Source organism: Myotis nattereri, assembly GCF_964212035.1.
Source record: "Myotis nattereri genome assembly, chromosome: 2".
NCBI classification, from domain to species: Eukaryota; Metazoa; Chordata; class Mammalia; order Chiroptera; family Vespertilionidae; genus Myotis; species Myotis nattereri.
In genome coordinates this window covers 23,602,310-24,041,622 of record NC_138076.1, presented here as the reverse complement: position 1 = coordinate 24,041,622, position 439,313 = coordinate 23,602,310, and the positions used below count along the sequence as shown (strand labels likewise).

General features: G+C 41.7%; 7 protein-coding genes, 1 long non-coding RNA gene and 1 pseudogene across 13 annotated transcripts; 4 read left to right on the top strand and 5 right to left on the bottom strand.

Annotated features, from left to right (window-relative positions):
* Positions 1–11,689: 11,689 nt before the first annotated feature.
* LOC308512643 (disintegrin and metalloproteinase domain-containing protein 32-like) lies at positions 11,690–111,469 on the bottom strand. Its single transcript, XM_081082244.1, has 23 exons — positions 111,239–111,469; positions 108,244–108,317; positions 105,334–105,395; positions 102,406–102,481; positions 98,782–98,858; positions 96,978–97,155; positions 93,812–93,880; positions 89,865–89,936; positions 89,504–89,670; positions 84,141–84,222; positions 66,888–67,024; positions 65,733–65,910; positions 58,975–59,067; positions 48,079–48,274; positions 42,768–42,873; positions 40,921–41,104; positions 38,672–38,755; positions 28,256–28,349; positions 24,218–24,377; positions 19,375–19,407; positions 16,391–16,429; positions 12,566–12,604; positions 11,690–11,810 (listed from the first exon to the last, which is right to left on the bottom strand). Exons 1-22 carry the CDS (start codon positions 111,294–111,296, stop codon positions 12,574–12,576), a joined length of 2,250 nt encoding a protein of 749 aa, XP_080938370.1. The 5' UTR covers positions 111,297–111,469; the 3' UTR covers positions 11,690–11,810; positions 12,566–12,573.
* LOC308511521 (DNA-directed RNA polymerase II subunit GRINL1A-like) lies at positions 30,677–33,115 on the top strand (annotated as a pseudogene). Its single transcript has 2 exons — positions 30,677–30,701; positions 31,896–33,115. The product of its transcript is annotated as a DNA-directed RNA polymerase II subunit GRINL1A-like (transcript).
* Positions 111,470–116,545: 5,076 nt separating the features above from the next.
* ADAM9 (ADAM metallopeptidase domain 9) lies at positions 116,546–215,452 on the bottom strand (the record flags this gene model as incomplete). The annotated part of the gene is made up of 22 exons (XM_081083136.1): positions 116,546–117,955; positions 119,089–119,156; positions 124,874–124,961; positions 126,475–126,616; positions 134,006–134,111; positions 134,672–134,752; positions 155,314–155,497; positions 156,674–156,779; positions 159,751–159,946; positions 161,179–161,271; positions 165,990–166,161; positions 174,267–174,400; positions 174,898–174,979; positions 178,715–178,884; positions 183,505–183,576; positions 185,598–185,663; positions 187,612–187,807; positions 188,822–188,898; positions 196,611–196,689; positions 200,368–200,426; positions 202,403–202,500; positions 215,356–215,452. The coding sequence occupies 22 exons, from the start codon at positions 215,450–215,452 to the stop codon at positions 117,862–117,864; spliced, it is 2,460 nt and encodes an 819-aa protein (XP_080939262.1). The 3' UTR covers positions 116,546–117,861.
* Positions 179,038–179,590, top strand: LOC308513227 (ubiquitin-conjugating enzyme E2 N-like; the record flags this gene model as incomplete). Its single annotated transcript, XM_081083135.1, has 1 exon — positions 179,038–179,590. One exon carries the CDS (start codon positions 179,038–179,040, stop codon positions 179,494–179,496), a length of 459 nt encoding a protein of 152 aa, XP_080939261.1. The 3' UTR covers positions 179,497–179,590.
* Positions 215,453–215,945: 493 nt separating the features above from the next.
* TM2D2 (TM2 domain containing 2) lies at positions 215,946–223,127 on the top strand. The gene is made up of 4 exons (XM_081084534.1): positions 215,946–216,277; positions 217,129–217,216; positions 218,866–218,981; positions 220,462–223,127. The coding sequence occupies exons 1-4, from the start codon at positions 216,051–216,053 to the stop codon at positions 220,673–220,675; spliced, it is 645 nt and encodes a 214-aa protein (XP_080940660.1). The 5' UTR covers positions 215,946–216,050; the 3' UTR covers positions 220,676–223,127.
* A 998-nt stretch (positions 223,128–224,125) lies between these two features.
* Positions 224,126–234,477, bottom strand: HTRA4 (HtrA serine peptidase 4). Its single transcript, XM_081085214.1, has 9 exons — positions 233,985–234,477; positions 233,217–233,316; positions 231,868–232,072; positions 230,675–230,869; positions 230,216–230,248; positions 227,990–228,104; positions 227,558–227,615; positions 227,068–227,163; positions 224,126–224,318 (listed from the first exon to the last, which is right to left on the bottom strand). The coding sequence occupies exons 1-9, from the start codon at positions 234,466–234,468 to the stop codon at positions 224,153–224,155; spliced, it is 1,452 nt and encodes a 483-aa protein (XP_080941340.1). The 5' UTR covers positions 234,469–234,477; the 3' UTR covers positions 224,126–224,152.
* A 2,527-nt stretch (positions 234,478–237,004) lies between these two features.
* PLEKHA2 (pleckstrin homology domain containing A2) lies at positions 237,005–294,428 on the bottom strand. Its single transcript, XM_081082918.1, has 12 exons — positions 294,265–294,428; positions 282,340–282,503; positions 269,558–269,614; positions 262,750–262,798; positions 260,994–261,091; positions 255,117–255,257; positions 254,482–254,628; positions 254,158–254,226; positions 253,675–253,745; positions 249,420–249,483; positions 239,071–239,148; positions 237,005–238,685 (listed from the first exon to the last, which is right to left on the bottom strand). The coding sequence occupies exons 2-12, from the start codon at positions 282,478–282,480 to the stop codon at positions 238,323–238,325; spliced, it is 1,278 nt and encodes a 425-aa protein (XP_080939044.1). The 5' UTR covers positions 282,481–282,503; positions 294,265–294,428; the 3' UTR covers positions 237,005–238,322.
* Positions 294,429–295,141: 713 nt separating this feature from the next.
* LOC308513119 lies at positions 295,142–303,570 on the top strand. The gene is made up of 4 exons (XR_013995512.1): positions 295,142–295,291; positions 298,716–298,804; positions 301,273–301,359; positions 303,197–303,570. It is a non-coding gene; the product is annotated as an uncharacterized lncRNA (long non-coding RNA).
* Positions 303,571–336,239: 32,669 nt separating this feature from the next.
* On the bottom strand, positions 336,240–433,230 carry TACC1 (transforming acidic coiled-coil containing protein 1). Of its 5 annotated transcripts, none has more exons than XM_081084772.1 (14): positions 382,556–383,131; positions 381,434–381,549; positions 362,081–363,149; positions 359,793–359,828; positions 358,476–358,536; positions 357,415–357,535; positions 353,604–353,656; positions 350,838–350,963; positions 348,913–348,989; positions 345,663–345,706; positions 344,189–344,349; positions 343,280–343,386; positions 340,672–340,792; positions 336,240–339,558 (listed from the first exon to the last, which is right to left on the bottom strand). In XM_081084772.1, the coding sequence occupies exons 1-14, from the start codon at positions 382,717–382,719 to the stop codon at positions 339,490–339,492; spliced, it is 2,325 nt and encodes a 774-aa protein (XP_080940898.1). In that variant the 5' UTR covers positions 382,720–383,131; the 3' UTR covers positions 336,240–339,489. The 5 variants fall into 5 exon arrangements, with proteins under 5 accessions (XP_080940898.1, XP_080940897.1, XP_080940900.1 ...); XM_081084771.1 differs by having other exon boundaries at positions 357,328–357,535; positions 382,556–383,060; XM_081084774.1 differs by lacking the exons at positions 359,793–359,828; positions 362,081–363,149; positions 381,434–381,549 and adding an exon at positions 433,153–433,230 and having other exon boundaries at positions 357,328–357,535; positions 382,556–382,745.
* Between the last annotated feature and the right edge of the window lie 6,083 nt (positions 433,231–439,313).

Here is a 439,313-nt window from a genome sequence, read left to right as displayed (position 1 = left end):
TATATATGTATATATATGTATATATATATATATATATATATATTTCAAATTTAATTGGGTGCCCCATGTTTTATTTGTAATATCTAGGAGCTCTCTAATTGTCCCCTAAGCCTTACTACTTTTGAAGGCCCTACCTCATATTATACTAAATATATTAAAATATAATCACACCCCACATTAATAATAATTTTCTGTTGCAAAAATATTAAAAGAGAGCATTTAAAGTTGTTATAGTTAAAAGAAACACTGAATTTCCATAATATTAAATGTCCCTTTTTAAATGTTAGAGATTAGACAAATGGAGAATTCAAAGATTGGTCAGTCATAATAAGGGAAGAGGATTGGTATGAATTTCAGAAAAAAAGAAAATTAAACAAAAAATCAAATGGAGATTTGATTGTAATCCTACATCACAGCATGACTGAGAATTCACTCGGTGGGTGGGGGGGAGGGGGAGGGTTGTAAATAAAAACTAGCTACAAAAAGAAAAAAAGGTAGAGAACCAGTATATAGGGACATAAGACTACCTTCGGAGAATTGGGAGTGATGGGGAAAGGAAATCCTGGTACAAACAGTGTATCCTTATGTGAAACAGAGTGAGAAGGTTTTTTAAAACCCCTAAAAGGAAAACACAAAATCCAAGACTACAATTGTGACTAACATTAGATTATCCTATAATAGAAGGGACCATGTGAGAAGTAGATTTTCCTGGGGAATTAGAGAAGGAATGTGCACTGATATCTAGGTTCCAACTGTGAAGTCTATGTGCTGATCACCTTTAAGCTCCTCACTGACTCATTGAAAGGTGAGGCAAGTACAGTAGTCCTCCCTTATCCATGGGGGATGGGTCCTATGACAACCTCCCAGTGAATGCCTGAAAGCATGAATAATAATGAACCCTATATATACTATTACACTATGTTTTTTCATATATGTACATACCTATGACAAAGTTTAAATTATAAATTAGGCACAGTAAGAGATTAACAAAAAACTAATAATATAATAGAACAATTATAACAATATCTTATAATAAAAGTTATGTGACAAGGTCCCTCTCTCTCAAAATCAATCTCTCTCTCTCTCTCTCTCTCTCTCTCTCTCTCTCTCTCTCTCTCTCTTTATGTATATATATATACATACATATATATATATATATGGCTAAGTGACCAACCATCTATCTGTCTGACCATCCGACCAACCAGCCAGTACATATGATGCGCACTGGCAATTTAAAAATAAACATTGACAAGCGCATGCACGATGCATATAAAGCTCTTGCTGGTGTCAATCACATGCGTGTGTTTCGATCTGTCATTGTTGATTGTGAATTTAATTGTTTTTGTTGACATTTAGAAACTGAAAGAAAGCAGCGTCATCGACAGAATATGTCTGAAGACCAACTATTGGCACAACATACCTCTGACACTTCATCTCTGACACTTCTATTATAGATAGAAAAAATAGCAATATTAAAATATTTCTTCTAATTAATTTCCTTTCAAGGTGCACGAATCCATGCACCAGGCCACTAGTTTTATTATAACTATAGCCACCCTTCTTCTTATGATGATGTGAGATGATATAGTGCCTACATGATTAGATGAAGTGAGGTGGAGACACTGGACAAAGGGATGATTCACGATCTTGGTGGGATGGAGCTGGACAGAGCAAGATTTCACCATGTTATTCAGAACAGCACACAATTTAAAACTTATGATTATTTCTGGGATTTTCTATTTAATATTGTTGGACAACAGTTGACTGGGAATAGCTGAAACTACAGAAAGCAAAACCATAGATGGGGTGGGGGGCAGGGGGGGAGGAGGACTATTGCGGCTAGAGGAACCATCAGGTCCAGGACTAGGGGTCCAGAAAACTCAGTAATCAATATAAATACTATTTGAATGCAATATTTTAAATTATCAAAATTAATGCAAAAAATACATGGTAAACAAAATATCAGCATTTTAAAGAAAGACATCTGATCCTGACTCACCTCATTCACTTCAGCTTAACCTCTGCTTTAATATCCCTAGCTTTTTGCCAACCCCTTAAATGTTGTGCCTGAGTCAAGCACTTTGCTCGCCTCTCCCTAGTCTGGCCCTGGTGGCTCTTATCCTTAAAATCCTTCATCCTCAACAGAAACACACGAACATGGAGTCACACACATTCATACACATTAAAAAAAATGCTCTTTGTTCCGCAGTGCTGGTCTTCACATTAGAAACAACACAATTTAAGATATAAAAATATCATTTCCCATTACATTATTTTCTGGATCTCTTTCTGTGTCAGTGGATGAAATCTTTTCAGGGACCGTGCTCTGCAGAAATGTTTTATGATGATCTAAAATAAAAATAAGCAAAGTTACTTTGGTACCTGATTTTACATGATCAATTTCTAAAATCCAGTTCTCCATTTGTCTCTCTACATTACCAAAAAATTATTGTATAATCTATGCATCTACTTTTCCTTTCCACTGTCTTTCTGGTCACTCTTACCTACAAATTTCTTAACCCTTGCCAAGATCTCAAGTTTTTATTTTATCTTTGTCTGTCCGCACACACACCCCTCGTTAGGCAGTTTAAGAATTTGACTAAGCAGCACTGAGTAACAAACACAGTGTTACTATGTTGCAAAAGTGTGGAAATGGGAGGACAGGTATATCGAAAAAGAGGGATCTTGCAGGGAGAAGACTGAATATTGAATGCAAGGGTGACCCACAATCTTCAGGGGAGCAGGCTGAGGACAGCGGTCAGTCAATCAGAAAAAAAATCCTAGATTAAATACCTTCTTTATGGTGATGCAATCATTTCTACAACAGCAGAACTCTGAATGTGGAAAAGACCACATATTTCACAGAAAAGGAAACCATTCCAGAGAAGTGAAAGGTTTTCTGCCCAGAGGCTGGCTCTTTGCCTTTTTGGCTCAAGACCCTGAAGCAAAGGGCAAGGAGAAAATGGGTGGGGCAGGAGAGGGGCCTGGGTAAGGTCCAGCCTAGAAGCTGGACCCAAAATGTACAGGCCCCGCTAAGCGAACCAAGTCCCCTCCAAAGCCTGGGGTGGGGGATGAACACGGTCTGGACTTACTGAGGCCTGCCTGCAGACCAGCAAGTCCCATGAGAAGGACCAGAAGAGAGAACATGACTCCGTTCTCTAGGAGTCCCGCTGGCCGAATAACAGCAGTTGAGGCGTTGCGTCCAGTAAAGGGGCAGCTCGCGCAGAAGCAGGAGATGCGCGAAACTGGAGGGGGAGGGCAGCAGTGGCTCCGTGGGAGAAGGAAAAAGCGGGCGGGGGTTGTGGGGTTGTGGGGGTGGGGCCGAGGGGAGGTTGGTGAGCGGAAGGTGGGAAAGAGGGAGGGAGGGAATAGGAAATGGGAGATACCTGTAATGCTATCAGCAATAATATATATATATATATATATATATATATATATATATATATATATATATATATTTTTTTTTTTTTTTTAAAGAAAACCTGGGCGAGCTGCTTGGGAGGTGAGCTGGCATAAAGCCGGTGGGCAGGCGAGGGCTCAGGGAAGACTGACAGCATTCGCTCACATTCAGTGTATTGTTAAGGAAGGAAAGGCGGGGTGATTCATAATTCTCAGATTCGGGTGGTGCTTAGTGAGGCTTGTGTTTGTATTGTTTACTTAGGTCCATGATTTTTGAAGTAATTTCTAGTTACAGCGAGGAGGAGGAATAAAGATAAAAATGCTCAAATTACTCATAGCAGACAATTTTCCACCTATTATATTTTCAGGCCGGCCAAACAGGCAAAATGCACATATTTGCAAAAACCGCTGCAAACATTGTGACTTTTCTAAATCGAATTGTTGGATATGCCATGATTGGACAGCTATTGCATGCAGGAAACCCCATACAATCCCTGCTCAAATAGAGACACTTCAAAAAAACCTCATTTAATATATCCCATTATTATTGCCACACTGTAATCATGCAGGCCCTCGTTTTTACTTCTTTATGTCACAAAATGGCCATGAGCTCGAGTTTCCCTTTGCCTCATATATCCCAGGCTGGGTGCTAAAGGAGCCAGTGACTTGGAAAAATCAACAGGAGCAGACAAAACATCATAATCTCCAAGAAAAGCCTCCTTTCCCTAGCCAAAGGACCACAGCAGGAGCAATCTAACAAGACAGTAGACTTCGACAATTTCCCTCTGAGCCACAGGGAAAAACACAACCCCACCAGCAGAGGCAGGGTAGAGAGCCTAGATCCACCCTGCTGGCTAGAACAAGAAACCACTCCCCCCAAAGTATCAGGGTGGTCTCAGAGAAGACCAAGTGGGAAGATGGACGTTTCTCACCTACCCACAATGCCATTGGAAGTGCTGGAGGAAACTTAAGAGTCTCAAAAAGTAAAATCCAAGTGTCAAACCAAATACAAGAAAATCTTGAACTGAATGAGAAAACACAATAAACTGCCGCAAGATGACATGGAGAGATGTGGGAATTAATCTGAGGAAGAGTTTAAGAAAGCTATTATAAAAAGCTTCAATGGGAAATTAAGAACCACTTGAAACCAACTGAAGAAATAGAAAGTCTCAGCAAAGAACTAAAAGCTGCAAAGCAGAACTACACGGAAATTTTTGAATTGGAAAAATATATTAGCAAAATAAATTTAAAAAAACTCACTGGATGAGTTCGACAGTAGAATCGAGAATACAGAGGAAAGAATTAATGAACATAAAAACAAAATATACCATTTTGGGATCAAAACTTATGAGAGGCAGGAGTATCAGTCTTAGACCTAGATCTACTAGGATGGGGTGAATTGACACCTACCTTATTGGTGTGTACTAGATCATGCTAAAATGGGAAATTTTATTCTGAATACTGTATAGAGAGTTAACACAGGTGGAGAAGTCATAGAGTTGGAAATTAAATAAAGCTAGCAACAAAGCAAATATATTAAACAGCAACCAGTTTAAATGTGATAAATGGTGATCTCTATATTATAAATGCCCCTTTGCCTGTCAGCCTAGGGTTCTTATCATTTCACCTGTTCTGGATTTATATGCCAAATACCAGCTTGTGTTTATTTTGCCTTGGATAATGGCAGATTTAAGACTCTATTCTGCCTTAGAGAATATCCTATACATTTGTTTCTAATAGATAAAGAATAATTGAGTAGAACATGCTCAGGAACCTTGTGAAACTTCTCATTAGCAGGCAAATCTCTTAGTTTCTCTGTCTCTGTCTCTCTCTCTCTCTCTCTCTCTCTCTCTCTCTCTCTCTCTCTCTCTCATCTCTCATATAAAACTGCTTACTTTAGCCCTAACGGTTTGGCGCAGTGGAAAGAGCATCAGCCTTCGGAGTCAAGGGTCCCAGGTTCTATTCTGGTCAAGGGCATGTACCTTGGTTGCGGGCACATCCCCAGTGGGGAGTGTGCAGGAGGCAGTTGATCAATGTTTCTCTCTCACCAATGCTTCTAACTCTCTATCCCTCTCTCTTCCTCTCTGTAAAAACTCAATAAAATGTATTTTTTTTAAAAAAAATGCTTACTTTAGGGAAGATACACTTGACACATTGTCTCTAGAAGAGCACAGGACCCAAACCTTGGGCATTCCTACGAGATTGTATTTTAAGACTCAAGAGACAAGGCAGTGATATTGTCTTTACACATACCCTTCATCATTAGAATTTTTATAATCTATTTACTTTGTAATATTTCTCTGAATAGCTAGAGGAGCCTCACTTTTTTGTGCCCTGAGGATGAAGTTGTAATCGGAATTAATAATAGATGATATTGTCAGTCATCTAGGGTATAAATTAATCCTGTCAAATAGGCACATAATAGAAGCCACAGATTCAGTGTTAAGTTTTCTAACAGCTACATTAAAGAATAAAAAGAAATGAAATGAAAAAATAAAATATTTCATCATGTAATCAATGCAAAACATTATTGACATCTTACCTTCCTTTTTGTACTACGTTTTCAAAATGTGATGTGTATTTGATACTAGTCTCAATCAGACCAGCCACTTTTCAAGTGCTTAATGGCCATATTTGGTAATGGCTACCATTTTGGACAATATAGGCCTAAAATAAGAGGACACTCATTGATAAAGCAACCCTTATTCAATGCTGGTAGGAAAGTAAGTTGGTACTGCTCATAAGGAAAACAGTATGGAGGTTCCTCAAAAAATTAAGAATAGAGCTACCAATGACCCAGAAATCCCTCTTTTGGGTATCTACCTAAAAAAAAATTAAAAACATTTATTTGCAAAGATATATGCTCCTATGTTCATTTCAGCATTATTCATGGTGGCCAAGACATGGAAACAACCAAAGTGTCCTTCATCAGCTGATTGCCTAAAGAACATGTGCTACATATATACAGTGGAATACTACTCAGCCATAACAAAGATGAGATAACACCATTTACAACAATGTGAATGGATCTTGAGAATACCATGCTAAGTGAAATAAGTCAGAAAGAGCTAAGAACCATATGATTTCACTCATATGTGGGATATAAAACTGAAACCCATAGACACAGACAACAGTGTGGTGGTTACCAGAGGGAAGAGATGGTGCGGGGAAGTAAAGGGTAAAGGAGGCCAAATATATGGTGATATATAATGACTGGACTTTGGGTGATAGGCACACAATGCAGTATACAGATCATGTATCGTAGAAATGTACACTTGAAACTTATATGATCTTATTAATCAACTAGAGGCCCAGTGCACAAAATTCATGCATAGGTAGGGTCCCTAGTGGCTGCTGGCTGCTGGCTGCTGGCTGCCAGCTGGAGCTTCCCTTCCCTGGATGCCGGCTGCCAGCCAAGGCCTTCCTTTACTCCGTTCCACCCCCTGGTGCTCAGCGCACATCATAGCGAGCGAGCAAACTCCCGGTCGGTTGAACACCTAAGGGGACACTTTGCATATTAGGCTTTTATATATATAGATGTTACTCCCAATAAATTAAAAATAAAGAGGGCATTCACCACTGGGTCAGTAGAAAAGCACATATTAGGTTGTGAACAGGAAATTTAAGTATAAATAAATTGTGTTCCTTCCCAAGACGGTTGGGAAAGAAGAACAATAAGGAGGAGGGGAGGACAGAGAAAGGTCTCGAGTTCTGCTGGGACTTTTGAAACAGACAAAGAGGAAAACTACTGTATAAGCAAAAAGTTGAGAAATTAATTTGGGTAACAGCTGATGATTATTCAATGATACCTTGAGTAACAAATAAAAATTGTTGGAAAGCCCGCTGCTTGATGGTTCTCTCTCATGTTCTGAATCTGAACTTTTCCTCATTGCCTCATAAGAAGAACCTATTTATATTGGATGAGGGGAGAGAATTTTTATAAAGAGAAGGGAATTTTTCCTGGTCTTTGGCCAAAATTCCTTTCTGTACCTTCATGAGGCATGCGTGGATGTGTAAGTTTAATTCAGGGGCAAATTTTGAGAAGCTCCATTTCTCAGCTTCATATTCCATTTCAGCTTAGCCAGTAATATTCTCAGCCTTATTCTCATCTCAGCTAAACCAGCAATAAAAAATGATTATTTGATCTACATTTGTCTGCCTCTTTTATCTATCTTGCTATCGAATTTAGAATTTAGAGAGGGAATGGCATCCCCATTTGACATTGACAATATATTCCTTTAGTTAGATATGACAGATGAAAACACTAATGAAAAGTTATTTCCCAATATCTTAAGTGAGAAAATTTGTACGGTGAGCATCAACTCAAAGCTTCTAGCCTCTGATCAATCGGCTAAAAGACAACTAACTACAGCAGGCCTGCTCAAAGGGTGGTCAGCATCGCCAAAGAGCTTGTAGAAATGCAGAACCTCAGGCCCTTCCCCAAACCCACAGAATGAGAATCTCTGGGAATGAGGCGCCGCAAGTGATGATTTTGATGCATCTAAAGGTTGAAAAGCCCCCAGATACATAGATGATAGATAGGTTACAACATATACATATTTAACATGCTTAAAATGTCACAATATAGTTAAGTGGTTCTTTTGTAGGCAGTGACGTCCTTTCCACTGTAATCACTTTATTCAGTCTTTTGCTTCTCTATCCAGTTTTCTTCAACAGTACCAACTTCTGGAAAAGTCATTTTACAGTACTAGCTGAAGCTTACCTTCCCATATGAATCCTTGAAACTTCAGGCCTTTGTACTGCGGATGGGGAGTGGCTGCCTGTGTGCCTGCTATTCATCATTACATATGTTTTCAGAGTAAAGTTGCCTGATAACTGTTCATTTATTGCTCATACCTACCCATCAGCTCATCATGAACCTCATTTGAAAGCATGTTGCTTGCTCATCCCTGACCTTCCTGGAAACATAATTTCCCTATTCATTGGAAGAACCAAAATATAATTTCCAAAATGTTAAAAACAAGAATCTCACATAAATGTATAATGGGTATATATCAAATATTAAACTCATTATTCTTTTTTTAATGTATTTTATTGATTTTTTTTTTTTTACAGAGAGGGAGGGAGAGGGATAGAGAGTTAGAAACATTGAGAAGAGAGAAACATCGATCAGCTGCCTCCTGTACACCCCCTACTGGGGATGTGCCCGCAACCAAGATACATGGCCCTTGACCGGAATCGAACCTGGGACCCTTCAGCCCACAGGCCGACACTCTATCCACTGAACCATACCGGTTAGGACAAACTCATTATTCTTCAGAGAATCAGTATGATGATAAAGCTGGTTCAATGACTATTTGAAGAACAGTGAGCTATAAGGGGATAAATAGATAAATTATTATATAAAACTTATGTTCTTCAAAGCAATAGAATTGAACCTTTGAAATATTTTTATACAGAGCAGAGATTATTACATCTTTGCTGTACATAAATCATTTGCAACGTATCAGTATTCTTATGTTTAACATCTATCTTTGCTGAGACTGTGGCAGTATTCTAATCAATAGTAAATAGAAGTCACATAAGGGTGTATTCTCCTGGAAAACGGGGTAAATTTGGGCAGGCCTATTGTGCTCAAATATATCACTGGAAGTATGTGCAGTCATCCTTTTGCATTTTCCCAAGTATTGCATATTTTTTTCCTGACAGAAAAAAAATCCCAAAAATCAGGAAAGGAATTGCCATATTTCTAATACCATAATCCATTAAATGTTCCTTGCACGTCCTTCTTACTAAATAAGCAATCAGACTTTTTGGGGATAGAGTAATGCAGGATCAGAGGATGAGCTTAAAAGTTCGGAAACACCCCACAGAAGTCAAGAGACATAATCAAAGTCAGCACTTATATTAGGATGCTGAATAAGGCAATAAAAAACAATGGAAGGGGGTGGGTAATTAATAGGCTAGATTTAAAACTATCTAGCCACTTTGAAGTAGATATTTGTTATGGCAAGAATCACCTGAGTATAATTAGGCTCACAAAACCCACTGGTATTAACACATTTTATTGAAAATTAAAAGTGTCAGTCAAAAAATTTCAAATGCACATATCGTCTCACTCACCAATTCCATGCCCAAGTATCATTTTTGCAGAAATACTTGCACTTACAAATGCACATAGGTATATGTATCAAGATATTCATTCCAATAATGTTTTATAATAATAAAAAATGAAATTAAGGTCCATCAATATTGTATTGTATTGTATTGTGTTGTATTGTATTGTATTGTGTTGTATTGAAGAAAACTGGATAGAGAAGCAAAAGACTGAATAAAGTGATTACAGTGGAAAAGACGTCTCTGTACCCAGCAATGGTTTCTATGTAACATGAAAATATGCAGATCTGCTTTGCCCACTACCCAGTTTCACTTCTCTGGGGGTAACCACTCTGCACAATTAATTTCAAGGTACAAATTAGAAAACATTTTGACCTGAAAAATAATGAAAATACAACATAGTAAAGTTCATGAAAACTCTCCAGTTCCATCCATGCTGTTACAAATGGTAAGAGTTCTTTCCTTTTTATTGCCTTGTAGTATTCCATGGTGTAGATGTACCACAGCTTTTTTTATCCACTCATCTGCTGATGGGCACTTAGGCTGTTTTAAAAACTTAGCTATTGTAAATTGTGCTGCTATGAGCATAGAGGTGCATACATTCTTTCTGATGAGTGTTTTGGGGTTTCTTAAGATATATTCCTAGAAGTGGGATCACTGGGTCAAATGGGAGTTCCCTATTTAATTTTTTGAGGAAACTCCATACTGTTTTCCACAGTGGCTGCACCAGTCCGCATTCCCACCAGCAGTGCACTAGGGTTCCCTTTTCCTACAATCTCTACACTTGTTTGTTGATGATAGCCATTCTGACAGGTGTGAGGTGATATTGTCATTTTGATTTGCATGTCTCAGATGATTAGTCACTGTGAGCATTTTTTAAATGTCTCTTGACTTTCTGTATGTCCACTTTGGAGAAGTGTCTATTTAGGTCTTTTGCCCATTTTTAAATTGGATTGTCTTCCTTTTGCTAAGTTGTATGAGTTCCCTATATATTTTGGAGATTAACCCCTTATTAGATGTATCATTGGCAAATATGTTCTCCCATGTAGTGGGCTGAGTGAAATAAACCAGTCAGAGAAAGATAAGTACCACATGATCTCACTCATATGTGGAATCTAGTGAACCAGATAAACTGATGATCAAAAATAGACCCAGAGATATAGAAGTATGAACAAACTGTTGAACCTCAGAGGCAAGGCAGTAGAGGGTAGGTGGGAAGAGATCAACCAATGAACTTGTTGTGCATATATGCATAACCCATGGACATAGACGATGGGGTGGCGAGGCCCTGAGGGAGGAGTGGGGGAACAGGAGCCAGCTGGAAAAGGTTAATGGGGGGGGGGGGGGACCTATATAATACTTTCAACAATAAAGATTTATTTATTTGTTTTTTAAAATAAATAAATTTTTTATTGTTTTCATTGATTTCAGAGAGGAAGGAAGAGGGAGAGAGAGAGAGAAACATCAATGATGAGAGAGAATTATTGATCGGCTGCCTCCTGCACGCCCCCACTGGGGATCGAGCCTGCAACCTGGGCATGTGCCCTTGACCGGAATAGAACTAGCACAAGTACAAACCAGCTGCATATCTCTTTGTAGCTGAGGCTGGGTGGCCCTGTGCAGAACACAGGCAGTGGCTGACTTTGGCCTGCATCTCTCCTAGAATGTCAGGTTCTGATCAATTCAAACTTAAGAATAAAGCCCCAATTCAGTTTTGTTTTAGTCCCAGGCCCATGAAAGCTGAATGGCCCTACTGTGAGCCCTTGTTTGTGTTTCACTGGGCTTTACGGCACACAGGCAAATGACCCATTTACCCTGTGGGTGACCAAGCGGAGAGAAAGGTGGTGGGTACAGCAAGAGGCCCGGGGGTTCAAGTACAGCCTCCGAAGTGAACACATCGACTCTCTCAGAAGCCTGGTTTGGGTTGTGAGATGGGTGAGATGGGCAAATATCTGGATTTACTGAGACCTGCATGCTGCCAGCCAAATCCAATGAGAAGGACCAGGAGGCCCACCACCCAGAGCCCTTCCTGGATAAGAGCAGTTGGTGCCAATCCCCAGCATCTGGGGCCTCAGGCAGTAAACCCAAGTGGGTGGTGGGGGAGCTGTGGAGAAGAGCTCGGGTAGCGTGGAGTAGATGGGAATGCCTGGTTGAGATGACTTTCAGTTAAGGGCCTGAAATGACGGAAGAGAGAAAAACAGACAGGCAGGAAAATTGGTCCACACTTGGTTTATTGTTTCCTTCAGCTGTGACTAGGAGAGGGAAGGTAGAATTCCTATTTCTCAGTGAGACATTCAGTATCATCCATGGGCTTCTGAAGAAATCACTAGTTACTGTGGAAGAGAACAAAGACACACATGCTTAAAGTACTGAGAGCAAATAAATTCCCTTGCACTGCAAAACGTACAAAGAGTTGGGGTATGGGCAAGTAAAAAATTCATATGGCAGAAAAAAAGAATTTTAGAAAGAATTTTTGTAATTTTGCTTGTGATATTACTTGGCTATAACTTACCCTACAGTTTTCTGAGATTTTTTTAAGGAAAAGTCATATTTAATGAGAAGTATTTGCGAATGAGAAAATCCAACATTTTTTCCTACATACAATGAAATGTTCATGAATTAACATTCTGTTAATCTTGGCATTTTTTAGAAATTTAGATACATGTTACCTTTACTTTTCCATATCGTGCAGCAATCATTTTTGTTTTTCATGTTATAGACAATTTTTTTTGGAACTTGGGAACTCACGGGCCTTATGCATTGTGACTATAGTGCCTAATGGATAAAGTGGCCCTGATTCATTTTACAGGCTAATTTACGTATCTTATATCTTATTACATTCAATAGTTTAATTCCATCCTCTCCTCAAGAACAACTTCCCAAATAACTTAAAAGAACTTTAAGAAACTAAAGAAAAAAGACTAAGTGACTTAAATGCCCATTCAAGGTTAGTAAAGATTAATAGACTATTTTTATATATTACTTTTCCAATTCATCTACCCAATAAATAACTTAGGAATTAGTTGTGGATTATGAATTTCATTGTAATTTCAAACATTTATTTTGAGACATCTCTTAATGTACTCACCTAGTGTTTTAGGTCTGGGTGTTTTGCTGTGATTCAGAGCTAAATAAATAAGGAAATAACACAATCTGACAAACTTACAATGTTTATGAAAGTTTCTTCTTTCCTTTCAAAATTTTGATGAAAGAGAAATATCAGCCAAATTTATATTTTATACAAATTATTATCGAGTGTTGAAATCAAACTATTGGGCCTCTTTTCTATTTTTATATTCACAGACTTCTTATGTCAGAACCCCCAAGAAAGAGAATAAAAAAGTAAAAGAATAAATTGAAGACAGACTGAGTTTAATTGACAGAGAAAATACAGATTAGTTATAAACTTCAGTGATAGTATAGTTTTATCCTTCGCATCCTTCCATCACCATTTATCTCCCCTTTACCCTCTTTGACCTCCCCAACCCCCATTTACTCTGATAATCAACATACTGTTGTCTGTGTCTATATGGTTGTGTTTTGGGGTTTTTTTTGTTTGTTTGTTTGCTTTGCTTAATTCCTTTACCTTTTTTGCTCAGCTCCCTATCCTCTTCCCCTCTGATGGCTATCAGTCTGTTCTCTGTACTTATGAATATGATTCTATTTTGTTTGTTAGTTGTTGTTTTTTCATTAGATTCCACATATAAGTTAAATCATATGGTATTTGCCTTTCTCTGACTGGCTGATTTCACTTAGCATAATAATCCCCAGGTCCATCCATGCTGTCAAAAGAGTAAGATTTCCTTCTGTATTACAGCTGAAGAGTATTCCATTGTGTAAATGTACCACAGTTTTTATACCCACTCACCTACTGATGGATACTTGGTCTGCTTCCAAATCTTGGTTACTGTAAATAATGCTTCAATAAACATAGGGGTGTATATATTCTTTTCAATTAGTGTTTGGGGTGTCTTCAGATATATTCCCAGAAGTGGAATTGCTGGGTCATAGGCAGTTCCATTTTTAATTTTTTGAGGTAACTCCATACTGCTTTCTGCAGTAGCTGTACCAGTCTGCACTCCCACCAACAGTGCCTGAGGGTTCCCTTTTCTCCACATCTTTGCCAACACTTGTTATTTGTTGATATACTGATGATAAGCTGTATAACTTTATTAACCAATGTCACCTCAATAAATTTAATAAAATAAAAACCTAGATTCTACTTCTGATTCTTTCATTAACTATCTTGGTGACCTTGGTCAAGATAGCAACTATTTGAGAACTATGTTGATCATCTATAAATGAGAAGGTTCTAATACTGTATGATGAAAAAATTAAAATTTGGCAATAAATAACAATGTGTGAACTATAAATGAGTAAGTAGTTGGAAGATATGTTAGGAGTTTTTGTGGAGAAATTTTCAGAAATAGTTTAAGTGGGAAGAAAAGCATGCTTTGTGTTTGGTAAGGGAGCAGAAGGCAAAAAGTGAAAGGAAAAAAAGCTTAGTTTGCATGTTGAAATTTCCTATTTATCTTTTATACTTATTTATACATTGGGTTTTTTTATATGTTTTATGAATTTATAGGCTTATGTTTCTAATGATAACCAGGGTATTGATTTCACTTGGGGAAAATTTTATATATATATATATATATATTGTTGTGTTTTACATTTTGTCCCCCAAAAAAGCTAGGTTGAAGTCCTAACACCAGGTATTTGTGAATGTGACTTTATTTGGAGATAGGGAATTTACAGCTGTAACAACTTCAAGGTAAGGTTATACTACATTAGGGTGGGCCCTAACTGCTAATGATTGGGGTCATTATACCAGGAAAGGGAGGTGTAGAGTTGTAGAGACACACAGATCCATAGGAAAGACAGCCATGTGAAGACAAAAGCAAAACCTGGAGTGATGCAGCAGCAAGCCAGGAAAACCAATGACTGCTGGCAACCACGGGAAGCTGAGAGAAAGGCATGGAGTACATTTTTCCTCAGAGCCTCCAGAAGGACCCAATCCTGCTGACAACTTGGTTTTGGACTTTTAGCCTTCTGAACTGTGAAATAATAAATTTCTGTTGTCTTAAGCCAAAATAAATAAATAACCTTAAACTATAGTGGATGCTATGGCAGTAAAACACAGCAACAGTGTCAAGTGACATTATTAAAATTTAAATAAAAAGAATTATCCCAAAACTGTTTCCCTGTGCACACTAAGCCAGAAAGACCAGTAAATTAACGTTCCAAATTGTACTCCAATTGAAATGAACATTTTCCTATGGGTAATGCTATCATCTCTCACTCTGTGTAGGTGAATAAGGCTCCTAGGAGAGATGATATAATGAGAGAAGAAATGGAGGCAGTTATAACATTATAGACATACAGGTGTGTGTGTGTGTGTGTGTGTGTGTTTGTCATTGTGGGTGGTTTTTTTTGTTTGTTTGTTTTGGCTGCCTATGCGTGTGAAGACCTCATATAAAAAAATAAAGTGCTATAACTGAGTGATACAAAAGTAATCATTCATTCATTCAACAAGTACAACTAACCCTTGAACAACATGGGTTTTGACTGACCCTGTGCAGTCAAAAATCTGGGTATAACTTTAATCCCCAACAACTTACTACTAATAGCCTACTGTTAACCAGAAACCTCATTACATTAATAGTTAATTAACAAGTATTTTGTATCTTATATGTGTTATATACTGTATTCTAATAATAAGCCAGAGGAAAGAAAATATTATTAAGAAAACATTGTAAGGAAGAGAAAATAAATTTATAATATTCTATGTGTTTACTGAAAAAAATCCATATACATTGGACCCACACAGTACAAATCTGTGTTTTTAAGGGTCAACTATATTTATTAAGCACTTACTATTAACCAAGAACTCAGTTACATGCTGGCTACACAATGCTGACCAAACTAAACATGGCCTTTATCCTCTAAAATGGCAGTGTATGATAAGACATAAGCCCAAGGAAAGGAAAAGGCTAACTGAGACCTTATTGCTGAGTTTGAGCACCATAATAGCTCCATAGCACCGAGAGGACATAACAATGGAAATTATTTTTTAGTTTGGTAATAGTAACTCGTGACTGCAAAGTGTCACCATGAGAATAAGATCATAGTAATAAATGAGAAGTAAAGGACAGGAATAGCAGGCATTCCTATGAAGGGAAACCTCTTCTGGAATAAGAGGAATTATACAACCAATGTGCAGCCTAAAAAGTTTAGTCTGTGGATTTGGATGTGTCCTGGAATAGCAGTGGGCTTTGGAGGAATCTAGAAGGTATAAAACAGCCGCTAACCAAGAAAATAAAGAATTTTTAAATCAGAGGGGGAGGAGTGAAAACTCTCAACTATCTTATATCTGCTGAAGGACCCCAAACCCAAAATTGTTAGATGTAAGAAATTAAACACTTATTGTATTATTACATAGAGATATCCACCTTTTGGGTAGTGGAGGGGGATCTAATTATAACTACTTTGTAATACTGAGAGGCAATGGGAGAAATGGAATTATTGTTCCTTTATGATGTTTTTCTTCAGCAAATTTTTTAAGTGACCATGGTAAGCAAGCATTCACTCAGCTATGCATGAGTGTACACATTGAGTTTCTAGTTGAAGAATCTCCAAAAAAGAAGTAAACTTCCCCAATTATGAGTTAGCTCCATAAACATTACCAACCATCCAAGAGTAAACTCTCTATATACATTAACAAACTGGAGAAATGAAGACATTTATTTAGGTAAATACTCACTAGCTACTAGATTGAAAAATATAAATAGGTTATTTTTTGGTATAGTACTGTACCAATTTTTGCTGCTCAATTAATACTGAGGAATTAATTATCAATTGGTTCATCTTATTTTTCAACATACTTGTTTTAAGAAATAATCCCTAATTTACTTACTTGGCAATATCTGTTTGCCTGCTGCTTTCTGATCTGGATCTAAATGAGAGTAAAAATAATGGTTCTAAGTTAATTCTTTTAAAAATCAGCCTTTGTTAAAAAATGAAAGTCAGTCCATTCTATAACCTGAATTAACTCTTTTAGAGCACTATTCACCACTAATGAATAAACTCAAATTCTTACTAAATTAGGGTATGCAAATAACATTCTCAATTAATAAAATGTATAAATTCATAATACAATATAAAAAAGATAATAATGAATATCAAATTCAAATCCCAAACTAGAAAAAGGAAGAAATAAACACATTTGTTTTCCTCCTTATCACTACCCAGCACAGAACATATGCTTGATCTTGAATGCCTCATTCTAGCCTTCAGGATCTAACCTAATGTTTTACCTACTGATGAACAAATTATTACAAGTCATGATTTAAAACCCTCACTGACTTCTAGACAATCAGGGAGCCTGGGCTGAAGGGTATGTACCCCTCCAACCCCACACATAGAGATATGTTGAAAAAAATATCACAAAATACCAACCAACATTTTAAAAAGAAAGGGACATTTCTAATATAGTTTGAAAGAACAAAGGTAAGTAAGAATGAAAGCAGGATGACTCCAGAGTTCCATCAATCCGTTGTACACATTAGCTTATGAATGGAGACCTCCTGGAAAGCTGCAACTAACCTTCTCCAAATTTGGAAGCCATGAAAGGCCATTCCATCCATGAAACAAGGATGGTAAAAGCTTCCACCATGAGTCTTTAGGATGTGGCAAGGAAGTTTCTTTAGAAGTATAGATGGAAAAGGATCACCTAGAGACACAAGTGCCCTAATTGCTTTTAAAAAAAAAGTGGTTTAAGAATATGAACAAAAATATCACATAGAGAATCAGGAACCTTAAGTCTTTAACAAGTATAGGTTCTGGATATCAATTCAGGCTTCCACTGAATTCTCTATCTGCAGGTCTAACAAATGCTGTAAAAATGTATGGCTTAAGAAGATAAAACATGAGATAATCGCCACAGGGAAGATTCTACAAAAAGGATATGAAGAATTATCATGAAAAAATCCTGGCTGCTTAAGATGGCGTTACAACCAATGAAAAAAAAACCCACTAAAAGGTAATGTTCACAAGCCAGAGCAAACTAAAGAATTCATACCCCAAGAATTACAGGTAACAGAAAAACTTCAACAAAAGAATGCTTAGGATTTCCATACAGATCAATAAAGGAACACAATCCTTTAAACAAGAAGTTTGAAGCTAAGAGAGGTAGGTTTGTGAGGTTTAAGGAATGAAGCAATCTCTATAGCATAAAAGTGCAAGTTGAAGCAGCAAGTGCTGACGTAGATACTGTAGCAAGTCATCCAGAAGATCTAGCTAAGATAATTGATGAAGGTGGCTACCGTACACTAAACAATATAATTCAGGATAAATAAAACAGCCTTATATTAAAAGATGTCATCTAAGACTTTCATAGTTAGGGAGGGAAAGTCATTGCCTAGTTTCAAAGCTTCAAAAATAGGCTTACTCTCTTGTTAGGGACTAAGGCAGCTGGTGACTTAAGTTGAAGCTCATGCTCACTTACCACTGCAAAAAAACCTAGGGCTTTTAAGAATCATGTTAAATCTACTTAGCCTTCACTGCATAAATGTAACAATAAGGTTTAGATGACACCACATCTGTTTATAACATGGTTTAATAAATATTTCAAGCCCAGTGTTGAAACTTACTGCTCAAGAAAAGAAAAAAAAAAAGATGTTCTTCAAAATATTACTGCTTTTGATAATGTATCTGGTTACCTACGAATGCTGATAAAGAACCCTGACAACAAGATTAGTGTTGGTTTTATGCCTGCTAACCCTACATCCTTTCTGCAGCTCACAGATCAAGGAGCAATTTCAACATTCAAGTCTTATTATTTAAGAAATCGATTTTTGTAAGGCTATAGCTGCCATAGACAGTGATTCCTCTGATAGATCTGTGCAAAGGAAATTGTAAACTTTTTGCAAAGGATGACTTCAGCGGAGGAAGCACCTGCAGGTGTGGTGGAAATGGCAGGAGAACTAGAATGAGAAGTGGGGGCTGAAGATATGACTGAACTGCTACCATCTCATGATACAACTTGAGCAGATGAGAAGCTGCTTCTTATGGCTGAGCAAAGAAAGTGGTTTCTTGAGAGAGAACCTACTTCTAATGATGCTGTAAAGATTGTTGAAGTGACAACAACAGATTTAGATGATAACATAAACTAAATTGATAAAGTAGTGATGGGGTTTGAAAGGACTGTGGGAAAATGCTATCAAACAGCCTCACATGTTACAGAGAAATCATTTGTGGGGAAAAAAAAAAAAAGGGTCAACTGATGAGTCAAACTTCATTGTTGTCTCATTTTAAGGAATTGCCACAGCCACCCCCGCCTTCAGCAACCACCCCCCTGAGCAGTCAGCAGCCATCCACACTGAATGAAACAAGACCCTCTACCAGCAAAAAGGTCATGACTCACTGAAGGATCAGATGATGGTTAGCAATTTTTAGCAAGAAAGGATTTTAAATTACGTACATTGGTTTTTACAACATAGTGCTGTAGCACACTGAATAGGTTAGAATATAATGCAAATGTAACTTTTATGGGCTCAAAGAAACAAAAAAATTCACATTATTACAATATTCACTTTATTGCAGTGATCAAAACCAAACCTGCAATATTTCCAAGGTAGGACTACACATCCTTTGTTATTAATTATACATATCCTATTTCTTATTAGAGTAAGCTATTTTATTTCTTGTTTCTTCAAAGTAGACTTCCAAATGAATAAAAGACTTTTACCAGAAAGTAAAATCTTATACATTAGTAACCTGGTTTCAAGGCATTACTTCACCAACTGCAGGAGTTCAAACAAAATGTAGAACTGAATTGTGAATCATTAATTTATTTTTAATTTTTAAAATGTATATTAAGAAACTTTCTAATTTACTTACCTGGTACTATATGTGTGAACACTGCCTTCTGATCTGGAAAGTGAAAGACATAGAAAATAATGTCTCAAGTTACTCCTAGGAAAGTTTGCCTACTGCATGAATAAGAGGCCATTTTATAAGCATTATTATCTCTTTACTAGACTGGTTATCAATTAAGAAAATAATGTACAAGGTAACTGAAGAAAGATGCCAATAAATAACCTTATTTAACCGTATACCTCATCCAGAAAGAATGCAAATGTCCAGTCCCACAGTGAGCAGAGTGTTAAGAGGGCACAGATTTGCCTTGCTTTTTGCTTGTCACTTCTAAATACAAAATATAGGTTTAATTCTGAATGCCTGATTCTTACCTTCATACCTCACTTTTTAACTTTGTATTTATTGATAAAGAAATGCTACACTTGGTAAATGTAAACCCCTACTGACTTCTAGGCATTGCTGCAGAGTAGGCAGGCAAGGTATTTGTCCTTTCCATTCCTCACACAGAGGAGTGCTGAAAAAAACATAAAAATTTAATACATAGCTGAGATTAAAAACAAGAAAAGACTTCTCCTGATGCTAGTAAAAATAAAAAATAGAGTTCAAAGGATAAACAGGAGCTAAAACTGAATGACTCCAGGGATGTCTAAGCCAGTGATACACCTTTGGGTCTAGAGATTTAATTCCTTAGAAAGAAATCAAGTCCAAGATCTTTGCATGTCATAAAACTGTGAGTGAGCACCTTAATTAAACCTGGGAGCCAGGAGGACCATACCACCCATGAAACAGGGATAATAAAAATTCTGACCATAGAATTATACATTTGAAACCTATATACTGTTATTAACCAATGTCACCGCAACAAATTTAAAAAAAAAAATTTAAAGTGCACATAGGAGGGAAGAAATAAAAAGTTTGTCTCAAGATTTAAAAAACAGACAAACAAAAAAACAGCAACACAAACCTCTGAATGTAGAAAAAATGAGGATATATAGATGGTAAAAATGCATCAATGAAGGAATCCCAAGCCTTTAAAAAGTATACTTTCGGGATCCTAGTTCACAAACTACAAGTCCCTGAACACCATGCATAGCAATTGTAGGAATAGTTTTGCTTTAAACGCAGGGAAAAAAGAGAACAACCCGCATGTATGTGTCTTCAACAAGGGCATGCAGAACTCTCATGGGAAAATCATCAGCACTGAGGATAAAAGAGTCTGTGATTACAAACCACCAAACATGAGTGTCAGCAACCACAGCAATCAACAAAGTCATACTCCCAGACATACAGCACAGCCCTTGCTGGTTTGGCTCAGCACATAGAGTTTTGGCCTGCGACTTAGGGGTCCCAGGTTCGATTCTGGTCAAGGGCACATGCCGGGGTTGTGGGCGCAATCCCCACCCTGCAGCTGATCAATGGTTCTCTCTCATCACTGATGTTTCAGTCGCTCTCTCCCTCTCTCCCTCTCTGAAATCAATCTATATATATATAAAAGCCTAAGCGACCTTACAACGGAACGACCGGGAGGTGGGTGGGTGGCGGTGGACACAGGCAGCAAGGGAAGGAGGGAGGGTTGGAGAGGCAGGGAACTTGATTGGCCCAGATCTCCAGCCAGGCCTAGGGACCCCACCCATGCATGAATTTCGTGCACTGGGCCTCTGGTAAAAATATATTTTTTTAAAAAGAGGAAGAAATACAACACAATTTATTTTTAAAACTTTAAGATAAGAACATTTAGAATATCCATAAAGATCTTTGCAGGAATAGATTCTATAAGTCTAAAACAGGATACAGATGAAAAAATAGTTGATGAAATGAAAGAGTAACTTCAGGAAATAAAACAAATGTGAGATATGCAATTATAAATGATAAAGACATATTTCCAATTCTGGCCGAGGTGGAGTAACAGACTGAACTTACCCTCCCACCTGAAACAACCAGAAATCCTGACAAGATATATGAAACTGTGATTTTAGACATTTAATATGTTAATGCAGTATAGTGATCTCTGAGAGAAGGGAATAAAAAAGATGAGACCTATATTTGACCCTTCTTATTGCCTGGTGAGAATTTCCAGTCTGTAGCACAGCAAGGAAGACGTAGGCAAAGCCGGAGGTTTCTCTGATTTGAGGTAACAGAATAGGGAGTCTAGGAAGGGAAAGGCAGCTAGAATTCACAGGACACAAAAAAAGGAGAAAGGGAAAGAGCTCATAAGACTGTGCAGGGTCCCTCTTGACTCTTTTTTAAAAAAAAAAATATTTTATTGATTTTTTACAGAGAGGAAGGGAGAGGGATAGAGAGAAGTTAGAAACATCGACCAGCTGCCTCCTACACACTCCCCACTGGGGATGTGCCCTCAACCAAGGTACATGCCCTTGACCGGAATCAAACCTGGGACCCCTGAGTCCGCAGGCCAATGCTCTGCCCACTGAGCCAAACCGGTTAGAGCCCTCTTGACTCTTAAGCAGAAGACTGATGATTGAGTGCAAGTGAGGAAACCACCCGAGCCAGAGAAGGGGGTTGGGGGGTGAGGAGGGGGTGGGATTTTGAAATGAAGAAAAGGAGCAGTCCACTGTGCTCACATAGAGACAGGAATAGTTTGTGTTTCCACCACCTCAGGTGAAAAATCTCCTAATTCATGGTGAGTTGTGCAGTTACTCAAAAGAGTATTGCCTCAGTAGTGGTGACTATTCTAATTGTGCTTAACGAAGCTTAAAAGAACTGGATATTCTTATGCAAAAGAAAAACCCATTGTATCCATACCTCTTTAATCATATAAAACTCAATTCAAACTGAACATAAGCCTAAATGCAAAACCTAAAACTATAAAATTTTTAGGAGAAAATCTTCATGAATTTTGGTTAGGGAAATATTTCCTAAGTGCAACACCAAAATCATGATCTATAAAAAAAGAAAGTGAACCGTGGATTTCATCAAAATTTAAAACTTTTGCTATTTGAAAGAATGAAAATTACAAGTCTCAGAGTAGGGGAACATATATGCAAATCACATAAATGATAAAGTGCTTGTATCCAGAACATACGAAAAATACTCAAATCAAATAACAGGGAAACAAACAGCCCATTTTAAAAATGATTAAAAGATCTGAATGACTCACTAACAAGACAACCCAATTAATAAATGGGGCCTTTTAGGTGGAATTACCATATTCCAGTCATTTCCAACACAAAAGGAAGAGAGAGAGAGAGAGAGAGAGAGAGAGAGAGAGAGAGAGAGAGAGAGACCTGCTATACATTCTTTAAGCCATTTAGAAAAGAGTTGTTCTTTTGGCTATGTACATGCAAATCTACAAGAAAGGTGATATTGTAGACATGGAGGCAATGGACACTTATACAGGAATGCCCCACAAATGTTACCATGGCAAAACTGAAAGTGTCCACAATGCTACCAAGCATGCTGCTGACATTGTGCAAACAAACAGGTCAAGGGCAAGTCTCTCCCAATAAGTAAAAAAAAAAAAAAATGGAAATACTTTTTATAGCAACAAAAATAAATCACATAAATGGAAACTAAAAAAACCAAAACACTATTTAGTCATGATTTAAACAGGAAATCATACTGGAAATTTCTAATTTTTTGAACTAGATGTCAATTATAAAATGATATACAAAGGACCCTGGTTGGTGTGGCTGAGTTGGTTGGAGCATTATCACATACACAAAAAGGTTGCAGGTCCAATCCCCAATTGAGGTGCATCATGCAGGAAACAAGTGATCTCTCTCTCTCTCTCTCTCTCTCTCTCTCTCTCTCTCTCTCTCTCCCTCCCTCCCTCCCTCCCTCCCTCCCTCATTAATCTAAAAAAATTATATACAAGGAGAAAGTTTCAACTTTTATAACATATGGTAGAAAATAAGAAAGACTAAAAAGTAATAAATAAAGCATTTAACTCAAAGAATTAAAACAGGAAAGGTAAATAGAGCACACAGGAGGAAAAGAGCATAATTTAAGGGTAATAAACACAAAGAAAGTATAGGGATCTCAACAAAACCAAAACCTGTATTTTTCAAATTACTAACAAAATAGAAAAACCTCTGAGAAAACTGCTCATGAAAAATAAAAAATGCTAAAAGGAAAACCACAAAAGAAAAATTAGAATTAGAAAATACATCTATGAAAAAGTATAAATATGTAAAATAATATATAAGTCTAGATATGGCACATGGATACAGCCACATGTAGTAAAAATATGTAAGATACGACGACTTTCCGTGTAAAGATTGTCTCCCGCAGGTAGGAAACAAATACTAGAAGTGGATTGCAGCTGTATGTGTAATGATCATTTCATAAGAGAAATAAGAAAAATATTAGCATTTGTTTCTAATGGTGGGCAAATGGGTATTTGCACCTTGTTCTATGTCTTTGTGTTTGAATTATCTTTAAAAATAAAAATGTACTGCAGACTAAATTATGAATTCAACTTCTGAAGACTGTACCCAGAGAATCATTTTAAAGCTATTTCTTATATGACACAGCAATGCAAATTGAAATATTTCATGTGTGATAAGGCCCCAAAATCTGTATTTTAATAAATACTCTGGTGTTTCTCCTGTAAAGTGACAGAGATCATTGAGAACTTCTATGGTATTTGAAAATAAATAGATACAGATATATTAGAATTCTTCCTCTCTCAAATACCAAGGCAATGACTTTGGATAGTTACTTAAACTACACTCCCAAATCTTTTATCTCTAAAATGCGACTATTCAAAATTATCACACATTTAAATGATATACTGATGTAGTACTAAAAGTCCTTAAAAAATGTGTTGTTGCTGCTCACAATAATGCCTTGCATTTGACTAGATTCAAGTGGTATAAAGTTTAACTTCAGAACACAAATTTACTTGCTACTTCTGGATTCCTCTTCCTTGCTGAACCGCTTTTTCAGATAATTCAGTGTAATAGCTGTTATGGTTGCTATGGTCAGAACAGGTAAAGTAATGTAGAAACCTAGAAGCCACCGGTTCTTTGCAGATTTCCAAGCATCCCTTTCCATGATTAAATCTAAAAGCAAAAAGACATTAAAAAATCAGAGAAAAACAAGCTGTCTACTTTTACTTTTAAGCTGCAGCAAAATAATTACAAAGTTCTGAATTTTTGTTGTTATTCAGTAACATGGAAAAATAATAGAATCATAATACTTTGGACTATCTCTATTACCTCTCATTCTAAAAGAATAGAAACCAAGATTCCGAACCAAGATGGCAGTGTAGGTAAACACCAGAACACGCCACCTCCCACAACCACATCAAATTACAACTAAAACACAGAACAACCATCATTCAGAACCACCTGATGGAAGTCATACAACTAGAGATTAAAGACAAAAGTACATCAAGACTGGCTGGAGGGATAGAGATGCAGAACAGGCTGATCCGACACCCATGTGTGGCATTTTTTTAATAGGAAGGGATTGCTTGGCTGCGGAGGAGGCCTCCTGGAAGGAGCAAGATGTCCCAACGCCACACCAGATCCACATCCCAGGGTTCCAGAGCTGGAAAGAGAAGTCCCTATGACTTGGGCTGTAAAAACCAGTGGGGATTGTGGCTGAATGGCACGACCAAGGAAGTGCCTCTTAAAGGGCAGGCACATGAACTTACATGGACTCACTCCCTCCGAGCTCCAGTACTTGGGCAACAGCTCAAAAGGAGCCAGGGACATACAGGGAGGAACTGGATTATCTGCCATCAGAGCAAAAACTCACGGTGACTTTCTCCCAGACAGGGGTGCTTACAGGGGCCATTATTCCTGTGCTAAGACCTCTTCTGTCGCAGAGCTGATTGGCAGCCATATCTGGGTTTCCAACAGCCTGGCTCACACTGTTCACTCTGCCCTGGTAATTCCCTGAGGACCCGCCCCATCCAATTTTCAATTCCATCCAAGCTGTTTGCAGTGGCTTTTCCATATGAATGGCCAGTCCTGGCTCAGGCTTCAGATTTTCCCAAAATCTCTCAAGCAAGCAACAGCTGGTATCAGCATACCCCATACCTTTCAGTAAGAGGCCCAAGACAACTTGCCCTCACCTGGGCGCTTCCGCACCCAACACAAGTGGTGACAATCTGCAGATCCCTGGTAGTGGCTGACGTTGCACCTCCTGGGAGGCCCCAGAGCCAGTGCACCTGGTGGACAGCTTCAGACCATACCAGATTACAACTTTACACACCCACAAGCAACACACTAAAGGGGTAGACCCAGTAAGTACCAAAGCCCCACTGAAGCAAGTTCTGTTCCAGCAGCTCTTCCACTGTAGTCACAGCTGGTCCTCACAGCCTATTGGCCTGGAGGGCAGTTCCTCCCAGTGGCATCAATAGCAATCAAGGCTTAACTACAACAAGACTATGCTCACAGCCCAAACAGGAGTGCACCTAGAGTGCCCAGATCAGGTAACTGGGGAGGCTGAGCCACTGGGCCCTACAGGACACCTACTACACAAGGCCACTCTATGGATTTCAGTAGACACTGCAGCTCTACTTAATACATAGAAACAAACACAGGGAAACAGCCAAAATACAGAGATAAAGAAACATGTCACAAATGAAAGAACAGAAGAAATCTCCAGACAAAAATGTTAATGAAATGGAAGCACACTACTAAATACACAGTTCAAAACAATGGTTATAAGTTTGCTCAAGTATCTTAATGAGAGCTTGAAGAGACTTAGTAAGACTTTCAAGGATCTTAGTGAGAATTCAAAGACATGAAAAAAACTAGTCGGAAATTAAGCATACACTAACTTAAATAAAGAATAATTTACAGTGATTCAACAGTAGAATAGAAGATTATGAGAATCAAATCAACAATTTGGACTATGAGGAAGCAAAAAAAACATCCAAACAGAAGAGCAAAAAGAAAAAAGAATCCAAAAATATGAAGATAGTGTAAGGAGCCTCTAGGACAACTTCAAGTAAACCAACATTTGCATTATGGGGATACCAGAAGGAGAAGAAAGAGAGCAAGATACTGAAAAGCTATTTGAATTAATAATAACAGAAAACTTCCCCTACCAGTGAAAGAAATAGATTTACAAGTCAAGGAAGCACAGAGAGTCCCAAACAAGAGGAATCCTAACAGGCCCACACCAAGACACCTCATAATTTAAATGACAAAGGTTGGCCCTAGCTGGTTTGGCTCAAAGGATAGAGTGTTGACCTGCAGACTGAAGGTCCAGATGTTTGATTCTGATCAAGGGCACATGCCTGGGTTGCGGGCTCAATCCCCAGCATGGGGTATGCAAGAGGCAGCTGATAAACTATTCTCTCTCATCATTGATATTTCTCTCTCTCTCTCTCCCTCTCCCTTCCTCTCTGAAATCAATAAAAATATATTAAAAAATAAAGTAAAATGACAAAGGTTAAAGACAAAGAGAGAATGTAAAAACAGCAAGAGAAAAGCAGTTGGAGAACAAGAAGAGAAGGAGGAGGAGGAGGAGGAATTAAAAACATGAATAAAATGGCAATAAATACATATCTATTAACAATTGAATCCAAAAATTAAAATAAATGAACAAGGAATCTAATAAACAAAATAATCTGAGGAATAAAATAGAAACATGGAACAGGCTGATGAATCTCAGAGGGAAGAGGGTGGGGCTCTGGGAAGAGATTAACCAAACAACTATATGTATATTAGAGGCCTGATGCAAGAAATTCATGCAAGAGTAGGCCTTCCTTTTCCCGGCTGCCAGCACTGGCTTCCCTCTGGCACCTGGGACCCAGGCTTCCCTCTCAACCCCGCCTTCGTCTGAAAGGATATCCAGTCTAATTAGCATATTATGCTTTTATTATTATTAAAGATATGCATTACCTATGGACAATAGGGTAGTGAAGGCTTGAGATGGAATGGGAATCAGGTGGAGGGGGCAATGGGATAAAAGAGGGGTGACATCTGTAACAATATCAACAATCAAGATTTTTTTAAATGAATAGAAACCAAGTTCCAGAAAGTTGCAACATATTCTATATTATACAGCAGCTACATAAAAATCCCACTATAACACCATTAAGTGGGGCCCAAAACCTTCAATAACGTATAATGTGGTATGGTGTAATTGCAAGGTTATCCAATAAATATGCATTGTTACCAGATGCGTTACCACTGAATCTCACTATATTTGTGCATTTCCTATTTTTCTTTATTAGACTGTTGACTTTTTGACATTAAGGATCTGTTTTTATGCATGGAGCCATTGCTACTACAATGGCACTGGCATAAAAATCAGACTTGATTCCTAATCCTTATTCTACAACTAGTTTGCACTGGGTATGGTACCTGAAACATTATTTAAACTCCACGAGGAGAGGGATTTAATTTAACTTGCTGTACATCCCTCATGCCATATGACCAGGACCAAATATATATTAGTTCAATAAATATTTGCCAAATCAATGCATGAATAATGGAAACTAAAGTCCTGGTGAACAAATACAACACTGTGCTAGCATCCCTCTGGGATCTCTACAGCAGCAAGTTGTTGGTTTTTCTCATTTAAACTGTAAACTTCTTCAGAGGAAAAATTATCTTCAATTTACTTTATTTCTTCTATAATGAACACATAGTAACAGAGTGTATAGCTGAGATCACAGAATCAATTATAAAGGAGGAAATATTGAAATATAGTCTTAAAGGAGGAAAGTCAATGATATCAATCAATAAAAATTTAAAAGATACTCTCAGCTTCAATCATGATATCTGAAAGTTAATATTAGAAAAAGAGAGCAAGATTAAGAAGGCATATTTGGTTTCCATTTCTTGAAAGAAGCCTAGTTACCTTTCAATTACAAATAGTCATTTCTTCCTAAGTGTCAAACATCTAACTTTGTTTTTGTCATGATAAGCTATTTGAGAATTTTATTAGCTGGATTTGTAAAGAGATAGATACTTGCCTGTTATTTCTCTGTGAGCTTGTCTGGACTGCGTATTGCAATCTTGACCGGTCCAGCCACTGTCACAATGGCATTGCAACTCAGACGTGCACACCTAGGACCATTTTTTACATTTTAAATGATCATGTAAAAATATGCTCTCATAAAAGTAACATTATCAGATGGATCATCAAGCTTACTTTTGTATTTTTTATCTGGTGCAATTCTATTTATTTGATTTAGAGAGACAAGCCTATAAAACAAATGCTTGATTTCTTAGCCTAAATAACATGCACACACAGAGAGATACAGGCATACACATACACACATGGCATCTCAATAAAACTATTAATTAAGGCTCTCAATATTTGCATCAAGAAAATTTAACATCTTAAAATGTTCACCTGAAATTTTAGTGTGCAATTTCAAAAACACATCCTTTAATTCCAATGGAAGATGTTTCCAGTGGTGTGCTAGAGGCCAGCTGGTACTGAAGCACAGGAACCTACATCCTGTATAAAAACTGCTAGTTGCAATTCTCTGCTATTGTTAGATAGTCCCTTGTTCTGTAAACTCTGTCACTGTAAACTCTGTCACTTTTAGATAGTCTCTTATTCTGTAAAATGACTTTGTTTTTTAGTTTGAATAACAGAAAAAGATAAAAACTTAACTGTCTAACCTTGCAAGCTAGCCGTCTAACGTAATAGGTGAATACTGATAATAATTCCCATATTCTCATGCTAAGTGTTTGTTCATTATGTATCCAAGGTTACAAACTGTCTGCAAAAATAACTTACACAAAGCTCTTTGTAAAGTCTGCAGAAGGTCCGGAAAAAACATATTTGGGAGACAAAGAACTGGAAGCATATAAATAGCCCTGACCGGTTTGGCTCAGTGGATAGAGCGTTGGCCTGCGGATTCAAGGGTCCCAGGTTCGATTCCGGTCAAGGGCATGTACATTGGTTGCGGGCACATCCCCAGTAGGTGGGTGCAGGAGGCAGCTGATCGATGTTTCTCTCTCATAGATGTTTCTGACTCTCTATCCCTCTCCCATCCTCTCTGTGGAAAAAATCAATAAAATATATTTTAAATAAATAAATAGAGTTTCCTTCATGTTTTTGGTTCAGAATTTGACAGATATTCTGCTCTGAACCAGCGCAATAAAAAGACTCCTAATTGGCTTGTTAAGGTGTCTCGTATCTAGCTCACTGATTTGCGATACAACAGTACCAGTTCCCAGAGCTGATTTTGCTGAATCTCCAAGATCAGGGTCATTGTCATGTGGTAACCTGAAGTATTTGCACTTACAAATGAGGGCTTCACCCTCCCCCAGGAGTAGTTATTAAACTATGAGCATAACACTGCCTTAGCCATTATCAAGTTTTGTTTGCCTTTGTTTGAATTTTAAGCAAAGGCTTTCTGTGTTACAAGAGGGACTCATATACCTAGATATAGCATAACATTAGAAACTGGTTGTTTGTTATTGATAATTATTGTATCATAGCCAAACACCTTTATGGTGCCTACTATGTGAGTCTCTATTCTGAGCACTTTATACAGATTTGCTCATTAAATCCTCACAACCACTCTTGGAGGTCAGAACTCATATTATTCCTACTTTACAGATGAAGAATCTGGGGCATATTTAACTTGCCAAAAGCCATCCGGAGGGTAAGTGATAGAGCCAGGATTTAAACCCAAGCAGTGGGGTTTCAGAAGCCCTGCCCTTGACTACTGCGCTATGCTATTTCTCAAAACAATATAAAATATCTCCCGGTTTCTAATATTTCAATTTAAGAACATGAAACTGATTTCACTGTTCCAAGGCTTAGATGTAAGGGAAAAAGTACTCTGTTCAAGTCCAACGCCCCAGCTTCTGTCATATAACCTTCATATTGGACGGAAGAAAGGAAGGGAGGAGGAACGGAGGAAGGGAGGAAGGGAGGGAGGGAGATGAAGGAAGGAAGGAAGGAAGGAAGGAAGGAAGGAAGGAAGGAAGGAAGGAAGGAAGGAAGGAAGGAAGAAAAATTAGCCCTTTAATAAATAGTCAGTACTCCAGCAGGAAGGTTGTCCATGAACTGCTGTAAAAACTTAAATCAGGGATCCCTCCCCACCTGACCTGTGAGCACCCCAAATACCTCAAGTGCTAAACCCATAATTTTTCCCACTTTGTAGCCTACTCCTTCTCTGCACACCTCAGCTGAGCAGAAAGAGCAAGCTCAGTAGACAAGGATTTCCCTCAGAAAATCAAGCCAGGATACTTGGGCAAGGAAGAAAGCACAAACTTGAGCTGTAGGAAAGAAACAGGTTTTCCACCTTCTGTAAGACAAAAGAGAGGTTTCCAGCAGCCAGCTTTGTCAATTTAAGAACCAGATAAGAAATGCAAGCTTAATAATTCTGGCATAAAAGGAGCAAAAATTGTGGAGCAGGTATACCCACACCATGTTTGAGAAAGACCCAAACACAAGCAAGAGCAATAAGAAATATCCCACCTGAAGACAGCTAGTAAAGATTTAAGGAAGTGACTAGTACTTCAAATGTAAAAACAGCAATGCAAAATTCCAAGAAAAATGAAGAAGCAAGGAAACAGTTCATCATCAAAATAATATTGCAGCAAACTCAAAAAGATGCAGAAAATTTAGCAATTTGGCTGATAAAAAGTTTAAAAGCCTGTTTTTAGGAACTCTGGAGCTACAAGAAAACAGACATATGATTCAACAAAATATGGAAATCTGGACAAAATGAAAAATAAAACAGACATAGAAATCATAAATACGAACCATAAAGAAATTGTAGAAGTGAAGAATTTAATTAATGATTTGGGAAAAAATGTAATAGAGAACATCTAAAGCACAATAAACCAATTAGAAGATAGAATTGGTATCTAGAGCTTAGGAACCAGTGTCGATAAGAAAAAAGAATAAGAGCAAAGAAAGCATATGTGATCTATGGGAAACCATCAAACATACAGATATTAGAATAATTGAAGCACTAGAAAGAGAACAGAAAAAAGGGGGAGCAGAGAGTCTACTTAAAGAAATAATAGTTGAGAACTTCCTAAACCTGGGGAGAGACTTGGACATCCAAACTCACAAAACCAAAAGATCACCCCATTATCTCAATGCAAAATGGCCTTATTCAAGACATATTATAATGATACTCATAGATATTAAAGACAAAGAGGAAATTCTAAAAACTTGCAAAAAAAAAACACACAAAAAAACAATTGTCATCTATAAAACAACCTCCCCCAAAGCCAGGAGTGAGTGGAATTTCATATTCAAAGTGTTGAAAGAAAAAAAGTTAGCCAAGAATTCTCTATCCAGCAAACTCATCTTTCAGAAATGAAGGAGAAATAGGAACTTTCCCAGACAAACAAAAGCTGAGGAAATTCATCCCCACTAGACCTGCCTTACTAAAAGGAGTTCTTCCATCTGAAATGAAAAGACAGTAATCAGTAACATGAAAACATATAGAAATATGTCACACACTAGTAAAACTAAATACACAGATTTAGAAAATTCTAAATCTGTAATGTGATTGTGAATTAACCACTTAACAGAATACAAGTTAAAAGACTAAAAACAAATTATAGCTACTGTAATTTGCTAATAAATTCACAAATATGAAAAGAGGTAAATTGTGAATCAAAAACCAAAAGGGGCAGTCCTTCCGGCAAAAGGGCGGCTCCTGCTAGTGCCGCAGAGTCCCCGCCTCCCGCTGCTGCAGCCAGGTCTGCCAGGAAGCCGGTGCCCACGTCGCCCCAGCCTCAGGCCCCCTAGCGTGTCCTCGCTGCCCTGGAGCTTCGAGCCCCAAGCTCCCGAGGACTTGGTCAGAGGAGTTTGGCGGAGCTGAGGGAGATGTCGAAGTGTCAGGAGAGACTTTTCGCCATGAACAATTCATCTGCAGATTGCCGGACAAGGATAAAAAGATCCTTGACTGTTGCCAAACTGGAAGCTGCCATTGCAGAACGTGAAGAAATGAGAGGGAAAAGTGAACTGTTTCCCCTGCTAGTTTCGACTGTAACCCAAGGCAAAAAGCAACTGCCGCTGACGTGGACACAAACAGGGCCCAGAATTCTGACCAGATACTTGATACCTCATCACTAGTTCCTGGCTGTTCCGCAGATCACTTCACATCATCTAAAACCACCTCACAACAACAGGGTTTTGTACATTCTTGTCACAAAGATAATGAAGAGGCTCCCCAGGTTGGGTACAAAGTGAGCAAGTGCCCAGCTTCCAGCAGCAGAGCCACTGTGCCTTCCTCACCCAGAGCCAGTGAGCGTCTCCCTCAGCATCGGGTGTAGGTCACCCCGAAGATAATTCCACCAGCTCCAGCAGCCTGTTTAGTGGTAGGTTACAAAGGGCCACAACTGCAGACCCAGGTGAACACCACTCAGAAGAAAACAAGAGGACTGAGAACCTGACAGGCCTTCATAGGGGGACACAGAAGAAGCCTCGTTACACGGAAGTGCTAGGCATGTGAGCCAAAAACTCAGTGCCCCATCATGTAAATTTAAAGCCCATGTGTTACCTTCACCACAGAATGATTCATCCAGTCATCAGCAAAGAAGAGGGTCTCCGATTTCCTCAGAGGAAAGGCTGCACAGGGATGAACAGCACCTTGATGACAGCACAGCAGCTGGGCTTCTACCACAGCACCTTATACCTACACAGCTGCTCTCCACCGAAGAAGAGTTGGCAGGACAGCAACAGCAGAAACAGAGCCATAAGGAGATGCAAGCTAAGCTTGCAGCACATCAATCAGCAGAAAGACTGAATGTTAAAACGCAGAGCTCTAATCCAGGAGAGGCTCCAAGGAAATACCGAAAAGTAAAGGGATGAAGATGACGATCAGTCCTCTGATGGTGAATTTTGAAGATGGGCATTGGGATACTCTCTGAACTCTCTGCCTGCTGAGATGTAATTTTCTTACAACAGACTTTCTAACAAGTATCAAGCTCGGTGTCAGAGGTTGAAGAAAATGATTTTATAAAGTTACACGATGGTAGCTATAAAAATAGTGTTTCAGCACATAACATTTTTATTAATAAAATGTGCAATTATTTCATTTGCCTTGCTTTAACTTTTTTTATTTTTAAAGTAGTTAACTTTATTGTTTCTTTTTTCATTGAGTTTATTGTGGTGAACTTGGTTAATAAAGTTATGTAAGTTTCAGGTGTACAATTCTATAATACATCCTCTGATTATTGTGTTGTGTGTTTACCATCCCAAGTCACGTCTCCTTCCATCACCACTCATCCCCCCTTTAGCCTCTCCTACCTCCCCTCCCCCTCTTTCCCCTCAGGTGATCATCATGCTGTTGTCTGTGTCTATGAGCTGTTTTCATTTGTTTCTTTGTTCAATCCCTTATTTTATTAAGCACACATTCTTGCAAAATTAATATTACATGAAAATAAAAGGAACATGTTAGAAATGGATACAACTCCAAGAAAATCTTATATTGCTAATTACTTGTCCACCAGCTCTGAGGCATTGTCATTATCATAGTAAATTACATAATCATCACATAATTATCTACTAGAAGCCCGTTGCACGAAGATTCGCACAATAGGCCTTCCTTCCCCTGGCTGCTGGCATCGGTTTTCCTCCGGCACCCGGGACCCAGGCCTTTGGTCCACCACAGCGGAGAAGCCAAGCCTCTTCAGGCTTCAGTCTGCACTCTGGCTGGAGCCTTCAGTCTTCGCTCCGTGACTGCATATGCAAATGAACCGCCATCTTTGTTGGGTTAATTTGCATAGTCACTCTGATTGGCTGGTGGGCATAGTGGATTGAAACCAATTTGCATGTTTCTCTTTTATTAGTGTAGATAATTATAATATCATATAACTATAATTACAACTAATTGAAGATCTCCTAAGAAACTACAATATGCCAGCCTTAGCTGGTTCAGCTCAGTTGGCCTGAGGACTGAAGGGTCCTGGGTTCGATTCCAGTCAAGGGCACATTCCCAGGTTGTGGGCTCGATCCCCAGTAAGGGGTGTGCAAGAGGCAGCCAATCATGATTCTTTCTCATTGTTGATGTTTCTATTTCTCCCTCTCCCTCTCTGAAAACAATAAAAATGTTTTTTTAAAAATAAACTACATTATGATGATGATGATGATCAACATAAGTTGATGAACAAGAATAGATCCAGAGACAAATGGGGGGGGAGGGGGTAGAAAGCAACCAAAGGACTTGTATGCATGCATATTAGCATAACCAATGGACACAGACTCTGGTGGGAATAGGGGGGCAGGGTCAATCGGGGAAAAAGGAGACATATGTAAAACTTTAGACAATAAAATAAATAAATAAATAAATAAACAAATAGATTTTAAAAAAACTACAATATGCAGGAGGTCATATATAATAAAAATATTTTGATTGCCTTTGTCCCTTTCTAATTTGGGCAAGACAATTTGCCTTCTTCATCTTTTGATGTCAGAAGAACTTCCTCTTGGAATATAAGCTTTCTCCAAAGTTTTTCTCCTCTACACCTACTTTATAAACCTTAGAAGTTTTTGAAAGTATCCTGAAAAGCCTATTAAAAAGTAAGAAGAGGAGCTAAAAATATGAATTCTTATCACATAATAAAAAATTCCCCCAGGTATGCTTCAATTCAGTTATATTTATGAGTACGAAGTAGTTTCTGGCCTTTGCCTCCAAATGATGGACTCCTATAATTAGACTTTAGAGTTCTCCATGTGACTAAAGTTGCAATCCTTTGATTCTCCTCATTAAAGTACATTATACACATTTTGAACCTCTCTCTATTTGCCTTCAAGCTTTCATGCTTCTCTCTTTATGTAATCTTGGAACAGTTTAATAGGATATCTATTCTGAGAAGATAACTTTCATCTTTCATGTACCGGGAAAGTTCAATATTGAATATCATGTTTAACCATATTGTATTTGCAAAAAAAAAAAAGACAACAAAAGGAGTTTAGTAAATGTTTAGAGCTTTTGTACAGGATTGAAGTTAACTTTCAATTAGCTTAATATGGACTGTCTTAGCCCAGTGCACAAATTCGTGCACAGTTGGGGGGGGGGGGCTCAGGGTGGCCTGTGGAGATTGGGCCCCAGCTCGCGCCCCCAGCCTTGCAGCCCCAGTTTGCACCCTCAGCTCACAGCCCCAAAACCCCGCCTGGCACCTGCCTTGGCCTGGCGCCACCCCCTCACCTGCTCCACCATCCCACCTGTGGGGCAATTGATCAGGTCTGGCCCCCCTGCCTGGCTCCCTTAGCGCTTGGGAGCTGGGCAATGGCTCCATCTCCCACCACCACCACTGATCGCCGTTGGTGGGACAATCGGCAGGGCCATTGGGCCCATGCTCAAATTCGCCTTGGCCTGGCGCCAGCTGCTCACCTGCTCCATTATCCCGCTGTGGTCCCACTCTCATTGGGGTCCATCAGGGCCGGCAGCACCTCCACTGCTGCCTGCTGCCAGTGCTGCGTCCCTAACGCCCACCATGTTCCGCACCACCCCCTGGTGGTCAGCGCATGTCATAGCAAGCGGTCAAACTGCTGGACTGCTGGTCGACCACAGAGGGGACAATTTGCATATTAGGCTTTTATTATATAGGATGTTTTATGTAAACTCATGGTAGTAACCAGGAAACAAAAAGCTATAGTAGATTCACAAGAGATAACGAGAGGTGAATCAAAGTATGCCACCACAGAAAATCATCAGTTCACAAAGGTAGACAGAAAGAAGAAAAAAAAACAAGGGAACTAAAAAACAGCCAGAAAGCAACTAAAGACATGGCATTATCATTAGTATTAATGATAGTAATTAACCAATAAAAACACAGAGTGGATGGATAAAGTAAGTTCATAAAAAAATAAGACCTGCCCTAGCAGGTTTGTCTCAATGGACAGAGCGTTGGCCTGTGGACTGAAGGGTCCCGGGTTTGATTCTGGTCAAGGGCACATGTCTGGGTTGAGGGCTTGATAACCAATAGGAGATGTACAGGAGGCAGTCAATCAATGATTCTCTCTCATCACTTATGTTTCTATCTCTCTCTCCCTCTCCCTTCCTCTCTGAAATCAATAAAAATACTTTTTTTTTTAAAAAAAGCAAGACCTAACTAAATTCTGCCTTTAAGAGACTGACTTGTTTTAAGAACACACATAGGCTCAAAATAGAGATTAAAATATATTCCATGAAAGTAGAAACTAAAAGAAAGATGGGTAGTTATCTATAATAATAAAAGTGTAATATGCAAATTGACCCAACAGCTGAACAGCGGAATGACCTTCTGGATGACCTTCTGGTCGACCACACTATGACATGCACTGCCGACAGACCAGCCAAGGCAAGTGCAATGCGAGTGGTTGGGGAGCCCCGCCATTGCCACATGATTACCCCCCAAAAGGGAGGCCCAGGTCACCGGCTGGTGGGGCGATCAATGGAGGGGTTCGGGGGTGGGAAGGGAGGTGGGCAGTGCCAGGCCAAGGCAGGTGCAGGTGGGGGGCGGGGCCGGTTGCTGGCACCTGGGGGAAGCCCAGGTGCCGGCAACCAGAGAGAAGCCCAGGTGCTGGCAGTTGGAGGGAAACCCAGGTCCTGGAGGGAAGCCTGGGTGCTGGTAGCTGGAGGGAAGGAAGGTCTACCCTTGCATGAATTTCGTGCATTGGGCCTCTAGTCTATATATATAAAAAGCCAGCGACCACGACAACCGACAACCAGTTGTTATGATGCCCACTGTGGCCTGATCGAGGGGTGGGGCCCGCCAGCCAACCTCTCACGGCCCCTCCCCTGAGTCGGCCTGCTCCTGATTGGACTCTCCAACCCCAATCAAGGGTGGGGCTGGCTGGCCAAACCACCCACACACCCCCGCCTTTTCCCCAGCCAGCCCCACCCCCAATCAGCCTGCCCCACCGCTGATTGGCCCGCCCCACCATGATAGGCCCACAGCCCCTCCCCCCAGCTGGCCCCACCCCTGATTGCACCCCCACTCCAATAGGGGACCAACCTCCTGCAGCCCCTCCCCTGGCCATCCCTGCCCCCTATGTGCCCCCAACACCCTGATTGGCCTGCAGCCCCTCCCCCTGGCCAGCCACCACTGATAACTCCCCACCCCAGTGGGGAGCAGGGCTGGCCAGCCAACCTCCTGCAGCCCCTCCCCCTGGCCACCCACTCCTGATCACACCCCACCTCAATAGGGGGCAGGGCTGGCTGGCCAACCTCCTGCAGCCCCTCCCCCTGGCCGCCCCTGCCCTGACCACACCCCTAGTAGGGGGCAGGGTCAGCCAGACAATGTCCCGCAGCCCCACTGTTGGTTGACCCCTCCCCCAATAGACCCACAACCCTGATCAGCCCGCAGCCCCTTCCCCTGGCCGGCCCCACCCCAATGGGCCACCACCACCCTGATCAGCCTGCAGCCCCTTCCCCTGGCTGGCCCCGCCCCAACGGGCCACCACCACCCTGATCAGCCTGCAGCCCATCCCCCCGGCCAGCCCCACCCCTCATCACCCTCCCACCCCAATAGGGGGCAGGGTTATCTTGCCAACCACCCATGGCCCCTCCCCCAGGCCACTGGCCCCCAATTGGCCCCCAACCCCAATCAGTGGTGGGGTATGCCAGCCAATCACCCACAGGCCCTCCCCCTAGCCGGCCAGGCCCTGATCGGGTCCCAATAGGGGCGGGCCAGCCAGCCAACCTCCCACCATCTCCTCCTCCCAACAGGCCCAGCCCTGATCTGCCCCAATTGGGGCTGGCCTGGCTGGACCCCACCTGTGCATGAATTTGTGCACTGGGCCTCTAGTCCTTATATAAGACAAAATAGACTTTAATCCAAATAGTAAAAAGACAAAACAAAGGTCATTATATAATGATAAAGGGTCAACACTTTTAAAAGACATAATAATCATAATATACACACTCAACTCTGGAGCACCTAATATATTAAGCAAATACTAACAGGTCTGAAAGAAGAAATTGAGAGCAATACAATAAAAGTGGGACACTTCAATACACCACTTTCAACAATAGATATATAACCAGACAAAAAATCACAAGGAAATGTGGTGATGAGACTAATTGAACTAGGTATGGAACTAAACCCAGAGAAGGCCCCCTGGATATGTGACTGAATCCAGTGAGGACCTCTGTATTAACTTCTAAAATTCTGGTGGGCTCGTGCAGAAAACTACTTCTCTTCTGGCTGCCCAAGACAAGCCTGTAAGTTTTCTTGGTGATTAAACCTGCCACCTACCAATTGGAATGGTCTGCCTTTTTCTTCAGTCTCTCCCTGCCTTCCACACAGGGGGCCCAGTTTCAGATTATACACATAAAGCCCTGCAGGAGGTTGCAACCCAGCACTAGCATGTAGCAGGAACCCAATAAATGTTGAATAAATTAATGAGTGATACTGAAAAGTGCCCAAGATCAATGTGATTTGGGGAAACATATATTAATCACATGCTTACTTACTCCATGTCCACTGCACTTTGCTGAACAGTTAAGGGACTCCTTCTTAAGAAACCTTGATTCTACACATTGACGATTTATACAAACCTAATGAAAAAAAATTTCCAAGTCAAAGAATTTCAGCTATCTTCACATTTTCATCATTAATTTTATAACATAAGATCATAACCCTTCACTGCAACAAGTATCCATTTAAGTAGTTTTTGCTATACCCCACAAATTTTTATGTTTCATTTTCATTTAATTCAAAATAATTTTCAATTTCTCTTGAGATTCCTCCTTTCAGAATGCGTTGCTTAATCTCCAAGTATTGTGAGATTTTTCAGGTAACTCCAATGTAAACTATACACTTTGGGTGATAGTGATATGTCAGTGTAGGTTCATCAATTGTAACAAATGTACCAACAATATTTTATTATATAGGATGTATTGCATCATTAAAGGTTACCTGGTAAAATTTGTTTTCAGACATTATCACTAAGAAAAAGTATCCATGTTATGGAAAAGATTCTATTCTTACTAAATTGCCAACTGAATAATATCAAATCATCTGCTGATTTATTTTTTTCCTTTTAGAAACATTTTTATTTTTAAAAAATAATTTCACAAATCATTTTGTAGCTCTATTCTGCAAAGGGAATTATGATAACATTTTAATTCTTTAACTTATTTTTATTGTTGATACTCATTTTAATTCTTATTTTTATTGTTGACACTATTATAGCTATCCCCATCCTCTGACCCCTTCCCTCTGGCCATCACCACACACTGTTGTCTGAATCTATGAGTTATGCATTTATGTTCTTTGGCTAATCCCTTTACCTTCTTTCATCCAGTCCTCCTTTCCCCCTCTCACAGCTGTCAGTCTGTTCCATGTATCCATATCTCTGTTTCTATTTTGTTCACATAGATTCCACATATAAGTGAGATCATATGGTATGGGCACTTGGACTGTTTCCAAATCTTATCTATTATAAACTGCACTTCTATGAACATAGGGGTGCATATATTCCTTCTGATTAGTGTTTCTGGCTTCTTAGGATATATTCCCAGAAGTGGGATCACCGAATCAAATGGTAGTTTCATTTTTAATTTTCTGAGTTGCAGAAGTATAGTGATAAAATCTGGACTCCCTCCCCCCTTTATAGGGCGCACAACCCCATTAGAACTTTCTATAAGTGCCCATCAGTGTATGAGTGGATAAAAAAAGGTGGTACCTTTACATAATAGAATACTATGCAGCTGTAAAACAGAAGGAACTCTTACCTTTGCAACAGCATGAATGGACCTGGAGATTATTATTCTAAGTGAAATAAGCCAGTCAAAGAAAGATGAATACCATGTGCTCTCACTTATATGTGGAATCTAATGAAAAAAATAAACTGACGAACAAAATAAAAGCAGAAGCATGGAGACTTATTTTATTTTTACTTGTTTTGGCTCCATGGCCTAAATATGTCTGCTGAACCCCCAGGCATAGCCCTCCTTTGAGGAGGCCATCGTGGCTCCTAGGCATGAAGAAGCAGCCGGCAAAGATCTGGTCAGGAATAAAATGAAACTTTGCAGTAAATTTATTCCCGCTATGTTTTCTCCATATTTGTGTCAGCCTCAGAAATAATGACTTATAATAACAATAAATAATAATAGCCAACCTGTATTTAACTCTTACAATGTGTTGAACATTGAGCTAATCACTTTATACTATTATCTAATTTCATCTTCTCATTAACCCCACAGAGTAAAAGCTATTATTATCCCCACTTTACATATAATTGTGGTATCTCACACTGGTTAGGTGACTAGCAAAATGTCAAAACATAAGAGGTGAATAGTTGATTCTATGCAGTCTGAAAATTAATTTGTGATCTTATCTACTGGGCCACAAAGAGACACATATTACCCAGTTTTACTTTTATTACTTTTCTACATACTACTTTTTACAAGAAGAAAAGTGAATTTCCATGCTAGAGAGTACTTAACTACAATGTATTTCCAAGATCTCTCCCCGCCCCCCCCCCCCCCACTCTAGTCCTAAAATGGTAGTTTCCTTGTTCACAACATTGAAATTCTGAAAAGGATCAAACTGTTCCATTTCCCTCTTAATATCTGGAGCCTTACGGAAGCTTATTTTCTCTTTCTCTAAATATTTAAGTTTATATAGCACTACAAATGAATTTAAAATTTGATACTGAAAATATGTGTTAAAGAAATAAATTTAATTTAACTTTAAAAATAAATTTTAAATCACTTACTCTCTCAGAATCACATTCAGAGCCATCATTGACCACCAGTGGATCTACACTTGAGCCATGAAGACTGTAGTCTAAAGTTATACATATAACATTTCGTACATAAGCATAAAGCACAGCAACATTTTTTTGAATGTAAGGAGTTAGAGTAGGGTAGGTACAAATTAATCTTCCACATATAAGATTCCTACAAATATAATAAAATTATATTATTATTACATATTAGGCATTTATTGAAAATGCTTCAGATTTGCTTTATAAGAAAAAAATTTAAAAATACATGGTTCATAATATATGGCAATATGTCTAGGGAAAATGTAATACTTTAACACTAACACTTAAAGTAAAAAAGTGTAAAGCTGCTGATACAAGATTATCTTTCAATGCTACTTATGGTCTTTTATTCACTGTGCAGATTTATATCTTATTGTCAAATAATCAATTCATGCAAGCATTTTATAGGATCTAATGGTAAACAAATTAGACCCATACCCTTATCATCTAATACTAAATGTGATGTTTTGTTGAGTTGTTCACTTGAAACCTGAATGGTTTGGTGGAACAATTTCATCCCAATAAATTCAATTTTTAAAAAGGATAATTGTTTTTCTAAAAAAAAAAGTTCTACAAATGAAATAAACAAATTCTTACAGATATTTAAGATGAGGACACATTGTAATTTAGCAGTCAGGAAAACTTCAAAGAGAACAGGCCATCTGAGTCAAAGCTTACAAGTTAGTAGGATTTTAACAGAGTAAGGCATTTCTAAACAAAAGTAAAGGCATAAGCAAATCAAGGAAATATAAAACTACATGATATATTTACCTGCCTACAAATCCCATGAGCACAAGGGTCATGTGTCATTTCTAACTAGTATCTAGCCCAGTGTCCAGCACATAGGTTATTAATAAATGTTTATTAAAACAAATTCATGACCAATATATCAAAGGTCTGGCTCTTCAGATACAGGAAAAGATTAACTTTATTTTATTAATGTATCTCTACTGTTGAAATACAAATCTCCCCCTTTTTCCCCATTGAACCTTTCTACCTTGCACCCGCACCCCCCCACCCCCAAGGCCTTCACCGCAATACTGTCTGTATGTTCAGGGTTTATACATATATATATGCATATACATGATCTCATCATACATAGGATCTAATGAACAAAATAAACTGATGAACAAAATAGATCCAGAGACACAGAAGCATGGAACAGATTGACGAATCTCAGATGGAAGAGGGGTTGGGTGGATGGGAAGAGATTAACCAAAAAATGAACTTCATTTTAAAGACACTGGGCAGTCTTCAGCTTGGGCAAGCAATCAAATGAATGAGAACAGTATTTTTATACAGAAAAATGAGCAGGTTCAGACAGGAAAGGTGCAATAGACATTATTAGTTTCAGCTACTATTGGATTTAGGAGCCTAATGGTTGGTCATCTACATGTGCTTACAACTAGATGTAAATTTAAGCCTGTAGCACAAGAAAGATGTCAGAGCAAAGATTTTGATCTGAGATTCACTCCCATACACATGTCATACTTGGAACCACTGGCATGAATAACACATAAGAAGAAAAACTAGTCCTGGCCAGTGTGGTTCAGTTGGTTAGAGCATCATCCTATACACAAAAAGGCTGTGGGTTCGATTCCTGGTCAGGGCACATTCCCAGTTTGTGGGTTCAATCCCCAATCGAGGCACATATGGAGGCAACTGATCAATGTTTCTTTCTCACATCAGTGTTTATCTCCCTCTTCCTCTCTCTCTCCCAAAAATCAATTAAAAAAAAAAACACTAAAGATAGAATCTTATAGAACAAAATTATATTTAGTATTTGCATAGCATACCTCCATTGGCAGAATTTATACTGGCCTCTTTCCTTACCGCAGTTCCCAAACCTATCAAGTTGAGATTGTATTTCTTCATAGCAGGCAAATGGAGCATTTTTTGAACCTGTCAAAGTTTAAAATGTATTTGGATTAAAACTCCCTTTCTTTTTCATCTTCTTCATTGCCTCAGATATTATATCTCCTTTTCCTTTATTATTTAATTAAAAAATGTTCCCAATGAGGTTGTTGAAAAATAGAAAAATTAAAGTGAAAGGACAATGGTCATGTATTCCTCCTTTCACTTCATTTTGTTCTTTTCATCACAAAAGATATGAGGCGTAAGAAGAATCACAGAAGTGTAAATTATGAGAGGGCTCTGTGAAAGAGAGCAATAAAAAGATAACACAAGAAAATCGTACTTCTTCTCCTAGATTCAGAGTAGGAACTCATAAAAAGCCAGGTCTATAATGTAATCTCATTAAATAAACCTCATTGCATCTTCAAGAAGTCTTTTAAAAAGGACCAAAATTGCCAATCTTTATATATAACTATTTTTTACTTTGTTACTATATTAGTTTTTTATTGCTTTGCAAAAGACTACCAAAATATTGGCAGCTTACACCCTCTTATAATGTCAGTTTTTAGAAGTCAGAAGTCCAGCAAGGCAGAAGTGATCTCTCTACCCAGGGAGAAGTTATTGGCTGAGGCTGAAGTCTTCCTGTGAGCTCACTGATTATTGGTGGAATTCAGGGAAGGCGGGGGGGGGGGGGGGGGGGGAGGGTGTTGCAGTCATAGCTTCATTTTCTTACAATCTGCCAAGGATTGATCTTGGCTCCTAGGAATTGCCCCCATGTCCTAGTCACATGGCCCTTCAAAACATGGCAGCTTAGCCCGGCCAGCATTGCTCAGTGGTTGAGCATCAACCTATGAACCAGGAGTTCATGGTTCAATTCCCAGTCAGGGCACATGCCCAGGTAGTGGTCTCGATCCCCAGTGTGGGGAATACAGGAGGCATCTGATCAATGATTCTCTCTCATCATTGATGTTTCTATCTCTCTCTCTCTCTACCTTTCCCTTCCTCTTTGAAATCAATTAAAAAATATATAACACAACCATGGGAGCTTATTTATTCTAAGCCAGCAAGAGAATCTTTCTGACATCTCCCATCTTTTAAGGGCTCACATAATTAGGTCAGACCCACTCACAATAATCCCAATTCATTCAAAGTTAACTGATGGTGGACCTTAAACACACCTTCAAAATTCCTTTCTCACTATATAACCTAATCACAAGAATGATATCCCATCATATGTTCACTGGTTCCGCCCAAACTCAAACAGCACTATCCAAAGCATGTACAACAGGAGAGTTGGGGGGCCATTTCAGAATTCTGCACAGCCCAGTTACCTACTCTAACATGAGTCTCACTAAGCTTAACTGCTTCATCCACAAAAGCAGATAATAGTATCTACCTCAGTAGGTTGTTATGAGAATTAAGATGATGTTTATTTAGTCACTGTTAGTTCTCAACTATTCCTTCTCCATATTTTTAAGATCAAGAAGGTTTCTCCTGTTTACCTGCCCCTTCCATGATTTACATTTTCCCCACTATTTTTTTTAAATTTTTTATCTTCTAATTCAATATCTTTCCACCATCTTTAAATATTGGTCCATTGTGTATATACCATAAAGACAGGCAATGTTATTTTTTAGAATTCACAATCTCTATATATAAAAGCCTAAGCGTCCATTACGATGGAACCACTGGTTGCTTTGACGCGCACTGAGCAGGCAGGCAGGCTAGCAGTTAGGAGCGAATGGTCCTGGATTGCGAGAGGGATGTCCAAGGGGTCCTGGATTGTGAGAGGGTGCAGGCCAGGCTGAGGGACTCCCTCCCCCGTGCACAAATTTCATGCACCAGGCCTCTATTGTTTAATAAGTTCAATTGTGACTTTGAGATACCAGGTTAGGAATGCCAATGCAGGAATTGTTCAACATCATGATAATATCCAGGGAAATTCAGAAACTGAATAATTCAGCCCAGTTTGGAGAGAGACTATACAAGAATATGTTAGTCACAGAGAAGTCAATTAATTCCATTAAAAGTGATGTTTTTCATCTGGTCCAATTCTTATTAGTCCATCTATTGCATCTAAAGGTACCAATGAGCCATATTATTAACTTCCCCCTTGAACGCTTCTTATTAGTTAAAGACTTTCTCTCAGATCAGTCTGGGTTTTCCAGGATGAGATGAAAACACTAAAAGGGCAGCACTTTGCAAATGTGAAATCACATGTCAAATATTCCCTTAAGTGCACCATACTGACCAAGTCTACTGAGTAAAAAATTTGTCCTCTGATATTCCAAATAATATAATTAGATTCCCTTATCCTATTATCAAAGAATATGAGGTACAATAAAATACTGAACATAACCTAATATCTGATTCACCTCATCTCATGACTAACAGGCATTTACAATTGAACATATCCTAAAACCAAATTCAGTTTTACCCCTAGACTTCCTTGTTTCAGTTTATGGGACCATTTAGTAAACCAGATATTCAGGCTAACACTTAGGGATCATCCTTGATTTACTTTATCCCTCATTTCCTGCCTCCACTATGTAATCCAACTCTTACTGACATTACCTCCTAAATACAGCCTGAGCATGGCCACTTCTCTCTCACCTTCTCCATGGCAATCAAAGGTACAAACTTCATTATATGAAGTCTAAATTCTGAAAATCTAATGTATAGCATTAGGTGTATTATATACTTGCAATTATATACTAGAAACTATCTTATATACTTGAAGATTGCTAAGAGATTAATCTTGAATATTCTCACCACACAAAAAAAGGATTGGTAATTATGTGACATGATGGAAGTATTAGCTAAATGTTATGGTGCTAATCACTTTACAATATCTGAGAATCAAATCAACACATTGTACAACTAAACTTATAGAATGTTGTATGTCAATTATATCTCAATAAAGGTGGGGGTGAGGAAGACTTAAACGTTAAGACTTGAAACAATAAAACTCCTAAAAGAAAACATAAGAAAAAAACTCTTGGACAGCGGTCCAGGCAATAATTTTTTGCATATGATACAAAAGCACAAGCAACAAAAGAAAAAATAGACAAGTGGGGCTGCATTAAACTAAAAAAATTTCTCAGCAAAGGAAAGAATCAACACAGGGAAAAGAAAACATAGCATAAGAGGTAGCAAAATCTCAAACAATATGCCAAAGCAATTTCTTCACCGATACAGCTCCTAGGGCAATGGAAACTAAAGAGGAAATAAAAAAAATGGGACTACATCAAAATAAAAAGCTTTTGCACAGCAAAAGAAACCATCAACAAAACAACAAGAAAGCCCACTGCATAGGAGAACATATATGCCAATGTTATTACCAATAAGGGTTTAATCTCAAACATTTATAGGGAACTCATACAACTTAACAAAAGGAAGATAAACAACCCAATCAAAAAATGGGCAATGGACCTAAATAGATACTTTCCAAAAGAAGACATGAGGAAGGCCAAAAGACATATGAAAACATGCTCAAAGTAACTAATCATCCAAGAGATGCAAATAAAAATGACAATGAGGTACCATCTCACACCTCTCAGAATGGCTATCATCAACAAATCAACAAATGACAAGTGCTGGTGACGATGTGGAGAAAAAGGAACCCTCGTGCACTGCTGGTGGGAATGCAGACTGGTGCAGCCACTGTGGAGAACAGTATGGAGTTTCCTCAAAAAACTAAAAATGGAACTACCATTTGACCCAGTGATCCCACTTCTGGAAATATATCCCAACAAACTAGAAACACCAATCAGAAAGGATATATGCACCCCTATGTTCATAGGAGCACAATTCACCAGAGCTAAGATTTGGAAAGTGCCTAAGTGCCTAGCAGATGAGTGGATTAAAAACCGTGGTACATCTACACAATGGAATACTATGCTATGGTAAAAAAAAAAAAAAAAAAAAAAAGAAGGAATTCTTGCCATTTGCAACAGCATGGATGGACCTGGAGATCATTATGCTAAGTGAAAGAAGCCAGTCAGAGAAAGATAAATACCACATGATCTCACTCATTTATGGAATATAATGAACAACATAAACTGATAAATAAAAACAGATCTAGAGACAGAGAAGCATCGATCAGACCGTCAAACCTCAGAGGGACAGTAGGGAAGGATGGGCGTAAGGGGGAGAGATCAACCAAAGGACTTGTATGCATGTATATAAGCCTAAGCAAGGGACATAGACACCATGGGGGTGAGGGCATGAGTTGGGAGGTAATGGGGCAATAAGGACACGTATGTAATACCTTAATCAATAAAAAAAGAAAAGAAAACATAGCATAAGAGAAAATATTTACAAATCATGTATCTCTAAAATATATGTTACTCATACAATTCAATAGCAAAAACAAATAATGGGATTTTAAAATAGCAAAGGACTTGAAGAGACATTTCTCAAAGGAAGACAATGTGGTCATCAGATATATGAAAAGGTGCTCAACATCACTAATCATCAGGAACACGCAAATCAAAAGCACAACTCACACATTTTAGGATAACTATTTTTTTAAAAAAAAGATTATTGTTGCCCTAGCTGCTTTGGCTCAGTGGATAGAGTGTCAGCCTGTGGACTGAAGGGTCCCAGGTTCGATTCCAGCCAAGGGCACATGCCTGGGTTGCAGGCTCCGTCCCCAGTGGGGGGCATGCAGGAGGCAGCCAATCAATGATTCTCTCTCATTATTGATGTTTCTATCTCTTTCTCTCCTCTCTTCCTCTTTGAAATCAATAAAGAAATATATTTTTTTAAAAAAGATTATTGTTAGCAAGGATGTAGCGAGAAGTAAAGCTTTTTTACTGTTCATGGGAATGAAATTGGTACAGCTCTTATGGAAAACAACTTATAGACTCCTCAAAAATTAAAAATAAACTACCTTCGACCCAGCAATCTCATTTATATGAATACATATATAGATTCTGTGAGCAGCACTTAACATAATGTATAAAAATTATAGCAATTTTTTCACAATATATATGAAATATCAAAACATCAAATCATATACCATAAACATATGCATTTTAATTGTCATTAATACCTTAATAAAATTTTAAAAAATAAAAATATACCAAAAATATATATACATGTTAAACAATAAATAATTTAAATTTATATGTATTTATATATAACATATATAATCGTATAAAATATAAATTATATGTGATTGCCCATTGTCTTGGTAATGTTAATAAAATATTGAAGATCAACTGTTTAGATGTTAGAAAACCATATTACCTTTTCCAAATAAGGATTCACAACGTGCATCAAGATCATGGCAATCTCCATTATAACAAATATATTTAGTTTTACATGAATGTCCATTGATTATCATGATATCAGGGGGACAGGCTGATGAGGATCCATTACAGAATTCAGGAAGATCACACTCAGGATGCACACTGGGCCTGCACGGTGAACCTGCTTGTTGAATCTAGCGGAAATTAAAATATAAAAAAATAAAGCATTATATATAAGATTGTTATTAATATTTACTTCAAAATTGTGTTACTTTCATTTATAGGCTGATGTTCTATTTATTCATTAATGTCTCTTAATATCTTCTATATAAAGTATGTTTTTAAATAAAACAAGAGATAAAACATATACACAAGGAAAAGTGTAACACAAGTATGGTGTGATGAGAGGCAAGATTTTGTTGTGTTTCAGTGCAAGGGAGGAAATACCACTTTTAGCTTGTGATATCACTTTTTCCTTTGGGGTGAAAATCTTGTAATTTAGACAATTTCCAAATAAAATATACTTATTCAAGCCAGTCTATAAATATGGAATATCTGTAAATGCAATCTTTCTCCTGAATTATCCTATAAACAACTTTCACCTACAGAATTCAAAAAATTCATACAAAGAATCTTAAATGGGCGTCTATCTCATACTTTTTTAAAAAATATTTTTTATTGATTTCAGAGAAGAAGGGAGAGGGATAGAGAGGTAGAAACAGAGAGAGAATCATTGATCAGTTGCCTCCAGCATGCCCCACACTGGAGATCAAGCCCACAACCCCCACATGTGCCCTGTCCGGGAATCGAACCTTGACCTCCTGGTTCATAGGTCAACACTCAACCACTGAACCATGCCAGCCAGGCCTATCTCATACTTCTTAATTGATGGTTTCCTATGTTAGTAAGTATTCAATAAAATTTTGTGGAATTGAAAAAGAAAAGAAAAGATCAGAGATAAAAATATAGCACATGGTGAGATTCTAGAGAGAAACAACATTAAACTGCTTCAGTGATACGACAGTCAAGAACACAGAACCCATGCTAGTAGTTCAATAAAGGGAATCTCATACAATGAATCTGTTGCAAACACATGGAAAGAACTAAAAAGGAAAACAGGGGGCAGGAGCCAACACCTTTACATATGACTTAAATTGTGATATTTAAGACAAATGGTCTTTGAATAATTAGTTCATAATTTAAATTTTGAGCTAACACAGCATTTGAAAATTACTTCTAGTGAGTTTCATTATTTATACATTTATGGGAAACTATTGTGTCTTTCAATTACATACCCACGTATACCTAACTATGAGCAGTAACATTTTTTATTTTTAAAATATAAATGTTGGATAAAGTGAATGGAAATAATCCCTTTTAAAGGAGATTTTTCTATATTGAAGAATTCTATAATAGCTCTCAATCAAGGCTTAAAAACAACATCATCAAATTAGGGAGGATAATGGCGTTAGAAAGAGGCCTCAACATCCCACTAAAATTCACAAAATAAGAAACCTGACTCTGAATTAAGTATCTTTTTTTTTTTTTTGACTTACAGCTATAGTTAGGTATCCGTGGGTATGTAATTGAAAGACACAATAGTTTCCCTTAAATGTATAAATAATGAAGCTCACTAGAAGTAATTTTCATTTATTTGACTTACAGCTATAGGTCTATGTGTTCTAAAGAAATCCAGACAGAGAAGACTCCCAAACGCATTTTACAAAACCAGCATTATCCTAATTCCAAAACCAGATAAAGATACTACAAAGAAAGAAAATTATAGGCCAATATCCCTGATGAACATAGATGCTGAAATCATCAACAAGGTATTAGCAGACCATGTCGAACAGGTGTGGTGAAAGTGGGCATCCCTTTGTTCCTGTTCTTAGGTGAAATGGTTTTAGTTTTTGCCCATTGAGTATGATGATGGCTATGGGTTTGTCATATAAGGCTTTTATTCTGTTGAAATATGATCCATCTATTCCCATTTTGCTGAGAGTTTTCATCAAGAAAGGGTGTTGGTTTTATCAAATACTTTTTCTGCATCAATTGGTATGACTATATGATTTTTATCTCTCAATTTGTTTATGTGATGTATCACGTTTATTGATTTGCAGTTATTGTACCAGCCTTGCATCCCCGGAATAAATCCTACTTGGTCATAGTGTATGATCTTTCTGATGTAATGTTAGATCCAATTGGCTAGAATTTCCTTGAGGATTTTGGGCATCCATGTTCATGAGGGATATTGGCCTATAATTCTTTTTGTGTTGTCTTTATCTGGTCTTGGTATTAGGGTAATGTTAGCTTCATAGAATGAGTCTGGAAGAGTTCCTCCCTCTTGAATTTTTTGGAGTAGTCTGAGGATAGGTTTTAGTTCTTCTTTGAATGTTTGGTAAAACTCCCCTGTGAAGCCGTCTAGCCCTGGGCTTTTGTTTGCTGGAAGCTTTTTGATGATGGCTTTAATTTCCCATATAGTTATCACCCTATTGAGATTTTTTAGATTCTTCCTGATTGAGTTTTGGAAGGTTGCATTTTTCTAAGAATATGTCCATTTCCTCTAGGTTGTCTAGTTTGTTGAAATAGAGTTGTTCATAATTTTTTTTTTTACAATTCTTTGTATTTCTGTGGGGTCTGTTGTTATTTCGCCTCTTTCATCTCTGATTTTGTTTATTTAGGTCCTCTCTGTTTGCTTCTGGGTGAGCCTGGCTAGAGGATCATCAATCTTATTTATCCTTTCAAAGAACCAGCTCTTGGTATCATTTATTTTTTGGGGGGAGGGGGGATGGGGGTCTGAATGTCATTTATTTCTGCTCTGATCTTTATTATCTCCTTCCTTCTGCTCACCCTGGGCTTTTTTTTTTTTTGTTGCTCTCTTTTTAACTCTTTGAGTTGTAGGGTCAGATAATTTATTATCATTTTTTCTTGTTTTTTGAGGTAGGCCTATAGAGCTATAAACTTCCCTCTCAAGACTGCTTTCACTGTGTCCCATAGATTTTGGATTGTTGTGTTTTCATTGTCATTAGTTTCCAGGATGCTTTTAATATCTTTTATGATATCTTTGATGATCCAATCATTGTTTAACAGCATGCTATTCAGCTTCCAAGTGTTTAAATTTTTTTATTGTTTTCATTACAGTTTATTTCTAATATTATGCCATTGTGGTCTGAGAAGATGCTTGATATGATTTCAATCTTCTTAAATTTGGAGAGACGTTGCCTGTGACACAACATACAGTCTATCTTTGAAAATGTCCCATGTGCACTTGAGAAGAATGTATATTCTGTGGCTTTGGGGTGAAATGTTCTGAAGATGTCAATTAATTCCATCTGATCTAGTGAGTCATTTATGATTGCTGTTTCTTCACTGATTTTTTGTCTAGAGCAGTGGTCGGCAAACTGCGGCTCGCAAGCCACATGCAGCTCTTTGGCCCCTTGAGTGTGGCTCTTCTACAAAATACCCATTTCTGCGCATGGGCCACAAAGTTTCAATCGCACTGTACATGCACGCCCGCACGTGGTATTTTGTGGAAGAGCCACACTCAAGGGGCCAAAGAGCCACATGTGGCTCGCGAGCCACAGTTTGCTGACCACTGGTCTAGAGGATTTATTTAGTGATGTCAGTGGTGTATTAAAGTCCCCTACTAAAATTGTATCATTGTCGATCTCTCCCTTGGTATCTTCCAGGAGTTTTATTTATGTATTTGGGTGCTCCTGCATTGGGTGCATATATGTTTACAATGGTTATAGCCTCTTAGTGTATTGATCCCTATAGTATTATGAAGTGGCCTTCCTTATACTCCTGTTCAACATAGTACTGGAAGTGCTAGCCATAGCGATTAGATAAGAAGAAGAAATAAAAGGCATCCAAATTGGAAAAGAAAAAGTAAAACTGTCATTATTTGCAGATGACATGATACTGTACATAGAAAACCCTAAAGACTCCATCAGAAAATTATTAGACTTAACAAATGAATTTGGCAATGTAGCAGGATACAAAATTAACATTCACAAATCTATGGCATTTTATACACCAATAATGAACTTACAGAAAGAGAGATTTAAAAAAACAATCCCATTTACCATTGCACCAAAAAAATTAAGATACCTAGCAATAAACTTACTAAGGAGATAAAAGACCTGTACTCAGAAAACTACAGGACATTGAAAAAAGAGATAGAGGAAGACAAACAGATGGAAGAACATACTGTGTTCATGGACTGGTAGAATCAAAATCATTAAAATGTCCATATGACCCAAAGCAATCTATAGATTCAATGCACTCCCCATTAAAATACCAATGGCATATTTCAAAGACCTAGAATGAACTCCCCAAAAATTCATCTTGAATAAAAGAAGACTCTGGATAGCTGCAGCAATCCTGAGAAAGACGAACAAAGTAGGAGGAATCTCAATACTAAATATCAAGCTATATTACAAAGCCATGGTTCTCAAAACTGCCTGATATTGGCACAAGAACAGATATATAGAGCAATGGAAAATACAGAACCCAGAAATTGACCCAAACCACTATGCTCAATTAATATTTGACAAAGGAGGCAAGAACATACAATGGAGTCAAGACAGTCTCTTTAATAAATGGTGTTGGGAAAACTGGACAGATACATGCAAAAAAAAAAAAAATGAAACTAGACCACCAAGTTACACCATACACAAAAGTAAACTCAAAATGGAAAAAGGACTTAAACATAAGATGGGAAACCATAAAAAAAAATTAGAGGAATCAACAGGCAGCAAAATCTTAGACATATGTTGACGCAATAACTTCACTGATACACCTCCCAGGGCAATGGAAACTAAAGAGAAAAAAAACAAATGGGACTACATCAAAATAAAAAGCTTTTGCACAGCAAAAGAAACCATCAACAAAACAACAAGAAAGCCCACTGCATGGGAGAACATATTTGCCAATGTTATCTCTGATAAGGGTTTAATCTCCAACATTTACAGGGAACTCATACAACTTTACAAAAGAAATATAAACAATCCAATCAAAAAGTGGCCAAAAGACCTAAATAGACACTTTTGATGGAGGACCTACAGAAAACCAAGAGACATATGAAAACATGCTCAAAGTCACTAATCATCCAAGAGATTCAAATCAAAACAACAATGAGATGCCATCTCACATTGTCAGAATGGCTATCATCAACAAATGACAAGTGCTGGCAAGGACTCAGAAAAAAAGGAACCTTGTGCACTGCTTGTGGGAATGAAGACTGGTGCAGCCAAGGTGGAGAACTGTATTGAGTTTCCTCAAAAAACTAAAAATGGAACTCCCATTTGACCCAGTGATCCCACTTCTGGAAATATATCCCAAGAAACTAGAAACACCAATCAGTAAGGATATATGCACCCCTATGTTCATAGCAGCACAATCTGCCATAGCTAAGATTTGGAAACAGCCTAAGTGCCCATCAGCAGATGAGTGGATTAAAAACTGTGGTACAAGGAGAAACCAAGATGGCAGCATAGGTAAACACCGGAAATTGCTGCCTCACACAACCACTTCAAAAATACAACTAAAAGACAAAACGGACATCATCCAGAATCACAGAAAGGCTGGCTGAGTGGAAATTCTACAACTAGAAGGAAAGAGAAAAGCACACTGAGACTCAGAGGAGGTGCGGAAGTAAAGTGCAGAGGTACAGAGGCGCATGTGGAAAGCGCTGGCAACTGAGGATGCGGTTGTCTTTTTCAATTGGGAGGGAGTCTCAAGCTCCTGACTGCTTTGAACTCCAGTTCTGGGCGAGTCTCTGGGGACCCAGACTCATACGGGGAGAAACTGGACTGTCTGGAATCAGTCGGAACTCGAGGGCGGCTTTCTCTCAGAGGTGCTTGCAGCGATTACCAGGACACTGAGACGTGGGGCCTCTTAGGGTAGGACTGAGGAGCAGCCATAGCTGCTTGCTCTGCCCTGTTGATCCCCTGAGACCCCGCCCCACCCAAGCTGTGCACAAAGGCTTTTGCATATGAAAGGCCTTTCCCTTTGCATATCTGAAAATTACCTTACAAACTGCAGCTGGGTCAGAGAGACACAGAACTTCCAAAAGAAGGCCCAAGGTCCCACAGCAGCTTGCATTGCTTCACAGCTGGGCCTCATCTGGGCACCTTCAAACCCAAAACTAAGAGGAATCTGCAGATCTCTCCATAGCTCATGCTGGGTAGCCTCAGGCAGAGGCTAACTTAGCACCTCCTTAGAGATCCAAGAGCCAGTGTACCCAGTGGTCAGAGTGGGACCATCCAGATTACAACTCCTCAGATCCAGAAGGGACACACTCAGGGGGCAGACTCAGTGAGCACCAAAGCCCCACTGAAGCAAGTCTTGCCCCAGAAGGGTGTCTCTAGCACAGAAGTTCTCCCACTGCAGACACAGCTGATTCCCACAGCCAATTGGACTGGAGATCAATTCCTCCCAGTGATACCTACAACAATCAAGGCTTGACTATAAGACTGTGCACAAAGCCCACAAAGGGGTGCACCAAGAGTGTCCCCCTCAGGTAATTGGGGAGACTGAGCCACTACGCCCTATAGGACACCTAGCACACAAAACCACTCTATCAACACAGGGAAGCATAAAAAATGCAGAGACAAAGAATCAGGTCACAAATGACAGAAATGGAGGAAAGCAAACTACTGGATATAGAGTTCAAAACCACACTTATAAGGTTTTCAAGAATTTTCTAGAAACCGACGATGAATTTAGTGAGACCCTCAAGAAATCTAGTGAGACCCTCGAGGTTATGAAAAAGGACCAACTAGAAATTAAGCATTCACTGACTGAAATAAAGAATATTATACAGAGTTCCAACAGCAGACTAGAGGATCGCAAGAATCAAGTCAAAGATTTGAAATACAAAGAAGCAAAAAACACCCAACCGGAAAAACAAAAAGAAAAACGAATCCAAAAAAATGAAGATAGTGTAAGGAGCCTCTGGGACAGCTTCAAGCGTACCAACATCAGAATTATAGGGGTGCCAGAAGATGAGAGAGAGCAAGATATTGAAAACCTATTTGAAGAAATAATGACAGAAAACTTCCCCTACCTGGTAAAAGAAATAGACTTACAAGTCCAGGAAGCGCAGAGAACCCCAAACAAAAGGAATCCAAAGAGGACCACACCAAGACACATCATAATTAAAATGCCAAGAGCAAAAGACAAAGAGAGAATCTTAAAAGCAGCAAGAGAAAAACAGTCAGTTACCTACAAGGGAGTATCCATACGACTGTCAGCTGACTTCTCAACAGAAACTATGCAGGCCAGAAGGGAGTGGCAAGAAATATTCAGTGATGAATAGCAAGAACCTACAACCAAGATTACTTTACCCAGCAAAGCTATCATTCAGAATTGAAGGTCAGATAAAGAGCTTCACAGATAAGAAAAAGCTAAAGGAGTTCATCACCACCAAACCAGTATTATATGAAATGCTGAAAGGTATCCTTTAAGAAGAGGAAGAAGAAGAAAAAGGTAAAGATACAAATTATGAACAACAAATACACATCTATCAACAAGTGAATCTAAAAATCAAGTGAATAAATAATCTGATGAACAGAATAAACTGGTAAATATAATAGAATCAGGGGCATAGAAAGGGAGTGGACTGACTATTCTTGGGGGGAAAGGGATGTGGGGGGTGCGGGAAAAGACTGGACAAAAATCATACACCTATGAATGAGGACAGTGGGGGAGGGTAAGGGCAGAGGGTGAGATGGGAACCGGGTGGAGGGGAGCTACAGGGGGGAAAAAGAGGAACAACTGTAATAATCTGAGCAATAAAGATTTAATTTAAAATAAATAAATAAATAAATAAATAAATAAATAAATAAATAAAAAAAAACTGTAGTACATCTACACAATGGAATACTATGCTGCAGTAAAAAAGAAGGAATTCTTATCATTTGTAACAGCATGGATGGACCTGGAGAGCATTATGCTAAGCAAAATAAGACAGTCAGAAAAAGATACATATCACTTGATCTCACTCATTTGTGGAATATAATGAACAACATAAACTGATGAACAAAAACAGATCCAGAGACAGAAGCATCAATCAGACTGTCAAACCTCAGAGGGAAGGTTGGGGAGGGTGGGGTTAAGACAGGAGAGACCAACCAAAGGACTTGTATGCATGCATATAAGCCTAAGTAAGGGACACAGACACAACAGGGGTGAGGGCATGAGTGGGGACATCGGGGGATAATAGGGGCATAGGAACACACATGTAATACCTTAATCAATAAAGAAAAAAAATTTGAAAGAAGTAAAACTGTCATTATTTGTAGATGATGACATGATACTGTATATAAAGAACCCTAAAGACTCCATCAAAAAACAACTAAAACTAATGAATAAATTCAGTAAAGTATCAGAACACAAAATAAATATCCAGAAATCAGTTACATTTTTATACACTAATAATGAATTATCAGAAAGGGAAACTAAAAACAATCTCATTCACAGTTGCTTCAAAAAGAATAAAAGAACAGGAATAAATTTAACCAAGGATGTAAAAGACCTGTACTCAGAAAATTATAAGACACCTAAGAAGGAAATTGAAGAAGGTACAAATAAGTGGAAGCGTATACCATGTTAATGGATAGGGAGAATTAACATCATTAAAATGTCCATACTCCCCAAAGCAATCTACAGATTCAACACAATACCTATCAAGATACCAATGTCATATTTCACAGAACTAGAAAAAATATTCCAAAAATTTACATGGAACCACAAAAGACCCCAAATAGCAACAGTGATCTTGAGAAAGAAAAACAAAGTTGGAGGAATCATGCTACCTGATATCAAACTATACTATAAGGCCACAGTAATCAAACAACATGGTACTGGCACAAAAATAGACATATAGATCAATGGAACAAAATAGAAAACCCAAAAATAGACCCATGCCTTTAGAGTCAATTAATATTTGACAAAGGAGGCAAAAACATACAAAGGGCTAAAGATAATCTCTCTATATAAAAGGCTAATAATATGCTAAGTGCCCAACTGTTCAACTGTTCAATCATTTGACCAGTTGTTATGATGTGCACTGACCACCAAGGGGCAGATGCACAATGCACAGGCATGGAAACATGGAACAGACTGATGCATCTCAGAAGGAAGTAGGGAGGGGAAGAGGGCGGGAAGAGATTAAACAAAGATCTTATATGCATTCTAGAGGCCCAATGCACAGATTTGTGCACCAGTGAAGTTTCTCTGTCTGGCCTTCGCCCTCTAGCAATCCAAGACCCTTTGGGGGATATTGGACTGTTGGTTTCGGCCTGATCCCCACAGGCCAGGCTGAGGGACCCCAGTGCATGAATCCGTGCAGCAGGCCTCTAGTCTATTCAATAAATATTGTTGGGTAAATTGGACAGATAAATGCAAAAAAAAAAAAAAGAAAGAAAGAAAGAAACCAGACCACCTTCTTACATCATACACAATAATAAACTCAAATGAATTAATAACTTAATTGTTAAACTTGAAACCATAAAAATCATAGAAGGAGCCCAGCCAGGGTGGCTCAGTGGTTGAGCATCGACCTATGAATCAGGAGGTTACAGTTCGATGCCCGGTCAGGGCACATGTCCACTTCCTCTCTAAAATCAATAAAAATACATTTTTAAAAAAATCCTAGAAGGAAACAAAGGCAGTGAAAACTCTGACATTTCTTGTGGCAATAATTTTTCTGATATAATTCCTCAGCTAAGGGAAACAAAACAACAAGAAAACAAATGGACTACATCAAACTAATAAGGTTTTGCACAACAAAAGAAACCAGAAACAAAATGAAAAGACAATACATTGAATGGGAGAACATATTCACCAATACATCTGATAAGGGATTAATATCCAAAATTTACAAAAAAGTTATAAAAATCAACACACACACAACAACAACAACAACAACCCAATTTAAAAATGGGCAAAGGTCTTGAAGAGACACTTCTACAAAGAGGACATACAGATGGCCAACAGACATATGAAAAGATGCTCAAAGTCACTAATCCTCAGTGAAATGCAAATTAAATCCACAATGAGGTATCACCTCACACCTGTCAGAATGGCTATAATCAATAAATCAACAAACAAGTGTTGGTGAGGATGTGGAGAAAAGGGAACCCTTCTGCACTGTTGGTGGGAATGCAAATTGGAGCAGCCACAGTGGAAAGCAGTAGGGAGTTACCTCAAAAAATTAAAACGGAACTGCCTTATGAACCATCAATTCCACTTCTGGGAATTTATCCGAAGAAACACAAAACACTAATTCGAAAGAATATATGCAACCCCGATATCATGGCGTTATTTACAACAGCCAAGATCTGGAAACAGTCCAAGTGTTGTCCATCAGAAGATGAGTGGATAGAACAGCTATGGTACATTTACACAATAGAATACTACTCTGCCTAACAAGCCTAACAAGGAAGAAAAGTTTACCCTTTGCGACAGCATGGATGGACCTGGAGAACATTATGCTAAATGAAATAAGCCAGTTAGAACACAATGATTTCACTCATATGTGGAATCTAATGAACAAACTGAACTGACAATCAAAATAGAGGTAGACTCATAGATAACAGGCAGATGGCAGGGGGGGGGGGGGGGGCGGGGAGGGGGTAAAGGGATTGAGCAAAAAGGAAAAAAGATAAATAACTCATGGAAATGGACAACAGTGGTTACCATTGGCGGGGGGAGTGAGTGGGTGGAGGTGGAAGAGGATATACAAAGGATAGGGGATAAGTCATGATGGAAAAAAATAATAAATAAATAAATAAATAAATAAAATAAAATAAAATAATAAAGGGGAAAGAAAGAATCCCAGACATGATTCATTATACACTTGGATGATATTAATAAACTTAAATCTTACTTGACAGTTACTGCAGCATAATCCTGTATCACAAGCTGATCCTGCTTTCAGCACACAAAGTTTAGGATCACAACAGCTATCTTGTCCACATTGCTATGAATGAGTGAAATACAAATAAAAATACGTTATAACAATATAAACTTTGGTAGGAGTTATATTTACTGGGCTTTTTAGTTTGGGGAAAGAATATGAATGCTTTCAAAATTCATAGATTTTTACATTTCTAAACTATTAAAATACTAAAGTATTTCAGGTCAAAACAGAGTAACTGGAACCCAACTAACTCTTAATCAATTAGAATACTATACAAAATATATGGAACTTTTTTCAGAAACTGGATAAAAGTAAGAGAGTAGAAAGGTGGTTACCAGTGCCAGGCGAGTGGGGGGAAAGGGGGGATATTGATCAAAAAACATGAGATTATTTAGAAAATGAACTACTAGTTCTGAGAAACTAATATACATCATGATGACTCCAGTTAACTATATGGACTGTATACTTGAAATTTGATAGTAGGACAAGCAAAGCATTCTCAGCGCTGCACACACAGACACACACACACACAAATGGTAACTGTGCTAGGTGATGAATGTTAGTTTGACTGCTGGAATCACGTCACAATGTATACATATATCAAAATACCACGCTGTATACCTTAAATATATACCATTTTTATCTGTCAATTATACCTCAATAAATCTAGGGGGAAAGTGTGTGTAGAATTTAGGCCCACTGCAAAGGTAAAGAAAGTGGTCCCTAAGACTGCCCTTGCATTTTACAGCAATCACCAGTTCATCGGAGTCCCAAAACCACCCTCAGTTTTGATCATTTCCTGATAGAACTCACACATTTCACTGATAGCTGTATATTCAAGTTTTGGTTTCTTATATGGAAAGGATACAAATTAAAATCAACCAAGAGAAAAAGCACCTAGGACAGAATCCCAGAGAAGCACTAAACATGGAGTTCCTATTACCTTCAACCCATGGAATCATAGACTTACTACACTCCGAGCATTGATGTGTGACACTTCTTAACTCATTCTTTAAGGCCAGTATAACCCTAATACCTAACCCAGTTTAAGACATTATAAGAAATGAAAATTACAGACCAATATCTCTCATAAGCATGGATGCAAAAACATTCAACAAAAAATTAGTAAATCAAATCCAGCAATGTATAAAAAATATGCATCACAACCAAGTGGGATTTATCAAAGTATGCAAGGCTGGTTCATAATTCAAATACCAATTAATATAATCCATAGAGTTGACAGGTTGAAGAAGAAAAATCATATGACCATAATAACTGGTACAGAAAAGGCATCAGATAAAATATAACTCTCATTTATTATACAAAATGTTAGCAAAACAGGAATAAAGAGAATCTTTCTCAATCTGATAACAAACATCTAAAAAAAGTCTACAGCCCTGACCAGTGTTGTTCAGTGGCTGGTCCGTGGACCAAAGGGTTGTGGGTTCAATTCCCAGTCAAGGGCATGAACCTGGGTTGTAGGTTCAATCCCCAGCACCAGTTGGAGCATGTGTAGGAAGCAACTAATTGATGTCTCTTTCACACTGATTTTCTCTCACCCCCCAGACCACCGCCTCCCTTTTACTTTTAAAAAAAATAAAATACATGGGGAAAAATATCCTCAGGTGAGGATTATAAACTACAACAACTAAAATGTCTATAGCTAACATCACACTTATGGTGAGATAAGACTATTAAACTGGGAACAAGGCCAAGATGCCCTGTCTCACTACCCCTGTCATAATCCTAATCTTAATCGTATATAATAAAAGCCTAATATGCTAAGTGTCTAGTCGTCTGTTGGCCGTTCAACCAATCAAAGCTTAATATGCTAATGATATGCTAAAGCTGCTCAACCACTCGCTATGACATGCACTGACCACCAAGAGGCAGACAGTCGACAGGTCGACCAGTTGCTATGATGTGCACTGACCACCAGGGGCAGACGCTCCAACCGGTAGGTTAGCTTGCTTCTGGGGTCCAGCCAATCGGGACTGAGCAAGATGGGCGGACACACCCTGAAGCCTCCTGCAGTCCCTTCCTGGACCTGATCGTACACCAGTGGGGTCCCTCGGCCTGGCCTGTCCCCTCTCACAATCCAGGACCCCTTGGGGAATGTTGGAGAGCTGGTTTCGGCCCAATCCTGCAGGCCAGGCCGAGGGCCCCCACTGGTACATGAATTTGTGCACCATGCCTCTAGTGCAATAATAAAATAAAATAAATGTTTGAAAAAATACATGTTAGAAAGAAAGAAGCAAAATTGTTGTGTTCATACATGCAAAGAAAATTCCAAATAATCAGCCAAACAACAGCAACAACAAAAACTTCCCGTGACTAATAAGTGATTATATCAAGGTTGCTGGATACCAAACTTAATACACAAAATTCAACTGTTTTTCTGTAAAGAAGCAATTAAAAAATGGAACTTTGAAATAAAAAATACAATTTCATTTACATGACCACCAAAACAATGAAGTTCTTGGGAATAGTTCTAACAAAATTTTACAGGATCTATACAAGAAAAACTACAAAACTATGATAAAAGAAATCAAAGAAGATATAAATAGAGATATATTTCATGTTCATGGATAGGAAAACTCAATATTATTAAGTTGTCAGTTCTTCCCAACCTGATCTAGAGATTCAATGTAATTCCAATTAAAATTCCAGCAAGATGACAAACTGACTCTAAAGTTTTATGAAGAGGCAAAAGAACCACAAGAGTCAATGCAATACAGATGAAGAAAAAGGAGGAGGAGGAGGAGAAAGAGGAAGAGAAAAATGGAAAGACTGACAATACCCAATTTCAAAACTTATTATAAACTGAACTAATGATTATATAGTATTCACAAAAGAATAAACAAAGATATAATTTAAACAAAATACAGACCCAAGAAATAGACTGAGATAATAAGATCTTTGACAGTGGTGCAATTACAATTCAATAGAGAATAGTCTTTTCAATAAATGGTGCTAGACAACTGGACATCCACATGGAAAATAATAACTCTACACACTGTTCCTTTCATACATACACACGCGCATGTGCGCACTCACACACACACACACACACACACATCTTTAAAATGCATCATAAACCTAAATGTAAAATGCAAAACTATAAAGATTCTAGAAGGGCAGATTTAAGGGTGTAGATCTAATGTTAAGTACTTTTCCACAATGTAAAAAAATAAATAGGAATAACACCAATCTTAAATTCTTTCGCAATCTCCTTGTGAAAACAAGCACCATAATCCTAAGGAAATATCGGCTAATTAAATCTAGCTAATGAGCTAGGTAGATCAAAATCCAAGTGGAGCTAATCTCAGTAATGCATGACTGGGTTAGCATTCAAAACCAACCAGTGAAAAGCACTAGAGTAATAGGGAAAAAAGGAGAAAATGCATATGATCAGCCCAATAGACACAGAAGTAAGACATTTAACAAAGTTCAACACTAATTTTTGGCTCAAAGCTCTCAGCTAACTACAAACAGAAGGAAACTTCCTGAAGATGACAGAAAAAAAAAAAAAGGTTATATCTAACATCACATTAAGTGGTGAAAATCAGAAAGCTTTCTCCATAAAAATAAGAACAAAACAAGGAAGACCATTCTCAGTACATCTAACCAACACTAAATCCAAGGTGGACTTACAAAGTCAATAATGTTTTTACACTAGCAATGGTTAAATAAAATATTAATACTATCAAAACCAGTAAACTACACAAAAACTAAACAAATTAAAGAACTTATACAATTCAACACCAGGAAGACCAACACTCTACTTTAAAAATGGACAAAAGACCTAAATAGACACTTCTCCAAGGAGGACATACAGATAGCCAGTAGACATGTGAAAGATTGCTCAGCATCACTAATCATCAGAGGAAGGCACATTAAAACCACAATGAGAAACCACACCTGACAGAATAGCTACCATCAATAAACTAATAAACAACAAGTGTTCGCGAGGGTGTGGAGAAAAGAGAAAACCCATGCACTACTGGTGGGGATGCAGACTGGTACAACCACTGTGGAAAACAGTACGGAGTCACCTCAAAAAATTAAAAATGGAACTGCCTTTTGACCTTGTGACCCCACTTCTGGAAATATAGCCTAAGAAACCTTAAACACTAATTTGAAAGAATATATACATCTTTATGTTCATTGCCGTGCTATTTACAATAGCTAAGATTTGGAAGCAGCCCAAGTTCCCATTCCTAGATGAATGGATTAAAAAAAAAAGCCGTGGTATGTTTACACAATGGAATACTACACAGCAGTAAAAAAAAAGAAGTAACTCACCTTTTTCAACAGTATGGATGGGCCTGGAGATAATTATGCTAAGTGAAATAAGCAAGTCAGAGAAAGATAAAATACCTTATGATTTTACTTATATGTGGAATTGAATGAACAAAGAAACTAACAAACAAAATACAAACATACTCATAAACACAGAGAACAAGCTGACAGCTTTCAGAGGGGAGGTGGGCTGGGAGGGTTAGGTTAAAAAGGTGAAGGGAATAAGCAAAAAACTAAAACAAAAAACATAGACACAGAGAATAGTGTGGTGATCATCAGAGGGAAAGGGAGTGGGGAGTGGTAGACGAGGGTAAAGGGGGGATAAAAGGAGACGAGACTATGAGTGGTGAACACACGCTACAATATACAGATGATGTATTACAGAATTATACAGTTGAAACCTATACAATTTTATTAACCAATTTCATCCCTATAAAATCAATAAAATCATGTTTTTAAAAAGAAGAAGACCTAAATTTAACACCATGTGCATAGATAAACTCAATATTGGTAAGAAAGTAATTCCAGAAAATTGATGTATGGATGCAACACAATTCCAATCAAAGTCCCTACATTCACATGCTGATTCTATAATTTATGTGGAAATACAAAGGTACTAGAATAGTAAAGCTATCTTGGAAAAGACAAGTAAAGTTGGATGATTTACACTGTGGTTTCAAGACTTACTATAAAAGTACATTAATTAAGAGAGTGTGGAATTGGCATAATAATGGACATATTTTAAAAAACAGAAAACAAATTCAGGGATAGATACACATGGGTGGTAACTTATTTTCATAAGGTGTTAAGATAAAACAATGGTGAAAGATAGTTACTTTAACAAATACTACTAGAAAAAAAAAACTATATTCACATGGAGGATAATGAATGTTAATCCAAATCTCTCAAACATAAAAACAAACTCAAATGTATCACAGGCTAAATTGTATATCCAAACAATGAAATATAACTCAAAATAAAAAGACTATTATGACAGAAAACAATGTAGCTGAATCTCAAAAATACTGTATTGAAAGGAAGAAGCTAGACATAAAGACTATGTGTTGTATCATTTCTTTCATATGATTTTTTTGTTGTTGTTAAGCCTCACTCAAGAATATTTTTTTCCGTTGATTTTTTTTTAGAGAGAGATGAAGGAAGAAAGGGAGCAGGAGAGAAAGAAGCATCAGTGTGAGAGAGACACATGGATTGGTGGCCTCCCATACAAGCCCTGACCGGGGCCAGGTATCAAACCTGCAACACAGGTACATGCCCTTGAGCAAGAATTGAACCCAAGACCCTTTCATGTGCAGGCCGATGCTCTAGCCACTAAGCAAACTGGCCAGGACTCATATGATTTTCTTAATCAGGCAAAACTGACAAAATCAGAAGGGTCTGAAGATGGGAACAGGTGGAAATTACTGTAACTTTTGACCAAGTTTGGGGTATAATGAAAAAAATCTGCACCAATGCTTATATACTTTTGTCGAAAATCTTCAATCTGTATATTTAAAATGAGTAAATTTTATCGTATGTAGATTATGCCCCAATAAAAATAATTTGAAAATAAAGAAAGAATAAAGAGAGAAAACTTGTTCTACCAAATGGTAAAACATAATACCAAAAAAGGCACAGTAATTAAAACAATATGATATATGCACAAGTATATTCAAACTCATATATATATCAAACCTAATATTATTTGCATCTATTTATTTTGTAATCATATAAATTTATGATATCTGTTACGTTGTTCAAATACTTCATTGTCTAGAACAGCCGTGGGCAAACTACGGCCCACGGGCCAGATCCGGCCCATTTGAAATGAATAAAACTATTGAAAAAAAAGACCGTACCCTTTTATGTAATGATGTTTACTCTGAATTTATATTAGTTCACACAAACACTTCATCCATGCTTTTGTTCCGGCCCTCCGGTCCAGTTTAAGAACCCATTGTGGCCCTCGAGTCAAAAAGTTTGCCCACCCCTGGTAGAATCATTATATCCTGGAACTTTTGCATTCATAGTTTCAGGATATCCCATCAAAATCTCCCAATTGTTCAGATTGTAATATTAACACAGACCTCTCTTACCATAATTCTAGTTCCATTGTGAAGTCAGACCCTAAAGGATACTTGATAGTCCATTATCACATTAATATTCAATAAGACATTTATAAAATGTCCAAAGGTTAAGCATAGGTTTGGAAAGATCTTATATATTTAGTCTGGAACTAAAAACCTCATTCTAAACTCCCATTTGTCCCATCAGCATTAATTTTTTGGAGTACATTTTATATTTGTTCAAAACTTCTTCATCTATAAAACCTAGTATATTCTTGCATGTATTTCAACCTTAATTTTACAAAGAGATTAACTGCAACAATAAATGTACTAATCAATTTTCCTAGTTATCAGACTTACATCCTCAGTACCACAGTCACAAACTTCAGGGGTCTCCACTTTGCCGTTGCCACAGACTGCTTTTTGACGCACTTGCATTTGTGGCTTATTCTGAAGACATTTGGCACCCATATTTAAAATGAAACTTTTAAAGTCACTCAAACTGCAATTGCTAAAGGTCTTCACACCACTGGACTGCCTAAAGATGAATCCGTATAATGTTGTTGGCAGCATACTCTTGAAAACAAAACTCTGTATTATATAAATTAATTTCAAAATGTAAAATTCAATAAAAAATTATAAATGTTCATAACGAAAGCTTAGAGGCCAAAATCATTCTTGAGGAAATCATATGATTTATTCACTGGAACACATGTCCTTATGAAAACAAAATTAAGTGCAACTCAATAGCAAAAACAAACAAGGGACTAGAAAATGGATAAAGGCTTAAAGAGACATTTTTCTAAAGAAGACATATGAATGACCAAACAACATGTATATGAAAAGGTGCACAAAATCACTAAATATCAGAGAAATGCAAGTCCAAACCACAATGAGATATCACCTCACACATGTCAGAATGGCTAATAATTTTTTTAAAATAGTAAGTGCTGGCAAGGTTGTAAAGAAATCGAAACCCTGGAACACTATTGATAGGAATGTAAACTGGCATTGCTGCTACAAAAAGCAGTAGAGAGGTTCCTCAAAAAATTAAAAATATAGCAACCCATATGATCAAAAATTCCCACTTCTGGGTATATATATCAAAATCGCCTAGTATGACTGTATTACTGTCAATCTCCCACTTTATGTCCATCCGTTTGCTTTAGTTATTTAGGTGCTCCTATCTTGGGTGCATAAATGTTTGCAAGGGTTTTATCCTCTTGTTGGATTATTCCCTTTATCATTATGTTCTCATTTATTTCTTTTATAGCCTTTGTTGTAAAGTCTATTTTGTCTGATAATGTATCTTGCAGATTGGATTGGTTATCCTTGACTGTTCTTAATGGTACATCTCCCTCCATGCGCCTCTTACACTGAATATTTCCTGTTTATATTTCATAGTACTTGGTCCATTTATAGCTAATGTGTGCTATAAGTAAACCCTATATTTGTGCTTCAAATGTTTAAAACACAATAAACATAATAAATAAATCTTAGTATTTAAAAACTTACACAGCCTCTGCATTCATTACACAAATGGCTCCTGAACACTGGCACTTCTTTGGGTCATCATATGATATGCCCAGATTGAGTCCCAACATCTGGGTAACAATTACTGAAAATGCCTCCAAAGTTATCTCCTCGGAATACTGCATTAAAAACAAAGAAAATGAAAATGAAAGACAATTCATTGAAGGGTGTTAAAAATAACATTTTTTTTTAATTCTGAACATTTTTATTGTTCTATCAAGCACTACTTTAAGAATAGGTAAATACAGTTCCTTGGACAGGTGAGAAGCGGAAGCTCTTCTTATGAAATTTTATTGAGATACTAGAGGCCTGGTGCACGACATTTGTACACTAGAGGGAGGGAGGGTCCTCAGCCCAGCCTGCACCCTTTCACAGTCCAGAAGCCCTTGGGGGATGTCTGACTGATGGCTTAGGCCCGCTCCCGCAGCCGCAGAGATGGGAAAGGCTCCTGACGCTGCCATGCTCGCCAGCCATCAGCCTGGCTTCTGGCTGAGTGGTGGTCCCCCTGTGGGAGCACACTGACCACCTGGGGGCAGCTCCTGCATTGATTGTCTGCCCCCTGGTGGTCAGTGTGTGTCATAGCGACCAGTTGTTCTGACGTTCAATCAATTTGCATATTACCCTTTTATTATACAGGATAAGCATATTGAGTTAGTGCCAAGCTTCACCCTAATTAAACATTTGCATAATTAACATAATAAGTATATAAAAGGGCTGTTTTTACATTATATTTTGGCTATCTGAACCATGATGTTCAAGTTACCTAATTTCTTATGACAGCTCTCATGTACACTTAGAATAGTCCACATAATATCCCACCTCTGAGCTCAGGAAGTGCCCACATAACAAAATACTGCATTTAAGGGTGATATCTGCTTCCTTCTATTATTCTCAATGACATAGGAACTGTTGTCGAGAGAAATCACATTCTTGGATTAGGCTTTGCATATATTTAACAAGTGCACATATAACTTCCTTGCCCAGGAGAATAGGACACTCAGTGCTGTTTTTGTTATCATTTCTGGAGGGTATAAGGTAAATATTTCACTCAGTTCTAACTTGCATCTCATATATTTTTGACAAATTGGCTATCTTTTTGTGTGAAGTATTTATTCAAGTATCTTGTCCATTTTCTATTGCGTTTGTCTTTTTATTGATTTCTGCAAGCATTTTATGTATTCTGTATATGAGTCATTCTTAGTCATACACTGCTAATACTTTCTCTACTCTGTGGCTTGGCTTTTCACTCTCTTAATGTCTTTTCATGAACAAAATTTCCCTAATTTGATGTGGTCCAATGCATCCAACGTTTCCTTTATCATTAGTGTTTTTTCCGTCTACTTTAAGAAAACTTTCCCTATGCCAATAGTCATGAAGCTATGTTCCTTTTTTACCTTCCAAGGCTTTATTGTTTAATTTTACATATAGATCTACAATCTACCTAAGTTTTATATTTTGAATAGCAGTGAAATTACATTTATCAAAAAGACTATCCACTATTATCAGACTTTTGGTGCTTATCACATTGCAGTGCATACTGATGTCAAATTATGTAGTACACCTGAAACTTATAAATATAATGTAATATATCAATATTAGCTCAATAAAAAAATATTGTCCACTAGTAAGTACATGACAATCATCTTTGTAAAAATTTTATTATAGCCCTAGCCAGTCTTGCTCAGTGCACAGAGCATCAGCCAACAGAACAAAGGGTCCAGGGTTTGATTCTGGTCAAGGGCACATACCTTGGTTGCAGGCTCCTCCCTAGCCCAGACCTGGGTCAGGGTACATGCAGGAGGCAATCAATTAATGTCTTTCTCCCACATAGATATTTCTCTCTGTCTTTCCCTCTCTCTTCCATTCTCTCTAAAAATCAATGAAAAAATATCCTCAAGTGAGGATTTTTTTAAAAAATGAGTATATGCCTATCATTTGTCTATTTCTAAACTTTCTATTCTAATCCATTGGTCTATTTATTTGTCTACTGCTGTCTTAATCACTGAAGCTTTATGGTAAATAAGTCTTACTATCAATTACACTATGTCCCTTTGCTATGATATTCATCAAGATTATCTTAGCCATCTTGAAGGGGAGAGCGGCTGATCCTACAGCCACAACGCCCAGGGACCAGCTGCCTCGGCTGCGAACACACAAACACCAATTTGGGGTCAGTATATCCTCAAATGTGGAAGGGGTTCCACAAGGCTGCGGGCAGTGGGGGACTTTAGATCTAAGATCACAGCCATGGGAGACTGCATCCAGAAAGGCAACCTGAAGTTCTATATTGGCCGCACACTGCTGGGGGGAGAAAGACACAAGGCAGCGCAGTTGCTCTATCTTTATAACTTCCTTGCTCTTACTTGCTAAACCCGGTGCAACTGATCTTTCAATTAAAAACATTCACCGAGACTGCAGGAGAAGGTGATTTTTGTGAAAACTGGGGAGCAGAATAGGGAGAAATGAGTAGGAAGCCAGCTCTGGGAGAGTCCGTCCCTTCAATCCTGAACAGACATTTTTCTCCTGAAGACCAGGCTCCTCTTAGCAGCACAGCCTCACCCAGTCTTGAACACAGCAGGCAAAGGAAGATCTAAATACCCACAGGGAGCAATGGGGGACTGAGTTGAGGGGCCATTTGGTCCTGGAAACTAATACAAAAACACTGCCACCTAGGGGCCATGTCAGAAATAGACGCTTGTGTAAATACGACTAAAAGCAGGCAGAAAAACAAAGTGGGCAGATTGATTCCACCTGCTTAAAACCATGCTTGTGACATATGACACAGAGGAGTGGTGGATCGCTGAGAACTTCAACACTGTGCTGACTACATGACAGGAAACTGAGATGTGGCAGGCAGAACAGTAGAAAGGGGTCTTAAACCTGCCCCCATGGGACACTGAAGCTCTGCTGAACTTCACTACTTCACTTTTTTATTTGTTATCTTTTACTTATGAAACTAAAACTTTTTTCACTTTATTTTATTATTATTATTTTTTTATTATTATACTTTTTACAATTTTTTTAAATGTTTTGGATTAGGGTTCTACATTCTATATTTATTTTTATTTCTTTTATCATTATCTTACTCTATCTCATTTTTTCCTTTATGCCAACACTTTCTTCCTCACTTTTCCTATTTTCATCCTGTTTCTCTCCTCCTGTTCTTGCTTTAGTTATTCTATATCCTTTCTTTTTACTCCCTGTTAAAAATTGATCTTCTTTATCTGCTTTACTGATGCACTGCTATTAAAGTATTCTCTGTTGGCCTACTCATATATCTCATTTCCTCTCCCCTGCTCCAAGTCCATGCACACTTCTCTTTCTTCACTAGCCAAATATTTTTTCTCTCTTTCTTGTTGTTGTTTGTTTGACTGTTAGTCTATTTGTTGTTGGTTTTGGTTTTTTTATTTTATGATTTTGTTTTTCCTCTCCTCACTTGTTCTCATCTCCTACTAATAGCTTAATTAGTTTCAATCACCAACTCAGGCCTATCGGCTCTCTATTCTCCTTTTCCAAAAATAGATGAATACATAGATGGATAGATAGATATATTAAAGAAAGGAAAAAATTTTTATATAAATTTTTTTTTCAATTATTATTTTCTACTTTTTTTTAGTATTTTCTTTCTTTTCTTCTTATACACTCATTCTCTTTCTATCCCCTCTAAACTGAATCCTGGCCATTTCCCCATTCACTCAATTCCTTTACCTTATCTTTTGGAAATAAGCTCTGCCTCTTCAGATTCAGCTTCCCTCCCTTTTTGGGTGCTTGTTGTTTGCATTTTTTGGATTAGTTGTTGGTTTTTTTGGAGTTGTCTCCCCATATATGTTTATATTTTTCCCTTTCTTTGTTCTTCTTTTTCATTTCTCTCTTACATTTTTCCCTTTCCCCTACTTCTCTTCTCTGGAGGTCACCTTTATTTAGGATTATTGATGTCATGAATACATTCATGTTTTGTGCCCTATGAGCTGTGTCTTGGCAAGTTGTATTTTGTGCCTTTAAGTCAAAGTGGTAGAGAGTGAGCCACATAGCCAGACACCCTGAGAGGAGCAAAAATGGGGAAACAAAAAAACAGCCCCATACAAAAGAAAAGGAGGATTCATCGGAAAAGGAAGTAAACGAAATGGAGGCAAGCAACCTGTCAGAGAACGAATTTAGAGCAATGGTCATAAGGATGCTGAAAAGGATAGAAGACAAATTCAACAACATGTGTAAGAACCAAGAGGAAATGAAGAACCAAGAAGAAATGAAAAATGACAAAGCTGAAATAAAGAACACAATAGAAAGAATCAACAGTAGACTAGAAGGAGATGAGGACTACATCAGTGAGCTAGAAGACAAGATAGGAAAAAAATACCCAAGCAGAGCAGAAACTGGAAAAAAAAAATTAAAAAACAGGAGGAGAGCGTAAGGGAACTTTGGGACAACAAAAAACAAAACAACATCTGAATAATCGGAGTGCCAGAAGGAGAGGAAACTGAGCAAGGAATAGAAAACATGTTTGAAGAAATAATGACAGAAAACTTCCCTGATTTGGGGAAGAAAAACTCACAAGTCCAAGAAACTCAGAGTCCCAAACAAGATGAATCCATAAAGACCAACACCAAGACACATTATAATTAAATTGGCAAACACCAACAACAAAGTAAGAATCTTAAAGGCTGCCACAGAGAGACAGAAAGATACTACACGGGATCTCCCATCAGACTATCAACTGTTATTTCAACAGAAACACATCAAGCCAGAAGGGAAGGGAATGAAATATACAAACTCATGCAAAGCAAGGGTCTGAATCCAAGAATACTGTACCCAGTAAGGCTATCAATCAAAGTTGAGGGTGAAATCAGGAGCTTCACAGACAAAAAAGGACTAAGGGGTTTATTACCACCAACCCAGCAATGCAAAAAATGCTACAGGGTCTGCTGTAAAAAGAAGAAATAGGGCCGTAACCGGTTTGACTCAGTGGATAGAGCATCGGCCTGTGGACTGAAGGGTCCCAGGTTCAATTCCGGTCAAGGGCATGTACCTTAGTTGCGGGCACATCCCCAGTAGGGGGTATGCAGGAGGCAGCTGATCCATGTTTCCCTCTCATTGATGTTTCTAACTCTCTATCCCTATTCCTTCCTCTCTGTAAAAAAAAACAAAAGCTGGGATAGCAATACTGATATCTGACAAATTAGACCTCAAAGTGAAGGTCATAACAAGGGATAAGGAAGGCCACTTCATAATCCTAAGGGGAGGAATTCAACAAGAAGATATAACTCTGGTAAACATATATGCACCCAACACAGGAGGACCGAAATACAATTAAAAAAAAAAAACTTCTGGAGAATATCAAGGGAGAGATTAACAGCAATACAGTCACAGTAGGGGACTTTAATACCCCACTAACACCACTGGATAAATCCTCTCTAAACAAAAAATCACACAGAAACAGCAATCCTAAATGACTCACTAGATCAGATGGAATTAATTGACATCTTCAGAACATTTCACCCCAAAGCCACAGAATATATATTCTTCTCAAGTGCACATGGGTCATTTCCAAAGATAGACCATATATTGAGACACAGACAAAGTCTCTTCAAATTCAAGATGAAAATCATATCAAGCATCTTCTCAGATCACAATGGCATAATATTAGAAATAAACTATAATAAAAACAATTTAAAAAATCAAACACTTGGAGGCTAAATAGCATGCTATTAAACAATGATTGGGTTATCAAAGAGATCAAGAGAGAAATAAAAAGCATCCTGGTAACAAACAACAATGAAAACACAACAATCCAAAAGCTATGGGACACAGTGAAAGCAGTCTTGAGAGGGAAGTTCGTAGCTCTCCAGGCCTACCTCAAAAAACAAGAAACAATGATAACAAATTATCTAACCCTACAACTCAAAGAGTTAAAGAGCAACAAGAAAAGCCCAGTGTAAGCAGAAGGAAGGAGATAATAAAGATCAGAGCAGAAATAAATGATAGAGACAAAAAAGATCAAAGAAACCAAGAGCTGGTTCTTTGAAAGAATACACAAGATTGATGAACCTCTAGCCAGGCTCTCCAAGAAGCAGAGAGAGGCCCAAGTAAACAAAATCAGAAATGAAAAGGTGAAGTAACAACCAATCCCACAGAAATACAAGGGATTATAAAAAAAATACTTTGAGCAATTCTATTCCAACAAACTGGACAACCTAGATGAAATGGACATATTCTTAGAAAAATACAAGCTCCCAAAACTTAATCAGGAAGAATCAAAAAACCTGATTAGGAAATTGAAGCAATAATCAAAAATCTTCCAGCAAAAAAAAAAACAAAAAACAAAAAAAAAACAAAAAAACCAGGGCCAGACAGCTTTACAGGGGAGTTCTACCAAGCATTCAAAGAAGAACAAAAACCTATCCTCCTCAGACTATTGCAAAAAGTTCAAGAGGAAGGCACACATCCAAGCTCTTTCTATGAAGCCAGCATTACCCAAATCCCAAAACCAGATAATGACACCACACAAAAAGAGAACTACAGGCCAATATCCTTGAACATAGATGCTAAAATCCTCAACAAAATTCTAACAAATCGGATCCAGCATTACATTAGAAAGATCATACACCATGACCAAGTGGGATTTATTCCAGGGATGCAAGGATAGCACAATACCCACTAATCAATAAACGTGATACATCACATAAACAAACTGAGAGACAAAAATCACATAATCATATCAATTGATGCAGAAAAAGAATTTGACAAAATACAACATGCTTTCTTTATAAAAACTCTCAGCAAAGTGAGAATAAAGGGATCACACTTCAACATAATAAAAGCCTTATGTGACAAACCTACAGCCAACATCATACTCCCCTTACAACAGAAACAAGAAGGGATGCCCACTTTCACCACTCCTGTTCAATATAGTATTGGAAGTGCTAACCAAGTGATCAGACAAGAAGAAAAAATAAAAAGCAACCAAATTGGAAAAGAAGAAGTAAAACTGCCCTTACTTGCAGATGACATTATACTGTACATTGAAACCCCCAAAAATTCCATCAAAAAACTATTAGACTTAATAAATAAATTCGGCAATGTAACTGGATACAAAATTAACACCCAGAAATCTATGGCCTTTTAATACGCCAATAATGAACTCACAGAAAGAGAAAGTAAAAAACAATCCCATTTACTATTGCACCAAAAAAATTAAGATACCTAGGAATAAACTTAATTAAGGAGGTAAAAGACATGTACTCAGTAAACTACAGGATATTGAAAAAAGAGATAGAGGAAGACATAAACAAATGGAAGAACATACCATGTTCATGGATTGGTAGAATCAACATCATTAAAATGTCCATACTACCCAAAGCAATCTATAAATTCAATGCAATCCCCATTAAAATACCAACAGCATATTTCAAAGACCTAGAGCAAACTCTCCAAAAATTCACCTGGAATAAAAAAGGACCCCGAATAGCTGCAGCATTCTTGAGAATGAAGAAAAATGTTGGAGGGATTACAATACCAGATATCAAGCTATATTACCAAACCACGGTTCTCAAATCTGCCTGGTACTTGCACAAGAACAGACATATAGACCAATGGAACAGAAGAGAGAACCCAGAAATTGACTCAAGCCATTATGCTTAATTAATATTTGACAAAGAAGGCAAGACAGTCTCTTCAATAAATGGTGTTGGGAGGGTTGGTCAGTAACACGCAAAAAAAAAAAAAAAAAAAAATGAAACTAGATCACCAACTTACACCATATCAAAAAAACAAAACAAAACAAACAAACAAAAAAAACACCTCAAAATGCCTAAAGGACTTAAATGTAAGACGGGAAACCATAAATATCCTACAAGACTCCATAAGCAGCAAAATAGCAGACATATGTCGTAGCAATATCTTTACTGATACAGCTCTTAGGACAATGGAAACTAAAGAGAAAATAAACAAATGGGACTACATCAAAATAAAAAGCTTCAGCACAGCAAAAGAAACCATCAATAAAACAACAAGAAAGCCCACTGCATGGGAGAGCATATATGCCAATGCTATTTTAGATAAGGGTTAAATCTCCAAAAATTTACAGAGAACTCATACAACTTAACAAAAAGAAGATAAATAATCCAATCAAAAAATGGGCAAAGGACCTAAATAGACATTTTTGAAAGAAGACATACAGAAGGCCGAGAGACATATGAAAACATGCTCCAAGTCACTTATCATCTGAGAGATGAAATCAAAACAACAATGAGATACAATCTCACACATGTCAGAATGGTTATCATCAACAAATGAACAAATGACAAGTGCTGGAGAGGATGTGGAAAAAATGGAACCCTTGTGCACTGCTGGTGGGAATGCAGACTGGTGTAGCCACTGTGGAAAACAGTATGGAGTTTCATCAAAAAACTAAAAATGGAACTCCCATTTGACTCAGTAATCCCACTTCTATGAATATACCCCAAGAAACCAGAAACACCAATCAGAAAGGATATATGCACCCCTATGTTCATAGCACACACTTTACAACAGCTAAGATTTGGAAACAGCCTAAGTGCCCATCAGCAAATGAGTGGATTAAAATCAGTGGTACAGTTATACAATGGAATACATCGCCGCTATAAAAAGGAAGGAACTTTTACCATTTGCAACAGCATGGATGGAACTGGAGAGCATTATGCTAAGCGAAATAATCCAATAGGAGAAAGATAAATACCACATGATCTCACTCATATGTGGGATATAATGATCAACATAATCTGATGAACAAAAATAGATCCAGAGACAAATAGCAGGGGAAGGTGAGAGGGGTAGGGATCAACCAAAGGACTTGTATGCATGCATATTAGCGTAACCAATGGACACAGACTCTGGTGGGGGGAGGGGGGGGAAGATGGGAGTCAACTGGGGAAAAAGGAGACATATGTAATACTTCAAACAATAATATAAAAAGAAAGATTATCTTAGTTATTCCTAACTCTTTTTTAATTAAATCTTTATTGTTCAGATTATTACATTTGTTCCTCTTTTTTCCCCCCATAACTCCCCTCCTCCCAGTTCCCGCCCCACCCTCCGCCCTCACTCCCCACCCACTGTCCTCATCCATAGGTGCACGATTTTTGTCCAGTCTCTTCTCGCATCTCCCACACCCCTTTCCCCCCCAAGAATAGTCAGTCCATTCCCTTTCTATGTCCCTGATTCTATTATGATCACCAGATTATTTATTCACTTGATTCTTAGACTCACTTGTTGATAGATGCATGTTTGTTGTTCATAATTTGTATCTTTACCTTTTTCTTCTTCTTCCTCTTCTTAAAGGATACCTTTCAGCATTTCATATAATCCTGGTTTGGTGGTGATGAACTCCTTTAGATTTTTCTTATCAGTGAAGCTCTTTATCTGACCTTCAGTTCTGAATGATAGCTTTGCTGGATAAAGTAATCTTGGTTGTAGGTTCTTGGCATTCATCACTTTGAATATTTCTTGCCATTCCCTTCTGGCCTGCTGCCGGGGTCCAACCCCAGCAGGTCCAGGGGTTCCCAAAGGCGTAGACGGAGTCGGCGAAGAAGGAATGACACGGAGACAGCGTTCAGTTGATCAGCAGCCTAGCCAGGATCTCCAGCCAAGTTCTGGTCTCAATCTCCAGAGAGGTTCTGCTGTTTATTGTTTTGTTACATCTGTATTTATACCAGTTGATTTTAATCCTGTCAATTTCTATTACAAAGGTTAGGGCGTTTCTTATCTCCATTCCAGGGAGTAAAGATTATGTAGCTTAAGCATGATTGTTTGTAGTTGAAGTGATTAACTACCCGCCTGGCACTTAGTTAAGGAGTTTCATCCCCTCCCTAACTTCAGGGAAAAATTCCTACCTGGGGAAACAACTTTTCTAGGAGAGGCATCCCCTCCCTGACTTCAGGGAAAAGTTCCTACCTGGGGAAACAACCTTTCTCGGAGAGGTGACCTTGGTTAAAACACACAGCGCTAAGGGGAGCAAACATACTAAGAACAGTATGCTATATACGCCAGGTCCCTTGAAACATATGCTGTGCAGATGTTTCTTTCCTGCAGTGACTGTGTCAAGCAGCAAGGATGGACCGGCTTCCGGCAGCCTGCAAAGTTTCTGTTGAGAAATCAGCTGAGTCGTATGGGTATTCCCTTGTAGGTAACTGAGTTTCTTTCTCTTGCTGCTTTTAAGAGTCTCTCTTTGTCTTTTGCTCTTAGCATTTTAATTATGATGTGTCTTGGTGTGGTCCTCTTTGGATTCCTTTTGTTTGGGGTTCTCTGTGCTTCCTGGACCTGTAAGTCTATTTCTTTCACCAGGTGGGGGAAGTTTTCTGTCATTATTTCTTCAAATAGGTTTTCAATATCTTGCTCTCTCTCATCTTCTGGCACCCCTATAATTCTGATGTTGGTACGCTTGAAGCTGTCCCAGAGGCTCCTTACACTATCTTCGTATTTTCGGATTCTTTTTTCATTTTGCTTTTCTGGTTGGGTGTTTTTTGCTTCTTCGCATTTCAAATCTTTGCCTTGATTCTTGCGCTCCTCTGGTCTGCTGTTGGGAGTCTGTATAGTATTCGTTATTTCAGTCCGTGTATGCTTAATTTCTAGTTGGTTCTTTATCATAACATCGAGGGTCTCATTAGATTTCTTGAGAATCTCACTACATTTATCGACAGCTTCTAGACAGTTCTTAAGAGACCTTAAAAGTGTGGTTCTGAACTCAATATCCTCCATTGACAGTTTTGTCCTGTTTCTTTGTCTCCGCATTTTTTATGCTTTCTTGGTGCACCCCCTAGTGGTCTTTGTGCGCAGTCTTGTTGTAGTTAAGCCTTGATTGTTGTCGGCAATACCGGGGGTGATTCGACCTCCAGGCTAACTGGCTATGAGAGTTCGCTGTGTCTGCAGTGGGAGAGCTTCTGTGCTGGATCTCTAGGGCGGTGCTAATCTAGCCTTTGCCTGAGGCTATCCGGCAAATGGCTCTTTGCAGGGCTTGGGCGGAGCAGGTCCCTGGGGATCTACAGGGCGGGCCGGAGCAAGCAGTTATGGCTGCTCTCAGTCCCGTCCCTAGGGGCTCTGCCTCACAGAGTCCCAGCAACTGCTGCAAACCTCGGAGAGAAAGCTGCCTTTGAGTTCCGACTGAAGCCAGATAGTCCCGCTTCTCCCATTTGAGTCTGGGTCCCTAGAGACTCTGGAGCTCAGAGTCTGAAACTCCCTCCCGATTGAAAACAACAACCGCGCCCTCCGCCTCCAGCCCGCTCCGCGCGCGCACTCCGCACCTCACTTCAGCACTGCGCCTCCTCTGAGTCTGGGTATGATATTCTCTTTCCTCCTAGTTGTAGAATTTCCACTCACCCAGCCTTCCTGTGGTTCTGGATGATGTCCGTTCCGTCTTTTAGTTGTTTTTTGAAGTGACTGTTCGAGGCAGCAATCTCTGGCGTTAACCTATGTCGCCATCTTGGTTTCTCCAGTTATTCCTAACTCTTTGCAACACCATAAAAATTGTAGTTTTAGTCTATCAATTTTACACACTCAGACAACTGCTAGGATTTTTATTTGGGACTGTATTCACCCTGTAGGTCAATTGGGGGGGGGGGGGTCAGTGTCTTTATAAATTGTCTGCCAGTCCAGGATGTTAGGCACTGTAATAATGTTTTGTTTCTTCTGGATAGTCTTACACAGTATTTGATAACTTTTTACTTCTAAATTTATTTTTAAGTTTTTATTTGTTTGTTGCCAGTATATAGAAATACATTTTGTTTTGTTAAGTTTAGCTCCATTTACACTCCTCCAACCCATATATTACTATGTGTATAATTTTAATGTAATGTTAAATGCAGCTACAAATAAGATTATAAAATCTTAGTGATTAAATATACTCACATAAATCCCTGTATAGATGTTCCTGTTTGTGGGTGGCCTAACATATGCTCATGATGAAATAATTACTTAATTGTGCTCCTGTCCTTATTTATGCACTAAAGGCCCGGTGTATGAAATTTGTGCACATAGGGAGGGGATCCCTCAGCCTGGCCTGCACCCTCTCGCAATCTGGACCGCTGGCTCCTAACCACTTGCCTGCCTGCCTGATCACCCCTAACCACTCTGCCTGCCTGATTGATCTCCCCTAACTGCTCACCTACCTGATTGCCCCTCACCACCTCTGCCTCAGCCCCCACTGTGGCGGCTTTGTCTGAAAGGATGTCCGGAATGATGTCTGGAAGGTCATTCAGCTGTCCGGTCTAATTAGCATATTACACTTTTATTATTGTAGATTTTTCATTAAGCTCACCAGGGGAAGGCTCACACAAGCTTTAACTGCTCCAACCAAGAAGTGACACGCACTGCTCCTATTCATGGAACATGGCTCCCTCTTTTATGAGGTCAGAGAAATGTGGTCCCTAAATTGGCACACGCTTTCCAGCCACAGCTTAGACTACGTTATCAGACTGTCAACTATGATACATTATTGTCACTTGTTTGAATTTAATCTTGTGTCTATTTTAATCTCACCAGACACAACTATTATTGATGCTTGCAGGTCATATTCAAACTATTTTTTTTATTACTCTTCATTCCCTCTGACTCTCAGATCCCCCATTTAGAATCACTTTCCTTTTTACTAAAGAATGTGATTTATAATTCTTCTTAGTGATAATGGACTGTTGGCAAAGCAGTGGCGGCAAAGAAATTAACAGGAAAAAATGGAAAATAAGGTGATAACATTAATTCCAAAACTATTGATTAGCACAAGAATGTTCATGATTTAAACTAAAGTAATTAAAATATAGATATTTTCATATTAGATAGAGAAAATTGATCCAGTTCTAGCCTATTTACAAAAAATACTCCTGAATTTCTAGGATTCAATGTAGTTGCATGAGATAGAAAATTCAAAATAAAAATGACTTAGAATAGAAAGAAATTTCTCACACATATGAAAGAAGCTTCTTGGTTTTCAAGGATCTGAGCTCCTTCCAGCTTCCTATTCCATCTTTCCAAAATGAGGCAATTGTCTTCATATGTCATTTTAAGCAGCAGATTCAAGAAAGGCCACAATGAAGAATGGGTACCACCCCTTTAAAGAAGCTTCCTTGAAGTTACAAATGTTATTTCTGCTTTCATAACATTGGATGAAACTTAGAAAAAACTAGCTACAAAAATAGCTAAGAAATTAAGACTTCTATATGAGCAGGAGTATTGCCTATCTAAAAGCAGAGGTTCTTGTTCTTGGTTGCCGTTTGTTGTTGTTTTTTTAAAGATAATATGGAGATTGGAAGAGGTATGTATAGGAATGTTTATTAAATATTGTTTGCAATAGAAAAAGTAGAAACAACCAAATGCTCAGGAAAAGCATAGAGGTTATAATGATGCATATTTATCACACAACAGTGCAAAAAATTAGACACAAAGCATTTTGAGTATAGTAAAACTACTGTCGGATACTGTAATGATAATGTATGTCACTGTCCATTTGTCAAAACTCATAGAATGTACAACACCAAGAGTGAACATAATGTAAATTATGAACTTTGGGTGACTGCAATGTGTCAATGTGTTCATCATTTATGACAAATGTACCACTATGGTGTGGAATGTTAATAATAAGGGAGGGTATAGAAAAATCTCTGTACTTTCCTCTCAATTTTGTTGTGAATCTAAAATTTCTATTAAACATGAAGTCTTGCATAATACTGAGGAAATAAGGGTATTGGACTTCCCTGTTATAAGTCTTAAATACTTATCTCCAGTCTGAAATTATTTTTCCTTTCCTTGGATTCCTACAGATTTTTGTCTCTTTCAACAATATAATCTGCCTTCTATTACAAAAATACGCATGCTATTCATCCTTGCCATTAAACCCCTACTATGATTAGGTGTCCATAACTAAGGACAGAAATAATGATACGAATAGTAGTGATGATAATAAGAGCATAATCCTCTTACTATGTGCCATACTTTAATGAGCTTCATTGATTTATATTCACTTAATCACATTGCATAGTCACCTGTATATGTTCATTAGATCTAATAGCACTTGAAATAAAATTATCTGTGAAATTAAAAATAAAGTCATTAAAAATTAACTAAAAGTCCATGTGCCTGATGAATAAATCTCAAAATTATAAGTGGAAACCAAAATTTAAATTGCAGTATGACATTAAGATACAATTTGTATTATGCTTAAAGCATAAAAACAATTCTTGCCCAGAAAAATACTCAACTGTGGTAAAGCATAAGAGCTATTAAACAAAGAAATATAAAGGTTTTGTAAAAGTATAACTATAAAAGCTTTGTGAAAGAATAATTCCTGAATTAGTCTCCTTCAATTATTCTCTTACACGCAACCTGAGCCACTCATTCTAATAGTTCACACCCTAAGCCTTGTCAACAGATCTTTATCAATAACTGTGACCCCTGCAAAAATGTCTCTAAAGTGCATCCTGACCACCTAATTTCTTTCCTGATCACTCCTCTAGCACCTCAACTCCAACAATCCTGTACCCATCAGCATATCCCAACCATCATTCATTTCTCAATCTCCACTGCTCCTAACTTCCTTATTGACTTCTCTCCTTCCTTAACCAGTTCAAATTCTCTTAAAACATCCTCAAGTTGCCTTGCCATTCTTTCACTTCAAAATGACTTTACAGAAACATAATACATTAATCTTCAAAATGCTAAGCTAGAAAGATCTGAAAACTAGGATTTTATACCTAGCCAAATTATCAATCAGATATGATGGGAAAGCAAAGATATTTTCATTAATAAAATAACTCAATGTTTACCATTTATTCACACTATTTTTAAAAAACCTCAAGAGTTATTCCAGAAAAAGAGCAAACAATTCCAAGGAGAGGAAGAGGAGGTTTAATTTTCTGTGGCAGTAGGTTTTGCCCATAGAAGATAGAAAAAATTAAGAACCTGTTAGACCCTGATGCCTAAAAGATCCTCCTCTGTCAAAGCTCTTTGCTAGTATCTATATATATAAAAGCCTAAGAGACCGTTCAACTGTTTGACCATTCAACTGGTAGCTATGACACACACTGACTACCAGGGGCATAGGCATGGAAACATGGAACAGACTGATGAATCTCAGAGGGAAGAGGGGAAGGGGGAAGGGCGGGAAGAGATTAACCAAAGATCTTTTATGCATACTAGAGGCGTGGTGCACGGACTCATGCACCGATGGGGTCCCTCAGCCTGGCCTGCAGGGGTCGGGCCAAAACTCACAGTCCGACATCCCCCAACAGGTCCCAGATTGCGAGAGGGTGCAGGCCAGGCCTAGGGATCCCACTGGTGCACAAATCCATGTGCTGGGCCTCTAGAAATAATATACTTTTTATTCAATAGTTAATATTATTTATATGTTCAAAATATTGTAAAATCCTATCTATTGGTTTAATTATTAAATCAACCTGTATATAAAATACTAAAGTTCTATAGACAATGGATATGAGAAGTGTACAGTTATTTTACATCTCTTATTTTTCATAGCACAAAATAAATGGACATTGTCTAAGGTAAATGGGTACTACTTAAATAGTAAAATATAAATAGCAAAAATATAAATATTAAAAAGCATATGTATAATATGCATTATGTAATATGTATATATACATATAATAGGTAATACTATATTTTAATAAATATTTTTATAAATATTAAAATAATAACGATATCCTATATAATAAAACCCTAATATGCAAATTGACCAAATGGTGGAATGACCGGTCTCTATGATGCGCACTGACCAGCAGGGGGCAGACGTTCAATGCAGGAGCTGCCCCCTGGTGATCAGTGCACTCCCACAGGGAGAGCGCCATTCAGCCAGAAGCTGGGCTCATAGCTGGCAAATGCAGCAGTGGTGGCGGGAGCCTCTCCCGCCTCCACAGCAGCACTAAGGACCCCTCGGAGGATGCCTGACTGCCAGCTTAGGTCTAGGCCTAACCCAGCAAGCAGACATCCCCCCATGGGTACCGGACTGCAAGGGCTGAGGGACACCCCCCCCCACACACACACACACACACACTCCAATGCACAAATGTCATGCACTGGGCCTCTAGTATATATAAGAGTGGGCTAACTATGTATCGTGACTGCTTCCTGAATGTGAAGAGGCCAGATTATATGAATTTCCTTATACATTCTCATATGTACTTTTAAAAATTGACATGAGCCCTAAGTGGTTTGGCTCAGTGGATAGAGCGTCGGCCTGCAGACACAAGGGTCCCAGGTTTGATTCCGGTCAAGGGTATGTACCTTGGTTGCAGGCACATCCCCAGTAGGGAGATGTGCAGGAGGCAGCTGATCAATGTTTCTCTCTCATTGATGTTTCTAACTCTCTATACCTCTCCCTTCCTCTCTTTAAAAAATCAATAAAAAATATTTTTAAAAAATTTGACATGAATAAAATTATTTTCTAACTTAAAAATTTATACAGTACTTAAACTTGATTTTTTAATATATTTTTATTGATTATATTGATTTCAGAGAGGAAGGGAGAGGGAGAGAGAGATAGAAGCATCAATGATGAGAGAGAATCATTGATTAGCTGCCTCCTGCATGCCTCCCACTGGGATCGAGCCTGAAATCCAGGCATGTACCCTGACTGGGAATCGAACCATGACCTCCTGATTCATAGGTTGATGCTCAACCACTAAGCCACCTCAGTTGGGCTTAAACTTGTTTTTTGAAAGAACGAATAGGTTGGGTAAGTGACTTAACAATTATTTCACCTTTCTATGATGCATCTAATTGTACCAATAATTTATTTATATAAAATATTTCAGTATTATAAATATTTAAAATACACATAGAATTTTATTCTAAATACTATTTTAAATATTTTATAAATTTTTTATTATCCTCTTTATCATTTGTTTTTAATTTGAAGCTATTTTATCTATTTCTCCAACTTTCTCTCTATAAGCAAAATTCTACTCTGATTACAGAAATTTCTTTGCAGATAATTTTTCATGATACACTATTCTATATATTAAAGAATGCATACACACTTGATATTTTTATTTCACTTTAACTTCTAAATAATTGCAACAAGACACTTGTTCTACAGAATACATTTCTTTCTGTACACTTCAAATTTTCTTTTATACTTCAAATTTTTAAGTTATTAAAAACAAATGCAGTTTCCAAGTGTAAATATAAGTGTAAACTATATAAAATAATGCTATAATATTGGGTAATTTTTAAATATATAATTTTAAAATAATTACATACCAAAACAATCCCTGCAGAATATTGAGCAGTACACATCTTTCCGGGAAATGTTGCTCCCACGTCATTTGGATAATCTCTATACCTAAATAAAATAAGTATACATTAATAATTCATTTCAACAAACATTTCAAATGTGAGAATTCCTCTAATAATTTGTCTATAGTCATAAAATCCTAGTCTGAAGCAAATTGACTTCCATGTGTACTTAATTGTTTCAAATTAAGGTTTTCTTAATTAAATGAAATTAAGCACTTTGGATTTCTAAAACATATCCAATGAATCCAAGTTTTGTTGGTTTCCTTTACTGTTCTCATCACAGTTGGTTTAAGTCTACCAAAGCCTTTAATCAAACATTTTGATTATAAGCATTTTTCTGAATGACAATAAAAACTAGTTTTAATGTATGGATTGAAAATATTCACTGTCATGTAGAAAAGCTCATCAGTTTCTCAGAGGAATAAGTTTCTTATCCTACAATTTAATATTATTTCTGCTTTGAGTAAAAGCCCATGCCAATCATTATGTAATAACAGCACTATTTCAAGATATCTACATAAGTTATTCCATTTAATACTCAAATAAGCCAGTGAAATATATTATTTTATATTATTTTTATCCCCCACTTAAAAAAAATCAAACATCAGATGCTAACTATGGTAACATTCTCAACATAGCACAAATGATAAGTTCCACTAAAAGACTGGAATGTAGACAATCTGAATCCAGATCCATACTCTCAAACACAAGATATACAAGCTCCAAACATAAATGTCATCTTTAGAGACCCAATCAAAACAAACATTCCAGGATATATGTAAACAAGCTTGGTATTCAATTCTCAATGTGAAGTGCCTCTTTGGTGTCAACTGCACTTTACTTCACAACTGCATGGTGTATCCACTGCTGCCTTATTATGTCTCTCTGCTATTATTTATACCTAACCCCTCCAGCACCTGTTTTCGAGTATTTGCTCCTAACACCCAACCTTGGCTTTACATTCCAATATTGTTTACACTCTTTCTTCGTCCAAGATAGTTCTCTATTTAGGTAACCCCCCACCCCACCACCACCAAAGAAAAATCTATGCATACCTTTGATGAGCTGGACTCAAGAATGGTTTTTACTTAATATTGCCCACCACCTAGTCTCCACATCAAATCAGTTGTCAAGATCTAATGTTCTATTTCTTCAATGTTTCTGCTATCCTTAACCTCCTTCAAAGGTTCAGCTATAGTTCCTACTATGAGCATACATACACTTTATACGTAAGTGCATAGTTTTTTAAAATAACCAGAAATTATTTAATCTTATTGATTCCATAACCTGGAATGTTTTAAACCTCCTTATATGAATTTAAGTGTGCCTAACTTTGCCTTCCCACTTCTAATTACCACTTCTTTAATTTGAGTTTTATATGTTACTTTGAATCACTCCCACCCACCCACCCATCTTTTGTTCCCTTGTAAATTACAAGCAAGTGGAGATAATGTACTAGTATTAATCTTATGGACTGGCATAGCAAGATGGCAGAATTAGAGTTTTCGGCCACCATGTAGCTTAAGCATGATTGTTTGTAGTGATTAACTACCCGCCTGGCACTTAGTTAAGGAGTTTCATCCCCTCCCTGACTTCAGGAAAAAATTCCTACCTGGGGAAGCAACCTTTCTAGGAGAGGCATCCCCTCCCTGACTTCAGGGAAAAGTTCCTACCTGGGGAAACAACCTTTCTCGGAGAGGTGACCTTGGTTAAAACACACAGCGCTAAGGGGAGCAAACATATTAAGAACAGTATGCTATATACGCCAGGTCCCTTGAAACATATGCTGTGCAGATGTTTCTTTCCTGCAGCGACTGTGTCAAGCAGCAAGGATGGACCGGCTTCCGGTAAATAAAAATATATATTTTTTTAAATCCAAGAACAGATGCTCCAAAGAAGGTAAGAATAGTTTCAATGTAATCATGTCACCATTCCCACAAAGCAGCACAGCTCAGAGCTAAGAAAGATGCCCTCAGCCATTATTTCTCCCACAAAAGAGACTATACATTAGGTCTCAGAACAAACCTCAATAAATTCAAGAAGGCTGAAATTATATGAAGCATTTTTCTAACCACAATGGCAGGAAACCACAAATCTACTATAGAAAGGAAATTGAAAAAATACAAATCCATGGGGAATAAACAACATCCTACTAAACACCAACATATCAAAAAAGAAATCAAACAGAAAATCAAAAACCACCTTGAGACAAATAACAATGAGAACACAACATTCCAAAATGTATGGAATGCAGCAAAAGCAGTTCTAAGAGGAAAGTTCATAGCTATACAGGCCTACCTCAAGAAATGAGAAAAATCCCAAACAACAATATAACTTTCCAACTAAAGGAAATAGAAAAAGAAGAATAAACAAACACCAAAGTAAGTAAAATAAAGAAAATAATAAAGATCAGAGTGAAAATAAATGAAACAGAGACTAAAAAACAGGAAAAATAATCAGTGAAACTAAGAGCTGGCTTCTCTAAAAGGATAAATAAAATTTACAAACCTCTAGCCAGGCAAATCTAAAAGAAAGAGAAAGAGAGCCCAAATAAATAAAATCAGAAATGAAAAAAAGAAGATATTTCAACTGATACCACAGAAATACGAAGGATCATTAAAGAAGACCATTAAACAAATTGGACAACCTAGAATAAATGGATAAATTTCTAGAAACATATAATCATCCAAGATTGAACCAGGAAGAAACAGATAATCTGAACAGGCCAATGAAATTGAAGAAAAAAAAATATCCCAAAAAACAATAGCCCAGGTCCAAAAGGCATTACAAGTGAATTGTACCGAACATTTAAAGAAGAATTAATATAAACCATTATCAAACTATTTTTCAAAAAGGAGAGAACACTTCCAAACTTATTTCATAGTCTGCATTACCCTGACACCAAAACTAGACAAGGACACTATGAAAAAATATACGTATATAGGACAGTATCCATGATGATCATAATTGCAAAATTCCTCAACAAAATATTAGCAAATTTAACTGAATATTAGTATATCAAAAGGATCAATATCATGGTGTATTCCAGGGATTATTCCAGGGATGCAAGGATGGTTCAACATTTGAAAACAACAAAATGATAATCCATATTAACAAAATTAAGGATAAACATCATATGATCATCTCAACATATGCAGTACAAGCATTAGAGAAAATTCAACATCCATTATAGCTCTCAACCAAGTATGTATAGAGGGAATATATCTCAACATAATATAAGCCATATATGACAAGTCAACAGCTGATATACTTAAAAGTGAAAAACTGAAAGCTTTTCCTCTGAGATCAGGAACAAGACCAGGATGCCCATTCTCACCAATGTTATTTAACATTGTATTAGAGGTACTAGCCAGAGCAAGTAGGCAAGAAAAATAAAAAGCATATATGTATTTGAATTGACCCATTCATCATGATATAATGATCTTCTTTGGCTCTTATAGCCTTTGCTTTAAAGCAGCGGTTCTCAACCTGTGGGTCGCGACCCCTTTGGCGGTCGAACAACCCTTTCACGGGGGTCGCCTAAGACCATCCTGCATATCAGATATTTACATTATGATTCATAAAAGTAGCAACATTACAGTTATAAAGTAGCAATGAAAATAATTTTATGGTTGTGTCACAACATGAGGAACTATATTTAAAGGGCCAGAAGGTTGAGAACCACTGCCTTAAAATAAATTTTGTCTGACAGAAGTATAGTTAACTTAGAATTCTTTTGGTTTCCATTTTCATGGAATATATTATTCCATCCCTTAATACTCAGTTGGTGTGCATCCTTACATCTGAAGTGAGTCTCTTGTAAGCATCATATATGTGGATCTTGTTTTTTATACATTTAGCTATTCTTTTGAGAGAGATTTTATTCCATTTACATTTAAAGTAATTATTGATAGCTATGTACTTATTGCCATTTTATTCATTTTTTTCTGGCTGTTTATAACTCTTCATTTCCTCTTCTCTTACTCTTTTTCTTTGGGATTTATTTTTTTTATAGCAGGATACTTAGATTCCTTTTATCTTATCCTTTGTGTACATATTATAGGTTTTGGCTTTGTGGTTAGCGTGAGACATAAAACAACTTATATTTATAACAGTATATTTTAAGATGAAAACAACTTCAGTTTATACATATCGTGAGACTACATTTTTGCATCCTCCATCACATTTTATGTTTTTGGTGTCACAATTAAATCTTTTATCTTAACAAATTATTGAAGCTATGATTGTTTTTACTACTTTGGTCTTTTAACCTTCATAAGTAGCTTTGTAAGTGATTAACACCATCTCTCCATCTTTACAACATTATATCAAATTTGGAGATACATAGATATATATCAGTGAGATTTAAACTTTCATATGTTTTCCTGCTATTAATTAACTAGAGGCCGGTACATGAAAATTTGTGCACTGTTGGGGGGTCCCCTCAGCCTGGCCTGCCCCCTCTCACAGTCCAGGAGCCCTCAAGGGATGTCCTACTGACAGCTTAGGCCCGCTCCCCCCCACCCCAAGAGGTGGGGGAGCGGGTGGGGCCTAAGCTACAGTCTGGCCACCCTCTGGGGGAGGCAACTGGCCGATCAGGGGAAGGCACCACCCCACATCACCCCCTTGCTGCTGCTGCCTCTGGCCTCCCTCTGCGGGAGGCAACCCTGCGATCAGGGGAAGGCGATGTCTCATCACCCCTATGCTGCTGCCAGTGATGGCCACGAGGCTGCCTGAGCCCTGGCCCTCGAAGCCACTGCAGCTTGCCTGAGCCTCGGGCCCTCACAGTGGCAGCCACCATTGGAGGCTTGCCAGAGCCTCTGGCCGGCCGGGCAGCAGCAGCTGCCATCAGAGGTTTGTCTGAGCCTCGGGCCAGCCCTGGGCAGCGACAGCCGCCATCCGCTCCCCTGATGCACCTCCTGGTCCAGTCCCTGCCAGGGCCACAGTGTCAAGTTCCCGCCCATCCCTGCGTGCCTCGAAGCTCACACAGCCGCGCCCACCACAGGAGCCACTGTGCACGCAGCCTCCTAGTGATCACTGGTTGCGACATAAGGGCGTCACAGCGTGAGGGAGTGAGGGAGTGACGACCACGTAGGCTTTTATCAGTATAGATACCCTTTCATTCCCGCTAAAGATGTTCCCTTTAACATTCTTGTGTGACCAGTCAACCAATGATGATCGTTAGCTTTTGCTTCTGAAAAACGTGTTTTCTACCCTTCCTCCCCCTCTGCCTTTGGAAGAGTCAGAAATAAATAAAATTCCCTAAATAAAGCTACATAATTATCTCAGGTCTTTGTTTTCTAAGAATACTGAAACATTATTCTTACATGAATAGATATGCAATATCATGAGGCCTTAGGGTAAGATAAGATTTTTTCCATTCTAAAAATCTCTGCAATAATTCATCTGCCTCACCAACTGTAGAAATCTTATTTTTGTCTGACCACAACTCCAATGATGACAACACAATAGTAACATTAAGTTGGGCAAATACCTAAAAACAAGAGAGATAATACATGAAAAAATTATCTTTGTGTTATTTTTAATGACTGAGAAATTAATTCAATGTTTTGACAAATTTATGCTCAGTTTATGTGGACAATTATTCAGAAGTGCCACATCAAGTTAATAAAAATTATAATTTTAAAACTACTATGAATCTTTCAAAATTAGTATGAAAATACTCACCGAATTTACAAGGCCAATAATTTCGATGACTTTATCTGTTGCTAACATGCTATCAGAGCCCAAATAATCATACTGAAAAACAAAATTAATTTTAAATTTAAATAAAAGTTTGTTATGCAACATGTTTAAGATTTACTCTCCATCTACTCTCAGAGGATTGAGGCTGCTTTGGGGGTTAGAACTGTTATAAATAAACCAGTAACAAATAAAAAAGAAATAGATGTAAATTGAATCACTCATATATGCTGGTGGGAATGTAAAATTACTCAGCCACTCTGGAAAGTAGTTTTGGAATGTCTTTCAAAACAAATAATGGCCTGACCACATGACCCAGCTGTAGTCCTAGGAATTTATCCTCCCCAAAATAAAAACTAATACCTCTGCCGAAAAACAAACAAACAACAAAAAAAAACCCTACACATAAGTGTTCATAACAGTTGTATTTACAAAAGCCAAAAACTAGAAACAACTCATAAATCTTTCAATGTGTTAACTGCTTAAACAAACTGTGGTATAATTATGCCATGGAATACTACTCAGTAATAAAAAAGAACTGAACTTTTGATACGTGGAATAGTTTGAATAAACCTTAAGAAAAGTATGCTGAGTGTAAAAGAAATCTCAAAAGGACACCTACTACATGATAACATTTATGCAATATTGCTGAAATCACAGATATAGAGAACAGATTAGTGACTGCCAGGGGTTAGAAAGTGTAGGAAGAGGAGATGACTGTTATTATAAGAGGAAAACATGAAAGAGGCTTGTGGTTATGGTATAGTTGGGTGTCGTGACTGTGGGGTAGTTATGCAAGGCTACATTTGTGGTACTTCCACATAAAACTACACACACACACACACGCACACACGTGTGTATATATAATTGTTGAAATCTGAATAGGTTATATGGCAGTACCAATGTCAAATCCTGTATCTATAAATCATAACTCTGAAGTTCACTATCCCTTTGATGTTCCTCGTGACCCTCAAATTAAACATATACAAACTAAGTTCCTCATCCATACTCAAAAAATCAGCTTCTTACATTTCCATTACTACAGTGAGTGTTATTATCATCTATGACCTTCCACATCTATTCTAACAAAAGGGTAATATGCTAATTAGACCGGACATCTTCCAGACATCCTTCCTAACAAAGCTGAGCCCTGGCAAAGCCGCCCACCCTGCGGTCCTGGGTGCCTGCACCTGCAGCCGGGGAGAGGGAGAAAAGCCATCCACCCACAGTCCCGGGCGCCTGACCCAAGCGAAGCCAGCCCAGGTCCCAGGTGCCTGCGGCCAGCCGGAAGGAGGGAATCCTGGGTCCAGGCTGCAAGGCCGAGGCAGAGGCAGATAGGGATGATCAGGCTGGCAGGGGAGCAGTTAGAGATGATCAGGCTGGCAGGCAGAGGTGTTTAGGGGCAATCAGGCAGGCAGACACGTGTTAGGGGTGATCAGGCAGGCAGGCAGGTGAGCGGTTAGGAGCCAGCGGTCCCGGATTGTGAGAGGCTTAAACCAGCTGTCAACATCCCCCAAGGGGTCCTAGATTAGAGAGGGTGTAGGCCGGGCTGAGGGACTGCCCCCTCCCGGCACACAAATTTCATGCACTGGGCCTCTAGTTTATTATATTACACATTCCATGAGAGCAAAACTTTTTCTGTTTTGTTCCTTCCTGTATAGCCAATAAGTAGAACAGTAACTGGCATCTAGATCATACTCAATAAATTTAAGTGAATGAATACATCTAATCAATTTTATAAGCTTTTCTAATTCAATCTCATCAGTAACTTTTCTAATAGTCCTTTTCTTTCTATTCCTATTACTAATTCCTATTAATAAACTATATATTAATTATTGAAATAATCTCTTAAATGGTTCGTCCTCCAATTTTCTTGCCAGCAATCCGTCACTACACTATATTTTTAAATGGTGATTCTCCTGAAACACCTATCAGAGTTATGATTTATAGATATAGGATTTGACACTGGTATTGCCATACAACCTATTCGATTTCAACAATTATGTATACACTCGTGTGTGTGTGTGTGTGTGTGTGTGTGTATAGTTTTATGTGGAAGTATCACAAATGTAACTTTGCATAACTACCCCACAGTCACGACACTCAACTATACCATAACCACAAGCCTCTTTCATGTTTTCCTCTTAAAATAACAGCCATCTCCTCTTCCTATACTTACTAACCCCTGGCAGTCACTAATATGTTCTCTATATCTGTGATTTCAGCAATATTGCATAAATGTTATCATGTAGTATGTGTCCTTTTGAGATTTCTTTTACACTCAGCATACTTTTCTTTTCTTTTAAATATATTTTATTGATTTTCTACAGAGAGGAAGGGAGAGAGATAGAGAATTAGAAACATCGATGAGGGAGAAACATCAATCAGCTGCCTCCTGCACATCTCCCACTGGGGATGTGCCCATAACCCAGGTACATGCCCTTGACTGGAATCGAACCTGGGACCTTTCAGTCCGCAGGCCGACGCTCTATCCACTGAGCCAAACCAGTTTCGGCAGCATACTTTTCTTAAGGTTTATCCAAGCTATTCCATGTGTCAAAAGTTCCGTTCCTTTTTATTACTGAGTAGTATTCCATGGTATGATCATAGGGAACACATGTACCCCTATTTTCATAGCAGTATCATTTACAGTAGTCAAGATCTGGGAACAGCCAAAGTTCCCATCAGTAGATAAGCAGATAAAAAGATGTGGTACATTTACACACTGGAATACTATGCAGCTGTAAGAAAAAAGGAACTCTTAACCTTTGCAACAGCACAGATGGACCTGAAGATTATTATGCTAAGCAAAGTAAGCCAATCAGAGAAAGGCAAATATCAAATGATCTCACTTATATATGAAACCCAATGAATAAAATAAACAGATGAACAAAATAATGTTTATTAAAGAATATCTTAATATGTATAAGAACATAGAAAGGAGATGTTTAATCAGCATTATATGGTTGGCAAACCTGACAATTTGGACAATAAACTTTTAAAACAATTCTCAAAATTTATAACATAATCATGAAACAAAATGACTTCCATAATCCAAAATATTACTTGGAAATTGAGTCATCTTTATTGGAAGTATCTTAATTTTCTCTTAAATGTTCACTGTACCCTTTTCCCTACACTCTAATAAATCCAGTATTATCATATCCTTCTCCAAATCTCACCTAGCTTTGACCTTCAACTCTGGCTTCCTGGCAAAGCTCTACAATCCTACAAATAGAGCTAGCAGTGAGTATAATTTATATTCTCTGTGGTAGTCCACAGGTGTGACAACCCAACAATTATCAATGAAACAAAATCTGAAAAATATATTTTTATCCCTGTTTTCTGAAATCTTTAAAATATAGGGGAAACAAAACCAGAACTGGTTGAGTATAAACTAAGTTATTACTCCAAGGTCCTGAAGTTCAGAGGTACTCAAATTGTTTATGGGAATTGGGCATCTAGAGGTGCGTTCAAGCCAGGTAAACAATAGATTGGAACAGGTGCACTAATAAAACTGATTTAAAAAATCCTGACATTAATGTAAGCATTTCCCATAAATAGCTATACTATCATCACTTTTGTGCCAATAAATATTTTATAGGACAAAACATTCTCTAGTCTACATACTGCTCTTCAAGTGCAAACAAGAATTAGAAGCTTAAAGAATGTCAGGTAAAACAAACATTACAATTAAAAATTATTACGGATGGACAGAAGCCCCAAAGAGATGAAGCACCATGTAAAGATTTCGAATAAAATATTACTGATAGAACTAGTATAATTTTGGCTATGCGTTTTTTTTTCAGTTTGCAAATGTTTACACTGTTCAATGACTTACAAGTAAGACTATTAAAATCTTTAAGTTCCTATCTAGCAAGGGATAATCATATATTCATACCAAATATTTAAAAGTAAAGAAAAACACATACCAAAACTTTGTCCACCACAATATGCATTTCTAGATAAAGAGGAATAAAATCTTGAATAGCTGATTCTGACTAGAGAGAAAAAAAATGGTATTTAAAAACATAAAAGCTTTTATAAATTGTTTATTCTAAACTTTTACATCTTTTTCCATCTTCATTCAGGCATGGTTGACATAAAGCTGCATTTAAGGTGTAGTACTTGTTGTCTATATAGTAGGTCCTCGGGTTACGTCGGAGATCCGTTCCTACAGCGTGACTTAACGCGGTTTTCGCCGTAAGTCGGAACCCACCTCCATAAGCACCTACGTCACTCACATGGAGCACATACACAGCAGTAATGAAGTGAAACAGTAAAAAAAAATTTTAAAGAAAGATAACAATTCCTGACCTCTACTTGTGGTAAATAAATAATAAAAAACGTAAAGCACACATGTACATACGTCAAAATAACGTGTGTTTTTTAATAAATAAATGGGAGATGGCGACGTAACCACGAGTCCGACATAACCCAAGGACTGCCTGTATATGTATACACTAGAGGCCTGGTGCATGAAATTCATGCACTTGGGGGGCGGGGGTCCCTCAGCCTGGCCTGCACCCTCTTGCAGTCCGGAGCCCTTGGGGGATGTCCGATTGATGGCGGGGAGCAGGCCTAAGCCACGGCAGCCGGACATCCTTAGCGGTGCTGCAGAGGCAAGAGAAGCTCTCGCCAGCCATGAGCCCAGCTTCTGGCTGAGTGGTGCTCCCCCTGTGGGAGTGCAATGACCACCAGGGGGCAGCTGCTGTATTGAGCATCTGCCCATGTCATAGCGACTGGTCATTCTGCCATGTGATTGATTTGCATATTAGCCTTTTATTACATAGGGTTGTGAAATAATTGGCACAATAAAGCTAATTACCATATCTACTTCACATAGTTACCATTTTCTTTCTTGTGGTGAGAACATGTAATATCAACATTCTTAGCACATTTCAAGTTTATACTACAATATTGTTAACTAGAGTCACATTACTATATATTAAATCTCCAGAATCTATTCTTTCTGCATAACTACAACTTTGTACCTTTTGAACAACATTTCCCCAGTTTTCTTTGTCCCCACCCCCTGGCAACTACCATTCTGCTCTTTGTTTCTATGAATTTGACGATTTTAGATTCCACATGTAAGTGAGATCACACAGTATTTCTGTTTTTCTGTTTCTGGCTTATATCACTTAGCATACTAGTATATCTTCCACATACATCCATGTTGTCACAGTGATAGGATTTTCTTCATTTTTTTAAAGCTACGTGATATTCTAGTGTGTGTGTGTGTGTGTGTGTGTGTGTGTGTGTGTGTGTGTGACATTTTCTTTATCCCTCATCCATCAATGGATATTTAGGTTGCTTCCATATCTTGGCTATTGTAAATAACGTGCAATAAACATGGGAGTGCAGATATTTCTCCAAGATACTGATTTCATTTCCTAGGATATATATTCATTTCCTATCATATGATAGATCTATTTTTAATTTTCTGAGGAACCTCCATACTGTTTTCCAATAGAGACAGTACCAATTTACATTCCCACCAAGACTTATTATTTCCTGTCGTTTTTATAATAGGCATTCTAACAGGTGTGAGGTGGTATCTCATTGTGGTTTTGATTGACATTTCTCTGATGATTAGTGATGTTGAGCAATGTATGGTGATGGATGTTAACTAGACTTATTGTGGTGATCATTTCATAATATATGCATATGTCAAATCATGATGTATGCTTTACACTAACACATTATTTATTATGTGCCAATTATATGTCAATACAACTGAAATAAAATAATTTTAAGTATAAACACAGTTTTTAAATAGTCACAGATTGTAGATGTTTAAAGTAAAAGCACAAAGACAGAGAGTCTCACTCCCTCCCTATATTTACAAAAACACGGTCAAAGAAGGCTTAAGGGGATCTGGCCAGAGCACTAACACTGTCCACTATAGTGGATAATTTAAGCTACTGTGTATTACCCTCCTAAATTCCCAGAAGGAAAAGAGAAAAGTTAGTATTCAGTTTACAGAATTTAATTTTAAATTATATACATATATGTAACAGCACTGAACTCTTCAGTGCTGCACCTTACTTTCACCGTACATTTGATTCCTATTATTATTTTGGACATAGGATTGGAAGCTATGATGGATACACACAAGTAACAGAAGGTCAAACATATTGGAGTTTATTTCTCTCACATAAAATCCTGAAAATGGTGTTTTTGTCTTGTAAGTTCTTCAGGAGAAAGGCTCATTCTACCGTAATGCTCTGCCACACATGATATCCCCCTCGACCTTGTGGACTAGGGTGTGTCAACAAGTCCACAATGCGGCCAGCAGGATAGGGGAGAAGAGTATAAATCCCCTTCCTTTAGAATTCCATCCAGACATATTATATAGTACATCTGCCCATATGTCATTAGCCGTAACTTTATCACATGGCCTTACCTAAATGCAGGGAGGTTGAGAAATGTCATTTGTTGCATGCCCAGCTAACCGCTGAGGGGTTTTATTTTTAAAAACTGGCAGAAAATGAGACCATGTACTGTAAACAGCTAGCGATGCCATGTACCTCTTCAACAAGCTATGCATATTTATGCCACTTTTCCCTGCCACAGAATTCTTCTTTCTCACAATTACGTTTACAAGGACCAAAACATGCAGTTATACAGGGTGTACACTGAACAATTTACATGGCTACACATGACAATCCTGCTTATGACATTTTAATTATATCTATAATTTCATTAATGCTGACGCTTTGGTTATGAATGCAACCTTTATAAATATTGGCTTGATTAAATAAATATAGAGATAAAATAAATATACAGAAATTTATTAAATATACAGAAATATAGAGATAAAAGCAGAAACTGAAACACACTAGTTAATTTTTAGAAAGTTATAAGAAACAAAATAAGAATTAAAAGTAAAGAATAGATTGTTGCAAGCAGGAAATGATGATATATGCTGCTTTTCATTCAAGGAAAATTATACAAGGCTAAGAAAAGATGAGGCTGTTCTTAAGGAAAGTGTATTTGCTATAACTATACATGAGGTTAATAAATTTCTTTTTTAAAGTAAATTTTAAATGCAGTAACTATCTTGAAAGGAGTAATAAAGCATATGCAACTTACTTTCTCACTTATGGAAATGCTGTAGTCCATTGGTTTTTGTTCTAGGCCACGGCTATTTTCAGTATGAACTACAAACACATTGTTTTCATTTTTTAATTTATAAAGAAGATGCTGAAATTCAACTTCAACTTCCAGAGGTTCAATTCCATAAGAAACATTTTCAAGTTGCAGCAATCCTCTGTAAAAGCAAGGATAACAAACAAGTGCTTTTAGTCAATTTTATAAAACTGACAGAATCAAAGAAGGAGAAAATACACACCGTTTTTGAGTATAATATTTTGACCCAAAACCTTTATATTTGGGATATGACTCTGAAGAGACAAAACAGCTCCAAACCACAAAATTAACATCCCATTTCACTTCCTTTATGATTATAAATGCAGCAAAAATTATGCAATCAGTGCTAGGTATAGTGCACAGCATTAACAATGATCAAGTAGTTCCCCATCTTCCAAGTCAGTGGCGTTAAGAAGGCAATATAGAAATCATGATGAATTTTTCTCTGGTTTGTACTGCCTTAAAAAAAATGATTGCAGTGCTAATATAACTAAACTAGAGGCCCAGTGCACATATTTGTTCACCGATGGGGTCCCTCAGTCTGGCCTGTGTCATCTCACAATCTGGGATCCCTCGGGGGATATCATAGTAACGCAGTGAAGCAGCAGGCAGCTGGGGAGGAGCCCGAGCCCAGACCGAGTGCCGCTCCCGCTCCTCCTGGCCCCGCTGCACCTGCCGCCACATGCTCGGTAGCACTGCTATGGAAGCGGCAGCGGGAGAGGCTAGCATGGCCGCAGCAGCGCTCGCCAGCCATGAGCCCGGCATCCGGCACCCGCTGGTCAGCTGAGAGGCGCTCCTGCTGTGGGAGCGCACTGACCACCAGGGGGCAGCTCCTGCATTGAACGTCTGCCCCTGGTGGTCAGTGCACATCACAGCAACCAGTCAAATGGTCGACCACTCGAACAGTTGACCGGTAGTTTAGGGTTTTATATAAATAGCCATTTTATTTAAAAACAAAATTTCATAGTAGTTATGAAAAGGTATTTATTTTGTTTGTGCATATAGCTTAATAAGAAATTTAAAGCAAGATTTTAAAGAGTAAAACAACTTTTGTAACCCTTCTTCCCTGAATACAGGTAACAGTTCAAGTGACTACTCCCAAAAAAAAACAAATTTCAGGGTTACATGTAAAAGCACAGAGGCACTTTTTTTGTAAATCAAGGAACCTATGCTACCAACTGAGAATGAAAAATTTCCTGATATAATGGGAAACTCTTTAAGCACTAAGGATGAAACCCTAAAATTCTTAGAGACTTTAAGACACTGATATTATTAGAAAAATGAATACCATATTAATAATTATTTGTTTATGCAGAATTGACTTCATCTCTCTGAAAATAATTTTCCTTGAGAAAAGCATGCCTTGTTTATATTTATTTCTCTATATCTCCAAACATTGGCTAGTAGCTGGTACATGGAAGGTATCAAAATATTCTGTTTGCTGAAAAAAATAAGCTATACTAAATTTAGCTTTTCAAGCTTCCTGTAGTCAAGCATGTTCAACTGTCATTTCTGTAGTTAAGAAAAAAAATATAGAGAGAGCAAGGATGCCAGAAAATCTAAACTTTCAAAGAGGTAAGAAATTATCTGGTCCGTGAGGAGAAGTAAAAGGACAGCAGAGTATAACTGAATAATTTCCACATAGGAATTTTCTTCCAGCTTCACACTTAATATCAACAAAACAAATCCAAAGCAGCCAAATATCATAACTATGATGTTGGCATATCAACAGTGGAAAATACACAACCGCAGTCCAGAGCACGTGCTGAGTATGACGATGGAATTTGGATATCCTTCAACGTATCCTTCATAGTAGCACTGCGTCTAGGAAAGTAAAAAGTAAAGTGGTTACTTAGGAATTGAAAAAAACTTTCTAATGATTTCTTATTTGATAAAATGTTCTGAATATTTTTCCAGGCTACACAATCTATATCAATATGAATAAAGCAATATTCAGATAAAATGTCACCCATTTGCCACTTTTACTGTATGAACTACTCTTATCAGATTAATACTAGGGATTATTATCTTACATCATGCTTACAAAATTAATTTCATATTTTTGGTAAAATTATTTCCCAATATATAAATTTGGGTCATCAATTAAAAGACTAAGATTATGAATCTTAATTTCTTTTAAATCTAATATTCTGCTAAAAGGAAACATTTAAAATATAAGGATATAGGAAGAATGAAGAACTAGAAAGAGATACAATAAAACAACAAAAACAAAAGGGTGATTTTGAAACTATACTAATACAAAAAAAGTCGACGTTAGGCAAAAAGCATGCCTAGAGATAAAGAGGGACATTTCAAAATGATGTTTCAACTCACAAAGAAGATATAAGTACCCTAAATTTGTATTCCCTTATAACACACCTTGAAAATATATAAAGTCAAATTGAAAAAAATTCATAAAAATAGATATATATTTTTATAGTAAAAGGTTTTTAAATGTACACTTCTGTCAGTAACTCATAAATCAAGCACTGAGAATTTATAGAAGATTTGAACAGCATGTTAACAACCTAATACAGATAGAACACTACACTTTAAAACTTGGATAATGGGAGAGCATTGTGCTAAGTGAAATAAGCCAGTCAGAGAAAGATAAATATCACATGATCTCACTCATATGTGGGATATAATGATCAACATAATTTGATGAACAAGAATAGATCGATCTAGAGACAAATGGTAGGGGAGGGGGGCTAGAGAGCAACCAGAGGACTTATATGCATGCATGTTAGCATGGCCAATGGACGCAGACACTGGGGCGGTGGGGGCTTGCCTGGGCTGGGAAGGGATAGGGGAGGGGGACAATTGGGGATAAAGAAGACATATGTAAAACTTTAGACAATTAAAAAAAAAACTGCAGAATACACTTTCTTTTCAAATAACCTGGATCATTTACAAAAATTAAAACATATTCTGGCCATAAAACACAAGAATAAATTTTAAATTATTGCAATCACACAAAATTTGGTCTCTGATCACCGCATAATTATGTTAGAGATCTAGCAAACATCGTCATAGAATAAGAGGAATATTATATAATTTCCAAGATTCAATAGTGTTATAATGTTTGGTAAAAGTCAGTGTAAGAGTTATTAACACATTGCTTTATGTTGGAGCCTAGGAGAGGAAAGAAGAAAAGGAAACTGATGGTCCTATCCAATATAATAAAGTAATGTAGTGTCCAATTCAATAATTCAACACATTTTTATTATACTAGTATGCTAACTATGCGTTAGACATTTTTCTAGGTATTGGGGGTACATCAGTGAATAAAACAGACCAAAACCCTGGCCTCATGAAAGATTATATTGCACTGGAGAAACAGAAAATAAAGTAAATAGACAAAATAGATGGCACATCATATGTTGATACCATTGGGGGAAAAACAAAACAGGTAAAATAAGAGAACTAAGGGTAAGAATGCAATTTAAAATTGGGGTTAGTCAAGGACTAATGGGGTGATTCTGAGCAAAGATCCAAAGTAAATGAAGGAGAAAAACATGTGCTATTTTGGAAAAGAGCAAACATCTGGCCCTAGCACGGTTTGGCTCAGTGGACAGAGTAAGGGCCTGCAGACCGAAGAGTCCCGGGTTCAATTCCTGGCAAGGGCACGTACCTGGGTTACAGGCTCAATTCCAGCCCTGGTCAGGGCGCCTGCAGGAGGCAACCAATAGATGTGTCTCTCTCACATTGATGTTTCTCTCTGTCTCTCCCCCTCCCTTCCACTCTCCCTAAAAATCAATGGAAAGCAAACATCTGGATCAGAGGAAATAGAAAATGCAAAGTTCTTGAAAGAACATGTCTGGTGTGTCTGAAGAACAGCAGGGAGAGAAATATGATTGGAACAGGTAAGGTAGAGACTAACAGGAAATGAGGTCAGACAGGAGAAGAGGACCAAACTGTATAAGAGCTGTAGTATATTGAAATAAGACTGGTTTTCATTTTGTGAACATTAGGTGGTCATCCCATGGAAGTTCTGAGCAGAGAAGTGACTAGAGGCCTGGTGCACAAAATTCATTGATCCTATTGACTAGATTTCAATAGTATCAATCTGGTTGCTGTATCAAGGGGATGGCAAAGTGTGGAAGTAGAAAGATTATTAAAGTTCTGGCAATAATCTATAATAATAAAAGCATAATATGCTAATTAGACTGGACAACCGAACGACCTTCCAGACCAAGCCTCGGCAGTGGAAGCCAAGGCAGAGGTGGTTAGGGGCAATTAGGCAGGCAGGCGAGCAGTTAGGGGTAATCAGGCAGGCAGGCAGGTAAGTGGTTAGGAGCCAGTGGTACCAGATTGTGAGAGGATACAGGCCAGGCTGAAGGACCCTTTCCCCCTTCTACCACTCCCCCCTCCCCCCCCCCCGCACAAATTTTGTGCACTAGGCCTCTAGTCCAATTAAATAAGATGCTTACTTGGAAAAGAGTGGTTCCAGTTGATGGAGACAGAGGAAGAGGGTAGATTACAGATATACTATAACTTGAAGGGTAGATTCAGTAGAATTTCTTGATGGATGGGAGAGGGTAGCTATTTTCAACCTTTTTTTATCTCATGGCACACATAAACCAATTACTAAAACTCTGCAGCACAGAAAAAAATACATTTTTTGCCAATCTGACAAAAAGATAGGAATAATTTTAATTCATTCACAACAGATGGCCATTCTCGTGTTGGCAGTTGTCATATTTCATTTGATGATCTAAGGGAAAAGATATCACTGCCTCAGACTAAATAGTCAGGTATTGCATGTTTTAAAAATCAGTGTGGGCCCTAATCAGTTTGGTTCAGTGGACAGAGCGTCAGCCTGCAGACTGAAGGGTCCCAGATTCGATTCCGGTCAAGAGCATGTACCTTGGTTGCAGGCACATCCCCAGTGGGGAGTGTGCAGGAGGCAGCTTTTTGATGTTTCTCTCTCATCGATGTTTCTAACTCTATCCCTCTCCCTCCCTCTCTGCAAAAAATCAATAAAATATGTTTTAAAAAAATCACTGTGGCACACTGGTTGAAAATCACTGGAATAGAGACTACAAAAAGGAGAAGTTTTCAATCTATGATTTTATGTTTATATTTGTGTTTGTCTTATTAATTTTTATGTTCATTAAACCAACAAAATACAAACTAATTAATTAATTAAGTGGTAATATGTTCTAGGCAGAGTAGAAGGTGTTGAGTCATTCTAATTTTCTTTAATTTACCAAGATTTCAGGAAAGTCGGAAATTAGGCACACACAATAATGGATTCCTTAACTATATCCCCTGCGAATAAAGTCTGCTGTATTAGAAAAGAATTTCTTCAACGTAAAAAAAAAAAAGGTTTTTAAAAAATCTGTATAACATACAACCTAAATCTTACCTGAATATTTGAAGAATGAGAATTCACAGATCCTTGTTTATACAAATAAACCATAAAATTCTCTGCTAAAAAAAATCTGAATGTAAAAAAGAATGAGAGAATTCTGAAAGTTATTCATTTTGAAACATATAAAGCAGCAGCAAGCAAGCTAACACCCTCAGACCAAATCTGACCCACCCTCCTCTGCGTTGGTAAATAGTATTATGGAAACACAGCCGCAGCCAGTGACTTCCTATGCTCAATGGCTGCTTTCCTGCCTCAGCAGCAGGGTCTGGTCATTTTGACAGAGACTTATGCCCTCAAAGCCAAAACTATTTACTATCTGGGCTTTAGAGAAAAAGTTTGCTAACCTCTGTTACAGATGATATTTTCTCTTCATGTTTATGTAATTTTTATTCAAAGGAATACACATTTACTCAAAGTACTTGTCCTATCTTAATGGACTCCTTTGAAGAAAATAGGGAAAAAGGAACTACAAGATGAGAGAAAAGCATTTTAAAATTTACAAAGATATGAACTGGATGTAGGATTATGAGAGTTGTCTGTTCTTTCGTTTTTCCTAAATTGTATTACCATGAATACACATTTCCTTTATAAAGAAGTGAAAGAGTATTGTGTAAAAGTCATATGAATCAGAACACAGGCACTAAAACTACACTCTAAGTTCAACCTTCTCTGGTACCGCTGCCTGTATTTACCATGTTATTTTAGTTAGGCTTCCTCACCTCAAGCTCACTCCTCCATCCAATGTAACATAACCAGATCACCCAGACTAGTTTCTGTTGGGAATACTTCACTAAAACTGATCTCATATAGGTTACTTACCTAATGACCCTCTAGTTGCGAAATCCAAAAGGCAGTTTGAAGTCAAACTACTGTAATGCACTTCCTGTTGCTGACCACATGCCCCTTCTTTAAAGCATCTACTCAACTTCAATCATACCATTTCCCCCTGGTTTTCCTCATATCGTTCTACTTCTGAAAATCCTTTCCTCTGGATCCTTGCTTCTTCTCTTAAATGTTTCCATGGCATTCATCTGTGGGTTGATTTTCCTTCTCACCTTTAATATTCACCCCCACCTCTATAGATTTATCTTGGGTTTTTTTGGTGTTTCATTTATACTTACATTAAAAAATGGCTTTAAAACCCACACCTCTCTTCCATGTTCTAGACCAGTGGTCGGCAAACTCATTAGTCAACGGAGCCAAATATCAACAGTACAACGATTAAATTTCTTTTGAGAGCCAAATTTTTTAAACTTAAACTATATAAGTAGGTACATTGTTATTAACTTAATTAGGGTACTCCTAAGGCTTAGGAAGAGCCACACTCAAGGGGCCAAAGAGCCGCATGTGGCTCGCGAGCCGCAGTTTGCCGACCACGGTTCTAGACCAAATCTACTTTCCAACTAGACATTACTCCTGGAATCTCCTACAAGTGCTATAAACAACCTCTCCAAAAATGAGTCCATATTTGCCCTGACTCAGGTCTGTTCCCCTTCTCCTTCACTGAATCTCTGCCACAACTCACTCTATCTAATCCATTAGCTAATCTTTTTCCTGCCCCCTCAGTATTTCTTTAAAAAAAAGCCTTTCCTCTACACAGTCATAGTTCTGCTTCTCGTTATTTCTCACATAAGTTATTTGCAATCACATAATTGGCATAATGCTGTCATAATCATTATGTAGGTAATTTCCCAAAACAATATACACATGCTCTATCCATATCCCATGCTCCAGTCCCTAAATTTCTTACCACTATTCATAGTCCTGATGAGTTGTTCAAATGCAATGTGAGTTCTCTCTCTTTGCCTTTGACAGTCTTGAAAAGTTATTTGTGTTATCATATACCATCTTCTCCCCTCTGTCTATAGCAGTGGTTCTCAACCTTCTGGCCCTTTAAATACAGTTCCTCATGTTGTGACCCAACCATAAAATTACTTTCATTGCTACTTCATAACTGTAATGTTGCTACTGTTATGAATCGTAATGTAAATATCTGATATGCAGGATGGTCTTAGGCAACCCCTGTGAAAGGGTCGTTCGACCACCAAAGGGGTCGCGACCCACAGGTTGAGAACCACTGGTCTATAGGAATAGTTTAATTCTTCTTTTACTCAACACCAGTCTTTGGCATCTTACACAATGAGTCACTTGTTTACACATCTCTCTTTAAGAAACTTCCCCTCAGCCAAAAAACTGTTTCTTCTTTCTTTGAAAGCATTCATCTGACCTCCTCTTTCTTCTTTCTTTGCCCAATATTTTTGGTAAGTTATTTACACTTACTATTTTTGGTCTCAAATTAGCCTTTCCTTCATTCCATGTAGTCTAGCTTTACACCCAAAATTTAACTAAAATTGACCTCTTGAAAATAACAAATTACTTCCTATCCAGCTTTTCACAACTGGGTTTCCTTTAGAGAATTAAACCCTATAACAGTTATTTCAATTATTTTCTCAATTCTCTGAAATAAAATACCAAACTAGTACTATTTTTCCATAAGCTACTCACTACTTCCCACACAGTGTATCATCTAATTTCTGTATTAAATCTCTTATTCCATATCCTGCTGGTGGACCTAACTCCCTGATCAAATCTTAATACAATCAGTTACAGACTTAGTTATTTTGATTTCCTGCCTTGATTATACAGGTCCTCCTGGTTCCACCAACTTAAAATCTTATCAATTAAAGTTCAGAAGATGAGTCTCTATTTTTTTATTTGTTTCAAAATCCCCTTGTAACAAAAGGCTAATTTCATGAAGCATTAGCATCAAAAATTTCATTAATTCACAGAAGAATATCCATTCACCTGAAACAACTAAAAATGTAATAACGACGATATTATTTTAAGTAGCCCATTTTTTATTACAAGTAAACAAATTCATATAAATAAAAGAAATCCAAAACTAAAGAATAAAAAATGTACCTTTGCTTAAGGTGAACAGTATATGGCTTTTCATCTATTGGAATAATATAAGATATCTGTTTCTAAAAAAGATCCAAAATAACTGAGAGTAAAGACAAATGAAATAGAAATAACAATTTTACACCAATTATTCCCTCCAAACAATGCTTAAAATGTCATTAAAATATCTCAAATTATGTGATTTTAAATCTGCAACAGCATATCAAAAAATGTAAAGACCAAAGGTAGCTTAATGGTTTCTTAAATGAGTATTTCTCTAGCATCCTGAGGTTTCTGTTATATAAAAGTATTTAGCAGTAGGTTTGTAAAATTGGTTCTTTGTATGAAGGACAGTCCTCTTTCACCTATCTAGATCTTTTCAAAAGTGGTGGAAATTGCCAGCTGAGGTACTATCAGTTTAGAATGATATTTATCACACCCCAGATAAAATGCAGAATGTTATATAGGAGTACTTTATAAATATGGTTACATGGAGCCATTCTAGCCATTTTTCTAGTTGTGATGCACAATGTAACGTAAATATGTATTCCTTCAGTAAAATATGTATAGTTAATTGCCCACGATGAACAAAAAATGAGTATTATCATTGGGATTATTTGAATGATTAGAATGAGATTCAGTGCCCATATCTTAACAGTTCAGTTATCTCCAGGGCCATTCTCACCCTTTTAGAGCGAGTCACATGCAGGGTATGTGAAACCAGGGGTGGTTTATTATCCAGTCTGCCTCATCCTTAACCTGTTCATAGGTATTTATTTACTAATGATTTTCTTATTAAGAGTTACTGGGTAAGAAAATGAAGTGTTTGCTCTTCATTTACTAAGTAATTGTAAACTCAGGTTTTTCATCAAAATAAAAATTCCATTGTTTTATGTTTTAAAATGTTTAGCATTTATCTATTATATAATACATTCTATTTCCACACAAAAAAATAGGCCCAATATGGGGAGTTATACAGTATTAGAAATCTATATGTAACTGAATTTTAAGCTCGTTTAAAAGAAGAGCCTAGATGCTATGCTGGAATATCTACTTAGGTGGCATCATTGGGATAAGAAGATATATCTATATCAGTGAAACTCACTCCATTAGGTACAAAAATCATTTCAACCATTGTCCTAAAATGTATTGCTTGTTTCCTATATTTTTTTTGAATATGTTATTGATTTCAGAGAGAGGAAATGAGAGGGAGAGTGAGGAACATCAATGAGGAGGGAGAATTATTGATTGTCCACTTCCTGCACAACCTAGCCTACAACTTGGGCATGTGCCCTGACCAGGAATCGAATCGTTACCTCCTGAGCCACACCAGTTGGGCTTGTTTCCTATATTTTTAAACAGGAAATCCTTGAACAAAATTTGGACTGTTTTCAACTCTATCACTACTTTTTTAAAAGTTAAAACATGGGTGGAAATCCTATCTAAAAAAAGATTAATATGCAAATTAATCATCACTTTGAGATAAAGATGGTGGCGCCCACAGCCAATAAGGAGGGAGTATGCAAATTGATGCAACAAAGATGGCAGCGCCAGCCATAGCCACAGAGCCAAGCCCGGGGGGGGGGGGGCGGGGGGGGAACAGTTGGGGGCAATCAGGCCACACATAAATGTTATATCCACACATAAATGTTCATTAACAGAATTATTCTAATAACCAATATCTGAAAACATTCCAATGTCTATCAAGTGGCAAATGGATAAACAAATGTTAATCACATCTATAAAGAAATAATCATTAATGCCCTAGCCAGTTTGGCTCAGTGGATACAGCACTGGCCTATGGACCAAAGGGTCCCAGGTTTGATTCCCCTCAAGGGCATGTACCTCGGTTGCAGGCTCCTCCCCGGCCTGAGACTTGGCCAGGGCGAGTGCAGGAGGCAACCAATCGATGTGTTTCTCTCACATCAATACTTCTTTCTGTCTTTCCCCGTCTCTTCCACTCTCTTCCACTCTCTCTAAAAATCAATGGAAAAATATCCTCCAGAGAGAATTTTATAAAAATAAAAGAAATAATTAATAAACTACTGATCAGTGCTACCAAATGGACAAACCTAAGTGAAAGAAGACCAATGAAAAATATACACATCATGTATTTTCATGTATATGAAATGTCCAGAAAAGGCAAAATTATAGAAACAAAAACAAACCAGCAGTTGCCAAGGGCTGAGAATGGAAGCAGGGAAAAACTGCAAATAAGCATGAGGGAACTTCTTATGACAACTGAAATGTTCTAAAAGTAGACAGTGTAAATTTATATAATTCTATTTATGTACTAATAATCACTGAGTTGTATACACTTACAAAGGGTGAATTCTGTGGGGTGCAAACTATGTCTTAATTAAAGTGCTAAAACTAAAGTGTTAACAAAGTATTGACCATTTATAAACAAGGCTTGATTCATTGTATTTCTTTTTTTAATCTCCTAAAACACTTAGCATAAAGCTATACACACTAGTCCAGATAAATATTTGTTAAATAGATTGATGAAGAAGATAAATTATCTTCCTTTCTGACAAAAATAACAGAATAAAAGGCTTATTCTCTCTGAGAACTGGTAGATGCGGGGGTAAAGATTGAGGCAGGAGGCTTTAATTAAAAGAGATTCTTCATAACTGTCTTGGAGAAATGTATTCTCCTCATATGAATCATCGAGATAGCACTCAGATAAGACCCTATTTCTTCTACATTGTTTTCTGGATTTGAAGCTTTAGTAGTTTTCCATAAGGAAATGAAAAATATTAAACAGAACATCCTCGTGTAAATATTTGCTTTTACCATAAAAACTTTAAATTCCTTATTAGAAGTAATACCAGGCACATATTCATACTTTGTAAGGTTGATATATTTCATCACTATACAATAAAATAAGAAATTTATATAATAATATTGATTGTGAAAAATATATCTTACGTTTTCTACTTCTGAATTATTATTTGCTTGGATTTTCTCTGGAACTACAATCTGTAGAGATGAATTTTGAAAATCTTAAGAAATAAAAGAAAACAGTTAGTAACCGTGTCTTAAACCTAACTAAATATTTGTTGATATTGTTTCATAAGATTCGCTTATGCAAATATGAGTTATCACTGTATATTCCTATAATAATCTTTAAAACAATTTAAAAACAGACAAAATAGTTATAAGACGCCATAAAAAACACAGGGGAAAGTTTCAACTTTCACAAAATTTGCTGTTCCTAGAAAACAGAATAGAGCAAAAATAATCAAAGATAAACTTCAAGAAAACTTTCCTGAACTAAAATACTTGAAACAATAGACTAGAAAGTATTATAATAAAAAATAATAATAATTAATTAAAATTCAAACTATTCTACTAAAAGTATTGGTTGCCTAAAACAAAGAAATAATTCTATGGGCATATGAGCAAAAAGAAAAAAAAAGTCTATTGAACATACAGGGAGTAAAGCAGACTGGCTTATGAATTTCTTACAACAGTTTCCAATGTTAAAAAACTGAATAACAATGTCTTTTTTAAATCTTCACGAAAAAAAATATGGAACCAGGAATTTTTTTTACCCAGGAAAACTGTTATTGAAATATGGAGTCAAAAGATAGATATTTACAAGCAAAATCTCAAAGGAATATAGTTCACACATGCCTGTCATACGGCAAATGAACTTCTCCCAATAAAAGTATCAACAGACTTGAGGGGAAGGTCTAGTAGTAGAGAGCATTAAATAAATACAGAATAAAGATTAAAACAACTGTGGGAATTGTGGATATTTAATAAAATGCAAATGTTATAAATCATGATTATGGAGGCATGACAACATACACAACGCCACAAAGTGCAGCAAACAGGGACACCATATGTGCATACTGGTTTCCTTAAATTTATTGCAGCATGGTCCAAAAAGTGTGACTTAAAGCTGAAAATCAAGTGGTGTATCAAAAACATACTGTTTCATGATATAAAGGTATAGAAGAACTAAAACCACGGTCATGTAATAAAAGGGAGAGCAGGCCGTAGGAAGACGTAATAAGACACTAAATTTCCTAAGCACTCACAGTGAGGAATTCCTAGTGACTACCTAAATGAAGGAGTAAATCTATTATATAAAACAGATTAAAAATATAACAAATGAAGAGAAGAAAGAATACACAGGAGGCACCCAAAAAGTAAAGCAAGTTACAGATTTTTATGGTAAAAGACTTTTTACTAAAACAAAAGCGTGAAATCAATAATGTATGGCATAAATAAGAATCACTCGGATTTAAAATCTGTCATATCAATAAATGGAAGTAGAATGAAGTGACCAACCAAAGGAAAAATCCCCGGATTGGGGGCACACAATCAAACCCCAATATTTAGACCTGTGAAATAACAAATACTGGATCTAAGCTAACCCTAAATTTTGAAGACCTAAAATATGACTGTGGTTCACTTCAGCAAGATGTATGCTTACCAGGAAAAGTCAGGTGATTGATGGAATTTAGGTTCAGATCAATGCATGTACTCGTGGGTCTACTAGTCAATCCTATCATAAATTGCCCAATTATGCAAGTGTGTGGAAATCGATCTAATCAATAACTTGTGGAATCCCCATTAGCCTACCTAACCTACAGGATGAGGATTATTACAGTAGGAAGGGCCGGACAGAAACCTCTGAATATCTTTGCACCATCACCAAACCAAACGTCTTTCTGAACCCAGAAAGCTGTCCCACTATGAAAAGATATAAAATATACAAGGGGAGTGACCTCTATTATATTCCCATTTTATTTGTTTGATCTGTGCAAATGATTTAATAGAGAATGAGCTGTTGTAAGTTTAATCAGTTGATGGCTGAAATAACAAACACTGTTCCAAGTAAGGTCTCTTTACTGAAGCAAATGAACACGGGCATTGGCACTGATAGGTTAATGACATACAGAGGTGTTGACAGAGAAAGGTGCAGTTTTCTCTGTCCCAATAAGCAGAGAATTGCCGCAGCAAATTGGCATTTTCACCTGGCAGCATACCTTCACCATCCATATGGCCTCGGGTCATATATATGTATTGATTTTTTTACAGAGAGGAAGGGAGAGGGATAGAGAGTTAGAAACATCGATGTTTATCGATCAGCTGCCTCCTGCACACCCTCTACTAGGGATGTGCCCGCAACCAAGGTACATGCCCTTGACCAGAATCGAACCCGGGACCCTTCAGTCTGCAGGCTGAGGCTCCATCCACTGAGCCAAACCGGTCAGGGCATGGCCTCCGGTCTTGATCGCCTCTGGTTCCGCTCCTGCCTAGACCCTAAGTACCACACTCGGTGGGAGACAGAATAATCCTCCCCAGGAACCTGTGAACCTTCAACTGCATGGCAAGTGGTAACTGAGAATTGAGTTGGCTGGCCAGCTGACCTTTCAGTACAGGGATTATCCTGGATTACCTGTAATCTTAATTCCAATGAGAAGGAACCTCACCAGTACAACAGGGGGCGCAGAAGAGCGAACTCCCGAGATGGCAGTGTGCAAAGAGCTCAACCCAATGCTGCTGGCCTTCCACATGGAGGAAAGGGGCCACACGCCAAGGCATGCAAACGGGCACCACAGGCTCCGGAGCGAGGAGAGCCGGTTTTGTGGGCTTTCGGTGCAGTGTCGGGGGTGCTTCTGCGGGGGGCAGTGGTGAGGCGGTTTGGCGACGCGCACGGCAGACCTACACGCCAGGGCCAACCTCGGAGTCGGGATGTGTCCTTGAGCTTTTTAAAATCCGTCCCCGCTCGCGTGTCACTGGGAGGCTGGACGCACCCAGCTGCCGGGCGACAGGGCGAACGAGCCTCCACGGCCCGCAAGGACCCCGGGTTTCCATCGGGTCGGGCCGCAGGGGGACGGCAGTGCTGGGACCCGTGGAGAGAAGGAGAAACACCTCCCTCCGCTGCAGACCGGACCGCCCCGCTTACCGGGACTTGCCCGCAGCAGAGCACCGAGGCCCGCGAGCAGCATCACCGAGCGGAACATGCTGGCTCTTCTCCGCTCCGCAGCGTCCGGGCGTCCTGTGCAGCCGTTGGGCCGCTGCCTGCGGGCGCCGCTGCGAGGCCCGGGATGGGCGCAGCCGCTCGCTCCCCCGCACGCTCAGTTTGCGCCGTTCCCCGCACGCTCCCCCCCTCCCCCCCGCACGCTCAGTTTGCGCCGTTCCCCGCACGCCCCCCCCCGCACGCCCCCCTTCCCCCCCCCCGCACGCTCCCCCGCACGCTCCCCCCGCACGCTCAGTTTGCGCCGTTCCCCGCACGCCCCCCCTCACGTCCACCCACCCCCCCCCCCCCCGCACGCTCCCCCCGCACGCTGTTTGCGCAGATTAAAGTGCCCGCCGCTTTAGAATCAGCCCGGCCCTGAACTCAATCTGCTAGTTTTCCAACCCAGCCAATCCCGCCTGGAGGTCAACCCCTAAACAGGGAGGGTGGGGGTAAAGGGGAGAGATCAACCAAAGGACTTGTATACATGCATATGATAAGCCTAACCAATGGACACAGACAACAGGTGGGTGAGGGCATGAGGGGTGGGGTGTGGGAGCGATGGGGGGATAAGGACACATATGTAATACCTTAATCAATAAAGAAAAATGATGAATACTGTTTTGAGGAATTTGGCTAGGATGTTCTACTGGAACATACATACTGTAACTATAGACAAGAATCTTGTCCGTTTCATTCACATCACAGATGAATTCACTGAACTGGAAAGTTACTAAATAAGAGAGTGACATCACATGAATTGTAGCCAAGGCCCTGCGGAGAACCAGAGTGATGGGAAGAAACAGTAGTCTGGTTACAGAGGGCTTTTGGACAGTAGGTCCAGGAAAACAAACAGAACAAAAACCCTAGCTCTTTCCAAAAATATCAACACCTCACTTTTCCTATTCTTGGAATCTAGCTTTGTTTTGTTTTAGAAACCAATTCGTTTCTTCTTGTTTCTTCTTAAAGAAACCCAGCTTTAGTAAAAGTGAATATACATATCCTATCTAATAAAAGAGAAACATGGTAATTAGCGTACATCCGCTACCCTTCCCATTGGCTAATCAGCAAGATATGCAAATTAACTGCCAGCCAAGATGGTGGCCAGCAGCCAGGCAGCTTGAAGCTAACATGAGGCTTCCTTGCTTCAGTGACGGAGGAAACCAACGTTCCCCACCTGCCTTGCCAGCCTCTGAGCTTGCAGTTTGAAACATTGTTACAAATATAGAAGCTAAACAAAACCCCAGAAACCTGCTTTCAGCCAGCCGAGATCTCAGAGCTGGAGTTCATACAGTGTTTCGATTATAGAACCCAAACAAACCAGATACCTGCTTTCAGCAGCAGAAGCCTCAGAGCTGGAGCCAGAGCTAAAGCTGGCCTAGAATAAAAAAGAAAAAGAAAAAAAGGAGCAGTTGGGAGCTTCAGTCACCCGCCAGCCTGAAAACAGCCCTCAGCCCCTCACCCAAACTGGCCAGGCACCCCAGTGGGGACCCCCACCCTGAAGGGTGTGTGACCAGCTGCAAACAGCCATCATCCCCTCACCCAGGCTGGCCACACACCCCAGTGGGGACCCCCCACCCTGATCCAGGACACCCTTCAGGGAAAACCAGCCGGCCCCCACCCGTGCACCAGGCCTCTACCCTATATAGTAAAAGGGTAATATGCCTCCCAGCACCGGGATCAGCATGACAGGGGGCAGCACCCAAACCCCCTGATCGCCCTGCGGCTCTGTGTGTGACAGGGGGCAGGGCCACAACCTCCCTATCTGCCCTGCTCTGTGCCGGGAGCCGGTCCATGCTTGCTGTTTCAAAGGACCTGGCATATATGGCATACTGTTCTTAATATGTTTGCTCACCTTCTTGGCACTATGTGTTTTAACCAAGGTCTCTGAGAAAGGTTGTTTCCCCAGGTAGGGATTTTCCCCTGAAGTTAGGGAGGGAATAAAACCTCTTAACTAAGTGCCAGGCGGGTAATTAATCACTTTAACTATGAACAATCATGCTTAAGCTACATAATCTTTACTCCCTGGAATGGAGATAAGAAACGCCCTAACCTTTGAAATAGAGATTGATAGGATTGGATTCAACTGGTATAAATACAGTTGAAACAAGACAACAGCAGACAGAACTTAAGACAGAGAGAGAGACAGAACCTAGGCACAGAACCTACACAGAACGTTCTTTAGAGACAGAAGAACTTCGCTGGAGAGAACATGGCAAAAGATCCTGGACAGAAACTGGCCTCAGAACCTAGAGACAGAACCTAGCGAGAGAACATGGCAAAAGATCCTGGACTGAACCTGACTACAGAAATTGGCAAGAGAACCTGACTAGAACCTGGTGACTGAACCTGGCTGGAGAACCTGGACAGAACCTGGCTGGAGAACCTAGCGAGGGAACATGGCTACAGAACCTGGCTGGAGAACCTGGAGAACCTAGCAAGAGAACATGGACACAGAACCTCTCTGGAGATCCTAAGCAGAACCTCTCTGGAGATCCAGAGCAGAACTTGGCTGGAGATCCTGGCTAGGCTGCTGATCTACTGAACGCTGTCTCCGTGTCATTCCTTCTTCGCCGACTCCGTCTACACCTTTGGGGAACCCCTGGACCTGCTGGGGTTGGGGCTCTGTTCGTGACAGGGAAAGGCACCCCAACCCCCTGATCAGTCCTGCTCTGTGCCTGATAGGGGGGAGCTCCCCAACCCCCTGATCGCCCTGCGGCTCTGTGTGTGACACGGTGTGGCGCCCCAACCCCACCCCACAGGCTCTGCTCTGTGTGTGACGGGGTAGAGCCATAACCTCCCCATCGGCCCTGCCCTGAGTGTGACAGTGGTGGCGCCCCAACCCCCTTATAGGCCCTCCTCTGTGGGTGATAAAGGGAGGCGCCCCAACCCCCTGATGGGCCCTGCTCTGTGCGTGACAGGGTACGGAGCCCCAACTCCCCTGATGGGCCCTGCTCTGTGAGTGACAGGGAGCCCTGCTCTGTGAGTGACAGGGGTCAGCGCCCCAACCCCCTGATTGGCCCTGCTCTGTGCATGACAGGGGGCGGCGCCCCAACTCCCCAATCAGCGGTGCTCTGAGTCCGACCAGGGGCTGCACCTAGGGATTGGGCCTGCCTTCTGAGCAGGCCTAAGCCAGCAGGTCGTTATCTCCCGAGGGGTCCCAGACTGCGAGAGGGCGCAGTCTGGGCTGAGGGACCCCCCTCCCCCCCGAGTGCACAAATATTTGTGCACCGGGCCTCTAGTGTATATGTATATACACACATATATATATATATACACATATATATATAAATTTTTTTAGAAAAATTTTTATTAAGTTATTACATACTAGAGGCCCAGTTATTACATACCGGGCCTCTAGTATATATATAAGTTATTATATACCAGGCCTCTAGTGTGTGTGTGTGTGTATATATATATGTGTGTGTGTATATATATATATATATATGTATATATATATATATGTATATATATATATATATATAAATTTTTTAGAAAAATTTTTATTAAGTTATTACATACTAGAGGCACAGAAAAGCTCACTTAGGGAATTATACATCTAAACTGACACTCAAGATGCTATTTTATGAATGCACAGGGTTTCAACAGGGCAATCTAAGCACCCCGTCTCCCCCCAAAATAAAAATATAGCATGAGCAAAAGCAAGGCAACAAAAATATACACCTTGCTTGTATTTCAATAGGAATTGCTCTTAGACAGTCGAGGCAAAAATCTGGTTTCATAGCATTAGAACAGTTACAGTAAATACTTGCCAATTAGTAGTATTTTAAATAAATTTCTAATTATTTTTTTAAATTGTTTTATTGCTTAAAGTATTACAAAGAGTATTACATATGTCTCCTTCCCCCGCCCCCCTTGACATTCCCCTGGCCTCCCCTTGTGTCCATTGGTTATGCTTATATGCATGCATACAAGTCCTTCAGTTGATCTCTTACCCACCCCCCCCCAACCCTCCCCAGCCTTCCCGCTGTAGTTTGACAGTCTGTTAGATGCTGCTCTGCCTCTGTATCTATTTTTGTCTATCAGTTTCTAATTATTTATTTCCCTCTCCTCAACCTTTAATAAATTTTTAATAGAGCAGATTTTATATTAACCTTCCTGTGTATATGGCTCTCTCCATAATAGGAGGCAATCCAATCGAAAACTTACACATCACACTACCTAAAATGGTACCTACAAGATGGCAGAATTGAGAACATTTATGGAATTTAATGAAATCTGATTTGTGCTTAGAAATCTGCATTGTGTTTAACCAGATGGTTAGAGACCCAGGCATCTGTTTGATAGGAAAGGAAAATATAATACCCTAAAGAAGGTAAGTCTGTGAACATATAGTCAAAGTTATATCACAGTTACATATAACTTACCCTTGATTATTATGACATCTTCAGCAGATGACAAGGAAGCCCTATATTTTCAAATTTTGAAGTGGCATCTGTGACCATGAAATTTTATAATTTTTAATAGTAATCAAAATAAACCAAGGACGAACCAAATTTCTAAATATACAGGGTGTCCCAAAATTTCTAAATATACAGGGTGTCCCAAAAATGCAGACACACTTTAATGGCTGATAATCCCAGTAATGAATTACAATTGCAAAATTTGAGATTATATGAATGAAAGACAAATATTTTTTTTAAATATTTCTTTTATTGATTTCAGAGAGGAAGGGAAAGGGAGAGAGAGAGATAGAAACACCAATGATGAGAGATCATTGATCGGCTGCCTCCTAGGGGGATCAAGCATGCAACTCAGGTATGTGCCTGACGGGAAATTGAAATGGGACCTCCTGGTTCATAGGTCCATGCACAACCACCGAGCCACACAGGCTGGGTTTTTGTTTTTGTTTTTAATATATTTTTATTGATTTCAAAGAGGGAGAGGGAGATAGAGATGGAAACATCAATGATGAGAGAGAATCATTGGTCAAAAGATACAAATATTTTAGTCTTATATGAATTCATTCAGGGACTTAAATTGAAATGAAGATTCTTCATTGGGATTGTTTATAACTTTTAATGTATATCTGATTGTTAAAATAATGTACTATCTTCAGAGAACTGAAATATGTCTTCTTCAAAACTGTTTTCCTTTAATAACATTGTGTATAATTTGACAGGTCTAAAAATTAGTAAAATATCTGTAAAAGATTGACTAGTACAGTAGTTTAGCCTAGTATAAGTTTTAATAAGGTTATAGACAGCTGAGTAGGAAGTTACTAGGCAACACAAACAGAATTTCAAGTAATTTATTTATTGTAAATGTTATATTTGCATACGTATATATACACAAACCAAATTTTCTTTGAAAAACTAATGAAATTCAGTTAATAAACCTATTATTAAACTTTATTATGAAAGGTTATGTAAAATTTTTAGGTGCTTAAAATTTTACCATCCATCACATTTCTTCCATAGTAAAAATGCATTTTTAACAGTTGTGATAACTCACAGACACCACGTAACATTTTTGCAGTTATTTAAGAAAACTTCTTCTTCCTTTCTCTAGCCTAATTCCTTTGAAAATATTAGTGTCAAGAGAGACCTGTTCCAGCACACTTTAGTAAATGTAAACATTCTAAATTATATTAAAAGCAAGCTTTAAAGTTTCAGATTTTACACTTAAAGTGCTCATGAAATTATCAAGTGGTTTTATAACAGCTCAATTGATTGAACATACAATTGTTCCTGCTTTATACAGCCATGAATCAACAGCATTTATCTGATTAGTTATATTAAATACTTCGTACCTTAAGTTTTATACTTTTTTAAAATAATGCTATTGTAAAAGGATGTCATGTTTTAACATGATTCACAATAGAATTTTATTAAATTAATTTTTCTAATATTCATTATCCATAGATAGATCCATAGACTCTATTATCCACAGAATCCATAGAATCACTTATCTATAGAATGATCATAAAAGTGGAAGATGACTGTGTGTGAATACACACATATATACCCTTAGTGTATTTTGTACTTAAAAATATTATGGACCTTAACTGTGGGATTTGTGCATTCTTTTGAAAACAGAATAAACTTTTATTCAAGAATCTAGCATACGATGATTATTAGTCTTGCAAGATGAAAAATATATTATTGGCAGTAAATTAATCAGTTTTCACAGGTATTAGATTATCACATGTTCAACCTGAAACTACATTAATGATAACTAAGATCAAAATTCATAATTACATTTAAGCATATAATGACAAAACTTAACCAATACAGTTACTTTGAGGATTATTACAGTAACATGTTCAAAATAACAATCCATGTTAGACACATTAACTTCACAGATGACTGAATGCAACTTATTCAGTGATAGAAATGAAAATGTTATTCTAAATTCCCTGACTTCGTTGAACTTCTTATATTTCTCAATTCCCATTACTCAATTTCTGTTTGTCTGTGTTAACAGAGTTTGTTTTGTGATGTTGTATTTTCATTCATAGTTGCAGCAGGAGGAAAGGATTTTCAAGAAAATATCAGGAAAAAAAACTATTAGCTTCCCTGAAGATATCGGCAAAAGGAAAGGTAAAACAATCAAGTGAGGGAACTATATAAAGGAGGTGCAGGAGCAGGACGAACAGGAATTAAATTTCCCTGAGATGATACTTTTGGTTGGGGTGGAGGTGGCCTGTGAGAAGAAAAAAACAGTTAATCATGTGTTTAGATGGAATAAAATGCTACATTCACTTCAAACCCAATATAACACCATCCTTAACATTACTGACCATTCTTAAGGATAGGCTTTATTCTGAGATTATTATTAATCTGATATACAATGAGTAAAGGTCTTCAAACAAAGTCTAAAATGGATACTTACATTAAATTAATGCTATTCTATAATCAACAATGTAGTGTGGAGGTTCTGGTTTATGTTTTAAAAAGAATAGTGCAACCCTAGCCTATTGGTTGGGCTCAGTTGGTTGGGCAGCGTCCCATGCAACAAAGAGTTGCTGTTTTGATTCCCAGGGCATATGCCCAAATTGCGGGCTCGATCCCCAGTGGGAGACCGGAAGGAGGCAGCAAATCGATGTCTCTCTCATATCGATGTTTCTCTCTCTCTCTCTCCCTCTCCCTTCCTCTATCTCTAAAAATCAATAAAAATAAATAAATAAAAGAATAGCATATGAAATTCAAAGGACAAATAGTAAAAAGCAAGTGAGGAAACTATGTGATTAAGCAAGCACCCCTTGTGCTGTTAGGATTTAAGGGCAGGAAATTATGTAAATATAAATCTTATATATATGCACATCACTGAAATTCCTGCTCTCTCAAACATAATATCCACTCTAAGAATTAAACTGGCTATAACTTCTATACCTGTCCTTCTCAATCCTCATACTTTAACCTGTGGATACCTTTTCCTTAACCACTTTGATCAATTATAGTATACCACTAATCCAATAACACACGACATTACCAGGTGAACATCTGTCTCACAAGGTTTACTAGTATATATACTTCCCTTAATGCTCAATTGGATTTCAACAAACTCTTATTGTATGATAAAGATTACACATGAGGATACGCCTCAGTGTTGCAATTCAACTGTAATTTCAAGGACTTTGGGGGGTGTAAGAGGTGGGATGCATTTTATGTGATGCAAAATACAGTAATAAATTCTTTCCTTTTTGCTGATTTTAAGCCCATCTTTACTGAGTCTTTAATTTGATTCTTTTTTAAATTAAAAATAGAAGGAAAAATATTAGACATTATCTCTGAATTTCATTCTAGTCAAGTAATCTAAGCAACTTCATTTCAAACCTTGATGGGAACTGCTGAGGCTGCTTCACTGCATATGTTGGTACAGGAAATCTGTTTTCATATGCATTCTACAAAAGAAAAAAGTTATTACCACAATGCACTCATAAATATATTTTCTATTCAGTTAGTTATTTTCCATATAAAAGTAACCAATATATTTAAAATCAATGAATAGACAACTTACTTATAACACTGACATTTAAAAATATTTTACTTATTCAACATCTTTACCACTGAATATGGAATACTTAATTCTTTTAAGGCCACATATATATTTTTAAATATATATATATATTTTTATTGATTTTTTTACAGAGAGGAAGGGAGAGAGCTAGAGAGTCAGAAACATCGATGAGAGAGAAACATCGACCAGCTGCCCCCTGCACACCTCCCACTGGGGATGTGCCCGCAACCAAGGTACATGCCCTTGACCGGAATTGAACCTGGGACCTTTCAGTCCGTAGGCCGACGCTCTATCCACTGAGCCAAACCGGTCTTGGCTAAGGCTATATATTTTTAAGTTCAATATTACTAAAGTATTAAAATCAACTACATTATTTAAAACATAACACATTTCCTATGTCAATATATTTTAAATAAATCTTCTAAAAATATATTGCCAAATCTATACAGTACCTAAATAGTACTACAAATTCCGCTGATCTGCTTTTGGAATTCCTTATATTATTCATTGACAAGGTGGCTGAGAGAAAGATTTACAACAAAGTGAGACTCTATAATACAGCCTTAAATATGAGAGTAAAAGTAAGAAAAATTTTCACATATCACATTACATTAGGAAAAGTCAGGGAAGATCAGATGAAATTACTAAATCATTGATGAAGTGTTCTCAACTAAGGCTCTATTAGTGGCAGAATATGCACAGTGATGAAGAAAAGCTTAAACATTCTATGGCTTCTGCTATGGAACAGATGTTCCGCTATTTTTTTGCCCGTTGAGTGATTTGTTTCTACTATGAAAATAGAGAAGGGAAGCAAAAAAAAATTGTCTCCATCCTCGTCCATTAGGCCTAGGTACAGCACTTGAAAGGAATAGTTAAAGTCTACTTCTTGGAATTTACATATATTTTTATATGTATGCAAAAACCAATGTACATAAAAAAATCTTTTTTTTTTATGGTAAAAAGTACAACCTGTTTTGAAACAACCTGTTTTTAAATTCATGGTAAATCCATAAGATGGAATGCTATGACACTAAAAAGAATGGGGTACATACTCATTACTCACAAACAATGGTACAACCCATCAAGCACCATCAACAATCACAGTAACACAGTATCACAAAAATAAAATAACAATTCTCCAGAAACCAAAATCAAAAGTGATGAAAGACTGTTATCTAAATAACAGAGAATTCTAAATACCTGTTATGAAGCAACTCAATGAGATAGCAAAAAATTCAGAAAGGCAATTCAATAGCTCAGGAATAAAATTAATGAACAAAAGAAGTGCTTTACCAAAGAGATTTAAACTCTAAAAACAAAAACAAATAGCAATCTAGAGCTAAAGAACTCAATTAATGAGATGAGGAATGCATTAGAAAGCATTGGAAATAATTCAGACAGAAGAGAAGAGAGAACTAAGTCTTTGTAAAATGAAAATACTCTGTGAGAATTATCGGACTCCATTAGGAAGGGCAGCATAAGATAATGAGTATCCCAGAAGGAGAAGAGAGAGACTATTTAAAGAAATAATAGATGAGAACTTCCTAAAGTTGTGGAATGAACTGAACGTAAAAGTACAAGAAACTAACAGAACACTTAATTATCTCAACGCAACTAAAACAAAAAACACCTTCTCTAAGACACATTATATTCAAAGAGTCAAATGCCAACGATAAAGGAAGAATTATAAAGACAGCGAGGGGGGAAAAAGACAGTAACCTACGAAGGAACCCCCATCAGGCTATCATCAGATTTCTCAGCGGAAACTCTACAGGCCAGGAGAGAGGGAATAACATATTCAAAATAATGAAAGACAAAAAATATCAATGAAGAGTACTCTATCATCCAACCAGGTTATCATTCAAAGGCTTTCCCAGACAAACAAAAGCTAAGAGAGTTCACCACCACAAGAACTGCATTACAAGAAATGTTGAAAGCAGATCTTTTACCTTAAATAAAATATAAAAGCACACAAAGCTTTAAGATGACAAATAAAATCAGAAAATGGCAACTCTATTTGTAAATAGGATATTAAACATTTATTTATAGTTGCATAAAAGTTAAAGGAGGGGAGCACTTAAAATAAATATAGCTAATTCAGGTTGGTAGCAAACATTCTCATAAATAGAATATTATGCGACACAAAAACCTAAAAGGGGAGGAGAAAGGGGGCCCAACTTGTATAGTCAAATGAAGATAAGAAGCTATCAGGAAAAAAGGACTATTTTATCTATGAGACATTTTATACAAACCTCATGATAACAACAACAACAACAAATCTAGAGCTGAGATAAGGTCAATATCTATACTAATAAAAGCCTAGGTGGCCCTTGTGCCCTCACATCATCACAAGATGGCCGCCCCCACAAGAAGACCACCACAAGATGGCCGGCAAGGGAGGGCAGTTGTGGGCAAACAGGCCAGCAGGGGAGGGCGTTGAGGGCAATCAGGCTGGCAGGGGAGGGCAGTTGGGGGCCACTGAGTCACCGGGGGGGGCAGTTGGGGGCCATTGGGTCACCAGGGGACGGCAGTTGGGGGTGATCGGGCCAGCAGGGGAGCAGTTAGGGGCAATCAGGCAGACAGGCAGGCAAGTGGTTAGTAGCCAGCAGTCCCGGATTGTGAGAGGGATGTCCAATTGCCAGTGTCTAAACCGGCAGTCAGACACCCCCCAAGGGGTCCCAGATTGGAGAGGGTGCAGGCTGGGCTGGGGGACACCCCCCCCCCAGTGCATAAATTTCATGCACCAGGCCTCTAGCATTAAAATAAAAGCTAATATTAATATTTTTTAAAATTAGGTGAGAAATTATTATCTTTCTTAATCTCATACATAAGGACTCTACCAACAGCTGAAAATGTACAAATAGCTATCAGGGATTGCTTTAAGGACTTCTGAATATCAACAAGTAAGATTTCACAGGAAGAACATGGAGAAATTTTTAAATATGCCAGAAAAACTGAAAGCTTCCCCTGCTAAGATCAGGAATAATATATGGATGCTGATTTTACCACTGCTATGCAACATAGTACTGAAAGTTCTAGCCAAAACAATTGGACAAAACAACAAATTAATTAATTAATTAATTAATTAATTAATGGTATTCAAATAGGAAAAATAAGTGCAACTACTTCTATTTCCAAGTACTTCATAATATATGTAGAAAATTTCAAAGAAACCACAAGAAAGCTACTAGAGCTAATAAATGAATTCAGCAGTGATGCAAAATATATAATACACATGCAAAAATCAATTTTGCTTCTATACACCAGCAATGAACAATCTGAAAAGGAAATTAAGAAAGCAATTCCATTTACATTAGCATCCAAAGAATAAAATACCTAGGGATAAACTTAAGCAAGAAGGTCAAAGATGTTTACACTGAAAATTTACAACCTGTTGATGAAAAAATTAAACAAGACCTAAATTAATGGACAGACAACTAGCATTCATGGTTTTAAGACTCAGTATTGTCAACTCAACGTGATCAACAGAATCAACACAATCCCTATCAAAGTTCCAATAGCCTTTTTTCAAGAAATGGAAAATTAGATTCTCAAATTTATAGGAGAAGGAGAGATGGGAGTAATTGCTTCATGGGTACAGAATTTCTGTTTGGGGTAATGAAAAAGTCTTACAAAAAAGACAGTGGAAATAAATGCACAACATTGTGAATGTAATGCCACTAAATCATACACTTAAAATGATTATAATGGCAAATTTTATAGCATATATATTTTACCACAATAAAAAAAATATGTCAATGTTGAGAAAGAACATATATGTAATTTCTAACTTGTATAGGTAGGGGCTGTGTGATTATCCTGTATATGTAGTGATATGGAATAATCTTGAATATATATAATTAAGGAAGAAAAGAGCATAATCATTTTTGTTTATTTTTTATTAGGGAAAAAGGAGTAGTATAGGGAAACTCCATGTATATAAAACATGAGGAAGGATATCTAATCAATCCATTCCACAGAAATTGGAAAGACTTTAAAAGTCTGACAATACCAAGTGTTGACAAAGATGTAGGTTGGCAGGAATGCTCATACACCACTGACAATTCAATCACTCCATGGTATAACCTACTTGGAAAGCAATTTAGCAATTTCCAATTTAATTCTTATATGACCCTAGGTCAGTGTCCTCTAATAGAATTTTCTGCAATGATGAAAATGTACTATATCTGTGCTATCCAATATAGTAGTCAGTGGTCACATGTGATCTACTGAGCATTTAAAATGTGAATGAGGAATGAAATTCTTAATTTTATTTCACTTAAAATGAAATTTAAATAGCCAGTACTATATTAAACAGTGCAGTCTCAGAACTCACATACATACATGAGAAGACATATATAATGATCATCTTAGCCATAATCTGGTAATCAGAAATTATTACCTACTAATTTGGTAATTAGAAAATGGACTTTAAAATTGTGTGACAACAGAAAAATGGATTTTAAAATTGTGTGGTACTTATATAATGTAATATCAACAGTGAAAATGAATTGAACAAGGGCTACATATATTGATAGGGATAAATCAAAAAGTAAGCTAAAGGGAAAAGTAAATTGTAGATCAATGTATAAAACATCAAACAAAACATTATACAAAGTTTTGAAATATATAAAGTAAAATCATATTTTCCTATGTGAGATATAAAACTGATAGCAACAAATGAGCAAATAAGAAAAATAAAAACTCACAGACACAGACAACAGTATGGTGGTTACCACACGGAAGGGAATAGGAGGGTAGAAAAGGGTAAAGGGGATCAAATATATGGTGATGGAAAAAGATCTGACTTTGAATGGTGGTCATACAATGTAATACACAGATGATGGATCAGAAATGTACACTTGAAACCTATGTAATTATATTAACCAATGTCCCTCTCAATAAATGTAATTTAAACATAAATTTAAAAATACAGAATTACAAAGTAATATTATATATGTCTTAGGAATATATGCAGATCAGAAAAAGTATGTCATTATCCCAATACTTCCTAATACATTCAGAGGAGGAGTGATTACTGGTCCCATTGCTGAGACAATTAAGTGTATTCCAGTTCCATACCAGGTCTTTGGTAACATGCCTACAGAAGCCAGGCATTGAGAACAGAAAGAGAGCAGACATAGAAATAAACAGGGATAGCATGGGGCCCACGTCATTTTCCAATCTTGGTTTCAAGGCAAGGCATTCTTATGATCTAGATGTCTTCCCTCTCCTCTGAGCCAGAGACCCTACTGGTATTTCCTTAACTAACCCAGAGACCACCTATAGATCACATTCTTCAATTCTTAAGATTTCTAAATCTATGTGACAATCATTTTTTAACCTTTAAAAATGTGAAACCAGCCCAGCTGGTGTGCTTTAGTGATTAAGGGCTGATCCATGAATCAGGAGGTAACGGTTCGGTTACAGGCATATTTCTGGGTTGCAGGTTTCATCCCCAGAGAGGGGAAAGGTGTAGGAGGCAGCCAATGGGTGATACCCTCTCCCTTCCTCTCTCTGAAGTCAATAAAAACATATTTTTAAAATAAATGTGAGACCATAATAATAGTAAAGAAATACAACTTTTCATTTTACACTTACAGCTGCTCTGGGGGGAGTCACTGGAGAAACATGTCGAGGAACACTCACTGGTTGTCTAGAAACTTTTCCTTGATTTTTGCCATCTGACCTGAAAGACAGAATTACTTTTGAGCTAAATGAAGTTTAAAATATTTCTACATGACGTATTACGCATACCTTGCATATTCCCAAAAACAGAATAATGATGTTGGTAGAGGTGATTATGATGATCATGATGACAGATAAATTTGTCCCAGCATTTTTAACAGCTTTCACACATTTCTAATCCTTACAGTACTAGAAAGTTTTATTAACCTGTTTCACAATGAAATGAAATTCTGAGAAATTATAAAATTTTGGTCAATGAGACTAAACTTTGACTTTTCTCCTCAATTCTTCCTAAAATCAGAGAAGAGTAAAAGCATACTCTTAAGCTACAAAATTTAATGTAGTCACTCTAAGAACTAGGAAGTTCAGAAGGAGCAAATGATAAGCTGCAAATATATCAGTTGACTTTCAAACATGCTGAGGCAAAAGCAAGTCAGCTAGGAAGAGGTGTATAGGAGGTAGCTAAAATTTTGGAGATGCAGACTGGGGAATTACATGATTTGGTCAGTCTGAAGTGTGTAAGAAAGAGAAAGAACAGATAGGAAGATAAATCTGTTGTAGACTATGTTAAAAATTAAAGCTCACATCAGGATACTCTACGAAAACACTCTGTGTGAGAAAAATGGAGCAATGAAGTAAAGGTAAGCAATCAAGGAGGATATGTATATTTTGAAATCATTAACATAATAAAACTTATTACTAAGTAATTACACAGTGCCAGTTAATGTGCTATGGGTTTTACTTGTTAATACTTTATTCATTTAATCTTCACATCAACTTTAAGAGATAGGTATTATTATTGCTATTATTATTATTTTAGAAGAAGTAAAATAAGAGTTTTACTATTCAAAGAGTTTCATTATTCTAATTCATAATTCTAACAAATAACAAACTGGAACTTAAATTTAGAGCTGATTACAAGGTCCATGCTCATCTATGCTACATTCTATTGCCAACATATAAATGATAGTTGAGAGATAGTAGTACAAGTGTTAAACATACAGATTAGATATGTTAGTTGTCTGAATTATGACAACCCTTTTTTCCACCAAAACTTATTTCTTAAAAGCCTATAATTTACAAATCCTCTTTCCCCAAACTGTGATTTGAACAGCTCTTCCTCTGTGAGAACTGATCCTTAAAACAGACATGGAAGAAAAATTTCAACATTTACACTTTTAAATCTTTATTGTATATTTTAATCTCTAATTAAGAAGTCCAAATCAGAAACTGTAGCCCAAAATTCTACTTATCCCACTATCAAACATCAATGTTAAGCAAAATGAATTCTAAGGGCCATTTTCAGTATATACAGGCTGGTTACCATAACACTTTCCCCTCATCATTTTAAGAGGTAGCTGAATCATCATTATCCTTCTACCCCTGCTAATCATGTCCAAAGAATAGAGAGAAAATTTAGAACCCTATTTTTAAACCAGCCTCTATGATATGACTATCATCATTATAATTACTTAAATTATATTATATGAATTTAGAAAAAAAAATCTAAGTACTCATATGTTTGTGATCTCTTCTTTCTGAAGCAGCTTTGCCGTAGTTGATTTCTCTTGAAGAAGACAAAAGCAGCAAGCACAATAAGGGGAACAATTAAGAAGAAGAATACTAGAAGTCCATCCCTCAGTGCAGTATTCTTTTCTAGAAAGAAGAATTTATATTAACGATCATTAAATTAGAAGTTAACTCATATTAACTAGAACATAGTAGGTGATTATAAATGTTTTACATTAATTTTCAGATTGTTCAAAAGTTAAACTGATATAAATTATATACGCAGAGAAGTCTGCTCATACTTCATCCCTGCCCACTTCCTGCCTTCCCCAAAAGAACCATTTATTAATTTCTTATATTATCTCACATTATTTCTTCATGAAAATATAAGCAAGAATAAAGTATGTTATTGTTGTCAACCTTTGCTTACATAAAAGGTAGCATACCATAAACCAGCCGTGGGCAAACTACGGCCCGCGGGCCGGATCCGGCCCGTTTGAAATGAATAAAACTAAAAAAAAAAAAAAGACCGTACCCTTTTTATGTAATGATGTTTACTTTGAATTTATATTAGTTCACACAAACACTCCATCCATGCTTTTGTTCCGGCCCTCCGGTCCAGTTTAAGAACCATTGTGGCCCTCGAGTCAAAAAGTTTGCCCACCCCTGCCATAAACACTACGTAGCATGTTACTTTTTTCACTCATCTATATATCTCCCCAAACCATACACTGAGGACCACCGCATCTTCTGTACAGTTATACAAAACTACATTGCAAGGATGTCCTATAGTTTAATGAACCAGTATCCAACTGATACTTTCATTTTTCTAATCTTTTTGTTATTAAAAAATGCTATAATGAATTACCCTAAAATAATGCTATTGTTATTATAATAACAATGGGTGCTGGCATATCTATAGAATAATTTCACATAAGTAGAACTACTTATCAGAGGGTAAATGCATTCATTTTTTAAGGCACTGTCAAATTGACCACCGTAATAGTGGTTACAATTTACCACACCAGCCAGCAATATATAAGAATTCATCATGGCCTCACCCACTGGGTCAAACTTGTGCATGTTGGCCAACCTGGTAGGTGAAAAATTATATCTTATATCATTTTAACTTGCATTTCTTTTTTTTACACTATGAGTTGAGCAACTTTTCATACTTAAGGAAATGTAATTTTTTTCTGCTCAGTCCTTTGACTATTTTACTGGACAATGGGTTTTTTCCTTCTCAATTTCTAAAAGCTCTTTATGTATTAGGGATATTAGCTTTGTCTATGTATGAGCTGGAAGCATTCTCCCCAATTTGCCATTAGTCTTTCAATGCTTCTCTCCAAGCTTAAGTTTATTATTCTTGGATAGATGAATTTATCAACCTCATTTTTTATGGCTTCTGGATTTTATCTTACTATACTTTTAAAAATTCACTAATTAACATTAACTGTATCTGTTCCATGGTTTTGAGGGAAAGGCTATAGTAAATATGAACAGGAATGATACGCTGTAAAATTTTTCCTCACAATTTTAAGTTTTTAAAAGTACCAGAAATTTCTTTTAAAAGTTGTATGACATTACATGAAACAACATTCAACCCAATTAAAAATATAGAAATATTAAAGCAAGCTTGATTATACCATTTCATATCTACTAATTAGTAGACAAAATTTTGATTAAAGCATCCAACATTGGTAAGGTTATGTTGAAATTAGTACCTTCATACTGCTGGTAGCATTACATAAATTCATTTGGAATTTTTATCAAGAACTATAAAAAAGATTATACCCTTCAACCTAGTAATCTCATTTCTAGCAATTTACCCTCCAACTGGAAAAAGATGCATAAGTATTAAGATATACACTACACTGATACCAGTGCATATAAAAACTTAGAAACAATTTTATTAACCAATGTCAGCCCCAATAAATTAATTTAAAATAAATAAATGTGGCAGAATTTAAATGTTAAAAAACTTAGAAGCAACCTAAATGTCTAATAATTACAAAACAGCTAAGTCAAGTTATGGCACTTCCATTCGATGGAATGATACAGAGCCATTAGTTCTGACTTCTACTTCTAGTCAAGGTGAAGTAACAGGGACCAGATTTATCTTGACAGCTGTAATAACCACAAAACCAGGCAAAATATGTAAAGCAAACACTTCAAGACACTGAGTATCAGTAAATGAAAAACAATGATACCTGAGATAGAAAATGAGCAAGAGTTTGCTGCCTACTGAAAGTTAACAGATCATGATGAGGAATGAGGAAACCCATGTAAAGCTCAATGATCTCCTTAAGTTGAGGAGATGGAGCTGGTTGTCCCCAAAGCGGCCAGAGTTCATTTGGCAAAGAACCAGAAGGAGGGAGCTGCACAGACAGAACTTGAGAGCTCTGCAAAGGGTTCCTCTAACATCAGCTGAGTACTGATCTACACATGCATAGAAGGAAACCACCTGAAGCCACAGAAAAAATGACCTGTAAGAATTAGTGAGAACATATCCCACAACTCACACAGGACTGGGGAAAGTGCCTGTTCCTACCATTTCTGGTGGGAAACTCCATAATTACTGTGGCATTGAGTAGAATAGACAGAAGAGGTTTGATCTCAGTAATAAGGCAAATGAGCCCAGGCTAAATGCTACTCTGGTCCTCCCTAAAGAGCTTAAAAGCAAAACCCAAAAGGATCAAGCTATAAATTATGTTCAAGTAACATAAGCACACTGGAACAAAGTTCATCAATATAAATCCAAAAATATCTAGTATCCAAAAAAGGCAAAATTCACAATTTCTGGCATCCAGTAAAAAAATGACAAGGCATGCAAAGAAGCAGGAAAATATGATCCAAAATGAGGGGGGCGGGGGGGAACACATCAAAACTAACCAACTATAGATGATAGAATTAGTAGACAACAACGTTAGAAGTTAGAACTGTATTACATGTGTTCAAGAAGCTAGAGTAAAGATTGAACATGCTTTGTAGAGACATAAAAGATACAAAAAAGAGAAACAAATAGAACTTACAGAGGTAAAAAATACAAAGATAAAAATTACACTGCATGTAATTAATGGCAGATCAGATACCACAGAAGAGTGAACTTGAAAAAGAACAATACAAACTATTCATAATTAAAAAGAGAATAAACAATAAAATAATCAAGGCAAATAAATGAGATGTAAAAGAACTTCAAGTTATCAAATATACATGTACTTAGAGACCCTGAAAAAGAGGAAAGAGGAAAATAGAAAAAAAGTTGCTCAACATCACTCATCATCAGAGAAATACAAATAAATACTGCAATGAAGTACCACTCACACCTGTCAGGATGGCTATCATCAAGAAATCAACAAATAAGTGTTGCTGAAGATGTGGAGAAAAGAGAACTCTTGTGCATTGTTAGTGAGAATGCAGATTGGTGCAACCACTATGGAAACATTGTGGAGGTTCCTAAAAATCAAAAAATGGAATTGCCTTATGATCCAGTGGTGATTGCACTTCTGGAAATAAATCCAAAGAAATCTGAAACACTAATTGAACATAATATATGCACCCTGTGTTCACTGCAATATTATTTACAATAGCCAAGATATGGAAGCAACCCAGGTGTCCATCAATAAATGAATGGATAAGAAAGCTGTCACACATATATACAATGGAATATTACTTGGCCATTAAAAAGAATGAAGTCTTACCATTTATGACAACATGGATGAACCCAGAGGGTATTATGCTAAGTGAAATAAGTCAGAGAAAGACAAATACCACATGATTTCACTTATATGTGAAATCTAAAGAACAAAATAAACAAAATAGAAACAGACTCATAGATACAGTGAACAAACTGCCAGTTGTCAGAAGGGAAGTGGGGTTGGAACTAGGTGAAAAATGTGAAGGGATTAAGAAGTAAAAATTGATAGTTACAGCAGAGAAATGTACTTACAGCATAGGGAATATAGTCAATGATATCATACACACACATACTTGAAATATCAAGGGGACCACTCTGTAAAGTGCAGAATTTTCTAGCCACTATGTCGTTCATCTGAAACTAATATGGGATAATAGTGAATGTAAACTGTAATTGAAAAAAATAAAAAGATTCTGTGATTTATAAGGGTCAGGCCAGAAAAACTTCTTTACTGAGGTCAATTAATATCTAAATGTACTACATATAACATATCTGTGCATATAATTCAATAAAGCACCCCATTATTATTAAAAAAAATTTTAAGACAAAATGGCCAAAACTTGAAGAAACCTATAAAAGCACAAATCAAATAAGTTTAACAAATTTCAAGCATGCCAAGGCACATTATAGTCAAATACTAAAAATCAGAAATGAAGAGAAAATCTTAGAGGGTAAAAACACACATTACAAACAGAAGACACAAAAAAAGATGATGGGAAAACTATGTAAGCTGGAAGACAATGTAGGCACATCCTTGAAGAAGTAAAATGGTGATAAAACTTCACCCGAGAATATTTTACCCAGTTATTATTCGAGGCAAAATACTTTTTCATATACACAAGAGCTAAAATATTTGTCACTGGTAGACCTGCATTATAAGAAATGTGAAAAGAAGTACTACAAGCAGAAATTAAATGATAGCAAATAGAAATGTGACTTTACACACATACACTCAAATGAAGAGTACAGAAATGGTAACAGTGTGAGAAAATATAAAGACTTTTTCTATTACTTAAATATCTTCAAAAGATAATCAACTGTTTAAAGCAAAAATAGTAACAGTGTATTGTAGGATTCACAGCATATACAGAAGTATGTCATTAATACCACAAAAGGCAGAGGGAGATAAATGGAAATATACTAAAGTGGTACAATATCACATGAAAAGAAACTTTGATAGAAAAATATCAATATGTTAGATCTAAATCCAAAGATATCATAATCTAATTAAATATATTCAGATGAACTCACTCAAAAGGCAGAGATTGGCAAACCAGATAAAAAAGCAAGACCCAATCATATGCAGCCTACATGAAATCTGCTTTAAATATAAAGACACAAAAATAGGGTGTCCCCCCAAAAATGTATACACACACTTTGAATAATTATAAAGATAGTATTTATTAAAATACTAGTACATTTCATTTTCAAAATTGAGCTATCAGCTGTTACAGTATGTATACATTTTGGGGGACACCTTATAGATTAAAAGCAAAAGGATAAGAACAGATTTCCTATGCTGACTAATCAAAATAGATCTGGAGTAACCATATTAATATTTAATTTCAGAACAGAATATTACCAGGTATAAAGAGGGCTTATGAAATATCATAATAATTATGAAATATCATAATAATTTAGGAGCCAATATATAAAATGGACAGAACAATCCTAAATGCTTATGTACCTAGTAACAGAGTTTCACAGTACATAAAGCAAAAACAAATAGAACTGCCAGGAAAAATAGGCAGATTTGTTCTTTTAGCCAAGAACTTCAATATTCCTCTCTCAGTAATTGACAGAACAAGTATACAGAAATCAGTAAGTATATAAAAGACTTAAACATCTGTCAACTAACAGGAACTAATTACTTATAAAACACTGCACAGAATTATAGCAGAATACAAATTATTTTCAAGTGTATACAAAACTTAATTACTAAGATAAACCACCTTCTAAGCCATAAAACAAGTGTCAAGAAATATAAAAGAATTCAAATCATACAATCTCTCAGAAGAGAGTGGAATAAATCAGAGATCAATAGCACTAAAATTTCTGGAAAATCCCACAGATACTATAAAACGAAGTAACACACTTCTAAATTATTCATGAGTCAAAGAAATAAAAAGTATATCAGTTATTTTGAGTTGGATGAAAATAAAGGCACAACATATCAAAAGTTGTGGGGTACAAAAAAGCAGTTCTTAAGGAAAACTGATAGCACTACAATGCTTACACTAAGGAAAAAAAGGTCTCAATTCAAATACCTGATTGATCTTCTAAAAAACTAGGAAAAAAAGAAAGCCAAAGTAAACAGAACAGAAGAAAATACTTACAAAGCATTTTTCATAAAGGACTTGTATGCAGAATAAACTCTCAAAACCCAGGAAGACAAACAACCTAACTAAAAATGAGACAATTTGAATAGACATGACACCAAAGATGATATAAGCACATCTTTGATGATGATCAACATCATTAGTAATTAGAGAAATACAAATTAAAATCACAGTGAAATACCACTACATTCCTACCAGTATTGCTAAAATTACAAAAACTGATCACACCAAGTATTGGAGAGGATGTAGAGAAATTAGAACCCTCATATACAGCTGGAGAGAGTGTACATTGGAACAGCCACTTTGGGAAACAGTTTGGCAGTTTCTAAAAATGCTAAATATAAACCTACTCTATGAGCCAACCATTCCACCTAGTGTTTACCCAGGAGAAAGAAAGCATATCTTCTCAGTAGGAAGATACTGGTGTCAAGGAGCTCATTCATAGTCTATAAGGGAATAAAAATAAGTAGTATATCAGTAATTACTATAGTATGTGATAGTGCTTATAGTAACAGGAGAATAGGAAGGGCATGGAAATTCAGAGTTAGGCAGTCAGGGAAAAATTCCTAGGGGAAATAAGGTATAAACTGAAATCTGAGTAGCAATTAGCCAAGTTCCAACAATCCTACATAATAAAAGGCTAATATGCAAATCAACCAAACAGTGGACCGACCGGTCACTATGACATGCACTGACCACCAGGGGGCAGATGCTCAATGCAGGAGCTTCCCCCTGGTGGTCAATGCACTCCCACAGGGGGAGCACCGCTCAGCCAGAAGTCAGGCTCACGGCTGGCAAGCACAGCTGCGGAAGTGGGAGCCTCTCCCGCCTCCACAGCAGTGCTAAGGATATCCAACTGACGGCTTAGGCCCGCTCCCCGCTGTCAGACATCCCCCGAGGGCTCCCAGACTGCGAGAGGGCACATGCCAAGCTGAGGGACTCCTCCCAACACCCCACCCCCAAGTGCATAAATCTCATACACCAGGCCTCTAGTTTGAATATAATATGGTATGAAAGCCCAGAGGTAAAAGAGAGTAGTAGCTTATTAGAGGAAATAAAAGAAGTTACAATATCTTCAGCATAGTGAAATGAGGTTGGAAAAGTGAAGCTAGGAAAAATAATGCAGGGCATTTAAGCCATGTTATGAATTTTTGTACTTCATTCTAATAGCAATGCAGAAGCACTGAATTTCAAGCAAGACACTGGCATAATCAAAACTGAATTCTTGAAGGAAAACTCTGAAACTCTGTAGTGTGGAATGTGGATTAGGAAGCAAGATGGGAAAGAGGGAGCCTAATTAAGAGGCCATTACATAAGACCAGGCAAGAAATTGAAGGTAATTAACAGGGATGAAAGAAATGGAAACATCTGTGAAAAATTTAGAAGGCAGAACCAACATAACGTTTAAGTGCCGTGAGAAGCGTGGGAGAGGTATAAGGATGCCCAATATCTGACATGGGCCACTGGGAGATCACACTAATTTTCTTCTATGTTACTTGCCATTATATGTAGGTCCACTGTCCACACTTCCTCCGTATCCTTTAGTCTCACAATTTGGGGGAGCCCAGCCATTTTCACAGTGACAATTCTTATTGCTATTACATACCTTCAAAACAAACAAAACACCATTTTTGTTCATTGTGAATGTTGTTCTAAATCATGAATTCTAGAATAGAAACCAAGAGAAAGAACTAAATTCATGCAAATTCATAGACACTCTTTAAGAATAAAAAATGTATGAGGTATATAAATGCACCAATCTAAAAATTTAAAAATCTTGGGAAGTCTCACATAACCCTTACTGCAGTGGTTCTCAACCTGTGGGTCACGACCCCTTTGGGGGTGAAACAACCCTTTCACAGGGGTCGCCTAAGACCATAGGAAAACACATATATAAATACATATTGTTTTTGTGATTAATCACTATGCTTTAATTATGTTCAATCTGTAACAATGAAAATACATCCTGCATATCAGATATTTACAGTAGCAAAATTACAGTTATGAAGTAGCAACGAAAATAATTTTATGGTTGGGGGTCACCACAACATAAGGAACTGTATTGAAGGGTCGCAGCATTAGGAAGGTTGAGAACCACTGCCTTACTGGGATTCCTCATTAAACAGCATTACTTCCATGAACAAGCCAAAAGAGAACATGACTCACCCCATGTCCATGACACTTCTTCTGAATGTCACAGTCATAATTCAGAACAGAAGCATTTACACATTGGAAATTTCTACAGATCTGGGGGGGAAATGAAGTAATAAGAAAAATTGACAAATTAATAAAACTAGCCAGGAAAAAAAGACCTGGGCATAGATAATTTCATTGTTTAGGAACTCTTTCAAACTTTTATTTTTTAATATAATTGATTGATTTTTTGTTTTTTTAACAGAAAGGAAAGGAGAGGGATAGAGAGTTAGAAACATTGATGAGAGAGAAACATCGATCAGCTGCCTCCTGAACACCCCCTACTGGGGATGTGCCCACAACCAAGTACATGCCCTTGACTGGAATTGAACCTAGGACCCTTCAGTCCACAGGCCGATGCTCTATCCATTGAGCCAAACCGGTCAGGGCTTTTTCAAACTTTTAAAGAATAGTTATTCCCATATTATATATTTGCAAATGGAGAAAAGTAATTAAAGTTAATTAATTGACATATAACTAATTGATCAAAAAGGGCAAAGATGATACAAAGGCCAAAAACAATGATAAAACTATAATATATCCTTCTATACTAAAATAGATGCGAAAATCCTAAGTATTCAGATAAAGAAAACTACAGAATTTCTCATTTTTTATTTCAGGACATTAAGTTTGAAGCCAAAGATGAACTACCTGGGACCACAAAAAAAGGAGCTTAAGAGTTCTCCTCTTCCACTTTTTTTCACTCTTAATGTTTAGCCTCTCCCCTAAATAAAAATGTTGAGTAAATATATCAAAAATATATGTCTGAAGTAACACCAAACTGAAAGCCTGCTCACAGTGCCAGGGTCTAGCCTTTAGCGGAGGCCAGAAAGGATAGGATCCAACCCATCCCATTTCACTGCTGTACACAATGCTCGGTGCTTGGTTCTATCAGTGTGTCAGCATAGGCACACACACCAAGCATTTCCTATCCTTCTTGTACATAAATGTTAACATATTATGACAACAAAAGAAAATGCAAAGTTAAAGGGCCTAATGATATATTTATACATGTTAGTACTAACCTGGAGTTTAAAGTCAATATTTTTCCAACAACAACAACAACAACAAAAAAAAAAGCATGTAGGGGTTTAAAAGCAATAATGATACATCTTACATGGGGGAAATCAGTAGATACTATTTTTATTCTTGATGTTGGTGGGAAAAATATACTAATGTGTTTTTCTTGCTATAAAAAAACCCAGAAGTACTTTAATGGGAAAAAAAGATAAAAGATAAGTCACTGCCACACTGAACTCATACACACACACACACACACACACACACACCACAAACATACAATTTTTTCAATCCAGGAAGAGAGTAAGATAAGGTAGGAAATATTTTTTAAAACAGTAAGATCATATAAATAGGTTGAAACATTAACAAATTCAACTGTGCCAATAAAAGCCAAAGCCCAACCAAATTATAAAAATACAATATCAAAACAGAATATTTATATTATATTGGGATACAAAAAAACTTTTCTAAGCATGAGATGAAACCAAGACAAAACTGAAAGATAGTTTAAAGTTTCTTTATGGCAGAGACAAATAAGAAACTGTAAAAAATATTTGCAACATAACTGACAATTAACATTCTTTATATATGAGGAACCCTTAAAAACAATAAAAAATGACAACGCAACAAAGAAAGAAAAAAGATGTGAATATGGACTTAACAGAAAAAAATACATAGAGGTAATAAAAATATAAAAAGATGACCAAGAAGAAAAATGCAAAATAAAATAATGAGGCCGTGGGAACCACACCAGGTCCCCGGATGGTCAAGGCCAAGGGGAGCACAGAGGCCTTGTTATCAACACACCAGACTGGCCAAAGGCCGCTCTGGCATGAGCCTAATCAAGATGTCCAAGGACTCTGAGCCTGGGAACCCTAATCCAGCCAAGATACATGAGCAGGTGCAAGGACACACGGTACACTCGGCCCTTCTGTAGCCAGTGTGATTGATGTAACCATTGGCACGAAGCCTTCTTTGTCTAAATAGTGTAAATTAGGTTACTGACCAGCTAGCCGGATGGAGTGAGAAGTCTGTGAGAGAGCAGGCGAGCAGAAGAAGAGAGCTCAGCGAAGCAGAGGCGACAGGCACAGAGAATGTAGCTCCTACGTGTGCAGGAGAGGCTGGGGAGCTCAGATACTGCTATACCAGCCGGTGTCTGGCCGCCTGCCTTTAGTTTGCTGTGAGGGCTGTTCTTATCTGATGGCTATATGGCCCCTGGCTTCTGCAATAAAGACTCATTCTTATCTACCCACAACCGATCATGGCTTCTCCGTTTGCCCTGCTGCCAAGAATTGACCTATGTCTCTGACGCTTGGTAAAGGAGGAACTTAGACTAAGTTCCCAACAGTTGTACAGTGGGCAGGGTTCAAGCAGGAACCAGCCCTGACGTAGTCGAATGGGAGAATTTAGAAGAATACATGGACTGAAAGTCACCCAGAACAACTCAGACCAGCAGAGCTGTGCAGGGCTCTGGCTGTGCTCTGACAGAGGCTTTTTGTCACCTAGTCAGGATGTCAAAAATTAAAGAGATTAAAAACACACAATGTTAGCAAGAGTGTGAGAGAAAATAAGACACCCTTATGTACAACTAGTGGAATGGAAGTTGCCACCTTACTGAAAGGTAAATTGGCAGTGCCTATAAGATTTTTAATGCATATCTCTTAATTTAAAAAAAATCGACTAGAAATCTATCCTACAGAAGTACTCGCAAAAGTAGGTGAGAGTAAATGTAGATGAGTGTTCGATGCTACTAAAAAAAATAATAAACTAGACGACAAAATAAGAATGTGAAGGGTCTGAATATGTAATTATCAAACACTATATGTTATAAGCAAGAATATACTATCTCCAAATGCACATTTATCAAAAATGAAATACAGGGTCAAGTCATTAAACCTGGATGTTTCATTCCCAAAAATGAGCAGATATTAAACCCAGCACCAAACCTGAAGCACGCCCAGTTTCCAAAGCAAATAGTCATGTTTGTAGTCAGTAAATCTTTTCACCTTCTCTTACATCACAAAAGAAAATGGCATAAGATGTGGTGTATATATACAATGCAATACTACTCAGCCTTAAGAAAAGATGAAATACTACCAATTGCAACAACATCAATGAACCTTGAGAATATAAGCAAAATAAGTCAGAAAAAGTTAAGAACCATATGATTTCATTCATATATGGTATACAAAACTGAAAGCAACCAATGAATAAATTTTTTAAAAATTCATAAAAACAGACAAGAGTATGGTGGTTACCAGAGGGAAGGGTGGGTTGGTAAAAGCTAAAAGGCATCAAATACATGGTGACAGAAGATGATTTGACTTTGGGTGGTAAACACAATACACATATTGTGTACAGGTCACGTATCATAGAAATGCACACTTGAAACCTATATAATCTTATGAACCAACTGAAGGCCCAATGCATGAAAATTTGTGCAAGAGTAGGCCTTCTTTCTCCCGACTGCTGGGACCGGCTTCCCTCTGGCACCCGGGACCTGGGCTGGCTTCCCTCCTCCGGCCGCCCGCAGGTACCCGGGACCCGGGCTAGCTTCACCCTGGCCACCCGCAAGCACCCAGGACCTAGCTGGCTTCCCTCTGGCCCCAGCTTCATCAGGAAGGACATCTAGGATGACATCTGGAAGACGTCTGGTCTAATTAGCATATTACCCTTTTGTTATTATAGATGTTATCCCAATAAATTTAATTTTAGAAAAAGGCATATTTTGTTGGTTATAATTCTCAAACCAGCCAATCAGCACTTTTTTTTCTGTTATAGTAAGAGCTTCAGAGAAAAATCTCACAACTTTGGTAATGTAGATTTTGACGTCATCAAGCATTCCAGTAAACTGTATCAGCACTGTCATGAATTCTTCCCACAAGAGAGTCCCTCAGCCTGTGAATGTCAACAAAAGTCTCTGAATGTCAACAATGTTCTGATCTTAGTCAAGATGACAGACCACTCCCCAAATCACTTTTAAAGAACAGGATACTAGCTGTCCTTCATTTTTATCATGTAAGTTTTTAAAACAATACAATACATGCAGATGGTTAAAAAATCAAATAATAGTAGTGATAAAAGTGCTTATGATAAAATAACTCTATGACCCATTTCCATCCTGTCTGCCATCCTGGCAGTCTAGAGACAACCACCCTTCCTTGGGGTAATTCTCTCCCTATTTTAAATTAGTATCCTATTAGTTGATTTCTCTATTTTAGACATCATCAATTAATATCCTTATAATAGATAAGAATTTTGCTTTCTAACAACCAACCCAAATGCCCCTCCTTTAGCTTCTCAAACTAAATATTGCTTAATATGTATACCATAATATTGGGATATTATCCACTCAATACATTACATGTCACTATTACCTGAGCAAGTTCATAACTAGGTCAAGGCAGACAGGGGAAGCTGATAATTAGAGATCCAAGTATTATCTTTATTATCAATAAAGCGGCTAACCTGACTAAGTTAATAATGAACTGGGCTTCCTAATTCTGCACCCCAAAATCAAACTTACCTGCCTAGTCACAGGCTGCTCTGGACAACCACAGGCCTCCCCCCACAGAAGCAGAGCCTGCCTTGCTAAATGTACTGCATGGTTGAGAGAGCAGACCAGAATGCACCCTCTCTGCAGACAGGGAGATCTGAAAAGAGAAGACAGAAGAGACTGAGCCACCCCTGCCCAGTGTCTTCTCACAAACTCATCAATTGCAGCTGTCACTCTGCATCTCTCAGAGTGAAGGAGAAACAGTGAGGCAGGGAGTGTTATTATTCTCCAGCTTTATTGAGTTATAATTGACATATAACAATGTGTGAGTTTAAGGTATACATGTTGATTTGATAAACATATTTTGTGGAATGATTACCACAGTAGGCTTAGTTAACACCTCTATCACTCCACATAATTATCATTTCTTTTTTGTAGTGAGAACATTTAAAATCTACTCTGTTGGTACTTTCAAGTATATAATATTATTAACTATAATCACCATGCTGAATATTAGATTCCAGACGCTAATCATCTTACATCTGGAAGTTTGGACCCTTTTACCAACATCTCCGTTTCCACCACCCCACCCCTCAGCCCCTGGAAACCACCATTCTACTCTGTTTTTGTGATTTTGTCATTTTAAGTTGCACATAGAGGTAAGATCATGCACTATTTGTCTTTCCCTATCTGACTTATTTCATTTAGCATAATGCCTCAAGGTCCATAAATGTTATCTCAGATGGCAAGATTTCCTTCTTTCTCATAAATAAATAATAATCCACTATTTAGATTACTTTAATATTTTGGCTACTGTAAATAATGCTGCAATGCACATAGGAATAAAGATAACTCAAGATCCTATTTTCATTTATTTTGGGTATATACCCAGATGTGAAATTGCTGGATCAGATGATAGATCTATTTTGAATTTTTTGAGGAAATTCTGTACTATTTTCCACAGTGACTGTACCTATTTACATTCCCACCAACAATGCACAAGGGTTTCATTTTCTCTACATCTTCATGAACACTTATCTCTTGTCTTTTTAATGTTAGCTTATATAATAGAGATGAGGTGATTATCTCATTGTGGTTTTGATTTGCACTTCCCAGATGATTAGTGATGCTGAACATTTTTTCATGTACCTGTTGGTCATTTTTTACCTTCTTTGGAAAAATGTCATTCAGAGATCTTCTGCCCATTTTTAATCAGATTGTTTGGTTTTGGGCTATTGAGTAGTATAAGTGCCTTACATATTTTAGATATTAGCCCCTTATTGAATATATAATTTTAAAATATTTTATCACATTCCATAAGTTGCCTTTTCATTTTATTCTATATTTCTTTTCTTATACAGAGGCTTTTTCATTTGATATAGCCCCACTTCATTATTTTTGCTTTTGATGGTTGTGCTTTTGATGTCACATAAAAAAATATAATTGCCGCCCTAGCTGGTTTGGCTCAATGGATAGAGCATCAGCCTACAGACAGAAGGGTCCCAGTTTGATTCCAGCCAAGGGCACACACCTGGGTTGAGGGCTCGATCCCCAGTAGGGGGCGTGCAGGAGGTAGCCAATCAATGATTCTCTCTCATCATTGATGTTTCTATCTTTCTCTCCCTCTCCCTTCCTCTCTAAAATCAATAAAATACATATTTTTTTTGAAAAAAAAAATATATATATATAATTGCCAAGCCCAATGTTATGGAGCTTTTTCTCAATGCTTTCTTCTAAAAGTTTCAGGTATTATGTTTAAGTCATTAATTCATTTTAATTTTTGTAAGTGGTGAATGATAGGAGTCATTAAAATATTTAATAGCATGTAAATATCCAGTTTTCCCAATACTATCTATTAAAGAGATGACCCTTTCCCCATTGAGTAAAACTTGATTATTAAACATTAGTTGATCATATATGTGGGGATTTGTTTGAGGCTATTCTGTTCTCTTGGTCTAGGTGTCTATTTTTATACCAATAGCTTACTGTTTGACTACTATAGCTTTGTAATATAGTGAACAGAAATTGTTATGCCTCCAGTTAGGATTGCTTTAGCTATTTATGATCCTCATGATCCCATATAAATTTTAGGATTATCTGTTCTATTTCTGTTAAAAATGCTAATGCAATTTTTATTGTATTGTATGTACAGATGGCTTTAGATAGTATGAAAATTTTAACAATATAAATTCTTCCAATCCATGAACATGGGATATCTTTCCACTTACAGGCATACCTCGAAATTATGCATGTTTAATTACAAGCCACTGCAATATAGTGATTATCACAATAAAACAAGTCACACGAATTTTTGGTTTCCCAGTGCATATAAAAGTTATATTTACACTATACTATAGTCTATTAAATGTGCAATAGCATTATGTCTAATAAATATACATACCTTAACTTAAAAATACTTTTTTGCTAAAAAATGTTAGCCATCATCTAAGCCTGTTGAAAAAATGGCGCCTCTAGACTTGTTCAATGCAGGGTAGGGTTGCCACAAACATTTGATTTGTAAAAAAAACAAAAAACAAAACCCACACCAAATCTGCAAAGTGCAATAAAATGAAGCACAATAAAATGAGGTATGCCTATATTTGTGTCTTCTTAAATGTCTTTCATTAAAGTCTTGGAATGTTCAGTGGTCAGATTTTTCATCTCCTTGGTTAAATTTATTCATAAGTATTTCATTTTTTGATGCTATTGTGAATGGTACGGTTTTCTTTATCATTCAGATAGTTCATTGTAATGTAAATACATGCAAATAATTTCTATATGTTGATCTTGTATCCTGCAGCTTTACCAAATTCATTGATTTTTGGTAACATTTTTTGGTGGACTCTATAGAATTTTCTATATAAAAGATCATGTGATTTGCAAAGACAATGTTAATTTTCAATTATAGTTTAGAAGCCTTTTATTTCTTTTCCAACCTGAATGCTCTGGCTACAACTTCCAGTACTATCTTGTTTCTTGGTACTTGTCTTGTTTCTTATCTTACAGAAAAAGCTTTCAACCTTTTACCACTTAGTATGATATAAGCTGTGGGCTTGTCAGTATGGCCTTTATTGTGTAGAGGTACATTCCTTCTCTACCCAGTTCGTTGAAAGGTTTTTAACATGAACAGATGTCATATTTTGTCAAATGCCTTTTCTGCATCAATTGAGAGAATCATATGATTTTTATCTTTCATTCTATTAATATGATGTATCACATTTACAGATTTGCTTATATTGAGCCATCCTTACTTTCTAGAGATAAATACAGTGTGATCCTGATGTATTATCTTTCTAATGTGCTGTTCAATTTGGTTTGCTAATATTCTGTTGAGAATCTATGCATGTATATTCATCAAGGATATTGAACTGTAATTTTATTTTCTTGAGTGTTCTTATCTGGCTTTGGTATCAGGATAATGCTGACCTTGTAAAACAAATTTGAGATGTGTTCTCCTCTTTGATTTTTTTTTTTTTTTGAAGACTAAGAATTGGCATTAATTCTTCTTTAAATCCTTGGTAGACTTCACCAGTTAAATGACTTTGTATTAGGCTTTTCTTTATTGGGAGGTTGTTGATTACTGAGTCAATCTCCTTACTTGTTATTGGTCTGTTCAGACTTTCTATTTCATCATGATTTAGTCTTGGTAAATTATAAGTTTCTAGAAATGAATTCATTTATCCTAGGTTATCCAATTTGCTAGTATATGATTTTTCATAGTGTTCATGATATCTATCTTTGTTAAAACTTCTCATTTTATTCATGTTCTAGAGACCCGATGCACGAAATTCGTGCAAGGGATTTGGTCCTTGCAGCCTCAGTGGCTTGCCTCGGCCCTCGCAGCCCTGGCTTCGTCTGGAAGGTCATCCAGAAGAACGTCCGGGAGGATGTCCGGAAGGTTGTTTGGCTGTCTGGTCTAATTAGCATATTACACTTTTATTATTATAGAAGATTGTTTTCCTGATCTTGCTAAATTGTCTATGTTTTCTTGTAGCTCACTGAACTTCCTTAAAAACAACTACTTGAGTTCTTCATTAGTAAATCATATATCATCATCTCTTTGGGACCAGTTACTGAAAAATTATTGTGATCCTTTGGTAGATCTGAAGTTTTGGATTGCTATCTTTACATCTGAAGTAGCAGTCAACTCCTCCAGTCTTTATTAACTGCCATCATGAGAGAAATACCTTTCTTCAGCCCAGCTAGGCATCCTGAGGCTTTCTCAGCCTTCTACAAATATGCCTGCTCCATACTTCTTGCTCCCTCTGTAGCAGAATTCTTAGGCCATCTTGCCTTCTCTTGATCTTGAAAAACACCAGGCCAAGTGGTGACAACTTTTTTCTTTCTGTTTTGTTTTGTTTTGTTTACTAGTTGTCTGCAAAGGCTCACTCTCGCCACCACTGTCAGGGCATATGGGGTGCCCATGTACCACTTGGAGGGATCCACAGGCAAGGCATCCCTAGGCACTTGTGCATGGGCTTTTTGTGGAGTCTGCTAAATAGTTAGTAGGACCTGCATTATTTTAAAGTCCTCCACGAGCCTATGCCCCTCTCCCAGTCTCTTCTCACCCCTCAGTCATGCAGTTCACAAGTCAGTACACTGGGGGGGGGTAAGAAAGAATGTACAGTGCACAGCTGGGGAAGCCAGGTGCTCACTGACCTGCTCTCATTTTCCCCATGGGAGAAATCATGAGCTAAAAAGATCTCCCCTGCCCTAAGCTGTGCCACCTTGGGTAAGGAATGATATGAGTAGAACTGCTGTAGGCAGTAAGACAGACATGAGCAGAGCAAGGACAACGGGCCAGGTATAGAAGGTCACCAGGATGGAAAGCCCCACGTGCCTAGCAATATATACTGTGGGGCCTCACCCCCAGGGTGATTTTTCCTCCCCTAGCATATCACTGGTCATGCAGTTTGGATCCCCTGATCTTTCCTCCCTGGAGATAACATCTAGGCCTCAGTTGTATTTCAGCTCCAGGCCCAGATAAGCAACAAAACCAGCCTCAGCCAACCTCAGGACCAGCTGCATTGAATAATGAACTCCTGCCCTGGTGCCAGCCAATCAATCAGTGGAGACCACAACTCTGAAAGAACACACCTGGAAAACTGCTGAATATTCTATTAAGATCTTTCCCTGGGGCCTCCCCTAAAATCTGCCCTTAAAGCCCTTAGGCTGGAGGACCCAGTGTGTTCTCCCTCCCAGGAGCACACTCGTGCCTTTCCCTCACCCTTCTCCCTCTCACCCCCAGGCACGTTACCTTTAGCTTCCCCACTCCCAAGCTCCAAGGGCCCTTCCTTTACCTCTATAACTTGTTTCCTGAGCCCATTTCTTCTAGGAATTACTTTTTCTACCCCTATAATTTACCCAATAAATGTTCTCTACAGTTTGGGTCTTGCCCTGAATTCTTTCCTAGCCAGAACCCAAGTACCAAGGTTGCTGAACCAGTCAGACAAGTGGTGCCATTCCCACCACCTACACAGAATCAAACTGTTTCTCTACCCTCTCCAATATGTTCAACTCATACTTTTTTGCTTCCACTGTGCTGGAACTTCTCCACTAGAAACCTGGACTTCTGCAAAGACTCTCTTATCTGTGAGTGACTAAGATGTTGTCTTCCAGGGGCTTCCAAACTGTGACTGGAAGGACTAAAGCCATGCAAAGTCACTGCAGAGTCCACATCCAAGATAGAGGCTCAGTGTGCCTATTACCGGACACATAGCTGGGCAAGACTCCTCCCAGGCCTCCTGATGTATGGTGCGGGATCCCACAGCTCTCACAAAGACACTTCTGTCCATGCATGGATGCCAAATTGTTATTGTTGAGGGACCTCTTATTCAGCCATGTTGCTAATGTCACTCAAAAATCCAAAAGTATTATTTTAATGGAAATTCATCCATAAGGAAACAAGAAAATGGGGAATAAGTATCATTTACCAATAATTAATACTGTTGATTTCAAAGCCAAATACTAGGACTACATTTTCTTTCTTATAGAGCTTTTTTTTTTCAACTACGGGTAACACATGCCTTTCTTCTTACACAATTGGCCTTTTGTGTAATTTCCTCTTTCAAGTTTCCTATTTCTCTAAAAACTTGGTCCCCCGCCCCTTGCCCCAATCTATAGTCATTATTCTCCTGGCCTGATACACTGGGATTTCCCTTTGACATACTCCTATGTCCTAGATCAGCGGTCACCAACCTTTCGGACCACTGGTTGGCGACCATTGCCCTATATTACAATTCTTTCTCTTTTTTATTTACTTCCTCATTTTTACTGGAACATTACAGTTAGATGACTTCCTAAGAAAGGATTTTTAAAGACAACTTTTTGTATCCTGTAAATCTCTGAAATGTTTTTATTGTGCCCTCTCACTTGATTGCGTATGTGTACATAATTCAAGGTTGAGAATCTTTCAGAAACATGAAAGCATTGCTTCCTGTCTTCCAAAATTCAGTTCTCAATTTTATTCTTTTATACGTGACCAATTTTGGGAGGTCTTTGTTTGTATGTTTATTTGTTTTGGTTTGTCTCTGGAAGCTATTGAGATTTTTCTTCACAAGTACTCTGGAATTTCATAATTGCCCACTTTCCTTGTTTTCTTTCTCTAAATTAGAAATTTTAATTATTTGAATTTAAAAATCTTTATTTGAACCACACAGGCTTTTGTTGTTTTTTTCTCTCTTTTTTATGGAGTTTCCTCAGAGAATTGTTTAACTTTATGTAACAATCCATCTGTGGTAGACACGACCAGAGCAAGGACGATGGCCCAGGTACAGAAGGTCACCAGGGTAGAAAGCCACGGGTGCCTAGTAATGGGCAACTGTAGAGTGGGCCTCATCCCCAGGGTGACCTTTCCTTCCCTAGCATATTGCTGGTCATGCGGTTTGGACTCCCCTCCCTAGAGATAACATCTAGGCTTCAGTTCTATTTCAGTTCCAGTCCCAGAAAAGCAGCAAAACCAGACAAGTGACACCTAGGGTGACCTCAGAAGCAGCTGCATTAGATAATGACCACCTGCCTCGAACTGCCCAATCAATCAGTGGAGACCTAGACCCTGAAAGGACAAATCTGGTATTAGGTCTGATCAAATAATTGAATCGATATACCCTCCCCTGGGAAACTGACCTTTAGATCATTTCCCAACTGACATTCCCTTTTGCTTGACCACATTCCATTTGCTAAGATCAGTAACTTTCCCCTCCTGACTTATCCAGTATCTGGACCTGGGACCTGTCCAGAGAATTCCCTGCCAAAAAAGCCTGCCTAGAATCCTTTAAAATCTCTTATTCCCCATCCCTGAGTGCTGACGCCATTTGGTGGCTCAGCCCATCTGGTTTTCCAGATGACCTAATAAATTCGTAATGCTTTACCCCTTACAGCTCATGCATACCTCCTTCAATGACCCTAACACCTAGAAAGCTGGTGAATATTCCATTGAGATCCGCCCTGAGACCTCCCCTAAAATCTCCACCTTAAAAACCTTAGGCAGGAGGACCCAGCACCCTCCCCCTACTGGGAGCACGCCCAGGCATGTCACTTTTACTTTCCTCACTTCTAAGGCCCTTCCTTTGCCTCTATAACTTGTTCCCTAAGCCCATTTTTTGTACGAATTACTTCTCCTGCCTCTGTGGTTTTCTACATAAATGTCCTCTTATAGTTTGAGTCTTGGCTCTGAATTCTTTCCTAGCCAGAACTCAAGTACCAAGGTTGCTGCCATTCCCATCGCTGCAAACACATCTATAGTCCAGTTATGTATGCATGAAGGAAACAGTGTACTAGAATTAGGATAGGGATACAGGTATTTCATAAGAGGATGACCAAATATATCAAAAATGTTACCTTCTCATCTTCAACCTAGAGGACTAGGCAAATGGTTGCTGATGCTTTGTTGACAAAAATAAGTAAAATAAACAAATAAGAGAAGGGGTTAGCCCAGGGGTGGGCAAACTTTTTGACTCGAGGGCCACAATGGGTTCTTAAACTGGACCGGAGGGCCGGAACAAAAGCATGGATGGAGTGTTTGTGTGAACTAATATAAATTCAAAGTAAACATCATTACATAAAAGGGTACGGTCTTTTTTTTTTTTAGTTTTATTCATTTCAAACGGGCCGGATCCGGCCCGCGGGCCGTAGTTTGCCCACGGCTGGGTTAGCCTCTCCTTTATTAGACTAAAAGTAATTCCATTTCAGTCTCATGCTTTAACACACTCTCAGCTATAACCTTTATTTACAAATCACAATTTGTTTAGGTTTCTGCAAAGCTAAGACACAGTCTTCCTGTTCATATCCTATCAGTTTGCACTGCAAGTTGTAGGTTCTACTACTCTGTCAACCTACTTTCTGTTTTCAAAATTTGTGGAAATCTTTGTCTACAGATGAAATTTCACATATTTCCCACTTTGGGATTTATTCCCTACTTATACCTTTATATTCTGTGATTTAACAGAGAAAATAAATAAATATTACAATCCACCATCTTTTTCAGATGTGTTTACCAATTCCTGTTTTTACTCTGCACTTAATTGATTTGTAATAACTGACTGTGACAATTACTTTTATGTGTCCACATGTATGTGACATAGGGTGCCAGATATGTGATCAAACATTATTCTGAATGTTTCTATGAGGGTGATTTTTGATGAGTTGAACATTTAAATTAACAGACTAAATAAAGCAAACTGCTTTCCTTATCCAATCAGCTATGGCTGAAATAGAACAAAAAACCTAACCCTGCCCTAAATAACAGGGAATTACACCTGCCTGCCTGTTTGCAATTTGGAACTGTAGTTTTCCTGCCTCCTGAAGTAAAACATCAGCTTTTCCTGGGTCTTGGGCCTGCTGAATTCCAGACTAGAATTACTATCAGCTCTCCTGGTTCACAGACCTTGGACTCAGGCTGGAACTCCACCATCATCTCTCCTGGATCTCCAGCTTGCCAACTGCAAACCTTGAGCCTTGTCAGTCTCCATTATCAATATGTGAGTCAATTATATATATATATATATATATATATATATATATATATATATATATATATCCTTCCTATTGGTTATATTTCTCTGGAGAACCCTGACTAATGCAGATACTGATACCTAGAGTTATTCTAGAGAAACATATTGTAAGGATGTTTTCTGAACTGGTTCGTGGGCTTTATTAAATTGGCTCTCTTACCTGATTATATTTAAAGACATTAACAACTCTCTTTCCAATAGTAAAAAGAGTATAGTCCATAGTGTGACATGGCAATAGATACTCACAAAATATCACCACTGGTTATTACTAATCAACCACTTATAATAATCAAGATTCTGACAAACTATGTATATGATTCTTATGAACATTTTATAAACAGGAGATTGGTTACTTCTAATATCGCTGGACAAAGTGGGAAAAGAAAAGCATGAGTTCACAAATCTGAATTCCCAGCTCAAGTAAGGCATGAATGACCTAGAAACTTCTGAGTGCACTGAAGAAGCCCCTCATTCTCTGTGGCAGGAGGGCTGATATATCTGAAAAATCAAACCCAGAATCTCATCCTGCAACTGGAGAGATTATAGCACAAGTCGAACTCCAACCTCAGAGGATATCTACTGTTAAGGAGAGGGCAGTGATTGGGAAAGAATGAGATCCTGACAGCTGGCATGGAGATGTGTGAGAAGACCCTGACTGATGTAGCTGGGGACACGGTGTCCCCAAATTCGGATGAGTCTTCTCTGTCAGTGGGAGTAGTCTCCCTACCCTCAAGGGAGTCCTTTCCACTCCCAAGACAAGGGATTAGTGCTGCATTGCCTGAGGGGATTTAATAGCCTCATTTGAGAAAGTTTCCTTGTAAGACAATGTTGATCCTCCTCAAGATTCATCCCCACCACCTTTGTTTCCAAATCTATGACTAGACTCAAGTAGGAGCAGGTCCCTAAAGATGAGGTACAAAGTGTAACCCAAGAGGAAGTATGCTACATACCAAAAGAACTACTTGAATTTTATAATTTATACAGACAGGAATCTACGCAGCATATATGGGAATGGATATTAAGGGTGTGGGATAATGGCAGAAGGAACAGAAAGTTAAATCAGGCCACATTTACTGATATGGGTTTACTAATTAGAGATTCTGCATTTAATGTTCCAGGTCAGGGATTTAGAAAGAGCTGAAATAGCTTGTTGATTAATTGCCTGAAAAATGTACTAAAAGAGCCCTGGCCTGTGTGACTCAGTTGGTTAGGCATCATCCTGTGCACCAAAAGGTTGCTGGTTCAACTCCCAACCAGGGCATATACCTGGATTGCAGGCTTGATCCTTGGTAGGAAGCATGCAGGAGGCAGCCAGTCTGTCTTTCTCTCTCTCTCTTTTTCTCTCCCTCTCCCTTCCTCTCTCTAAAAATCAATGAAACTATGTATTTTTAAATGGAACAAAAGCCAATTGAGTGAGTTGAAAATGCTGAATCTGCCTTGGTTTCAGGTAAAAGAAACAATTCAAAGAGTTAAAGAGATTGTGATGTTAAGTGGATTTGCCATTTAAGACCTTACTCAGATGACCCAGAAGACCTACCTTTCACCATAACTGTGAAAAATGAGCTTGAAAAGGGATCCCTAGCACCTTTGAAGAGCTCTGTGATCACTGTTCTCTATAGACCAACCCTTACAGTGAGCACTGTGGTCAATAAATGAGAAAAATGAAACACAATGAGAGTATTTGGATTCTGGTTAACAGGGGGCCAAGTGGCAGCCCCCAACTGTCAAAACCAACGTGGGTATGTCACAACCAAGGAGAGCAGTGTTAAAGCAACAATCAGAATAGTGTGACTCTCGTACACCGCCTACAATGTTGAATATTTGATCATGGAGCTCCCAAAAGTGAAAGTGATAGAAAGCCTACTAATACATTCATACTAGATCTGTAGAAGCAGAAAAGTTCGAGGTCAAGAGAAAAAAAATCTAACCTGGATCAAAAAAACTGAGTCACAAAATAAAAGGCATCCAAATTGGAAAAGAAGAAGTAAAATTGTCATTATTCACAGATGACATCATACTGTACTTAGAAAACCCTAAAGACTCCATCAAAAAACTACTAGACTTAATAAATGAATTTGGCAATGTAGCAGGATACAAAATTAACACCCAGAAATCTATGGCTTTTTTATACACCAATAATGAACTCACAAAAAGAGACACTAAAAAAAAAAAATCCCATTTACCATCACAACAAAAAAATTAAGATACCTAGGAATAAATTTAACAAAGGAGGTAAAGGACCCGTACTCAGAAAATTACAGGACGCTGAAAAAAGAGATAGAGGAAGACATAAACAAGTGGAAAAATATACCGTGTTCATGGATTGATAGAATCAACATCATTAAAATGTCCATACTACCCAAAGCAATCTATAGATTCAATGCAATCCTGAATAAATTACCAATGGCATATTTCAAAGACTTAGAACAAACTCTCCAAAAATTCACCTGGAATAAAAAAGGACCCCGAATAGCTGCAGCAATCTTGAGAATGAAGAACAATGTTGGAGGGATCACAATAGCAGATATCTTGCTATATTACCAAACCACGGTTCTCAAAACTGCCTGGTACTGGCATAAGAACAGACATATAGACCAATGAAACAGAAGAGAGAACCCAGAAATCGATCCAAGCCATTATGCTCAATTAATATTTGACAAAGGAGGCAAGACCATACAACGAAGTCAAGACAGTCTCTTCAATAAATGGTGTTGGGAAAATTGGACAGATACATGCAAAAAGATGAAACTAGACCACCAACTCACACCATATACAAAAATAAACTCAAAATGGATAAAGGACTTAAACATAAGAAGGGAAACCATAAAAATTTTAGAAGAACCCATAGGCAGCAAAATAGCAGACACATGTTGCAGCAATATCTTTACCACTACCGCTCCTAGGGCAATGGAAACGAAGCAGAAAATAAACAAATGGGACTACATCAAAATAAAAAGCTTCTGCACAGCAAAAGAAACCATCAACAAAACAACAAGAAAGCCCACTGCATGGGAGAACATATTTGCCAGTGTTATCTCTCATAAGAGTTTAATCTCCAACATTTATAGGGAACTCATACAACTTAACAAAAGACAAATAATCCAATCAAAAAATGGGCAAAGGACCTAAATGAACACTTTTTAAAAGAGGACATACAGAAGGCCAAGAGACATATGAAAACATGCTCAAAGTCACTAATCATCCAAGAGATACAAATCAAAACAACAATGAGGTACCATCTCACAACTATCAGAATGGCTATCATCAACAAATCAACAAACGACAAGAGCTGAGGAGGATACAGGGAAAAAGGAACCCTCCTGCACTGCTGGTGGGAATGCAGACTGGTGCAGCCACTGTGGAAAACAGTATGGCATTTCCTCAAAAAATTAAAAATTGAACTTCCATTTGACCCAGTAATCCCACTTCTAGGAATATATCCTATGAAAACAGAAACACCTATCAGAAAGGATATATGCACCCCTATGTTCATAGCAGCACAATTTACAATAGCTAAGATTTGGAAACAGCCTAAGTGCCCATTAGCAGATGACAGGACTAGAAAACTGTGGTACATCTGCACAAAGGAATTCTAAGCTGCTGTAAAAAAGAAGGAATTCTTACCATTTGCAACAGCATGGATGGAACTGGAGAGCAAGCATTATGCTAAGTGAAATAAGCCAGTCAGAGAAAGATAAATATCACATGATCTCACTCATTTGTGTAATATAATGAACATAAACTGATGAATAAAAATAGAACCAGAGACATAGAATCACTGAACAGACTGTCCAATCTATGAGGGAAGGTGGGTGGTGAGGGGGTAAGAGATCAACCAAAGGACTTGTATGCATGCATATGAGCATAACCAATGGACACAGACAGTAGTGGGGTGAGGGCATGTGCTGGGAGTGAGGGTGTCTAGGGAGAGGTCAATGGGGGAAAAAGGAGACTCATGTAATTTCACTGTTTATTTTAAACAATAAAGAATTTAAATTAAAAAAAAAAAAACTGAGTCACGAGCTCTCAATCAATTCCCAGATTTGAGCTATATTACAGACCCAGAACCCTTAAATGAAGGAGAAGATGGGAACCCTTCAGAATTGGAGTATAAAGTACGTCTGGCCATTTCTCCCTCCAAGCAAACCTAAAAGAGAACAACCCGTTGTATTGCTCAAAATTCTGTCCACTGGGAGGATTTTCCTTCACCACTGTCCTTCAGGAATGTTCCAGAGCAGGGCTACTGTGTTGCAACCCTCCACTTTATTTGCAAAGAGTACAAACTTCCAGTTATAATAAGAAGAGTAAGTTCTGGGCATCTAATATTTAGCATGGTGATTAAGGGTAAGTTTAAATGTTCTCTCTCCAAACAGAAGAAAAACTTATTCATGTGAGATGATGGATAAATTAACAAACCATATTGTGGTAATCATTTCACAATATATATGTGCATCAAATCATCACATTGTACATCTTAAGTTTATACAATGTTATATGTCAATTATATCTCAACTAGAGGCCCGGTACATGAAATTCGTGCACTCAGGAGGCAAGGGGGTCCCTCAGCCAGGCCTGTGCCCTCTCACAATCTGGAAGCCCTGTGATCAATAGCCCCACAGAGTGAGGCCCCACCCACCTGCCGCAATGCCACCAGCCAGGTAGCCTGGGCCTCCCTCTGCAGGGCCAGAACTCTGTGATCAGTCACCCTGCAGAGGGAGGCCCTGCCCACCCACCATAGCCTGCCAGTCAGTGACCTGGGCCTCCCTTTTTGGGGTGATCAATTGTGGAGCCCCCCAATCAATCATCCCACAGAGGGTCCACCCTCTGTGGGGCAATCGCAGAGTCCCCCCAATCTATCACCCTGCTGGCCGGTGGCCTGGGCCTCCCTCTGTGGGGCGATTGTGGGGTGATGGCGGGCCCCCCTGACCAATGGCATTGCACCTGCCTTGGCTGGCCTGGCACCAGTGCGTGTCATTGCATGGCCGTCCGGATGTTTGTTCTGCTGTTTGGCTGTTCAGTCGATTTGCATATTACACTTTTATTATTATAGATAATGCTGGGGGGGGGGGGGAGGCCATCAAGGGAGAAGCAAAAATGAAAGATACAGGAAATAACTGCAGAAACAATATCTGGGATTCTGGGTTCCAAATCTCTTTAACTGATTTTGTTTTTAATAAATAAATTTTCTGTTATGCTTTAATTCAGACTTAGCTGAGTTTTTGTGAGACTTAAGAATACTGACTATAGCCCTAACCAGTTTGGCTCAGTGGATGGGGCGTCCGCCTGCGGACTGAAGGGTCCCAGGTTCGATTCCGGTCAAGGGCATGTACCTTGGTTGTGGGCACATCCCCGGTGGGGGGGTGTGCAGGAGGCAGCTGATCAATGTTACTCTCTCATCGATGTTTCTAACTCTCTATCCCTCTCCCTTCCTCTCTGTAAAAAATCAATAAAATATATATTTTTTAAAAGAGTACTGACTATAATTCATAGAGCAAAATTTCATAAGTTCAAAAAAGTTATATGTATACCATTTCAGAAATAAAAAAGTATACTCACTAGCACATAGAATCTAGGAATATATCTACAGAAAAATTCAACTTTACCTGTATTTGCTCCAGGAATATAAAGATAATTTAATGTTAGGAATTTTATTGATATGACCTAGCACATCAATAGGCCAAAACAAAAAAAAAGTATTATTTCAATAGCTGATTTTTTTTAACTAATAAAATTTAAAATCGATTCTTTTTAAATACTTATTAATTAGGGTTAAAAGGATATTCCATTAAATAGAAAATATTATCTAACCAACCCAATAGCTAAAATAATAATATAGCCTTTGAAGGCTAGCTGTATTCCCAGTCAAAGTATAAAATCAATAAGAAAAACACACCAGTTTTTAAATGGACAAAGATATCAATAAAAAAATCACAAAATAAGGAATAAATATATAGACACCAAAAAATTTAATATCACTAATAATCGAGAAAGAGTAAAATAAAAAGCTTTAAAACAATAGAAGCTAATCTTGACTATCATATAGAGAATTAAAACACTTATTTAAAACTGGTTGGAAGGTAAACTAGCAATAACTTTTATAAAGTGAAATTGGCAAAAATATATCTAAAACTTTAAAAGTATGCACACTATTGTCTAAGAAGACAATTAAGATATTCTGAAATTTTTATTTATAAAGCCATTTATCTCTGCATTGTTTATCATGACTGAAGCAGTCAAGTATATGTAGTGGGAGGGACAGGGACAAAACATATAAGGCTCTTTTTATAAGCGGGAAACTGAACTGGTCTGAAAACTTGGTAGAAATTGAAGTAACTTGAGGGTCCACCTTGTCTTTCACTTGTTACATAATCAGTCAATTGTGTTCTCTCCTCCTCCTCCATTCTCCTCTGAGTTGGTGTCTTCAACTTGTTCAATAATCCCGTATCCTTATATCTTTTGTAAATGGCTTAAGTTTGCCATAAGCCTTCTAGCTCTGCTCCTGCTTCATGGCATGGCATTTCTCAAAGAATTCTTACAGCTTCTGTCCTACTCTTAATTACTGTTCTTTAATTACTTATTCCAAACAAGTTCATCTTCTCATATGGCATCACTGGCATTAAGTCAGAGGCTGGCTAAATCTTGGCTCATATCTGACCCAAACAGCTCTGGTCAGGATAACAGGGAGCATGGGCAGGACAAACACTGAGATTTCTAGTACAGAGACACACGTGGATGCACACCCCCCCCCACCCCGCCTCAACACACACACACACACACACACACACACACACACACACGACCCTGGAAATCACCTTGGTGTCCCAATAATGGCAAACTAACTAATAAATTATAGCTCATTGATAGGAGAGGGAAAAATGCACAGCACATGGCAACATGGAAACCACAGGTGATAACATAAGAAATCTGGATAGTAGAATCATAACTATTCTTAATTTTGTTCTTGATGGCTTTATATTTTCTCAAATCTCTATACTAAACATAATTTCTTTTATAATCAGAAAAAAAACAATCATTTTGCATAACAATTTTAAAAATTTTACTTTATAAATAGGAAACATTTTAATTACCTTTCCAGCATCACATCTTGTGCCTTCATTCACCATCCCAGGATCTGGAACATCTGATCCTAGCTGAAAATCCACACCCCAACATTTGGTGCCTCCACTGGGGGTCAGAATAATAGCAGGCACAATTCCAAATACAGGCATTTCTTGGACATTCTCACATTGAAGTTTTCCACACAAAGCATTTCTATAAAGATAGAAAAATAAATGTAAAATGTATCCGTGTAGATACAATAGAAAAATTATATATATGCAGATAAACAGAGAGTGTACTACTATTTAGCTGAAGGGAATCTCAACAGAAAGAGTGTGTGAGAGCAGCAGAGATCAAAGAAGCTTTCTTTAAATACAGCAGAGAAGGGCAGAGGTAAATGGATGCTGAGGTACAAATTAGTAGGGTGTCAGGCAGTGCTGATGCTCCTTTTTGCACACCTAATCCCTCCTCACTATCTATCTAGGGCTCAAAAAAGTCTAATAAAGTGTCTTATAAATATAACTTTATAAATAGAAAATAATAGAACTATATCAAAATACAATGGTGCCCAGCCAGCATGGCTCAGTGGTTGAGCGTCAACCTATGAACCAGAAGGTCACATTTCAATTCCTAGTCAGGGCACATGCCTGGGTTGCGGGCTTGATCCCCAATGTGGGCGTGCAGGAGGCAGCCGATCAATGATTCTCTCTCATCATTGATGTTTCTATCTCTCTCTCTTTCCCTTCCTCTCTGAAATCAATAAAAATATTTTTTTCAATTGTGTCTTCTTTAAAGAAGTATGGTAAGAAAACAATTAGATTCTGTAATGTAAAATAACTAAGAAAGGACTCCACCCTTCTTGGCTTGGCTCTGAGTTACTTACTTGAAAACTCAATCCATAACTCATCAATACACCAAGGCTGTGTGAGTTGAATGCCCTTCCCAAATCCTTTCATAACACACTAAGTACCCCTAACATCAACTGTTATGATGCTGCATTGAAATTTTCTATTTAATGTATCACTTTTAAATTACAGAGCGAGAACAAAATAATAAAATACAAAATTAATTCTGTACCTCTATAAATTTAGCAAAACAACCTTTTAATTAAAGGAAGAAAAAGGAGGAAGAGTGTTTATTTGTGGTTCTTAATGTAAATATAGATAAACAAAGTAAGATTCTAAAAACCATTCGATTTCAGATAGGTAATGTCAGAAGGGGTGACTTATTTAACCAGTTCTATTCAGTCTCCCTGAAACCTTGTGTTGCAAAATTATAAGTTTGAAAAGTTAGGTATTTAAAGGGGAGAAAGTTGGCAGTCACAAGGAGTTATAAAAGATGACTGGTCTTGCAATCATTCATTTTCCTTTATAACCTCCCGTCACTTACCCAGTGGCACACTTCTTGTATTCATTACCAGAGAAGCCACAATTGCCAAATCTGTCACCTTTAGAATTCACATCAATGAAACAATCTTTTGGGGCAGCCTTGGCTTCTGCAATGTTAATAAAAAAAATTTTAAGTTCTGGCAATTTATTTCAGAAAGAAAAGTATTCCCTATGACAGTCCATACAACTGGATGAACTGCCTCAATACCTTTGAAAAAGTTTCTAGCCTTACAGGGGGAAAAAAATTTGTTCCACACTTTATACTTAACAACCAACTGTAAAAACAAAGCTCAGACTATACTTAAAAGTTAGCCTAAACTCAAACACTCAAGGTCTAAAAGAGGTGCAACTATAAATAAACAAGATGAAACTATAAATAAATTAAAACCCGCACACAGTATGGTAGCATTTTCAGCATAGTCATTCCCACTGCTCTCAAACACATTTATTGCACTCCTAGTTAAATCAGGTGGGGAAAGGTTGATGAAAATATTGCCTGCTATTATTTGGTTTTTTAATTTACCATATGTGGAAGCTTAATTTAGGTATTCCTAGTAATTAGATCAGTGGTTCTCAACCTTCCTAATGCCACGACCCTTTAAATACAGTTCCTCATGTTGTGGTGACCCCCAATTTCATTGCTACAAATTGAACATAATTAAAGCATAGTGATTAATCACAAAAACAATATGTAATTATATGTGTTTTCCGATGGTCTTAGGCGACCCCTGTGAAAGGGTCGTTCAACCCCCAAAGGGGTCGCAACCCACAGGTTGAGAACCGCTGAATTAGATAGACTGATAGCCATGACAACTGATAAAGTAGCATTCCAGCCCGGCTGGTGTGGCTCAGTGGCTGAGTGTCGACCTATGAACCAGGAGGCCAGGTTTCAATTCCCAACCTGGTCAGGGTTCATACCTAGGTTGCGGGCTCAATCCCCAGTAGGGGGCATGCAAGAGGCAGCTAATGATTCCCTCATCATTGACGTTTCTCTCTCTCTCCCTCTCCCCTCCTCTCTGAAATCAATAAAAATATATTTTTAAAGTAGTAATTCATTCTGCTATAAATGTATCACTTAATATTCAATTTTTCCACTTAATTATACATTACTAAAAATACTTTACTTAAAAATATTTTAAGCTAAAATGCCAGTACTTTCTATGTAATACAGGAAATTCATTTGCCTATCTTACACATCTAATACTATGTTGTTTATTTTAAAAGGAAATGGATATGAGTGAAAAGACTTGGAGGAAAAAAGGGGCAAAGGATCAAGTAATATGAAAAATGAATGCAGAATATTTGTACAGGATAAATATCATATAGCAATACCTAGCAAAGCTCTCCTATAGGATGGAAATAGCTATAAGAATTCCAGAAAATATCCAAAGAGAAAAATTACTGTGGTTCCTTTAGTCCTAGACTTTTTTGCAGGCCACTATAACATCTTTGCTAAATAACAGTACTTACTTCATTAAGAATGCCTATCTGAAATTAGGCATTCTGGAATAACCTACCTATTCTTGCAAAATATATATATCACAAGTTGACAGAGCTCTACCACTTTTGTCTCCATAGCCTGAGTAACATAAATAAGCCCCGTTTAATTCTTAAACAGTCTTCTCTCCTCCTGCTTATCTTATCCACCTCAAGCGAAGGAGTACATCCCTAACCGGTTTGGCTCAGTGGATAGAGCATCAGCCTGTGGACTGAAAGGTCCCAGGTTCGATTCCAGTCAAGGGCGTGTACCTTGGTTGTGGGCACATCCCCAGTAGGAGGTGTGCTGGAAGCAGCTGATCAATGTTTCTAACTCTCTATTCTCCCTTCCTCTATGTAAAAAATCAATAAAATATATTTTTTTAAAAAAAGAGGAGTACAACAGAAATTAAAGACAACAGAAGTCTGGTCAAAATCAACAACTCTAGGTTCGAAAAAATAAATCCAGCATTTTAATCAAATGCCCAATGGGGTATGAGATTGTCTGATTGCTTCTGATATCACCAGACAAGGTGGGGGCGAGGGGGGGATAAACTCAGGTATTCGAATTCCCAGTTTGATCACTGCATAAATAAGCTGAAAGCTATGTGTGTCCTGCAGAAGACATTTATTTCCTGCAATGATAGAGCTGGGATTGTTACAAATGAAATCCAGAATCTCATTCTCCAATTGGCTGAATTACATCCCAGGATGAACTTCCAGCCTCATAGGTGTCTATTGTTACATTGAGGACAGTGATTGTGAAAGAATGAGATCCTGAAAGCTGAAATGGAGATATGTGGGAAGACCCTGATGAAGCTGGGGACACTGAACCCCTAGATCCTGATGAGTCTTCTTTGCCAGGGAAGCAGCCTCTTCACCCCATCTAAGGGGATTAGGCATGCACTGCCTGAGCGCTCGAACAGAATCATCCAGGGTTCCTGGGTCTCAGGCCTGCCAGCCTGGGGACTGTAACTACACCGTTAGCTCTTCTGACGCTACAGCTTGCTGACTACCCTGCAAGAGACCTACCATTCTCTGTGACTATGTGAGCCAATTCCTCATAATAGTGAATGCTACCATGGGAAAAATCAAAACATAGCATTACCAAGAGGCCATCTAAAGACCTGGAACAAGTGAAAAAATAATCAGCTAGAAAAGGTAAAAGTGGTTTCCTCAATGAATGGAGATGGTACTTGCAAGTACACTTTATTTTTTCATAAAATCTTTAAATAATTTGGATCTTTATGTGTAAATATAAGTCTAATAAAAATGAAAACTTTAAAAAGAGAATCAGAAGAATTTTTGAACATCCTAAATATCTATCAGTAATAGAACAGATTACATTTATGTAATAGAATACTCTATTGCATTATCATCTAAATGTAAATCTTAATACAGATGGATCTCAAAAATATTTTGAGTGAAAATAAAAATAGTAGACCCCAATGTATATCCCCATACTATTTATATAAATTTATTAAAACTAAAATTTGATATTATGTATATGTGTATATATACTGTAATTTTTATTTCCACTTTTAACCAAAACTAAAGCAAAAAACAAAATCAAAGCAATCAATTACAAATAAAATATCTTACTTGAGCCAAAGATGACTTGACACTGAGCATCATAATATTGGCACATGCCATTGTAACAATAGGCTTTGTTATTCTGGCAAGGATATCCATTCTGAATAAAAACATCTGGCTGACAGAACTGAGAAGTACCATTGCAATATTCTGGAACATCACATTCATTGGTTTTTCCTCTACATAAAGTACCTCCTGGAAGAAACTAGGGTAATAAGATTCAAATGAAACAAGAATATTAGGACAATTCCCACAAATTAATCAAATTTGAAACTATGATATCTATATGTATAAAAGTTCTAATAACAACAAAAGATTACATAACCCAATGGAAAATGAACAGAGGCCAATAATAGGCAATTAATAAAAGTCATGAAATACAGGAAAAAAAACATAACCTCATTGATAATCAAAAGAAATGCAGATTTGCCTTACTGGTATGGCTCAGTGGTTGAGCAGTGACCTATGAACCAGGAGGTCATGGTTCAATTATAGTCAGGGTACATATCAGGTTGTGGGCTCAATCCCCAGTGTGGGGCGTGCAGGAGGCAGCCAAAAAATGATATTCTTTCATTATTGATGTTTTTCTCTCTCTCTCCCTCTCCCTTCCTCTCTGAAATCAATAAAAATATTTTTTAAAAAGAAGGAAATGAAAATTAAACAAAGATATAAAAGCACATTAAACCTATCAAACTAACCAGGATTATAACACTTGCTAGAAACCAATCTTAATGTAAGGAAACAAGCATGTGACTAGGGGTATAGGATGGTACATCTGTGGGAAGTATGTAAAATGTGTGTCAAAAATGTTAATATTCATACACTGCCCCAAAAATACTACTTATAAACAAAAATTGGAAGCAATCTAAATGCCCATCATCAATTAACCAGGTAAAGAAATTACAGTATAACCACACAAAGAAGTACTAACTATATAACCATGTAGAACTACACAAATGGAAGAAAGCCATTGTATCTTATTAAAAATACCAATAGGAAAAATATATGTATCTATGTTTAGCAACTTAACCCCCCCATGCATGCATGTGCACACACACATTCACACACACACACACACACACAATAACATCTATACAGAAAAAATGACTAAATTAATAACATATTATCAAAAATGGCTATGTCAGGCAGGTTAAAATGATAGTCTTCCACTGTCTGTTTTCTATACTTTGGTACTGTGGAATTTTTATAAAAAACAGATTACTCTTAAAATTAAAAAATGTTTCTACTTAGGAAAAAAATCTTATTAGATTGTAGTAAAGAGAATGTGATGCAAAACTGCAAACAAGTGCCATAAAATGTTTCACGTAATCATGTAATAAAAATAATGCTCTCTTACAGATCAGAGAAAAGAAATTTTGATATATAATATTGTTCCTTTTTCAATTTTTTTTTTCAAAATAGGGAGGAATTACTTACCAGACAGTCTTTGCAACAGTCACCATATGCACATTCAGCAGATGATTTAAGCTTACAAGTACTTCCTTCACAACAAGGGTCCAATTCACATTCCTGTGAAAAGAAAATGACTGGCAATAAAAAATGAGTTATTGTCATCAATAATCATTAATAAAATTCTTATCTTAGACCTCAAATCTATCTCTTTCTAATCTGACAATAGCAATTAATCTCTGGAAACAAGTCACTATGCTGGATTTGTCAGTGATTCTTTAGTTGCAACTACCAGGTCTCAACATACATCAAAGGATTGAAATCATTGAGAGTATGTGTCTTCATCTGCTGGTACTGCCAGAACAAGATACCATAGATGATGGCTTAAGCAAAAGAAATTTACTATGTCACAGCTCTGGAAGCTAGACATCTAGGATAAAAGTTCCAGCCAATTCAGTTTCTGGTGAGGACTTTCTTCCTGGCTTGCAGACAGCTGCCTTCTTGCTGTATTCTTAAAAGGCCTTTTTTCAGTGTGTGTGTGTGTGTATGTGTGTGTGTGTGTGTGTGTTCAGAAAAAGAGAGCAAGAGAACTTTCTAGAATCTCTTCTTATAAGGACACCAGACCTATCAGATCAGAGATCTGTCCCTAAGATCTATCCCATATGAATTTAGGGTGACACATTTAGTCCATAATAGTATATTTAACCATCACAAGGAAATTAATGCATTTCTCTTCATGCTCAGGGTCTGACTTCTCTGTTGAGTGGGTCTTCACCCTATGTGGACATTCTTTTCTTTCTAATTTAAATTCTTTATTGTTTAAAGTATTACATGAGTCTCTTTTTTTCCCCCCATTGACCTCTCCCCAGCCACCCTTAACCCCAAGCACAAGTCTTACCCCCCTATGTCCATTGGTTTTGCTGATATGCATGCATACAAGTCCTTTGGTTGATCTCTTATCCACCTTCCCTCATAGGTTATACAGTCTGTTCAATGCTTCTATGTCTCTGGTTCTATTTTTATTCATCAGTTTATTTTGTTCATTATATTCCACAAATGAGTGAGATCATGTGATATTTATCTTTCTCTAACTGGCTTATTTCGTTTAGCATAATTTATGCTCTCTAGTTCCATCCATGCTGTTGCAAATGATAAGAATTCCTTTTTTACACCAGCATAGATTTCCTTTATGCAGATGTACCACAGTTTTCTAATCCTGTCATCTGCTAATGGGCACTTGGGCTGTTTCCAAATCTTAGCTATTGTAATTGTGCTGCTATGAACATAGGGGTGCATATATCCTTTCTGATTGGTGTTTCTGTTTTCTGGGATACATTCCTAGAAGTGGGATTACTGGGTCAAATGAAAGTTCAATTTTTAATTTTTTGAGGAAACGCAATACTGTTCTCCACAGTGGTTGCACCAGTCTACATTCCCACAAACAGTGCAAGAGGGTTCCTTTCCTCCAAATCCTCGCCAGCACTTGTCGTTTGATTTGTTTATAGCCATTCTGACAGTTGTGAGATGGTACCTCATTGTTGTTTTGATTTGTATCTCTCGGATTAGTGACTATGAGCATGTTTTCATGTGACTCTTGGCTTTCAGAGTGTCCTCTTCAAAAAGCGTCTATTTAGGTCCTTTGCCCATTTTTTTGATTGGATTATTTTCCTTTTGTTGAGTTGTGTGAGTTCCCTGTAAATGCTGGAGATTAAACCCTTAGCAGAGATAACATTGGCAAATATGTTCTCCCATGCAGTGGGCTTTCTTGTTGTTTTGTTGATGGTTTCTTTTGCTGTGCAGAAGCTTTTTATTTTGATGTAGTCCCATTTGTTTATTTTCTCCTTAGTTTCCACTGCCCTAGGAGCTGTAGCGGTAAAGATATTGCTGCAACATGTGTCTGCTATTTTGTTGCCTATGGGTTCTTATAAGATTTTTATGGTTTCCCTTCTTACGTTTAAGTCCTTTATCCATTTTGAGTTTATTTTTGTGTATGGTGTGAGTTGGTGGTCTAGTTTCATTTTTTTTTTTTTTGCATGTATCTGTCCAATTTTCCCAACACCATTTATTGAAGAGACTGTCTTGACTCTATTGTATGGTCTTGCCTCCTTTGTAAATATTAATTGAGCATAATGGCTTGGGTCAATCTCTGGGTTCTCTGTTCTGTTCCATTGGTCTATATGTCTGTTCTTGTGCCAGTATCAGGCAGTTTTGAGAACAGTGGCTTTTTATCTTTCTTGGCTTCTCCCACCCCACTTTGGGCCACCATTGCTCTCCAACCCCACAAGCTCCTACCCACAGAGACACCTACTCTCCTATGTTCCAACTGATGTCTTCAGCTCTGAATTGTTCAGGAAAGGAAGGAAAAACAGAAGAGAGAAGAAGATAGGGGAAAGGAAGAAAAGGTGAGAAAGGAAGGAAAACTAGCTTTCTTATTTCTTATTAAAATAAGATGTCACCTTTGAGGGAGACGGGGTTAAAAAAAAAATACATGGAACTTTTTGCATTACCCAAGAGAAATGAAAACATAAGTTCATGTAAAGACTTGTAGGTGAATGTTCAAGCAGCTTTTTGTGTTAATAGCAAAATACCAGAAACACCACAAATATACATCAAGAGATGAATTGACAAACTATAGTTTATCCATACTATTCAATTTATTGTAGTTTATCATACTATTGTTGGTAAACAACAATACAAACAAATGAGTTACTGACACTGTAGCAATGTGGATAATCTTGAAAGAATTATGCTGAGTGAATGAAGCTAGACAAAAAAAAGAGTATTCCACTTACATGAAACTCTAGGAAATGCACACTAATGTGTAATGTCAAAAAACAGATCAGTGATTGTCTGAGGAGAATGGGGGATTACCAAGGGTTGCAAAGAACTTTTTGGATAATATGTTCATTATCTTGATAGTAGTGACAGTTTCAAATCTATATATATAAAAGCCAAGCAACAGAAATGCCAGAATGACTGGAACAACCGGTCGCTATGATAGGCACAATGGAGAAGTGCTTGTGTGCGGGACAGGCAATATATGGAACTCTTGGTTCTTTCCACTCAAATTTGCTTTGACCCTAAAACTGCTCTAAGAAATAAAGTTGATTAATTTTTTTAAGCTTAATGATAAGCAAAAGAGAGGAAATATTAAAACATATTCACAAAGGACTTTGCCCATAATACATGAGTTGCTAGAAGTAGATTTTAAAAAAATCAACAGCACAACATATAAACTTATGCGGGATATAAAATAACTCAGAAGAAAATTATGCATATGGTCTAAAAGCATAAAAAGTGATAAAAACTAAATGAAACTTGAAGCAAATATGATCAGTTGAGAGGGTATATGGGAGGAGCTAGAGCTTATGGAAGTTTTCACATTCCACAAAATCCTACAGGAAGAACTCTATGTTAATAATAGAGTGATATGGTTCTAACTTCCTTTTCCCTTCTATAAATACCTCTCTATCTTGGCATGTAGGCCAGAGTGTGCATATGTGATCATGTAATTTTTGTCCTTCATTTTGTTTATGTGGTGTATCACATTTATTGATTTGCCAGACTTGCATCTCCAATGGGCGGAAAGAGTGGGAATGAGGGACATCTGTAATACTATCAACAATAAAAGTATATTTTTTAAGAATAAATTATTTTAGGGGACTGTCTAGGGCGGGGGGATAAAATGGACACATATGTAATACCTTTTGTAATACTTTAAGCAATAAATAAATAAAAAAAAGAATAAATTATTTTTAAAAACATAAAATACGTAAGGATAAAGAATTGAGAATGCCTGGAAAGGCAAAGAATTTGGTCATCCTAATAGCATAATGTTAATTTAGAAATTAAACATGCTTATTAGGCCTTATTTTCCTCATTTGAAAATGAGGATATAAAAAAATATCAATCTGTTTGGGCTACTGTGAGAATTATACCATGTAAAACATTGAGCAGAAGTCCTGACATGCAGCAATAATGCAATGAAGGCCAATTACAATTTCATCATATAATACATACTGCCTTTCCATAATGGGAAGTCTTCCGGCAAAGCCAGGTGTGGTCGGGTGAAAAAGAAGAACTTTTGGGAAAGACTGAGAATAGAGTGAAGCTTACACAAAAATGAACAAATTTCTTTTTTTATTATCGTTTAAAGTATTACAAATAGTAGTACATATGTCTCTCCCCCTTTTTTTTTTTTCCAATGACCATCCCCCAGCCTCTCCTACCTATGCCTAGGAGGAGGCCATTTGGAGAGGAGAATGGCTAAGATACAGAACAATAATAAAGATGAGCATGGGTTAGTGGAAATAAGTATGGGCATCAGGTGTGATAAAACCACAGCTCAGTAGGTAAACTAGAGGGTAATTAAGGAAGGATGTCAATTTCAGTGCTAAGAACTTTGTTAATGAAGGGCTCTGGAGAATGAGCCAGTTTCAATTTACTATTAAAATGAGTTCAACCAAATAAATATTTCTGCAATGGCAGTGCCAGGCAGAATGTGAGAGCTTACAAGTAGAGCCAAGTGAAAAACTGAGTCAGTCTTTAAAGTAAATAAATGACCCAATAACCATAACAGAAATGGTAGAAGCTAGCACAAAAAAATAAAGAGTCGGCATGGCGCTTTCCTTGACATCAAAACAGATGACACCATTGGTTATGTTCTGGGAAGGAGATGACCAGTCCCAGGAACACGTCCCCACAAGGAAAATGCCAATCCTCTTTCTGCCACTAAGCTTTACTTTAGTGCTTGTGCCACAGTTGCCCACAGCAAGCTATTTTATTTTTTGCAAACCCGGAAGGAATGTAACAAAGCAGAAAGCAAACATTCAACTGACCTTTGGAGAACCACAGTCACACTCTTCCCCGGGGTCCACCAACTTATTGCCACAGAAAGGAGCACTATAGGCTTCATCAGGCTTGGGAATATTAAGAAGGCAGTTTCCTCCTTTATTTAAAGTTAACTTCTCAAAGTCCTCTGCGCTGCAACTGCTGAAGTTCCTGGAACCTCTATAATAAACATCAAGAAAAAGAACTCATGTCACAGCAATTACTCTTTTCAAAAAATGTATGTCATGTCTTCAACCAACTAGAAATGAATATTTAAAACAGCAGTTAATAAGCTAACCAAAATAGAGAGAAATTAGAATTAATGTCTATTTCTAAAATATATAAAACATTATTTCACTTACTATATAATAATTACTATTTGGATTACAATATATTATACCTCTATTAAAAAAAATCTTCCAAACAATCACTTTCATTGAAATATAATATCATAAATCTCATCAGAAGACAGTTTAAAGATGATCTAGTCCTATCCAGAATTAAGTTTTATTTATATTCCATAGTAAAAGGTCTTCAAGTATTCGGAGCTAGCTATACGTTTACCCAATCTTCTTTTCACTTATTGTCTTACTCAGTCACTATAAAATATTTTCACATATTCCCACTAACTATATTTACTTTTGAAGACTAGTGGGAAACACACCCAAATATAGAACAAGAATCTTTGAGAAATCCAACTCACATTAAAATTTTATCGGGGGAATTTAGTGCCCTGAAAGAACCCCTTTTTCATCAGGTTGAGCAATGTTGCCAAAGTAGCAGTGGGAATAAAAACGGTTGCATTACAGTGTTTGAGGAAGCATTCCTATCTATGTTGAGTCTCTGTAAATCCCAGGAATCTAAGGAACAGTTCCTTCCTGTGAAATTTTGTCCCCTGGGTATTCAGTTTACACTCTTCTTTGCTAACTGACCCAAAATCTCCAGGGAAGGAGATAGTCCTGGATCTAGGCTCTTGGGAATGGAAGGCAGTCTGTCTAGAACATTTTGGTACTATTAACTACTACTTGAAAAAAACATCTTTGAATATGAGATGCTGAAGGGTTTTAACAGATTGGCAGAGAAGGAACATGAATGATCAATTGCCTATTACAAAAGAATGAGTAAAGACAATATTTTGAGTCACACAGAAAGGAAAGGTATGGCACAAGCTTTTTGACAATAACACTTGCTTTCCATATTCTTTTTCTTGCTACTCTCTGTTTAAGGATATAGTAAGGAGTCTTTTTTTACAGTATCATTCATTCAACAAATATTTGTTAAACATTTTTTATGTTCAAGGCACTCTTCTTTGTTAAGGGATAAAACAGTACTAGTAAACAAAGCAAAAATCCCCATCCCTGTGAAGGTGACATTCAAGTGAATGAGACTGTAAACTTAATAAGTATATTCAAGCCCTAGCCAGTTTGGCTCAGTGGATAGAGCATCAGCCTGCAAACTGAAGGGTCCCAGGTTCGATTCCAGTCAAGGTCACATGTCCAGGTTGCGGGCTTGATCCCCAGGAGGGGGTGTGCAGGAGGCAGCCAATAAATGATTCTCTCCTATCATTGATTTTCTCTCTCTCTCTCCCTCTCCCTTCCTCTCTGAAATCAATAAAAATATATTTAAAAGATATATAAGTAAATTCAATGGTATATTATGCGGTAAGTGCAATTGAGGAAAAAGGTGAAGAGGTGAAGGGGATAACCTGTGTAGGCAAAGAAGCGATTGCAATTTTTAAAAGAGCTGTCAGGACAGGCATTTCAAACATTGTGACAATTGAATCAAAACTGGCTATCTGGGGCAAGGGAACATTACAGGGAGAAGGAACAAGTACAAAAACCCTAAAATAGAAGCCTGCCTGGCATGCTCAAGAAAAAATAAAGAAGCCAGAAAGGTTGGAGCAGGAGCGAGTCAGTGAAGGAATGGGTAATGTGAGATACCATCAGTAAAGGTGGGAATAGGCCATTGTAAGAAATTGACTTTTACTATGAGAGAAAGGAGGAGATTGGGAAGAGGGAGAAGAGAGAGAATGACAATAGAAAGTGTTGAGCAGGAGCGACTTTATCCGAATGGTTATTATGCAAAAGACTACTGCAGAATTCCACTTAACAATGACAGAGCAGCCCGACAGCAGTGGGAGTAGTAAGAAGTGTTTGGATTATGTATATGTTTTAAAGAAATAACCATTTTCTGTAAGTTTTGTGACAATAAAAATGTTTTGTCCTAATATATCACAAGTTGTACCAGAATAAGAAGACCCAGCAAGAGTTATTTGCAGTGCTTCCCTTCCTACAGCTAGGCTCAGCAGCATACAGTAAACTAGAAGGTTCCTTAATCAGGACTAAGAAATCCTATAGAAAAAAAAATAAAAGATGACTTTGCTCAACCTGATGGTGGTTGTTAGAGATCAGAAAGCTGACGGGTCATAGCATTGATAGGAAGCAATCATCAGTAAGAAAATAGAATCATCTGGCCAGTGTGGTTCAGTGGTTGAGCATCGGACCCATGAACCAGGAGGTCACAGTTTGATTTCTGGTAGGGGCATATGCCTGGGTTGCAGGCTCGGTCCCCAGTGGGGAAAGTGCAAGAGACAGCCAATCAATGATTCTCTCTCATCATTCATGTTTCTATCTCTCTCTCTCTTCTCATCCTCTCTCTGAAATCAATATATATATATATATATATATATATATATATATATATATATATACACACACACACACATATATACACACACACACACACACACACACACACACACACACATATATATATATATATATATATAGAGAGAGAGAGAGAGAGAGAGAGAGAGAGAGAGAGAGAGAGAGTCAAAGATAAAGGACACAGAATAAGAGGGAAACTTGAGTTGCAGAGCAGGCTCTCTCTGATTTAAAAACAAAACACACACACACACACATACACACACACACACGATGATGCAACAGAAAACAGCACCATTAATAAATCTAAGAAATGTATTGCCATCTGGTGGAGCAAGTCAGTCCATTCCATTGAGGAACAGGCTAAAGCCATCTGTCTAATGAGGCCCACCACATCTTAAATTGTCAGTCCAACACTATGTGTCCTATTCTGTCCTCTGCCCAGAATACTTCCCTGTTCAAAGTGGAAGTTAGTGCAATGTCCTCTCTGGGATAGTTCACATTTCCCTCAAGAGAAGCAGGTCCCCCTTCATTCGGGTAACACTTATGCTCTTTTTTGGAAGGTGGAAAACCTTTCATTCTCCAAAACTTGGTATTTCTAGATCTAGAAATCAATGTGCCTTCACTAGAAGTCTTTTAGGACCAACCTATTACAAGTATTGCCTCAGATTATAGCTTCCAAGGATCTCTGTGTCTGCTATGGACCCAATTTTAGCCAACCATTCCTAAAGTGCTTCTGTGCTAATCCCCTATAAGCAATGAAATGCTGATATTTTATTCCTTACAAAACCTCCCCAGTCCCAACTGTCTCTTTAACTACATCTCCAAACTTAAAACCATTCTTGAGCCATGCCCCATTTCAACCCAGTAAGCCCAACATATTTCTGCTTCATATACAAAAGAACAATAAAACAAAGACAGAAACTCAAGTGGTGAACATTTGCAAGTAGTGACTACTTACACTTATCCAATACTTATATTTGCCCACAAGCTATCTCTCTGCCCCAGACAAGTAAATTACAACAGGACATTCTTCTTTTAGCCCTCATTTATTTTAACTTACTACACTAACATATAAAATTATTACAAGATCAAGAAAATATGTGGAAACTCACATACTACCTTGTTACACAATCACAGAACCTCCCGAAAAGGCAAAGGCAACCATCAACAAATATATGTATCCTAAAATCCTTATTAGATTGCTAAATAAAAGAAACTATTATGGTACTGGTAGTAATGGGAAAATAATATCAAGACCACCCACTCAGATATATTTGAAATATAATTATCCTCTGAAAATTTTTTAAAAATTAATTTAAGCCCAGCCAGCATGGCTCAGCAGTTGAGCACTGAGCTATGAACCAGAGGTCACGGTTCGATTCCCAGTTGGGGCACATGCCCAGGTTGTGGGCTTGATCCCAAGTGGAGGCGTGCAGGAAGCAGCCGATCAATGATGCTCTCTCATCATTGATGTTTCTATCTCTCTCTCCCTCTCCCTTACTCTCTGAAATCAATAAAAATATTTTTAAATAAATAAATTTTAAAACTCCACAACAAAATCAGCAATATAATATTTCCAGCATACATTATCAGTTCTCAAGAATATATTCCAGGGAACACTGGTAACAGCAATCACCTAAAAGTTCAATACTATTAAATATTCATATTTATAACAAAATGGCACCTACGCTTTTTCCAGAACACTTGTATTAAATAATTTTTCTCTAGTTCCTAGTTAAAAATAATTTCTCAGAACAAAATAATTCAAAAAAATATAAAAAAGCCAGAAGAAAAATCAAAAAATGACCTGAAAGATTACCCCAAAAGACACAACCAGTTAAACTTTTGGCATATATCCTCACAATCTTTTTTCACATGTTCATATGTTTAAAGATAGTTATAATTCACACTGTGATATTTCATATATCCCTTTTTCACATGGATAAATACATTTTTAGACCAACATATTATTAACCACTAGTGATTCACAAACCACACTCTCCAGTGCCCTGGAGCTTCTAAGGAGGTGCCTCAGGAGCCTGGGCCAACTTAGGCACAATAGGCACGTGCCTAGGACCCCTCATACTTTCAATGGCCCACAATAATGTTTGAAGATTAGTTTCTTTTAAAATCAGAAGAAGAAAAATGGGAAGTCACAATAATGAATATATAATAATAAATCCAGCCTGGGTTATATTCATCTTGATTCTGAGATATCTTGAACTTCAGACAAATAAAAACAGGTTTTTCCCCTCACGTTTTTTCAAAATGGTTATAACTGGTTTAAAGGGAATCTATTTATTTTATACACTTATAACTATATTTCTAATACTATTTAATTGATCCCCTTGCTGTTCAAAACTAGACAATCATATCATCTGAGCTTTCCCCTTTTCAAATAATTATTCCTAAATCTTTTCCTTATTCAATGCATTAGCTGATGCAAAACAAGATAAAGTAATGGGACTAACAAATATCATCCCCATCCTTTTCCACTGTGCTCTATGCTTGCTGGAGAATGACCTATATGGACTGTATCCAATAAAACACAGCCAAATAAAAGGCACTGGCAGAGACAAGAAGGCAGTAGGAGAATAAGGCGGATTAGTTCCTCTGGATCCCTCTCCATCAGGTCACCTTATGTTGGCAGTTTCCCACTATTTCAACTTCTGTAGGGCCAGTCCCTCCTAATAGCTACTGTTTTCCTCTCCAAGAGCCAATTACATTCCCTCCCTTTATGTCTTTTACATCCCTATAAGGTTATATTTTTAAGTGAGCCAAAAAAAAAAAAATTATTTGCAGCTCTTCTCACAGGAAAAATGGTAGGTTGCCTAATATTTGACATCATCTTATATACATGTTTAAGTAAGTCTTCTTTGGGTAAAATATACGGTCAACTGGACACCTGAAGTTTTACTTATAAAATTAACCATACTAATATTTATTTAAACCTCTATAATCTTAGGGACTTATCAGAAATTTAATATCATAATTTGTGGCCCAATATTTGGATTTTTGCAGCTTGATCTCTGAAGCTGCTTACAAAGCATAACTTGCCCTCTTGGGCTCTGAACCCACTCACAGAGTAAGCAGTAGCCCCTGTACTGTTTGTTAATCATACTCCTTGAATCACTGCTAAATAATACTTCCTGTACTATAATTGTGTGATAAGAAAACAGCCTTTTGTTCTACGGCCTGGGCTGAAACTAGGATGCTGACAAATGCTTAATCATATATTACCTATTGTTCTCATCTCAAACCCCACATGCTTGGCCACTGAGTCAACCAACTGTTAAAAGTACAGTTGCCCCTACCAATCAGAAAACAAATACTGTAAGTTTACGGTCTCATTTCCCCTAGCAACCCATCTCTTTGATTGTCAGCTCTTTACAATTTTTGCCTTTATAAACCTTGCCTTATCCCACCCATCCATTTTGAAACATCTATTTCAGCGGTTCTCAACCTGTGGGTTGCGACCCCTTTGGGGGTCGAACGACCCTTTCACAGGGGTCGCCTAAGACCATCGGAAAATACATATATAATTACATATTGTTTTTGTGATTAATCACTATGCTTTAACTATGTTCAATTTGTAACCATGAAATCGGGGGTCACCACAACATGAGGAACTGTATTAAAGGGTCGCGGCATTAGGAAGGTTGAGAACCACTGATCTATTTGGTTAATACCACGGGCTACATTTCCTGGTTTGCAAATCATTACCTGAATAAACTCTCTTTTAATTTTTCAGAAAGTTTCTTCCAGACTTCTGTTTACATTTTATATGTGTTTTGTTTACATAATCTGTCAATGATTAAGAAAGAGATTTTAAAATTTTCTCTAATATATGGGAACATTTTCCCTTGAGGTGCTTTTTACATTATATAACTTAATAACGTAAAATTTAAAAAAAACTATGACAAATGTTCATTAATGATTATATATCTCATAAATGAAAAGTGGTAATTTTTGTCTTGTTTTGAGTCTCTTTGATACAGGTGTGTTTCCTGAATATAATTATAATGGTTTGTGACCTATTATTGCTGTATTTATTAGGTTAATATGTTGTCTTCGGCTATTAAAATGTAAATTCTGTAAAGGACAAGTCTTTATCTAACTCACTGAGATAGTCTAAGTGCCTAAAACAAAGTCTAGCACATAGCGCTCAATAAATATTTGATGAGTGAATGAAGTATGGGTCATACCTTTTTAAATTCCACTACAGCACTGTTTCATGACATTCCTTCCTCTTGATGTTCCTTTTTTCATTAGTGTCTTATTTTATCTCACTGTTGATTATTTCTTTCTTTTCCCCTGAATCTATGTCTTCCTCAACTTCACTGCCAGCCAGAGCAAACACTAAACTTACTTCCCTGTCCAAAATAAAATATTTTACAATCATGACTTTTCTTGTGAATATAATTACACTTCTATTAAGGATAGTTTTTTCATAAGTGCTACACTAATTCTTCCATATCTATTTTTCAGCCTAGTATTTGCTCAAAAACCAATAAATTCTGCAGTAAATCCTGCTTGAGTGCCTCCCCTTTATACCAGGATGTGATTACAACTATATTCTCACATTTAGAGTGATGGCTAACAGAAGTTTTATTATTTTTTCAGTGCCCTAGGAGCTTGAGGAAAATAGAAAAGGAAGTGAATCCTTAGGGCCATGGATATTCCCCATATGAAATCTTCATCTGTTTTTGTTAGAGATGAACATCTTTCTTATCTAATTTTTTCTCTGACTCAGCTTCTAATCCACACATGCACTGTGGTCATGTCCAGTTCTCTGCTTAGCACAACTGCCTACTAAAGCAGGATGGAACCTTGTTGCCTTCTGAGAACTCTGCATCAAAAAGAAGCCCAACAACTCAATGGTTCTTGTTCACCCTTAGACCCTCAATTGTAATTATTTTTGAACCCTGGCAAAAGAAGGGGTTCTAAGATCACAGGCTCTTGACCTAGACTTCTTGATTTCAAATCCCAGCTTCACCACTTCCTTAGATGTGTGACCTGTTTCCTCATCCATAGAGATAAATTTAGGTTGTTGCACATTAACTGATTAATACCTTTTAAGTGCCTAGAACAGTGCCTGATACAGAAATAGAGTTCAAAAAATGTTAATGCTTCTTTCTCCTTCTCTTTGTCTTTCCTCTCACCTTTATGTATAAAATTGGAAATGTTAGGACTACATCGAGATCTCTTCCACCTAGAGTGACAACAGTGTTTTCTCATGAGGTTTGTGAGTAAATGTTTCATATTGTCCTTCAATCTATATTCTAACCTGCACTGATTAGAGCATAATCCCCTCCCTAATTTGTAATTCAGATGTAAATTTTTCCATGTTCTTATATCTTTTGGTCTGTCAACTGGTTTAAAGAAGAGTGTAGCTACATACCTGTGCCTAAATAAATATTTCTTGCTGAAAGCTTTGTGGAATTAATTATTTAATTAAAAAACAGACTTCTCATTGGTGTATCATGTAATTAGTTTCAGGGGAACCAGGGATAATTTTTCCTGTTTTTTAACATAGACATGAGTATATCCCAGAGTTTAAGAAATACTGATCTACAATACCACATTATAAAGAATAAGAATAAAGAACTCATTACTCACGATGCTCCTGAACTCATAATGCAGCTCTTTGCTCCACAAACACAATTTCTCCCATCATCATGATTCATTCCAAGGTTATGACCCAACTCATGAGCAACAATAGATGCGAATGTCTCCACTGTGATTTGCCCAAACTGTCCAAACACAAGAAGGTATTACCTCGGTTTCTGAGCAAAAGGATATGTTTTGTTTCTGAAATTATTTTTTCACAAAGGAAATTTATCACAATAATGTTAATAGTATATATGATAAATCAAGCATCCAACATCAGTACTTATACATTTCAGCCTAGAAAGAAACTCGTGTGACTCAACACACTATGAAGATAGACTCTTTAAGCAATAGATCAAATACTTTAGCACCAATAGATTATTCATGGTGGTCTATGGGAAAACAAGTTCATGGTTCTAATTTAATTTTCTTAAGTGAGGTCTCTATTTTCTCATCCATAAAAAGTGAGGAGCTAATAAATATTAGGATACTTAATCCAACTCATCTTCACTTCTACATTGTCCCTGATAAAACCCAAAATATAGTTTTAAGGATGAGGGAAGGAAGTATAGAGTGAAGAAATGCTTGACACTCTCCTAATGCAGATGGCCAAAGGTGAATATCAAGAACAAAAATGTACCACATTAATCCCGCCTGCGTGGCTCCTTGAACACACTGTTCCCACAAATGCCATTCCTGCAGTCCCACCAAAACCTTTCTTCCTAAATAAAAAGAAAAGGTGAAAGTTATAACAAGTAACATTTTGAAGTCAGAAAACAATAAAGCCTTCTCTCTTTTATCATCAGAGGATGAGATTGATATTACAAATTCATTTTTTAGAAAAATGAAGATACCAAACCAAATGTTTTCTACCTTCTAATGAAAAAACTCCCTAAAATGCATTACATTTATTTATGCAAAAATTCTTGTGAGAGACAGGGAACAAACTCAATGAACATATGCACACAGGAGGCTACAGGGCAGGAAGCACAGGGAACAATAAGGTCACAGTGGCCTCCATATGGTTCATCACTTGTATCCCAGGACCTGTTCCCTCTGCCTGGAACTTTCTCACCCATATATACCCCTAACACTCCCTCACCTCCTTCAGGTCTTTAGGCAAAATCTTCTGACTGAGATCTTATTTTGCCATGTTACCTAAATTTCAACTTTATTCCTCTAATACTTTCATTTTTCCACCTTACCATTTATCTTTATTTATCTAGTGCCTGGTGCACAGATTCATCACATTGAAAAGAAATTAATTAGAAGGTGGCTAGCGGGGCAGGACTGGGCAAGATGGATGGGCCAGACATGCCCTGGAGCCAAGCCCCCAGGGTCCCTCCCAACCGGCCACACCTGAGGCGGTGCCATGGCTTGAAGGGCATCTGCGGACTGAGCAAGGTCCCTCTGGCAGGTGGGGTCCCTTGGCCTAGCCTGCAGGGATCAGGCTGAAACCAGCTCTCCGACAACCCCTAAGGGGTCCCGGATTGCAAGAGGGTAGTTCTCGGGTGATGCATCCCAGAATGGGACTCCTTCCTCTCTGGTTCCGGGGTACGTCACCCGAGAACCACTGTTGCCAAGTCACGGCAACTCAGCAGCTCCTGCATTGAGCATCTGCTCCCTGGTGGTCAGTGTGCATCATAGCTACCAGTTGGAGTGTCTGCCCCATGGTGGTCATTGCTCATCATAGCTACCTACCAGTGGGACAATCTGACAGTTGCTTAGCCTTTTATGAATATAGATATTATATATACTTATCTCATTTATGGCCAATCACCTCCACCAGAATACGGACTCCATGAGAGCAAGAAGTTTTGTCTGTTATGTTTACTGCTCTACTTCAGTGCCTATGGTATACACCTAATGAATATCTTTTAAATGGATGACTAAATCCTTCTCTGGGACATCTGACCAGCCAAGAGAAAAGGACTTGAGATATTGACATAAGGGGATTTCCGAGAAAAATTTTCAACCAGGTCATCATATAGTGAACTCCAAAGTCCCCAAGCCCCCTCTCATGTACTCAATGCTTCCAAAAGGCTTTCAGTACCTCATTTTAACCACAAACGAAACACCTCTAACACAACAGATGGAGACCAAAAAGAGGGGGAAAGACAGCTTGGTAGGCATACTTGGGCAAGGCACAGGGAGTATGCTTAATGCCTGTTCCTTTTGGACTTGTGTGAACTGGATGGCATACTCACTGGGATGAGGATACTTGTAGATGCAATTTTACTAAAAATTAATTAAAAAGTCAGGACCAATCCTTTGTGATTACAGAGCCATAAAAATCCACTTTGGCATTTTCAGTGCCTTGCTTAAATTAACTCACAAAACAAAAGAAAATCAGGGGAAGTTTCTCCTCTGAAAAAAAAAAATTTTATTTTTAGGTACCATCAACATTGAGGGAGGCAAAAAGTATTATATAAAATAGAATTTTTTCTTTTTGCAAAAATCCAGCCTATCAAGCCAGAAAACTTCTAAGGAGGATAAAATGTTTTAAATATTTTCAGTGAAGGTTTTACTATAAGTTTTTGGAATATACTTGTATTAAGTGATTTATATAAGTTTAAGTTTTATTAAGGTACCATGAAATTGCTGTAGAAAAGAAGAAGAATTTTTAAAATATACCAGTAATATTTCAAAGAGACTATGAAAACTATTATATCCAGGAAATAAAAAACTGATTATGTAAAAAAATATTCAGGGGAACGAAAAACATCTATTAAACATTAAAAATAAGATAGCCAGAAATTAAAAACTCAATAAAAAGCTTAAAAGTTAAATTTAAGACAATATCCCAAAAAGAACAAAAAGACAAAGAGAAGAAAGGAAACAAAAGATAATTCCTGAAACTATAGGACATCAGTTTCAAAACTGAAATTACCCACTAAGTACACAGCACATCAGTGATAAAAGACCTACACAAAAGCCGATCATCAAGAAAATTAAGACACCTGGGAATTAAGAGACGATCCTATATAAGTTTCCAGAGAAAAAGAAATTTTAAGAAGCCACATATACAGGATCAGAAATCAGAATGATTTAATGGTTCTCAACAGTCATATTGGAAGTCAAAAGATAACAGATTCGATTCATTCTGAAGAAAAAAGATTTCATGCCTCAAATTTTATACCCATCCAAACAATCAAAAAGTTATTAAAAAAACTACAAAACACACCTCTGAAAGAATGAGTTACTTAGACCCCAGAATAATCAAAGGTCAAAATGAGATAATTTTTTAAAAACTATTTTTATTGATTTCAGAGAAGAAAGAGAGAGAGAGAGAGAGAGAGAGAGAGAGAGAGAGAGAGAGAAACATCAATGCTGAGAGTCATTGATCAGCTGCCTCCTACAGGCCTCTTACTGGGGATCGAGCTTGCAACCCGGGCATGTGCCCTTGACCAGAATCGAACCCGGGACCCTTCAGTCCGCAGTCCGATGCTCTATCTGCTGAGCCAGACTGTCTAGGGCAAGATAATTTTTTTAAAATCTGTTCTGAGACTTTTAAATACATTTTCTCAGATGCAAGATGAAAGAAACTATGTAGGGGAGCACAAGAGACTTGGTTGGAAAGTTGTAAGGTCATTCTGATAAAAGGAAAGTGTGTGGAATGCCACCTGCCCTGTTTATCGGAATTCCGACTTAGGGAGACTTAGGGGAGTATTGAAAGTGGTGCCACTAATTATTCCTTGACCTTTCCAAACAAGCCTGTGCATATGCAGACCCCTGATGTTTACTGGAATCCTTATGCTTAATCCCTGGATGCCCTTGCCTAGAGGACAATGTAAACATGTATGCTCCCAAGATTACTCACCCTACTGATTGTATCTAAAGAGAAAAATTCCAATAAAGGCCTAAGGAGGCAGGCAATAGAGGCTGCTCTGGCTACTAAGGCCAGGAGCCCTTTAGCCCTGTCTTTCACAATCAAACTGTGAATAATCTGTTCAGGGACTGCTGTCAGCCCTGGCAAAACTAGAATACATGCCATACCAAAAGGAGAGAGTAAACTAAACCCAAGAAAGTGAAAGGACATGAGATTAAGGTGACAGGAAATTGAACACAGAAGAGAGATATTATTATACTCTCACTTGGTTCTAATGTATGAAATTAAGTTTTCTTTATTTAAATAAATGATCAAAAACCTTAAGAAAATATAACCTTAATAAAAGAAAACAAACAAAAGTTATTATTCTGACCATCTCATTAATAGAACTTTTTAAAAATCACTTACAGAACTAGCCCTGGCCAGTGTGGCTCAGGTGGCTGGAGCATCATCTCCTATATCAAAAGGTTGCAGGTTCAGTTCCGGGTCAGGGCATACATGTAAGGCAACCAATCAATGTTTTCTTTCACATTGATGTTTTTTTCTCTCTCTTTCTTTTCTCTCCTTTTCCCTTTAAAATCAATGAGCGCTTCCTCAGATAAGGATTTAAAAAGAAAAAATCACTTACAGAATTAGCTGTGCACTGTCATGTCTCCGACGTGTTATAAGAAACTTTTCCCGCCATTGTACAAAGTTCCCCAACACATCACCAGCACCACCAATTGTGCTGATCAGGTTTACATTTGTCCAAATCTCCAGTCCAACTAGCACAACTCGAATATTTAACATAATATACATCTAGAAAGAAAACAGAAATAAAAGTATACAAACATATTAAAGGATATATTTTAGCTTACAATGAAGTAACATAACTACTTAAATTAAAAACATGACTCCTGAGGCGAGTGGAGCCGGAGACTAGACCGGAGGCCGAACTTGGGATCTGACAAGATGGCCGGGCTGCCCCGCAGGATTATCAAGGAAACCCAGCGTTTGCTGGCAGAACCAATACCCGGCATTAAAGCAGAACCAGATGAGAGCAACGCCTGTTATTTTCATGTGGTCATTGCTGGCCCCCAGGATTCCCCCTTTGAGGGAGGAACTTTTAAACTTGAACTATTCCTTCCAGAAGAATACCCAATGGCAGCACCTAAAGTACGTTTCATGACCAAAATTTATCATCCTAATGTAGACAAGTTGGGAAGAATATGTTTAGATATTTTGAAAGATAAGTGGTCCCCAGCACTGCAGATTCGCACAGTTCTGCTATCGATCCAGGCTTTGTTAAGTGCTCCTAATCCAGATGACCCATTAGCAAATGATGTAGCGGAGCAATGGAAGACCAACGAAGCCCTAGCCATAGAAACAGCTAGAGCATGGACTAGGCTATATGACATGAATAATATTTAAATCGATCTCATCATCAGGTGTGCATCACTTCTCCTGTTCTGCCAAGACTTCTTCCTTTTTTGTTTGCATTTAATGGACACAGTCTTAGAAACATTACAGAATAAAAGCCCAGACATCTTCAGTCCTTTGGAGATTAAATGCACACTAGCAAATCTATGTCTTGTCCTGATTCACTGTTATAAAGCATGAGCAGAGGCTAGAAGTACCATCTGGACTGTTGTGAAACATTTAAAAGCAGTGACCCCTCTCTGCTTTTATTCATTTCTCCCCATCATGGTTTAAGTATAAAGCACTGTGAATGAAGGTAGTTGTCAGGGTTAGCTGCCGGGGTGTGGGTGTTTTCTTTTTTTTGAGGGGGTAAGTAGTTTAATTTTCATTTTATGGGCTCCTTTCCCCCTTTTTATGGTGATCTAATTGCATTGGTTAAATGCAGCTAACCAGTTCTTTAGAATATGCTCTCTAGCCAAGTCTAACTTCATGTAGACGCTGTAGGTGGACAAGCTTGATTGTTTGAACCAAAATGGGAACATTAAACAAACACCATGGCCCTCACAAATAACATTGTGACTTTGCTGTCAGATGTAGAATTCCCCCTTCAAGAAAAGCTTGTGACCATTTGTATGGCTTGTCTGGAAACTTCTGTAAATCTTATGTTTTAGTAAAATATTTTTTGTTATTCTAAAAAAACAAACAAAACAAAACAAAACAAAAAAAACATGACTCCTCACCCTGGCCAGTGTTGCTCAGTTGGTTGGAGCATTGCCTCGTGCACCAGAAGGTGGTGAGTTCAATTACCAGGAAGGGAACATATCTAGGTTTCGGGTTTGATCCCTGTCGGGGCACATATAGGAGGCAACCGAGAGATATTTCTCTCTCACATCGATGTTTTTCCCTTCCAAAAAAATAATCCCTTCAATATAATGAGATTCTACCCTCTCAAGGGTCTCAGTTTCCTTGTCCATAAAATAAAAATAATACAAATTCAAAATCCTTTTTATGCCCTAACCGGTTTGGCTCAGCGGATAGAGCGTTGGCCTGCACACTCAAGGGTCCCAGGTTCGATTCTGGTCAAGGGCATGTACCTTGGTTGCGGGCACATCCCCAGTAGGGGGCGTGCAAGAGGCAGCTGATCAATGTTTCTCTCATCAATGTTTCTAACTCTCTATCCCTCTCCCCTTCTCTCTGTAAAAAATCAATAAAAAATATTTTTTAAAAAAATCCTTTTTATTTTCCATTCCAAAGTCTGACATACTCTGAAAATTTTAAGTTTTGGGTAAATTAATTCCAAAACTTGCCCTAAACTAATGCAAGCCTATTTATAGTCCACACTTATCTCAATTAATGGGAACATTCACACATTTCACCATAAAAATACCAATGCTTTTGATTACATTATGCTACCCCAAGATCCTGTGGGGTATTACATAATACATAGTGAACCATATGAGCTTTGTGGCCCGTGAGAAAGAAAATACCTACTAAGAAGGGCTCCTAGTGGCTAACTCGGCTCAAATTTAAAAGCAGAGCCTAGAAGCTGTTTCTAAACAGAGGCCTCTCATGCAAAACTCACTTCATGGAGAAACCTGCACTAAACTGCATGCCTGCACTGTGCTCCTGCCTTTATAAAGGAGTTCCTAGAATTGCATGTCAACCCATAGGACTGAGGCTTTCCCCATCCAATCAGAGCTAAGCAGCTGTATTCCCATCAGCATCTTCACAGACCAATCAAAGCAACTCCATTCTGACCAATCGGGACAATGCTTTTTGGACCAATCAAACAGCAAAAATTTAGAATCCCCATTTGCATGAGGATGGACCAATCAGAGACCAGGGACAGCACTTCTGTTTATATAAGTCAGCTCCTCTCTTGTGCAGAAAGCACACTTCCCCTTTCCACCAAAACTGAGGATTATGTTTCCTCACTAGAGCTGAAACACCCAGGACATCACACTGAGCAGAGCAGTGCAAAGCAGAGCTGTCAAGCTGCAAGGGGCCTTGTCCCACAACCACCATACAGCCATGCTGTTTCATGATCGAGCTGTAACAATATTTAGCTGCCCCACAGTCATGCTCTTCTCACAGTTGTGCTGTATCACACCTGAGCTATCTGCACTGAATAAAGTTTCCGTCTTCAAAGCACCTCACACACATAGACATTCACACACACAGTGTTGAGTTGGCACCTTTCTATACTCTTATGTAAAATCTGAATTACACGTACCCCAAAGGTTTTAGATAAATGATTACAGAACTATCTATTTCATAGAAATACTGTGAGGAATAAGTTCATAAATGTAAAGCACTTAACTCAGCTTCAAGAACATTATAAATGCTCAATAGAATGTTATCATCATTATCATCATTATCACCATTATTATTATGCTTGATATTCATCAGGAAAACATCTTATAAATAAAATTATCTTATAACATCCTATCTAATAAAAAACAAAAAGGGTAACTGACCATACCTTAGCTACGCTTCCCATTGGCTAATCAGGGAGATAAGCAAATTAACCACCAACAAAGATGGCGGCCGGCAGCCACGCAGCTGAAGCAAGCAGGAGGCTTGCTTGCTTGCTCCAGTGATGGAGGAAGCCAAGGTTCCCCGCCTGCCGCGGCCCAACTCTGAGCTCCGAAAGCAACAAAGTATCAATTATAGGAGCTAAACAAACCCCAGATACCTGCTTTCAGCAGGCCGTGGCCTCAGAGCTGGAGCAAGCAGGAGCCTGCTCTCAGCTCCAGTGACGGCAACAAAGTTTTAATTATAGAAGGTAAATAAATCCCAGAATTAAAAAAAAAAAGAAAAAAAGGAGAGGCTGGGAGCTTCAGTTGCCGGCCAGCCTGAAAATGGCCCTCAGCCCCTCATCCAGGCTGGCCAGGCACCCCAGTGGGGACCCCCACCCTGAAGGGAGTGTGACCAGCTGCACACAGCCATCAGCCCCTCACCCAGGCTGGCCAGGCACCCAAGCGGGACCCCCACCCTGATCCGGGACACCCTTCAGGGCAAACAAGCTGGCCCCCACCCATGCACCAGGCCTCTATCCTATATAGTAAAATGGTAATATGTAAACTGACCCTAACAGCAGAAAGACTGGGAATGACTGATCACTATGACACACACTGAGCACCAGGGGGCAGAGGCTCATTGCAGGAGCTGACCTCTAGTGGTCAGTGCGCTCCCACATGGGGGAGCTCTGCTCAGCCACAAGCAAGGCTGATGGCTGCCAGTACAGCGGTGGTGGTGGGAGCCTCTCCTGCCTCCTCAGCAGCGCTAAAGATGTCTGACTGCAGCTTAGGTCTGCTCCCCGCTGGCAAGTGGACATCCCCCAAGGGCTGCCGGGCTGCCGGGCTGCCAGAGGGCTGTCTGATTGCCAGCTTAGGCCCAATCCCCCGGGGAGCAGGCCTAAGCCAGCAGCAGGTGGTCATCCCCTAAGGGGTCTCAGACTGCGAGAGGGCACAGGCCGGGCTGAGGGACCCCTCCCCCCCACGAGTGCACAAATTTTTGTGCACTGGGCCTCTAGTGTATTTAATATTTAAGTATCTCCCATTCAGTAACTCCAAAAATCTCAAAACACATTTCACTCTCTCTCCCCTTCCCTTCCTCCCCTCTTCCACCCTCATTCTCATTCTCTTTCTCTCTCACACACACACACACTTTCACTGATATTGTCATATGCTTTTAGAGTAGAAGGCAGACTTATTCAAAATAAGGTTCTCTCAGTAAAAATTCAAAAATCTTTTCATAATGCCAAAGTACCTTAGCCTATGTACTCTAAAGATAAAGTAGATGCTAATATGAAACATACTTGTCTCAAAGTCTTCCCACAATTATATTTTTCCTTTAAATGTAAAAATAATTACAAAACAAACTAAAACCAGAACCCTGAAAGATTGAGTCATTTGGGCTCTAGGATAATCAGAGCTCAAAATGAGACAATTATTCAATTCTGTTCTGGGACTGTGAAAGGATATAACATAATTCCAATTGATCGAAAATACAACTTACACTATCCAAGTAGTTTGCTAAACGAATCATCTCTTCTCTCACTGCAGTCTGATTTCTCCCCATCATGTCATACTGAAAAGCAAGAGAGGAAAATCATTAGCACCAAAGTAATTTCAGAAAAAAATTTCTATAATTGTTTACAATGGAGATAAAAATCCAAATATTTCCTCTGAACCAAAAACTAAAGTAGCTAAATATTCACCAGCATTTCAATTTAATAAATCTAAAAGATACATTTCAGTGATAAATAGGAATAAGAGAAAACAGGTATCAGTGTAAAATGAATAATGAAAAACATTTAAGTCTTCATTTTCGTTAAATTAGTAAAACTTTAAAATGAATTTTCTTCTCAATATTTTAGTCATTTTAATGAAAAAATATTTTCAAGCACTTCACAAAAGTAGAATATGAAAACAATCAAAATAAATAGATAAAAGAATGAAAACATTCTAAAGAATTTCCTGACTCCTTAAGCTAAAGACATTACCAATAAATCATCTCTAAACCCTGGGCTAAATTAATGAGAGGCTAACCAATGTTCACTAGTTGAAACATTATTGGTAAATAAAATACAACAGAGTAAATATCGCCCAGTCAGTGTGGCTCGGTGGTTGAGCATTGACCCATGAACCAGGAGATCACGGTTTGATTCCCAGTCTGGGCATATACCTGAGTTGCAGGCTCGGTCCCCAGTGAGGGGCATGCAGGAGACAGCCAATCAATGATTCTCTCTCATCACTGATGTTTCTATCTCTCCCTCTCCCTTCCCCTTTCTGAAATCAAAAAAAACATATTTAAAAAAAGTAAATCTAAATAACTATTTTATCATTATTTCATACAACCAACTTAATAAATAATGGGGGGGAAATTTAAGAATGTATGTTTTTGCTATATGATAAAGGCATTAATATCAGAATATATCAGATCTTATCAGTTACATACTTTATCATGATTCTCCTAAAATAAGGAAAATATATTTGAATGCATTTGACAAAGTTTGATTAAAATTGAATCATTTTTATTTTGAACCATTATCTACCAGTATATAACAAATCTATTTAGAGAAAGTAATAAAGAAAAACATCTCAAATCTTTACTTTGGTCACTTATCCAGAAAAACATTTTACCCATTAGTTGGGGCAACGTTCATGCTTGTTCATAGTCCCTATCCTTTTCCCTTCTACCACTTCAGGGTAATGAACTTATAATGAGCAAATCTGAATATGTGTCTGTCTCTTAATAAATACAGTTTCTCTCCCAAACTACACACAATAATGGATTTTTAAAGCCATGCAATTCTTCAAACTATCTCTACAGTTTACAAGAAAGAAATTTCCAATCATATAAAGTTTCTACAAACAACTTTTCCATACAAATAACAAAGCTAGCAGCAAAAGTCAGACAAAATATTTCAAATAACCTGCTAAATTATATGGCAGCTATATCTAAATCTGAAAATCCTATAAATGCTGGAATAGATCCAGTAGTTTTCTTAGTTAAGCACAATTCTTTCTTTGTATGAATATGGAAACTCCCTGGTATTATCCTGAACAGTAAAGTTAATAATAAAAGCTTAGATGAACTACGCTTCTCTATTCCTTTCTAACACATGCCAGGACCTGGAAGTTCCTATCTCTTAAAGTGAGGTATAGGATAGCTGAAATTCTAGATAAATTTATTAGGCAACAAAGCAATAACTGATTAACTGCTTACAGTCCTTTGCAGTGGTCGCCAACCAGTGGTCCATAGTGGTCCATGAGGTCTGAAAGGCTGGCGACCGCTACAAGTCATTTGAGAAGGTCTCAAGACTCTGACAGGCAGTACAGTTTCATTAAGAAATTCAGCATGAGTAAATCACCCAAGAGAACAGGAAAAAAAAATCACTAGTAGAAAATGAAGTCAGAGGTAGTCCTATTTGCTATATTTAGCTTCTGGTATATTATGAATATTTAGTATCTTAAAGGGGGAAAGCCATTTTTTATTACATTTCAGAAAAATCAATACAAATATATTATATTGTATATTTCTTTCATGTGATGCTCACTTCTCATCTGCTTTTCCTGAAAAAGAAGAAAAACTGTCACCAATCCTACCCTTTCCTTGTCTACAACAATGAACAGCTCCACATAGCGGGTTTGTGGCAGCACAGCTCTTCTTCTCTGTCAAAAACACAAGACATCATAAAGGTAAAAAAAAATAAGTTATAAAGCTTGATGATTTCATAGGTATTGATCCTGCCCTAATCTCTAGTCAATTATTTCATGTCTGCTCAAAACATCATATATTTTACATAACACATCCTAAAAAAAAAAAAAAAAAAAAAAAAAAAAAGAGCAAATAAGTGTTGTTGCTTTTTTAATGACATCTGCTACCTTTACTGGATCTAAAAAAATTCTATTTAAAAATAATGTAAGTTATCCAAGTTTACAAAGTAGAATTATTGATTTTCTAACACAAAAACTACACACACACACTTTAATGAGAAATCCCATTATTATGTTGAGAATAAAAGAATATCCACTAATAACCGAGCGCAGAAGTGAGTAGCCTTTTAAAAGTTGCCACTTTTTAAAAAAATGCATGTAAACGATAGAATAAGCTGAAATTTTATTTTCCAATGGTTAAAGTTAAAAAGAATAGTACAGTAGTCAAGAGTAGATGGTTGAAGAGGTGATAAAAATAATGCCATAAATTAGTATGAGTTAATGAAAATATACTAGAAGAAGCACATGCCTCTTCCAACACAGCACATCATTTCATAGATAAAGGTTGACCTACTCCTAAAAACATTTCAATCTAAGAGACCCTTGTCAAGAGGAAGCCAGGGTATCATAATGAAGACTCAAAACAGGGAGACAAGTGCCCCTCAAGTCAGTCATCTAATATAATTAAGGTTCTAAAGCCCAACCTCTCTGTTTCTCCAACCTACAGCTCAAGAATCACCATTCCAGTTTATATCAAAGGTATCCAAACAAAAAATCCCACTGCTCTCTGAAAGACAGTGTAATAGATTACTATGCAGCACTGATAAAAAGAAATATAATTACTGTTTAAGATTTAAGTCCAAGTTCCTAAAGCATACAAGAGCTCTACTGTATTCAATCTGGAGGCAGAAACTGCGTATTGCTCATATTGTGATCCCCTAGTAACTGTCATAATGTCTGGCACATAGTTGGCAAAATCCAGCAACAGTATTTTTTTAATGCATAAATATGATGTTTTAAAACTTTAGTTTGTGTCCATCGACAGCCAAATGGATAAAGATATGGCATATACATACAATAGAATATTACTCGGCCATAAAAATAATGAAATCTTGCCATTTGCTACAACATGGATGGACCTAGAAGGCATTATGCTAAATAAAATAAGTCAAAGACAAACACTGTATGATTTCACTTAGATGTGGAATCTAAAACACAAAATATATGAACAAACAATATGGAAACAAACTCATAGACACAAAGAACAAATGATGATTGCCAGATTGGGGGGGCGGGGAGGGGTCGGGGAACCGGTTGAGATTGGGTGAAAAAGGTCAAAGGGATGAAGAAATACAAAGTGCCCAGCCGGTGTGGCTCAGTGGTTGAGTATTGACCTATGAACCAGGAGGTCACAGTCTGGTTCCCCATCAGGGCATATTGCCAGGGTTTCGGGTTCAATCCTCAGTAGAGGTGTGCAGGAGGCACCCAATCAATGATTCTCTCTCATCATTGAAGTTTCCATCTCTCTTTTCCTCTCCTTCCTCTCTAAAATCAATAAAAATATATTTTTAAAAAATTAATACAAGTTGCCAGTTCTAAAAAATACAGCATAGAGAATATATGAATAATATTATAGTAACTATGTATGGTGCTAGATGGGGATTAGGTTTATCAGGGTGATCACTTTGTAAGGTATAAAAATGTCTAATCACTATGTTGTACACCTGAAACTAATATAATGTCAACTATAATTGGAAATTTTAAAAACTTAAAAAATTTTTTTCAAAACAATTATGCTTCATTTTTTTTATACAATAAAAATAACTTTTTGTAGTAAGCTGCAAAACAAAACAAAAAACAAAAACTTTAGTCTGAGCCATGAAGAAATATATGATTTCCTTACTCGAAGTAGCTGAGTGATGCTGGGAGGCTCTTCCTCTTCGTCCTGGGTTGTTTCTGCTTCTGTATCCTTGTTGGAAACCCCACATTTCAGAGGCTCGTTGTGGATATCATCCATTCGATAAAAGATGTGCTCAAAATGAGAGCTGTTTTGCAGGGGTTCAATCCCATAACTCACGTTCTCTATATGCAGCAATCCTCTAAGTGTTGTGTTACACACACACACAATTTTTAAGAATGAAGAAAAAAATACACAGGAAAAAAATTAGAAAACCTGAATTCAAGTCCTAGTTCTTAACATGTGTCAGAAAGAGTAGCATGGTATAGAGAGAACTATAAGTCTTTAGAGTCAGGCTGACCTACATTTAAAGCTAAAGGCTGTGACTTACTAGCATCACTTCCCAAAAGTTACTTAACCTCTCAGCATGATTACTGTATAATGGAAGGCAATAAAAGATAGTTGCTACACATGTGGGGTCTGGAGCCAGAGAACCAAAGTTTGAATCCCAAATGTTTCCTACTAGCTGTGGGACTCCCCCAAGTTATTTAACCTCCTCCTTTCTTTACATTCTACATAGGGTTGTCCTGTAAACTAAATTATTTAATAAGTGCAAAATACTGCGACTATTGCCTGGCACACAATAACTTCTATAAGGGTTATTACTTAAATGGCAATAATCATAGCCATCTTATGTTGTTGGTTTGAAAAGTAAAAGTAATATTTATTAGTTCAATCATGCAATCAACCAACCAGTGTTATCATACTGCCAGGCCGTCAATAAATGTAATTTTAATGTTATTATCATTTCACTTGACATGTGATACAATTTCTCCAAACCTCAGTTTTCTCACCTAACCGTGGAGATAAGAAGCCCCTTTTCACAGTCATTATCAGACTTAAGCAAAAAAATATAAGTGAAAATTTTATAAACATAAAGTGCTACGGAAATTTAAGTATATTTTATTTTCCGTGGCAAAAATTATTTAGCACTCTCAAAAATGAGATATTTTTCTTTAAATATCAAAATCCATCAATTGTAATATTTTCCTAAATAAACATGCCAAGAATGATATCTGAAACATAGCTCTAAAGACCTCTGACAACATTAAAGTAAAGCCTAATTTTGTTAAGTCCCCCAAAATTTGAAAACAGAGATAGGTGTACCGGGGTAAAAAACAGAGAGGCACAAGAATTAATAAATAAAATTTCTTACCTGAGTCCAAAACAGTCACTAAGAGCAATGGATGAATCATAAACTCCTTCCACATAGCCCCGATAATGACAATGATCCTAAATGATAAACACTGTATTATCTTCAGATACTGTTACTTTGAGGGAAATCATTATAGAAATTATAGAGCTAAAAAAATTATTTAAGGTCAGTCAACTAAAAATTTTATTTATATTATTGACATCTCATAATATCACATGGCATTCTTTAGACTATTTCAGATTATCTACTACCACCCTACATGTATACATATGTTTAGGCAGAATTCTAAAGAAACTAAATATAAATAGCTCTACCCCAATAACCTTTAAGCCTAGAAGCAGAAAAAGATAGTATGTCATTTTTAACATCTTAACATTTTAAATCACAGTCAACACAAGAAGCTATAGCAGCCAACTGACATCTAATACAGAAGAGGACCTTGTGACAGGCTAATGATGTCAACGGAGAGAAATAAAAGCTCAGTATGTAGCAAAAAGAAGAGATTTTGATCTAATTATTTTATTTTCTTCCTGTAGATATATTGATATTTTATTAGTTATACATTCAGCCATCTTTAAAAATAAAGACCCTTTATCCTTAATTTTGAGCAAGAAGTTGACCAGTGAAAATATAAGCATACTATTACTTATTAATATTAGACTTTTAGTACACAGCATAAAACAATCACAAAGCGTTAAAAAAAAAAAAAAAAAAAAAAAAAAACAAGCCAGCCCTAGCCAGCTTGGCCCAGTGGATAGGGCGTCGGCCTGCGGACTGAAGGGTCCCAGGTTCGGTTCCGACCAAGGGCACATGCCTGGGTTGTGGGCTTGATCCCCAGTGTGGGGCATGCAGGAGGCAGCCAATCAATGATTCTCTCTCATCATTGATGTTTCTATCTCTCTCTCTCCTTCTCCCTTCCTCTCTGAAATCAATAAAGAAATACATTTAAAAAAAAAAAAAAAAAGCCAAAGGTGTGGATAAGGGAGACCTAGCCCTAGCAGACATTGAGACATATCACAAGGCCTTAATAATTAAAACAGCATGCTACTGTTGGTGCATTAATTGAGAGACCAACCAGTAGAACAGAATATAAAGCCTCAAAATAGTCCAAAGTCTATACACAACTTTTATGATAAAAGTGGCACCTCAAATCACTGTGGCAAAGATGTACTTTTAATAAATGGTGCTCAGTCCACTGGTTAGACCTTTAAAAAGGATAAAATTAGATCCATGCCTCACACCATACATAAGAGTAAACTCCAAACAGATCAAGAATTCAAACATAAAAAATGAAGCCATACAAGAACTAAACAAAAACATAGATGAATTCCTCTTTAACCTGGGTGTAGAGAAAAGGTTTCTACCACTCAAAACCTACATGCAATAAAAGACTGATAATTTTTATGATATAAAATTTTTTTAATACAGTGGGGCCTTGACTTATGAGTTTAATTCGTTCTGAGACCGAGCACATTAAGGAGCTCGTTAACTCAAATTACTCTATCAACTCAATGCAAAAAATCAGCCGAGAGACAGCTGGTATCTCAAAAAACTCGTTAGTCGGGACACTTGTAAGTCAAGGCCCCACTGTATTCTACATGGAAAGAAACATCAGAAAACAAAGTCAAAAGATAATTCACAGACTGGGAGAAAATATATCAGAGATAAAGAGTTAATATCCTTAATTTATTTTAAAGTACTCTTAAACAATGAAGGGGAAAGATTAAAAACCCAATAAAAGGGGGCGGCTGGGAAGAGATCAATAGGGGAAGAAGGAGACTTATATAATACTTTAAACAATAAAGAATTTCAATTTAAAAATAAAAATTAAAAACTGGCCGAAGACATGAACAGATCATTGGTAAAGGAGGATATAAAAATGCTCTTACATATATGAAAATATTTTCAATCTCACTAATAATAAAGTAAGAACTCATGAGTCTGTGCTGATATAAGGGAAAACTCTTCCTTACAGTAGAAAGCAATGATGAATATAGAAGCACTGATGAAATTAGAAAAATAACAACTTTAACAACTATAATAATAATAACTGATTCAGGCAAATACTAAACACTAAAACTAGTGGGTAAAATTTTGAGAAGTAACAGGATATCTGTATAGTCTCAAAATATCAACCCTAATATTAATTAAAGAGGTGCAAACAGTAACTTTACAGAGGAGAAACATGGCAGACAACTCCTTAACCAAATGATAAATGTTAACATTGTCAATAATGGGGCTAATAGCAGCATCTGTTCACTGATTAGATACACTGAGAACCCCTCAGTATATACTCAGTGGTGTTCCTGCCAGAAGTACATAACCTGAATCTGATCATGAGTTAACATCAAACAAACTCAAATGACAGGATATTCTACAAAAAGTCAGACTATAAATGTTGGACAAGGAGAGATAAATATTTTCAGATTAAAGGAAACTAAAGCAACATGACTACTGAATGCAGCACATGAACTTGTATTGTCTTTCATTATTGTATAGCTATTGATATGAACAAGACTGATTCCATCTTTGTGACCTTGATTCCTTGTTCAAGTTTTTCATGCTGAGAACTCTGACTAACCTCACTAATTTCAGCCAGTATACCAAAGCCTTATAGTTAATAATTATTTGTGTTCTTTAAAACTTTACTATATAACCATAGAAATTCTTGGGCCAGAATGACATGGCAACAAAGATAAATATCAAACTAGGTGCTAACATCAATTGTAAGCAAGCATCCATCATATGCCCATCAGGAAGTATGGTTTCTGGCACATACTGCATTCGTTGTCTCTTTGTCTCATCAATCATTAGTTCTTTAGCTATACCATTTAAAACATTTACTGCAACAACTGTCTGGTAAGGGAAACTAGCTGCACAGACTGTGGGTTTATCTTCCTTTCTATTCTATCCCTGTAAGTAACCTACCCTAGAATAATCTACACTAATAAAAGAGAAAAATGGTAATTGGCATACGACGCTACCCTTTTCATTGGCTAATCAGGGCTATATGCAAATTAACTGCCAACTAAGATTGGCAGTTAACTGCCAACAAGATGGCGGCTAATTTGCATATGTAGGCACAATGCAGGGAGGCAAAAGGGAAAGCAGGAAGAAGCCCCCTGCCACTGACAGTGATCGGAAACCCAGGGGAAAGCTAAGAGCTGGGGGGCAGGGCCGCCTTTGCCCTGCCCCCCAGCCATGATCAGAGAATCAGGCACCTTTGCCGCCCTTGCCAGTGATAGCAGGAAGTAGGGGTGGAGCCAGCAATGGGAGCTGGGCATGGTCGAAGCTGGCAGTCCCAGGAGCTAGGGGTCCCTTGCCTGGGCCTAAAGCGGAGCCCACGATCGCGGGGCCGCTGCAGCTGTGGGTCCCCGCTGCCTGGGCCGGACGCCTCAGCCAGAGGCATCCTGCAGGGGCAGGGGTGGAGCCCGCGCCATGGCGGCGCCCCTGCTGCCACTGCAGGTCCCCACTGCCCAGGCTGGACGCCTAGGCCAGAGGCGTTAGGCCTGGGCAGGGGCAGAGCCTGCAACCGCGGGGAGCTGGGGGTCCCCTGCCTGACGCCTCTGCCAGAGGCCTCAGGCCTGGTCAAGGGGCCTAACCGGTGAATGGTGATTGGAGGGTGATGAGGGTCAACTCCTCTGGCCGAGGCATCAGGCCTGGGTGGGGGGCGGAGCCGGGCATTGGGGGGAATATGATGGTCCCCTTGCCCAGGCCTGAAGCCTGGGTCAGAGGCGTCAGGCTTGGGCGGGGGTGGAGCAAGCGATCAGAGGGAGATGGGGGTCCCCTGCCCAGGCATGATTCCTGGGCCAGAGGCCTCAGGCCTGGGCGGGGGCCAGAGCCAGTGATCAGGGGGAGATGGGGGTCCCCTGTCTAAGCCTGACACCTCTGGCAGAGGCGTCAGGCCTGGGCAAGGGGCCGATCAGGCGATCGGAGGGTGATGGGGGTCTACGCCTCTGGCCGAGGCATCAGGCCTGGGCAAGGGGCAGAGGCAGCAATCGGAGGGGTCTGGGGGTCCCCTGCCCAGGCCTGATGCCTGGGCCAGAGGCATCAGGCCTGAGCTGATGCCTCTCTGTCAGAGGCATCAGGCCTGGGCAAGGGGCAGATCCTGCGATTGGAGGGTGATGGGGGTCAATGCCTGAGGGCTCCCAGTATGTGAGAGGGGGCAGGCTGGGCTGAGGGACACTGCCCCACACACACACCCAGTGCACGAATTTCGTGCACCGGGCCCCTAGTTTCTGTTATATTATGGAGTTGCCATTTTTCGGTCTCAAGATACCTTCTTGTTTTGGTGGCCATATACCTTCACTCCATCATCAGACAGCTATCAAGGACATTATTGGGATAGTAGCCCCCCCCAAAAAAATAAATAAATAAAATAAAATTAGATTGCTTCAATGTTAACTTCCTAATTTTGAGAATTGCACTATGGTGACCAAAAAAATTCCTTGCTTTTAGGAAATTTACATTGAGGAAATTTTAGGAAATTTAAGGATAAAGGTATACCATGTCTGCAACCTATCTTAAAAGGTTCAGGAAAGCCTGGCTGGTGTGGCTCAGTGTTTGAGTGATGACCCATTACCGAGAAGTTATGGTTTGATTTCCTGTCAGGGCACATGCCCGGGTTGTAGGCTCCATCCCCAATAGGGGGATGCAGGAGGCAGCCAATTAATGATTCTCATCATTGATGTTTCTATCTCTCCCTCTTCCTTCCTCTCTCTGAAATCAATAAAAACATTTTTAAAGAGTTTAGAATAAAAATAAAGAAGAAAGAAATGATCAAACAAATGTAGTAAAAAGTTAACATTTCAAGAATCCTGGTGAAGGTACGCATGAATGTTTTATATTACTCAGGCAAATTTTCCTGTAAGTCTGAAACTGAGAAACAATTTTAAACAGTTACACACTAAACAGCATTGTACAACTTGTTCTTGTGTGGGGCAATTTACAACCACTAATGTTTTTCTTCCTAGTGTTCTGTAGTTATAGCTGTGATATTGCCTTCTTCTCACTAGAGGAAGAAAATAGTTTTTTATTACAGCTGAGGTAACACTTATGAGATAGTAATACAGTAACTGATAGCACTTGGAAATTAAATGTTTCTACTTTCAACTACAATAATAAAAGCTCTCTTATTTGATATCCAGCACTTGGTCATTAAATCTACCAACCTAATGGTTTTTTTTTTAATAACTTGGTTTTATTAAGTCTTTCCAAAGCGCCCAATTTACTTTTTAACAAAAACAACAAACCATATTTTGTATGTGTAGAAAACATCTCATTAAATAGCATGGTGACAGTAGAGGTACAATTAGCATAAACAGATCTGGAAACACACAAACTCTAAGCAAAAAACTCAACTACTGGGAACAGAAGTACACTGAACTATTAGAGAATAGCCTACTAGCCACAAGAATTTAGTAAGCCTTGGGCAGCCAATATATCTTTAGAGGACACAAAGAGCATCAATTAGTTGGGGGGATAAATTAAAAGGCTTTCCTAATGCATTTGCAAGGGACTCTAAAGTTCTAAGATATAGTAATTTGGAATTTTATTTCACACAGCAATCCATATAAAGTGGTTATAAAACTTTGTTTCTTTGTAAAAAATTGCCTTGTGGAAGACATGATGATGAAAGCCACATAAATAGCTTTACAAATTACTTTAATATTAAATAACAGAATCATAAGGGAAAGCATTTAAATTTTCTCAGTGTAAATTAATTGCATTTTATGGACAAAAGTATATGTCATTATGATATTTGCCAATCTAGCCATATGCAAAAAAAAAAAAAAGTACTAAAGTATTAATTGCTGTCTGAAATCTACAGTCACACTTTCATCTATCTAAATAATCTATATATATAAAAGCTTACGTGACTGTTACAACCAGTTGCTATGATGCGCACTGACCATCAGGGGGCAGATGCTCAATGCAGGAGCTTCCCCCTGGTGGTCAGTGCACTCCCACAGCGGAAGCACTGCTCAGCCAGAAGCTGGGCTCACGGCTGGAGAGAGTAGCTGTGTTGGCGGAACCTGTCCCGCCTCTGTGGCAGCGCTGTGGAGTGGCGGGCGACAGGTGCAACGGGGGCTGGATTGGGCGGGAGCGGCATAGCACCTGGCCAGGGCTTGGCCTCCTCCCTGGCTGCCTGCCGCTTCCCGTTCACTACTACATCCCTTGGGGGATGTCGGACTGACAGTTTTGCCTGCGGGGATCGGGTGAAACTGGCAGTCCGACATCCTCTGAGGGGTCCTGGATTGCGAGAGGGCGCAGGCCAGGTTGAGGGACCTCACCAGTGCATGAATTCATGCACTGGGTCTGTAGTATTCAATAACCAGAAATAAATGAAAAACTCCATCTGCTTTAGTTTGTATTTTTCAAACACCCAGAAAAGCACTTTAAGATAACCATGTTACATAAATTTCTAACTGAAATCTATTTTTAGCAGTTTTAAGCATATATACTTTCAATAGCAACAAAGAATAATGATATTGAGTTAAAAATTGTCAAAAATGACTTGTTCTAAGAATCTCACAAATATTAACTCAGTTAAGCCTCCTAATGATTCTATGAAGTTGTAATTATTATTCCCATTTTAAGGTGAGGATACTGTGGCACAAAAATGTCAAAGTAACTTGATCAGCAAATAAATGATAGAGCCAAGATTTGAATCCAAAGAAATCTCTCCAAGAAAAAAAAAAAAAGCCTTTTGAGATCACTACTTTTGTCAAATGGCATAAATTATGTGGTCTTTGGCCTCATGACTTAGCAATCTTTGGAGGGATGATTGGATACATTAATGGATGGATGAATGATTTCTAATCTGATTTATGCTATCATGTAAACTTAAGCTCCCCTACTAATTTGCTACTAGACAATGATAAATGAAACACTAAGATAAAAGAATCAGAAAGGATAGGGCTGTCAGCATTTCCTTAATTTTTTAAAAGCCCTAATTAATTCAAAATAATTTAATTTAATTAATTAAAGACTAATTACTCTAAAGGGTGCTGCAAAAATGCATAACTAACAAAAACAATTCAAGCTAGCAAAATGTTACAAAGCTCAGGGGGAAAATAATACATGTTTAATGGGAACAAAGACTTCTTGTGAAAACTATTGCAAAGAAAAAAAATATACAATACTTACCTGCCAAGAAGCATTGTAAAACACTCTCCCCAAATAAAACTAGAAATGTTTATGCTCTACTTAAGTAACACATAAAGCCAAATCGACATCTGCCAATTTTTTCAAATATCCCTGGCCGGTTCTGTCCTTAGAAATACTCTGTTCTCTGATGCAAAAGGATCACACCTCTTTAGGAAAGAATTGTTTCAGTGAATAACTAGAACATACAACAACAGCAAACCAGTGTTTGTTCTTAATAGTAATGGCAAATCAAATGGTTTAATAAAAGAGTAAGATGTGCTTGGAGATGGTAAATTTCAGCAAAAAAAAATCTACTTTCAAACTGTATCAAACTTTCCCCTTTCATAATCAGTAAGAATTATCAATAGAATGTTATTCTTCTGATCTTTAAGAAACAAACAAAAAACACTTGACTATGAGTACCTGGAGAGCAATACAGCACATACAAGTCCAGTAAGGTCCAATTTACTCTATATAAATGCGTCCACTACCCCACCACTTCCAGGACAACATGTATTATCGTGTCAATGGTGACCCTTGAAGTTATGAGACGTAACAGTCCTGAGTACCTAAACAGAAGTCCTTTTAAAATTATTATTGTTTGAAATTCTGCTATAGGATCAAGAATAAAATATATTACCTGTATATCAGGATGGTCAGAGATCAGAGCCCCTTCCTTGTTATAGGTATAAACTACAAAATCTTTGGGCAAAAGGTCTCTGGAAGAGGAATAAAACACACCATTTAAAATCATTTTATGTAATTGCAACTAAGAACACAACTCATCCAACATTATTTCTAGAAGAGATGATCAGGAATAAAACCTTCCACCTGATTATTATTTTATTTTAAAGAAAGAGCTACCATAAAGCTAAGAGCTTACAAATGGACTTGCATCTGAAACCATGTGCATCACTTCCTCATAGAGAATATTAAGCTGCATGTTTGTTCTAATGGCCATAAAATGCTGGTTACAAAGTAATAATAATAACACAAATGTCCTTAATTTTTTCTGATACACCTCACAGGAAAAGCGTAAATTAGGTTATACAGTACATCATATTTCTAGAAGGAAAATAAGTGTTTCTACTCTTTCCTAAAAGTCCTATATAAAACACTCATTGCCTTCACCTCCTAAGTAAAGAAGCAAAATGTGTCCGTTGTTGGAGGAAACAAGTATTTCTGATTCCTGAAGCTTCCCTGCATGTTAAGGGAGCTCAGTAGCGTAAACCACATGTGGAGGGTTCTCTTTGTCAAAGAAAAATATTCAGAGATGCTTGTTAAAGGTGATAAGGCAGACTTGTATTTGGGGTCACCGTGATGAGTATAGGGAGCACTGATGGGACATTTTAGTGGGCAAGCAGGAATTTACGGCTAAGGAGCTGGATGGGGTCAATAAAAAGAAAATTACTCAGAGAAAACATCAAAGGGTGAGGAAGGCTCTGGCTAACCTAGCCTAACAGATTCTTACTGAAGGCTGAGCAGGTTGATCAGGTATATCATGTGAAGGTGGTGGAGGATGAGGAACCTGTTCAGACATTCAGAGTGATCAGATAACAAGGGGGATGGGAGTCTTGCTAAACTGATTTAGCAGGGTTCTTGCTAAAACTGGATTTCACAAGAAAGTGCGCCAATGGGCCTAGGACAGTGGTCGGCAAACAGCGGCTCGCGAGCCACATGCGGCTCTTTGGCCCCTTGAGTGTGGCTCTTCCACAAAATACCACGTGCGGGCGTGCACATACAGTGGGATTGAAACTTCGTGGCCCATGCGCAGAAGTCGGTTTTCGGAAAGGAGATAGATGAAACAAGTATACAAGACGAGTGTGGATGGGAGAGTTGGAAGGGGTCGACCTCAGCGAACGTACCTCAATCAGATGGAGGACGTTTTTAGCAAAGGCCAGCTGAGGAGTACCCTAATTAAGTGAATAACAATGTACCTACCTATATAGTTTAAGTTTAAAAATCTGGCTCTCAAAAGAAATTTCAATCGTTGTACTGTTGATATTTGGCTCTGTTGACTAATGAGCTTGCTGACCACTGGCCTAGGAGAAAGTTCAGGAGTATGACTAAAGTTTGGTCAAGAAAACACTCTTGTCATTTGGAGCAGAATTGGAGCAGCTCTGTTATCAAGCCCTTCTTATCTCCAGGAATGCAAAGAGCTAGCTAGTGGTTTATAAAGCACCATTCTAAACCCCCCTGAAGGCATCCAGGGCCTGCTTATCTATGTTGTTTAGAGATGGTTTAGCCATAAGCCTGCCCTGAGCTATGTGACCAGAGTAATATAAAAGGTCCTCGCTGTAAACTTGTGCCTGAGCTCCCAGGAAAATCTGATGCTTCATACATATGTCAGTGTTTTGTGCAACTAAGGAAGGAACCTGGGGGGCTCTGCCTGGAAATTTTTGAACCCCTTGATGATTACTTGCACTTCATTTTTCCTGATGTATTTCTCCTTTACATTTATGAAGTGTGTGAGCTTGGGAGTGGCCTGTGGAGTCCTGAGTCTTTTCAATTATCCAACCCTGTTCAGTCATTGCACGGTCCCCTCTTCTCTTACTCTCCCCAACACACTCACAGCCTTTGCTCCCTCTTGGGGTGAATTTGAAAACAATAAACTGAGATACTTGGCTTTGCTCTCCCCTTCTTCCTTGCCGGAGTCCATTCATTGTCTTCACTAGCTGAGTTTAGACAGTGACCCCCAAAAGCTAGTAACCTTTAAGTCCTAGCAAAGGTCAGGACTGCGCACCACCCAGTTACTCTAGGAACCACCCAGTTAACTTAGGTAATAATAGTTGAAGCATCATCCCCACCTTAGTTCACTTAATTCCTTAGATACTTGTGTAGATCCTTATTTATTGTTGATCAGATACTCTGCCCATTCCTGGAAATCATCTACTGATGAGCTAATCAGATACTCTGTATATTCCTGGAAATTGTCTGCTGATCTGTGTGTCATTGAAACCTCCTTACCCTAAGGGCTACTCCAGATCAATGAAAGATTGGAGCGGCCTGAGCATCGGTGGGAGTCCTTCTGGACTTGCCCACCTGGTCCCCCAATATTGCAAATCATTTCTCTCTCATTTGTTGTGCGGCTCCTCTTTCAGATACCGAACCCTACTCCACACAGAATGTGAAGGGAGTCTTACACGACACTTCCTCATGGAAGCCACTGCCTGCCCAGTGACAGCACAAATTTCACGATGCTTGTGCAGGAGCAGGCCTGCCAACAAGCCACACTGACCATGAGTGGCTAAATCTGCCTAATACTTGATTCAGGATTAGGAGGTCCACCAGGTTATCATTCTAACCTAAATCCTCCAAACCAGCCCTTACTAATAATGAAAGTGAACTTTTAACCTCCTGTGAACTTACTCTTCTATTTTATTTTTAAACTTGTTCAGCACAAACAGAGAAAAGGTGTGCTATCCTCTTTCCCACATCAGTCCCTGTGATTATGTACACTCCTCTGCAGGGAGGGTTTCATAGCTTTAATCCAAGTCTCATGGGATTTTTGACCTCAAAAGGGTTAAGACCACTATTCTACAGGCAATGGGAGGGAGAAATAAGCATTTATTCAAATACAGTCACTTTTTTATTGAACTTCATAATGTCCCCATTACTGGGGAGAGTGTATCTGAGTCCTTCACCCTAACTTATTTTCATTAATGATCCGCAGCTTTTATTACCACCTTTCAAAGACATTCAAAGGCCTGACAACTCTTACAAGTACCTGGAAAATTACCATTTTCCCACCAATTCAAGAAGCATAGCAATACAGCACATACATATAGATCAATATATAGCACATACATATAGATCAATAGATTTCAGGTCAAGTGACTTGGATTTGCACCCCAGCTTGAATACTTACAAACTTCCAGGACCTGAGTATTCTTATGCATAAAATAAGACAATAAACATTGCTCTACAAAGAAGTTGTTATGACAATATGATAAATGAGATAAAGGCTATGAAAATGCTTTATAAGCTAAAAACTTTACAAACATAAGGAACAATAATTTTATTAAAATTTTTTAATTAAGTTATATCTCCTTATAGAAAGGAAGAGTTGGAGAAAATATTTAGATCTATAAGATTTCTGTACATATTGACATCATTATATAGGGTTCAAGTAGGATCTCTCAGTAGAGAGATCTCTCAGCCCTATATTTCGTGAGAATTAAACAAATAATATACTTAAAAGTACCTGGACATAGTAAATGTTCAATAAATGTTAACGTCTATCAAGTACAGTAGAACGCTTCAGAAAGCTTCTCTGTCTGAAAATATCTGTCACTACCTAAAATTCTGTCAGGGAGACTCTGACTCTAACTAGAAAAGAAACCTATACACTATTAAAAAAAAAATTACTGAAAAGCCAAAGCAAATGAATTTCTTACTTGTTCCTTTCCAAGTGAATAATATGCTCTTTTCCTTCAGCTTGAATGACATAAGATACCTAAAGGCACAAAGATGAAAAAAAAAACAATAAAACACCATCTTATAAATTACTTTTCAACAACAGGTATTTATAAGACACTGGAAACTTCATCCTCAATGAAAATAACTGACTGAAATTGTTTTACAGAAAAACCTTATGTCTGCTCAAATAATAAAAAATAATCTGACCAACCCTGCCTTCCTTTAATAACTTACTGTGGGAAATTACCTGCATGTTTATCTAAACTCTTCTTAAATTCATTTAGAATTGAGCTATAACTTCACATCCACAGTATAAAGTAGTTCTTCCTTTTGTTTAAATGACATAAATTTCTTAGATTTAAGCGGCTATCCCTAGCTCTAGTTTTCTGAAAGTTGAAAAGAAATACTGAACTCTTACAATTATATATCTTCACACAATTTACCACATTTCCTCTATTTTAAAACACATTTCCCCCCGCATATGAACATCTCTGAAGTCAGGATGCATCATACAAAGGCACAGAAGTCTGACTGGTAGCACTCTGTTTCTTTCTTAGTTAGTGGTACATTAAATGACAGAGGGCCTTACCATGGATGGCATCTCAGAGACAATGAACAGAGATAAGGTAACCTGCGCTTACACATCCTCAAGCTCATGGGATCCTCTTCACACCTCAAACAACCCTGAAACAACTTCCCCTGGCAACTCACCAGTTCATTAGCCAGAAGTGTTTAGTGTGATCGCCAGAACCAGGAGATTCAACTTTGCCTCAACTCTTTAACAAAAGAGAAAACCAGGGAAGGACTCAACAAATATAATATTATCAGAAGTGTCCTCTTATGTTCCCTACTGTCTGGACTCCAAGTTAACATCTTGCCAAGAAATGGCATGATTCCCTCTCCTAGGGTACATCAAAGTCTGACTTCCAGGCCCAGACTAAATTCCAGATCCTAGCATTTTCTACTTCCACATCCTGAGCGAAAACCTGAGAAGTCTCTGTGATCTACCTGGATCTCCACTGAGAATCAAAAATATCAAGCTCCTTCCATCACCACAGTTTTGGGGTATGCTTTCTATCCTTTCTGCTCTTGGCCAGTCATCTGACATAAAAACGTCCCTCTCATCTCCACTGAGAAGAATTCTAAGAATCAGAATTGTTTCTTTCCCCAAATAGCTGGTCATTCCCTCCCATCGGGTCTTCACTCATGGGTCATCTTCTCCAGAAGGCTTCCCCAAGCTGTACTACTAAAAAATATAAACCCTCCCACCCCACCCCTTATCCCTATTTCTACACTCCTTATTTTTCTTTCTGCTTTAAATTTTCTCCAGTGTACTTATTACCATTTTCAGTATTCTGTATTATTAACTTCTATTATTTGTTTATTGTCCCCCCCCCCTAAAATGGAAGCTCCATAAGGGATTTGATTTTTGTCTGTTTTGTTCTCTGCCATGTCCCCAATGCCTAAACAATGCTTCCATGTCTCCAAATATTTTGGGAGGCACATAAATGACATTTATTATTATCACAAGCTACCTGTGCAGTAATAATATGGAGATTAAACTTACTTTTGAGTAAACATTCCCAATATGAAATATATGCATGTAACACACTACTATTCTCTGGTGCCCATGAAAACATAGTATGAAATATTTTACGTCTCACAAACTAAGAGAGAGGTTATTTATTGGTATTTCAACAAGATCACTGTAACCATCATCAGTAGTTAAGGGTTAGAAATCTATGTAATCAGCTTCCTACTCTGGTCCAAAATTTATTTAACTATTTCATTCTGTTATGTGTCAAGTTGACCATTTTGTCTTTAAAAGAAATTACCAAGGATCAATACGTCATTTTTACTAGAAAAACATCCAATAAACATCAGTGCCATATGTATGATTCTGCACTAATCTTTGGCCTATATTTACTCACTGAACCAATCCTGCTGAAAATAACACCTTTGTCTTAAAAAAAACAACATAAATACATACATTTTTCTCAAGAGATAACCTACCTGTTTTGAGTAGGGCCTACGGGCTTCTCTTCGTTCTCTAGTTAATCTCCAAGGAGTTATAATTTCATAAGAAGACAGATGTGAGGTCTGTTGAAAGCCTACAGAATAGGGAGTAACAAATATTATATAACAAGTGAACCTGAAAAACTACGTGGTACTAAAATATAATAGAATTCAAATGCTGAATGTTCAAATCAGAAAACTCATTTGACATTTCCATATTAAAATATATACATACTAAAGGCCTTGTGCACGAATTCATGCACAGGTGGGGTCCCTCGACCTGGCCAGCAATCTAGGCCTATCAAGGGGCCAGCCGGCCAGGGGGAGGGACCACGGGAGGTTGGTCAGCTAGGGGGAGGGGCCGTAGGAGGTTGGCTGGGCAGGGGGGAGGAGGAAGGGGCCACAGGTTGGCCGGTGTGGGGGAGAAGAGCTATGGGAGATTGGCTGGCTGGCCCTCCAATCGGGGTACATGGAGGGGGTGTGTCAGCTGGCTGGGGGGAGGGGCCACAGGAGGTTGGCTGTGGGAGTGCACTGACCACCAGGGGGCAGCTCCTGCACTGAGTGCCTGCCCCCTGGCGATCAGTGCACATCATAGTGACTGGTCAACTGGTCATTCCGGTGGTTCAGTCATAACGGTCACTTAGGGTTTCATATATATAGATAGTTGTACATAAAATAGCAATATATTAGATATTAGTGGCCTGGTGCATGAATTTGTGCACCAATGGAGTCCCTTGGCTTGGCCTGGGGGATAGGGCTAAAACCGCTCTCCAACATCCCCTGAGGGGTCGCAGATTGCAAGAGGGTACAGGCCAGGCTGAGGGACCCTTCAAGTGCATGAATTTTTGTGCACCGGGCCTCGAGTATAAAATGAAATTAATGTCAATCTATGCTAAATTATAAACTTTAGAGAAAATGTATTAACAATGAAGGAAAAACAATGAGGATTTACTCCAAGTTCCAATCCAATTCAGTTTACCACACAGTGAAATCATATCTAAGTGGGGATCGGGTTCAAAAGTGATCACCTGAGCAACACAAATCCCTTCAGAAGATACCTCATGTTGGAGTCTGAGGCAGTATTTTAATACATCCAACACAATCTTTTCTTCCAGCATCATTGCAATGACATATGTCAATTTTTTTCAGTAAACTTGATGAAGTAGATGGTCACCAGCTAACTCTATATAACCAGATGGTAACCAGAAAACTCTATATAACTCTAGATACTAATATCAAAACCACATTCAGAAGTTGCTAAGAGAGTAGATCTCAAAAGATCTCACAAGAAAAATAATTTTGTAAATATGGGTGGTGATGGATGTTCAGTAGACTTATTGGGCTGAGTATTTACAATGCAAATATTAAATCATTATATTATACACCTGAAAAAAATAAAGTTAAATAAAAACATATGTCATATACTAAAAAAAAAAAAACACGTTCAGTACTAGGAGACTTAAGTCTGGCATACACAACAGAAAGACTGAGGGAAGAAGAACAGAGTCACATCTTCCACTCAGCAGATCAATTTAGAAAATAAATTTACTAAATGGAGTTTCATTAACAAATACGTGCCATGAAAAGAAAGAAGAGGGAATTTTTATAAATTCAAATAAACCAATGGAAAAATAAACCAATTCTGAGACAATCAGGGAAACCCTAACACTGAACAGATAATGATCTTGAGAAATTGCCGTTACTTTTTTAAGTGTAATAAGATATTGTGGGTAAGTTTTTCTTTTAAAAGTCCTTATGTCTTAAGAGAGTTATTCTGAACATTCAAGGGCAAAATGATATGATGCCTAAGATTTGCATCAAAATAATCCAGTGTGTGTTTGAGGGAGAAGATGTGTATGAAATTGTATTAAAACTGGATAATAGGTGCATAGGAGTTCATGACTCTTTTCTCTACTGTTGTATGTTTCATATTTTCTATAGTAAAATAATCATTTTTAAGTAGTTACCTATAGAGAGTGGTATGAGAAAGAGACTTTTACTTTTCACTTTATAAAACTCTCGTGTTATAGTGTTTATGAAGTATATCACATGTTATATATATGAGACTATGAAATGTGTCATAAGTAAACATGTAAATATCATAAGTAAATGTACCAAACCTGTTTGGAGTAGTTACTACAATAGAATAGAACCAGAAAGTAATGAGATAAGTCTTGGACTTTATTTCCGGCACTCCCACATGTCTGTAGTGTTTGAATTTGCTTTTATAATCAGGATGTATTTTCAAACCCCTATATTACTTTTAATATTAAAATTGGGGAAAAAGAGTAGTTCCTCAATAAGAAGCATTAAGTATTTAAAGTTTATCTATCATCTCTCAACAGCTTCTTCTTTTCCATCAGCCTTACTAACCCCACATCTAGACTGCTATACCTACTTCTCTGGTCTCGCTTCTCCCACTCTCTCCTCCTTTGGATCCAATCTACACATCCCTTCACTCATGAATTGTCTTATGCCCCTCAGATTTCTGAAAATACAGATTAAAATAAAATATTTACAACTAACTTTCCCCAAGGTAACACTGTATATATATAAAAATGTCTATAACCTTGTCTAACTTGGGATTTTAAAAGATACAGCATAAATAGGAAAACACAAATTATATGCAATGCAACTATGTCATACTGACAGTTTTCAATTCTTTACCCATCATTCCCTTATCCTATATAATAAAAGCCTAATATGCTAAGTGTCCAACTGTTCATCCGACCATTCGACCAGTCACTATGATGCGCACTGACCACCAGGGGGCAGTCGCTCCGACCGGTAAGTTAGCTTGGGGTCCAGCCGATCAGGACCGGGTGAGATGGGCTGGACATGCCTTGGAGCCCTCCCGCAGTCCCTCCCAGACCAGCCAACCTTCCAGGGTCCCTTCCCAGTCGACCAGCCCTGATCGGCCCCAATTGGCCCTAATCAGGACTGAGTGAGACAGACCAGACATGCCCTAGAGCCCTCCCACGGTCCCTCCCTAGCACTGATCGTGCACCGGTGGGGTCCCTTGGCCTGACCTGAGCCCTCTTGCAATCCAGGACCCCATGGGGGATGTCAGAGAGCCAGTTTTAGCCTGATCCCCACAGGCCAGGCCAAGGAACCCCACTGGTGCACAAATCCATGCACTGGGCCTCTAGTGTCTTTATAATACTAGAGGCCCCGTGCACAAATTCATGCATATTGAAAGGAAATTAATTAGAAGGTGGCCAGTGGGGCGGGACTGGGCGAGATGGGCCGGACATGCCCTGGAGCCAACTTCCCGTGGTCTCTCGCCGCCCTGCTGAACTTGGGGTGGCGCCAAGGTTCGAAGGGCATCTGCAGAGTGAGCGGGGTCCCTCTGGCAGGTGGAGTCCCTCGGCCTGGCCTGCAGGGATCGGGCCAAAACTGGCAGTCTGACATCCCCCGAGGGGTCCCGGACTGCAAGAGGGCACTCTGCAAAGTTGCTGTTGCTTGGCAGCTCCTGCATTGAGCATCTGCTCCCTGGTGGTCAGTGTGCATTGTATCTACCAGCCAGTCGGCTGGTCACTTAGCCTTTTATATATAAATAGTATATTATATTAATTAAATGAGGCTGCAAGTCATTACATAAAAACCAGAAATAGGCTAAAATAAAAAGCAACCATGGACTAATCCAAGGCATATTTATGCCTTGTAATAACCAGGTTATGATAAAATATTCAGATGTTTAGAGTTGTCAATTAGGAACCATGTCAAAAGAAATCTATGGCCTTAATAGATGCACTAAATAGAAATATCCTTAATCTTAAATTAACTGAGGTACAGGACTATTTCTTCACCTAGAATAGACCTTTCAATAACCTTCAGTTTTTCAAATTCCTAAAATCACTAATTTTAATATCCTTAATAATTTCATTCTGGATCATGGTAATCTATCCAACTACTAGGACAGTCACTCTAGAAGTGAGTGGTGACATGAATAAAATGTTTTCTGTGGGTTAGAAGTTTTGTGTGATAAAAAATAAATCATCCTGTACATTTGCAACTGTCTGTGACTCTATAATTATTTTGGGCCAGAGCTGAAACTAGCTCTTCTATACAGATTGCTAGCAAAGAATAAAAGATGGGGAGGGAGGGGGAACACAATTAATCATTTCTTTTAAAAGGCTTTCGGAAGTATAGCAACCAAGACTCGCTGTCCAAAAGACCTCAGAGGAGCATCTTGGAGATCGCAGTGTAGAGGTCACAGTGCAGGGGAGTTGTTACTACGTTGGAAGACCCCAGGTTGGCATCCCCCTGGGAGGAAGAGCATGAGGAGAGAGTTGAAGGCCCTGTTGGAGTGTTGGAGGATCAGGCTGTAGTAGCCTATGACTTTGGGAGATAAGAAAGAAGAGAGTTAGCCCAGCCAGTGTGGCTCAGTGGTTGAGCATCGACCTATGAACCAGGAGGTCACAGTTCGATTCTGGTCAGGGGACATGCCTCGGTGGGGCCGATCCCCAGTGCAGGGTGTGCACGAGGTAGTGGATCAATGGTTCTCTCCCATCATTGATGATTCTATCTTTCCCTCTCCCTTCCTCTCTATAATCAATAATTTTTTTTAAAAGTATAGTACCCAAAAATAACTTCTGTATGTAACAGCTATTACTATGATACTGACTTCTTGGTTTTAAAGTCCAAGGACCCACTTTATGAATGCCATAAGGAGTTCCAAAATGTAAAAAATGTACATGCTTGGGTTATACTAGTAGCATTCAAAAGTAATATACACTAATTGTATGAAAATCCTCCTTCCTATATTTTTTCAAAATTTCTTTCTTATTTCTAGATCTGGTTTCTTTTTTTCTTTTCTTTTTTTCCTGTTCTTATCTTGCATATATTTTTCAATTCCCTTTTTATTTTTTAAACTCCAAATAGTAGCACCTTCTCATGGGAACAAAAATAACATGTTTCACATGTTACTATAAAGGAAGTGCATTAACATTATTTATATAAAGCTTCAACACTATTGACATTTTGGGCCAGAAAATTCTTTGAGAGGGAGAGGGGCCTGTCCTGTGCAATGTAGGATGTTAAGTAGCATCCCTGGCCTCTGCCCACTAAAACCAGAAGCACCACGGTGTGACAACTAAAGATATCTCCCAGAGGCCTTCTGGGGGATAGAGTTCACAATGAAATAAAAATATTAATACAATCAACTCCACGGAGAATATAAACTGTTGTTTTAGAATCTGACAGGATAAACATAGTGTCTAAAATCACACTACTAGAAAACATGGACTGAAGATAAAAAATAAGAGCTGAAACATGAAAATGAAAGTGTATCAAATTTAGCAAAAGAAAGGGAAATGTGTTAATTTCACTCCTTTCTTCCTCTAACTCAGAGATTTTCAACCTTTTTCATCTCATGGCACACATAAACTACTAAAATTCTGCGAAACAACAACAACAACAAAATATCTCTATTTTTGGCCGATCTGACAAAAAAAATAGGTATAATTTTTATTCATTCACACCAGGCAACTATTGTACTGGCTGTTGTCATTTTTTAAAATTTGAGAATCTAAGGGAAAAGAGGTCAGTGGCCCTGGCTAGTCAGGTATTGCATTTTTTAAAAAGTCTTGCAGTATACAAGTGTGCCATGGCACACCGATTAAAATCACTGCTCTATCTCCGTAGATTTTTTTTTTTTTATGTACTGTGTTTTGGAGGATGTCCAAGTATGTATTCCATAATAGGAGCTGTAGTTGAGGGAGATAAGTTAAAAGAATTCCACCTAATTGCAAAGCAAACAAATGTGAACTTTCAGTCATGGGCTTTTATCCTTTCCTTCCTATTATGTAAACAAATAGCCACCTTTAAATACTGTTATTACTGTAGAAAACAAACCGGGGTTCCCATATAGGATGAAAAGGTAATTCTGCTGTCCACATTAGTTTTTGAAAAGAAGTTGTTGTAATTAGATACACAAAGCACTGTTGTAGCCACATATTTTCATACAAGGTGAATGGAATGGAAATATAAATATATAACATATGGTATCAATAACTATCTTCAAACATAATTAGAATTTCCACAGCTATGCTTACATTTCTTGAGTGTTACAATTTTATTTTATTTTTACATTTACACGTCTCTACATTTAAAAAGAAACAGGGCATTTGCTGTTGTTTGTAAGTGCCCCTTCTGGAAAAATGCCAGCCATTTATAGCCTTTATTGCCCTAAAGAATTTAAGGTCCTCTAGCAAGGAATTTACGTTCTTGAGACAAAGGACAGTATCATACTCATTATGTGCTTCCCACACTGTACAGTAAGTATTTAATAATGTGTGTTGAGTAAACAACCTCTTCTTATTCTTACTGCTATACACACATAGATCTCATAATTGTCATGATCATGAACAACCCACAGTAAGTTTTATTTTTTAAGATTGGCATCTTTTATATCAATCTTTCAAAGATCTGCATGGCCCACACATTTGACATTTTAATTGCAATGCTATCTTTCATTGTACTGCTATGACATAGAATACTTAACCACTCCTCTAAAGCAGCTGGGATCACAGCGAGAATTCACAGCAGGAATCTGATGTGTCAATAAAGCTAATCTCTAGGGGTCTACCGCATGAGGGTTCTAAGGGGCGACTAAGGGGATCCTCCTAATATGAGTTCAACCATGAAACATCTCACTGAAAGAAAAATGTGTCAAAGGGGAAAAGGCATTTCTTACAGATAGGAATGGGTTTTATCCTAAAGTATGACAAATGTTTGGCAGTGGCATCATTTTGCCTATATAAGTTGAAATACTCTAAGTCTTGTGTTAAGCTAAATATAAACAAATACACAAACAACTGCATATTTTAAAACTGACCAAATTAAGTAAACTCAGGTTCCTTAACTTATTCTTAAAAGATATTTCAAGAAGCATCCTATACCTGATCATGTTGGAAAAATAAATCTACTAAAATAACACTGACACAAAATGAAAAATAATCTCTTTAAGAACAATGTTATGCAATTCAAAGTGCAATCCAACTTTAAAAGGTCCTGGGGGGTTAGTTACTGAGATACTAAAAGCATCAGATTTACTTATGAGGCAGTCAGTCCCATAGCATGAACTCAAAGGATGGCATAACTTGAAGACTATGCTATATACTAAGGGGGAAATACATATATTTACATATATATATATACATATATACACACACACACACACACACACACATACACATACACACACACACATCCTATCTAATAAAAGAGAAACATGGTAATTGACGTACCACCGCTACCCTTCCCATTGGCTAATCAGGGCAATATGCAAATTAACTGCCAGCCAAGATGGAGGCCGGCAGCCAGGCAGCTTGAAACTAACATGAGGCTTGCTTGCTTCAGTGACGGAGGACTCCAACGTTCCCCGCCTGCTACTGCAGGCCTCTGAGCGGCAACTCTAAGCAACTATGTAACAAATATAGAAGCTAAACAAAACCCCAGAAACCTGCTTTAGTCCGCCGGGCTTCAGCCAGCAGGATCGCAACATTGTAAGCAAAGTCCAGAAATCTACTTTCAGCAGCGGAGGCCTAAGACCTGGAGCCAAGCCTCAAAGCTAAAGCTGGCCCAGAATAAAAAAAAAAAAGAAAAGAAAAAAAGGAGCGGTTGGGAGCTTCAGTCACCCCCAGCCTGAAAACAGCCCTCAGCCCCTCACCCAGACTGGCCAGGCACCCCAGTGGGGACCCCCACCCTGAAGGGTGTGTGACCATCTGGAAACAGCCATCATCCCCTCACCCAGGCTGGCCAAGCACCCCAGTGGGGACCCCCACGCTGATCCAGGACACCCTTCAGGGCAAAGCAGCTGGCCCCCAGCCGTGCACCAGGCCTCTACCCTATATAGTAAAAGGGTAATATGCCTCCCAGCACCGGGATCAGCGTGACAGGGGGCAGCGCCCAAACTCCCTGATCGCCCTGCGGCTCTGTGTGTGACAGGGGGCGGGGCCACAACCTCCCTATTCACCCTGCTCTGTTCGTGACAGGGGAAGGTGCCCCAACCCCCTGATCACCCTGCAGCTCTGTGTGTGACAGGGTGCGGCGCCCCAACCCCCTGATTGGTCCTGCTCTGTGTGTGACAGGGTGCGGCGCCCCAACCCCTCAATCGGCCCTACCCTGAGCATGACTGAGGGTGGCATCACAACCTCCCAATCGCCCTGCTCTGTGCATGACAGGGGGCGGCGCCCCAACTCCCCAATCGGCCCTGCTCTGAGTCTGACCAGGGGCTGCACCTAGGGATTGGGCCTGCCCTCTGCCACCCAGGAGCAGGCCTAAGCCAGCAGGTCGTTATCTCCCGAGGGGTCCCAGACTGCGAGAGGGCACAGGCTGGGCTGAGGGACCCCCCTGCCCCCCGAGTGCACAAATTTTTGTGCACCGGGCCTCTAGTGTGTGTGTGTGTGTGTGTGTGTGTGTATATATATATATATATATATATATATATATATATATATATTTACCTATATATATAGGGTGTACCAAAAAATGTACACACTTTGAATAATTATAAAGGCACTGTTATGTTACCTGGTCGGTGTGGCTCAATAGTTGAGCATCGACCTATAAACCAGGAGGTCATGGTTCAAATCCCAGTCAGGACACACGCCCTGGGTTATAGGCCAGTTCCCCAGTGTGGGGACTACAGGAGGCAGCCAATTTCTCTCTCATCATTGGTGTTTCTATCTCTCTTCCCTTCCTCTCTGAAATCAATAAAAATATATCTTGTAAAAAGAAAAAAAGAAAAGCAGTGTTTATTAAAACACATTTCATTTTCAAAACTAAACTACCAGTTGTTAAAATGTGTCTATATATTTTCGGGGCCACCCTGTATATATCATGAGGCTATTTGTCATATATTTGGGCTTGTGGCTATTCCAAGAAAAAGCCTCCAGTTCCTGAGAACTTGCTTCTTTGGGGAGGATTCATAATAAACCAAGATTTTTTTTTTAAATAAAACACAAATATAAAGGAACCTTACACTTTGGTAAGGTAAAATGTAAAGTGCTTTTGAAAACTGTGTTGGAATCCAACAATTTGTTCTATACATATTTTAATTATAAACATTTTACTTTTTACTTAAAAGGATGAAGACCAAATTGTCTTTAAATGTAAAAGACTACACTCTCCTGTACAGTACAAACATCAAATTCAAATAATTTGCTGGCACCAAAAAACAAAATTAGTGTGGACCTAAGTCTTACTACATAGTTCATTTTACAGTGAGTCACCATGAGTAATTACACTTTAAAACTCATTTTCCTTAGAATGCTAGTCTTTTTCAATGCTCTTTTTAATTCTAGATCTGTGCATCATAATTACTAACTGAAAAGAGAACATCAGAAAAGGTTTCATACCTGATTCCCTTTGTTATTTTTCACAGTGACACACAGGTACCTTTGTTAGTCTCCGTTTAAAAGGAAAAGTTTTCCTGTGAGTGGCATCTGTTTGGAATTTATACTGCACTTCCTCATTGATACAATGGCAGTAAAAACTCTTCCAGAGCCTATTTAACCAAGATGTATATGGTACTTATTAGGTCTTCAAATTCCTCTCCCATTAGCAGAAAAGATTTCAGCACATGATTTAAACATCCTTCCTGTATTGCAACAGTTTAGTCAGCTGATTTTGGAGGAACATTCCAGGAGGGAGACAGGAGTTGACTCACTACACACTATCACAAAAGCCTCCTAACGGATCTCTCCCAGCCTCCAGCCTCTCCCTCCTATATTCTGTCATCCATTTTGTTGCCAGTTCTCTTAAACACAAATTTTACCCAAAGAACTTTACCTACAGGGTAAAGTCCAAAGCCCTTAGCACGGCATGTAAGGCTCTTTCCAACTGGTTCAAACCTACCTTTGTTCTTCCTTGCCTCTCTTTCATACATAGGCATCTGCCTGGAGACATTCTCATCATTGCTATCAAGTCATGTTCTTTCACCCCTCATACTCCTGTAAACTCTTCTGCTTAGCATGTGTTCCAATGAAGTACGGCAGCAATCATCTCAGGTAGAAACTATAGTTTAACTTTAACCCTGCTGTTTGGTTTCTGTACTTATTTGTTTGCTAAAATCATAGAAAAGTTAATTTTGATTTTCTGAATTATATAAATTATCCCATTCAATTAAATACCCTACTGATTGTACTGTGACTATCCCATGGGTTGTGGTCACACTGGTCTTAGAAAGCACATTTTCCTTTACCTGGGAAGGACAGCACAGTTACCCCAAGGTCAGAGGGCTCCCGTTAACGTGTTAACGTGTCCCTGTTGACTCCGTGATCTGGAGACCCAAAACTGTGATTTAGATAACATGCTGCTTCTGCTTCTGTAAACCGCCTTTTTACAAACCAGGTTCCTCATTCCAGACCCGAGGGCTCTAGATAATGTGTTTCTGTCAATTCAGTGATCAGGAGACCCAAAACTATAACTTAGATAACATGCAGATTTGCTTCTGTAAACTGTTTTTTGCAAATCAGGTTCCTCATTCCAAACCCTGGGATGTAATCAATACCTTTGTGATCTTTGCCTATATAAATCTGGTATTGTGGCCATCTTATCACTTCGAGATTTGGGAAATGGCCCCTCATAGTCCCGGATTTGCAATAAATGTGACTCTTTAATTCGACTTCTTGAGGCGTCCTTCTGTGATTCGCGGGGTACATTATAACACCTATCCCTTTACTTGAATATTCACCAATACAGATCAGTTCAAATATCACTTCCACAGTGAAACCTTCCGCAACATTCCTCACCTAGACTTAGCACATTTAGTCATCCTTTGCCCCTCTACAAGAATTGAGCATGATGTTTATAGGCGTTTGATAAACACTGACTAAATTTTGAAAGCATACATATGCTTAATTAAGTGAGGCATTGGCCATAAACTGTTAAAAGCCACAGTTAAAAACCACAAGGATAGTCCCTACAACGATATACAGGGATGGGCAAAAGCAGATTTACACTTGTCCTTATGGAAAATAATACAATAACTAATAAATAATACAAGAATAAACTGTTTCATGTACTCACAATACATATACTAACATTAAAAATATAGTCTTACACCTTGTATGCATATATGCATAATCCATGGACACACATAATAGGGTGCTAAAGGCCTGAGGTGGGGTAGGAGAGGGCTGGAGGGGGTCAATGGAGGAAAAAAGGGGACATGTGTAATACTTCCAATAATAAATGATTATTTTAAAAATATATATATAGTGTTAGATAGCAGGCTCAGGGCTCTTGGAGGGGGTGGAGTGATTAAGAAAAAAGAGAAAAAAAACTAAAAAATCATGCACATGCACAACAATGTAGGGATCACAGGGCGGGGGGAGGTGGAGCAGAGTATAGGGGGAATAAATGGTGATGGAAGGAGACTTGGTGTGGTGAACACACAATACAGTGCACAGATGATGTGCTGTGGAATTGTGAACCTGAAACCTGTATAATTTTGTTAACCAGTGTCACCCCAAAAATTGAGTAGAAAGGGAAAAAGTAAATAAATGAAACAAAGAGTTTGTTTTTGTGTAAGAAAATTATATATATATATATATATATATATATATATACATATATATATATACACATACATATATATATTTATAGTCTTGGTTATATTTGCAATCACATTGAATCATAGATTATTAAAACTCCAGATGTATAAACTACTTCACCTTAAATAGTGGTAAATGTTAACCACCTCCTAGAATGTCACGGCAAAAATAATCTTAACCAGAAAATACTTAGTAGCTTCCCATTCACTAAAGTTTCACTTAGAGCTTCAAAATCCCTGCAGTGGGACAAATTCATTTAATTGAAAAAGAACAAACCAAAGATAAGAAAAAAATGTAATTAGTTTCCTGAAGGTCAGCCAGCCTGCATTGAAATTTTCCGTCATCACATTTGAACAATTCTCAAGGCAATGATTGAGTGTAAAAAAAATACATACACAAAAAACCAACACACCATTCTCCACCATACTCTATAACTGATAAGGGAAATATAGACATGCAAACAATAATTTAACGCAAGAGTCAAAACAAAGTTGTGTCCAGAAAGAAGCTAGAGTGTTGGCGATCTGCTTCCACCACGTTGGGCGCCTCCAATATTCACGCCTTACGTATCCAAGGGAAGCTTTACAATTCAAAAGCAAGTTTACGTAAGTCCTGTAACTTCAGCAGGGCAGGGATTATTTGTCAGGATTTAAGACATTACAAACCCAGGAAAAACGCAGATAGAAGACTGGCCAAAGAAATGTAGCCCTTCGGTTCCAAAAACTAGTAGTCTTACTACAACAAAATGGCCCAAGAAAACTGAGCCCGCGCGCACGCACACACACACACACACACACACACACACACACACACACACACACCTTTATTCCATCACTAAATTTAGCTCTGGGTACCTACTGATCAGCTCTGGGTGACCCCGCTGATCGAATGGACGTCCAATTTTCAAATCCTGATAACCGGGACCAAAAGTCCCCTCGCCTCCCGGCCTCTTTCCAAGTGACACTAACTTCACAAGCAAGTCCAAGCCCCAAGTCTCAGAACAGTTTACAGAGGAACACACCCTCGGCGCGCACCCAGCAGACTCCCCGAGGTCAGAGCCGGATCCAGAGTAGCCTGGAGAGAATCCGGGGGACCCAGCTTGGCGCGGCATGGGGGGGTGGGAGCCCCACAAACGGCTCTGTCAAACAGGAGGCGGAGTAAGGGGGATCCGACAGGAGACCGGTGCCCAGAAGGGTTGGGGCGCCAGATCCCCCGACCCTCGGGTCTGAGCACTGTCCACCCACACACACAGCTGGGGCGGCTCCGCCTCCCGACCCTGAGTCCAGTCGCCAGGCCAGGCCCCTCCACTCCCAGGCACCTCGGGGTGACTCCGAGCGTCCCCGCCCGAGGAAACGGCAACCCCAAAGGTCCCCGGGGGCGGACACCCACCTGGCCGCGCCCCGCCGAGGACTGGGCCCACCAAGCCCAACAACAGCAGCCACTGGAAGCGGAGTGTCCCAAAGGGCGAGCCCGCGCGGGATCCCATCGCGGCCGATTCCGCAGGTTCCACTGCTCAGCATTCGGTCGCTCCTGCCTCGGTCCGCTCCATCCCTCCCCAACCCCGCCGGGGCCCCAGAGCTGGCAGGGACGCGCGCGCCCGGGGACGAACACGCGCTCGCCACTGACGCTATTTGTCCGAGCTCGCTCCCGACATCGCGCTCGCTACCGCTGACGTAGGGAAAAAGCGAGTCCCCGGCGAGAACAGGGAATTGCTATCGGGACGCCGCCAGCCGCACTCGGCTGCCCCGCCCACCCACTGTCCGCGCCCGTTTCCACTCCCAGCCCCGCCTCCTGCGGGCGTCGGAGGAACCGATTGGAGGAAGCGCTCAGAGCAGAAGGAGGAGGAGCGTGAGACTCCCAAGAGGCATTGAGGAGCCGAAGCAAAGCGCAGCCCCGCCCCCTGCGCAGCCTCTTCTGATTGGTTGTTGGAGGCTTGGGGGCGGGGCGCCGGGCTGCGCGCCCATTGGCTGCTTGGCAGCGAAGAGCGGGGCTGCGGAAGAGGCCTGACCTGGCAGGGCTCGGGTCCCGGTGCCTGCCGGGGCTTGTGGTTGCTGGGCCCGGTGTCCGCCGCTGGGCCCGGGAAGATGGTGCTGGGCGGTTGCCCGGTGAGTTACTTACTTCTCTGCGGCCAGGCGGCCTTGCTGCTGGGGAATCTGCTTCTGCTGCATTGTGTCTCTCGGAGCCACTCGTTCAACGCTACAGCGGAGCCCGAGCTCACGTCCGCTGGCGCCGCCCACCCGGAGGTCTCCGCCGGCGCTCCGAGCTGGGAATATGGCGACCCCACCTCTCCGGTCATCCTGTGCTCTTTCCTGTAAGCTACCCAGTTGTCGAGACAGGTGGAGATGGCGAGAGGGCAAGGGATATAGGGGGTGTTGTGTTGGGGGAGGAGGAGAGGAAGGATGCTTTGGGGGTTTTTCCCGGACCCTCCCCACCTGAGGACCTGATAGTCCGCACGCGGGAGGTAAATATCATGCAGGTTTCTCAGTCCTCGACCCAGTGCAGGGGGAAACCTGGGGTGTGGGTGACAGGTCCTTTGGGATCCCGAAGGAGGAGGACTAGGGAGGCGTGACGTCATACAGCCTCCGGAAGAAGGGTAAGGTAGGAGGTGGTGCCTTCGCTGTCCCCCGTTTGACCCGAAAGAGATTCCTTCGTAGGGGCTGGCGCTGTGTGAGCCACAAATGAAGTAAATTACTTGCCCCTGCCTACAAGGTACTTCCGGGGGAGGCGGGGCGGGGGAATGAAACCTCCTTACCATTACAAAACCAAGTCATTTTTTAAAATCTCTTTTTAGTCAAATAAGAAAAGGCGTTTGGGAAATGCAAGGGGAACTGGGAATCCTTTGGCCTTAATCTTGCCCCCATAGCCTTGCGGATGTTTTCCCAGAGAAGAGTTGAAGCTATGGCAGCAGTAGAATCCGTGCAGAAATAGGACCAGAAACAACCCCTGCCCCAATGAACGGGTCATTTGGATGGATGGATGGCTGTCTGGCCTGCCGTGCTTCAGTCTGGATTGACACTATCTCTTGTCTTGGGGAAGAATGAGAGTGAGATTAATAAACTCAGAAAACTTGAAGAGATGTCTCTTGCCTGTTTTGATTGTATACATGTAAACAGCCAATTGCAAAGACCATGTGATGATCATGATCTTACTGGTGATTTATAGACCTGATGAATTCATAGAATGTGAAGACCCAGTGGATCATGTTGGAAATGCAACTGCATCCCAGGAACTTGGTTATGGTTGTCTCAAGGTGGGTTTTTGTTTTGTTTTATAAGCAAACTCATCCAGAAATGTGCAGGGTCTTTAGAATACTAGAGGCCCCATGCACAAAACTCGTGCATAGGTAGGATCCCTAGGCCTGGCCATCAATCAGGGCCAATCTGCAGGGGATTGTCCCTTCCCCACCCCACCTTGGCTGGCCTGGGGCCTGTGGGCTGGGGGCAGCTCCTGTGTTGAGCATCTGCCCCCTGGTGGTCAGTGCATGTCATAGCGACTGGTCGTTCTGCTGTTCAGTCGATCTGCATATTGGGCTTTTATTATATAGGATGTCTTTGTAGGAGATTATAGGATTCAAGGAGAAGCCTTTAGTAACAATGGCCTCTTTGAATGGAGAGAAGCTATTTGGTTCCATTAATAATATCTCTCAAGCTAGGTGCACATTGCCTAGTCAGACTCCCAAAAACTAGTGAAATTCATGTATGTTCTCCCCATTAAGGATGCACCATTATGTTATATTTGCTGTATAATGCACGTCAAGATACAGGTGTAACAAAATTATGGGAAAATATTTTTTTTTACTTTTTTTTAAATTCTTTATTGTTTAAAGTATTACGTTAGTCTCCTTTTTCCCCCATTGACCTCTCCCCAGCCGCTCCCACTCCCCAGCACATGCCCTCACCCTCCTGCGGGAAAATATCCTTTGTACTAAATCAGATACAGAGGAATAAACCTGAAAGTACTAAAACTAAAAAGACAACTTATATTGTAATCAAGTATAAATAAATATTCTCAATGCAGTGAGATTCTGTCCTATTGATACTTATGGATAAAAGTTTGAGTTAGCATTGTTTAGAGATCACATAATTTTAAATATTTTAATTAAAAACTGAGTTGATCCTGTCAAGGCCCTCAAACTATCACTTCCCCCAAAGTCCTAGAGGACTGGCAGCGCTCAGGTACCTGAGTCCCTGGGAGAGTACAAGGAATAAGCATCATTTTTCCTACTCTCTTCCCTTTGAGAAATGCTCCAACAAAAATAGTAGTGACGCATTTAATAAGGTGCCAGCAGAGAATGTACAGCTGTGCTTACTTTTCTAGAATTCAGTTACACAAAGGGTCAGAGGTCCTATTGTGAAATTCTTTGCTGGAATTTAAACATACTGTAGATGTACTACAAATATCTGTTAATCACACAGTCCTAAATAGAGTCCTGAGTCAGTTGATATTCTGAGCTCTTTCCTAGTTATGTTCACTTATAATATATATAAAACAGACTAATATAAGGTCAACTTTTTAGATACCCATTTCCAAATGCTCAGTAGTATGCTCTTTTTTCTGTAAATAAAGGATAATTAAAGCATTGTGTCCATCTATTTTAAATGGCATTTAATGAAACTGAGTATACGTTTTTAAACTTTATTATTAAAGAAGCCAGTGAAAAAAAGAAGAAAAAAAAAACCACAAGAGTTTATTTAAAGCAATGTACATTTAGGATGGATTAATTTACAATCATGCGAAGTATGTCACTAAATTCCTTGTTCTTTAGCACAGCTTCACCCCAACTTCATTTGAATAGTTATCATCCTGAGTCAGCGTTTATTAATTGATATAAAGATGTATTTTGTGTTACTTGCTTTGGTGAGTTTTTTGGTTTCTTTTGTTTTGGTTGTTATTCCACAGTTCGGTGGGCAGGCCTACAGTGATGTGGAACATACGTCAGTCCAGTGCAGGGCCCTGGATGGAATTGAGTGTGCCAGTCCTAGGACCTTCCTACGAGAGAATAAACCTTGTATAAAGTAAGTGTTATTTAGAATGGGGTAGTTGGTAGTTGGATGGAAGTAGGGCTGTTTTCCTTGTCATCTCTTGGTGTGACTGTTTCTTTTACCTTAAGTGTTAAATGGGCACCAGGATTACTACTGTGCATAATCCATGGATGGGGGAATATAGTTATAACAGAGAGGACTCTGGCCTTCAGACCAGAGGCCATAAGTCCTAAATGTCTCTTTCACCAACTACCTAAGTACCTTTGGGCACCCAGAGTCTCTATCCCCTCATCGCAAAATGAAGGAGTTGGACAGAGCATCTAGCTCCAGAATTCCCATGACAGGCAGAAATCCTGAGAAAATAGCCTTAGTATTTCAGGAATAAAGGTTTTATCATGAAAAGTATGGGCTTCTCTCACTGAAAATCAGTTTATCTTAAAAAGAATTAGGCTTATTTCTCTAAGTTCTGCTTGAAGGCACAGAATTTACTTCTACCATTTGCTAGTGAAGAGTCTATGACTATGTTTAGTGATAATATTAGAATAACTGCTATTGCGTGTCATCACAGTATGTAAAACAGAAGTCTTTATGAAGATGTCCCCGTTTTTAGTTGCCACAAGACAGCAAAAAAAAGTACATGGAGATCAGTGTTTCATGTAAGGAAGGACGACACTTCATTGAAGAACCACATTCAGAACTGCAGCCTCAGGAAAGGAGCCTGGGCGGGGATGAGTGGGGCCCAGACTCCACTCCTGCCAGGATGCCTGTTGTGCTAACGTGCTTGATAATTTCCTGTCCAGTCCAATTCAACATTTGTTTTATAGGTCCTCCATATCTTAGCAATTTCGCTTTTGAGACTCTAGACCCGTGATTTTCAACCGCGTGCCACAGCCCCCTGGTGTGCCACAAGAATTCTGAGAAGCATGCAATACCTGATTATTTAGCCAGGAGCACTGACCTCTTTTCCCTTAGATTTATTTTGTCAAATAAAAACATGACAACAGCCAACACAACAAGAGACATCCAATTTGAATGAATTGAAATTATATTTATTTTTTTGTCAGATCGGTAGATTGCTGTGCTGCAGAATTTTAGTAATTAGTCAATGTGTGTCGTGAAATGAAAAAGGTTGAAAATTGCTGGTCTAGACCTACAAGAGATCTTATGGAGGGGGGTGGGAGGGGTAAGGGAGTAAGAGGCCACAGAGCAGGGGTTCTCAACCTGTGGGTCGCGACCCCTTTGGCGGTCGAACGACCCTTTCACAGGGGTCGCCTAAGACCATCCGGCGTATCAGATATTTACATTACGATTCATAACAGTAGCAACATTACAGTTATGAAGTGGCAACGAAAATAATTTTATGGTTGGGTCACAACATGAGGAACTGTATTTAAAGGGCCAGAAGGCTGAGAACCACTGCCACAGAGGGACTAGCTGCGTCATCTTTTCACTGTACATTAAGTGTTTTAATTTTCATGTGGTAAACATCTTCCTTTTAATTCCTTTTGTCTAGGTATACCGGACACTATTTCATAACCACTTTGCTCTACTCTTTCTTCCTGGGATGTTTTGGAGTGGATCGTTTCTGTCTGGGACACACTGGCACAGCAGTAGGGAAGCTATTGACACTTGGAGGACTTGGGATTTGGTGGTTTGTTGACCTTATATTACTTATTACTGGAGGGCTGATGCCAAGTGATGGCAGCAATTGGTGCACCGTTTACTAAAAAGCGCTGCGGTTATGGCCCAGAGAGGCCAGTCTTCGGAATTCATCTCTACAGGCTCAACACTCTTCCTTCATATCAGACCTGACCATTACTTGCCCTCTTTGGAGGGAATGGGATTGGTTAGGAAGATTTCTTTGGACTGTGGATTTGCAACCCAAATGTTACCTTGCTGACTAGAAATGGCAAGCAAACACTGTTGTGGGAACCAAGTTTATACCTTTTCTCATGTACAAAATATAAATCTAGCAACTAATTTATAAGCTGCAGAAGGGTTTCTATACTCTTTACTTCTGCACATGGCTATATCTTCAATCCTTTGGAGCAAGTGGACCCAACAGGATGAGCGAAGTGAATATTGTTAGCTTTGTGCCTTTTGTGACCCCGAGTCTCATGCACAGGAGGACTGAAGCAGAACCAATGGAAAGCTTCAGCAAAAGTAGAAATGGCCATGAATTTTAATACACACTGAAATTCCGAATTTAAACTGCAGAATAAATTTTGCCAACCTGGAACACTGTTTGGATATTCTCAGTAGGTAGAGTGAAACTCAAAATTATATTTGTTTCCCTAAAAACTGGGTGGTTGAAGTAAACTATCCTATTAATAAACCCTATTGTTTCACCATTATTATGCTGAAGAGGCAATATATACAAAGAAATATATACATGAAGATATTTTTTTCATTCCAATTATGGTTTGAAAGCCAACAGTATTTAAGATCTGTCTGGGTTAGTCTGTCCTCTTGGCAGAATTTTCCTGTCTAAAAAGTAGTATTTAGCCTAATCAATGTGGCTCAGTGTGAGCATCGACCCATGAACCAGGAGGTCACGGTTTGATTCCTGGTCAGGGCACTTGCCTAGGTTGCGAGCTTGATCCCCAGCATGGGGCGTGCAGAAGGTAGCTGATTGATGATTCTTTATCATCATTGCTGTTTCTATCTCTCCCTCTCCCTTCCTCTCTGAAACCAATAAAAAGTAGTATTTACCAATTTAGAGAGCCCATGTTGTAGGCTGGTAAAAAAGATTTCAAATGACTATAAAACTGTTCTTCACAATTATATAAGATAAGGTGGGGAGCATTGTGCTCTTGGAAAGAAAAACAGACTCTTAAAGGATATTATTACTGAGTACCAGGTGGATTTAGGATGTGATTTGTAGGGAGAAAGAGAAGCAGTGCAATGAGCTTGGTACCAGAAGTTCTCACTGTGGGTTACAGAGTCAGCCATAGAGAAAGAGCCACAGCCAAGCTTTCGCATTCCCAGTTCACTGGGAATAAAGGAAATGCTTTGAATAATAAGTGGTTTTAAAAACTTAGTGCCCATCCTTTTCAATCTAAGTTGTAAAGAACTGTTAAATACAAAGTAAAGGGGGGATTTTATGGACAAGTCAAATTAAGATCCTGTTATTTGGAATAAGTTATAAATTCTAGAAACAATCAAGGTAGAATTGCTCAAAGTTTAGTTTCATAATAATTGACCTAAAGACCAAGAATCACAGTTAACTGGCTGGTGTGGCTCAGTGGTTGAGCGTCAACCAATGAACCAGAAGGTCATGGTTCGATTCCCAGTCAAGGCAAATAAAAGAACATATTTTTTTTAAAAAAATCACAAAATAACTCTGAATATGCTCTATCATTATGAAATGGCTTTCCTAAAAATTTCAACTTTATTACCCCTGATTAATATGATTACCAACTCTTCTGATATTATTAAATGATGGCAATTATGTAAATATTAAGAGATTATTCTGTCTTAAAAGTTCTGTACCACACTGACCCCAACCTTGTTTACAGCAGTAATAGTTGGTAGATTTTTATTCATAATCTCTGTACTCTAAGGCAGTATTTTTTAAATTGTGGTCATGAAGAAACTAGACCCTTCCCAGAAAAATACACACACACGCATAAAATTTTACATAGGTTTTAAGGGGGTCTATTGATGTAATATTTTTTTAAAACTCACTTCTAAGAGAAGTCCTGTAAACAAACTGAAATTTAAATCTTACCCAAAAAAATATACTACCTTAAGCCACAAATTCTGCCTCATCTCCCAACTTTTTTTAAAATTTTATTAAAGATAAGTCACAAACCCCATCAAAACCTATTTTCTTTTATTTAAAAAAAGAATACATTTTGGCAGTTTTCAGACTGAAATCATTAATGTTGCCAGGAGGAAAAGCTTGGGTAAAAAGGTAAAGTTTTTAATTTATTGAAGTATCTTTTATAGAAGTCCTCTTGCAGTCAGAAAAGCTGTTGGAGACCAAAGTTGTTTCCACTGCTAGAGTGATAACTTGAGAGTCTTCAATAATCTTCTGTGACAATCCACAATGGTCAGTTTCATTTTGACTTATCAATGATATCCATCCTCTGTATCCATAAACCCTGGCCAAATGTGATGCAACCCGAAAAACTGATCGTGTAAGGGAATAGTATTAAAAATTTGATTTTCTTTGCACTCTGGATTCAGGTTGTTTCTTAATATTTGCAAGATAGGTGTGTGTGTGTGTGTGTGTGTGTGTGTGTTCCTCTGCTTCCTGACTCTAGCACTGACCAGGGACCCTCCCTGGGACTGGGGAGAAGGTTGACTGGATGCTGATCCTGAGTGTGAGAGAGCCCGGTGACACTCCCCTACTTCCCAGGAGCTGTTAAAAAAGTGCCCACCACTGGCTGGGCTCCGTCTGGTCTCAGCTGGACAAGAAGAGCAAGGAACACCTGGCTCCCACCATCGGGGCCACTGTCACTCAGTTCCACAGTGTGGCCAACTGCTTCAAGGACCAGAGTGTGGCAGCTGGGGACAGAGCCAGAGTGGTGAAGCGAGTGTCGTGGGAGGGCTCAGAGACACTCTGCATAGGTCTGGAAATCCCTTGTTGTTTTGGAGGACAGGGGTTCCTTCCTTTCCCAAACCAGCCAGCCCATCCCCACAACGCCAGGCTGCTGTGGCTCCTGTGCCCTTCCAAAGGGAGGGCACTCACCTGCCCAGGGACCAGGCGCCATGGGACGCCCAGGTCCAGGCAGCCAATGGGGCTGCCCAGACTTTGCCCAAATGGCCAAACCCAGGAGGCAGGTCTGGGTGCACAGTAGGACCCCTGCTGTGTGAGTGTGTGAGTTTGTGGCTATAGAGGAGTTTAACAATACCAAAGTGTCCTGTCAAGGTTAAATTAGAAACTGCCTTTTTTTCAGTTGTTCCTATCTTTAAGTAAAGTTTTCTCAGCTTCCCAGACTTCCTGGCACCACATCCTTCTTCCACTTGCTTAGTAAAGCTTCTTAGCAGTACATCCCCAACCTAATAGTCCGTGTGTGTGTGTGTGTGTGTGTGTGTGTGTGTGTGTGCGCGCGCGCGCACGCGCGGTCGTACTTAAGCATTCATTTTCCTTTATAAGAAAGATCTTAAAACCCCTACCCATCTTTGGCACATCTTCAATACAAACCAGGTAATGTAACTTTGGGTTTGTTAGATAATTTATCTTTAAATCAAGATACTTAATCAATTATTTCAGGTGTGATTGTCAGGATCAAAGTTTGACTTCCCCGACGAACCATCATGGAAAGGGAATCATTGTCCTGAACAGCTTCAGTAACATCGGTTGTGGTAGTAACAGGTTGCCCATTTATGCTGACAATTACATCGTGGTCTCTTAACCCAGAGCTGGAAGGGGAGAAAAAAAGGAAAATGAAACTCTAAGAGTTTTACTCATCCCAGCTAGAATTTAATGTCGAACTCTTACGGTACTACTATTTTGCTGGTAATAAACACACCAACCAGGAAACCAGAAATAGCCTCAATCCTTTCAAATATGAGGACTGTTCTAAGATAGGCTGTGAAATCTCCTTGAAGACAGCAATCCTACTTACTTTCATAAAATTAATATTCTACCACAATCAATCATGTGAAAAAGGTTTACTCCCCTATATTGGATTTGGTTTGGAATAGTTTAGCTTTTCATTTCTATTAATCTCTGACCTCTGTTAACCTGAAGCATACTCCCATTCTTATGAGCAAACATGAAAAGCCCAGTCAATATGTTTTTCCCTAGACAGCTACACTCTGATCAGTTTGATTTGACAGCCCACTTACCCCATCTTCAACCGTAGTTTATGGTACGAGAGAGTATGTTGAGCTATACTATTAAAAGCTCTGTTCCCAGTAAGTCAAAAACTAGTCACCCTTCCAAGTCTAAATATCTAAGGCTCTGATTCTAGACTCCTTTTCCCCAAAGCTGTGACTGTATGCAGTCCCCTACATAGCTGTTTCACATAGAATGTATATCTTAGACACAGAAACCACCTCCGACATGCAATAAATACATAGCTATGCTGTTGACTTGTCTTAAAGTAAAAAATAAGCTGGAAGAGGGACATAAAATTAAATGACTGCAGGAGAAGCAAGAGTAATAGGATTACCAAGATATGTGGAATTTATGAAAAAATAGGAGAAATTTAAAGCAAGAGGATGTGAAGAGAAGTTTGAAGGTAGACAGAGCTACAAGCATGGAAAGCCTTTAGCACAAGGTTACTTTGGAAGGTGACTGGTACTGTGCACAAAGGGAGAACTCAGTTCATGGTAGTTCTGTGAGTGGAAAAAAGAAACCTGCAAATTATTGCTGAGCCCAAATATGAGGCTCAGACAGGATAAATGTCCCACCGCTTGTAAAAGGCTAGGATTTGATTCCTGGTCTTCAGACTTGAAAACCCTTCTTCTTGCCACTTGATCAGTGTGCCTCTCAGAAGCAAGAAGAGCAGCCACGAAAGCAGGATAATACAGAGGTTAACTTAGGTTCCACATCCCTGCTGTCTGACTTACTGTGTAATTCACATTGACCTCTCTCTGCCACAGCTGTGTCCTCTATAAAATAATACCTATATCATAAGACTACTGCGGGCTCAAACCAAGCATGTAAAAAATATTAAATGATGCCTGACATATATTAAGTGGTTAATAAATGCCAGCTGTTATTATCATAATTATTATTATTATTAGATGTAAGTGGCTGGAGCCAAAACAGATTTCCGGCTCAGCAGTGACATCAAACAAGCAGTAATGCCCACATTTTAATGTGCATCCAAATCAAGGAGATCTTGTTTACAATGCAGTTTCTGATTCAGTGGCAGGCCTGTCATTCTGCATTTCCCAAAAGCTCCAGCTGATGCTAATGCAGCTGGGCTACAGACCACATCCTGAGTAGCAAGGCCTTGGAGAGCTGAAAGAAATAGCTTTGGCCTTGAACCAGAAGTTAAAAATAAGGATTGGGATGCAGGGGGGGAGAGGGGGCGGCAGGGAGGGGGCAGGAACTAAGGCTAGGAAAGCCTGTGACAAGCCAAGTTTAGTAACATGAGACCTAACACTTAGCTATTCTGAACAGGTAGTACCCTAGGGTTTCTTGCCCCCTACTAAAAGCGTTGCTGTAATCTAAACAGATTATTGAGCTCTTGAAAAACAAATACAGTGAGAGATACTGAAGAAGCTTAAGAGAGAGACCCAGGAGAGTGATTGTTGGACAAGCCACCTCTGCTCTCAGTAGTTAGTGTAAATGTTCGAAACAACACCAAGACTGCTGGAGCATCTTTGGAAAGCTACTCTAACCTTTGCTTGATTTATTTCTTTGTTTATTTGTTTACTTACTTAGTGCTGCCGTCTGATACTGTCATCCAGAGTTCAAAGACAAAAGTATTTTAAATTACCTAAAGTATGTTCCTAAACTTTTGATCCTTTGGATTCTTCTGATTCTTAATAACTAAGGTATTGAAAGGGCAGACTTGGGGATCCTAGCAAAATTAATTTAGACTTAGGCTATTAACTCACATCATGCATTCTTGGCTTAAAGAGAACCACCGCCTTCCAAAAAGAAGGCCCTTAGAGTACACAAGTCTAAATCAGCATGACTATCCACATGCCATATGTAGTTTTAAATTTTCTGGTAACCACATTTTTTTTCAAAAAATTTTAAACAGATGAAACCAATTTTAGTAATATATCTTATTTACCTCAATATATCTAAGCTATCATTTGAACATGTAATCTTTTAATAATTACTAGTATGTATTTTACACTCTGTTTTAAGTCTTTGAAATCCACTAGAAACAATGCACAACCATAATATCTTATAAATGCAATGATTACAGTACAAGGCAGTTCCCCCCCCCCGCCCCCCCCCCAAAAAAGGTGTGTTTCATGGAAAAATATTTTACGTGCTTCTAGTTTCTTTATTCAAATAAATTAAAATTACATAAAATTTAAAATTCAGTCCATCGGTCATACCAGCCACATTCCAAGTGTTCAATAGCCACATGTGGGCAGGGGCCACGGTGCTGGACAGCCTAACTCTAGGTCCTACATTTGCCACGCACACATCTAGGGAGAACAAAAGAGGCTGGGCAAAGGCCTGGCTTTCTCTTACCTTTCGGCAGCTGTTCCCTGAATCACCTCATATACAAAAACCCCAGAACTCACAGCGGGGAAATCTGGATCTTGCCTTTTCATTTCTCGAAGAAGGCTAAGAAAAGTGAGAAGAGATTTCCCGGTCGGTTAAGAAGCATAGCAAATTGATCTCCGGAGCCCCGGGCAAAGCCTCCGAATGAATCTCAGTAAATATTCTATCTGCTCTCTCAAGGCTCAGAGTGGCCAGAGAGGACTCCATCAAGCAGGTCACCCTTATTCTTCCCAGGTGTGCTCTGAGTCTCTATGCCCATGCCTAGAACCATTGGACGTTATAAAATATAGGCACGTGAAAGAAGCTGAGAAGTACAGTGGGTGCTGGTGCATCAGTAGAGCCTATGGCCACAAGGGCACCCAGCTGTAATCCTAACCCTTTAGTTTCCCTGGCAAGCCTGTCCAGCTACGGCTTTTGCTTCTGAAAATGACCCAGACGTATTCAAACCCACACTTACTTCATAGTGAGGGGCAGCATTCGCAGACCCAGATACTTCCTTTGTGCAAGAGCCTTTCCTGGAAAGGAAAATTATAATGTGTTACCAACAACAAAACTTCTCTCCTTTCAGCGATCCTAAAAGAGTCACAGAACATCCTTCCATCATAGCTGCCCTCTCAGGCTGCGCCTCAGAGAACCTTCGTCATTAGTACAGACCGTCCCCCACTCACCTCCCCATCTCTGCCCCTCGGGTTTCCTTTCCACAATAGTCCAATCCAAATGTTTCTGGGTACAACCCATGCCTGGTTTTGTGCCTAGTCCTTATATTACTGCCCGAACAGCCATTAGAGAAACTGGGTACCAGTGACAGCATTCAACAGAACCGTCTCCACAGTAGACTGAGTGCCCCCAAAAACACACAAGGGGAAGAAAAAGTCCTCCCTCCCCTTACCTTTCAACTGGCGCTCATGGAATTCCGCCAAGAACTCTCGAATTCGATCGGAGGGGATTGCAAAGGAGATTCCCGCGGTCACCTTCAGTGTATTTATGCCAATCACATCACCATCCTGGCAGGGGAGGAGATGTCATTCAGTTACCAAGTTGTGCAAACTGAACAAACAGGAGGGAGTGAAGTGAGTCCCTTAGGGCAGGGTACAGAGGGGCTAGCGGAAAAGTGGGCTTCTCCAGTCCGGATCAATGGATGTAGGTAGGATAGTAGAGGGGACCTACATGTGCAAATTGCTATGGAGGAATTTTTTTAAAAATCTTGAGCTTATTTTTCCTTGGCAAAATTACTCTGATTTTATGTATATTTTTAACATGTCTTTATTGATTTTAGAGAGAAGGGAGAAGGGTCGAGAGATAGAAACATCGATCAGTTGCCTCCTGCATGCTCCCTATTGGGGATCGAGTCCACAACCTGAGCATGTGCCCTGACTAGGAATCCAACCAGTACCCTCTTGGTTCATGGGCTGATGATCAACCACTGAGCCACACCAGCCGGGCTGAATTACATTGATTTTCAGTGTGAACCACAGTTTGTTATTTGACCCAAAGAAGAGAACAAGGAGTATTTGCCTTTTCATTCCTTAAATGAAACTAAAAATAAACATGGCAAAGGCAAAAAGCTGTTAGATTTTCAGCAACACTTCAATGAAACTATCCGTAAGAATTAGTAAATTGACTTTCGGAACAAAGCCCTACTAAACCAAGGCTATGAAGTGAGAAATACTTTCCTCTTCATGCACTTCATCATCCTCTAGCCTTGTTAGGTAATGGAAAGGGTAAAATATCATATTGTTTAGTTTAATATTTAATACTATTAAGAGACAGATTATAATTCAGTAGGTCTGGAGTGTGGTCTGAAATTCTAGTAAACTCCTTGTCCACTGGAGAAAGAAGGCACAAAAAATTGCATGCAGTGTCATGAATAAAAAAACGTTCAATAACGTCACACACAATTCATCCTCCTACAAGTAAGTGTAATATGTAAAGATGAACCAAATGAATCCGCTCAAAAACTCAGAGAGCATGACCACAGGCTGCGTCAATGAGCACGGCGCTCTCGTGTTTTCACATATATTTGAGCGACTAGAAACGCTGGCATTGCCACTAGAGCAGCGGTTCTCAACCTGTGGGCCGCGACCCCTTTGGGAGTCGAACAACCCTTTCACAGGGGTCGCCTAAGACCATCGGAAAACACATATATAATTATATATTGTTTTGGTGATTAATCACTATGCTTTAATTATGCTCAATTTGTAACAATGAAAATACATCCTGCATATCAGATACTTACATTACGATTCATAACAGTAGCAAAATTACAGTGATTAAGTAGCAATGAAAATAATTTTATGGTTGGAGGTCACCACAACATGAGGAACTGTATTGAAAGGTCGCGGCATTAGGAAGGTTGAGAACCGCTGCACTAGAGAGACTGAATAATTTTAATAATTAACTACATGACAGAACATGGATTCATGGTGTGGCTTTTCTGTCATCTGTAAGTGGGTCAAGACTAAAAACCTGGACAGGCCACATCCTGAAATTAGCATTTTGGGATGAGAGACAGTTCTTCATATGCGGCAGCAGGGAGTCTTCAAGGATATACATTAGGGGGACATTACATAGTACAATTGGTCATTTGACATAAATCTGGGTTTAGTACCCAGGACCTTTGTTAACTGTCCAATGAAAATGGAAAGCGGCCCTGACTGGTTTGGCTCAGTGGATAGAGCATCGGCCTGCAGACTGAAGGGTCCCAGGTTCAATTCTAGTCAAGGGCATGTACCTTGGTTGCAGGCACATCCCCGGTAGGGGGTGTGCAGGAGGCAGCTGATCGATGCTTTTCTCTCATCGATGTTTCTAACTCTCTTTCCCTCTCCCTTCCTCTCTGTAAAAAATCAATAAAATATATTTAAAAAAAAAAAAAACAAAACAAAACGGAAAGCGTGTTGAAGAGATATAACGTGTAAGCAAACCCTAGTTGGGTGAGATCACACACCAGGATGACAAATCCATTGTAGATCTTAAGTTTTCCTAACCATTTGCTTAGGATGCAGTCATAGAAAAGCATCCCACCACAGGTCTCTGCGCTAGGATTAGTCTGCACCATGCAACCTGTCAAGTCTTTACAAGGAAGAGACATGAAGCAGCAAGGAAAGTGGCCACTTACCAAGTTCACCAGAGGCCCCCCAGAATTTCCGTGCTGGAGACAGAATTTGAAAAAACCATCAGTACTTTTCTCCTTGTCAACTATTCATAGTTCCTAAACAGATTTACCAAAAACAGCCCGCTCTAGTGAGCTCCTGTTCCCCCACGGCAGGCAAAGTTGTCCTGTCCCCCCATCACATCAATACTGGAGTCACTGCAGATAAAGAACAATAGCAAAAGGACCACCACTTCCTACGGCAGCGGTGGCCTCTGTGACAGACCCTAACAGGCCACCCAATATCATGGATGCCAGCTATCATATCAAACAGGCTGAAGTCTAACAAAATGGCATTCCATCCCTCTCGTAAGGATCTAACTCAACTCGGGACATCTCCGAAAGGCCAAAGGGAAAAGGAGGCGCTCTGACTGCACTGCCCCTAAGCATCTCATGGGCTCACAATGGCCTTCCCAAGTGACTTACATTTATTATGGCATCAGTCTGGATATAGTCCATGTCTGAATCCTCCAGCCCCAGTTCTTTGCCCCCTCGCTGTGTAGTGCTGACAATTCCTGCAGTCACTGTGTTCTGCAGAGAAAATGGACTGCCCAAGGCCACCACAAACTCTCCGGCCCGCAGGTCAGATGACTTTCCCAGCAGCAATACAGGAAGGTCAGTCTGCACATGGGCAAGAAAGGATGGGGAAGATCAAGAATAGAATCAACCGGTGTTTATGTACAGCACATATATGACACAGTCTTTGTCACTTGGCATTTATAATCCAAGAATCACCCACCCAAACTCTCACTTGTTAAGATGATTGGGATCGTCTCTAAAATCTAAAGGTATTGCTTTATATAAATTACTATAAATAAACCAACAGTGAAGTTACTGATGAACATAAACTGACATTAGCAATTTACTTAGCACAGGTCCAGCTCAAAAGTTGACAGTCAAAATTAACTGGCCACAAACAAAGCTGATCACCCAGAGCAGTTCTTCTCAAATTTTAATACATGAGCGAATCACCTGGGGATCTTAAGAAAATGCAGATTCTAATTCAGTAGACCTGGCTGTGGTCTGAGATTCTGCATTTCCAGCAAATTCTTAGATGATGTCAATACTGCTGGAGTGCAGACTTCACTTGGTGTAACGGGACCTCAAAGCATTCCTTAGCAGCTCTGAATTCACTGTGATCATTCACGCTGCTCTAAGACTACTCTAAAAGAAGTTTCCAGAAGCAGCATCTATTGAAGAGGCAGTGAAGGAGAAGAAAAAGAAAAAAAAGAGGCAGTGAAGGAGAAGAAGAAAAAAAAAAGAGGCAGTGAAGGAGAAGGAAAAATAAAAAAGACTCGCTCCTCCCTGCCATAGAAATTGTTAGGGATATACAGACTGGCATGGAAGAAAATAAACAGGCGGGCTAGAAGGGGTCAATGGGAGGGAAAGGGGGACATATGTAATACTTTCAACAATAAAGATTTTAAAAAATTAAAAAAGAAAGAAAATAGAAGAGGGACTAAAAGACAACCAAAAAAAAAAAAAAAAAGGAAATTAGAAAACAGCATATGCTAGTTGAAAAAATGTGTTGTAGGTGGAAGGGGGTGGAGAAGAAAACATGAGCAAATTGGTGAAAATCCCTAAATACGCAGACTCTGATTTAGACCTCCCATACTCACTTTTGGCTCGATCTTAATCAGCGCAAGATCCAGTTTATGGTCAATGTCCTTGACAGTGGCTTCATACTGGACCCCACTCTGGAGCTCCACCTGGATTCGCTGCCGGTTGGTGAGGACGTGGGCATTGGTAACGATGAGCCCATCCTCAGACACTATGAACCCAGAGCCACTGGATACAGGAATATCCTTGCCGTTGAGAGGTGACCTGTCTCAGTAAAGACAACAGCGCAAGCAGAGGACGGAAGAGTCAGGGGATGCACCACAGTCTGGAGACACGGAACCTCACAGGTACCAAGCATACCTCCAGCACAGTTTCCCAGACACTTTTCTTTTCCCCGTGTTTTCATTGTCTCCGGGTGGAATTGGAGTCTGCCTGTTCAGTGGCCTGCTCATCTCCTGGGAATCCCACTGAGAGCTGATTCCAACTCTCCTTTTCCAGGCACACTCCCTCTTCAGAGCTGATCAGAGCAGCAACCCTCTGCTTCAAATAGGCCTAACCTGATCACAATACCATGGTCAAGAGTTGACCTAGGCCAGTGATGGCGAACCTTTTGAGCTCGGCGTGTCAGCATTTTGAAACCCTAACTTAACTCTGATGCCGTGTCACATAGAAATTTTTTGATAATTGCAACCATAGTAAAACAAAGACTTATATTTTTGGTATTTATTTCATATATTTAAATGCCATTTAACAAAGAAAAATCAACCAAAAAATGAGTTCACGTGTCACCTCTGACACGCGTATCATAGGTTCACCATCACTGACCTAGGCAGTGGTTCTAAACCTTCTGGCCCTTTAAATACAGTTCCTCATGGTGTGGTGACCCCCAACCATAAAATTATTTTCGTTGCTACTTCATAACTGTAATGTTGCTACTGTTATGAATCATAATGTAAATATCTGATATGCAGGATGATCTTAGGCGACCCCTATGAAAGGGTCGTTTGACCGCCAAAGGGGTCGCGACCCACAGGTTGAGAACCGCTGAGTCCTAGTGCCAAATCATCAGGGCCCAGGCAGGGAGGGAGCCCAGGGAGGCCGGTTCCTGTTTAGGTTCCACCATTAACTGGCCTTTGACAGAGGATTTCCTTCCACAACAATGAGGGGGCTGAGCAAGATCATTCAGGTGCCTTCTACCTCTTGCCCCTGACCTTCAATTCTGTCTGTGGGAGATGAGGGAGAGGGAAACCCCGGCCACCTAAGGGCGCAGGCGTACCCAGATTTGGGAGTCAGAACCCGTGTCCCTTCTGCACCTTCACCGGGTTCCTGGGCCGCATTGAGCCTCACAGTAGCGGACCTGGAGCGGAAAGTCAGCGGGGAGTGGACGGCCGCCGCCTGCCGCCTTTACCTCCGAAAGAGCTGCAAGTGAACCACAGATGGCGCCACCTTCTCCACCACCTCTGCGATGAAGTTGTAGTTGCTCCTGAGCCAGCCTGCGCTTCTGGTCCCTGTGAAGCAATGCTCCTTTACTGGGGGCGATGGGACCCTCGCCTCCTGATCCTGCAGCAGAGGTTCTCAACCTTCCTAATGCCGCGACCCTTTAATACAGTTCCTCATGTTGTGGTGACCCCCAACCATAAAATTATTTTCGTTGCTACTTCATAACTGTAATGTTGCTACTGTTATGAATCGTAATGTAAATATCTGATATGCAGGACGTATTTAGGCGACCCCTGTGAAAGGGTCGTTTGACCGCCAAAGGGGTCGCGACCCACAGGTTGAGAACCGCTGCAAGGGGTCCGATCTCAAATCTCTCAGTCCCCCCATCCCCCTCTCTCCACTTTCCTCCCTTCCCTTCCTCTCTTCGGTCTCCCCCGTCCTGTATCCTGTGGTCCCACTCCCGTAAGGATGCGCCTTGAGGGAACTAGGCCCGTCACCCGATTGGAAAGAAAAAAAAATTAGAAGGGAAGAGGACATTTAACAGGTGTGAGGAGGAAACTGGGGGGAGGGGGGAACCACATGGGGACCCGCAAAGAGACACCCCAGGAGGGAAGAAAATCGGGAGCAAGAAGTGGAATCCCTACGGCCAATGGAGCAGGGCAGAACCCGTGGAGAGCTGCGCCATTCAAAAACGCTCCTCCCGAAAGTTCCAAGAGAGCACAGGGCCGGCACCCACCTCGATCCCTGCAGTCGCCCTTCTGCACCGGCAGCGCCGGGAGCGCACCACGGCGGCGCGCGGCGCGGTTCTCGGCACGGAGCGCGCACAGGCTGGGGTAGGTGCGCCCGTCGCTGCCGCACACGGCCGCCCCCGTCGCCGGGCAGCCGCAGGTGCCCAGCCGGGTGCCACCCAGGCGCCGCGGGCGGAACGGCGCGCTGCACTGCAGCCCCGGGGCACAGGGCCGGCCGAGCGCCCCGCCGCAGACCTCGCCCTCGGCCGCGGGGCACACGCGGCAGCAGCGGCAGCGGTCCTGCATCGGCGTGGCCCCCGAGGAGCAGGTGGGCAGCGGGGGGCAGCGCATTGGCTCGCAGACCGCGGGGCAGAACGGAGAGGGCCAGGTCCTCTGGGCCTCCACCCTGGGATCGGGCACCGGGGGCAGCAGCAGCAGCCACAGCAGGAGGAATTGTCCCAGCCCAGCGGGTTGAGGCGAAGGTCTAACCATGCTGCTCCCTTCTTCCTCCCACTTTCCCAATTACTTTACCCTGGACCCGCAACCACTTTTAAATGAGCAACACACTCCCGGCCAGGGTGCCGCCTCCACCAGTGCCAGACTAAGGGGCAGAGCCTGGCAGACCTCTCCACATACACACCCATACAGCTTCCCACCGCTCGGCCACATCCACCCCCCAGGCAGTGGTGAGAAGTGCGCAGTAGCCCGACCCTGAGCAGGGACCTGCATTGTGAAATCCATAAAACCAATAGGGGCAGAATGACGAGCCAGTACCCACCCACGGTGGGCATTAGGAAAACACACCACATTTCAGTATCCTCATGTTTTTTATTACAAAACAAGCCACAAAACAGTTTTAGAAAATTAACTTTTTTGCTACATACCAATTCAGAGAGCACATAACATGAGAAGCACAACCATTTCCATGCACTCAGCTCAGTAGTTACAGCGAGTGCATTTCACAGCTGAAACATACTGGTTCGAAACACAGAATCATGCCACACCTTCCTAAGCAGTGGGGAAAGGAATCAAACAGTTCAAACTCTACCTAGATGAGTGATGGTAATTGACTGCTGCAGGCAACACGCAGAGAGAAAGGGAATGGGTAGAAATGATTTAATAAACGTAACCATTTCTGACATGTTCAAAGTTTATCAATGAAGCTGATTTGGGGAACTCTATTACCAAAATATTGTTACCTCCATATGCTTGTTTATTTAGTTGTCAGTGCAAATAGACATCAAATCCCACTGCTCCAGTATTGAGCCTGCTATTTATTTACTGGGTCCTTTTAGCCTATGTCAGAGCAGTTATACTCAAAAAAAGTGGGGGGAAAAAAGCAACTTGTAAGTGAACTACAAAACTGGACCTTAAATCTACTTTCTCATGGGAATCTTCCAGCATTCTACCCAGAAACAGATGTGTAATTCCAACATTTTGACCGGAGGTCACTCTACTTAATGTATGTTTATGTCGTCTCACAGTATCCAAAAAGCCCAATTCTGTTTACCATCAACTGACTTAAGGGAGCAAATCCGTAAGCTTTCAAAAGCAGTGGATGGTGAATAGTTCAGCTCCAGGGAAGACCACCTGAAGTACTGTTACATATAGAGTGAGTCAAGACGCCGCCAAATGTCTTATAAAAACAGCACAACTCAGAGAAGGTTTTTATTCCACGAAGAAAATGCAGTGCCTTTTTTAGTTCCTTTTATTTTATTTTTTAAAACTCAGTTTTATTCCAGAGCCTATGCATTTAACTACTAACCTATAGTGCATCCCCACCCTATTTTTTGCTTTGCTTCCATTTTATACATTTAAAACTAAATGCTTTTGTCATACATATACCACCTTTGGCTCACATGTGTAGTGACATTAAAAGGCTGTGCTGTGAAATTGGCCAGAAGGTAAGAAATAGGGACACAAAAGGAATTCTAAAATAAGGTTTGAGAATGAGAATGCTTTCAGGCTTCATTGAAGATAATTATATTTACCTGGTGTTGGAACTACATTAATATGTTCTAACATGGAATTTCTAAGGAATTGCCAACTAGAGTCCCTGTTTTTCCCCATCATAATAATACAATTTGGATTTATAAGCATGTTCAATTTAACACATTCTCAAAAAAGACTAATGAATAAGAAACATATCAGCTTATTATAATGGCCAATTAATGTAGCAGTAGTATTCTAGCAGAGAGTTTAATTTTAAAGAGAGAGAGAAATGGATAGATTTTTACAATTTACACACCAAAAAGGTGGCAACTTTCCATGAGTTAGGGAATGTTTAAAGAGACCTCAAAAGTCTCTAAATTATTTCCATTAATTCAGTATGACTTATTGTGCACTTATTAGCCAAATAATTTTCTTGAGGAAAACTGGAAAATGAAACCAGAGACAAAGAGCTTTAAGAATTTGGAATGACTTTTGGAAGTAGGCTACTTGAAGTATGTTGTAACCTCCACCACTCACAAATAAATAATTCCCAAACCAAGGGTTTCTAAGGACAAAAGTGTGTAAGAGTCTGGAGAGAGAGAGAGAGAGAGAGAGAGAGAGAGAGAGAGAGAGAGAGAGAGAGAGAGAGAGACCCAGTAGTAGATTTCCTTTTTATACCAGGACCACTATGCCAAGCAATTTAAGTGAAGTATAGCTCCAACACAGTGCAGTCAAGAATAGTTCTCAACATGACATGGACTTCAAGGAAAGAATGGCTCCTGAAAGAAACATTAAGATTTCCCTCAAGTCCCTAAGGATTTTCTGATCACATCTTTTCACCTCTGCATTAGATGTGGACATAAGCAGGGAAAGGGATTTACTTAGGTAAAAATACTTCTCTTAGTCTCTTCCACAAGTCATTAATTTTATAATTTAAAGATATAATTAACTGACCTAGCTGATAAAAGTTATAGACAGAAATGAGTTACCTTGTCTCTCCCTTTAGGGGACCCTGAGCAGTTCACCATACAAGTTGGATAGACAAATCCTTCCAGGGGCCCCAGAAATAGTTTTTTGTTTTGTTTTTTGTCTTTTTGCCAAATGGAAGAAGGTACACCCTGAAATTTGGGCGGGAAATACAATCTATGCTTTTCTACCTGGGACATCTCTAGTCAGCAATGCATAGCCTCTAAATCAGAGTTTCTATGCAGTTTCTATTTTATTAAAAATATAAATATCTATCAAGATTATCTTTCTATCCCTCTGCTCTTAAGTACACAGAACACCTCATCAGATTACAAGGTCGGATCATGCAAGAACATAAGGCTTCTTTCAAAGGACAACACAAACAAGAAAAAGCAAGCAAATATGCCAGGGCACACAATATTACAGCACTTACACTTAGACTACGTTGGACCATGAAAAACAAGCTGTGAGGCAGGATTCAAGATAATGTCTACGCTAAAACAGGCCTTTCCTTCTGTTTGGAAAACATGGATCAAGAAAACTTAGCTGGATGAACTCTAATCCATCCCTTCCCAGCATCTGCTTCACAGCAAATCTAAGACTCTAAAATAGAGATCTGATCTATCACACAGTGAATTATCATACAAGTGTCAACTCTCCACACATTCCAACTAACACCGTATCAAGGGAAATGTCTGTTCTGTTCTCAACAGTCATAACATTTAACACTGATAAACTCATCCTTGGGGCTGGACCCAGAAACCAAGTGGGCAAGTCTGTCACTCACACTGGCAGTATTTGGGGTCAAAGAACATCTACATGAGAACAGAGTCGTTCCCAAAATTGACTGATGTATTGAATGAATCATTCCCCATTCCTTACAAGAGGTCCCTATTTCGTTCTCTATGGGGATCTTCCCTGATGGATTAGCCCCCAGATTTTAACACCTCCCCTTAGAATGGATCCCATGAAGCAGAGCCTGGGTCTCCACCTCTCCTCTCTCTGTTTAGGTGGGTTAGTTTCCACCCTCCTACTTCACAGTCAAACTTCAGCCAATACAGAGGAATAGGATAAAGCCAGATGACTGGCCTAAGATTCCGTGTCTGTCCTGAAAACAAAGGGAAGGAACTAAAACTAGGACAAGGAAATAAAACTTGGTCAGGGACAAAATTAGACTTCCAACCTTCTCTCATCAGGACGACCTTTCAATAGTCGGACAAGAGGCAACCTGATCTCCATTGAGCATGACCTAGTGATTTTCCCAAATTAAACACACCACATGGATATTTCTTTTTAAAAAGCCAGCTGGATGGGCCCCTCCCATACAGCATCCAAAGGAATATGAGCGGCATAAAGGCCTCTGACTATCCTCCAACAGATAGGAAAACAGACATGGCTTCCTTTGCTTGAGTCCTCCCTGTCCCTCCCTCCCTGGGCGCTATGCCTCATCACACATCAGAAGTCCGTATGTTCTCATCATCAAGGTTGAACATAAATGGCTTCTCCTTGGGGTGCTGGGGCTCCGATCGGTGCCTTATCCGGGAGCTGGGCAATGCCCCGGAAGTATTGCTCTCCCCAAGTCGAGACGTGAACAAAGCGTCCTCAAGAGTCTCTTCAGGTGGATGTAGCTTTTCCCCGGCCTGGGGGACAGGTGTCCAGGGTTGCCAGGAGGAGGCCACCGAGGGGGCTTTGCAGAGGGCTTTCTTCTCTTCCACAGGTGGCCGACCTCTGCAGAAGACAGAGGTGGGCCCACCCGACAGGCTGGAGCTTCCAGAGCGAGTCAAAGAAATGGATCGAGAAAAGGACATTTCCTACAAAAATAAAAGGGAAGAAAAAAAAACAAAGGAAAGTGAGGGCTTTCCTGACAATGTTTATCCCAAAGCCCCACACTGAGTACCCACCCCAATCTCCGTCTCGTCGTCCAGAGACATTTGTCTACAGAAACCAAGTAAGTCCACAGGGACTCACTGCAGACTTGTCAGTCTGCCTGGCAGGGAGCTGTGCAGGGCACACCTACCCGACCCTACCTCACCTCCTCCAAGAACCAAAACTAAAAAACAAATATGTGCACCCAAGTCAATGGACAGAGAAAAACAAACAAGTCAGCCTGCCTACAGCCCCAAATAAACCCTGCCCACTCAAGGACACGCATCTCCCAGTTGACAGTGACTATGCGACAGAAAGGAAGTGACTTACTCTGGGGTGGCACTTGAGGGCCTGGACAGCTGCCCTGATCTCTTTAATCCAGCTGTGCATGTCTTCTGGGCTGTCCGCCTGCAAAACACCCACAGCATTTACACAGGCATCCTGGGCACCATGATTTCAGCGCTCAAGGCTCTGACTCAGTGCTAAGTTCATAAAAATCACACCATTAGAGCTGGAAGAATCTCAGAGATCATCTCGTCCAGTGGCTTCAGACTTTTGAGGACATTTTTTCGGATTTGACACTTCATAAATAAACCAGCTCCAAGTGGAGCAGCTCAGCAGTGGGGCAGAGGTCACGAGGGCGGGGAGAGCTTAGAGGCCCCTCCCCTGTTGAACTCCTGGACCCCCTTCTGGAACACAGTCGGCCTGGTCCAGCTTTATAGAAAATGAACATGAGGCCCAGGAAGTCAGAGCTCGAGGTCTATGGACCCTGGTCTACATTCCAGTTCTCCTGCCTCTCAGTGCAGTCATCTCTCCATTACAGATACCTGAACAGAATATGCGTATTTTCAACTCCGGTCGCATTCAAGCCAAATCCTCTGCAACGCCTCCCAGATGTGTATCATCGCCAAGCAGGGCTTCTCTCAAAACACAAACTACCTGAGTCTGCTCACATTCCCCATCCAGGCCTCAGAGTTGCTAGACTTGGAGTGCTAAGCTTAAAAACATGTAGGACACTGCTAAACAGTAAAAAAAAAAAAAAAAAAAAGTATTTCCCCCAGAGATACCTACTAAGCCCAGAAGGGGGCAGCAGCGACTCTGTGAAGAAAGGAAGAAAATCTAGAGGCAAAGCCACTGCAAGTGGAGTCCTCCGAGTTCTGTGTTTTCCAGCTTTATAGAGGCTGAATTCTAGCGAACCCAGCAAAAGTTTACTGAGGCCTTCTTCAGTATTACACATGGCATCAGGTGCTGGCACAAGATGGGACCGAGACTGAAGCCTTGACCTCCAGAAATTTATATTTGTTAACCTCTCTCTGTCCCCCTGTGCCTTCCCCAAATGGTTCCATCCCAAATCACAAGTGTGGGGAAAAAAAACCCACAAGTGTGCATCTGTATATGCAAACACCACACCCCAGACTGCAAAATTGTCCACATACCACCCTCACTTTCCCCATCCCCAAAATGATTCTTTCTCTTTGCGTTATATCAAAATAATACATAATGAGTTTTTTTAAAAACCCTCAAACTTCATCCCTACCCCTTTCTGTCACCCCAAACCAAGCTTCCTTGGTTAGACATGTACAGGAGCAACTTGCAAGGGAAATGGTGTCACACCCTGAACACCAGGTCAAAAGTGTGTAGCAACAAGGGCCCAAGGGGAACAGTTCTCTCACGTGCTAGAGCTGCAGCTTTACCTGCACCCTCTCTCTCCGGACTTTTCCCAGTTATTTGACAAGCTGGTGGTTCCCCAAGAAACAGACAAATCCATCCCTAGTCCAAAAAAATAGTCAGGGCAAGATCTTCAAGATTCTTCTGGAAGGTGATTTACTAATATCAGAGCTAGCCTGTCAACAAGTAGAACTATTGGGAGACTTAAATAAGCCCTTGCAGGTAAAGCAGTTTGAACAGTGTCTAATGCACAGAAAGGGCATTATAAGCATCCGTTATTTTAGTATTACTATTACACATGAATCCTTAAATTCCAACATTATAAATATGTTCACCACCGTCTCCGAGACTCCCCCCACCCCTCATTCTGCAGACAATTCCTACCTAAAGGATCAAATTATCAGGATCAAATAAGGTACCATATTTGGGAGGGAAGAAGGGTTATTTCACATTGGAATGAGATGGAGGTAAATTGTCCAATAGGAGAAAGGCATTTCTTAGAGATTTTCCTTTGAGGGAAGCAGAGGTGTTTTGATGGGGGTTGGGGGGGAATGATAGAAGACAGCGGGGAAGACAGAGATGGGAGCTGAGGGAGAGACAAAGGCCTCTGACATCACATAGGGATCTGGGAATCTCATTAAGCAAATTGCAAGAGCCCCATGCTGACACTCCGATAATCCGTGTCCAGGACTGTTAAGTTCCTTCTACTCCTTCCATCATCCTAGCAAATTCCCGCACTGTCAACTGTTACCCCACACGCCCAGGCCACCGATTTGATTGCCTTTTGAGACCTCACCAACAAACTCTCATACAACTAGCCTAGGCCTCTTCACACCAGCCTCCACTTAGCCAGGAGTCACTGAATCACAGGAACCTAGGAATCACCTGACTTAACATCTGGGGATTCAAGACCAAGAATCAAAATCCTCTAAAATGCCTTCAGATCATTTCCAACTCTCCTCTAAGATAAATAATGCTGTTAGTCACACCTTTATGCATAAAGCTTTTTCATATTTAAGATTCTTCAATTCCCGGAGAAATCACTAGATAAACAGTATGCATTCCTTTCAGGCTCTTACATTTGGCCAGAAATGTTTCTGGTCAACTACAAGAAAATTTCATTTGCCAACAATATATTATTTTCTACATGTACCCTTGCAAGAACTACATATTATAATTTTTAAAAATCTTTTCTAATATGATAGGCAAAATAATTCAATTTCTTTCTTAAAACATATAATAATTAATAGAGATGGAAATTGTTTGCTAATTATATGTTTCTCTAATTCTCTAGTTCTGTTTAAGGACATTTTTTTTCTGTCAGATAATCCAGCTAGTTAACCCAGCCATGTTAATGTTAATAATAACAAACATCAGGAAGCATTACTTTAATGTTTAACTAATAAACTGTTATTTTAAAATATTAATCAAATAGAAAAGCAGATACTGTAACTGATCCCACGAGAAGAAATAGAATATTACTTTATTGACATCACAATTACAGTCTCTATTAATCATTTTATGAATGGGATTCACTGACAACAAACATTCCCTAACACCTCAAAGGTTGTATGCAAAAATGATGGTGTATGTATATATCTATCTTTTATGAAAAGCCTGTGCTTAGCATTAATCAAGAATTTAAAATACCTTAAAACCATATCACATAGGTAGCTTTATGAACTAGAGGTAAAAAAACCAGCTCTGAAGTTCACCCACACCATGTGAGTCACCAAGACTAAAAAGTATTTAAAATGGAGAACATGAGGAGACATGCCAAACTCATGCCCGCATCCTCTCCTGGTGTGCTTAAACATGTGCAATTGTTTCTGGTGCTTGGTTCCAAAAAAAAGTAGGGTTTCTGTTCTTGAGGGCAGTTTCCGAGGTGGGGGGAACAAAGGGCATTAAAATGGACCACTGCAGTCTTCGATTTAATGCAGCCCAGTGAGCTTTCCATGAATACCTACTATGAGCCCAGCAATTCAACAGATGCAATGGTCTGAAGCATGGGGTTTGAGAGGTCATCAATAAAAGGCCTCCAATATGAACTTCTGGTGCTTCCACTGCAGCTGTCTAAAATTTTTAGGCAACTCCTTCTTCATTCTATTCCCAAACTCTGCCCTCTCTTCCCAACAGCTAATCACACCTGCCCTGTGCCCAAGAGCCAGCCCATCTTTAGACAGCCTTGCCACATGACAACCCAGGTCATATACACTATGTAGTTCTGAGTGATGTCGTGTACCTTGTAGTTTACATTAAAACCGTAAGTATCCAAAGAGTTCCAGCCCAACACTCTGCAATCCACGTGTGAGCCCTCTCAGTACAACTTCTGTCCTGACACAGTCCTCTAGTGCTGACAACTGGGCTTATGCCAAGTCATCAAAGCCAGTCTGCAGGCACTACATTAGTCATTTCAAATAACGAATCCTCTTGGCTACCTTATACCCTTGACCTTCTATGACTGGGAAATGGGGAACCTCGCTTGGCTTGTATTCCAAAGACTAAAACCTCATTTTGAGCCTTTGTTCAAAAGTGAGAACCATCTATCTACAGATTAGCTTGCTAGCATCACAAGCTTAGATATCTGATTACTGCTAGATTCTGGATCTTTGTCACCACGATCCATCTGCCAAGACACCCAGTTCCCCCAAGCTGGTTTTTCCCCAATCCAGAGCCAGACGACCCTCTGCATCTTGGGTTCTGCACCAGGCTGCTTGTCAACACAAATGAGTAGGTCTCATCCTAGCCTCCGGTGCCTCCGAATCAGTCCCGTAACTCACCAGGTTTATGATCTCAAAGTGAAGATGACCTCAGACATTGCGGAGAATTAAGTAATATGCTGCCTGTAAATTGCTTAGCATTGTGCCTAGGAGAGCAAAGTGGCCAATAAATGGTCTAGCTTTTTATTAACACAAAAGAAATACTACAGTGTGAGAGATCACACATGTGACATAGAAGGTAAACCTGACATAGAAGGTAAATGACCAACATCTAAGTAGTTGGAATCCAGCCCCATTCTGTTGCCCAAGTCTCTTCTGTCCAAGAGATTAATTTCCTCTGCATAGGTCTCCCTTGCTCTATGGCCTAGCTCAGGGGTGGGCAAACTTTTTGACTCGAGGGCCACAATGGGTTCTTAAACTGGACCGGAGGGCCGGAACAAAAGCAAGGATGGAGTGTTTGTGTGAACTAATATAAATTCAAAGTAAACATCATTACATAAAAGTGTACGTTCTTTTTTTTTTTTTAGTTTTATTCATTTCAAACGGGCTGGATCCGGCCCGCGGGCCGTAGTTTGCCCACGGCTGGAGCTACTTAGATACCGGGACACACGGTTCTTCAAAGCAGATTTACTGAGCATAACACCTTAGGAAGCAGATCAGAACCAAACTATATGAGTAGTCACTATATTCTTTCCCTTTCTTCATGAGACATGGTTTTTATTTGGAACAAATGACCGAAAGACAAACTGTCAAACTTATTCAGATTTAGGTATATACGAACTTTCTCAAAACTGAAAGAAATGAGCCTGTGATGTCAGGAAGTTCATGAAAGTATTTTCTTGCAAATGATGAATTCTGAGCTTTCAAAGCAAAAACTAGAATTTTAGAAGACTTATATCTACCTCCATGAGTTCGAAGGCTTTCCATATTTAAAGACTTGTTGATGATGCTGATGCTAATATTAACAAATGTGATTTAAAAAAAAAATATATATATATATATATATCTACACTAATAAAAGAGAAAAATGGTAATTGGTGTACGGCGATACCGTTTTCATTGGCTAATCAGGGCTATATGCAAATTAACTGCCAACTAAGATTGGCAGTTAACTGCCAACAAGATGGTGGCTAATTTGCATATGTAGGCACAATGCAGGGAGGCAAAAGGGAAAGCAGGAAGAAGCCCCCTGCCACTGACAGTGATCTGAAACCCAGGGGGGAGGTAAGAGCTGGAGGACAGGGCAGAGAGAGAGAGAGAGAGAAAGGGAAAGAGAAAGAGAAAGAGAAAGAGAAAGAGAAAGAGAAAGAGAAAGAGAAAGAGAGGAAGGAGAGGGAAACATTGATGGGTTGCTTTCTGCCCTGCCCCCCAGCCATGATCGGAGAATCAGGCGCCTTTGCCGCCCTGGCCAGTGATAGCAGGAAGTAGGGGTGGAGCCAGCGATGGGAGCTGGGCACGGTCGAAGCTGGCAGTCCCAGGAGCTAGGGGTGCCTTGCCTGGGCCTAAAGCGAAGCCCACGATCGCGGCGCCCCCCGCTGCCACTGCAGGTCCCCGCTGCCTGGGCCGGACGCCTAGGCCAGAGGCATTAGGCCTGGGCAGGGGCGGAGCCTGCAACCGCGGGGAGCTGGGGGTCCCCTGCCCAGGCCTGACACCTCTGCCGGAGGCCTCAGGCCTGGTCAAGGGGCCGATCCGGTGATTGGTGATCAGAGGGTGATGAGGGTCAACTCCTCTAGCCGAGGCATCAGGCCTGGGTGGGGGGCGGAGCCGGGGATTGGGGGGATATGATGGTCCCCTTGCCCAGGCCTTAAGCCTGGGTCAGAGGCGTCAGGCTTGGGCGGGGGGTGGAGCAAGCAATCAGAGGGAGATGGGGGGTCCCCTGCCCAGGCATGATTCCTGGGCCAGAGGCCTCAGGCCTGGGCGGGGGCCAGAGCCAGTGATCGGGGGGAGATGGGGGTCCCCTGTCCAAGCCTGACACCTCTGGCGGAGGCGTCAGGCCTGGGCAAGGGGCCGATCCTGCGATTGGAGGGTGATGGGGGTCAATGCCTGAGGGCTCCCAGTATGTGAGAGGGGGCAGGCTGGGCTGAAGGACACTCCCCCCCCCCGCCCAGTGCACGAATTTCATGCACTGGGCCCCTAGTATATATATAAAAGGCTAAGTGTCCATCTGTCTGACTGGTAGCTATGACGCACACTGACAACCAGGGGGGAGACGCTGAACTCAGGAGCTCACTGGCCATTTAAAAATAAACGGCACCAGGGCACCGCGGACCTGGCACCAACAAACCAATACTCGGCTTCCCCCAAGTGGGACACAGGCCCCACCACCACCCTGAAGCGATACCCCATTAAATTGTAGCCAATGCTGCCAAGACCCCATGGCGCAAAATGTGGCCCACAGCCCAGCCCAACCCAGAAACAGTCACTATGGGTGCCAGGTAATGATGTCACGTAGTAACACCCGGCTTCCACTCCTTAGCGACTAGCATCCTTGGAGTTTCTTCAGCCCAGGAACCTGACTTGCTTTATAGCCAGGTGCAAACATTTTACAGTTTAACCAAATGTGTGTGAAGCGTTTTCCCATGCCTCATCTCATTTGATCCTCATAGAAGTCCTGGAGTAGACAGATAGGAGACTAGGTATAATCCTATATTCATTAGCAAGATGTGAACAGTGCTATTAAAATATTTCTTCTAATTAATTTCCTTTCATTGTGCACGAATCTGGGCACTGGGAGATTAGTTATATAATAAAATGTGCCCACATTTGGAAGATCTGCATAGCTCAGTAAGACCATGATTTTCCAAATGTCCTATGCACACAGTTGCAAAATCATGCATTGGTAAAAAGGATTCATTCAAATGGAAAAACTAGCCAAAGGATTTTAATGTAAGAGTATGAAAGTTTATTATTATTGGCTTCTGATTCCACATTGCATCTAAACATGAAGAAACTACCATTTGCCAAGTTTTGGTATAGAATCAAAGAAGAATATCTACAATCACCTGAAAAAGCTATTAAAATACTGCCTTCTTTCCAAATACGTATCTGTGCAGGGCCAGATTTTCTTCATATTCTTCCATCAAAACAACATATGGCCCCAGATAGAATGCAGAGGCAGATATGAGAATCCTGCTGTCTTCTATTAAGCCAGCCATTAATGAGATTTGCAAAAACAAAAAACAATGCTACTCTTGTTGCCTTTTTTGTTTCAGAAATATAGTTCCTTTTCATAAAATGTTGTCTTAACACAAATCAGTTTAATAGTTGCTATTTTAAAATAAAATAATACATATCTTTAGTGATTTTTAATCTCTACTCTTCTCTAACTTCAGATTCCTCTTTGAGTTAGTTGTGATAAACAGATGTGTCCATTCACGCATTTATTTATTCAGGGTGATGTTAGCGTTCTTTTGCCCCAGAAACGTGGAAGCAGACGGCAAAGGGGGACGGAAGGGATGAGAAGCCACTGGTAAACATGCACACATTCATGCAGACGATGGAAAACCATTTGAACATTTTTTGTTGGTGGTGGTGGTAGTGCGGGGGGTGGGGGTGTTCATGTTCCCCAAAGCTCTGTCCTAACTCTTACCCGGCATAATGATTCACTTGACAAATACTAATTTAGTAGCACCAATGTGTCCGGCATTGTCTGTCTAAGGGCCTTCACAGCATGTCGCCTTGGATGTCCCAGAGACAAGGTAAACCACCTGTGCCAGGCTTGCCCGTTTCACAGTGATTGCTGCCACCAGCTGCCCTTGCTGCTCCTTTCTCCCTCCACCCCACACCCAACCAACAGTCAAGTCCTAGAAAAGACCCTTTCACAGCTTTTACATGTCCCACACTTGTCCATCCACCCTAAGTTCGGGCTTCCTTTTATCCCGCACCTACACTACAACAGCCTTCAAGCTGGCCTGCCTCCTATCTTCCCCCTTTCCTCGTCAGTCCTCTACACTGTTCTACACAGCCAGCCTGCTGTTCTAGGGACGAGGGTGGAGGGCTATCAGCTCTACTTTACAGATGAGAAAACAAGGCTCTGAAAGTGAGAGCACCTGCCCAAGTAATATTTTTAGAAGGCAGATCTGACTGGGTCACTCCCCTAGTTCAACCTCGAGGGGCCTCACCCTTAGCATAAAAGAGAAATTCTTTAACAGCTTGCAAGGTCAGGGGCCTGTGCGTCTGCCTTCCAGCCTCCTGTATGCTCTGTGCTCCTTTTATCTCCAGGTGTGTTTTTTGTTGTTGTTTTTCACACACGTTGTTCCCTCTGCCTGGGCCTTTCTTTCCTCAGCAGACTCAGATTTAGATATGTCTTCCCTCAGGAAACCTCCCCTGAAGCTGGAGGAGATGCCCTTTTTTGAGTCCCCATGGCAACCACTACTCAGTCTAATGGTAGCACTCAGCACACTTTTGTTTTGTTTATATTCTCCTATCCCCACCAGTAAGGGAGGTTCACACTAGTGATACATTTAGCTTCTTCTGGCATATTCTGCATTCCATGCTAGGATCACCTGACCTCCTAAATGCTTTTTTAAATTGTGCTATAAAGTTCTATTTCATGCATCTATAGCAGTATCATACAGAATAGTTTCACTGCCCTAAAAACTCCCTTGTGTTCATCCATCGAACACCCTCCCCAACCCCATCACACTGTGTTAATTGCTTGTGTACTTGACTCTCTTTCTCTCTGGTTCAGAATCTGTTCTATGCAAAACAGTATCCTCAGCATGAGGCAAAATGGCTGGCATTCTGAAGACTATTCTACAAATATCTCTTAAAAGCCAGACATGGAAATGCCTTTGTTGCATCTCCAGTTTAAAACTTTGTGCCTGAACAGCAATGGAACCAGCTCTAATACCCCCAGCACCACTTTCCATAGCTTCCCTGTGTCGTCTCTCCCGGGATGACAAGTGCTTGTCTGAATGAATGGCCCTAACTGGTTTGGCTCAGTGGATAGAGCGTCGGACTGTGGACTCAAGGGTCCCAGGTTTGATTCTGGTCAAGGGCACATGCCCAGGTTGTGGCTCGATCCCCAGTGGAGGGTGTGCTGGAGGCAGCCGATCAATGATTCTCTCTCATCATTGATGTTTCTATCTCTCTCTCCCTCTCGCTTCTTCTCTAAAATCAAATATATGTATATACTAGAGGCCCGGTGCACAAAATTCATACACTCGGTAGAGGGGGTCCCTCAGCCTGGCCTGCACCCTCTCGCAGTCCAGGAGCCCTTGGGGGATGTCCAACTGACAGCTTAGGCCCACTCCCCGGCAGTCAGACATCCTTAGCACTGCTGTGGAGGCGGGAGAGGCTCCTGCCACCACCCCTGCACTCGCCAGCCGTGAGCCCAGCTTCTGGCTGAGCGGTGCTACTCCTGTGGGAGTGCACTGAACACCAGGGAGCAGCTCCTGCATTGAGTGTTTGCCCCCTGGTGGTCAGTGCACGTCATAGTGTCCGGTCGTTCTGCTGTTCAGTCAACTTGTATATTACCCTTTTATCATATAGGATGGAATCCACAGACAGCTAAGGCTGCCAGCTCAGAGAGGGGACGACTGGAGCTGCTACCCAACACATGGGGGAGGGGTGACCCCTGTAGAAGGGAGTGACACTTGAAACATAGAGGAAAGGGTAGGGGAAGCCTTGAAAGCATTGGCTGAGCCCCCCAAAATCCCTCCCCCATTTAAACTGGCATGTGACATGGCAGTCTTAGCACTAGAAATGTATTATCACCATGCTGTATGAGTCACAGCACAGGCTGGGCTAAGGGCTTGTTTGGAAATCTGCCTTCCCAGCGCCTACAATTTTAGGAGTTGGGAGAACTCCAGCTGTGGGTGAAGGGGAGAAGCTCTGATAGCTTGAACGGCCAGAGCCCAAACAATGGCTTTCTCTGTGCAGCTGGGCTGTGCACCTGGCGCCTGCACAGGGGCCTCTGAGCTGTTGTCCTTCCGCACACAGGGATGACCACACGGGCGGAGCTTATAAATACCCTCCAAAGGAGAAGTGAAACCACTGACCGGTTCTCCTTTTCTCTGCTTAGCTGGCTCCCAGCAGCTGGGAGCAGCTGATCCTCACTCACGTTCCCCAGTGCAGTGGCTCAACCTGCTCTTATATTTCATGGTTGGGAAGCTTTTGGCAAACATCTTGTTTAGAATAAAATGGGACTCACACTGACTTTCAGGGGCTAAATTTACCAACTAGAAACTTCAAGCAAAATAAAAGAGAAAGCACAGGAAACGGTGAGGCGTCTGCGTACACCGTTCCCAGAAATGGAACATAAAAGTCTTCGTGGGGCGGGCTTTTTACCTGTACGTAGAAGGTCCTGGAGCTTGTGATGATTTCAAACAGGTTGTCCCGCATTAAGAGATCCCTAGACAGAGAAAAGGAAAGTTACCAGGCAGGCTGGCACACACATTGAGGACTTGATTTGTCCTGAGTCAAGGCACCAGTACCCTCTACCATAAAAAGGCCATTCCTCCCTCAGCCCCTGCCTCAAAAAACATTATAAGGCTTTCCCCTGGCTTCACTCCTTAGAGCAGGGTGGGGAACATCTGGCCCGTGGGCCATATAAGACCCATGAAATCATTTGGTCTGACCCTGCCAAGACATTAGGGGTGAATTAATTAAAAGTTTAAACAAATATAGCAAGCTACTTTTTAAGTTGATAATTCTGTATGGTACTCGAATGATGTTACAAATATCCAAATGGCCCCTGGCAGAAAAAAGGTTCCCCACCCCTGCCTTAGGGGGGTCTCAGGAGGTTTCAACATCCCCATGGGACCTCCCCACCACACACATGCACATCACCACTACCACCAGGTCTAACCAGATAAACCGACTGCTAATATCTACCACACCCTACACCACCTACAGTTGTGGGTTGGTTGATTTGCTTTAGTGGCTAAGATGTACAAAGTGCTCTGTGCAAAGCACTATTTAGAGTGCTTTTTTTTTAGAGTCAAGTAGATAAAAATTTTATTTTATATAGATACATAAATAGATCTATCTACTAGGATATAGATATAGATATAGATATAGATATAGATATAGATATAGATATAGATATAGATATATACAGGGTCTCTCCCAAATATGTATACACACTTTGAATAATTATAAAGTTAGTGTTTATTAATATACATTTCACTTTCAAAAGTAAGTGAATTATCAGCTGGTAGTGTATATAGTGAAACTTTATATCTCGAACTTAATTTGTTTTGGAAGGCTGTTCGAGAAACGAATTGTTTGAAAACCAAATTATTTTTTCTCCATTAGAAATAATGCAAATTGAATTAATCGGCTCCAGACCTCAAACAATTCTATTTTAATCTTTTTTATATACAAGTCTAATATACCGTTTAATTTATAAACACTTCTTTTCTTAAATTTATCACACCCCTACTAGCCTGAAATGAATTTTTCATACATCACAGCCTCAGAATTGCTATTACTGGTTAACTCCTTTTCATTTATCTAATCAACAACAGTTTTTCTACCTATTCAATCGCCTGTGATTATTGGTTTGTGAGCACTTTCACACCCTTAGCAACATTAGCACTCTTGATGGCCTCTTTATGTTTTAAAATTGTGCTAATTGTGGATTTCCCCAGCAACAAAAGCATTCTCTCCTTTGTTTGCTGCCTGAGAGACCTTTTTATCATGCTGCGGTGTCAGCATGAAAGGGTTGTCAGGTTGAACACTGAAGTTTTGGTCAACAACCAAGACATTTTTTCTGCGAACAACTTGATGAAAAACCGAATGTTTAAGATGGGAGATGTCTGAGAACCGAGGTTTGACTGTATACATTTGGGGGGGACACCCTATATACTAGTATAGAGAATAGACATATAACATTACATTAGTTTCAGGTGTACAACATAATGATTCGATATTTTTATATATTGTAAAATGATCACAGTTGGTCTTGTTAACATCCATCACTACACAGTTACAAATTATTTTTCATGTGATGAGAACTTTTAAGATCTACTTTCTTAGTAGCTTTCAAATATACAATACTGTATTGTTAACTATAGTCTCTACACTGTCCATTATATCCCCAGGATTTATTTGTTTTATAACTGGTGTTTGTACCTTTGGACCCTCTTCACCCATTTCACCCACCCAACTCCCCACCCCCACTTCTGGCAACCACCAATCTGTTCTTCGAGGAAACCCAGGCTCAGAGAGGTCACATGACTTGCCCATGGTACCAGAGTTAGTAAATGGCAGAGTCAGAATTTGAACACAGGTCTGACTCCAGAGTCTATGCTTTAATTACTCCATTGTTTGCCTCTCCTAAGGGTGCCAAATCTCTCATTTCCAAACCCCTCTTCCACCAGCTTCATTAAATTCCTGCTCTGTGCCTCATTCCACTGGGCTGAGTGGACTGGACACTAAAGAGGAGAAAAGGAAGGAGAGAATAGACGACTTTAAGATGCTTCAAACTGGGTGCCAGTTTGGGACGAGGGATCCCGACTTCTACAAAGAAGGCAAGAAGTAGCTGATACACACTCGGTGACAAACCTCAAACCAGGTGAAACGATTTACAATGTTAAATATGTGTGTATCCAGTCACAGTGGGGGATATATAAGGAGTGAAAGGCCTAATTCCCTCTCAATAAAAAAAAAAACATAAAAAAGCAAAACTACATAATCTGGTGCCAGTCTGTGTGCTGAACGCCAAGAGTTAGAATAATTCCAGGAAAGGACTGATCAGAGGCGGAGCTGGCTTCGTGAATGAGACCTGAAAGGCAATGGCAGGTGCTGGGCCAGAGACACGGGCCTCGGGCAGAGGAGTGTGAGACTAAAGGCCCACATGGGAGGGCAAGCGAGCCAGGGGTGAGGTGGGCCTGGGGCCAAATGCTGACTCCACTTTGGGAAAAGGTATTTTAGGAATATTTTTAAAACTTGCTGAGCCTCTGTACCCTAACTGCACAATAGAGATGAGAAGGCCTCCTTTATCAGGCTGGTCACCACAAAGATCAGCTACAGAGGCATCTGGTACCGTGCGCATCACAGAGAGGCCACCTGAAACACATTTCACTGTGATTAGCATCGCTTGCTGAGTGTCTCAGTAGAGGTGGCTCTGCGCTCTCTCGCTAAAACACTTCAACCTTTGAAACTACGCTTGCAAACAGAATGGCATCGTGGAATCAGCTACCAAGGAGGTAAACGCAAAGCAGGGAGGGAGGACTCTGCTTCTCAGGCTACATGTTGCCTTTCCGTGCAATTCAGCAAATGTTGGTTCAGGACCCAGATGCCCGAAAGCCCCTTGACTGGGTGGGGGCAGGATGTAGTCTCACAGGCCTGGGACCTGCAGAGGCTTGGGGACTTCTCCCCACCGTATCTCTAACCCCTTCATTCTTTTACTCAAAGTTCAGTCTGCGTGTGACAGTCAGAGATTTAAGCAAAGTACGAAGCACTCTTCGGACTGAGCCTTATCTGGGTTCTCTGAGCTCCCCAACATGCTCACGCGGTCACATGTCCAATCTGTACAGGCCCTCCAGGGTCAGGGACATCTCCAAGGCTCCGGTCATGCCGCCTTTCCCCGCCCACGCCTCTGGAGCCACTTCTGGAACTCCTGTCTCCAGCTACTTTCACGAACGATAAATCGCCACTGGGACTTCCCTGACCTGTGCTCTCAGCTCCACGTGCAGGACAGCGCGGCCCTCAGTCCTGCTTCCCTGGGTCACACAGCACTGTGTTCACGCTGAGCCTGCCTCGCCTTCGCTCGGAGCAGGCTGCCTGCTGCTCACAGCTTCCCTGGTGACGCCGTCTCTGCTCGCCCCGTTCACAGGATGGACCGGCCACCATGCAGTCCCCAAAGACTGCAGATTCAGGGCCAATGTGAGGACTTGGAGATGTCCAGACGCCCTTGGGTCTCTAAAGCTTAGTTCCAGGAGCATCTGTATTTGGTGCTGCATATGGGAGAGCCCTCACCCCGGGGCCCCAGGTCCACAAATCATCCTATGCACCATGACACTTGGAAGGTAACCATTTCCTAGTAGAAAGAGGAACACATTAAAAATGCCTCCTCTCCTGCCCAGTGGGGTGACAGAGTTGCCATATCACCCTGTGTGAAGGGGTATCAGGGACTTGTCAAAGGCGGGGGGGAGGGAGGAGAGAAAAGGCAAAAGAAATTCCGGGAGGAGGCACCGGCTTAAGAGCGAGCTGCCCAGAAGTGCTGCAAAGTGAGTGAGGATGGGCACAGGCCCCTCTGAGCCCTAGTTCTCCTGTGGGATGAGCATCTAATGACCTCCGAGAAGCATCTCAGCACCACTCTCTTCTTTGTTCCTACACGCTTTCTTTTTCTCCGTCAGAAAATTACTGCACAGGCTCATCTTCTCAGGAGTGAGAGTGAAGTTATGGGCAGAGGGTAAGCCAGCCCAGTGTGGCCTCACACCCACGTCAGCTAGGATGTGGTGACTCCCACCATGAGACCTCAGGCCTGAGCCCTTGTCTTGGAAGATGTGAACAGAGCCGCAGAAGGGCAGTAAGCGGAGGTTCCAGAGGGCATGTGAGGGTTCTGATCAGGAAAAAAATAAGCAGAGACAATTACCCGGATTTGACCAGACACTCATGGGTCTTGAGGACATCCTTGAGAAATATCGTGCGCAGTGGTTCTCGGTCCTGGGAGGGAGAAATGTAGAGATCGGTAAACGAGACCGTCCCCATAATGCCACAGCCCACACCAGCTAACTGACATGCCTCTCTCATTGGAGACGGTCGGCTAAAAGCAGGTTACAAGCAAGGCAAGGTCTCAAATGAATCAAGAGCGGCAAAAATCTACAAAGATGCCCTGTGGCTCTGACCACAGGACAGCTTGCTGCATAGAAGGAAGGAGGAAGTCCGGGTCATCGTAATAATGAGCACACAGGACGGATGGAGGCAAGACGGAGGCATCTCGGGAGTCTGTGCGTGTGCCCACATCTCTGTTTGCACACCCATGCACATGTGTGTGCGTGCGTGCACACACACACACGGGGTTACCAGGTTCCTCTTCCCTCCACGACCTCTCAGAAGGCCCAGAGCAACTACAAACCTGCTCACACTTGAAGTAGCAGATGCTGAAGTCATCAAGCGCAAAGAAGCGACGTTTCCAGCTCTTCCGCTGAAATGCAGAGTCAAGAGCAGACATTAGGAAGGGGTCCCAGCTTTTGCAGGGGGCTCTAACGCTAAGCTCCCAGGACGCGGCCCAGGGAAGCCCGGCTTCCATGGGGGCCAGGCCTCTGACTTGTGGGTGAATGTTTGGTCCCAAGCCTCTCGGGGTTTGGGCGGAGGCACAGAGGACTCTCCCCGCCTACACCCACACCCACCGACTCAAGGAGTCACCAGAACCCGCCCCAGCCCCGGCGCTGACACTCACCACATTCCCTTGCTTCACACAGTAGCCGCTCTTGATGAAGGGGTGGCCAGTGGGTACCCGGCAGCCCGTCGTGGGAATGTAACTCTGAGACCTTCGAAGGATGGCGTGGGACCCTGGCTCACCACCTTCCTGCCCGTCCCCACCATTCTACAAGGAAACAGTGTCGGGTTAGCACCTGCCCCTCCATCCTTAGGCAGCTCACCACCACCCCCAGCTCCCTCTGGCCAAGTCACCTCTGGCCTCTTTGCCCACGATGAGGGTCAAGAACTAAACAAGAAAATAAAGATTTCCTTGCTCCCATCAGGCACTGTACCAAGTGCCTTCGCGGAATATCGCTTAGGGAGGGTGGGCAGGCCCAGGAGAGAGGGAAGGCCAGAGAAAGCAAATCAGAGGAGCCAGGAAGCCTCGCGGGCCTTCCTCAGCCCCACGCCTCAGAGGGTTTACACGTGCTCGTCCCAAACCGTGCCAGCCACACAGCGCCAAGCTTCAGTGGCCTCAGTCTCTGCACTGCCGTTCCTTACATCCATGTGGCTCTGCCTCGCCCCATCCACCCTGTCCTCAGTATCGTCCTCTGTGCACACTGGCACACAGGGCATTCCACACCCCCAGGACCCCTGGCAGCCCAGGCCCAGCACCTGGTTGATGGGCGTGTGGACCACCACCCCTCCGATGATCTCTGTCTTGTAGGCCACCTGCGGCTTCTTCTCCAGGGCTGGAGGAGCTGCTAGGCTTTTGAGCACTTCCGTCGTCAGAGGCAGGTTCCCAACTTTGGGTACCTGGGAAGGATGAGGGCATGGCGGTCAACAGCGAACAGAGGCTTAGGAAAAGCAGGGAGTCAAAAGCAGGATGGAGAGGGGTGAGAAAAGCTAATGTACTAAATTATAGCAAGACACCCCTCTCCTCCCCAGGCGTTCCACTGATCCGGAGCTGAATATGAAGAACTCTGCCAGCAACTTCACACACACACACACACACACACACACACACACACACACACTTGCTCAACAAATGTACTGAGCACCTACTGTGAGTCAGCCCTTCCCTGGAGAGAGACTAAAGATAAAACAGCAAATTTAGACACAAGTCCTGCCCTCATGGCACGTATGTGCTAGTAGGGGAGACCGACAACAACTGCATAGCAAAATAACTACAAATCAGAATAACTACAAATCTTGGCAAGTGCCATGAAAAAAATACACAGGAGCTGAGCTAGACAGCAGCAGGGGAACTGCTAGAAATAGAGTGGTCAGCGGGGGTCTCCAGAGGAAGTGACATGTGTCACTAACTGACCCAGTGACCTTCAGCAAGTCACTGAATCTCTCTGGACCTACATGGTCCCCTGTGTGAAATGGGAAGCGAAATCACATTTATGTCGTAGAGTTGCTGTGGTTATCAAATGACAGTGCATATACACTTAAAAACTTTAGAAACACAAAGAACAGCACAAAAGTATTACAAATTATTTTAATTAACATTTCGCAAATGGTACTAACATGTACAAACTCGGCCCTTTCTGAAGCGTGAGCTATGTCTGTCCCTCGCCCTGGCTGATCAAGCAATCACAGCATGTTCATGGTTAGTTTGAGACCACAGGACACATATTGCAAACTGGCCCGAAGGCAGACGTTGCCCAAACTGTGTTTGGTTTGCCCTACACAGTACATGTTTCAATCTACATTTAAAACTTGGGATACTGCCCGGCCAGCATAGCTCAGTGGTTGAGCGTCGACCTATGAACCAGGAGGTCACGGTTCGATTCCTGGTCAGGGCATATGCCCTGGTTGTGGGCCCGACCCCCAGTGTGGGTGTGCAAGAGGCAGCCCATCAATGATTCTCTCTCATCATTAATGTTTCTCTCTCTCTCTCCCTCTCCCTTCCTCTCTGAAATCAATAAAAATATATTTAAATCATAAAAAAACAAACAGAAATTCTCATTAAAAAAAAAATTGGGATACTGCACATAAAAATCCAGATTTCCAGCCCCATCGCAGCTCACTCTTTAGAGGGGGAGTACATTCGTCCGTTTGCCCCTCTCCCTACCGTCCCCCCACACCAAAGCCACGTGGAACTTATCTACACTTACGCTGTTTTTCATCCTCCCTGCCCACTTCCTCCCTGTCACTTACAAAAGAGTTTGCAAACTCTGAAAAAATATATCATTTGTAAGAGACAAAGAGAGGCCCAGAATACTCAAGTCATTTGGCCAAAGCCATGACTAATAATTAACCAGAGAGCAGACCCTGACCCCCAGCTGGTGTGGTGTCCACAGCATCACAGAGCCTCTCATTCACGGGAGCTCAGCGCCCTGTGCGGCTCTGCCAGGAAAGGAACTGCAGGCCGGGTGAGAAAAGCTAACATCCTCTTCCTCTTCGTCCACAGCCTAGGGGAGTCAGAAAGACCCAAGACTCTACCAGTGGTTCTCAACCTTCCTAATGCCGCGGCCCTTTAATACAGTTCCTCATGTTGTGGTGACCCCCAACCATACAATTATTTTCGTGGCTACTTCATATCTGTAATGTTGCTACTGTTATGAGTCGTCATGTAAATGTCTGACATGCAGGATGCATTTTCATTGTTCGCGACCCACAGGTTGAGAACCGCTGCGACCCTTCAGGAGCTCTCAGCACAGGGGGACCAAGGGCCGCTCCATGTGGTGTCCTTTCACAGGAGGAAGACCACTGTGATTACGCTGGGGCCCCAGAAAGACGAGAACCCTCTTTCGTGCCTGCAAACTCCGCTTACTTAGGCCAGGGTGACCTCTGCCTGCCACCTCGCCAGACTGGGCCACAAACCCACCCTGTCGTTTAGCCTTCCCACTGCTTTGGGCCAACATTCAATGCCAAGCAATGAGCTAAACTCTTTCTGCATTCTCCCTAATCTCAAGCAATCCTATCTAGTAGGCATTAGTGTCATTATTTCCTCGGTTGTATAGATGAGGTAAACAAAAGCTCATTAAGATGAAGTAATTTGCTCGAGGACTACCTGACTCCCCAGCGCTAAATACACCTACCTACCTATTTACCTACCTACCACCCTTTCTAATTTTCTCCAGAGTTTTGCTATTGTGCGATAAAATTCCTTAGGAATGCTGAGAATTGCTGGGGTGTTTAGTGATATAATCACCATAGAACAGCAGAAATTCTCCCCAAATGACCCATATGAATTCCTGAAACGCAGCAAAGAAACAGGGATATAGGCTTTGAGCTCACAGTGGCCAGGAAAAGCCTCATAGAAGCTCGGCCGTTGTGTTGCCTCTCAGAATCTTGTCATCCACCCAGAGAACGGCTGGTAGTCAGTGCACATGCCCCTGCAGCGTGTGCTGCTTCTGACCACCCTTTCCAAAACCGTTACTTTCCTGAAGATTTTGACTCAGTCTGTGAAGGACAAACTCAACAAAAACTACGCTGCAAGCTTGAAAACAAGGTCATCCTTTTGGTCTGTCCATGGCCCAGCGGCCAATTTATTATTTTTTTAAAAATATATTTTATTGATTGTTTTACAGAGAGGAAGGGAGAGGGATAGAGAGTTAGAAACATCGATGAGAGAGAAACATCGGTCAGCTGCCTCCTGCACACTCCCCACTGGGTATGTGCCCGTAGCCAAGGTACATGCCCTTGACCGGAATCGAACCTGGGACCCTTGAGTCCGCAGGCCAATGCTCTATCCATTGAGCCAAACCGGTCAGGGCCCCAGCGGCCAATTTAAAGGTGTGCCCTCTACCATCCACCTGCGGTGTGTTCTCTGAGGCTGCAGATCCACATGGCTCTCATGCGCACTGTGTCATGAGACTTGCAAGGACTCATCTTTCTTCTCACCAGGCTCAGCTAGGCTGCTGGGAGGGACAATCCAATGGGGTGTGGGGGTGGGGGACTGTGCTTCACTTCGTACAGATGAGGTAAACAAAAGCTCGTTAAAATGAAGTAATTTGCCGGAGGACTGCCTGACTTGCACAGCTCAATTTTCAACCCTTGATAGAAATGTAGCGAGTTCAATAACGTCCCTCATAACCTCAGAATGCGACCTTATTTGGAAATAGGGTCTCTGCACGTGGAATTATATTAAGATGAGGTCATATGGTTCAGGGTGGGCCCTAACTTCTATGACTGATGTTCTTATAAGAACAGCGGAGGTGACACAGACACACAGCCATACAATGATAAAGGCAGAAACAGAATGACGCAGCTACAAGGCCGGGGACACCAAGGGCTGCCGGGAGCCACCAGATGCTGGAAGAGGCAAGGACTCTCCCCTAGAGCCTTCAGAGGGAGCACAGCCCTGCTAACACCTTGACTTTGGACTTCCAGCCTCCAGAACTGGGAGAGAATACATTTCGGTTGTTGTAAGCCACTCAGTTTGTTACAGTGGCCGCAGAAAAAAATAGCAAAATGCTAATACTCTGAGAGAGCCCAATTCTTTAAATACCACCTGGTGACTGTTTTCTTCAATCATAAGGACTTAATGGCCTTAGCCTAATATGAACAATGACCTGTGGGCAGAAGCACTGGATCTATCCTGGCTCCAGAACCTTAGGCAACCCTCTTTGATCTCTAGGCATTTCCATTCCCTCCTTTATAAGTGGGATAATAACACTTGCCCTTCCTACTTAAGGTTTTTACAAGGCAAGAATGAAACCATGTAGGTAAAAGTGGTGAGTAACCTAACCTATTTTAACACTGCTGCTCATTTTTAATATTTTTATAAACTTCTAGGTCCTGGGAGCCAGAGGGCCCTGGGGTTTGAATCCCAGTTTTACCACTTACTAACTTCTAGACTTTGGGTAAGAGCCTGATTTCCATTTTCCTTATAGAAAAAAATGACAGTAAAACCACCTCTTTCACAAGAGTGACGTGAGGGGTGAACATATGGCACGTGTGAAGGTTTAGCTCAATACACTTTCTTCTCTGCATTCCCCCAAGTGCCTGATGCCTCACTTTGCACGTAAGGTGCCTTAAAATAAATATGTATGTCACTCATAAGGTGCCCCAGCCCCACATCTACCCCTCATCCTAACCTCCCTAAGGAAGGACACACAATAGAAGATGATGCAGAAGTGGAGAAAGGAGTAAACACTTCCAGAACATGAAAAGATTAGGAGGACGTAGAGTACCCGTCCTCTTCCTTCTTTCCCACATGATCTTTGGAGGAAGAGTGAAGAGATGTAATAATGGAACAAGGAAAGTGAGGGGGTCCTGGAGACTGTGGAGACCCCGAAGAAGGACCGACATGGACTTCCAGCCTCTGGGCGCCACCTTGCTCTTCCCACTCCCGGGACCTGTAACTCCTGCTCCATGAGACCAGAAAAGAGCAGAGGTCCAAGCTGCTTAGAGCCACTCTGTGCTCCAGGCACGAAAGAGAGCGGGGGAGGTTCTCTGCTGCCTCACACTGGGTAGCCCTGTTCCCCCGGCGGGAACAGAGGAGGAGACCCAGGAGGGCAGGCTGAACGAGGATAAAGCACTAGACAGTGAAAGAAACCCAAACTGTGGGAGACGCGGAAGGTGAAGACCCCAGCATGAGTGAAGAACACCTTTACCTAACAGCACTCAAGAGCCACGTACACAGCACACGGGGGAGCAGACACATGGGTTAGCAGCAATCCCCTCCCTTTTGCTCTCTTTGCACGGGTTTACCAACGTCCATCAGAATAGCAAACTTAACAAGCAAAACTGCTTCAGTGACTGAACTGTGTACTCTGGGGGCCCAACATCACAAGTGCTGGACAGGTGTAGGTTTCTTCTGTTAACTTATTCACGGGAGCCCTGATGAATCTGGGGAAAGATCTGCCCCAGCACATAATGGTTATTATTGGGAGTCACTGGAATGCAAGCATTTCCGACTGTAGGATACAGAAAATCAAACTTTTCAGCATACAAGCCATGTTTATTATGCCACAAGTCTGTCTAGATTGGTTAAAGGTCTAGTTTTTCCCCCCAAACATACAGTTTTCCATCTCCTCCTTCCAACCCTGCTCCCTTTCTTTTTCTAAAGGAGAAGAAAGGAGTTCTTTATTCATCAAGTCAAGTACTGGTTGGCCAGTCAGTGCCCGAGTTCAGTGATGTTTTTAAACTAAATGCTTTGGCAGGATGGATTGGTGGATGGCCTGTCGGGATTCCCCCAGGCCACCTCTTAAAGTAAGAAGTGTATTCCCTCAAGTCAGGACAAAGTTCCGACTTCCCTCCTCATATGCTTTCCCCTTCCCTCTATTTCTCACGGTCAGCAATACATTTTCCAATTCCCACCACCTTCTGAATCAGCATTACCCAAAACACAACTGATCAGGAGCCCTTCCAGGAAGCACACAGCAGATGCTCCATCAACTTCCCCTTGAACTTGATTCAAACCCAGACTCTGTGCAACTCGTGGTCAGCCAAGGTGTAAGAAGAGGTAGGGGAACTGGGACTAGAACGAGCTTCTGGGAAAGCCCCTGCTGCCACTGGAACTGTTCCCCACCCAAACAGGCCACGTGCCGGGAAGAGGCAGGGACCCCTGCAGAAAGGAGAAGCAATTGTACGTACAGTGATTTTGCTGGCTTGGTTCAGAGCTTCAACCCAGTCCTTCAGATCTTTCTGGTCATTGGCTTGAAGAAAATACCTCTGAGAGAGGGCATTGATGACTGCAGAAGTCGTGGGGAAGAAGGGAGGAAAAATCCAGGTCAGAACACATGCAACACAAAGACTCCACAAAACGAACATGCTCGAAGCAGCAGGGTGGAGGATCCCCACAAAACAGAGGAAGGCTTTCCCCATGTGGGAAGGCACCTGCATGAATATCTGGGAAACAGCAGGTTGCAATGCTCTCTCTTTAAAAAGTGTGGATTATCACCCAGCCAGTGTGGCCCAGTGGTTGAGCACCAACCCATGAACCAGGAGGTCGTGGTTTCCTTCCCGGTCAGGGCACATGCCTGGGTTGCAGGCTTAGTCCCCAGTAGGGGGTGTGCAGGAGGCAGCTGATTGATGGTTCTATCTCATCAGTGATGTTTCTATCTCTCTCACCCCCCCTTCCCTCTCTCTAAATCACTGAAAACTTTTTTTTAAGTGTGGATCCCTCCCCTGGCCACAAGAATGACACCTGACATTAACAACAACCTTAACATGCTGTTGTGCAGTGATGCGGCTGCTAGTCTGCCATCAAGACACACGCTTGAACTGCTCTTTAGAGGTGCCAAAAGATTTACATTCATGATGATACATTTATAATTTTGGCCACAGAGCCCCTGTTTCCACTGGCACAACTTGCCTGGGTTAGGACTATTGTCTGTGGTTGGAAAAGGGAATAAAGCTTGCCTGAAATCAAATCATCAAATCTGTGACCTTGACCTCATTTTCAACCTGCTCTTTCCTGTGAGCCCTCCATTTGGGTCAACAATTTACTTCTGGGTTCATAATTTTTTTAAATAGATCTACTGTGAACACAACATCGAAGAGAGTCATTTTCAAGCTTAGTCATGATATTGAAAAATACTGGAAGAATGAGCACACCAAAGAAGCTTGAACCACCTTTAGTTGGGAGAGAGGACAACTCAAGGGACCACTTTATTCTCCTAGCATTAAAAAGCCTGAACTATTTAAGAGGTGAGAATTATGGGACACAGAATTCATTAGCTCATTCATTCATTCAGCACCTACTGTGAGCCAAAACCACTCAAAATGCTGAGGATACAGCAATGACAAAGCAAAGGAATAACCCTCCTTCATGAGCTTACGTTCAGAATCACGCTAGGTATCTGACAGAATATCTGCTAGCTCAGAAACCATCTGTTAGCATTTTGCTTGTAGCACTTAGTACAGTACTGAGAACATAGTGTGCGCCAAATAAATACTGATGATTCAATGACTTGAGGCATCAATGGGCTGGCTCTGCTTCTTGTGTCACCCCAACACTGTGACTCTTTGGGCAATACTGAGTGAGACCCTCAACAGAATACTCCTTCTTTTCTATTATCCTCCCAACTTTCCGAAGTCTCCACCTTTCCTGGGCACACCACTACTGTGCTCTGAACTGAGGGTTCCTAGAAACTTCTAGTAGATACCTGGCACCCTGCCCTGCGGAGCCAGGAAAACTTGCAGTGCCACTGACCATTTGTTTTAGGTGACTGGTAACTTTGTGGTGAGACGCAGGAAAGCAGTATACTTGAGAGCCAGGAAACACTGCTGTGACCGAAGTCACTCACACACACCGGGTGTAAGTCAAAGCGATCACCAGACCATTTCCATGCCAAAGAGGAAGCTGCTACAGGAGTGTTCAAAACCCATCTTCTGGCTCAGTACTTACCAAAGCAAAATGGAGTCTTTGGTTTCTGCTTTGGGGTGGCTATGCTCACCTGCATCAAATAAAAAAATAAAAGAAACATAACTATGTTTCCAATAATGTTTATAAAGCATTTTCCCCAATTTTCTGCTAAAACTTTTCTTACCAAAAAAAAAAAAAAATGTGCATATAAATTCGTGAACACTTTAAAAATAATAATTACGTGGAAACCCTGTACTCACCATCCAGATTAAGAAATAGGACATTATCGGCCCCAGTTCTCAGAAGTCCTTTGTGTGCCTCTCCCTGATAGAGTTCCATTCCCACCCCTCAGAGATAACCACTATCTTGATGTCTGTGTTAATCTTTATCTTTGCAAAAACACTTTTAATAGCCATTGACTCCTGACAAAATTCTCTTTGGACCACAAAACCTATACTGGCCCCACTCACACTAGCAAGATTCTACTCCGCTCTCAACCACCAGGCCCCCTGCCTAAACAGTGCTCCAAACTGAAGGTGGTATTGCCACAAATACATGGATTTCAATTAGAGCTCCCAGAAAGATGAGGCAGCTGGTCACGCACCGCATTTGGACACACTGATAGATTTCCTCTCTCTCTACCCCAACTGCTTAACCATGAAAGCACACACTTCTACATATCCCAAGAGAGGTCAATGGAATCAAAGAGCATAGCTATGTATTTAAGAAAAGGGCATAAGAAAGAAATATTTCTGTACCTCCTGTTGTTTGATTTCATCTTGTGTTTTCAATCCTACCCCTGGCATGTACGTTCCTGCGCTTGTGTCTATGGGAGCCCACCTCACTGAGTTTCAAATACACTGAACGAATAAAGGAAAGCAGCTCATATCCCATCCAATGCCCACAAAGATTAGGTGACTACCCTTGATGGAGGGGAGACCTCCCTGAAGCAGGCCTCCACCACTGAACCCGGGGGCCAGCCACCTTCCCCCGGGGTCTATTTCCATGTTGTCATAATCCTCCTGTGGACACCATTGCTTCATCTCCTTTCCAGCCAAGGACATTCTCCTACTTGTTTGCACAGAGGGGCTCCAGGAGTGGTTCTTGCTTTAACAGAAGGCATGAAGCCAGAAGCCAAAGAAAAATCTCAAGTCAAAATTAAAATCTCACAGTTGCTAAGGGTCAGATAATGACTGACCCACCCCTCAGTCTGGATTCTCGCTGTTGGCTCAAGTTCTTTCTATAAATCTGTCCAGATTCCTTAACAACTAAAATTAATCCTGCCCCAAATACTTAATATGGGAACTGAAGTAGCGGCCTATCAAAGGAAAGACAGGCAGTACAGCCTGAGCTCTGGTGCCAGAGGACCACAGCTCAAATCCCAGGTGTCCCAGTGGTATGACCCCCATATTTCCTGTTCCATCAAATAGGTATAATAATATCACATTCTCACAGGCTATTGTGAGGATTAAATGTGATAGTGCAGGTGAAGCACTTACCTCACCCCGTCATATAGAAGCTGCTCGATAAAGGAGACACCATTGCTTTTGATACCTCATTTCCTTAAAAATCCCATTCTACATTATCAATACACCCAGTGCCATGATTGGCACTTTAGCAAAATGCAGAGGGCCTACAAAAATGTATGAGACCTGGAAAAAAATGCCTGGCCTCCAACATACAAAATGAATATGTCATACTCAACATCAATAAATATTCTATTAAATGTCCATATAACACCACATCAACCTCAGTGACAACTATTTAACTAAATGTCTACAAGATGTTACATTAAGTCCACTTCATTAATGTTTCATTTAAACATCCACAAACATTTCATTGTATTCAAAATACTTAGTTCCGATTTTCTTAGTTCACAGGAATACTTGGGTGCGTAAGATGATTGCCAAGAAATCAGAGCCAATCAAAAATTAAATGAGTTACTCATAGCCAAATCATTCCAAAAGTAAGATGGTTAAAATCCTTTCAAATATTTTACAGCCCAACAATTATATTTAATGAGAAATATAAATGTGTTCTGATATGTGTACCATGATGTGAAGTGGAGGCCATAGGACCTAAGAAAGTCTTTAAATAGACCTGAAAAACATGAAGATTTAAGCAAAGGTGAACCCTGAGTTCAGACACCGACTACTCAAATTCAGGCATGCCTTCCCCACTCCCAGGAACCGTGCACTGGGGCTCCGGACGTCATAGTCCCGGCCTCCATGCCATTTTGTGTTCCTGGGTCTGAGACTCCAGAATTCACTCTGAACCACAGGGTGTGCCTTTATCCTGCTTGTGCCTGATGCTCTGATCTGTCAGTGACTCATGTTCTTGCTCTGTCCCTCAGCATCTGTGTTCCTGCGGGTCCTCATGCCCATGAATGCCTGGGTGTCCTGCCCGTGGTTCCTGTGTAACCCTGACCACTGTAGCACTGCCTTGGCTATCCCGGCCGGAAGAACCCATCTATCTCAGGCATCCCTTCTACTTTCAGCTCTGGCATGGCAAGAGTCTCCAGCTTATGCAGAGACTCTCGCTCCCAGAAACTGCCATTGGTGACTGACTAGAAAGAGCACTCCTGGTGGACACTTCTCACCCTGGCTGAATGACAAACAGTCCGCTTTGACCACAATTTATTACCAACCTATACTGGGAAAATGCTGCCCATGTGCTCATTATGGGAACTGATGCTTTCATTTGTTTGTTTTTATATGTTTTCCAGTTTTCAGTCAGGGGTATGCATGATTATACGCATGCACATCTATAATTTGCGTCATGCCTCATGGCTTACCACAGGGTTATTTGGTAAAGCAGCTCCTTGCTGCATTAACAAGGCGTCAGTTCTAGTTCTGCCCGGATGGGCTGTTAAGCCAGGGTAAGAACCTCAATGCCTCTGATCAGCTTCCTGATTAGCAAAACCGGAGTGAAATTAGTGGTCCCCTTCTTATGGTCACAGGATGGCCAAAAGAGGAAAATGAAAGTATATCTACCTGTGCTGTGCCCCTCAGAGAAGAAGGGCCAAGATGGGAGGGTCTCATTTACTATGGACAGGACTCCCCCTGACATTCTGGTGACTGTGGAAGCAGAATCCTTGGTCCCTAGAAAGTATATCTCCTTTCCCCACACCCCCAGATGCTGGTGATCAGGCCGGGCTGTGCAGCATTCCTCAGACATAGTGAAGGAGCTGAAGATCCTGGAGAAGTGTGGTTGGCAGGCTGACTAGAGAAGGCAGCCAAGTGCAACCATCTGCATGGCCCAAATGGCCTCAATTGAGTACCTGCACAACTGAGGTTGACTGGTGGGATCCTGGGTTATGCAAGCATGAGAGGAGGTCAGGGATATGCGGGGGGCATGAGCACAGGTCACCCGGAGAGTGACGCAGATGAGGCTGCTCCACGGTGACACAGACTCTCAGGAACTTGTTCTTATCAGATTAAACACAGACCACAGGAGCAGCCAGCTCATCAGTGGCAGCACTCTGCTACCCAGCCCCACCCTGCCTGTCCTTGGCCGGAAGTGGAGCTGGGGCCCCTCGGTCACAGCAGCAGCTGCAGAACAAGGTCTTGGAGCTCCGGGGAAGCTCTGCCCCAGGGCCCAGGGTTACCTTGCTCTACGAGGTGGCTCCAGGAGCAGGGGAAGGGAAGCAGCAGCCACCTACACAGAATGATTGGAGGGGCTCTGAACCAGCCAGGGGCTCAATGAGCCCTGAAAGTACAGGCAAAATTGTGGTGTGTACACCCATACATACTTTACCTGGAAAATGAGTCCACACTTTTCACATCAGACTCTCCAAAGGATCCGTGACCCACCCGAAAGTTAGAAATGAGGACCCCATGAAGAAAGATTCATATGATGTTAAGGGACATAAACTTTCTCTATGCTGAGATGGATTCCCCAGGGTTAAATGAGGAACCAAATTTTATAAATAATAAGTGTCCAGTGGCCATCTGCTGACAGGGGCTTCTCATGTAGTCTTCATACAGGGAAGAACCCCAGACTGAGCTCTTGGCTTCCTGCTCTATGCCCTGCTTATTTAAGCTATCTGAGGCAAATATTATAAAAGAGTTCCTGGTTTTGTCTTTGGACCAACAGACTGAGACCTGCCCCATCCAATCCAAACTATACACTATATCCTCATTTGCATTTAAACTGACCAATCATAACTGCTCCATAACAACCAATCAGGACACTACCTAACGCCTAGGAATTGGGACTGCATGGTTTGTACCAATCAGAAACATGATTTGGATACCTCATTCACATAAAACAGATCTAATTGGGAACCTGGTGGGGAACTTTCTCTATCCAAGATGGCACACTTAGTTTCTGCCAGAAGCTGCACCTCCCCAGCTTGCAAACCATTTACCTGAATGAAGTCTCTCCATTTTCTAATATCCTTTTTGGGAATTTTTGTTGACAGGAACCACTATTCTGGAAAGACCTTCCTTATAGTTACTGAGGGCAAGGCCCTGACAAAGCAGGACACAAGCTGGGGCCAGGGCAGTGGGGCTGGCTGTGTAGAAGGGCCAAAGGCCAGCATCGATTATTTTCTTGTTTGCCCAAGAACTGGTTCTGCTGCCACTGATGCCCTGGATGACATCAAGTCATCTCTGTTGGCCTCTCTGAAGGACCCCATTTTCCCAACACTGGCCCTCACGAAAGAGATACTGAAGAGCACCCCTGAACAGCAGCCACACATACACCACAAGACAGGCTGACACTGTGGTTAAACCCTCCACTCTGACCCTAGCGGGTTTTGCTCAGTGGATAGAGCGTCAGCCTGTGGACTGAAGGGTTCCAGGTTCGATACCAGTCAAGGGCACATGCCCAGGTTGCAGGCTCCATCCCCAGTAGAGGGTGTGCAAGAGGCAGCCGATCAATAATTCTCTCTCATCATTGATGTTTCTGTCTCCCTCTCCCTTCCTCTCTGAAATCAATAAAAATATATTAAAACAAAAACAAAAAACCCTCCACTCTGGGAGGGAATACCTAGGGGTTAATACAAAATAACCCGGAAGGCTGAATGTGATGCTGGCACCACGCTTTAAGGTTTTGCGGGGAAACTCCTGCACTGTGACGCGGGATCAGGCAGGAGTTAAAGGCCCTCAGCTCTGTGTAACCTGACCCATGGCAGCTGTGGGTTTTGTAAAAGGCCCAAGCAGGCCTGTCTCTCCCAGGAAGGGCAAAAAGGCAGGTCCATCCTTTCTGCCTCCAAAGCTGAGAATTGTAAAAACCTTCCTCTGAGCCACATTTATAAATTACGATTCAGCAAGAGACTGTAGTCACTCTTCTTGCATAAAAATCTTCCCAAACCCTCTCAAGCAGGCAGGTTTTGGGGTTTCGTGAATCCTGAACTCTTTCTCTGAGCCTCCTAGAGAAACATCCAGCAAGTCTGGACAAGAGAGGGGTGGCCCAAGCTGCTGTCCTGACTGTCCAGAGGCAGCCGCATTTCTTACCGCAGGCATGCACAAAGCTGAGCTTTCACAGGCTTTCCTTCTGTCCCAGGTCATTATCTCCTCTCTCTAAAGCAGCGGTTCTCAACCTGTGGGTCGCGACCCCTTTGGGGTCGAACAACCCTTTCATAGAGGTTGCCTAAGACCACCGGAAAACACATATATAATTACATATTGTTTCTGTGATTAATCACTATGCTTTAATTATGTTCAATTTGTAACAATGAAGTTGGGGGTCACCACAACTGTATTAAAGGGTCGCGGCATTAGGAAGGTTGAGAACCACTGCTCTAAAGGCTTAGACTCTGCACTGCAGCCAGCCTCTGCCCCCAGCTGTTTCTGCCAGACCCTCCTGCAGCCCCTGCAGCCGCCACTTACCTCCTGACCGGCTAAGATTGGGGGCGCTGAACCCAAGGACTCCCAAAGCTTGTTACAAAAAGGAGCCAGGAGCTGTGCAGATTATGGCCCCCTCCACCCCATCTCAACCCCCTGAGGGTGGGAGAACCTGGACAAGGAAGCAGAGGTGACGGGAGGCCTGAAGTGAGGGGTGCGTGGGGAGAGCAGGACTTCCGGGGCCTTCATACTGGCTGGGCGCCACCTGGCTCTCCTCACTGGACAAAGAGTTCCTCTTTCTGTTGAGGCTCTAAATCCCTGACCTTTTTTATCACTGCTGCCTCATGGGTCAGCCCTGGAGAAGGCCTCCAGGGCGGGGCCGCTAAAAGAAGCTGAATTCAGCAGCTACATGTGGGCGTCATCAACCAGCCCCTCCCCCACGCCCCCTTCCACACATCTCAGCACCAAAGAGGGGCTGCTTCACCGTCTGCACAAACTAGACCAGGGGGTGGCTTGTCAGCCCACCTGCCAGACACTACAGCAGTTACCTGGCTGCTGCATGGCTCCCTGGTACCCCGGAGTACCTTCTCCGGGTATCGTAGCCTTCCCTCTGCAGTATCCTGTCTAGCTGATTGATAAAAGTCCAGTGCAGTCCCCACTCTTTCTGAGCTGCTCCTGTTTAATTACACCCTTTGGGAGTATCTTTTACAGTTACTGGGGGTTCTGTTGTTGTTTTTGTGTTCCTCCTTGTCCCAATTACAAAAAGGGTCATGTCCCACTCCTACCCGCACCGACTGATACCTCGTTCGCTGGAGCTGAGTGCATCGCTGACTGATGTGTCCCAGGAGAAAGAGGCCGCAAGGCCCCCTCCAAGAAGCTGCTGACCACACTCCGCCCACTCCCGGTCAGCAGCAGGGCTTCCACAGGCAGTGCTGAGGAAGGGGGAGCTGCCCATGCAACACCCCCAAATGTTAACGCCCGAAGGACGTGACACTTCCTCTTGTTTAGATACTAAACCTACTTACAGAATATCAATTCCCAGAGCTCCAGGCCAACATTACCTTCGAGATGTAGGTCAGCTGCAAAGATCCAACAGCTCCTGCCCCAATTGCCAGGTTCTGAAACAAAATATGTTTTTCATTTTAAGAAGGATGCCACGTGAGGCCACGGACACAGCACTACGAGGCAGGAGACCAGGCCTCCAGTCCTATTTATGCCACTTACTGGCTTTGCAACCTTGAGCAAGTCACTTCTGTAGCTCCCTTTCCTCCCCGGTAGAACAGTGGTCATTCTTGCCATTGTGTGCGCATTAATGTTGCCCATGGCCGATGTATGACGGAGGGGGGTAAAAGTCTGGGCTCCACCGTTTGACTATGAGGAAGTTCCACTAATCTTCAGGTTTCCCCTCTGATAACAGTGCTGACTTCACAAGGCGGCTGTAAGACTGAGTGAATGTAAGAGCACTCGGCCCAGAGGTGACTCTCAGCAAGTGTTAGCAAATATATTTTTCTGTCCTGACTAATCTGATCCCCTTGTTGGCCTGGTCCCTGTGTTTTAGGCCACTTCAAAGTCTTCTCGTAATAAGTCGGGTACAGATTCACACAATACTGAAATACAAAGTACCGCTGGTCAGTCTACTTCACAGGGCTGTTAATGTCCACACAACATAAAACACGAAGTCAATAAACTATTCAAACAGCAAGAAATTCACAGGCACCTTGTGTGGCAATATTTAACTTGGCAATCGCTTTGGCTTTCTAATTTCTCCATTGTCAGAAATGAAGCAATGACACAGGGATGCCAGTGTAGCAAAGAAATAGCTAAGACATTAAACTTGTGGAGTTCCTGATCTGTAACTTGGAAAATGTCTTCCCCCATGAGCCTGAGAATCTGTGTATAACCTCTTAAACTGTTTCCGTAAACCTTAAAGAATAACCTTGAAGCCCCCCACTACCTGGGTCATGGCAAAGTAATAAACAGAGGTGGCTCTTGGATAATGGGAATTTAGTAAATTTCCTAAAGGGTTAACAGTGAAATGACCTGTCATTCCGGAGATGGCCCTTAAAGAAATAGGCCCTTAGGTCAGAGGGAAGAGTCCTTCTAGGCCCAATTATTAGTCCTTCTAAATTAGCACACATCACTTGAAGCAAATGAAATGTGTGAAATATCCTCTTCACGAGAAAATGGACGGGAATCACACCATGCTAAAAGGATTCTTAGAGCCTTAGAATTTTAGAGTAAGAAATCTAGAAAGAATTTCTTCCCCCTGACTCCCTTTTGTAAATAAGACCATAAGTCTCAAAGCTGCCTTTCAGTAACCAAAATAGCATTTCAACTCTGGGTGATCGGATTGACTCATTATTTTTCATTATACAGTGACTGCATTTTGTTTTATTTTTTAGGGAAGAGAGAGGCCTTACAGCCCCTAAATCAGAGTCCAAAAGGAACCCCAGCATCCAGGAGGCCCGTGAGCAGCTGACTACCCCAGAGGGGAACGTAAACCACTCCAGGCAGACACTCAGCTCCTTGGGGAGTGAGGCCCAGGTCTGTGTGGCCTCCAGAGCCACAGGGAGCCACAGGCCTGTGCTGGACCCTGAGCACCAGCCCCACATCTTGCTCCTGAGCAAAGTGACTTGTGAGTGAAGGGCTTTGTCCAAGGCAACATAATTGGTGGCACAGCCTGAACCATAGTTCAGGTCTCCTCACTTCACCCCGATGCCCTTATAGAAGCAACACTATAATTTTAAAAAGCTTGAGCTGTTGGAATTCTAGCTTTAGGACATTAGTGCACCGGGTCTGTGTGCAATAATAAGTCCGGCCGCATAGCTTGTTGGGAGAGTGATGTGAAAATACATAGAGAGCTGAGCCATGGTGGTTCCTATCTCTGACCCGCATGCTAATTACAAGATGCAGATGCCAAGTCTCAGGCCTGGTCTTGCACAACTCAGTCTCCTGGCTCCAAACCACAACCCAAAGGCCTCCAGGGCCCTATCTTGAATTATGAGTAATGAAGTAGGTTTGGGGGAACCATTCGGACACGAACCCAAGCGTAATGACAGATAGGAGCCGATCAGATTTCAACTACTTCATCCTCTCCACCCTCCACAGTTGCTCCACCCTCCGTCCTCTGCTCCAGAGAGAGAGAGACAGCAGTTCTCTGGGCCCAGTTACCCCGGGGGTATCCTCAGTCCCTTCACCCACAGGCCACCCACAGTCTGCGGAAGGCTCACGTGTACCTCCTCTCCACCAGGAGAAGCCAGGAAAATATGACCAACGTCTGCAAAAGCAGTTCCCCTCCCCACCACTGTCCTCGCCTCCCAGAGGGAAATGAGCGACAGGAGAAAACAGCCCCAGGATCACAGGCTTGATCCAGAGCGACAGCTCAGTGTCCACTCCAATTACTGGACCTAGGAGATTAATGGTGACAGCTCGCTGCCAGTGTGGCAGCCCCAGGCAGACACTTCTTGCTCAGGGAAGATTGTGCCAACATGCCGAGTGGTGAGGGCCTCAGCAGCCAAATGTCAGGGTAGGACCACCAGGAAACAGCACCTGGGGAAGGGTAGGGTGTCGGGGACCAGCAAGCTGCCCCTCCCGGCCACAGCCCCGTCTGCTCTAGGGGAATAGCATCTTCTTGAAGCCTGCTCCGCTGACCCCAGCCTGCCCTGGCCTCGCCTCTCACTGAGTTCACGTACACCAACCCTTCTCCAACTTTGCTGCACATCAGAACCTCCAGGGGAGCTTGTTTTAAAAGGCCCAGGCTTGCCCTAACTGGTTTGGCTCAGTGGATAGAGCATCGGCCTGCGGACTGAAAGGTCCCAGGTTCGATTCTGGTCAAGGGCATGTACCTTGGTTGCGGGCACATCCCCAGTAGGAGGTATGTAGGAGGCAGTTGATCGATGATTCTCTCTCATCGGTGTTTCTAACTCTATCCCTCTCCCTTCCACTCTGTAAAAAATCAATAAAATATATTTAAAAAAAATAAAAAGGCCCAGGCTCCAGCCTCACCCAAAAAACACTGAATCAGAATCAAACAGAATGTGGGCAGAACATGTCCATTTTTTCAATGCTCCCAAGTGGTCCCTTAAGAGGCCCAAGTTTGAGAACAGCTTAGTCAAGTGACAAAATCTAGTCCTGAATTCTGTACTGGAGAGTGTTTTTCTGTGAGTCTGTCTCTTCTTACTAAATTTCAAGCACACTGAGGACATAAGTACAATCTTATTCCTCTACACAGCTGACCCATCGATTTTTACAAGAAAACCATCTGTATGGTGGCTTAGTTCCCAAAGCAGTCCACAAACGCCCGCTGCCCTCATGGGGGACTGGAAGGCCACGCTGCTTCTACCGCCATGGGCAAACATTTCTTTGGGAAGATCTGCTCATGTTTAGAACTTGGGTGGCACGTGACTTTGCCGTTCCCATGACCTGGCGCAGGTCTCTTCTGGGACAGGAACTGGGTAAAGGGAGACATGCAGGGCTGAGTCCTAACTAAAAAGGGGTCAAGGACTTGGGAAGAGGAGGCGAGGAATGGGTCGGGAAGAGGGGCAGGAAGCCTCTGAGATGAGAGCACCTGAGCAGACGAGGAGTGGAGACCGAGGCTGGAGGGGGGGCTGCTATGTGAGTCAGTGGGGGAGATTTTTAAACAAACTAACATTCAAGCTTCATCCTCCGGGTTTTTACGGGTCTGAGGTAGGGCCTGGCCACTTGTATGTTTTTAAATGTCCCTGGGGATTCCTCTGTGCCACCAGGCCTGAGGACCACTGGTGCAGACCACAGCTGGTCCTGCTGGCTCTGCACTGGAGACGCAGCAGTAGGTGAGAGAAAGGGCCACGCCCAGCCACAGCCCACAGAGTGGCCCTGGCTGCTGCAGTAGCAGTAAACAGGGACATGGAAGAGCAGGGCAGGGCAGGGCAGTGAGCAGGAAGGGAGAAGGGATTCCAGCTGTATGCACAGCTGGCAGCAACTGTGTGAGGAGCAACCTGTACACCTCTGGCCCGTCTAAATTTTCTGGGACAATGGAGGGCACAAGGCAGGTTCCTGTTAAATGATGGCTTTATGAAGACACTGCTGTCATCTTGCTTTTTGCTCAAATGTTCTGTCGCCAAGGACCTCAAAGGAACTCCCACTCTGCATGAGTGGAAAGCATAGGGTTGTTTCTTTTCCATCACTGAGCAAGGAGCTGAAGTGCCCACACCTCCCATGACATATCTCCCATGGTAAGCCTTTTTTCTAGATGCAACATTATTTCTTGTTGAAGAACTGTTCCTTCTTCTAGTGAAAGTAATAAGAAGCACAGAAATGACCAGAAGACCTAAGTAAAGATTCATAAACTCACAGAATGTCAGCACTAGAAGGTTCTGTTGATGCCTCATCATTCACCATGAGAGGCTTTCTCAAGGAGTAGAGAGAAGACAGAGCTCATTGCTCCCAGCACCAATCTGCTGCTTTGACAAAGCACAGCTTGAGACAGGAAGAAAGAGACGGACATATATTTAGAGTACATTATGCACCAGGCCTGCTGCTAGGTACTCTTGCACGTTGTCACTTAATCCCAAAAATCCCATTTTACAGACGAGGAAACTAAGGATTGAGCAGGTGAAGCAACTGGCCCAAGGTGACAGAGGTCCTGAGTACTCAGGCCAGTGATGGAACCCAACCCTTCCTGATTCTCAAATCCCATGCACTCTCCTTTCTACCATGCCACCTCCCATGAGACAATCCTTCAAATGTACAAGGACCTGCTCATTATCTAAGAGTTGGTTATCAATGAAAGGTAAATACAAGAGCAGGACCAGCAGGGTTACACCAAAAGAGGCTCTGTAGAGTTACCCAAGCTGGGCAGGGCAGGAACTAGTCAAACTGGCTCTTAGGTGCCAAACTCCAAAAGACCAGGAATTCAGAATGTGGAGAGGGGGAAGGAGAGTTGCCTGTGCCCTCTTTTGGTACCTTCTCTTCTGTCTCTCCAGGGCTCCTAGCAGACAGCAAGGAACACAGCAGGCAGTCAAAACTAGCTTGCTGGTCAACTAGTAGGAAAAGGGGGAAGAGAATACATGTGGAAACCCCACAGCTGAGGCATGAGCCAGCATGACTGCCCATGGGCTGAAACCACAACTCAAACCACCAAAAGATGAGGCCAGACACTGACTCTCAGAAAATGACTTGCCTAAGAAGAGCAGCATGATGGGAATGGAGGGGAGAGCACAATTCCCTCTGCCCCACACTCCACAGTCCTCACCAAAGGAAACTCACCACGCTGTCCCCAGGCATTACGTGACCCGGGTAGTGACTTCACCTGCCACTCTGATATCAAACACATCTCCCCTCTAGCCTGTAGCTCCATTTCCTGATACTAATTGGAAGAAAGGTGAAATGTCCATGGCTACTCTCTCCATTCTCCAGTTCAAAAGATGTATTTAGTATTTCTCTTCAAGAAAAGTCAATTCTTTATCATACACTGTTGTGCTGGTGTAATGCTCCCATTCTATTATCTGGACGTCTCTTTCTTGTTGACATGCACCCAGTACCGGCTTCAGCCAGGATGGACTTCATGATGTGCAAGTCTCTTGGCCACTGTATCCCTAGCTCTTTTATTTCCTCTTCCAATCCTGGTGACAGTGACTTAAAGACATGGCATTCTTGTATATAAATAGATAAAGTATTTTAAAATAGATGTATAAAATGATTTAGTAAAAACAAATGCACAAGGTTAAAATCTAAAGCAAAATGTAACAAATAACCAAAGATGAATTTTAAGAAAACGTAGAATAGTCATCACCATTGTTTCGCATTAATAAAACCTCTGCTAACTTTCATAGCTTCTATCTCTTTAGCTGCTTGGACTTTAATACTAAGTAGTGCTAACTATTAACGTGATTGCCCAAAAGTGCTTTTTAGTTTATACTTCTTTTTAATTTAGTTTGTACTTCTTTTTACTTTAGACAAAGTACACCTTGTTATAAAGACAGAATTATTTTGCCTGGCCAATGGGGCTCAGTTGGTTGGACATCGTCCCATGCACCAAAAGGTTGCTGGTTTGATTCCAGATCAGGGCACATGCTCAGGTTATGAGCTGGGTCCCCTGTAGGGAGTGAGTAAAAAGCAGCCAATTGATATGTTTGCTGTTTTCATGCTCACATCGATGTTTCTCTCTCTCTCTCTCCCTCTCCCTTCCTCTCTAAAAGTAAAAAAAAAAATTTTAATGACAAGAACTGTTTTAAAAATAAGATTACCGTAGACAACACATAAAACAAAATTACACTTACAGCCTTTTATGTTAACTCTCAAAAAGTCCACACATAGTTTTAATTCTTAAAATGTTAATTTAATAATAATTCACCCTGAGCAGATTTGCATTTATTTATTTATTTTAATTTGCATTTTAGCCAAAGTACAGATCTGTCACTTGAAATCTTCTTTTGGGATTATTTTTTCCCCAAAGGAATTCTGCATTCTCACTCTAACAAAATAATAGACAAAAAGCATGCCAGAAATTCTACTTAACCCTTGAAATCACATGTCACATAGGTAGCTAATATACCAATTACACAGAATCCATGAAGTAAGAACACACTGCCCACACAATTGTTGAAGACCTGAGAATTAGCAGAATGCTTGCATACGCAGACAATATCTGTGGACAGACACACATGAAAGTGGTAATACCGCCTCTGGCCAGAGGAATATGTACGTGGGAACAGGAGTGGGAGGAAGGAAGCTGGCTGTCACTGTGACAGCGTTGCCACATTTCAGATTATGTGCCATGTGCATCGAGTGGCCAGTTTTTAAAGAAAGTTACCTCACTGGTTCTTGGCATTTTGACAGGGTGAAGCATATTAGAAAAAAATCTTTTCAATGTTGTTGGCTTTCAGCCAAATTTTGCTCAAGAAGGTTTCTGATACAGAAAACCTTGTGCAATTTTAAAAATGCACACACACTATTTTTGCCTAGCCTTTAAGACCAAAACTATTGTCCATTATACATTACGTATTAATATAATTTCCTACCGCTCCTCCATATGCTGTCTAATAGGATGCAGCCAAATATTCACCTTTTTGTCAACACAGCTAAAGCTCTTTGCCCCTTTTAACGGAAAGAATTGCTTTCAGCTTATATAAAATAACATAACATAACATAACATAACATAACATAAAATAAAATAAAATAAAAGTAAATAAAATAAAATAAAAGTAAAGTAAAGTAAAGTAAACCAGGAGAAATGCAGAGATGCAATCTTTTTGGATATTACAGGTATTTTGTTCCAAAATTCACATCATGGCCTTTGAAAAGTAAAAGCATCTGAGCATTTTTTGGTCAAAGAGAGAAAAGGCACTTTACAGAGTAATTTGACAAGAACAACAATCTAGTGCAGTACTGTTTTCATGCTCCTGTTTCTCCTTTGTTCAGGGCTGTATAATTTAGTCTTGCAATTACTTAGCCAAGCAGGCATTAGAGAGCGGAACATAAGCGTTGCTGTGCAACTAAAACATGCTTAGTTACTCTGTAGGTCACGGTAATAAAGGAGAGAAGCCTTATTAAGGGATGTCATCCCCTCTGGCATGATAGGGACCAACATTAAATTAAAATACAAGTGCTGTTGCCATCGTATCATAGAAATTCTTTAAGGAAAATCCAGCTAATGTTTGTTTCTATTCAAGAATCATTTGCGTGCTTGAAATTGTCAGCATATTGATTTTTAAATGCATTAGCCAAATCAGTGGCCATAATCAATAATATTGAAACTTACCATTTATAGGGGTCCTTTTTAGCTAATGGGTTTCATCCTAGATCAGTTTGGTATCATCAGTGTCTATATTAAAAAAAACTTGATTCCTTACCTTACTACATCAAAACTAAATTCTGGCCAGCGTACAAGGGTATACCTGGACCACACAGGCTGCCCCCTAACATGCATGATTCCTCCCCGGAGCAGACACTGTCGCTGGCCTCCTGTTTCCATGTTTTGATGTGCTTACAATGGCCGGCACCTGCAGCCCTACTTTGGAAGGCGGCCGTTGGGCCATGGGAGCCGTTCGCACACATTTGTAGAGCCAGAACCAGTGACAGTCCAACGGGGCATACAGAAGCTCAGCCCTCTTGGGACAACCCTTAGGCCTCACTCTCAGCCCGCCTGCAGCACTAGGCTAAGCCTCCCTACCCTCTGCAGACTTCTCCTGAGCTCACGCCTTCGTCTGGCTTCCTCCCCTTCCCTGTCCTGCTCCCAGCACACTTGACCGCCTCAGTCTCTCTCCTTAATAAAGAACCTGCCACAAATCCTCGTCTGGGGAACCGGACCTTAAACACCCTCAAACCAGGCGGGCTCACCTTCCCTTCTTGGTGCTGCCTCTGCCCCATACAACTGAGAACACCCTCCTCTTCCACTCCCTCCAGGGTGCGTAACAACCAAACTGTTAAGTGCAAACACCTCAAAACCCGTAAAGTGCTCTACGAATGTGAATCGCTTGTAGCAATCACTTTCAGATTTGGCTTTAGTGCTACCCTTCCATACAGGGATGCCCTGCAGCTCTGCCTGCCGCATTTTCACTTAATCATCTGGCTCCCCAGCTACAGTGTAAGCTCCATGAAGGTGAACTCTCTGTCCTGTTCACCGCTGAAGCCTCAGCATTTGATGGTGTCTGGCACGCAGGGCAGGTGTAGCAACTACATGCTAAATGGTGTTGCTGAACTCGAGGATGTTACCCTATTCTCAGCCCTCCAGGACATAAAGGGCCAAAAGCCATGTTAAGGACCATCTCGAGTGCCCTTGGCCCAGGGAGGATAAATGACTTGCGTAAGTACAAAATAGCTTAGTGGCTGAGCCAGGATTCGATCCTTGATCTCTTACCTCCCAGGCTGAAAACCATCCGTCTAAGACTCCACCTCTAGGTCTTCCTCTTTCCCAGATGGGCAGCAGAGGACATTGCAACCCCCTTCTCCTTCAACCAAAATACTGGCATCTGGGCACTTCAACTTCATGATATGCTATCTACATATATAAAAGGCTAACAAGCAGAGTGTTCCCGCGGGAGTTCAACCGGGAGACCGTCAGTTCGACTGCTCACTATGACCTGTGCTGACCACCAGGGGCAGCATGGAACGAAGGAAGGTCCTGGCAGGCAGCTGGCAGCAGGGGAAGGAAGGCCCCAGCCAGCAGCCAGAAGGCCCCGATTGGCCCTGAACGCTGGCCAGGCCTAGGGACCCTACCCCTACATGAATTTCATGCATTGGGCCTCTAGTCCTATATTATAAAAATGGACTCGGCTTTTCCACACTTTAGTTTTATGTATATTGTCTTCATCTCCCCAACTGAACCTGAAGCTTCTCGGTGGCAAATACCTCACTGAGCTCCCGTCCACCTCATCTACAGGACCTCGCCTAGGCTGAGCACAAATATCAGCAGGAGGAAGGAAGCAGACAAGTGTGAGGAGTGCAGACACTTGCGTCAGACAGGCCTGGCTTCAACTCCAGCTTTGCAACTACCACCTGTGCAACCTTCAGCAAAGTCGCCAGACTTCTCTGCACCCTGCAGAATACTGTCAGAGTGTCAATCATCCCCGAGTCCCAGGTTTCTTGTGAGGACTTGATGACATGATACATGCAACGCATGTAACCACTCAATAAGACTCAGTAAGTACAACCTTCAGCGAGTAATAACAGTAGTAACAGTGGTAGTAAAAACCGGCTCCATAAACACCACATGGCTTATACAGGCAATGATCAGAGACCTGGGTTTGGAAAACCCCCCACTTATTAATGTCTATTAAATAATTAAGATATTCTATCAGGTGTCTCCTTTTCCCTATACAAGTAAGATGTTCAGTGACCGAAGGGAGTTCCCAATGTCTCTTCACGGGGACAGAACAAAACCCTCCAGTTTGCTCTCGGAACCAGCTCCAGTCCCCCTTCTCCTGACTGCCGACACTCTACAGAACTTCCACTGGGTGTAGGCCATATCCCAACCCCAGGAGAGTGGTGTGGGGCACTCTGCATTTCATAAAGGCCTCCCTCTGACCACCTCTTTACCTCGGCCTCTTTAGTTCATTCATCCATTCATTCAGTGAGCACACATTCATCAAATGCTGGACACTGTGGATCAAAAGCTAAGCCAGACGAGCCCCCTGCCAACTAGGAGCTCCCAGCCCCGAGAGTCCTCTGGCTTCTATCTCTTAATCAGAGACTACTTTTGAAAGCTTTCCTTCCTCCCAGGCAAGAGTAAGATGACTGTCTCACTATCAGCCCTGACAGCAGGGGAACTGGAGTCAGACTGCCAGGGTTAGAATCCTGGCCCTGCCTTTTTCTTATTATGTAACCATGGGCAAATCTCTTCCCCTCTCTGCCTCACCCACCTAACCTTAAGAATGAGGACAATAATACCTACCAATTAGACTCTTGTCAGAATGAAATGAAGACCAATGAAGTCTTTAGAACAGTGCTTGGCACACAGTAGTAACTATTCACTCACACTATTCTACAACTTACAAAAATATCCACTCTCAAGTCTAGAATGGCTGTTTGGCCATTAACACAACAAAGAGCTAAGCCAACAACTAAAGAAGTAAAATGTTCTGAAATATTGCTGTGTCACAGCTAGACTCTCCTTTTTTAGGCATGTGCCAAGCCAGCTGAAATTTCTGCCTCCAGGGAAAATGTAAAGAATCTCCAGCAGGGGCTTTTATTTGGTAACTCAAGCTCAAAGAAGGCTCTAGCACAAAGAGCATCCTGAGAGCTCCGCTGGCAGGGAAGCACAGGAGGGTGCGACCTGCACAGAGGCTGACCCCAGACACCCCAGGAAGCAGCCCAAGGCCCAGCATCCAAGGTTACTGCAGGTTCTGGAACCAAGGGACAGTCAAACCAGAAGGCAGGAAAGAGCCAGAGAAACCCTGACAACTGGCAACATTTGAGATTGGAAATGGTGGCACTGTGGTCTTGGGTAACATGTCACTGACAGCAAGATTCAGTCTGTGAGCCCTAGCCACTTTGGCTCAGTGGATAGAGCACTGGCCTGTGGACTGAAGAATCCCACGTTTGATTCCAGGCAAGGGCAAATGCCTGGGTTGCGGGCAAGATCCCCAGTAGGGGGCGTGCAGGAGGCAGATCAATGATTCTCTCTCATCATTGATGTTTCTATCTCCCCCTTCCTCTCTGAAATCAACAAAAATATACCTTTTAAAAATAAATAAATAAATAAAAGGCTCAGTCTGTGGCCCAGAGTATGAAGGAGGGTCCAACTCTCAGGGGGATAGCTGCAACAGCCAGGCAGAATTCCCCGAGCAAGTGAATTTGCGTTAAGAACAGTCCTAGTAGGAAGCATAGCACCAAGCAGCTGAATCAGAACAGAAATACATTCAAGTTACCTGAGCTAACATGGCAGGTACATGGGAGAAGGTATGCAATGGAAGACAAAGGGAAAAGGAATGATCAGACTCAGAGACCATAAGTCACCCTGGCATGCCAGAAATCATATTTACTGGCCACAAGACTCAATTTCGAGTTCCTCCAACGGTGGGGAAGTGGCACCTAAGATGCTACTTCTTTCAAGATCTGTTGACTCAGCTGTGGGCACCTCTGCAGAGCCAAAGCAGGGAAAATGATACAGCAGAGCCTGCAGGCACACCCAAAAACAAAACATCGTAAGAGGCAAGCATTCCAGGCTAAGTCAAGGACGTAAGCGTCCGCATGTAAGTTTTATTCTGCATGCTCCGCACTTTAAATAAGAGTAACCAACTGAAGGTTTATCAGGAAGGAGGGGTGAACCAGGGGGGACAGTTCTGTTTAGGGTTAAGTCTTTCCTGGAGAGGGTGAGTCACGGCAGCTGCTCTCTGGGTATGTTTGCTGTTATCCACAGTGTTTTCTCTCAGCCATCAAATTCAGAGGACAAATGCCAGAGGCCTCTGGAGGGCTAGTCCCCCGATAATGACCTAGAGACTCACAGGACTCTTTTCCCACTTCACATCTCCAAGACCGAATCCATCCCCCAACACTCAGGCTTTCCTCTTCCCAAGTCTCTGAACCGGAGCCAAATCTCAGGCCCACACCCCTCCCCTCTCCAACATGGCCATACGATCTTGCCGTTTAAGGGCCACGCCAGTCTTCATAGCCTCATTGCACCAAAATGCTCTAGGGCGCTGCGAAGGAAAGAGCCAAAGCACTCCCAGCCCCAGAAAAAAATAGACTTGAGATCCCACATCAGGGCAAGAGCAACTTCTTCCCAGACCAGGGATGTCTCCGGGACTCCCAGGCAAGGCAATAAAACTTAGGAGGCCCCTGCTGATTCCAATGTCTGAGACTCAGCTTTTTTCATCTGTAGTGCGAGGAGGCAAAACAAGGTGACTCCCAGGGTCGCCTCCAACCCAGTACTGGGACTCCTGACTCGATGCAGGAGACCAGAGAAGTCCGACTTTTGTCCAGCTCGGGGAACCAGGTCACATTCCCTGCCGGGGAGGGGCCCCAGACTGGAAGAGCAGGAGTGGCCACAAGGCCACAGCCCTAACCAGGGAGGTGAGAGGGAGCAACCCAGGCTGCAGAGCTTGGGTCCAGCCTGGCTAGCCGCTGCCTGACTTTGTAAGTATTACATTCCTGAGTGTGAGAAAAGACACCAGATCCCCTGGGTCAGGAGAGATGAGTTTCTTCTCAAGCTAAAATCGGGGATGATTTCCGGTATGTGCGTGCATGTGTGTGGGGGTGGGGGTAGGAGGGCCGGGGACGGGGGGGGGGGGGGGTTCCCCTCCTTATTGACCTGCAGGTCAGTGCTGCCCATGAGAGACGAAGCCCTGAGGCTAATCCCATGTGCATTCCTCCCAGGCAGTGACAGGCAGCCAGCCACCCTTCTCCTTCCCCCGTGGCCTCTCACCTGGGGGTTGTCCATGTACCAGAGAAGGTAGTTGGCCTGGGTGTCCAGAATGAAGTACCTCCGCAGAAACTTGCCACTGTTCTCATTCTCCTCGATGTCCAGAAACCCACAGATTCGGTTCTGCCGATCCACATAAGGCATTCCTGGGCTCTGCTCACATCACCCTGCATGGCAGGAGGGAGGGAGGTGCTGGTTGAGAAGGAGGGTAAAGTGGGCCCTGCCTCGGGGCCTGCGGGAACCTCACTCTGGCCTGACTCACCTCTGCGAGAAGCTGGCCTGGCAATTTCTTGCATCAGCTTCTTTCCCCAGGGCACCCAATGTTTTCCCCAACCAGCCCCGGGAAGCCTTTTACCAATTCCATTCATAAGCAGTCATCAAAACCCAGTGACATGTATCACCTAACTTCCCTGCGGCTCTCTTATGTAGCGAGCAGAGTGTTAGGCAACTTTACATGCATAGAGGATACACGCCTAGACTTTGGGTCAGAGGCCGGGGTTCCGATTCCAGTTGTGGCCACTTATCGTGTGACCACAAACTATGTAATCTTTGTGCACCCCAGTTTCTGCATCTATAAAATGGGGATAATAACAGTACCTCCATCTCATATGTCAATTTTGGTGAAAATTAAGTGCTTGGTGCGTATTAAGTTCTTCATAAACACTAGGTATTATTATTACTCTTCACAAAAGCCTTGGAAAGTAGGTTATAACCCAGTTTTATACATAAAGAAACTACTTCAGAAAGGACTTAAGCTCCCGTTCAAATGCCTGGATAAAACTTTGCCAGGAATTCAATCATAAACCAGCCTCTCGGGATCCGTGAAGATACCAAAGAATGAACCTGAGGTTCCTGTGATGTCGTGGCAGGGCCACACGCTTCACCCACTTCACTGTGCTGTGACCCGGGGGCCACTCGTAACTGAAAGAAGGAGGGATCAGAAGAGAGCCCAACCCTGAACACTGACCCTGACTCCAGAAGAGGGTCTCCGTGTCATGGGACGTGCCGCACCCTCAAGCCAGCCTCCCCACTCCTTGTGATTTCCTGCCGACTCTCTGAAGAGCCATCGGAAAGGCCAGGAGCTCTGTTTTCCTCCCAAAGGAATGTGAGCAACTTCCCACAAGCAGTTACACCCAACCTGATGCACAGGGTCCCACAAGGATTAGAAAACGCCATTTAGACTTTCAAGGACAGGCACCGCTCACCCCTGGTCCTGCTTGGCTGCAACAAGCAAAGTCCACTCACACCCAAGGCCACCATGGTTTTTAGTCTACAGCTAAGCAAAGCCGTAAGAAGACCCACCTAAGGCCATGCCCTGCACTACGACATTGATCAGCAAGCAAGCTACCCAGATGCCACACCTAGAGTCTTCCAGGCCCAGGGAGCAGGTCCCACCAGCAAGAAGACACATTCCTAGGAGAGCAGAGAATTCTAAGGGTGGTGACTGGTAGGACAGTCTGTTCTCTTCCACCCCCACAAGCGGCCTGGCAGTGTCGAAAGGCTGCCCCAAGGAAAAAAGTGCCCCCCACACACAAGGACACCAATGAACAGTGAATCCCTTGATTCTAGATAACGATGGGCCAGAACCCCAATGGGGACAGACGACTCAGTCAGAAAGGAGATCCCACGGCTACTTGCTGGGTAATGATGGGGGACAAAAGAATAAAGCAGGCAGGGAAACAGGGCAAAGGACGTAAACGGAGAAATAAAAGAGGAGGTGAGAAAGAATAAGAAGTGGAAAGAGGAGGATTAGAAAGATGGCAGCGGAGAAGGAAGAAGTGTGTGGCAATGGCAGGGTGGGGTTGAGGGGAGAAACAGCCCTGCATTAAGGAGCATCGTGTCTGGCACAGGTACCTGCAGCCAGTGGCCCTGCTTCTCCGTGCCTTCCCGAGCAAAGCTTCCTCCCAGCTCCCGTTCCACAGCTGAGCAAGTGTGAGCACAGGAAAGGGAAAGACATGGAGACAAGCCAAGAGTCAGGCACAAACGCCATGGGAGGAACTTGAAGTCTTCTTGCAGACACTGGGTCAAAGATGGGAAGGCGAGAGGCCTGGCAATGGGTGGGGAGGGAGCATGTCCCTGAGAGAGGATGCAGCTTTCCCTCTAGGAATAGGGAAAAACAGGAGTCCCCTGCAGAAAGGCCGGGCCAGCTCCCACTGAGAGTGTCTGGTCAGGATGAGGGAGCACACCCATCCCTCACGAAAACTAGGCAAACTCCCTTGATGCAGCCACAGACAGAATTTCCAGGGGTTTCAAGACTTGCCACTCGGGGGACATTTCTAAGAGAAAGCATAAAAATGCAACGGGATAACAAAGCCGACTGTGTGGGCCTAACTCCCTGCACAGCGCCCAACTTCATGCCGGCTTTCAAATGCTCCCTTTTCAGCCACCAGGATTAACCAGGGCCTGTCTTTTTCTCAAGTCAGCGGCCAGAGAAGGCACTCTTTCCACAATCCTCCAACAGCCCGCTGTGGTGCAGGGGGTTTTCCATCGGCATGGAGCCCTGGAAGGGAGAAGACCTCCATGAACCAAAAGGAAAGGTAATGAAAGGAAGCATTCTGGTTACAACATCTCCTGACTGTGGTTCTCGCCCCAGAAAAAAAAAAAGAAGCTGCTCAGATGTCCTGAGAAGCCGCTGAGTCACAAAGCACATCGAGAGCTGAGTCACAAAGCACATCGAGAGTGTGGGAGGTGGGGAAGGATCCGCGGCAGGAGAACCAGCATCACAGGGACACGTGGCTGTAACCAGCCGACCCACACAGAAGTGACATCCTCAAAGCCGGGCACAGAACACAAACCTGAGGTCCTAACCCAACCCCTCTGCCAGCTCACTCAGACCCCATTCGTACAGTCCTTGTCACAACAGCTGCTAAGATTGGGTTCAGAGAGCCTGCTGCCCCCTCCCCGCCTCAGAGCTGTCACCATCATCTTCCAAGACTCTGCGGTTCCTCTTCTTTCTCCCAGAGGGGCCCCTCTAATACAATCAACTCTGCCACCCCAGGTTCAGCCCAAACAACTGGGCAGTGAAGGGAGAAAGGAAAGAGCTAGCAACTGGTTCTACAGTATGCACACACACACATACTGTCACCCCAAAATTCCCCTACCAAGACCAAGACAAAGCTTTGACATGTCCTTCCTAACTCACAACATTCCTCCGGTTCTGTAGTTTAAGCCTGTTTTCTGACTCTCTAAAATCACTTGTTATCTTAAATGTCATTTTTAACTTCATTTCCCTGATGTGAAAATATTGGGTAGAGGGTGACATTGGGTAGTGGGACGCAGGAGTTGCCCCAGCCCCAGCATGCCCTAGGCCCCAGATCAGCCGTGGGCAAACTACGGCCCACGGGCCGGATCCAGGCCGTTTGAAATGAATAAAACTAAAAAAAAAAAAAAAAGACCGTACCCTTTTATGTAATGATGTTTACTTTGAATTTATATTAGTTCACACAAACACTCCATCCATGCTTCTGTTCCGGCCCTCCGGTCCAGTTTAAGAACCCATTGTGGCCCTCGAGTCAAAAAGTTTGCCCACCCCTGCCCCAGATGCTGACAGTGACTTTCTCCCCACCTCCAGGGGCAGGATGCAGAGTGTTCTCGCTGGCTTAAAGCACCAGAGACCCCTCTCTCAGCCTAGCCTCTTCGCCTTCACCTTCGCTCTGACACCACAGTGAAACCACCCAGCAAGTAGCTTCTTAGCCTTCACAATACATGGAAGACAAAGAGAACAGACATCTGTGCAGGAAGGGACCTCGGTCCACCCCACTCGGCGCCCTCCCTACCCTTCCAAAGCTTGCCAAACCTCCCTCGTGCCTTCCGTGCTTCGTGCAAAGACCACAATACAACAATGTCGTCACTTCAAAAGGATCACTCTAGCCAGCCATTTTCACTTCTGCATGCTTTTTCATGCCACTGTCTGCATAATCCGCCTTTTTAAAAATTTAAATTGTATCATAAACATGTTCCCTGTTGCTACATAGTCTTTGTAATCGTTGTTTTTAATGGCTGCATATTACTGGACTGTATTTACTATAATTTACTTAACCATTTCTCCGTGATTAGACAGCTAGATTATATTCAATTTTTCAGCTAGATTACATTCAATATTACAGTTAGATTACAATCAATAAATGATGCTGAAATTCGTATTTTCATGCTTTGTTTCTTCTTTTACAACAAAACAACATAAATTCCAAGCAATAATATGACTAATTCATAGCTTATGATTTTTTTACAATTCTTGAGACCTATTTTCTGCTTCATCTCCCTTCGTGGACTTTGTGAAATGCGAATCAAATGGATGTGTGCCTGCAATCAATACCAATCAATCTCTTTCTGTCTCTGTCTCTCTCTCATACACATACCCCAAACCAAACCAAAACATGGCCTCGCACAGTGCAGATAACTAAATAATGTATTTTAAAGAAAAGTAAATTAGAAAAAAGTAAAGTTTTATATGATCCTAATGTTTTCAGTATATAAGTTCCTAGGTAAGTACTGCAAATGAAAATATATTAAATATTTAATTTATAGTGACAATGAAACTTTGGAGGAAAACAAAGTGAATTTGCATGAAGTTACCCATTGATCAGCAGAAAATGGGTTAAATGTCAATTAAACCAAGATTCCTGGCCAACATGTGCTAGTTGAGCCTACAAAGTTCATGAAGAAAAAGAGAATCAATGGCTGCCTACCTTACAGTGAGATCAGGGGCATTGGGAGGTTTCTCTGTCCAAAATATCCCCTCAACGGCCCATTTCAATGCCTCTGTTCCATCACTGGAGGAAATTCAAGCCAAGAATAAAATTGTCCCTTAGGAATTGAGGCAATTGGCATCTTTATCAGGCTCATAATATGTAAGCGATACCTGGGACCAAGACCCTAAGAAATAGAACATACCCCGATGGAAGAGAGAGACAACAGAGGGAGCGAAAGAGTAAGGAGAAGACTGCTGCTTGAACAAACGTTATCTACTTGAAAAATTCCCCTAAGATTCTTATACACCGGGGACAGGAGTAGGCACCTTTCTGGGAAGCCGTTTGGCAATATATAACAAGAGAGCTAAAAATGTTCACAGCTCTGACCCAGTAAATCTACTTCTAGGATTCTATCCAACGAAATGAACAAAGATGCAAATAAAGATTAAAATAAAAAGATAGCAGCTGCAACAGATTTTGTAATAACAAAAAGTTGGAAATGCTCTGAATGTCTCCAATGATTAAGGAAAAATTAAATAAATTATGAGACATTCGCATAAGGAAATGTTACACAATCATTTAAAAACTATGTTTTTAAGTCATTTCTAATGAATTAGGGAGAGCCATATCCTGATAAGATTTTTGAAGATATCATGTCATTTATAATATGATCTCAACCCTCTAAATATTATTTTTGTATTTCTATATTTGGATAGAAAAAGACTGACCTGCAGACACCAAGATGTCAGCAGTTAGTACCTATGGCTTATGGGTGAATTTTACTTACTTTTATGTATTTTCCGTATTTCCCAAATTGTCTACAGGGATGTGTGTTATTTTATTTAGTAGGAAGGAAGACTGTTTAACTCCACACAAACCCTCATTCCCAGCATAGATGTTTTGAAGCTGAGAACAAATTTCTCCATTCTCCAAAGTCCATAAACAAGTAAAACCTTGCCTACATTACAGCTCTCTTGGGACTTTTAAAAGCAATATCCCACCCATCACAACTGCTCAAGAGCCAGGTACCCACTCAGAGAGCTTTGGCACCCTCCATTCTAGCTGCGTGTCTTACTTCCTACTTCAACATCCTCTTAGAGAGGCTCATGCTTTCCCTGCAGGTTTGGTTCCTTACTCTCCGGTCTTCCTAAGAGGAGCCTCAGTCCTTGGAGCCGGCAATATTCTTGCCCAAGTCGATGCCTCTATACCTCTATTGCTACAGGACGGGAGCCACGCAAGCCCAGCACTCCCGCAAAAGAAAAGGGAGCCTAACTAGGACCCCCAGGGGAATTTTCCTTCTTCAGACTTGGGAGAGAGGGTTGACATTTTTTAACTAAATGGCTAGATAAAGAGATGGGTGAACAGATTTTTTTAAAGAAAAGTATAGCGCTCCTAAGTCATGCAAGCAATGGTTTGCTGTATTGTACATCTTGATTTTTAAGATCAGTAATGCAGTTTGGAGATAAGGGAAAGAATAAAGTGAGGGAGAGTGCTCTGCCTGACCATGCTGACACTGCTGAGGCGTATAAAAATATGAGAAAGGCGTAACAGAGATAAAGTCTTAAATGGCATTGCCCCATTATGATATAATCTAACCTCCAGTTTAAAACAAAAGTTCAAAAAAAAGTTTTTTAAATGTATTTGTTTTTTAAATTTGGAGATTTTTTCTTTCATGTTACTCGGTGTCGGCAGGACAGGGAGTTCCAGCAATTTCAGTCCAGAAAACAGTCAGGAAGGCGGTTTTTGCCACGCAGCGGGGCATGCAGTAAGTACACCCCTGTCGCATTGCCCGCTGACGGTGGGAGAAAGCGGGTGGGAGCTTCAGCATCGTGAGCAACAGGGACACCAACAGGAAACTGCTCAATTTCTACAGGAGAAAGTCTATCGGGAAATGACATCGGAGGTCTCAGCGAGGACTGTGATGCAGCAGACAGGAACTGGGGTGTGGAGGTTAAGAGCGGCACGCAGCTGGGATATGCGGGGCCATGTGAGCAGGGTGCTCACCTCTGTTCAACTGCAGCACCCATGGGCGTGTACTGTGGGACCTCAACAATGCCCAGGGCCCCGTAAAAACCACACAACAACAGCCAAACACAGGCTGAGCTATTTCAGAACACATCCCTGAGAATGGGCCAAAGGTGATACCTTAGGAAGTGTGGGAGCATCTACCTCCTACGGTTACAATCTCGCTGCATTTTGAAAATGTCATCAGAGCGAACTCCAAACAGTCTATGGCAGGAGAGTAATCTGAGAGAGAAGGGAATGTACTGGGAACATGTTCCCAACGGAAGTTCGGGGTGAGGAATGCAAACATCTACAGGAATGGGGAAGTTAAGAAAAGAAGCTCCTCGACACAGACAGCCGCCCAGTCCCCACTCGACCCAAGAACTCTGAATGGAGGGCAAGAGACACTCAAGAAACTTTCAAGGGGAAAAAACGCGGGGGAAACGGCAGGAGTCACTGACCACTGATACCACTGCAATAACGATGCTAAAAACAACAAACTATTTTAAACACCCATGACCTCTCTTACAGCAACCTCATCGATGTTCAGAGAAAATGTGGTTGCGGGAGCCAGTAGGGAGCAAAGGCCTGCCACGGCTCAAGGCTCCAGAGGCACCTCCACCAGCGAGGTCACCAGGTAGGCGAGCTGCCACACCGGTTTTCTAAATAGCCTGTAAAGCCAGAGCCGGTTGCTCAGTGGGTAAGAGCATTGGCCTACGAACTGAGGGTCCCGGGTATGATTCTAATCAAGAGTACATGCCAGGGTGCCAGCTAGGGGGCGTGCAGGAGGCAGCCAATCAAGGATTCTCATCATTGATATTTCTATCTCTTTTTCCCTCTCCTTTCCTCTCTGAAATCAATAAAAATATATATATTTTTTTAAATAAATAGCCTGTAAAAACGGAGATCTCCAACCTGCAGAACGGTCCCAGTCCCCCACTTAGAAGACTCAATGAGTTCAGTTTCACGGTAGGGCTTCCTAGCAAGAACCACACAGGAGTCCCAGGGTTACAATCTTCATTTAAAGTTTGATAGTATGAGCCATTACAATGTGGGCAGTAGGAAAAGGAATAAAAAAGAAAGCATGGTTGTTTCTCCTCTCGACTAGCCTTTGGAAAGTGCCAGAGGAAAGGGTAAGTGCATCTGTCTAAATTCACAACCCTGAATTTAGGGAGGGGCTGGGTGTGACAAGGAGGATGTGCAGGTGACTGATCAGCATGAGTGGGTTTGATGAAACTCTTGCAAGAAGGTGGCCGTGAAAAAGGGTGTGCTGATTCCAGTTACCCATTGATGTGGTAGAGTGCAGTGAAAGAGGCTGCGTTTTAGAGTCAGACTCTGATGAACTTTCTGGGCCTGTTTCCTCATTTGCAAAATGGAGAGCATCACTGTGCCTACTTCAAAGGTTGCTTGTGGGGAATTAAATGAAATAAATAAGGTGTGAAAGTGCTTACCAGGACGTCTGGTACAGAGTAGGCACTGGGCAACAGTTGTTGTTAAGATGTCTGTATGCGAGGAGTGCCTAACAAGTAGTATATGATTACCATGACTTCCGCAAAGCTGGCCGATGCAGGGCCAGGGCTGCAGGGCCACCTCTACCACTCAAGTATCAATAGGCAAATATCAACGGAAAGGCCATGACACTGTTATCCCTCACAAAGAAAGGCATACATTTTCTTTCCTCTGGCCTCTGCTCAAGAACCATATTTTACCTCTCTAAAATTCTCCAAGAAGCCCTAACCGGTTTGGCTCAGTGGATAGAGCGTCAGCCTGCAAACTCAAGGGTCCCAGGTTCGATTCCGGCCAAGGGCATGTACCTTGGTTGCTGGCACATACCCAGTGGGGAGTGTGCAGGGGGCAGCTGATCGATGTTTCTAACTCTCTATCCCTCTCCCTTCCTCTCTGTAAAAAAAAAAAAAAAAAAAAAAAAAATCAATAAAATATATTTTAAAAAAATAAATAAATAAAATTCTCCAAGAGATTAGAAAAAAAATCCAAGAGATCCAAAGACTATCTTGGCCAGCTTTCCCTGAAAGTTAACAGAACCCAGCAGAGCCTATGGGGTTCCAGCGAAGGGGTGCTGGAGCTGCCTCCTGCTCCGCCCAAGGGAGGAACACAATAGCAGAGAGCCACTTTGCAAGTGGATGGCCAAATATGAGTCCTAGCTGATAGCACAGCAAGTACTAGCCTTTGCACTTTAACTGCAGTGTTTCCCAGGAGCTAATGGACAAGCAGGCTTGGCTTCCCACCCTCTTTATCTCAGCTGGCTGACCTCTATGGGCAGAAAAGCACATCACAGGCCCAAAGCTGAAAGCCTTTTGCCCAGTGTCAGTGTCAGGAGCTCCTGCACCAGCAGAGCTGGGACCTCCGGGGTGAGAGAGCCCAATCCAGTCTCTAGTCCTCTGCAAGTCACTTTAATCGCTGGAGGTCAGGGCAGAGAAGGGGCTTTCAGAAAGAAGATAAGTTATAAAGCCCGAAAGATTGGCTGTGCTTAACAAGCATCAGGGGCCAGAAGAGGGGAGAACAGAGTAGCACAAGATTTGGAATAAAGGTCAATTCCAAGTCCCCCTACACTAAGCACAGGCCCCCTCAGCACGGGAAGGAAAGGACCCCATCCCTCCCACCGCTCCGCTGCCCTATCTCCCATCCCTGTCCAATTCCCAGGCTTAATGATGGGCTTATATTGGGCAGGGCTAGGATTCTTCTCTCCCCATAGGCTGTCAAACCATAATATTTGCTCTGCTTCCTTCCCTTCCAAAGTCTAACAGATTAGATTGCCGGAGTGCCATCAGCTCACTAAGACAGACGGAAAACTGAAAGTAAGGCAGCCCAAACTGCTCATGGTGGGAAGAGATGGAGTAACCCAATGTTCCAGCACCCAGATCCTCTTTTCCAAGCTCTAGGACTAGATCAGCCAGAATAAATAGTGCCCCAGCAGTTCCAGTGAGTTGGAAGGTATTTACTGCACTGTGGCCCACAGCAAGATCTAATTTGAGGCCTTTTAACAGGGGCATCGCCCACCTGCCCACCTGCCCCAGGAAGAAGACAGGGAGTCAATGAAGGGCCAACTGGATGTGCACAATAAAGACCCTGCAACTGCTGCTTGGGTCTTCCTGGAGTCCCAGCACCTCAACAACACCCTGCAAGCCTGCAGGGGGCTGCTCGGGAGGACCTGGCAATTCGGGCTGACGCCTCTCCCTTCCCACTTTTGCAGAATCTCTCCAGGGGTAGGCACCACCCAAACCTGCATGTCTTCAGGGTTTATTTTAAACCTGGTGAAATACTGAGCTAAATATGGCTCGACTTACTGCGATGACATGATGGGATTCGTAGGCCCTACTTCCCTTCTGCAGAAGTCAGAAGAAAACACCAACAAAGGAAGAGAAGGCTTTGCAAACTCTCCACCATAGAGTAGGTGGTTTCCAAGTCAATATCTAAGTGATTACCCACCTCTGAAGTGAGCAAGGCTCCCATCATCAGCCAAGGAGAGCTCCACCAGGTGTGCCACACGTTGTAAAAAGGGGGGCTTACAAAGAGGGCGGAAGACTGTTTAAGTGTAAAGGCAACATCCAGAGTAAACCAGCTTGGTGGGTTGAGTTTCCACAGGCTGGAGGCACCCCCACACTGCTCTTCTTCCTTCCATTTGGACAGATGCACATAACCCCCTGTGCTTGCCATCATTCATTCATTCATTCATTCATTCAACATTTACTCAGCACCGTGTAGATGTCATACCCTGGGCTGGCCACAGAGTCTAGACGACAAGCTAGACTTTCACAATGACAGGAGTCACCTGCCTTCAAGTGAAGGAGGTTAATATCTGAAGTGATGACAGTGCTTTTTAAAAGCCTCCTCTGGTTTCTCAAAGCACGCTGGGTCTCTATGTGAGCACACAGCTTTGTGTTCTAGGAATCTGTTTGGCTTCCTAGACTGGAAGCTCCCTAAAAGCCAGAGGCTGCTTTCTGTTCGTCACTGCCTTTCATGTCCTTGTTATCCAACAGATGTCAACTGAATCCAAATAAAATGGAAAACAAACATTTCTATTCTTTCAACCTCTTCGGCTTTGCTGTTTCTGAAGGCTTTGCCACCAAACAAAGAAAAATGATGAAGCTTCAGAAAGGAGACCGGCCTAGTCAGATATATTAAGAACAACAGGCGAACAATTTTGGAACTTCAGCCCAAGTGCAACCACCACGCAGTGGGCTGAGGTGCCTCCAAGAGCCACAGCTGGCATCCTGGGAGAATGTGTTCCCCCACCCTCTTCTCTGCTGTTTACTCTCCTCAGAAAGCCCCAGTCGGAGTCCCAAAGAAAGAAAGGGAGGGGGGGTGGGGGTGGAATTCAAAGGGGAAGACACAGCTTGAACCCACACTCATCAAGAAGGGAGGAAACTTTAAGCCCAAAGGCTGGGGGGGGGGCGGGGGGGCTGGGCTGGGGGAGGAGAAGTGTAAGACTCAAGTGGAGGACATGCCTGGACACTTTTCCTTCCTACAAGGCCTCCTTTTTTCCTTTCCTCTTTTTTTTTAACTTGATGAAATAACAGTCTTCAGAACTGGAGAGCTGCAGCAGAAAAGGGAAGCAAGTAAGGTGAGGAAGAAGTTAGAGAGAGAACGAGAGAGAGAGAGAGAGAGAGAGAGAGAGAGAGAGAGAGAGATCCCCTCAAAGCGCTTTCCCAACCTGGAACCGAATCTGCATTTGAGGACAGTTTTCCTCCAAGTCACCCCCGAGCCTGGGGTCCCCAAAGGCCAAGGCCCGGGCTGGACCCGCGGGAACGGAAGGGATCGCCCCACGGAAGCACGCTAGGCCTGTCCTGGAATAAGGTGACAGGGAAAGAGAGAGACGAGTCTCCACGGCCCAATCCGTGCCCAAGGGACTTGCCTGGACGGTCTCTGCTCTCCTGCCCTGCCCGCAGCTCGGGCAGCTGTGGCGGGGCCGCTGCCCCAGCGCCAGAACCGCAGCGAAGTTCCGCCGCTGCAAACGTGAGAACGGGCAGCCCCGCAGAACACCGCCCCCACCCCGCGGCCCCACCCCCGCGGCCCGACCCCGGACGGCGGCGACCTTGGCCACCCCGGACGCTCCGGAGGACGGGAGGGAGGGGCTGCCTCCAGGCTCTCCCGGGCTGGGGGAGGCGACCTCCCCCTTGGCCGACGGCCACAGGGCCGGTGCGCCCCCGGCGCCCCCAGCCCGCGCCGGCCCCAGCGCGCCCCTCCGCTCCCGGCCCGCGAGCACCCCACTTACCCCGCCGCGCAGGGGCCGGGCTCGGGCAGGGTGCGGGGGTTACATCGGGGTGCGACGCGCCCCTCCGGCCCGCGGGGCCGGCGCTCTCCGGGGGTTTCTTTATCTCGCCGCCAAACTCTCGGTGCCTCAGGCTCCTCTCGCTCCGGTCCCCCCGCCCCGCCCCCTCCTTCTCTCTTGTCTCTCGGCTCTTTTTTCCGGGTTAATTACGTTTCGCATTAAAGCAAAACCCAGCCCCGGATGTGAGTACAATGCTCCGCCGAGCCCGCTGGGGGAGGAGAGGGGTGCCGGGGCGCCGCGGGGTGGGAGGGGGCGCGGCCGGGCGCGGCGGGCTGCGCGGAGGAGGCGGGGCGGGCGCCCGGGAGGCGGCCTGACCACCTCGCCCGCGACTGCGGCCGCGCAGGTGGGACCGGGCCGCGGAGGGAGGCCCTGGCCCGCGCGCTCGGCCCCGGGCAGCAGGTGTCCGGAGCGGGAAAGGGGGCCCGGGGCCAGGGCATCCTCGCAGGAAGGAGGCGGGCTCCCCCTTTATCTCCAGTTCTTCTTCCCGAGGCCCCACCCAGCGACTGCAGCCCGGTGCCCCTTGCCTTTCTGGGGCCGCGGGGTTAGGTCTAGGGTGAGGCCCGAAAGACGAAGCGGAGGTTCTCCCGGGGTGTCATGAAATGGTCCCCATGGCCCGGCGGGGCCTGCCGTCCTAACGGGAGGTGCAGGGACCTCTTCAGAGTGTGGCGCAGACACCCTTCCTGCCCGCAGAGCGGGAGGGCGCTGGGGGGGGAATGGGAAACAGACGGGCGTGCGGTAAGTAAGAACTGCCGAGGGGAGCCTCCCAGAACTCCTGGGAGCCGGACCAGGCTCTGCGTTATCGCCTGGAAGCACACAGCAGCCGGATGGGGAGCCATCCCGGTCACGGTGAGGAAACCGAGAGGCGGCGGCATGAAGTAATGCGCCCTGGGTCCCACAGTTAATCCATGCAGGTCGGTCAGGTTCTGACGCCGGCCTCCCACGTGCGGAGTAGACGTCAAAGATGCATCAGGTCAGGCCATCCGCATCCCAAACCGAGACGTGGGTTCGCCCTGGGATGGAGGGTCGGGAGGTGCGGTGTCTGGGAATTGCGATGCAAATGCAGTGAATCAAGTCTGAGCCCTACCCGGCTGGGAGGGGGAGGCGGGCAAAAGGCGATCCCTGAGGCTCCAGGACAAGGACTGGCTCTGCGGGAGGGACGCCGGCTGGCCCACATCCCAGGATTGCAGGGGGAAAGGCGGGCACCTTCAGAGTCTCCGGGACCTGCGGCAACAAAGCCTGGGGGTAGGGGGCCGGGCCAGAGGAGCCAGGACGAGGCCGGCACACACCCCGAAAGCACAGTGATGAAACCACACGCGCTTCCTCTTCCATTTGATTGCCAAAGCAAAAATGAGCCGACGGCTCTCTCAGGTGTGAAAAGGGGCTGTTCGCTTGAGAACGTTTTGCTTTGAATGAGGAAGGAAAGGGGAACACAAGAAAGAAAGAAAAAAAACACATTTCCTTTGCGATAAATACACCAACGTCCATTTTTTCCCTCTCGCTGCTCCTGAGAGTGTTGTCACTCACAAGTTTCAGGCAGCGTAGCATGTTGACGGGTATGTTCTCTGGAACCAGGTGGCCTGGGTTTGAATCCCAGCTCTGCGGCCTATTAGCTTTGATCCCTGGGCAAATGACGGAACCATCAGGTGCCTCAGTTTCTACATCTGGGTCATTATGGAGAGTAAACGAGTTAATATTTGTAGTGTTCAGATGCCTGTCGAAAATGAGGTAGATGCTGTGTAAGTGTTTTCTAATTTAAAAATTAGGTTATGGTTTTCAGAGTGAAAAGAAACGAAATTCCACCCGGCCCCAAACAAATCTGACTGGAACCGGTGGTTCCCAGCGTGAGCAATGAGGTAAAAGCTCAGATTTCATGGTATGGTTCATATTAAAACCCATAAAACTCAACTCCACGTTGGGCCTGCCTGAGTCACTCAATCACAGAACCACAAATATTTCCCTAGCACTACTGTACAGGATGCCTGGGAGGCCAAGAGGAGCCCAAGGCCTTGGGTCCCGTGGAGAGGATACAGTGTCAGTAGAAGGGCACCCTGAAAGGAGGGGGTGAGCTGGAGTACGGGCTCCAGCTTTATCCCCATTTCTTCTTCCCAAAGCCCCACCTGGGCAGGTGTCCCGCCCAGAAGTGCCCTGGGAGTAAAATGGCACAGAGAGTGAATACTGTCAACCTTTAGAGGAGAAAGATGTCTCTGTGTGTGGGGGGTGGAGGCCGGTTCTCAAGAAGGAGGTGAGCTTTGAAATAGGCTTAAGAAGATGGAGTACAAACAGCCTAAATGCCCATCAGCAGGCGAGTAGATTAAAAACTGTGGTACATCTACACAATGGAATATTACGCAGCTATAAAAAAGGAAGGAACTCTTACCATTTGCAACAGCATGGATGGATCTGGAGAGCATTATGCTAAGTGAAATAAGTCAGTCAGAGAAAGATAAGTATCACATGATCTCACTCATATGTGGAATCCAATGAACAACATAAACTGATGAACAACAATAGATCCAGGGACAGAGAAGCTTGGAACAGATTGTCAAACCTCAGAGGGAAGACAGGGGAGGATGGGTGGGAAGAGATCAACCCATGACCTTGTATGTATATATGCATAACACATGGACGCAGACAGTACAGTGGTGAAGGCCTGGGGTGGGGGTTGGGGACGGGCTGGGAGAGGTCAATAGGGGAAAAGGGGACATATGTAATACTTTCAACAATAAAGATTAAAAAGAAGAAGAAGATGGAGTACAATTTGACTCCAGCGGTGGGGGGCAAGAACATGTTAGGTTGCGGGGGGAGGGTCATCAGGGCACTTGGGGTGATGCTCATTGTCAGGGGGCCTCATTTTCTGCTGCATCTGACCCTGGCCAGGACCTGCCCCCAGTTAGACTACAATGGCTGCCCTGATTCCATTCCCTTACCCCTGGATTTCCTGGGGTTTCCTCAGAGGACCGCCCCCCCACCTCCTCCTGTAGTGGGCACCACAGAGCAGGTGTCCATCCATTCTGCATCCTGCTGTCACCCTTTTCCGTCTCATGACTGACACATTTTGAAAGTATTTCCATTGCCTGATTTCATGCGTTAGTTTTTTTCAGTGCAATAAATAGCACTGGTGTCAGAAAATGTGAATGCCTGCGGGGAAAAGAGTGTCCACAAAAGGGCCTTCCACATCAGCGGTTAAGTCAGCCGTGGGCAAACTACGGCCCGCGGGCCGGATCCGGCCCGTTTGAAATGAATAAAACTAAAAAAAAAAAAAGACCGTACCCTTTTATGTAATGATGTTTACTTTGAATTTATATTAGTTCACACAAACACTCCATCCATGCTTTTGTTCTGGCCCTCCGGTCCAGTTTAAGAACCCATTGTGGCCCTCGAGTCAAAAAGTTTGCCCACCCCTGGGTTAAGTCCTCTTACTGTATCAATGCAGGATGAGGTTCAACAGTTTGCTCACATTTTTGCAGCTAGTTAGTGGCAGAGCTGGATCTAGAAGCCATAGTTGACTATCCTCTCAATCTTCTAGTATTGGTATAGAACAGTGGTCGGCAAACGGCGGCTCGCGAGCCACATGCGGCTCTTTGGCCCCTTGAGTGTGGCTCTTCCACAAAATACCACGTGCGGGCGTGCACATACAGTGCGATTGAAACTTCGTGGCCCATGCGCAGAAGTCGGTATTTTGTGGAAGAGCCACACTCAAGGGGCCAAAGAGCCGCATGTGGCTCACGAGCCGCGGTTTGCCGAGCCACAGTTTGCTGACCACTGATATAGAAACTTTCCCAAGAAGATGGAGACTTCTGGCCCAGAACCTAAGAATCTAACCAGAATGCCTTTTACTCTACTCAGGCCATTTACTTATGCATTTCTACTACTTTTCCATGTTAATGGCTGGGTGACGGGAGGACCTAACCTTCAGTGGTGAGCGAGGGTCCCTCAGGGAACTGCATTGTTCTCTGTCCTCAGAGATACCCATTATATAAGGTGCCAGGCTGCAGCTGGGGCCTGTTAGTGCTGTTGGGGAAACTGTGGGACTGAAGAGGCCAAAGTCACTGTTTGATCCTGGTTCAGGCCAGTTAATTTTACACAAAGATAAATTGCTCCAGGGCCACACACTGCACCTCTAACACTAGCTGGTCATTTTATTAATAGTTACTACTGGTTTCAATAGCAAAACACCATCCATTTCCAGAAAGATTACTCAATCTTACTATTGTTCTATTCAGTCCTATCCATTTAACAAACAATTATCTGAACCTTTTACCATGTTTCCTCCCATCTACCTTGCATTTACTTATTTGCCAAATACTTACTAAATGCTAATTGCTTTACGTGTATTATCTCATTTAAGTCTTATAACACTGGGACCAAGTTATTCTTATTACCGCATTTTACAGATGAGGCGACTGAGACACAGAGACCAACTTGTGCAGCCCGGTGCCAGAGCCTGCCTCTTAGCCACTACGTTTATGAAGGATACAGAAAGGTATAAACCAAAACTCGTTCCCCTCCACATTTTTTGGTATTTATTATTTAGAATCTCTATTCCATTTTACCTAGCAATTTCGTGCCCAAGGATATGTCCTACGGAAAAGCATCTGAAGGTATATGTGGTACATATGGTGTGTATGTGTATATATGGAATGTGTATATGTACATGGATTATATACACACATACTCACTGAAGCATTGTTTATAATGGTGAACATTGGAAATCACTTTCATGATCATTAACAAGGGATTTAACAGGTAAACACTGGTACATTCATACAATCTTATACTATGCAGCTGTTTAAAAAAATGAGCTACGCCAAAACCGGTTTGGCTCAGTGGATAGAGCGTCGGCCTGCGGACTGAAAGGTCCCGGGTTCGATTCCGGTCAAGGGCATGTACCTGGGTTGCGGGCACATCCCCAGTGGGGGATGTGCAGGAGGCGGTTGATCGATGTTTCTCTCTCATCGATGTTTCTGACTCTCTATCTCTCTCCCTTCCTCTCTGTAAAAAATCAATAAAATATATTTAAAAAAAAAAAATGAGCTACATCTCTATGTAAAAAAATACTAAATATTTTATGTGGAAAGAAAGTACAAAGCTGTCTTATAGTATGACCCCAGTTCTCTAAATAAAAATTATACATGCCTATTACATGAAAAAAATCTAGAAGACTGCATTCCAACCTGTTAATCCCAGTTTTCTTAGGGCAGAGACGGAGGAGCTATAATAGTGGATCTCACTTTCTAAGAGATGGATTTCTGTAATGTTTAATTTTTTTGCAATAAGTATGCATGCGCCCTAATCGGTTTGGCTCAGTGGATAGTGTCAGCCTGCAGACTGAAGGGTCTCAGGTTCGATTTCAGTCAAGGGCATGTACCTTGGTTGTGGGCACATCCCCAGTGAGGGGTGTGCAGGAGGCAGCTGACTGATGTTTCTCTCTCATCGATGTTTCTAACTCTCTATTCCTCTCCCTTCCTCTCTGTAAAAAATCAATAAAATATACTTAAAAATAAGTATGCATGCATTTGGTTCTGAGGGAAGAACAATAATGATTTAAAATTTTAATAAAAAATTTAAAAAGCTCTATGAGGAAACATACTGCATCCCTCAAGGAGCCCATCATTTATTAGGGAGGGAATATAACATGTACAGAAATAACTATGATAAAAGCCAGAAACTGATAGATGCAGAGAGGAGGGAAGAGATAAAATTCTGTGGGAAATCACAACCAGCTGGGGTTGAGAGGCGCAGGAGAAAATGTACGAAGGGCATTGTAGAAAGACCTTGAAGGAAAGATAAGATGCAGCAGGTGGAGAGGGGTTGGTGCGACAAGGTGGATTCCAGATCAAGAGATTGTCAAAGGCAAAGCAGAGAGGCAGGAAGGCATGGGATCCATTCAGGGAAGTGTGACTGGTCCAATTCAGCTGGAGCACGAAAGGTCTGATGAAGGGTTTTCATGGGGAACAAAACAAGAAAGAAAGGTAGCTGGAGGGTCCTTATTGCTAAGCTAAGAAGTTGTGCTTATTACTTTAGGCATCAAGTGCCACGGAAGGCTTTTGAGCACAGAAGTGACACAATTAGAAGTGAGTAAGCAATTTCATAGTGATTGCACAGTAACTGGAGTTGAGCGCCAAGCTGCCAGGGTTTGACGCCTGACTCTGTCACTAATTAGCTGGATAGCCATGGACCAGTAACTTTACTTCTTTCTCTGTGTTTCTGTAAAAGGGGAAAGGCGGTGATAACAGATAACCTACCTCATACTATTGTTGTTGAGATTGAGTGGGTTAGTGTTTTTAGGACACATGGTAAATACTGAGAATGTCTGTTACATTTTTAAAAATCAGTCTACCATTGGACTAAAATCTTTGCATCTCATTTTGAAACTTATTACGGAGAGCTAGCATTATGTGATAAATTATTAACTATTCTTCCTTTCCACTTTCACAGGACTGGAGATTATTAATCCCCTTTTACAGGTGGGACCACGTAGGTTTTCAGAAGAGGTATAGTCTCAGAATCACAGCCAGTTATGAGTTGAATCCATGAGTTCTAAATCCTAGTTCAGTGATCTCTGTTCAACATCAGGGTTATCTCTTAGCTCAAATTCTCAGAGCCTTAAAAATGGGAAAATTGGGGAGTGGAAGAAACTTTGGCAATTTCCATTCATAGGATAAGGGAAACAGCAGGACAGAACAGTAATAAAGTAAAACAAAAAATATAAAAAATTTGGTGGGATACCTGGAAATTTGTGTATAAAATAAAACTTATAAAAAAAATAAGTATAGATGTGCTGAATTGTGCCCAACACTTCCAAGATCATATGTTAAAGACTTAATTAGAAATGAGATTTCTTTAGGTCGGAGGTAATTAAGGTTAAATGAGGTTGTGAGGGTGGGGTTCTAATCCAATAGAACTGGTGTCCATAAAAGAAGAAGAAAAAAATCTCCCCTCTCTCCACAGGCACCAAGGAAAGCCAATGTGAACACACAGCAAAAAGAGAGGTCTCCCCAGAACCTAATGGATCCTGGACTTCCAGCCTCCAGAACTGTGAGAAAATATATGTCTGTTGTTTCAGCCACACATTCTATAGTATTTTTTATACACAGACACACGTATATACATATACATGCGTTACATACACGTGCCAACATTATGTCATGGTCACAAAGTTTAGAAAACGTGGCTATCCTGCTAAACCTGGCACGAACATAAACCTCAAAACTGAGTGCGCATCCTGTCCCCAGAAATAACAGGCTGCCTGCTAAATGCACCGTCCCTATCGATCGTGCTGATGGCATTGTTTTTCTGTCCGCTTGAGTAAGCGCAGTGCACTGCTAGGATTCTGCATCCCCAGCGATGCCCTGTGATTATGTGGGAAGAACTGGGCCTGTGGATTCCGAGAGAGAGGAGGAATAAATACCTTAGCTTTGAATCCATGACCACGTTTAGCAGTATATTTAACTTTATTTTTGCTTAAGCTAGTTACATGATTCCTTTCCTCAGCGCTGAGCCTACATGCGGGCTACTATTAGCAAATACTGTGGATGAATATAATCAAAGTTGTTAGCTAGAATAAACTCCGTCCAGTTTTCCAAGCGATTCCTATGGCAGTCAGTTAAGTGGGTGGACTTTTCCATCAGTGGTTCTCAATATGAGCTGATTATTACAAAACAAAGAAAAGAAAAAGGGATATTTGGACAGATAGATGTATGTCTTTCCAATGTTTTGTTAATAGGAAAAACATGCACACGGTATGGAGTTCAAGTGGTACAAATAGTAAGAACGCACAAATATTTCTTCCACGCATGTCTTCTAAACACTGTTTTCTTCCGCAGAGGTAATCAATTTGTGTGTATGTGTGTGTTTAATAATAAAAATATTCAATTTGCAAGGATAAAACTTAAAATGTAACTATCTGTTAGATTTATAGGTGAGTTTTAGAAATTTTTTTTTATTCCTGAATTTTCCAAGTATTTTTCAATAAGTATGTATTATTTTATGATCAGAAAAAAATGTTAGTTTTACAAGTAAATAGTTTTTAATTTAAAAGTACCTCAGAGATCTCATAGATGCTTTGTGATTAAAACAAACAAACAAAACACCACAGAACTAACTTTATCCTCAACTTAAAAATACTTGTCAGTCTGTGGACACATTTTTCAAAAAAATTTAGCCAATGTTATAGCCATTCACATGAAAACTCCTGCCACTGGAAAAAATACAATGAAACCTGATTAACAGCTTAAACCCTGGGACCTATTGAAATTCAGTGTGAGCCACTGGAGACAGGTAATTTACTCAGGAATCTTCTTTCAAATTTCATCATAATTTGTATAATGACTCCACATGTCTATCAAACTATATTAAAATTAAGTATAATACAAGGCTGGAGAATTAAGCCCAGTCCAGCTTACCTCCTTCATTTAGTAATTAAACAATAACAAGCTAAATGTATCCTTACACCTAATACTTAATGATGCTGTGAATGTTCTAATTGGGTAAGTAGCCAAATGCACCCTCCAGTGTCTGATCTCAGATGTCACAGTCCTGGCTTGCTGAAGAGACATACACAGGAACACAACCCTGAGCTAGAGGTTGCCCTCTGGCAATGTCAATCTCTGGAACAGAACCCTGAATTTAGACGCTGAGAGGGGAAGGGCCTCTGAGTAGACTAAGTCCCTGCATTACTAATAAGAAGAGCCTTTCTTAGGCTTGCTTAGGAGTTCTGATTGAGTATCTAATTTCCAAAGGTCCAATTATGTGGTTTCCTAGCCCTCAGCAAATTAGAAACAACAGCAGAATGGAAAAGCTATTGGAGATGGGAGAAGGGAAGAGATAGAGGGGGAAATGACTTTCTTCAATTAATTCCTCTGTCCCTAAACAGATTAGCAGACAACAACAAAGGAAGGGAAAGAGAAGCTGACTGTGTTCTCAGAGGTCATTTGTGCTCAAGACGACCTTCATCATTCCTGGTGATGGCACTGGGGTAGGAAAAGGTGGCTGAACAGTGATCAGTGCCTTTATTTTAGGTGGAAAGTTTCATGTGGTTTTGCTGGTAGGAACAGTGACCTCTGAGGGAAGTTCACCTCTGAGGTGGTAAGAGGAGACTTAGGTTTCACTCACACTCTTTTGTGCTTTTAAAATATGATACTGTGTGTTATGCATCTTCTGTTCCATACTTTAAATTTTTTAAATTATTTTAAATGACTTTACAAATAAAATCTGTGAAAAGAAACGTGTTTAAATTAAAAATATTGAAGACCTGAAATTATTAAGCTTTCAGAACTAAATGTGGTGGGTAAGCTCCTTGACACTGGTCTTGGCAATGATTTTTTTGGATTTGACCCCAAGAGCAAAGGCAACAAAAGCAAAAATAAACAAGTGGGACTACATCAAACAAAAAAGTTTCTGCACAGAGGAAACAGTCAGAAAAATGAGAAGTCAGCCTACAGAGTGGGAGAAAATACTTGCAAATCATACATCTGGTGTGGAGGTTAATATCCAAAATATATATGGAATTCATATAACCCAATAACAAAACAAAACAAAAAAAAAACAAACAAAAAAACAATCCTATTTAAAAATGGGCAGAGGAACTGAAGAAGACATGTGAGTGGCCAACAGGCATATGAACCGATGCTCAACATCCCAAATCATCAGAGAAATAAGAATGAAAACCACAGTGAAGTATTACCCCACACCTGTTAGAATAACTGTTATAAACAAGACAAAGGATAACAAGTGTTGTCAAGGAGGTTGAGAAAAGGGAACCTTTGTGCACTGTTGGTGGGAATGTAAATTGATGCATTTCCACTATGGAAAACAGTATGGAGGTTCCTCAAAAAATTAAAAATAGAGCTACCATATGATCCAGCAATTCCTCTTCTGGGTATATTTCAAAAGGAAATAAATCACTATCGCAAAGAGAATATCTGTATCTCCATGTTCATTGCAGCATTATTCACAATAGCCAAGACATGGAAACAACCCAAGTGTCCATTGATGGATGAATAGATGAGAAAGTGTGATATATAATAACATTAAATATATAATATTATTCAGACATGAAAATTAAGATAATCCTACCATTTGTGACAACGTAGAAGAAACTTGAGGACACGATGCTAAGTGAAGTAAGTCAGACAGAGAAAGACAAATACTATATGATCTCACTTATATGTGGAATCTTAAAAAAAAAGAACTCATAGAAACAGAGGACAGATTCGTGGTTGCCAGAAGCAGGAGTTGGGGGTGGGTAAATGAGTGAAAGTTGTCAAAAGGAACAAATATAATATAAATAAGTTCTGGGAATATAATGAATAATATGGTGACTATAGTTAATACTGTATTGTATATTTGAAAGTTACTAAGAGAATCGATCTTAAAAGTCCTCATTACAGAAAAGAAAACATTTGTAACTATGTGAGGTGATGGATGTTAACTGAACTTATTGTTGTGATCATTTTGCAATACATTCATATATCAAATCATTATGTGTACACCTTAAACTAATACAATATTATATCAATTATATCACAATAAAAGTGGGGAAATTCAAAAGATACCAAAAAAATATTGTACCACAATGAGATACCACTAAATACCTATCAGAATGGCTAAAATAAAAAAATAGTGACAATGTCATATGCAGGTGAGGATGAAGAGAAATGGATCGTGGTTCACTGCTGGTGGAAATGTAAGATAGTACAGCCTCTCTGGAAAACAGCTTGGCAGTATCTAAAAACACTAAAGATGCAACTATCTTAAGACCCAACAATTACACTTCTGGGCATTTATCCCAGAGAAATAAAGACTTAAATTCACACACACACACAAAACCTACACATGAATGCTTGTAACAGCTTTATTGATAATAGCCAAAACTGGATACAACCCAGATGTCCTTCAGCTGATGAGCAGTTAAACGAACTGTGGTAGATCCATAGCATGGAATGCTATTCAGCAATAAAAACGAAGAAACTATAGATACAGGCAACAGCCAGAATGAATATTTAGAGAATTATGCTAAGTGGAAAAAGGACAGCCCCGAAAGGTATACTGTATGATTGGTTCCATTCACATAACATTCTTAAAATGACAAAATTAGAGAAACAGAGCAGATGAGTGATTGCCAAGAGTTAAGAAGGGTGTGGGGTAGGAGGGACGTGCGTGTAGCTATACAAGGGTGCCACCGGGACCCTCCTCCCGATGGAAATGTTGTCTCTTGGCTGCAAAAGACTCACTTTCCTGATTGTGAGGTTGTACTGTGGTTCACAAGATGCCACCCTCGGGGGAAACTGGGTAAAGGGTACACAGGATCTCTCCGGATTATTTCTTACAACTGCATGGGAATCTACAATGATCTCAAAATAAAAGGTTTAATTGACGAAAAAGTTAAAGCTAACAAACACTGACAGGGCTTCGTGCTTAAATAGATGTTATCTAGTTTCAGAAATCACCTGTGGTGAGACAGGACCCGCTCGACCCATGGCCACTACAAACTCCACAGACTGGCGAAGCAGTTTCACACCCTGTGGCTGTATTGAAATTGTGGTGACCTGACATTCATTGTTTAGTTCTGATATGAAGAGCAGTGCTTTATTTCTCTCCTACCTCAACTGCTACAATCCATATCTCATAGTTTCCCCCATGGCTGTTTCCTCAGCCATTCAGGCATAGGGTTGCTTCCATCCATTTTCCTGCCTTCCTTAAAAAGGAAAGTGTTTAATACTTGGAGAAACTCCCCCTGAGGCCTCAGCTGGTATGCAAGAAAGTCACTTTCCTATGACAGGGTGCACATCAGGGTTGGTTAGATCATTTGAATTAGTTACTGCTGTGGCTCCCGGGTAGTCAGAAGGTGACAAGCAAACATTACAGTTAGAAGTCCGTTGGAATGCGTCTCGTAATTATATGTTACTGACTACACCATGAGTCAAATCACGGCCACTGAAATGTAACTGCATATTCTTGAAATAGTTCGGCTGTGAGGTCCAGGGGCTGATTTATTTCTAGTTTGCCCAATTTAAGCCCTTGTTCGTGACTCTGTAGCTACCACCCAGTTTAGAGTAGATGGGCAGCATGGTGAGGACAAAGAACTTGGAAAGAGGAAGCCTCTGAAATTACAGGTAGGATGACGCCTACAATTTTAACTGTTCAAAGCTGCAAAGGATCTAGAAATAGAAGTACTATGTTATGAGCAGAAATGTCAGTAAGAAGATGATATAAACCAGTGGGCTCCAAACTTCTCTTCACTACACCCCTTAAAAAGTACTGGGAAAGAAGGTAACCCTTTACACACTTTTTTAAGTTGACCCTTATAACTTTTAATCATAAGCTTGAGTGGTTGAAAAGGATGTGTTCTGCAGATTGTTAACAAGTAGTGTTTTAAAATAAAATGGTTATAGCACTCTTTTTAAATGTATCCAATAGAATCTAAGTACCGCAGTTATTTGACACCATCATCCCTTTTTCAAAATAAACAGTTATTTGTCAGAATATTAAATCATTCCTTTCCCTGAACTATATTTCTATCCCACTTTCCCTAAAGGATTGTATCCGAATGTCACATATTCTTATGACATCTTTATTATTTAATAATCTTTTGATACCCTATCATATGTTCTGAAACAAAAATGCATATGTAAATTGATTTTACAATTTAAAAAACATCTTGTGACCATAAGCCTCCCAGTGCTAAAACAGTCTTGGAGTTGTAATTCATCATTACAACGATTAGTAACAAAATAAACATGTATTTTATTGTTCTCTAAACATAAAAAGAGTAAAATATTGGAAATCATTCTCTTAATGAGATGGATGAGGGTGGACTTTTAAAAATAATGTCTTTCTATATATTTACACATACATGTAACAGTTCGAATATCCATCAATTAATATGACTCTTGGCAAGAATGAGCACATTGACCATCAATATCATCCCTATTTCTCATTTTCATGAGTGTAGGTGCTGAGAAACCTGTTCACATTGCTAAGTAGCTGGGGCTGTAGGAGTTCTGTTATGACAATGTCCAGGGCTGATGAGAAAGAAGGAAAATCAGGACATATTTCTGGACGTATGGCTTCAGAGGGGAACCTGGAATGACTTAACTGCTTATGAACTCAAACCCGATGTGAAGTTTTCTAGTCAGTTCACCTTTGCCAGGAAACTTTAAATTCGTTTTTCAGCAGGGCTGAATTTGGCAATGTCATTCCATTCTTTGAACTCCTTCGAGCCATAGGTCAATGTCACTTAGAAATGGCTCTTCCTTCAACAGTTATCCATTGGGAAGGTTGTGCACGTGAGGGGGCAGGTTGCTATGGGCACTCACTGTGCTTTCTGCTCAGTTTTGCTGTGAACCTGAAACTGCTCTTAAAAAATAAATAAAGTCTGTTTATAAAAATTATTGTACTGATCCATCAGTGGTAACTCAATTAGGCTTTTCTCCAGGTTTTTGCCATAAATTGGAAACTACTTCACTGGTGAAATGATATGTATCTGTTTAAAAGAGCTTTTGCTTTCTCAACACAAACACAAATATTCCTAAGTGTCCCTTGTCTTGGCCCTGGATGTTTTTTTAAATCCAAGGACAATGCCTTTTGCCCCCTTCTTTTACAAGAAAGAGAGGACTCTGTGAAAGGCGAGGTGGGAGCAGGGAAGACCTCTCACTCCATCTCAGGCAGGTCCCTCCCCTGTGGGTACTTGTCGTTTAAACATCACTGCAATGCCCTAGCTGGTTTGGCTCAGTGAGTGGAGCATTGGTCTTTGGACCAAAGGGTCCCGGGTTTTATTCTGGTCAACGGCACATACTTCGATGTTTCTTTTGTCTTTCCCTCTCTTTCTAAAAATCAATGGGGAAATATCCTCGGGTGAGGATTAACCAAAAAAGAAAAGAAAAAAAAAGGCATAAACATCACTGCAGTGAGGTGATTTAAAAACAACCTAAATACACAGAATTGTAATGTCAGAGTGAATTTATTTGCTGTTTACCTAAATTTCAACTTTACCTGGGTGCCCAGTCCCCCATTTTAAGAGATGAGAAAAATGAGAGCTGAGAAGGCTGAGGTCCTGAGCCTTTTCCTTCTCCCTCTACCTCATTCTCCGATGGAGCTACTGCTTTCCCATCTCTCATCGTGGTGTCGTCCGTCCTATCTCTCCCCCTACCTTTTCCCCATCCTTCCTACCCAAACGGCAAAAGTGTGTGCAGAAACAACCATCAAAAAATGGGTGGACAACATTCATGGAGCCGGTCGGCCGCGGGAGGAAGGCCTGGCCGGGAAGCGGGGTGAGAGGAGCAGTGTGGGCACAGCGCCCTGTCCTGTCACCTCCGACACAGAGGCCGACGGACGGAGAGAGGCAGCAGCTGCTGCTTTCAGGTCAGAACCAAACTGATGTAAACTTTGTGAATTTTCTCTTTCACAGTCTACCCTGTGGACACGTCATAAAAAATATTATTCAAGGCCAGCCACATTCTGGATAATATTCGGTGCTCTCCGGAGCTGCTCCTCAAGAAAGATACTGGCCAAGCCTTTTGGTTTTTCTTCCCTCTTCCGGTCCTAGGTACTAGCACTATCCTCGCTCGCTCCCCTCCATCTCCCAGGCACCAAAAATAATTTGAATTTCAAGCCTTTTTTTGGCCTTCCTGTGGCCTCCTTTGGGAATTGTTCTGGATCTAGCTGGCTCCATCTGTAATTTGGCAAAAATCTCTGGCTGCACCCCTCCCCGCCTCCTTTTCTCAATACATGGGGAGTTCGGGCTCCCACCACCTTCCAAAGAACCTTCTCGACCTAATCCGTAGTTAACAAAAGTGAAAGGAGCCCCAGGGTGTCCCTGTGAGCCTTCGGGCTCCACTTACCTTGCCCTGGCTGTGGAAGAGCAGGGCTCTCTGCTTCAAAGGACAAGATGACTGTGAAGAGGAGGAAGGCAAGCTCTGTGCTCTTCGGTTCAGGACACCCAAGGCAAGTTCCTGTTTTAGAGACAGAGTTTTAAAAACTGATTACGTTTAGAAAGGGTGTGTGTGCATGTGTGTTTCCCTCTCTCCAATTCACCCACGTGATCCCTTGATCTCCCTCTGGGGGACAGCTGGTCTACCTTAATAAAAAAAAACTCTCTAGATTTACTCCCCTTACCCCCAGCCCTGTTCCTCCGCCCTCATGAACCTTCCCTAGCCACTGTCTCAATAAATTTGTTATTGACAAGAAAGAGGAAAGGAAAATAAAAATGAGAAAGACAAAGGACCGCACGTCTGAGAGTTTCCTGTGGTTGGGACACCTTTAGTTCAAGGTTTTCATGACTTGTCTTCCCCTCGTCCTTTCCATACTGAAGACAGTGCCCCCAAGCACTGCGGGTTACCTGTGGAACTCCTTTTCTCCCTCTGACCCTGCCTGAGACGCTTCCTTAGACCTGGAGTTGGGAGGAAGGAGGTAAAAGGGAGGGATGCCCAAGGATGAGAGCCGGGAATTTCAGTGCCAGGCAGAGCCTCTCTGCCTTCAGTGCCCCGGGTGCCTGGCCAAAGAGGCACCAAAGAGCGATCTCACCTCTCAGTTTTAATAGCACCTGTATATTACTCTGTTTTTGACAGTTTTCTTATATTAAAATAGGAATCATCATGCGTAACACACGATGTTGTTGTAAGGAATAAATGAAATGAAAGTGCCTAGTTCCTAGCATACAGTAGAGATTAAATGAATGTTCGTTGAACGTAAAGTATGCTTATTACATTATGTTGTATTTGTTTACCTGTTTTTCTTTCCTACTGGACTCTAAATATCTTACTCATTTTTATACCCCTTTACCTACCACAATGGCTGGAACATAGTGAATACTCAGTACATATATTTTAATTAATTCATCATCTAATTAATACCTAGTCCCATCCTCAACCTGGCCCCATTTCCCTTGCTGGTCAAGAGTGGAGTCTTTGCCCTTTCTCAACATGTGTCCTGGATCAAGGTTCTGGAACCATGCATCAAGTGCCACCAACTATTTGAGGGAATCCTCCAACATAAAAGAAAGATCAAGAAAAACAAATATGGCAATATGGGGAAACGTGGAAGAAACAGAGACAATCCAGGGAGAGAAAAAAATTACTATCATATTGAAGTAAAAGAAGATACTATGTTCATTTTTAAAATAATCATCATTAAAACAACAAACCAAAAACTCCAACCAAGATGCTCTTTAAAGAGAGGAAAACATTAAGAGAAGAAGAAAGAACTCGTGGAGATTAAAAATCTGTTGACCAAAAAAAAAAAAAAAAAATTCAACAGGAGGGTTGAAATATAAAGTTGAGGAATTTACCAGAAAGTGAAATTGAAAAACAAAAAACTAGAAAGTAGAAAAGTGGAAAACAACTAGATACAAGCCCAGGAGACTCACTATCTGCTAAATAAAAGTTGCAAAAAGAGAAAACAGAGCAACTAATTAAAGATAGAATCCTAGGACTTAAGTACATCAGTTTCTAAATTGAAAGGGCCAATGAGTGCCCAGCACAGTGAATGAAAAACAGACCCATATCAAGACACATCACTGTAAAATTTCAGAACTTCAGAGATACAGAAGAGGCCCCAGAGAGACCTTTTTGTTTTCTTCCAGAGAGAAAAGCAGGTCATACTCAGGATGTCAAGGAATCAGAATGACATTAGTCTTCTGGACAGCAATACTGGAATTAAAGGACAAAGAGGACAAGGCCTTCAAACAACCTCAAAAAAGAAAAATGTTTTATAACCTACCCTTCTATACCCGACCAAAGTATAAATCAATCACAAAGAAAGAATAAAGGTACTCTTCAGGCACACATTGTCTCAAAAAATTCACTTCCCAAGCAGGGGAAGGGGCTAGGTGGAGGTGGGCAAAAGGGGGCTGGGGAGGGAAATGGAGACAATAGTGTCAACAATAAAAATAAACTTAAAAAACTCACTTCCCATTCACCCATTCTCAAGAAGCTACTGGAAGATGTGTTCCTCTAAAACAAGGGAGTAGACAAACTAAGAAGGTCCCTGGAAAATGTAGGCCTAACACAGGAGGGAAGTGGAGGGGATTCCCAGGATGAAGATGAAGTTTCAAAATAATAATTGAATATCCAACCGAGGGAAAAGACAGTCACATCAGAGCTGGAGGACAGAGAAATTCAAGATTGCTGGAACTTGGAGCTCTCCGAAGAAAAAAATAAACAGGGAGATCACCTGATGTGTGTGAATGTTGGGAGAATTTTATAGTAATTCTTAATTCTTATTAATCAAATTAGAGTCTTAATTATAAAATTAAGAATTTTATACTTAAACTATAATTTTATAACTTATAAAGTTGGAAGAATGAATTAATGACAGATACATAAAAACCCAATTAAACAATAGTAACAATAAAGAGGCAGTTATTAATTCCAGGAAAAACAAAATTATGTAGGAAAGAAAAAGGGATCACGATCTGCTACATGACTCTCCTCCGAACAGTGTTTACATAAATGCTGATGTAAACATTAAACATTGACTTTACAAAAAGTGTTTATGCAACTGGAAGGTAGAGTAGGAAGAAAGCTAAAATCTCATATTCCATAATAAGACGTTCGTAGAAGGAAAAGTCAAAAGCTAGCAGCATAAAAAGCATAAGACATGGCTGAGTTTAAAGTAAGTATCTCTGGGGTGAGGGCAGCAATTAAAGAAATGGAGCTATGTTTTTTGTTACAAGCCTTATAGTATTATTAACTGCCTTTTTAAACTGTGTGCATCCGTTGCTTATTTGAAAATAAACAAAACAGACATTCTGAGTTCTGGTCCTAGTTCGTCCCCTCCAGTCAAAAGGATCTCAGTTCACTGCATGTCACATGGGGGGCCAATGACGCCCAGTTCCCCTTTCCAGAGCTGGAGCCCAGTAGGTAGTCTTCTCCTCCTCTGAACTCCTGGCACTAGATGTCTATCCTTTTTCCACAGTAATTATAATTTTTACTCAACGACTAGAGTAAACTGGAGGAAACTTGGGGGCATCTGTATGGAGCTTGGGGAGTTTTTGTTTGTTTACATTTTTCTTTTATATAAGATGATGATAAGATGCTAAGGGTAAGGAAGCTTGGTCTCTACCTACCTACCCCCCTGTTTGCTTTCTAACATGCTCTGCTCTCTGACAGTCCTTGTACCCTAACCCTGATCAAATATTCTTGGCCTTTCTCCCCAAACTGGTTGAAAACTCTTCTGATGGTAGGGACCATAACTAATGTGTGTTTTGGTTGGTTGTTTGGTTCGTTGGTTGGTTGGTCTTGTTTTGTTTTGTTGCATTCCCCGCCGAGGCTGGTCATGGCTTGATAACTATCAGCTGAGCAAGCAGGGGAGGCCTGTCCCGCAGTGAGAGCCTGCAGTGGATGTGTCCCTGAAGGGGACATATTTATTTTAAAAGAATAATTAGAACAGGATGACAGTGGGTATTTTTGTCAGAGGCCTGAGGAACTGCTTGAGTGGTTCTCTGTACCATCTGTTTCTCTTTTTTGTTACTTACTCTGTCCAGTTCCTGGAGTCATCCCTGGGCTGGGAATCAGAAAACACCAAGACTTTAGCTGTCCTCTGCCATTCACATACTGGGGACCTAAACAAACTCAGGAAGGAGCGTTTAGCCTTATTTTCTCTCCCCCTAAAATAAAAGGATTAGACCAGCTGATTGCTAGAGGCCCTGCTGGTGCTATGATTATAGGAGTCACGACTGTTCCCAAACAAGTGGACACACTGGCAGGGCTGCTGGGGGCCCCATGCTGCCCCGAGGAAAGAGAGTGGCCTCAATGGTAATGGGGTTGTTACTGTGGAGGAGAGGAGGAATAATAGCGAGCAGCAGGTGGTAGAGGGCCAAGCCAGCAACAGATGTGAAAGGGGAAGTAAAATAATGGACGAGTCAACGGCAGGTGGAATAATTCATGAAGAAAAGAGCACCTCCGCCCATTTCACTTCAGGTGACTTTGGTAAGAAGGTGCCATTCGCCTGCACAGTTTGCACAAAGCTTAATAATTCTAGAAAATAGGAATGATGTTATTTCCATCAGAGTCACTGTTTTTCACTGGGGGAAAGCCAGTGAGCATTTGGTGTGAGGGCTGGGAGGGGTTGAGGTGGGAGGAAGGGGAATCTGGAAAGCAGTTGTATAATTACAGGTTACGGAGGACTGGTTTTGGCATGTAGTCTGCCCAGTACACTTGTACACACCTCGTCTTTGGAGAAGGCTCCCTCCCCCCACCAGTACCCTCCTGAGAAATACTCCTTCTCCCTCCTCAACTCTGGTTCCAGAGGGAAGTAGCCACGTTTTTCCTGAAACTCTGCCTTCCTGGTACAGTCCGTTAGTCCCCAGTGGGTACCTGCTCTGATTTGAACCCATCACGGTGTCCCTCCCACCTGACTCAGTGGGTTGGTCCAGGGATGAGTCTGTGACCCACGTCTGGCCAATTAGTCAACTTATTTGGGGGAGATTTCAAAGTGGAGATGGGAAGATAAATCCGATCCTCTTGTGGGTATCAAAGTTGGATGTGAGTCAACCGATGGCTGGTGGAGAAAGTTGCTCTGAGAGAATGAAGCCCTCAGGCAGGAAGAAACAGAAAAGCCTATGGAGAAAAATAACCTAGAAGGAAGAAAAGCCAATTGTAGTATTCTTTTTAGAAAATTATCATTTATAGCCTCCTTTCTTTGTTAATGATTTTAAATGATTGTTATTTGAAATTTACCTTATTCAAATAAACAGGTGAAAGAGAATGATGGAAATAGGCCTACCCACCCTGACAGAATGTACTGTACTCCCCCTGAGCAGAGTTCAGACTGAGGAAGTGGTTCTTGGTCTCAAGTGCACGTACTACATTGATAAGATTCCTGCCCACAATGTCAAAGCAGCAGGTGAAAGGCCATGTTGCACTTCATCCGTGGTTGGCCTTCTGGGTGACTGAAACCTTTTGTTCTTTTCTCGGAGAGGCCAGGCAAGGGGAGGATCTGCCACGTGGCCCCTGGAAACCCTTTCTTGAGCTCTGGCACCACGGGCACCTGTGTGGCCAGCAATGGGGCCAACCATCCCATGAAGCCTCGAGGAAAGCCTGCACAGTACTGACAGTCAGCTATCCCTTCTATCCACGGGAGACATGTCCTTGGAAAGAACTGATGCTCGACTCTGGTTTCTCCCATTCACACCCGTACCCTCTCCTCCCCTAATTTAATTGATGTCTTCCCTTTGATTCACCTACCACAAGTGTTGACAATGCCTAAATATGTGTCTGTGGCTTGGACCTTTCTCCTTCACTCTAGATTCCCATAGCTAATTGCTTCCGGGCCTCCCACCTCTCTACAACTGACCTCATTGATTATGCCTCACAAATCTCTCTCCCACTTTCTCTGTCTCTATAAAGGATAACCATCCACTCGGTTGCCCAAGCCAGAAACCTAAATGTCGCTCTTACTCCTCCCTCTCTCTCACCACCCACATCCGTTTGCTCATCAGGCCAGATCGAGTCTCGCTGCTTCATATCTCCTTATTCCACTCCCTCCTCCTCATGCTCAGCTTTAGTTCAGGCCATTATCATCTCTTGTTTGATGTATCATTCATTCATTCATTCATTCATTCATTCATTTTGAATCTAGGGACATGTTGGTGGGAAAGACAAGGATGCCCTCTTCCCTCCTGAAGGATATTTGAGGGGGCAAATGACAATAATGAAACAAACAGAAAGAAGAATCACATGTTTACAATACATTAAAGAGGTAGCAGGGGCATCGTGTCCCTTTGAAGGAGGTGAGATTAAAACCGAGACTTCCTCGCTGAGAAGGAAGAGTCACAGGGAGAGCCAAGGACAAGCCCTCTAAGCAAGGAAAACAGCAAGTGCAAAGGTCCTGAGGTAGAAAAACTTGCCATGTTTGCGAAGCTGACACAGGGCCCTGTGGCTTGGTGAGTATTCCCCTGATAAGGCAGGGGTACGAGATGGCCTAGAGAAGCAGGAGGGGCCCTTCTGGGCAGTGAAGAGAAGCCTGGATTTTATTTTAATCTCTTGGAAGATTTTAAGCAGGAGAGTGAAATGTCTTCCTGTGTCTACCCCTCGAATCCTTCTTCACTATTGCTTCCAGGTTAATCTTTCCATAACAAAAATCTGATTATGCGTCTTTGTGGTTTTAAAACGTTCCCATGGCTCCCACTTGCCTTCAGAACAGCACCCGAATGTCTCCGGTTGGCCCCCAAGGCCCTTCGTGACCTGGCCCCACGTCTCTCTCCGTGTTATTTCTCCCTGTGCCTCCTCTTTGCTTTAGCCGCGTCAAGTGACTTCCAGCTCCCCTGATGGATTCTGCTGTTTCACGCTGTGTCCTTGCTCAGGATTTGTCTCTTCTGAGCCCTACCCCATCGTCGAACAGGAATCGACTCATCCTTTGAGAAAAAAGATGACACGTCACCTCCTCTGTGTCATCTTGCCTGATCGCTGCTCCCAAGCAGAACGGACCATCCCCTGCTTCGTGCCCTGGCGTGCAGTGGATGAACTTCCGGCATAAGCCCTTTAGCACCTCATGGCAGTTCCCAGTTTCCATGCATCTTTCCCTGTCCGCGTATGGCCCTTTCTGGCTCACATTTATTCCCTTTCACTTAGCATAGATCTTGGGGTACTTCGTCTTTGTAAAGTGAATGAGTTGGCCTCCATTCTGCATATTTGGATTACACAGGATGGTTCTGCCAAAGGAGCAGGAGCCCAGATGCGTGAAGCTCAGTAAGGACTGTAATGAAAATGTCAGGTAAGACTTCTAGCAGATCCACCTGTCTTTGAGCTTTTAGTGTCCCCACCATTAGCTGCATCAGTTCGTTGATCCCCACAGATAAGGAGGGAAAGGGGAAAGAGTTTGAGCAGGTAAAAGTATCCCTGGGGAGGGGGGGTGTGTTGTTTTGAAACCTATTGACTTGTCAAGCACCTCGAAGCATCTGCACTGTCCCCCTCATCCCGCATCTCAGCAGGGAGTGCGCAGTAACAGATGTACAGGAGACACACCAACTGGTGGACGCAGGACTGCTGGAGACGGAGCCTGTCCCTTTATCATTTCCTGCACAGTGCTCAGCACTGTGGAGCGGAGGCTGGGATGAATCCAGAAGTAAATAGCTCATCTGCTGTGTGGAGTGAGGGAGATCATGACTATGTCCACACAAGACACTCACTGATGTTTGCCAATTGACACGTTGATAGGCAGGACATAAGTAGGAAGTAACGTAGGACTATAAAACCAAGTGGCTGGGGTGTTGCAGGCAGTAAATGCCGTAGGTTTTTCCTGGTCTCTTCCCCTTGATGTTGAAGGTCACCGTGCGGCTTCCACCAGCTTACATGGGCTGGGCCGCAGGCGAGGCTGACCCGGAAGAGAATCAGGCAGTGACTCTGCCAAGTGTGTTGTTTCTCTGCTGCTGATTCGAAGGGCTTGCCATTGGCTGAGAAATGCACGTGGAACCTACACCCGTCCTGCCTTCTCAGCAGCTGCACCTCGGGAAAAGAGCAGACGAACCTGACCTGGACTAGCAAGAAGGTGGCGAAGACTGCTGAGCCCTGGGGCATGGGCTCTGCTGTCTGGGTCAGGAGGACGGCTGCCACTGATTGCTTTTGGATGAGTTCTCACTGAGAAAAAGTCAGGGGGACACCCGGGCCACATGTGCTCCTCACGAAGAAGACCGGCAGCAGCAATGTTCCTGCTCCCCAAACAGCTGGCAGCTGCAGCCGTCCGCCCAGAGGCTTCGCCAAAAAGACCTCATTGCCTGGGCCGGCATCGCCCAGAGCAGCACGGTGGGGAGGGCAGCTGGCTGCAGCTCCAAGGAGATGTCATCGCTACCAATTTCTGAAGAAAGATTCGAAAACTTTAAATCCAACCACAAACGATGATGGCGTATCCTTCCATAAATCCTAATTGTGGTGATTTCACTGGGCCTCAAGCAGCAAGCACATGGGGCTTCTCAGGGGCATTTAAGGCAGGGTATCTCCTCATTTAATGTTATAAAATTGCAGTTGGCTCTCTTTTTGTTTGTGTGTTTTTCAGCTTTCCATGCATTTATTTCTTGGCTCACCAATCTAATGTGCTATAGAGGACATGACGTGTTCCGAGCAGGGGCCTGGGCAGTTCACTGCACATAATGAACTTGTACTAAATAAAATATCTGTTGCTGGACTGACATGTTGAGTTTTGGCTTTTTAGGTCACAGCAAGACATTTCATATAGATTGAATACCACCTGATCCAGAGTCCGTATTCACTTAGCTCCGACCGCACACGCAAAGTCCTTTACAGCTATTTTTAGCTAGCATTTGACCTCTAACCCTCTCAAGACAGAGAGTTTCTTATGGTTCCATTTGCTTGTTCATAATCTTCTTTAGTCATATTTTCTGCAGAGGTTGAATCTGTGTCCTCAAAGACGAAGGAGGAATTTAATTCTATAGCTCTTCTCTGCGGATAAGAACTGGCACAATTGTCAGATCTGTTGTGTGTCCAATGCAATGCCCCATCTCCAGCACCAGGTCTGGGTGAGGTCTGGGAGGGGCAGGCAGGTGCTGTTGCAAAGCTCTCCTTGGAACATCAGCTGTAAACGTGAACTCACTCTGGAGCAAAGAACCTGAACTGTGGCCCTGAAAGTAAAACAAAGAGGTTGATAGCACTTGATGTTAATAACATGTGTGACCATGTCCCGATTAGCGAATTTCTGTTTCGATTAGCTGCTTACATTGGCCACATCACCTTCAGTAACTTAGGTCTTTGCCTTCTAACATCAGCTTACTAGCAGCCTTTCGGTAAGTCACTCAAGGTTGCAATGAAAAGAAACCAAAGATTCAATAATTGAAGACAGAATTAAACACACCAGGTCCAAAAATTATGTACCCCAAATTCAGATTTTGTGGGTTGGCATCTCCCCATCCCCATCTTCCATGTTTAAATATTTTTCGTGCGTGTCTGTGTGTGCGTGTCTGTGTGTGTGCGCGTGTCTCTATGTGTGCATCTCTGTGTGTGTGTGTGTGTGTGTGTTTGCGCGCACACAAGATGACTCATGCAAGCTGCTCTGGAAGTCGTCTCTTCTGCTGGTGACAGTGAAGCTGATCCACCCTCTGCCCGCCGCTCTGTCTGGTGAAAATGCGGAGTATCAGTGCACTGTGGCTTCTTTATTTAGGGACGATGCTCTGAGGCAACTTGCTCCCACACAGAGCTTTTTATCTCCTGATCACATTCCCCATGGTTCCCATCGGCCTGCGCCACCCAACGTGTGCATGCCCTAAAAGAGGGTGAGGCCCCCAAGGCCCCCAGGGTCCTCAGAACCACAGAACAGGCCCCTCAACGAGTGATCCCCTTCCTCTATGGTCTGCATGTCCAAGGAGACTAGACACTACCCTGCCTCCCAGCTTTATCAGTGCAGGAGCCCTGCTCTCTCTCTTCCTGCTTCTCTGTCATTCTCCACCACAGAGGTGCCAAAATGTTGTCTTTGAACTTTCAGTAATTCTGATGCTGACTATTGTAACAGAAATTCTGAAACTTCTGGTGGTACCAGCTCCCAGATTTCTTTTTACAACATTTAGGGGCCAGATCCGTGTTCCAAGGTTCGGGCTTACCACCCTACAAGCAGCAGTACTTTTGTGGGAATTGCCCTTGTCCCCTCCCTTCTCCACTCCTCTATAGATTTTCCACATTCTGAAGGAAAGTCGGTCTTTTTCTTTTTTCTTTTCTTTTCTTTTCTTTTCTTTTCTTAACTAAAGATCTTCAAGCCAGCCCTAGCAGGCTCCCAGCGCTCTCTCCCTCCTCCCTCTTCCTTCTTCCCCCTGCCTGGCTCCTGTTCAATGACTAAAGCTCTCCAGGAGTATTTATGGACCAGGGTATCTATTGTGACCTTGTGATTGCACTAATCCCTTGGCTGGAGGCTGCTCTGCTCCGAGAGTCACAAGGGTGACTGGGCTGGGAGCGGGGAGGCGGGCAGGGCCTCATCCAGGAGTGGAGTGGCTATTTATAGAGCAGGCCTTTTCCTTTCCTTCCTAGGCTTGTCTGTTAATGCAGCGGTGGCCATATCCTCAACAACTCCCTCTGGGAGATAGGTGATGAGGCCCAGGGCCCCAGAGATAAAGACTATGGTTCTGGGAGTCAAGGCACCAAAGGACTGCTTCCCCCAGCTCATGGGACAAATCCAAGGAGGCCTGACCTCCTAGGGAGGGTTGACCACTGAACATTATAACTTCCTCTGAGTCCCAGAGCTGCAGCCAGATGCTCCTGCCTGGGGACATTCGACTCAAGGGCCTGGGCAGAGAGGGGGCAAGGGGTGCAAGTCAAATTTGGGGAAGACTTTGACTTTATTCTGGCTGAATTCGGGGTCTGGTAGGACTACCCATCATTTGGGGGCTTTTGAAAAGCATGCTGGGAAATTGCTGTTAGAGAGAACAAAGATGAAAGGGGACCTGACTTTGTCTTGTAGAATAGAATTTCCACGATCTGGATTAAGAAAAAAGAGAGAGAAACAGGACTTTGGGGAAAGAGTGAGAATGAAGGCCCTCTGAATAAAGCTGGAGGCAGGCTCTTGAAGTGACAAGGCCTGCTTAGGAAGTGGCTTGTTTCTCTGATTCTCACAAGACAGCACATGGGCCAGCAGTAGCCCTGGCCTGAGGCACAAAGCGGGTGGCTCTCGGTCCTGTCCTCTCAGTCCCTGGCCTGCAGCCTGCTTCACACCCTGGGATCTGCACTCGGCTTCCGGACGCCTGACCATAGCCCGGTCTATGAAATGGCAACAATTCAGATGTATGTGGCACTTCACATTTGCTTAAATTCTCACTCCATCTTCCAAGATCTCTGTGAGGTAGCCAAGGCAGGCATTTCCCCCCTTAAATGTACATCTAATAAAGTGAATAGATTTTTAAGTGTTTGGTTAATTGCTTCAACAATTGGCCTCACCCACCTAAGCAACACTGAAATCAAACACCTACACCCCTTCAGGTTGGTAGTCTTCATTCCCCGGCCACCACGATTCCCAGAAATGGTCTCTCTCATCCCATTCCTCTGCACAAGTTTTTCCCTCGGCTTAGCTGTCCTTTCTGGTCCCCTGTCACCTGCATCCTCCCCACAGGGCTATCCCGTGCCAGATCTCCAGCAAAGCCCCCCACCGACCTCCCCTTCTGCAGAGGCCCCGCCCTGGACACCCCTCACCACCAGAGCATTGTCCTTAGTGCTTGACTCTCTGACTCACCCTCCAGGCTATGGAGGCGCCAGGACTGGCCTTTTGAATCCCTAATACTTGGCAGACGGCCTGGATTGCAGAAGGAGCTTGATGAAGGTTCGTTGAATGAATGGAAATTGCTGAAGACTCGGCGGTAGCAGATCACATGCTGTCAGTAATGACTTTGGAGACTTTTTGACACAAAATAATGGATTAAAAAAAACACACACACACAACAGAATAAGGAGCGGGTAGGATTTGCAGGGAAAGATGAGGGGTGGGAATGAAATGAGGGGTGGGTAGCATGACCAGTATTCCCTTTAAGTCACCTGCAGTAAAATGAATCCCTCCGGCCTTTGCACAATGACAGAGGTGTGTCCCAAAGCAAACAAGTGAAGCTGCAGGGGGAGAACTTCAGGCGCTGGCCCTTGACGGGGGCAGGAAGTTAGAGGCTTTGCAAAAGGGGAAGTAGGAACCTCCTGAAATTACAGCACCTCCCTGCCAGGCCCTTCGCTCACACCTCCCCAAGCTCCCCTTCGCTTCCCTGCTCCCCCCGGGGTGGCAGCATCTCTCTCATTCCCCTGGGATTTGACGGTGACAACTTGGTTTCCTGGTCTGGATTCTGTTGGCACCTGGAGACATGAGGCTTCTCCTTCTGCACTTAGTATATAAATCAGCTTCGTCTTTGAAGATCTTCTTAACCTTGCGAGGTTGACTTACATTCTGAAGGAATGTTTATAACAAAAGAACTAGACTGGGAGTCGGGAACCTGGTTCCTCTCTCCTCCAGTGACCAGCTCGCTGCTTGCAGTCGGGCAGCTGTAGCTCCCACTTCCTTCCCTGCTCGGGCGGTGCTTACCAAGACTGCCCACTAAGCTTTATTTATGACCCTTTCAAACCGGCTGCATAGCTGTTTTCCATTCCTAAGATTGCGCCTTAGAAAACTTGGACCGCCTTGCTGAGTTCTCTCAGTGATATGACTCTGTGAACTCCAGTGGCCGGGAAAGTATGATAAACAAAAGCAACCCCAGAGGGAGTTTCTCGAGTTCCAAATGTTTGATCTCAAAATCTGGCTGAATTTATCGGCCGAAACCACCACTGACAGGACATTTCTGGCTGACCCCTCTGCCCTCCGCACCCACCGCCCCCATTCCCAGCGCTGAGCTGCTGGGCCCTCCTATTAGCATCTGCACAGACACCTCTCCTGGGAAAAGAGCCTGCGTTCTTCCTGGAACCAATCTAAGCCCAAAGGAGCCTTCAACAAACCATGTTTAATAGTTGGAGAGGATCCCTCTCCTTTCAACTCGTGAGCTCATTCCCTCTGGGAATCGAGTGACATTTCGATTCCGGTGTGTAAGTTATTTTTTCTTTAGATTAGCTTTTGTGTAAACATTCCTCTGCAAATTATTTTCACATTTTTTAAGGAAACTTCTTTCAAATGACCAGTCAGACTGATTCCTACTGTGTTCCCTTCACTACCCCCAACTTGACTCGACTCTCGCTCACCAACTTCCCCATTTCTCAACAACTCAAATTCAAACTGATTCTATCGTTGGTTAAAATATTTCCCCAACTTTCACGGATTTCCAATTTGGGGAGGTTATCTCCCCAGGGCTGCAGCCAGTGTTTGGCCCACGAAGATGAATGAAGCCAGCACAGGTCACGAAGGGTGAGTCATCATTGCTCCACGCAGGCACGGTCAGCGGGAGGCCAGAGCTGCCTCAGGAGGGGACTGAGGAGGGGACAAGACAGGCTCAGTGCGAGGTGAGGACCAGCACCAAGGCCAGGCAAAGGGGGGGGGGGGTGTGGGGCAGCTTTCTAACTATGACACCCACGGGAGCCCAGAGGTCACAAACAGGGAAGCAGGCAAATTACATCTTCTTCTTCAGCTAGGAACTTTGTAGCTGTTTGTAATCGGCCCACAAGAACAACTCTCCTCATGCCTTTTCTTCTAACATTGCCTTTGAAAGCTTGGTCCAATCTGGTGCAATCTTCCTTATAAACAGATTATCTCTTGTTTCAAAACATGTCCCTTTATCAGTGTACATGGGCTGGTCACGACTCTAGGGATCGCCATTCACATAGACTACAATATAATCCTCACAATAACAAGCCACTTCTCCTCTTTAGAACTTAAGGACATCTCTTAATTTGCTTTTGCAGGTTAAGAAGGGTAAAATGGTTGAGTGGAAAGAATACCCAAGTAGGTCCTACCACAGTCATGAAGTTACCATGTGGCCTGGGACAGTCACTGGGCTGTCACGTCTCTCATCTGTGAAATAAAGGAGTGGGGACTCCACCCTCTCTGGCAGCCATGTTTTGTAAGCAGCAGAAAGGGACATATCTTTGATCAATAAGCTCCCTGGTGGGGAGTTTTTGATTAGCCATTTTCTTCCATCTCCACTCCCACATTTTTAGTGGCTTAGCCTGGTGCTGACTTTAGCTCTCGGCTACACTATGGATTTTGAAGTTCAGTGAATGCAGACTTACTGTGCCAATTCCCTTCCTTGCTTTTCTGAACTTGAATCCTTTGTGCACCATGAAAAAGAGAGGCGTTAACTCATTTGAGGAATTAACTGAAGTGGTCACTTGAGGTCACACAGCAGCTGTGGCCCTTCAGAGTCTCACTTTTGCAAAGAAACAATTAAAAAGGGGGCGGGGGGGGGGGCAAGAAAGTTGACCAGATAACTTGGGAAGCTTAGGAAACAAAGCATTCCATTCTCAGTTTTGAGCTGTGAGGGTTGAATCGCGGCTCCTCCTGGGTTTTGTTCCCGATCAAATCACAACTTGGCCAATATTTTCTGGCAAAGGTCATACCTGGTGCCGTGGAGGGCAGTGGGGAAACACTTACCTGACCAATCCCAGAGCCGTCCTGCCATATCACATCCCAGGAAAGAGGTGGGGGGAGAAGGCTCCTTCATTGGCTACATTCAGCCAGCCTTTGTCAGGAGCTCAGGTTGTGAGGACAAAAGTGTGGAAACAATCCTCCTGAAGCTTGAAATTGATTTGTAATCTAACACATGCGCCAAACCAGAAAATGAGAGCAGTGCTTCTCAGTCACTGGGGCGTATATTGCAAGTAACTTAGTCCTATTGAGGGCACTAGCGATTGAAAGTGATTGTTTTGAAAACAGAAATTTTGGTGAATTCAAGGTCATCTTTCAATATAGAGATTGTTTTGTTTTGTTAAGTTCTTTGCTGGAAACCCTCCTGCAGGATGGAATTGATTTGTTTTGGAAAATACCATGAAGACACATTTAGGTTTTAAAAGATGGGACAGAGCCTGAAAAGACAGATCTAGTGGAGGAATTACTGAATTATTCTGCATAATATGGGGGATGGAATGCATTTTTGTTGTTGGTTGTTGTTGTTGGAAATAGGCAAGCCAAGAAATGGAACGGTAGCATGGTCTGGGCACTGTGACTGAAATGAGTTATCCAGGTTCACGTCTACAAAACCCGCCCTGATGGCCCTTGCAATAAAGCAATGAGATATATGAGAAATGGTGCCTGGCTTCCACCCTCTATCCAACTCCCATTCTCAACCAGGTTTGGGCTAAGGTTCTTTAAAAAAAATTCGGTAAAATATACATAACATAAAATGTATTATTTTAGCCATTTTTAAGGGTATACTTCCGTGGCACTAAGTACACTCACGGTGCCATGCTGAGCTGGAGGAGAAGAGAACGTGGAGGGAAAGGTGACACTGGCGCCCCCAGTGTTCTTCCAGCCCATCTTCCTGGCACCATCTACCTAGGAGGGTCCCGAAACTGCCGCTCCCGTCCTGCCAGTCCAGCTAACCACAGGAAGGGAGACTGACCCTGTCAACAGTTAAGCCCGAGGGCCCAGTCACCGCGAGGTGGATGGTGCCGAACCATAGCATGGAATCAGATAGCACAGCTGAGCCTCTGGAACGCCTGGCCAGCAGGGTGCACAAGCTCACCCAGTCACTTCATTAACTTCACAATATGAAATCCTGCATTTTGGGGGATTGAAAAATTTTGGACCCCATATATGTCTATTCCAGACAAGTTTACTGTGTATATAAATATACTAGAGGCCCGGTGCATGAAATTCACGCACATGTAGGGTCCCTAGGCCTAGCCAGTTATCAGGGCTGATCGGGGCTTTCCTTCATTCTGCACTGCCCCCTGGTGGCCAGCACACATCATAGTGAGCAATCGAATTCCTGGTCTCCCAGTTGAACTCCTGAGGGGACACTTTGCATATTAGCCTTTTATATATATATAGACTAGAGGCCCGGTGCACAAAAATTTGTGCACTCGGGGGGGAGGGGGGGTCCCTCAGCCCGGTCTGTGCCCTCTCGCAGTCTGGGACTCCTCGGGAGATAATGCCCTGATGGCTTAGGCCTGCTCCCGGGTGGCAGAGGGCAGGCCCAATCCCTAGGTGCAGCCCCTGGTCGGGCTCAGAGCAGGGCCGATTGGGGAGTTGGGGCGCTGCCCCTGTCAACAACAGAGCAGGGCGGATCGGGAGGTTGCGATGCCACCCTCAGTCAGGCTCAGGGTAGGGCCGATTGGGGGGTTGGGACATCACCCCCTGTCACACTCAAGGCAGGGTCGATGGGGAGGTTGCAGCACCACCCCCTGTCACGCACAGAGCAGGGCCAATCCAGGGGTTGGGGCGCTGCCCCCTGTCACGCACAGAGCAGGGTCGATCAGGGGGTTGGGGAGCTCCCCTCTGTCACTCACAGAGGAGGGCCGATAGGGGAGTTGGGGCACTGCCCCCTGTCACACACAGAGCAAGGCGGATCGGGGGTTGGGGCGCCGCCACTGTCACACTCAGGGCAGGGCTGATGGGGAGGTTATGGCTCTACCCCATCACACACAGAGCAGAGCCCGGGGGTGGGGGGGTTGGGGCGCTGCCCTCTATCACCCACAGAGCAGGGCCGAGCAGGGGGTTGGGGCGCCGCCACTCTCACACTCAGGGCAGGGCCGATGGGGAGGTTATGGCTCTACCCTGTCACACACAGAGCAGGGCCGATCAGGGGGTTGGGGAGCTCCCCCTATCAGGCACAGAGCAGGGCTGATCAGGAGGTTGGGGCGCCTTCCCCTGTCATGAACAGAGCAGGGCGGATAGGGAGGTTGTGGCCCCGCCCTCTATCACACACAGAGCCGCAGGGTGATCAGGGAGTTTGGGCACTGCCCCCTGTCATGCTGATCCCAGTGCCGGGAGGCCTCGCGGCTCCGCTGATCCCGGTGCTGGGAGGCATATTACCCTTTTACTATATAGGATAGAGGCCTGGTGCATGGGTGGGGCTGGCTGGTTTGCCCTGAAGGGTGTCCTGGATCAGGGTGGGGGTCCCCACTGGGGTGCCTGGCCAGCCTGGGTGAGGAGATGATAGCTGTTTGCAGCTGGTCACACACCCTTCAGGGTGGGGGTCCCCACTGGGGTGCCTGGCCAGTCTGGGTGAGGGGCTGAGGGCTGTTTTCAGGCTGGCGGGTGACTGAAGCTCCCAACTGCTCCTTGTTTTCTTTTTTTTTATTCTGGGCCAGCTTTAGCTCTGGCTCCAGCTCTGAGGCCTCTGCTGCTGAAAGCAGGTATCTGGTTTGTTTGGGTTCTATAATCGAAACAATGTATAACTCCAGCTCTGAGATCCCAGCTGGCTGAAAGCAGGTTTCTGGGGTTTTGTTTAGCTTCTATATTTGTTACTATGTTTCAAACTGCAGGCTCAGAGGCCGGCAAGGCAGGCGGGGAACGTTGGTTTCCTCCATCACTGAAGCAAGCAAGCCTCATGTTAGTTTCAAGCTGCCTGGCTGCTGGCCACCATCTTGGCTGGCAGTTAATTTGCATATCGCCCTGATTAGCCAATGGGAAGGGTAGCGGTCGTACGCTAATTACCATGTTTCTCTTTTATTAGATAGGATAGGTAGTACCTGTCCCATAAGCACTCACAAAGTACTAGCTATTACTAGGCATGTATAATATTCTAGTGAAAATTACTGCATTGCTGTGATGTTAACTTGTTCTGCAATAGTTCTACACCCCCAAGATTTCTGTATTATTTCTTTGGTGAAGATTAAAATGAAGTTCTTCTCGTGTAACATATGTTCAAATAATGTTTGTTGAATTAAGTAACAAATGGATAAAGGCAAAAGGGAGAGATTTAGGGAGAGAAACTAGCTAAACGGTTTCAGAAAGACGGAATCTGTAGTGATGACAGGATGATGGCTGGCTTGGCCTCACCCATCATGTGGGTGGGGTGGCAGTGACTGGACCCAACTGCATCAGCCATGTCCTTTGTCATAATCACTCCTAACTGAAATCTGAAGCTACACTGATGGCCTTGTACCCTGCTTGTAAACGGCCTTAAATCATTTTAGAGCAAATGGAATTATAAACAAGTCTAAATAATATCTGCTGATCAAAAATGGTGACCAGATCACATTGCAAGACACCCTCTCCAGAGAAGACAAACCGTCAGACCATGTGACATTGGCAGTGGTCAATTTCATAGACCAGAATTGGGAATGTTGCAGAATTAGGAAAAAGGCAGAGCAGTGTCCAAAAGCACAGAGAGGCCCAGAATTGGATCCACCTACAGAACTGAGTTGGGCCCAGCTGGAATCGGCAGATGCTGCCTGCTTTGCCTCCCGTGTCCACGCCTCCCTCCCCCTCACTCCAATTGTCTCCCAGGCAGAACAAAAGGCTTTGCCTTCAGCCAGGAAAGTCACATGTCCTGAAAGTCACATGTCCCAGCTGAACTGAGTTACTAAAGCTACACACACACAGGTACGGCTATATTTTTGCTTAGGGCTTCCTAATTCCGTGTGTGTGTGTGTGTGTGTGTGTGTGTGTGTGATCTTGATTTCATTTAGGGCTCAGGCCAAGGTAAGTTTGGACGGCGGCCTTTCCAACAGGAATTCTGGAACAAGTGGCATTTCTCGGTGCAAGACGATGACCAAATGAAGTGGGAGAACAGCTCTGTCAGGGGCAACATATCTGGAATGAGAAGGAAATCTGAACAGAAGTTGAAAAAGAGCTCACGTTTTCTATGTAAAATGTTTGAATGCCTGAACACCTGTAGTTTTAGAAAACACGGGGTCTTAGAGGGAGTCCAAACCTCTGGTGTTTTGTGGGGAAGAGGCTCCCGGTAACATAGGGACTCCCAGAGCCCCCGTGTAAGTGAGGTCTCCAAGACGGTTCTCTTCGGAACTTGACTCAGGCTCTTTGCATAGAAGACACAGGTGAATTATCACATATCAATTCGTAGCTTTAAAAAATATTAAGGTAATAGCCCTCATTGGAGAAGACATTGCACATGATACCACCACTCAGCTGTAACCACAACAATGCTGGTCCTGAGGGTGGAGGTGAAGGGCTCAGGGTCCCTCCCTGTCCCTGTGCACAGACCACATAAGTAGGATAATGCTTGGAAGAATAGGGAGGCTGCAGGGGAGAGATATGGTAAAGGTAGCTTTTTCCCATCAGCACCTACTCAGGCCCGGCACATGGTAAATGCTCAATAAACACGCAAAGCCTCTTGGAGCACCATCACTGAGGTTTAAGATACAGCAAAGGGCAGAAGTAGAGAGCCAACCACGAAGGAAGAAAGTTGAGAGGATCCTTGCAACTTTCCTGTAAGTCTAAAATGATTCCAAAATAACTTTAAAATGTTGAGGAGAAGCTAGTGGTTATTTCAACTATTGACATATTCCAAGTGACTAATTATTTTACCAAGACCTCTGGAACTCTCTGGTTTCTATTCGTGTGGCATTGTGGGAACCTCCTGGTTTTCTCCGTAAGTTTCTTTCCTGAACCCAACCCCTCAGATTCAACTTCCAGTTTTATCACACTTCTCAAAATAAGTGGGCGCCTCCCAACTTAGTCCCTTACTCATGTAACCCTCATGTGTTCATTGCTCGGGGTTACTCAATGGAAGAAAGACATTGTGGGTAACAGAAAATTACCCTATAGATTGAAATAAGATTGAAATAAGAGATGTCGTTTACTGCGTATCCAAACGTTCACAATTTAGAATTGAACTGTGCAAGAGAGTTAAGTATAGGAACCTGCCATCAAGGAGAATTCTTGCTTCTAGCAGAGGTTTCATTTTTTCAAACGTGAGTCAGGTTAGTTGTTAGCTGTGGTAGCAACACAGAAACAGGGCGTTGAACCTAAGAAGCCTGCTCTCAGCTGCCACAGGGAGAACAAGGGTTTGGGGGAAGGAAAGGAGAATTTTGCTTTCTTATTCTTTTTTTGTTAATCCTCACCTGAGGATATTTTTTTCCATTGATTTTTAGAGAGAGTGGAAGGGAGAGGGGGAGAGAGAGAAACATTGATTGGTTGCCTTCCTCACCTACCCCAACCAGGGCTGGGGATCAAACCTGTTACCCAGGTACATGCCTGAGGCCATTTGGTGCACAGGCTGATGCTCTAACCACTTAGCCACAAGGGCCAGGGTTCTTCTTCCTTTTTTTAAAAGATTATTTTTTAGAGCAGTTTTAGCTTCACAGGCTTTTATTCTTTGTGTGCTCTCCTCCTGACTTCCTCTTCTCTCCTTCCCCTCTCAACTGAGCATTAGGAAGGAATTTTACATCCTATTTTCTGAATGCAGCTTCATGTTCTTGCCCTAAAGTTTTGATTTTCTTCACGTCGCTATGAACTGCGGTGGTTGGTCACCAAGTGTTCTAACTCTGCAGCTTACTTTTAAAAGATGGGGGTTGCAATCATAAATTATTTTTTACCCCCATAAAACTCTTGACTGATTTAACAATTCCCCTTCCCTATAACTAAAGTGAGCGGCTTTTAAACTTTCAAAACTGTTTTTCTTCTTCAGATTTTCAGGCTCCTGACATTTCAGATTGCAACCCAATACGTATATAAACGTGCAAATGAAATAGTTTGTCAAAACAGTACTTACCTTCACTATTTATTCTTACAGCAAACCCTCTTCTATATTCTTCTGATTCATATTCTCTAAAATGGGTTTTGACCAGCAGGTTGAAAAACATGGCTCTAAAGACTGTTAAGTCTTTGGGAGTGGAGCCCCCCAGTGGCCATTCACACACATTGGCACTGGAAACTGAAGAAGGAAATAAAATCCTATTTTAGACATCTTATTTTTGCCAAAAATTGGTGATGTTACAAAGATCAACTGAAAGGGAGAAAGAAAACAAATGTGTCTGGAAAAATCAGGACCTTATAAGAGACAAATTACAGTAAGTGCCAGCCTTTTGGTGAAACAGAAGGCACATTTATTATTGCACATCACCCTGAGGTCTGGACTGGTCTGTCTGGACTCTAAGATTTTAGTGAAATATTGTAATTATGTCTGAATGCACCAGATTAGCTAAGTGTGCTGTCTGTCATTTTGATGTCTAGAACAAAAATGCCTTTCTGAGTCTACAGTTGAATCATTGTGATTACGAGTTTGCACATCTTAAGAACTCAACACATTTTGTCAATTTAATTTATTTTCAGAAATTCGGATGATACAGGGGGCCATCCTTACTGGGCAAGCAACTGAATGAATCTGCGAGCATGCTGGTGTGTGCCAGCTTGTGTCACAGGAGTGTGGGCGCAGTGGCTGTAATGACACTCACTCATGGGAGAGGCCATAGGGGATGTAACCCAGCGTCTTCATCCTGCAGACAAAACTGAGGTCCATATTGGAGCTGCTGGCCTGAAGAAATGAGAGCACAGACTTGGATGTTGGTTTGGGACTTGAGCCTAGGCCTTTTATTTCTTTTTCTTCTTCTTCCTTTTTTTAAATTTTCTTACACAAATAGAGCTGATATTTATTCCATTTGGAAAAAACGTTTCCAAAACAACTATGTTGTAGAAAATGTTATTAGAAGATTGATCAATCATATCTTGAATGTATTATCCATGGATGTAAAAAAGCAGTTAATCAGAATTAAATGTAAATGAGGTGTACTTAGACTTAGTTCTAAGTACAATTTTATTCTTTTTTAAATTTATCTTTATTGTTGAGAGGAGCCCAGGCCTTTTCCTTTCCTGTGTGATGTGGGCTGATGTTCACCCCTCTAAATGCTGTAATCACAAGATGTATTTTCAGAATGGTTTTGACAGGGAAACTGAGGAACCTTTTGCCTTATAGTTGGCACTTTAGGAAGAGTTAAAATCACAAAGCACAGCAAGGGCCCCCCTAGCATTCTCAGTCCAAATAAGGGCGTTAAGGGCCTGCCCAACACAGTTGACAAAAACTAGGACTAGAAGCCATCCGAGTCTTCCAGACCAAGGCTCTTTCTGCTAAACAGAAAGGCGGATAGGGGTTTTGTTTTCCTTTACGAAGTAACAGCGCCTTTCCAATGTAGTAATACAATTATGCATATTTGCTAGGTTTCTGTGTTCTCATGCTGTTGAACTTTGGTGACATGATTCTGATATCCATTGAAATATTCCCACTTGAGATAAAAAAAAAAAAAGGAGCAAGAAAATTCAGCTGGTGAACACCAAGTCCTCCTTGCCCTGTTGAAGAATATATTCCAAAGTTTGCCCAACATGGAGTGGCCTTAAGACAGTGGTTCTCAACCTTCTGGCCCTTTAAATAAAGTTCCTCATGTTGTGACCCAACCATAAAATTATTTTCGTTGCTACTTCATAACTGTAATGTTGCTACTGTTATGAATCGTAATGTAAATATCTGATATGCAGGATGGTCTTAGGCGACCCCTGTGAAAGGGTGGTTCGACCGCCAAAGGGGTCGCGACCCACAGGTTGAGAACCGCTGCCTTAAGAGAACTGGATTTGAGATCAGTGAGACCTGGTTTCACACGCCAGCTCCACCTTTGTAGCTGGATGGATATTTTGTGTTTTTTAGCCTCATTCCTTCCGCCCTGCCCTCTCCCCCCCCCTCCCCCCACCTACCACCACACACACACACACACACACACACACACACACGCACTGGTACACAAACAAACACACACCAATTCCATCTACATGGAACATAGGAAACTCAAATGTCAATTATCCTTTGCTTTAAATTGGCTAGATAATGAATTTCTGTTAACTGAGTTATGGCTTCAATCTGTTCTTGCATATGTATTTCCATGGGAACCAAACTTGGAAGGATGTACACATTTTGGCAAAGAAAAAATAGATCACAGAAACCTTTTGTGGCTGGTACAGGTCTGGGGAGTCTCGGAGTTATCTGAAACACACGGACTTCCATTCCCTACTTACTAACTCAATCACCCCAACATGGGGCTCCATCCTCAGCTAATCCTCCACTCCACCTCCTACCAATCTCAAATAAAAGAATAAAGTTAGGTAACTCCTCAGTTTCCAAAGCTTTGTTATGTTTAGATGTCTAATAAAACTAGCAAAATCCTATATAATAAAAAGCTAATCGACCAAACAGCAGAACGACTGGTCGCTATGATGCGCACTGACCACCAGGGAGCAGACGCTCAACACAGGAGCTGCCCCCGGTGGTCAGTGTGCTCCCACAGGGGGAGCACCGCTCAGCCAGAAGCCGGACTCACAGCTGGTGAATGCTGCGGTGGCAGGACCTCTCCCGCCTCAGCATCAGTCGGACATCCTCCAAGGGCTCCCGGACTGCGAGAGGGTGCAGGCCGGGCTGAGGGATTCCCCCCCCAAGTGCACAAATTTTGTGCACCGGGCCTCTAGTTTGTTTATAAGGGGGAGTCCTAGAAAATTTGAAAATTTCATAAACTTGAGGTTTTAGGAGATGATTATCACTGTCATCTATTAAGGCCACAAGGGCAAGGCACTATGCCAGCATTCTCAGTGGGTCCTCATGACCACCTCAGGAGGTGGGAACTGTTATCACCAGAGTAGAAAACTGAAGCCAGGCAGGTGAAATAACTGTGGCTGGGATCTGAAGCCAGGCTAAGCCCGGAGTGTCATTCTACGCGGCCTGCTGCTCTACCCGGTTTGTGTGTAACTTCCCTATTACACTTGTCCCTCCTCGTAGACTTCTTCAGCATGTAGTCTGTGTCACATGACTTAACAATTCCATGCCATCTTGTCCTGTTTGGAGGTTAGATTTATCTCATAATTAAATGGTAATCCTCAAGGACGTAATTTAGATTAAAAAGATAGCCTACAACTGGGCTAAGAAACTTAGAATAGGGAGAGCTTTCTTCTGGGAGAAAAGTAGTATTAGTTGACATATTCATATTTCAAAGATGTTTCAAACTTAAAAACAATTTCTCTTTAGCTAACTAGCTTCAGAAATTGTGCAAGGCCCACTTTTAAACTCTGCAAATTCACTAAGTATTTGGTAAATGAATAAATGTCGACAAAAAGATATTTGGCTTTGATTGGTCCTTAAATGCCTACAAACTTAGAAAATAATATAGTACTATCTAAATCTGGGAGAAATGAAGTTAAAGAGCGTGAAAAAGACTAAGTGGCAATTATTTTTGTTGCTCATGTTGAGTGAAGGTGATACTGTCCACTTACATACAAACTACAGAATCTTGGCCACATCACCTCTCTCTCTCTGAGCCTTTTTTTCAATTGTAGAATGACTAATGTTAGTAGATCAATTTTTTTTCATACTTTGGCCACTGGCCATAGCAGGAAATTAATGTTCATCATGACCTAGTACACACATATTTATATCTGAAACAAATTTCATGGAGCAGTAGCTTATCCTTAACTTGTGCAATGCACTTTGATATCTGTCATATTTTCTCTTATTAAAATACTGATGGTCATGCACTAAGATGATCCCATGATTCCCTATTTGTAAAAGTGTGAAAAACACTAAATGGTCTCATATTATCTAACAATAAAGTTCTGTAAGAGAGCAGAAAGGTAATTTCCATCTTATTCTTCCCCTAAATTCTTAGAAAATGATGCGATTTCTACTGTCTTTAGCATTTGGTAAATGGCAGCACCACCTCCTCCAGTCACTTTAAGGCGTCCCCTCCTGGTGGTTCAGGAGCACACTAGTGAAAAACATTTTTTCGGAACTTTATAGGCTGTAAGGTTTTACAGTGCAGCTAATGGTAAGAAAGTGACAGTGGATCCCCACCTAGGTTGTAAAATGGAGCCTCTTATCTTTTCCTGCAATAAAATGTATACAATGTCCTGCCAAGTCCCCCAGCCCTTTAAGCAGAAAGTTGACCTAGCTGGTACTGAAAAAGATTTTCCTGGTACTAATCTAGAAGAGACATAAAACATCAACTATTTTCTGTGGGCCATTCTGCAATGTTTACACAGCGCTGGCTTCTTGGGATGACTTAGGTCCTTACAACTTGAGAAATGCCAGGGCAGACAAGCAGTCTCAAAGCAAAACCAACAAGCACCCAATTACTTTGTTTGCACAGATGCAAAAGCGTGGAAATTTATATGGTAAGGCCTGAATTCCAAAGTTTGTTCGTTTTGTTTTTAATTACACACCCAACCGAATGCATAAAAGCCCACAAAATGAGTGCAGTGAAAAATGTCATCTTTTCTATTTTTAAACTAAAATATGGAGCTCATAAAAGTGAGGCTGTTGTAAATTTTCACTTGGGGACAAAAACCACTATAACCAGGAAAAAATGCATACACACACCCAAATTTAACAGTGGTAAACAGTTTTTATTCAGGCAATGAAACATGGAAAAAATATATTAGTAATCATTATAATAATTTCATTTGTGTGAGTATAACTTTTACAAATATTTACCTGACATATAAAAGGGAAATTACTGTGCATATAAAATTTATGTAGATGATTACTCCACACAACACCATCCTGATAGCAGTAGTCAATGCAGCATCCATTCCTCGAGACGAGGCTCTCACACACTTCATGGCACCCGTGGGGACACAGTGGAAGCAGATGTGCAATTAACATTTACTTGTTGGCACATTAGTACACGTGGGTATCTACTGGCAAACACACTTGCTAACAGCAACACTGAAAAGTTTACTGCCACCTCTGAGATTTAGAGAAATGCCTGGGTCCTGTCCCATCGGGTAGGAAGGACCAGGACTGAGGCTGCAGGTATGGTGACACCTGCCCTGTATCTGGACTGGGGGTGGTTTCCGAGTTCAGATTTTCATAGGTCCACTTGGAAATTATTAATATAGAATATCGGTTAACCATGTGACTTGGAAATACGTTTTGCAGTGTATTTCAGACACCACTGAAAGGCAGAGGGGGAGAAAGTGGCATCTTCATAGTTCTAAAGAATCGATACAGGGAAGTTTCAAGCCACACCTCAGCTCCACATCTGGCCTCCTCCAAATGAGTTAAGACTGTTGGCATTGCACACAACATCTTTATATTAGAACTATAACCAGAATATATATATATATTTAATAGCTGTAACCATATTATAGTTAATAAAGTCATTCCTTAGGAATCTTGTTTGTCCAAATCTAACTGCATGCTAAGAGGCACAAAAATGGGATTGCATTTGGACAAAGAACTACGAAAAGTGCAATCTTTAGTCTCCAGAACGCTAGCTCGGCACCAGGGAGGGTCTTCCCTAGAAATGCTGCTGTTTATATTATCTTCCAGAGGAGATCCTTACAGAGAAGTGTCCGATTCCTTTAGCTTTACTATATGGGAGACTCACGGTTTGAGTGGTAAATTGCTTTCTAAAAATCACTGGGATCTGGAGGCCAGTCAAACCTTTTTGGACAGAAGTCTCCTCAAAATATTTCTATCAACATCTCTGAAGAAAATGACTTCTTAGACCTTTGGCCTGACATTCTGGGATTCCCAGACTATATTTGTTCTTTAATAAGCAAATAATAATCTGCTATCTTTAAAATTCTTCAGAATATATACATCTTTACTTTAAAATCCTTTGCTGAATCATTTACTCTTTCAACTCCTAGTTTCTCTATTTCCAATAAGGGGATGAAGTAAGAAATGAAGTCCAAGAGCAAGCTCACCTGGTCACAAAACCACAATGAAAAGACAGTTCAGCGAGATGACCGCTAATTGTAGTGAAAAACCAAAAGGAAATAAAGAGGGAGCTCTGGGGCTTTTACACTCGAGAAAAGGATGTGCTGGGTCATTTCCAACCGGTGCACACAAGTTTACCAATGCTTGCTCCTTAAAAATTCCATTTTGAGCTTTAAAGCCCCAGCAAGCCCTCGGTTACTTTTATTTAAAGTGAGCGCTTCCCTCCGGCCGCTTTTAGACAGACAGCCCAGGAACTCTGGGCTGTCCAACAGAGACCTAGGTATTGCTGTGAGAATTGCACGAAGTGCGGGGCAGGTGGAAAGGATAACTGGCTGGAAAGAAAATTCAACTTGGGCCATCCTCACACCCAAACACAATCTTTCCTTAGATTCCGTATCACACTGGGAGGCAGCCAGAGCCTCAGATGTGTTTCTGCACTTCCTAATTTGGGCTGGGTCTGAGGAAGCTGGAAACCACGTGAGAAAACCGGGCTTCTCAATATTTCCAGGACAGTTTTACGGAACAAAAGGTGTGGGCAGGCCTTCAGGAGCTTCCCCCAGTATAGTACATCTCAGGAGGTCTGACTGTAAACAACTGGCTAACCAGGCAACAAACTGTTCAGTCTCCCATTAAAATACTTTAAGATAAAGACTATATACCTATCTACACTCTGACAAAGTAAAAAACTTAAGCAATGTCTCTGGACCCAGAGTCTCAACAAGATCACCAAATACTTCCCAACCACAATCTAGGCCAGCAACCTGCACTCAGGTCTTTTCACTCCTGTAACAGGGTTTATTATTGCCTAATAAGGAGTCTGGCTCTCTAGGTGCCAACTCTAGGCGGTCTTCTTACTCCAGAGTTCTAAAAGTTTGGCGTTGATTTGTTTGTTTTGTGGGTTTTTTGTTGTTGTTGCTTATTTTTTAAGAAAAATAAACAAACATACTTTATTCTGTCCAGTATAGTCTCTTGATTTGCCAACTGCACAAGCTACATTTTTATTCTCGCTGGAGAATATCCACCCATTACATTAGAAGGAAGAACATATTCTTGTAATGGTCATTCGTGGCTGAGAGCCCAGAGGCAAATATTACTTCACCGGGGTCCTCTCGTATTCCTTGTGCAGCAACTTCACTCTAGGGTCTAGTTTTTAAGCGATCTCTTTTACCCATGTGCTGGGGAAGGATTGTCGTCACCTGTTTTAACACATAGCTACCTTTTTTATATACACAAGAAACCTAAAAAGAGGACTAGGATTTACGATGGAGACCATTATAAGCCTTCCATGCTTAAAACAGATCAACAGAAAGCAAGTAAACATGGACATGTCACCAAAATACAGCAGCAAAAAGGTTTAGCAATGTTTCTTCCTGCAAAATGCAGTTGCTTTTCTTGGTAGGAGAGGGCCAAAGGAGGAAATCAGCGGCGCCACCTGGAGACACCTCGCTCCACTGAGCTCAATAAACTGCAGCCCAGCACTCACATTAACCCAGGGACTGTTTTCAAAGCCCAAGTGATTGTCCTGTCACCTCCCCAACCACACATCACTTCTGTTGTTCTTTTTTGTACAAAGTGGTAAAACAATCGGCTTTAAAATACAGCCTAAGCACCAATTATGTAAGTGCATATCGATAAAATGTGACTTCTGGCTTTAAAAGGCATTATTGACCTCCTTGGGGCTAAAACTTGCACCCCTGTGAACAGTACGCTTCTAAAGGAAAATCCATGTTTAAAGACTTACAGAGGCTCCCCACCTGGCACAATTCATTGCTGAAGGTGGATCATGCAATAGTTTTACAGGAAAAGTACGAAAACTTACAGGTACTGAACACAGTGCATGTGACCATGAAGACCTGCAGGCGTTAAGGTTAAGACGAGAGTGCTTTAAAACACCTGCAGGTTTGGTTTTGCCGATCAGATGCTAGGGGATTTTCCTTGTGGGGCTTAGCGGCCTCTCCCCTCTGAAGCAAGCCCAGGAAGAGCCTGAGGACCTGGGTTCTGTGTGTGCGGACCGGCTCCCTGCACTCCCGCCTCCACTAGTCAAATGGCCTCTGTTTAAAATACTCACAATGTGCTGATTTTCCGAGTGGTTCACGTGATTTTTACTGCCTGTTTTGTTAAAAATTCTGTCTTAAGTTTGAAAGGACTTCTTTTTTGACTCAAAAGAAAAAATCTGAAGAACAAGACATCCCATTTGTGAAAAAACAACTGTTTCTTTCCCTTGACTTGCTGATGGGGTTACAATTACCTTTTAATTATAAGATCAACTAAACCTTTTACAAGTAGATTTTCTCGGCATATTTCAAATAATCAAGAGGAAATATTGGTTTTGTAGCAACAAGTGAAGCAAAGAAGTGGCTCTCGGATGGCCTAGCCACACCCAGGTCCGAGGGAGCCCCCTCAGCTGTTCCTGCAGGAAGCAGCCGCTGTCAGCCTGCGGACCCACGGGGGCGGCGCTCACACTCGCCACGGCTGAGGAGTGTCCAATACGAGGAACAAACGTTATGGCGAAGTCTTCCCTGGACGTGAAACCTGAGCTGGGGTCATGAGTCATGACAGGGGTCGGGGGTTTCCACATGTTCAATCCCCCCAATCCTGAAGCTGGCGTTCTGAGCCAGGACTCTATTCCAAAATAAGTTTCTACATTTATGGAAATAGGCTCTTCTGTAGGTTCTTATTTGACTATACTTCAGAGGAAAACAGCAGCATATGTAAATATATGTGTTTGCATATGTATGTAAATGGATACTCAGAGCCCCTTCTTGTTTACAAATTGAAAGTAACAAAAGCCAAATTACCTCCTCAAATAAAACCACCAATACTGAAAATTAAAGTTAAAAGATGAAATAAATATGTAACACACACAAAAAATCAGAGACATGGTGAACAGGAGATGATCCCAAATCGTAGTCATAAAATCACAATTTTAACGCACCTGGAAAAGCAAAGTGGACTTCCGAATGGATTGAGACAGGCTGTGGTGGCGCCATGTTAGGGCGAAGGGGAAGGAGGTGAACACTTAAAGGGGTGCGGGAGTGGGGCTGGACCCAGGGCTGCAGCAGGCTCCCCCCCTCCCGCCTCGGTGGGTCATGCCCAGAGCGGTTGTGGGGAGATGGGTGGAGGAGATGATGCTGTAAAATCCCAGTGGAAATAATCTGAGAGAATTATGTGAGGGTTCATTTGAAGGCCTGTTTTCCCTCCAGTATTTAGATTTAACCTGCAATAAAATAGAATTTATTGAAAGGAATGCGTTTGCAGCACTCCTTTTTTGCAATATATAAATCATGGTTGCAATTTAATAACAAAAGTGAGCTTTGGAACACTTCAGGCCTGGCATGGAATGCAGCTTTTACACAAGATATAAGGAAACTAAGGTACAAAGAGGCCAAGGGACTGTCTAGCTCACTCATGGCATGCTCTGCTTTCTCCAGAACTGACCTTTGGCATGTGCAATAGAAGGCACCAAGCACATTCAAAGTAGCATCGTCATGGGCATCCCAGTGGTGCTTCTGTCCTGATATATAAATGGTCCTTAAAATTCCACTTCTGCATCTGACTCTGATTCCTGCTCATGTGCAAAGTTCCAAACTGCTTATATGTGTGCAACATAGAACTGAAAGAATTAAGTTTAGCTCAGAGTTCTCCAGGGAAGGAAAGGTGTGGGTGCTTCCTCAGCCATGAGCCTTTTTTAAATGGTAAAGCAGGAAGAGCTCCTAAAAAGCTGCTCTTCCATTACTGAGAACATTATTTTTCAGAACCTATATGCCTCTGGAGTGAATTATATGTGGCAATGGGAATCTTTGAAGTATGGGAGAATATGCTGTTCACGTTAAGCTGTGGTGTGAAAAAATATTAATAAAGTACATAGCTGTAAGAAAAAATGAATTAAAACAGAGAAATCACAAACCCAACGTAGCAGCCGTCTACCAGACCACGGGCGGTGCTGTGAGGACTCCAGGACGGCCTCCTGCCACTCCTTCGGCGACGGCAACGGTGCAGCACTCCCGGGCTCTGCCAGCGCTGTGCGTCGCAGCAAAGCGGGACAGGCAGCAGTGGGATGTGCTTTTTCAAAGTGTTTTTCTCTGCAAAGGGGCAACAATTCCTGGATAAGGCAAGGTAACTGTGGTCACGACAGAAGCAGCCAAACGCAGATCCACTGAGCGAACAGGGGAAACTCAGTCGGTCTTTCCCAGCTTTGCAATCAGCTCGTCGCAGATTTTCGTCAGTTCTTCGATTTCTTGGTTCTGAAAGACAAACGATACAACTGTGCAGGTCAACTGTGCCCTGAGATAAAGGACATGATAGCCAGCAGTCCCCAGACTGGCTGTACGCTCACTCCATGGCTCTTTCTACATCTTTTCTCCTGTAAGTGAAGGAGAGCACTAAACCTTCCCTCCTGGAAAATGCTCATGTGCAGTTATGCTTAAACTGAGTAGGGGGTGAGGGGAGTCGCTGGCCCTCCGCAGCTTGTCCACGAACCCCTTACTTCTCAGACTTTCTTGGTATCATAGGAATTACCCGGGGTACCTGTTAAAAACACAAGTATCTGGGCCTCACTCAATCCATTCCCCTCAGCAGTTGCTCCACCACCCACCACTGTCATTTGGGGCTGGGTCAGTCTTCCTTGTGGGGCTGTTCTGTGCACTGTAGGATGTTTGGCTGCATTTCTGGCCTCTCCCCACTAGATGCCAGTAGCATCTCCTAGTCATAACAACCAAATATATCTTTAGGTGTTGCAAAATGTGCCCTGCACGGTAAAATGATAATTAAGGGGAAGACGGCTTTTATATTACATTAAAGAAAACAAGCCCTGACCAGTTTGGCTCAGTGGCTAGAGCGTCGGCCTGTGGACTGAAGAGTCCCAGGTTCGATTCCGGTCAAGGGCATGTACCTTGGTTGCGGGCACATCCCCAGTAGGGGGTGTGCAGGAGGCAGCTGATGGATGTTTTTCTCATGGATGTTTCTAACTCTCTATCCCTCTCCCTTCTTCTCTGTAGAAAATCAATAAAATATATTAAAAAAAAAAAAAGAAAACAAAAAAACAAAAACACCACACACACACACACACACACACACAGAACTTTTTTTAAAAGGGAGCCTAAGAGCCCAACTAAACAGCATTTGGTCCCTGAGTTCAGTTAATGCCACTTCCTCTCTGCACCTTGCCTGTGGACAGTTCCCACCAATGTGTCTGGGAATTTCCTGGTTTGCCTTGTTTCCCCCTGAATTGGCTCAGAAAGGAACTGGATTGAAGTGTCTGGACAAAAAGGCGAGGCCTCTTTCATCCAGATCTACCGCAAGCTAGCCACTGCGGAGGACAGAAACCAAGGTCCCTGTGGTCACACCCCTCTTCGTACCTTCTGCTGAAGGGCCCTTTCCAGGGACTCCACCTTCATCTGCTCTTTCCGGAGTCCTGCGTGGAGAGCTGCACTCTCAGCCTTTGCTTTTGTTCGAACCTGAGCAATCTCTTCATTGGCTCTGTTTATGTTTTGTTTGTAGAATAAAGGGACAAAAAGCACATGGTTAGTCATCAGTCACTGCAAAAGAGTCAGGACAGTAACCACTGACATCTGTGAAACAACCTAAACGAACTGACTTCATGACAAGAGAAAACAAAAGGAATCGATGACCTAAATAATTCAATTTTAACTTATAAACACTCAATTTACATTCAACTGCTAAGCAAGTTTGCATGGCGCAAACCAATGGTAGAGTTAATCTCAAAGGCCTGTGTCCTTCAAAATTCATGTCACTGGAAAATGGAATCACGTGACAGTTTCTACAGCAATCAAATGAGTTTTGTGGGGTTTTTAACCCAGTACAATAGCAGGTAGGGTCATCCTCGGATCATCACAGCTAAAGAGGCAGGATACTAACCATCTCATTTACGGCACAGTCCTAAAGTCACTTTACTATTGCGGGGCAAAGGACACTTCTTAAAAAATATAAATGCCAGTTGATAAATAGCCAATTAACTGACAAAAGGATGGTAAAAACTCACTAATAATCAGAGACATGCAAATTAAGGTGATAAATCTTTAAAATTCGTCAGACTGGGGAAAATTAACAAGAATGATCTTGTCCCGTATTGGCTGAGATGCAAGGACACAGGCTCCCTGGGGGAATGAAAAATGGCCATCTCTGTGGAGGACGATGTGACAGTAACCACTATAGTTCAACATGTATACACACTCTGGGCCAGCAGTGCCCCGTTAGTAATCCATCCACAGCAATATTCCCACCTGGCACAATGGTGAATTAGATTACACTATGTTCTGACATGAAAAATGGCCATGCTATACTATCAAATGAAAAAGGAAACTTTGTAATATGCTGCCTCCATTATACTTTTTTAAAAGTCAAAGCTAGTATGGGCAGTATTTGTAAAGGCACAAAGACTGGAAGGATACACAATAAACTTCCATAGCAGTACCTCTGGGAGTGGCGATGGGAAAGGGGGAACTTAAAAGGTTTTACAAATAGGAAGACAGTGAGCAAAATGTACACGTATGTATTACTTTTTAGTTAAAAAATAAAGTTGGATGCATCCTTCATACCACTCCCCAGGATAAATTCCAAATGTGTTGGTTTTAAGAATTAAAAAAGTAAGCCATAAAAGGGCTAAACGGAAAACATAGGAGAACTTTTTATATTCAGCCCAGGGGAAATCTTTCTTCCTATGATAGGAAATCCTGACGCTGTAAGAAAAATGACTGCTAATTTCACTAACAAAAATACATGTCTGCACATCAACACCACTACCAACAGAGCCAAAGGATAACTGACAAGCAGGAAAAATTATTCACCACTCATATCACAAAGGGCTGCCATCCTTAATATATAAGTATAATAATGTGCTATAGGTAACACATATATAAACTGACCATAGAAAAACGGGCAAAGAACAGTCATTCATAGTGAAGCAAGTATCTGTATGGACAGCTGCTAAAATATGTTCAATTTCACTCATAAAATAAACATAAGTCAAAACTACAATAAAATAAATGCTCTGTTGCTTGCCCAAAAAAACCCAAGAACAACAATAATAAAAACCCAACCAACTACACCGAAATACCATTTTTCATCTATTATATTTGCAGAAAACCAGAAATCTGACCTGTTGGCAAAGCTGTAGGGAAAAGGGACACTCATACATTGTGTAGGAATATAAATAAATAGTAGTCTAAGGAGGGCAACTGGACAGTATCCTAAGTATAAATTCCTATATTCTTTGGCCCAGCAGTCCTTTCCTATCACACAGATAACTCCCACGCAGGCCTAATGATAAGCATAAAAGGTTGCTTATTGCAGCACTGTTGGTAGCAGATTTTAAACAACCTGAAGGTCCAACGGGGGGGACATTCCAACAATGGAATGATCATTCCAACAGTGGAACACGCCACGGCTTAAAAAGTTTAAAAAGTAAGGAAGCTCTTCATGGATTGATATAGGAAGATTTCCAAAATACATTGCTAAAAGAGAAAAGCGAAGTATGCTATCATTTGCATAAAAAAGGAGATTCTCACAACATTAAAAAATGGTAATTACTGAGATGATGGAGGTGTTGGCTAACACTATCATGGTGCAATACATAAATATATCAAATTGACACACTGTATACCTTAAACTTATACAATGTTATATGTCAATTATGTCTCAATAAAGCTGGGGGAGAAAGCAGAGGGGGATAAAAGAGTATCTGGGAGGATAAAATATTGCTGACCCCAGGTGAGGAAAGAGGAGGAAACCCAGGGGAGTGGGCATGGGGTGGAGGGAGATACTGTATATTTTCTTATTCTTTTTAATATTAGAACATGGGAAGATTCTGCCTATTCAAAAAAGTAAATACACACACACACACACACACACACACGTCATCTAGAGTTGCAAAACAGTGATTTCTTCCTTGCCTCCATCAATCTTCTCACATCATGAAAAGTAAAATTCTTATGTGCAAGCTCTTACTTGTCCAGTTTTTCTTCTGCGTGGATCTTCAAAGCCTGATACCGCTGCTCCTCCTGCTTAACTCTGGCTAAGTAATCCTGAGCACATTTTTTCAAGGCTTCTTCATTCTGTTCTCAAATGACAAGTGAAAATAAAAGAAACGGGTCATTTTCTTCTTCTTCTGCTAGTGGCAGACCATGTATCAGAGTTCTCATTTTTTTAAAAAACAAGGAAACCCAATTAATTCAGATGCCTTTAAATTATACTGTATGGTAATTTGAAACAGGCACAAATAAACCTACCCAAGAAATTCTAAATAATTTCTCTGTGTATAGGTACGGGGCATATATTAATTTTCATACAGCAAGATTCAGTTACACTAGTACACCTGCTTTAGGAAGGCAGTTATTCAACTCTGAATGGCAATCTGATTCCCACAGATTAATTAGCCAGTCTCATTTTTATTTTAATATGGACAAAAAGAATGTTCACTGCTATAAATGTTATCTCATTGATGGTAAATTAAATCAATACACCTAAATTTGAAACATTACTTTTCTCTAGGATATGCAGCCTGAACTTTCCAGGGCTATGTCTAGAATCCCTTTTACTTTTACTAATATTAAGTTGGTGAATTATCAAATGAACATTTCTAGAATTCTCCTAAAGTCCAAGGGTTCCACAGCTCTTATACTCCATGCCACTCTGGTTGTGTCTGGGGTTTACTGGCCTGACCCAGGAGAGGAATGACCAAGACACACCACCCACACAGAAAAGGTGGGAGGGGATCCTCCAGCTTCCCTGGAACAGAAGATACAGGCCAACAGGGGCCCCAAAACCCAATTTAAAAGGCTACCCATACTCCTCTGCCATACACATCTGAAGATCTACCACCACAGCAAAGAGATTCCAGAAGAAAGGACATGCTACCTTCTTGAACCCTTCCAGAACTCCTTTCAGGTTCTCATATCTCCTGAAGAGATCCGAAAGGGACCTTTCCACGGAGTTAAGGTCAGCCAGGGCCTGCTCCTTCTCCATGGTCAGTTGCTGGAGGCTTTTCTGAGAGGTCATACTTGTCCTTTGTTCATCTTCTGTGAATCACAATCAAAAGCAAAGGCATATTCAATCAACAGTTAGCAGCTGCCCTCCTGAGCTAGTGTTCTCGCTGGTGGGACTCAGAGTGGACATTACAAAGTCCCCACTCTCAAGGACTTACCTTCTATGGGAGAGAGATGTGGTGACAAGTGATGGGGGGAACAAGGCAGGGCAGGTGAGGGGGTTCCCTTTTTATAGAGCGTGGACTCACTCAGGAGAGACCTGAACAGATTCCAAGCAGATGAGGGGAACAACTGTGGCAAAGGCCACGTGCTGGGAAGGTATTAGGTGTCGAGGACAGTAGAAAATACCACTTCAATGCTTAAGTAGAGACAGACCTGACTGGTTTCAGGAGTCAGTCCTTACAACATTGGCTAGGAAGTTCTAAATCCAGTGCAGGATGATCAACCACTGATGTTTTGGAATGGCACCATGGGTCTGATACCAGAAGGTACGCTGGCAGTAGAGTGAGGACACTGCACCACCTGGGGGTACGAACGATGTGCCTAGACTGCCAGTTCTCTGGGTCCTGGGGGAGGGCTTTTCACAGACTCCCAGTGTTTGCCATCCTCTAAAATGAACCCAACTACAGCTGATCCCCGTCACTCACAGATTCCACACCTGTGAATCTGCCTACTTACTAAAATTTATTTGTAACCCCCAAATCAGTACTTCTGGTGCATTCCCAATAATTCACAGACATGTGCAGAACAGCTGAGGTTGAGAAAGGTGATGCCTTCTCGCTTTATACTGTAAACAAGTGTCCTTTCCACAGTCTATTTAGTGCTTGTGTGTGTGTGTGTGTGTGTGTGTGTGTGTGTGTGTGCGCGAGCTTTCTGTTGGTGATTTTGTATTTAAAAAAAGCTCCCAAGTGTAGTGCTACAGAGCTGTCTAGAGTTCCTAAGTGCAGGAAGGCTGTGATGTGCCTTCTGGGGAAAATACATGCTCAGTAAGTTTTGTTCACACATGGGCTATATAGCACTGTTGGCCTCGAGGTCAATATTAATGAATCAACACTACGACACAACTATATATAAAATAAAATGTCTTTAAACAGACGCACACATAAGACAAGATTATGTAATTTCAAAACAGTGTGACCAGAGCTTGCAGGAACCTAACCCTGTACTGTCCTAGAAGCAACAGTTCAGTGTTTGCTAACTCGGTGTTGGTGGCAACTTCATAAAACATAACTAATGCAAATGAGAATCAACTGTATCTAAGTGATAGACAAAGTGAAGTTTGTATCCTGATTTGAAATTCATCTATGGATCCTATGGCTCATACCCTAGGAAAAAAATGTCCTTACCAATCATTTGGGCAATGGTCTTTTCATATTCAGCCACAATTTTCCTTAAAAAAAAAAAATTATTATCAGAGGAGAATTTGTAGACAACAGAAGTTGGAGAAATACTTTCCCAATTAAACACATTAACATACAGGGTGGAGCAAAAGTAGATTTACAGCTGTTCACTTGGAACATAATACAATTAATATAATACAATAATAACATCTGGTTTGCGCACTCACAACTGTAAACCTATTTTTGCAGCACCCTGAATACTGACAGATTTACATAACCCATTTATGCACTTTGGATCTCTCTCTTTTTTTAACATTAATACAAGATTTCTTAATGTTCAATAAGATTTTTCTTAAGATTTTATGTTTAACTAGAGGCCCGATGCACAAAATTTATCCGGGGGGAGGGGGAGTTGGGGTGTCTCTCGGCCTGGCCTGCACACTCTCCAATCTGGGACCCCTTGGGGGATGTCATCCCTCTCACAATCTGGGACCGCTGGCTCCTAACCGCTCCCCTACCTGCTTGCCTGACTGCCCCAACCACTTCTGCCTGCCAGCCTGATCTCCCCCTAACTGCTCCCCTGCTGGCCTGATCACCCCCAACTGCCCTCCCCTGCTGGCCCAGTCGCCCCCAACTGCCCTCCCCTGCCAGCCCAGTCGCCCCCGATTGCCCTCCCCTGCTGGCCTGGTTGCCCCCAACTGCCCTCCACTGTCAGCCCGATCGCCCCCAACAGCCCTCCCCTGCTGGCCTGATCCCCCACAACTGCCCTCCCCTGCCGGCCATCTTGTGGCGGTCATCTTTGGATGACGTGAGGGCGTCGCGCGAGGGCACGAGGACCACCTAGGCTTTTATTAGTATAGATAAGCCTTCATTCTATTTGTAGAAACAACTGCCTCCAGGCAATAAAGTTTGTTTAGACAAATCGATCTTTTACAAAATAAGTTACAGTAGTCCCCCATTACCCGTGGTTTCGCTTTCCAGCTTCAGTTACCCTCAGTCAACCACAGTCCAAAAATATTAAATGGAAGATTCCAGAAGCAAATAATTCATGTTTTAAATTTTGCACCGTTCTGAGTAGTGTGATGAAATCACACACCAACCCATTCAGTCCTGCCTGGTATGTGAATCATCCTTGTCCAGTGTCTCCAAGCTGCATATGCTACTTGCCTGTTAGTCACTTAGCTGGATTATCAGATCAACTATCTCAGTATCATAGTGTTTGTGTTCAAGTCACCCTTATTTTACTTAATAATGGCCCCAAAGTGCAAGAGTACTGATGCTGGCAATTCAGATTTGTCAAAGAGAAGCCATAAAGTGTTTCCTTTAAGTGAAAAGATGAATAAAGTACAAGATGATGTTTTGAGAGAGACAAACCACATTCAAATAACTTTTATTATAGTATACTAGAGGTCCAGTGCACAAAAATTTGTACACTCGGGGGTGTCCCTCAGCCCGGCCTGCACCCTCTCACAGTCCTGGGGTCCTTGGGGGATGTCAAACTGACGGCTTAGGTCCACTTCCCACAGACATCCCTGTGGGAAGGCACTGACCACCAGGGGACAGCTCTGGCCCCACCTCCCAATGCCCTACTGCCAGTGGCCTCCCTCTGCAGGAGACGGCTGGCCCCACCCCCCCGATAGCCCCTCCACCGCTGTCCCCCCCTCTGCCCACTGGCACCCGCTTTGGATGGCCAGGGCCGCCCACCCACAGGCTCCACTCCCCACCAACCAGTGGTTCTGCTGTTCAGTCAATTTGCACATTAGGCTTTTATTATATAGGATTGTTAAAACTGTTCTATTTTATTATAGATTATTATTGTTAATCTTTTGTGTCTAATTTATAGATTAAACTTTATCATAGGTATGTATGTACTGGAAAAAGTACATGTAGGCTTCGGCACTATCTGCAGTTTCAGGAGGTCTTGGAACATATCGGTGGTGGGTAAGGGGGAACTACTATAATGATATTATGGGGGGGTCTTCCTAATAGATCTGATCTGTGTTCAGGCTTTCCTGGCCGCAATCCACCATTTCTGACATCTGTCATCTCTGATTTACTTACAAGTTTTATTTTACTATCCTAATCCCCAAAGCAACTCAGTTATTCAAAGATCATGTTAACCTTCCTTTAAGTGAAATGCAATAATGTTGGCCTAAGTGATGGGTGCTCTTCCCGTGATCCCTCAGTGAGAAACTATGGCTCCCCCTCTCCTCACTGGTCGTGCCCATCACTTTGACCCTGCATCCAAGCTTCTAATACATATAGCTTCTATAAGCTCTCCAAAGATAGAGGCTGTTCCTTCTTCTCCACCATTTCCAGAATGGTGTACACCCAGTAAATACTCAAAAAACAAACAAACAAACAAAAAACAGATAGCCCTGGTCAGTGTGGCTCAGTTGGTTGAACTTTGCCCCATGCACTGAAAGGTCACTGGTTCAATTCCCAGTCAGGTTGCAGGTTTGTACGGGAGGCAACTGATCGATGTTTCTCTCTCTCCCTCTCCCTTCCTCTCTCTCTAAAAAAGTTCAATAAAAACATCTTTTAAAAATTAAAATACTACTACTACTACTAATAATAATAATACAAGAGACACAAATTAGCATGGACTTATTTATTTAAAATATTTCCTAATCATTCAAGTGCTGACGGTATAAATTATTTATGCCTTTTCCCTCTTCTTTGATGCCATCTCTAGTTATTACAGGGCTCCTAAATCTCCTTTCTAGAGAGTGAGCAGTAAAAATAAAAAGATTTCAATTTTAAAATGTCAATCAGTTCTGTTTCCTGTTAACATGCTTTTTATAATCTATTTATTGGTTATGAGATTTGACGCTACCATGAATAATTAGTTTTTGTAAAGTATTATGTAAAGGGGACAACTGTAATACTTTTAACAATAAAGATAAATTTTAAAAACATATTATGAATTATAATGTCTCCATAACTGAATGTCAGGAAATCTTATTACTCTGTATTTCAGGGATATTTTTACACAAATTTGTTATTTCCAAAGATAAGAATTATGTGAGTTCTGCTTACTTGTAATGTTCTGAACACCCCAAAATAAACTACAGTATTTGCCTGGTGAGCAATGCTCATGGAATAATATTATCAATCTCAAATTAAGGTATAAATAGCATAGCCCAATATTCTCAATAGCTGGTTCTGTGATAAGCAAATACTTTCATCATTTCATTTGTATTAAATCTAACAATGCATAAAGGTATCCAATACCTCCCCAAACCTCCAATCTCACCTCATCTCCAAGACTTCTTGTCGGGTTTCTTCGTATTTTTTCTTCCATTCATTTGCTTCAATCTCTTTAGTGATTATCTAGATTATAATAGAGAGAAAGCTTGGTTTTTACCTACTCAATCTATTACAGCTTGAATTTAAGATTGGAGACTTGAAACAACAGTTCCTCTGAAGTCATTCACTATACATTAGGAATGTAAAACCTCATCATCTATCTAATGCTCATAAGCATTTAGGAAAATACTCTTCGCCACATGGGATGCTGGAAACGTAGCCACCAGAGTAAAGGTGAGTAGAACATCTCCTAGGAAAATTCCAATGGGTAACTAAGTTCTCTGTAAATTCAACCTCAGGCCAGGGTCTGGCTCTCGCTCTGTAGGCCTAGAACACAGATTGGGAAAAGACACCCAGAGCAGAGTGTCATCTGACAGACGATCACCTTAACCCAAGGAGACACCAGTGCACCAATCTTAGTTAGAATGAGAAACGAAACTGCCACAAAGTCAGAGCATTAGAAGTTGGCACGACCAGCATATTCTCTTTCTGCAGAGATTTCTGATTGCTTGATAAAAATAGACTCAGAAAGAGAGAGTCAGAAGTTCAATGCCTCCAGCCAGCGCATCCATCTCACTATAGGCTGTGCAGAACCCATGGGATGCCCATGCTAAATGGAAAAGAAATTATCTAAATTCACTGCCTGAAACTCCATTTGCCTTGCACAGGGCTTGGATGGGCACATCTTGTTCTCTTTTTATTTACTTCTCTGTGCTTCTCTCTTTCTAATTGGTACATTTTTACTTTGGTGCCTTTAATCAGGATACTAGAAGCCAGCTTATCTGCTTTGGTGACTAAACACATCTTTCCATCTTTCCTGTGATCCATGAGGGGGACGTCTCATAGTTTAACTCTCAGGAGGAAGGTGAAGTCATTTTTCTCATTTACAAGATTGGGCGGGGCGGGGTGGGGGGGGGGGTGCTCCTCACCACTGCACCCAAGCTGACAACAGGATTAGTTCACATCTCTCATTACCAACCTAATGCTATTTTTTAAAATATATATTTTTATTGATTTCAGAAAGAAAGGGAGAGAGATAGAAACATCAATGATGAGAGAGAATCATTGATTGATGGCCTCCTACATGCCCCCTACTGGGGATCAAGCCCACAACCCGGGCATGTGCCCTTGGCTGGAATCAAACCTGGGACCCTTCAGTCCACAGGTCAATCAGTGCTCTATCCACTGAGCCAAACCAGCTAGGTCCTTAATGCCATTTTTTAAAGCTTTAAGAGACATGTATCACAGGTACTTAACTACTTTCATCACATTATAAAAATAAAATTGCTCCACCTGCTTTAAAATAGGGTGGAGTCATCAAGTAATACACAAGCCAAGTACATAAATATAGCACAGAAATATAACAGGAGAGGGTGATAACTGATTACTAGTATATAACAATGTCTTGCATATTTTTCAGATCATCCAAGGCCTAGCAGTGACCTATTTTTGAACAGAGGCTGCTCAAGAAACATGATAAAGGTATTTGAGAGTTGAAGTAAAGAATGGATGAAAGTAGAAACAATTGTATATTAGTGCAAGTCTAGAATTTAAGGCATTTTTATGTACGAGCATACTACATACTAACGTGCTCTGTAAAATGAAGGCACTAATTTACAAACTCATGTGGATAAAGTTAGCACATTTTGATATTTAAAATGTCAAGGCTAAAAGATAAAGAGGACACCCCAATGTCAGGACCCCAGCACCAGCGTGGCGTTGTACAGGGAGCCCTTTATCTGAGCTAGACAAGCTGCAGGAAACACGGACTTCCAACGGGGATAACGGAGGGCAGCAGAGATGGAATCTGCCCGCCGCACATGGCTTCACAAAGAATGGAGCGATAAGTGGGTGGAACAAGAAAGCATTTACCTCCTCTCTTATCAGGGTGAGCACGGCTGTCTTATCTGATTCACTGAGGCAGATGCCATCCAGGGGGCTCTCTCCGCCACAGGCCACGGACACGGGGGCCTCCTCCACAGGGGACTCCAACGGTCCCTGGGGGGGGTGGGGGGGGGGGGAGGAAGAGGTTACATTTAATACGTTTAATCTTCAGCTTCTTAATCCCAAGCATCTTTCAGTAATTTCCTCATTGCTACATTGATCACAATCTTTAAAAACATGTTTAGAGTAAAAAAAAAACACACAATAAAAACCCAGCAGGGTTTTTTAAAAATCAAGTCTAGCTACAGTGCTATCTAAAGGAAAAGCTTGTTCTAAGGATTATCAGGGTGTCTTGCTGTCTAACAGACAGCTAGAGAAGTTTTCTTCTTATCCCCCAAAAGGAAGTGTAATTACCATAGTGGTCAGTCACCAAAGAACTACATGCAAAAAACAGAACACTACCTGGCTCATGGCTCATCTTTCAAGGGGTTTCTGGGGATGATGTGTTCCATGTAAATACATTTCCCAAAGAAAGTCAACTTTTTTTTTTTTTTACATGTTGATGCTTTGTGTGTCTATGTCGTCACTTTGGATGGAAATATTTCTAAAATTTTTTTTTACTAAGTTTCAGGCCTAGGAAGGCAAAAATGGTGAATGTGCCCGACCCCACCCAGCCCGGCGACTCAGGAGCACCGGAAAGTCCTTGCTCTGCAGTGCTGTGCCCCAGCCCAGTGATGCCGTCAGGTGTGCACCAGTACCTGTTCCTGACACCGTGCCCACGCTCCCATTTTTGGTTCTTCCTTGCTATTGTTTCAGTCCTGCCTGGCAGCACTGCCCTTTCTGATACACCAGCTTGTTTTTATCATAAACTCGGGTTCTAGAGGGCCACATATGGTTAATATTTTATTTTTCACAAGAATATAGGTTCTGTACTGTCTTCCTTCCTAGAAAGCATTTTTGGGGCTATCTGCCCTTTACCTATACAAGTAAGCTTTTTGTATAAATGGGGGGAAAAGTTCATCAAGTAACATCTGAAATGCCAGCCAAAGTGACCTAGGAATAATTTTAAATGTCAGTATAACTAATCTATTAATTATTGCTCATAATCAATCAGCTCTCTGGTATTTTGTTTGAACCAGAACTGAACATAAAGTCCAAGGTTCACTTAGATCAGTGGCTTTTAAACTTGCCAGGGTCATTATAGACTCATCCTTTCTCTAAAATATACTCAAAAATACACAATTGTGCAGACAGCTTCACAGGCCTCATCCAGTATAGAAACTCTGGGCTTAAGCCACAGAAAAGGGAAATGCAAAGCCACAGGCTGGCCGTGCCCATCTGCAGCAGCATTTGGGGGAGGGTGGACCACATGCTGACGGAAATCCAAAACTCCTCAGAAACACTATCTTGGGACAGACCTATCACTAGAGCCAAAAGTCACTTGTGGCAGGAAGCCTCTAAAATGGCTCCCATGACCCCACCTCCTGGTACTAATCCTCTTGGGCAATCTCTTCCTTGGAGCAGGCTAGACCTAAGGACTCACTCGTAAAGGACACAATATGGTAAAAGTCACGGTATGTCACTTTGTTTACAGAAAGACTCCAGCTTTCACGCAGTGAGAAGCCATGGGGAGGTCCATGTGGCAAGGAACTGATGGCTCTGTCAACAGCCAGTGAGGACCTGAGATGGGCTAACAGCCACATGAGTGAGCCTGGAGGTGACCGCAGCCCTGGTCTACACCTTGACTGCAGCCCATGAGACTCGGAGTCATCCCAGGGTTCCTGATCCAAAAATGATGGCGTAATACATGTTTGCTGCGGACAACTGATACACCCCGGACATGTGATCATTCTATTACTTCCTGTGCCATGTCTATCATCAAGAGGCTTTCCCGTGGTCTTGCTTCCCATGTAATTGCCTACAGGGAGATAATGTACTACGTTAGGCAAACACATTTGGTTCGCCTTGTTACATTTCCGATTCTAAATTAATACCCTTTAAAGTCTGTCTTTTGTGAGTGTTTATTACTCTAAGCCAGAATCCCCACCTCTAGGAACTAACTTCCCTGTGCCTCCCATGACCCTTGTGTTATCAAGGATGTGACCATTCATTAACTTGGTTTTCTTAGTAAGGAAAATATCAGTATCTATTCTAGAGTTCTTTAAGTTGTTTTGTTTTTCATCAGCACAGCTTCAGCTTTCCTGCCCCTGCCACGCAGCTGGTGAGCCCCGGTTCCCACAGCCCCGAGGACCACATTCTCGTATAACTTCACCACAGGTGTGGTTCGTTTCCATTCTGTACCTGTTGCCAGTGCTGTTCAAAATAAATACAATGCAAGCCATACGCAATTTAAAAATTCTCAGCAGCCACATTTAAAGAAGTAAAAGGAAACAGGTGAGACTCATTTTAATAACATAGTTTAGTTAGCCCAAAATATTATCATCTCAACATGTAATCAATATAAAGTTAGAGACATCTTCGTTTTATGCAAGTCATCAAAATCTGGTTGTATTTTTACACTTACAGGACATCTCACTCGGACTAGCTACATCAAGTGCTCAGCTACACATGCGCTAGGGGATGCTGTCTGGGAATCCGGGATAGACTGTGAGCCCCTCAAGTGAAGAAACTGTGTTTTATTTATATTTCATCCCCATCACCAAACAATGGCCATAACATGAGCTTCAAAACAAATGCTGAAAAAACCTGAGCTCCACTTAACTCCCCCCTCACCCGCCAAGTTTAGGAACTTACAGGCACGGCAGATCCATCTTTCTCCATTTTCTGGCACGTCTCTTTTTCTACGCCTAAAACACAGAGTCATTTTTGTAGTTAACCCAAGAAGCTGGTTCCTCCCCTTCCTAGTGAAAGGCACTGGGAAACCCCCAGCGCAGGCCCAGAATGACATCTACAACACACGAACGCACCCCAAGCTCTCACAGGGGCGCTGGCTTTCTATTGATCACTGTGTTGTCCATGTTAAAAGTCCAAAATATTTAGAAGAAAGAGGAGTGCGGAGTTAGTCATAAATGAATCCACAATCTTCAGGTGCAAAGAACAGCAAGTCTGTCCCTTTGTGCCCATGTGCTAACTATGGGATTATTTCAGGAAGAGGAAACACTGAATGCTATTCTATTACCAAAGCCTTAAACTCCAGCCCAAAAGGGTACCCTCAATCTAAGGAGTGTAGCAGTAGCAGATAAAACAAGAAGCTCCAAATTGCAATACCCACAAAACTAAATTCATTTTGTACCTCCCACTCTACCACCAGAGACATTTTAAGAAACCTAACACTAGATGTTTTCTAATTAAAGGAATATGCTCTCACTGAAGACAATTTTTAAAAAATTGTTATTTAAAGAGAGGAAGGGAGAGGGAGAGGGAGAGAGAGGGAGGGAGGGAGGGAGAGAGGGAGAGAGAGAGAGAGAGAGAGAGAGAGAGAGAGAGAGACCAACGTGAGAGTGAAACATCCTATATACCCTGCACTAGAAATAGAGCCTGCAACCTGGGCATGTGCCCTGACCGGGAATCAAACTGGCAACTCTTCAGTGCATGGGATGATGCCCAACCAACTGAGCCACAATGACCAGGACTGAAGACAATTTTAAAATATTTTAAAATTTTATAAGACTACAATCTTCCACAAAGCAATAACAAATTATTATTTTAGCATATTCTGTCTATAATGAATTATTTTTAAAACACAAATGTGACTATTCTGCTTAAAAACCTTCAATGGTCCTGGCTGGTTTGGCTCATGGATAGAGTATCGACCTGCGGACTGAAGGATCCTGGGTTCCATTCCGGTCAAGGGCACATGCCCAGGTTGCGGGCTTGATCCCCAGTAGGGGGCGTGCGGGAGGCAGTCGATCAATGATTTTCTCTCATCATTGATGTTTCTCTCTCTCCTTCACCCTTCCTCTCCATCAATAAAAATGCATTTTAAAAAAAGAAAAAAGAAAAAACCTTCAATGGCTCCCTCCACCTACAGAAGCAAGCCCCAAATCCTCAGTACCACTTCATTTTCCCACTTACCCTGTTCTCACAGAGCTACTGGGCATTTTACCCACATGGCAGGTTCCTTCCCAACCCTGAGAGAGACGCTCGTTTTCTGGTGCACATCTATGTCTGTATCTATCAACACCAAGCTCCAAGGTGACTTTCCCCAGTAAATGTTCTCTGATTCACCTGACAGGGTCAGTACACCCGTCCACCTCACACTCCCACCCGCATGACCTCTGCTTCTCCCTTGATATGGATAATCAGTTACACACAGTGACATACTACCTACCCACTATGAGGACAGCACTGTATCTAACAGAACCCCAGCTCTACAAATTTCTGTTGCAGGAATTTCCTCCAAGTGAGGAAGAATATCATTCAACAAATATCTACTTATGCACCTGCAGCCGAGGAAATTCAAAGATGAATCACTCATAGTCCTTAACCTTGAGAAGCTTATCAAAGCTCCCTTCTATAATGAATACACAAAATGCGAACGGTAAGAAAAAATGTGCTAGGAGCATAAAGCATGGTGGGAGCCAAATGATGTTTTTGAAATAGACCCAAAAGCATGGGCAGAATTTCTACAGGAGATGGCAAAGAAAGATATTTCAAATAAAAGAAATAAGTGTAGCCCACCTAACTGAGTAAGGTGGTATAAAGGGAAATGGCAAATGAAGTCTTGGGAAAGAAGTCAGAGCAGAAAGAGGCCTGGGAAGAAATCTGGAATAGTGGCTGGCACGTTTATTTTATAGATGAAAAACTGAGACCTGGGGGCAGGGAAGAGGCTGGAAGAATAACTCTCCCAAAGTCCTGATTTCCACCCGCTTCCCTCGTTTGATGAGAGATCATCATTTCTTAAATTCTAGGTATAAAAACGCCAAATTAAATTATGTTGATTTTTTAAATAATGTTTAATATAGTCAGGAACATGGTTCTAAACATTTCACAAGTCAAGTTTAGGGTCACAGATACAACTTGGGACCTAGAAGGAGGGCCTCCGCTCTACAATGTTCTGAGAGTCCAACAGTAAGAAGGTTAGCAAGAAAGTTAGTCTACCTAGGTTCTTATTTGGACATTAAGAAGGATTTTATAGGGCATCGGTTAATTTCAGTCTACCACATCTGTGAGCAGGGCAATTTATAATGGTCTAGTGCAGGGGTGGACAATCCTGGCATGCGTGCCAAACATGGCACGCCAGTAACTTTTGCTGGCACGGGAAACCCTCTCTTATAATCTTCCATTTACAATTTTTTCTTAATATGAACTTTTTTATTTTTCAGATAAATTCAGTGTAGGTGCATCTTAAATAAATAAATAATTTTACATAACAAGTTATCTTAAAGACCATAGACATGGATTGACGAGAGAGGGGAAGAGCAATTGCTATGCCTCTGCCTTAACTCTCCCTGCCTTCCTAGATCCGACCAGTGTTGGTTTCATCCACATACGCTTGTGAATCTTTGGTCTCAGGGATGAATTTTGTGAAGTCTCGTAATAGGAGTAGCCTGACGGATGAAAGTAGTAGCTCGTGCATATCTCTGAAGGTCACGAAATATAAACCTGATGTAAAATCTCTGTCATCAGTGATGCAGCAGCAAAAGTCCCACTGATAATATCAAACGGAGTCATAAAGTTTTCTGTCGGACTATCAGTGTACATGTATACATTAAATGTATTTTTCATCATCATACACTGTGTTTTTGTCGCTTGAATGAATTTTATTATTTCTTCAAGGTTCTTCACATACGTACACCTTAACAGATATCAAGTAGGCGTAACATGTTCTCAAAAAATTAGGGTTGGCACGCAGAAGAGTTTTGAGTTAGAGATTCTGCTGGTTTTGGCATGCATTCACAAAAAGGTTGCCCACCCCTGGTCTAGTGTAATGAAAACAAGCTCTTTGTACTTTAGCTTTGAGATTAAAAGGCCATGGAACCTACTGCTAAAATCTGAATCCTAGTTCTACCATTTACTAGCCATTTACAAGTGACCTTAACTTCTGTGTCTCACTTTCCTTCTCTGAAAAATGGGGAAAAATTAATACGTAGCAAAGAATAGTGAGTTAATACATGTAAACCACTTAGAACAATGCCTGCACATGGTAAGGAATTACACGTTAGTTATATTTCTGTAAGTTGAACACGGAGCACAATAATCACATCATGGTTACAGGCCACTATACTTTGAGGTGTGGCCACATTAAAATAAATTATAAAAAATTATTATAATTTTATAATAAATTATAAAAAATTTCAAGCAGTCCCACACATTAGTGCCTCCAGTACATCCTGCCACACTAATCCATATGTCCCTGGTATTTGATAAGACACCCTTTTTGTGTCTCTTTTCTAGGTGAAGAAGCAAAGCTTAGATCAGAATCCAAATTCTCTAATCTCTCTAAGGCGCCTTGGCTTTAGGCTTTCAGGCATTTCTATGCTATGTACATTAGAAAGATGAATATATACTTCCATACCTGCTTCTGAGGATGAAAACGCATGATTTATGGTAGACACGGGAACATTGGAACATTCAAAGTACTCCAGGTCTTCCTCTGGCTCACCTTTCACCTCGGCCCCGGCTGATTTCTGACCAGATGAAGTGGATGCCAGTTTCTCCTCATCGGTAGCATGGCCGTCCCTATTAGAAATGTCTGAACTCTGGGAGATCACTGCTCCTTCATCCTGGGAAAGGCAACAGAGAAGATGCTACCATTAGGTAGGGAAAGGGACATCTCACAGCAGCCACTATTTGCTTAGAGTTAACCACAGATCTGAGTATAGATGAAGGAAGAAGCTGGAGTCCTTCAATCACAGAATGTTGCCTTTTTCTAGGACCTAGCTTTTCTGCTTCAAATCTGAGGTTTGACAAATTAACCTTCTCTAGCCTAAATTTATGAGAAAGAAGTTTAAGTGGTCCAAGGCAGTGGTTTCAAATATTCTGCTCATAGCCTCCTAAATTAAACCCAAAAAAATCTATGTACCCCACTGTATTCCCAAGTGCCATCTAAAAACTGTTCAGTGTAAGTTTAAATAATTTCAAAGGATATAATATCTAATATAGTTTAAATACTACCATGCTTAATTCAATGTAATTATTCTAATGATTTGATATCCTACAATGTATTTAAAATTGGACACGAACAACCTCTTTAATAGTCAGAAATGTACATCATTCCTTTTCCTCTCTGAACCTGTACTTCCCTGTCTACTTCACTTCCATCAACTCAGGTTCTCCTATTTGGTTAAAAGTGATGAGTTGGAAAATCATCTGACTTTAAAAAAACATTAACCGCTTACTGGAATCAATCACCTCCTTAAAACCTACATCAATATTTCAATCTCCCCTTTGTTTGCTGTCCTAGAGATTTCACACCCAGTGGTGATTTGAAATGGGTGAGAGGGAACCATAAAATAATGGGAAAAGGGGAATTTTGAAAGGGTTTCCTTGTCCTGAGAGGCCTTTTCAGATCAGTTTAGGATGCTGGTTCTCTTAAATCTGAATATTCCAATACCTAGTGGGAAGTCTCCATTAACCACCATGCCCCACCCTCGGGGAGGGGGGATGCATTCGTAGTTTGAGGACCACTGGTCTAAGAGATGTTCTGGTGATAGACAGACTTACCTGTGAACACCCATCCAAAGCAAGAGACTGCGTTTCATATTTCTTCACCTTACAGCCACTCCTGAAAGAAAAACAAATTAACCAAGCTGGTTGGGAATCTTACTGACAACTTCCGAGCTGTGAGATGGAGCAGAGAGAGCAGTGTGTGCAGATAGAAGCCAAGGCATACAGCACCACACAAGTCGTACATCTACATGTCAGAGATGGGAGCAGCTTTTACATCTCTGAATCTTCTCTGGAGAGACGGGCCAAGCAAAGAACTACAGTCAATTCATTCTCCGAAAAGACCTCCTCATGAGGAGGAGTTTTCCATGACATACCACCACAGCCTTTGAGAGGGCACCTTAGCAGAGACATTCAGTTCATCTGATCCTCACTCACTTGGGCTTTGGCATTCATTAGAAAAATTACCACGCTGGACTAGATTCTTTAAAAATCCTTTATTGCACTAAAAGCCATAGAAGTCTAATGAGACAACTCTGGACATGTGTGCTAACAAAGTAGAACTGGGGTTAACAGAAAGTATAAAAAGGAAAATATCTGTGTAAACTATTACCATTCCTATTAAGTAGTAAGATGGAAAGAACGTTATGGCTGGAACCAGGGAAAACTCAAACCAACAGTTATTTAAACTAGCGCATAATTTGCAATCCAAAGACTAGTTCAAATTCTCTTGTTTGAATGAACTTAAAATTTCCAGTACTGCGACTCTGACAAATAATAATAATAATAATAATAATAATAATAATATTTTGCAACTTTTTTTTCTTGTGTGGGGAAACAAACAAAAAAAAGGCAAGCATATACGTTACCAAAACGTGCACAACCACTATCTGGCTCATGATTTTCTTTCCTAATGCTTGAGTGCCACCCCTTGCCGCCAAACTCAAGTTGGTCTACAAGAATTCCAATCATAGTATGATGTCTCCATTTTATCCCCTGCTCCAACCCAGCAACCTTATCCTATCATGAAAGCCAATTATTTCCAACATTAAATAGCAGAGCAGTGCCTGAAACCCCTGCCAGATGATCTTTGGGGCCAAGCCAGCATTCGGTATCAAAGCGCCACACAGGCGTGCCAAGGCAGGGAGCGCAAGCTCACGCACCTCAGGTTGGAAGGCTGATCGCCACTCCTTCGGGTATAGACAATCACAAGGCTAAGCTGACTCATGAAGTGGCAAATGAAATGCAAAAAATAATCAGAAGTTCAAACTCAGAACCGGAAGCCAACATGCTATGGAGAGGTGGTCTGGGAGGAGGGTAGAGGAACTGCCAACAGTCCCAGGGACAAACAGAAACCACAGTAGGGGTACTTACAACAGAAAACAGAGAAATTTCACTTGTTCAGTAGTCCTGAGGCACCAACAAAATGAGAAACAGGAAAGAGACAGACAGATGGAGAAAAAAATCATGTAAAGCCTGGAATATTTATCTCTAGTCTGGTAGATGTAAAGGCTGCAAAGTTCTTTCTATGAGGTGAGATACAAATTTAAAATGTCGTATTTATGAATGTTATCACTGGTGAGTGAATGATTGTCAGGAACCTCATCTGTAATGAGTAAGAGTGATAGAAGCATTCAGAAATGCCACATACTCAAGCTTATAGATGAAAAAGTAAGCATTTCACTGCTGAACACATTTACTCTTAAATGTCTAGTCAACTAAGGCAATGTGTGAATAAAAATAAAGTCGAAGATGCATCTGATTCTATCTGCTGTAGGTGTGTGTCACTAGACACCTAAAATGATTTCTCATACTTTATTTGGTCCACAAAAATCCTAATCATAGGATGATGTCTCCATTTCATAGAAGAATCTGAGACACCAATTACATACATCTTTTAAAAAGTCACACAAGTACCCTGCTAACAGAACTTCTAACTCTCCACTAGATTCTACCACCACATGTATATTTTCAGTCTTTCCTACCAATAGGGTTTTGCTAAACAAAATCCCAGTTACACAAAGGTCAAGCACTTCTCAGAGGCAAGAGTTTTGATTGCACAGAATTTTTTAAAAATCTACAAGGTATATTATTAGATCAAGAAGTCCATTCACCAAAAACAGAATAGGAGGACAATGCTACCAGGTGAGGGTGGTAGGACTCAAGAGAGGGTGCTTCTTGCTACGGAAAATAAGGTGTAGGATCAATTTCCTTCCCTTTGATCTAATCTCATCTAACATGAATGCAATGGCTACATGCCTTCAACATGTGTCGGAAGGAAGGCGCCCAAATGCAATGACTTATCAACCTTGCTGGGCAGAGACACCCCATATATAGGATACCCATATCAGGAAGCACCAAGGCAATGACCTGTCCAACACATACCCCAAGCACTGTCTTGAAAACAGTAACTAACCTTAGACACAGAAGAGCACTTTGAGGACACCTGATCGATCATCTTTTTCAGCAACCATTTAACTGCTCATATATAATCAGAGAACAGATCAGCAAGTATTACTGACATCTTATTCCCCTAGATATTCTGAGGTTGCGGAAGAACTGATTCCTACATTGCTCGAGCTTCTTGGTCCGGATTGATACTTTCTGCTCTTTAAACCTTTCCCTTTAGTGTACTACACCACACCATCCAGCATTTTTCTTGAAGTCATAGTAATACTAAAAATTTCTTCCCTAATGATCTATGGTGACAATTAAAAACATGATATTTCTTCTCAACTTCCCTTTTCATACTTCATCTTCTATGTCACTGGTCTCTCTTATATTCAATTTTTAGCAAAATGCCACAGTGTCGCAAAGGGGTACATTGTCACCACTTAGTTTTGTGATAAGGGAACCCTATAACAAATTTAACCTGAAACTTGACATGGACTGTGGCCTGAGGTCATCACTCTGAAAACTCCAAGGAGCTCGCAAAAGTGGCTCTAGATTTCCCAGGGCAAGGGGTAGGGTAGGGGTGGTGTCACAACACACAACAAAAGTCTAGTCAGATTTCTGTCATCGTTTAAAATATTCCTGATTCTTATTGAAAATTCACCTCCTTGCTGATGGAACCACAAGCTAACCATAAAGACATAAGAATTCTCCCCAACTTTCAGTGGTTTGTTTCCAACAAAAATCACAGCTTCCTGTTTTAAGTGAAAAACTTCTATAAGACCCTTTTGGGCCATTTTCTACAAGTCCTTGACACTAGACAGTTAATCTGTAGGCTTGGAATTTTTGTTTTATCCATAGAGAATCTGAAGATGGTGGCTAGCATATCACTTGAATTCTGTAAGTAAAGCAATTCCTGACAGCCCAGATAAGTTTTTTGAAAACCATCAAATCTCTACCTGCCTATCTTGTTAAACAGGACAAAAGTACCAAAAGTGGGGGTGGGGGGAGTGGGGTAGGGTGGGGAAAGAGCTCAGTTGAATAAGCTGAGGATTCATAAACCAGGCAGCCATTGAAAAAGGAAACCTCTGGTATTTGATTCTACACAAAAGTTTGCTTTAAAACAGTGAAGACTGCAATATGAAGTCATAAGCTTTGTGTCTGCCCACCTGCACCTCAAAGATAACTCCAGATCACCAAAACCCACAGCAGACGGCTGCCAAACTTTCAGAGTGTACAAGAACACAACACCCACACCCCTCATCACTCACGTTATTAAACGGGACTTTGCCTTCTTGGGTGATTCTAAGGTTTCATTAACATGATTACCAGCAGGAGAACAACAGTCACCATTTGTTAAAGCTGTAGTTGGTTTAAAGGGATCCATGGATTCATCAAAGTGGTAGGATCCCTTAGAGGAGAGGGGAGGGGAGTCCTGCAGTGTGGACTGGCCACCCAGGGGACTGAAACTGGGAATCTGCTTAGAAGACGCTTGGGAGAGAGAGGCATCATCTGTGGCTTGGTCCGGGGGCGGTTCTGAACCTTTGGTGCCTACTGGCTTACTGATGCCATCTTTCTGTGCCTTTGGAGGCAGTTTGTTACCCAGTTTCCTGCCAACTTTTCTTGGAAGGCCTTTCCTGGATTCTACGCTTTCCACATCTTCTATGAAATCGAACTCCAGCTTCAGAGGTGAGCTCCTTGACTCCTCCAGCAGCTCCACCCCAGAATCATTGGTGTCACTACTGGGAGTGCTGCTTGTTTCCCTAACGTCAGGGGCAGATTTCTGAGTCCTGGCATCTCCTAGCAAAGGACTTGTGTTCCCATTCATTTCATCCGGATAGGATGCCTGGGGGAGAGGCATGCCCTCCATGGAAGTTTCTGAGAACTCGCCAACTGTTTTCTTCCTCAGAGAGATGGGTTTGGGCTTTCTCAGCTTGCTTCTGCTGGGCACTGGCTCCGGACAGGAGTTCCCACCCTTCAGGTCAGCTTCTGTGGAAGTCTCCAGTGTAACCCCCATGGCGCTTTCTGTCATCGCCTTGTCCTGGATGGCTTCTGGTGGGCTGGAGGGCAGAGCCTCGCCTGAGATGGCAGTTACATAGCCATATGCTGCTTCTGTCCCAAGAGCTGCCTCTGAGTTATCCGTGGACTTGGTTGCTATTGAAAATGGCCTCACTACTGAAATTTTGCTACTATCGTGTTCAGGTTCTTCTTTGAAATCCCTGACTGAGTAAGAATCAATAGCTTGCTGTGAAACCTCATTTTCTGAGGGTCTAGAATGAGTCTCAGAAGAACATTTTGCAACCACTTCTGCTATCAGCTGTTCATCAACTTCTTGTGAGTCTAAAACAAAACACAAAAGCCATCTATTAAAGAATGATCTTTTTGGCATTGGTAAATATTCTCTACTTGCTGAATCCACATAGACAAGTAGGCTCTTTCCTCTTTGCATTTGTTAAGCATCTCTATGGCAGCACAACCACAAAAGGAAGAGCCGGTACTGCACCCAAAAGTGAATTTTCCATTCCCAAGCTATTACCCAAATTATGCAAATAATAATTACACCAAACAGAGCTACTTAGGAAAAGGCTAGATCATGGTGCGCTGCAAAGCATATGACTGATGTTAAAATTCTGCAGGTTAAAATGACAGATCTGGAAGAAACTTTAGATGCTGACAGCTCATGTGCAGGGGATCTGGCACTGACAGTTCCGGGCACTGCCGAACAGTTCCAGGTTCCAGATTTCACACAGAGAGCAGATGTTAATTTAGGATGTTAAAGACAAGTACTCCCTCTTCCCCAAAATGGAATTTAAATAATTCAACTGTTTCAAAATTAATTCAGCCAGCTCAGAATAACTTCTCTCTAGACTGAAAACCTAAAAGAACCAAATTAAAAAAAAAAAAAAAGAATTGGAAAGAGCAGACACAGAAATGGCTTTAAAAAACAAATAGCCCTTATTTTGCTAAGATGACAAGTCACAAAATAATAACATCATTTTTTCTTTACAAGGGCTTTCTGAGTTGGGTCAGGAATTCTCTCAAATCACTTGTAAAAAATAAAGATTCTTTTTAATTGGGGGTCTTAGTAGGAGAATTGCTTTAATTAGGAAGGTGTAATGAAGGTATTTATTTAAAGCACAAACTAAAATTGTGCTTTCCTGACTTAAATATCTGAAATAATGATAGAGTAGCAGCAAAAACTGAATAAACTGGTTATTATCACAGTATCTCATGACTTTAAAGGAAACTCAGAGATGACCCACTAAACCAAATCCCAATCCTAATCCTAATGCAGGATCAAAAACCTGAGCATCACTGAAAAAGTTTTGGAAAGTACTCACACACCTTTTTACATGACTCTTTTATGACTGGGATTGGCTGTGGCATCCGCCTGTAGCTCTAGGAAATAAAGGTTTTTACCTATTGTATCAGAAATCATGCCACCTGCCAGGGTGACATGGGGCAGGAAAACCAACAACCTCATCTGAATTCAGCCCCCCACACTGAGCAGGGGGGAAGGGAGCTCCACCAAGGAGACACCACCCCGCCTGGCATGTCTTGGCTAGCTCAAGCCAGGTGCCAGGTAAGTAAACTTGCCAGCCAGTCCTACACTTCGGTACTGCAGACCCCACCTTGGTCTATATCTTCAGTCACCAGCAGAAAGTACTGGCGGGACGGGAGAAGATAGCTCATTGACTTAAACCTGTTTTGGGAATCATGAGAACATCAAGCAAGAAAACTAACTAATGACATAACTCAACAAGGTATGTCTGAGTAAGACTTTTTAAAAAAAATAAGACTTTTTTTTTAAAAATCAAAAAATATATTGATTTTTTTACAGAGAGGAAGGGAGAGGGATAGAGAGTTAGAAACATCCATGAGAGAGAAACATCAATCAGCTGCCTCCTGCACACCCCCTACTGGGGATGTGCCCACAACCAAGGTACATGCCCTTGACCGGAATCGAACCTGAGACTCTTCAGTCCACAGGCCGACGCTCTATCCACTGAGCCAAACCAGTTAGGGCAAGATTTTTTAAATTTATGCTCTAAACAGTGCATGTCCAACACCAGTTGACCCCACATCCCTAAGTGCTGCCATAAGATAGAACCTAAACTTCAAGCATCACACCACAGGTAACTTTCACTAAGTAAAACACCCATTCTCAGTAGGCTCCAGTTCCCAAACTTCCATCAGTGAAGAGTTCTAGCCACAGCTGTCAGTCCGTTTCTAATCTGAAAGCACTGTTGTGTAACTAACCTACCTCTCTTCATCCTTCCATTTTTAATAAATCCTGGATTCCTTAAAATCTTCCCCCAGGGAACTGAAGAGCTCTCTCCCTGAAATGAGTTTGATGAGTCTGACAAGCACCGCACTGCCTGGTGGCTTGGTGAACACAGACAGCGATTAGATCAGTAGATCAATTCAAAGCAAACACAGAGGAATTAAAAAATAGACCACCATTTCCACTTCTGCCACGTCTGCTGCTGTTAATGAAACTTCCTTTCCATAGTCAGCCCCCATAAATCTAAAAGGGTGTGTCAATCGCCCATGGATGCTCTCAAACAGCAGATCTCTCTTATATTCATTCAGGATGTAGACTACTCTGTAAAAAGAAATGTTTCCCTCGCCCTTTATAATATTTTTAAAAGAAAAGGCATGAAATGCCAAAAACTTAAAGATTAAAGTAACACACTGGCTGAGGGGGGGGGGGGGGGACCGGGGAAGGTCAATGGGGAAAAAAAAGGAGACATGTGTACTACTATTTGTAATACTTTAAACACTAAAATAAAATTTTTTAAAAAAGATTAACAGCTAGACATTTGGGTTTGCACTCCAGTATAATGAAAATATACTGCATTAAAATACAAGCTTATGAAAAACCTTGAAAGCCTTAGATTAGAAGAGTGGAAATGCCATTATCACAAATATATTTGAAACTCAGAAATGTATTCACTGACATATTCTGAGAACCAACTGACTAGCTGCTTTCACATGTATAATCTCATTTTAGAAGAAAGAAAACGACAACCACTTGGAAAACAATGTGTACTACTTCAGATTTGGCATTATTTTCAAGTATGCTTGACTTTTCCCCCTTAGGTTTTAACTTTTTGGTGAAGCATTGTCTGAAACTCCTTTTAGATCTATCACTTCCTGTCCTTTAGCTACAGATGATCCCCTGTATGAGTTTTACTTGACATGTAAAGTGAGAAAAGCTGCCAAAATTTAAACAGGCTTCCTGTATGGCACAGATACACACCCTGGCCTTTTTCTAACCTCAAAATCCACAAATAGTATCTCGCATCCATGTCTAAGATACAAGGTCTGACTCCAAGACAAAAGTCTTAAAACAAAATCTCAGAACCAATGCATGAAAATGAATGTCTTTTAGAGTCATTCAAGAAGGGTTCCTAGATAAATTTTCAGAGGATCCATGAAGACTTTGAAACTCAATGAAAAATCATGTGGGAGCATTGTCTGGTGGAGAAAATCCACAGCCTACCATTTAGGAGCCACTGTGTTTAGGGTCCTCAAAAGGGCCCCTCTCATTACTGTATAGTTATAATTTCAATCCCTGCCCCCAGTCACTACACTGGGATTTAAAAAACTCTTAAACTACTGAGGGAGGGAGAGGGGGGAAATCTCAACATCAAAGAATGAAATTTGTCACCTCTGAGAACATTCAAAAGGAATGTGTTACAAGTGCTGTTTTAAGCAATTTTAAGTGTGGACTAAATCCTTGAGGGGGAACACTCACTAAAACACAAGTTCAAATAGGTTTGTTTAAACAAAATTCAGTCACCTTACATCATACATGTTGACATTAAGACTGCACTAAAGGGTGGACTAAAGGGACACTAAATATCAAGTGAAAGTTGGAGGGGTATGGGTCTGGTCAGCACACTGGGTGTGGTAGGAAGTGACTTGGGCAGGCCACCCTGGAAAAGAATCAAACCCCTAGGAACGAGCTTCAGAAAATAACTTCCTTTTCTGAAGGCTGGTTCAGTTTGTTGTGCTGAGTAAAGTCATAAGGTCAGGAGGCAGCCAAACTTTGGCCTAAGTCTGCAGAACGTTCTCCACTCTTTATTTACATGAAGCTCTTCTCCTCTAATAATTACTGGCTATTTAAAATACATTGATTTGAAGGGGGAACCAAATTGCTAGCCTGCCCAGTGACCCTGGCCTTGGGATGGCCCCATTCAGAGGTCAGGCATTGTGAAGCCCTGTTAGACAGGCTCACACACCAGATGTGCAGGAAACACCGGAGTCATCACAACTAGACAATAAGTTGCCTCCCACAGACTCTGGTATAAAGTGAAAAACCAATGTGAAGGAAGAAAAGGGAGGAAGTCGAGCACTGACTACTGTGTAGGCATGGTGACTGAGCATTTTACAAACAAAAACTCATGCAGTCAGAATTAGAGAACGCACAGGAAGAATTTCAGTTCTTAAGGACTTTACAAATTGGAGGGAGTAAGCAACCAGAGCAATCCTTCTCACCACTTCCCATGTAAAATAATACTCCTGGTGCCTTCCATTAAACTAAAATTAATAAATTCCATATGATAAAGGGTATACAAATAAGCAATTTTTTAAAAAATGGCCAAAACAAATTTTAAAAATATGCTCACTTTAAATTCATATACAATTAATAAACAGAATACCATTTTTAACCTATTAGATTTGTAAAATTAAAATATCAATGATACTCAGTAACAGCTGCTAGGCAAGGGGGCCCGTAGGCACTCTCATACATTTCATGGTAAATAGCATCATGGGAATCTTTCAGGAAGAATTTAGCAGTATCTACCAAAATCCAAAATGAATTGATTCTTTAACTCATCAATTCCACTGCTATGGAATTTATTTTAAATATGCACATAACGAGGGTTAAACACACATATGTACAAGGATGAGGATGTTCACTTAAGTGTGATATTAAAAAGTATTCACTTTTTTGTGTTATTATAAAATATCATAGGAGACTGATAGATGATTTAAGGTGCAACATTATACTGGAATATTATATAGATGGTAACAATGAAGTAGACCTATACATGCTAATACAGGAGGATCTCAAAGACATGGTGTAGGGAAAGAGCAAAGGAAAGAACAGCGTATTAAAGTATGCATCACTATTTATTTTAAACATATAAAGACATATAAAACTGATATTCTGAGGCCCAGAATCTTTCTTAGTAAGGAGAAAAATCTCTTCTACTCAGAACTTAATCCCATTCTACCCATTTCTCTTATTTCAGTTTCACCATAGGGTCCCTATTTCTAATCCCAACGTGCTCCACCTCTACTTTTTCCAAGACCATTGGTTAGGCAAAGTCTTCTTAGATATGACAGCAATAGATAAAATGAACTTTATCAAAATTAAAATTGTAAAAAACTTCAAATGATAACCTCAAAAAAGTGAAGACAACCCACAGAATAGAAATTGACAATCATATATCTAATAAAAGATTTGTATCTAGAATACATAAAGTACTCTTACAACTCAATATAAAAAGGTAAACAACCCAACTAAAAAGTAGGAAAAGAATCTGAATAAACATTTTGCTAAAAATATATGTGAACAGCTAACAAGTACATGAAAAGATGCTCAACATCATTAGCCATTAGGATAATTCCAAATCAAAACCAAATCAAATCAAAACCACAAAATACCACTCCACACCTAATAATATAACTACAATCAGACAGATAGCAACAGGTGTTATCAAAGACATGGAAAAATTGAAACCCTCATACACTATTGGTAGGAATGTAAAATAGTGCAGTAACTTTGTAAAAAGTTTGACAGTTCCTCAAAATATTAGAAATAGTTACCTTATGACCCAGCAATTCCACTACTAGGTATAAGCCCAAGAGAAATGAAAACATATCCACACAAAAACCTGAACACAAATATTCACAGCTGTACTATTCATAATAGCCCCAAAGTGGAAATAACCCAAATGTTCATCAACTGAACATTTTGGGTAAGCAAAATGTGGTATAGCCATACAGTGGAGAACTGACAATAAAAAGGAATAAAGTACTAATACATGCTACGATATGAATGAGCCTTGAAAACATTATGGTGAGTAAACAGAGTTAGTCACAAAAGAGTACATATTTATATTAAATGTCCAGAACAAGCAAATCTATTGAGACACAAAGCAGATTGTCAGTTGCCTAGCACTGGAGGGTAGAATGGGGTGGGGGTGGGGTGATAAATATTTTAAACATTATATTGAGGCAACAGTTGCACAATTCTGTTCATATACTAAAAACCATTGAACTGTACATCCTTTAAATGGGTAAACTGTATGGCATGTAAATAATCTCTATATAAAAGACTAATATGCAAAGTGTCCCCTCAGGAGTTCGACTGGGAGACCAGGAGTTCGATCGATCGCTATGACATTTGTTGACCACCAGGGGTAGAGAGAATGAAGGCTGGCCCCAGCTGGCAGCTGGGGAAGGAAGGCCCTGACCAGCAGCCATAAGCCCCCTGATCGGCCCTGATCGGCAGACAGGCCGAGGGACCCTACCTGTGCATGAGTTTCATACACCGGGCCTCTAGTACAGTGGCTCTCAACCTTCTGGCCCTTTAATACAGTTCCTCATGTTGTGACCCAACCATAAAATTATTTTCGTTACTACTTCATAACTGTAATGTTGCTACTGTTATGAATCGTAATGTAAATATCTGATATGCAGGGTGGTCTTAGGTGACCCCTGTGAAAGGGTCGTTCCACCGCCAAAGGGGTCGCGACCCACAGGTTGAGAACCGCTGCTCTAGTATCTCAATAAAACTGTTGTTTTTTAAAAAAGAACATGGAGGCTCAGAGGGTAACAGAGCAGGAGCAGTGTCCTGAAATATCTACTAAAATGTTCTACCACACCACAGACTTACACTTCAGAAAATGCTCCAAACAGCCTCTTATGTGTGTCACTTGTAGGAACACATACTTGAGAGAGGTGGTAGGTCTCACTTTCACATCAATTTGGGATTTTAAATTTCTCCCGAGGAAGCCTACAATGTGCTAGATAAAATCTATTTACAGAAGGAGGTGAAATAAATGACATCACTCCTCTCTTGTATAACAGACATAGGCAAATATATGAACCATCCTAAAAATGTGACAATTGTCAAGCTCAAAAGACTTTGTGTTTTTGTTGTTGTTTGGGAAGGTAGGTTTTTAAAATTCTAATTTTTAATATTTGACTTTACACATTCCTCCCTCACACCTTCTCTTGCTAAATCACCTATTTGATGTGATAATTATCTATTTGCTGCTAAAACATCTGGGGAAGCCAAGAAGCCTGGGAAATAGAAGGCAGCTAGCTCCCTCCAGACTCACACTGTCTTCTTTTTACCCCAGAGCAAAAACCAAGCACCCAAAACAGAGTTGATGCTCAATCAGTGCCTACCGCCCAGGGAATGCCTAATACATAAAGGACGCCCTTCTCCTAGGATTCTATTTTTTAATACAGAAAAAAAGTAAATACAAGTAGTGATAAAACCATTCTGCCCTATACTACAGCTGTAAAGAATTGACATTTGTTCTTCATTTGACCCCTTCCCTTTGAAGAACCCTCCTCCTTAAAAAGATGCTTGCCCTTGCCCTCCCGGCCCCTACTCCCAAGTTTGAATAAAGTGCTTCCGAAGAGAAACAAATGTGATTCTGGCATAATGCCACCCTTTCTGTTCACGGTCTGACCTGAGGAGACTTACTAGGATACACATTAGCATTTAGGCAGGTTTGAGGGGTTTTTCAGGTTCGTGTCTCTGAGTTCCAGTTCCCCCAAAGTTGAATATATTGTATATATGTATGTTCTCAGCCATTTAGTCAAGGGCATCAGCCTTAAAATGGAGTTGAACACTATATATTCACTAGAGGCCCGGTGCAGGAAAATTCGTGCACTCGAGGAGTCCCTCAGCCCGGCCTGTGCCCACTTCGCAGTCCGGGACCCCTCTGGGGATGTCCATCTGCCAGCTTAGGCCCGCTCCCTGGGGGATCAGGCCTAAGCTGGCAGTCAGACATCCTTCTGCCAGCCCAGGAGCCCTCGGGGGATGTCCTGTGAGAAGCGGGCCTAAGCCGTAGCTGGACATCCTTAGTACTGCCGAGGAGGCGGGAGAGGCTCCCACCACACCAATGCGCTTGCAGCCATCAGCCAAGCTTGTGGCTGAGCAGAGCTCCCGCTGTGGGAGCACAATGACCAACAGGGGGCAACTCCTGCGTTGAGCATATGCCCCCTGGTGGTCAGTGCATGTCATAGAGACTGGTCATTCTGCTGTTAGGGTCAATTTGCATATTACCCTTTTATTATATAGGACTGTCCAGCAATAAGCCAATGGGACAAGAAGGCCTTTTCTGGGAAGGCAGGGTAGAACCTAAGGGTGGGGACTGCAGAGCTCACATTCACCTGACAACCACTGGGACCTCAAGTCAGGGTGCCAGGTGAGTGAGTCAAGGCAGAAAAAGGCAGAACATCCTCTTAGTGTGCCAGAATTTTAGGATGTTACCACTTAAAGCAGAAAGACAAAATCAACACAAACACACCCCTGACACAACCCAGATAATGAGTAACTGTCCAAACCTCCTCCCCACCCTCCAAAACAGAATCAAATGGAAACATTGCCCAGGAACTAAGGATTGAGGGTGGGGGAGTAACTGCTTTCTGTAAGAGATAAGGAGTCAGGTGCCAAGTTGTTCTCTCAAGACAAGAGATAATCTTCTAACTCTAGAGAGAGGCTGGCTCTAAAATACAAGACTCTGGTAAAGAATCATCTGCAAAGCCACTTGATAAACTGAAAACCCTTGTACTAAGGATGAAGCAAGTACTTCACATTTCCAAACCAGCACCTTATGCTATTTTATTTAAAAAGGGAACCAAACCCTATCCTCTGATGGGCAAGATTACAATAAGGTAAGAGGCAGGGCCCATTATTCAGGAAGTGTCTGCCCATCAGGAAGCCAAAGCCTTCTCCAGAGGAGCCATGTAACAATGTCTTCCCTTCCCACTCAGGAGTTGCCCGAGTTTTGCATCTGCCCCGATTTGTTTGAGGTTACATTTCAAACAGAGCAGAAAACCCCCCACCACAGACAGAATCAGAGAGGCTGCCTCCTCCCACCTCACAGGAATTCTACATCCCCAAGCCACTGCAGCAGGAAGAGCAAGGGGAAAAGGGCTCGTGCTACCAGATGGGCCTCCTTTGCAGAGATCTGAAATTGTGTAACTTCACTCTGTTGCTGCCAAACAACCATAATGTGCATCTCCTCAGAAATAATTACTGGAGAATTCAAAATACCAACCGCCTCTCTCACAAAGTAGCAACCGCCTACGCAGAGCTGGGAAGCTGATGCAGGATAAAGAAAGAGGCAGCAAGAGAGGAGCCTCCAGACAGCAACAGCAGCCAGTGCACAGGGCACATGAGACACCTTCTACAACTGAACAGAGGCCCTGGCTGAAGGCTAAGTCACTTTCTTGCCTCCTGCTCCTTCACTCTAAGAAAAGGGGCAGCAGGAAGGGCAGGGGGAGGCAATAAAGAGGCCCCAAACGAGGACAGTAATAAAAAAAGTTATTATACCAAAAATTACACCCTTTGGTATAGAAAAAAATTTTTTTTAATAGAAAAGGGCCTTGTGGTAGCCAGCCTCCAAGATGACCCCCAACGAGTCTCACCTGGCATTCACACCCTTGGACGGACTTCGTAACCAAAAGGATATTGTGTAAATAACAGTGTGACATCTGAGGCTGTGTCATAAAAGACATTACAACTTCCATCTTGCTCTTGGGTCACTCATTCTGCAGGCAGTTAGCAGCCAGACTGGAAGAACACTTAAGCAACCCAGGGACAGATCCATCCATACAGTGAAGAAGTGAGGCCTTGCACCAATAGCCAGCACTAACTTGCCGGCACGAGAGAGCTACCTGAGGAGAGGATCCTCGAGCCCCAGTCAAGCCTTCAGATGACTACAGTCCCAGCCAACATCATGACTGTGTTCTCACAAGCAACTCTATGTCAGACCGCCCAGCTAAGCTGCTCCCCAATTCCAGCGATATGAAAGCTATGCAAGATAATAAATGTTTACTGTTTTAAGCTGCTAACAAGTTTTGGAGTAACCTGTTATGCAGCAACAGAGAACTAATCCAGACCTCTTAGAAACATCTCTTCCTATTCCAAAAAGGTGCAGAGTCCCAAGAGGCTATACAAATGTTCATGCATCCACCTCTCCTCACCCACTTATGACTCACAGGAGGAGAAGGAAGCAAAACCTAGTACTCAGTGTGTCCATTTCCTCTTTATCTCTCACTGATGAGCTGAAGCTAAGCATTAAGGAAGCAAATGTTTTCAATCCAACAGTGCTGCTTACCCAGGGATACTTATTTTTTATTTGCTTCTGACTCTCTATCTAAATTGTGCTGTAAACTTCTTAATGACTCATGTCCAAAATTCCTAAAATACATTTTATACTTTATATATTATATATGCCAAGTTAACACATGTGGACGATGTACTTCCTGCTGATTTTTTTTTTTTAACTACTATACCTAAAAGGATACTTAAGAGGATGCTTTCCCCCATCATACTATCCTGGCAACATTTTAAGAATCTTTTTTTTAATATATTTTATTGAGTTTTTACAGAGAGGAAAGGAGAGAGATAGCGAGTTAGAAACATCGATGAGAGAGAAACATCGATCAGCTGCCTCCTGCACACTCCCCACTGGGGATGTGCCCGCAACCAAGGTACCTGCCCTTGACTGGAATCGAACCTGGGACCTTTCAGTCCGCAGGCCGACGCTCTATCCACTGAGCCAAACCGGTTTCGGCCATTTTAAGAATCTTTATTTCCTGTGATAAGTATCCTCTTTAGTCAGTAAAGAGAGATTTCACACATTCCCTGGAGAGAGAAGCTACAGAATATGTTCCAAGAGCTCTGGATCTATGATCTTAAGAGCTGAATTTAAGATCCCACTCTACTACCAGCAGTAAAGGCAGTGGCCTTAATTTCCTAATCTGTGGAATGGAAATCACGTGTGTTCTATTTTATAGTGTCATTGTTTTAAAAATAAAATTAGACACTATAAAAAAAAAAACTACTTGCTTCCAATACACCCAATAAATACAGCTGAAACAGAAAGTTAGTGGTCTTCTAGGTGGGAATCTTACAGTGGGAAAGCTGGAGATCAATAATTGGTTGTTAGATTTCCAGCAAAGACATAGGTAAGAGGATACCTGGACAGTATCTGTATCTGCCAATGAGAACTGTCAAATTACATTTTTTATTTGTGAATTAATGAACTGCTCCAACTTGTTACTATTCCCTTGGGTTTAGCCATTATCAATCTAACTCCTGGGGATCCAACTGAGTTTGTGTGAACTCAAAATTAGGTTCATGTACATGCAAAAATGAAGATGAGATCTTGAAGTTATAAATAGCAATCCCTTTTTAGGCCCACCTTGAACAATTATTGGACAATTTAGCAACCCTCAGTTATCAAATCTCCTCGGTGATGGATGTTTGGGGTGGACAAACCATGGTCACTAACTTGAGTTTAGGAGGCTGTGACAAATGCTTACCTCTAGGGTTTCCTATGAACAGTTTTACTGGTTACTTGAAAAAGACATATTAACTACTCTTTAACTGAAATGTTTAAATGGCTTTAGACCACATTCATTTTTTTAAAAATATATTTTGTATTGATTTTTTACAGAGAGGAAGGGAGAGGGATAGAGAGTCAGAAACATCAATGACAGAGAAACATTGATCAGCTGCCTCCTGCACCCCCCCTACTGGGGATGTGTCCGCAACCATGGTACATGCCCTTGACCGGAATCAAACCTGGGACCCTTCAGTCCGCAGGCCGACGCTCTATCCACTCAGCCAAATGAGTCAGGGCCACATCCATTTTTTAGGTGGAGCATTAAATGGTAGCAGCACATTTTAGAAGGGTTGCCCTACCACCACCACCACTAGACACATACAGAAAATGCCTTTACCATCAGAAACTATTAAAGTAAGCTATATTGCTTTATTTGATGCTAAGGTAAGCCCAAAACTGTGGTATGCAAATCTGAAATGAGTTTAATCATTATAATATTTCTATTACATGAATTTACTATTCATCTTAAAAGGAAATCACTGCTTTGACAATTACTAAAATCTTTACTTTTGACTTTGCCCTGGCCCCTGAGCTCTTTTATTCAAACACTGTGATTCTGCATTCTCTGAGGTCTTTGCTGAAAACACTACACTTTTTCCCAAAAACATTCTCTTCAGATGCAGCACCATACAGAAGAAGAGGTGCTCCCCACATGGCTCATTTACACTGGGATAAACAGAACAAAAAAGAAATATGGCTCTGATCCCATTTACTAACTAGTGGGAATCTCTAAGTTGAAACCTAAAAACATTTTAGGGGGCGGGGGGCGGGGGGCAGGGAGGAATGGAATTGTGTCATGCTGCTGAGGTTTTCAAGCCTTAAACATCTTATAATAATATAAAACATAAAAATTAAGCTGTGAGTCAATCAAATACAAAATCTATATATATAAAAGGCTAAGCAACCGTCTGACCGTCCAACCGCTAGCTATGATGCGTAATGACCACCCAGGGCAGATGCTCTGACCAGTAGCTATGACACACACTGACCAGCAGGGGGCAGATGCTCAATGCAGAAGCTGCCAAGCTGTGGTGACTTGGCAGCGGTGGTTCTCGGGTGACGCACCCCAGAACCTGGGAGGAGAAAGCCTGATTCTGGGGTGCATCACCCTAGAGCCGCCCTCTTGCAATCCAGGACCCCTCAGGGGATGTTGGAGAGACAGTTTCAGCCTGATCTCCGCAGGCCTGGCCGAGGGACCCCACCTGCCAGAAGGACCCCACTCACTCTGCAGATGCCCTTCAAGCTGTAGTGTCGCCCCAGGTGCAGCCTGCGGGGAGGGACCACGGGAGGTTGTCTCCAGGGTGTGTCTGGCCTGTCTAGCCCAGTCCCGCCCCTCCAGCCACCTTCTAATTAATTTCCATTCAATGTGCACGAATCCATGCACATCAGGGCACTAGTAAGAAAATAAAATAAAAGCATTAGCCTGGGATGTTGTAGAAGGAGCCACATGGGTCGAACTGTTGAACCAGGTAATGTTAAAAGTCATTATTAGTCCCATTATAGTCCTAGGATATTCTAATAAAGCAATCCCTGTGGTAGGGGCAGGGAGAGGATGTTATACTAAATCCCTAGGACAGTGATTGGCAAACTCATTAGTCAACAGAGCCAAATATCAACAGTACAACGATTGAAATTTCTTTTGAGAGCCAAATTTTTTAAACTTAAACTATATAGGTAGGTACATTGTTACTAACTTAATTAGGGTACTCCTAAGGCTTAGGAAGAGCCACACTCAAGGGGCCAAAAAGCCGCATATGGCTCGTGAGCCGCAGTTTGCCGACCACGGCCTAGGAGAACCATACTTATAGACTCAACTGGATACCTCCTGGGTTACACATCAAATACAAAGCATTAGAATGAAAAAACATCTAAGGCTTGGATTTTAACGAGCTCTCCTTCTACATCTTACATCTGTAGTCTAACACATTCCAATAAATACACCATAACAACTACACAATAATACCAACAATATACCATATCAATGGTCAAATTACAAATCTCCAACACCCAAAGTTACAGTAAAAACACATAACGGGCCCTGACTGGTTTGGCTCAGTGGATAGAGTGTCAGCCTGAGGACTGAAGGGTCCCAGGTTCGATTCCAGTCAAGGGCATGTACCTGGGTTGCAGGCACATCCTCAGTGGGGGTGTGCAGGAGGCAGCTGATCGATGTTTCTCTCTCATGGATGTTTCTAACTCTCTATCCCTCTCCCTTTCTCTCTGTAAAAAATAAAAGAAATATATATTTTAAAAAAACACATAACGGGCAAAAGTTAAAAGTATATATTTGTACTTACAGCAAATGATTCCACAGTTGTCTCATTCTTCCCTAACTTCCTTTTGTCATAACTCCTCAGATATTTTAGTCAACAAAGAATCAAGTACATTAACAGACCAATTACATCATTTCCATTTTGCAAAGAGACAAATAGCCAGCCCGCAGCAGTCTATCCCTAAAGTCTTACCTGGGGGCTACACTAATGGCACCCAGCACCCACAGTTCATTTTTTAATCAATCAGGTAGAGCCATGCTGCTTTTTTTAAAAGTCATTATGCCAAATTAATGAAACTTTATATTTTTTATCAAAATTGCTGAAAGTGCGGGCAGGGAGAGGATGGTAAGTTTGCTAAGTCGGCAAACTTTTCTGTTAGGTTTTTCTGGCCACTGGATCTCTGTTCCAAGGACTCAGCTTTGCTGTTGTGGTATGAAAGCAGCCACAGACAACATCTAAATGAGTAAATGTGGCTGCATTCCAACAAAAATTTATAGGCCCTAAAATTTGAATTTCATATAATTTACACACATCCCAAAATATTTTTTTTCAAAATATTTAATGTAAAAACACTTCTTAGCTCTTGAGTAGAAAATAATAGGCAATAGCAGGTGGCAGGTCCGATTTGGTCTTTGATCTATAGTTTGCTGATTCCAGATCTAGACTACCAAAATTGTGTCAACAAACAACTCCCCATTCCCTACAAGGCCTCCAGCAGTAAATATCTGAGGATTGATCCTGTTCTCTTTTCTTCTATTTGGGAGGAACACTGTATATCTTCGAAAAATCTATTCCTCTAAGTAACACATCAAACAGGGAAGGTTTAACTACTTGTTTCAAGGCACAGCTTCAGCATGGATTAAGATTCTCTTTCTCAAAGCAGAGTAACTATCTGTAAATAAAGGTGGATGTGGCCCTGGCTGGTTTGGCTCAGTGGCTAGAGCCTCGGCCCACAGACTGAAGAGTTCTGGGTTTGGTTCCAGTCAAGGGCACGTACCTTGGTTGCAGGCTCAATCCCTGGCCCTAGTGGTGGCACGCTGTGGGAGGCAGCCAATCGATGTGTCTCTCTCACATCGATGTTTCTCTCTGTCTCTCCTCTTCCCTTCCACTTTCTCTAAAATCAATGGAAAAGTATCTTTGCGTAAGGATTAACAACAACAAAAAAATGTAGGTGTATAGTCAGGGAGGTCTCAGTGGCAGAGCACAGCCAATGCAGCTTTGATAGTCTAAAAAATACTGGACAAAACCAGGCCATAAGCATCGCCCCCCCCCTCCCCAAAAAAGGCTTATATAATCTACACCTGGTGTCCCACCATGTCCTAGAACCAGAAGTATTAAAAACTAACTTTATCAGGAGCCAAATAATCAACAATTTGGGGAGAAAGAATCATTCAGACCCCAAAATTGACTTCAATTTGAAATGACTCTCCAGGAATTTTTGCTCGCTGGCATCTTCCCTGGTCAGACCTGTGCTTTGGTTGTATTGTTACATTTAATGTGTATGTGTGACAAAGGTGTCATCAGGGCTCTGGTCTAGCTCTAGATGTTGGGTAGGAGCCCTAGAAGGCAGGATACTACCAAGCCAAAGCGCAATCGTCCTATTATGTAAAGACCTTAAAGTGAGAGATTTAAAAATATGTAGTGGTTGTTTCCCAGACTCTACCCCCCTCCCAAACCCCCACCACCATCACCAATCATGAACTACTCCACAGAGCCTTCCTGGTCCATGAAGGAAAACTTTTTAGAGAGTGTAAGTCACCAAAACTTGTAATAATGAGTCAGTAGCACAGAAAGGACCAAACAATTGGGTCTCTATGGCTCTGGGTGCCGGACCTGGGCCATACAGGCCACTATTCAATTAGCAAAGAATCTGTCAGGATGAATCAGACTACCAGCTAATAGAATGGTGAGGAAGGGGCCGCCCAAGCTGAGGGCAATTCAAAGAGTCTTTCAAAAACCAACTTAACAAGTCTTGTGAGCTTTATTTAAATGTGATGGGAAAGCTACAAAATAGTTCTTTCAAGCTTTCAAATCTCCCTTCTGATCTGCCAATCTTGAGAGAAGAAAAGGGAGGTTCTGAGAACAAGTGGCATCTTCAGGCACTGAGTGCTACAAATACAAAGCAAAACACACACACAAATTTTCCAATGCACAGTCTTGCCTGTTCCCATGCAGGCTGTGTCTAAAACCATGGTAAAAGCAGCTGGGGGTGCCCTAGCCAGTTTGGCTCAGTGGATAGAGCATCAGCCCTGGACTGAAGGGTCCCGGGTTCGATTCCAGTCAAGGGCACGTGCCTGGGTTGCAGCCTCGATCCCCAGTAGGGGGCATGCAGGAGGTAGCCAATCATTGATTCCCTGTCATCATTGATGTTTCTATCTCTCTCTCTCCCCCCCTTCCTCTCTGAAATCAATAAAAAAATATTTTTTAAAAAGCAGCTGGCGTGAGTGGAGAGTATTTTCAATTCTCAGAAGGGGAAGCACATAATGAAGCTCACAATTTAAAGCAAAACCCAATCACAAAAAGCTGATATTTCACTGATTATCCAGCTTCGCCATGATGTCTACCACAGAGAACTTGACTTCCCTAGGCAACCTGTGAGGAAGTTACCAAGCAATAAAATACAATCATGGTTGGGGGGCAAAAAGTCATAATCAGATTAAAAATTAGATAACTGGCTAACTGAAAGCTGGCTCTATCTGCCACTGTAGGGTGACAGTGGCAGGCACTGGAATAGAGAAAGATGGTAAAAAGAACATCCATCCTAGAGTCCTTCTCCGGACAGCAGCCAGCTAACCCCTTTTAAAAATATATTTTTATTGGTTTCAGAGAGGGAGGGGGAGAGAGATAGAAACATCAATGATGAGAGAGAATCATTGATTGGTTGCCTCCTGCACACCCTACACTGAAGAGCAGGCCTGCAATCTGGGCATGTGCCCCAATCGGGAACCCAACTGTGACCTCCTGGTTCACAGGTTGATGCTCAACCACTGAGCCACGCTGGCCGGGCCAGCGAACCTTTTTAGAAGTAAGTCAAGCACAATCCCCCTGTGCTCAAAGCCCTCTGTTGTGAGTTGACCTGGGTTCCCTCAGAAAGATGCGCTGAAGCCCTAACTCCCGGTGTTTGCTAACAGTATCTTTGCAGATGTAACCAAGTTAAAATGAGGTCATACTGGATTAGGATGGTCCCTAAACCCAATGACTGGTATCCTTGTAAGTATGCCATGGGACGACATAGATAAGTAGAGAGCAGAAGGCCATGTAATGAAGGAGGCAGAGACTGTAACAAGCCAAGGAATACTAAGAATTGCCAGCAACCACCAGAAGCTAGAAGAGACAAGGAAGAATTCTTCCCTAGGACTTTTGGAGGGAGCATGCCACTGCTGACACCTTGATTTCAGACTTCTAGCCTTCAGAACTGTGAGAGAACTCTAGTACATTCCTGTTGTTTTAAGCCACCCGGTTTGTGGCACTTTCTCAAGGCAGCCCTAGGCAGCTAACACATCCTCCAAAGGCTTCCTATCTCACTCAGAAAGACAACCGCAGCATCCTTACAATATGATCCAGACCGCCCCTTACCTGGTTGACTTCAGCAACTACTGCTCTCTGCCTGTCACTCCACTCCAGCCACACTGTCCCCTTCGCTGGTCCTCAAACATGCGGCCACTCTGCCACCCTCCCCCCACGGGCCCCACTCTGCCAAGCCTGGCCCTGTCTCACACCTTTGCAGATGCCATTCCCTCTGCTGGAAGGGTTCTCTCCCCAGGCATCTGCAAGGCTGTTCCCTCAATCTTCCTTCAAGGCTCTGCTAAGTCTCCTTACCATTAAACCTCCATCAAATTACCCTTCAGCATCTGCTACCCTCACCCCATATACCCTAATCCTCCTTCCCCCGCTTCCCTTTTTCCTCCATAATCCTGAAGACGAGCGGACATGTATCTCTCACTTAGCCTTTTAAAGGTCCATGGCCCTCTGTAGTGTTAGACGGGTGAGAGCAGAACTTTTTCACTGCTGAATCACAGTGCACTCTACTGAATAGATAAGTGAATTCTGTCAAGACAGGTGAAATTTTACCCCAAACTGGCTGCGTGACAAAAAAGATTTCTACTAATTAAGTGGAACAGCAGAAGCTTTTGTAGATGAAGGGCAGGCTCAAGGTTGGGCTCTGAGGGGCTCGGGGAGAATCTCTGTACCAGGTTTTCTTAGGTAGACTGAGCAGCTCACCACCCTTCCTGTGTGAGGAAGAGCAGTTTTGAAACAGCCTCTTCAGATTCCGCCTTATCTACAAAACGTCAACTCTCACCTATAATTTTTGTCTCCAGCCACACCCTGTAGAAAGCTACTTAGCCTGGGAAATTCTAAACTTGCATCCATCTCTGCATTCCTACACACAGTTTTGTTTTTTAGGGGCCGAGGGGAAGGGCCCAGCAGGAAGGTTTGATGAAGACAATCTCCTACTACAAACGTACAAACTACTTGGGGAAGAAAGCCTCTCAGACTAACCGGATCCTAAAAAAACAAACAACATTCCAAATAAACCGGGAGCTTTAAAACAGCTCTTACGTAATGAGGAGACCATCCAAACCTTTTTTTTAAATGGCTCTAAATCAACACTTTTCCTTCCCTTTACATATTCAAAACTTTAAAACAAAAGAGGCAGACACTGGAAGTCTTTCCTTACCTTGGGTGCTGGCCACAGGTCCTGCTAATCCGAGTGACGAATCACAGCAGTCCTTGAGAGGTGACTTGATGGGTGTTTCAACTTCAGGGGTCTCAAAATTACCCTCAGAATCCGAGCTGCCAAGGGGGAAAAATGAGGAATTACCACTTTCAACGGCATTTCCGACAGCCTTTATCACCTATCAAACGGCTCAGGTCCAGGATGTTTGCCTAACCCTACAACCCACTGGTCCTCAGCCCCGATTGGCCATGGGCGATGCTGCGGGCTTTTCTCGCGCATCCTGTCTCCCTGGATTCGCCACCATCCTCTGGAGCTTTTCTCCAGCACCATCTATTTTGATGGCATCCTTCCCTCGGACACCCCAGGAATAAAAGCTCTTTTCAACAGGCTCCTTTTCTCCCAAGGGCCCTTTCCCAGAGCCTTAAAAATTAAGATGGCCCCCCCCTCCCCCTAAAAAAAAAAAATTAAGCCAGTTCTCGCCACGATGCCTTTTTTCCCTGGCAGGCCTCTCGCTACCTGTTCTACCTCCCTCGGCCCGAGGCGGAGGATGCGGTCACCTGCCTTCTGCAATCACACGAGTGACAGCACAGCAGAGACCACCATTTCTCACCAGCTGCCAGCGGCCTGGCATCACGCGACCTTCTCTACCAAGACCGCATTTTTGGGGGACACAGTGGGAGCGACCTCTTCCCCACCGGGAGTGATCAATGGCACTGTGAGCGTGTGTGTGTGTGTGTGTGTGTGTGTGTGTGTGTGTGTATGAGAGTGTGTATGCGCGCGCGCTTAGGGCCGGGGGCCGGGAGGGCGAAGCTTAGAGAAGGTGACGGAGGCCGACCGGGGTGCGGAGAGACTGCAGATTCTGGGTTAGGTTCAGAAAGCTCACACTGAAAAGGGAGAAAGAAAACGCACGGGAGGACGGAACATCTTGAACTTCCGAATGCACAGCGGGGACCTGGTTCCGGGCGGGGACCAGCATTGCCACGAATATGGTTACGTGGGTGGGCGACCACACACACGCACACAGGGTGAGCCACAGACTGATGGGCGGGCGGATGAATGAATGGATGGGTGGGTGGGTGGATGGCAGCACGTCTGCATCTCGGCAGGGATGCGTGTACTTGCCTGAAACTCAAGGATTTGGTCTCGGCTTGCGAGTCCTCCTCCTCCTCGGGGTCGCCCTCGGGCCCTCCGGCCTCGTCGTCTCCGGCGCCCCCGCCGCGCACCGCGGACCACGTCCATTTCGCCCACTGCACGGGGGACAGGATCTGCCACGGGCTGAACGCCATGAGCGCGGATCCTCCGGCGCCAGCGCCTAAGGGTAGGGGAACGGGAGAGCCTTTTTTCCCCCTTTCAAAATGGAGGGAACCGGTGACAGGCGCCGTTAAGCGTTTCCAGCGGAGGCGCGGATGTGGTTAAACGAGCGCCGTCGGGGCCGGGGTGGAAGCGCTTCCTCTTGGCCGGCCGGCAGCGCCGCTTCCTCCTAGTCCTCCTTCCCAAATGGGGCTGCCCGGCGCCCCGCTGCGCCGGAGACCGCCTCCGGGAAGATGCTTGTCCTGGGGCCTCCTCAGGGCCCCGGCCCGCGACGCCCGGCAGCTCGGCTACTCGCGGGCTCGGGCTCCCAGGTCCCGCTTCCCCGCCGGCGCGGTGCGCATCAGCTGCCGCGGGAGCCGCGCCCCAGGAGCCGCCCCCTCGGACCGTACTACTTGCGCGGGGGGGCGGGGGCGGCGGCAGCGCTTTGATGTCTGTAGCGCGCCCGCCGGACCCCCCCGCCGCGGCGCCACGCTGGTCGCGTCCGCACTGCGGGCAGGGGGTTGCCCGGCTGCGACTCGGGGCTGCGGGCGGAGGACCCCGGCACCCATAGGGCTCCGTCAGCGTCAGGAACTGGGAAGATCCATTCTTCTGGGCCCGCGCACGCCGGACCTTCCCCCCCTTCCCTTTTTATTTTTATATTTTCATCTCGCCACTGTGACTTCAGGGCGTTGCTGATGATGGATCGCACAGAAGTTAAGCCCCTTATCAAAAAAACAAAACAAACTTTGAGGCCGCTGCTGGCTGGCGTTTTCCCTCCCTGATTCTGACAGCGTGGAAGATTTCAGCCTGTTCACCTTCAACCCCGTCACCCCCAGGATTTGGATAATCCGCCAGCAGTGCTGCAGGCGTAGCCAAGGACTGGAAACTTAGATGCTTTGTCCCTCCCCAAACTGCACTCGTGGACGCTTTGTGGCCAGGTCTTGGGCACCGGGTGCAGGATTACCCTGGGAAATGGTAGCCCGATCGGTTTCCCATCCTCCTTTTGAGGCGTTCTTTTCATAACTTCCAAGCCTTTGATTCTGACTTCGCTTGCTGCTCCGGAGTATGCCCATGGGCCGGGCGAAGGCAGCCTTCAAAATAAAAACCCTCGTAATGATGGAAGGCGGAACTCTCCGAGGACCGCTTCACTTTCCATTCAGTAGGGATGGCTCCTCACCAGTGCTCCCTCAAACACCAGGCTCATGTCCTGTTATCATTTCCCAGGGTTATGGTGCATCTGTGAGGTGGCTGCAGGTTCCCCCGGAGAGAGAGAGAGAGCAGCTCCAGAACTTAGGAACAAATCTTTGTTGACGAATCATGACTGTTTAAGCAAAAATAATGCGAGATGGGGCGTGGCGGGTTGCCTCACCATAACAGAAGGGCAGGGTTTTGGTTGGGGGTGTCAGGATGGGTATAGAATTCATCCAGCGCCTTCCAGAGATAAACACAACTGTCATGAGGGTTCTGGAGACTATGGAGATGTGAAGTAAGCAGGAGTCCTTTTTTGTTAGGTTCACATGACTATGCCACAACACTATCCAACTGTATTTTTAGGTTTATGGTACACCGCGTAAACCTTTCGATTATAAGGTTCCCCAGGTTCCTGTGTTTAACACAAGTGTTTTGCTGCCTGGAAAGAACAGTATCCCATGTAAATGAGTGACTGGCACGGCCTAGGTCCTGTTCATTCTTCCTCCTGAATAGTTCTCAAATCTTTCCATTTCTCCGCATCGCCGTTTTCCACAGGTCTACTGTAAATGCCTCCCAACTGGTTCTACCATGGGTTTTTCTTACCCAGGGTCACTGCCTGGCTGCTCTGTGACTTGAACTCTAATCTTGCTGCTTCTGCCGCCCTATACTCCCAGCCTTTTGTATCCCTAGCCATAATTGGCAGAGAATTGGTTCTGATCCTTTACTATGTCCAAGAATCATCTGGGGCACTCCTTTAAAAGCACCCATTCAAAATGCTGCCAGGAGCTGGAAGTCTGTATTTTTACCAAGTGTCCTGGAGAATTTCACAGGATAAATTTTGGGGGAAAATGACTAGTTTGAACCAACTAATTGCTTCCTTCGGAACAATCTCCCTTTTGCCTGCAGTTTTGCACAGTCCTCCCCGCTTCTTCCACCTTCAGCTCTCTGACCTTGACTGCCTGAACTTCTGCACCGGTTCTTGGAAAGCTTGCTGATTTCTCCATTCTTTTTACCATCTCTATTCCCCAAACATCCAGAAAGACTTACTGTGGCCCTTAGGTAGTTTTGAAAGGAAGCACCATAAATAGTTATACCAGGACAACAGACATAAACCAGGGCATCCCAGGATGTAAGGTCACCCTATACTTAGCATACTATATATAATATATTTGTTTACTCCTCTGTCCCACTTCTGCACCATAGGTTTTAAATGGCAGGGACCAACCACATGGGATTTATGACTCATTTTTGTTTCCCCAGAGATTAGGATGGCCACACATTCCATAAGTGTTTAATAAATGTGCAGAAAATGAATCATCTAGTTTACTAAAAAACCTATGAGTTTGGCTATGGTGACAAATTCCTTAAACCTGACTCCTCCTGAAAAAATCAAGGTTTTGTACCAGCACAGAACAGAACCTGGGACAAGTGATGGCCCAACAAGATAAAGCCTGGCCTATACAGCAGTTTCTTGAAACTGGAGAAACAAATGCTCCGGGTCTAAAAAACCACTCCTCTGCAAGCTCCTGGACTCAATGTGGACAGCAATAAAGCCACTGCTCCATCGTTCAAACTGATTTTATTGTCTGGAAGTACAAATAAGGAGACTAACTGATATGCGAATTTTCTTGTAATTCTGGGAAAGTGGGCAATGTTTGACAACAGGCATTCTAACCAAAGTAAACAATCATTTTGCTGCTATGTTCTCAACTTCATGGAACGAAATGTCTGCAAATGCATGATCATAAGCACAGAAAGGACCCCATCTGTTCTCTTCCTTCCTCTGCTTCCTGCCCTTCACAGAAGCTCTGGATCAACACACCATGAAAATCTAAAAGGTAACTCCCTTGAAACACGCGACAATGGTAGCCAGGCCAGGCACAGACTTTGCAGCTAATGGATGCTCCAGAAGGATCTGTGAAATGGGTCTTTGAGGTAAAAAAAAATTATATATATATATACATACATATATACACATATATACCAATTCAAACAGGCACACAGCTATCCATTTAGTAGCATAACTACTGTGAGAATGCCGGTGGGAACGTGGCAGGAGGTGAGGCGCAGAGGCGGGGTGGGGCCTTGTTGGGAAGGATCCTGTACACCTGTTAAGGAGTCTGAACTTGACCCTGTAGTGGGGGGGAGCAAACACAAGTACCTACCTTTATAATGTAAGGGAGTGACAAGGCCTGGGTGGTAGCTGCGCTACCCGGTAAACACTGCCTTGGCTAAGGGGCAGCCCTACCCAGTTCCTGTGCCCAGTGTTACCACTGAACAATTTTCCAAGAGAAACCAAAATCCTGGGTTTCATAAAAATCTTCCAATCTTTAAAGTTCTCACTAATCTAAGTTGTTTTAAACTTTGTGGACGCCAACATGGTGCATGACAAACAAAAGCCATCTATCTACCTATGCGCCTGAGTGGCCCACGGAGCCTGGAAGGACCGAGTGAAGTCATCAGGCCTGGAGCAAGTAACATTTCATTTAGAAACTCATTCTGGCAACAACCCGGGGGCTGTGAAACTGCTACTTTCCCTGCTCCTGAGCTGCCTAGAGAAGGGGACAGCTTCTCCCCAGAGGGCAAAAGAAGCCAAACTGGACCGAGTGTCCTTATCTTTCCTTCACTCCATTTGCTCACTAAGTATCAGTGCTGTAAGCAAGCCAAGCACAATGGGAACACTTTAAAATAGAAGGGAAAACCTCCTGCTAAGAAAATGGAGTTCCCGACAGCCAGCCTGTGAAATGAGAAGGCATCTGTGCGATGATGTTGAGGGAGTGACGGAGGCAAGGAGGGAGGATAGGGTCAGGATGACACTAAGGAATCACAGAGATAAAATAGCTACTGAGATACCAGAAAGGTCAGGCAGGCAGACAAACCAGTCAGCTTATCTGTATTTTCTAACAACTTGAGAATTTGATGAGCAAAAGACACATTTACTTAAACTGAGATTAAATGTCAGATTGATGAGGTAACCAAAGTGGCTGGGCTTTGAAGGGTTTAGGAAAAGCACTGGCCGGTACAAAATTGAAATGGCCAATGGCAACTAGGATGCCGTGCCTCTGTGGAACCTCAATGGACCATCTCCCACTCCCCCACTCCGCTTTTTGAAAGCCATCTCTTCACTGCATGAAGTTTCCAAGACGTGGTGCGGCATCCCTGCCTGTGGTTCCTCCTTCAACCTGATCACTGAATGTCTTCTCCCACTCACCAAGCTAAACACCCTCAATCCTTAGCTTTTTTTTCCCTCTTGAATATTGACATGAAAATCTCACCTTCTATTGCCCAGCGAGTGTTGCTCAGTGGTTGACTGTAAACCTATGAACCAAGAGGTCACGGTTCGATTCCCAATCAGGGCACATGCCCTGGTTGCAGCTCAATTCCCAGAAGGAGGTGTGCTGGAGGCAGCCAGTCATTGATTCTCTCTCATTACTGATGTTTCTCTCTCTCCCTCTCCCTTCTTCTCTGAAATCAATAAAAATATATTTTTTAAAAGTAGTACCTTATATCAATAAAGTTTCATTTGACCCTTATCATCATTCTCTCATGTAGCAGGGCACGTTTTCTCATTCTCAATTTGCTGGATGAACCAGAAAGGGCGACCACCTGCCCGGAGCCACACAGCTATTGAAGACCACAGCTGAATCTAGAACCTTGCCGCCCGCATTTCAGTACTCTCTGCTCTATATCAACCATCAGGAAAGCAGAACGCCCTGGAGCTAGTGATTCCGTTAGTTAGACATTCCTTGAAAATTGTTGTGACTACAGTCCTGCTTCCTGCTTATGTGGTACCAGCTGCAAAATCACAACTAGGATACCTCCCTCCCTCAGTGGGAAACAGTCATTGTCAACAGGAGGCCTGCTTTCCTTGGCTACCTCAGTCTAACTAGGCAAGAGCATGCTGAGGTCTGTGCAAGACAACATTGCCAATAACAGCATCTGACCATATTCCACCATGTTAACTTGACAGTCTTAACCTTGCAAGATCTGATATTATCCCCTATAGAAACACAAAAGATCCACCCCAAGCAGGTAGTGTACACTACCTGAACACACCCGAATCAGGGAGTTTGTTCTACACATCTACATTGAAAATTATAAAGAGAACCTCCTCATTTTTAAAAGAGAAAAGCCAGATTTGTGTCCATAGCTAATCAGTACTCTTTCAAAGTGCCAGGAAGAGTAAAAGGAACCAGATTGCATCCCTTAAAGACTTGGCCAACAACTCCTTGACTTTGGACTTCCAACCTCCAGATCTGTGAGAAAATAAATTTCGTTGTTTAAGCCAAAATAATAAATAAATAAATAAAGACTTGGCCCAGCTCCCCACCTGGGGCCTGCTCAAAGACCCTTGTTCAGGTTTTTCTCTGGTGAACAACTCTTGTCAGATACACCCTCAAATCTGTTTTGTTCTGCATCAAAAAGTAAAGTTTTATTTCCCCAGAAAGTATGCCATTTAACCTATGTCACAATGAAACCCATAGCAGAACTGCCACATAGCAGAATTATATTGTATCAGCCTTCAGAGAAGTGTGTGTGTGTGTGGGGGGGGGGGGGGGGGAGAAGGGGGCATATATTTTATGATATTTACATTAAACTGGTGTTGTTTTAGAGCCATTTTATGAGGTTCTCTCTATTCCCATCAAATATCATGATGATATGTTTACTGACTTGATAAGAAAATTCATGATAGTTCTCTACCCTGGTGCGTAAGAGTATTAGAGAAACAGTTGTTGAGTACAAAAGATATAAACAGAATTAGGTCAGTCTGCCCATTCTACATGAGGAAAATAACCCTAACATTATTCCTCACTCTTCCCACCAACTACTGCAAATCCAAAGTTGAAAACAAGCAAACCAAAAACAAACACAAAAGATCCACCCCAAGCAGTGAACAATCTTTAAATGTTAGAAATACCTTCTATTCCAGTAGATATGTTTGGTTTTTCCTGCCAAACAACATTGCAGTCACAGAGCCAGTCAAACAGGTATGTCCTCTTATAAAAATAACTGTTAAGGATTTAGCACATTTTGTTTTCTCTGTTGAGCTTACATTCCTTTTCAGCCCACTGGGCAATGAGAGGAGTGATCCCTCCTAGATATGAAAGCCTCAGATGAGAACCCTTTCTAAGTTGCTTATGAATTTCATTTTCTAACAATGAATATTATTCCATATTGGAGAGGTCTACTTTGCTTCATTTATCTGGCTTCTGGGGTGGTGGAATCTAAGGCTTGAGTTAAAGAGGTTGAAGGAATTCAGGAATTAGAAACAGAATAATATTCCTTATCCTGCAGCCATTTTATTCCCTCGCCTTTACCCTGCCTCCAAAATAAAATAAATCTCCCCCCAAAAATGTCCCTGGAAGACTAGAGGAACACAGATTACATGGCCCAGATTTTCTGAGATCATCCTGATTGCCAATATTCTACCCACTATCCTAGTGAGCGCATGTCCCATATTCAATGTGTGAAACATTATCACTAAGAGGTTAGAAGGTGACAGATTGGGAGGACACTTGGAAAGGGCAGCAGGGATTCACTGATGGGAGGATGTGAGAAGAAGTGTCTACCAGGAGAAAGAATAAAACCACAAAAAGATTTCCAAAATAATTGAGACACCCACTCTACCTAAATCCTCACTCTGGGGAGCTGGGGGCATTTCATTACTGTAACTCATGTGTTTGTGATGAATAATCTGCCTGTGTTTCTAGGAGATAAAAAGATGGGAAACTGGGAAGCAAATTCCATGAGGAGACGCAGCCTTCTGTGTCTTCCAGCTTTCATCTGTTCAGAGTGAAAGGTTAACTGCCATTTTTTGGTTCTGAAACTACATATGTGTGAAAATGGAAGCAAAATATGTCCTTTTAGTTCTCTGTTATAGTACAAAGTGGGGAGAGGGGAAACCTGTTTCCTTTGTGTCTGCTTTAAAACTCCAAATATTAAAACATCAGTCATTTATTCACCAACTAAACCAACTAGCTGAGTAAATACATCAGACATCACACTGTTCCTAGTTAGTAAAAGTAAATATTGTAAAGATGGTGGCAATACTGCACCATTAATGTATAGGTCCAATGCAAGTTTCATTCAAAATTCTTAGGGGATTTTTCTTAGGATTTTTTAATATTTAAAAGAGTCAAGAATGGGATTAGGTCTACAAGATATTGACACATTTATGCAAAAATAGGCACATCCTTGTTTTGTAAAATAGAACAGAAAGCCCAGAAAAAAGACCTTATAAGATATAGGAATTTGCCATAACTGGTTTGGCTCAGTGGATAGAGCGTCCGCCTGCGGATTAAGGGTCCCAGGTTTGATTCTGTTCAAGGGCATGTACCATGGTTGCGGACACATCCCCAGCAGGGGGAGTACAGGAGGCACCTGATCGATGTTTCTCTCTCATCGATGTTTCTAACTCTCTATCCCTCTCCCTTCCTCTCTCTAAAAAATCAATAAAATCAATATATTTTAAAAGGATATAGGAATTTATCATATGATTTTCTAAAAATGTTACAATGCAGTTGGGAAGGAAAGATTATTTAATAAAATGGTTGAAGAATAATCGGTTGTGTGACTGAAAAGGGGGCTATCTAATAAACCTGACAAGCTTGGGAGGCCACATGCCAGGCCCAACAAGCTCAGTGACAGAAAGTAACCACATAGGCTGGGCTGATCCCAAATTCCGAACTGGGCAGTTACGGCAGGTGGTCAAGTCCAAGGCCTATAGCTTCCTTAGCAAAGGTCAAATCTTTACCTTAAGTGAGCCCTGTCTATTGTTCTTATGCATCTAGGATAGCATACCTTTGAAAGTTTAGAATGATTTTGTTGTTGTTGTTAATTCTCACCTGAGGATATTTTTTCCATTGCTTTTCAGAGAGTAGAAGAGAGGGAGGGAGGGAGAGAGAGAGAAAAACATCGATGTGAGAGAGACACATTGACTGGTTGCCTCCTGCAGGTGCCCCGACCAGGGGCGGGAGCAAACCCGCAACTGAGGTACCTGCCCATGACCAGAAATCGCACCCACACCCTTCTGTGGGCAGGCCAGTGCTCTAACCACGGAAAGCATCACTGGTGAAGGCTAGAATAATTTTCTTTTCCAGATGCCTGAAAGGCACAACTGTAGGCACCAGAGCAGGAGATCATGAAAACCCTTTATCTTGCTGCCTGTACACCATCTCTATTGACTGTAAATGTTAACTATCCTCTACCCACCAAAGTAAAAAAAAAAAAAATGTGTTTCTCCATTTCGCTTTTTATCCAATCCTAGGGATTTCCCCTTTGCTTTCCTCCATGCCCACTTAATTTACCACCAATGGATTTCATGTAATCTGCATAAAAAGAACTGCAGAATTGCCATTCTCTGGAGCATTTTCTCAATCCGTTGAGATCTTGCTTCCGGTCATGTTCTCAAAATTTTGGCTCGAATAATGTCTTATAAACATTTTCTATAGGTTTGAATGTTCTTTCATCAACAGTTGGCAATGGGGGAAAAGATCAAGTTAAAATAAACCCTTAGCTCAGAGTTTATACTAAGAAAAATGCCAGATGGATTAGATGGCTAAATAGTAAAAATCAAACCATGGGCAGAAAACAATCTAGAAGCAACAGAATCTGTCACAGCTCTGTTGGAAGGATAACTGTCCATACTTTGGAGTAATTAATGAAATCACACACAAAATAAAGACCGCAGGTTTGGCTACATAAGAAGAATAAGTTTTTAAATGTTCGCCTTCAAATTAAGGTGCAAATCAACAGGCTGTGGAAAATAGTAGCAACCAAAGCTGAGATTGTTCTATCCTAAGGAACTCATGAAAACTTGCCCTAGCCCAGTGATGGCGAACCTATGACACCTCTGACATGCGAACTCATTTTTTTGGTTGATTTTTCTTTGTTAAGTGGCATTTAAATATATAAAATAAATATCAAAAATATAAGTCTTTGTTTTACTATGGTTGCAAATATCAAAAAATTTCTATATGTGACACGGCACCAGAGTTAAGTCAGGGTTTTTCAAAATGCTGACACGCCGAGCTCAAAAGGTTCGCCATCACTGCCCTAGGCAGTTTGGCTCAGTGGATAAAACATCGGCCTGTGGCCTGAAGGGTCCTGGGTTCGATTCCGGTCAAGGGCATGTACCTTGGTTGTAGGCTCAATCCTGGCCCGGGCCCTGGTCAGGGTGCATGCACGAGGCAATCAATTGATGTGTCTCTTTCACATCAATGTTTCTCTCTGTCTTTCCCTCTCTCTTCCACTCTCTCTAAAAATCAATGGAAAAATATCCTCGGGTGAGAATTAAAACAAAACAAAACAAAACAAAAACAACAACAACCAAAAAACTAGTCCCATCATCCATACCCCAACAGAGAAGTGAATAATAGTAACTGCTTACTCTGCATCAGACACTATCTGCTAAGTGCTTTACGTTTAATCCCCAACCTCTTGCCCCGTAGTCTCACAAGGAAGGTATTATTATGGACTGGTCAGGTTGGCTACATTTTCAGCTTCTGGAGGCGGGGCTCCTGATCCGGGTTAGCAAAGAAGGATCTCAGAAGATCATAACCTCCTTGAAATTAGATGTACAATGATGTGTGTGTGTGCATATTCGCATCCATCTCTCTACCTCCTCTTCCCTACATACAAACTCCACGCCAGGAATAATGCTTTAGGCTGATAAAAGATTAATTTTCCAATCTGAAAGTGGAACAAGCAGAAGATTCTCTTTTTTCTAACAGTCACAAGGAAGTTCTAAATGAAGGGCTCTTACACAGAGAGCCCAGACCTGCCAGAAATTAATACAAGCAGCAGCAAGCAAGCTTGTGTGGCATGCAGTGAGTGGAAAGGAAAGGAATGTCCAGTGGTCAGCCTGTGAATCTAATATGAGTGACCTGCTGGTGACTCAAGTGTGACATCCATTTTACTCAGAGGCACTTGCCTGGAGAGCCATAAAAATGGGAGCTCTTTTTAAGATAAATCCTAAAGAACCTCATGAGCACAATGCTAAGGGCTCCTCTGGAGACCTCGGAGGAGGCCTGTGCAAGTGAGGGGTCCTGAACTTTACACTCCTTTAGCTTCATGGTAAATTCAGCCTGAGCCTGGCCCAGAGGGCAAGAGAGACCCCTCTGTCTCAGGAGCAATGCAGCTGGCTTCAACTTGGTGAGGGGAGGGGTCACACTGACCTCTTCTAGCTTCCTAGAGCAGTGATTCCCAACCTTCCTAATGCCGCGACCCTTTAATACAGTTCCTCATGTTGTGGTGACCCCCAGCCATAAAATTATTTTCGTTGCTACTTCATAACTGTAATTTTGCTACTGTTATGAATCGTAATGTAAATATCTGACATGCAGGATGTATTTTCATTGTTACAAATTGAACATAATTAAAGCTTAGTGATTAATCACAAAAACAATATGTAATTATATATGTGTTTTCCGATGGTCTTAGGCAACCCCTGTGAAAGGGTCGTTCGACCCCCAAAGAGATCGCGACCCACCAGTTGAGAACCACTGTCCTAGAGGAAATGAAAAATTTTAACCGCTGGAAACTTGATAAAATTATCAAAAGATACCTCCTACATGAATTGAATTCATAGCTTTATTCCTTTGTACCAGTGAATACACACACTCACACACACACTTTAAGATAAAAAGAAAAATTGCAATGCTTCTTTAGCCCTGTGTGCCTTCTGCACCCTCATCCTTTGAATTTCCACAAGACCACCATGGTAGAGTCTAAATCCCCCCACACCCATTATTTCCTTATTTCTTCCAGTGAAAGAACCCTCTGAGTTTTTGCTGGACACTTGACCACCCAGCTGGAGGCCATATTTCCCAACTAGACCCCTTCTCTGCAGCCAGGTGTGGCCTTGTGACAGTTCTGGCCTATGGGTTGTGAGCCAATGGTACATGCAACTTTGGGGCAATGTCTTTAAAAAGAAAACTGCTTGTCTCACACTCTCCTTCCCCCGTCCCATAGGCTGGGGGTGAGCCAGCTTCTGTAGTGTGGATGAGGATGAAGGGGCGCGGAATATGCCACCCCAAAGTGTGCCACTGTGGCACATGGATGACTTTGAACTAAAGTCAATCAAGACCAAGGAGATTTAGGAAAACATTTACCTCTTCCTTAACTACCTGTAGGGCATCTGTCTCAAAAAGAGAGCTATTATATGAGATATCTGTGTGGCAGGGCAAATGTCTAATTACCAAATATCTGCTCGTCTATCTTCCTGCGAGTTACCCTCCTTTCCTTTGAAGTCCCAGACCCCATCCCATTCCTTAGGGATGGCATATAAGCCTCAATGTGCCTGACTACCTTTGGATCTCATATTTTTATGCATATCCCATATAAACAAAATTAAATTTGTTTTTCTCTCGTTGATCTGTAGTATGTTACTAGACCAGCCAAAGAACCTGGGAAGGAATAAGGGAAAATTTTTCCTCCCCTACAAGGCCCACACTTGGGAGATGGTGAAGCAGCAAGACAAATGGGGCCAGGCTGACCTGGTGCAGCAGAGTAGCCTGCAGACTAACCATCAACTGATGACTATTCAGTGAGAGAGAAAGAAAAGCCTGTCTTCTTCGCACTATTGTACGGTTAGGTCTCTTTGCCGCAGCATTCACTATATAACTTTTGGGGGAGCATTTCAGCATCAAAATTCCCTTAGGCAATGATATAGGAAGAACCTGCCCTAATTTCATTCCACATCATTGTGAGGATTATATTTGGTTCCCTTCAAAAATTCATCTTATCTCAGTGGTGTCCTTTTCCTAAAGCCAAAATTCCCCCAACCACGAGACTCAAACCTGCTATGTGGATGAGGTGGTCTAACTGTTATGGTCATAATTAGCTGGTCTATTCATATTGAAGAAAAGGAAGCAAAGAGAAGGTGGACATTCTAAGCAAGGTCATCTGGCAGCTTCACCAGGAAGCTGGTGTCCACTCCCTGCAGATCCCTGGGGGAAGGGATCAAACAAAGAGGAAAACGAGCACAGGAGCTGAGCCGTGAAGTCAGGGCAAGGTAGGGAAGGTGCCTGCCTGTCAGTCTGGCCTGGGGCACAGTGAATGATCTAGAAGGGAGAAGCAACTGCCAGCATGTGAACTCTTGAACTCTTGGAAGGTTAAGATCCCCACACAGAGTTCTCTCTCTCTCTCCTGCTTGCTCTTGCTTGCGCTCTCTTGTTCATGACCTGCACTCACCCGTGCGCTAGCCTGCCATGTGGCCTTAAGCAGCCACCTGGTCCATGCCATGTGGACCCCACGTGCAATAGACTGCAGCTGGGAGCACAAGCTAAGCTGGCCAGGTGCTGGACTGGACTGGACTTTAATATGGAACAGAAACCCCCTGGCTGGTTTGGTTCAGTGGATAGAGTGTTGGCCTGAGGACTGAAGGGTCCTGGGTTCAATCCCAGTTTAGGGTACATGCCAGGGTTGCAGAATCGATTCCCAGTGTGGGGTGTGCAGGAGGCAGCCAATCGATGATTCTCTCTCATCATTGATGTTTCTCTCTCTCTCCCTCTCCCTTCCTCTCTGAAATCAATAAAAATATATTTAAAAAAATATATGGAACAGCCCTAACTGTTTCGGCTCAGTGGATAGAGCGTCAGCCTGTAGACTGAAAGGTCCCAGGTTCGATTCTGGCTAAGGGCATGTACCTTGGTTGCGGGCACATCCCCAGTAGGAGGTGTGCAGGAAGCAGCTGATCGATGTTTCTCTCTCATCAATGTTTCTAACTCTCTATCCCTCTCCCTTCCTCTCTGTGAAAAATCAATAAAATATATTTTAAAAATGTCAGGGCCAGCCTGACAGGGTTGAGCTGGGCTGAGGCAGGGAGGTGGGAATTGAGAAAAGAAAGAAAGACAGGAAAGCGGGGTCGGGAGGACCCCAGTTCTCTTGATGAACTGAAGCGAAGTTTATTAGCCACACAATCCTATTTATACACAACACACTGAATCGGAGGTCTGTCAAGAGGAATGTATTCTTTGTTCCTCTTAATCTCTAAGGGAGAGATACAGCAGAAGGACAAGTTCTCAGTACAGCATATCTCAGTAAATAGTTACAGACTTCTTGGTAAGCTATGAAAGGCTGTTCTCATTCTACAAATGTTGCTCTCATTCTACTGATAATCGCCATCCAAACAAGTCTGGGAAAACTGTGTGGGTAAGGGTCCCAGCCTTGCTAGCCCCTGCAGGTGTAAGGACCCCTTGTGTGCCATCGAAGCAAGAATGTGCCCTCCATGTGTGTTCTGCTCTTCCTCAAGTACCTCTAAATCGCCCATGTTCACTCTTGACATCTAAACTCCCACCCCCCTTCTTCATCCAAAATGACATATGTACCCAATTTTGCTTCACTATCTTTGGAATGTTCATGCTATGTGAATTCCCCATGTGCGTGTATTAAAATTAGGTTTTCTCCTGTTAATCAGTCTCTGTTAACTTGATTATTAGCTCAGCTAGAAGAACTTAGAAGATGGGAGGAAAAGTATTTTTTTAGCCCCACAGTGTAGTAATAGAATCTGTGTTTTCTATTTCCTTTGGCCAAGGCATAGATAGTACCAAGTAGAATGTATTTGTTTTAAATTGTTTTCTGAACAAGTAATGTCACTGACTCCAAACCTAAGCATCAACCCCAGGTCTCACAGACCAGAGGAATTTTTACTTGGAATGCACCTCTGCCAGAGATCACTGGGCCCCGTCTCCTGGTTTTCAGACGAGCAGATGAGTTCCTGAGTCATTAAGCATAGCCTGGAGAGTGCTCAGGCACCAGAGCCTGCACGAGGACTCATGACTCTTGGGTGGGAACTGTGAATTCTAGCTTTGTCCCCAACCCTGAAGGGTACGCACACTCGGTATGTGTAATAAAGACATGTGGGCGAAAAGGGGCCACAGGCTAACCTGACGAGCTCAGGGAGGAAAGCCTGGGTGGTGGCCTTGAAAACTCAGAGACTTACTAGTAAGTAACCACAAAGGATGGCCTGAAATTAAAACTTTAAACTAAAAAGCACTTCATGGTGAGTAGTCATGTCTTAGGTGTGTATCTTCCCTGACAGAGGTCAGTCTTTACCTTAACTGAGCCTACTGTCTTTTTGCATCGATGATAACTTATTGTAGGAATGTCTCAGATAAACTCACAAAAGTCCTTCACAGGTTTAAATGTTTCTTACTTAACAGACACAACTCTCCCCACCCAATGGACTTCATTTTAAAAGGCAACAGGGACTATTTGATAAAGCAAAGAATTCTTTTGTATACAAATAATGTCATGGTTTGTTTTTAAAATATTTTAGTCCTGGCTTGCCAGCTCAGTTAGTTAAAGTGTCGACCCACTTGCACCAAGGTTGCAGGTTCAATCCCTAGTCCAGACACATACAAGAATCAAACCATAAATGCATAAATAAGTGGAACAATGAATCTCACCCTTTCTCTCTCTCTCTCTCTCTCTCTCTCTCTCTCTCTCTCTCTCTCTCTCTCATCATCATCATCATCATCATCATCATCATCATAAAGTAAATAAAAATTTAAAACTATTTTAAGCTCTAGCTGGTTTGGCTCAGTGGATAGAGAGTTGGCCTGTGGACTGAAGGGTCCCGGGCTCGATCTCCAGTGTGGGGCACGCAGGAGGCATGCCGTGGCTCCTGATGCACGGGTGGGAAAGTGACTCAGGCCTAACTCAACAGTCCGTCCACTCCACCAGCCACCCCCCATCCCCTTTGGCAGGATCCTGAAGACGGGTAGCGTCCTCGGGGAGGGAGACAGATGAGAAGCTGCCACAGGAGCCGCGGCAGGAGAAGCGGCCTCTACCCAGCCAACTGCAGCGCAGCCAGCAGGCTCCCCCAGGGTCAGGCAGAGTCCGCTCAGGGGTGTCAGCGGACAGTGGATGCAGAAATGTGCGTCTGCGCTGGGATTAGCCAACATGATGGGCACTTCCATTCGTCACTGGCCTCTTGGTTCAATAATCCCTTTATTGTAAATGCTTTGTAAGCCTCACGGAATGACGGCTGGTAGACACAGTTCCCCGGCTGCTGGTGCCAGGAATGGGCACACGGAGACGGTGCGGCAACGCTCTCCAGCCGCATTCCGCTACCCCTGGTCCATCTGTTTGGTACAAAGCTGCCTCCGATGTTCCCAGAATTCACTCTCCCTCAGCAGCAGCCAAATTTAAACACATTATTTAACTCAGATATTAAAGTGTCAAAATATTGTGCTGGAATCTTTCTTCTCCCCCTTTAGATGCTGACTTTTTTTCTTCAGTAAGATACTCAGAATTGCTTAATCTTCAGCATCCATGCTTTAATTAAATCCGCTCATTGAAAAACATCTACCGAGTGACTCAGGTGGGGCGAGGCACGCCACGGGGCCTGCATATGCTCTCTGAACGCCACACATGAAACAGACCCGTTATGGACAGCCCGATGCAAGGGCTGCTGTGTCTTACATGTCCCGAGCCTCCTCCAGGGATGAATGCTGAGGAAAGCTCCAGGATGACCAAAAAAGGAAGCAATGTGACAGGGAGAGGGAGAAGGGAACGTGGGAGGGGGGAACCCACGGCTGGTGACGCTCTGACTGCAGAAGAGAAACGCAAACCCCAGTCCACACGCCCCTCCAGATTATGTGCGGGGAAGGCAGAGAGCTGCTGCTCCCGGGAGACAGCCTCCGGCCGATGAGCAATGCAGCGTCAGAAAGCCTCTGCCTGGTGCAGAGCGTGAGCCATCTGGGAGGTGATGCTGTCGGCGAGAGCATTCACACTCTGTCCCAGACACACAGCACAGCCCTGAATGGAGCCTGGCTCAGCGGGGAAACCATCGCCTCTGACATCTCTGTGTGTGCGACTGCCACGGCTTGTGAGGAAGGACCTGAGGGAAAGTCAGGGCTGGCAGCACAGGCGCATGCTCGTGCACACACACACACACCTGTGCACACACACACACCTGTGTACAAACACACACACCTCCCCCACACACCTGTGCACACACACACACCTGTGCACAAACATACACACACCTGTGCACACACACACACCTGTGTGCAAACATATACACACACACCCCCCACACACCTGTGTACAAACACACACACCTCCCCCACACACCTGTGCACACACACACACACCTGTGCACAAACATACACACACCTCCCCTCACCTGTGTACACACACACCTCCCACACACACATCTGTGCATATACACACACACCCTTCTCACATACAGCTGTGAACATACACACACATACAGACCTTCCCCACACATACCTGTGGACATAGACACATATACACACCTCCCACACACAGTCACACATACCTATGCACACACATACCTCCCACATACACAGCTGTGCACATGCACACACAGATATACAGACCTCCCAGTCTCTCTCTCTCTCTCTCTCTCTCTCTCTCTCTCACACACACACACACACACACACACCCCTCACACAGTGCCTTTTCCCTGAGGCACCCCAAGTACTCTCTAGGACAGTGGTTCTCAACCTTCCTAATGCCGCGACCCTTTAATACAGTTCCTCATGTTGTGGTGACCCCCAATTTCATTGTTACAAATTGAACATAATTAAAGCATAGTGATTAATCACAAAAACAATATGTAATTATATATGTGTTTTCCGATGGTCTTAGGCAACCCCTGTGAAAGGGTCCTTCGACCCCCAAAGGGGTCACGACCCACAGGTTGAGAACCGCTGCTCTAGGGCACCAAAGACTGAGAAAAAGAGATGTTGGAAGAGCCAGTCCAGTAAGCATTGGAGTGTTGGGTGTTGGTGTCTGAAGAATATGCCTCAGGAGCCGGGGTAACCCACTCTGACAGGGAAGGCTCTGCATCCGACTGGGGGGGGGGGGGGAGGGAGCACCAGTCTCCCCTTCCTCTCCGTGAATAAACCTTCTGAAAGGACACATTTGCCAGCGGGGAGCTTCAGCAGCCACCAGAGGACACCAGAGAGTTCTGTCGCAAATTCAAACTTTTAAAGAGAATTTCCTTAAGATTTATCTTTCGGCAGATACAAAAAGTCACAATGAGCCTCCTCTGCATCCAACACAGGGTGTTTATGCCAGGATTCGGCCAGTGAGCACCAAAGAGCAACAGGAAGGAGGATGAAGACTTCCAACTAATCAGAAGCCACACAAAAATATGCGAACCATGCGATTTGGAGGAGGGAAGAGAAGCAACACACCCAGGCAAGGTAGGATCCTAGCCGGCAGAAGGAAACAGAAGTATCAAAATATTAAATTTCACCCTTCTTCATTCCCTAATCTAATCTCTTCTCCTAAGCCAGTATCAGATGACTTTCTCACTTTAGCCCATCCAGCAACAGAGTTGGTAGAAGTCTTGCTCACCTCAGGCTAATTTCAGCAAAAACAAAAACAAAAACAAAAAAACCTAAGAAGATGGTGGCTGGCGCCCCCTGGTGGGAGGACTGGAGAACAGCGCCTTTCACCTGGCAAGAAGCTGGAAGTGGGTAGACAACAGGTGTGAGAGGTCCACTCCGGACTCTATCTACTATCTCTGTCTCTCTTTCCCCCCGCTATTGTCAGTTACCCCTGGAATCTGGGCCTACATCTTAGTTCTATCTTGTCCTCAAGGCAACCTGCCAACTTCCATTTGGGGTATAAACTGTAAAGGTGGCCCATGTTACTCAGAACTTGACTTGTGTTCCCAAATGTCATCATTATGGGCCCCTGGACATTTAGAAGGAACCATGGCTTCCCGCATGGGGAAACCAGTGAACTCAAAGGTTTGAAAAGGCAAAGGCAGGAACAGGGGGAGGGACAGAGACGGGCAGACACTATTGGGCTCAGAGAAACGCCTAGAAGAAGATGTCTAGCAGGTAAAATGTCAGTCTGCTTCCCATTTAAGCCTTTCCTTGTTTTGTTTTCTCCAACTGCTATTTAGGAACAATTTTTATGTAGCCATAGAAACATAACATTTTGCAGTTGTTAGGAAAGTAAAATTTAAGCAAGATTCAGGCACAAATAATTCAGCAAAGAAACCCAGGAGAGGCCTTCTACCTGCTCTGTGTAAATGCAATACAGTACATAGGTATTTACCTACAGGATGGGTTGGACAATGCTTTCTCAAACATTTACTTTCCTGTTATCAGCAGGGAAAGAGCCATAAAAACTTATTTTCTAGTGGACAAACAGAAGCCTCTGCTGGTTAATGAGTTGCCTCTGTGGCAGACCCGCTTTGGAAGTGACTGGTAATTTTGTTTCCTCTGCTTCAGCCCGGTCCACTGGACTGGAATCACAGCTCTACCATTTAGCAGTTCTGTGGCCTTGGTTTCTCAACTTTTCCAGGCCTCAGCTTAGTCATCTCCAAAATGGAGAAAATAAGCCATACTTCACAGGGTCCATGAGAGAATTAAATGAGAGAATGCCTAGGCTGCAGGATATCTGACACTCATAACTTTTATGTATTGTGTATGTGTGTTTTCATTTGGAAAAAGTCTATAAAAGTTTTATTATATTATTAGGGCATCTGTGGTCCAAAGAAGTTTTAAGAGCTATTGCTCTAAAGCAAAGCATCTTTGCAAGATTCCTGGGAGCTCTCCTCAGTGACATAACATGCTGTCAGACTTTTATGGGGACATGCGGTATAAGACAGATGTGTGGATTATATTAGAAACAGAACTATTCTGCTTTCAGAAAATAGCTATGGCTCTAAAGCTTCTATGTAATACCCCGAAGCCAAAAATAATTTCTTCTGCCTACAATTGCTATTAATAACATTTGCAGCAGACATACCACAAGATCGGTCAAGGTGAAATTGTACCTTGTAAAGGCCAAAAAAATTATATCCAAAATATTCTTAAAAGTAAGAATTCTGAGGATAAAGACATGTGAAAGTGAGGGGGTGCTCTCACTCTCCAAGGTTACCAAGTCGCCACAGGTAGAAGTGGAAGATACAGGGGGAGGAGAGAATAGAGGTTTATCATTTGCCATTCCTTACCATAAGTCTGCTAGAAATCTTTACATATTACCATAAAAATAAAGTCTAGACTGTACATGAAAAGTGTAAGCCTAACAAAGCCTGCAGATGACCTGAGAGTATTTGAAGGCACCATGTTTCCATACAGGAAACCTTGGAATCTGGATCAATGGAAAACCCATGAGAAAACTCAGTCATGAATGTCCTTTTTTCTCAAGTTCCATCCACAAGGTCACCTCCCCTCATCTGACTGGCAAATGTCCTGTGCCTGATACTATTAACATTTTTATTAGATTTTGGACATTTCAAAAGGCTTCCCTCTGCTCATGTAAATTCCTACATAAATAATAAATCATATTCACAGTGCCAGGACATAACAATGCAGTTGAGTGAATGAGAATGGAAAGAGAAAAACCATCAAGGGTTGGACAGAAGGAAAGCAGTTGTAATACCACATTTTAAAAATGGTATCACAAAGCTGTGGGAAGAGAACGGATTGTTTAACACCTCAAACTAGCACTGGAGTAACTGGTTAGCTATTTTGAAAAAGAACAAATTAAAGCCTTACCTTACATTAGTGAGTCAAGACATTTCAGACAGAGTAAATAGTTTGTTATAAAGAGAATGAATTCATAAAACAACTAGAAGAAAAAAGTTATCTCCTCCTGGGATGGGGATGAACTTATGAAGCCCAAAGGCAGAGCAAGAAACCCCAAAGGAAAACATGATAGGTTGATTTACATGAAAAAGGAAATGTAATGTGGTATTCTGAAAAAGAAAAGGAACATCAAGTAAAAACTAAGGACATCTGAATATAGTATAGACTTTAGTTGCTAATAATATACCAATGATGGTTTCATTAATTGTAACGAAAGTACCATTCTAATATAAGATGTTAATAATAGGGGACACTGCTTGTAGAATCTATAGGGACTCTCAGTATATCTGCTTAAATTTTCTATAAATCTAAAACTGTTCTAAAATTAAAAGTTCACTAAAAACATCTCTCCCCAAAACAAAAATGGTGGCCAAGGGTTAACCGATTTACATCACACAACAGCTAGGCATATAGGTCTGTGGAATCAGGCTGTCTAGATTTAAATCTCAATTGTGTCACTCTAGCTGTGAGACTTTGAGCAAGCTATTGAATCTCTCTGGGTGATGAGATTATGGATGATTAATTTTCCTTACTTTTTGGGGGGTTTTCTAAATTTTCAGATTTTTTCAAAGCACTTTATGATTATGAAAGGAATATATGTTTGTTATAGAAAGTTTGGAAAATTGGAAAAATGAAAATATTTTTATATGCTACTGAATTGTTAATACACAACAATAAAGACAAGGTAAGATGCTGAAACAGGAAGATCTAGCCCCTGAATGCACTGCCTGGGGTAGGCACTGAGATGCCGGAGAATGACAAGACGCTGTGGTTCCAGGCACCCCCACCGTTTGGTTGAGAGAATACTTCTCTGTGAAAATACTTCTCCCCAGTTCAGTTCAGGGCTTCCATGGTGGCTTGGCCAACCCCTCAGCTAGAAACTTTTTTCGGTGGCTCTGGGAGTTAAGTCCAAACTCCCACATGACCACAAAGACCTCAGCACCCAGCCCTCACCTACCTCTCCAGCCTCGTGGCCTCCTAGACCCCCCCAGCCCATCCCACATCCATCCTACCTCCAATCCTCACCACTCCTCAGATATGACAGGCCCCTGACACCACCAGCTCATATTTCACACAGTGTGGTGCCAGCAGAAGGATAGACATATAGATCAATGGGATAGAACTGAAAACCCAGAAATAAACCCTCACATATATGCTCAATTGATGTTCAATAAAGATGGCAAAACCATTCAATGGGGAAGGATAATCTTTTCAACAAATGATGATGGGAAAACTGGAACCACATGCAAAAGATTGAAGAAACCCTTACCATACACCACCTGCAAAACAACTCGAAATAGATAAAAGGTCCAAAATTAAGAGCGAAAACTCTTAGAATAAGACATAAGGGAAAATCTTCACGACACTGAGAATGGCAATGGTTTATTGGTTATAACACCCAAAGCAAAGAAAGAAAAATATATAAATTGGACTTCATCAAAATTAAAAACATGTCTGCCTCAAAGGACAGTATCAACACAGTAAAAGGCAACCCACAGAATGGGAGAAAATATTTGCAAATCACATATCTGATAAAGAATTACTACCCAGAACATATAAAGAACTCATATAACTCAACAACAACAAGACACACAACCTATTTCAAAACTGGGAAAAGTTTGGAACATTTGGAGAATGGACAGTCCTCCAAAGAAGATACAGAAATGACCAAAACACTACAAAAAGATGTTCAACATCACTAATCAGTAGGGTGGTAATTTTCACCCTTTTTCATCTCGTGGCACACAAAAACTAATTACCAAAATTCTGCACCCACCAAAAAATATGGTTTTTGCTGATCTGACAGAAAAAAATAGGTATAACATTGATTCATTCACATCAGATGGCTATTGTTGTGTTGGCTGTTGTAATTTTTTTTGTTTGACAATCTAAGGGAAATGAGGTCAGTGCCCCTGACTACATAGTCAGGTATTGTATGTTTTAAAAATTCTTGCAGCACATCGGTGTGCCTCTTTGCAAATCAAAGCAAAATGAGATGCCACTTCACACCTATTAGGCTAGCTATTAATTCTTTAAAAAGAAAAAAACCTCAGAAAATAACAAGTTTTAGAAAGAATGTGGATAAACTGGAACCATCATGCATTGCTGGTGAGAATGTGAAATGTTGAAGTCCAGTGGAAAACAGTTTGGTGGTACCTCAAAAAGTTAAAAATAGAGTTACCATATGATCTGGCAATTTCATTCCTAGGCATTTACCGAAAAGAACTGAAAGCAGGGACTCAGATACTTGCACACCCATGTTCATAGCAGAACTATTCACAGTAGCCAAAAGGTGGAGGCAACCCAAGTAACCCAAGTGTCCATCAACAAATGAATATATACATCCTAGATAATAATCCTATATAATAAAAGGGTGGTATGCAAATTGACCTTAACACAGAACGACCACTCAACCAGTCACTATGAGGTGCACTGACCACCTCTCGGTCCCTTTCCCCAGCAGGCAGGCTCCCATCGCCCGATGGCGAATGGGGAACCGGAAGTGGGTGGCAGGGGCCGTGGGCAGTGCCAGGCCAAGGCCCCCACCCTGCCAGTCACCCCACACACAGAAGGTGACCTGTGGCAGGGGCAGGGCCAGCAAGCAGGCGGGAATAGCCAACCTCTAGGCACCTCCCCTCCGGCCATCAGGCTCTGATCACCCGATGGCAAATGGGGAACCAGGGGTGGGTGGCAGCTTCTGGCAGCCTAGTAAAGATGGCCTTGATCACAGGCCAGACCTAGGGACCATACCTGCACACGAATTTTGTGTGCTGGGCCTCTAGTGTGTGTGTATGTGTGTGTGTGTGTGTGTGTGTGTGTGTGTGTGTGTATAATGGAATATTATTCAGCCATAAACAGGAAGGAAATTCTGATACATGCTACAATGCAATGAACCATTGAGGTCATTATGCTAAGTTAAGTAAGCCAGACACATAAATGTTGTATGATCCCACTTATAGGAAAGACTTATAGGCAGATAGAGACAGGAAGTAGAATAAAGGTTACCAGGGGCCAGTGGAGGGGAGACAGGAGTTAATGTTTCCTGGTACAGAGTTTCTGGTTGGACTGATGAAACAGTTCTGGAAATGGATAGTTGTAATGGTCATACAATACTATGAATGTACTTACTGCCACTTGTACACTTAAAAATGATTAAAAGGGTGAATTTTATGTTATAGATATTTTACCACAATTTTAAAAAATGCAGAAAAATAGCAGCCCACAATAGCCACAGTGAGCTTCCTCAGAAGATGGATCTCCATGTTCCACGGCCATTCAAGACACTACCGGTCACTTCCTGGCCTTGGGTTAACAAATTCATCCTCCTGCAGCCCACTCTGGCTGCTAACCAACAGAGACATTAGATAATCTTCTTCGCTAGCTCGGGATACCAGTAACTGTGCCCCTTTCCCTCCGTCCCTTTCTCTTCTTGATTTTTAACACATGTACCAGCTGTGAGAAGCTATGGGGTGGAGGTGTGGGGGGGACACAATTGGCCACTGACGCTAAAACAAGGAAGAACCTGTGGGACAAAACTACACTTGAACCCCCTTAGAATTTCAATCCTTGATAGAGTATCTATCTTAACCTTTTCAGGATTTCAACTCCCCTCACAGTCTAGAAATTATGATATCTAACTTCAACATTCACACACAAACAATTCCCTTGTCATGTAATTCAAACCATTTCCTTTTGGGTTGGCTTCCCTGGAGATGGAGCCAGCCAACATCCCCTAAAAAAAATATATATATATATATATATATATATATATATATATATATATATATATATCTCCACATCTCTCAAGTTCCTCCTCCAAGTTAAACACTATAATTCACTGAACTTTTCTTTATATAGCTGGTTTTTCTGGGTTTTTGCCACAAACTTCCTCTAAATCTCTCTCTTAATTGTACACTAAAACATTTTACATGGACATTTAAAATTTTCTATAGCAATTCGGAATGTAAATGTTTCTCATGACAATAAAAATTGTGCGGTGAGAAGGCGGTGAACAATATTGCGAACTTGAAAGCAATAGGTTTCAGAAATATTATTCCCGAAGTTTACTTATTTTGAGTCATGTTTTCCTGTGTCTAAAACTTCAAAGCCAGCGCCTCCCTCTTCGTGTCAGGGACATCTGTCCCACAGCGACTTGCCCATCAAGAGGCACTTCGGCTTAGCTGTTGCTGACTTTGAAGTTCACCAGAACGTTGCCGAACCTGCATTTAATTCACACGATCGGAAGGGTTCACAGCAGCAACACTCCAGCCCTCAGAAACCCTCCCTGACTTTGCCACTGACCTACTCCATTATGCTATGTTCCAAATGCAAACACAGATGGGACCAGAAACTTAGTAAGAACTGACAACAGGTGCACATCTTACCAAGCACACAAGCTCAACAACTACTAGATGAATGAGTTACGCACCACATTCCCCAATGAATAATAGACTTTGCTCTATGCTCTCCTAAGAGCAGATGATGTGCTGCTCTTAGGAAACCCGCCCTGGACACATTGCTGAAAACAATCAACTACGGAATCAGTGCTTTCAAACATTTCACCAAACTGCCTTCTCTCCCAACACCTGTCCATCCTCTTGATCTTTCTGGGAAATGGAAATTAACAGAGGAGAAAACTGCTTCTGTAAGACACCTTGCTGAGTTGTATACAGGTCCACCTCTTCAATGGAGATGCTGCCTTCCTCAACAATACACATCTCCTCTTCCTGGGACGGGAAGTGCAGGCATTCAGACTGGTCCAGCGTTTGACATGCCATCAGAGGCTGTCCTACAGCACGGCCTCTGCAAACCAGGCTGTCCCCGAGCCCAATACTAGAACTGTTTACCTTTATACCAAGAAGGCTGGGGAAGCAGCACAATCTACATGTGCCTCGGTCGGCTTCGCAGAGTTCGTGCGGTGAGGCCTAAGCTCTAATAAGGTTGTCTAAAACGAAACATGTCAGCAGGGCCTATGGTGGGTCCACGTGTGCTCAATGTGTGACAGGATCAAGCATAATGAGGAGCAGAAAATCATTGTGAAAGTGTTGAAGGCACAAGTACAAAGCCAGAAAGCAAATTTCAAAATGAAGCTTTTTTTTTTTTTTGAGAAATAAAAACAATCAAAAGGCCAATTTACACATATCCCAAAGAACCTAGCATAGCGTCTGCTTTATAGGTACATGTACATGTGAATGTGTTCATGATAACCAGGCCCTGCACCAATCATATATACCACTTTAAAAAGCAGCTGTGGTTATTATTGACATTTTAAAGATGCAGGCATTTGCCCAAGTGAAGAGTTACATGATTACTTTCCAAAGCTTCCTGAACTAAGTTAGCATGCAATCTAGTTGGAATTTCAACCCAAGCCAGCCTCATTCTCCAGCTTCTGCATTTAATCACCACATTGTGCAGGCAGGCTCCCCGAGTAAATGAAGAGAAATTTCCCCTAGATTTTACCAAAGCCAGCTCACTTGTTTCCTTGGGTCTGGGGAAAGTAGACAGCTACAATATTTAAAAATGTTGAGCTTCATCTTAAAATCAGAAATCCCTACTTGTTTATATTTCACAATGGAGCTCTGTTTAGAGGTTTATCTGGTTACAGTTAGTACTGGATTAAATTATTCTGAAACGTACGTTGGGAACATTCTGAAACATAATTTCTCTTTCAAAAGATAAATGCCAACATTAGTGCTTTACTTGTGAGTTTCATGTATTTATGTATCTACTTTAAAAAGGAACAATAGATTTTGAAAATGCAACAGCCTGAGCAGGAGGACTTCCTTGAGGCCAGTGTTATCCGACAGCCACATGTCCGGCAGGAAATCTGCAGCGGGAGTGGCATTAACAATGAATTCCCTACTTTCTTCGACCCTGGAGAGACTTGTGGCTTGTCCATCTGAACAAGGCAGGCCTTGGACAAAAAGCATACCTTTTGCTTTTCATGTATATTACAGGCGTGAAATCATATTTCTAAAGAGACTTTCACCAGCTCCATGCCAAGTGGTTTGCAGGGTCGACACATTAAGCGTGGCCTGCACACTCTGATGAGTGCACGGCATTTGTGCACGTATGTGCTCTTAAAAAAAACCTTATTTTTTTAAAAATATGTTTGTTTGTTTTTTTATAGAGAGAAAGGAAGGGATCTCAATCGGCTGCCTCCTACATCCCTCCCCCGACACTGAGGTTTGAGTCTGAAACCTGGGCATGTGCCCTGACTGGGAATCGAACTGGCAACCTCTTGGTGCACAGGACGATGCCCAACTAACTGAACCACACCAGCCGGACATTATGTGCTGCTGCTTCTTCTTCTTTTTTCTACTGATATTTTTCTTAATATATACTTTATTGATTTTTTACAGAGAGAAAGGGAGAGGGATAGTTAGAAACATTGATGAGAGAGAAACATCAATCAGCTGCCTCCTGCACACCCCCCACTGGGGATGTGCCCACAACCAAGGTATATGCCCTTGACCAGAATCGAACCTGGGACCTTTCAGTCCGCAGGCCGAAGCTCTATCTACTGAGCCAAACCAGCCAGGGCTATGTGCTTCTTAATGTATTCACTTGAGTAGTGGAGGGCATTCCCAGGCTTTATTCCCAAGGGAAGACCAAGGATGAAACTTCTATGTTGATCTTTTTAGGTAAGCTTTGCTAAATATATAGGTACACGTGAAAACACATCAGAGAGAGAGAGAGAGAGAGAGAGAGAGAGAGAGAGAGAGAGAGATCCTCTATCTATTGCCAAACCACTGGATAATTTAACAACTGAGAACTGAATTCCGCACCTTAACAATCCTACACGAAAGCACTGCGTTCATTTCTTCAGCACGCTATCAGTGAGTGGTTCCAATATTTACTTTCAAGTTATACAGTAAAACCTGCCACATGTTCACAAACATTAAATAGTTAATTTTTATCCTTGGCTAAGCAATATATTGCTCAGAGATAAAACTGTAACTTGTTATTCATATATACATGATCCTATGTCATCCTCAGAACAGCCTGTGAAGTGGACATTAAGGAGCGGGGCTATCGGCCTCCAAAACTCTTAACCTCATCTCAGTGTTCTACTGATCTTACGTTTGTTTTTTTAAAAGTTTGGCTCAGTGGATAAAGCGTTGACCTGAGGACTGAAGGGTCCCAGGTTTGATTCCGGTCAAGGGCATGTACCTTGGTTGCGGGCATATCCCCAATAGGAGGTGTGCAGGAGGTAGCTGAATCGCTGTTTCTCTCTCATCGATGTTTCTAACTCTCTATCCCTCTCCCTTCCTCTCTGAAAAAAAAAAAATCAATAAAATATATATTTTTTAAAAAGTTAAATCAGCCCTGGCCAGGTAGCTCAGTAGGTTAGAGTGTTGTCCTGATATGCCAAGGTTACGGGTTTGATCTCCAGTCAGGGCACACACAAGAATTAACCAATGAATGCATAAATGAGTGGAGCAACAAATCGATGTTTCTCTCTCTCCCTTCCTCTCTCTGAAATCAATAATTTTTTTTTAAGTTAAATCAACTTTGGCACTTTCCTCTGATTTGGTCTTAAGCACTGTTAATTCTGATTTCTCCCTTATTCTTGAAGAACTGAAGAAAAAAATGGGGTGTATTCTGCCAGCAGAGATAGAAGGTTGTTTCCCAAGATAGTTCCACCTCTCCTGTAGGAGGCAGCTGCAGCCCAGCTCCGGATTTAAGCAACCTGGGTGCACCATCTATCTAGCTGTGTGACCTTGGACAGGTCACTTAATCTCTCTGCGCTTGTTTCCTCACCAGTCAAAGGAGGCAATAGGAGAAACTAACTCCGTGTTTGGGATTAAATAACACAGTATTGAGAACCGGGTTTCCCACATTTTATGTGTTCAATCAGTCTCAGTTATTCTTAAACTGCCTGAACTAAGTTTAGTTTAGCTATCATACCTAAACATCAGGAGACACAACTAACACATCTGCCGTTTGGACATTCAGGAAGCTACTTCGCCTTGAAAATATGATCAAAAAGCCCTCCGGTGGCCTAGGCTGCCTATATGTGATGGCCAAGTGTCTCTCTCTCAAACTAAACAGCTTTGGTATTGGCTGAGTTCAAATAGTGTGGATTTCTTGACATTACCTCACCTCCAAGACTCATACACACTCTACATTTTTTTTTAATTAAACAAAGATTGCTTGGGTTCTTAAATAAATAGCTGTCAACGCACCCTTTCTCTGGCAAGAAGCATGGCCATCTTTCAAACCGTGCGACTTGCTCTAATCACTCTCTAAAACTGTCCCTTTGCAGCTTGCATTTCAGCACTCGGTGTCCCCAATTGTTGCGGTCCCAGAACAAAAGCCCAGTTGCTGCGGGTACAATACAGCCCTTTCTCTGACATCACCACGAAGCCCTCGGAACAAACAAGCAGAGAGGGAGCCCTTGTAAGCAGCTACACTGCCTCCAAACCCCTGGACCCCAAACCCCTGGGCCCCCCGAAGGCCAGGACGAGCTGGTATCTTGGAGACTCGATTCCCATGCTCATCTCCCCATTTCCCTACAAGCAGCTCTGACGCCCGAACGTCTCGGAGCTCTTTAGAACACGTGTGTTTTCCTGCTGCCCCGAGGCTGGAACACTCGAGGTCCTCTTCTCGCACCCGCGCAGCGAGAAGGGGAGCAGGACAGCAGCCCCGCTTGGGCGCGCTGTAGTCGCGGTGGGGTCCGGGCCGGGCGCGCCACCAGAAGGGCTCGGGGCGGGATGTCCCACCAGGCCGACCCCAGAGTCCCTGCGCCCCCGCGGGCGCGAGCGGGAGCCCCACCATCCCAGCCCTAGAGAGATGGGCGCCGGATTTCCACTCCCGGCCAGCACGCACACCCCCGATCGGCGGCCCCGGGGAGGCCTCCGGGACTCACGCGGTCTCTCTGGGTCGCGGGGGCCTCTCTCCGGCCAGCTCCCGGCCCTTCGGGGTTAGAGAGTGGGAGCCTCCCATTGCTCGGAGCTCGCGCCTTCGCTGCGCCCTCCCGTCCTCCGCAGCGCGCCGGTCGGACCCGGACCCTGGGCGGGGAGGAGGCGGCGGGCGGGGAGGAAGGGTGGGGCCGAGGGTTGGGCGGGGATGGCGGGGAGCCCTGGTTCAAGGTCCCGGCCCGGGGAAAGCCGGCGAAAGGACGGCTGGAGACGCGGCCAACTTCTCGGCCAATTGCAGAGCTCAGCCGGCGCCACCGCCCGGGCACCGGCCGACACTCCGCAGGGAGATGCTGATGCCCAGGTCACGCCGGGTCCGGGGCCGGGCGCCGCACCTCCCAGCCAGGGAGCCCCAAGGCGGCGGCGGGCAGCAGGTGGAGAGGACGGGGGACTTGGGCGCGCCTTCGGAGCCCGACGGGCTGGGGAACGCCTCTCTCTGCCCTCCCAGCCCAGGGCGGTGGCGGCGCCTGGGAGCCCCCCGCCCCCTCCCCGCGAAGCAGCTCCGCAGAGAAGCACCAGTAGCGGGCGGTGTGCGCCCAGCGGGAGACTTGCTGCCTTCTGAGCCCCGGCTTCTCCCGCACGGGGGCAGGAGTGGGCCTGGGCTGAGTTCTACAGAAAACTGGGTTGATCCTGGTTCTACCCCAGATTAGCTGGGTGAATTGGGACAAGCGTCTTCACCCCTCCAGATTATTTCTTCACTAGAGGCCCGGTGCACGAAATTCATACATGGGGGTTGTTTGTCCCTCAGCCAAGCCTGCACTCTCTCCAATCTGGGACCCCTTGAGGGATGTCTGACAGCCCGGGATCGGGCCTACAGTAAGACATCCCTCTCACAATCCAGGACTGCTGGCTCCCAACCACTCACCTGCCTGCCTCCTGATTGCCCCTAACCACTCCCCTGCCAGCCTGATCGATGCCTAACTGGTCCCCTACCGGCCCGATTGCCACTAACTGCCCTCCCCTGCTGGCCCGGTCACCCCTAACTGCCCTGTTGCCAGCCTGGTCGCCCCTAACTGCCCAACTGCCCTCCCCTGCCAGCCTGGTTGCCCCTAACTGCTCTCTCCTGCTGGCCTAGTCCCCCCAGGTGTCCTCCCCTGCAGGCTTGGTCCCCCCCCCCCCCCCGCCAACTTCCCTCCCCTGATGGCCTGATCATCCACAACTGCCCTCCCCTGCCGGCCATCTTGTGTTCACATGGGGGTGGCCATCTTGTGTATTAGAGTGATGGTCAATTTGCATATTACTCTTTTATTAGATAGGATTTGTAAAGCAAGGGAGCACATTTATTTTTACTTCTAATGTCCTTTCTGGGTTTGACAACCAATGAATGGATGCTCTTCCAAACTTGGGGAGAGGGGGGAGGGATGGGAGATGGGGGGGGGGGGGAAATGCCCGCTATCCCTCCCATTGCACCTAATAACTCCCTTTCAGAATATTTTATGCTCTGTCTCATCCATTCCTGCCTCCCACCTCCCTCCTCTCCAGCCATCTGTCCACCCATGTTTAGGTTTTTAGGGTGTTTCTTTTGAGGGAGAGGGTTTTATAAAGATTGGAATGTCATTTTTCACTAACACCTACCTATTTACCCTTCCAGATCTAAAACAAAGCCCCTTTCTATAACACCGTCCTGAATCTTGATATTACATTTTTTTTTTTTGTTATTACTGTCTCCTTCGCTGGGATGTAAACCTCGTAAAGACAGGAAATTTATGTTGTTTTCACTGTTCCTGAGTGGCGCTCACCTGTTGTGTTGATAAATGTAGTCATTCTACAAGCCTGTTACCACCTTCTTCCCTGTGTTCCCATAACACTTGTTAATTTCTCTAACATAGCATTTACCAATCTTATTTTGTAATTATCTCTTCACTCCTTAGTCTTTCCACTAGAATCTGAGTTCTTTAATGGCAAGTACGCTTTCGTATCTCTGTATCCAAGCTCAATGCCTGGCACAGTGCCTGTACCCTGGCTGGTATACAATGTTTGCTGAATGAATGAACGAGCCTGTGGGTGACACACAGAATGGTGTTCAACATTAACTGTCATTCTTGATTGGAAGTGCTAAGAGAATAAAGATGTATGTGGCTACATTTTAATGTCTCCAGAAAAGATCAGAAAACTCAGAAACTTATATTTACAACATAGTTCTCCTTTTTTATGTTTAATGTTGACTTCCTGTTTATACATTATGTTCACTCTGTTATAGCCAGAGGGTTCCTCGAGTTCAGGGTGTTGCCACATTGTAGACATACACATCAGAGTATTTGGGGGGTAGGAAAATACACATCTCTCTATATAAAAGCCTAAGCTACCAGAACGCCGGAACAACTGGAACGACCAGTCACTATGATGTGCACTGACCACCAGGGGGAAGATGCTCAATGCAGGAGCTGTCCCCTGGTGGTCACTGCGCTCCTACAGCCAACCTCCTGGGCTGGCCAACCTCCCCTGGTCCCTCTGCAGCCAGTAGCTGGCAGGAAGGGCCCAGCCAGCAGCTGGCGGCCAGCAGGAAGGCCCCAATCAGCCCTGATCTCTGGCCAGGCCTAGGGACTCCACCCGTGCACGAATTTTGTGCACCGGGCCTCTAGTTAATTCATAAAAGTGTAATGAGACTGAATTGAGGTCTTATGGGAAGGATTTCAAGTAGCTGAAGAAAAGTTAACTCTTGGCAGATAAATTTTTTAAAATTTTTAAATTTTTAAAATTCTTCACACATCCTACTGGGAATACTTTGGCAATGTGATTGAAGGGTCAATGATATCACAAACATGACCCTGTCAAAGCCATGGTCCTCTTCAGAGGAACACTTAGCCTCTCCTAGTGAGAAAGGTCTTTATCCCCAGTGGGTCATTCCAAGGGAAACGGGAAGGGGAGTGGCCTGAGAAGAGGGAGAGGATGGGAAAGTTGTTCTTCTACTGGGTGGACAAGACAGGCTGTTGGGAAGAGGTTTATTACTGTGAGTGCAGAAAGGCTCAGGGTGGTTTAAAAGAAAAGGGAAAAAATGAAACCCATGCCCTATTGTGGTGCAGAGAAACTGAGATAAAGATGGGGGAAAGGAGTCTATAAAATAACATGAAAGGCAGTCTATAGGGGACCCAAATGCATCTCTGCAGAGATGCTTGTGTTGACTGATTTGCTGCCCTGGCTGGTATAGAGACATGGGCCATCGGGGCTTTAGACCCAGGGATGTGAAGCCAGTGAAGAAGATGAGATCCTTTGCCCTTCGAACATATGAGGACGCAGAAGGCACTGGCTATGAGCCAGGAGAATGGCTTCATCAGAATGCAACCAGGCTGGTGCCCTGATGTGAAAGTCCAGGCTCCAAAATTGAGAGAAATAAATTCTGTGGTGTTTTTTGTTGTTGTTTGTTATTATTGTTTTTTAATAAGCTATCCAGTTTGTGGCTAAATGGACTGAGATAGGAGGTGAGCCCATTGGGGGCTCTTTCTTTTCCCTGCTGGCTGGAATGCTGATGGGATAGCTGAATTCACGCAGCCATGCTTAATCCTGAGGTTGAAGGAGCCTGAATCCATTACACCCTGGAACCTCTGAGCCTGTCCTGGATTGCTTACCACAGATTTCCTTTATGTAAGAAAAAAAATGAATAACACATTGGTTAGCCACTAATATTTTGAATTTCTGTGAGACTCAGATAATGCAAACCCTAATCAACTTTCTGGCCATTACACTGGGGAGAAAAAGAGTCCCATTATCTCGTAGTCAAACTACATGTACCTGGAAGAACTGTATTACTTAGAGGCTTGCCAGCAATCACTCCATCCTACTCTACAGATAAAGAGTGCTATTAAATGAGCCCTAACCCTAATACAGGTTACCTCACTTTATTGCACTTCGTTTTATTGTACTTGCCAGAGATTGCATTTTTTACAAATTGAAGGTTTGTGGCAACTGCGAGTTGCACAAGTCGATTGGCACCATTTTTTCAACAGTGTTTTCTCATTTTATGGCTCCGTGTCACATTTTGGTAATTATTGCAATATTCCAAAGTTTTTTCGTTATTATTATACCTATTTGTTATGGCAGTTTGCCATCAGTGGTTGTGGTTGTTTTGGGACACCAGGAATCATGCCCATATATGTGGCAAACTTACTTGATAAGTATTGTGAGTGTTCTGACTGCCCCGATGACCAGTCATTCCTCCATCTCTCTCCCTCTCTTCATGCCTCCCTATTCCCCGAGACACAATAATATTGAAATTAGGCCAATTAATAACCCTACAATGGCCTCTCAGTGTTCAAGAGAAAGGAAGAGTCACACGTTTCTCATTTTAAATCAAAGCTAGAAATGATTAATTTTAGTGAGGAAGGCATGTCCAAAGCTGTGATAGACCAAAAGCTAGGCCTCTTGTGCTAAGCAGTTAGCCAAGCGGTGAAGGCAAAGGCAAGCTATTTCTGTTTACAACACGGTGTACTGAATCTTTTAAGCAGATGCTATGGATAAATAGCTTGTGAAAGGAAAGTTCAATTGATGCAGCAAACTTCATTGTTCTCTGATTTTAAGCAATTTCTACAGCCACCCCAACCTTCTGCAACCACTACCCTGAGCAGTCAGCAGCCATCAAGGCAAGACCCTCCCCACCAGCAAAAAGATTATGACTTGCTCAAGGCTCAGATATGGTTAGCATTGTTTTAGTAATAAAATGTTCTTAAATCAAGACATGTACATTGTTTTTCAGAGATAACTCGATTGCCCACTTAATAGACTGCATACAGTCTAGTACAGCCGTGGGCAAACTACGCCCGCGGGCTGAATCCAGCCCGTTTGAAATGAATAAAACTAAAAAAAAAAAAGACTGTACCCTTTTATGTAATGATGTTTACTTTGAATTTATATTAGTTCACACAAACACTCCATCCATGCTTTTGTTCCGGCCCTCCGGTCCAGTTTAAGAACCCATTGTGGCCCTCGAGTCAAAAAGTTTGCCCACCCCTGGTCTAGTATAAGCATAACTTTTATATGCACTGGGAAACAAAGCATCGTGACTTGCTTTATTGTGATATTCACTTTACTGTGGTGGTCTGGAACTGAACCCACATTATATCTGAGGTGTGCCTGTACTTCCTGAAGTTTAGCTCTGTCTGAATCTGCCCGTAAAGTCTCCCTCCTCCCCCACGTCCCCCAGCCATCATTGCTAAGCAAAATAATGCCCTATTCCAAATAAACTTCCTCCATCTCACATCGTTGTTTTGGCACTGCCTAACCATAAGGAACAAATCAAAACAAAGAGACTGAGTCCTAGAACAAAGCCGGAAAAGCCTTTAGGTGCCATCGAGTCCCACCTTCTTATATTTATATAACTGAACCAAGGCCAGGATGCTAGGGACTTGCCCAAGGTTACAGAAACGGAGCCAGAGCGGGAACCAGGCCTCAGATTCGCCCCACCCCCACCCAGTCCTTTGTTCTTTCCTGGATCCTGATTTCCTTCAATCACACGTAACCCAAACAGAAAGATTACATGTCTGTTATTTTGATTAGAAAATTTTAAAAAATTACTTTAAAAACCATCTCAGTTATACTCCGCGTCAAAGGGAGAAATGCCCTTTGGTGCTTTGTCTTTGAATTTATTCTCAGTTTACTCTGAAAAGTGAACACGCCCACAACCCAGGTCAGGACCTTTTCTCTGGCCTTGAAACCCTCCGGACTGAAAAAAATTAAGTCAGATGAAAGTCACATGCTTACTTACAGGGTAGGTATTCGGTGCAAGTTCCCAGCCAAATGCCTTTTGCCTAAGGCTAATTCTCAGAAATTCCTCTATAATTCCACCAGCCACTCTGTGTGTGACTGTTCTCTAATACTTTGTGCCAGCAAAATGGAATTCTGGCAAAAAAAAAAAAAAAAGTCTTTGTTCCCTGTTTCAAGGTGATGCATCTGTCACCTCTAATAAGTTGGCAGTTTCCAGAAGAGAGCTCGGGCTTCTGACCTGTGACCCTCCTCTTCTACTGTGGAAACAGCCGCCAAGTTCACAGTTTCAATCTGTATTCTCAGGGAGTGGAATGCAAGCACTTTAAAAAAAACCAAAAACTTCTTTCCTTTTTCATTTCACTTACTTGTCATTTATATTCCTACATAATGGTTCGTGGGCAGTATGCTCTCTGTGTGCTTTTTATTGATTTTCTTTTTATTTTTTTTTTATTTTTTTTTTTTAAATATATTTTATTGATTTTTTACAGAGAGGAAGGGAGAGAGATAGAGAGTTAGAAACATCGATGAGAGAGAAACATCGATCAGCTGCCTCCTGCACATGGGGATGTGCCCGCAGCCCAGGTACATGCCCTTGACCGGAATCGAACCTGGGACCTCTCAGTCCGCAAGCCGACGCTCTATCCACTGAGCCAAACCGGTTTCGGCTGATTTTCTTTTTAAAGCAGGCTATTTTTTTCTGCCCTGGTGTTGTTTTCAGAGAGAGAACCTGCCTATAATTCCAGCATCCTGGACTCAGTGACCACAAGTGTCATCTTAGAATATTCACTCTTGTTACTTGTTTGGGTCTCGTGCAACTTTGGAATAGTGGCCTGGAGCAGCCTTTGGATATTTAAACGTGGAGGCCAACCTCACTGACTGGTCTTGGGGGTGGAGGGTAAGGAGAGTTCACCCGCCAATTCTTTATTTCCACTCTCTCACCCAGCAGGTTCCCGCTTTAGCCATTCAAAGGAGAAATGACAAAGCAGACAAGAAAACCAGAAGGCTGGCAAGAGGCCTGGTGGCCTGGGTTCCAGGCAGTGCTTTAATTTGTGAATCTCTGAAATTGAAATCATTATGCCAGGTTCATTGTATAAAAATAGTGCGAATATTAAAAAAAAAAATCTACTGTTCTGTAGCCGGGCAAAACAAACAGAGTCTGTGGAGTCTGAGTGTGCTACGAAGAAAGGAGAAGCAAATATTTAAAGGGAACCTCTAAAGAGAGACAAAGTAAATACACAAATGTCCTCAGGCTTAGAAGTGAAGACTGCCCTAAGAGGTCATGTGAAGACCTGAATTATTTATCTGAGAGCATTTGTGAGCCAGACAGAGCTGTCAAGTTACAGGAATAAACAGGCTTCTAACCTTAAGCAGGTTAAACAAAAGGAAGAGTAAGCACAGGCAGAAGAGAACAGAACCACTCTTTCTTCAGGAAGTCTGCACGCTCTGCACCTCCCTGCAGAGAAAGACCAGAACTGCATCGGAAAACTCTGCACCTGCGGATGAAAACCCCAGGGCACCCATGGGCATGGGAGTCAGGGTGGAGAAAATGAAACTATCAGACCTTGCTAGCTGTGATATATGCATAGCTCAGTAGGGAGCACTGCTGTTTTGCTTTTTCCACGTTCCAAGGAGGGGTCATGTCCAATCAGGACTTGGTTTCTGTATAGTCTTAGCTTTGAATTTTTCAACTTTCAACTCGCAAGCTTCTTGTCTATGCTCAAATCTGTGGTCCACATTGCTATGGATACTATAACCATTTTCTTGAGCATCTAGGATCTAAAAAGGTGTGGACAGCGGAAGTGAGAACTATAGACTCCAACTTTTGGTCCCCAGGAATCACCACGAAGAGTCCCAGAAAGAAAGGAGGAGCTCTGACCTACTTGTAGGACAGGACAGGGCATAAATGGTCAGTGCAGGAAGGAAAGCAGGGGCGTGAGCAAGATACAATGAACATGAGAAACAGAATACCTGGGTTGCCTGGACCAAGGCAGGCCGAAGGACAGTCCTGGGGCCCAAGAGCTGAAAGGGGCCAATGGGATCATCTGATTCCAAATCCCACCCGATGCAGGAATCCTTTACTCGGGATTCCTGACCAATGGTCAGCCAACCTCTGTTTGGAACGTTCAAAGATATTTCTGGTGACACAGAGCTGCAGCACTCAGATCCCGCTCCAAGAGAGGCCTTAACAACCCAGCATCAAGGAATGTGGTGATCTGATCATCTCCAGCTGTCAGTGCCTTCAGGGTCTGCCTCTGCTTTTGAGCTTAGATCAGTCTTCTCTGGCAATCCCCAGCCAATGGCTGAGCAAGGTGGTAGTATAAAGGCCTGACCATTTTTGCCCAACATGGGATCCCTCTAAGCCAGTGGTTCTCAACCTTCCTAATGCCGTGACCCTTTAATACAGTTCCTCATGTTGTGGTGAACCCCAATTTCATTGTTACAAATTGAACATAATTAAAGCATAGTGATCAATCACAAAAACAATATGTAATTATATGTGTGTTTTCCGATGGTCTTAGGCGACCCCGGTGAAAGGGTCGTTCGACCCCCAAAGGGGTCGCGACCCACAGGTTGAGAACCGCTGCTCTAAACTGTCAGTCTTTGCTTTGGAGCTCCGCATTGATCAGCCAGCGACTTAGTCCCGCCTACATCACAGAGTGATGGCTCTCCTGCCCAATCGTACTTTTTTGCTCCTTTTTCCTTCCCAGGTGTTATTTCTCCACAAACCTTAATATGTGAAGCACAGCGGTTATTTTTAGGGTGTGAAACTATTCTATATGATACCATAATGGTGGGAACATGATACTACCCATTTGTCAAAACCCATAGAATTTTATAGTACAAAGAGGGAACCTAATATGTGCAAATTAAAGAAAAACAATTGAGGAGACCAGGAGATCCCAGGATCGAATGCACACCATGGCAAAACAATCTAACTGTATTACAAATGTATAAAGCAACTTCACTGAAGGGGCTGGAGAGGAAAAGGTGCTGACCTAACTAACTCTGGAAATATGTGGCATCTGTAAGACTAAAAGCAAAAGAAATTGAACATATAAACACTGTAATCTAGTGGATAAAGTTGTTTTCCAGGGGAGTACGTGTTAGCAATTCTACACTTGATCTTAGCCAAAAGGCCGAGAAGCGATGTGTTAGCAATTCTAATACCACTAGACTAGCATACTGCAATTGAACAATGAAGTAAACGGATGGCAGATGGTGGGAGCCAGATTTCTCACTGTTGGAGTGGGAACTTATAGATAAGCAAAGAGAGGTCTAGAAAGATGTGGTAATGGATTAGAGTGGGAAACATTAGTATCAGTTCATGTTTTGCTTAATAGAGAGTCAGATGGCTGCATATAGAAATAGTTATAAATGTGTGTATATGCACAGGTTAGTATGCACACATGTATCTTTTTGCTCTATTAACTAAAAGGGACTAGACGCAACAGCACCGCAATAGCAACAAGCATACCTGGCACCCAGATCTTGGTGTTTAATACTGTTCTCTAATAAAAGAAGCCAAGGCTGCTTGGAGAAATGGCTGATTCTAGTACCGGGGCAGGAACCATACAAGATGAGCCCTGATCATCTTACAGAGATAGACAGTAAAGATAGTGCTCAAAGCCAACCAAACAAGAAAGCGTCAAAACCCACGTTGATCGGGGTACAACAAAGGGACACAGAAGTCAATTAAAAGAGTTCCTAATGGCCAAAGTTGAGACAAATTGAGCAGTAAAATTAATAAATTAGTATTGGATTACAAACTTAATGTATAAAATAAATATGCACGAGTCTCTACGAATATAAATAATGATTTAACAACTATATAAATCAAGAGATGAGACAAATATTCCATGAAGAAGAATCCCAAGTAATTTATATAGATACTCCACCCGCAATGAGGCAATGCTTAACTTCCACTCCGTTGGCATGAACTGTGCATAGTAACTTCCTTCGAAAAGTGCACATGGGAAAGGAGAGAAGACTTTACATAGAGAAATCTGACAAACACTGCTTCAGCCAGGTAATCAAGATTAACACCAACAATGATAAGTCATGTTGATAGTACGTACCTGTGATGGGACACAATGAAATGGCACGTGGCTTCTGTGACATTCCCAGGAATGCACAACCCCAGCGAAACAATGAGAAAAACATAAGACAAATCCCAATTGAGAGACGTCAAACAAAATACTGGATTAGCAGTCCTTAAAGAGTTCAAGGTCATTAAAAAAAAAAAGTCTGCCCTGACTGGTTTGGTTCAGTGGATAGAGCATTGGCCTGTGGACGGAAGGGTCCCAGGTTTGATTCTGGTCACGGGCACCAAAAATAAAAAAAAATAAATAAAAAATCCTGGGAAGCTGTCAAACCAAGGTAATCTGAAGAGTCAAGGCTGTAGATTTTTCTTTCTCTTACAAACAAAGCCACATGTATCCGTCAGAACCCTGGCAGATAACACTCTCCAATTTGAGAGTTTCATAAAGGGACTGTTTCAAAGGCCTGAGTCAGTGGTTCTCAACCTGTGGGTCGCGACCCCTTTGGTGGTCAAACGACCCTTTCACAGGGGTCGCCTAAGACCATCCTGCATATCAGATATTTACATTATGATTCATAACAGTAGCAACATTACAGTTATGAAGTTGCAACGAAAATAATTTTATGGTTGGGTCACAACGGGAGGAACTGTATTTAAAGGGCCAGAAGGTTGAGAACCACTGGCCTGAGTAGAATGTGAGTGACCTCAAGAGATAGCCATTTCCCAGGGATGTAGAGTGGGGGAGACTCTGCTCCTCCCTAGGCCTGAAGGGACAGAGCCATGTGGAGAGGGCTGTCTGAGAGGAGTTGTGGTCTTCAGTCAGAGGACACATCCCCCCCCCCCCCCCCCCCCCCCCCCCCCGCCAGCGCCCGCCCCGCCGCCACCGCCCCCCACCCCCAACTCAGCAGGAAAGGAGAAAGGGCAATAAATAGCTCTGAATCACACTCTTTCCTCCCTCTGATTTCCAACCGAGGCCTCCTTTGGCAGAACCTAACTTAAAGTCAAATGCAAGGGAGATCAACCTCCTGGACACAGAGGAGACTGGAGAAGGCTGGAGAGTGGGTTTACAAGGGTAAATGAAAATATCCAGCACCCATATAGTTTTAATCACTTTTCAAGAGCATCCACACAACAGATTGGTTTTATGAGATAAAGGGCCCCCTGGACCCTAGTTCTGTGACCTTGGGGAAGTGACTACTATAAGCCTCATTCTCCTCATCTGTAAAATGAAGGGTTTAGACTAGAAAGTCTCTGAGATCCCTTTCCGCCCTGATGCCCATGATTCTGGAAGCAAACTAAATGCCTCACCAGGCTACAGCTGATACGTGCCTAGAGCCCTGACAGCTGTTTATTTTCTAAAGTATATGCAGGCCTCTTTTTTCCATGACGTATCTCTGCATCTGTGCAAGGCTGTGCAGTGCATGTTGGTTACTGAGCCACTCCAAAGAAAGGAGCAGGCTTTGCTCACTCACATATGCAGACATGTCACAGGCCTGCTGCGAGAGGAAACCGGAGACGGAGAAACCAGACTAGGCTCTGGACAACCAACTGCAAGAGGCAAGGAGGCAGGCAGAAGAGCAAGCCACTCACCAGCGGCCGGGCCAGCAGTCAGGGGGCATGCCTGTTGTTCCTGAAGAACACTTGAGGGGGCCTCCGCAGCTGGCAGCAGCTGCTGCAGCCCTCGGGTTGGCCCGGCAACTCGACTGGCAGGCCCAGCAAAGGGTCGGCTGCCAGCAACCATGCAGATGGTAATAATTAGCCAGAAAGTCAAACTATGGAAAGTTCCAAGCGTCCAAGAGAGCCTCACATTGAACAATGAACATGTATACAAGCCTTCCCCGGCTGCCTTGGGACATTTTGTTCTGTTTTGTGTCTGCCTTCTCAGCTACTGTCTGCTTCAGTCTCTTCAAACCTCCTGTTTTGAAAATAGAGGGTGAGGCTAAGGAAGGGAATATTCCTATTACCTCTTCAGGAATGAAAATGCAGAAGGTGTAAGCCCACCACTCCCAACCCCCCATATCTTGGGTGGCCTGGGATATACAACAGATTTCCTCCCTTTCCCTAACTCCACCCCTAATCATTAAGCTAAGACTCTCCATAACTACTGATGGGCCCCACATGAGTGCTGGTTCATAGTGTGATTGGGGTGTCTAGAAGGACCCATATTCCAAAATCCTTAAAAACCCTCCCCAAAACATTGGATAGATATAGCAAGAAAATGAAACCAGACCACCTTCTTACACTAATACAAGAATAAATTCAAAATGGATTAAAGACTTAAATGTAAGACTTGAAACCATAAAACTCCTAAAAGAAAACATAGGTAGTAAAATCTCTGACATTTCTCTTAGCAGTATTTTTCTGATATATCTCCTTGGGCAAGGGAAACAAAAGAAAAAATAAACAAATGGGACTATATCAAACTAAAAAGTTTTTGCATAGCAAAGGAAACCATCAACAAAATGAAAGACAACCTACTGAATAGGAGAAGATATTTGCCAATGATATATCTTATAAGGGGTAAATATCCAAAATTATAAAGAACTAATAAAATTCAACATAAAAACAAAAAACAAAAAATCCAATTAAAAAATGGGCTGAGGATCTGAAAAGACACTTCTCTAAAGAGGACATACAAATGCCAATAGACATATGAAAAAATGTTCAATATCACTAATCACCAGAGAAATGCAAATTAAAACCACAATGAGATATCACCTCACACCTGTAAGAATGGGACTATCAATAAATCAACAAACAACAAGTGTTGGCAAGGATGTGGAGAAAAGGGAACCCTAGTGCACTGTTGGTAGGAATGCAGATTGGTATAGTCGCTGTGGAAAACAGTATGGAGTTACCTCAAAAAATTAAAAATGGAACTGCCTTATGGCCCAGTGATTCAACTTTTGGGTCTTTATCCAAAAAAAATCCAAAATACTAATTTCAAAGAATATATGCACCCCTGTCCATTACAGCAGTATTTACAATAGCCAACATGTGGAAGCAATGAAGTACTTGTCATATACAAGTAAATAAAGAAGTTGTGGTACATATATACAATGGAATATTACTCAACCATAAAAATAGAGTGAAATCTTTTCATTTGTGACAGCATGTACTTGTATGAACTAGAGAGGGCATTATGCTAAGTGAAATAAATCAGTTAGAAAAAAGATAAGTACCATATGTTCTCACATATTTGTGGAATATAAAGAAAAAATAAACAAACAAAATAGAAGTAGACTCACAGATACAGAGAACAGACTGATGGTTGCCAGAGGGGTGGGTGTTTGGGAGGCTGGTGAAGAAAGTGAAGGGATTGAGAAGTACAGATTGGTAGTTACAGAATAGTCATGGGGATGTGAAGTACAGCATAGGAAATATAGTCAATAATCCTATCTAATAAAAGAGAAACATGGTAATTAGCCGTAACTTCGCTACCCTTCCCATTGGCTAATCAGGGAGATATGCAAATTAACTGCCAACCAAGATGGCGGCCGGCAGCCAGGCAGCTGAAGCGAACATGAACATGAGGCTTGCTTACTCCAGTGATGGAGGAAGTCAACGTTCCCCACCTGCCGCAGCTCAGCTCTGAGCTCGGATGAAACAATGTTGCAATTATAGAACCTAAACAAACCCCAGAAACCTGCTTTCAGCCAGCGTGGCATCAGAGCTTAGAGCGGCCAGTGATGGCATCAGAGTTTCAATTATAGAATCTAAACAAACCCAGGTACCTGCTTTCAGCTGGCAATGGCCTCAGAGCTGGAGCCTGCTCTCAGCTCCAGTGACAGCTATAGAAGGCAAATTAATCCCAGAATAAAAAAAAGAAAGAAAGAAAAAAGGAGAGGCTGGGAGCTTCAGTCGCCCACCAGCCTGAAAACAGCCCTCAGCCCCTCACCCAGACTGGCCAGGCACCCCAGTGGGGACCCCCACCCTGAAGGGGGTGTAACCAGCTGCAAACAGCCATCATCCCCTCATCCAGGCTGGCCAGGCACCCAAGCAGGACCCCCACCCTGAAGGGGGTGTGACCAGCTGCAAACAGCCATCATCCCCTCATCCAGGCTGGCCAGGCACCCAAGCGGGACCCCCACCCTGAAGGGGGTGTGACCAGCTGCAAACAGCAATCATCCCCTCATCCAGGCTGGCCAGGCACCTAAGCAGGACCCCCACCCTGATCCGGGACACCCTTCAGGGCAAACCAGCTGGCCCCCACCCGTGCACCAGGCCTCTATCCTATATAGTAAACGGGTAATATGCAAACTGACCCTAACAGCAGAAGGACTGGGAATGACTGATCACTATGACACACACTGACCACCAGGGGGCAGACACTCAATGCAGAAGCTGCTCTCTGGTGGTCAGGGTGCTCTCACATGGGAGGAGCTCTGCTCAGCCACAAGCCAGGCTGATGGCTTCCAGTACAGCGGTGGTGGTGGGAGCCTCTCCTGCCTCCTCAGCAGCACTAAGGATGTCCGACTGCAGTTTAGGCCTGCTCCCCGCTGGCAAGTGGACATCCCCCGAGGGCTGCCGGGCTGCCAGAGGGATGTCTGATTGCCATCTTAGGCCCAATGCCCTGGGGAGCGGGCCTAAGCCAGCAGGTGGTCATCCCCTGAGGGGTCCCAGACTGTGAGAGGGCACAGGCCAGGCTGAGAGGACCCCCCCCCATCTCCCCCCCCCCCCGAGTGCACAAATTTTTGTGCACCAGGCCTCTAGTCCTATATAATAAAAGCCTAATAGGCAAATTGTCCCTTCAACTGGAAGTTCGACCCAGGAGTTCGACTGCTTGCTATGATGTGCACTGACCACCAGGGGCAGCGCAGGACATGGTGGACATTGGCAATGTGGCGCTGGCAGCAGTGGTGGCGCTGGCAGCAGTGGAGCCACTGCCAGCCTGATGGGCCCCAAAAACGAGACCATGGCGAGATGGTGGAGCAGGTGAGCGGGTGGCGCCAGGCCAAGGTGGATGTGAGCAGGGCCCAATTGCCCCACCAATCACCCCACAGACGGTGACCAGTGGCGGTGGGGGGAGGGGGGCTCATGCTCGGTGGCAAGGCCACCACCTGGCTCCCAGGCGCCAAGGGAGTCAGGCGGGGCCCCGATGACTCAAGTGGGGGGGGGGCGTGCATGGGGGCCTGGGGGCTCAGGTGCTGCCCAGGGCCCAGAGGTCAATTGGGACCTCCCTTCCATGCTAGACGCTCACGCTTTGATCGCCGGCTAGACCTAGGGACCACACCGGTGCACGAATTTCGCTATGACACTCACTGACCACCAGGGGGCAGTCAACTTGGACAGCCAAAAAGAGAAACAGGCGATTGAGTCTATAAAAGATCACAAGCAGGTGGGGCTGAACTGCAGTTCGCACTGGGAGGCCGGGCCATTGGCCCAAATTCCGCTGCTCCCCAGGCATTGCTCCAGAGCATGGTGCCCCCCTCACCCCCATAAACCCCTCCAACCGTGTCCTCCCTGCGCAGCAGGGACAGAGGGACGGAGGGAGGGAAAGAAGAGACCAGGAACTCTGTCCCTAGCACCCACCTCCTCCTATTAGACCAGAGCCACCCCAGGACTTGCAGGATGGCGTTCGAAGTGGGCGGCCTCGCTGCACAGCTACCGCGATTCCCCAGTCTGCCCCAGGTTCCCCTCGGGCACTCACCCCACTTCTCCTAGCCTCAGTCTCTGCTGTAGGGACCCCCTTCTCCATAGCTGGGTGTGGCAGACCACGAGATGCTAGGGTCGGCGGTTGAAGATGGGGTCAAACACTCAGCTGGCCGGGATGAACAGAGCAGCTCCTCCCCGGCTGCCTGCCACTTGGCCCACTACTACATCCCTGGGGGGATTTGGATGCTGGTTTCAGCCCACAGAGGGACCCCACTGGTGCACGAATCCGTGCACTGGGCCTCTAGTGTTATAATAACTATGTATGGTGCAGTTGGGCACTGGAAATATCAAGGGGAGCACTTTGTAAAGAATATGATTGTCTAACCACTATGCAGTACACCTGAAACTAATAAAAAATAATATTGACTATAAACTTTAATAGAAAAATAAACTTTAGGTAAAAAGAACAAACAAAACATCCCCAAACTGCTGATTCCTAAATTCTATTGTCATCTTGCTTCCAGAAAGAAAAATTGAATCCTGTTGTAAACACACCCACACTTGGGACATGAGTGCTTGTTGAGTGAATTAGGGTCCTAAAGGCCTTACTGCATACAGCTGAGGAAGGAAGGGGAGTCTAGATGTGAGAGGCTGAGAAGTGGAAGGAAAAGGGCCACTGGAAACAGAAGGGGACAAAGACAGTGCTCCGAGCATGAGGAAGGACATCACATACTTCAACGGCTCCTAGAGCTGTCCCAGCTGAGTTGGTGCTCTAAATGTTTTAAAATTTTAAAAAAGCAACTTCTCTATCAAGTAACAGGAAAAACTTCCAATCTGGACTGCAGGCCCTCAGCAAGGAGTTTATCTTTCTAGCTTTGGAGAGTTTAACAACTGTGGTGTGTGATGAGGGCTACCTAGGGCAGTGATGGCGAACCCATGACACGCGTGTCAGAGGTGACACGTGAACTCATTGTTTTGGTTGATTTTTCTTTGTTAAATGGCATTTAAATATATAAAATAAATATCAAAAATATAAATCTTTGTTTTACTATGGTTGAAAATATCAAAAAATTTCTAGATGTGACACGGCGCCAGAGTTAAGTCAGGGTTTTTCAAAATGCTGGCACGCTGAGCTCAAAAGGTTCGCCTTCACTGGCCTAGGGAGTCTCCTTACTCCAATATGCTTCTCTTCTTCGTGGTCATGGAGAAATCAAAGTCTCCCACTAGAGCTGTACCTGCATATCATTTCATTTATTAATTAATGGTTTGCTAAAAGTCAAGCGGAGGCTTTGGTGAACAACAAGTAGGATTAATTTTAGATATGGGCTCCTGGGAGGCCACTGCTGGGACCCTCTGTGTTGTTAGGGAGTGACCAGATCCATTAAGAAAAGGAGAGAGGCCGCCGCTGCGGAAAGCAGTATGGAGTTACCTCAAAAAATTAAAAATGGAACTGCCTTATGGCCCAGCAATTCCACTTCTGGGAATTTATCTGAAGAAACTGGAAACACTAATTCAAAAGAATATAGGCACCCCTATTTTCATTGCAGTGTTATTTGCAACAGCCAAGATTTGGCAGCAGTCCAAGTGTCCATCAGTAGGTGAGTGGATAAAAGAGCTGTGGGACATTGGAATACTACACAGCTGTGAAAAGGAAGGGAACCTCACTCTTTGCAACAGCATGGATGAACCTGGAGAGTTTTATGCTACGTGAAACAAGCCAGTCAGAGAAAGACAAGTACCATATGATTGCACTCACACGTGGAATCTAATGAACAAAATGAACTAACAAGCAAAATAGAGGCAGAGTCATAGATAGCAGGCTGAGAGCTGTGTGGGGGAGTACTCAGTGTGGCGGTTGGAGGGATTGAACAAAACAGAGAAAAACTCATGGACACAGACAACAGGGTAGTGACTGTCTGTGGAAGGAGGTGGGAGAGGCAAAGGAGGGTGTAGGGAAATAAACGGTGACGGAAGGAGACTTGATTTGGGGTGGCGAACACACAGTACAGTGTAGAGATGATATGTTAAAGAATTGTGCACCGGAAACCTGTGTAATTTTGTTAACCAGTTTCACGCCAATAAATTCAATAAAAAGGAGAAAATAAATAAGAAAGAAAAGGAGAGGGGAATCCTGGAGATGGGGGCCTCGGGGAGCTCACCAGGAAGGGTTAAGAAGACGACCTGCTTCACAGGTTCGCCCACACCTGGCTATGCTGAAGGTCTGCTTACACAGGTACAGAGGCCTCCCCTGTCACGTGCCCTTTCCACCTGCTGACCCCTGCTCTTCAAAACGGCTAAGAGTGTCACACTTAGACCAGCGGTTCTCAACCTTGGCTGCACATTAGAATCACCTGGGAATCTTTTTAAAATCCTGATTTCTGGGCCTCATCCTCCGGAAATTCTGTTTCTTTGTTATGGGGTGGGGCCACAACATTAGTGACAAAGAAACAGAATTTCCGGAGGATGAGGCCCAGAAATCAGGATTTTAAAAAGATTCCCAGGTGATTCTAACGTGCAGCCAAGGTTGAGAACCACTGACTTAGACCTTGTGCTGTAAGAGTTAGGGCCCTCTCCATCCACTTCCAAATACAGCGCCCTTCAAATAAACAGAAATGACTTCTGTTAGGGAGGGTTCAATTGACTAGAACCATCATGTGAGATTTAGGCACCCATACCCAAACCAGACCGTCCTGAGTTAAAATCCCAACGCTAGCACTTACCAGCTGTGTGTGTCTGTACATGTTCTTTCCTTCTGTTCACCCTTCTATCATCATTTGTAAACTGGGGGGTAATAATAGCTCTCACCTGGTAGGTGGTCATGAGGATTAAACAAATGCGGTAACGCACATGAAGCACTTAGCACAAGGCATGGCTCATAGTAAGTGCTCACTAAATGGCAGTTGTTAATTTACTTCTTGCCTACTTTTACTTCCCGGGAAAGGTTGGCCAGCGCATGCACTCTACTTTCAAAATCACTGCAAATTTAATCGGGACTTAAGCTATGCTCATGCATTTGTTCTTTGATAAAGCCACAGAATTCTTCTGTAAGTCACGCTTTCCTTACTGTTTTTCTTTTTTAAATCAGCTATATTTAGCTCTTAACCTTTATATCTCAGCTTGAAATCCTAAAGTCATCCTTCCAAAAATACAAGTGATTCAGCTAATGTCATTTAGTCATTGAGAAAAACAAAGCAATTTTTTTTTGAAATGACAATAGGTCTAATGGTTGATACTAATTTCCATAATGGCAAGGATAAATAAATTATATTTCATTTAATCAAAGATCCAATTTGGCGAGGCCAACCCTAACCATGTGTTGTTTCAATTCTGCCTCTTTAATCCCTGGCAGAACATCTAAGCTCTTTAACGTGGGTCCTAAATTATCTCCCAGGGACCCTGGGTCCTTCCTGGCTGGGATCCAAGCACAATCTTTTCATCCTCAGTTCGAATGATTAGGGCCCATTTTATAGTCTCTAACATCAGTTACTTCTTATGTCCAGACTGTACCCAGATACCTTACCTAAGTTAATCTCACAACCTCTTTTACACATAATAACATATTTACTGAGTGCTTACTTTGTGCCAGACACAGTCCTAAATGCTTTATGTGGACTAAGATATCATATTATCTTTGTGAAATAGGCACTGTTATTTTCATCCCTCTACATTAGGATATCATTATTTTGATAATTTCCCTAAGATGACCTAGCTAATATGTGGAGGAGCTGGGATTTGAACCTGGGAGTCTGGCTCCAGAGATGGCTCTTTCTCACTAAACCCCACAACCTCTCAGAGGAGAGGTCAAGTCTATCAGAGATGGACAAGAATCCTGAGTCCACTCTTTCACAGAGGTACCCTCCCTCCCGGGGAACTTCCTGCCCTCGCTCTGTCACTGTTCTTCTCAGCCTATTCTCAGGGGCATCCTTTGCCAAAAATATGAAAGAACTATATTCACAGTATTCCTCTTACCTCTGTCAAAGAGGGCTACAAAAATATTCAAGGCAGTTTGCTCAGACTCAGGGGCTATCGCTTCAATCCCACCTTCACCACCACTAACTGGCTGTGTGACCTGGAGCAAGTCGCTTAGTGCCTCTGCCTTTAGCTTCCTCATGAGCAGAGGGGACATCATGCTGAAGGCTGCCTTTTAGGGCTTTTGTGGGGAGGGCATGAGTTAATCTGTGTAATGTGCCCAGCACAATGGCTCAATAAGGAAGCTGTTATCATTACGGAAGATCTACACTAGCTATTACGATAATTGATCAGGCAGCTCATAACTATGAGCAGAAGTGAGGAGGGCACATTCAGAAAAAACTCAGAGAGAGGCCAGGTTGTAATCTCAGCCATCTGGGGCCCTGCCCCGTGTCTGCCCCTGCACGTGAGGACGGGCTGCCTGAGAGGGAAGCTCGCTCTCACCTCCCGAGTCTGCAGGCACATGCCTCCCCAGGGCAGGAGATGATCATTAAGTAGGAGGCAGATGGGGAGGCCCCAGTGAAAGTCTAGACAGGACAAGCTAGAATCCCTCTGAAAATCCACTCAGTCCCACAATCAGTCATTTCAGCTGAGACAAAACATTCCTTGTTCCAGGTCAGCAGTTGAAAAATTTTCAAAACTTTCTTTCAAATGGCACCCCACCATGTAAGTCAGTTAGAGAGGTAGCTGCTTTGCTGGAAGTAGGAAGAGGCGGCTCCTGGAGCACCTACAGGCTCCCGGTTGAACTCCTCCCCAAAGGGGAGCCTGTGTCCCTCCTGAAGAGCAATGTCCTTAGACAGAGGCTTAAGAAACATTTTCTAAGAGAAACAAATGTACATAAAACACAAAACCTGTCCTTAGGGAGCTTAGACTCTAGTAAGCTGTCAACTACAGTCTTGCACTGGCTGGCAACTGAACCCCAATGTCCCTGATGGAAGGTACAAACCTAGCAGGGCCCCATTGCTACATTCTGCAGACCTTGAGCCTTTCAGTTGCCAGGGATTCCTCCACATTCACATAGCACACTCTCGGGTCGCGGGGGAGGTAGGGGGGAGGAAATGTGTTTGCATTGTTCACCTGCTTCAGAAAAAATAATCTTTACAATTAACTTACCTTTCACAACACCTTGTGAGGTGGGGTTATGACTATCCCATTTTACAGATGAGGAAACTGAGGCTGAAGACATTGAACTTGTCCAAAGTCACCTAGCTAGACAATGCTGGAACCAAGATTCAAAGCCCAGTGTTCCTGGTTTCAGAGCATGGTGGCATGGACCCCGGACTGGGGCTACCTCAGTTCAGATCCCTCCTCTGCCACTTGCTAGTTGTGTGTCTTGCCTCAGTTTCCTCGTCTGTAAAGTGGGGATGATGATGATGATACCGACCACCCTTGGAATGATGCCCGGCACACAGCAAGTGCTCAGCAAGAGTTAGTGGCTGTCTTGGGATCACCAACTAATAGGTTATAACTAGATTTGTTCATTTCATTCTGCCATTTGCTAGGCTGTTACAGAACAATGCATAGCAGCAAGTGGCGAAGGAGAAAAATGTGTGGTTCAGGAAGCCAGTGCCGTGGGAGTGCCCAGAAAGGACATTTGAAATGTCTCATTTATGGCCGCTCCATCAATTTTCGAGTACTCCTCACCAGAAGCCATGCTGAGTCTTCCGAGTCAGTCTAATGTCAGCACATGTGTTGCCACAGCTAGCCTTTCAGTGACAACAGCTGGGAGCATGTCCCCAAGGAAGCCGAGGGCCACATATAGCTGTCCGGGTAGACCAGTTAGCTCTGCCGCAGACACTGCCCCTGGGCTCTGCCCATAAACGTACAGCACGGATGCTCGACGTGCCACATCTCCATGTCCCAAGGGACAAGTCAAGGGGTGTCCCCATCCATGATGGTGGGTGGGAGAGAGGGAAGGAGAGAGCAGTGGGGAGTGAGAGGAGCACACGGTCCAGGTCCTGGGAAACAGCTGGGCCCCAGTTCATCAGGGCGAAAGTGCCCTTTCCCAGCCTTCCCATTCCGGTCATTTCTCTCTGATTCTATTCAGAGCTGGAGGTATTTGTAAATGCTCCTTGGCATTCCAGGGACTCAAAAAAAAAAAAAAAAAGTAAAGTAAAAAAAGAAAAGAAGAGAAAATAAAGAAAGGAAGGAAGGAAGGAAGAAAGGAAGGAGGAAGGGAATTCCCAGAATTCTGCCATAACACTTTTCACATCAGAACCCAGACAAAACGTGTGCTTCCAGGGACCCAGGCATTAAAGTTACATTTGGAAAGAGAGTGGGAAAAGAAACGCCTGACCTTATTCTCTGAGTCCACCCACCCACGACACACACCCACCCGCGAAAACGCCCTCGCCCAAGGCTTCAAGGACAAGCGCCTCGTTTTGCGCAATAAATGTCCAAGGATCGCAAGAATGTCCAGCCCCTGGTTCCTACCTCTTCGGCCGTGGTCCCAGGGCCGTTTCTCTCTGGTTTCGCACCACCTGCTACAGATCCATCATCTCTCCTTGGGAAGCCGAGCCGCCGGTCAGGGAGGGGTTCCGCGGAAGGAAGGGGAGGGCAGGGCAGGGCTGAGATCGCGGACGTGCGGAGGGGATGGTCTCTGAACCAAGCACTTGGTTTCGGGGAAAAGGATGTTTTGTCATTTTTGGCTTGAATTTCCAGAGGCTGAACAGGAAATGTCCACTGGGGTCCCAAGAGAGAAACCGGCCGTGGTGTGCCTGCCGAGGGGGGCGAGCCCTCACCCAGGGCCCGCCTGGAATTTACAATGGAAAGCTCCGTCTGAATCCTGCTGCCTTTCCCCCCTTACTCTTCCCTCCAGCCCCTTTTTTTCCTGAGTGGAATGTCAGTTTCGTTCCTGACATGCTGGAAAAATTTTCCTCTGCCGAAGCTTGGCTCAGGAACACGCTCTCTTGTGAGAGAATTTCTCCTGTTACACAGTTCAGCTTTTTTTTTTTTTTTTTAAGAGAGCTATTTGTTTTGCCAACTCTTGTACTAAGGACATTTTTGATGGATTTCCACCCCTTCCCCCATGAACCTCTGAATTCCAAGAAATATACATGCCCTTGTCCCTCTTGACTGTTTCCCCCCCTTCTAACAACAACAACAAAAACAACAATAATAATAACTGGTCAAATGATCGCAGTGAAAATGTCCTTAAACTGTGGGCTCAGGTCAACCTTCTGATGTTCCCATCTGGGCCCACAGTGCAGTGTGTGTGGTGTGTGTGGTGTGTGTGGTGTGTGTGGTGTGTGTGGTGTGGTGTGTGGTGTGTGGTAGGAGGGGTAACGATTCTCTTCAAGGCCCTCTCTAAGTTCTAGGTCTTTCTATGATGGTAACACAGGCATTAACTACCTTTCCCAAATGGGGTCCCGTTCCAAGTTACATACTCTGCCTCCTTGGCCCCCCAGGAATGGGGCTGGAAGGCTTGTGGCTGTGATTCTTGGAGGTGCTGGAGTGGAGGTGCATGAAGGTGAGAGGCCATCTTACGATTCAGTTGTTGGTTGATGCCTGGAGAGGGGCATGTCTGTGAATTGTGAAATGCCACCACAGATTGGGGACCTTGAGGGGACTTGTTGGCCCTTGCAACAAAACTGGGCAGTTCTCACAGGGCTAATTAGAGATTTGTTCATAAACAGGAAATGACATTGTCTCCTCTGCTCTATTTATTTAAAAAAGTGAATAATAAAGAAATTAATAGTGTAAACAAGATTATAAGAAAAAAAGGGTTTTTTGCCCATTTGTCAGATTAGAAAGCTTCCAATGTTTTAGAAGTACCCTTAATTTAAAAAATTACACTGCTTACATAATAGGCGGAGGCTGGTAATGTTTAGACTGTTGATTTGATGTACTGGTTACATTTTATTTTTTATCCAGTCAGGAAAGTAAGACTGACCTAGGCGATGTTTTCCTGTTCTAGCCTGAATTTTGTACCTGAACTTGAAAGTAATTGAAATGCATTAATATTTTGAGGTTAGAGATTCTGTCATTTTAAACTTGTTTTAGTGTGGAAATAATCCTATTACACAACATTTAACCCACCATTAAAAGGATTCAACTAGATGCCTATTTTTAAACATATTTAAACATAACAGTAAAATAAACATATAATTCCCTCACTCGGTTTTGTCTCCAGATGGTTTCAAGAATCACACTCCGAAAAGAGGTAGGCAGATTGGGTCTATTTGATATCTAAAAATAGACAACACATGTTTTTACAAGATCGGTCGAGCCCCCAATTGAGGGCAAAAATCACAGACTTGAGAAGTGTGCAGCTCACCACAAGCTTGTGGGGCTGTCGCCAGGCAGAACTGGGGAGGTGGCACTTCCAGTTCTCATCATCAGAGCACGATTCATTAGCTTAGTCACCTCCTTTTACTTGTTAAACTAGCTGCTTTGGTATCCTGAATGTAGACACAAGCGTAATGATCTCATATTGGGCAGCAAAAGACAGAGCTGAAGGTGAGATGAAAACCCAGACTTTTAAAGGAGAAAGCTAGGCAGGGTTTCACAGAAGGACAAAGCTTGGATTGGTTTGTGGGTGAAGGGCCATAATGAATTTACCTACAAAACATTGATTGAGTACCTACTGTGCGTGCCAGGTCTGTTAGCGTCCTCCTCAGATGAAAACAATTTTAATACAACAACCCTAAGAGGTATTGTTGCTGTCATTATTCAGACGTGGACCTGGGGTTCTGAGAAGTCTGCATTGCAATTTTACCTGTCAGTGTTAAAATTGTTCATGATTTCAGGTTTTTTTTTTTTAAAGAGCCATTTTATTCACACTGCCTGTCTAGTCTCCCAACCCCTTACCAAGTTTCACGTTAGAATTGCAAATATCTTCCACTCATTCATTCTAGTCAATCAACATTGACTGAGCATCCATGTACATAGTCCTGGGACAGGAGATGAATGCTTCAATATCTGTCCTGGGGGTGCTTTTAATCTAGGGGGGGGAGAGGAAATAAACATACCTATATCATTCAATGCAGCAACTCCACCCCTGGATATATACCCAAGAAAACTGAAAACTTATGTCCACACAAAAAACCTATACACCAGTGGTTCTCAACCTTGGCTGCATGTTAGAATCACCTGGGAATCTTTTTAAAATCCTGATTTCTGGGCCTCATCCTCCGGAGATTCTGTTTCTTTGTTACTAATCTTGTGGCCCCACCCCATAACAAAGAAACAGAATCTCCTGAGGATGAGGCCCATAAATCAGGATTTTAAAAAGATTCCCAGGTGATTCTAATGTGCAGCCAAGGTTGAGAACCACTGCTATCCATGAATGTTCACAGTAGCATTATGCATAACAGCTGCTGTGGAAATAACTCAAATATCTACCAGCTGATGAAAGCATAAACAAATGTGATATAGCCACACAATAAAATATTACTCATCCATAAAAGGAAATGAACTACAGGCCCGGCTGGCGTGGCTCAGTGCTTGAGCATCGACCTATAAACCAGGAGGTCATGGTTCAATTACCGGTCGAGCCATTTGCCTGGGTTGCAGGCTCGATCCCTGGTGTGTGGTGTGCAGGAGGCAGCTGATCAATGATTCTCTCTCATCATTAATGTTTCTATCTCTCTCTCTCCCTTCCTCTCTAAAATCAATAAAAATATATTTTTTTAAAAGAAAAAAGAAATTAAGTACAGATATATGCTACAACATGGATGAACCTTGAATACATTATACTAAATAAAAGAAGCCAGTTCACAAAACACCACATTTTATATAATAAAAGCCTAATATGCAAATCGACCAAAGGGCAGAAGGACACACACTGACCACCAGGGGGCAGACGCTCAATGCAGGAGCTGCCCCCAGCCTGCAGGCGGGTGTCATCGGGAGCAGGGGAGGACAACCACCCCACTGGTGGCCCCACAGATTGGCCCTGATCGCCAGCCAGGCCTAGGGACCCTGCCCATGCACAAATGTTGTGCACCAGGCCTCTAGTATTATATAATTTTATTTACATGAAATGTCTACAACAAACAAATCCACAAAGAGTAGATTAGTGGCTGCCAGGGGCTGGGGTGATGGTCTGTCAGTAGCAGAAACTTGAGGGTTGATAGTGAAAGCATATGGGGTTTCTTTGGGAGATGATGAAAATGTTCTAGAATTGATTGTGGCAATAGGTGCACAACTTTGTGAATATACTAAAAACCAATGAATTGTATACTCTAAAATGTGTGTAAATTTTACCCAAATAAAACTATCACAAAACAAAATAACCTGAAAGAAATAACTATACCTGTTTATTTTGTAACCCACCCCAACTTCTACAGTGCCATATTCCATGTGTAATTTCTTATTTCCTTGACTAATTCATTTTGGGGCTTTAGTTTGAGAAATTCAAGACATTGCCTGAGCAAAGAAAAGACGATGTGGAAAATTAAAGGAAAGAATCACTCATAGGAACAAATTATTCTGCATGCTGGGATTCTTTGACAATCTTCCGTCTTTAGTGAAACAAATACCCCGAAGCTCTTTCCTGCCCTCTACCAAAATTCATATCCACAGGACTTTAAAAGTGTAATTACACTGAGATTTAGGAGTCTGGCAATGACTTCTATGTGAATATTATTAATGAACAAACTTTTTAGTGTCTTAAGCTAATGAAATACATTTACTCTAATCTTTCATCTCTCAGAAGTGACCAAATCCCCTTTATATTCTAAGTATCCTAAAGGTGCAGGAGCTGGGAGTCTACGGAGGAAGCAAGCAAAGAAACAAATGCAGTAGGCAGCTCCGGGTGCTCTAATGGAAAACACAGGTACCAGAAGGGCCCAGAGAGGGCAAGAAGTGGGGAACAGCTGGTATGGCAGATGGCAGGTGTGGTAACAAGGAGGCACCGAGAATGGTGAAGCTGGACCTTTCACTCTAGAATTTCTGGCAAGTAGAAGTTTTTGTTGTTGTTGTTGTTTTTAACGATGGGTTATGTATGGGTAATTTAGAAGCAGCTTCCTGGCACCCAAAATACAACTCGACAGTTACCTGTTACGGAAGGGGAAGACAATCCAGCCGCCCTTCTTAAGAATCCATTATGGGGCAAAGTTCAGTTCTCTGTGTGGGCCAGGCGTCATTCCGCGTGTACCCAGTAGATGGAGGCATTGCTGTTCCAGAAAGAAAATTCTTTCAAAACTTGGTCTTGCATATCGTTCAAGGCAGCTGAGCACCAGAATGGGCTGCCATTTGCTCCCTTTGGCCCTGGGCCGCAGGCAAGACAGCAGCCCGGGAGTATGCAGTGGAGAGAGCATGGGCTGTGGAACTGGCTGCAGCTGTGTAGGAATCCCGACTCTTTGCCTTTGTGGAGTGACCTTGAGCACCTTACCTTGGTTCTCTGAACCTCAGTTGCCTCATCCAAAAAGTGAGGGTTTCATAGATCCACGGTGTCATTCAGATCCACCACCAAACCCCCACATTCTGAACACCAGAAGCATTTCCTAACTCACTCGGCAGTAAGGTGCGATGTATCTTCCCACATGGTGTGAATATTCTTACGTTTCATTAAGAAAAGGGTTTATGTGCTTCCTTGCAAGGTGCTCCCCCACTCACTGAGGTTTGATTGAATAAAGCATGTTATGCAGTATTACCTTCCCAAAATCTGAGTGCGGGGGTGGGAGGATCAGAATCCTGAGGGGTTTGGGGTAAGAGATATTGGACCTGCCATACTGACAGCAAGGGTGTGGTAAGGATGGAAGGAGGTGACTTGTCTAAAGCCCTCAAGGGACCTTTTCTCTCCCACCGGAGCCATCAGATTTGGGGTCTGGAATACAAGAGAAAGCCGAGGAGGAAGAAAAGGCAAAGAATTCCTCTTGTTGCCTTCACGTCATTCATTCAGACAACAGGGATATATTAAGTACCTGCTGTTGCCGGCAGCGGGAACAGCACCAGGTGTTCAACTGGACCTGGGTTCAGCAACCTCAGTAGTTGAGTTCTGGCTAGGAAAGAATGCAGAGCCAAGACTCCGAGCATAAGAGAACACTAGTTATAAAATCACAGAGGTAGGAGAAGGAATTTGTGGAAGAAATGGGCTGAGGAAACAAGTTATAGAGGTAAAGGGAGGGTCCTAGGAGCTTGGGAGTGAGGAAGGTAATGGCCCTGCGCCTGGGGGTCGGGAGGGAAAGGCGAGGAGGACATGTTCCCAGGAGGGAGAGTCCACTGGGTCCTCCTTCCTGAGGGTTTAAGGTGGAGATTTTAGGGGAGGTTCCAGGGGAAGATCTCAGCAGAATAGTCACCAGTCTTCCACGGGTGCCCTTTCAGGTTTGTGGCCTCCACTGATGGATTGGTCATTACTCAATGCAGCTGGTCCTGAGGTCAGCTATGATTGGCTTTGTCTGGTTTTGCTGCTTTTCTGGGCCTGGAGCTGAAATACAAGGGAGGCCTGGATATTATCTCTAGGGAAGAAAGGTCAGGGGATCCAAGCCATAAGAACAGCAATATGCTGCCCTAGTGACCTTCTGTACTTCCCCCTGGTCCTGGCTCTGCTCATGTCTGTCTAACTGCCTACCGCACTAGTGCGTGCCAGATACTTTGTGATTAATAGGCTTATAGTCTTCTGCTGAGCTTCTGCCCTCCTCATGGGTAAA

Excerpts from the sequence above, each read along its gene's own strand:
- LOC308512643 (XM_081082244.1), bottom strand. The coding sequence starts at position 111,296 with ATGTTCCGCTCGGTGATGCTGCTCGCGGGCCTCGGTGCTCTGCTGCGG. Across the intron at positions 102,482-105,333 it reads ACTGTTCACCTTAAGCAAAG|ATTTTTTTTAGCAGAGAATT; the intron begins GTACATTTTTTA and ends TTTTACATTCAG. Across the intron at positions 97,156-98,781 it reads AGCACGTGCTCTGGACTGCG|AGGATTGCTGCAACTTGAAA; the intron begins GTTGTGTATTTT and ends TTGCTTTTACAG.
- TM2D2 (XM_081084534.1), top strand. The coding sequence starts at position 216,051 with ATGGTGCTGGGCGGTTGCCCGGTGAGTTACTTACTTCTCTGCGGCCAG. Across the intron at positions 216,278-217,128 it reads GTCATCCTGTGCTCTTTCCT|ACCTGATGAATTCATAGAAT; the intron begins GTAAGCTACCCA and ends GGTGATTTATAG. Across the intron at positions 218,982-220,461 it reads GAGAATAAACCTTGTATAAA|GTATACCGGACACTATTTCA; the intron begins GTAAGTGTTATT and ends CCTTTTGTCTAG.
- HTRA4 (XM_081085214.1), bottom strand. The coding sequence starts at position 234,468 with ATGGTTAGACCTTCGCCTCAACCCGCTGGGCTGGGACAATTCCTCCTG. Across the intron at positions 232,073-233,216 it reads CACTTGCAGCTCTTTCGGAG|GTCACCTCTCAACGGCAAGG; the intron begins GTAAAGGCGGCA and ends TTACTGAGACAG. Across the intron at positions 227,164-227,557 it reads ATGCTGCCCCTCACTATGAA|CCTTCTTCGAGAAATGAAAA; the intron begins GTAAGTGTGGGT and ends CACTTTTCTTAG.
- PLEKHA2 (XM_081082918.1), bottom strand. The coding sequence starts at position 282,480 with ATGCCTTATGTGGATCGGCAGAACCGAATCTGTGGGTTTCTGGACATC. Across the intron at positions 269,615-282,339 it reads GGTACATGGACAACCCCCAG|AACCTGGCAATTGGGGCAGG; the intron begins GTGAGAGGCCAC and ends ATTTTGTTTCAG. Across the intron at positions 238,686-239,070 it reads CCCTCAAGTGCCACCCCAGA|GAAATGTCCTTTTCTCGATC; the intron begins GTAAGTCACTTC and ends TTATTTTTGTAG.
- TACC1 (XM_081084771.1), bottom strand. The coding sequence starts at position 382,719 with ATGGCGTTCAGCCCGTGGCAGATCCTGTCCCCCGTGCAGTGGGCGAAA. Across the intron at positions 363,150-381,433 it reads ACCTGTGGCCAGCACCCAAG|ACTCACAAGAAGTTGATGAA; the intron begins GTAAGGAAAGAC and ends GTTTTGTTTTAG. Across the intron at positions 344,350-345,662 it reads GACCATTGCCCAAATGATTG|AAGATGAACAAAGGACAAGT; the intron begins GTAAGGACATTT and ends TGTGATTCACAG.